Source organism: Syngnathoides biaculeatus, chromosome 22 (assembly GCF_019802595.1).
Source record: "Syngnathoides biaculeatus isolate LvHL_M chromosome 22, ASM1980259v1, whole genome shotgun sequence".
In the NCBI taxonomy this organism is placed as follows: domain Eukaryota; kingdom Metazoa; phylum Chordata; class Actinopteri; order Syngnathiformes; family Syngnathidae; genus Syngnathoides; species Syngnathoides biaculeatus.
This window is the reverse complement of record NC_084661.1, coordinates 16,630,055-17,180,597: the sequence shown is the minus strand read 5'-3', so window position 1 is coordinate 17,180,597 and position 550,543 is coordinate 16,630,055. Positions and strand designations below refer to the sequence as shown.

General features: G+C 46.1%; 26 protein-coding genes and 1 long non-coding RNA gene across 73 annotated transcripts in view; 11 read left to right on the top strand and 16 right to left on the bottom strand.

Moving 5' to 3' along the window:
• Positions 1 to 12,434: 12,434 nt before the first annotated feature.
• On the bottom strand, positions 12,435 to 17,659 carry oat (ornithine aminotransferase). Its single transcript, XM_061809641.1, has 10 exons — positions 17,470 to 17,659; positions 15,986 to 16,206; positions 15,583 to 15,807; positions 15,428 to 15,523; positions 15,140 to 15,267; positions 14,902 to 15,024; positions 14,373 to 14,501; positions 14,172 to 14,285; positions 13,933 to 14,077; positions 12,435 to 13,869 (listed from the first exon to the last, which is right to left on the bottom strand). The coding sequence occupies exons 2-10, from the start codon at positions 16,188 to 16,190 to the stop codon at positions 13,709 to 13,711; spliced, it is 1,326 nt and encodes a 441-aa protein (XP_061665625.1). The 5' UTR covers positions 16,191 to 16,206; positions 17,470 to 17,659; the 3' UTR covers positions 12,435 to 13,708.
• A 557-nt stretch (positions 17,660 to 18,216) lies between these two features.
• On the top strand, positions 18,217 to 34,526 carry lhpp (phospholysine phosphohistidine inorganic pyrophosphate phosphatase). Of its 4 annotated transcripts, XM_061809647.1 has the most exons (8): positions 18,220 to 18,406; positions 18,531 to 18,718; positions 19,678 to 19,831; positions 20,019 to 20,082; positions 20,352 to 20,444; positions 20,852 to 20,943; positions 31,356 to 31,456; positions 34,033 to 34,160. In XM_061809647.1, the coding sequence occupies exons 1-7, from the start codon at positions 18,243 to 18,245 to the stop codon at positions 31,453 to 31,455; spliced, it is 855 nt and encodes a 284-aa protein (XP_061665631.1). In that variant the 5' UTR covers positions 18,220 to 18,242; the 3' UTR covers position 31,456; positions 34,033 to 34,160. The 4 variants fall into 4 exon arrangements, with proteins under 4 accessions (XP_061665629.1, XP_061665631.1, XP_061665628.1 ...); XM_061809645.1 differs by lacking the exon at positions 31,356 to 31,456 and having other exon boundaries at positions 18,217 to 18,398; positions 34,033 to 34,526; XM_061809644.1 differs by lacking the exon at positions 31,356 to 31,456 and having other exon boundaries at positions 34,033 to 34,462.
• Positions 34,527 to 35,422: 896 nt separating this feature from the next.
• Positions 35,423 to 45,801, bottom strand: fam53b (family with sequence similarity 53 member B). Of its 2 annotated transcripts, none has more exons than XM_061809649.1 (5): positions 45,598 to 45,801; positions 38,494 to 38,659; positions 38,072 to 38,126; positions 37,063 to 37,703; positions 35,423 to 36,083 (listed from the first exon to the last, which is right to left on the bottom strand). In XM_061809649.1, the coding sequence occupies exons 2-5, from the start codon at positions 38,566 to 38,568 to the stop codon at positions 35,832 to 35,834; spliced, it is 1,023 nt and encodes a 340-aa protein (XP_061665633.1). In that variant the 5' UTR covers positions 38,569 to 38,659; positions 45,598 to 45,801; the 3' UTR covers positions 35,423 to 35,831. The 2 variants fall into 2 exon arrangements, with proteins under 2 accessions (XP_061665633.1, XP_061665632.1); XM_061809648.1 differs by lacking the exon at positions 45,598 to 45,801 and adding an exon at positions 45,249 to 45,550 and having other exon boundaries at positions 35,425 to 36,083.
• Positions 45,802 to 47,700: 1,899 nt separating this feature from the next.
• On the bottom strand, positions 47,701 to 51,092 carry hpdl (4-hydroxyphenylpyruvate dioxygenase-like). The gene is made up of 5 exons (XM_061809643.1): positions 50,300 to 51,092; positions 49,856 to 50,022; positions 49,629 to 49,780; positions 48,553 to 48,671; positions 47,701 to 48,473 (listed from the first exon to the last, which is right to left on the bottom strand). Exons 1-5 carry the CDS (start codon positions 50,899 to 50,901, stop codon positions 48,284 to 48,286), a joined length of 1,230 nt encoding a protein of 409 aa, XP_061665627.1. The 5' UTR covers positions 50,902 to 51,092; the 3' UTR covers positions 47,701 to 48,283.
• Positions 51,093 to 51,558: 466 nt separating this feature from the next.
• On the top strand, positions 51,559 to 62,233 carry zranb1a (zinc finger, RAN-binding domain containing 1a). 2 transcript variants are annotated; one of them, XM_061809638.1, is made up of 11 exons: positions 51,559 to 52,017; positions 52,929 to 53,740; positions 55,396 to 55,583; positions 55,793 to 55,946; positions 56,020 to 56,091; positions 56,284 to 56,482; positions 56,567 to 56,687; positions 56,829 to 56,958; positions 57,553 to 57,785; positions 58,394 to 58,659; positions 58,852 to 59,025. In XM_061809638.1, the coding sequence occupies exons 2-10, from the start codon at positions 52,939 to 52,941 to the stop codon at positions 58,607 to 58,609; spliced, it is 2,115 nt and encodes a 704-aa protein (XP_061665622.1). In that variant the 5' UTR covers positions 51,559 to 52,017; positions 52,929 to 52,938; the 3' UTR covers positions 58,610 to 58,659; positions 58,852 to 59,025. The 2 variants fall into 2 exon arrangements, with proteins under 2 accessions (XP_061665622.1, XP_061665621.1); XM_061809637.1 differs by lacking the exon at positions 58,852 to 59,025 and adding an exon at positions 61,329 to 62,233 and having other exon boundaries at positions 51,560 to 52,017.
• ctbp2l (C-terminal binding protein 2, like) lies at positions 59,030 to 116,334 on the bottom strand. Of its 7 annotated transcripts, none has more exons than XM_061809627.1 (13): positions 116,236 to 116,334; positions 115,984 to 116,147; positions 101,965 to 102,044; positions 87,056 to 87,261; positions 86,510 to 86,994; positions 67,338 to 67,492; positions 65,006 to 65,150; positions 64,572 to 64,778; positions 63,737 to 63,951; positions 62,750 to 62,880; positions 62,451 to 62,578; positions 62,261 to 62,378; positions 59,030 to 60,648 (listed from the first exon to the last, which is right to left on the bottom strand). In XM_061809627.1, exons 5-13 carry the CDS (start codon positions 86,787 to 86,789, stop codon positions 60,468 to 60,470), a joined length of 1,560 nt encoding a protein of 519 aa, XP_061665611.1. In that variant the 5' UTR covers positions 86,790 to 86,994; positions 87,056 to 87,261; positions 101,965 to 102,044; positions 115,984 to 116,147; positions 116,236 to 116,334; the 3' UTR covers positions 59,030 to 60,467. The 7 variants fall into 7 exon arrangements, with proteins under 7 accessions (XP_061665611.1, XP_061665612.1, XP_061665613.1 ...); XM_061809628.1 differs by having other exon boundaries at positions 116,241 to 116,326; XM_061809629.1 differs by having other exon boundaries at positions 101,892 to 102,044; positions 115,984 to 116,311.
• A 23,866-nt stretch (positions 116,335 to 140,200) lies between these two features.
• On the bottom strand, positions 140,201 to 144,901 carry mmp21 (matrix metallopeptidase 21). The gene is made up of 7 exons (XM_061809633.1): positions 144,464 to 144,901; positions 142,764 to 143,619; positions 142,299 to 142,438; positions 142,083 to 142,224; positions 141,757 to 142,014; positions 141,354 to 141,526; positions 140,201 to 141,273 (listed from the first exon to the last, which is right to left on the bottom strand). Exons 1-7 carry the CDS (start codon positions 144,899 to 144,901, stop codon positions 140,968 to 140,970), a joined length of 2,313 nt encoding a protein of 770 aa, XP_061665617.1. The 3' UTR covers positions 140,201 to 140,967.
• Positions 144,886 to 155,240, bottom strand: uros (uroporphyrinogen III synthase). Of its 8 annotated transcripts, none has more exons than XR_009793519.1 (9): positions 149,075 to 149,524; positions 148,917 to 149,000; positions 148,731 to 148,821; positions 148,444 to 148,518; positions 148,073 to 148,147; positions 147,132 to 147,215; positions 146,744 to 146,829; positions 145,742 to 146,112; positions 144,886 to 145,626 (listed from the first exon to the last, which is right to left on the bottom strand). XR_009793519.1 is itself a non-coding variant. In XM_061809653.1 (9 exons), the coding sequence occupies exons 3-9, from the start codon at positions 148,995 to 148,997 to the stop codon at positions 145,801 to 145,803; spliced, it is 804 nt and encodes a 267-aa protein (XP_061665637.1). In that variant the 5' UTR covers positions 148,998 to 149,000; positions 150,350 to 150,453; positions 154,876 to 155,240; the 3' UTR covers positions 144,886 to 145,800. The 8 variants fall into 8 exon arrangements, 7 of the variants coding, with proteins under 7 accessions (XP_061665637.1, XP_061665635.1, XP_061665638.1 ...); XM_061809653.1 differs by lacking the exon at positions 149,075 to 149,524 and adding exons at positions 150,350 to 150,453; positions 154,876 to 155,240 and having other exon boundaries at positions 144,886 to 146,112; XM_061809651.1 differs by adding an exon at positions 150,350 to 150,445 and having other exon boundaries at positions 144,886 to 146,112; positions 149,075 to 149,116.
• dhx32a (DEAH (Asp-Glu-Ala-His) box polypeptide 32a) lies at positions 148,984 to 165,355 on the bottom strand. Of its 3 annotated transcripts, XR_009793518.1 has the most exons (13): positions 164,769 to 165,355; positions 164,217 to 164,410; positions 163,672 to 164,047; positions 163,314 to 163,553; positions 163,072 to 163,165; positions 162,826 to 162,975; positions 162,026 to 162,217; positions 161,766 to 161,906; positions 160,650 to 160,840; positions 160,388 to 160,578; positions 159,328 to 159,516; positions 150,350 to 150,453; positions 148,984 to 149,000 (listed from the first exon to the last, which is right to left on the bottom strand). XR_009793518.1 is itself a non-coding variant. In XM_061809636.1 (12 exons), the coding sequence occupies exons 1-11, from the start codon at positions 165,027 to 165,029 to the stop codon at positions 159,345 to 159,347; spliced, it is 2,202 nt and encodes a 733-aa protein (XP_061665620.1). In that variant the 5' UTR covers positions 165,030 to 165,355; the 3' UTR covers positions 150,336 to 150,453; positions 159,328 to 159,344. The 3 variants fall into 3 exon arrangements, 2 of the variants coding, with proteins under 2 accessions (XP_061665620.1, XP_061665619.1); XM_061809636.1 differs by lacking the exon at positions 148,984 to 149,000 and having other exon boundaries at positions 150,336 to 150,453; XM_061809635.1 differs by lacking the exons at positions 148,984 to 149,000; positions 150,350 to 150,453 and having other exon boundaries at positions 159,053 to 159,516.
• bccip (BRCA2 and CDKN1A interacting protein) lies at positions 149,743 to 158,537 on the top strand. Of its 2 annotated transcripts, none has more exons than XM_061809640.1 (15): positions 149,743 to 150,089; positions 150,302 to 150,495; positions 150,735 to 150,846; positions 151,016 to 151,154; positions 151,791 to 151,845; positions 152,648 to 152,770; positions 153,045 to 153,149; positions 153,556 to 153,713; positions 155,417 to 155,558; positions 155,704 to 155,778; positions 155,870 to 155,950; positions 156,682 to 156,771; positions 156,841 to 157,028; positions 157,113 to 157,281; positions 158,152 to 158,537. In XM_061809640.1, the coding sequence occupies exons 1-15, from the start codon at positions 149,918 to 149,920 to the stop codon at positions 158,320 to 158,322; spliced, it is 1,974 nt and encodes a 657-aa protein (XP_061665624.1). In that variant the 5' UTR covers positions 149,743 to 149,917; the 3' UTR covers positions 158,323 to 158,537. The 2 variants fall into 2 exon arrangements, with proteins under 2 accessions (XP_061665624.1, XP_061665623.1); XM_061809639.1 differs by having other exon boundaries at positions 152,648 to 152,905.
• A 1,738-nt stretch (positions 165,356 to 167,093) lies between the features above and the next one.
• On the bottom strand, positions 167,094 to 202,345 carry LOC133495911 (disintegrin and metalloproteinase domain-containing protein 12). 2 transcript variants are annotated; one of them, XM_061810964.1, is made up of 23 exons: positions 201,985 to 202,345; positions 194,022 to 194,134; positions 193,525 to 193,598; positions 182,463 to 182,541; positions 181,317 to 181,396; positions 180,544 to 180,730; positions 178,284 to 178,349; positions 177,857 to 177,928; positions 177,608 to 177,777; positions 177,248 to 177,332; positions 176,049 to 176,197; positions 173,043 to 173,220; positions 172,134 to 172,223; positions 171,877 to 172,072; positions 171,691 to 171,799; positions 171,346 to 171,544; positions 171,177 to 171,254; positions 170,641 to 170,749; positions 170,428 to 170,563; positions 170,233 to 170,347; positions 169,162 to 169,356; positions 168,546 to 168,664; positions 167,094 to 168,340 (listed from the first exon to the last, which is right to left on the bottom strand). In XM_061810964.1, the coding sequence occupies exons 1-23, from the start codon at positions 202,061 to 202,063 to the stop codon at positions 168,271 to 168,273; spliced, it is 2,748 nt and encodes a 915-aa protein (XP_061666948.1). In that variant the 5' UTR covers positions 202,064 to 202,345; the 3' UTR covers positions 167,094 to 168,270. The 2 variants fall into 2 exon arrangements, with proteins under 2 accessions (XP_061666948.1, XP_061666949.1); XM_061810965.1 differs by lacking the exon at positions 201,985 to 202,345 and adding an exon at positions 197,699 to 197,853.
• A 2,579-nt stretch (positions 202,346 to 204,924) lies between these two features.
• c22h10orf90 (chromosome 22 C10orf90 homolog) lies at positions 204,925 to 212,389 on the bottom strand. The gene is made up of 7 exons (XM_061811123.1): positions 212,314 to 212,389; positions 211,048 to 211,181; positions 207,950 to 208,889; positions 206,218 to 206,361; positions 205,903 to 206,039; positions 205,569 to 205,704; positions 204,925 to 204,977 (listed from the first exon to the last, which is right to left on the bottom strand). The coding sequence occupies exons 1-7, from the start codon at positions 212,387 to 212,389 to the stop codon at positions 204,925 to 204,927; spliced, it is 1,620 nt and encodes a 539-aa protein (XP_061667107.1).
• A 7,562-nt stretch (positions 212,390 to 219,951) lies between these two features.
• dock1 (dedicator of cytokinesis 1) lies at positions 219,952 to 310,597 on the top strand. Its single transcript, XM_061809944.1, has 51 exons — positions 219,952 to 220,392; positions 229,196 to 229,279; positions 229,879 to 229,919; positions 230,011 to 230,066; positions 230,243 to 230,339; positions 230,410 to 230,558; positions 230,706 to 230,841; positions 231,013 to 231,252; positions 231,697 to 231,832; positions 232,093 to 232,165; positions 233,580 to 233,659; positions 234,485 to 234,610; positions 235,282 to 235,406; positions 238,571 to 238,669; positions 238,763 to 238,835; positions 240,269 to 240,372; positions 240,732 to 240,915; positions 241,920 to 242,017; positions 243,100 to 243,189; positions 243,770 to 243,870; positions 243,950 to 244,078; positions 244,754 to 244,862; positions 246,901 to 246,971; positions 247,962 to 248,068; positions 248,768 to 248,895; positions 249,264 to 249,359; positions 286,422 to 286,523; positions 288,327 to 288,421; positions 294,228 to 294,306; positions 295,210 to 295,310; positions 295,858 to 295,916; positions 296,128 to 296,276; positions 297,193 to 297,278; positions 297,348 to 297,504; positions 298,354 to 298,394; positions 298,474 to 298,564; positions 298,648 to 298,767; positions 298,870 to 298,959; positions 299,140 to 299,244; positions 302,171 to 302,312; positions 302,412 to 302,493; positions 303,140 to 303,224; positions 303,467 to 303,553; positions 303,894 to 304,070; positions 304,637 to 304,720; positions 306,879 to 307,016; positions 307,479 to 307,621; positions 308,054 to 308,252; positions 308,604 to 308,784; positions 309,360 to 309,517; positions 310,058 to 310,597. Exons 1-51 carry the CDS (start codon positions 220,350 to 220,352, stop codon positions 310,151 to 310,153), a joined length of 5,622 nt encoding a protein of 1,873 aa, XP_061665928.1. The 5' UTR covers positions 219,952 to 220,349; the 3' UTR covers positions 310,154 to 310,597.
• Positions 254,114 to 278,814, bottom strand: LOC133495380 (inhibitory synaptic factor 2A). Its single transcript, XM_061809961.1, has 4 exons — positions 278,667 to 278,814; positions 268,687 to 269,785; positions 265,046 to 265,117; positions 254,114 to 254,915 (listed from the first exon to the last, which is right to left on the bottom strand). Exons 2-4 carry the CDS (start codon positions 269,778 to 269,780, stop codon positions 254,732 to 254,734), a joined length of 1,350 nt encoding a protein of 449 aa, XP_061665945.1. The 5' UTR covers positions 269,781 to 269,785; positions 278,667 to 278,814; the 3' UTR covers positions 254,114 to 254,731.
• A 1,026-nt stretch (positions 310,598 to 311,623) lies between the features above and the next one.
• Positions 311,624 to 313,638, top strand: foxi1 (forkhead box i1). Its single transcript, XM_061809962.1, has 3 exons — positions 311,624 to 312,296; positions 312,343 to 312,683; positions 312,898 to 313,638. The coding sequence occupies exons 1-3, from the start codon at positions 312,034 to 312,036 to the stop codon at positions 313,374 to 313,376; spliced, it is 1,083 nt and encodes a 360-aa protein (XP_061665946.1). The 5' UTR covers positions 311,624 to 312,033; the 3' UTR covers positions 313,377 to 313,638.
• A 15,845-nt stretch (positions 313,639 to 329,483) lies between these two features.
• LOC133495677 (clarin-3) lies at positions 329,484 to 331,439 on the bottom strand. Its single transcript, XM_061810582.1, has 3 exons — positions 331,191 to 331,439; positions 330,381 to 330,566; positions 329,484 to 330,244 (listed from the first exon to the last, which is right to left on the bottom strand). Exons 1-3 carry the CDS (start codon positions 331,420 to 331,422, stop codon positions 329,967 to 329,969), a joined length of 696 nt encoding a protein of 231 aa, XP_061666566.1. The 5' UTR covers positions 331,423 to 331,439; the 3' UTR covers positions 329,484 to 329,966.
• A 642-nt stretch (positions 331,440 to 332,081) lies between these two features.
• Positions 332,082 to 365,156, top strand: LOC133495674 (receptor-type tyrosine-protein phosphatase epsilon-like). 3 transcript variants are annotated; one of them, XM_061810576.1, is made up of 21 exons: positions 332,082 to 332,220; positions 346,343 to 346,533; positions 354,876 to 354,947; positions 355,645 to 355,741; positions 356,434 to 356,513; positions 356,620 to 356,753; positions 357,675 to 357,765; positions 359,272 to 359,348; positions 359,429 to 359,465; positions 359,556 to 359,653; positions 359,778 to 359,897; positions 359,982 to 360,142; positions 360,891 to 361,026; positions 361,106 to 361,255; positions 361,751 to 361,844; positions 361,939 to 362,015; positions 362,617 to 362,751; positions 362,906 to 363,031; positions 363,335 to 363,486; positions 363,861 to 363,996; positions 364,549 to 365,154. In XM_061810576.1, exons 3-21 carry the CDS (start codon positions 354,881 to 354,883, stop codon positions 364,621 to 364,623), a joined length of 2,043 nt encoding a protein of 680 aa, XP_061666560.1. In that variant the 5' UTR covers positions 332,082 to 332,220; positions 346,343 to 346,533; positions 354,876 to 354,880; the 3' UTR covers positions 364,624 to 365,154. The 3 variants fall into 3 exon arrangements, with proteins under 3 accessions (XP_061666560.1, XP_061666559.1, XP_061666561.1); XM_061810575.1 differs by having other exon boundaries at positions 359,979 to 360,142; positions 364,549 to 365,149; XM_061810577.1 differs by lacking the exon at positions 332,082 to 332,220 and having other exon boundaries at positions 346,353 to 346,533; positions 359,979 to 360,142; positions 364,549 to 365,156.
• On the bottom strand, positions 364,663 to 372,989 carry LOC133495679 (uncharacterized). The gene is made up of 2 exons (XR_009793633.1): positions 370,890 to 372,989; positions 364,663 to 367,207 (listed from the first exon to the last, which is right to left on the bottom strand). It is a non-coding gene; the product is annotated as an uncharacterized LOC133495679 (long non-coding RNA).
• Positions 369,877 to 380,584, top strand: entpd1 (ectonucleoside triphosphate diphosphohydrolase 1). Of its 2 annotated transcripts, none has more exons than XM_061810579.1 (10): positions 369,877 to 370,003; positions 374,434 to 374,561; positions 375,880 to 375,997; positions 376,059 to 376,209; positions 376,651 to 376,810; positions 377,445 to 377,639; positions 378,368 to 378,625; positions 379,859 to 379,972; positions 380,063 to 380,200; positions 380,263 to 380,584. In XM_061810579.1, the coding sequence occupies exons 1-10, from the start codon at positions 369,988 to 369,990 to the stop codon at positions 380,467 to 380,469; spliced, it is 1,485 nt and encodes a 494-aa protein (XP_061666563.1). In that variant the 5' UTR covers positions 369,877 to 369,987; the 3' UTR covers positions 380,470 to 380,584. The 2 variants fall into 2 exon arrangements, with proteins under 2 accessions (XP_061666563.1, XP_061666564.1); XM_061810580.1 differs by lacking the exon at positions 369,877 to 370,003 and adding an exon at positions 373,145 to 373,393.
• Positions 380,573 to 384,820, bottom strand: LOC133495676 (potassium channel subfamily K member 1-like). The gene is made up of 3 exons (XM_061810581.1): positions 384,445 to 384,820; positions 383,160 to 383,564; positions 380,573 to 382,104 (listed from the first exon to the last, which is right to left on the bottom strand). Exons 1-3 carry the CDS (start codon positions 384,779 to 384,781, stop codon positions 381,839 to 381,841), a joined length of 1,008 nt encoding a protein of 335 aa, XP_061666565.1. The 5' UTR covers positions 384,782 to 384,820; the 3' UTR covers positions 380,573 to 381,838.
• A 1,820-nt stretch (positions 384,821 to 386,640) lies between these two features.
• Positions 386,641 to 399,821, bottom strand: LOC133496011 (thrombospondin-2-like). Its single transcript, XM_061811121.1, has 20 exons — positions 399,761 to 399,821; positions 398,492 to 398,667; positions 396,348 to 396,500; positions 395,502 to 395,595; positions 394,382 to 394,540; positions 393,447 to 393,623; positions 393,197 to 393,370; positions 392,492 to 392,622; positions 391,997 to 392,131; positions 391,705 to 391,923; positions 391,529 to 391,636; positions 390,544 to 390,703; positions 390,094 to 390,212; positions 389,721 to 389,955; positions 389,216 to 389,443; positions 389,006 to 389,136; positions 388,409 to 388,549; positions 388,202 to 388,299; positions 386,735 to 386,874; positions 386,641 to 386,648 (listed from the first exon to the last, which is right to left on the bottom strand). Exons 1-20 carry the CDS (start codon positions 399,819 to 399,821, stop codon positions 386,641 to 386,643), a joined length of 2,847 nt encoding a protein of 948 aa, XP_061667105.1.
• Positions 398,516 to 428,837, top strand: psme4b (proteasome activator subunit 4b). 2 transcript variants are annotated; one of them, XM_061810573.1, is made up of 47 exons: positions 398,516 to 398,653; positions 403,908 to 404,048; positions 405,101 to 405,217; positions 405,302 to 405,346; positions 405,433 to 405,582; positions 407,153 to 407,216; positions 407,454 to 407,528; positions 407,601 to 407,723; positions 408,582 to 408,674; positions 408,804 to 408,982; positions 409,100 to 409,186; positions 409,257 to 409,443; positions 409,519 to 409,608; positions 410,299 to 410,363; positions 410,431 to 410,581; positions 410,653 to 410,751; positions 410,985 to 411,054; positions 411,345 to 411,412; positions 412,003 to 412,206; positions 413,051 to 413,208; positions 413,745 to 413,840; positions 413,927 to 413,982; positions 414,053 to 414,109; positions 414,187 to 414,242; positions 414,747 to 414,845; positions 414,938 to 415,000; positions 415,717 to 415,812; positions 415,940 to 416,071; positions 416,529 to 416,738; positions 416,820 to 416,944; positions 417,048 to 417,101; positions 417,225 to 417,354; positions 417,724 to 417,805; positions 418,189 to 418,342; positions 419,031 to 419,097; positions 419,171 to 419,296; positions 419,367 to 419,519; positions 420,305 to 420,409; positions 421,137 to 421,228; positions 421,296 to 421,427; positions 421,623 to 421,828; positions 422,173 to 422,258; positions 422,455 to 422,583; positions 423,866 to 424,021; positions 425,189 to 425,327; positions 426,448 to 426,581; positions 428,349 to 428,837. In XM_061810573.1, exons 2-47 carry the CDS (start codon positions 404,008 to 404,010, stop codon positions 428,481 to 428,483), a joined length of 5,136 nt encoding a protein of 1,711 aa, XP_061666557.1. In that variant the 5' UTR covers positions 398,516 to 398,653; positions 403,908 to 404,007; the 3' UTR covers positions 428,484 to 428,837. The 2 variants fall into 2 exon arrangements, with proteins under 2 accessions (XP_061666557.1, XP_061666558.1); XM_061810574.1 differs by lacking the exon at positions 414,053 to 414,109.
• Positions 428,838 to 429,022: 185 nt separating this feature from the next.
• Positions 429,023 to 433,890, bottom strand: chac2 (ChaC, cation transport regulator homolog 2 (E. coli)). Of its 2 annotated transcripts, XM_061810583.1 has the most exons (3): positions 433,452 to 433,745; positions 432,037 to 432,072; positions 429,034 to 430,871 (listed from the first exon to the last, which is right to left on the bottom strand). In XM_061810583.1, the coding sequence occupies exons 1-3, from the start codon at positions 433,584 to 433,586 to the stop codon at positions 430,491 to 430,493; spliced, it is 552 nt and encodes a 183-aa protein (XP_061666567.1). In that variant the 5' UTR covers positions 433,587 to 433,745; the 3' UTR covers positions 429,034 to 430,490. The 2 variants fall into 2 exon arrangements, with proteins under 2 accessions (XP_061666568.1, XP_061666567.1); XM_061810584.1 differs by lacking the exon at positions 432,037 to 432,072 and having other exon boundaries at positions 429,023 to 430,871; positions 433,452 to 433,890.
• Positions 433,891 to 442,166: 8,276 nt separating this feature from the next.
• nrxn1a (neurexin 1a) lies at positions 442,167 to 512,950 on the top strand. 13 transcript variants are annotated; one of them, XM_061809949.1, is made up of 27 exons: positions 442,169 to 442,860; positions 442,951 to 443,029; positions 443,446 to 444,569; positions 453,573 to 453,590; positions 454,730 to 454,759; positions 454,833 to 454,934; positions 470,921 to 471,222; positions 472,379 to 472,402; positions 477,094 to 477,255; positions 480,193 to 480,264; positions 481,687 to 481,911; positions 482,364 to 482,511; positions 484,151 to 484,281; positions 485,466 to 485,718; positions 489,914 to 490,117; positions 491,862 to 491,888; positions 496,285 to 496,407; positions 496,945 to 497,326; positions 497,408 to 497,598; positions 497,709 to 497,882; positions 500,614 to 500,733; positions 500,925 to 501,106; positions 502,117 to 502,288; positions 504,151 to 504,240; positions 504,975 to 505,300; positions 509,892 to 509,970; positions 511,268 to 512,950. In XM_061809949.1, exons 3-27 carry the CDS (start codon positions 443,837 to 443,839, stop codon positions 511,567 to 511,569), a joined length of 4,572 nt encoding a protein of 1,523 aa, XP_061665933.1. In that variant the 5' UTR covers positions 442,169 to 442,860; positions 442,951 to 443,029; positions 443,446 to 443,836; the 3' UTR covers positions 511,570 to 512,950. The 13 variants fall into 13 exon arrangements, with proteins under 13 accessions (XP_061665936.1, XP_061665937.1, XP_061665942.1 ...); XM_061809946.1 differs by lacking the exon at positions 442,951 to 443,029; XM_061809945.1 differs by lacking the exon at positions 442,951 to 443,029 and having other exon boundaries at positions 443,404 to 444,569.
• Positions 512,951 to 514,252: 1,302 nt separating this feature from the next.
• On the top strand, positions 514,253 to 524,054 carry fshr (follicle stimulating hormone receptor). Its single transcript, XM_061809960.1, has 14 exons — positions 514,253 to 514,583; positions 515,882 to 515,953; positions 516,526 to 516,600; positions 517,657 to 517,731; positions 517,835 to 517,909; positions 518,405 to 518,479; positions 518,561 to 518,641; positions 519,573 to 519,641; positions 519,720 to 519,794; positions 520,499 to 520,684; positions 521,584 to 521,813; positions 521,943 to 522,124; positions 522,224 to 522,415; positions 522,496 to 524,054. The coding sequence occupies exons 1-14, from the start codon at positions 514,429 to 514,431 to the stop codon at positions 523,009 to 523,011; spliced, it is 2,058 nt and encodes a 685-aa protein (XP_061665944.1). The 5' UTR covers positions 514,253 to 514,428; the 3' UTR covers positions 523,012 to 524,054.
• Positions 524,055 to 525,024: 970 nt separating this feature from the next.
• fbxo11b (F-box protein 11b) lies at positions 525,025 to 538,184 on the top strand. 7 transcript variants are annotated; one of them, XM_061809891.1, is made up of 22 exons: positions 525,025 to 525,352; positions 526,361 to 526,524; positions 526,594 to 526,654; positions 526,801 to 526,942; positions 527,029 to 527,158; positions 529,126 to 529,251; positions 529,334 to 529,466; positions 529,557 to 529,663; positions 530,410 to 530,521; positions 530,811 to 530,917; positions 530,982 to 531,119; positions 531,912 to 532,129; positions 532,211 to 532,391; positions 532,471 to 532,593; positions 532,660 to 532,745; positions 533,748 to 533,824; positions 533,898 to 534,041; positions 534,105 to 534,215; positions 534,312 to 534,419; positions 534,850 to 534,958; positions 535,033 to 535,131; positions 537,445 to 538,184. In XM_061809891.1, the coding sequence occupies exons 1-22, from the start codon at positions 525,265 to 525,267 to the stop codon at positions 537,572 to 537,574; spliced, it is 2,694 nt and encodes an 897-aa protein (XP_061665875.1). In that variant the 5' UTR covers positions 525,025 to 525,264; the 3' UTR covers positions 537,575 to 538,184. The 7 variants fall into 7 exon arrangements, with proteins under 7 accessions (XP_061665875.1, XP_061665874.1, XP_061665873.1 ...); XM_061809890.1 differs by having other exon boundaries at positions 526,798 to 526,942; XM_061809889.1 differs by having other exon boundaries at positions 526,594 to 526,675.
• msh2 (mutS homolog 2 (E. coli)) overlaps positions 537,897 to 550,543 on the bottom strand; it is a 13,457-nt gene continuing 810 nt past the window's right edge. The window contains exons 3-17 of one of the 2 annotated variants that reach the window (XM_061809887.1): positions 549,503 to 549,772; positions 548,575 to 548,721; positions 548,268 to 548,417; positions 548,012 to 548,145; positions 546,576 to 546,775; positions 545,919 to 546,028; positions 545,015 to 545,138; positions 544,477 to 544,627; positions 544,311 to 544,408; positions 543,908 to 544,153; positions 542,624 to 542,828; positions 542,308 to 542,555; positions 541,228 to 541,397; positions 539,384 to 539,576; positions 537,897 to 538,020 (exon numbers count right to left, since the gene is read on the bottom strand). In XM_061809887.1, coding sequence (XP_061665871.1) covers positions 539,397 to 539,576; positions 541,228 to 541,397; positions 542,308 to 542,555; positions 542,624 to 542,828; positions 543,908 to 544,153; positions 544,311 to 544,408; positions 544,477 to 544,627; positions 545,015 to 545,138; positions 545,919 to 546,028; positions 546,576 to 546,775; positions 548,012 to 548,145; positions 548,268 to 548,417; positions 548,575 to 548,721; positions 549,503 to 549,772 — 2,433 coding nt within the window. In that variant the 3' untranslated portion in view covers positions 537,897 to 538,020; positions 539,384 to 539,396. Of the gene's footprint in view, positions 538,021 to 538,992; positions 539,577 to 541,227; positions 541,398 to 542,307; positions 542,556 to 542,623; positions 542,829 to 543,907; positions 544,154 to 544,310; positions 544,409 to 544,476; positions 544,628 to 545,014; positions 545,139 to 545,918; positions 546,029 to 546,575; positions 546,776 to 548,011; positions 548,146 to 548,267; positions 548,418 to 548,574; positions 548,722 to 549,502; positions 549,773 to 550,543 lie in introns of those variants that run through there. The other variant, XM_061809885.1, reaches the window with a different exon arrangement.

Sequence of the window (550,543 nt, the reverse complement as noted above, 5' to 3'; positions counted from 1 at the left end):
ACAATCGCGGAACACCCCCCACCCCCCCAAAAAAAAGTCAAGTTTATGCAAGTTTGCGTGCAAAACAATGCGGCCTCTCCCGCCATCAATAATTGATCATAAACTTATTATGCGTCTGCAACTTCAGAAGGTGAATAATTCAGTTTGTTTGTTTGAGATCATGCAAGTACGTTTGTTCCGCTCTGGTCGCAATTCACTGATGAATTCTGTGGGATTTTTTATTCATCTTTTTTTTTTTTTTTAGCTAAATGCTGAATCATCTTTTCATATTTTGGTTCCTGTGAACCACATCTGTGACCAGGAGGTTGCGTAGAAATATTACGCAACTGCTGTAGGAATGAAAATGACTTATGAATCCTTTGTTATGACGCACTGCACTGTTATTAAAATAGAATAAATGAAAATAAGGCCAGTTAAATAGAATTTTGGATATGAAATGTGAAATACTGCTACTGCTGCAATTCCGAACCGGGCAGTTGTCAGTCAAATGTGAGGTTGAAGCCCCCAAAGTGGTCCTAGATGATCAAACACGTTGGGTGGGCCCCTTTCAACTCATCCATAACCGTAGATTAAAATCGTAGCAAATTGTCGCTTTCCCCAGCGGTTCCGCTCAATTTCTGTTCTTGGCCGCGGTTGCGACCGCAAGAATCTCGTAGAGGGCGAGCGACGTGCATGGCGAGCGCGGGAGCAAAAACAGCAGCGACGCTCCAGATGACTTTTGGTGCTTTTCATATCGTTTTTATTATTATTATTATTATTATTTTATATATATATATATATATATATATATTGGAACATACCCACGTGGATCGCTTTAGAAACTCGAGATGATATCAGATGACGACTTGTTGTTATGCTCATCTACTAGCGTGCATTTTAGCTCAATATTTATTTTTTGTTATGCACGTTTTATACCATTATGATCATTTCGTCAGTTGTAATTCACCAACTTGCCACTGGGTGGCGCCGTGGGAGAATCCACAAGACGCCTGATGGGATCTGTTGTGATCCACTGCAAACTTGCATTTCTAGTTCTGTCTTTTTATTCATCAGAAAACTATGTGGGTATGTGTAAAATGTAATTTATTTAAATGAAGAAAGAAATTTTGATTTCATTTTTTCAAATTACAACATTTTTCTTCAAACAAAAAATTGCATTTTGAAGATTTTAATCAATTCAATTTGATTGATTTGATTTGACATTTGATTAGTTAATCAAAGGCAACACAGTGGAGCGCGTTGGCCTCACAGTTCTGAGGACCCGGGTTCAATCCCGGGCCCGCCTGTGTGGCGTTTGCGTGTTCTCCCCGTGTGCCTTTGTGGGTTTTCTCCGGCCACTCCGGTTTCTTCCCACATCCCCAAAATCTCTAAATTGCCCCAAGGTGTGATTGTGAGTGTGACTGTTGTCTGTCTCCGTTTGCCTTACGATTGGCCGGCGACCGGTTCGGGGGTGTACCCCGCCTCCTGCCCGTTTTGACAGCTGGGATAAGCTCCAGCAGTACTCCTGTGGCCCTTGTGAGGATAAGTGGCTAAGAAAATGGATTGATAGTAAATCAAATTGGAATGCAACTTTACTTGCATGCCGCCGCCCAATAAATCCATCAATTAATGATTAGAAATTGAGAGATTTTGGAAGGGAATTTGCAGTCTTGGGAACTGTGCCCCGCCCCCCCCGGCGACATGTGGGCGGTTTTGATGGGTCTCCAGCTGCAGAAGGCGCGCACGCGCACACGCACGCGCGCCATGTAGCGCCCCATTGATGGTGCCCGCTGAAAGGAGGCCGTTATGCGCCGGCAAAACTTTTGCAGCCCGCCTTTGACTAGTTGCACGGGCGCGTGTGGAACGGACGTGACGGCTCCTTCCGCCGACGGCCGTGGACGCATTTCTCCACGTCAAGCCACATTCGGACCGCGGGGGGAGTGCGCGCGCGACGTACCATGCGTTGCCGGCAGCCCCTCAGGCGGCCGCCGGGGTCGAGCAAGTTGTCGTCGCTCCGCTCCGGCTTTCCATTTGCGCGGTGAAAGATGCGTCGGAATCCAGTAGCCGCGCGATGGCGTGAAAACGTCCAACAAGTCCGAGCGAGCTTCTTGCTGGCCGCTGCCCGTCTTCGGGTTCCTGGCCGGCAGCCTGCGATGCGAACGCTCGCCGCTTCTCTCTCTTCTCTCCCGGCTGATGGGAGGGGGCAGCCCCACCGCCGCCACCACTCCGCCTCCGCTCCACACACGTCATATCATTGCATCCCTTTCCCATCCATCATACACGTTGGGTCGATTCTTGCTTGTTGACACTCGCTCGTTTAGAACACCGAAAGGCTCTCTGAAAAAAACTACACGCACACTCCAAAAAGTATTTGCGATATTTGTTATTGCAGTATACGTTACTGGGACACCTTTGAAGACGTGCACAACTGCAAGGTTGCCACAATTTTTAAGACTGTCAGAAACTGACAATATTGAAACTTGAACACGCTTGCAGAATTTTTAACAAACTTTCTGAAATTATGACAAAACATCTCAACCTTTTTTTTTGTCATGAATGTTAATTGCACCTTTAAACGTGTCATGTCATGATCCAAGCCGCTTATCCTCACAAGGGTCGTGTTATTATTATTATTATTTTTTTTTGGGGGGGGGGCGTCTCGGTGGAGCAGCTGGTAAGCGAGTGAGCGTTGGCCTCACAGTTCTTAGGTCCCGGGTTCGATCCCCGCCTGTGTGGAGTTTGCATGTTCTCCCCCTCCGTGCCTGCGTGGGTTTTATCCGGGCGCTCCGGTTTCCTCCCACATCCCACAAACACGCAACATGAATTGGACACTCCAAACTGCCCCGAAGTGTGTCTCGATGTGCCGTGCGGTTGGCCGGCGACCAGTTCAGGGTGTACCCCGCCTGCCTTCTGCCCGTCGACAGATGGGATAGGCTCCGGTACTCCCGTGACCCTCGTGAGGATAAGCGGCAAAGAAAATGGATGGATGGAACACGCCCACACACGCGGATGGCTTTAGAACCTCCCTCCTCACGAGGGTGGCGGGAAAGCCGGAGTCTCTCCCAACTAGATTCGGCGACCACACCCCGAATTGGTCGCCGGTCAGTCGCAGGGCAGATATCGACACAATCGCCGGGCGGGAATCGATCGCACGCTGCCCGCACGAAAGGGCAGGCGCGTGTAGCGCGACGCCATCAGTTGACTACATTGAAATATGATAAATGCAAAAACCGAGGTTCACATCGAAATGCAACCAACTTAATATTCTGGAGCCTTTTTATTTCCCAGCGTGCTTTGCTTGTCGTGTTGTTGTGGCCAATGGGTGGGGGCGTTAGTGACAGTGGGGGAGGGGAGCCGCCGCTTGCAGCTGCAGCTCCATGGCTCCTTCTCCCCCCCCCCCCATTAAGGCAGAGAAGGATTTATAGGTCGCAGCTTTGGATCAGAACGTGCTTATCCACACACTGCATTTATATACACGTGGGCGTGTACTACTGTGTGTGTATGGCAGGATTACACGCACACACACACACCGAACACATGATTGGAATCCACCCCCCCCCCAAGAAAAAAAATTTAAAAGTATTTTTTTTTAAATCTTCACATTAGGATTAAATTGATCTTTTTTGGGGGGGAGGCGGTCTACAATGAAATCATAAGGCTCAGTGAGGCAAATGTTTATCGATACGATACATATAATTTTTTTTGTTTAATTCTGACAAATTTATATTTATTTATTTATTAGTTTTATTTCACATTTGATTATTTTGTTCAATGAAAACCACATACTATATCTCCCAGATTTTTTTTCTTCATTCATTCAAAACACTTCTGTAAACAAGTAGAAAAAAAAAAAGCAAAGCAAATATTTGAATTTCATTTAAAAAAAAAAGTCAGGGAATAATTTGGAATTTTTTCACAAACTAAAAATATAGATCACAAGTATTTTTAATTTTTTTTTTAAATTACAATTGCTTTCAGGTGATATAAAAATAAATGGAAATAATCACAAATTAATGTCATAAAATGTTTTTTTGCATATACATACTGTAATTAGTAAATGACCAAAAAATATTAAAAGAGCTTTAAAAATGAAAAATGACCACAAAAGGTTTTTCAGGGAAAACATAAATGCATTAAAGTATTAAAAAAATCTACAATTGAACGCGTTTATGTTGTCTTAAAGCGCCGCCGACTTTCTTCCTTCTTGCAGTAAGCGGCCAGCCGTCCTCACTCTCACTCATGTATAGATTCATTTCATTTGATTTTTATTTTTTTTATCATCTGTCCTTGTGGCTCCGGGAGGATCTTGTTAAAATGGGGGAGGGAGGACGTGATAAAGTTTCCGAGGGGAGTTCAGACTTTGGATGAGTGGCCTCAGTCGTCGTCCTTATTTTGTTGTCAGTGTTTTGTTGCCACGTCTGGTTTTAGCACCCCGGGGGGTTGAAACGGGCGGCTGGGGGGATATTTGGACGTCTGCCGGGTCCCGCCGGAGCTTGACTCAGCGTTTCGGTTTCCTCGCAGAGCGTGCGGAGGCCTGACGCGGTCTTGGCCCTGACCCGGAGGGTGAACTCGCAGATGTGCGCCGGCTCATTTCACACATCGAGAAAGTGGCAAGCGTCACATCCAGCAGCCAAAAAGTGCTTCGCTGCCTCGGATTCGGACTAGGATCTGCTATGCTAGGCTTGGCCACGCTGCGCTGTGCTAGCGTGCTAGCTTGCCGCGCTTATAACGGCCCGACTGTACAAATGGAGGTCATGTTCCGTGGCCGTACAATAAGAGCAGTGTTTCGGTCCTCGGTGTGGGGGGGGGGGGGGGGACCCCACCCCCACCGCGCCACTCCCCCGCCCTCTAACCCCCACAGCTCGGTGGAAGGGATCACTCGCCGGGCTATTTTAAGTCCGGACTATAAATATAGGAAGGGGTCCGTCAGCGTGGAACTTAACAGTCCACCATGTGTGATTCAGAATTTTAGGAATATGAAAAAAAAAAAAAGAAAAATCCACCGGGCCCCTCGTCCGGCTCGTCGCCGAGTGGAAAAGCAAACGTCTCGGTCGGGGCGGGGGGTGAAATGTCGGGAGTGTGGGCGCCTTTCAGCGGGTGACGTTGACGGTGCGGGTCCTGCATTAACGCCGCCTGTAAAGTTCATCACCTGGCGGCGCTGCGACAAACGTGCTCGCAAAACTGCTTTGCGCCTCAAGGGGGTGACAGAGAGTATTGCAAATTTGGACCAATCGGAGGCCAGGTTAGGAAAAAACAAAGAAAAACTTGTAGGCAATTTGTCGGCATCCTCGCGCGTTTAATCCTCTTTTCCTCAATTCATCGCTGTTGATGGTGATTGGCTAAAGTGGCCTTCCTGTCGCCACATGATAAAAATAAAAATCGTCGGGTGAACGTCATTTTCATCACGGCAACGTTCTGACGTAGGTGCCATTTATTTTTTTGGCGGTGGTGGTTGGGGGGCCTCCACCGCCTTTTCAGATGATTGTTTTTGTGCCTGGCGGCAGAGACGGCGGGCTTTATGAGGGGGGGGGGGTGAAAGTGTCGACCGCCTACTCCAGAAAATGAAAGCAAACGCAGAGATTAAAAAAAAAAAGAAAAACTGCACTGAGTTTGCTTTTGTGTGTCCAAGATGCAAAAATATGTTTCACGTTCAGCTCGCGGGTGAGAGGCCAGTTGCATGCCACTTGTAGCTTTCATCATCGTCGTCATTATTATTATTATTATTATTATTGGTAGTATCAGTAGATTGCGATGCGCCCGTTCATGGAAGCTTGCAGATATGGCGGTTATTATTTTCTCTCTCTTATTGTTTGAGTCCATTAAATGATGCCTGGGGCTTTATTATTTCTGTTGTTGGGGCTTCGACAAAGATGCTCGCGTCTTTTACTTTTTGTGATGATTCATCTTTTCAACGTCTTTTTCACGATTATTGTTGTCATCCGGATCTGTCCTCCCATTTTTATTCTGGAGCGAGTTCGATGCTATTTGCAGCTCTGATGATGATGATGATGATGATGAGGATTTCTCGATTTGGGCTGCTGCAGCTTTATGATTATTAGCTATTATGAACACTTCGCTCGCGGCTATTGCAGTAATTCCTTTTTTTTTGTGTTATCAAAGTTCACTCAATGTTGCTTGCAGCTTTAATTATGACTATTTCTTTTCTATTGGGGCCGGTTCAACACTCCTTTCAGCTTTATCATTCATTTTTTTTTTTTATTAGGACCCTTTCAATACCGCTTAGCGATATAAATAGTTATTATTAGTGTTGGTTCAACGCCGCAACGAGCTTTAATGCACGCCCCCCCCTCCCCCCACCACATCCGGTTAAGCATGACAGCTTACGATTTACGTCACCCAATCAAGCAAACATTATTCTAAAATAGAAGAGGCAAAAGAACAAAAAAAAAAAAAAACACGGGATTATCCACAATTAGTAATGCATCCTCATGAATATTGATGAGCCGCAAGTGTTTTTATCAGCTGTGTGCAGAGGACGACTTTGGGCCCCCTTTTAATGTCGCCCGCATATTTTTGATCTCTCGCCACAATAATCAAATGTTGGCGCCTCCCCGGTGGTCGCATTTGAGCTCCTGACGTTCAAAGAAAATCAAATGGGTTCCATTTTGGAGTAAGGCTGTGAAAAAGTGAAGCGCTACACGTTTTGAACGGAAAAATACTTTGGCCCGGTGTTGCACTCATGACGACCCCTGAAAAATCCTTAAAAAAAAAACAAAAAAAAAACTGGGCCACCTCCATACGTCAACCTTGCAACTAAACTTATCTTAAAAACAATGACGGAATCGGAGTTCGACCACCGCCGTTCACGTTCGATACTCGAGCCGTTGAGAATTAGAGTGGGATGACAACCGTGTTGTCATTTTTCCCAGAGATGAAATGTTTTTGGCTTTTTTTGAAGATTCGGCAAAAGATGACGTTCGAGGCAAAGCACGACTTCCTTTTCTGAGTCTTCTTGAAGCCATTTTGGAAATCGTAATTGGCCCAATGTTGCACTCGTGAGTCTGCTTTTATGGCAAAATTGGCTTTCGCGGGCCACATAAAATGTTGTGGGGGGGCTAGATCTGGCCCCTGGGCCACCAGTTTGATACCAGTGATTAAAAAAATCTTTTCCAGTCCTCCTCCCTCCCTCCCTCCCTCCCTCCTTCTCAGACTGCCCTTCTATATCGTACCCTTCCTTCCTTTCACTCTTCTTTCCCTCCTCCCATTCATCTTTTTCTTTCCTTCCACCCCCTCGGTGCCCCTCATGTAATTTTCATAGCACGCTTGTTCCATTCCTTCAACTTTCCTTTCCTTTCCTTTCCTTTCCTTTCCTTTCCTTTCCTTTCCTTTCCTTCCTTCCTTCCTTTCCTTCCTTCTTCCTTCCTTCCTTCCTTCCTTCCTTCCTTCCTTCCTTCCTTCCTTCCTTCTCTTCTTTTCCTTCCTTCCTTCCTTCTTTTCCTTCCTCCCATCCTCCCTTCCGTCCTTCCTCCCTTCCTTCCTTCCTTTCCCTTCTTTTCCTTCCTTCCTTCCTTCCTTCCTTCCTTCCTTCCTTCCTTCCTTCCTTCCTTTCATTCCTTCTTTCCCTTTCCTTCCTTTGTTCCTTCCTTCCTTCCTTCGCTCTTTGTTTTTCAAGCTACATTTGGCCCCCTGCCGTCTGTCATTATTCAGGCCGTTGGTTCCATTCGAGTATCCTCTTCTTCTTCTTCTTCTTCTTCTTCTTCTTCTTCTTCTTCTTCTTCTTCTGTTGCGTTCCTATGAAATTGGAAAGTTTCTCTTTCCAAAGTTTTCCATCCCACCGAATCCGAGACGGCCATGTTGACTTTGGGCAATAGCGAGCAGCCTCTCCCGCGTCACTCGCGTCTTCTCCATTAGCATGTGTGGTGTTGCATTTTAAAGAAAAACTTTGTTCCCTCTTCGTCCCCCCCGACACCCAAATTCCCTTTACGTCCCCTTCAAAGACGCCGACGACCAAACGCGACGCTGGAGGCGACAAAAAAGCCGCGAACGTAGCGGACTTTCATTAAAATGCAACGAGCGAAGCCATAAATCTGCAGTTATGAAAATGCGACTTCTCTCTAGTGTCACGGGAGACGTTTTCATCAGAGGATTATAATTATTCAAATAAGACGACTGAGGGAAAACAAAAGTAAAAAGGCTTTTTTGTGCGCGCGTCGCCCTCGGCGCTTTTTATTGACTCGACAACAAGCGAGCGAAAGAATCGCGCAGTGTTTGAAGCGGCTTGCGTAATCGCGAGCGATGAAGGAATGTCATTGTGCGGGCAAACTTTGATGAATTCGCCTTTGTTTGCAAATGCGAGCCAGGCAAGTGCAAATGAAAACAATTTCTCAAATGAACCAACCTTGTGTCGCTGATCCAAGTCACCATTCGGAGGATTTTCCAGTTTCGTTCTTGGCAAAGCGAGTTGACGCAAAAATGAGTGAAAAACGTTTTCTAGCAAACTTTGGCAAGTCCGTCAAATCTTCCTCTTTTCATTTGGGCCGTCATTGCAAAATAAGATCCCGTCCGGTCGAGGCGTGACATACAATCAAATATTCATTTATTTATTCATTTCATCAAGCCATATGCGTACTTTTGACTTGAAATCGACCTCTAAGTGGATAAATCGTTGGGGTTGTACGGCGCTGAATAAATGTCGACGAACGAATCGATTAATTGACGGCGCCGACTAGGAAAAATTGTCAGTCGTTCGGACGCTAATTCTATGTGGCGTCGAAAGTGGGAATCAGAAAATGTGTTTTGTGGCGAGCGTCGCGCAAAAAGGCAAAGTCGGGATGCTGCTCCAATATCGTCGCTGTGGCCGCAGGGACGCCGGAGGCATACTAATACCGGTCGGGTCCAGCTGCTCGCCACGCTCGGGCGGCTGAGCTCGACTGGGGAACGTCACGTACGCTCCCCGTTGCGCCATCCATCCCGAAGGCTGCCGTCGCCTCTCATAGCTCACCGCTCATCACGCGAGCGAGGCGGGCGGGCGGGCGGCGGCCGCCGCGGTGGAGCCGTCGGACTCGGCGCGCGGCCGGAACCGTTCCGCGCATACAGATGCGCCTCGAGGAGTAGGAGTCGTATTAATCGGTACAAAAGAAGAAACGCGTTGGTGCCGCTGATGCGGAGAGGCGACGCTGGCGCAGCCTTCTAAACCTGAGGGTGAAACTATTCGGAACCGACGTCGCGACGCGTCTGCAAAAACCGTAGCAAGCCAGCAATGCTGTTGTACCTAATATTGTGACTGGTGAGAAACCTTGGCATCAAAACAATGCGTCGACTTGTTTTAATTCTAATTCCAATAATTTAGTTCCCCGTTTGTTCATGTTATTTTGTTTATGGTATTTATAAAGAGTGTCAATTGTCAGAATTTTACTATTTGAATAGCTGTTTTTTTGGGGGGGCGCAACTGGTAAAGTGGTGGCCTCACAGTTCAGACGTCCTGGGTTCAATCCCGGACCTGCCAGTGTGGAGTTTGCATTTTCTCCCCGTGCCTGTGTGGGTTTTCTCCAGGTGGGGAGTCTGGTTTTACTCCCACATCCCAAAAGACATGATAATCAGGTCACTTGAAATTGCCCCGAGGTGTGATTGTGAGTGTTTGTCTCGATGTGCCCTGCGATTGGCTGGCGACCGCTTCCGGGTGTACCCCGCCTCCAGCCCGTTGACAACTGGGATAGGCTCCAGCACTCCCTGCGACCCTCGTGAGGATAAGCGGCTCAGAAAATGGATGGATGGAAAGCAATCTTTTGGTTTTCCACTTATTTGTCAATGTATCCGTTTTAAAAAGCCAAAGTGGCCCCGCCCCTTCAGGAAGGTCTTTAAATTCCACACTGCGCAAATGTGGGAGGTGAAGCGTGAAAACGGCCGGCGCTGACGCTGACGATGATTTCGTATTTATCATCTGCGACAGTTGAGAGGTTCGGTGGCAGCGAGCCCAAAGCTCGGCTCGTTAGTGTCCCCGCACGGGCCCAAATCCATCCTGGATCCTCTCCGAGGACGTTCACAATGACCGCTAGTGTTTTTTTTTTTTTTATCCTCCTCCTCCAAAATTCCTCCGCATTTTTTTCTTTTTTCCACGTAGAAGTGGAAGCTGCCGGCTCCTTCCTGCCTTCGACCTTCCTTTTCTTGCCGGTCTTGAGCCCGATCCGCGTCCGAGCCGCTTTTGGCCCAGGATCCGTCTGCGGTTTTCCAACCTCTCCAAATATCCCCCGGCAGATTTCACGGTGCGACGTTCCAGATTTGACGGCATCCGCACTCGCCACATGAAAGCCCGCAGAGTCGCTCGCTTGTGGCTGACCAAAGCCCAAATTGGGAGTTTTGAGGGCACCATAAAGTTCTGTTAGGAGGTGTGCTGCACCAGCTGCAGCTACCGCATTGGTTTTTGTGCGTCTGTTGATTTCAAAAAGTAAAAAATTATGTATTTGACCAACACTCGGGGAAAGCCTAAAACCTTCAGAAATCGCGACGGTTCACTTTGGCGGGATTTAAGCAATGCTTAAAGTGGCAAAGTGACAAAGTGGCACAACTAAAAGTCAAGATTTAAAAATTCTTCAGGGAAAAGTACACATCGGAACTCGTACAAAAAAAAAAAAAAGAAACTTAATGGCTCATAAAGTCCAGCATGTAATTGAACATTTTTGAGGAAAAAATGCACTGCTTAAGACGTGGGGAAAAGTCGGAATCATCAACATATTTTAAGGGATGCAAGAAAAATGAATCAGATGTTGGTAACTATTTGAAATGTGGCAAATATTTATTTTATTTTTTTTGGGGGGGGTGAATACATTCATAAACCGTTGGAGCATAATTTAAGCGGCGCTATCATAAAACCAACGGAGCAAAATTTTGTCAAAAATGTTACAAAGAAGTTTATACAACAACAATAACAATAAAATCATACGAAACTTTCAAATCCAAATGAAGAGCAGGAAAAAAGAAACTGTTACAAGAACTCGGAATATTGCTACGAAAAAGATTGTGAGGAAATGTTTGTTTTTTGTGGGTAAAATGGTAACATTACAACAATCTAGTCGGGTTTTTTTGGGGGGGGGTTAATATCTGGAAGAGTATAATTATATATATATATATATATATACAATATAAACAAAATATTTTTTAGGAATATGTTAGGAGAAGAAAAACACTTCTGAGGAAAAGACTTGTAACATTAGATTTTTTTTTCTATCCTATGTTATTGACCTAAATATTTTCTGTTTTATGCTCAGGCCAAAGAAATCACGTTGCTTTGGCGCCACCTGGTGGCATCTTTGCACCAAGGAAATGACATGAGGTGAGTTGAAGAGCTTCATTTACGTAAAAGTAGTCCTTTGCCACCATCTTGTGGCATCTTTAGGACATTACAGATTTTTGTTATTTGGGTTCCGGAAGTCGCAATGTGACATGAAATTTGTTTTTCAATTTGATCCAAATTTTTCAATTCCAATTCCAATTATTTTTCATCGCGGGTTTGATGGAGCGAGAGATTTGTCCTCATACTTTTGCGCAAATGCCAAACATCTCAGCGACCGTCAAAGCTTTGAACACGAACGTTCCCGACCTGTCACGGCTCTGCCAAAACTGGAGCTCATTTGCTGAAAGGGGGGGCGGGGGGGGGGGGGGGGCGATCCCGGAGGGGGCCTCGCTCGCGTGGTTTGCGTCACCCGCCGATAAAAACCCGCCGGCTGCCGCCAACTTCGGATTCCTCGCATATTTCACGAACAAACTCGGGAGGCCTCGTCCGCCGTCGCGAGTTGTCAGGTTGAGGACGCTTTGCGCTTTTGTCCTCTTCTGCAAGCCGCCACATTCTTAAGACACAACTATAACCAAAATGAAGTTATTTTTATTTTAAATAATAAAATATATATTTTAAAAAATAATACAAGGATAGTCAAAGTTACGTGAAATGTTTTGTTTCAAGAGATGTATAAGAAAAATGCAACTTTTTTTTTTTTTTAAAATGACCAAACTAATAATAATTTGTACTAACTGTAGGCTCTTATCTTCAATATAAGGAATACCTTAAAATATTTCAATATGTCTCCAAAATGTCCACAATATTCAAATGTAGTGATTCTGTTAGGTGGCCTCTCTCGTGTCCACGAAAGAATCAAATACGATTATAATTATGGAATCGATACTTTTAAAAAAAAAAAAGATATACAATCAACCCAAAAGCTTATTAAAGCAAGTGTACAGTTACAATTTTTGACTTCAAAGACAATATATTTATGTACAGTTCAGTTGCATTTAACCCAAGTACAATAAATGTGCTTTTTTTTTTTTTTAAGAATTAATGTTGGTACTTGGAGGGCAAATTATTGTAAAAGGTTTGACAACTACTGCCCTAATATGTTGAATGCACCGAAATGTTTGCTTATTTTCAGAGCAGTGAGGCCACTACGCCACCTAGCGGTTGAAATGTCGCTTTGCGTAAATGAGTCCATTTACACCACAAGTCGCTGCATAATAATTTATTGGATGAAATTCAGATTCTGATATATAACCAAGCCACGTCAGGATGCTGGAAACTTTATTACTCCTGTCAGGATCTCCACGTAGGGATAAGCAAGCGCGACTTTGCGGCGCTCCGCTGACTCAACAGCACCGTCCAATTGGATTTATTCACGATAAAAAATGTTTTAAAAAGTCACGCGTGACATTCTGCTGCTTGACCTTTGCACACTTTTTTTTTTGTTCCGTAACATGCAGCGGAAAATCTAAAACGCAACACTTTTGAATTGCTGCTTATTACTGTCTGCCAAAATAGTTCAAAGGAAAGATGTCAAAATGATCTTTTCTATGGTAAATGTCCACATCGTTTTAATCTGATGCAGTTTGCTTCAATTTACAAATTATTTTAAAAATAAAACTTGAAATGCCCCCTTTTTTTTGTTGTCATTTGGTGTGCAAAAGTCACAAGTACGTGACGGGAATTTGCCGCGCCAATCGACGAAGGAAGTGACGCCACAGTTAATTTAGCGACTAGTTGGCGCTTTTCCCTGATTTTGAGCGCCAGGCTTGTTGGCATCAAATTTCAGCGTGTGGTGTTCAATTGGTGGGGCGCGTTATTATAATGTTTTTCTCCCGCTGCACGCTGGCCGGCTTGACCTTGACGACTCTTTTGACTGGAGGCGGAGCTTAATTACAAGATGGCTCAAAAGGAAAATGCAAAGAATTTTCTCATTGAAGCCGTCATGTAATCAAGAAATAGTTCCGCTAGTTACGGGATGGGGGGGGGGGGGGGGCGCCATATCCAGATTTCTGGCCGTTGTCGGGCGACGTTGGCAAAAGGGCACTTGTGATGTTACTTTAAGCCAACAGCAGAGGGCGATAGTGCCCAACAGGGCCACCCCATAATAGCTGAAAATGTTATCTTTCCCTTATCATAGCTTTCAGTTTAATTTTAGATGTCCCTGTGCAAAAATGTCATGTAGGCCGGCTCCAAAGACCGCATTAGGTTTTTTTTTCAGTTTCAATGTTATTTTTACTTTAGTGAAAACGTGGACTGTCCAGTTAATAGAAGAATTGAATTCTCTTGAATTTTTTTCACTTTGTAAAGCATCGTTGTCGACTGGCCCCTTTAAGTGATGTCATTAAAAACCGGTCCAGAACCGACGTGACGGGTCAAGTCCTGTGCAGTCCAAATAATGCCCACCTTTAAAAGGCTCATTAAATTAGGAACAGCTTCGATTCAAACCTAACGGGTGACGTTGACTTGACTTTGGACTTTTTAGAGCGACGTGACGGTTCTGTGGATGATGTCGACGCACTCCCTCATCTGGGACTCGTTGATGATGAGGGGCGGGGCCAGGCGGATGATGTCGCCGTGGGTGGGCTTGGCCAGCAGGCCGTTGTCGCGCAGGCGCAGGCACACCTTCCACGCGTCGTAGTCTGAGCAGGGAGGAGCCGGTCAGCGTGACTCTCGTCGCGAACGCGGCCGAGCGGTCCCGGTACCTTTGGTTTCTTTGATGACGACGGCGTTGAGCAGGCCCTTGCCCCGCACGGCCGTCACGATGTCGGACGGCAGCTTGCCCAGCTCCGAGCGCAGCAGCTGGCCCATTCGCTCGGCGTTGTCTGCCAGCTTCTCGTCCTCGATTACCTGCAAAGTGTTGGGGTGGGCGGGGCAAACACGTTCATGTGAAATTGCCGGATAATAAATCATAATAAAATAAAGTTTTGAATGGAACTCTGACCTGGAGGGCGGCGATGGCCACCCGACAAGCGACGGGGTTCCCCCCGTACGTGGACCCGTGCTCCCCGGGCTTGATGGTTAGCATGACCTCGTCGTCGCACAGCACGCCAGACACCTGACGAGCACGTGACGCGTGTTACATGTTGCACAAAAAGAACAATCCAGAACTTGACATTTTTTTTTTTTTTTTAAGAGCACTTACAGGGTAGACTCCCCCCGAGAGAGCTTTTCCCAGGACGACAATATCTGGACGGGCTTGCTCGTGGTCCACGGCCAGGCGCCGGCCGGTCCGCGCCAAGCCCGTCTGCACCTCGTCGGCGATCCACAGCACCTTGAATACATTTTTCCACACGTACGTACCGTAAGTTCCGGCCTATAAGCCGCAACTTTTTTCACACGCTTTCAACCCCGCGGTTTATGCGGTGATTCGGCTAATTTGTGCATTTTGTTCTAGCGGCCACGAGGGGGCACTCGAGCGGAAAAGGAAAAAGGAAAAGGTTCCTTTGCAAATATACTGGGTGAGGCTTATAACCAGGTGCACTCTGTACACCGGGAATTACACTACATTATATTTAATACGTGATGCTGAAAGTTCTAGAAATATTTTTATGACTTTGACAGTCCTTATTTGGATCACCGGTATGCCACACTACGGGGAAACTTGTCCCATCGTCACGTTCGCTGACACGACTGATTAAAAATGGAATGGAATGTTCTGTGTGCGTACTCACATTGTGCCTCGTGCACAGCTCCCTGACTTTGGTCAGGTAGCCGGCGTCGGGCACCACCACGCCCGCTTCGCCCTGGATGGGCTCCACCATGAAGGCGGCGACGTGCGGGTCTTGCAGGGCTTTCTGCAACAAAACGCGATCAATCTTTCGTTTTTGTTGGCAGTGACGGCGGTACACAGCCGTCCAGTACAAAAACAGGACAGTCCGTTATTTGGCTCGATAGGATTTCAAGGCGGACCTCAAGGGCGGAAATGTCGTTGAACGGGACCAGCTCAAAGCCGGGCATGAACGGGCCGAAGCCTTTGTAGCTGCTGGGGTCCGTGGAGCTGGAGATTGCTGCCAGGGTGCGGCCCCAGAAGTTCCCATCTGGTCCAAAAAGATACAGACAGAATTTTTCAGTCAGCACGTCGAGTGACTTGATTTGCTCATTAAGTGTTTGTTTTTTTTTCGTGTCAGTTCAACAAAGCAAATAAAAGTTGTCTGACACCTGCGTTGATCCTTTTTTCATTTGGTACGCCTGACTCACCGGCAAAAATAATCTTGGCTTTGTTTTCGGGGACGCCCTTGACGTTGTAGGCCCACTTGCGGGCCAGCTTGCAGGCCGTCTCGCAGCCCTCCACCCCTTCACAGAGAACGGCGTCAGCGTCTCTCTCGGACGCCGCCGGCGTTTTTGTTCCTTACCGGTGTTCATGGGTAAGACCTTGTCGTAGCCAAACATGGCGGTCACGTACTCCTCGTAGGCGCCCAGCACGTCGTTGTAGAAGGCCCGGGAGGTCAGCGTGAGCTTGGAGGCTTGAGCGGTGAGGGCGGCGACGATCTTGGGGTGGCAGTGGCCCTGGTTGACGGCGCTGTAGGCGCTCAGGAAGTCGTAGTAGCGGCTGCCTTCAACGTCCCACACGTAGACGCCTGCGGACGAGTGGCGTGAGGACAACCATTTCGATAGTTTGACAAGGAGAACAAAAGTTTCTACTTTCTGATTCCCACTCTCGTTAGCTTGATGGGGCCTGGACTTGGTGCCGGACAGGGTTGTGCAAAAAAAGGACTTTGGACCTCTAAAAGTTCTCACGTGATTGTGTTGGCTTACCCTCGCCCCTCTCCAGCGCGACGGGCAGGGGATGGTAATTGTGCGCGCCATACTTGTGCTCGCGAGCGTAGATCTCCTCGGGGGTGACGCTCTTTCCTGACTTGTGCGTGGAGGCGGGACGCGCCGCCGAGTGGACGCCACGGAGGAGGCCGAGCGACGCCGAGCTCCGCAGGCTGCGAGCGAGCTGGAGAATCATTGACTTCATTCTAGTGCGGCTGCGGCTAAAGGAACACAGTGAGCTAGTCAAGGCGTGTTTTTATTTAAACTACAACAAGGTGACTGAGTTCCCGGGTCCAGCTGCTAACCAGCGACAGTCTGGGCAGACAATAGGCTCATTCCTGGCTTTGTCAAACACCGCCGTGCTCAATCGGGTCTACTAAACAAAGAGTCTCTTTCACGCAGCACATAACACGCGTGTCAAACCTGCCGTTACGGCGGGCCTGCGACGGGCTGTTATAACAGATGATTACGTGTTATTACATCACTGCATTTGCTCTTTTAGGATTTTGTTCTAGTTAGATTTTTGGTGCACACGTTTTAAAATCAGCCATCAGGCAAAATAGTTTGAACGCAGGTACGAGATGACTGTCGAACAAATCTAATACATGTATACATAACGTACCTGCCAATCTATCCTAAATGAAAAAGATTTGATATCTTGCTCAATTCTTATAAGGAATAGTTCCGATAAACAGAGATGTCTTATTTGTTCTTGTTGCTTTGTTGTTCCTTGTGTGTTTTTACACACTTGGTCAATAAAGCTGACTCTGATACCAGATGATTTCGACTGCTTTCGTAACATATTTTTATGTATACAGAAAAAAAAAAAATACTAAACGCTAGATAAAACTCTGAAATGGGGGTGGATTTATTTGGGAGGAATCGTGGATCGCACATTAAGTGCTAACCAACAACACCACCACCACCAGACCCGATTGCTGGTTGTAGTGGCACTGCTGTCAATGTCAGCAAATGTTCCTTTTTCAAAATCATGATGTATTAAAGTGGTTTTAATGGCAAAATAAATTAATTGTTCTCATCAAGCACAGTAATTCTATCTATCTATATATATATATATATATATATAGGTCAAGAAAAAAAAAATTCCCATTTCATATATTTGTCCTTGGAGCATTCAGTATGCCAAAAAAAGCGACCGTGACACTCATGTTGTTAAAGTGTAAACAGTGCCAATAGATAAGTGTCCAAACAATTTGGGCTGTGGGGTCCAGTTTAACCGGAGCCTTGAAGATGATAGGCTGCCGGGGAACAGCCTCCAAACCGCCCCCGCTCCCTCCCAGTTTCTTACCTACATCACCAGATGGAGCTAAAAAAAAAAAGGATCGTCGCCATCAGCTGTCATCACCGCATTAAAGTCGCGATCCAACTCACACACGCGGACGGGCGATCAATTAGCCACCTTAGCTAAGCTTCGCTGTCAAGTGAATTCAGACACGGACAGGGCAAAGGATGCAAATAAATACCAGAACCGGATGAGAAGGACTGCAGGGTCGTCCCTGGGATGTGTCGCGTGTCTGGTCGTCTTCGGTCTTTGCGATGTCCCAGAACCTCGGAAAGGCTTCGCGTTCCCGAAGGCGAAGAAGTTGCGAGTGCCTTGCCAAAGCCAAGCTCAACGGAAATGGGCTCGGCGTGACGTCACAGGACAGCCCCCAGGCTGTTACGTGGCCCTTGATTGGGGGAGCCACACAACAGTCGCTTCTTACTTCCAAATAAAACGACATTTTTTATGCCGTTTATACACTTTGTGAAATGTTTCCCGAACCACTAGTAACGTCTGTGATGCCAGTGTCCCAATAAGTTACTTATTACTCATTGAAGTTTGGTTTCTTCAACCATGCTACTGTAATTTGTTATCTTTGATCATTTTATTTCCATAAATTCAAATTGTCAATCAAAACCTTATGTTGTAAGAAGGAAAGTAAAGTAATTTAAAAAATGTAAATGTCAAAACAAAAAAAGTGGTTAAAAATGATTTCATGCTTTTATTTAAACTTCCGCTGGCTCCATTTTATATTTTATGTATGAATGTATAAAATTTTCCGTTTTCTTGCAAATTGTTTTAAATGTGGGATTAGATTTATTGTCTCGAATGTCAAACTTTACCAAAACTAGGAAAGAAAATTCTGATTATTTTTTCAAATAGGAACAAAATTGATGGTTTTTTTCACATCCGGGTCCTTCCAAATAGGAAACGTATATTTCCCCTCACACAGTTCCCGCCCCGCGACTGTGGCGCATGCGCGCAGGCGCCTACAGGTCGGGGATCGTCATGGCGGACACCAAGTTGCAAAGCTGCGCGACCAATTTAAAAGGCGTCATACTGGACATGTGCGGAGTTTTGTATGACAGCGGGGCGGGGGACGGCGTGGCCATTCCCGGCTCCGTCGAAGCGGTGAGGAAGTGAGTGTTTGAACAGCACTGAACTAAAACAAAACCCGCACACATAATTTGAGACTGAGCTCTCAAGTCACCACCAGTCTAGGCTCACTCTCGCTTGCTTTTTTTTTTTTTTTTTTTTTTCAAGGCTTAAAGCTTCCGACCTGACGCTGAGGTTCTGTACCAATGAGACGCAGGCCTCGCGAAAGAAGTTTGTGGCCAAACTCCAAAGATTGGGCTTTGACATTAGTGTTGGTGAGGTTTTCTCTCCGGCACCTGCAGCGGTTGCTGTGCTGAGGGAAAGAGGACTGCGCCCCCACCTGCTGGTCTGTGACGGTACTGCCCCTTCATTTCATTTTTTTTTGTGTGTGTGTGTATTTTTGAGCCATTTGGAACTTGAGTGGGCCAACTTTTTATGTTATTTTTCATTTTCCTGAAGAGTTTTACGTTTTATGGCAGCAATCAGAGCTGGAAGAGTTATATGGGAATTGTAAGGCAATGAGTACTTGTTTTTACAGAAATAATGAATTTCCTCAAATTTTTGTCTTTTTTTTGGAGGGGAGGGGGGGGTGTTACTGTCAACAACTTAAATGTCATGGGTGTCATCCTGGTCACTATCATCTAGGTGACCTGAAAGGAAAAAAAAACTGGAATTAAAGAAAGAAGATGGTAACCCTGGTGCAATATTTGCCCAAAAAATTGTCAAATCTTTCAACACTTTGTGGAAAATTGAAATTATTCTTCAATGATGATAAAATGCAGACACACTGGCGGCACACAAGTTAAAGGACTATACTACCTCTTGGCATGCTGTTATAATAATGAATCAATTGAAGTGCTGCACAGTAATGGAGTTCTTTGAGTGAAAATTGAAAATACATCTTGATTCATTATCAGATGTTCTGTTCATTATTGCACTTGGAGGAAAAAAAAAGTCTTGGCTCTTTGGATTTTAAATGACACGTTAAAATATGCAATTTATTACATATTTTAAATGTCATCTTAGCATTCAATCTTCAAGGGAATTGCTCTTAGTCTTTTTTTTTTTCCTCATTTGTTTTTAGTTTTTATGGACAGTATTTTCAGGTCATCAGTAATACTAGTGTAAAATAAAGGCTTCATTTCATGTTTTTTAATTTTTACTTTTGCTATGAATTTTGATTTTATTGGAATGGTTTGAGGAGTGTTTTTACTGTAGCTCATGTCCCTAAAAAGAAAAAGAAAAAGGTTGTGATTATACAAAATGTAAATGACAAAATGACTGAACATTACGTATTTACCGTCCCTCCAAACAGGGGTCCTGCCCGAGTTTGACGGCGTGGAAACGAGCGATCCCAATTGCGTGGTGATCGGCGACGCGGCCGAAAAGTTCTCCTACGCCAACCTGAACGAGGCGTTCAGGGTTCTGATCGGCCTGGAGAAGCCGACGCTGTTCTCGCTCGGAAAAGGGTAACGAAGATATTGCGCTGTACGACACTATGACAAGTTTCCAACCGTGCGGCACGTATTCGGCAATGTTCAGTGCGACTGACTGTGTGATTGCCTTTCATTGCACTCCTCTTTTTTTAAGTTTTTTTTTTTTTTTTTTTTTTTTAGTTTTCTTGCAGCGCTTAACCTCGCTCTCTCTCACTCACAGGAAGTATTACAAGGAGACGGACGGCCTGAGCCTGGATGTGGGAGTTTACATGAAGGCTCTGGAGGTACGGTGATAACCGCACTTGATGGGGTTGGTTCTGATAATGATGCACCAATTCTTTTATTTACAGTGTACACTCTCTTTTTTTTCTGTTTTTATTAACTACAATTGATACAGTGATTTTTTTTTTTTTTGGGGGGGGGGTGGGGGGATTATAAGCGCGGTCACGGAACGACTTACTCGTATCTCACGACTGCGCTGTACAATAAATAGATGGCTAAAATTCAAATGTGACCGAAAAGGAGTTTCATCCGCTGGTTAATGTACTCCTAGTACGCCTGCGACGTGGAGGCCGAGGTCATCGGGAAGCCGTCGGCCGCGTTCTTCCGCAGCGTTCTCAACGACATGGCGCTCCAGCCACACGAGGTTGGTCCAAGCAGGTCTTTGAATCATATCTAGAGCAACAATGTCACCGTTTATATCTACAAGCTATTTTTGGTGCAATTTTAAAACAAGCAGCTTTTGCTAACTCGGTCCGAGGACTTCACATAACCTACTGGATTTGGAAACTGGAAAAACTCCCATCAGGAGTTGTCCATTTTCTCTTTTCGCGGTTCTACTGACCAAGACTAAATTTACATCATCTTAGCTCATGAAAACGTGAAAAAAATTAAAAAAAAAGTTTATCTGACAGACCATGAACAAACAACGGGCTGGCTTAAAAAAAAAATTGTTCTGAATAATTAACATTAGTGTCCTCACTAAATATTTGTTTGTCAAATTACTCATCTTCTTTTCTTGCTAATGGATTATTATTAATATTGCACCGGCAGGTGATGATGATCGGCGACGATCTCGTGAACGACATCGGCGGTGCCCAACAATGCGGGATGAAAGGTGTGCAGGTCCGGACGGGGAAATACAGGTTTGTGAATTGCATGACCCTAAAAAATCGTGCCAATGATGATTATTTGTTATAAGCATCCTTAAATTTAAAAAAAAATAATAATAAAAAATCCATTTTAATGGGGAATACTCCCACTTGTCAACAGAGGGCGCCCTGACATCACTTGTATGATATTCCTGTTTTTTTTTTTTTTCTTGCCCTCTTTGACTTCCAGATTTTTACATTTCCTTTGAAGCGCCTCCCAAAATAGCTCTCGACGCGGTTGACAAATTTATGATATGAGATTGCTTGGGTGCGTTAGCTACGGTGTGATTACAGATTTGTGTAGCTGATTATTTAAGTAAGTGTTTTTTGTGGCTCAAGGGGGGAAAACGGAGCTATCAAAGCAAAGTAGGATGACTTCAAATGCAGGCTTGCACCACCTGTTTCAGTCACATGCTGTCATTGATTTGGACTGAAATGTCATTCATGTGTAAAAACTTTGCTAATAAGTGACCACGTGAAATATACAAGTCCTCTTGATTCGTGTAACTTCTGGAGATAGAAAAAAAAACTAAAAACAAAATAGCAGAAATGCTGATGTAGTTTCTAAGGGATGCTCATAAGAGTGTCATACCTGACAAAGGTTTAAACATGTTTGGAACCGATTTGGTTCTGCTTTATTACAGCTGCAAGGAATGAAAAGTATGCGAACACTTTGGAATGACCTGGATTTCTGCATAATGTATTCATAAAATATCGTACAAACTTCATCGAAGTCACAACAATACGCAAACCTAGCACAGCGTGAGGAAAGTATCTGAACTTCTCGGCTAATGACTTTTCAAGGAGCTCATTAAAATCACGAGTCAAGCTTGAACCGGAGGTGTTTCATCTTCATTCTTAAATTAAAAAAAGAGGCTTCAAGCTGTTTGCTCGCGTTCTCAGTGAAGCGGAAACTAAATATTAATTACACATCGTGTATCGAAAACAATCACATAGCTTTGCCGTCGTCTGCTTACCTTAAAGTGAGCAAACAATGCAAAACTGTGGACTTGCTGTGAAATCTCGTATCGATGTTGCGGTCGTCCTGTGCCAAAAACGACTGAAATTACCGCTGCAGCTGACGGAGTCACTTCAAGTCGTTATGAAACACTTCTTCGTTTGTCCACACGGATTAATTTTACTACCGAGTGGAGCACACGGGAGCTGCAACGCTTAAGCAAGACGCACAAAGCGTTGAATTCACGACTGTTTATGTTTTTCCTGTATTTTTTTTATGTAATGAAATACGGAGTGTTACTTCCCTCGTTAAAAAAAAAACAACAACACCACGCAAATCAATTTTTGGGGTTTGCTTGAAGAGATTTGGCATTTCCATCCATTTCACCCATTAAGACAGCCGTTTTCGGGGGGGGGGTGGGGGGGTGGGGGTATTAACGGTGTGTGTTAGTTGAGTTCAGGGATGCCACAACTAGAAGAGGCTGCCAGTGAGACTGTTTACCGTTTTTTTTTTTTTTTTTTTTTTTAAGCTTTGTTTGGTGTCAATATGAACTCCCAGTCGTGTGTGTGAAAACGCAGCTGTTTTCATGTCGGGCCAGATGCCGCGCAGGCCCACGTTGTGAACAAAAGACACAAATTACAAACGCTATCTGTGCGGATCGGCGTCAGGGCATCCTCTATTCTTGTCGAATATATCACGCAGGACATGATTTTTTTTTATATATATCACTCAGCAGCACTCTTTGGACCTTTTGTTCTTGGTCACTGCCAAATTATGCAATACATATAAACAGAAAAACTAGAAACAATCCATTGTCCAAATAGTTCTGCAGACACACGCAATTTGTTATTTTATTTTTTTTTATCGTGATTAACACGAGCGCTCCTCTCCCCAGTTCCTCATGATTCCCCCAATCTTGTAGGACGGAAATCCAGTAACAATAATCCAGTCATGGTTGAAATGGCAAAGTGCGCGTACGCCGATAAACGCGTGACTTCCTTTTCCACGCAGCGGGCATTCCGACACATTTAATAAGACAAAAAGTGGTGGGATTATCTTGTCGGGCCCGACGAATTTGTTCCGGAAGGAATACATTTGTGCGTTTCTTAAATTGACTTGTGTCTGACAAAGGCAAAACTAAACTGTACGACCGCACGTCTTAAAACTGAGGCCCTAATCGGTTTCACATGTACTGGACATGCTAGGCTGCACTTTTTTCTAGTCATTATTTTTTTTTAATTCTCCACATGTCCGTTAGCTGCGGTTTCTAACTAGTTTGACTGTGAACACCACTAAGGCCTTTTCCTTTGACAAATGTCTCTTTCTTGAACGTAAAACGCATTCATTCAACGAAAGGGAATGGAAATTTCGTAGATCTGAACAGTGCCAGGAATTACACCCGTCCAAAGGGGTTATTAAAAACAAAGCCTCAAACGCATTCATGTGATCATCAGCCTGGTGATTTATGAACGGTGGCGGGTGTGACGTGATGCCGTTTCGAGTGAATTCGTAAGTGAGCCCAGATCTCCCATAAGCACCTGACCACATTATTAGGGACAGTACACCCACACAAACAAGTGGGGAGAAAACTGCAAGTTAGCAGAAACCCGCCTGGGATTCCCGCAGGACTTTTGGCAGAGGAGAGGGCACAACAAACATTTTCACACAGCAGCCGCCGCCTCCAGAACGGTTTGCATTGTAATTCATATTGCCCGATGGGCCGCGCTTGACTGCGCACGCGGGCTGAAGCCAGCGTTTCCGAGCAGGTCCGCTGGGATGCCGCGTTTCTGGGAACGACTCGACAGGAAGTGAGAGTTTTGGTCGTTAAGCATCACAAATCTGTTTTTTTTTTTTTTTTTTTTTTTTAATACTGCCTGCAAAAAAAAAAAAACATTTGACATTGTTCTTTTTAAATGCCACGAGCACAAAATCGGCGTTAAAAGTGCAATCGGCAATTTGGCAGCTTTGCAGGTCGAATCAGAAGCCACTTTTTTAGTTGACCCGGAAACCGACTCCTTCACTGCTTTTAAATAGTATAATAATAATAATAATAAATCGGCAGCTTTACAGGTACACTGCTTGCTCTTTACGTTGTACTGCGTCTGTCGTCGGGCGACGTGTTCCGCTCGTCTACGTAGTATTTTGTCAGTTCTGTCTGTCTGTCATCAAGACATGTTGGCTAAGTTTACATTTCTCTCTTCTATTTACTCTTCATTTTGACCTCAAGCAAGCTCATAAACGGCAACCGTCTTTTCACTTTTGCGGCGTACGAAGGGAGTTGCGTTTTCTGAAGTCACTCAGGTCAAGTCAATTATTAGTCATCTGTGCCATTAAAAAAAAAAAAAAAAAAAAAAAAAAGGAACATGCAGGGTTTCTGTTTGGTTTTCTCTCTGAATGGTGGTAAGCGTCAGTCATGAAAAGGATGAGTCACATATGTGATGCATAATGATTGCGTTTGTCGCAATGTCACGCGGTGATCGTAACGAATTTATAGACTAATCCATATTGTTCCACTCCATTCCCTTGGATTGGAATTGGCAGCTCTGAGCGTAACGTAAACACAATCAATTTTGGGAATGATTGCCTGATCCAGCTGGCAGACCCAACAGCGCTGCTTTGTCCCCCCTCCACCCCGTCCCTAAAATGTCTCTTTGCTGTCCCTGTTTGCATCTCACGCTTTAAGTCGAATATTCCACCGAAATGGCGGCTTTAGAGCGTCTCTCTGCCCTCCGGCCGGAGGCTTTCCTGCTTCCTCTTACTGCCCAGAATCCAGCGGCGCACGTCGGCCAGTTTGTGCGTCGGAATGCTCCGGATATTGCAAATGCGTCGGCTGATCGTGACCGTGGACTGAATGTGGGTTTACTTGGCGATCATGGTGATTGTTTTGTTTTTTTTTGTTTGTTTTTTTTTTTCTTCCTTCTTCTTCTATATGATAACGTAGTGAATCAGTATCCGTGATGTTTACGTTAAACGAGCGAAAGCTCACACATCAGAACACTCACTGAAACACAGACGAGCCCCTTAGCTGCTTGAAATGGGGGGGGGGGGGGGGGTCCATTCCCCACTTTGCAATTCCCATTAGACAGGCCACTGTGTGGGGGAATTTGGGCCTCCGCCCGGGTTGCTTTTGGAGCATTTTTCTCTTCAATTTGCGTGTGATTCAGGAGTCCCGTTGCGGCAACAAAGCCCTCAAATGTGGTAAAATAATAGATGCGAGGCGGAAGGCTGAGGAAATCATCAGCAGCTGAGGGTTTTTATCACTGTTCTGCATCATTGGCTAATAGAACAGCTGGAAAAGTGTTTTGTCCGATCATCGGAATATTGATAGAAATTTTGTGCCTACAATTTGTGTAGTGTAGCTTGAGGGCGCCCGCCCTCACCCCCATAGGATAGCTTGTTACGTATTGATCTGTCAATTTGCGATTGGTCTTCCTCAAGTTAGTGGTTTTTACACATTTTGTCCCTACGTCCCGTGAGGCGTTGGAAGGCTAACTTTGTATTAGAAAGCAAAGTAAAGCCGTGGACTTAAAACTGGGCCGTGGGGCGTGCCAGGTTCAACAAGTGCAGCATCTTGAAGCAGAACGACCTCCATATGGACCGGCAGGCACGTTTGGATCAGTGTGAGGTGGCGCTAATTCCCACTTATGTTGTTGTTGTTGTTGCGGGGAAGTACGACGGTCGTTATTCCGTATCAAGGTCCAGAAAGTGAACCACATTAGCCGGGGCGCTCCTCAGGTGTTCCACCGTCAGCGTGGTCGGTTTTTGAGCACAGTTGAAGATCGGGGGGGGGGGGGGGGGGCATGTCACACATTGGGCATTTATCGACAATGTTGTTATCAATTCCCACTTATAACGGCATGTAGAGTACTATGAAGTGAAGTGGAAGTTTATAAAAGGTTTCAGTGAAGGCAGGATGCATTTTTAACACTTTTACCACAATCCATCTTTTGTAAGGTTTATTGTGCTTTTTGGATTGTTTTCATGCACCGTAATGATAATTGTTTAAACACCAAGGATAGTTTTGAAAAATACATCTAAATCGAAGCTCCAACCCCGGCACATTCCTGTGTCACTCTCAGGTGGTTTTTGAAAAGTTACAGGATAGAAAAGTGTTTGTGAAGCAGGAAATCTTGTCCTTAACGGGAAAAAAACCGTTGAACAACCACAGCTGCTTAACGTTACATCTCAATGTTTTCACTCGAGTCGATGCTGGCTGAAAACTCACTGGAGTGTGTGAAGGTCGCAGTTTAAGCATCTGTCACGCTCTGTTGCCATAACGCGGCGCTTTCCTCGGCTCGGCTCGGCCCGGCCCGACCCGGCCTGCAGCTGGCTTGTGTCATGAGTGTAGGGAAGGACGGTAAAAGTAGAAAGCCGGTCTGTCTTTCTTTACCTCGCCTTGAGGATTCTGAGGGGCCAGATGCGGGAGTTCGGGTTTATGGCTTCTTAAGCGGCGGGCGTCTCCAGTCTCCGCTTGGGTTAAGTAGATATTGTGGGAGGACAAAGTATGTGAACCCCGAATCTAAATCGCAACATTACTAAACGCAGTCTGCTTGACTGTTTTCACTCAACACGATTGTACACGTGGACAATTTTATTCAAGATAATGTAAACTTTCACAGGACAGTAAAGGAAAGTTGAACCTAGTTTTGGGAAGGAGGAGATTTTAGACGATAGTCAGTAAGAGGAGATGAAGATGATTTTAGAAGGAATGCGAGTACGCTGCCGCTGTGGAATCTTTAAGAGCCAATCAGATTCATGTATGAGCCAACCAATCAGTGAGAAAAGATTGCAAGTGTGTCTACAAAAGCTGCTCTAGCCACTAGTATGCCTTGCTCAAAAGAGCTCTCAGAAGCAGGGCGTCAAACGGGGGCTGTCCAGCAGGGGTGCCCAACCACCTGTTGACAAATAAAACCTTCATGGAAAAACTCACGATCATAATTGTTTATTCTTTTGATTTAGATCAGGGGTGTCGAACTCGTTTTTGTCGAGGGCCACACGACAGTTACGGTTTTCCTCTAAGAGAGCCATTATGAGTGTGAAACCATAAAAATATTTAATCGCCTCATTATGAAAACATATGACTTTGTTTTGGAATCACAAATCGAGGATAATGGATTTTTTTGGGTCACACAAAATTGTTTCCATTATCGCAACACGATCTTTTACGACATGACAATTGGAAATGTTGGTGCAGACTCGAACGAAAATCATGGAAGTTGACACGCGTGATTTGCCTCCTTATAGAGGGATGAACCGCAAGCGAGTACAGTACGTACCAGTGATTCCACAGGAAGACAAAGAAATCGACTGATTTGAATGGAGAATACTCAACGGTGGCAAAACACCTCGGAAATGGTTTTCATTGCTGGAGAAATCCAAATGTATAAAACAGGCCTGATAAAAACTTGGCCACGAGGCTTGGCCGAGCATGGAGGTTACCATGAGCCTGTGATTCATTTTCTCGAGGGTGAGAGAGGTGGTTTCCTCGCCAACCGTACCCTCATTGGTGTGCTATGAAAACCTTCTCGTGTTTTTCCAGGCCACGTTGGCAGGCCTCGAACGGTTTTTATTTTCAGCGTCGTTGCGGCGCAGCTCGTAAACGGGTGTCCCCACGGCTGAGCCAGGTGAAGGCGGGCGGTATTTGCACTTGTTGTGGTTCTCATTTATATGCGAGTAAGGCCGTGTGGCTACGGGAAAGCCTTGGACTTGAAGTATTGGGTTGTTACGTTCTGCTTCCTGGCACTTGTGAAGAAAAAATAGAATTCAAGAGAACACAACATCAACTTAGTTCAGCATTTGCAATGTCACAACCCAGAGACCGAAATAAGGTCACTCCGGGTTTCGCAGCCGCTTGACTCGGATTGCACGCCGGCCCTCGCGTGTGTTTTAGGCCCGATGAGCGAAAGGTTAAGGTCGACCGTGACGATTCACCGAATATTCACGCAGGGGATTGAGGCGTTTTCTCCATTGCTGACATCCAGTTGAACGTCACTTTTGAGGTTCACACTTGACAAATCTCCTCCCAACAGAAACTGGAACGTGATATGACGGTGATTTCACGCAGCCCCCGCCGTCTGACTCATTTGGAGCTACTTTCACTTCTTGTCACATTAGTGACGCCGTCATATCTTATAGTCCTGAGATGACGATGCCATGAAATTGTTTGTCATTCATTTTGAAGAGCAGGGTGTCTCTAAAGCTGAAGTCCACCAAGACTTGTGGACATGTCGCGTGACGATGCGTTGAAGTATTCCCTGACTTTGATCGGGTTGGGTTTGACTTTAGAGGTTTAACTGCAGTTCTGCCGCAGAGATCCAGCCCCGGCGTTTGTCTCGATTACGTGTGATTCCAGTATTGCTTTGAAGGTAGAGGCGCGCTACACCCTTTAGCGTATCACATGACAATGGCAAAAGTCACCGCGATGTCTGAGTGAAACCGAGACGCAACTAGCAAAGTAGGGTCGTCCGCGAGCACTCTGTCGATCATTTACCGACTTAAGTGAGCACGAGTCATTCAGAGTCCGCGGGCGGCCTTTTGTCGAACGACCTCGCGGCCGTGTGAAAGTTCCCGAGGTGTCACACGGGCGCGAGGCCGATCGCCTAGCCGACCGCGTCACGTGTGTCCCCCCACCGTCCATTCCGGATTGCGTGGACCCGAAGGACGCGTTACCTCATCGGGGAACACAAACGGCTTCTTTGTCTCTGAATTTTGCATGCCGCCCTCGACTTCATTATTCATCAAGGAAATAAATTAATAAAGTCAAAATCAGGCTGTTATGATCAGTTTTGATGTTCTTTCGTTGGACTTGAATGATTTTATTTGTAGGAAAAGCAAACAAATGGAGGATATGTGGGATTGTCACATGGCGGACGCAGCCAATACTTGCTATCTCCTCTTTTTTTTTTTTTTTAATATATATATTTTGTCCTGTTCGGCCGCTGAGTCAAGCACAAAGAAAGATCTGTATCCATTTTTATGCTCTGAACAGTTTTACCGTGTCACAGCAGACGTTAATGTTGCTTTCGACCCGCTGATTCATGAATACGAGAAATCGTTGTCACATGTAGGAGAGTTATAAAAATGTAGTATTTTTACAGGGCCGTGGGGGGAAGAAAACGGTAGTATGAAAAGTTTTTGACATCTATGGGATACTTGACTGAAAGAAAACCAGAATACAGGATTTGATCATGTTGGACAGAAAATCGCCAATAAAAAAGACGTATGAAAGCTTTCAAAGTAACGTATGAAAATGGTTATAAATTCTTTAAATACACTTTATGAAGAATATCGCAAGGACTGTTGTCACATGAAGCTAACGCATAAACTAAATCCTTGTATTTTAGCACGTTATAAAAATGGAAATGTTATAAAGGCTTTCAAACCACTGCGTGAAGAACACGTAGATCGTAACATTTGACATTTTAGCTGTGGTACATTTGCTATATGGGGATGCAAAAATAGCACAGGGTGAAGAATGCGGGTATTGCTTGCATGTGTAGGGAACGTGCCCACACCCACAAAAAAAATCTATATATATATATATATATATATATATATATATATATATATGTGGGACTGTAATAATATGAATATTTTATACCTACAATATGAAATGAGCGCATGTCATGATGAGAACACGCACACACTAAAATCTATTTTTATTATTGGTTTGAGTATAATAGAAGGACAGCAAGTCTTGATATACCCACAATAGAAGAATAGAAGATTGCTGTCACATAGAGCTTAGCCACTACTCGCCAGAAATTCCTGCATGTCCTTTTTGATTGCTCCAGGCTTTGTTGCATCATCCCTGACAAAACATTTAAAAAAAAAAAAACTCATTTAAACACCAGTTTTCTAAACTAAACATGTTTGCGAAGTCAGTCCGTGGTGGAGGCCGCGCGGGGGAGACGCGACATCGGCGCCTTTGGCACCTCGGCTCACGTAACCCAAACGCTTGGCCGCTGACGGACGTGCGCAAACACATGGCAGCGCTTCCCCCGCGCTATTCACTATTCAGCTGCCTCTCTTTGCAAAGCCCTCGCGCTCAAGCCTCCTTTCTGGCGGCGTACAAATATTTGCCACGGTGCTTCGGCGAGCTCTCGGCGTGCAGGATTAATGGCGGTGTGTGTGTGTGTGTGTGTGTGCGCCACACACTCGGCGCATGGGGTGGACGTGGGGGGGGGGGGGGACACAAAGCCCGGAGCCCATCTGGAGCTCCGACCTGTGGCTCGTTCCAAGATGGAGGATGAGGAGGGTGAATCTTTAGGCCTCCTCTTCAGAAATGAGTCTGGGGCCAGTCATGCAGATGAAAGGAGGCAAGGGGGGGGGGGGGGTTATGCATGCAGGATAGGGATCACATTTCCCCCTACCAGCTGATTACGCCACCGTATCTTCCGTCCATCGCTTGGCGCTGAGCCCAAACATGGTCTCCGCCATTACCCCTTTTCCTTCCCTCTCGAAACCCAAACAAGTAAGATCTGTTGCGCTTGTCATCATGGGGAGGATGTGGTAGAAAAAAAATGAAATCTTACAGGGTGTGTGTATTTAAAAAAAAAAAAAAACTGAGAGGCTTGATCATCCGGCAGAGTAGAGCTGCTGCTCCTCCGCAATGCGAGGAGCCTGATGAGGTGGTTCGGGCATCTGATTCGGCACGTCCCACCGGAAAGAGACCCCGAGGACGACCCAGGACACGCCGGAGAGCCGACGTCTCTCGACTGGCCTGGGAACGCCTCGGGATCCCTCCGGAAGAGCTGGGGAGACGGAAGTCTGGGTGTCCGTGCTAAAGCTACTGCCCCCCAACCCGACCCGACCTCTGACAACCGGTAGAAGATGGATGGATGGATGGATATCGTATATATCCAGTACGCCACAAAAACCTCTGGAGCTTCTTTCTTAAATCACTGTTTGAAGAATACTGGAGAATGTTGTCACGTGTGGAAGTGACACACAAAAAAAAAACGTGTGTAGGTATGAAAATAATATTGTAGGAGTGACAATCTTGAAACCCACAAAACGATAAATATAGGCAAGCGTTGTCATCAGAATCGGAGCTCGCTGGATTGGCCAAGTATGTAAGAACACACCAGGAATTTGTCTTCGGTAGTTGGTGCCGCCCTAGTACGACCTTTGTGTAGGCTCGTATGCGCTATATATCATGTAAAGGACACACACACACCTGTTTTAAGTGGGCTTTGAGTTTAAACATATCGTAAATCATCCCTTTTGATAGCTTTTATCATCCTGTGATTACTTGGGACTCGTCTGGAGGTAATTTACATCTGAGCGAGACGGATAAGAAGGCCAAAACACGCACTCGCCCGCAGGCACCCACACGGGCGCATATTTTGTTGACGTGATGTCCTCTGATCTCCCGGGAACTGTTAAGCACCGGAATCTTTTCGGCAGACACCCCATCATCAACTTTTGTCATTCGGGTCGTCCTCAGGCCCAGCGACCAGAGTCACCCGACCGTGACGGCTGATGGGACAGCTGACGACCTGGCCCGGGCTGTGGACGTGATCCTCAGCTGCAGGAGGAGACCTTGAGGTGATGCGGGCTTGACCCGTAGAGTTGAAATCCGAAATTTGGCCCTAGTCTTCAACCATGGACAAATGTTAGTATTTTTTGAGCTTGACTGAGCCAGCTGTTTGTTCCTTTGGTGGCACAACCCCCGTCTATAAGACTCAAGCCAGAATAGTACAGTGTGTAATACCTCATTAGGGTCAATCAAGCCATTTAGTTGTTCCCTTTGTTGAATCTCCTGACCCAACAAACCCCGTCACCTTTTTAAGGCTCTCGGCTGGTACACGCTGCCTCTCAGTATTTCTGTACACGATTGTCATTGACCGGTTGCCGAGTTACGCCGGTGTCGGTTTCCCTCGACTGGACTTTATTGTCACGGCGGCAGCGTCAAAGAACGCTCGCCTCGTAAATCAGTACGATGACCTGAAAAAAACCGCGAGCGCTGTTTTAGTGCGGTGCTAACGAAGAGAGGATTTTCAAAAGACAAATTGTGTTTGGCATCAAGAGACCTGGAAAGGGGAATTAACTCGATGTAGTGTGCGTGTGGACAAAAGTACTGGGACATAAGAAGCCTGCACTCTTCTCTCCTTTCTATTTCAGTCCAACATTGTTGGACGGGCACTTCGAGTTCTTTCTCATCGTATTCATCATGCTGAACAAAAAAAGGGCTTGTTCCCACCAAGTCTGAAAAGTTCTCCAAATATGGCATTTGGAAGGAACCAAGGACTCTAAGTGCAACCTCTGATCGATTCACCGAGAGGTTTGTCACATTACTGGATTTTGGATTGCTCCAATCAATAAAGTCCTGTATGATATGTGACACTCATCACTCTGTGAGACTTGTGAATAGTTTTTGCTTGGTGGAATTCATTCTTTCATACGTCTGTGTCCGAGAAGCACCCATGGAATCTTTTTTTTTTTTTTTTTTAAAAAAAAAAAAAAGCATCTCTCCGTCATTGGCGTCACGGCCAAGCTTGTTCTGGAGGCCCGGTCGCCAAATTGTTATATCATTAAGCACTCGTTAGCATTCACTCTGGTGTCCCGTGCTGAGGTTAGCCACAATGAGAACGAGTGAGAAATTGGTCTCGGGCATGCCAGCTGGAATAAAACAAAAACGATTGTTCGATGGCTGCTGCCCTGGAGGTTCCAGTATACCCCGGTGGATCCAGCGCCGAGAACAAAAGCCCATTGCCAAGTGATTAATTGAGGTCCTCGCGGTTCACTTCACCATGAACTGACACAAGCTTGACTGTTATCGGACAATTAAAGGTAATGAAACACGATGAGCGATAGGAGCGCCGCTCCCCTTTTTGATTGGGGAATAAACCTGAGCGGCGGCCGACTGCAAAACGCTCGCAGCTGCTGTGGCTTTCCAAACACCTCAGACAAACAACTCTACGGTTTGCCCAATGTTTTACGGCCTCCTGGCCTCACACTCTGCTATTAAATTGAGATGACTTTTCTCCGATGCATTGGTAATTATTATTTTTTCCACTCCCCCCCATCCCCATATGTTCTCCACATCTTACCAGCAGCTTCATAATCAGCAAGCGTGCAGGAACACGCACATTATGTTTATTGAAGACTTCAAATCAAAGGTACTCAAGTACAAAACTTCAAGGGCCACAAATATTTTCATTGAGCATAACTATTACAGAAAGAAATTACAAAAACCTTCACAGCACTTTTATTGTATGAAGCGGTTATGGATGGAAGAGGTCCAGAGTCTCTGATCATTGATCGTAGATGTCGCAACTGCAGCCTCCGTTTCTGAGCAACGTACACCCCGAAAGTCCACTTCCAGTCCCATCTAGCTACACTTCATTTTCATTTCGCTTTAGAAAATGGATTGCGGATGAATTTATTGTGTCAGCGCGATTGTTGAGCGGTTAGCAGTTTGGACAGTTCAGAGGTTACTCTGGCTTTCAGGATTCGCCACCGGGCTGAACGAGGCCGGATTTTATTTTTGGTGGTTTGGTTTTACTCTTTATTAGCAGCGTATTTGTCATTTCTCCTGACACGGCCCTTTCAATCAACCCTCAAAAAGAGGTTTGGAACTCGAGCAGCATTCCCAACGGATTGTGTTCCTCTCCGTGTTGTTGTCGTTTTGTTCCAGACGACTCATTGTCCCGCGCAGTCAAAACACGAGACGCCTGCGGCGCTTGCTTTCCTTCCACAAGCTCATTATTAAGCTGATGATCTCATTTTCAATGCTAAGCTGATTGACACCTGGAGGAGACGGCGGGGTGGGGGGGACGAGGACACAGTCTGGAGTGCGTCTGTCAGAACATCTCCGTTTCAAAACCTCCCATTAATACCTTTTGACTGAGCTGCGTTATCTTTGTTCTTGCATGGGGGACCCCCCCCTCCCCCCTCATATTTTGCAGGTGTAGCTAATGTTATGCTAGAGAAGCCATAAATCTCAAAGAAACACCTTTAGGGTGCTATGAGTGCAAAGTATTTTGTGACGTCCCCGCTAAACTCGGCACACCTGCGCCTTCCGACTCAACAAGAAACCGGTCGGTCATTTTGAGTTTATGGCCAACTGTCATTTGATAAAACGCAACATGTCGTCAGACGCTATCGTTTTGTTCTTATAGGGTGGTTGTGCAGCCCCTCCTCTTTCACTCCTATCTCCTACGAGAAGATGTTCTCCGTTCACTTGCTGCAACGCTGCTGATTAAAGGTCCAGTCAGGGGTGCGCTTGATATTTTAGGCTGCTACACAAGGTTTAGCGTCCGGCAAAAGGATCTTCAAGTGTTCGGTTATGGTAATGTTTTGTGGCACCTTGATTTACAGCAAAACAAACTTGAGCTTTTTCACATTTTGAGCCATTGCTTGGGCTTATTTTTTCGTGTCACGTTGCAAATGAAATCTTAGTAACATGCGCCACTGTGAGTGAGTGAAGTGGAATAAAATGGTGGAATTGAGGTGCTGGTATGCCCTCAAATGTGGGAAAGATATGGTTTTTTTTTTTTTTTGTTTGTTTTAAAAAGAAACACTCACAAGCTGCTAGCACTGGCCAAAACTCGCTTCGAGGCTCACAAGAGACTAACCTGCCATGTTCCTGAGATCACTCAGCTGGCCACACCCCCTGACAAGTCTGTTCCAGTTGTTTTGGGGACTTTGGGCTCGTCCCAACATATAGTAATTACAAAAAAGTTATTCTTTGTTTTATCTTATCTTTTAAAAAATTCTGTTTTTATTAAATGCACAAAAAGTTTAGGGGTGATTTTTGTTGGCTGGACTTGATCATGAATTAGCAATTAATTGTCAATGTAGAATATTGCCTTGAAATATGAATAAATTGAGCTTTGCCATGGAACAAATTAAACTGACGTCCCAGTGCATCTTATCTGGTTGACTTTGAGTCCGAGATGTTCCTCGGTGAGACCTTCCTCTTTGATCAGAATCTGAAGAATGAAATGAATCACAAGGGAACAGTTTTGTTGCTGTTGGGGGGGGTTGCATGGTGGGTCGGGACGAGCAGCCCTGACACATGGCCCACATTCACAAGCGCCTCCCACGTCATTGGGCTTCTCGCAAGAAAAAGACCCTTTTGTTTCCCCCGATGCAGCCAAGGGTGTGGGGCCTGGGGGGCCTGCGTAGATCTCTGGGGTGAACCGCAGCTAAGCACCATCACTTCAGCTGCTGCATTGACACCCCCCCCCCCTCCAAGAACAAAAAAAAAAAAAAAGAAAACGAAAGAAGCACACGGACATCGTCCTTGTTCGGTCGGCTTGACAAACACAGGTTCATCAAGTACGCTGTGGCTTGTCCTTAACTGGGTCAGTCGGCATTGTTGCCATTAAATACAAAAAGTAAACTTAAAACTTCCGTTGGTGTCCCGCAGAGAGCCTGCCTGTGCCCCCTGAGATTTTTAATTTTATCGAGTTAAGAAAAACGTACAAAAGGCACATTTAAAACTATTTTTATTCGTATAGAAATACAAACTTTTTACATCACTTTGTCTTTTGTCGTTACAAATTGTAAAATGTTAATGCTATTAGCATCATAAGATATCATGCGCCGATCTTGGAGAAAAGCCCCATTTTCTTATCGTGGTTTGCGTCGTTAAAAGCCCCCAAACCGCCCCAAGTAGCTTCCATTGGTCCATCTCAAGTCTGTCAAGTCAGTCGTTCAACTTCCCCGACACAGAATTTGTACAAGCCTGCTGCAAATTCTCTGAATGAAGTACGCTGAAGGTTTACGGGGGAAAAAAAAGACATTGCGATACTTGTTAGTCTTTAATCTCTAGATTTGACGCTTCCTGATTGCCTTGTCTCCTGAGACATAAGGGGAACCCCCTCTTACTGGGTGGGGGCATCTTAAGACTACTCCCTCCAAAAAGGAAAGCGAGTGCACAACTTTATTTGTCCGTAAGACTTTCAAGTCTGTCTCAATTCTTCTCGATCTGTTCAATGTCCAGCTCTCCTCCGAGCAGATAGGCATCCTTCCCAGTGCTACAAAAGCTCGTCCACACGGCCGGCTTATCTTTGCCATACGTGGAGATCATCCGGTCTGCCTCCCGGAGGGTGAGGCCGGGCGGCTCGTGCTTGCTCACAGGTGTAACGTCGTCCAAAGCGTTGTCGGTAGTGAAAGACGAGTGCTCGCTGTGTCCAGACTGGACCGTGACGAAGTTCTGAAGTTTCTGCGAAGATTCATGGAAAACAGAAGCCTCTTTGTTAATTGATTTGAGATTTTGACTTGAAAGTGTGCAACTTCGTACATTTAAGTAACTGTGTGGCACATAGAGTACTTTTTGTTTCATTAAAAAGGAACTACAAAAATACTTTATCAATTTGCGTTAATGCATAGCACTTTTTATATGCGCTTTGCACAATGAAAGCATAAATAAAAAAAATAAAAAAAAAAAAAGGAAACCCTTGAAAGGATGTCGGGCAGAACCGACGCCAAGATCCTGACAGCTGCGCGCTCAGAGCGGGAAGCTTCGCCCACACTGGGATGATCCCATCTTTACGCTTTAATGCGGCGAAGACAAAACAGCTGCCTAGCGCCTGGGCACGCTGGAGAAAGGCGCCCGGTCAAAGTGGCTAACGTCATCAACGAACAGGCGTGCTGAAGTTAGCGTATGAGGGCTCTCAGACCCCCCCCCACCCCACTCTTCTGAAAAATCACAGAAAGAACCTCACCACCTTGCTAGCAGAGTCTCATCATCTCCCCTGACCTTGACTGGCTGTCTATGGAAGCTGATCGATATCTTGCGAGGCCAAGCCCGCCCTCGCTGCCAGCACCAACGCACCCACTGAAGCTGCAATTACCGCAGTCAATATCTTTACAAGCACCCCTCGCTACTAGATCTATGACCTCTGCCCCAGCTGCTTTACTCCTCGACATTGGCGAGTAAATGACACACCGCCGCTGAGTCCGCTAGCTCAAGTCACTCATCATCTGAATCATCTGAACGTCGCGTATCCAGTGAGTTCGCTAACTTGACTCAGTGAATTAACTCATCAGTCATCCAATTCCACTGAATCATGTTACAAAAAAAAACATGTATTTTATGGATGAGTATAATTTCCATCCATTTCAAGAAGAAAAGTGGATTTTAAGATACAAGTGTTGGTAAAAGAAGAAATTAAACTCCTCCAGGGTTTATCTACACCAACCTGAGTCATCTTTGCCAGATCCAGCGAGGGCCTTTGTGCGTCATCCAGCCTCCTACGCTTGATCCCGATCTTCTTGTCGTTGAGGACGCAGGGCTGTGAACGGCTGCGGGCCAGGTCCCCCGGACCGTCTTGGTGGTCCAGGTCCGGGGTGGAGTCGCGTGAGGTGACCAACGAAGGCCCGTCGGGCTCTGGGATTTGTTTATGAGAGAGGAAGAGGGGCTGCGCCAGGGCTGCGGGAAGGCTGAAGCTAGTGCTGCGCTGAATGGCCGGGAGGCCCGTCTGAGCGATGCCGCTTCTGGGGACGCTCCCGCCACTGTGGCACCTCCTCTTCTCCACGGCCGTCCACACTCTGGAGCCCTGGGGTCGCCAGCTGGAACGGTGAAGTTCATCTGAGCAGGAGAGAGACCGGCACTGACGCTTGCTGGGAGGCGCCACCACCAGTGAGGATCCGGTGGCCTCTGTTAGGCTGAGGTCCTGCAGGAGGCTGCTGATGGTGCTGGATGCGGAGCCCACATCCCAACCCCAGTGGGCGGTGCTCCGGTGCACCTCGGGCAGGACGTCCCAAAGACTCTCCAGGCTGGTGCCGACCGGGCTCTGAGGTGAGGCGCAGCCCTGAGCCGCCTCACACCATTGCCTTGTATCTGCAACACATTCACCAAATGGATTTTCCAATCTTACATCAACACCAAATTCTTTCACTGAAGCAATCAGCAGTCTTCGATAGTTCCAGTAAGTCGTCTAACTCGAGTCACTAAAAGTCATGAGAGTCTGTGGTTTTTGCTCACTCCGCTAACTTGACCACTGACCCGACTGATCTGAGAATGCGGCATGTCCGATGAATCCTCACTGAACCCAAATCCTCGTCGTCTGCGGTAGTCTTTGGCAAAAATGCGGTTGAAATAGTCCAGGATGAATTTTCATCTCTGTTATATGTCTTTAACCATGACTGCCATTGTCTTCCGTCAGCTCACGAGTGCATTTAATGTATGTATGTAGTCTTCTTCCTTACCTGAGAGTTCACGAGAGAAGAGAGTGGTCCCCTGGGTCATGGTCTGCGCCTGGAACTATGGAAATAACACCAGAATAAGCACGCAGGCGTCTTGACTTGATTTCACATGGCCCAGAGGGCAAAGCCTAATTCTTCTTCTCCTCCACCTACGCCGATTTACAAAATGAGTCAGAGTTGTGGAACTTGAACGCCTCTATTGTGAGCGTGAGCGGAGTAAATAGAAAGCGAGTGACAGAAACACCCCAGTGATAGCTGGCAGGGGAGGATGATGAATATGATGCAATTCAATGTAACGGCGACAAACGCGTGCCCTGTTCTTAATTTCAATTCCATCGGGAAATGTGTCCGAACCAGTTTCTGGAGGAGCTCAAAATTCCAGCTGTAATTAAAGTTGACAAAGAGGACAACAAGCACTCACTCACCGGGCCCAACGGTGTGCTCTTCGACGCTACATTGTCGCCGCCCTTCTCGGACCTCTTCTTACAAATGATCACCATGGCGACGCATATCCCGGTCCAGAGCCGTTCCGGTGACAGTCAGTCAAATGGACCATGGCGCTTGTTCGCTCCTCGGAACCGCCAATCCTGCCTGAAGGAGACGCAAGAACTTGAGTGCCGTGTGCTGGGGCTTATCCAGACCAGACGTGCTAACCACTCGGGTTTTTGTCTCGTACAATCGCAGAAAATGCTGCTCAGTGTGGATTATGTTAAGGGTCAGGGCTAACCTAACCCTAACAGTGTATGCCCGGCAAAGATGGGTACTGATCAATTTCCCAGAGAACATATTTCCTAATCAATCAATGGAGGGTGTGTTTTAGACAATTCGGGGCTTCAGGAGTTTTGCGGAGACATTTTGGATGAACTCCTTGAACACCATCGATGTTACTTTGTCGGACCCATTACTACGTCGATTCTTGCCTTCACATAAATTTGCAGATTTCCGATTCAAACCCCCCCCCCATTGGACTGTGAAAAAGCACCGAACAATGCCAATGTGTGTCTAAGACAAAATTCAACTCACAAGTCGCTTTAATAAAGAAGAACTGCTAGAGGAGTTAGGAAATTTGCTAAATACAGCAACAAAGTTGCTACGTTGGCAACACTGAAACCTCCGCATTCAGTCACATTGTTTGAAGATGTGGCGCATGTCAGCTTTGAACTACGCACACCTCTAAAAGTTTTTTTTCCAACAAGAAACTATACCGCAACGATATTGGGCAGTTTAGCATTTCGTGTTACTCGGCAAACGTTAGCCAAACTACGGGCGCAGTATCCCCACCGGACCCCATTGTGTCAAGGAACCAAAACATCAATAGATCTAGATAGCAAGAGAGCCATATGTCAAAATAAATGTAGTATTCTTGTCTGTACTTTTTTTTTTTTTTTTACTCAGTGTTGCCATTTGTCAATTAAATTTTTGTTACTCTGCTGGAAAACGTGTAGCACAGCATAAGTAAAATTATGGGATCGGTTTTGCTAGCATAAAAGCCTCAAATCTTAGTTTTACAGAAAACTAAAAAAAATGGAATTGTCTATAATCTTTTCTACTTTAGTAAATTTGAGTCACTATTAGCATCAGTACTTTTATTTTTACCTGTCTCGCATTGACGCAATTATCTGTATTTGTACTGAACGCCAGCTTGTAAGTACTTTTGCCACCGCTGCTTTCTTCCAGAGGCTCTCGTCACCGTGTGACCAAAAACACGGAAGCCGAGACTTGTTTTGTTTTCGCATTTTTCTAAACGTTGGACTCGCAGCCGGCTAGGCGAGTCGGCAGTGAGAGTTATTCCCAAAGTCAAAGTTGTGTAATGGAATCGACGGAGCGCGGGGCGGCCGGGAATAGCCGACCTCGCGGTTATCAAAATATCCTTCTGGGCTGCGAAGGATGCGAGTACCCCGCCGCCGTGTAACCTCCGCGCCTCGGGGTGGTTGACGTCACAGATTCGTGGCGTGTAGCCTCGCGTGCGTGCGTATCACAAGACCCTGTGTTTACCGTCATGTAATTTAAATTCCTGGCCTTAATCACGTGAGGGCAACGAGTTTGTGCGGTGCGTCGCACGAGGAGGACACAGATAATGTTTAGCGGCTTCAGCGTGTGCTACTTATCAATCTCACAGGCCTATTCATTAGATACGACCAATCAGATAATCGAATCAAAAGTGCTCCGACAAACGTCTTCATGAAATGCAATAAATATACTCTTGACTATAAATATTTGAACTTAATACAAGGAAGTAAAGCGTTGAACAGCGTGACACTGGACACATCAATCTGGAATGTAAAATAAAAAAACATGTAAAGAAAGAAAAACACTATTAATAAATGGAATATTTCACAATAAGAAAGGGTGTGGTTGATCACATTTTTCTGGATAGCTTTTACTACAATGTCAATGGAAAATTTCAACACACTAATACATTTATGGAATTGAAATGTAAACTATACAATCTGTGCTGGGCCAGAATGTGCACAGCTAAAATGTTTTGGGTCTCAAAACATTTTTCATCTGCTACTTTTAAGGGGGTGGGGGGCTGTATGCTCCAATAGTTCCAATACTATAATCCTCCAGCCAACAAACTTTACAGAAGGATTTTGGTCTCGACTGACAATTAGCGCTAATGCTAATCCACGCTATAAAACAGAGACAGCTGGTCGTCAAATAAATACAAACCCTCGAAACTCAAATCCATCTTGTAATATTACTCACGCTAACGTCGCACATTAAATGACGCATCAAACTGGCCTCGACATGAGGTACACCGCCCGAGATTGTAAATGTATATTGTGTCACCAAGGAATTGGTCTGGCTGGCCTGCAAGCTAACATGCAGCGTGCTAACGCTGTCCATTTCGGCGTCAAAAGAACACATCTGCGCCGTTCATCCAGGAAACAGAAACGTCCATTGATCAGCCAGTCCCTCGTCAATGATCATGTTTGGCACTTTTTAATCAACTTACTCGTTCAAACGTAAACTACGGCCGGTGTTGGTCTCCCTTTCAAGCAAAAGTACCTCATCTTTTCAACCGAGGCTACGTAGCTTTAGCCTGTTTGCTCAATGACGTGACCTGCCACTTGTAAGTAAGTACAGTATAATATCCATGCATTCATTCATATTTCTGGGAGTGGGCATCATACGTGAGTACTTGCTAAAACTGTGAGGGTTCACCGTACAACGTTTATTTTTAAAAAAAAAAAAAAAAAAGCTGGTGAAAGGAATGCTGGGTAACCTGGGTGGAGATTGCCTTAGAAAAAAAAAAAAAAACTTTAAGTGAAGTGTGTCCAAGTGTAAGTGAAGCATTTGTGGCCTACGTCTTTTGGCTTCCCATGTTTGGACTCTTGTCTTGTGTCATAATGCCGAGGGTGTGTTGTGACAAGCGTGTCATAAAAAAGGACAAGCTACAAATCCCGCCTCATTGATAGTTGGAACCAGTTTGTGACGTCGTGGCCCAAACTTTGTCTTTGTTGTTGACGGGAGTAAAGGCCACGTGCCAGTGTGAAACTCCAAGAGCAAATATATCAAAGTCGGGTACGTTCACCTACGTCCATTTATGAATGTAACAGGCTCGGCGGAGGCGGCGTGGGGCGCCCTGGCGTGGGCCGAGGTTCCCTGTAGCTTGCAGCTGCCCGCCCGCTTACCATAAACACAAAGGCTCAGCATGGCCGCCGAGCAGAGGCGCCCTCCCAAGCGGGGCTGCTGGTAAATTATCCCCCGACATAATTGTCGCCACTGTATATATTAGTGCAGGAGCCATGTCCAAAATGGAGTCCATACAGGGAAAACAATTGAAAACATAAACATCCTCCTAGCATGACAACACTGAGCCCTGTCACAATCTCACTCGCATCTTTCACACGGAGATCCTGCAAAATCACTAATTGAGACCAGACCCAAAATGGATTTGGCTCAGTTTTAGACATACCCTACCTAAAGCAAGACACCACCCAGCCTTTTTCAATATGATCCAACTAAAGATGGGAATGGAAAATTGGTTCTTTTTGAGAACCAGTTCTAGTAATTCGATTCCTCGAAAACATTTGTTTGCTTGCCCAGCGATTCCGCTTATCGTTTCCTCTTCTGTCAAAAAATGATTGACGACACCACAGGCACAAAGAGTATTTTTTTTTTATTCAGAACGCTTGCAATATACGGTATGCGCTACAAACCCAAAAATGACAGTTTGTCACAATGCTGAATCTGGATGAAGCGGCCACTTAGACCAGAGAACGGCACGGTGTTTAGAAAATTGGATGATTATTTTTGGAGAAATGTCAGTTTTTGTTTGGGTGGGGGGAATCCTTTTTGAGTAACGTTTTTGTTTGTGCGCTAACATGGTAAAGAGGAGCGTCCATCTTTTATGTTACACTGGTCTTGAGTTTTTCCCAACAAGAGTGACTTCCGATTAAATAAACTTCCCGATGTACTCCAACAAAGTATGAACAATTCCAGGGAGTCCTCAGGTTAAGACTGTCTCGACCTAAGACGTTTCGAATTTACAACGCCCGTCCCTGTCCGCCATTTTGTCTGGCTAATGGTTTGTCCATATTTGTGCGCCGGGAGTATCGTCGCATTTTTCGCCCTCCTTTTTCGACATTATCGCCCCCAAGAAGAAATCTGTGTCTTTTAGCAATACTTCTGGAAACGAAGCTCAAGATCATAAAAAATTGGAGAACGGAGACACCAAGACCACCAAGGCTTCAGTCGGTCGACCGTGCTGACAATTATTAGACGCAGTCCGTATTTTAGCGCATGTGATGAGGGGTTCCGTTCCTGTGGGATACAATGATCACAAAACAAGCTTCTTTGATTTTTGTCGAGATGGAGAGGATTGAAGACCAGGTTCCTTTGCAATAGCTAAGCGCGGCCTCCCCTTCTTCTTCTCCATCCGCCTCACAGCAGTCATGCTAAAAGTATCTTGTTTATTTCAATGTATTTTGATGTAAATTATGGTGGAATCCGACTTAAGTCGAAATTCGAGTTTGAGACCGGATCTCAGTTGTAGACCAAAGACTCCCTGTAAATGTAACTGCATCCACACTTCTGCTTTGCAGTAGTCTGTTAGCATCACCTGCTAATACTTGTTTACGCCACTGCTAGTCGAGCACGTAGTCAACACTGTACATTACGATACAAAAAAAAAACAGTGTACAATTCTTAAACTGTGCGTACTCCCAGATATTTTCCCCCCTCTTTGTTTAGAAAGGTTTGTAGCACGGAAGGAAATCATTTTGTGTTTTGTACATTTTTTTTTTCTTTGACGGATAATTACAAAGTCATCCAACGACTTTTGATTGAAACAAAATAAACATTCATTCACAAGTACACCATGTCCGGGATCACAAGGTGAGACCATGGGAAACTTTCCGATGCGCTCCGTGAATGGTTTTTGGGGTAGAACTGTCCGGTTTGTCCCCAGGCGACCAGTACAAAAATTCCCCCCGCCCCTTAGCGGACGAGATTCCCCTCGTGAAAGAAGAATGAGTTTGGCAAAGAATATTGGTGTGACGAGAGCCCACAGAATGTTACACGCAGGCTACAGAGCAAACAAGGTCTGTGGCGATCCGCTTGGAAATGGATCTTACTGTACTTGTAAAAAAAAAAAAAAAGTCTGGAGTGGCCGTGTAATATTTTCCATATGTATTGTCACATCCTGGAGTTCACGGGGTGCGTTTGTGATCCCCTCCGCGACTGACTGAATGACTGACGGCAGAGAGTGCTTAAATTTCTGGTTCTGCTGGACTCGCAAGACGAGAACATTCCGGTCTAATGGCCCTCACATTGACACACAAATTGCAAGGGGAAAAAAATTGTTTTACAATATTCCCACATCAGGGATACACCTTGAGAAAGGAAATCAATCTCCACCTTTGATTGAAACGCTGTGGCAATATCCGAAAACCCTGGATTGCATTCATTTATTAAATAAGACAGTAAAATGTGTAACTAATGTTTGTCTGGATACTTCCTATTTCCAAATAAAATCCAAATTTCATGCGACAGTAATAGCACTTAGCCAGTCTACAGTATTCGTTTCACTCTTGCAAAATGTTGTAGCTAGTTGCAAACTTTTCATTTCCAGACAGGGTTACATTAAATGCTGTATGTTTACGTAACGTTTTAATAATTTCCCGACGAGTGATGGGTTGGGTGGCGCTCTTGTAAATCTGATGTATGATTAGGAGGATTATCTCCACTAGCAGCTGCTAATGGGTAGCACGTTTTGCATATGCTTAATCTTGCAAAACACTGTACCCCAAAAATTCTCAAGGGAGTTGGCACTGTAATAACATACATATGACATAAGCGTGAACCTGGCTTTAGATATTGGATAGGTAATGTAAAAAAAATTAATATAACCACCACTGCGCAACTTTAGCAAAACTGACATTTCCAACATTTTAAAACAAGCAGTAATAACATATTAGTAACAAATCACAGATTAGACTTTTTCTCGCATACTTGAGAAACTTTTTTTTTTCTACACAGTTTGACAAAATGTATGTGACGCCCCCCCCACCACAGAAAGTTTGTGCTCTTATTTTGCATAATCAGCAACTGTATATTATCAATCAAGCTGTAATAATATATGTCAAATGACAAGGTGGGGGTTGCATGGGCAATGGAGAGAGTTTTTTTTCTTCTTTTTTTTAATGGGCCATTTTAGTGACACCCCCAGCTAAAAATTATTTGTGCACCATTTTGGGTCATAGACTTTTTCTCAAGTGGCGAGATAATATTAATGTCAAATAAATGTTTGTTTGGACTTACACATACTTAAAAACACTTTATGGACTGTTTTACCAAAACCTTCGACAAAAGTAGTTTGCATCCCAATTCAACAGGCCACGATTACATATTCCTGTGAAATTACAAGTCAGGTTTGGGACATTGACGCAATTTTCGGCACCATTTTAGTACATTTTGCCATCAGGGGAACGAAAATGCACACAAAAAGACTTTGCGATGTTATGCTAATTATTAAAAGAAATACACACCTCAGACAAAAGAAACCTCACTTATCACGGAGGAAAAAAGGTTTTTAGTCAACTCAGGTTACTGACTAATAATCAATACTTGTGTTGATTATGGGGGGAAACAACGAGCTAACAAGTGAAGTTGGCAAGCAATATTTTGACTTAAATGCAACAAGCGAAGCGTGAGTCGGGTGTCTTAGCATTACCTGCTAGCTGCTTTTCAGAGTAGCCGGACCATGTTGCGCTTTATTTAAAAAAAAAAGCAAAGCAAAACTAAAAGTAGATGAGGAACAATCAGGCAGGAAGCACATCGAGAAGTAAAGTGCAACATTTCGCCAAAGCCTCCGAGCCAGTGGCCAACAGGCAGCGGACGAGCCCATTCCGCACCGTAACCGGAGGGGTGGTCGCTGGCACTTTCCCACCGTCAAACTCGACACAGTCAATGGCCACACCTGAATATCACGACGTCAAATGCACTCGTGTCGTGTCGCGATTTATTTAACACTCAACTTGGTGTTAAAGTAGATTGAAAATGTATTTTGAAATCGACTGTACCTTTTAAAGTAATGGAGCGAGCCGGCCGTACTGTAATGAAAAGTAAACAGACGCGCGCGCACGCACGCACGCACGCAAACTTACTTCCACAACATAAAACGTTCAAATCTGATAACTTTACTATTTAGATTTAATCCAGAGGGGATAACTGCGACGTGCATGTTTCCAAAACTCCCAAAATAAGCATCTGTTTGAAGGGGGGAAAAAAAAAAAAAAACGTCATTTATGGCAAACAGATGTCCAGGAAGTGACCTCTGACATTGTTCTAACCACGTCATGTAAACTACTCAAGAAAGAATAAAGTCGCATTGTAAAAACCGCCAGTAACGTTTTATTTTTATTTTATGTATATATTTAATAAGTGCTGTTATAAATGGATTTGATGCTCACAACACTGTAATGAGCAACATAATTGCACGGCGGCATTCATTTTGCAGTATAAAGAGTTAGTCGACAAGCACGATCGCCCAAAACATTTATAATGTGCTGTCGCAATATCATGAAAAAATTGCAAAGTACTTAGTAAAAAAATAAATGAGCAAGTTTTCGAGAGGATTCTCAGTCAGTTAAAAAAAAAAATATATGTATAATGCAACCGTACGAATACATATGACATTTAGTGAGTCTTCCAAGTATTTGTTTAGTAAATAAAAATATGGTGGAGAACCTATGCTGCATATGACTTTACATAGATTGTGCCCACGTGGACCCAGCGGGCCCGACCCGCCGGCGGCCGCTCACCCCTGGCCGAGACCCTTTTGTTCATCGAGTAGCAACATCTGTTGCCTGACACTAATCCCGCCGACCCGGCGCCCCGACTGGACCGTCTGCGGGCTCGGCGTTAGACTGTCTGCCTTTCGCGTTAAAGGGTACGCGCGGGATTTGTGAGCAACGGCGGCTGCAAACAACTTATTTGCAGCATGTATTGTGGTAGTCCTGCCCGTGGGGGGCGCTGTGCAACCATAATGAGCAGGCGGCGGGTTACAGTAAGACAGTGAATCGGCACGCGTGTGGTTTATGGCCCCCCTGGTAATATACAGTATGTGCGCCATCTGTGGCACAGACAGATGGCCAAAGGACTCTTGTTTCAGCCCTGACCCTATTCTGATTTCACAGTTTATCCTCCTCCAGCCTCCCCAAAAGGGGGTTGAAAACTACATTTTAGCACATATACTGTATCAATGTATAGGAGTTCTCCGTTCCACTTGTACAACTTCTCGTGAAGTGAATGCCAAACATTTAAAAACATACGCCAATTGCCAAAAACGTACAAAGACCGAGAACTATGAAGTACTCGATTGTGAAACTATAGCGTATATTTTTCTGATATTTTGGGGCGATACTAAAACGGCACCTGTGAGCTTCCCCTCCCCATGACATAAAAACTCATTTCCGGCCAATAAACCGTGAATTTTTTTTCCACACGCTTTCAACCCTGCAGTTTATGCGGCGATGTGACGAAGTTGTGCTTTTTTTTTTTCTTCTTTCTAACGGCCGCAAGGGGGCACTCTAGCGGAAAAAGGTAAGTTAGACCGGTGGAATATATATGCCGAGGAAGTGACTTTTACCGATCCGGCCCTGTTAGCGCTGCGTTAGCATATTACTGCCGTGTCTGTGATTTTTATCAGTATGTTTTTTTTTTTTTTAACCAGCCCTGTTAGCATGGCACTAGCGTTAAACTCTTTGTGTACCGTCTTTTTTTTTTTGTAAATATCCCGTGTTTGAATGTGGGTTTCAATGTGGGCTCTTGCGGCTTTTATACAAGTGCGGCGTATGTATGTACCAGATGGTATTTCCTTTACAAATGTACTCGGTGAGGGTTATAAGGTCGGTAACTTTAGTCGGGGTACGCTGTTGGGTTAATGAATGCAGGGCTTGATTCTTTTCTTAAGTGGCAGAATCACTGCTCAGAATTTACTCTTGGCAGTTCTTATCTTTGGTCCACTCCTCGCAGCGGAAGTACGGTAGAACCAGAACAAAGTTACCTCAACGTACAGTAGCACTGGTGATGCCAGTGGGCAATACAGCACAACCTGCTGGAAGCATTTGGCGTTTCAGACAGATTTCAAAGTAAAACCTGATTTAAAAAAAAATACAACACAGTTATATATTTTAATTGATTTTATTAGCAAATAAGCACTTTAAAAGTTGACATTTTTAAAAACAAAATGAGGCTCAGAAATGGTAAGAGATGCAGATGTGTTTTTGTGAGCACATGAAGTATCCATCCATCCATTTTATTAGCCGCTTATCCTCACAAGGGTCGCGGGGAGTGCTTGAGCCTCACGAAGAAGTAGTCGTTTACAATATTGCACGTAAAGTAAGCAGTAGTTAGCGTGCATCACGACAGGTTTAGCTGGTGTCACACGTTGAATATGTAATATAAATAGGCGAGGAGGAAAACGACCAATCAGAAGGAGCCTACTTTGTAATTTTGTTTTCCATCATATAGTATCCGAGGAAGAGAGAATATAGTTTGCTTCTAACATTTCAAGTCTATCCGTAGTGCCCCAGGGTCCCGTAGAATAAATGTCAATTTACCATATTATACTCTAAAATACCTCTGCGTTTAATTGATCAAAATAAATTAGTGCATTCATCATCTTGCGTCATACACGTGTTCCATATTTTTAAAAAGCAGTTTAAAAAAAAAAAAAAAAAGCCTTTCCAGTGTGCCTTGAAGTGCTCATCGCGACTGTTCCAGGCCCGTTTGGGAAGCGCCGTCCGCCTCGTCGCCCTCCATGTACGCTTGCACCGAGCGCCACAGGGCCCGGACGTTGCCCTCGCCAAAGCCGCTCGCCCCCTGGCGCTGGATCAGCTCCAGGAAGAAGGTGTCCTCGGCGAAGATGGGCTTGGAGAACACCTGCAAGAGGTACCTGGGCGAGGGGGGGAGGTCGGGCTTGAGGACCGAGCGCGTCAAATTTGAAATCGTGAGGTCATATGCGACCATATCACCTCTGCGCCGTGCTGGCTGCCGAGGCCTTTTGGAGCGGGTCGGCGTCCAGAAGAATTCCGTAGCGCGCCAGCTTCTGCGCGTCCTGTCCCGCGTCCTCGATTTCCTGCAGTTTGCCCACCTGTCACGCCGCAGGTTTAAATAGACAAAAAAAAAAAAAATTGGGAAATTATAACTATTTTCAAAAATGTATTGACTAATTTAATTAGTTAAAAAAATTAAATATTTAATGTGGAAATAATGTGCTTAGCAGAGCTACTCTTTTAAGATGGTATTAAGTGGTTTGAGAAAACTACATAAGGACAAAGAATTTTGGGGTGATTTTTTTTTTTTAATATGCTGAAATAGTACATTAAAAAAATCTATTTGTCCAAATAAATATGCAAGTGCATCTTTTACAGCTTTATTAATTAATTACGCAAGAGGCCTACTATTAAAACAAAAAATATATATATATGCAGTAGACTTGTTACAAAAAAAACAACATTTAACATTTAAAAAAATGTTTCCCACAAATTTTATTACAAGCAGATCAATTAAACTACAAATTGATTTCCAAAAAGAATAGTATGAAAACAAATTTGAAGTTACTTACAGACATTCAACATTTCTTTCATGCTTTCAAAATAAAACAAGTTTCATCTTCGATGTGACGCTTGTGTGATGCTTTCATCAGAACTGTTTTAATTATGTCTTCTGTCACTCTCTTCCAAGTGTTTTTTGAGGCTGGATTTGTATTTCAAACATTCCATTCCAAACCAGGATCAGTAAAATTAAATCTGAATTGAATTAGCGAGGGTTTACTTCTTTTTTTTTTTTTTTTTTTTAAGTTCACACCCAATAAGTGCGCAAAAGCACTCTTGAAACAGAGCCCTGAGGTACACCGAGTGTGGGGGGGGAAAAAAGCTCCAGAATTATTTCTTGTCAGTTATACGTTTAATAAGCAAACAGCTCGCATACTTTTGACTCGGGACGGAACCCCTGAGGCACGCCACATCAGTTAGCTCGACGACGATGAAGTGTTTTTGCTCGCAGCGTCGGTAGTTTGTTTATTCAGTTAAGCGGTGCATGAGCCAACCTGAGTGTAGTAGGCAGGCGGCGGCGAGAAAAAGCGCACGCCGGCGTCGGCCATGCTGCGCACCGTCGCCAGGATGTTGTCCGTGTACAGCCCGATGTGCTGGATCCCGGCCGCCCGGTGCTCTTCCAAGAAAGTGTTCACCTGGTTGCTGCCTGGATGGAACCCAAATGATTATTCACAGCGGATATCATTCGCCGTTCGAGTATTTGCCCGGCGGTCGTCGTCACCTTGCTCGGGCAGCGACTCGGCGAGGACGAACTTGCAGCCGGGCTCGTCTTGCCGGGCGCTGGGCAGCGACAGGCCCGACTCGCCGCACTTCCAGTAGTCCATGGCGGTCAGGCGGAGGCCCACGCCCTTCTGGTCGATGACCAAGCCGCCGTCGGCCTCGTCGTTGCTGCGAAGACGCCGCACGCACGGATGGGATTTCTAATTTTCTGTCATTTGTTTGAACCCTCACTAAACTGCAACTGGGAGTGGCGCCTATTTTTTGAACAATTGTCCATTACCCGCCAAACTGCTCCTTGTTGGGATCCACCGGTCTAAACCCGTGAGTTGGATCACTCGCATCTCAAGGCACCGAAACAGAATCAATAATTTACAACACTACTTAATTGACGAATTGGAATAAATACACAGAAGCAATTCAAATGTAATTTCAGCCTTCTTCTCACCTGTGCATAAAGAATCTCTGGAAGCCCAAAAGTCGCTGGTACCACCTGAGGACTTGCTGGCTGCTGCCGGTGGGACACGCGTAGGTGACGTGGTCCACGTGAGTGACGGCCTCGGGCCGCTCTCGGCCGCCCTCCGTCACCCGGAAGCCGGGCAAAAAGCTGCCCCTGTAGTCGCTCTTGTCGATCAACGTGTGGCACACGTTGCCCACCACGGAGCGCAGCACGGCGTAGGTGACCTGGCCCAGGGGGTCTCGCACGGTGGTGGGCGGCACCGGGAAGCTGCAGCCCAGCCGCCGCAGAGCCTCGAAGGAACCGTGAACGTCGTTCACCTCGAAACAAACGTTGCACGCCGTGTCCACCGGGTAGGAGGCGGGGATGTCGTACAGGCAGCCCGCCGGCTGATGCTGCGGCTCGCCTGGGGTCGTCCTCTCGTTGACGACGAACACCGCCGTCCCGCTCCGGAAGACCAGCTGTCGGGTCCGCTCGGTCAGCCTGGTGGCGAACAAGTTGAACTTGAATTTGGAAGTGAAGTCGTGGGCCACTTTGTCCACGTTGGAGACGTGCAGAGAAATGTGGTGCAGTCGCCTAATGTAGGCCGCCATCTTGCTTTGTGGGAAAGGAAGTCCCGGTTCCGTTCCATTGCTCTTTTGGGAGTTTACACTACTTAAGTTTTTTCAAATGAAGTGGCGGATTTTTTGTCTCCCCCCACTGATAAATTTTGTAAAATTTCGTAACATCTGGTATGTAGCTGTTTGATATCTTCGAGTATTAATTTCTAGATTGTTTGTTCCTAAGGAACAAAATAATTGGCTTATGTATACATGTATTGCATATTATTTCAAAACATTTTCCATTCTATATATTTTTAGCTAGTACTTTGTACTAAATATATTGGCAATCTTTCCTCATGTGTAATTGTTTGAGTGGTTTTTCTATATTTATTCTAATAGGCTACTGTTTCCAATAATTTACATTTTTATTTTGGTGTTAGACAGCACGGTGAACGACTGGTTAGTGCATGTGGCTCACAGTTTTGAAGTTTTGGGTTCAACTATGACCTCTCCGGTGTAGTTTGCGTGTTCGCTGCTTTCCTCCCACTTCCCTATATATTTTTTGTTTAATCTTACTAGTGCTATTGTTTTTTATGATAATGGCAGATTTTGAATGAAAATGTATGCTAATGTATTTGAATTTCGGTCATGATGGTGGATTCCTTTTTTTTTTTTTTTTACCTCCAAAAGTTTGTTTTGTTTCCGAATCTCGAAATCCCCCATTTCACGTGAACGCTTCGTGACTTTCCTTTCTCCTTTTCCGGCCACGAACGCAACGCCAGTTGTCTTCCCCCCGTCATCCAATCACAGCGAGCGTTGCGCCAGCTGATTGGTGACGTCACCTGGCCTAGCGATTATTTGGCCGAGGCTCCGTTTGGTCTCCGCGTCGTCGCCATTAAGCAACACAATCTGGGACCATGTAGAAAAACAAACACACGAAAAACAACAACAAGTTTTTAAAAAACTATAACAGTCCCGGCGGACGGACGGGCTGTTCATTTCGCTGAGCGCCGGAAGTCTCGGTTGAGGTAAACATGTGACAGGACAAAAGGTGTTTTAATACATCGGTTCGGGTAAATATTTGAGGGAGGAGGAAGAATATCGTCCCGGAGGAGGAGAACAAGACGGCTTTGTTGTGCTCGTCCGAAACAACACTTCAAGGAGACGGTAAGCGACGGGCACGCATCGCGAATGCTACAAAACATTCAAAACGTGAAATGCGTCGTCAGGTTAGCCGAGTTGTGCTAAAGTGGCTAGCTCACGCGCCACCGTAGTGTTTCAACAATGTCACTACTGGATAAACAAACGCTGTTCTTCTCTTCGTCGTTGCAGTAAGAGTAATGTGGTGTTTTTTTTTCGCTTTTTTTTTTTTGTACATGGAACCTTTCAAAACGTACTTGGGTTTTCCTCCCCTGAGGGCCAAAACTCTTGGAACTCACACGTGTAGTGGCCTCGACCCATTATGTTCACATAATAACCCAGAGTTGCAGTCTTCAGATATTTGCTACCAAAAAATCGAGTCTTAGATGACAACCAAATATAAATGCTACTGTTTGTTTTATTTGAAAGAAATGCTTGTAATTTGTGTGGAAAAATAAATGGTTCAGCTTTTCTGCCCGGGTGAAACGTACATATACATTTCCGTCCATCCCCAAAGAAGTAGAACATTTTGCTTTAGTGGGCCACTAAATATGTAAGTGGCCAGATTTGGCCCCTGGGCCTTTAGTTTGACATCTGTGATTGTTTCGAAATTATGTTTTGCTCGACGCAAAATGTCACACGGATGTACTTGATTGCCACAGCCGTGGTGTAAATTAAGAAGCTCCTTTTTTTTTTTTTTTTTTGATCCACTGAACCGGTGCTGTCGAACAGGCCGGTTCGTAGTTGTGGGTTCCCTCGGAATGATTTGGCGGCAAAGGCATGGGAAATTTCACATTTCCAGAAAACTTGCAGTACATTTGCACAGGGAATTTGGAAAATATTCCAAATTAAAAACTTTCCAGTGGAAATAACTGGACATTACATCAAGCGGCGTTTGAGTTTGATACCCACCACTCACCCACTGTGTCGGCCGGCAGGTGACCCACAATGACGGACCCGAGGGACAAATGGGCCTGTGACTACTGCACCTACGAGAACTGGCCCTCCGCCACCAAGTGCACAATGTGCCGCGCTCACAGGTCCCCCGGCGCCATCATCACGGAGGAGCCTTACATAAGCGGGCCCGTCCCGGATCCGTCGAGCCGCCGGTGGGACCTCCCCGCCGGCGAGGGCGGCGGCCTCCTCATCTGCCCGGACTCCAGCGCCAGGCCTCGAGTGCGCCCGGCCGGCGTGGCGGAGATCGCCGCCAAGTGGTCGTGCCACGTGTGCACCTACCTGAACTGGCCCCGAGCCGTCCGCTGCACCCAGTGTCTGTGCCGGCGCCCCAAAAGCGGAAGCCCCGCCGAGTCGCCCCACGTGTCCGGCTGCCGCCCGGCGCCGCCCCGTTCCCCCGTGGACCCGTGCGAGGAGTACAACGACCGCAACCGCCTCAACACCCACCAGCACTACTGGACGTGCTCGTCGTGCACTTACCAGAACTCGCCCAAGACGCTCAAGTGCGTGGTCTGCGAGCGCCCCGAGGCCATCGAGCTGGCCGCCCCGTCCGCCGAGCGGGACCGGGCGAGGTGGCGGGGCAGCGTGGGCACCTGCAGCACCGGCGTCGGTCAGAGGAGGTCGCCGCCTCCGGCCGAGAGGGAGGACAACGTCCAAACGGACTTCCCGAGGATCGAGACGGCGGCGGGAGGAGGCGGGAGCGGCAAGGACGAGCAGGAGATGGACTTCAAGAAGCTCAAGCAGATCCGGAACAAGATGAGGAAAACGGACTGGTTGTTTCTCAGCGCCTGCGCCGGTGAGTTTCTTTCTTATTTGGATCGCGCGCAAACCTTTCGTGGCGAGATGGGCGTTTGTCTTCAGCAAAGCAGGACATTTGCAAAACGGACAAATTTGCGGCTCCTTTGATTGCGACTACTCAAGGGGGCCTTTGAGGCGATAAGTGGGGGCACCCAGCGGCCCAGCTGGTGGCGATGAATGGGCCGGCCAGTCTCGCCAGCGGCCACAAGGACCTCCTGGGTGCAGTCCAAAACACCCCCAGACCTCTTCCTTGTAAACGCCACCAAAATAGATTCCGGGGGGGGGGGGGGGGGGTTGTCACATGACCACCAAGCCTCGCTCCTGACTTTTGCTCGGAAGCCGTCGTGCCGCGTAAACATTCGCCAGGTTTACTGAAAGATGCCTCCACTTGGTTTTATGAGCTGAAAATAAAATTCCATAAAACACAATTTGTTTAAATCTGAACCCCCCTCACAAAGTCAGTGACGAGATTTTGTGTTTCACTTCTTTTCATACCACATAAACTGTTTCCAGCACCCACAAAATTCATTTCCATCAACTTCAAAAGAAATAAGGGAACTTTAAATAAGAGAGAAAAATGGTCACATTTGTTCAAATGTACAAAAATGGTGTTTTTTGTTGTTGTTGTTGTTTTCCAGGCTTAAATTGAAGCAGGGGCGCTTAAGAAATGATTATTTTTTCAAGTTTTAAGTTGTAAATTTGCTCGAAGGGGTTTTCATATACTCCTGTTCATGTAAAACTAAATAAAAAGAAAAATGCTGCAATCTGCGTGCCAGTCCAACAGTCGGCGATATCACTTTATCTCCAACGGACCTTTCTAACATTTTGAATGTAGTTTGAGTTCCTAAACGCCGTGCATCCGTCGTGCAACATCATCGCCCTCCTGTGAACCAGGAAGTCGTCTGCACCCCCCAAAAAAAAAAAAAAATCCAAACGTTCTGCAATGTTTTGTCACATTTGTTGACAGTCACGCTCGCCGCTGGCAGAGTGCAGCGTTCTGGTTACTGTTTAACTTTTATTTCCATGTCAGGTGATCTCACACACGCACGCACAGGAAGTGTCCGGCGCCTTTCAGGGCGCTGCAGCCGTGGCACGAGTCCACCCGATTGACGAGGTGGAACTGCCCGATAAGGCCCGGCTCTGACTTTTTTTTTTTTTTTTTTTTTTCCCCCTCTCTCAAAAATCCCATTTCCAGTGTTTTGATTTTTTTTTTTTTTTCCCCTCACATTAAAAAAAAAAATAGCAAAACTATTATTAAAAACGAGCTTTGCTGTGTTGGATTTGTTTCTACATACCAATTTTTATTTAATTATTATATTTTTGAAAAGCAAATCATTGATGCCTCCCCGTCCTTTTCTCTACGGCGGAGTTTTCGTGTTTCAGAAAGCGCACAAATGATTTAAAAATGTCATTCCAGAGCATACACTCTAGCTCTAATGTTGAGCTTTACAGGTACCATGTCTCAGGGGATGCTGGGGGGGGTTTCAACACTTTTTAATTGCGGTAATTGCCGCCACAGATTATGTATTTTTTTTTCTCTATGCTATGGGCTAAAAGGAGGACGCATCTTGGTGATGTGGCGCTTATTTCTTTGGACTGCAAAAAAGCAACCAGATTTTTTTTCCTTTGCGCCCCACCCCCCACTTTGCACAGGCGTGGTGGAAGGAGACCTGGCGACGGTGGAAGCCTACAAGTCGTCGGGCGGCGACATCGCCCGTCAGCTGACCGCAGACGAGGTGCAGCTGCTCAACCGGGCGTCGGCGTTCGACGCGGGCTTCACGCTGGTGCACCTGGCCATTCGCTTCCAGAGGCAGGACATGCTCGCCGTCCTCCTCACCGAGGTCAGCCCCCCGACCGCCCCACCGCACGTCTTGCTAGACCGTCGCTGGATTGAATTGCTTTTCAATTGGGTATTTGTGATCGGGTGTCGGGGTCCGTTTTCTTTTAAGACTGCATTTGCCAGCTCTAGTTTGTAGGGGTTAATTGAGGCGTCTATAAAATAGAGAAGATGAAGTTTTTCTTCTCTCCGAACCCCCTTTTGCGCCTTCAGGTGAATCAGCAGGCGGCCAAGTGCATCCCGTCCATGGTGTGTCCCGAGCTGACGGAGCAGATCCGCCGGGAGATCGCCGCGTCGCTGCATCAGCGCAAAGGCGACTTCGCCTGCTACTTCCTGAGCGATCTGGTCACCTTCACCCTCCCCGCCGGTGACTCGCGTCCCCCACCTCGTGACCTTTGCTCTGCCGCCATCTTTCTAACGGCCCTTCCTCCCTCCCGCAGATATCGAGGACCTGCCTCCCTCCGTCCAGGAGAAACTGTTTGATGAGGTTTTAGATCGGGACGTGCAGAAAGGTGAGCCCCTTCCCATATCGTAATAGTGTTTTGGTGTCATGGGTTTGGGCAAGGCCTCCTTAATGGAGCTGCTGTGCCAATTGAATAATATTGAGCCAAAGTGAAATTCAAAGCATATTAAATGTTGGTATCAAAGAAATAGCATTGATTGAGCTTCAGAAGGCTTCACACCAGCCCGCATGTCCTCCGCAGAGCTGGAGGAAGACTCGCCGGTGATCAACTGGTCCACGGAGCCGGGCACGCGTCTGGACAGCCGCCTTTACGCGCTGTGGAACCGCACGGCCGGGGACTGCCTGCTGGACTCGGTTCTGCAGGCCACGTGGGGCATCTACGACAAGGACTCGGTCTTGCGCAAGACGCTCCACGACAGCCTGCACGACTGCTCGCACTGGTGAGTCGCGGTTGTGCTCGTCAGCCAAACCCAAAAAAAGAGAAGCGTTTTTTTTTTTTTTGGTAACGTTTGCATTTTGTTTAGGTTTTACACTCGCTGGAAGGAGTGGGAGTCGTGGTACTCTCAAAGCTTCGGCCTTCACTTCTCTCTGCGGGAGGAGCAGTGGCAGGAAGACTGGGCCTTCATCTTGTCTCTGGCCAGCCAGGTGCGTCCCGTTGCATTGTGGGAAAACATCCGCACGCCGCTGACCCGTGGCGAAAAAATTCTGGATTTTGACGGCGCTAAAATGATAACGGCAGCCGTGACGCTCCTCTGCTAACTTGGCTGGTTTGTTTTGCGAGCGCAGCCCGGGGCGAGCCTGGAGCAGACCCACATTTTCGTGCTGGCCCACATCCTCCGCAGGCCCATCATCGTCTACGGCGTGAAATACTACAAAAGTTTCCGAGGAGAGACGCTGGGGTACACCAGATTTCAAGGTGAGCTTTTTGTCACAAAATAATGATATTCTAGCTACATAATAATTTCCGGCCTACAAGCTGCGACTTTTTTCCACACGGGTGCGGATTATGAGGTGATGCAGCTAATTTGTGCATTTTTTGTAACGGCCACGAGACCGGTGGAATATATGTGCCGAGGAAGTGACTTTTACCGCCCCTTTAGCGCTGCACTAGCGTGTTGCTGCTGTCTTACTGGCATGTCCGAGTGATATTTACCGCTAAGTTTTATTTGAACTGGCCCTGTTCGCGCTAGCGTTAGCGTTAATTAACTCTTTTTGTGTTGCGTCTTTCTTTGTAAATATCTCGTGTCTCAATGTGGGCACTTGCGGCTTTTACACAGGTGCGGCGTGCGTACGTAGCAAATGGTATTTCCCTTCCAAATGTCCTCGGTGAGGCTTGTAACCGTAGGCCGGGAATTTACGGTACACGGCCGTCGTCGTGACGTTCGGCTTTCGAATATGTCACCCGATTATTACTTTGACCGACGCGAAGGACTGCAGAGAGAAAAAGTCGGGGACGGAAGATTCGGGCTTTGGTGGCTAATTGTGGTTTTTGCGTTTTTGTTTGCGTCAGGCGTGTACCTGCCGCTGCTGTGGGAGCAGAACTTCTGCTGGAAGAGCCCAATCGCGCTGGGCTACACCCGCGGCCACTTCTCGGCCCTGGTGGCCATGGAGAACGACGGCTACGGCGACAACCGCGGCGCCGGCGCCAACCTCAACACGGACGACGACGTCACCGTCACCTTCCTGCCGCTGGTGGACAGCGAGCGCAAGCTGCTGCACATCCACTTCCTGTCTGCGCAAGAGGTGAGCCCGCTGAATGACGCCACTCGGTTTGCTTAATTTCAAGTGCATCGGAATTCTGTCCCAGGTCCCAGAAACTACTCCAGGTTCTTCATCAATAGACACACACACAAAGTCACACATACTACAACAAAACTGAAGTGGACAAAAAATATCAACCAAGTTTGGGAGGAATTGCACCCATTATAGCTGCCATTATTCTGGATTTTTGACACACATTGGCGTTGTCCTTTATGCATTTATTTTTTTAAAAATTAGTATTCATTTACATTTTCAGTCACTGACGCTGGAAGTCACTTTTAGTTTTGACCTCAAACAAGAAGTTAAAAATGGCAATTTCAGAAAAAAAAAAATTGGAAAGCTTTATTGACATTACATTTTGTAATTTTATTTACATTTAAATTTTAGGCTGGTATTGAATTTGCGATTTTCTTTGGCCTTGGGAAGCTCCTCGCACTTTTTGTTGGAATTCAAAAACAACAACAACAAAAAAAAAAAAAAAAAAAACCCCCACTATCATGCAGCAAATCTGAAAATGTCTTTCATAACCTAAATGACGTTTGTCTAAAATCTTCGTCGATTCCGGTTCCGACTCCCGATCTTTCCCTCAGATGGGCAACGAGGAGCAGCAGGAGAAGCTTCTGCGCTCGTGGCTGGACTGCAGCGTGACGGACGGCGGCACGCTGGCCGCCGTGCAGAAGAGCTCGCGGCGCCGCCACCACCCGCTGGTCACGCAGATGCTGGAGAAGTGGCTGGACACGTACCGGCAGATGCGGCCGCGGGCCGCGCTGTCCGACGGCGAGGACGACGACGACGACGACGAGTGAGGCGGAGCCGGACGAGCGCTGCGACTCGTCCCCGCCTTCCCGGAATCTCGGTGAGCGCGTCGGGCTGGGGGGGGCACTCGGCCGCGTCGGACTTCCGAGTACTTATTCAATCAAGAAGGAAACCGCGCTCAAATTTTTTTTTTTTTTTTTTTTTTTGTTTGCCACTCGCCTGACGGACATTTAGACGAGAACCCGTTTGATGATTCTTGAAGTTATTTATTCTTGATTTTTGTTTTGCACAGATTAACAGCTGCGTCCCGTGGGGGTGGGGGGGGGGGCCCACACTCAACTGACTTTTTTTGTTGTTTTTTTTACGGTGGGACACGGAAGCTCGGAAGTGCCGATGGGGGAGGGGGGAAGACAAGCAAAAGCTTTCCACGGAATGCTTTCGTCTGATTAAATTTGATTCACTTGCATTTATTTTTCTCCCGTGTGTGCTTGCTAAAGGAGGGTTTGAATTTCAAAACAAGAGTTGGGCTTTTAAAAGCAGTGTTAGGATTTTAATGTCGGGTTTAAAACTGGTTTAGGGTTTCAAGGTCGGGTTGACAAACGGTTCGGATTTCAAAGTGGGCTTCAAAAACAGGTTTAGGGTTTCAAAGTGACCTTTAAAGACTGGTTCGGTTTTCCAACCAGACTTGACTTAAGTAAGTCTTGATGAATTGAGTTGGTTTGACATCTCCAACAGGCAAGCTGGATTCGATCCCGGAACCTCAGAATTGCGAGGAAAATGTTCAGGCCTTCACCAGGCCTGCTCAGTTACGAGTCGGAAGCGGGGAAAAAAGCGTAACTTTGCTGTATTTGCGTGAACTTTGTTAGCTAGGTAGCGTCTTCCCGAGATGATTTGGCTACCATCCGTTATCTGAGCCGCCTATCCTCACAAGGGCCTTAACGTCGGCTCGGACAGGAGGCTGGTTCCACCCTGAACCAAATGTTGTATTCAAATTTGGTCAGTAAAAAAAACAAAAAGAAATTCACAATCGGATAGTGTGGCGCCCTCTTGTGGTTTTCACAAATAAAACTACAAAAGTTGGGAACGTGCTGTTTCAAACTTTTTTTTTTTTTTTATTATTTTATTGGAACCCCACTGAATGCTAAATGTTCACCTGATACAAGAAACAAATACAAATACTCACGCTAAAAACAAAAGCATATTTGCTGGGTGCCTCACGCGATGATGGCCAAACTACGGCGAGGAGTTTTCTGCTATTGCTTTTGACAAGAAGAGTACGAGGATGAGCCCAAAGAGGGGGAAAAAAAAAAAAAAAAAAAAGAGTAGGAGAGAAAAAGTTGAGCACACGGGAACGACGCGTATCATTCGTAGCGGGACTCTGGAAATGTGCCTCGTTGTTGTCTTCACTGCTTCTTCATCTCGCTGATGAAACGAAACTGGGGGGGGGGGGGTAATTCCTGAGTCTTTAAGTTTGTCACAATTTCCTTTTCCTAACAGCGGACTCCAACAATCAAGGTGGTTTTTTTTTTTTTTCTCGTAATTGTTGCACACGCTAAATGTTAATTTTCAGAATTTTTTTTTTTTTCGTAGTTATGATTTTGAAGTTTTAAGCGAAAAAGTGGGAAAGCCTAAACATGTTACAGAAGATGGGGAAGGGCGGCAGGAAATAGGAGGGGTTTGAAAAAATAAGGGGGGGGGGGGGGCTGATGATGCACGTTCCCAAAATAAAGTCTGCGGCAGTTGGTGTTTCCCCCTCCCCCAAAAATATACAAAAATAAAAACAAGACATTAAAAGTACAAATTCCACCAGAAGAAGGGGCACTGTCTTTTGGTCCCGGTTTAGAAAGGGGGCCCAAATATGGAGGGGTGGGGGGAGGGGGGGGGGCGTCCGGTGGTCCCCCGTCGCCGCTATTGCTCGGTGAGGTGCTCTCTGGGCTCGCTGTGTTTGGACGGCTGGTTGGGCGACGGCGCCTGCGAGGGGTGCGTACCGGACGGCAGGGTGTGGGCGACGGGCACCCCGCCGGGCACCATGCCCTCCAACGCCCCGGGGAGGCCGCCCGGCGCCACGCCGACCACGCCCGGCGGGTATCTGGCGGGACGGGCGCAGGAGACCGGTTAACGTCCCGAAATTGACAAGCTCGACGGACATTTTTAATTGGAAAAGGAAATGTCATTGTACATTTATTTGTACTTGCGTTAAAAACATTCTGCTAATTACTGTCATGTCATTACCCAAGTCGCTTATCCTCACAAGGGTTGCAGGAAAGCTGGAGCCTATCCCAGCTAGCTTTAGACTACACACTGGACTGTTCGCCGGTCAGACATCGACACCGTCACTGAGCGGGAATCGAACCCATGCTGCCCGCGCCAAAGGCAGGCGTGCGTACCGCTACACCGTCAGTGTTTTGCTAACTATTGTCTTCAACTTTTTGAAAAGTATAGGTAGAAAAATACTATTTTTACATTAAGGTGCTAAAGTTTTCAAACGAATCGTACAAGTTGACCGGAGGGTGCAGCGGCACTCAAACGCGAGCCGGAAAGGACAAAAAGGCGGAAAGCTCAACGGCAAGACGTCGGCTTCTCAATCGAGTTGACGGCTCATCGCACGCTTGGAGGACGCGTTCAAACGCAAACGTGCACTTTTTGCACTTCTGGAAAATAAGTCGATTATTTTTTACGATACAAATTTTACTTGAAAACAAAATCAATGAATGTTGCGTCCTAAATTGAATTGTCCTCCAAATCTGTGATGACCCTTCTGTCCACTAGGGGGAGGAGCTGGATTGCACGCGCACACATACAAACAAGCCAAGCGGGTCTATCATCCGCCCCTGGAGGATTTCGTTACCTGGTCCCCGTTAGGCATTTATTTTGTCTTGGGGGGCGACGGCTGCCAGCGATTGGTTGCCGTGGCTGCGTGGAACAACAACAACAACAACATGGCGGACACGACCACAACACGGTGGAGTGCGACGTGCTCATGTCACGTTAAATTTGATTTTTGGATTTACATTTTAGCTTCTCCGTATTTTACATTTCCCAATACATGCTTGAAATTGTAAAACAAGTTTTTACTGATGTAAATTAAATATTGAATAAATTATTAAATATGACCCCATTCGAGGAGATTTTTTTTTCTATTTTAATAAGAAAAAAAAAAAGGATGTTGTGTTGCCCGAAGTCAGCTGAGATCTTCGTGGAAGAATTTTTAAATACAAAAAATGATGCATACTGAATTGATTGCAATAAAAAAGGTGGTTTGTTTTTTAATTATTCATCTGAACAATTTCAAAGAGAAATTAAAATACTATGTAGATGTTTTCATGGACATGTTGTATTTTATTTTAGAATTATTTAGTAGTTGTGAAAAAAATGCTATGAAGTGATGCCTCAAGAGTTTTCATTGTTGCTCGCTGTTGCTTTGTTGATGATGATGATGATTATTATTATTTGTTGTTGGAAGAATTGCTTTTAAATCTAAGCAATCAATTACAAATAGTAAACTTATCGCACCAAAAGAGCGAGTATAGTTCCAATAATCAAAATTATTTCAAACTATTTGACTTTTTAAACACTTAATTGCTTTTGTAAACAAAGCATTGCATTTGTAAATTATATGATTTGTGTGTCAATCAATATTTTCCAAATCGACACGGAAGTCGAAATATTTCCGTTGACCCTCGGAAGTCAAACCCACCCACCTGTAGGCGGCGCCGTTGAGTTCCGGGTGGACCGGGGGCTGGTCCACGACGGCCCAGGGCGCCGTGCTGACGAAGAACTCCTTGTTGACGCAGTTTCGCAAGCCGTCGGGAATGCGGCCTGCAAACCGACAACGGCGGCTTGACTACATTTGATGGGGTTCTGCGCGGGTCGCGCGGGGGCGGTACCGACCCGTGATGGCTCTTCGGATCTCGGTGGCGGCGGCTTCTCGCATTTCCAGAGAGGCTTGCTCGCTGTACCAGGCCGTGTGAGGTGTGCAGATCAGGTTGGGGGCGTCTTTCAGGGGCCCTTGAGCAAAACTGGACACAAAACATTGGGCTGATTTTCATACAGTGGCGACATCGACACTACGCGGTGGTGGTGGTGGTGGGGGTGGGGGTGACCCCCCCGCCCCCCCAGGCCCCATATACAGTCGTACGAGTACGTTGAGCGCTAAAACTATTTCAGTTCTCGTCGGCCGAAAGACTGACCTGAAGGGTTCGGTCTCGTGGACGTCCAAGGCGGCCCCGCGTATCCGGCCCTCCTTCAGGGCCTGGGCCAGCGCCTTCTCGTCCACCAGGCCGCCGCGGGCCGTGTTCACCAGGAACGCGCCCTGACGCATCTGCGGAGCAAAAAAGAAAGAAAAAAAAAAAATCTATCTACGGTACGTATAAATATCTGCTTGCGAGTTGTGGCGACAGGAAAAAACAGGAATGTGCTGCAATTCCACCGACGGTCCAACAGGTGGCGCCCTGCACGATGGCAAAAGGCTCAGATCATTTTTGCAAGAATACGAGACTCAGATATGAAATGTTTCACAAAAATATTTGGAATAATTACATTACAAATATTGGATTTTTTTTCTTGAATATTAGAAAAAACTATTTAATCCTACATAAAAAATATAACTATTGGATAAAAATAATTCATCCTACATGAAAAATATACAAGTACACACATTTAAAAAAAATTGACAAAAACGTATTAGACGAAAATACAGACAAAAAGCCTTTATGAATAAGTCAAAGTAAAGTGGAAAATAAAACCAAAAATACAAATGTTAAAGTTAATAATAATAAAGACAAAAATACGTGACCAAAAAATAAATAAAATTGGGTAAAAATTTGGTAAAATATATTTTGAAAAATATAACCAAAATCCAACCTCAACAATAGGGAAAAATACAGTTTTTACATTATATATATATCTTTCTAGTGGGGCGGCACGGTGGATCAGCTGGTAAAGCGACCCGGGTTTGATCCACCCGTGTGGAGCGCTCCGCTTTCCTCCCACACCCCAAAAACATGCAACATTTATTGGACACTAAATGGCCCCAAGGTGTGATTATGAGTGCGCCTGCCGCGATTGGCTGGCGACCAGTTCAGGGTGTACCAGTGACAGCTGGGATAGGCTGCGGCACTTTCCGCGACCCTCGTGAGGATAAGTGGCAAAGAGTGGTTTTTTTTTTTTTTTCCTACCTGTTTGATGGTGAAGTCGTTGATGAGGTGGTGGTTGTGCTCGTTGAGGTTGCAGTGCAGGGAGACGCAGTCGCTCTGGTACAGGAGATCCTGCAGCGTGTAGACGCGCTGCACGCCCAGCGAGCGCTCCAGGCCGTCCTGCAGGTACGGGTCGTAGAAGATCACGTTGAAGCCGAACACCTTGGCGCGCACCGCCACCGCCTGCCCCGAACGACCTGACCCCACGGCGGAGAGCGGCGTGGGGGTGGTGGGAGTACAGTAGAAATCCTCGTCATTGTCATCATCACCGCAGGACAGTTTAAAAAAAAAAAAAAAAAAAAATTAGAGCACAGGTGTCTGTCGGGCTCAAGGCCCGACGCGCGGTTTTATCATACGTCATGAATCGTAACACAGATATTGCAAAGCCTTTTTGTTCAATAGTGAAAAAAAACCTTTACCCTTTGATTTCCGATTCCAAAACCAGTTCGTAAATTTCATGTGTAAATACGGCTAAAGATTTTTATGGTTTCACGGTCCATAAGAGGAAAAGCCGAAGCACAACGTGGCCCTCGACAAAAATGACTTGGACAACCCTGTATTAGAGGATTTTTTTTTTTTTTTTTTTTTTCAAAAACAATAAAAACAAAAAAACAAATGTATTCACGGAAAAAGTATGAATGCGAGAAAATGATCAAATATTAGCTGAAAATCACTTCGTTATCTGGCAATACTTAGCTGAAAATAAGAGAGCAAAATGTTGTGTATTTAAGGCTTTCCACAAGTACACAATGCAAAACGCCATAGACGGGCGAACAAAAAGCCTCACACCAGGACTGAGACTGGCATTGGAGCTCACCGAAACCGATGAGGCCCAGCGTCTCCCCCCGGATGCGCGCGGCGCCGGACGCCACCTCGCGGATCTGCTCCACGCTCTGGACCCGCGTCCCCTCCCGGAGAGCCTGGTAGAGCCAAGTGTTCCGTCGGTAGAGGTTGAGGACGTGGCACAGCGTGGAGTCGGCCGTCTCCTCCACGGCCGCCGACGGGATGTTGCACACGGCGATGCCTGCCGAGAAAAAACTAAATCCTGATGTATGCACCGGCGCAGTTTTGCATTCCTCCTCATCATCATTTTCAGTATTTTACTCATATCACATATATCGTTGTGTAATCTGCCAATCCCGGTTATGGTCGCCGGAGCCCATCCCAGCTACAGAACACAACCAAGGCCAAAGTCGGGCAAAAGTACCGCTACACCATCGGATCAGCGGCGGCGTCGCAGCGTATCGGTACCGAGCTCTCCGGCGGCTTTAATGTCGATGTTGTCGTAGCCGCTGCCGATGCGGATGATGATCCGCAGCGCTTTGAACTTCTCCAGGTCCTCCCTGGTCAGGGTGATGGTGTGGTACATCATGGCCCCCACCGCCTCGTTCAGCACCTGCCCACCCAACAGGAGCGCGTCAAGTCCAGTCCAGTTCGCACATGAGCTCTTTTACTTTTACACCGCCTTCTCCTGTTTTTGCCTCAACGCAGTGGACATCGTGTGCAGTTTCATACAAATTCTCTGTCGGCCTTGACGTTCTTCACGAAGGATGAAGAATGTGTCTGAGTAATGTCATACTGTTTGTCTACATGTGTTTCTGCATTGTTTGTGTTCTAAAATCCAACAAAAGCATTATCGTGTGATATTGACGCTAATTTCATGAACCGCTAAATGATGTCTTGCACTGCTTGTTATCATGAAGGAAGCGGATTTAAATCAGGCAAAGTGTAAACGTTTTAGAGGAAAAGACAACAACAAAAAAAAAAATAGCTTTTGCCCCCCCCCCCCCCGAATTTGACTAAAAACGACGCTTGCAAATGAGCATCAAAACATTTGATTGTTGTGATTTTCTTCCACTTGTGTCCAGTGATCAAAACTCTTGCATGATAAACCATATCAAGTCATACATCAAATGAAAGATCTTGATCTGGGCTTTCCATAACTGTAAATATGTTTTCAGTCTGCCCACATTTGATGATGCTGTGATGACAATTATGCTTGGTTTTTCCTTTATTTGATAAATCTATGCTTATTGTGGCTTTGTGGCCATCAAAACATATCCGTCCGTCTACATGTCAAGATAACATCCCAGCAACGTTAAATTTGAACCGTTCTGCAATTTCCGTCCGACGTTCAAAAATCAAATTGTTCCAATACCACATCGAGTCGCACGTCCAATGAAAGACTCCGAGTTGGACTTCCCAAATATGTCAAGATTTTGACAGTTTGCCCTTTTGTGATGAGATCATTTGAAAGCAACTTTGTTCCAATTTGTGAGTGCAGAGTGAGGCAGATAAGCGCAAAATGTCTCATCTGGCTCACTCCTCTCACCTCGTGCTGGTCTTTTTCCGCTCAATTTCTTTGTTATCGGAGTGCCCCCCCCCCCCCCCCCCCCGCAAATATAATGGAGACTTTCAATCTCCAGCACCTCCTCCGGCTATCGCCGTAACGCACATTACGGCAAACTGCCGAGGTGCACATTACCGCCATGTTTTCCCTGATAAGACCCCGTAAAAACAACAACAAAAAAGGTCTGCAGGTCTTTGATCGAATGGAAGCAGCTCCATGCAAACGCTCGCCTCGGCTTCTTTTGTTTTTCATATATCCCACTTTCATTTTAAAAAAAAAAAAATGTAGCACCGTCTGCAAGATGCAGCAACAGATAGCAGCTTCCCATCTCGGAGGCCGTGTATTGTTTTTGCGCCAATAAAAAAAAAAAAAAAAAAAGTAATTACGGCGCAGCGGGGCCGCGCCATTAAAACGTTGCCGTCTGGCGACGCTTCCCCGGCCGGCGGACGCAAACGTAGTGAAGGTAGAAAAAATAATATTAAAAATATCAGGACAATACGGACGTGGGCATTTAGAAAAGAGGATTTGGCGATAAAACAAAAAGAAAATCAATCAATCGGGTAACATGAGCAAATAAAGGTCAATAAAAAGGAGAAATTAACATTTTAAAGCATAATGTTAGAAGTATGAAATATTGCCTCATGTTTACCCTCGTGTTTATGCGTTCATCTTAAAAAAAAAAAAACTGACTTCATTCTTGTCATTTTTTTATTGTAGCTTTGTGCTCATCACATTATGAGAATTATTCCTCTTAATACATAAAACATCTATATTTGTAATAAATCTCTTATTGCCTTTGTTATCACAAGATTAAACGTTCAGTTTTTTTTCGCATCCATAAAAAACGCAAACAATGCCTTCCTTCTTGTAATATTCAAACGTTATTCTCATATCTTTGATTAATTTATAAAAGCTGATTTTATTGTAATTTTATGACTTTGCTTCCATAACATGTTTAATATAAACCAAACATTTTTTAACCAATCAACTGTTTTTTTTGTTTTCAAATACATCCATAAACTTTATTATATCAATTATCACTTTTGTCTCATAGTATTGAAAAAGTTAGTGGAGACTTTTTTTTTTTTAAATTCTTGTAAGGTTACAATTTTATTGTCTGAAAATGATGAATAACTTGGCAATTTTTTTCCGTTTTTGTGTTATTTCATCTGTGAAATGCTACATGAATCCATACCATGTTTGTTAAGACATTTTTAGCGACGACGACGATACCTTCTCGTGAATCTCCTGCGTGGACTGCGCGTCGCAGAAGGCGACGGTGGCCAAGTCCTTGAGGATGGGCATCTCCACCGTGCAGTCGCGCCCGTCCAGCAGCGCCACCAGGGGGCGGGGGTGCATGGGCCCGTTCATGATTTGGGGCCGGATACCTGGACCACAAATTAAAAAAAAAAAAAAAAGGGGGGGGGGTGGGGGGTTCAGCCACAATTGTTCTTTCTCCAGCGAGTTAGAAGCCCACATTTTCCCAAAATGGATTTCAATGCTTTTTGCCAATAATTGTCAGCTCGCTATTTGCGGCGCACTTAAATGAGTGTCTTTGATGTCGCCAAATAGTGAGCCGACTTTTGTCAAACTCGACGAATCGCTCAATGAAATAAACATTCGTTGAAATATCGGTCCAACTTGAAACATTTTGACATGAAGTGTAGGCTGACGTGCAACCGAAATGTTTCGGATAATAGGCGTATGTAGGCCTTTATGTTGCGAGATTATTTTTAAAAAAATAACATTAAAAAAAAAAGACCACAACGTGATATGAGCATGATAATAATAATAATAAAAAAAAAAAAAAAACATAACACAAGCCGTTAGCTTGAAGCGCTCCCAGGAGATGAAAATGAAGAATGTGGAAGGAAGGAAGGAAGGGAGGGAGGGAGGGAGGACAGAAGGAGGGAGGCAAACTGCAGAGGACGAAAAGGAGGCGAAAGGGAGCGTAGGTGTCGTCTCTCATCCCGTTGCCATGGTGATCACTCAACTGGCTTGGTCTGCCACTTTAAAAGCACTTTTATTTGATTTCTGGGGGCGGGTCGCGAGCATCCAGCTGACGACCGGCCTTCCTCGCGTCTCTCAACACGGCGGGGAAGGCGAGGCGCAGAGAGCGATCTGTGAGCGACATCACGGCGAATACAAATGGCGGCGGCGCCGGGTCAAGACGGGGCGGTGAATGGCGACAAACGGGCGTAGCACCAAAACGCTCGCTGGTCGCTGAGAAAAAGCCGACGTGTGAGCGTAGTGCGGCTAGCACCTACGTACGGGCCTCGCCCCACGTAGAGTAAGTATAGCTAATGCGCACAATCATAAAAATACGGTTTGGCCAGGAATATGGAACAAAAGCAAGTAAAGAGCAACGCTCAACTTGAGTTTCTACAACCTGGAGAACACTGCAGCAGAAAGCACCGTGACGCTTTGCGCTGCCTACAACCCCAAGACCGCCACCGCCTAACGGTTTAGCCGGCAAATCGGCCACCTTTAGGACCTCTGAACGTGGGGGACTTGTATCATGAGGCTCAAGCCGTGTACTGGTCTACCGAGTGTTGATGGTGACCTCAAGTGGACACATACACAATTGCACCTGCACCAAATAATAAAACATCTATACATATCAAAATGTTTGTGCATTTTGGATCACTTAAGCGAGTTTCTGGGTCAAATACCGATCAAGTATTCTTACGCCAAACTGACAACAAACACGGTCATGACTTTTTCTGAACCCCTCAATGCATCTGTTTTGACTCTTTTCAATCCAAAGAGGAAGATTCGTCCTTACCAAAAAGAGTCGATTTCAACGAGTATTGATTTCATTTAAATCCAGTTGGACTTGGAAGTTACGAGCACGGGAATTCGCCTGATGTGCTTTATCCAAATCCCAAGTAGAGCTTGACAAAGTGTTGAAAAAAAAAAAAAAAAAACGAGCAGCGTTGACCGTAAGAGCCTTGAGTGTACGCGTGACTCATGCAGAAGAGTTTGAGTCTCTCCCTCTCCTTTCCTCGCCTCGCCGGGTTCACCGCGAGCAGGTTGCGACGGCGCCGCAGGTGAAATACGCCGACCCCGCTGAATTCACGCAACGTCGTTGCGCTTTTCCCGCCGGCTGCGCTTGTTACTCGACCGTTGCCTCACCGCCGCAGATGTTCGCGCAAGAAGTCGGCAGCTGTCGCGGCGCCGCCTGCCAAGGGGACCGCATCGGTACAAAACGCAAAAGTACGACTCGTGGGAGTGGCCCTTTATGAGGTCGCGTTTCCAACGACTGAGGTAAACTTTGGCCAATCCTCCGTCCACATCCTGGCAAAACGTAGCTAAAAAAAAAAAAAAAAAAAAAAAACACTCGCTGAAAACCGCACACACAGCAAACTCCCGTTAAACGTGAGGGATACGTTCCAAAACCATCCCTAGTTTTACCGCTTCCGTACACTTTAAACACGTTGTAAACAGCATAAAACAAAACCTGCGCCTTTAAAAGGCGGGCCTGTGTGTGAGTGTCTACGCGTGAGCGGTGGCCAACAGCAGCTCGCTGAAATGTAGATTTCAATTTCCACATGTGGGGGGCTTTAGGGTAAGGAAGTACGGTGGTACCTTGACTCACAAAGCTTTTAAGAACTGAAATTCCAATAACTTGTTCAAGAAGAAAAAAAATAATACACAATGTGTACTGATTGCAACCGTCAAAACTTTCACTACATTCCTGGTAATCTACTTTCAATGGCCTCGGTCGCGAATCGCTTGCCATTATTAGGGAATGGCCGCTTTTGGTCGAGCGTCACGAGACCCTCGTCAGTTCGACGCTACTACTCCCTCCGCTCGCGTGGAAGTCGAGTCGGACGGTTGCTGCCGCTGCCCTCGGTGGAGCCAGCAACACTTAGTCAGAGTCTGGCGTTTCCATTACGTGGCCGGCCTTTTCCTACCACTGTGAGGCGGGGGGGGGGGGGGGGGGGGGGGGGACCACATTTACGAGCAGACGAGTTCTCCGTCGTATTATCTTCATCTGCTGCTGACGGTTGCCTAGCAACCGCAAGCCGCCCGTCGCAGGTGGCCGCCGCCGGCTGGATGGTGGCCGACCGCGCTGAGCTGAAACAGGAACTGCTAACATCGCGGGGAGAACGCCAAAACCGAGCAACCGACGCCGGTCCGACCGGAGCTGCCAATTCACACCGTACGAAATCGAAAATGGAAGCTCCGCCCCTTGAGCATTAGCGGGGGCATTACAACGAGCGTTAACGACGAAATAAGTGAGCTAACGACGTTTACGCGTGCAACTTGTTGTGTAAACAAGTTCCGGAGTGCAGCAGACGCGTCACGTCGTACTTTATCCTCTTGTGGAAGTGTGAAATGATCTCAAAACTTTGCACATTCTTTTTTTTTTTTGCCTTTTACATTTTTTTTTCCTTCCTGGCTTAACTTTTACATCGAGCGCCGCGTGTGGAAAAATGATCAGCGAAAGCGCTTCCAGGAAGAGATTTTTGCGTCTACTTTTCGTTGTAATGGAATTATCGGAAGAATTCTTCAAGGAAGCCCTTTCCGGACCTTTCCTTCCTGGGGAACTTCCCCCCCCCCCCCCCCCGGAAGGAAGGACTTCATTTCACGTGACTGTGTGACCTCACCTATTTGCAATTCATCATTTGCAGCTATTTTTAAATGGCAAATGTATCGTCTGTTATTCGCTCCCAAAATCGGCTACTCGCTGATCTCACCCTTTTTCCTCGTAGACTCAAACGAGAGCCCTGTCAAAAGTAGTGCTTTGGCGCCGTCTTGGCGTTTCGATGAGCTACATTATATATTTTGAGTCCTTTTTGCCTGACGTTGGCTTCTTTTTGCCGGTTTTCCCACACCGACGAGTGCTGGCTTGCAAACGTCGGGCGCCACACACACTTTCGTGACCGCTGCAGCACAAGATGTGCGCTCGGGTTCCGCTCTCACACACTCACGCAGCGATGTTTCCTCCGCCTTTATTCCGTCAGTTCCGACCTCCAGTCTGGCGAATTACTCGTTTTTAAAAGGAGAAAAGCCTCCGTCAGGCGGTGGCGGCGAGATGTCACCGCATGTGGTTTTTGGGAGTGCATGTGCGTTGGTGAGTAAGCGTCCTTTGTTGGCTGTCACCCCCCCCCCCCACCCCCGGAAGGAAGGACTTCATTTCACGTGACTGTGTGACCTCACCTATTTGCAATTCATCATTTGCAGCTATTTTTAAATGGCAAATGTATCGTCTGTTATTCGCTCCCAAAATCGGCTACTCGCTGATCTCACCCTTTTTCCTCGTAGACTCAAACGAGAGCCCTGTCAAAAGTAGTGCTTTGGCGCCGTCTTGGCGTTTCGATGAGCTACATTATATATTTTGAGTCCTTTTTGCCTGACGTTGGCTTCTTTTTGCCGGTTTTCCCACACCGACGAGTGCTGGCTTGCAAACGTCGGGCGCCACACACACTTTCGTGACCGCTGCAGCACAAGATGTGCGCTCGGGTTCCGCTCTCACACACTCACGCAGCGATGTTTCCGCCTTTATTCCGTCAGTTCCGACCTCCAGTCTGGCGAATTACTCGTTTTTAAAAGGAGAAAAGCCTCCGTCAGGCGGTGGCGGCGAGATGTCACCGCATGTGGTTTTTGGGAGTGCATGTGCGTTGGTGAGTAAGCGTCCTTTGTTGGCTGTCACCCCCCCCCCACCCCAAAAAAAAAAAAAAAAAAAGTGGTACACAAAGGCCGCTTGTCCCACGCGGTGCCCCACCCGGCTGGCCGCCACACCGCTGCGAAGAAATTGAAGCCATGTGGAACAAAAGCTAATGTCAACAGCCTCGGCGCGCCTCGACCCCGCCAAGTTACGAGCCAGGAAGTGAGCGCTGAGCGTTAGCGAGTGGAGATGACAACACGGTGACCCGGAACCCCCCCACCCCCCCCCCCCAAGCCTCCCATCGCGCATGCCGGACTTTCTTTGACATCCAGTAAAGAAAACAGGAAACATGCCGCTTGCCTGGAAAATGTTGCCGCCACATTCTTCCTCGTGTTTATAAACGACGCATGGCGGGGGGAGAAAAAAAACGCGGTTGAGGGTGGGGTGGGGTGGGGGGGGTATAAACCCCAAAAAGTGGAAAACCAATAATCCAAAAGACGACAGCCCCCCACCCCCGCTGGTCCCCCCCCCCCTCGTCTGGGGGGGGGGGATCACTCAGATAGCAGCCGCATCATCTCGGCCACGATGTCAACTTGAAGACAGACGATGCGAATTTTTGTCCTTTGAACAATCTCGCAATGGCCGTTTGCTCCTCGGGCGTCCGTTCGTCGCTGACCGCCACATCGGGTCTGGACCTGCTCCGGCGGCACGATCCCTTCCCCTCCTCCTACCGTTTCCCCTCCTGGACGCTTTTTCGGTGTATGTTTTATTTCGGATCCGGACTGGTCCCTCCCCTCCTCTTCCCTCCCCTCACACGCACACCCCTCTGCCTCTCCATTATTTGGTTTGCTCCTCTCCGGCTTTTTTTTCTTCTTCCCGATTTCCGAAGCCACAAAAGTGGCATTGCAAGCAAAAGGAATCTGTTGGCTGAAGGAAGTCAAACTCAAAGATTTGTAGACAGTTGAAAAAAAAAAAACAAAAACAAAAAAAAAACTTGTTTCTCATTGTAATGAGGAAGTTACTCATTGTAATGACAAACTAGTCCATTGTGTGTGTGCATGTATAAAAGACCCTTATTCATTTCAGTTCGCATTTCTAGGTAACAATGACTGACTTATCTTCTTTGAGTTGACAGATAAGGGTATCAGGTATATCCCTTGATTTGAGGAAAGAGACCAAGTCCTCTTCTGTTGCCTTTGTCTAAGGCTGACATGTGCAAAACAAGTTGTAGTTCACGGCTACCTGAACCCAGGAAGCTACCACTCGCTAGCAGGTAAATAAGCTACGACCCAAAGGTGGACATTTCTCTTCACAATGAAAAATAAGTTGGTTTTTTTTTTTTTTTTTTCTTCCAATGTCCCTTCAGGGGCTCCGTAGCTTCCTGCATTCAGGTAGCCGTAAAGTACAACTTGCTTTGCGCATGTCAGATGAGAGAAAGGCAACAGAAGAGGACTTGGTCTCTTTCCTCAAAAACAAGGAATATACCTGACAGTGTTATCCAGCAACTCAAAAAAGATAAGTCAGTCATTGTTGCCTAGAAATGCAAACTGAAATGAATAAGGGTCTTTTATACATGCACACATGCAATGGAGTGGTTACTCGTTTTTTCTTTTCCAAATGTACCTTTAGGGGCTCCGTAGGAAGCTACCACAAGCTAGCAGGTAAATGAGCTACGACCCATAGGTAGACATTTGTCTATACTTACTCGTTACAATGAGAAGACAGAGAGGAGTGCTGTTAACAATGATGGCAGATTTTAATTACAATTTCACTTCCAAAGTTTGCGCCCTGCACGACTGTCAAAAATCACTGTAAAAATGGATCCGAGCATCTTTTCTTCTGAACCCTAAAATGGTTGTGATGGGCGCTGGCACAAAGTGTTCGCTGAGCGCAAACTCGCCCGCCCCCCACCCTCACCAAACGCTCGGCGGTCGGGGCTAATGGTGGCCAGATGGGGAAATTCTGACATGTCGCCCAAGCGTAGGTTTACTGTAAATTACCGCCCGTCCGCCCTTTCTTGGAAAGAAATCCAGCCGTGCGCTCCGAGGACGTCAACAAGTCTCCGCATTTGTTGCGAGCCCGAGCCGGGTCAGCTGCCGGGAGGCTCCGTGGACTTTTGGCCCCGGCGACGCGTCGACAAATTGTCCGAGTCGTGTTTTCGCGCGGGGGGGGGGGGGGCGCTTCGTCTTTAACCCCGGCTAATTATACCGTAAGCGGCCTTTTCTCGCAACCTCGCAAAGTTGGCAGGCGAAGCGCCGGCCGGGCCCGCTTCAATCCGCTTAAGGCACTTAAAGAGATTTGAAGAAAAGCAAGTGCGGCTCTTCGGCTGGCCCGCACCAAGACCTGACCCGCTTTCTCATTTATTTCCTGGTATGTATTTACACAGGAGGCCGAGGGGTCTTATCCGCTGTGAGGCACCTGCTGACCCCCCCGCAGCCCTAACACCGCCACCTCCAGATCGGACCGCGTCCAGATAACACGCCTGAGTCAACAGGGCCTCTTTCCTTTCCTTTCCTTTCCTTTCATTCTCAATAGATTCTGTTCGCCAAGGAAAATCGGACATTTTTTTCCAGCTTTATCCTTAAAAGGCTACGAATTGTAATTGGGGAAAAAAAAAAAATTCAACTACATTTTTGTTTAAACAAAGTATGTAAAAAAAAAAAAAACTAGTTTTTGCTCACAAAATATGGTCGTCATTGGAATATGAAAACAAAAATGGTTTATGGGGGAAGACTGGAAGAGATGAGTGGTATTTATAATCATTTCAACAAGGGGGGGGGCAGTTTGAGATAAGAGTTTGAAATGAGGAGTGGAACAAATATAACTCATATCGCAAAGTATTGCAGTATGTGACGTTTATTTCTTGACATTACTGACTGTTTAAAAAAAAAAGCGCAGATAAAATCAAATCATATCAAGCAGTTTAATGGAGGATGCGCGGGGAGGGAGGGGGGTGTTGTCGAATGGCCAAGCCCCCTCCGCGGTGGCCTCTTTTAAAAATCGCTTGAGCTCATAAATTTAAACAATATTTTGCGGAAGTTGCGGAAACAGGAGACACGGGGGCCACGCCCGTCCCCGCCGCTGCGTCCAAATCGGACTGTCGGCTGCAGGTGGCCTCCAGATGTGGGGAGTCTGGGGAAGGGGGTCACTCTGGCACCCATTTAGGAGCCCCGGCCCCTCTTTTGTAGTGACGGGAGCCATCTGGCCGGGCAGGGACTTGCGGACCCCTCCCGACGTGAGCCCCCCCCACGCACATAATGCGTCCTGTCGCCCCCGCCCTCGCGATGCTGTCACACGGCTATTAAAGTGGGGGGGGGGGGGGGGACGGCGGCCCAGCTGCGCTCGAGCGCCGTCTGAATCCGACCTCCGAGAAGGCGGCCATCTTGACAGATGATATTTCACACGTTTCGCCATCCAAAAGATTACGCGGCTGCCGTTTTTTGGGGTCACCTGCCTGCGCGTGGTCGTCGCGTCAGCTCGCGGAAACAAAAGTGCGAGACGTTCTGCAATTAACACAAACGTCCTTCTAGAGATTTTCATGGTAATAACACTACATAAAGATTTTTTTAAAAAATAAATTGCGGGCGCAACTTGATTTTTTTTTTTTTTTTTCAAAAAATACACTTTTTTTCCCCGAAATAACAAACGAAATTATTTTGCTCTAATAAAAACTTTAAAAAATTTATTCTCTAAAAATCAAAAAGAGGACTTTTGTCTTTATGCCTTTACAAGATTTTAGATTTAAAAAAAAAACATCTACTTTTTGGGGATAGAAATATTTCTGTTTTCTAAAAATTTGGATTCTTATAAAATTCCAACCTTTGTGCTTAAAAAAAAGTGTAGACTAGATTTGGCAGATTTTTGTCCCCCCCCCAAAATCAGACTGAATCTGATCCAACGGACGTTTTCCTTGAAAAAAAATCCAATCAAGTTCTGACTGCGGTGTTAACGATCAGGACGATACGAGACGATAACATTTCGCACGGGAGTCGCCCGCTGTGTTTGTTGGCGACGCGTTGCATTGATTTTCCTGCAGATCAAACAGCGGGACATAAAAAAAAAAAAAAAGATGGGGGGGGGGGCGAACTACGACAAGGGCCACGGCAACCACGAAGTAGTACGTCAAAGCTACCCAACTAGTGGCCCGTTGTTTTCCTGCACCAAAAGATGACAGCACTACTCTCCCCCCCCCCCTTTTATCTGCAGCTTTTCATCTTCCTCTCTATCCCCCCCGGCCCCCTCCCATCCACTCGCTGGCCAGGACACAAAGGTAAATATGTGCACGGGGTAAAGTGATCGGTGCATCTTTCAAACAACCCGGCAGGGAAATGCGCCACTCCTTCCACTTTTTTTTTTTCCTTCTTCTTCTTCTATGAATTCACACGGAAAGAGAGAGAGAGAGAGAGAGACGGCGGTCGTGAATAAAACACACAAGGTTGGCCAACACTTCACAGAGGATATTCAATATCCATGAGCTTTTTCATTTCACACTGATGAATAATTCAGGGTGACCTGCCCACAACTGAGAGAAAGAAAGGAAGAAAGAGAGCGAAGGGGGGATGGAGGGAGGGAGCGAGAGACACTCCAAAAAAAAGAAGGACGGAGTTGGTGTGTCTGTTTTTGCAGCTGTTGCCATTTGACAAGCGCAGCGATAATGTGAAATGGCGGCAGGTAATTGGGGGGTGGGGGAGGTGGGGGCTCATGTTGAGGCTGCGACAGATTTCTGTGCGTATTTGCACAAAAAGTCAATTCTGGACTATCCCTGTCAAGAAATATGCGTTCTAAATACACCGTACATGTTTCAAGATGGCGGAACGGTGGACTCAGCTGGAAAGCCTCGCAGTTCTGAGGTCCTGGGTTCAATCCATGCATGTTCTCCCCGTGCCTGCCTGGGTTTTCTCCGGGTGGGCACTCCGGTTTCCTCCCACATCCCAAAAACATGCAACATTCATTGGACACTCTAAATTGCCCCTAGGTGTGATTGGTCAACTGATTGTTTGTCTCTATGTGAACCTGCGATTGGCTGGCGACAAGTTCAGGGTGTACCCCGCCTCCTGCCCATTTGACAGCTGGGATAGGCTCCAGCACTCCCCCGACCCTCATGAGGATAAGCGGCTAAGAAAATGGATGGATGAATGGTTTTCCTGATTTTTGGGGCGTGGCAAAAAACAGGGCCTAGTGACGCAATTGTGTGTCCCCCCCCCCCCCCCTTTATTAAATAAAAACCTGAGCGCCTTCGTTCACGGCGCAATTGCGACGTGCAGAGAGCGAACTAGCGACGCCTCCGGTCTGAAAACGCATCTTAGTTGGCACTTGCGAGTGTGCGGACATTGGACCGGAGAGAAAATCGGGACTTGGTAGACTGTTTTGCAACTCACAAAAATATTCCCCAAATATTACCAAAAAAAAAAAAAAAATGCCACCAACCGCGCGCGCACACACACACCACAACACAACTAGTAAAGCGGGGCTAGAAAAGCTGTTCCTCATGCGCTGAGCAGGGCTGGCCAGCGTCGCCAAAGTTGTTAATCCCCCCCCGCAATTCTCCGGGGGGAGGGGTCCGCCACCGCGAGAGGCTCGTTTTTTTGTGTAATGGGACAATCTGTGGCGCAACCTGCTATCAATGCCATATTCCGAAGAAAAAGGGTCAAGTAGCGCGGCATTGTGCAACGTTTGCCAGCTTCGGAAATCGGTTGCCATTTGCCGTATGCAGAAGATGGAGGGGGCGTGTGTTTGTCCCCGACACGGATGTAGGCTTTACTTTCTCGCCTTCACCTTCGGCCTAACACATAAGCGCCACTTAAGATGCCGGCGCGGCGAGATTCAGACGCATCTCCGAGATTGAGAACTCCGTGATCTTCGGGGAAGCGTAAATGTCGAACAGGTTGAACGTTTAGGAATATCGGCCTCGACGGAGGAAAAAAAGCTCGGTGAACACAGAATTGCTCGGGAGGATTTTCCAGCGACATTGCGGCAAGGGAGGCAAAATGCTTTCTTTTGGCTCGATGGCGGCTGCGCGTGCAACCCAATTTACGAGGTGCTCGAAGCTCAAAGTCAGCAGTCAGAGCCGTTTTGCTGAAGAGCAACAAGGCGCAAAAGGAAGAGAGGAAGTTTAAGGTCTGGTCCCTGCCGTGCTGCCGTCAGCTTGGACGCGGACCGACGCCTTCCCTGGTGCTGCTCAGGGGAAAAAATAAAAAGTGACATCTGGGCACTTGCGAGTATCCGTGCGCAGAAAGTCAAGCACAGTTTTGAAAAGGACATTTACAAAGATTTGACCAGCTTTCAAGTGTGAAAAGACACTACTTGACAAATCTTTTGGGGAAGGGAACATGCCGGCAGCAGCCTGGATTTGAACCCCTAACCTGAGAACTGTGAGGCTGACCCCCCCGCGACTTTTTACGCTGGGTTATGTAACTGTCAAAAGCAACGCTGACATGTCCCAGACATTTTTTTTTCCGCTTAAAAGATCTGCCATGTTTTGACAAATGTCCCAGGAAGTTCGGAATAACACACCTGGGCGCCGCGTCAAAAAAAGTCGTGGCTTGATATTTCCCTTATGGCACAAAAAGTTCCATCTTATGAAGCCCCGCCTCCCCAAACACACCACGCACATCCGCAAATACTCCAGCTAAGAAAAGCCTGGCAGAAGATCCTCAACGGATTATCTCCTCAAGGAAAGCGCGTGACGACACGCGATAAGCCAATTACGGGGGTCGGCTGACGTCACGTGACGTGGACGCTACCCACCTGCGCCTGCACCTGCACCGCCGCTCTGCGGGACGCCGCCGACGGACAACTCCATGGCCGAGGCGCGCTTCTCCCTACTTTGGATGGGAAGACGGGAACTGTTGCGACTAAGCCGGACTCGAGCGTTTAATGCCATTATTAACCCGGATTAGCCAACCAAGACAGCGCGTCGGCGGAGAACCCTCCCACCACCCCGCACTTGATACAGCCGTACAATCGCAACTTCCTTGAAAAGCCAATTCTGAGACCTGTACAAAGAGAACGTGAAAAAAACGGAGACGCACGTGGCACTCGACGGTGGCGGCAGCAATGGCTACACCCTGAAAATGCAGATTCCCGTTGTACAGACTGCTAGCACGACAGCTTTACGTCACCTCGCTATCAGTCATGACTGGATGTGCACCACAGGCAGAAAATATCATCATAATAACTTTATCTCCTCTATTCAAACACATACCAAAGTCAGCCTGCATTGAAATTCTGCTGCTTGTCACCTGAGGCGGCAGCATTTCATAAACAAGTCACCGAAATACGCTTGTCACATATAGTGAACACTCTGACGATAACAACTTATTATCATGTAATTATCCCGAGCTAATGCTGGTAGCAATCTTAGCTAATGCTAACCTCGAAAGGGTACTGCTTTGGCCGCTGTGTCAAAATCATTCTTTCACTTATTTGGCCATCGAGCTGATCACGCCACTTGTGTTTGAGCTTATTGTTCTCATCAATGGGGCGGATGTGCAAAACAAACTTAAGTTACACGTACAGACATAATTCCAGAAATAGGCAGAAACAAAGCTTTTCTGCGTTGTCTCATTTCGCACTTGACGGGTGAGCAATTACGCCAGAGACGCAACAATTTGTATACAAGCCAATAAAAAGTCAATTTCCATAAAACGTTCCCTTTAAAATGTACTCAAGTTTCACATTAGCATAACTCGTAAATCTCGATGACGTATTGTTGTGTGTGAGACGCTAACAAGTAATGTAAGGTCTCCCGAGTTAATCAATCACCGTGAGGGGAATAATACGTCGCGGCTCTTCAAATTACGCAAGTTGAACATAATGCGGAAACAAAGATGGATGACGAGAGGCTCTTCAGCGGTTGACAAGAGCCCGACGCGCTGAAAAAAAAAAAAAAAAAAATCCTTCGAGAAGGAAATGGTGACAAAAAAGTAATTATTTGCACTCAATTTTCTCTTGCTCTGAGCGGGGGGAAAAAATTGCAGTGTCCTCTTTTCCCCCCTCGACTTTCCTTAAATGTGAAGATTACCTTCTGATTGCCACCAGCGCCGCCGTTGCCTGGCAACACACAATTAACAAGTATGCTTTCCGATCGTCTTGCGTGCGCGAGGCCCGGTCGTTATTAGACGAAGTTAGCCAAGCAACAAATATCGGCGCCATGCAAATGAGTTTGTTGCGCTGCGAGCATGGCAGACGGGAAAAAAATACGGTAACCTTGGGAGGAAGCAATTCACTCCATCTGAGTTTCTTCAACAGCACATGTGAGGAAGACCCGTTCAAAGTCATTTATTAATATCCGTTCAGAAGTGTATTTTATAAAGTGAAAAGAAGAAGGTGGAAAAACACTGATTTTCCTCCAACCTTCACGGCTGAAAAATGTTTGCCGAAGACAACTTTGGGTCTTGCGCTTTCACAACCAAAGTACGCCACTTCTTTCAAAGTCATTGCGAAAAGATTGTGAAACGGAAAAAGCTTTGCAAGTCAAAACAAGCAAAAGAAATGTGCATTTAATAACCTTTACGAAGAAAGAGCAGGTACTTCAGCCCCTTGATTATTGTCAGAAGTATGCCGACTGCAAGAAATGAATATTTAAGATGCAGCGCGAATAGACAACAAGGTGTCTCCAAAAAACTGATGCCTATAAATAGCCTACACGACGGCCTATCCTATTAGACTAATTGGATGTCAGGCCGTTAAGCACCACGATTAAGAGAGAGTGTAGAGTAAAATAATAGGGACAGCGATATTTACCCGCAGAACACGATGCCGAATGTTCTAGATTTAGTCTGGGGAAAACTAGACCTCCAAAATAAGCTCTCAACTCGACAAAACTAATGGTTGCTCGTTATCCTTTGTGAAACATAATACAAATTTTGTAAGATGTCATCGGTGCAGGATTCAGCTCATTTTCATTTCCCACCACCGTAAACCTGATCAGCCAACCGACAGGCGACAGAGAAAGAAGTGCGATAAGAGAGGGTAACGATACTTGTGTCAGGCGTGCTGGTCATGGTTGAGACGATGACAGGTGGACCGGTGCGGCGTCCGACCAACTTGGTGTTGTTCAGGTTTTGCGCTTGGAGAGCTGTGGAGGAAGCGGCTGCGACAATGTTACTCTCTGGAGCGGCATTGATCCCTTTCCGGAGGAGTTGCGGGCTGTGAAGAGGGCTCGAAGTAGCTACCGGCGATGCCGGGGGAAGGTTGGGGGCTCTTTTCATCAGCTCCATGGGGGAATAAGAGCCTGAGAAGGTTTTGGGGGCAGTTCCGGGAGTTCCTGGGGCAGCTAAGGGCTGTTGGCCAAGAGCAGACATGGCGAGGCCAGTGTGGGCGTTGTACATGGAGATGGGTCTTCCCTGGTTTACGGCATTGCCATATCCTCCGGGGCTCATTGGTAAAGCTCCAGTTGCCAGAGGGCGCGGTGCAGGATAAGTGGTGGTGGTCTCCAGAAGGTGTTGTGATGGGGCGCTGCTGGGTCTTCTCCCGAGAAACTCCCCCAATCTGGGAGACATCGCCTGGATAGTGGTGGGGGGTTGCTGTATCAGTCCAGGATCCATAGTCAAACCTTGGGGCTGCACGTAATAGTCATTGCGGTGGCTGAAGCTGTTGGATCGGGTACGTGGTGCACTCACACCGGTCTTGTAACTGAGCACAATGCGTGAAAGAACACGGGCCTGGGCCAAATTTGGGGCCACCGACCGGACGTCGTGGTCCTCCATCATCCCCAGCATGGAAAAGGAATCAAAGCCGTGTTGCAGCAGGAGAGTGATGGTGCTCTCAGCCAAGCCTTCACCTCGTAAAAATGCTAAATAGGCAGGATCTGCCATCTTCTTGGGGTCTGCAGCGCTAGGATGGTGAGGAGGCAACCCAGAGGGTATTCCAGCTGTGGCAGCCATCAAGGCAGTATTGGGATCATAGTTCGGGTCATAAGGAAGTCTCTGTGAGGCTACAGCTCCGTAAGCACGAGAGAGAGTGGCGTCCATTCCCTGGGTAGCTGGATCCACCGCGGAACCGGCGGAAGCCGACTGACGGAGTTTCAGGGACAAGCTGTTGAAATCATTTAACGGCTTGTGAGCAGAGACAGACGATTCCTCGGCGGCGTAGTTGGGAAGATGAGTCTGTGGTCCGTAGACTGCAGGTGGAGGAGAGCTGCCGGCAATACGCTGAGCGTCCAAGATAATCTTGGATCCCAAGGTTTCCCTGTACAAACGGCTCAGCTCACGAACAGGAAGGGGAGGAGGCGGTGGCGGGGGCGGGTGCACGGGGGTAGCTGTAGAATCAGAGGCCTGCACAGAAGGTGTGGCCCTCACTTGTGCTTGATGCCAGGAAGGCCGCAACCCCCTCGCTCCGTGGCCGTGATGCAATGCCGATTTTGTGAACAGGTGATGGTTGTCTCTATAAAACCCGGACTCTTCGAGTGGCTGACCAGTTGGGGTGGCCAGAAAATTACCATGAAGTAGTGCAGCACTGCGACCTGAGATGGCTTCCTTTTGGTAAAGGCTGTCGCCGAGATCCGGCTGCGAGGTCTGGCGCACGAGATGCTGCTGCCCCAGTTGGTGGACCCGATCACACGGCGAGGAACCAGGGACCGGGGCCTGCGCCTTAATATCAAGGTATTGCGGAAAGAAACTTCCGGTTTTACCTCTGTTTAGCGTCAATGAATGCCTCAAGTCGGGAATGGTCCCACAGTAGAGACAGCGACTCACGTCCACGTATTTCTGGCCCTCGAGCCAATATGTACTGAATGGCGACTGCTCGCTTGGGTTAGTCATGAGGGAAGATAAAAATGGACTGCTGTAGGAGAGGAAAAATCCACAAGTGTTGTGTTTCAACTCTCCAATTACACCTGTGCTGATCATCAAGGGAGGAGCGAAGAGGCGAAACGCTACCCTGACCTGATCTGCACCTGTACGTCCCTCCCTCATCCCCATTCTTACGTCTATGCTATCATGTGACGCTTGAATCAATAATTCAGCCCCGGAAACATTAGAACTTCTAACACAACATACAACTTTTGAGGAAGGTGCAACTCCACTGCAGCAGGGGTAATGCCAATGCTTGGATTACTTTGAAGACATACGCACTCCTGAGAAATTGGTCTAAAACAACACAGCCGCCACAACGAAAGGACTTTGTGGGGGTGGGGGGGGGCTGCTAATCTAGTGGAATTGATGCACACCATAGGCAGACACAGTGATCCAGAGATGTTGCCACAGCAGGATTAGCAGAAAAACTAAAACCTGTTTAAATCGTGTACTTGCTAACACATCACGGGACCAGATAGTGCACACTGCAGATTAGAAAAACTTTATGATTAGCCAGATGCCATCTTCAGCGGAATGATTTTTGCAAGTGGCGTTACAAGGCGACATGTCACTTTGGCTGAGCGATAAAACCTTAAAATAAAATCTCGGATTCTTTTCACAAACATCCAACTCCAGGGTGCTCCCTTACTGCTCAAAGTCTGTTGGGATTCGCTCCGGGTCCCCCCCGGACACTCATCAGGAAATAACAGAAAAGGTATGGAAAATACAGAAGGGCGAGTGAACGGGGGATGTTTGCCGAGGCGAACTCCGTAAAGGAGATATTGCGAGCAAGGGAAGCGCAGACGAACGCCGCCGTTGGTGATAAACTTGTGTTTACTTGCCAAGAGCGAGTGCAGCGTAAACAGAAGAGAAGAGAGTGGCAGGTGAAAAAAGGCTAGCGCTGATAAAGATGTTTGGGGAAAACGCTGATAAGGTAGAGAGCGGACAAGCTTTGACTTTCTCACCTCCAAAGAGACACCTCAGGGATTGGATTGGACACCACCTGACTCCGATCACTCCATCATAACAGCGGTTTCTATTTTCTACATCGTTTCTCCGCAATAAAACGGAAGAGTCTTCAGGGCCATTGTCTGGATGCTCCAGAGGCCGAAAAACAACCGAGTTAAGCTCAAATTTATTGAGTGACAGGGACCACTGTTAACTTTACAATGCCCGCTGCCGGGTTCTTTTCGGGGTGAAGTGATGCAACCGCTGATAAGTTGGAGAACCTGATTCACTATCGTTTGGGTTCAGGTCACCATCTCTAGGAACTCGGTGTCAACTACACACATCGGAACAGGTTTTACCGTCCACGACCGTCAACCCGCGACCGTTTTACGGGCACATCGAGGAAAGAAAAAACAAATCACTTTGAACGCACCATGCATCAGAGGATAATTTGCTCAGGATAATCGCGCCTTTGTTGACTTCAACTTCAAGTGGGGGGGGGGGGGGGAAGACATGCTCAAATTCAATTGTCGAGATGATTTACAGTCCTGTAAGCGACTGACCGGGAGGCGGTAACCTCAGTCATAAACTGAGTCGGATTGTCCTAAAACCCGTTTCTGGCTATCTTGTCGGGTACTCGGTGCTATAAAACACCCTAATAAAGTCGGGGTTGTATCTCTCTCAGCCATCACTCACAATAACACCGTCTAATAAGCCGCTTTCCACAGTCGTGTGTCATCCACAACACGCCGCTCCCTGACAAAGCAATAACCGTACGATCTGGCGTACGCGGCAGGCCGAGGGCTGCAAAAACCACAACCCGGATATCACGTCGAGTGATTCATTTCCCGCAGTTCATCGGCAAGAAGCAGCCAGTTGCCAAATGTATCTTGTACGCCTCTCGTGAGGACTGCTCCATAATTAAGTGAGCATGCTATATTACACTGGTGGAACAGGGACTAGCATGAATAATACAAGAAAAAGAAGGAGTCCAAGTATGCGATTTGGTGCCAATACTACAAAAGCGCTAGGTACAACGTGATGAACAGAAGTCCAGCTGCAGTTGTGCCTTTGGAGCAATCGGGCCATCTTTCTGGGCCACGGGATTTGGCGGGCAGAGATAGCGGCAGAGCGATTTAGGTACTTGCTGCTTTACAACTGCCGAGCCATTAAACTTTCATGGTGACGTCACGAATTAAAGCATGACTGCGGGGAACGTGAAATTTCAATTCAATTACCGTGATTGTGCACTACCTTATAGCGCTAATGAGCCTCTGCGCCTTTTCGGTAGCGTTGGCCAAAGGTTTTGTATTTTCTTGGAATATTGTTCTCTATATCATGGTGTTTTTTATGTATTATTTTCAAATGTATTTGTATTTTTCTCCAACATAAATGTTTTTTTCCAGTATTTTTCCTCATTATTTTTGTATTTTTCTAGCCATATTTTTCTCTTGTCTTCTAACGCATATGTTGAATATTTACATATTATTTTCATTTTATTTTGTATTTTCCTTGTCTTATATTTATCCACAACATTTTTGTATATTTTTTTAATATTATTGAATTCTTCTTTTCCCATTTTCACATTTTCTCAATCACTGCTCTATTTTTCTGTAAAAAGAGTATTTTTCTTTCATATTTTGTTTCATATATTTCGTGAGATTTTCAATTTTGGTGTACGTTTCATATGATTTTATATTTTTCTATTTGCAAATTTAATGTGACTTCTCACCTGTAAAACTCCATTTTTTAATTAACCTTTTTAGAAAAAAAACCTAATACAATTTGACAATGTGGTTGCATAAGTATGCACACCCTCTTCTCATAGGGATGTGGCTGCTCAGAAGGAACCATTCACGTCTAAACTCAAACACACGCACACACGCAAAAGTTCAGCTATTCTAGTAGGCTTTTCCTGACATTTTTCACCTTTTTTAGTCTCCTTCCTCCTCTAAAAAGGGTTCATTTTGGTTTTCAATTGAGTTCTACAGGTTACAGGTCATAATCATGTCGCAGAAAGTTTTGAAATGATTTATCTTGGTTCATTTTATGTAGATTTTGTTAAAAAGCAAAAGCCTAGCATTTGAACAGGGGTGTGTAGACTTTTGAAGCGCCTTGCATCTCAGTTTGTTCGTTATCGAGGCTTTGGGCCATACTGCGGCACAGATGGGGAGGACAGAAGGGGAGCGGTGACGGCCCACTTGCTTTCTGGAGACGGGGGGGGGGGTGAGGGGGGGGGGCAGGCTACGCAAAACCACAAGCAACAACGCGCAGGAAGCTAATCGTCGACGTCCCAGCCCCAGCGGTGGGAAAACAGACCAATGATACCTTTTTTTTTTTTTTTTTTTTAAACACTTATTGTACAGGATAGTTAACAATAAATACATTTTTAACAAGTTAATCGTAATAAGAATTAAGTAATAGGGAATGTCTTTGTCCCCCAAAAAGTTTCTCTAATTTTTGAATTTTGGTTTATTATTTTGAGGAATATTTTGGGATTGTTTTTAATAAGAGATTTTTTTGTATGTTTCATGAATTGATTTGTAAAATATTTTGGATTAATTTGATATATTTAAAAATGTATTGTAAAATTGTTGTATTCTTCAATAACACGTGCATTTTTCTTGTCAGATTTCATGTAGTTTTGGTGTATTACAAAAACAAAAATATTGGGCAAAAATATAAATGACCTAATATTCTGTTTTTTTTCCCCTGATATTTTAGTTTTATATTGCACTTGTATTATTTTTTTTATTCTGTACTAGAAGTATGTACCGCAATATATTTGTCTAATAGTTTTTGTATTTTTCCTGTAAAATTTAAGTGTAATGTTTGCAGTTCTAATATTTAATACTTTTACTGTAATAATTGCATTTTTTCTTCAAGTATTAGTGCATTATTTTGTAATATTTTTCTATTCTCCATATCATGTAAGCTTTGCTGATATTGTGTAACATTGAAGTGACTTCCTGATGCCCCATCCTTAGTGTATTTTGTGGTTGTATTTATTTAAGTGTAACTTGGGGTAAAAAGTTCCCAACACTTACTTTTGGGATTTTCCAAAAAAGCTAAAAGAGACTTTCCTATTTTGCCCAAGGAGATAGGGAAGCCGTGCAAAGGAAAAGAAGAAGCTCCCTTCGGCGCCGGCCATTTTGCTTTGCGAAAGAGAAGCGCGTCTGTCGCTCCTTCATCTGCTCTCCGTCCGCCCGCCAACGGTGCCGACCTGGACCGGGACCGGGACCGGGACGCGTCACGCCGCAGAGGATTTTTCGCCTTACGCCAGAGACAATACGTGGTCAGCGCCTTGCTCTGTGTTTGTCTTCTCATTGTGTCGAGATTGTCACCGTGGCAGCGTTATCGTCAGGCGACGTGCAATCGCTGGGACAACTTTGTTTTTGTTCTTTTGTATTCCGTGAGAATTTGGGGAAGGCCAGAGTTGCCAACTTAAGTATTCGCCAGCTAGAGTTGGAGACATTTCCGAAACCTGCGGCGTTTTCGCTGGGGTACCGAGATACGACGTGCGCCGCGATCCCTACGGGGAGACGGAAAAGCCGAGTCACCAACGGCGTGATCGCTAGCCCGCGGACGCTTACCTTCGCAGATCCGGTCAAGCCGCTGCCTCTTGACTTTGTGTTTGTCGGTGAGGGACATGGCCTCCGAAAAAGGACGTCTCGGTCAGCGGGCGGCGGCGGGGGGGAGGGAGGGGGGCGATTAGGGTTTATGACCACCGACAAGGTTCAGGCGCCTCTAGTGCACTGTCGGCACTGCTCCCCGGGGCATAACGCCTCGGCACATACACCTGAAGCAGAAAAACAAAACAAAACAAAAAAAAAAATACGTATTGTACTTCTTGAGACCAACTATGAGGGGAAATAAGTCGTGCAATTCATTTTGTCTTCATTTACACAATATCGGCAAGCCATCCATTCATTGGCTTTTGTCAACAAATTCAAGTCGTTTGGAGGTGGAAAAAAAAAAAAAAGAATATTTGTGTATTTTAAAAAAAATAAAATAAAATTTTTGATATTTTTGTCTTTTAAATATTGTTATAATTATTATTGTTATTTTAATATTTGTTGTACTATTTTGGGGATTTTGTCTATTTTGGGTTATATCTAATATATTATTTCTAATATTTTTGCATATTAAAAATGATTTCTTTTTTACAATAGTATTTTTTCTTTCCAAGAATTGTTTTCTTTGACATTTTTTTTTTTTTACATATGTATTTCTTTTAAATGTGGATACCTTTTCTCGCTGGATATTTTTTGTTTCCCCCGCTAAAACTTTCTGGTATTACTTAAGCGTTTTTCCTCTAATATTCCTCGTATAGACACAGTGGATCTGCTGGAAAGCCTTGGGCTCACAGTTCTGAGGACCCGGGTTCGATCCCGGCCTCGCGTGTGTGGAGTTTGCATGTTCTCCCCATCCCTGCGTGGGCACTCCGGTTTCCTCCCACATCCCCAAAAACATGCAACATTAATTGGACACTCTAAATTGCCCCTAGGTGTGATTGTGAGTGCGGCTGTTTGTCTCGATGTGCCCTGCGATTGGCTGGCGACCAGTTCAGGGTGTACCCCGCCTCCTGCCCGTTGACAGCTGGGATAAGCTCCAGTGCTGCGCCGCGACCCTTGTGAGGATAAGGGGCAAAGAAAATGGATGGATGGATTCCTAGCATATTTGTGCTTTTGTTTTCGCGTCACGAACGTCCGCGTGACCACGATGGCAATCGGTCAAAGTCACGCATTCATTACGGAGAGCGGGTAGGATTGGACGGGCACCGAGAGGGAAAAATCCGATACATATTGCGCTGGACGTGGTTAATCCCAAAAGTACACACGGCCTGAAAGAAAGAGGGCCATGTAACAACACTTTGAGCCCAGTAGAGGGTACTTGTAAGCAACCCACAGAGTCAAAGTCCATCGAGAAGGAATCAATGCCCTTTTCTTTTCCCCTTTAACGACTTTAAACAGGAATTCCCGGAGAGTGAAAACGCATCTTATTTGCTAATCGCCGGCGCGCATCGCAGCCAGTGCCGCACAAATGTGCTGCTGTTGTTGATCGAGAGAGACCCAAAGAGCGAGACAAGATGGGGTTTTTTTTATCTTCTCGCTGGCACAAGTACACACTGCAAGTGCAGCGAAAAAAAAAAAATAAACACACAAAAAGGATTAATTGTTGCGCTAAAAAAACTGCTCGTTCGGTACCAGAGGCAGCCTTCCTCCCGCTGACTACACAAACGTTTTTGTCTGATGTAAGCATGCAAGCGAGCTACACAAATAAAACAACGGGGGGGGGGGGGGGGGGGGGGGGGAATCCTTGCCTGAGGTCTTTAAAGTCCTCTGTGAAGGGAAGTAGTCCAAAAACGGAACCATCAAATTGTTTACAGCGGAAAAGAAACACGCTCAAGAAGAGAAGGGAGCCAAATGCTGGTTCATAATCCTCACAACTTTTCGAGTAAGCGACACGGTTATTGTGTGTAATCGTACATACTGCACCTCCCTCGGTGGTGAAGGCCCCTCCACGAAGGGTGAGGGGGGCTTTAATATTTATTTGTTTTCAAAAGACGGTGGCCAAAAATGACCAAAGCTGATATGAAAAAAAAAAAAAAAGGGGGGGGGAGAATATTTCGTAGATGTAACTTCATTTACTTTTGATTGAAATAGATTTAAGTTTAGTAAATATGACCGATTGGATGAATGATTATTTTCAGTTCTTTAAAAATTTCAAACTCGTCGAATGCCGTGCATAATCATTTGGAACCGTTTTTGATTGTTCAAAAATATTTGCATTCAATTCTTATGGTTGATGACCTGAAAATTACTGCAATTATCACTTTGTATCAACTATTTAGGAAAATCTGGGGGGAAAAAAAAAAAAAAAAAAAAAAAAATCAGATGCATAATAATTTGGAACAATGCAGCGAACCTTTCAGAACAATTTTCCGCACCGTCGGAACGCTTTGAAGCAGCAGGTTGGCAAATTCTTGAACGTTTGGCCGTAAATGGTCGGTGAACGGTATGAAATGTCTAAAAATAAAACCATGGGTTGAGTGGCCACCCCAGTCGTCCGTCTGCAGGGGATTCGGAAGCGAGGCCGTGGTTTCAATTAGCCACCGGCTGAAACGCTTAGCGGCCTGATTAGTCGCTGAATGGATTTCGCGGCACTTGACAGGTGATCAATCGCCGTCGTCGCTTGTGGTGCATTAACTGAGTGCTGTTTGCGGTTCAATTGTCGGTGGTCCGAGCCCCTCGATGTTAAGGATATTACAGAACCATTAAACGACTTGCCGGTCGCAGGATCATCAACGCAAAAACATTTGGCCGAAAGAGGCTGACACGTTTGAAACATGCGAGTCCGAGATGCCGGACGATCGGCCACCACGGTCGTCCCCGATCGTTCCCAGAGCGAAGAAGGGGCTGCTATCAATTAGCCTCCATCTGAAACACTTAGCAGCCCTCATTAGTCGATCAATGTAGTAGCGGCAGACGCATACGTGACAAGAGATTGATCGCCGTTGTTGCTTGGGTTTCTTTAACGGAGTTCTAGTGAACTGCGCTTAGAGGATTTGGGCTATAACGTAAAAATGCAAAGAACCCAAGACGAGGCGGTTCATCGAGTTTATCAATTGAATCCAAAAAAAAAAAAAAACTTGACCCACTTCTGTTTGTGCCATTCATCTTCCAACCGAGACGCAAACACCGACCGATCCGAATGAACCTGGACTAGTCCTGTTCCAAAGACAAACCGTCCAAGTGAGCGTACGCTCGGCGGGCCTCCGCGGATGCGAGTGAATTATTCAAAAGGTCACGGCCGCCGGCGCGAGCCCGACGCTCGGTTGCTGCGAGAGGCAGAACGCCAAAGAAAGTCGTTCGTAGGACTCATCAATTTCACCCTCAAAAGCATCCGCAGTTAATTGGCCACAATTAATGAGGCAACATTAAGCCATGGTGGGGGGTGTCGGTTGGGAGTCGGGAGGTTCCCACCAATAAATCTCGGGAAGGAAGGTGACGGAAATGACACTCGTGCGCATGCACCAATAGCAACACGTCTCCACGGGTGTCACAGTCGAATGTCGCAAGGCTGCGATTTACTCCACCCGATGCCCGAGTGACGGCAGAGTTTTTGAGGGAAAGCATGACTGAGGGTGATCGGGAGGGAGAATTCAAGGATTTTTTTTTTTTTTAAACGGTACCGGACAGCTGTTTATTTTTAGTAAAATCATTTTCACCTCAACACAAAATATTTTCTAGATCGACTCCAAACTTTCTCATGATGCGCCATAAAGAAAATGTAAAGAACAGATTGAAAAGATGACGCCAGATAAACACTCAGCAGTTTCCTTACGGCGAAGAAGGACGGCAGGGAAAATTTGAGGTGCAGCAAATATTGCAGTAATCCGACGATGTGCGGCGGAGTTTGTTGAAAAGCTCAGCAGGCCTTTGCAGAGACGCCGACGCCGGCCTCCTTAAAAGCACAACAGCGGATCAAATGTGTCTCAGTCGGATGCCCGAAAATGAGAACATTGCAAATAAGAAGAGAAAAAAAAAAAAAAAAAAAAACACCTTGATCTTGAAACTTTTGTTTGGAGCTAGACTGAGTCTGTGCTTCTTTAAAACTTGGACTAAACTTGCTCTCAACCCCTGAAAGTCTTGGTCTTAGCTGTCCGGAGCATAACATTATCAGTCTTAAATTGGTCTACTCTCAACCCAACTCCCACCCTTTAGCTCAGCTCCCTAAAATCTTGATTTTTGTCATTTGGTTCTTAAAGTCTCTGTTTTGACTTGGTGTCAACCGCACAAAAGTCTTGAACCGGTCTTGATTTCTTAGTCTTGGCGTCATAAAATCTTGGTCGCAACACCTGAAAGTTTTGGCCTCGACCTGACGGGACCTGAAAGTCTCACTTTCGAGCAGGCAACCTCGTGGTCCAAGCACAGTTTGAACAAAGTCCAGATACTGGACTTTCTCCAGAGGTAAATCTCTCAGCGCCGTGCCAAAACAAAGAGAAAACAGGAAGGTGTGGTCACCAGGCAACACCAGCTCAGCTCGTCTATTAATATCCGCTACTTTTTACATGCCCGGCTCCTTGTCCCCCCTCCTCCCCCGGGCGCCGTAAAGTGTGATTTCCATGCTCCGAATGAGGTCCGTGATATGCGTGGGAAGGTAACAGCTTGACGCAATTATAATTAGCCGTGCCAAAATAATGCTTCCCACTTGCAGAACTTGCACCATCAGGAACGATCATTGCATTTAAGAAAGATACCGTGTTCCACGGAGCGCTATTCACATCCAATCAATACGCTCGCGAAGTTCCGGCGGCCGAGGTTATCTGCGCACAGCAGAAGCCGGAGCGGGGGGGAAACAAAACAAACAAAATGGAAACAAAATCCCAGAACAGGAAAAAAAAAAAGCCTGCAGCGTGCCAACCTGGTGAGTACAGGGAAGGAGCGGCGCTACCCTCTACCCCGACAGCGAGACACCAAGTTCAGCCTGGATCCCCGGTCTCAACTCAGCCCCCAACTCCGTTGGCTTTGCATCCTTCCAGGAAATGATTCCCTCTCCAGAAATTGAGGCGCTTCCACTCTACACCTAACAATCCACCCCCCCCCCCCCCTGGAATGTACCCACAAACTGTCAGCGACATTGTTGGTACGGTCTGTGCTGCTGTACACGGGTTATGCATTGGGATTGGGCCAATCCAAACAATGTGCTGATAGAGTCCAGAGTACAAGCGGTGAACCGGCGTGGAAACCACAGATGAGGACTCGCGCAGCCAGGAATGGTTAAAAGGATAATACCAGTTTGTTCAAAAGGTTGGGTTTTCCTCCCGTAATTTGCCCGTTAGATTAACACGGAAAGTTCGTAACCTTTGGCCAAACGCGGCCGGTCATTGAACCGACAAAGACAATTTGTTCCAGGAAGCCGTTGCTTGGACTTGAATCTCGCATGTCGGAAATTCCCAGGGCTGAACATCGCTGTCATAAAACTCGGAAACAGCGTTAAAGGGATATGAGATTACCAAATGCATCCCGTGAAGGAGTTTACGCACTAGCAAAAGGACATGTGGTCACGTGGCAAAAGGGGGTTCAAAGAAACTGCTGACATAGATAAATTATAGACAATAGCAACAAGCATGTACAGTCAAGTCAAGTTGTGCTATCAAACGTATCCACACTGACTGGGTGCTAGGCTGCTTTAGAGAGGTTTGAACACTCCCATCTTCAGCTGTACAGTAGGAACCGGCAGGTGCGGGATTTCAACCTCTACCTCTTGAGAGACTAGAGCCTTAATTGAGGGCTTTAGGTCACTCAGCCACACTAGTACCAGCCCCAGATTTCAGTTTTATCAGTTGATTTCAGGGGGGGGGTTTTATTCCCCCCAAAATGTGATCCATGTGTGCAAGCAACAAGTGCGTCAAAGGCTTTCTACGGAGACGGGTGATTAAACGTTTGCTACTAGACTTTCTCAGCTTGAACTGGAACTTTGCCTTTAAACGTCGTTTTCATTTTAGCTGTACCCTAATCCAGTGACACAGTTTTTTGAATGCAACCCCTACCGATGACAATGGGCTGAAAAACACAAGGCTGCCTCCCCCTCATTTCTCATCTTTGTCCTCCCTCTACCACATGGTCCGATCGTCTCAGGTTCGACTTCCAGTCACCAGCGCTAACCCGCACGTTTGCACTGCTCACTCAATTAATCCTGGCCCAACCTTGCAACTGGGAGATAAATGGTGTGGAGTCTCAGCAGGCTTTTTTTTTTTCCCCCCCTACGCAAAGACGTGCTCCTTTTTTCGCTAAATGTAGCACAGCTCTCTTGAGGACGACTAGCCCTTCCGCCACCAATCCAAAGTGCTCCAACGCTAAAAGATGATTGCCAGGAGCGGGTTGGCGCAGCGTTTTTTTTCCGCCCTTTGGCAGTGTTGCCGTTCTGTGCAGATGGAACAGTTCAGCCAAGATCGTATCGGGGCTGTCACGGGAGGGAAAATATATCTCTAAGTAAGGGAAATGGAGAGGTCGAGATGTGGAGTTTTACGCCTGACACTTAATTCTTCTTTCACTTTGTCTGACATATAAAACCGGAGGAGTTGTAGATATTGCATATTACACCTCTAATCATCCCCCTTTTTAACCGGGCACAGGCAGAAAAAGTCCAGGTCTTCTGTTAGGGCTCCGATAGCAAGATTTTGCAGGATCCCCAGTCCTCGAGTCATTACTTGATCGTTAAGAATTCTATAAATTGTGTGGAACTGATTCCGTGGGGCGGCATTGCGGAAGAATGGTTAGCACATCTGTGGCTGATTTGCAGAGGCCGTTTACAGTCATCTGCGTCCCCGTTCTCCTAAGAACACGTCTTCCTGAAGTCCACCAACCCTCTACGACTCTACCTCGATTTCATTATCTTATTAATTGATCGCTAATTTTCTCACGTACAGCAAAACCTCTGATGCTACATCAGAAGATGTCAAACTTCCGGCTCAGCTTGAAGCACCCGAGTCCTCCTGCATTGGTACCATACACCCAGGGCAGCAAGCCGTGAAAAAGGCAGGAAAAGATTAAATGACAATGTTGGCGTTACCGTGACGGCAGTTGTAGTCAATTTCCCGAGGCCATCCAAGCAGAAAGCCTGTCGTAAATCATGCCAATGAGCCATCTTATCCGGACAGACGTGACAATCCTTTTAACACTTGACACCTCCCGCTATCGCTAATGGTCTGTTCCATCGAAGAACACTGCGCCCAGCTAGCTTTCATTTTCGTTTACAGATGCCACTTGAGGGGACTTGGATGCAGGTGTTACAGTTACAAGTGAAAAATGACCGCCAGAGTGCACTCGGCCTGGCGGATTAACTGCCGAGTGGGGGAAAAAAAAAAGTGCTGATGGGCAACAAAAGAATAAAAACAGCTATTCATCACCTTGGAACAGGGATCAAACCCGCGCGCTTCTCAAACTGCACTGCTTGAATTATTTCGCAGCGGCGCCGCGTTGGCAGCTGCGGTGATAAAGACGGCTCGAACCTCAGATTGAATCCGGTGCGCCCACAACCCCAGCATCCAAACGGGGAGCGTGTTCTGTTTCCTAAGTGATCATTTTCTCAATTTTCTGAAACAAATTCAGTCCACCGCCCCCCACTCCATCGCCCAAAAACCCAACATCATTTCTGCCGTGTGTTTTAGCTGATATGGCATTTCCGCGGAGCCGCGGGTATTAGTACGAAAATGTATTCGCTTTTTACACAAGTGGCTCGTTACTAGCACTTTACTTGATGTGGGCCTTGCAGAGGATGAGGTGAAACGAGGCTTTAGAGGAATGTCGGGTCAACAATTAATTAGTGGAACTGACCCTCGACACGTATTGCAATTTGAGACTAGTTGGCATCAAAGCGTGATGCAGCGGTTTGAACAAGGTGTGATGCTTATGTTAGCAAACGAAGAAACCCTTCACGTACTACTGTAACGATACCAGAACTCTGACTTTAATATCCCCCATCCATACCTGCATAAAGTATCTCAATAGTTAGATTGAAACGATACAGCGGCAAAAACTAAAACATAAGAAAGTAGCTGATAAAACGTGGTCTTCAAATTATTTTTTGTATTAATTCCAAATATATTAATTTTAAGTGGATACCAGTGGAGGTATGGGAGCAATTTTGAGAGGTGGCTGTGGAGTTTTTGACCAACTTATTCAATTGAACACTAGCGGGAGAGAAGATGCCAGACGAATGGAGGAAAACTGTGCTAGTCCCCATTTTTGAGAATAAACGCGATGTTCAGAGCTGTGGAAACTAGAGAGGAATAAAGATGAGGAGCCACACAATGAAGTTATGGGAAAGAGTAGTGGAGGCTAGACTCAGGACAGAAGGAAGTATCTGCGAGCAACAGTATGGTTTTCATGCCTAGAAAGAGTACCGGAGAAGGTCAGAAGGAGCTACATTGTGTCTTTGTAGACCTAAAGAAAGCCTACTTCACAGAGTACCAAGAGAGGAACTGTGGTACTGCATGCGCAAGTCTGGTGTGGCGGAGAAATATGTTAGAATAGTACAGGATATTTATGAGGACAGCAGAACAGCGCTCAGATGTGCCATAGGTGTGTCAGAAGAATTTAAGGTGGAGGTGGGACTGCATCAGGGATCCATTCTGAGCCCACAATTGCTGGACTTGTGAACGGCTCCGCAGCAAGCCGGAGACAAATACCTTGCGTGTAGTTACGTACTCGGCCATTAAAGCTGATTCTGATTCTCATTCCAGCGTCGGAATCTCCCCGGAACATTGACTGTATGTACTGCTTTTGTCCACATGCCCCCATTCAGGTAGAAAACTAGGCAGGCCTGAGTTACAATACTCGTAAATGGTTCCACAACAATCGCTCCAGACCATTTCCTTACTTCTTCCATAACAACCTTGCTTTCTGGAATTAGCATGAAATCACCGTTTCTCGGTCCTCTGCAGGCCTTCTAGGCAGCAAACGCGCCTCAATATTCCCAAAACTCACGTGGCTGCTCGAAGCGCCCGTCCTTAGTTGGCCTCCCTTTCAACTTTGTCACAAAGCCCGTTTTCTCTGATACAGTACAACGCGTTTGTCAGCAGCAAGTCGCTTGCGCACTCCTACGGCGTTCCCGACAAACATGACCTCCTCCTTCTTGTAGTTGGACTCCCACTCACCTCTACCTGGCTCACACGGAGCGCTGTGCAAAAACCTCTGACCTGAACAGTGCGTTTCCACCAACACGACTCACGTTCAAACTGACAAAATTCAACTGAAGTTTTTATACTTTTATTAAGGCATCCAAAGACTGCAAAAACATTATGATTACCTGATGCAGAACATGCCTATTTTTTTTACAACACTCTGAATTAAACTATGCAATCCCACTGACAATGAAACGTAAATACTGAGGTTAAATTTGTCAGATGGAATCGAACAGTTTACTGCCGCCAACAAAAATATTCAAGTACATTTTTCCGCAGGTAGGCATGGAAAAAGACCCCCGCCCAGCTTATCTGTGAAATTCAAGATTCAAGGTTGTACGGAACTGTAATTGCAAACGGACGCCTGTAGGGGGGAGCCACACATCCCCTTGATTGGAAATTAGCGCAGCGTTTGAGTTACAAGACGAAGGCTCGTCACGTTGAACGGGAGGAAGAGAAATGCCAACGTGTTGGTAGTCGGACAAATTGAGGCGCTTCAGACTCTTTATTTGATCCAAACGGAATACTCCGGGTGATCGTAATAAAACAGGACGCAGTTCATGAAGTGAATGACGAACTCCGTGTAAAAATGTCACTGACGTTCCACTCAAACCATGGAACCAACCCACGTTCACCTGATGAATAAGAAAGAACGGAATGAGCTAGAACCTTTCGGGTGAAAGAAGAAGGGATGTCTACTCTTTTCGTAGGTTCAACGCGAAATCATGTGAAATCTCTGGGATCTCGTGGGGTCGCAAAAACTTGTAATGTCTTCGGAGGTGTGACCCGCACCCCCAATCCCCCTGCCCCCATCCATCCATCCATCCATCTGCCCCCAGACTAAAATGCCCTCCACTCGCCACACACGGAGGGGCCGGATTAAATCAAGTGCACTGGAGAGCAGGTCCCCTAATACCCTTGCAGGAACCACTTCGGCGTCCGCTTTCCTAGCCCAGCGTTTCTCCCCCTCCTTATTAGAAGAGCAGAAGGCTTAAGTCAGCCGGGAGGTCGGGCCTAGGGGCGACCGCCTTTGTGGGTGTGACCTGGAGGTGGCGAGGGTAGGACGTGACCGAGAGGGCCGCGATAACGGGACGGCTTGTTTGGCCGTTGTTTAACACCTGACAGAGAGCGGAGGCCGGTCGGTACGGGACACGGCGCGCCGCATTAAACGCGCCTGAATTATAGAGCAAAGCTAGCTGAATTAACTTCGTATATCAAGCCCGGTTGAAGGGGTCTGATCTGATTGTGGGTGTGGGGGAGTAGAGCAACCCAACATTTCTATCGCCCACCATTAAAGTTAACCACTTCTCCCCCCTCTCTCTCGCTCTCTCTCTCTCTCTCTCCAGCGCTATAAAGCTGCCAAAAGGACATCTGATTTATCTCGCACCCTGGGCTTCTGTCCTAACTATCGCACCCCTCCAATTAATTTTTTTTTCCCCACCATCCCCTCTCTCCTAAATGTGATGAGATTGCGGCATACCGGGGTAGGGGGAGGTGGCGGAGGTTTGACAAAACTGCTGACTCGGGTTAATGCACAATTTCCTTAATAATGCCAAAATCTGCCTGGGAAAGCACAAAGACAGGAAAAAAAAAAAAAAAATAGAAAATGCTTTCCCCTTGCCGCAGATGTAATTAAAGAGTCATCAAGGCAGTGTGTTATCAAACGTGTAAATGACAAAGTGACTTAAGCAAACACAGCGGCGGCATCTTTGAGAGATGGTCGACACGGAATCCATTTGTCCGCCTACTCGCCGCCCACTCCTCGCCGCTTTTGTACCTTTCAACGGCGACGCCGCCAGTCAGACAAGTGTGAGTAAGACAGAAGCCGAAACTTCCAGCGACGCAACGGGAAACGTTACATGAATTCAAGAAGGATCCGACCGGCTTCATTAAACGGCACAGCCGAGTGGCGCGGCCGGCGTGTTTTAGCGTTGATGAGGTTTATTAGTCTTCTAGACATCTTTTTCTACGGCCCTTCTGCTCAAATAGGTCAAAACAATTAAAAAAAAAACAATATAGAGAATGTGAGACGAAATTATATTAGAACATAATACTCATTAGATATTGGTTAGAATGGCGAGATCTTAAATCTTGAAATATTAGTAGGAAAGTAGCAACTAGTATTTTTATAGGTCAAGAAGCAGTGGTGCATTATTTAAGCCTCGTTGTGGCAATATCACGCCTTGAGTGTTTTCTGTGGTTTAGCCTTTTATCTTATATTTTTAGGTGAGTTACAGCTCAGATGTGATGTAGCATTACTTTTGCGAGTCCTGAGGATCTTGGGTCTTTTCCTCATGTTACTCAATCCAGTACTTTCAGTTTTCCTCCGTGTTGATGATCGCGTCGGCTCTATTCCCGCGGATCCTCACTTTGTCTCGCACGGCTTTTGTGCTCGCCAAACAGAAAGCACGCGGGCGGACCGACGCGCTTTTGCCGACACACCCACACAAAACATCGCACGGGGTCTTAATGAGTCTCAGAAGCGGCTCTTTTGGAATTTCTCCCCCCTAATTTGGCATGCTTCGCTTGAGCTCGGTCCTCTCCCCTCACGCTCCGCAGACCTCAAATCCAGAACGCCGAGACCTAATGAAGCAGCACAAACAAAGGACAAACAAAACTTGGCCTGGCAAATATTGTTTTCTTGAGCTCCCAATTATCCTCGACATCAGTCTGAAAGCCAATCAGTCTGCTCGCTCGGCACAATGTGCTCTGCTTAGGAGGCAAAGTTGAACCAAACAATGGACTCCATTCATTAATGTTTCTACGTTGCGCGCACAAATCTTGTTCTTAAACTGCACAAAGGACGATGCTCTACTCTACTAGGACTACACCCTCAAGTTGCCGGTACACGCTTTGTGTACGAGGAGCCGACTCTGTCTCCCCCCCCAATCATAGTTAATTGAATGCAGGTTTGTGAAAAACCAGGGGTCATTTATTTAAATATTGGTATTTGGAATGAAAAAAAATCTGAGTGGCTCCATCACTATTTGGGATTTATTCTTGATTGAGGACAGATCCAGCAACGAAGCATTTGTATGAGTCCAGACTTTTCTACGCTTTCAAACTCTCGTGTAAATCTCAACGACTTACTCACGAGATACATGTGCAGGTCCAGTTGTCCAAGACAAGCGGAAGCGGGTTAACAGTCCAAAACATCAACTTCAGCATTAAATATGGGTCCTCTACGCCGTGTCTCTCATTTTTCCACCTGCCTTCGTTTATCACCTTCTAAATGTTTAACGGTATCGGACAAAACTCTGGGCGTCGTGCTGTAAGACGTATTTTCGCGTCATCTCCAACCGACTTAACATTGAAAAATGGTTCGTTGGACCGGCACTTCCGGCCATTGACATGATTTGATGACGTAGGTGCACGAGCTCTATACAGGTCTAGTCTCGGCTGTCGTCTACTGTGTAAAAATACAACATAGCAACGTCATATACATATTGTGTTATGATATATTACTGCTGCGTCAAAGTCCTCACCAGTGGACTATCCAAAGTACTTTCAGTGTGAATACGTATGTTGTAATTCCTTCGTAATCGCTAAAGTTCTTAAATAGCGTGGGTGTGTAATTCGGCACCGTTTGAGCCACGCCCCCATGAAATCAGGACAAACTGAAATGGTTACACACTAAATCTCCACAATTCAATCCTACGTAGTTCTCCATCTTTCCACACGTTGTGACAAATTATCGTGCGTATTGCATTGAGAAACAAATAGCTGAATTTACTTTACAGGATCTACAAGGCCAACAATTGTTTTGTTCTTTTATCGCATGGCAGCTGCAGTGCAAGCCAAAAAGGTCTCCGTCCAACCGGGAGGTCTTATCACCAGTGTGGATCAGCGGGAAGAATGTAAGCGCTACGAGCGTCAAATACATGATCCGAGCGTGAAGTGAATTGACTGGCTTACGCTCAGTCATTTCTCAGCTTGACCGGCCTCCCCCCAGGAGCGGCGACCCCGCGAACGGGGGGGCGCTGGCGCTCTCCGGACAGCAAATGGACCGAGGCCCGAGGCGGGCTGAGCCCGGTCCGGCGTGACGGCGGGTAAAGGTGCTCGCAGAGGTTGGGCGGCGGGGTGGGGGGGTGTTAGGTACACGTACTCGCGCACCCACGTCTTTGGTATTCCGACACCGTCTCCTAGCTACCGGTGGATGCGAGTGGGCGGAGAGCGAGCTGCCTCCTTGTGCCACTCGTGTCCCAAGAAATTTTCTTGTTTGATGCTACTGAACAAGGCGGCAAGTTTCGCATCATACTGGAAACAGGCAAGGAGCCGACATGTATAGATTTTTTTTTTTTTTTTTTTTAAATGTACCCCGAAGTTTAAAAAAAAAAAAAAAAAAAAAAAAAACAGTATTTATGTCACACAAGAAAAATGCGAAATCATTTGGTTTCATTGCTACATCTTTCTGTGAATGTTTTGAACTTCTTTTATGATATCGGTAACAACAACATTTGCAAATCCGCATTCCCTGACTTCTCAGGAACCTTTTTTTTTTTTTTATAAATGGAAACCTCGCATAGGTGCACTTTTTTCCAACCATTAAATTGCAAAAACACACTGCTTATTCATGTTTTTTTTATTTTAACCAATCCCATGCTTATTTGCTTTTATTTTTATGGCAATTATAAGGAGTGTCCATTATTCGTGGATATTTACGATTTGCGGTACGACTCTGTCCTTATGCCCTGCATACTGCATAGTGGTTTTTTTTTTTCTCTCGGTAAACAATTATTTAAATAATTAGTTTAGTATAGAAATGAAAATTGCTAAGGTGGATTAATTCAAATAGGGATTTACTTTTTTTGATGACTGGTAGCACTAAATGCATTTCCTTCATTTCCTAAAGTTGACTTTGATTGGTCACTCTTATTTCTGAAAAGAGTAAAAGCTTATTATTCGCGGGGGGCTCCGGTCAAGGCCCTGCCGCCCACGTGAAAATACGCTATATTCATACGCTAAATATTTCACAAACTAAGAGTCCAAAACGAACATTTCAAAATAATCTTTAAACATTATCCATCCATCCACCTATTTTCCTTGCCGCTTATCCTCACGAGGGTCGCGGGGAGTGCTGGAGTCTATCCCAGCTGTCAATGGGCAGGAGGCGGGGCCCACCCTGAACTGGTCGCCAGCCAATCGCAGGGCACATCGAGACAAGCAACCAATCACACTCACCATCACACCTATGGGCAATTTAGAGTGTCCAATTAATGTTGCATGTTTTTTTTTGGGATGTGGGAGGAAACCGAAGTGCCCACCTAGAGAAAAGCCATGCAGGGCGCGTACGGGGAGAACAGGCAAACTCCACACAGGCGGGGCCGGGATCGAACCCTGGATCCTCCGAACTGTGAGGCCAACGCTTTACCAGCTGCGCCACCGTGCCGCCTCATTAAACATTAATTACCCTTAAAAAATAAACAGCTTACAGATGATTTCATTAACTGGAAATCCGAGGCTGCGTTGTTACAACATGTAAAAATAATTAACTAACCGATTAAGTTATCTTATCTCATCTTAATGGATTACATAAAAGTCGAACGGCGAATAAGCGAAGTTACAATAAATAAACGCTAAGCAAAAACGAGCTCAATGTATGAACCTGATTCCGAGGCACTTTGTGGGCGTGCGGGCGGACTTTTCTGACAAGCTTCAAATGCGGCTTTTGACTGGGAGATCACACTGGCTCATATAAGGCCTCGGAGCCAAAAAAAATTACAAACTTTTTGACCTACATGAGCATGAGCGCGTGGCTACGAGCTCCGCGGGAAAGCGCGAGGGGGAGTCCCGTCCGATTCGTGGATTCACCTGGGATGTTGCGGGTCGTCGCGAGCTCTCGGTTCTGCTGTGTTTTGTCTGAAGGGGAGTCATGAGAAGTGGACCCCACACTGGAAGGAGAGAGAGAGAGAGAGAGAGAGAGAGAGAGAGAGAGAGAGAGCATCAGTCTAGTCGGTCAGGCAGAAGTGGGCCAAGCTGGTGTTGCACTCAGGAGATGACACACATTCAAGCGTCTGTCTGACTGGACTCATTCTCTTAAAGCAAGTGCACACAAACACAAAATCCCCCCGGGTCTTACATGCGGATGTTTGTGCTATAGCTCACACATCAAGCTGACTAAACAAGATGAACGCTAGAAGAGAGGCGCTTGCAATGTCTTTTTTTTTTTTTTTTTTTCGCAATTTCAACAAATTTTTTTTTTTTTGGTCGCATTTACTCAAACTGCCGGTGGGTTTAATTAAATTACGTTTACCACGACCGATAGCGCGCGTCGCGCAAGGTGCAGCGCCGCAGCCGTCAAATATTTTTTTCAAGAATTGATTCGCGGAACGACGATCTCGCAGAAATGGATTATGCGTGACTGAACTACGATTCCGGTACAATACAATGACAAATGTGCATGAGAGATGCGGGTATTATTTTTAATCCACCAGGGGTTGGCATCCAAGGGGTCTACGCTGTAGTATCTGGAACTTTGAGTGTGGCTTTAAAAGACAGGGCAGGGAGAGTGGGGTTAGCGGTTGGGTTTCTATCTTAGGTTTGGGACTAGCTGGTAATCGGCTAACCGTTAGTCACGCTACACCACAGGTGTCAAATTCAAGGCCCGGGGGCCAGATGCGGCCCGCCACATGATTCTGTGTGGCCCGCAGAGGCAAATCATCTGTGTCAGCTTTCATGATTCCTGTGAAAATCTGGACCAAAATTTCAAATTGTCATATAAATGACAATGGTCAGATATTGTAAGCCTTTTCGTGTTGCCAAACACGAATAATGGCTGAAAAAAGTGATTACCCTTGATTTCTGATTCCCAAACTAGTTCATAAATTTCTTGTCTAAATATGACGCAGCGATTAAAAATTTTTATGGGTTCAGTGACTACAATGTTGCCCATGACAAAAAAAGGTTTGACACCCCCGGTCTACAAGTTGCAACCCTGGATGTCAGTTGTGCAACAAGTGTATGAATTTCATTATTATGCATTTATTCTGTTACCATTTTTTCCCCCTGATAAATCGATTGAAAGTGAAAAAAAATATGTTGAGATTCTTGAAAACAAAATGGATTTCCAGAGTGCAGCAGAGTAGAGTACGGGGACCAAATCCTGCCATGAATACAAGTAACTGATGCAATGTCCAAAAGGGTTTCTAATTGGATATGCTACAAGATGGTTCTAAATGAAGCTACTCAACTCACTTCATAGTTATTTGGCAGATAGCCTGAGCACAAATTCCGCAAATCGGCCAGCGGTGATCATTTAGTATCCCTGAAATTAAGCCATATGACAAATGAGACTAAAGCCAGATGAACTCTTCTCGAAGGGGGTCCCCGAAGCCCCTAGGAAGAGAACCATTTTAAGGAACGTACGGTTCTATCCATCACGCAGGTCACGGACCTCGAGCAACAAGGGGCGCCCCTCCTGAACGTGACCTCAGGTGGTACAACTGGAAATTGAGCTGTCTGCTCTGTTAACAGCAACCAGGCTCAGGCCCAAGTGGAGCAGACTGATTAGATTTCTCAACAGGCGACGCTAGCGCCCGGAAGGCTCGCGATGAGCAAGCCAAACGCTTGCGCTACTCCAGCGAGCAGCGTTGGCATAAAGTGAGTCGGACTGGACAGAACTCATCCGGAAACGTTCGGTGAAATCTGCATCGACAGAGCAAATAGCAATACTGCAAATCATATCCATGTCGCTTTGTAGAACAAGCAATCACCCGACGAACTCATTCGGTCTTGCGTAACTACTGCGTGAAAAGCAACGTTTTGTGAACACAAACCCAATTAAAACTTGTTTTTGCAATTAATTCTCCATCTCTCGGGAGAACGCGGGGGAAAAAAAAAAAAACATTTGTGATTTCACAGGGATTTCGGCGGGCTGCGACGGCGTTGAGAAAAGACGGGTCTGCGGTCGAGAACAGTCAGTCGTCGCTCGCCTCCCTTTGCGTACTTTACACAAGCAAACTCCGCGAGTCATTACCCAACATGAGCTCATCATTAGTGCGATCATCATTCACTGTTATGGATTATGAAACTGCGCCATTAATCAGAGGGAGCAACATCGGCATACGCGCAAGCTACATTGTTATAAACGTGTGCATTAAATTGGATGACGTTTTTAGTTTAGGGCTGGATTCACAGGTCAAAGATGATTAGACATCGTTTCGATATTTTGGACAAACCGGACTTGAATCTGATGTATCCGTTAGCAGTGCAATAAATATTGGCAGATATTAGAAAAGCATCCAACTTTATATACTTGGAAGAGGTCGGATTTTGATCTGACGATATCTGAGGGATTTATGCTACTATGACGCATTTACCAAGCGGACCGCACCCCTGGACCATCAGGAAAAAAATACACTCCCGTGCTAAATTGAAGCCGTACCAGTGAAGTTAATGATCTATAAGTCTGTTTACATTCCATCTATAAAATGAGCATCATGATTTTGGAGCAACCGGAGATCAGATTATGAACGCATCGGCGCAACCTGCTGGCTGCCAATGCTATCGCTAATGTCGTCGCAACGAGGGGTTGGCTCCAGAGCGGCTTCGATAAGCGCTATTCTCAGAGACCGTTAATGAGTTATTAAAACGAGGGCCCGAGCGCCAGGCGATGCCAACAGGAAGTTGGTCCATTTGGTTTGACGAACTCCTACTATGGAATTCTTCCAAATGAGCCCCGATCAGAAGCTGCATCCGAGACAGATGGGGGATGCTAAATTGCGAGGCTTTTTTTTTTTTACTAATACGGGAAAACCAGGATGTCACAGTTTATATTTGGGTCTTCTTCTCCTTCCGCTTTTACTTTCGACTTGTCCCGATTAGGGGTCGGCACAGCGCGTCATCTTTTTCCATCTAAGTCTGTCTTGTGCATCTTCCTCTCTAACACCCAACTGTCCTCATATCCTCATCCATCATCCTTTTCTTTGGTCTTCCTCTCCCTCTTTTGCCTGGCAGCTCCACCCTCAGACTCTCTCACCTCTGGACATGTCCAAACAATCCAGGTCTGTCTCCAAAACATCCAACTTTGGCTGTCCCTCTAGTGAGCTCATTTCTAATCCTATCCGACCAAGCGAGAACCTCAACATCTTCATTTCTGCCACCTCCAGTTCTACTTCCTGTGCACCTGTGTCTCTAATCCGTACAGCATGGCCGGCCTCACCACTGTTTTATAGACTTTGCCCTTCATCCTTGTGGAGACTCTTCTGTCACATAGAACACCAGACACCTTCCGCCAACTGTTCCACCCCGCTTGGACCCGTTTCTTCACTTCCTGACCACACTCTCCATTGCATCGTTGACCCTGACTATTTGAAGTCGTCCACCCTCGCCATCTCTTCCACCACCGCCCCTCTCATTCACGCACATATACTCGGTTTTACTTCGACTAATCTTTTAATTTTTCCTCCACCTGCTCCCTGCTTTCACGATATCATCCTATCAAAAAAAAAAATCTGAAAAGCACATTTCAGAACTGCAATGCCGATCCATTCTAGTAACAATGCGGAAAAGTTGGGAAAAGTGACGAAAAGCCTTTACTGCATAATTTATCGTCGCGCGCGCGTTATACGCATTTTGTGAATGTAGCCAACGTAGGTGCCCGTCGTCCGATTCCGGCATCTGGCACGCCTGGTGAGCTCTTAATCCAGCTGTGTCAAGCACAGGGAGATAGACGGAGGGCACTTTGGTGGGAAAGTGAGCGTCGGTGGTTTACTTTTGAGTGACGTCGCCTCGGCGCGTCTTATCGTCCTTGTTAGAAAGGTCAGTGACACGCGGATCTTCGCTCTCGCGCGCTCTCACTCAAACCCTGTTGAGTGCTGTCGAGAAATAACGCCGGGTGTGGGGAAGGGGGAAAAAAAAATAAAATAAAAAAACAACGGCGGCAACGTAATCAGATATTTTCCTCGGCTGCCTTCCTCCCCCGGATTGCACTTAAGGCGATGTCTTTCTGACTCGCTTAAGAGAGGGAAGGGAGGCCTGAAAATGTATACGTCGCACCCCCAAAAAAATGCGCTTGGCACCTCAGTCGCAACCTACACACAGAACAAACAACTAAAAGGTTTGTGGTTACAGTTGAGATGCTGGCAGAGCTTCATAAGGTTTCAACGCCAGCTGCCGGGACCCAACACAATAAGCCCCGAATGGGAGAATGGCAAGAGACCCCTTTTTCCCATTGTGGGGAATTTCCTATGTGATGCTTGGGGGAGCTTATGCATTCACCTTGTTGAAGTGACATTTAAATAGGCAGCAGCTATTTTCTTCTTTCCTCAACCCCCCCCGCCCACCACCACCTACCGTCTCCCACTTCCTCCCAGCTCCTTGTGTGCCCCCGTAATTTGAAGCTGTCACAAACAAATCCTCTGCGCAGAACCTTGCCAAATGTCAGGTCCCGTCAAAAGGGATGACAGGCTCTGAAATCTAAAAAAAAAAAAAAAAAAAAAAAAAAAAAAAAAAAAAAAAGGGGGGGGGGCGGGAGACCTTGGAAACTTTTGTCGGCATAACACGAGAGTCTGAGCTCCTCGTGAATATTTATGAGCGTCCACCATTCAGTTCCCGGAGACGACAGACTGAGCCGCTGATCTGACAGAGTCGGCCGACTCCATATTTCCTAAGTATGGCTCAGCTTCAACTTACGCCGTGTACGTATTCCATCAGTTGGCAGAAAACTTTTCGCAACCCCACGTTGGTATAAAATGCCTCGAACGCTACTGGAGCAGCCCCCAAATATCAAAATAAGACTTGCGAAAGTGAGATGTAACACGAAAGCAGTACACAAATGCTGAATCTGAGAACGCGACATCCAAACAGGAGCAAAGACCTGATGTGATAACCACTTGAAGATGAAAAAGATGATATTTTACAGTCACTACGATGGTGCGTACATATTATACGTGGGAGCGAATGAGGTCGGGCTTGTTTACGGCACTGGGATGGTTTGGTGACCCTTTCATCAAAACTTCTGGTTACTGCGCCAACGTGTGGTCAGCGGCAGGGTTGTCGACCTCATTTTTGTCACATTATAGTTTTCCTTCGAGAGCCGTTATGAATGAAAAACCACATAAATGTATCACATCTCGTCGCTGCAGGGCGGAAAACCTCAAATCTGATTACGGCCAATTCGAATATTTCACAGATCGATTCGACTGCTCTGTTATTTTTCCCCCTCACTCAGCGGGAGCCGAGCGGACTACGTCGCGTCGACATTGAAAGTTTGGATGTTTTTTTGGACACCGACAGGTGGGAAGATGCATTTGAGCGGGGCTCGATTCATTAAAAATGGATCAATGCGATGCTAAAAGGTTACCAACGAAGATAAGTCGGTGTTTAGATTAGTACGTTGGCGCATTTTTTTGATTCTCTCGTAGCTCCCAAAAAAATGGTGTAACTACAGTCGTTTGCTTTTTTTTTTTTTTTTAAATATTTTTCCTGTTGGGGGGGTCTGCGTGAAACTGCTGTAAACAGCAGGCGCTGGAGTTTACCCTTTTAATCAATGATAGCATAATAATTTGCTAGTTTCTAGTGTATTAAATTAGCGATCGAACACTATTTTGGGGTGGTGTCGCGTTGATGTTGGTGCAAAACTGAATACGACAGCAATATTATTATCATACCAATTTAAACAATAAGCTGTTTGGTAAATCAAGCTGGTAGTCATTTGGAAAATATCCAAGGTGGCGATGGTTTGTTTAACTATTATTGATTTTTTAGATATAAAAAAGGATTTGGTAAATTCCACTATCTCGATCTTATTTAAAAAGGTAAACAATTTGCAACCTTTGTTGCTTTTCTGATGCGGCAGCCCCGATCTGGTCCTTTAACACCCTCGGTTCGTTCAAAGCGGCAGACTAAAATCTTTCTAGACTTGAGTGTCCTCGTCCTGAAAAGTCCCGTGACAAAAAAAAAAAAAAAAAAAAAAAGGCCGCCAGAAACGGTACGGAGACATTTTTCCCCCAAAGATATGATCAACGTGTACTGGATCCAAAACGGCTTTCAAGATGGAGCCGCTGCCTCTCCGCCCGTTCCTGCTGTTTGCTCTGCCATCGTCTAATCTGTGCTGTTGCAGCTGCACATTATGTCACCATGTCCAGCAGGCCAGACTTTTTTTTCCCAGACGAGTGGGGGAGGAGGGATGGTGTGGTGGTAGCGGTGGGATGGAGAGGAGGGGGGGGGGGTCCTCCTTTCTCTCTTCCTTTTCTTGCACCGGGCAAAGGATCAGAGGCTTTAATATGGCTGCCAGAGAGGCAACAGCCATTTAATAACAATGCAATCGTTGCTCACAGCAGTGGGCCGGTGTTGTTCAGTACGCCCCGCCGTGTGCAGATGGTACATTGTCTGCGCTACCCCAAAACATTCCCCCCCTCTCTCTCGCGCTCCGATTTGTCATCGATATTTAACCCTCTTGCTGACGGAATCAACATGCAATTACTCTGCGGTCGTCGCGAGACGGGTGCGACGGCTTTTGAGCATTTTCTCGAGTTAAGTGCCTCCTGCCGTCGGGGGACATCTGGAGGAGGCGTTTCCATGTACAAACAGAAAGAGTTCAGGCTGCGATTGTCATCCGCCCAAGGACGGCTAACGGCCTTTCATTACCATGCAAAAAAAAAAAAAAAAAGAGACGTTTGCTGGCGGGCGGCTGAGGGGTTCCGTTCAAATCGACGCGGTTAATGTTGCCGTAAGCCAGTCACCTTGCCAAGTTACCCGCAAAACTCATTTGAGGGCAATTACGCCGCGTTCTGATGAAAACGAGCGGCGATACAAGCGTTGCGGCGGCCATTTCGCAAAAGGTGGATGGATGCTCATTACGCGCCGGCGGGGAAGAGCTCGGCCTTAATAGAGTGCCGGCCGCAAACATCCCTCATCATCACCGGGCCTGCCATTTGATCTCTCCTCCGGGGGCTTTGTGGGGGGGCCGGGCATCTTCATTTCTTCCCGTGTTTACTCGGTAATGGACTTTGCCCAAAGAGTCGCTCGCGGCGTGCAAAGCCGACGCGCCTGACAGAGCGCTGATTAACGACCGAATTACAAAACAACTCTGGGTCACCTTCCTTAACTTTGTGATGGATGGTCCAAACCCGGAGATTCCGATGGCTTTAGGTAATATTGGCGCCACTGCACGTGTTCTCGCTCTTCAGATATGAATTCACGCTTCCATAAATCAGCGAATGCCACCATTAGCGGTCACTACGGCCCAGCCGGCGAGGCTTTACGGCCAGGCCCACGGACGCGACGGCAGTCCGGCGTCTCCGAAGCCTCCGTTAGCGCTACGCCGCTTTGTCGCCGCCGTCACAGGCGGTTTACAAAGCTGCAAATGTGGCTCGCCATCTGTCGCACCTCGATGAGAGTTTTGCGCAGCTTTGCCATGCCTGACTTCCCCCTAATGCTGCACAAATGTTTGGAGACGTTACATAAGCAGCGAGACCTTCCCTCGGGTCGACTGTGTGTGTGGGGGGGTGGGGGGGGGGGAGAGACGGAGATGCAGAGGGCAGAAGCGAGAGGACGACTTCTCCGACTTGTGAGCGGCGCTGCGCTCAAACAAACGGTACTGCCGGATGCTCCATGTTCGAAAGCACGGGTAAAGGTTAAACTACGACACAAAGAGGTTTGACACGCGAAGGGCCCGTGTTGAGACCATCTTTGTTAAGTTTGTACCGTTTGGGAGCAGACCACGTTATGTTTAATTGTCACGACATCCCCCGGTTTGAAAGCCAGCTCTTCAGGGCAACGAGGTCTCAAACTTCCTGCGACCCTTGTGAGGATAAGCGGCTCGGAAAATGGATTGGAAGGATGGTTCGCAAACTTTTTCGTTAAACCGCGCAGCGCCTGATAAACAACTCATCTCTCCAATGACCAACATTAAAATATATTAGCATAATAGAGCCAGGTGTTCATTAAAAACCAGGCAGAGATTTTATTCCTAAAAAAATGTAAGACTGTATTGTCACAAGCAATGAGACATTGGAAAATCTCTCTTCTTTCTTTTTATGTGCAGTTTAAAGCACGTTTTATAACCCGACAAACAAAAAAAGTAAAAGGTCACATCTGTTTGCGGTGAAAGCAACGATTCCGCTTGTGGGTTCACCACCGGATTTAATGAACAAGCCGTGTGCAAATATTTGCACCCCATTAGCGAGACGCTCCTGTTAACAAGAAAACCAACTATTTTAATACATAAGCGCTGTCAACCTTTCCATACAGTATCTGCGTTTTCACTAAAAGGGATCTTTCGCTAATTATATTTGAGACGGCCCCAGTTTCTGGGAGACTTGAGAAATCCAACGGGTTATGGAAAAGTGCGACGGTATGACGTAGGGAATTGCATTTCATAATGTTTATATGACAATTGTGCACGCAGCTGCACGCAAAGCCGTACGAAAGAGTTTTCGGTAAAGTTGGGGAAGTAGAGGAAAATGCTGTATAAGCTCCAAAATGGGTGCACTTTTGTTGCGTTTGGAGCTGCGATAATGCAAACATGCGCAACCCGTTTGGAGCAATAGCGTCCATTGAGTCCAATTCTGACAGTTAGCCTATGAGGAATAAAGGTACCGGAAGGCCCAACCCCAACCTCCTGCAACAAAGTACAAAGTTCAACCTCCCTGGCAGCAGCGTTGCTTGAATTAATGCTAAATTTAGCACCAGGCTAAACAGTCAAGTGTCTCGCCTACTGGATTGTTGCCAGCATCAAAAGGTCAAGGGTTGCAATCGAGGGTCCCTCACGATGGGGGAATGCCGCCACCCAAACAAAGTTGGACTCAAAAGTCTGAGAGGTCGGGCTGACAATTTTGGGGAAGCTTTACAACGCCAGTCACTCACATTTGAAAAAAAAAAAAATGTACGGGGGTGGTCGGTCATGCCCGCGGATATAAAGTTGCGGGTGTGTGTTCTGTTTGTAATTATGAGTGTACACCTTTAAGAGCAGAGGGGGGCTGTGACAGGTAAACTAGGAAGTCGAAGTAGGCTGAGCAGCAGCTCGTTACAGATAGTGTGCTTCAGTGTTTAAAAAAAAAAAAAAAGAAAAAAAAAAGACGGGCTATGGTTGACTGCGCTGGATCGGTTTTCATGTGCGCTGAGAGTGTGCGACAAGAGAGGGAACATTGGTCAAGACTACACAAGATAAGCAACGACTTTTTACACCTATGTATTTCTACTCATAACATATTTTACGTGCGTGATTTTTCGTGGTCGACTGTGCAGCTTTGCGAGTGCGATGGTGCACAAATCAGCCACTGCAACGGAAACTCGCGATGTGAATTTCCTTAATAGACTATTGGAGAAATTAACTTTTGTCAAAAAAATGGAACGCAACATTTTCACTGGATGTTCTGAGAACCCGCTTCCACGCAGGCATTGTACGGGGTAGATGGAGTGACGCGCACCCTTAAGAAGGCGCCGAGTATTTGCAGAGTTCAGACCCTTACACGCACTAAATTGCATAGTGAGCCATGCCACTTGTTGGAAACCAGGCTAGCAATCCCTTTGCTTTCTGCGGTCTCCACTTCGCCGGAGATGATCATTAACCGGACCGATCCGCAGATACAAACTGCTGAGCGGCACATCGCGGGAGATGAAGTAGCGCGGCCGAGCCGTCGTTACCATGGCGGCCCTTCACCCCTCTTCGCTGCCTGTGCTGTAATTAACCGTGCTCAGCAATTCTCCTCCTCTGTATTGCGCTCGTCTCTCGCTTACGTGCCTAAGAAACGGGCTAATTCTCTCAAATGAGAAGCACCATTGAATTGTGATTCAAAACTTGAAATGAAAATCAATCAATAAACAAGGCTGGGAAATGATGGCCAAGTAATAAACACTCCCGGCATCCATTAAATCCCCCTAGCGGTCCTGTAAAGACTTGAAAATGAAGCCTGTTGAGTTCTCATCTCCGGAATAATAGCAAGGGCAACACGGGTAGATATCGCAAATCGCATTACAGGGACACAAAATGAAGCCATCCTCTCCAAATATTTGGCCGTCGCTCAGTACAACCTTGAAACCGCACTCATCCTCTTTGTGAAAGGAAGCCATAACCCCCCCGAAAAAAAGTGCGTCTTGGCGCGACCGCAACGGCTCCAGCGAGGTAATTATTCAATATGATCCTTGGCTGGGCTCGTGATACCTTGTAATTTCATTTCAATTACGTGTGTTGCGCGGCGCAACGCACAATGAGGTGTCCCGAAAGACCACTTCCTCCTTTAAGATAATAAAAGGTCTTTTGTGCTCGCCTTTCAGAAATCCTTGGTGGATTACGCCAGAGCACATCACTTACTATGCATTAAATGAAAAGAGTACCAAGTCGTAACAAACGAAGCGGTCTGAACGGGGGCTCCGAGCTCGGCCTAGTAGAATGTAGAGGTTACCCATCTGCTTGGCGACCACGTGAGGTTTAGCGGCAACGGTTTACGCCGAGAGAAAAAAAAAAAAAAAAAAAAGAAGACATCTGTTACCGTCAGAAAACAGAGGCGATAGCATTATGTAAGACCTAGCGCTGGATTTTCTACCTCGACTCTGCCTGTCACCGCGGGAAGGATACCCATAGCTCCAATTATCCTACACACAGCCGTCGCATCAACTGTCAGTGACGTAAAGGGGGTGGACGGGTGGACGGGGGGCGGGGGGGGGCAGAAATGAGCGGAAGGAAGTCGTTCCGTTGAAGCAGACGGAATTATATGGTTGCGCCCGGCTAAATGAAGATGCCGAGCACCCCAAGAGACCACAAAAGTGACAAGAAACGCGTTTCCTGAGCGATGTCGCCAGGGTATAAACGCTGGACAGTCAATCTTAATATCTTCAAAATAATATTTACAAGATGAGGGGATTTCTCCGCCGAGATCATCGCACACTAGTGCCTTTGGTCTTTGGACATTGGTTCGCCTTGTGATCAGTCACCCAACCGGTCCAAGGTGGTCCAGGTCAAAACTACGCTCAGAAGCGTCGATAAAAGCAATCCAGCCTCAGCGCTCAATCGCAGCATGTTCGGGATATCGCGTAACTTGGGCTTTCGTTTGTTATCTCCCTCGGTGACACCTTGTGAAGACAGCAACCGGAATTGGGCGCGAGCCAAGACGGTACAGTCGCAGACTAATCCCAGAACAGTTGCGCGTTTCCGTTTGTTTTACCCCTCGGCGTACCTCCATTTGGTCAGGCGTAAAACACAGTTACCGAACTCGGGTTGGGGACCAAAACAACGCGCCCCTCCCCACGTTGACGACGGTGCGAAAAACAACCCGGTCAACAGTTTCTTTTAGCACGTTGGCTCGACTGGTCAACTAAGGTGCTGAATGTGAACAGAAAAACAAAATGCCAGAATGCTTTGATTAAAATAAGAACGTAATCATGCAGAATAGATGCAAATTTCGTAAACTCATTAATTTAAATAGCGTACAAAAAAGGGATGATATGTAATTCAAATGTATTTTTATGCTATTCAAATTGAACCGTTTTTTTTTTTTTTACACTTCCGTTATCAGTAATAATGGTTTCAATGTTGTAAAGGTCACACTCGGGAGTTTCCGAAATGCAGATTTTGACTCTCCACTGTGTAACGACTTTTAATTAGCCTTATTTGACGTCAACATTGACGAGTTGCTGGCTGCAGGCGGCCCAAGGTAATAAATATATCGCACAGCCTGAACACGAGGCTGATTAAATGGTGCTCTCTGCGCAAAACCGCCTCAAAGAAAGCTCGGGTAAACATCTAATCCGTAATGTATTTGATGCCTCAGCTCGGCAGGTACGCGACCGCTCTCTCGCAGGCGCTTCCGAGGGAAATCTGCCGCCATAAATCCCAGCTAATGGTCACCAGCGAGGGAACTTTTTAACGCAGAACTTAGAGAAGCCACCGTTACTCACCCGCGGAGAGAGAGAACGGGGGGGAGGAGGCGGGGAGGGCGGGTTTTCGTCCGCGGGTTTGACGGATTGTAATAAATATTGCAGGGCGCCAACAGGGGTCCCTCTTGGAGAGCCGCTCAATTGCCTTGAGTGATGGGTCGCTGCTGGGCAACACACGGCGGAAAAAGGCAGAGGGCGCATTCCTTACGAGGGGGGAGTCTGTTCTAGATCCTCGACAGCAAGACATTTTTAACGCCAAGGGTGACGAAGATAAAACGGGAAGCGGGACGCTCGTTTAACTTCTGTCCAATAACTTTGTAGGATTAACAGCCCACAATAATGGAGTTCACGGAACTGTCCGAGATTTGAACTACTTCCTTGGGAACAACGAAACTGATGGAGAGCCGGTCAGTTTTGGCGCCAAAAAAAAAGATCATTTTGGTCCAGGATCTACAAGTATTAACAACTTTCCTGAAAGTGAAAATTTGTGAGGAACTACTGCCTAAATGTGGTTCTGGAGGAATAGAAAAATGCCGATCCAAAAACTGAGGCCCGAGTGAGCTACAAAGGCTTGCCGCAATATGACAGCAGCCAATGTTCCAACGTCTGCCCGGTATCCTTCAACTTATTTGCAATTTCACAGAGAAGAAACATGAGTTAAAATCCCAGCCATGAAACAATTTCAATTTATTAGTCCAGGTGCCACTGTATAATGTGAACGACTATCGCGCGCCACACAGGTCGGCATGAGTCGGTGCTGAGCTCTGAACTTCCCCCGCACCCCCAAAAAAGCGAGACCATTCTCTGGATCATCTCGCGAAGGTTACCACTCAGCTTTCTAACCTGGCAATCCCATAAGGAACCTGTCAAACCGCCGCCGGAATGTTCCATCACGCTACTGTTCGCGGTCAAGGCCAATGCTGGCTACGCTTCCGCTAAGAGTTTGACATCTTTAGGTGTTACAGAGAGCATAAAATGGGTATGTCCGCTTTTTTAGCTGAAACCTTCTGAAAAATGTGTGAGTCGGTGAGTTCTGCTGGGGTTTACCGTATAGCGAGAATACAACTAATTTGAGGAAGGGAATAGTCCCATTTTTAGGCTCGTGCCGGTACACAATAAACACTTGGAGCCAACATTAGCTTGTTTCATAAAGCGCCGCGTGAGAAATCATAAAGCAAGCGTCAGAATAGCTGGAGGCCCCCATCCCCGCCCGCCACCCTGGGGAAGAGTTCACGGAGAGGCCATCTGACCCAGCGGTGGGTCAGGGTCACTTGCACACGACATATGCGACGGTTTAGCTGCTAGCTAGCGCGGATTGAAGTGATTGGGGGCAATTTTGATGATGATTTGAGAATCTTCCTTTACACCAATTGGATATCATTCCCAAAATATTTGTTTTAACCCCCAAATCATGTAACATCTACTAGTAAAGATTGAGTAAAGATGTATATATTTATAAATGCCTCAAATCACAGTATGAAGCCATTTTTTCGCTACATTAGCATCTCTTCCTGTGACTTTTAATTGCTAAGTTAGCAGCCTTTCTAAAACTAAAAAAAAAAGTGGGGGGGGGGCTCTGCTGGCAGGGAAAGAGCGACGTTTTCTACTTGTGAAAATAGTTTGGCAGTTAAGTGTGTGGAAGACGAGAACCTGAACGAGGGACGGGGGTTGGGGGGGGGGGGGTCGGGTAGTCATGGCGGTTGGAGAAAGAGGATGGCGTCGTTCACGCCACTATTTGCCCACCAGCACAAGTCAAAAGAGTGCGACCCATTCGCCGGACTACATTTCGAAGTTCGGCATATTAACGCGTTTCCTATTTTGGCTTCGGAGGAGCGTGCGGGAGGGGGGGGGGTCAAGCTAGCCCTCGCAGCGGGGGCTAATGGAACAAGGTGGCGGACAACCGTCGTTGGGGGGGGGGGCGCTGGCAGTCGGACCGAACCGTCGCTTCCCTCGGCGGCGAGGTTGGCCACGCATGGCCGCTCGAGCGAGTGAATGAATAAAGACGGTCGTTACCTTCAAGAAGTGCGAAAGGTGGGGGGGGGGGGGGAAGCAAGTTGACTTTTCTAGGCGCAAGTCGTCGTCGTCGTCGTCGTCGTGGGCTCCGGCAGCGGCGGCGTCGTCGGCGGGGGGGTCAGCATCATCACCACGCGTAATTCAAAGATCCCACTTGAATAATCCTTCAGGGGAAAAAAAAAAAAAAAAAAAAACAAGCTGCAATCTTCACCTTCCTCTTGTTTCCCCGGGTCGCCTAAAATGCGCCGATACCATACACGCCGCCTCGTTGTTGTTTAAAAGCCGAGTCCAAGTCTTCCGCTGCTTTATTTCCTCCTCTCCGCCTCTCTTCTTTTTTTTTTTTTTTTTTTTTTTTTAGCAGCACACTACGTGCAACTCTTGTGTGTGTGTTTTCGTCTCTTTTTTTTTTTTTTTTTTTTTTTAATCAAGGCGGGGTCTTGGCTGGTCCAAGCCAATGACATAAACCAAGAAGCCCCCCCGCCCTCCTCCTCCTCTTTTTACTCATCTGCTCAAAAGCATCTCTCAGCCTCGAGCGCGTTTGCACCCTGACAATCATCCTCCAGTGACACTCGCCGATGCGCACAATGCAAATTAGCACTCAAATGCTGCAAAGCCACATGTTGACGTCTGCTTTGGTCCGTCCCTTCATCAGCTTTTTGTGCAAATCACTTCTCTGGTTTTCATCTTAGCCATAAAACCAGATAAATGACACGCCGTCAAACCGGGGAAGTGAATTATAAACTACATAAAGTAACTCACCAAGTAACTAACTAACTAACTAACCCCAATAAGCTAACCTTGCCTGAAATATGAATTCACATTGAAGATGGTAGCAAATGTCCCTCCTGACTAACAAGAAGACCAATTAACTAAAAACAAACAAATTTTGTTTGGGTCGAACTACAAACTAACTAGCGCAAAGTGGACAAAACGACCAGTCTTGGGGCAGCTCGATCGGAATTTTCAGGACTGCGTACAAAAAGACGGAGTTGACAGGATCCGTCGACAACTTCTTCTTTTTTGGCTTTCGGCTTGTCCCATATGGGGTCGCCACAGATCTAAGCGTATATCGTGCATGTTCCTCTCTTAACACCCACTGTCGTCATGTCCTCCCTCAAAACATCCATCAACCTTGTCTTTGGTCTCGCTCTCCCTCTCTTCCCTGGTAGCTCCATCCTTACCATCCTCCTACCAATTCCTCACTCTCTCGCCCCTGAACATGTCCAAACCATCAAAGTCTGCTCTCTCTAACCTTGTCTCCGAAACATCCAACTTTGTCTGTCCCGCTAATGAGCTCATTTCTAATCCTATCCAACCTGCTAACTCCCGAGCGAGAACCTCAACATCTTCATTTCTGTCACCTCCAGTTCTGCTTCCTGTTGTCTCTTCAGCGCCACGGTCTCTAATCCGTCCATCATGGCCTCACCACTGTTATATAAACTTTTCCGTTCACCCTAGCGGAGACTCTTCTGTCACATAGAACACCAGAAACCTTCCGCCAACTGTTCCATCCTGCTTCCCATCTTTTAGGTCACTCTATGTTCCGGTCTCTTCTGGAAATAAGTGTTCACCAAAGTTCCTTTCCTGGATGCCGTACTTACACATCACTTCTTCATCGCCCCTGTTTCCTTCACCAACATGTCCACTGAAATCTGCACCAATCACAACTCTCTCTCTCTCTCTCTGTCTGGGATCCTCAGGACTACTTCATCTCGTTCCTTCACCAACATGTCCACTGAAATCTGCACCAATCACAACTCTCTCTGTCTTGGATGCTCAGAACTACTTCGTCTAGTTCCTTGACCAACATGTCCACTGAAATCTGCACCAATCACAACTCTCTCTGTCTGGGATGCTCGGAACTACTGTGTCTAGTTCCTTAACCAACATGTCCACTGAAATCTGCACCAATCACAACTCTCTCTCTGTCTGGGATGCTCAGAACTACTTTGTCTAGTTCCTTCACCAACATGTCCACTGAAATCTGCACCAATCACAACTCTCTCTCTGTCTGGGATGCTTTGGACTACTTCGTCTAGTTCCTTCACCAACATGTCCACTGAAATCTGCACCAATCACAACTCTCTCTGTCTGGGATGCTCAGAACTACTTTGTCTAGTTCCTTCACCAACATGTCCACTGAAATCTGCACCAATCACAACTCTCTCTCTGTCTGGAATGCTTTGGACTACTTCGTCTAGTTCCTTCACCAACATGTCCACTGAAATCTGCACCAATCACAACTGTCTCTCTGTCTGGGATGCTCAGAACTACTTGGTCTAGTTCCTTCACCAACACGTCCATTGAAATCTGCACCAATCACAACTCTCTCTCTCTGTGTCTGGGATCCTCAGAACTACTTCGTCTAGTTCCTTCACCAACATGTCCACTGAAATCTCCACCAATCACAACTCTCTCTGTCTGGGATGCTCAGAACTACTTCGTCTAGTTCCTTCCAGAATTTCTCTTTCAACTCGAGGTCACAGCCTACCTGTGGGGCATAGCCGCTAATCACATTATACATAACAGCCTCAATTTCAAATTTCATCCTCATCACTCGATCTGATACTCTTTTCACCTCCAAGAGATTTTTAACCGGATCTTCCTCCCTCCTAAGTAACAAGAAGACAAATTAGCTAATAAGTAACAAAAAATAAATAGATTTGGCAAACTACAACCTAACTAGCGCAAAGTGGACAAAACGACCAGTCTGGGGGCAGCTCCATCGGCCGCATACATAAAGATGCAGTTGACGGAATCCGCCGACGACAATGGAGCAATTTATTTACTGTTAAATTCAATTTGTAAATGTGCCGCCACCACATGGTTAACATTCAAAGCCAATCTAATAACCAAGTCCACAATGGCCGCGCTCATTGTGCAACGCGACGCTCCGACGTCATAACGACGGCGTACAGTCGGCCCATAGTTGCCCCCCCCACCCCCCGGGTTGGCACGCAATTCGGGGTCAAGCGGGCGTCACATCATCTCTTCTGTCTGTTGGGCCAAAGTCCGAGGATTTATTCCGTCATCGGGTTTTAAAGCCGAGTTGGCACAATTCAGAGCCGAAAGGGGAGAAGAAGAAAAAAATGTCCAGTGAAAAATGACTTTTTTTCCATATTTTGTGCGTTAAAAAAAAAAAAAAAATTCAGAAAAACAACAAACAAGTTTAGTGTGACAGTAGTGGTAAAATGTTGTTTTTTTTAAAAAAAAATCACCAAATTTGGAGTTACATGCTTTCATTGGGTAAGTGACAAAGTGCAGTTCTAGCAGCTCCAAAAAAGCCAAAGAAAAAGTCAAAGCTGTGCAATGTCATGGTTTGCATCCCAAATATTTGAAATATATTTTGCACAAAAGCGAAGGAAAAAAGCAAAACGCTAGCTGATATTTAATGGTCCGACCCGAGGGCGTCGCGTTCAGGTGCGTGATGCATTTATGGATGTGCGCCGCGACCACTCCCTCCCGTCCCCTATTAATATGCAAACGAGGCTGCCATTGTTGCGCGTGGGGGAAGAAAACTGTCATGTCTTTGCTGCTGTTTGTTTTTTTGTCCCCCCGCCCTCGCGAGTGTGTCTTATCTTTGTTTAGCCAGCGAATCAAACGAGTAAACATCGCTTCATTTGCAATCCCTCAGACAGTTATTACTTTTTGAGACGCGCATTTTGTCGCAGCGCCGCCGCCGCCGATTGGTCGCCGCTTCATTTCCGGTCCTCGTGGACCCAGACCTGTTTTTGGGAAGTGGTGACAAACAGTCCCCTTCAAAAAGAATCCCCCAAAGCTCGATGGATAAAACTCGTTTGAACCTTCTAAGAGGGATCAAAGAGGGTGCCGGATGCAGCCAATCGGGGGGTGGGGTGGGGGGGGTCGCCGTCCCATCAAAGCTCGCGTTTAGCGAGTGATGTTCTAATTACTGAAACAAGATCTACATGCAGATAGACGGAGCAGTTCTCATGCGCATCGCAAAACTTTCCACACACATTTGTTGTGCTGTCAGCGCCAGCATTTGCTCCACAGTGCGTTTCCGTCGTGTCGTACACTTCAGGTACGCTTCGTACAACCGTCGGCGCGGATTAAAGTTACGTTTGTGTGCTTTGGTGGGCGTTAGCTCTCTTAAAGGTAGGCTGACAGATGAGGTTAGACTGGAATCCCTTTGGACCAACGATGTTCGCAGATGATATCGTGATATGCGGTGAAAGCAGGGAGCAGGCGAGGGAAAAATTAGAAAGATGGAGGCATGCACCGTAAAGGAGAGGAATGATTAGCCAAAGTAAAACGGAATATGCGTGCGTGAATGAGGGAGAAGCGATGGCGAGGGTGGACGACTTCAAATTCTTGGGGTCAACAATCCAGAGCAATGGTGAGTGTGGTAAGGAAGGGAAGAAACTGGGATGAAACAGCTGGCAGAAGGTGTCTGGTGTTCTATGTGACAGAAGAGTCTGCGCTAGGATGAAGGGCAAAGTCTATAAAACAGTGGTGAGGCCGGCCATGATGGACGGATTGGGGACGGTGGACAGGAAGCAGAACTGGAGGCGGCAGGAAATGAAGATGTTGAGGTTCTCGCTTGGTGCGAACAGGTCGGATAGGATTAGAAATGAAGCTGTGGTAAACCCTAACGGGACAAGCCGAAAGGAAAAGAAGAAGAAGGCGGGCGTTAGCTCTCTTGGATACTTTGCTTCGTTTAACCGTCGCACTTTCTTCCGCGGGAGGCTCGCGGCATGTCGTCGTCTCGACATTGGAAGCCTGGATGGTTTTTTTTTTTTTTTTTTTTGAGACAATAACAAGTGGAAGGTGCGAAAGCCGCTTCCGTTAAAAATGCAGAAGGAAGCCGCATAACTTTGCATGCAGATTCATTTTTTTTTTTTAATTGCATCACTCATGGCTGTGACATCTTTGAAAAGGAGTTTAAGAAGATGACTTAACCGCAGTCGTTTGCTTTTGTGACGTATTAAAGCCTTTTTGTGACATCGGGGCGGATCTTACATCGGGCTTGGATTAGCATTTTGCTGTGCGACTGAAAGTAGCAAATATGAATATGATTTTGGTGTGGCGGCAACAGTATTATGATGGTAATATCATGTATCTTACCAACTTGATTTGATTTTGGAGATGGGAGGTTTCCACCCGGAAATTCGTCCGAGGGCGACTTTGCCGCACCCGGCACGGGGTGTTTTGAATCTGTGCTGGATTCGGGGGGGAAAAATAAATACATTTTAAAAAAAATCATGCATCGAGGCGGAATACGGTAATTGCGTCCATGTTGCGAGCGTCTGCGGAGTGGCCGACATCCCAGAATAGCGTCATTTTCCAGCGTTGAATCATTCCTGATTGAAAAAAGGGCCCTTTTCAATTACAATGCGGCGTTTTCAAAACGACAAAAGACGCTCGTAAAATCCAGGACGCTTGGCCGTTTACGACTTTCGGGCGCTTTGATGGGAAAGCGGCGACACCCAATTTGTGTCCGGCGGCCGGCGCTCGTTGTTTATTTTCACGGCCTTATCGTTTTTACTTTTGGCACGTCGCCGTTGACGAGGAGAGCGGAAGAAGTACGCCCGTTAACGCTCTCGCGCTCCCGTCGTGAATCATCGGCGACGCGCGATGGATGGCGGGACTGCGTTAACCCCTTCGCCGCACGCAATCAAAGAGGCTTCGGACGACATGAAATCCGCGACATTATCCTCAGCTCGGGTTATTAATTTATTCCTGTATTGATATTGATTAGTGGCAATGATGAATGCGCGAGACGTATGATAGAACGGCGGAACAGTTTTAATACTTTCTGCGCCGACTTTTTAAACTAAGTACAACTTAAAAAAAAAAAAGTTCCGCCATTACAACAAGCATTGAAATACATATTGATTTCATTTGAAATGTATTGCACATAAAAAGTCAAAGGAAAATTCGACGTATTCAACTTAAAAGTGAAATACAACTGAACTGTACTCATGCGGCGATTCTTTCATGTGCCACACGAGGGCGCACGTGCAACACACTTTGAGAATGGCACTCATTTCTCCATAAAGTAGGACATATTTTTCAATTCATCTGATAATTAATTGTACCCTGCCTTGCTCTAATTCTTAGATATTTTATTTTGTGTTCATTTTTTTTATGACTGACTAATTGTAGCTGTCCCAAAAAAGGGGCATTTTTTAATATATGAAGACAAATGTTAGTTTTGTTTATCATGCTTGAGAAAAATTATACCCTGGCACAGATTTAATAAAAAAAAAAAAAAAAAAAAAGAAACAGCCTCCGAAGGTTATGACCTACTGAAACTATTTGTATATTTTATTATAGTGCTTATATTTCCTGTTACTGATTATATCAGCGCTATCCAAATGTCAAAATTCATTTTTTCAGACAGCTTTGGAGTTACTAAATGGTGGCTTTGTCCTCCGGTTCCGATCCCGCATAGATTTCCAAGACCTGGTGCCAGACGCAGCCGAGCAAACTTACTTCATCATTATTTCAGTGTGCCCTGCACCGATTCCAGACCAGATGGAACGAAGACGCCACTTTTAAAACAAAAGAGCTTCGATCATCTTCGCTGTCCGCGTTGCCTTGAGATTCGAGATTCGGTCCGCTTTGTGCTGGATGGAACAAAGCAGCCCCGAGAAGGTTTTTCACATTTGGATTTGGGTTTTGTGCTTTTGTGCGGACTCCGGCACGGACTTTGTGTCGCCATCTTGTTGTGAAGTTTTCCTGGAGCGGTAGCGGATGGGGGGGGGGGGAGTTATTGGGGACACAGACATCCGAAGTGGGTCGAAGTGGGTCGGAGTATGGCGGGAGTGGGAACGCGCAGTCTGGTCTGGAGGTAATGCACAGAAGGGGTGGGGGGGGGGGACTGCCCCCCCACCCCACCCCACCCCCAAAAAAAAAGAAAAAGCCTTGCCTGTGGCATGGCACAAAAACAACCGCCTTCAAACCTCAAGCTCACGCTTGTTGGTGGTTTCTCCCCGACCGACGCTTGGTCAAGAACTTTGCAGGTTTAACAAACGCACATACAAAAAATACATAAATTCTTCAATGCAATTATAATGGGCATCAATTATCTGTGGAATTTCATTGTTTGCAGGATCGGGACTGGACGAGACCGTGAATAGTCCTGCACTTCTAAGAAGCGAGAGGGGTCGATAAAGACTTTCAGTGACGCAAGTCAAGGGCAAAAAAATTTCTCTGAGATGTGGAACTCTGTCTGTCATACACGAAAACGAATGACAGGGAAATGAAATGAAAACGAAGAGAATGCAGCAAGTAAGAAAAAAATGTCCCCGCTGGGCTTTATTTTTTTATAGATTATAAATTTTTTAAAAGAACACGAAAAATGTACTTTTTTGTGGGGTGTTCTCGGAGTTCTGTAACGATTTAACGGAATTTTCATTGATTTCAATGGGGAAAGTTGCTTTTGAGTGTGAACGATTTGAGTTACGAGCATGTTCATGGAACAAATTGAGCTTGTAAGTCAAGCAGCCACTTTGAATCCCGGCAGAATCCTTCAAAGAGATCATTACTGCAGCTCAGTATCGACGCTGGCGAGAGGCGGGACCAGTTCTTCCCTCCAGTTGACCCAGAAGCAAAAATCCGCCGGGTGGACTTTTTTCCGTGCAATCGGTGCTGCTGCGGGGCACCCTCGCGACCGCCGTTTCAAAAAGCTGAGAACGAAGTGCGGTAATATCTGAGGCGCTCGCGCCGTCACTGCGTTAAAGACAAACTCGACTGAGAAATGGAGCCCGGCCTTCAAACCCGCGTGTGGAAAAACCATTACGGAGTGTGAGGAAACGCCAAGCCCGGGCTTGCTGACTTGTTATTGCGCCATTAATAACTTTTTTTTTTTTTTTGCGCCGCCAAGCAGACATCATCAGGCTGGCTTTGGGGGAGGCGGGAGGGCCCAAATGAAAACCATCAGCGGTACTTTTTCACCGCTTTTCCCTCATTTGCCTTCCCCGACTGTCACAATGATTGTGAGTTCGTTTCAGCCCCGAAAGGGACGGGCAGCGGATACGCCGACCACATTTGGCACCGTCCGACAGTTTTCCGCTTGTCGAGCATCTTGCGAGAAAATATCCGCATGAAGCTTCAAGTGGGTGGAATATTTCTCAGCGGGTCGTGGCATGACAACGAGGCGCTCTAAAGCAGCCGCGGCTTCCATCCATCACCGACACGCCGAGTTGAAAGCCCTTCCGGTACGCGAGCACAATCTGATGCTCACAAAACGATACGCGCTTCAGTGCTACCTCGCCGGACATCCTAATCCCGAGATGACAAAGCGAGAAGCGCGCCCCAGAGCGTTGCCCAAAACCGTCCGAGATTATCGGGCCGTCGATCGGGCGGTACATTCACATACATTCGGGATCGCCGACACCGTGTCTCCAGTAGCCGAATCTGAATCTATCGCAACACCGTCCGGGCTGGCGTCACAACCTCAACAACTGCTGACGGTGGAACACCTGTGGAGCGGCCCGGCCGACGTGGCTAACTTTCTGGACCTTGATATGGAATTACGACCGTCAAACTTGGCCACGACGACGACGACGACGACAAAGCAGCCACGCCAGCGGACTGATCCATTTTTCCCGCGTAGGCTTCGCTAACCGGCTAGCAGAGCAACAAGGCGACGAAAGCGATCAACACTTTAAACGTTTCCATCCTATCTGATCTTTCCTCTGACGGTGAAAAAAATCTGACTTCATCTCCCCCATTCGGCGTCGGCGCAGTTTACCCAGAAGTTCCGCACGGACTATTCATTTGAGATTCCGCTGACGCGTCTTATCCTTCGCAGTAAAAAAAAAAAAAAGAAAGCGGGAGGAGAGATGGGACGGGACGGTCGGGGACGCTCTTCTTGCGCATTCCAACCACATTCCCTGAATTTTGAACCCCTGGTGCGGTGGGGGCCCGGGGGAGGGGCTTCACTGGAATACAATGAAGCGAGTGGAAGAAGAAGCATCAATCAATACAATCATGATCTAATCGCTGTCAAAAATGGAGGGTACGACCGCAACTTCCATAAGAAAATCATATCGGTGTCGACATTACAAATTCTTCCAACGAGACGCGTTGGACAGTCGTGTCATGCCTCTGTTACGCTTTCGGGGCCAGCTCCAAAGTACGATTTTAGATGAATTCGCGTCAATTCCCGTGGAAATGTTTCCCATTTCGAAAATTCCCATAATTTTGGCGCGCTAATTGTGCTGTTGCATTTCATTACTAATATCGTGGCCGGCGTTTGCAGGATCTCTGCGCGAAAAGGCCGACGGATCGACAACATCCCTCGTATCGATCGGACGACTTCGGCGGTGGAATTTAAAAAAAAAAAAAAAAAAAGTCTCAATTTACCGAACGGCGCGACACAAAAGCCGATGAGCCGCAAATCCCCCGGCTTCATTACGACGTACGGTCGCCATGGAAACCGGGCCGGAGAAGGAAGTAAGCCGACGTATGAAGGAACGCGAGGGGCGGCTTTCGTGTCGAGACGGGGGAGGTGGCGCAAAGTGTTAATCTGTGAAATTGGATGAATTTAACTTGCCTGGCAAATGGGATTAAATTGGATAGGCTGCACCCGGAAAAGGGGGCTGAAAGGACCGGATATGCGTGTTATGCTACGCTATTAAAAGAAGCCCCCACCCCACCCCACCCCCCACCCCCCGCTGTTCAATATACTCAACGTTTTCACCTCGGGGGAGGTTCAAGTGTCAGGAGGGACGCAAAACGCAAACATCCGGCGCGACCTTCGTCTCCACTTTCTTTCGCAGTCACGCGTAGGTAGCGCAGAGTTACATTAGCTAAACCGCAAAAATATAACATAAAATAAAAAGCCAGACGACAAGCAACAAAATGTCGTAAACTGGGAACTAAAGTGTCGATTTCAAACGGAAAACGAGAATAATTGCACACTGTTAGATTTACGATAATTGCATAATCATCTGTACGGTTAGCTAGTTTTACCGAGAATTTGTTCTTAAGGCGGAACGTCGGGTGTGCTGATCATCCATTCGGGATTGATTGATTTTGTCTTACTGGGAACGTTTCGCAAACTGGTAAAGTTTCGATTCTACAGTAATTCCCGGCCTACAGAGCGCACCTGGTTACAAGCCTCACCGAGTGCATTTGTAAAGGAAATACCATTTGGTACATACATACGCCGCAGATGTGTAAAAGCCGCAAGTGCCCACATTGAAACCCACATTAAAAGAAGAGATACTTACAAAGAAAGACGGTACGAGGAAAGAGTTTAACGCTAGCGCGGCACTAACGTTAGCGCTAATGCTATCAGGGGTGGTTAAAATGAAACTTACTGGTAAATATCACTGAGACACGCCAGTAACACAGCAGCAACGCGCTAGCACAGCGCTAATCGGGCCTGACTGGTAAAAGTCACTTCCTCGGCACATATATTCCACTGGTCTCATCCTTACCTTTTCCGGTCGAGTGCCCCCCTGCGGCAATTAGAAAAAATGCACAAATTAGCCGCATCACCGCATAAACCGCAGGGTTGAAAGCTTGTGAAAAAAGTCACGGCTTGGAGGCCGGAAATTACGCTAATTTTGGTGTGCGCTTCCGTTACAATACCGACGCAGATGGGTTTAGTTATTTTACTTTATCGCTTACATTTTTTCCTCCACAATGAAAAACGTTTTCCATTGTCAGAATTTTGGTCAGAATTTTCCCAATTTTTGTAAGTTTTTTGCTTACATTATAATGATTGCTAATCGTCATTGTTTGAATTTTCGAAATTGAATTGAATGAAACAAAACTTCGTCCTTTATCGGAAAAACCAGGCAAACGTTAGCGCCGCCATCTGGTGTCCTCCTCCCACTGCAAGGAAACCAATGTGACCTGAAGCAGGCTGAATATCGCGACGTTTACGGCCATCATCTCGCGGTGAGGTTCATATCTCCAAAAATTTGTATCTCACGGCAGCACCATAAATAAAGCGTTTCCATGCGGAATTTTTCCCGAAAGTTACGTTGCAACAATTCCCCAAACAAGCTGACAACTCATTATGCAAGTTCCCTTCGACCATATTAGTACGGAGGTACAAATATCTTCAAGGCGAGACAACATGTTAGGATTACTGTACAAAGGGATTATTCAGATTTTTTTTTTTTTTTTTTTTTTTTTGCTTGAACAGTCCCTTTCATCAAACCGGAGGATAACTCCGCGCCTCAACATTTTTGTGTGCAATCATTCCATTTCCAGGCGTTGAAATAATTCCGCGGCGTAAACAAACGGCAAATCCGACAGCCCGTGCGCGGTTTTTTGGTTTTTTTTTTTTTTTCGGCTCTTAATGATCTGAAGTAATTAAAAGTGAAAACCGGGGGGGGGGGGGGGGCGCGGTACATACTGAACACATCCGGGCCCTCACGTCGCACTCAGCCCGCAAAGAGACGCAAATTGGGCCAAAATATACCGTCAATAAATACCGCGAGCGCAATTCACATACTAATAACTTGCTCAACAAATCTGCCTTAAAAATACGCCTCTTAAAAACGTTGAACGTTCATTAAAAACACACAACTTGATCCCTTGGCCATCTGTTCGGCATCATTTGCATAATAATAGTTTATGGCCCCACTGGACGCATAAAAATTGTTTTTGGAGCCATTCATGTATACAGTAGCTAATAATATTAAAAAAAAGATCTTGTAATGGACCGGCTGGTGAGTGCAAAATAAGATCCATTACAAATACGTGTTTGCCAATATATTCTGAAATAACTCAATAATAATAACAATAAATCGGCTTTCTGCTCGAGGTGTGTGACTTTTTTTCACACGCTTTCAACCCTGCGGTTTATCCGGTTTATGCGGCGCTAGTGTTAGTGCAACGCTAGCATTAGCGCGGCGCTAGCGTTAGCGCACCTGGTTATAAGACTCTGTACACAGAAAGAGTTTGACGCTAGCACGGTACTAGCGTTAGCGCACCTGGTTATAAGCCTTGGTACCCAGAAAGAGTTTAATGCTAGCACCGCGCTAACGCTAGACCCCACGTTAGAGTTTCTGTGTACCGAGGCTTATAACCAGGTGTGCTCTGTAGGCCGGGAATTACGGTACATCAAGTACATCTGTATGGAAGTAAATAAATTCACACAGAAAAATTCAACCTTCAAAATTCAAAACAAATATTTTCAGTCACCTGACATTGAACCGGCTTCAATTCGCTGTCTGAAATTCACCCTCAAAATTCAGCGTTAAGAAGGCGGGGTTACTTCGGGTCAGAACCCAACACCCAGCCAATCCAGTTACGCTGACGTCACGTGACCAGAAGTAACCCCGCCTTCTTAACACTGAATTCAGACGGTGAATTTCAGACAGCGAATTGTAGTCGGTTGAATCTCAATTTCAAATGTTGAATTTTTACGTACGGCAAATTTTACAACACAAAATTTTCAGCGGCGTTTTTAATTCAAATCCCGTTGGCACATATTGACTTCCACACATCCGCTGTTATTTTTTTTCCGCCGATATTACTTCCAGATTTCATGTTTCTAACCGAAAATGAAGCGCCGAGAAGACGAAGCGGCCCACTGAATGTCAGACGAAATCGAAGCTTCCAATCATGGGAAAACGGCAGCGAGGAGCGAGCCCGCGTACGCGAGCGAAGACGCGCGACCAAACTCAGCAGAACGCCGCCGACGCCCGCCGGCCAAGGCCGTTTCCGATCGCTGCCGAGCCGCAGGGCTTTTGTCCGCCAAAAAGACGGACCGGACGCGGGAAGTGAGGAATGCGTGGCGGAAAAACAATTCAGGTGTCCAGCCAAAGGAAAATCAAAGAAAAGATTAATGTCCCCATTCTATTTTATGAAGGAATGTTTTTTGTATGGTTCCATAGCGTACGGTGCCGTTTGACTTATTTAAAAACGCGCACACATTATGAATAAATATTGTAAATATTTACAATTATATATTATTTCAATATTCTTCAGCCTTTGTAGTGAACTATAGTGTTTAAATTATTATTATTTTTTTTTTCATCTCCACTAGGAATATCGCTCGGGCGGCACGGTGGCTCAGCTGGTAAAGTGTTGGCCTCGCAGTTCTGAGGACCCGGGTCCGATCCCGACCCCGCCTGTGTGGAGTTTGCATGTTCTGTTCCGTGCCTGCCTGGGTTTTCTCCGGGTGGGCACTCCGGTTTCCTCCCACATCCCAAAAACATGTGACACTCTAAATTGCCCCTAGGTGTGATTGTGACTGTTGTCTATGTGCCCTGCGAGTGGCTGGCAACCAGTTCAGGGCCTCGTGCCCGTTGACAGCTGGGATAGGCTCCGGCACTCCCCGCGACCCTCGTAAGGATAAGCGGCAAAAGAAAATGGATGGATGGAATACCGCTTTTTATTTCGTTTCATCTCTATTCGTCCGCGTAGCACGCCGCCTGAACCCTACGTGGCCTTCGGTTCAACTTTCATGTTTTACCGGCGTAATTCACGTGAGTCCGAGTACTAAATGTTATTATATTTTTGGTCCCTCGCCAGGCTTTCGGATGACACCCCCGCCCCCCCCCCCACATCTCCCGCGCGCTGTAAATTAACGGCAACGAGGACGCGACAGTCGGTTGCAAATGAAAAGGCCTTCAAAACGCCGGTCGCATTCGCTGCCAAAATGGCGGGTAAGTGTTACCCGGTCGCCTTTTACGAGCCTCTCATCAGCTCCACCCTCCCCCCCCCCCCCCTCCAGTAAGCTCGTTTACACGTGTCCTCCGCAGCGCAAATATTGACTCATTTTGGAGTAATTGTTTTTTTCTTTTTTTTTTTTTTTATCTCCCTATTTCACACAGAAATGCGCAAATTCTCTCCGTCTCTCCCTACGCGAAAGATATTCCTCCAAACGACAGCATCTGCTAACTTCTCCGTTTAATTTCCCTCCCTGGCGTTAACAAGAGTGTTTTCTGGCGCTCGCAGATGGGCGTCGGCGTCACGCTGCGAACGTCGGTTTGATGGCATCGGGGGGCGATTAAGTGAGAAAATAAAGAAATAAAGGAGGGCTCATTAGAAGATGGGATTGTCTCATTTGGAGGGCAATAAATAAAAAAAAAAAAAAAGAGACTCACATCATCGACTCGAGGAGCTTTTAGCAAGCTGGAAACCGTATTTAGCTAATTTAAGGCCCAAAATGGCTGCTTTGCTATCATACAGTCAAGCGATATCAAGAATCAAGTAGAGGGCAAGCAAAGAGTCGCAAAAATGTGTTATCTTCCCTCCCCGTTTGCTGTTTGTTGCTAGGCAGAATTCGCAGGGCACAGTCGTCGCTGCCCCGCAGTGCAGCTCGGAACCATATTTGGTCACTTCCTGGTCACTCACTCACATCGCGAAAAAGGTACGAGTGTGGTCAGTCATGCCCGCAGGTATAAAGTTACGGGTGTGGCCAGTCATGCCCGCAGATATAACGTTACGGGTGTGTGTTCTGTTTGTAATTATGAGTGTACCCCTTTAAGAGCGGAGGGGGCCGGTGTCAAGTAAACTAGGAAGTAGAAGTACGCTGAGCAGAGACCGTGTGCTTCCGTGTTAAAAAATAAAATAAAATAAAATACAGACGTCAGGCTGTGGTTGACTGCGCTGGATCGGTTTTCATGTGCGCTGAGAGCGTGCGACAAGTGCGCAATTGCAAAGGTGCGCAGCTTAGAGGGAACATTGGTCAAGACTACACAAAATAAGCGACGCCTTTCAATATCTATGTATTACTACTCACGTGACTTTTCGTGCTCGACTGTGCAGATTTGACTGTTCACGGCTCAAAATGGCCGCCTCGCTGTCAGACAAAACAAGCATGGGACGATTTGTACAATTAAATGGCGTGGAGATATCCCCCAAGCAGCCAAAGAAAATCAATGTCATCTGAAAAAAAATATGATGAGATATGTTTTTGGTACGAACAGGTTGACCCGAGCCATCTGCCTCGCGCTGCAAAGCCACCCTGGATTCAAACGTGCAAAGAAGTCCACAAAGATATCCTTAAAAGGAGGTCGGCGGTCATTACGCGGGAAGAGTAAACAGCGCAAGTCGCTGGTGGCGCTGGCGCCATCGCTATGGCAACCCCCGTTTCCTCCTCATATCTTTAATGAAAAGGTAATGAGAGAAACATAACAGTCCCAACTTCATTACGGCGGTAAAAATTGCCCAATAAAAAAAGTCAATTAGCGTGTCCGTCATATGCCGCCGCCGCGGCAACGCGAGCGCGGAACAGAAGGTTTCCTCTGCCTGCTCATTAAAGATGGATACGTTTTGATTTATTTATTATGCCCGCTATTCACCACACCCGACAAACGTGTCGTCCTGGCCTCACCTGCCTTCGCAAAGCTAACAAACGCCATCTCGTATGTTTTAATGGGAGCTCGGCGAGGGTTCGGACGCGCGGTAAATAAACAAACGGCAAACATTCAAGTCCACCTCATTACGGGCCCCGCAGACGCGCGATTGGGCGACGTCGCCCGGTGTAATCGAAAATCCGGCAGCCAGGTATCAAAGCGTTCACGACGCAAACCCCCCCCCACCCCCCCCCCCTCCACATTCCTCCCCGGCAGTCTTCGCATCTCTGCCGTGGCTAATTAGGTGCATTATTTGGTTTTGAGCGCACGATATGGACGAGGATTTTCCGAGAAGAAGGAGCCGGAAAATTTGCAAGTACTGCAAGTTCCGACTTTTTTTCCACACGCTTTCAACCCTGCGGTTTATGCGGTGATGCGGCTAATTTGTGCATTTTTTTTCTAACATCCGCAAGCGGGCACCCGAGCGGAAAAGGTAAGTTATACCGGTGGAATATATGTGCCAAGGAAGTAAATTTTACCGGACCGGCCCTCTTAGCGCTGAGTCTCAGTGATTTTTACCAGTATGTTATTTTTTTTTTTTTAACCGGCGCTAGTGTTAGCATTAGCACGGCACTGGCATTAGTGTGGCACTTGTGTTAACGCGGCGCTAGTGTTAGCATTAGTGCAGGCGCGGCGGCGCTAGTGTTAGGGTTAGGGTTAGCGTGGCGGCGCGAGCATGAGCATTAGCACGGCGGCTCTAGCCTTAAACTCTCTGTGTAGCGTTTCTCTTTGTAAATATCTCGTGCTTCAATGTGGGCACTTGCGCCTTTTACACGGCTGCGGCGTATGTATGTACCAAATAGTATTTCCTTTACAAATGTACTGCGTGAGGCTTATAACCAAGTGGGCGCTGTAGGACAGGAATTATGCTAAGTTTAGCACTATTTTTCCATAAGAAAATGAAGCTCCTCACCTCACTTCAAGGTAGCTGGTTGCCATAGCAATCGTTTTATACCATCCGTGGCTTCGTTGACCTGAACACAAAAAACGACAAATCAAAACTAGCGAATGTTGAACCCTGCTGCGGTGCTTTGAGATCCAGGCGTGGTCACGCATCGAATTAAACTTATATTTCAAGGCGGCGTTGTATTTACTCCTGGAAAAGAAATTATGCAAATACCAGAAGAAAAAATGAGTTTGGTCACCGTTCTTTCCTTTTTCACATTAAATGAATTAAAAGTGTAGCTTTTTATTTTCGAGGCCCTAAACGGCAGTAAAACCGGATCGGACGTTTGTCAAACTTTGAAGGGCTGCTCCCGGTCCAAATGAAAACGAGTCTGTAATTACACGTCCTCCCCGGGGAGCGCCCATCAAACACCGCAATGAGGAATCCCAATCAGGCCCACGTAATTAAGTATTGTGCTGCCTCATGCATTATGTAGCATTTAGCCGCTCGCTAAGTAGCTCATAAACACGACCCCCCCCCCCCCCCCACATGCGGTGGCGGAGGCGGGTGCTAATTGGCCTCGGCGTCTCCCTCCCCTCCGCACGGCGACCCTTGACCTCGGGCACAAACAGGGTGTCACTTTGATTGGCAGCTGTGAGCCGCGGGTTGGGGCGGGGGCGCACGCATGGTTGCCCGCGTGAGACGGACCGTCAACTCCACAGAATAGATCGCTTTTTTTTTTTTTTTTTTTAAAGATTAATTTCTAAAGTATGCGGCGGCAGCGTGACTTACACGTTTTTGTCATTCTGTGACCGCGTTAGTGAAGCGAATCCCTCGTGTATGCTGCTGTCAACCACAGCTCCCCCCCAGACGCGTACGCACAGACTCAATGATGTCACACGCCAACCCGCCAGGCCCCGCCTCTTAAAGGTACAGACACTACAACATGGAGAGTATTTTTGTAACTCTATTCATCCATCTATCCATTTTCTACCGCTTTTCCAGGTCTGGTCGCGGATGAAGTAGCTTCAGCAGTGATACCCAGACTTCCCTTTCCCCAGCCACTTCTTCCGGAGGGATCCCGAGGTGTTCCCAAGCCAGTCGAGAGACCTAGTCTCTCCGGCGTGTCCTGGGTCGTCCTCGGGGTCTCTTTCTGGTGGGACGTGCCCGGAACACCTCACCAGGGAGGCGTCCGGGAGGCATCCGGATCAGATGCCCCAACCACCTCATCTGGCTCCTCTCAATGCGGAGGAGCAGCGGCTCGCCACTGAGCCCCTCCCTGATGACCGAGCTTCTCAGCCGTTCTCTAAGGGGGAACCCGGACACCCTGCACAGGAAACTAATTTTGACCGCTTGTATCCCGGATCTTGTTCTTTCGGTCGGGACCCACAGCTCGTGCTCGTAGGTGACGGCCGGACACGTCGCTCATCGACTGGTAAATCCAGAGCTTGGGCTTCCGACTTTACCACAACGGACCGATACAAAGTCCGCATCACTGCAGACGCCGCACCGATCCGTCTTGTCGATCTCCCGCTCCGTTCTTCCCTCACTCGGGAACGAGACCCTGAGATACTTGAACTCCTCCACTCGGGGCAGGATCTCATCCCCGACCTGGAGAGGGCACGCCACAGTAACTACATTCTATGCTTGCAATTTGTTTGTGTTGAAATATGTAAATACAATCATAACAGTGGTGCGCGCTTATCCTCAGTATGTGACAATATTATAGTCTGCCAGGCTTAACCCACCCTCGGTGTCCCGCCCCCCTCCCTCCCCCCGGCGAACGGGCATATGGCGCTAAAAAAAAATTTCCATGCAAACAATTCCTTCCACGCTTTGGCGGCGTTCCCTCCCTCTCCTCCCCGCAAATGGAAAGTGTCACGTCACAAACGCGTTTTGCCCGCTGCGACGCGTGATGAAACGCTGCTGCAATGGCAACTTTTTTTTTTTTCATATTTCTTTTATCCGGCGAGACTTCTCGTGAACGCGCGCGGCGGGGTGAACATCCGCGCCCAGAGTTTACACCAAAATGGATCCTTCAGGAATGTCGGCCGAGGAATATTCCGCACGTCACTGTCATCCGAGAAGTTATTGATACATTTTTTTTTTTTTCCGCATCTTAACACAAACTCGCTGGCTCACTTTCCCCACATGGCCTGAATTTATAAAACTAACACCGACTCGTGTAACGCAACTGCACGGTTGCTACTTGCTCCATTATATAACGTCCGTCCATCCATTTTCTTTTGCCGCTTATCCTCACGAGGGTGGCGGGGGGTGGCGATGCCTATCCCAGCTGTCAAGGGGCAGGAGGCGGGGTACACCCCGAACCGGTCACCAGCCAATCGCAGGGCACATGGAGACAAACAGTCGCAGTCACAATCACACCTGCGGGCAATTTAGAGTGTCCAATTATTGTTGCATGTTTTTGGGATGTGGGAGGAAACTGGAGTGCCCAGAGAAAAGCCACGCAGGCACAGGCATCGAACCCGGGACCTCAGAACTGTGAGGCCAGCACTTTCTAGCTGAGGCACCGTGCCGCCAATTATGTAATTAAAATTATAAAAACACAGGAGGAAGGATGTAGCAAACGTGGAGTTGCGTTACGTGGATTTTTGTTTGCGTTTTATCTGCGAGCACATGTGTGCGCCTGTGATTTGTGATTGGATGAGTGAGTCAGGGGGAGGAGCCGAAGGAGGGAGGAAGAGGATTGAGGGCGCGCCCGGATGAAGGCCGACTGTTGAGAGAAACAAGTTTTGGTCAATATTTAACATTGATTTCTGCAATAAAAAGGTTATTATAAAGGTTACGTTTTGTCGCGTACGCAGGTGCTAAAATATGACGTTTGCCTTTCGACTGCCACACGAGGAGAATTTGCCGACAGTGATTATGCAAGTGACCGGTCTCATTTTCAGTCAAATATTTCAAGACGCTCGAGTTTGATTTGAGCGACGTAGCCGCATCGGGATTGAAAAGGCATAGCGTGAACGGCGCGTCAGTCGAGTGAACCCATCCAACATGGCCGCCTTCCCTGGATGTAGTCATGGATGTGGTCGAAAACGGACTATCCCAGGCGGGAATCTTTCTCGGGATTTGGGTTCTGGCTCCCAAACATGGAGGTCACGCCTTACTGTTAGAAAAGTTCTAACCTTCTTTTGGGTTTTTTTTGGATCTAAATGGAAAGTTTCAGGGAGCGCACCGGCCGGGTGACGGAGCGCCCCGAAATCGTCGGCGACGTCGCCAGCCGTCAGTTGTGCGCGGGAGATTAATGTTGCGTCAGTCACATTCTTTGTGCAAAACGGCTCACCCGGGGAATCTGGCGACATCGCAAAGCGACGGCGGCGGCGGGGGGGGGGGCATTTTGGGACGGAACGCTAAACGCTTTTGACGTGCGTGGTGTCCCGCTGTTTTCCGCCGGTCGACGCTCGCTTGCCGTCGGTGGCGTCATGAAAGCTCCTCGTGGGCGGGACGTGGCACCGTGCGTGCGGCTATACATGTCGAATAAGGCAGGGTTTGTTTTTCTTTTTTCTTTTTCTTTTTTCCCGACAAGGCTTTGCTCAGGGGCATGACACATTTCTGAGGGGCTTTTGGATCTCCTGGCTTGATAATTCCTTCAATTATTCAGAGCTCGGCTGGCAGATGAAGTGAGGCCATGAATAAGGAAAAATCTTGGGGCCATGTCAACAAAACTTGCATCAATTTCCTCTCATTCCACTTTAATGTCTTCTCGGTTGGTCAAAGGTCAAAAGTATAAAAATTCATCGACGTATTGAAGGATTCCCCTTTTCTCCAGACCAGTACCTATACGAGTGTTCGCTCACTACCGATACCACTAGTATTTCCGTCCGTCCGTCCATTTTCTTTGCCGCTTATCCTCACGAGGGTCGCGCGGAGTGCCGGACGGGCAGGAGGCGGGGCACACCCTGAACTGGTTGTCAGCCAATCGCAGGACACGTAGAGACAAACGGCCGTACTCACAATCACAATCACACCTCGGGGCAATTTAGAGTTTTTGGGATGTGGGAGGAAACTGGAGTGCCCGGAGGAAACCCACGCAGGCATGGGGAGATCAAATCCAGGACCTTGTGAGGATAAGCAGCTAAGAAAATGAATGGATGGATAACGAGAGATAATTGTAATCGAAGAACCAACCCTAACTCGCCGATGGAGCCAAAACTACCAGCGAGGAGGACTTGCCAGGTGTCAGATTTCTCAGTTCAGTTCTGTATCTGTGACTGGTATCAGCAGCTTTCACAAGTACCAAGTAGGATGAAAGAAGACCGGTTTTGACCCGATAGAGATACCTGCTGTCAGTACTTGTTCGTGCCGAACTGATTTTATCGAACTTTTCACCGTGACGCGTCACATACTTTCTGGTCAACACAAGTCAACAAAAGCGTTGGTGCCATTTGACCAAGGCAGAGTGAATGGGGATTAATTTCATGAATAATTAATTTTTTGCTGTCGTTTGAATGTGTGAAGTGGAAGTCAAAAAGAAAACGTTGAGAAGATGTCAAGTGCGAGGAAGGGTGACGCAACTTTGGCCGTAATTTTGCTTTTCAACAGCTGAGTTGATTAAAAACAAATAAATACATAAAATCGGTTGAATGTGCCTTTTTTGCTGCCGAAACTGACATTTTCCTGACAAGTGAATTTTTGGCGCTGCGGTGGAGCGACTGGTTAAGAGGGCTGGCCTCACGGTTGTGAAGACCGGGGTTCAAATCCGCATTGTTTTTGCTCCCGTGCTCATTTACTTTGTAGAGGAATATTACGCGGCGTTTTGTCTGAAGCGGAGATGAAACGAGCTCACTCTGCCTTTCACGTGCGACGCTAGAAAGGACGACGGAGCAGCTTTTCGTGGGAGCGCGAGAGAGGATCGCACATCTAGACGGGGTGCGCCGGCGCCGCTTGGGTGTCCGACCCCGCCCGCCACCGCGACAGACAAACAAACGCGAGACAACTGCGTCTTTGCTGAAGCTGCCGCGCGACGACGTGCAAAAGGCTAACGTACGCTCTGACTGACCACAGGGGATCCCCTCGCAATTCTTACGAGCGGCTTTTCTGGGGGGTGCACACCGCATCCGGCTGTTTGTTTACATAAAGGTTGGAAAAAAAAAAAAAAACATTTAGAAGATCACTTTCTAAGTGTTCGGATCCTTAAGACGAGCCCAAACCGTAATCTGATTTGAATCCAAGCTGTGAAGTCAACATTTGTGAAAAACTTCACCCGTAACCTTTGCCAGAATCCAAACTAAACCCCAACGTTAACCCATCCATTCATCCATTATCTACCACCTGAGAGGGTCTGGTCGCGGATGAAGTAGCTTCAGCAGGGATACCCAGACTTCCCTTTCCCGAGCCACTTCTTCCAGCTCTTCCGGAGGGATCCCGAGGTGTTCCCAAGCCAGTCGAGAGACGTAGTCTCTCCGGCGTGTCCTGGGTCTTTCTGGTGGGACAGGCCCAGAACACCTCACCAAGGAGGAGCCCGTGAGGCTTCCAGATCAGATGCCCCAGCCACCTCATCTGGCTCCTCTCAATGCGGAGGAGCAGCGGCTCGACACTGAGCCCCTCCCTGATGACAGAGCTTCTCACCCGTTCTCCAAGGGAGAGCCCGGACACCCTGCGGAGGAAACTCATTTGGGCCGCTTGTATCCGGGATCTTGTTCTTTCGGTCACGACCCACAGCTCGTGCCCGTGGGTGAGGGCAGGAACGTAGATGGACTGGTAAATCGAGAGCTTCGCCTTCCGACTTAGCTCCCGCTTTACCACAACGGACCGATACAAAGTCCGCATCACTGCATCCGTCTGTCGATCTCTCGCTCCGTTCTTCCCTCACTCGTGAACAAGACCCCAAGATACTCGAAGTCCTCCACTCGGGGAAGGAACGCCACCCTTTTCCGGCGTTAACCGTAACCTTGAAACTGATTGAACCCCAATCTTCACCTCAACCTGAACGCAAATATCGCTCTGGTGGCACCTCTGGCCTCGAGAACAACGGTGAAGTGAGCTGAGGAGCTTCATTTCTTCAGGCCCATCACCTCATCTCATAGAAAAATAGCGCCTTGATGCCATTTGCGGCCGTGAACGACTTGGCGGATCGTCACCGCTCGCCGACCGGATGCCTAAATTGGCAACGAGGATTGCGCTCCTCTCTTGACGAATAAATGACAATTGATATTTAATATTCAAGATGAATCGCCCAGCTCTCTCTCTCTTTCTCTCCACATTAAACATGCTCAGCAAGCGGCGCAGGTAGTGTCTAATAACGCTTTTTTTCAAACGCTTGATTTAATTGGAAATGGAGATCGGGAGCCTGTGAAGGTCTCGCTCGCTTGTGTGTTTCCTTTCCATCAGCAACCTCCAAAAGAAACAAACGTTTGTGTGTGCGTTTATTCCGCTTCCAGCATTTTTTTTTTTTTAATGCGCCACGCCGGTTGATCTCGCGCTATACGCCCCGATCGCAATCGCAAATGGTGGGCCCGGTGAAACTATCCTGCTAGCTTGTCACTTTTCCAGCAAAGACAAAAAAAAAAAAAAAAAGGTTCAAAGCTGCTAATAAAAACTGCATTTTGTCACCTGTTTGGCTTAGCAGGGGGGAAGAAATGTGCTGAGCCGAGTCGTGGCTGTGAGTCGAGGTCTCCCCCTGTTGGAGGTTTTCATTCTGCAACAACAGAACTTGTTTCTTTTTCTTTTGACTTTCTTGAAAAGCCGCAATTTTGGAGACGCGAGGATCGCTGTCTACGTGTCCGTGACATGTCAATTCATACTATTGATATCAAATATGTATCTTTTGAAGCCTCTTTTAATGATTGAACATTGTTTTCACTGTGAACGTTTCATTTTAGGGATCAAGTCCACGGAGTACGCCTGATTTCAGAAAGGCTCCCTGCAAATGAATGACGATTTTTGATTTTGAGATACTCGTACATACATTTCTGTAGGTTGCACCGCAACAGATTCGAGATCACACCTCTGACATTTTCTCAGAATTGATCCCTCCTTGCAAGTTATTGGCGGATGCTCGGGTGCGCCTCCCGACGGGGTCTCCGACCCCCCCCCCACCCCACACTTTCAACACCGGCTGAATTAATAAGTGTTCCAGGTACGTATTGATTGGCCAATCAATGTCTTATTTGTGTCGAGCCGGGGCGGAGTGATGAGGCTGAAATGGAAACGGCACAAAGGCAAAGCGGCTGCTCCCTTTTTCCAATCACTTTTCATTACAATTACAAGACACTCTTATGATCGATGGCGTGAGGTAACCCGTTAAAGCGGCAAACGGGCAATTAGATTTCCCTTCCGTGCCTGAAAAACTTAACTCAATTGCAGCCAACGAAATGGTTGTTTTTGTCATCTGCGATCGCATGACAGATACGGCCCAGAAAGCATTTTTCTTTCCCCGCAATTTATGAGGTTGCAGACGTATTCCGTCGTAGATTCAAAATCTTTTCAGTTTTTTTTTAATGTAACACACAACACCCCGCTGATGACAGCAATGTTTTGAGGTACAAGCACGGTCGTGGAATGAATGGAACGCGTATCTCAAGGCACCGTTGTACTTCTGGGAACATTTTTGCTGCCTATTAAAAAAAACTACGGAATGACAATGTCCATACGACAAACAGGTGCTACCCGGTTGGATGAGGATCGATCCTTGAGATCTTGCTGTGGTACTGCATCCGCAAATCTGGTGTGGCGGAGTCATATGTTAGGGATCCGCGCTGAGCCCCTTCCTGTTTGCGGTTGTAAAGGATAGGCTGACAGACGAGGTTGGACTGGAATCCCCTTGGACTATGATGTTGGCAGATGATATTGTGATCTGCAGTGAAAGCAGGGAGCAGGTGGAGGAACAATTAGAAAGATGGAGGCATGCACTGGAAAGGAGAGGAATGAAGATTAGCCGAAGTAAAACAGAAAATATGTGCATGAATGTGAGGGGCGGGGGGGGGGTGAGTGATGCTCCAGGGAGAAGAGATGGCGAGGGTGGACGACTTCAAATACTTGGGGTCAACAATCCAGAGCAAACAAAGAGTGGGGTAAGGAAGTGAAGAAACGGGTCCAAGCGGGATGGAACAGTTGGGGGAAGGTGTCTGGTGTCTTATGTGACAGAAGAGTCTCCGCTAGGATGAAGGGCAAAGTCTATAAAACAGTGGTGAGGCCGGCCATGATATACGGATTAGAGACGGTGGCGCCGAAGAAAGGACAGGAAGCAGAACTAGAGGTGGCAGAAATGAAGATGCTGAGGTTCTCGCTTGGTTGGATAGGATTAGAAATGAGCTCATTAGAGGGAGGGAGAGCCAAAGTTGGATGTTTTGGAGACAAGGTTCGAGAGCGCAGACTTCGATGGTTTGGACGTGTCCAGAGGCGAGAGAGTCCGAGGGTGGAGCTGCCAGGCAAAAGAGCGAGAGGAAGACCAAAGAAAAGGATGATGGATATGGTGAGGGAGGACGTGAGGACAGTTCGGTGTTAGAGAGGAAGATGCGCAAGATAGGCTTAGATGGAAAAAGATGACACGCCGAATCGGGACAAGCCGAAAGGAAAAGATGAAGATCCTTGAGATCTTTCCACAGCTTTATTGGAGTCCACCTGTGGTAGAATCAGTTCAGTTTCCATCTTGTCATTTTAGGGTGTTATGTGTAACATTTTTTTTTTTTTTTTTTTTTTTTAAATAAGGCATTAATATAAAATGCGGAAAAAGCAAAGCGCTACAAATACTTTCGGGTTACATTGAATAGGGCGGAAGTTGGCAAAGGACTCATCTTGAGGGGGTACATAAGGTGCTTTTCACATCCAGGTCCGTCTTCATCTGGTCAGCGTGAGCGCGGTGGGGTGGACGTCGCAGATGTCGAACCAGCGCCGCTCCACTTCCTCTGGCGGGAGGAGGCCGTTGCGCGGCAGGAAGGGGCGGCGGCGGCGCTCGCGGCCGCTCGCCACCTGCCAGAAGCGCCGGTCCTTAAAGAGGAAGACGGCGTTGTGCGCGTACGAGAAGTAGGCGGCGTCGATGTTGCCGCCCGGGTGGTCCGCGCCGGACGTCGGCGGGAATACGTCTCGGATGGGTTTGGGAAAACCCGGAGCCATGCCGTTGGACTCCACGCTGAAGGCGTACACCTGCCACAAGACGGAACGCGAGTTTGCCAATCGTCATTTTGGAAAACGGCCCCCCCTGGAAGACATCGTCATCATCTTACACGAATGTTTTTGAAGAAGTAAATGCGAGAATCCCTTCGGTCGTAGAAGGCCGTGTCAATCGGACCGAACATTCCTGGGAAACCCTCCGAAATCTTCCTGGGATATCGGTGGCCCTCTGGGTCCCGTGCGAAGACCTTGTCGTTTTCACGGTCATACTTCCAGAACTGAGTACCTGTCACGACAGAGGAGTTTCGAGCGTGCCCCCGATAAACTTGTCCACGTGTCGCAGATTGCTTGTGGAAAGAATTTACATGTCTGTCTGTTAGACATACTGTACATAAAATAATGAAGATTTCAGCAGTATCACTTGGTTTTTATTCTGCATATTCTCAGGCTTTTGGTTCCCGACTTGGTCTCTATGATGAGCATTTCACTGTATTGGATAACAAAGCGAGATTGTACCTTTGAAGAAGTAAACGGCATCTAGTTTGCGGGTCCAAACGTGCACGTAAGCGTCCACTCCGTCGGCGGGGAGCCCCCGCCAGCCGACCTGCAGCGGCACCGGGTCGCCGTAGCGGGTGCGGTTGTTGCGGTTCTCGTACAGCCAGTACCAGCCCTCCCTCATGAAGTAGGTGTTGAAGCGGACCACCGCTTTGCCGTAGGGGGTCTTCTCCCGTCGGACCCAGTCGAATACAGTGCTGAAGCGGCCCTGGCAACCCCCTGCGAGCGACAAAAGCGGAGTTGAACTGAGAACCTTAGCGCCTGTTCAAGTCCCGGACACCACTCACCGTAGAGGTTCTGTATGGCTTTCCTGTCCATCCAGTCCATCTCAAAAGTGGGCTCGTGGGGCAGGTAGCTGGGCTGCATGATGGAGCCAGGTCTGTAGATGTGGGGCAGCCCTAAAACATGGCCGATCTCGTGAACCGCCACCTAAAAAAAAAAAGATGTCCAGTCAGGACGTTAAATCTGAACAAGACCACGATCCAGGATCCTTTGACACTCACCTTAAGGAGGCTAATCCCACTGCCGGAGTTGGGGGTAGTGAAATGTTCATCATCGTCAAAGTGGATGTCGCCCAGGAACCAGGCGTGAGCAAACTCTTGACCGCTTCCGTCAAACCTTTGGTCGCAACCAAGATGTCTTCCTAGGTGCCAAGAAATCTAATCATGTGGTTTTGCTGCCGAACAATTTCATTAACCCTTCGAATTGAAGGAGATACTAATTTTGGTCTATTTGAGAATCCCAAGAACGGTGGAAGCCGGGGCCACCGTTCTTGAATCTTCGGACACCAAATGAATCTACAGTAAAAATGTAATCAAAATGGCCAGACTTAAAGTCCCAACGCTGGAGCTCTCCAGTGGGGAACCGCTGTATTGTAACAGACCGGCAACCGTTCCAGGGCTTACCCCGCCGCTCTGGTCCACCCCTCCCAAGACAAACCAATGAAAATCCAAGTGAGCATGCCGTACCTGTGCCAAAACCCAGTCGGATGTCGATATCCTCCAGCGGCGAAAGGTTGTCCTCCACGAATTGGAGCGGCGACACCTCGCTCCACATCCTGAAGGCCAGCCTGAAAATGTAGCGTTGCTCCTCAACGGACAGCTGACTGCTGTAGCCTTCGCCCATCAGCCGCCATTTCAGGAAGCTCTTGCTGAAGGCCACGCGTCCCGCCTCGCCAAGGTCCCTCCTGCGCCTGCGCTGGGACACCAAGGCGGCCAGGTGGCGTTTCTTGCGCACCACTGCTGGGCTCGGGCGCATTTTCGCTGAACTGCCATCCGTGGAGGAGTTTTTTGCCCTGAATTCTGGTCCGAAATCAGTCTTGTTAGTGTGAGAGAGGGCACCCTCTGTGCCATTAACCTTCGTTAACGCTATTTCAGAGTCATTAGCAGCACCAGACTGTGTGTCACTTATTACGTAGCTGCTATCAGTCATATTAAAAGAGTCAAAACTGGTGGCGTTTTCAACACCCAAGGCCAGATTTTCGTCAAGGTCAGATTCAGGACTGATCGCTTCCTCTGGCCCCGGATCCATTTCCTTGTCAGGGACGCCGCACCTCGGCTTGTTCATGGCCTCTCTTGTCGCGTCGTCAAACGCGCCCGTCACCGGCAGGCCGGATAGCCTCTGGAAGTCTTGAAGTGCCGCCATAAATGCTTGGCTATCTCCGTCTGGAGGAGGAAGATCCCTGGAACCAGGCCCTGAAGTCCCCTCCTGGATGCCGGCTGGGAGATCGTCGAAAAAGCCGTCGTCGTAGTCCAGATCCCCGTCCTGGTCCCGCATCTTCTCCCATCTCACTGCGTTCATGAAGCCGTATCTGGCAAGGAATAACTGAACGAGACAACCAGGAAATCATTGTCACCGGTGTTCTAGTCCAGTTCTATAGTAGCGAGTAATGCAGAATGAAAACAAAAGTCATTTTTGCATAATTAACGTGCTACAAACTTTGTAGAAAATGAGTCAGATGGTTTCCGAAAGTGCTACAAAACCAGAGAACTCTTCAGCTCCAGTCCTCTAGGGATCGCAATGCAAATACCGAACTCATTACAAACTGGTTGGTCAACAAAGAATTGCTCGACGGTGGGGTTGCAATTATTCACTGCCAGGCCACTAGGTGGGGATAATACATCAATCCATTCATTATCTTAGCCGTTTATCCTCACAAGGGAGTGCCGGAGCCTATCCCAGCTGTCATCGGGGTGGAGGCGGGGTACACCCTGGACTGGTTCTCAGCCAATCACGGGGCAAATATAATATAGTAAGTATCTTTCGGCTTGTCCCTTTCGGGGTCGCCACAGCGTGTCATCTCAGATGAACGCACATATATGTTTGGCACAATTTTTACGCGAGGGAGTTTACCGGAGATGCCACAAGATGGCGCCAAAGCGATAATTTTATATTGGACAGGGCTTCGGACACAGCACAAAGGCAGTGGACACCTAGGGGCAATTTAGAGTGTCCAATTAATGTTGAATGTTTTAGGGATGTGGGAGGAAACCGACGCAGGCACGGAGAGAAGAATCCACACAGGCAGGTCTGAGATTAAACCCGGGACCTCTTTCCAGCTGACCCACCATGCCGCCGGATACAGAATGACAGTCGATTAAAATAAAAAAATAATAAATCACTTTTCTTTCAAAACAGAACGGCCTTTTTTCTGTGAACGCAAGTTTACCTCGGCGCTGTACTCGTCCGTTATGGTCTGAGCTCGCTGGGCGCCAAGCATCTGCAAATCGGAGTGATCGCGATGGTGGAAAATTTTCTCGCCGCTGCTCGTCCAGAGAAGCAAAGAAGTGATCAGCTGGATGGAAGTCAGCATCGTGGCGCCGTGCAACGTCGGCGGTCTCCTGGGGGTGGAGAAAAAAAACCCCGGCCCGTGCGGCTTTATAGGGCCACCCGGCAACGGGTGCGCCCCACAACATTGTGTGAAAAGCAAACGCCACTCGACTACTTGTGAGCTACGAGTAGTGCGGACGTGTCGTAAGACGCTCCGCCGGGTTTGAATGGACTTTGGAGAGCACCTGCATTTGAACGGGGACGCAAACCTTCCATTGAAAAGACCACACAAACAACAAAAAACAGAAATACAATGCAAAATACGTTTACGGGACATGGCTTTATGATGCAGTAAAAATAAATAGAATTTACATACAAAACTGCCAAGATTTGAAATGTACACACTGAACACTTTGTTAGGTACACCAGCAGGGTGGAGAACGTAAATTCATATTTTAGTGTCTGACCTAGACAAAAAACAGGAAATTGTCCTGACTCAATCGCCATTTTGGATCATCGACTTAACAAATTTGCAAATATCTACAAATTTTTGGGGAGACAAAAAAAAAAAACAAAAAAAAAAACACCGCTGGAGGTAAATGTTACTTAAGGTTTATGATTGTTTATAGAGGCAACCAAACGATGGCAAAGCACTACGTGAAGTTCCTCAACTTACTTGAACATAGCTTCTTAGCGCTAAAATGGGGCCAAAGCAATACATTTATATTGGACAGGGCTTTCGCCTCAGCACAAAAGCAGTGAACGACGACAGAAAGGTACCTCAATAAGATAAAACCCAAAATCCATCCATCCATTTTCTTAGCCGCTTATCCTCACGAGAGTCGCAGGGAGTGCTTGAGCCTATCCCGCCTGTCAACGGGGAGGAGGCGGGGTACACCCTGAACTGGTTGCCAGCCAATCGCAGGGCAAAAGTTTCAATAAAATTCTCAAATACGAGGGGGTTTACTGGAATGGCCACAAGATGCCGCCAAAGCACTACATGAAGCTACTCAAATGACTCCAATGTGGTTCCTCGGGGTGGGAAGGCTCCAAAGAAATAATCTGCAAATGGGAGAAGCTGTAAATTGTAAATATGTTTGCAAAGGCAAGTAAAGAAATTTTTACCGCCGTCATGTTTGTGTCCAATCGAAACTCGTAGGTGGTCACGGTGGTGTACCTAATATAGTGTCCAGTTGACACAGCTGATTGATTAAGATTTGGGGGGTGGGGGGGGTGTCATTTTAGCGCTTTGCTAACAGCCTCCGCAAGGTGCTCCGCCGTCGGTTTCTCGGCGGTGCAGCTGACGCTCAGACCCGCGGCCTGCATGGCGTCTCGCGTGGTGGGCCCGATGGCGGCAAACTGCACAAGACGGGGTTTGTCAGTTATTGGAATTTGACTGTCGGGGACTGACGGTTGAAATTCTGCATGTCGGTCAAAAGCCACGTTTACCTTTATTTGCGCTAGCTGCTCGCCGGCCAGCCGGCGCAAGGTCTGCAGGCAGAAGTTGACTCCAGACGGGCTGAAGAAAGCCACGCTAGCCGGGCAGCCCTGCGGGGGACAGTGTTAAAAAAATGGAGGCGGAGCCTACGAAGGAGCAGTCATTCCCAAACCGCTTGGTCGGAAGTGGTCGTCAGGTCTTCTGCGGTATATCATTCCATTTTTATTACCGTAATTTCCGGCCTATGAGCCGCGACTTTTTTTCCCCACACCCTTTCAACTCTGCGGTATGTTATTTTATATTTTTTTTGTTAACGGTCCTGTTAGCGCTGTGCTAGTGTTCGCTCTGTGCTAGTGTGGTGCTGCTGTGTTACTGCCGTGTCCCAGTGATTTTTACCGGTATGTTTTTTTGTTTTTTTTTAACCAGCCCTGTTCGTGCGACCGTGTTGTCGCTATGTTAAGATAATCTAAGGTATTAAAACTTTGAAAACTCTTTCTGCGTGCGGCTTATGCATGTACCAAATGGTATTTCCTTTAGAAATATACTGGGTGAGGCTTATAATCAGGTGCGCTCTGTCGGACAGAAATTACGGTAAAAAATTACTTATTTCATCCAAATATGGCAAATCAAAGTAACCTTTGGCGGCATTTTTGTTTCATGGTGTGCTACACACCTTACCTCAGTTAACTCTAAGGAAACACTGATTGTATAGCGCGCAACATAGCAAAAGTGCAGAACAACCTGCGCTGCAAAATAGTTGTCGAGGTTTTTCTCCACATCAGGATGTGCCGACGTTTGATAGACGGTCAACGTCTCGAGGGGAACACCTAGTGGACAAGACAGGAAGTCAAAAGATGCAGGGAACTGCGGTATGGCCCAAGACCATTTAAAATGGAAAAAATAACTGTAATTTCCTTTGAAATTTTTGATGCACGGGGCTCATCATTAGAGGACATGTATAATATATAATTTATCCATTTAAAACCGTTCCCAGGTGTCTTCCTGCTCCCGTACAGTACAGGAAGTTCCACCAGAAATCATCAGCTGTACCTCAATTACATTTTTTTTTTTTTTTTATTGTACATCCCTTTCATCGTTCGCTCGTTTTAATGATAAAAGGACGTCTTACCGCTCTCCCTCAAAGCTGTAGGCAGGACTTCTCTTTTGATGGAGCCGCAGGGGAAGAAAAGTGGGGGGATGCTGGTGTCCTCTCCTACGAAGGAAGAGAAACACGCAGCGTGCTTCCAATTAGGGACTCGGACACACGACACGGACTCAAAATAAAAATTGAATCCATCTAGTTTTGCTTGTCCTGCGGAATTTGCTCCCCCCCCCCCCCCCCCAGTCTGATACCAAACAAGCTTTCCAACAGTTTTTGATTAACTGAACAGGATGAACTGTATTGTCAGCTAGAAACTTATTTTTTTGTAAAAAAAATGCATAAAAAACATGGTCCTTAATACATTTACATTTTCAGTGACATGTCCACATCACGAGTTCCTTTTTTTTTTTTTTTTAAATAGTTGTTAGAATGGGCACGGTGGATCAGTTGGTAAAGCGTTAGCCTCACAGTTCTGAGGACCCGGGTTCGATCCTGTCCTCGCCTGTGTGGAGTTTGCATGTTCTTCCCGGGCCTGCGTGGGTTTCCTCCGGGCACTCCGGTTTCCTCCCACGTCCCAAAAACATGCAACATTAATTGGACAGCCTAAATTGCCGCTAGGTGTGACTGTGAGTGCGGCTGCTTGTCTGTCTCCATGTGCCCTGTTATTGGCTGCCAACCAGTTTGGGGTGTACCCCGAATAATGCCCGTTGACAGCTGGGATAAGCTCCAGCGCTCCCTGCGAACCTTGTGAGGATAAGCGGCTAAGATAATGGATAGATAGAATGGTCAGAAAAATGGCTAAAATCTAACAACCACACTGCCAAGTTGTCAACACTGACTCACTTTTGGAGACTAGCACCTCTTTTTTTGGAAGATATATAAATCCTAACAAATGAACGCAAATTAATCAATTTTAAGCCCCAGCCCTTCCTCTTTGGTCACAGCAAACTAAAACGACGCCAACGTACGTTCAATGATGACACGAGACAGGACCTCCGCCGTCCCGGCATCCTCGCCGAGGGGATCCAAGCCAAGGTGGCGAACTGCAGAGGAGGTCAAGAAAGAAAAACAAAAACAAAACAAAAAAACGTGACCATTGTGGTGAGCTCAAGTCAGCTGTAGTCAATCACTTTTTGACACACAAAAGGTACTCTCGCGCCCATTGTTTCCAAACGTTGCGAAAAACCTCTTTTAAAGGGTAACAAAAGAAAGCGGGACACACTTCAGGAAGGCGCAGCGCCCGTGCGGGAACAATAACAGCGCGTCGCAACGAGCTGCGACTTGTGCTGACGGCTCAAGCGGGACATCACGCGCTCACGTCGGCGGCAGGTGACTTTACCTAAGGCGGCCGTCGCTTTGCCCACCACATAAACGGACTTTGCGTCCCACTTGGCTTTCGCTGAGCGTTCCCATTCTGTGGAAATAGACACTTTTTCAAAAGTGCTCATTATTTAACACTTTTGCGACAGTATTCATTATTTTTACACCATTTTTTTAACATTTAAAAACAAGGTGGGCATTCTTTTACCCACCAGGGCTTATATTATGTAAACAGTGGTAAGGTTTTTTTATGTATTACTAATTTTTTACATCTCCCTCTGAAACTGGTCGTCGAGCTTGTCTCACCTTCTCTTCTGCCCTCCAAGCACATCTTCGCCGCTTCCACCGCTCTCGGGCTTGTAAATATGAGACCGCCGTGTTTTTCCGGTTGGAAGAGCTGAGGGGGAAACGCCAGAAATTGTCTTGAATTTCTGCTGATAAGTAAAAAAAAAAGAAAGAAAAGGCAAAGTAGGGCAAAAAAAATTGTGTTACCTTATCTGAGAGGGTGTTTAATGAGACAAACTTAAAAGACAGCACCGGCAGCAGGGCGGCTTGAAGCCCACGCAATGCCATCTCCTAAATGCATAATTTAAAAAGCCAAGCATTAAAAGATGACAAAAATAATGTGGATTATTATGAAGTGCCTCAACCTGGATGTAAGGATCATCCACTGCAGCGCCATCTCTTGGCTCCTTCAGAAGCAGCACGTTCATCTCGATTAAAACCGCAGAAATAATAAACTACAAACTAATTATTGAATATGTTTTAGGGTGAAAAAAAAAGTGTGTGCGTGATGAGTGGAGTTGACATTAAGAATTCTGTGAAGTAGGCACGAGGGAGGGCGTGAATCATGCACACAAAGCTAAACTACACCCAACAACTGTCAGACTGCTGATAACAACATCGAGCTTTGGATGGAGCGTTGCTCACTCACGAACAAGTTTATGAAGCCACTTACATTAACCGTGAGGCAACGTGGCGTTTGCGTCACGCCAATGTTGTCATTTTTTTTTTTTTAACGTGCTTAAAGCGTCGACAAAACTCGCTAGCTTGTCAACACAGCTGAGCGCGAATAAACCAGTAGACAAGAGCGGGGGGGGGGCGCCGCAATATTTTTTAAATTGACTTACGTACTTCTCCCAAACACGATTTGCGTGTTACAACTCTTGCGTGTTTAAAATTTATTATTTTTACATTATACACTCTTCGAGTCGAGAACAAATACGTGACGGTGGGAACTCAGTTGGAACAAACGTCGCCCCCCTCAATTGGGCTTGGTTTATTCCATTTGAAGACCGCCATGCTGGCTCTGACGTCGCTTCCGCCACCCAAAGAGTTGTGCCAAAATGGCGGTCGGCGTAACGGACTGAAGGATCCTCCGGTCTCAGAAATCCCCTTGGAAAATCTGCCCATGCGCGTATAATTTGTAAACTTCCGGGTAGTGTGAAACGTCCCCATCCATCCATGCTTCTTCTTGTTGTCGCCGAGTGTTCATGTTCGCCATGGACGCCTCAGAAAGACGAACGCGGCGAATGGTGGAATTCAGAAACAAATGCGAACGCATTATTAGTTATTTATCAACTGGAAAACATGTTCCGGCATTGAACAAGAATCAACAGAGGACTGTTCGGGCTCAGTCATTAAGGCACATTTGGGACAGTGAAAGTAAGTGTCATTTCATTTAAAATGTATTTAGATTAAAAAAGGATTTGTAATATTTGTAATTTTTTTTTTTTTTTTTACCAGTACATCATCCATAAACCCAAATTTATGAATTAAGTGTACTTTTCCTTCAGTGTTCCAGGGGATTTCTATGAATTCAGTGGCGGGCATTTGATTCAACTTCATCCTTTTGTTTTGTCAACATTCACTTTCAGAACAACAACTGTTTGTTCGCGGTGAGCAAGGACAAGGGAACAAAAAACCTGTCACAAATGAAGAGGAAGTCCTCGACATCATTCGCCGCTACCACGGCGAGGCTTTCGGAGTTCACAGTGGCATCAATGCAACGCTGGCCAAGATAAGTCATCTGTACACATGGAATGGCATGAAGGAGGATATCAAAGACTTTGTAAGGACATGTTATAAAATGTAATAAACATATATTATGATGTGCACTGATAAAATATTCATTGTTTGTTCAAATATAGCCTTAATATCCACTTATCTTCTGTCATGTGATAAAAAATTCAAACTATTTAGTAGTTTATGAATGTGTATGCATGGCGATGACTATGCTGAGAAACTACACCTTGATTCATATAAAGCGGACTTGAAAGCAAAACTATATAAATGACATTTTTTTTACAGGTGATGTCATGTGATTGGTGTCAGCGGTTTCCCAAAGTAAAGACCGAAGCGCCAGAGTTTGTACCTATCAGAGTCAAGGACCCTTTAGAACTGGTGGGGATGGACTTCATTGGTAATTTGATTTTTTTTTTTTAATTATTGGTATTGAATTAAAGGTCGTTTTTCAAACGATTTAATTTTTAAAATGTTATAAACATAAGTGATTTTTTTTTTTTTTAATGTTAAACGGTTGTAAGTCGTGTAGCTGACATTCACTAATAAGGGAATGAACGACATTTCAGGTCCGCTCCCGATGACTACCAACGGAAATAAGTACGTCTGCACTTTTACAGACTACTACACTAAGTTTGTGGATCTCTTCCCTCTAAAGGAGAAAGCAGCAAATGTCGTGTCCGATGCCATCAAGTCATTTGTGTGCAGGTAACTACCGGAATTCCTGGCCTACCACCTGATTATAAGCATCACCCAGTACATTTGTAAAGGAAATACCATTTGGTACGTACATAAGCCGCACCTGTGTAAAAGCCACAAGCGCAACACGCTAGCACAGCACTAACAGGTAAAAAAAAAAACAAAAAAAAAACCCATACCTAAATCACTGAGATGCGGCAGTAACACAGCAGAAACACGTTAGCACAGCGGTAACGCTAGCGCATTGCTAACAGGGCCGGTTGAAAAAAAAAAAACACTGGTAAAAGTCACTTCCTCGGCACTTATATTACACCGAATTAGCCGCATCACCGCATAAGGCGCAGGGTTGAAAGCGTGTGGGGAAAAAAAAAAGTCGCGGTTTATAAGCCGGTAATTCCACTTGTCTGATTATCAAATTCAATGCTATTTTTAAGTGTTCAATAATTTGTAAACTTTTGTGTAAGCACAAACTGCAATGTAGAGCATCATCAGATTCTTTTTTTATGATTATTATTGTGTGAAATACTATATGATAAAAGGTCTTCATTGTTTGATAGTTGCGCACATTGACCTCTCGAACATCTTTTTTAACATCGCGGGGCGTGAAAAGTTTTGTTTTCATCGCGCGCTTTGCTTCTGTTGCAGGTGGGGTGCGCCAGAATGTTTGCTGTCGGACCAGGGAAAAGAGTTTGTGGCAAAGGTAAAGCTCATTTTCATTTTGAATGGAATGCACAGGATTTGAACCTGGTACCGTCGGCGTCGTTGCCGAGCATTTTAGGCAAGTACGGAGACGCTGCGCCGTTCTACCCTCACCCAAAAAAGGTGGTTTCCTATTTAAAGGAATATCCCGCTGAACAATGAAAAGCCTTAATCCTGTACCTCGAAAATTTGAGGTGAATCCGATATCATTTAATGGTGTTTCAAAAGATTTTTATCGGCAATTGTGAATTTTCACGGGCGCTGGCATTTTGGCGAGTCACATGACCTACTTGCGCGGATGTGACGTATTCTGTGCGTAAACAAAAAAAAAAAATCACGGCCGATTTTAATCACATGCGGTACCACCACCGTCGGACACGTGAAAATGCCCTATTGTATCGCGAAATTTTGCCATAATTCAGATAGAAATAATGCGAGGAATTATTATATATTAGTATTATTACTATAATATTACCAGCATATTCTGTATGAAAGTATTCCTCCGTCTTCCCGATCAATTGGTACCGCTATTGATGAGGACAAATCAGCGCTATCCGTGGCGGTGTATTCCTTTGTTTGCGGGCGGGAGACGTCACTTCCTGTTTTTTAAGTCATGTGACTCGCCAAAATGGCGGCGCCAGTGAAAATTCACAATTGCCGATAAAAATCTTGAGAATATTATAATTCAACTGTGGATTAAAAAGCACGTCCAACAATGCCACATCCCAAATATTGATTATTTGTATTGCTAAAAACTGCAGAGGAAACTTTTGGCAAGCTGAAGCGGTTTATTCTCTGAGCAGATAAACGACGAAGTCCGCAAGAAGTTCGGCATTGAGCGGTTAATCACCGGCGCCCGTCACCCGCCAGGGAGTGGCTCGGACTCACGGGCGGAGCAGGCGCTCAAGCGGCGCCTTTCGGAATTGGTGAGCGAGAATCGGGACGACTGGGATCGCTTCCTCGACGAAGTGGCGTATTCCGTAAGGACGCAAAAACACGCGAGCGCAAAAGTCACGCCGTTCTTTTTGATGTTCCACCGACATCCGAGAGACGTAAGAGAGGTTGGTTTGAACATTAATAGCGATGATTTATGCATACTTTAGCAACGCGTGAACTCATTTTCATTGTGATTGTTCTTTGTTATGAAATGATTTATTTGAATTCCATTCACGCAGTAGATTGGATTTGTTTTCTTAACAGATGTCTGTCACAGAAGGTTCCGGATTAATACCCGAGGTATCCAAAACGGATGTGGCAGAGACGCTCAATGCTCAGAGTAATAATGTCACGGAAACTATAAAAAAAGTATGTTATTTGATCAGAGAGACATATTTGCAAGATATCAAAATTACATTTTTCATGCATATTTTAATAATGGAATGAAAAAAAATCTAATTCTTCTTAAATACACACATAATTCATAGAAATGCATAAAGTCTTGCACAGATTGCTTACACAATCCAAATTATTGATGAGATCAATATATGTTTTTTTTTTTTAAATAATCTTAATTAGTATACTTTTCTATGAAACGGCAACAAATCGACAGTGTCTTTTTCACCACAAGACAAATATTTTAACGATAAAATTAAAAAAAGGTCACAGATGAGTCTGAAATTTTGTCATAATTCTTTAACACGAATGCACCTTTTAACTGTATTGATGTACCTTAACATAAAATATTTGTGCCTTTTTTTTTTTTTTTACACAGGTTCAGGTGAAAGTAGAAAAAGTGCAAAAAAGGGAGCAAGAACGTCACGCAAAGAGGAAATCTGTTGAAATATTTAACTTTGAATCAGGCGATTTGGTTCTGAGAAATATTGCAATAGAAGGAGTGAAGATGGAACCTCTTTGGTGTGACGCGTACAGGTAAACATAATTTTGAATTACACATATATATTTACGTGTGTGTGTGTATTACTTCAGGGAAGAAAATGTACAGTACGTATATGTGTACATCTTTTTAATCAACGTTTGTTTTAATTTGCGATATAATAATACGGATACGTGTAAAGCTGCAATCACAAATGGTTTCATAAATAGCGCTACAATCGGATTAAGATTTGATATAACGTATGTCAGCTGCTAATGTGTAGAAGAAGGGGAAGTACGAGACCAGGGAATTTCCCACGACGCGCCCGCTACGTACCCAAAATTCCCCCGTTAGTAACGCATGTGCATTAATCACAAGGAGATTTTTCAGCACGGGGGATTTTCAGACCGTCACACCCACTGATCTTAAAAAAAAAAAAAAAAAAGACTGGATATCAGATACATATCTAGCGACGTGTCGAATGGTCGAAGCCAGTTGGCCGCCATCTTGGTCCTCCCAAAACGTGTGCAGGACATGGCTACAGATTGGATTATGGCAGGGTTTTTCCTCAAAATTTGGCGTGTAGAATTAAGACTGGTCACGTGAGCTTGACGTTTTTTTTTTCAGTTCTGGTAACATGAACGATTTTTAATTTGACCTGGTAAGCCAAAAAAGGCGAAGTGCAAAGGAAAGACATAGAACACCGTGACTAGCAAGAAACCTTGCATATTGATGAGGGTCCGATTACCGTGACGTGATAACTTTTCCCAAAATACGCTGCTGTGAAGCACTATCATCATAACATTGCAAAAAACTAAGCATTTTTGTCATAAAATTTTGGGAAATAAGGAGTTGTAATGGGAAAATACACGCTAAACGCATTGTTCATTTCTTGTCTCTGCGACGTCTTATTTCACACATAATTTAAACTTTCCTAGCATTTGAAAAGCTAATTCAAATTGCAGAGTTCTGTATTATGAAATGAATCAAAAATTTCACAGAAAATGTTTTCTTGCTTATGGAGTGATGATGTTTGGGAAAATATTCACATCGCTTTTTTGCGGAAAAAATGTCGGCCTATAAACGTGAAGCAGAGAGTGAACAACAACAACCATAAACAAAACTTTGTTCAAGTGAATTAAGGTCATCAGAAAATATGGGGAAAAAAAACTTTACAAAGAAACTGTAACAGTGTCACAGTAAATCTTTGTAACTGACCTGTGGAATTTTTCCTCAGCCACGAAACAGGTCGCCATGGTTGTTTTGGGAGGATCAAGATGGCGGCTATCTGCTTTCTGCGATTTCAGTTTTGGTGGCCAATGATTTTTTTTTTTTTTTTTTGGATCAGTGGTCACACCGGAGACGCACCAGTTTTCCCTCAGAATTTTGAAAGTTGACTAAACACCACAAAATTCAATGTCAGTAGTATGTAGTGTCGGTGTATAGATTTAGAGTATAAAGAGACATGCTACTTTTTGTCAATTGGCGTGAGAACATGAGTAAAACTTGCAAATAAGAGGTTTTACTAGATTATACAGAGACTTGTTTTTACCAAGTGGCATTTCAACGAGTGAAAATTACGAACGAACCGTTTTTTCAAGTAAAAAAATGTAACGCCTTGTTCACCATCGTTAACAACACGCCATGGCGGCTCTGACGTAGCCGGAAGTAACGCGGAAAAGCCGCCGGGCTTGAGCCAAAATGGCTTCCGAACGAGCCTCCCTGTACGCACCGCCTACTCTCGACTCGTGTTTTGCAGCATGGCGTCTTCGGCTAAGAAGAGGGCGCTGGGGCTCGGGGAGAATCCCCAGGAAAGCGACGACAGCACGGACGAGAGTCCGGGGGAAGGCGGCGATTCCAGCGGGGAGGACAGCAAAGCCTCCGAAGAGGAGATTAACGAGGTGGGAATGACGTTTATTCAACGAGACTCGACTGAGTGGATGCTCGGCCTTGCTAGGTGGCTAATGCTAAAAAGACAGATGGCGACTGAGTTCCAACAGTGGCTGATATTAAACATCTTTTACTCGGGTTTGTTGGCCATTTAAGGAGGTGACGGTGGACTTCGAAGCCCACGCCGTTTCGCACAACGACTTCAATGGCATCAAGAAGCTCTTACAGCAGGTCGGTTGCGGGAGAGGACATGTCAAAAGTTTTTTTTTTTTTTTTTTGTCTCGTTTGTTTTTAAAACGTCTGCACGTGTTTCCGCCCCAAGTTGTTTTTGAAGGCTCACGTCAACACCTCAGAGATGGCTGACCTCATTATCCAGCAGAGCCATCTCGGAAGTGTGATCAAGGTGAGTTGCTGGTTCGCGCTTTAGTTCATCCATCCATTTTCTTAACCGCTTATCCTCACGAGGGTCACGGGGAGTGGCGGAGCCTATCCCAGCTGTCAACGGGCAGGAGGCGGGGTACACCCTGAACTGGTCGCCAGCCAATCGCAGGGCGCATGGAGACAAACGGCTGCACTCACAATCACACCGACGGGGCAATTTAGAGATGCGACATGAATTGGACAATTTTTTGGGATGTGGGAGGAAACCTGAGTGCCCACCCAGAGAAAAGCCACGCAGGCACAGGGAGAACAAGCAAATCCAAACAGGCAGGGCCGGGATCGAACCCGGGTTCACAGAATTATGACGCCGATGCTTTATCAGCTGAGCCGCTGTGCGTCTGCTTTGTTTCGTATTGTTAAAAAAAAAGAAAAAAAATCAAAATAAGTACATTTAAAGCGCGATTGTTTTTTCCATTTTTATTGGGTGTAATTTTTATTTCATTTGGTATACATAAAAAGATACATTTTATTTCAAAACTGTTAATTTAACAATTTTTGTGATTTATATGTAAACTAAATTGTGTTTTTATACAATATAAAAGCATTTTCATGAATTTCTAACACATTTAACCGAAAATATTTCGCAAAGGTTTTTGTGAAATTGTGTTTTTTTTATGAATGTTGCATAAAATGGGATTCATAAACATTTAACGAATGACTTTGAAATGAATCTTCCATATTCGTCTTCCCCAGCAAGCGGAGGTTCCCGAGGACAGCGACGACGACGACGACCCGGATGAAGTTTTTGGCTTCATCACGGTGCTGAACCTCACGGAACGAAAGGTGAGCCCGACCGTCGGGAGCCGGACGACCCGTTCGGACACCCGCGACGCGTCGCCTTCTTGTGCGCAGGGCGTGCAGTGCGTGGAGCAGCTGAAGGAGCTGATCCTGGACCGCTGCGAGAAGAGCTCGGGCCGCGCCGCCGCCGAGCAGCTGGAGCGGACGCTCGGCGACGCGGCCGACCCGGTCGGCCTCCTGCTGAGCGAGCGCTTCGTCAACGTCCCGCCGCAGATCGCGCTGCCGCTCCACAAGCAGCTGCAGTGAGTCGTCGCGCCTCTCCCGGGTTGCGTTTTGGTCTCCGCGGACGTGCACAATCGGCGTCTGAACTCCTTCTGGTCGCGCAGGGAGGAGATCGGGGAAGCCGAGCGGACCGACAAGCCCAGCGGGAAGTGCCGCTACTTCCTGATGATCAGCAAGACCTGCAAGGAGGCCGGCAAGAGCGTTCCCGCCAGAGGCTCCGCCCCCAAGGACCAATACGTCTTCATCAATGCCGAGGAGGAGTTCTTCTACGAGGTACCAGGAAATCTGCCGTGCGGCCGTTTCCTTTGCCCCTTATGCTCACAAGGGTCGCAGGGAGCGCCGGAGCCTATCCCAATTGACCCCCAACAAGCCGTCGCTTGGTGAAGGCACAGTTAACGCACCACATATTCGGCATTTTTGGGGGGGGGGGAGACGTCCTCCAATTAGTTGCTGCGAAAAAAAATATGTATTTTTTCGTACCTCAGAAAAATATTGCTGGGGCAGCACGGTGGATCAGCTGGTAAAAGCATTGGCCTCACAGTTTTCATCCCGGACCCGCCATGTTCTCCCCGTGCCTGCGTGGGTTTCCTCCCACATCCCAAAAATATGCAACTTTAATTGGACACTCTAAAATTGCCCCGAGGTGTGATTGTGAGTGCGGACGTTTGTCTCGACGTGCCCTGCGATTGGCTGGCGACCGGTTCAGGGTGTACCCCGCCTCCTGCCCGATGACAGCTGGAATAGGCTCCAGCACGCCCTGCGACGCTCGTGAGGATAAGCGGCATAGAAAATGGATGGCTGGGGCAATATTGCTTTGGTGCCAAGCAACTGTTAAAGTGAGATGAGGAGCTTCATTTAGTCAGACCATAACTTTGTCTCATGGGGAGGAGGGCTTTGCTGCCATCTTGTGGGATGAATTGGTAGTTACAAGCTATATTTTCCTGATCCGAATATTCTTGCAAGGCAACAAATTCAGCGAGTTTGAGTCAACCTTTTCCTGGATGACTGAAGGGAAAAAAAAAAAAAAAAAATTTGGAACTTGAGTTAAAAACTTGCTAAAGGAATGAATTCAGGTGTGACTGCAATAAAATGACAAATTCCGTTTTTTTTCTTTCTTTTTCTTCTTCTTCCTCCTTTCGACAGCACGCGGTCTCCAAGTTCCACTTCTCGGTTCAGGAGGACGCCGACTCGTGCCTGAGCGGCCGCTGGTCCTTCGAGGACGTTCCCATGAAGCCGTTCCGCACGGTCATGTTGATCCCGGCGGACCGGATGCCCGCCATCATGGACAAACTCAAAGAATATCTGACCGTGTGACGATCCCCCGCAAATAAACGGACTGTCATTATGACTGTTATGATTTAATAGACATCATGCAACGTCAGTGACTGTACAGCAGGAACCATTTGGATGGGCTCTGAAATCACTTGCGGGCTTTTTAAAGAATTTCACAGCGTACTGGATTCGAGGAATTTTTCCATGCGTTATACAGTTCAAAAAAACAAAACAAAATTGCTACTTTTGAAAAATAAAAAAAATCCACCAAAGATGAGTATGAAAAAAAGAAATTAGTGAACTGACTCAAACGGGATTTAATTAAACTTCTCATATTGTGCCATACTGTTGAGTTTGCTGTGTTAGCATTAGCTACATTAGCAGGGCTAGTTTGGGCTAATGTAGCTAATGCTAACACAGCAAACTCAACCGGCTGGACGTCCTCGCTACAATATCCCCGCCCCCAAATTTAAAGAAAAAAAAAAACAAACTAAAGCAATTCTTCCTACATTTCCCAAGTTGTGCTATGGTGGCTAATGCTAACTAGCATGAACACCTTTTAGTGAGCTAGTTTGCCTTGAAAGGACAATTAGCCAAATGCTAGTCATTGCGCTAACTAGCTGTGCTATACTGTTTAGTTTGCTGTGTTAGCATTAGCTACATTAGAAGGGCTAGTTAGTGCTAATGTAGCTAATGCTAACACAGCAAACTAAACAGTATAGGAAGATATAAATGTAGGAAGAATTGCTTTAGTTTGCTTTTTTTTTTTTTTCTTTAAATTGGGGGGGGGGAAATATTGTAGCGAGGACGTCCAGCCAGTTGTAGAAAAGGAAAACGCTACTCGACTAACTTGTGAGAATTTAAAGCGCGACACTGTAGGATGCTGTTCCTCTTTAAGAAAAAAAAAATAATATCCAAAAATCCAAAGTTAACAGTACCATATTCCTGAACGATAGACCTATCAAAACTTGTCATTAAGTCTTCATTTTTTTTCTAGCCACTTTTTTTTTGTACCATATTTGTGAAAGGTTTGTTTCATATTCTCACCACGAGCAGTTCCCGCATCACTGGACCGCGCAGCGATCTGCCGACTGGCCGCCGCCGCTTTCGTCGACGTGTCCGTCGGCCTTCCGAGCGCCGGCTGTGGCGTGCGGGTCCAGCATGTGCTGCAGGATGTCTTTGCTCTCGCTGCGGGGCAGGTTGGAGAAGAAGTAGAGCGGAACCGTTTGAATAAAGCTGCGAGAGAACAAAAAGAAAGTCGGATCAATATGGATACTCTCTAAATTTGCTTTCATATTTTTATTTTTCCCCACAACACGTTATTTTTACGCATTATAAACAAACGTAAAGTGCTGAAAATAGCATGAAACTAAATTACCGTAACTTCCGGACTACAGAGCGCACCATTTGTAAAGGAAATACCATTTGGTACATACGCAGGCCGCAGCTGTGTAAAAGCCGCAAGCGCCCACATTGAAACACGAGATATTTACAAAGATGGTACACAGGAAGAGTTTAACGCTAGCGCTAGCGTTGCACTAATGCTAGTGCTAACGGCGCGCTAAAGCTACTGCTGACAGCGCCGGTTAAAATAAAACTTACCGCTAAATATCAGAGACGCACCATTAACACAGCAACAACACGCTAACGCTAACAGCGCTGGTTAAAATAAAATTTACTGGCAAACATCACCGGGACACGCCAGTAACACGCTAGCGCAGCACTAACAGGGCTGGTAAAAGTCACTTCCTCGGCACATATATTCCACCGGTTTTATTCTTACCTTTTCCGCTCGAGTGCCCCCATGTGGCCGTTATAAAAAAAAAATGCACAAATTATCCGCAGAAAGCGCAGGGTTGAAAGCGTGTGAAAAAAGTCGCGGCTTGGAGGCCGGAAATTACGCAACGGTCTGAGAAGTGTTTGTATCTTCCTCACAGTGTGGCGAAATGTCGCCTCAAGATTGAAAATCAACATTTTCAAAAGTGAAAATGGATTAATTTGAGTTTCAATTCCTATCGACGGAGAAACTTGCGCAAAGTGATTTAAGTTGTGAGCGTGGCAACCGAATGAAGTGAACTTGCGAGTCAAAGTACGTTAAAAGACTCACACTTGCGGTGAAATCTCGGTGACGACCCTCATGAAGTTGTTCCCGGCCAGCGTGTACTCGTGGAACAGGACCCACTCGGGCAGACCCAGCTCGCCGGGTCGCGGCCCGTAGCCGGACTGCGGGTGAACTTGGGCCACGTGCTTGTGCGCGAGGATCAGGTAATTCCCGGAACCGTCCACGTCCCGAGCGATCTTGAGAAGGCCAGAGGGGAAGAGGAAGTCCAGAAAGGAACGGACACTCGGGGCAAATCCGGGCCACGCACCTGCATGAAGAAGCCCGCCAGGAGGGCTCGCTTCAGGTTGGCCGCGTTGCTCCTGGTGCCGAACGCCGGTTCCGAAACGGGCAGCTCGATCCGGTTTAGCGTGTCGGTCAGTTCCGCTCTGATGCTCTCGGCCGTCTGCAGGGCTGAATGGTCCAAGAAATTGTCTCTGCACCACTTTTCCGCGCTGAAGTCTGCAAGAAAAAGTATCGGAATTTCCGGCCGATAAGCTGCGGCTTATGCGGCTAATTTGTGCAATTTTTCTCACGGCCGCAAGGGGGGACTCGAGCCAAGAAGGTAAGAGTGAGATCGGTGGATTATATGTGCCGAGGAAGTGACTTTTACCGGTATGTTCTTTTTTTAACCAGCCCGGTTAGTGCTGTGCTAGCGCTGTGTAGCGTTAGCGTTGTGCTAGCGTGTTGCTGCTGTGTTACTGCCGTGTCTCAGTGTTACCAGTATGTTGTTTTTTTTTGTTTTTTTTTTAAACCGGCTCTGTTAGTGCCGCGCTAGCGTGTTGCTGCTGTATTACTGCCGCGTCTGTGCTGTGCTACCGTGTTGCTACCGTGTAGCTGCCGTGGCTGTTTTTGTTTTTTTAACCGCTATGTTTTGTTTTGTTGTTTGTTTTTTTTACTGTTCATGCTATCGTGTTATTGCTATGTTAAGCTAAAGTATTAAAACAGTCGAGCAGGAAAGGTAAGAATGAGACCGGTGGAATATATGTGCAGAGGAAGTGACTTTTACTGGCTCCGATAACGCTGCGCTAGTATTAGCGCGGTGCTAGCATGTTACTGGCGTGTCTCAGTAATATGAACCGGTAAATTTTATTTTAACCAGCCCTGTTAGAGTGGCGATAGCGTTAGCGCAGCAGTAGCATCACCGCTAGCGCCAGCGTTAAACTCTGTGTACCGTCTTTGTTTGTAAACATCTCGTGTTTCAATGTGGGCCCTTGCGGCTTTTAGACGGCTGCGGCGTATGTATGTACCAAATGGTATTTCCTTTACAAATGTACTGGGCGAGGTTTACAATCAGGTGCGCTCCGTAGGACGGAAATTACGCTAATCCGGAAATCAAACAAAAACTGGGAAGCGGCGAGTCCATAAGATCGACATTTGGTCTTACGAGGATCCTTCCGGCTTCTGTCGAAAGCGCTGTAGACGTTGATGAGCGTGAAGTGGTCGCCTTCGTGGTGCTGGAATTTCCTGCGACACTGCCAGGCCTCGAGAGTCCTTCCCGTCGGCGGCTCCACAAAGCAGTTCGGAGCTACAAAGGAGGAGGAAAAGAAATGCATCCCAAATGCTCAGCTTTCGAAATTCAATGGTTTGCTTCTGGATGAGAAAGCGCGGCCGGCGATTGGTGGAGAAGCAGGAAGCCAGAGGTACCCGAAAGCATGGCCGCCACGGTCAGCATCTCGCTGACGCAGTCGAACTCGCAGGACGCCAGCAGCGCTTTGGCCAGCTGGGGCTCCAGGGGGATTTCGGACATGACGACGCCGATCTCGGAGAGGTTGCCGTCGTCGTCCAGGGCGGCGAGGTAGTCCAACTCCTCCAGGGCTTGCATGAGACCCTCGGGATCTGCCTCGGGGGGGGACAAAAGCCCCACGGGAGTCACGACGAACAGTTTGACGGAGGCGCTTTTCTGTTCTGTTCTGTTTCTGAGGAACTGACATCGCCGACCAGTCGCCAGTACCGCATATAGATTGTCCGATGTTTCCGCGAAGACCGGACGTCACATCAAACGCAACCAGTCACTAGCGCAACGTGTAATGAGTGACAGGCCGCCCCACCAATGACTGTCGTTTCTTCGAGGTCGGCAGTTACGAACTACCGTATCGGGAAACCCGAACCGCAGCGGATTTTGAGGGCCTTCCTTGACTGGTCTGTAAGCGATCGACATCTAGATCGACCGATAAAGAGCAAGCGAGGTAACTGACCAATCACCGAGGGTGACCGTTCCACATTGTGTTCCGATCGACGGTTGCGTAATTGCTAACGAGTCCCCCCACCGTCTAACAATGGCGGGCGGGCGGCCGGCCCACGTCGGCTCGGCTCAGTCACGCCTGGACGGGCCCAAACAGGCCGAGTTCATCTCGGCGCAAAAAAAAGGCCACGTCCGTGGGAACGAGACCAGCCCTCCCGAAAACAAAAACAATTATCAAGCGCTTCCCCCCGGCCGAGCTCACCGGGTCGGTCGATGAACTCGCACTGGCCCAAACCGCCGATCTCCATCCTCTTCAGGAACAGAACGGTAGCCGTGATGTTGGACTCCAGGATCCGAGGGGATCTCCGGGCAGGAAGTTGCCCGTCGTCCGCGTATAAACAGAAACATTTGCCTGCGTCGCGAAAACAAGTCCAAATTTCTTGTCCTTTCTTACTTGGCTTGGGCACAAAAATGCCAAAACGCAAAATCTGCAGCGGGTCGGACGCACCTGCGGGTCCGCACAGCTTCCGGCGTAGTTCGGCTTGGCATCGACTGATGGATTGCAGAACCTCGGAGTTGGCTCTGATTCTCGGATTGTAAACCTGACAAAATGAAAAATAAAATTAAAAAAAAAAAAAAAAAAAAAAAAACTCAAATTTGAGATGAAACTGACCAAATCATTTTTAATACCTGTTCTGTGGTGGCTTATTTTCATCTCGCTAACGAATAATCATCGCAACCAGAAGTTACCATTTTCTTCTGGACTCCGCAGTCGACGACAAAGTTGACGGACTCCACGGGCCACCACAGGTCCTCCCCGTGTCCGCTGGTAAGGAAAGCTCGACGGGATTTTCCGCGGGTTCCTCGCTCATCCGGGGGTCGCCCGGGTCCTTCCCGGCTGAGTCCCAAGACCGCGGGGATCAACCGGCCTAGGTGCGCTCCTAGTCTGGTTCCTTCTTTCTGCAGGATGCTGGAGGCGCAATGAACCTCCTGCGGAAGGAGCCAGATCTTAAGACTGGGGCAAAGTACCTTAGAGTGCATCCCAAAACTGTGCTTCCGTTTTTGAATGCAAAGACTTTGGGGTCTGACCGACGGGGCAAAACCGCACCTCCTCCGATGCCAAAAACACGACGACGTCCCCGTCCTCTTTGGTCCGGTGGATCTCCAGAACCAGCCTCAGGGCAGAGAAGAAGTAGTCTTTCCCACCCCCGCTGTGCACCACCTCGGGAAGAACGGACGAGGGCGACTCCAGTCCGATGATCGGCGCTCCTCGGAAGTGACTCCGGAGGTTGTCCGCCAGGGGCGGGGCGGCGAGGACCACCACCCGGAGCTCGGGCCTGTGCGCCAGGATGTCCTTCAGGAGGCCCAGCAGGAGGTCGGTACTCACCGTCCTCTGGTGGGCCTGGTCGACGATGATCACGCCGTAGTGCTCCAGAAACGGGTCGGACATCATCTCTCTGAGCAAGACGTCGTCGGTGCAGTACCTGAGAAGGGCATCCGTACACCTTTAGACGTATGATACCGGTCGGTCGCCAAAAGGTTCCACTTTGGTCGCCTAAAACTCAAGACCAGGAGCCTACTTACTACGCAGAATATTCACAATCACAAGATGGCGGTTTGGGTTCTACCACGTCAGCGGTTCGGGCGGCTGACCTGAGAACCGTATCGGAGCAGCAGCAGGTCTCCCGCCCGACGCTGTAGCCCACCTCGTGGCCCACGTTGACGTCCATCTCGTCGGCCACGCGCAACGTCAGGTCCACGGCCCGCCGCCCGCCCGCCTGCGTGCACGCCACCGTGCCGTGGCGGAAGCGCACCGACAGGCACGACTCGGCGCACCACTGAGGGATCTGCAACGTTTCATAAGAAAGAAAAACAAGAACAGAATTTGGGGAATTGAATATGTCGTTGAGCAATATTTTCATTTCTTTGAAACGTTTCCTCTCATTATACTGAATTTAAACCCCGGTTTTGGTGCAGTGATCAACAATATCCATGTATATTTATGTTTTTAAATCTTAAACAAATGTGCACATTTTAATAAACATTGTGGGTGTAATAAGACTATTTGCAATGAAAACATTTTTGACAAGACTCTGTGCTCGACTGTAAAGTTACTTAGCGGTTTTACAAGTGTAGCCTTCATGCTATGGGGAAATAATAATAATAATAATAAAAATTGGAAATATTAAGTGTCCGCTCGCTCACCTGCGTGCTCCCGCCCGCGTGGGCGTGCGCGCACACGAGCAGCAGCTGCGCGCGGACGAGCGCGTCGTCGAAGGTCCGCCGGAGTCCCCAGACCGGCAGCGTCCTCCTCTGGGCCAGCAGCTCGTAGTACCGCGACGAGAAGGGCAGACCGTCGAACCCGTTCAGCTCCAGTTCGTCCCCGAAGCAAAACGGAGCCTCGCCGGCCGAGTCCGCCCGACTTTGCGCCTCCTTTCGGGCTCCGCTCTTGTGATCGTCGCCCATGGCGCGTTTAAGGGCGAGTCTGAATTGTCAGTGGCTCCGAGCTGGAGACGGCGCTCCGCGGTCGTCGCTGGCGCTACTGATGCCCATCTGTCCCGAGTGACCCTGAACGCCCCCACCGGATAGCCGGCGCGCGTGGTCTCATTAACTACCGGTCAAGCTAACTTCCCTCGAGGCCAAAATTGCCATACAAACATGATATATTATGCTGGAATATAATGCAGCACAATCAATTATCTGTATGCGAAATTAATTTTTACATATTTTTCAATCATACAGTTAAATACCTTTTGACAAGAGCGTTATCAACCCGACTTTTACTTTGAAATAATTACTGGAGGTTTGCTTTGCTACTTCCTTTTTTTCATAAAGCTCTGGGAAATAAAACGGGAGATTTTTTGTCGTATTTTAACTAGTTTTCATTTTCTGCAAATAAATGCTCTAAGTGACAATATTTATATTTGAAATTTGGGAGTTATGTTGGTCATTTCTTTGACTACCACAAATGCTCAAATATATAAATCAATACAAATAGATGCTATATTGCTATAAATATATACATTTATATAGTTGCTATAAATAGCAAATGTTGACAAACTGATCCTTTTTTGGTGGTCTCCTTTTTTAAGAGCTATATACAAATAAATATTTAAAAATCAATAATTAATTTCAATATCAACGGTGGTAATATGTTGACCACATCTAATTATTTATTTATATGTATAACATTTATTTTGAAATGCCATTAAAGGATGTCATGTGTGGTGCAATACAAAATTATTGACATAAAATGCTTTTGGAATTGCCAAAAAAAAAATAATGAAATTTAAAAATCATAATAATTTGTAAATGTCAAGTCAATCTTTCATTTTCAAATTGGTTTGCTATGGCATGTCCTGTCTTTATCAAATATGAGTTTTATGTTGCGGGCGTCGCCGAACACTAAACAAAATATTTTTCTAAAATAATGATTTATGAAGTGAATACCGAAAAGAAAAACAACTTGAAAATATGTGAAAATAACCAGTTGCCACTGGTCTCTGCAAAAATTAACCTAATACTACAATAAAATATAGTGCTATCATCGAAAAATCATAATTACATCATAAGAATAGTGCACCAAAAACCAGTAGACACACAGAGAGAAGGACACTTTGGACAGTTTTTACTGCACATAGGATGTATCAAACATTGGTCGTAAAAAAGCAAGCGTTCACCCGTCACACATCACACACACACACACCACACACACACACACACACACACACACTTTTTGCTTATCAGCACATACAAAAGTTCTCTCCCATTTTAGAATTTTTTTTTTTTATGTCGCCCGCCAACATGTGATTTAACCAACAAAACAATGCAAAAATAGCAAAACATATGATGTAGTACTTTTGCACGAGATATTAAAAGATACAATTTTTTTTTTTTTTTTTTAAATGAATTGCGACAGTCAAAAGCGGAGCAGTCGTTCGCCGGCTTCAAGTTTAGTTGAGCATTGCACGCAATTTGGACGGCCAGTGCGTCCGATAAAATTCAAGAAAAATTGGTCAAATTCGGCGACGTTGCGTTTTGCCCAAGCTGCTGCGAGGCTAAACAGCGGAAAAAAATGTTGATAAAAGACGCTGAAAACGATTTAAAAAAAAAAAAAAACACGGTGACCAATCAGGAACTAAACAATCGTGGAAATGGTTGAAAACGACATTCTGAAACGTAAAATGTCACAAGTTTGAAAATAAAACTGAAAATGGTGACAGGGGAGGGGGGAAAAAAAAGTCAGACAAAGAAATGTGAAATTTTGAAAATTGAGAAAATGAGGAGAGTAAAAAAACAAAAAAGTGACAGAATGAAAGTGAAAATTATGACATGCGGGCATAAAAATAGTGGGATAAAAAAAAATGGAGAAAAAAAAGATAGTTTTAAAAACGCTGACTGGTTTAAAAAAAAAAAAAAAAAGACCAGTAAACAAACAAGCAAATACTGTATAAGTGGTAGATTTTTTTTTTATGTTGGAGAACACCCCCAAAAAATCTTACGCTTTAAAAAAAAAAAATGCCACGAGATTAAAAATAAAACACGAGAATACAAAATGTGACTGGTAAAGAAAATGTGCCAGGTAGAAAAGGTCATCAAAAATGTAGAAAAAAATGTTTGTTTAAAAAAATGACAGGTTAATTTTTTTTAAAAAAACTGTTAAAAACTGTAAAGGGTGAAAAAGCAACCAAAAAAAAAAAAAACTAACACTGATTGCTTAAAAAATGCAAATGCAAAAAAACGATTGTTACAATAAAAGATAAAAACATATTCAAAAGTAGTGATTTAAAAAAAAATAGCATGAGTCAAAAAATGATTTAAAAAACTGCCATGAAAGCAAAATAAAACTGTGAAAATCACCGCTAAAAATTGTGCCATGAAAAAAATATAGGATGAGTGAAAAAGGGTTAGGGCAGCTTTAACCACCAACCGAACGCGTCACATACTTTTTCCCCTTCAAACGTGCCTCGACTTGTGAGTGGAATTCATTGCGGGGATCGAACCTCGGAGCTCACTTTACTCAAACCGAATTTCCTTGTTGAAATGACATTTTTCGTGGCTTTCAAAAAGCCGTCAAAGGCTTAAAAAACAAAATATTAACACGTGACAGCATAAGACAAAGATCATTCAAAGAAAAAAATGTAAATTGGCCAAAATCTACCAATTTTTTTTCTGATTTTACTTTCTGGAGTAAAGTTAAATTCTCATGGCCAAAAAGTGATTTTGTGTTGTAATTCATATCTTTATTGCTGTAAGGATTGAGGGCCCAAAAAACAATTTCTTTTATTCATGATCTATTTTTGGAATTTATTGGCCTATTGATCGGGTTTCAGAATTTTGTTCTCAGTTTTGAATAAAAAAAAAATCCAACTCCTGTACATACTTTACTTTTAAGTCAAGGCCCCACTGTTGCTCACAGACTGACTTTTTATAACAGTCCATCATTTTATTTTTTTTTCATAAAAAAAAAAAAAAATGGCTGTAAATCATGCCTCTTGAGTCATAAAAAGTGTAAAAACAAAAATAATTAAAAAAAAAAAAAAGTGTCAGGCACAGTGCGTTGCGTAGCCACAAATAAATAGAGGGGTCGTATAAATAGTTCACTTGCGTGTACCTGAACTCGTTAGCACCAAGGAGGCGTGTCAGGGCCGCCATTTTGGAGGCAGCCCTAGTGCAAAATGGGTCCGCCGTCGCCGCGGCAACGTCATCATCTGCCGTATTTGACGTTGGCCACCACGCGGGGCTTGGGGGGTGCGGGGGGCTGCACCGCCACACTTCTAAAACAAAACAAAACAAACAAACAAAAATACAAATACCAGCAGGTGGCGCCAAAGAACTTTTTGAATATCCGACATGGCTTTGACCCAAGTCGATTGAATGTGGAATCAAGAATATTACAATTATATTGTATTATTATAATCATTTCCTATCGCCAGTTTAAATCCGTCCCGAAGAGGAGCGCTTGTTTTTCATGAAACTCACTTTGCCGAGTGGGGAAGCACGGATCTGGGTCCCGGTCTTGGTCCCGGCCTTGGTCCGGCGTGAGCGGCCTGCGGGTCCGCGGGAAGAGGCTTCTGGGGGGGGCCGGGCCGCTCCCCTTCCTGAAGGAAGACAACAAGATTACAGTAGCAGAGACTCTCCATTAGAGGGCGCTCCGAGCTAATGAGTGCATTGAGTTTTTTGGGGGGGTTAAAAGAAAATTAATTACAATTATTAACTGTAACATCTGTTGACGACTGCAATGTAATAAAATTGTCCATTAATAACAGATTGCCCACACCCCCTTGAATGAATGTATTTAAAATATCTGATATGGTATTTTTGATTTTTTGAAAACTATTTTGTATTTCTTTATTCGTGCATCAAAATTAAAACAACCAAATAATTAGATGAATTTTTTTTTGACACAGGCAACCAATCCTCGCCTCCTTTCCTGAGTGAGACCTGAACCAGCACCAAAATCAGGCCAGTGTGGTGCACAATCCAAACATACTGTCCAATAATAATAGTTACTATTATTAATAATTATCCAATAACTATTATTAGGAATCTAGTCCAAAATACTTTTATTTGTTAATTGACTCAATCAGCAACTTACCATCCTGCAGGTGTTGAGGGGGGCAGCGCCGCGGAAGGCGACGGCCGGCCTTCTCGCCAGCGCCACGCGGACGTGAGGATGAGGACGAGGGGGCGACACGCTGAGCGAGAGAGGCTGGCACCGGGGGAGGCGGCGAAGGCTGTGCGACGGGTACGGCGGCGGCGGGGGCTGCGCCTGCGGCCCACGCTGAGGGGGCTGAATTCAAGACGGACACTCGTTCATGTTCGTGCAAGGAGGCGTCGTTCAAAAACAAACAAAAAAAATCACGTCTCATTTGGACAGCCTCCATAGACGACCTGCGTGAGGGCAGAACCTCACTAGAACCGAGCCCCAATATTTCCGTCTTAAGTCGGGATTGGGAAGACGGAACATTTTCTCCCCGATCGTCGTCATGTGGTCTCGCTTGGATGTGGGCCGCAGCTAAACGGACCCACCTGTCTGAGCAGAACGGCGCTAGAACCGAGCCAAAAGCTCAGCGCTTTGTGTTGGGTCACGCTGTGGGAAGACGGAACATTCTTCTCCGTCATCCTCATGTGGTCCTACTTGGAGGTGGGCCGCGGCGAAGCGGGCCAAAACATCAGCGCTTTGTGTTTGGACCAGATGTTCAACGTGTACACATGAGCTCATGTGGCAAATTACCCCCCCCGACCACGACCTCACCTGCACCGAGCTGAACATCAAACATCCTCGGGAAATCCTCCATGATGAGAACCACATGCCTCAAGTGTGCAGCGGCTGGGGGGCGGGTCGGGGTGGGGTTGAGGGGGCCGCCCGCTTGCGCTCAATGCCAGCAACGCGCTGACATCACCACCCACGCCCAAATTTGACATGCACGGCCGAGCTGCAGCTGTATTGCGGTTTATTGTTCGCAGAGGTTTGCCGTTCGGGTTTTTAAGGACACTTCGCGTACAAAACGAGTTGGCCGCCTTCAGTGTCGTGCCGCAACATTCTGGGCAATATGGAGGTCAAATATAAAACCCCAACTGCTTGAAGCAAGCACACTGAACCTCTTTCTCCATCTTCCCATGGCCGCTTTTCGTCAATTTTGCAATAACCGTCGGTCCGCCGTACCTTAAAGATGGTGGCGCTGTGAGGCAAGGGCGGCGCCGGTCGGGAAGGCGACGCCACGCTCGTTGGTCGATGTCGCTTGGGGGTGGGCGGCGCGCCCGTCGAGGCGCTTACGGACCTGCGATGATAAACAGCTGTCAACAATAAAATGATCTCAGTTAGACATTTGGTTTTAAAACAAACGAAAAAAAAAAAAACCTGAATTTGTTAGTCGGATCTTTCTTGGCAGTGGACAGAACTCTCTGGAGGCTTTTCCGCTTGATGCACACCACCAGGGCGGCCCCCGCCACGCCGAGCAGCGCCGCCAGGACGCCCGCCGTCACGTGGACGCCGTCTGAAAAAAAAAAAAAAAAGTAGGCCTTAAAAAGTGACCTCAGCGCAAGAGAGAGGAGAGAACTTCGCTGAGTTTACCCGCCCGTCGGACGGGACCGCTGTCCACGCTGCCCCCGAAACCGGACGAGTCGCAGAAAGGGGGCGCGCGATGGGCCTCGCAGTGGCAGTTCTTGTTGTTATTGCACACCTGCCGAGAAAGGATGGGGATCGTTCACAAATTTGAAATCCAAATGGGAAATTCGGCTTTGAACGCCAATGCAATGACAAAAGGCCGCCAGTAGATGGCGGCGCTGCGTTCCTTTGGATTTGACGACAGCACCGCTTTTGAGTAGAAGCTAAAGAATGAGAAATCTGAAAATCTCAGCAAGGAAGAGAAATGGCAGGACGTGACAAATTTGGACAAATTTAGGAATCTCACAGCTGTATATGTATGATATGAACAGAACTTGAAAAGATCAGTCGCGACAGGAGGGTGCAAAAAATATGGAAAAGCCCATTTATAGGCATCAAATTTATTCATGCACTTCTGTGAAGACCTGAAAAATCGCTCGAGCCTTCCCGCTTTCAATATTGGACCCGATCTACGAGCACGTGTGCCGTCACGGCGCACTCACCCCTCGCCCGTTGCACTTGGCGGCGCACTCGTGCACGCCGAAAACGCTGACGTTCTGACACCGGCGGTTCAGGCACATCTGAAAAAACGGCGCCAAAGAATCCCCCTTAGATGACGGCGAAACGCAGGAGGAGGAAGTTATGAGGTCAGGGCGGCGGCGGCGAGCTCACCATTCCGCTACCGCACTTGGTCCCCGTCAGGACCAGGCCCGGGTCCGGCATGTCGTCGCCCAGGTAGACGTGCGTGCCGCGGCACAGGATCCTGCCGCCCTGCTGCAAGGGGATATTGGTTTCTATGGAGACGGCGTTGGTGCCGATGATGGGGCGGTTGGCGCCCCCTTGGCACTGGACTTTGCCGCATTGGGCGTCCCTGCGAACGTGGATGCAAGATTAGTGACGCCGAGTCACATATGCAGGAAAATATAGAAAAAGGAGGGCAGTGGGCACTTTAGAGTGCCTCGTTGTACGCCGTGAGTGCCCGCGCATCCCAAAGAGAAAGCAGAAGAGCCAGTTTACCGTGCGTCACATTTGGCAAACGATCCTTTGGCATCTTTGCCACAGTTGCCGTAGGGATCGCCCGCCGAGTTGACTCTCTCGAAGCAGATGCCGGGCGCGGCTTTGGCACCTGCAACGTAGAAGAAAAAAAAAAAAATTGATCAACCGGAGCGGTCAAGGCGGCGCCGCCGCCCTCGCCGTCGTTACCTCGCCCCCACAGCGTGACGCACTGCTGCTCGTGCGTCTGGCACACGCCGTTGTAGCAGTAGCCGTCCACGCCGCTACAGGCGTGCCCGTCGTGCAGGTAGACGTTGGCGGGGCAGTGGGGGGCGTCGCCCGTGCAGAACTCGGGCAGGTCGCACGAGTTGCCCGACTCGCGGCACGGGGTTCCCGCCGGCTTCAGCTGGAAAGGACGGGCGCGGGGTGAGCGGCCAGCGGAGCTCGGTCGGGCGTCGGCGGCGTACCTGGCAGTCGTGGCAGCACTGGCCGTGGGCGCAGGTGGCGCCGCCCTTCAGGGTGCAGCTGGTGGCGTTGCAGCAGGGATTGGCGCATTCCTGTGCACCCAAAACATGCCAACGAGTCAACGGCCTTCCTCGGCCTTTCCGGATGGATTAAAATCATTTCTTAATCATAAATAACGTCAAGTGGCGAGACTTAATATAATTATAATTTAACATCATCATCAATCAGATATAAAATTATATTTCTGTTGTAAATGTTCCTTTTGGTTATTATTGAAATAAAATGTTGAACAGCTCTCATTATGCCACAATAATAAGCAAAATGTGAAATTACTAGCTACTGTTAAGCTTTCTTGTTATAACGCAATTAATGCACGTTATTTAAATTGCAATACAGTTTATAATTTTTAAATTTAAGAAATGTAGAGGATTAGGATGTGCAGTATGTATAGTTTGCTTTGATTTGTATTCGTAAATATCAATTTGTAGACATACAAAATGTAAATAATTCAAGTTGAAGTTGAATAAGTAAATTGGAAAATTAAAAGTTATACTGTAAAAAAAAATTCTGATTTTATATTATAGTGTATATGTATAATATTAAATTCATTTTAAAATGATGGCATTATTTGTAATATTATCATAACATTGTCCGCCTTAAGAAGCACTGGGCACAGAGAAAAATAACATCAGTAAAAAAATGTAAACAATAAATAATAATTATAGTAATAAAGAATTTGAAATAGTAGAACATTGAAATGTGTGCTACTTTTTTTAAATAGAGAACCTGAAATCTGGCGGTCGTGTGAGACAAAGAGCTCAAATGTTTCCTCGGTGAATGTGTTGGCTTTGTGTTTCAACGTCATATCGCAGGTCGTCTATTTTTGTGGCGCGCGCGCGCAAGGTCACAACCTCGACTTCGCCGCAGTCGCACTCCTCGCCTTCCTCCACGTAGCTGTTGCCGCACTTCTGTCCGCCGTAGAGCACTTTGACCTCGGGCATGTTGAAGAGGCACATGCCCACCCCCTTGTCCAAGCTGGCCTGCAGGTCCTTCTTGCTGCAGCTGCTGAACACCGTCGGGAAGGGAAACCTGCGCGTGTGCAAACACGTTTCGGCGTTTACGGCGGACACAAAAACATCGACGGTCGGTACACACGCCCGTAAAAAAGGACGTTGTGAAAAAATTCTAAACCTTTTCCTCCAAGTGACCTACAACCTGTACGATTCATCTTCTTTTGGCTCTTTTAGCAAGCAAAATAAACAAGATAATGCGCTTGCGCAAGTGTGCACACCCTCCGATATCTGAAGATGTGGCTGTAAGAATCAACCAATCACCATTCAGAGGACACCTGCCACCATTTCAAGGGCCTTAATTTATGTTCGGATGTTCTAGTAGGCTTTTTTGCTGTTTAACATATCCTTGATATCTAGTACCAACGCTCGGTCCTCACTTGTTAGGCAATTCAAAGCACTAGTGCATTCTTATCGAGCAACTTTGTCTTGCTAGTTATGACATTGTGTGGCATTGTGGTTGAGCTGGTAAAGCGTTGGCCTCACAGTTCCGAGGACCCGAGTTCGATCCCGGCCCTGCCTGTGTGGAGTTTGCATGTTCTCCCCGTCCGTGCCTGCGTGGGTTTTCTCCGGGTGGGCACTCCGGTTTCCTCCCACATCCCAAAAACACGCAACATTAATTGGACACTCTAAATTGCGCCATGGTGAGATTGTGAGTGCGGCTGTTTGTCTCCATGTACCCTGCGATTGGCTGGCGACCGGTTCAGGGTGTACCCCGCCTCCTGCTTGTTGACAGCTAGGATAGGCTCCAGCGCTCCCCGCGACCCTTGTGAGGATAAGCGGCTAAGAAAATAGATGGCTGTTTGGATGCCATTTCTCCACAACTAAATACATAATTAAGTGTTTTTCATATTGTTTCTGGATGAGCTCGCCCGTCCACGCCCGCCAGAGCGTTTGTTACTGTTACTCATCCTCAAATGACGCACGAGCGACGGGCTCGACAGGCAAAGAAGAACCGAAGCAGGCGTTTCTAATAACAAATTCCATAAATCCCACGGGACACATCGGGCGGCAACGCACGTCATAACTTATCCTGTCATCATATTTAGTCACGCACACATATCGCCACAGAGAATCGACGGACTCCCTCACCTGCAAACAACCTCAAAGAAACCACACTAAGAGGATCATAAAATATCAAGACCCTGCTTCTAGCATGTACACCATCGTAGACCCACGTTGCAGAGATGACCGAACTCTGTACTTCAATTAATAAACACAAATCATCTCCACAAGAGGCTCACAAATAGAATTAGCTACCGTTCTCGTTAATAACACGATAATAAAAAGTGACATGACGTCGCGCATGCAGGGGCAAACAAATGTACGCACTAGCACTCTAACGCAAACACCGTTAAGTCATTAAACTCAACTTTGGGCGTATAACGGAGGAGTGGAAAATCATTGGGGGGTGGGGGGGGTTCACTAAAGTGCTGCTGCGGATGAGCAACACTGAAACGCTGACAATGGGCCGCCTCCTAATCCGCGAGGCCTTTTTAAAAAAAAAAAAAAAATGGAAACCGTGATTGGGGGGCGCGAGTGTTGCCCCCCCCCAAAAAAGAGGCGATTGGAGACTCGTGCGTTTGAATACATTGTCGCGTTAATCCCGTTTTAAGAAGCGCACGCCGAGCACAACGCGGAGCGATGAGGATTATTTGCACCCTAAAAAAAAAAAAAGTCACTATTTTTATGCAGTTATTATTTCTATGTTTAGCCCTCGACATTTTCTCAAATTTAGAGAGCCGGCGCGCAAACAAAAACGTGGGTTTAAAATATTCAATAGCGGGCCATTTAAAAAAATGAAAGAAAAAAAAAACTCAGAACAAGACAGTTTTCACGGGTGCTGAAGTATTTATCAGTCGCCACGGAGACACTTTCTGATATTAAATTTGCATGCGTGTCAAAGAATAGCGACCGGCTGGGAATAAAGAAGACGGGACGGGGGAAAAAGACACAAAGGCCGCATTGCCACCTAAAAATAGCAGAAAAAAATATGACTTAATATTGTTCCACCAAAAATAGTCACTTGACAATCTTTTTCATGACTTGACTGACATTATTTCAAAACAGTTCCTCTTTTTTGAGAACTGAACATGAGAAGACGAACGAACACGCCAAAAGAAAGATGAAACTCGCTTCTTCTGCAGAAAATCTAAATTTGTTCCTACGTTTTTCTGTTCTTGAGCAATCAGCAGTAGAACTCGGGTTGATTTCTGCAAAAACAACGGTTTCGGACCAAAAAGTGGAGAAAACGAGTTTTTGGTTATAAGAAACGTCACTGACTTTTGACGCTGGTATATTTTATTTTATTTTATGAGACCTCAAACGGTCAAACAACAAAAGTCAGACAGAAAAATAGAAAAAAAAAATGCCGCCACCTACAGGGCTCGGTCATTCATTACAGTGCTTTACAAACCTGTTTTACACAGACAAGCTGGCCGAGAGACTTTTCTACCCATTCAAAAAAATACTTGCGGAATACTGGATTTAAGTATCTGCTTGCAAACTGTTGGAATCCAGTTGACGAATAAAAACTCCCAGGCAGTTGAACGACGTAAAGAAGAGAGCGGGCCGGATGTAGCCCGTAAGCCATAGTTTGCTCACCCCTGATCTGTGAACTTGCCTGTTTTTAACTCTCCTTAAGTCGTCCACGCAGGGTTTAATGCGTGCTGTGTACTGTACCTGAACTAATCAGCCGCCCCCTCCACAAAGACTCAACATGGCCGCAGGCCGTGAGCGCAGCTGCGCTCTTAAAAACAAAACAAACCCCGCTGCGATGTCACGGAACGATTTGGGAAAAGATGCACCGAAAACCACGTTTGAGAGCGCGGAGACGGGCGTGCTCACCCGGTGGAAGGAGTCATGATGCAGCCGCCGCGGTCCGCCGTCGCCCGGCAGCCGCACCCCCGCTCGGGGGTGTCGTGGTTCATGCCGAAGTTGTGGCCCAGCTCGTGGGCCAGCGTGACCGCCGCGCCCAGCGGGTTGTCCGAATGATCCTGGAAAAGCGGGCCAAAGTCAGCCGCGTTGACGCGCTGGCGGAACGTGACGCGGTAGACGAGCGCTTCTCAGGGATGTGTTCGCGCTTTTATGGAACGATGAAAAAAAAAAAAAAAATGGTCATAAATAGCCTTTGAAAAACGTGCAGTCAATCCCTATTTACGACTCAGTACGTACCAGATGTGCACGCAATAGGTGGCAAGCTTATTAAAAATAACGAAAACACACGTGAACGTATTCTTTAGCACCTGTGTCTAGAAATGGGAGAATATCGTATAACATCACGTTGAAAATTTCCAAATAAAAGGCGAAGCGTGCTTGCTTTAAGCTGTTCAGTTGAAAATTACTGTAAAACTGATACGTGAAACAAAAGATATTTGAATATTGTACATTTAAAGACCGGAATGTTCAACCGGACGTTGGATGTTTGTCCTGATGAATACTCGACTAACTGAACTGAAATGCCAAAGACGGGCGAACATAAATTAGCATAGCTGTTACGGTAATTCTACACCATCAAACAACCGTCGTCTTCAGGAAATGAAGGCGGACGAGTGCCACTGGAACCGTTTTCGCAGTCTGAATTAGTAAATCTATAAAATGAGAGGCCATTTTGGAATCAAGTCAGCCTGTAAATATATTGAAGTATGTTGTGTACTAAAAGTCATTACGGGATGTTGTATGTGAATAAATGAAAAAAAAATCATTTTAATCCATCTTGGTTGTAACTTAATGAAATGTGGGAAAAGTCGAGCGCTGCGACGACTTTCCAGGCGGCCCGTCGGTTGCTCCAGGTGTGCACGCCGTTAAGTAAAGACGCTTTCACCATCGTAACCGTCAATTTGTGCCACATGGGATGACGAGAGCACGGAAACATCTGCAAAGGGGCCGTAAACGTTGATTCAAAACAAAAGGACAAGCTGACGACAGGCTCGGGTTTAAGATTACAAACGACGGCCGCCGCTGTGTCCTCAGAACTTTCCGGCCTCGTTGGCATTGCGTTTCCGCTCGGACGCCGCGCTCGCGCCCGCGCGGGGGCGCTAACGTACCATGACGATGCCTCCGGACTGGTCAGCCGTGCACATGCTCATGATGGGCGCCATGCCGATGGTGGTACCCTGGAAGTACACCCCGCTGACGGGCGGGACGAGAAAATTATTGCACGAGAAATATGCCAATCTTCTGTAAAAGTACACGACATTCATTAATAGCTATTAGACATAGTTATGGTCTGAGTAAGCAAAACTTTGTGTTTTCTTGGCTCAAATGATCACAAGCTGGCGCCAAAGCAATATTTTTATATTAGACGTGGCTTTGGCCTGAGCACAAAGACAGCAAATAGGCTTAAGAGTTTTCCAGTGAGTAAAGGAGGATTTGGTACCCCCACCCCTGGCAAAAGCAAATCCCACCTGATGAGCTGGGCGTTGTCGTGAGGTTTGCGAGGCAGCAGCTTGACTTTCCTCCAGTCCAGGAACTCGTGCAGGGTGGTGAAGGGGTCCTGCGTGACGGGACACTTGTCCACGTCGCTCCAGACCTCCAGGCCCACCAGGGCCACGCGGATGTTCAGGGCCCTGTAGAACTGGTCCAGAGGAAGGTGAGGGAACGGGGCCGTGAACCAAACGGACGCCTCCTTTCCGCCCCGCCGACTGGTCGCTTACCTTGTCCACGTAATTGGCGATCTCGGCCAGGCGCTGCTTGACTTTCTCCACGTCCTTGCCGTGCTTCTGAAACTGAGGCGCCGACCGTTTACAGATACAGTCAATACTCGGTTCTCGAATGTCCCCTTGTCGAACAATTTTAAGCAAAAATATAAGATACATTTCTTGAATTTTTCATTATATAAAATATTTAAACTAGACATGTATTTCTACTGTGCAGTTTATTATCAGGGAAAGCTCAAAAAATGCTTTATAAAGCCATTTTTTTTCCCCGGCTTGGAACGCATTATTTCTTTTTCCTTTCATTTTCATGGGAAATATCGATTTGGATTTCGAACAAATCACTTCTCGAAGCGCCTTCTGGAACAGATTGTGGTCGAGAACCAAGGTTGTACTTTTCGAAGGAGACGACGATGACGACGCTTACCTCGCGGTTGTCGGCTACGATGACCAGCTCCACGAACTTGGTGGTGGTCTGGATGTGACGCTTGTGCTGTAACGGAGAATTTCAGAGATAGCAAGTTCAATTTTGGTGCTGAACAGGACCGCACGTGCCCCAGATACAACTTGCCACCCGGGAGCCGAGGTCACGAACCCCAATAATCCGACTTGGGAGCCCGAAACGAAGCCGTTTTCTCGACAACTTTCACCACGGGGGACTCTCGCGCCTCGGAGGTTTAAAGAGCCGATAAAACAGCAAGATGATCGGAAATAGCAGCAAAAACGTGCGCGTGGTGTCGCCTTTCGCCAGAGATTCAGGATGAGTCTTCTCTTGCCACTTTTTTTTTTTTTTTGTGTGTGTGTGTTTTTGTGTTCCAGCTGCCAGGACGTTTCTTATCTCGGGAGCCTCAAGCGGGGTGGCTTATTAAAGAAGTCCCCCGGCTTATCAAAGAAGTCCTCGTCAACGCAACTCGTCTTTTTATTTTTATTAAGTTTACGTTTTTCTAATATTAGAAGAAACTTTCTATTCTGTTGTTGAAAGCTTGAGTGTAGCAAACTCATTTTTTAAAAAATGTTATAGTTTAGTATAGGATAGCTTTAGATGTATAATATTAATTATTTGTATTGTTAATTTACTGTAGTTTATGGATTCTTAAAAATGTGTTATTTTATTCAGGAATTAAAATGTATATAAAGTGTTCCTGTAATTCATCATGTACGAAAAAACTACCGTATTTGACATTGTCGATTTGCTCAACTTTTTTTAAATAATTTAATTTTCTCTTTAATTTTTTTTAGATGTATTAAGGTTAAATCTTTAACTAAATTATTATTAATAAGTGTGTGATAGCTCATTACTCCTAATTAAAATAAATATTTAAATTTCTGATTTACTTACTAAACTGATGCCATGTTTCATTAAGTAATAATTTGTTTGCAGTACATACATATTTTTAATGATTTATTGCAACAATTTACTAATATTTTTAATTTGTAACATTCACTTAATTAGGTATTATTTACAATGAGGGTTTTTATTGTATACACTTTTATAAAAAAAATATAATGTATCATTCATGAAGAAAAGCACATTACTTTCCTAATCTGTATGGCGTATAATTTCAGTTGTGTTATTTATTATCAGTGTTTTAACTTATTGTATAGCCGCATTCTAATAGTAAAATCTTAAACAAAACATTCTTATTATTGATCATTTATTCATACAAGCTACCTCAATCGAACTCTTGAAGTAAGCCATGGCGAATATCCAATTCTTGATCAAGGTTCCCAATGGGGGGGAAAAAAAAAACAAAACAAAATCATATTTATTGCTACGGCATTGTTAACGGCTGCTATTAATCATCATCTTCATCAAATGACTTCAAGATGGGAGAATTGTGAAAGACATTGAAATGTTTTGAAGAGCCACATGTCTGGCGCGCGTCCCCAGAACGACGCAAACATCCAGAGAACCATTTGCAAAAGATGGAAATCAGTTTTGGAGGCGGGCGGAAAGTCCCTCGGCTGGCGTGCGGCGCAGATGGCCATCGCAAGCGGTTCCCGCTTATCGCCATCAATCGCACGTCACGTGGCGCCAGCGTGAGGTGGGCTAGCTAAAAGCAGACGCGTGCGGCCTTGCGAGGGGCAAACGCCGGCCGCGGTTTGGCGCCACTCCGCCAGCTTTTTGTCCACCCACGCCGTCTCGTCCGAGTGATCCTAATGGCCGCATTAAATCCACCGGAAGGGTCGGCTAAATTATTCAAATGAGCGGCGGCGCCATGGAATATAAAAGTCGCCCTCTTGAATTACTGACGCTACCTACAAAGCAGATTTTCCACGGGGTTGGATTCAAGCAAATTGCATCACACCTCGGTCTATATAACAATTTAAAAGTCATATTTGAACATTTTGGACAGAACGAGAAGAGCTAACAAGCAAGGTTAGGAGGAGCACAATTTTACTCGAGAGGAGACTAGGGACATAAAAAGTGCCATTGCAGCAAAGTGGAGATTGTGGACTTCACTATGACACCGAAACCTCAGTACATTTTGAGCCAATCTAGTTCCGTGGAGTTGAAAATATTGCCATTTCAAAGAAAAAAAAAAAAAAAAAATCGAGCGCTGCAGTCGGGTTTCAAAACATATCGCACAATTTGCTGATTTTTGGCAGTCTCCTCTTGAATAAAAACGGGCCGCTGTGGGAAAGGCGGAGGCCGTAATGGCGCTGACTATTTCGGTAATCCTCACCCTGGTGCTGAAGGATTTGAAAGGGTTGCGGTCCGGCGGCGGAACGGGCTCTAACACGTCGAAGTTATGTCCGCAGGTGCCGCGCGGCAAGCGGAGGTGCCGCGTTGCGTAGATCCAGTGAGTTCCGCGGGCGCCGCGGGCCGCCGGCTCCACCACGTACGATCTGCTGTCCACCGATATCAAGCCCCTGCACACGCGGCAACGACATTTGGCTTTCACCCAGAACCTCTCGCCTCGCCTTAACACTTTAGTTGGACAAAATGAGCCTTTCAAGACAAGGTTAGCGTTTAAAATTTGTATTTGTAGGGTTTCCGGGCCAGGTTAAGGTTTCAAATTGGGGTTTTGTGATGGGTTTAGGATTCAAATTCGGATTAAAGTTTGAAAGTCGGGTTTTCTGGCCTGGGATAGGTTTTCAAGATAGAGTTAGAGTTTTAAATGGGGGATTTAAGTCTGGGTTAAGTGTTTTCAAGTGGGGTGTCAAAAAAGATTCGGTTTTCAAGACAGGAGTGTGGTTTCAAGATAGGGTTTGTAACTATGGCGTCAAGTCAAGGTTAGAGTTTCAGGTTCAAGTTTTAAGTCTGTATTAGGGTTTCAAATCAGTTTTTAAATTCGGGTTTCACGTTTATGATTTCATTCCAGCAGTGGGGTTTTCAAAGTGCTATGTGAAATCAGGATGAATTTTCAAATGAGTTTTTCTGTTTCAAGGTTTGGAATGAGCGCTTGAAGGATCTGAAGCTTGACAATATTCAAGGAAGAAAGGCCGGCGAACTCACTTGAGTGTGGCGTTGCAGGTGCTGATGCTGACGTCAGAGTCCGGGTGACGCTCCACTTGGCCGTGGTAGTAGCAGTGAGCCTGGCGGAACGCCACAAGACCATTTTTATATGCGCAGCTGACATCTTCAGGAGGAAAGATGAGTCATGTGACCAGACTAAACGCCACTTCCTGGAGAAGAATCCTGTTTAAACCCAACTCTCTTGAAACTCTAAATTGAAATCCTTAACCCCGGCCTGAAACCCAAACTTTTGTTTGAAAATTAAAGCCTAGATTTCATAGTTTACTTACGAAAAACTTCACATTTCTTTGAAAGCCAAGCTGTTTTTTAAAACCCTAACCGAGACTTCAAACTCGAACTTTACACCCAACACTAACCCCAAATCTCTTCTGAGACTATAAATCCAGACCATAAACCCGGCCAGAAACCCAATTTTGACACCCAAGTCTGGCCTGAAAGCCAAAACTTTGCCCCAAAACCCTACTTTGAAGCCCCAACCCTCATTTTTAAAACTGACCTCTTGCTTGAGAGACTAATCGAAAAGCCAGAGGTTGAAACCGACAAACAGTTTTCATCCAAAAGAAGGAGCAGCTGCGAGAGTGAAACGTCACTTGCTAATTTGGAGATGGAAAGCGATGTCTTGTGACGGCCATATTTGAAATCAAAAGCCGAGCATGTGTGTTTTAAACAAGAACAAGAAGAGCTTCTGCATATTTCATCTCCTTTGACTTTTCAGGCACACTTAAGTCTCCGATCCAACACTTCCACTCCACCCAATGTTTTTTTTAACGTTATCCATTATGAACGAGTTAAACCCCCCCAAAAATCCCGCGAGTCGCTTTTCTGGCCTGTGTCGGACTTTTTCCTCATCAAATATGAATTTTGCGAGCACGGGAAGTGAAGATTATGACATTTTCTTGAAAATATACCTATTTTCCTCTCAAACATGACCCGGTACTTTTATTACTTCAGTATTTATCTTCAAAAAATGTATTCCCATAAAAATCATTTTCTTTTTTTCTCAAAATATGACATTTTTTGTGGTATTTGTTTTTTCCTCTTAATGTGGCTCTTACCCATTTGTAATGTTACACATGTGGGTTAAGATTTTCAAAAAAATTTTAAATAAAAATAAAACTCCCATACCAAAGAGTTGTGCGTGTCTGTGACTGCGGTGCCGTCGTGCAGGTAATGAGTTTCTTTATAGTTGCTTGCAAACAATCCCCTGGAATAAAAATAAGAACAACAAATGATCAGCGATGACTTCAAGGAACGTCTCAACAAAAAAATACAAAAATTGCGCTTTGGGGCCTGAGAGAAAGTTCTAGTGGAGTCAAACATCTTCAGAGAGGCCACACCGCTTTAAGGATGCATAAATTGAAAATATACATATATTTGAGTTTTTATGTGCTGATTTTTAAAACAGGCAACCAACAATAAAAAAAAAAAAAACTTAGAGCCCAAGCTAGCGCTGTGTCAACAAGCTAACTGCGGTAAACGGGAAAATAGCGAGCACTCATCTGAATAACGTTCAAACCATTTGTGGTAAACATCAACAGACTTTATGTTAAGTTTTAAACAAAACAAACTAGCACTAAGCTAACACGCCACGCTAACCCACTCACTGTGGGAAATCATTTTAACCGCTTGGTTAATAATCAACTAGGTCGCGTTTTAACCAAGAGAAACAAGCTACCATCAGGCTAACAAAGCTAGCTACGCGGCTAGCTGTAATAAAAGGGAAAATGGGGACACAGTGGAATATTTTTAACACACACACAATTGGTCGACATCAACAGATTGTTGTCACCGAGGCAACGTGCTTGCTGTCGAGGTCGTGTAAGGGGAAACATCCAGCACGCTGTGCTACAAATGCGGGGTTGTGCGTCCCGACCCAGGGATGTAAAGTAATGGAAAAACACGCTCTTCCACCTGGCCAGTTTCCACTCTCCGGATGTAACTTTTGATGTGCTGATGATTAGCAGATAAGATTTGGCGGCGCGCGGCGACTGAACACCACAATGGCGAACTGAACGGAATAACTTTGGTCCTTCTCGGACGGACTCACTAAGAGAATCCAGCTGCCTCACAGAGTTTTCCTCTTTTCCTGTACTTTCATGCTGTAATCAGATAAGTAGGACTACCACTCTTGTATTGATTTGGTCCCACACCACCTTTGGCAGGTTTATGGTTCTGCACTGTGCGACTCCCAAGAAGCTCCAGGTTTGGATGAGGTCTGACCAAATCAACCAGGTAAAGATCACATCTGGAAGTTTGGACTAAGTCAACTGTACTAAGAACATCTTTAGGTGCGAACTGGACAAATCCCTGCTTGTTGTTCACATTTGGTCACGATTTTCTCCTTAATCGCTGACATGAGGAGAGCATTTTTCCCCGCAAATGATTCTCATCCACAACAAAAACACATCTTTGCGGTTCCAGCCTTGAGACACAATGGGACCTCCAAAATAAACGTAAAAAAAGTGAGCCGTAAAAATACGTTGTCAGCGGATTAAAGAGTTCAAAGTCCTCAGGACACTTTTGATGTACTCTGTTGGAACACGCTGAGAGAAACAACAACAAATGCTTACGCGAAGACGAGCCAGAGCAGAGTGAGGGGAAAACGAGCGTTTCCGGCACAACAACTGGCAGGTGGTTTAAATACCAATAGAAAGCCTCGGGGGAGATATTAGAGAAGACGAGAGACGAACAAAACGATTGTCACGGGGGGTAAAAGCTGAGTGGTTTTGGCATCCAGGAATCACAAGTTCAATCCCTTTCTGGCACTTTTGTCAGCTGCTTTGATAACCGGGCTACAGAAAAAAAAAAAAGCCTTACCTTGCGCTAATCCCTCGCAATCAAACAGGAGTGACGATTGTCAATTGACCTTTTTTAGCGCATTAACACCGGCGCCTTCGTTGCTGCTTGTCGATTTTCCGGGGCTGCGCGTCTCGTTAAATCCAGACAACGCAAACCCCAGGAATTTCTGGACTACATTTTCCCAAAGTACAGTGATCGTGACAAATGTGAGGGGGCATTAAGTGCGTAAAACTTCTAGCGCGGATCAAACGGAAATATGTGGAGCGGATGAAATCATTTAGAGTTATGCGACCCATAAAAGCAAATCTTGGAAGGGCAATTAATGCAATAAAAAGGCATCAGAAAGACTCTGGAGGAAATGCGCATTTAATCATATCCCGGCTTCACTTGCGGGGGGGGGGGGGGGGAGTTGTGAATGCTGACCTGTTACCCAAGGAAAAAAAATGTTCTGGGATTGAATCATTTTTCCAGAAGCCCGGGAAGAGATCCAGTCTTGCTGGCTGCGATGAGTCTGACATCAGAGCCAAGTAGAGCAGAGAGACAATTCCCAGAGGTTACCCAGATCCCGACGTGTTTCCGTGTTGCCAACACAGCCCACCGGACACTTTTTTGTAGGCAGGTGCTGCAGATGCTCTGCGACTGCTTGATTTGGTCCACATGTGCCAGAAGTGGTCTTGGAGAGGTTGATTTGGTCCCCATTGTATGCTTCCAAATGAATTCTGGCACATCCCAAATCAATTGGTCTGCGCCCACCTGTCAAAGGTCATCACAGACCAGTTGATTTGGTCCACATTAGACCGTTCCAAACAAACTTCAGCACAAACCAAATTAATTGGTCTGACATGACCTGCCAAAAATGGTTTTGGACTGGTCGATATGTTCCACATTGTACGGTTCCAAGTGAAAATACTGGAGACAGGTGGTCTCAAGCCGGTTAATTTGGTCTAAATCATCAGTCCAAGGTCTCCTTTGACATACAGGTTGACTGATTTTGTACCATACTCTGACTGTCAATGGTGGCTAAGCATATCTGGTATTTATTAAAAGTACGGAAGTTTGAGTTTGGAATTTAAAAAAAAAAGTTACAGCAGATGCTTTTGGACTTTTTGTTCAGGAAAGGAGTGAACCGCCGCGAGAAAGCCAGCTCCGTTCATTACGTCGGCCTCATTATTATTCTCAACACCCGCTTGGCATCGCAGAGCAGCGCGGCGGTCAGGCGCGATAGCCATTAGCATCCGCGGCGACCCAATTATGGCACTGACAGTCGCCTCCAGATTGATGCGGTTGAGCCCGGCCACGGCCCTGAAAATCAATAAAGTGTCATCTCCGTCCAGGACAGATGACTCAACGGATCCCCATCGCGGGCAGGGCAGTGATGGATACTGCCGCCCTCAACAAAAGGACGAAATGATTGGAATCGGGAGAAGAAGATACAGCCGACGACGAAATATGGAGATACGCAGATCGAGGTCAGTTGCCGGCTAATCAAAAGCGCATAAGATAAGAGTTTTCTCATTCGGCCGATTAACTGCACACAACGCGGTCCGTCGGCTACGTCTGATTACAAAACCAGGTGAGGTGCTCCGACCTTGTGGAAGGGACTTGCTTGAGTTGAGCCCAGTCATCGAGCTTCGTCGCCAAGCTCCGCCCACACGCGTCGAGGAAAATGACGTTTCGCAATTTAGCGTCCACCCGCTGTCTAGTACGGAAGTAAAGTTAGGTCGTGATCGCGTTCAACCAAAGTGGCAGAGAGTCCCTGTGTGCTCTGGGGCATTTTTGTGCGTCGACTCATGATAGATGTGTCTCCCAAATCTCATGACTCCAAGTAGAACTGGTCACAAGGGCTGAATTTTCCACAGATTCAAGGGCTTGCGACGCAGCCAATTTTCAAGGTTCTTATCTGAGACCTTGAGCAAACGCGAGTTTTCACCGGCTCGAATACGTCGGAAAAATGCTTTTGTGTGGTAAAGCCTTCAAATTGAATGAATTTCAAGAGGGGGGCCTTGGAACGCCGTGCATCGGGAATGCATTCACGCTTTCCAGTTTGTGACAGCCCGATTGAAATTTGGAATAAAGTCACTTTTTGCCAGAAAAATTCAACAGAAATTACCCTCATAATGACAACGTGAATGAAAATAATACGTTTTTTGTTTTGCAAATGTTATTAAAATAAAAGACTGACAACTTGCATGTACATGACTGGAACTTTGCTTGGGAATTTGCTACTGCACCTTTGGCAGTAATTCCAGCCTCAAGTCCTGAATGGATCACTGGTGGCGAAGTGCTCCATCCTCCCAGATGTCCCCATCGTTTCTGTTTGTAATCTTTTTAATCTGCGCTCTCGCCCGATTTGGCGAAAGAGCGGCGGTCAGCGGTGGTGCAGCCGTGACTACTACGCGCTACCGATGGCGTGTACAGTACGTGCTCACACTCGGCTTCGAGCGTCTTTGGGGGAGCGAGGACAGCTTACCACAGATCGAGCGATGCGTTCTTGGTCGTCAGCGAGAAATCACGCGAGGGAGACTGATGTCATTCTTGTGAAAGGCGCCCGGTTCAAAGTTAGCAGTGAGCGCCCTGAAGAAAAAAACGATTGTTTTTGTTGGAAATCAAAAACGGCCGTGATGTTTTGCGAGGGTTATTCAAGGGACAGCATCGTAGCAGAGATGCCGCGGGAACACAATTTTGCTACTCTGCAAAAGAAAAACACGAGACGATGACAAATGACAACATATGGAAAGTGAAAATGGAGGGACAGAAATATCGAACAGCCCCACATCCAGTTTCACTTAACATACGATTTGGTAGGCATTAGATGATGAACAACTTAAGATATTTTTATAGTCAGCGATAATGCGATAAGTCAAGTCGAAGTTGTCTTCAAAGTAGTGCCGACTTGTGGCGATCGGAATAGCTTGAGCTAGCGACGCTAACCACTTTCCTCAACTACTATTAGCTTATTTTCATACTCTTGGACCCATGCAGACCAACGAATGACGACGACTGGCGTTGTGTCGCTGGTTGGACGTCTTGCTGATCCGCAGAGTTCTTACGCTCTGGCGACAGGAGCAGGCGGACAAGTTGAAAGTCCAATTAGAAGACGACGTGGCCAAAACTCAAGGAGCGATTCGTCGACTAAAAGCCATAAAGTGTCGATGGGGAGCAGTGAAGCCGACTCGACGTCTTGTCGACTAACAGGTTCAAAACCTAGTAGGAATTTCTATGATTGATGAACCCGGATGATGAATTTGGTTTGAAGACGAGACTTCTGGGTCATTGCGAACATTTTTCAAAATGGAGGTCTTCCTCAAGATTTTCTTTAGTTGCTAACAAATTTGAACAGATGGGCGACGCCAAATTGGCAACTGTTTTGAGTTTTTGGTGGTCTTGGACGGCGGTTCGTGCTTTGGAAGAAAACCACAGAGTCGATCGCGCCGTACAGTGCCAAAGACATGGCGTCCATTGACAAGTTACAAAAGCAGTGATTTATCTGCAAGTGGGAAATTTTTGACACAAAGTATGTGCTTTCGAGCAACACATATTTTGCCGCAAAATTTAAAAGCTTGTTTTGTATCAGGAGAAATGAGAAAAAAAAAAAAAAAAAAACTAAAAACCTTATTACTAAACCCTGGTAACTGTGACAGAAATACCAAAAACATTTGACTGCAGGAAAGAACCCGCCTGTCTTTACTCGAACTTCGAGGCAAAATTCAAATAATTAAGGCGGGAATAAAAATCAACTCATCCTCCCTTTATGTTTTTCACGCTCTGCGACGTCGTCCATTTTTGTGGTTAATATCACATTTTGATGTATTACGTGAGCTCGGTCGCCCACTAAACCAGCCGTCTTTCTGATCCAACTCTTGAGAATGTGCAGAAAATAAGCCTCGGAGGAAGAAGGGGAAAAACAGGGAAATCGGAGGGAGAGCACAACACGCCGGGTCCAATTTATTGGCGGGCACATTAGTCAACGCGTAAATCTTCACCGGCGTCTGTTCAATTAGATTTTGCTGACAAAAGAGGCTCTTGAAACCACGCTGCTTTCAATCAGGTCTCGACGTGGCATCGCCAGTAATTCGCCAGTGGCGCAGCGCGACGTCGTCCATCATCTTCGGGCTCATTAATCCGAAGGAACGCTGTTAAATTATTCGACGCCGTGCGCAAACATGACTTTGACCAAGACCCAAATATCCGTTGTTTTCAGGAACGGGAACCCAGACGAGTAACTGAAATTGCATTTCCATCTCGTCTTGTAAAGAATACGCAATAACGGGGCGAGGGGGGGGGGGGGGACACACTTCATATTAATATTTTAAAACTTCTTTGGACTGAACCAAATTCAACCCCGAGCAACTTTGGAAACGTATTCATTATGAAAGGGGACTAATCGTGACCAAGGCTTGATACGGTCGTGCTGCTTCAAAATATGGCGGAGGCCTCGGCTGGTGGTTTGGATTAATAATGATCCCTGCGCATTTTTTAAAATTGAACATTCATTGAATGTGGTTTAGGTTTCGCAAATGAAGGACAGACTAGCCGCAGTCGGAGGAGCGTGACTGACGTCTGCCGGGTCTGAGCGATATGGATTCGAGTAAATAAATGTTTTAAAAAGAACATTTAGCAAAACTGTAAAACAGTTTCCACCACTCACTTTAGCAGGATCCCAAATGTGGCTGAGGCGGAAAACTTTTGAAAGTGCGATTCATTACGTCGCCTCTGCCAGCAGACCTTCGCTTCGGACGGGACCGCTCACAGAAAGGTTAGCGGTTGGCGGTGAAACGACGGACGGGAGGAGTCTGGAAGCCTCTATTTATCTTTGTGACAGAGCGCGACTGGGGGCGAGCGATTGTCTTTTACGGTCAGCGGCCGCAGAGGTGCCGGCGTGCCTGCACAAAATGAAATCTAACTGGGATTTATTCGGAGAGTTGCCGAGAATCGGTCAGGATTCGGACGTTCCGGCGACGTAAACCTTCCCGTAACCCCGCAACTGCTGTCAAAACGCAACTAATGTACCGCCTGCCCGGGGGCATTTCCACTCATTTCTGGCCAGTCCAATTATTCGGTTGTCGATGACTCCCTGCAGACGCCGCCCAATGTGGTCTGCTGTACTTCCCGGGTCCTCCGAGGAGCCGGTTTTATTTGGCCAAATGTTTACGCAAGTGGACTCATCGCAGACACCCTGGGAGGACGACGCGGTTTGACAGGACGCACGTTGTTATGTGACCAACCACAACACCATCGTGACAGGAAGCTTAACTGGGAAAACTGGTTAGTACTACAGTAACACTAATAATACAAGACGATATAATAATGTGGCATATAATATGATATAATGTTCCAAGCAATGCAATTTTATGATATACATGACTTGACAATGCGGTGCGGAACAGTAAGCAAGTGATACTCCATCCATCCATTTTCTACCGCGTTTTTGGGTAGGGTCGCGGGGAAAGCAGATTCAGCAGGGACACCCGGACTTCCCTTTCCCAAGCCACTTCTCCCAGCTCTTCCGGAGGGATCACGAGGCGTTCCCAGGCCAGCCGAGAGACATAGTCTCTCCAGCGTGTCCTGGGTCGACCCCGAGGTCTCTTTCCGGTGGGACATGCCCAGAACACCTCCGGGAGGCATCTGAATTCGATGCCCCAGCCACCTCATCTAGCTCCTCTCAATGCGGAGGAGCAGCGGCTCGATACTGAGCCCCTCCCGGATGACCGAGCTTCTCACCCTATGATACTGAAATGTACGAATAGTAATCACCTATTCCACAGTCATATTTGAATTGCAAATTATCTTTTTGTAAATTTTGCTTATTATCGTGATGTTTGAAGCAACTGACCCAGTAGATGAGCGCAAGTGGGGGTCTTCAAAGTCTGATCTTGCCCTTTTCTTTCTTCTGGAGCCCAAACATGAAGACCGCACTCGACAAGTCTTCTACTCCTCAACCCTGCACCAGCTGCCACTCCAAAAAAAAAAAAAACAACCAAAAAAAAAAAAAAAAAAAAAAAAACGAAGGCCTCGCATAATTAACCGGGGACGGCGCGGTCCACCTTGTTAAGTAAGCGTCGCTCTGAGCATCAAAATAATTGGAACTTCTGAGACGCTAATTCAAAAGAGCGCATTGCCCTGACTGCAAAAACCTTTTGAAGGAAGCAGTTAAAAGGAAGAGAGACACGAGGCTAATGAATCGAGAGTGCAGGATCGCAGTTCATTGGCCATCAGAATGTCTTAACTGCACAGGTTTAAGTCACATTTTAAAATTCTTCAGCACCATGCAGGTGTGAAAAGAAGTGAGCAGCCTTGCAAGTCGACTAAACAAACCTCAAAGTCAAACGAAGGGAGAGAAAGCCGCAAAAGTCCCACAAGATGGTGGCAAAGAACTGAAAGACGATCATAAAGCGTCAACGGCATGCTTTGAGCATGTACACAATGACGAACAAAGGGAACGTCAGGGACTGGATTCAGCAGTTAAATTATTCAACACAAACAAAGATACTTCACGAGGTTCAGCAAACGCAGAACACGATGATGAGCTGATGTGTTAAACCACTGCAGTGGAAAGCCAAGAACAGCGAAGAGTCGCGCGATGTCGAAGTCAATGTACCGGGGGCTGGTATCAGCAGCCTGATACCCATACCTGGTATCGGTACTCACCCATCCCGAAATTAAACCTAACATCAACAACATCGAGATGCCCCAAGATGGAACCAATAGATACAACTCCATGCGATTTGATCAAACGCAAAGCGGTACGAAGCTGCGACTGTCCAGTCCCGGAAGCCAATCCCAGTCCGGGCGGGCAAAAGGTCATCTGAAGCGCCCTCTTATCTGACAGCCACCGAAACAAAAAGCAGATGGCCGCTCCGCCCTCCGGGGTCGTTAAACTCGGCGAGAGCATCCGCAGCCGCCCCAACGAGCGGCCCGGGGCCCCCCCGGCCGGCCGGGCCCCCGGGTGCCGATCTGGCAGCGCGTTGCAAAAGCAAACACGGCCGCGGCGCTCCAAACACGCCGCCTGAAGGTCTCCAGCTTGGCCCGAATGAGACGCGATGCCCCCCCCACCAACGATCAGTGCTCAGAAAGCGGAACTCATTTGAGACTGCCGATGAAGCTAAAACACGACCGCAGTCTTCATGGAGACTGTAATACCAGACACGGAAATTGGACTTTTGAATAGTAAGGGCAGATGAAGTGTTACACTCCAGTCCTGAAGGGGGCGGTACTGCGGATTGCGGTTTGATGTCTGATTTTAGCAGAGCACTGCACTGAGACTGACCGACTGAGTTTTTACGTTTTTTCGAGATAGTCGCCCGATTCTTTGCTTTAACTTATGAGAAAAATTTTGACACAGTGTATGCTAGCAGTAAACGGAACTCAGTTTAATCACAATGAGCAGCAAATCGGTACACAGAGAATAATTCTTCCAAAAACGTCGGCTGTCGGCTCACTGAGTCAGTTTCAGTAATTCATAATTCGTTATATTGGTCGGTGGCGACGAGTCACCGACATCCTCGTCGTCGTCATCGTGTTGTTATTCCGCCAGTCACGAGGAAGCGAGACAGAAAGCTCGGAACGCGCTGCCCACGCCTTCTGTCACGTATGTGCGCTGCATATTTTTACATATTTGCCATTAAAACGAGCGTCGAAAAAGCCGCTTTGGGTCGCGGGGACTGCGCATTCCGCTCGGAGGGAAACCGCCAAACGGAAACAAAATCAGCTGGAACGCGTGAAATTGGATGATGAGAGCCTCGAGTACTTTCAAGTGGTCTTACGTAAGGGATGGACAAACTTTTGTGCTTTGATTTTTTTTTCTTTTTTTTTTTGTAAAGGGACAGAAGGGCCAGGGCGTCATTTGTAATCGTCATCATTCATTTCTTTAAAATGTATTTGACATTTTAAAAAATAACAATAATAAATCCATCAAAATGTTCAAATATATGTGATCTTACTCATATTTTCTGTATGTCTTTATTCACAATGAATCAATGACCCGAATTTCTGATGAGCAACCTGAATAGAAAATGAATAAATAGATGTAAAATATGCATATTCGTAATTGTAATTCTCTTTTTGTTCCAGTTGTAATTTGGAAAAAAAAAAACATTTCTACTCAATTAAGCATTTACAATATTTAAAGACAAATACAAAAAAAATGTCACAAATGTGTTTGATTATCATTTGTCTCGATGTGCCCTGCGATTGGCTGGCAACCTGTTCAGGGTGTAACCCCGCCTCCTGCCCGACGGGAGGTCGGGTAGGCTCTGGCACTCCCGCGCGACCCTCGTGAGTATCAGCGGCTAAGAAAATGGATAGTTAATGCTAAAAATGACGTAAAAATAATTTAAAACATCAATGCAAAATGAGTACGTTTAAGGGATTCCGTTTGAGGATAAATGAAATGATTTGGTCATGCATCCCAAAATTGAATCAGAATCAGCTCAAAGCCCCCCATCCCTCGCCCGCCAATTCCCCCCCCAAACATTTTTTTTTTTTGCGCGGCACTTCGCACCGGTCGGCGGCCTTTCCGCGCTTTCGAATGTCAAGGGGCCGCCGTCTGCCCCACCGTTTCCAAATGTCAGCAAACAAACGGCGTCCGTCCCGTGGCGAGAAAAAACTCCAGCGCCGCTTCCTCCGCAGTATGTTCACCTTCGCGCCGTCGCAAAATGGCGTCTCGGAGTGAGGCTGTCAACGTTAGCGCGTCCCTAAAATGAAATATTGTCGACGCTTCCATCAGAATCTGACGTGCAACATTTACAGTCCTTTTCACCGATGCACGGAGGCGCTAACTTCCAGATTCTTCCCATTTTGTCTATAAACTCTCCGCAATTCCCCCAAGAAGATTTCCCGGAATTCTGCGAGCACAGACGCACTTTTGTTCCCATTGCGTCTTTTCTCAAATTGGCTTTCTTCGGTTTTCTCATTGGCTGAAACAGCAAACGGGGGCGGGGTTGAGTAGGGGGGGGTTCCTGTTTCTTCGGCGAGCCGCAACGCGAACCTGCTGCGCCGACATTATTATGAGCTCGTCCGCGGCGCGTTGGCGGCTTGGCTCTGTGCCGCTGATGAACTCCAGATGTCCAAACACAGACAACTTCGGCAGCTCGGGGGGGGGGGGGGTTGAAAAAGATTTGAGTGAAAGTTTTCTCGCCGCGCCGTTCCGGAAAAAAGGCCCGCGAGCGACATTCTGGGGGCGTGGCGCTAACTTTGCCAAGGTGGGGGGAACTTCGCTCCATTCACGTCCGCACAATTTCACCTCGATCGTCGGACCAAAATGGTTGACTTCCTGTTCGTTTTTCAACCACTGAGACTTTTCCGTGCATCCCGTTACCGTAGACACGATGACCCGATTTCGTGTCGACCGGCGAAGTAATGTCGGGGGGGCGCTGAGGGAACAACTTACTGGTTTTTGTGCAGCGTCAAAAGCAGCCGTTCCCCTTCCGCCTCGATCAGCAGCTTCAGCGACGTCGGGTGACTCTGCGGGGGGGACACGGTCACCGTTAGTGGTGTCAGAAGTTGAAGCAGGTCAATATTTTGGAGAGGCATTGGAATACATGCGAGATGTATGTCATGATGATCAAAACGGTGTCAGAAGTGGGGTGTTTATGCAATATGTCACAAAATCTTTTCAAAATGGTGTCAGAAGTGGGCCTCGGTGTTAGAATGAAGTCGTCTACCTAACAAATAAAACCTTAATCTGGTCACACATTTTTACACATTTTTTGGAATAGTTCATGAGAAACATCAAATGAGTATCCCATTTCTGACACCTTTTGGGACATTTGTGTGCCTTAAGACTCCTAGCATTGTATTGAGAAACATAAATAATGGAGTAGTCCCACTTCTGCCACAATGTAGTACTTTCTGGGTATTGCCACGTGTGATTAGTACATTCCTCACCTGGGATTGGAGCAGGTGCATTGGTTTCCAGTCTTGTCCGACCAGTTGAAGAGGTACCGTAGTTTGGTAGAGTTTTTGTTTGGAAGCCGGTCCGAGTTCAAAGTCCCAACTCCCTACAAGAAAGAAAACCTGTGAGCGTCAGCATCAGTGAACATAGATGATGTGATGTGCGATCTGGTGTCAGAAGTTGGACTACAACTGCTCTGCCCTCGTCTCTGATATTGTTTGACATCGATCGGGTTCTTCGCGCAAGCTTACAGAAGCATCGCCTGGAGGAACATCTAAACATTTTTGGGTGGTACAGTGACCCGAACTGACTTTAGAAGTGGGACGCAGATAGAACGTGAATCCATGGTGTAAACCTGGTACAGTGTCAAGATTTTTGACACCTGGGAGACCTGAGTTCAAAGCCTAGTTAGATCGCGAGCTAGATAGATAGACAGACAGAAAGACAGATTTTGCCGCTGGGGCTGGAGTCCCTACAGCCGGGGTCCAGGACGCATTACAGGGATTAGTTTTGTTCCAAACAGGCTATTGGTTTTCTCTCGCTCACTCTTTGGATGCGTGCACCGAGACGACCCGGGCAACCGAAGGCTCCAATCGGTCGTCCCAGAATGTGATTCAAAAGCAGGAAGCGTCCTACTGAGTCTGACACGGCGAAATCCAAAGAAGAGTCCGAAGGGGTAATCAGCTCCTCCTCAGCAGGGGGGCCGTTTCAAGAACGCCGCATACGAACAGCAGCGGATCGGGTAGCCGTGTAAATACGCCAAATTGGTCGTTCACTCATCCTTGTCTCACAAGTGTAACATTGCATCAAAACAACGGGGGGGTTGCGGGACAGCTGGCGGGACTTTTGATGCGGAACTTGGCTCAGCACTCTCGATGTATTTGGCAGGATTTAACCTGGGCTGACAGACAGAAGAACGAAAAACGGAGTGACGGATTTTCTTCCAACTTTTGGAGCTGACTTCAGTCGCTGAGGTTGTTTAAGGTTTAAAAAGTTGCTAACGGTCACCACGCACCTAGCGCAGATACAACAGGGATGGCTGGAACGGGTATTCTTACTGGAGCGACAATTAGACAAAGCAACGTCATGCGGTCGGTTGTGAAATCGACTGTCCTGCGAGGACCCGTCGTCAGATATCTGCAACCAAGAATTTCAGTTCTTTGGACATTTGAAGTCGCAACGTCAAATGGATTTTGTAACGGGACAAAACGTAAGACCGACTGGACGAGGCGGAATTTGGGGTACTCCATTTGCGAATATTCGTGTCCCAACGAAGGGCTAAAGAACCTCAACGTGGTCTGGTACCAGCAATCGTGGTTTCCTGCTTCCGCGAGATCTGATCTGTAAATGGTTTCAAGCAAATGGAGTCCACGGTCCCGCCGGTCTGCCGTAGTTTTTTTTTTTTCTTCCTCCCTCGCTAATAAGCCACAGCTCTGCGGGGGCGACGCGGGCTCATCCACCCTCTAGTTTTCTGTCTTCCGTGACTCAGCCCGCTTAATTGCCGAGTCCGCTTATCATCCGACATTAATACCTCCCCGGCTGAGCTTTGTTCAGCGGGAGCAAAAACACCTCGGCCGCACTCAGCGGGAGGAGGGCATCATTAGCGGCGGAATGGCGCACCATCTCTTCTGGGGGGTGGGGGGGGGGTGGTGGGGGGGGGGGTTTAGACACGGCGAGGTCTGGGGAAGCGTTGGGTCAACACAAGGGAGGACGTCTTCTCTGAGGGTTGCGCTGAAAGACGTGAAATAGTTAGCGGGTTCATTTGTCCCTCGCAGAGCATCGCAGGGAGGAAATAAATAAAAGACGGACCCGGCCGGGTCTTATTTATACGTTCAATAAAAAAAGGAGCACGGAAGCAAAGCCGGGCTCTCGACACGATAAGCCCGCTTTATTGCGCCGGTGTGCGCGAAGACACCTCGTTCCCTTTATATTAGCAAAATAAATCTGCGCGAGTTGCCGGGCACTTCGGAGGTGAGGTGGGACTGAACCGGACCGACAAAATCCCGCTTTGTGACCATCTGTGAACGTGACGCAGGTCAAGAAAGATCGGGAGACCGCCGAGGCAATTGGACTACGTTGTTTTCCATTAGCTGCTCTTTGAATTAGCATCATTTGTTAGCGTCAGGCTTGTCAAGGACTCTTCGCCGCCCATGGATTAATGTTGCCTGAATTTGCTCTTGAGGGACTATAACGACTAAAATAAATGTTTGAAAAATTCCTCCATTTTTTTTTAGCGTGTGTACTATATGATAGTCAGGATTTCCTGCACTGTTTGCTGAAAGGGTTATGGCACTGAACAAAGATGCTATTTAGCGTTAGCATTAAGCTATAAGAGGAAAAGGCTACGTTGTAAATACACAAAGTTTAATTCCTTTTGTTTTATGTTTAGTTTGACAGAAAACTTCAACCTAAACGCTTGAAGTTTGTTTTTTGAACAAGTCCGCCTGCCCCCACTACGGCGCTCGTATCAAAGCCAAAACTCGGCCCAACGAGGTCCGGTACGGCGGAACGCTGGTATCTCAAAGCAGCGCAAACTGCACCTGCAAGCAACCCGCGCGACTCCACACATTAGACCCGCGGCGCAGACGGGAACCCGAACCAGAGAACTCCGAGGCAGACATGCCAACCACTACCCCAGCGTGCGTCTTGTCTGGGAATTTTCTTTCCTGGACGGAATCCCCTCATCCCAAAACCTCATCATTCATCATTCTGGTGCGGGTGTTGGCTTTTTGTTGCCTCAACTCGTTGATTGGGCCAGTTCCAACTCAACACCGTGCCCTAATTTATTCCACATGCGCTTCATTCGCGGCACATTTCCTCCTTGTGGTTCACGACCGAAAGCGTGTCCTCCCGTGCACTTATTTGTATACCGTACGACAGATTCCTGCTCTTCAGACAGGGTGCGAATCTGACATTTTTTTCCAGATCTTCAAATGTGACTTTGTAGTGTGTCCTTGTAGAATTTTTTTTTTTTTTTCCCCCTCTCTGAGAACTGTATTCATGACTACTTTGTCAACGTATCCCTTTTCAGGCTACAAGCAGCGGCCACGGCCGCACGTCGCCCACGCAAATACGTTGTCATTTCTTGCTGGTGACGGACGGCGACGTTTGGAGAAAAAAAAAACATAAATAATAAGTGTGTTGTTTGGATAGTGGAACAAAATAAGTGCGAGGAAAGGGCAGCAAGTGTGAATTATTGATGCATACGCAAAGGTCGCAAGTACCAATTGTGTTTGGAAGTGTTGAGCCAGATTCACACACAGCCAAAAAAAAAACAAACAAACAAAAAAAAAACATACAGTGGTATTTGCTTCTTTTTCTCAAAGATTTTTAGAAGAAGAGCTCTTTTTAGAGTGTCTTGTTGTCTGCCATGAGTGCGTATGCCGCAGAGGGAATGCCCCGGAACAACTCTGTGAGATATTCCCAGTTTACAGAGCGCACCTGTTTACAAGCCTCACCGAGTACATTTGTAAAGGAAATACCATTTGGTACATACATAGCTGTGTAAAAAAAAAAAAAAACGCAAGTGTCAACATTGACATCCACATTGAAACACGAGATATTTACAAAGAAAGACGGTACACAGAAAGAGTTTAACGCTAGCGTTAGCACTAAAGCTAGTGCTAGCGCTAGCTATAACGCTAACAGGGCCAATTAAAATAAAACTTACCGGTAAATATCACTGAGACACGCCAGTAAGACAGCAGCAACACACTAGCGCAGCGCTAACAGGGCCGGTAAAAACACTGATGAACAAAAAAAATAAGACCGGATAGCCATAACCATCGAGCGGTATTGCAACTGGTTGAAACCAGTTGGCCGCCATCTTGGTACTCCCTAAACGTGCGGAGGACATGATGTACATGTTGGATTGTGGTGGGGTTTTTGTCAAGGTTTGGCATGTAGAATTACAACTGATCGTGTGAACTTGACATTTTTTTTTCATTTCTGGGAACATGAAGGATTTTTAATTTGACTTGGTGAGCCAAAAAAGGCGAAGTGCAAAGGAAAGACATAGAACACCGTGAATACTAAGGAACCTCGCATTTTACCGAGGCCCCGATTTGCGTGACATGTTAACTTTTCCCAAAATACGCTGTGAAGCACTATCATCATAACATGGCAAAAAAATGAGCATTTTTTTGGTCATAAAAACATTCAATTTTAAGTCAATCAGTTACATATATTTTTGGAAATAAGGACTGGCAATAGGAAAATACATGTTAAACGCATTGTTCATTTGTTGTCTGTGTGACGTCCTATTTCACACAGAAAATGTAAACTTTTGTCTTTGCATTTGAAAATCAAATTCAATTTGCAGAGTTCTGTATTATGAAATTCATGAAAAATTTCGCTGAAAATGTGTTTTCTTGCTTATCCACTGAAGTATGTGAAAATATTGACATTGCTTTTTCCCGAAAAAAAAAAACGTCGACCTATAAAGGTCAAGCAGAGAGTGAACAGTGAACAACAACAACAAAAAACAAAACTTTGTTCATGTGAATTAAGCTTGCTTATTTTTTTTTTTTTTTGGGGGGGGTGACCCTATCTACTGTTTTGCTGGTTTTTGTGCTCAGGCTAAAAAGATGCCGGATATAAAAATATTGCTTTGGTGCCATCTTCATGCCAAGAATCTCTGTTGTACTGAAGGGAGGAGCTTCATTAGGTCAAGCCATAGCTATGTCTAATAGAAAAAAGTTCTTTCTTTCCATCCTGTGCTCCCTCTAGGCAATTGCAGACCGTTTTGTGTGTCCATCAATTAGTTTCCTACTTTTTTTTGTGTTTCTAGGAGAAAAATATTCCTTCCCAGAATAATTACTTAATATTAAAAAAAACATTTCTCAGGGCACACTGTTGTGCTTGGGAATCCCTGACGTCGCTTCCGTCTCATTTTGAAAAGGAAAGCAGGTCACGCAAATGGAACTTGATGAGGTTCTACTTATTTTTTCAAAATCCATAATTAGGGCATTTAACAGCAGGCTCCATCTAGCGGTAAATAACCTTTCATGATCTTTTTTTTTTTATGATTTAATTTCCGCGTACCCCCCACCTTTTTCGCGCAATGAACCCGTTCTCTGTCACACTAGCGGGACGTCGAACACGTGATCACAGTTCGGGGAAACGAACGGCCCCGCAGCTAAAATGTCATCTCGGCCTCAGCGAGAGGTTAATATTCTCCCAGACGGACGCGAGTGCCAGGCAAGCACCGCCGCCACCCGCCGACCCCCCCCCCCCCCCCCCCGCCGAAGGACGGCTTCTGGATAGCGAGTCGTGTGAAAAGTTCACGTTCGCGACGCGGATTTCATCTGCGGCGATTCTGGAAGCCGAGCGACCCGCCTGGCGCCCGTTAAAAGGGAAAGGCTGCAAAACCAGACAGCCGAGCGAGCTCGGCGGCTGCCAGGCCGCCGTAGGCTGGCAACCCCCTCGCCGCTTACCCCGCAAACGCGTCAGGTTGCTTGTCAATTTTAACCAAGACTGACACCCGCATGAACCTTTAAAGCTTATTTTTTTGGAAGCAAGAATGTTGTCTCCTTGACTCGCAACTTCCTCAATTTTGAAACTTTACGTTCACTGCCATTGACGGCTTTAGAAGTCAAATATCCGTGTTCAAGCGGCACGGTGGAGCAGCTGGTAAAGCGTTGGCCTCACAGTTCTGAGGCCCCGGGTTCGATCCTGGACGCGCCTGTGTGGAGTTTGCACTTTCTCCCCGTGCCTGCGTGGGTTTTCTCCGGGTGGGCACTCGGGTTTCCTCCCAGATCCCAAGAACACGCAACATTAACTGGACACGAAATTGCCCCGTCGGTGTGATCGTGAGTGCGGCTGTTTGTCTGTCTCTTTGTGCCCTGCGATTGGCTGGCGACCGGTTCAGGGTGTACCCCGCATCCTGCCCGTTGACAGCCGGGATAGGCTCCAGGACTCCCCGTGACCCTTGTGAGGATAATAAATGGAGAAGTAATTGTCCTGTGAATGCCTCGAATGTTGTTCCTTGTTCTTTCTTGTTCGGAATGTTGTACCAGGGCAGCACCGACCGCCGGAGAAAAATTCCTCGTGTGTTTTTACACACTTGGCCGTTAAAGAGGATTCTGATTCTGGTTCTGAATGCGGGCAAGGAGAGTCGCAGTCGCGATCCACTTGCAGATGTTTACGTAGCGGGACACAGTAAAAATGAGAATATTGGCAAATAGGTTCCGCTGTAGGCCACTACTCACCGCGTAATCGGCCGATGTCGCTGGCTAGGCCGCAACCTTAAAGAATCAAATCCGAGACGTGGACCGTCGGTCAGTCCGCAGTCGGACCGTCGGTCAGTCAGACTGTTGATTCGTCAGTCGGCAGACCGTCGGTCACGCAGTCAGTTGTTGGTCGGTTTAAAAAACTTGACATATGAGCGCAAACTAATCATCCCAATGATTTCCTACGCGGATTTTTTTAAAAATGGGTCTTGAAGTCGATCGATATCAAAGAAACAAAAAAAAAAAAGGACGACTGTGTTGCAAAACCCGCCGAAAAGGGTTCAACATTCGACGCTAAACGATGCACAAAGAAGAGAAGTCCAAACGGAGCTCCTTCTTTGATCCCCGCCTTAGTAATGAATTAATCGTGGCGCCGGCGTCGCATCCGCGCGAGCAGGTAAACAAAAACGAGGCCCTCGCGGCGGCTGCGTTGGAGACGAGCGGGCGAGGCGCCGTCCGGGCCGGAGCCATCAAGTCTTGATGAATAAATCAACGCTCGCCCTTGTTGCCTGCCTCTTAATTAACTCCCAAGATTCGTCAAGAAGAAGAAGAAGAAGAACGAGTGGCACAGATGTGAACATGTGGGAGGTTACTCGTCACCCGCACACGCGTTCATGTACAAACTCGTATGTGCACGCCAAAAATCGCATCCACGAGTGCGCAGACATAAAAATGACGAACCATCCGACCGGCTGCTCTGCATATTTTCACTCTCCTTCTTTTGTTCATCCATCCATCCATTTTCTCAGCCGATTATCCTCACAAGGGTCGCGGGAGCGCTGGAGCCTACCCCAGCTACACCCTGAACTAGTCGCTAGCCAAACGCGAGGCACACGGAGACAAACAATTGCACTCACAATCACACCTAGAGGCAATTTAGAGTGTCCAATCAATTTTGCATGTTTTTGGGATCTGGGAGGAAACCGGAGTGCCCGGAGAACACGCAAATTCCACACAGGCGGGGCCGGGATCGAACCCGGATCCTCAGAACTGTGAAGCGAACACTGCCCCACCGTGCCGCCCTGTTCATTTATTGATTGATTGATTGATTTTTTTGGGGGGGTGCAATATCACGAAAGGGTCAAACTATTAGGGACAGGTCTTATGGATGAACGGGTTATGTATTACGTACACAATTGCAAAATAAGTCAATCACTAAAAATAAGTTGTAATACATTTATTTCGATAATTTCGTTTATATGAATGAAAGTTTCATTTAATTTTTTGGGGGATCATCTGAGTTGTTTTATTTGTAAAGTATGATGTAATTAGAAACTGTGCAAAATTGTTGTTTTATTTCTAAATTAAGAATAATGTGTATTGATTTTATTTTCTTTTGTATGCGTTGCTACGACGATGTTGCAAGTGTAAATGTAAAATATGCAACTATTGTGATTTTTTTCAATGTGCATATTTCATTGACTCAATGACACCATTACACTTCATGAATCACATATATTTAATGTATTTTTCTGACTGTTTTTTTTTTCGCTTATTTTTTGATAAATATCCTTGATTGGCCACAATATTACTACGTATTATACTTACACTGTATTATATTATATTCTCCCAAAATATGAACATCTATTTCAAGCTGGAATGCTTCCGTGATGCCCCCCGTCCCATGCAGCCAACATATTCAATTTTCCATCTGCGTGCACAACGTCGCACGCGCGCTTTTGACTATCGGTGCCTCGTGCGCGTGCCACGCGCCCGCGCGTCTTACCTCCCGCGGGTGGACGCGCGCCCACGCGCGCACACGCCAGAAGTGCTGCGGTCAAAATCCCCAAGTTGCCGCCGGCCATGGCTGCCTTGGCTGCGCGGATCAGTGCGGCCGGAGCGTCACCTTCATCATCAGCATCATCAGCATCATCATCCTCGTCGCCTTGCGAGTCAAATGACGCCGTGGAACGTGATCAAGTTTGCGGGGAAATCCCGGAGACGGCGAGTCATTGTTGGCGAGTGCGCGCCCACAACAGCAACAAATCAAATAGGAAGAAAAGAGAAAACGTCGCAGGTGGGAGGAGGCGAAGGCAAGGACAGCGCGCAAAAAGAAAGAATGGAAGGAAGACAAGAAGAAGAGGAAGAAGTGGTTCGTGTCTTCTCGTGAGCGAACGACCATGTGCAAAAAACGAGACAAGCGGGGTCCTAAAGCCCGCCCGGCCGCCCGCCATCCAAAGCCAGCCAAAATCTGGGGCTGGGGGGGGGGCGCAAAAGTGGTGACTGCCACAATAAGACTGCAGGGGCGTGTCAAGGACCAAATATATCCATCCATCCATCCATCCATCCATCCATCCATCCATTTTCTTCGCCGTGCTGGAGCCCATCCCAGGTGGCACACCCTGAACTGGTCGCCAGCCGATCACAGGGCACATCGAGACCGACGGCCCGCAACGCACCATCAGACCTTGGGGGCAATGAATGTTGCATGTTTTTGGGGTGCGGGAGGAAACCGGAGTGCCCACCCGGAGGAATCCCACACAGGCACGGAGAGAACGTGCAAACTCCACACAGGCGGGCCCGGGTTCGAACCCGCTTTACCAGCTGCCACCGCCAAATATATCTTTTATTCAAATATGAACTCGAAAAGTCACGTTGCATAACTGCAGGCCGGCACGTGCATTGGTAGCCACGAACTTGTGCTCAAGCACTTACCCTTTGCACTGGGTGAAAAAATAAGGACCCTTTTTGCGAGAGCCATTTTTTTCTTCATTCAACATTTTTTTATTATATATTTATTAATACATACAGATATACTTATACACACGTACATATACATAAAAAATTAATTAATATTATTTATTTATATTTTTAAAAATGAGGGGAAAAAAAACCCTCTGCCATCAATATGAAGCAAAATATTTTGAAATCTCACAAGCATGTATTTGCACCACTGAACGGTATTACATATGACGTCGTGTTGACATAAAGACTCTCCCGTAAGCCGCAGTAATATTTGTCCTTTATCGCAGAGGATGCAGAATACGCGGCCGTCGCGTTGAAACGGTTTTTGGGTTCTGTGTGGCACGCGTTCGGGCCTGGCGGCGTGATACTAGGCCAGTGTGCGCTCGGACAAAGGCGCCATTCACGCCGGCCGCTCGTCGTTCGAATGCGGGAAGAGGTCACATTCCGCCATTTTGCCGCTTCACGGCTCGCCCGTCGGCTCGGCGAATTGCTTCCGTGACCGCGTTCGCCCGTATTCATGTCGTCTTTTCCCATTGAAATGCCCAAAATCTGAATTTGTAATCATAAAAAAAACAACAACTGAACAGTTCTGACCACATTTTTGTTTCCATCGCTTTAAATATTGGGCCGCCTGGGGGCAGTAGAATACTGACGGATGAATACGCGGCACATGTTGTCACCAGTAGGCTGAAGTTCCGAGTCATATTTTCATATATATTTTCATATTGTCTGGCTTCATGAGTCGCTGCATCATTTGTGTTCAAATAGACATTTCTAAAAGGGTTATAATGCAGCGACAGCGATGCTGTCTGTTAGCCCGTCTATGGCGTTTTTTTTTTTTAATTGTTCGAGACACAAATTCCAGCACGCATGCTCATCATGACGGGACACGCAAATTGATGGTTTGATCATTTCATTATTTTCCAGGCCACTCCAAATGATTTCAACAACTTTATTGATTTATGATTATTAATTATTGTCACTGATAGAAGAATTCACATTCATTCCCGTCGTAGGCCTCTCACTTGGTGCTCCTGTGTAGAATCTGATCCAGCAGTTTCTAGAAAAACACAAAATATGAAGACTTCAAACTAGGAACTCCAATTGCAAACTTCGGTGCTCCAAAGATGTGCGATATATTATATGAAATATTGCGATTCCAATGTGGACAAGGTTTGATACCAAAACCGTTTGTGACTTCTTTGCTGTGACAAATATGAGACAACACTGCCCTCTTGTGGAAAGAAAACAAATTGCAGTACAACGGCCCCGACACAAATAAAATGAACACGTTTGGTAGAAAATACACAAATATTTCAAGGTAAAAAAAATAAAAATAAATGAAAATGTAAAATTATATTTGCCAGAACTCCAAAACTGTGAAGTAAACGTGCTAACCATGAGCTCTTTGTGATGCTAAAATACAAAGCTAAAAATAGATTACATAAATAAAACTAGCTAGAAAATAATAAATCGAAATATACAAATATTTAATGAAAAATCCACAAGTATTAGAACGGGGTAACAAAAATATTCGGGGGAAAGATATTGTACCCAAAAAAAAAGTAAAACAAATATGAGCCAGAACCTTTGAGGCACCGTACAGCCAAAATATTACTTAAGATGAAAAATAGTGTCCACAAGTTTTGGAATAAAAGACAAAAAAAAAATGTTCCTGGAAAAGAAATTCAACCAACACACAAAAATAGATAAAAAGATGAATTATTATTTACGCAAAATATTTTAAAATACAGTGTGAAGGGGAAAAAATTCCTTCCTGTATATGAATTCATTTTTGTGTGTGTGTGCGCACCTTTTTGAAAAGCTCCACTCGCTGCCTATTGGTCAAACCGGCCTCCTCCTTCTCCTCCTTCTTCTTCTTCTTCTTTTTCTCTTCCTCCTTCGCCTGACGTCACAAGATGGGAAACAATTCCGCCTTTTGCGACACGATATCATATTTAATGCTGACATGGGAAATGACTCACCGGTTGGAAATGAAGCGTTTGCCTCCCTCTTTGGATTTCAACAGATTATCTAAAAAAAAAAACACACACACACACAAACGCAATATTTGCATGCCACTAATAAAATCTTTGGATTATGAATTAATGAATGATTTTTTTTCAGAAGTTGAACCGTATCTTTAAACGCAAAATGTATTATAATAGTTTTTTTTTTGTAAACGTACCAATAGAAATAGGATTTTGTAGTACTCCACAATGGCCAAAAGATGGCAGTAAGCACATCTTTGCCGGCATACAAAATAAATTCAATATAATAATATAGAGGGCGGCACGGTGGAGCGGCTGTAAAGCGTTGGCCTCACAGTTCTGAGGTCCCGGGTTCGATATCGGCCCTCCCCGCGTGGAGTTTGCATGTTCTCCCCGTGCCTGCGTGGGTTTCCTCCCACATCGGCAAAAACATGCAACATTGATTGGACACTCTAAATTGCCCCAAGGTGTGATTGTGAGCGTGCCTTTTTTTTTTTTTTGGTCTCCATGTGCCCTGCGATTGGCGGGCGACCGGTTCAGGGCGTACCCCGTTGACAGCTAGGGTTGGCGCGACCCTCGTGGGGATAAGCGGCTAAGAAAATAGACGGAGGGAGTGCCTGTGCGCCAACGTTACCGTTGCGGCGTGGAGCGTCCGTTGGCGGGCCTCCTGCTCCGAGGCGGCCCCTCCTCTCCCGCGCCCGCCGCTCCACCTTCTGCACGCGTTCCTGGGAGCGAGCGATGAAGCCCGGTCTGGCCCTCTGCAGAGCTTCCTGCACAGATCAAAATCATTTTTTCTCTCCTTGGGGCGGGGGATGGCATATTCCTCACACATTAGCTCAAATGTATTTTATGATCATTTCCGTTGCGATTGGCAACTGCGGTCCGCACGACCCTTGTGAGGATAATCGGCCTGGGAAAAGGGACGGATTTGATTTTTATTGATTTTTCATTTCCAGAAGGAACATCACCTGGAGCGAAAGCGCCTGAGGTGACGTTTGAAGGTCAGGAGCGGGCGGGGCGGGTTCCGCCCGAGGGTGGTCCCGGTCCGGAAGGTCACAGTTCACCTCAGCCCGTTGCCCCTCGTCCGCCGCCGCCGCCGCCGCCGCTAAGGTAGAGAGAAGCGTTTGCTTTTGACTTTCATACACGCTCGCCGCCGTTCCGGAGCCCCGAGCGTCCGATTCCATCAAAAGTGCGGCGCTTGCAACATTTTCGGGTCACTGTGATCGAAATCAATGTTTAATAAGGGCGGGAAGTGATTATTACATTTGGAGGAGTCATAATACCCGTATTTCCCTGCGGGGCGGCGGCGGCGGCGGATCCCCCCTCCGAAAGTGCCTTCTTCTTGCTCAGCTGCCTTTGGAGTTTGATGTTTGCGATGATGGCGGCCGCATTTAGCGCCAGGACCTCCTCCGGGGACTGCTCAGGGTCTGCGGTGCAAACAAAAGAAATTCCCAAAAAAGCACTCGTTGCGTTCGTCGTCTTGGAAATATGATCCGGGGTTTTGTTTTTGTTTGTTTGTTTGTTTTGAACTCCCAGGCCTTCAACTTTACTTCCCATGAACATGAACAGAATTTGACTTGCACTAGCACACATTGCAAAATGCCATAGGTGGGCTAATGAATGAACAGCATCGATAGTCACAATGTTATAAACGTTTAAACAAACGGTATTGTAACACAAACGGTGCATCAACACATGTAGACGGACAATATAATACTCACAGGTATCACGTATTAAATTTCCGACAACGTGTCCGTGAAGGAACTTTACATAAGCCGGGCCGGAGGAAGATCCAGACCGGCGGCCGGAGCGCCATCACGTCCGAGGCAAAAAGGTAAGCAGAGCTGCGGTGTTAGCATAGCTGTGGTCAGTTAATATGATAATATTCGGCTGATTGTGCGACATTAGGGCAGGAGGTATTTGCGGTGGGGGGGGGGGGGGTCAGCGATAATGCAACGAAAACTCTCCGGACTCGAGCTCCTCACGGACGACGTCGGGCGCCTCCTTTATGCGGGGCTGCGTTTCGCCCCCGGTCGTTAGTCTGACGACGCCATGAAAGGATATTTATTCAGCGCACATCGCCAATGAGCAACACGCTCGCTCGCCGGGTCCCGCCGCTCCGTTTTGCATAATCAGGCAGATTTGTCGGTACGAGGACGTCACGCCGGCGAACGTTCGGGTCCCCCGAACCCCCGAGGACACCGGCGAGGACCTTGAAGTAGCCATTTTTGAGCGCTTGAATGTCACAGGCCACGTATTGTGGACATAAAGACGTTCACATTCACGACAATGGACAATTTAGACTCGCAGGGGTGGGGTTCAAACTATGGTTCGGGGGCCATTTGTGGCTTGCACGGCGCTTTCATCGATACTCAAAGATGCATATAAACTATTTGCGACCAAAATAGAAAATGTCTCCGTACGAATTTGATGAATAAATAGAATTCGATTCCAATTTGTGAACGGATCGCGCAAAGACCGCTTTCAGAATTTACGCTCGCCGCACTTGGAGACGGGACTCTGTCGGTAGACGGTTTGTATGTAACCGCCGTGATGTCGACGTTTTTCTAACTTACTCTAACTATCATTTTTAATTCCATGATCGTAGTTTTCAAAGAATGTTAAAGTTGCCCTCGTTTATGGGGATTCCTTTTTGGGTATGGATTTCCCGTCCCGAATGAACCTTTGCGAGCGCGTTTTTGGAATTTAAAGCGTCTGGAGAGTCAGACTCGAACGCAGAATCTGTCAACTGCGTGCGTAACCACCTCGATTTCCGTGAATTTCTTCCCACATTAGCGAGATCCAAAAACAAACTTGCGTTGCCAGACGTCAAGGCCGAAATCACGGCAGATAAAGGAACCCTTCGGATGTCGCGTTGATCAGTGAAATCCTTGAAGAATTCGGGGCCTGAAGTGTTTGACAACAAGCCAGAGCGGCTCAAAGCGGTTTTATTTTTAGACCTTGGCAGCCTTTGAACACGCAGAGAACAAAAAAACCGACGCCTGTCAAACCGACCTGGAGTTTGAATGAGGGTGAGGCACGGAGTCGAGCTCCACCTGCCAGCGAGCGGCTCCTGGTGGTCTTTCTCCGGTGTCGCCGCCGGGAGGTTCTCCCGGGGGAGCCCCAAGCTCCATTTCCTGACAGCCGGCCTCTCGGGAACTTCACCGGGGGCGAGGTCGCCATTTGGAACCGGATCTGTTGTTACAGCCTCGAGATCCGGGCGCTCCCAGGTCCCGTTTTGCTTGGCGTTCCTGTTCCAGTACCGAGTCCCCGGACCGTAGGTCTCCTTATGCTCGGTCACTTTGATAATTGCGGCCTTTCTTTTGGGGCTCCCGGCCACGTGGGTGACGGTGGTCCTCTGCTCAGTCACTTTAACGATGGTGGCCTTCCTCGGGTCCATGGATTCGGCCGGCAGAGAGTCGTCCCTCCTGTCCGACGCGGTAAGACTCGCCGAACGGCCGACTTTTCGGCTGGAGATGGTGATGGACGAGAACCCCACTTTGTTGCACGGGACCAGAGTGGTCGGGGCAGACGTGGTCTGGATGTGCGACGGCTGTAAGCTGTGGCGCCTGAACGGCTGGGAGGAGGCCGTCGCAGGCGATCCGCCGCTCGCTCTGTCGGCGGGATCCGGCACCTGGTCCTCAGGACTACGTAGCAAAGATGTCTCTACTCTGATTGGCTCCCTGCGGGGATCAAAATGCGGAACATTTGAACCGCAGTCCCCTCGCCGAACAGAGTCAGGTCGGACATCCTCAGCGCACGTTCTCCGAGTGGCCTCTTCCGGTCTGGTTCTTCTGCTCGGAGAGGACCCCCGATGGGGATCTACGGGGATCTCCGTGGGGCGTTGGCCGGACCGAGTCCCTGACAGTCTGTTGCTGTTCCAGCCTCTTCTCAGCGCTTGCCAGATTCCAGGTCTTTCCGGCTCCTTAGCAGCGCACCTTTGCTTGTCTGCCACCTGGAGAAGAGATTGGAGGTGATTACTGCACTAGCTTGAGGACGTTCGTCCCGCCAGTGCCTCGGCGTTGTGCTACACACGGTACATTACCCTGCGGAAAATGGCCGCCGTTCAATTAATGAAGCCTGAGGCCTCGACAGCGTGACTGCTTTTTAAAATAGTGGCTCAGCTGCCTCGCTTTTCCGTCGGGGCTCCGACTGTTTTTTTTTCCCTCGTGTCTGATGACTCTGGACTCGGCTCGGTCAGTGCCTTCGCCGGCCACGGAGGCGGCGAGCGAGGCCGACGCAGAAATCTGCGACTCGTCCTCCCCGTTGAATAACAATGAGACTCTTTAATCGAGGCCGGAAAAGCGTCACGTCCTCAGAGGGTTCTGGCGCCGTCCATCGAGCACGGAGCAAATACTGATGCGCCGCGTCCTGGATAGCAGTTTATGGCCTTGTGTGCTACTTGTTAGAAGCAGAATGTTAGTAGTGTTGTACAAAAACCGAATGCACTAGTAGGTTAGACGCTAACATCGCAGCAGGAGCAAGAACACGAGAAAAGACCTGGCGTGACGACTGCTCGAGTTACGTACTGGGAAAACTACGGAACCCAATGGGTGCGACACCAGATCTACAGAACTCATGTACTGTAACATTTTTCGGTCAAAATAGAAGATTTGAACCCGAAGAGCAAATGTGGGGCACCGGCAACTTTGGCTACGTACCAGGAAAAGCGCCACAAGCCTTTACAGTCGAGCCCGATAATTTGCGGGGGAAAAGGCACTGAGCTCAACCTCGAATTGCGAAAATCCATGAACAAGTGATGCGCTTATAATTGCCATAAAAAAAAAAAAATCAGCAGGCAGAAATGCAAAAAAAAACAAAAAAAAAACCGCTTATGACTACCGTAATTTCCGACTTTTTTCACACGCTTTCAACCCTGCGGCTTATGCGGTGATGCGGCTAATTTGTGCATTTTTTTTCTAACGGCCGCAAGGGGGCAGCGGAAAAGGTAAGACTGAGACCGGTGGAATATATGTGCCAAGGAAGTGACTTTTACCAGTATGATTTTTTTTTTAACCGGCCCTGTTAACGCTGCCCTAGCGTTAGCGCTGTGCTAGCGCGTTGCTGCTGTGTGACTGCCGTGTCTCGCTGATTTGTACCTTTTTTTTTTTTTAACCGGCACTGTTAGCGCCGCGCTAGGGTTGGCACGGCGCTAGCAGTTGCTGCCGCGTTACTGCCGTGTCTCAGTGATTTAAGTATGTTTTTTTAACTGGCCCTGTTAGCGCTGTGCTACCGTGATGCTACTCTGTAGCAGATGCGGCTGTTTTTTTTTTTTTTTTTTTTAACCAGCCCTGTTCGTGCTACCGTGTTGTTGCTATGTTAAGCTAAGCTAAGGTATTAAAAGTTTGAAAAGGCTTTCTGTGTAAAGTTTTTCTTTGTAAATATCTCGTGTTTCAATGTGGGCACTTGCGGCTTTTAAACGGCTGCGGAATATCTACGTACCAAATGGTATTTCCTTTACATATGTGCTGGGTGAGGGCTTATAATCAGGTGCGCTCTGCTGGCCGGAAATTACAGTAAGTTCCCGCAAATAATGAGGAATCGGTTCCCCTCCAAAATTCCACCATTAATTCAATGTGGCAATGCCGAAAGGGTCGAGTACGCAGCATTTTTGGGTCAGTAGAATATATTGAATAAATGTGAACAGGACCAAGAACAGCAGCCGGCAGAGAACGTCAACGGGGGCAGCAAACAACGAGAAGATTTTATGTCAAAACAAAAGCACAGGATGTGACCGTTTCAACAGGAGCAGGGAAAAGAAGTGACTTGCAATCATTGTTTATTTTATTTTTTTGTAAATCTGAAATTGTGTCAGCTGCCTACGCACGAGGTGGAACTGCAGTACCGTACAATCATGTTTCCCAGCATTAATCATAAACACTTAACAACGGCTCAAGGGCGAACGCGATGAAAGTGAGCCTAAAAACAACATTTTCAAGATTTAACGATCTATCCCAAGAAATTAGCGTCTCGGTGTTCGATATCAAATGCACGCGGTGAGCTTTTCGGGCCTCCGAAAACAACCTGTCGAAAACAGCTTTTGCATTTTCGAATCGGTTAAGGCGACGGACGCCGTGTCGCGTGCTTTTCATACGTTCCATATCGACTGGTACCTGCTTGATGACGGGAGACGGCCGGTCGGGTGTCCACCGCGTCCTGCGCTGAGTCCTCTCCGCCGAGCCATCTACCGCAATGTGCACATCGAGGCAAAACAAACCATCACAACGTGCGCTCGTCCTTCCTCCGCCTTACGCACGTTTGGCTAACCCTCACGCTCGCAGTGGCCGTGTTGACACTGTCAACAATGGACGACAGCAAGGCACGGCGAGTCCTCGGTCTACGACTGAGATCCCTTCCCGCAGTAGCGACTTAACTGGAATTTCGACTTGAGTCGGATTCCACCATTAAAGTCAAAATTTGTATTGAAATACTTAAATAAGAATAAAGAAACAAATAGATGAAATAAACAAGATGGTGTACTTAGCATTACTCCTGAGAGGAGAAGAAGAAGAAGGGGAGGCTGCGCTTAGCTATCGCCAAGGAACCTGGTTGGTCCTCAGTCCTCTCCATCTTGACAAGTATCAAAGAACCTTGTTTTGTGATCTTTGTATCCGACGTAGGAACGGAACCCTTCACATGCGCTGAAATACGGACTTTGTCTTTAATAATTGTCACCGGGATCGACCGACTGAAGCCTTGGTGGTCTTGGTGTCTCTCCGTTCTCCGATCTTTTTATGATCTTGAGCTTCGTTTCCATGGTCATAGATTTTATTTTGGCTGCAGAAGCATTGCTAAAAGACTTCTTTGAGGCGATAATGTCTAAAAAAGGAGGGCAAAAAATGCATACACGAACAAGCATTAGCCAGACGAAATGGCGGACGGGGACAGTCTTAAAGCCAGGACTCCCAACCCAGAGCACGTATTGAGGCAGCGTTTCTCAAACCGGGGGTTCCGGACCCCAAAGGGTCCGCAGAACAATCGCGAGAGCGCTGTGGGCAGGAGGCGAACTACAACCTGAACTGGTTGCCAGCCAATCGCAGGGCACACGGAGACGGACAACAGTCGCACTCACAATCGCACCTCGGGGCAATTTAGAGTCTCCGATGCTAGCATGTTTCTGGGATACGGGAGGAAACCGGAGTGCCCGGGAAGGACATGCAAACCAGGGCCAGGATTTGAACCCCGGTCCTCAGGACTGTGAGGGCAACGGTCTAACCAGTTGCTCCACCATGCCGGCCCTAAAAAGAGGCACCATTTTTTTAATTCCCAAGATACTTAGAGGTAAACGTAATCGGCCTGAGGATTAGCATGAAGTCACTGCCAAAGAGTCCGTGGACCTCCAAATTTTGATGAGCCTCATTTCCGGCGTAGTACGGTACTCTTCGGTGGCATTCCGACCTGCTGCTGCTGCTGCTTCTGTTGCCATGACAACCACTTCGGGATAACCCCCTCCATCCGCGCCCGGGTCCCCGAATGCTCCGGAGATGATCTCGTTTCCGCAGGGTGGAGACGGGTTTCGAAAACGGCACCTTTGCAAAATGTGATCGCAGCAAGAAAAAACAGCAGTGATGCGTTTTCCGGCGGTGCTGGCAGAAGGGAAAGTGCCTCACCGCGTTCGGGCTGACTCACCCCGTGTCTAATTTGTGTCCCGGCAACAAAACAAAAACAAAAAAAAAATTACAAAGAAAAGGCAGACCAATTTGTGTCCCCAGAAGAATCCGATCATTACTCCAGCGGCGTTTGCGCCCACCCCCGCGATCTAGTCCTCGTGCCCATGGCCCGTTAAGTCTTAGCTAAAGAGAACGTCGGGGGCTGCACAAAGTGAAAACCGTCCAGTGAATGAGACGACTTCTTTTTTTTATCGGTATCAATGAAGCCCTTTCAGATTTGGCCGATGCGATGTTTTGATGGTGCTGTTTGACACATTGAGGCTGGTTCAGGTGAGGATGCACTCGGGTCCAAATCCTATCATGCGCCGTGCGGATTCCCTCGTCGACTTAAACCTGTTCGTTGACGCGCTTTGATCCCAGATATGTGTGGAACAATCCCAAGATGTGCTTTGCTCGTAAGATGTATGGCGGCGAATTTCAGCACTCGTTTTATTCCGGCCGTCGGTTCAGGATGCTCGACCAGAACTGCACCAAACGTCTCCGCTTCGAACATGTTCCTGGTCGACAGTTTAAGACCAGCCTTTGGGAGGTTTGAGACGGAACGGACTGACGACGTTCATCGTAATAACGGTGAGTTGTTTGTTCAATTGTTTCTACGGTGCTACGATTCTACGTCGACATAAAACCGGTCCACGGCTCAAAAATGGACGCGTTCTGCCGATCAAGAGCATCGTAAGGACACCACTTTTTTTTTAAATTGATGGACGCCTAAAGATGCATCGTGTTGTAAGCACTTCCATCCATCCATCTTCTTAGCCGCTTATCCTCACATGGGTCGCTGGGAGCGCAGGAGCCTATCCAAGCTGTCAATGGCCAACACCCTGAACTGGTTGCCAGCCAATCGCAGGGCACATGGAGACAAACGATCACACCGACGGGGCAATTAATGTTGCATGTTTTTGGGATGTGGGAGGAAACCGGAGTGCCCACCCGGAGAAAACCCACGCAGGCTCGGTCGGGGGAGAACATGCAAACTCCACACAGGCGGGTCCGGGATTGAACCCGGGACCTCAGAACTGTGAAGCCAACGCTTTCTAGACTCTCTCCCAGCTGACAAAGTGCAAGTGTCGCTGGTGTGATACGCAAGTCTTTGACTGCCCGACGAAGCATCTGCTACAAAACGTTTTTTTTTTTTTTTTAAATTATTATTTAAAGCGTGATTTATCCTTTTCTATCAGTCCACGTCCGTAAAAAAAGGAGTTGAACGCAAAAGAGAGACTCTGGGGCCTGGTGCTTAAATGATGACGGGCTGAGGGGAAGGCTTGGAAATTGGGGCAGCTTCCTACGAGTGCCCACGAGGAACACTGCACAAAAATGCGCTCAATGTATGGAGAAGTCGTTCACGATTCTGCATCAGGAACATCATTTTATGGACTGGAGGGGTTGGCGTTCAAACACCGGCCTCTGGATCAGATCACAAAACCTTTCCATGACAGACGCGGTGATATCGTGGACAGAATCAGTTCTTTTTGAGAAGGCTGAACCTGTAAATTACCTCACTATTGATTATGTTTAGGCTTCTTTCAACTGAGCACATGAGCGCGCTTCCACCTGCGAAGAAGAACGGCCCGCTTTGATTCCTGCAAGCGGTTCTGGGGTCTTGACGGGATAATCGATGTACGAACAAGGATGGGGTCGAAGGATCAAACCTGGGATAAAAGCGGGCGAGTGAAGGATTGCCATGCTCCAAGATTGGTGGGGGGAGGCTCCTTCTCCGGTGAGTCGACATCTCATCTTATCTTTCCGCCGCTAGGTCGCTATCGCTTTTTGTCAGATCTTCCGGGCTAATAGAGCCTCTTCTCCGTCAGACGCAATCCTGCCAGAGTGAGCAGCAGCTGCTCTCCAAATGGACTTTATCATTTTTCATCGTCCGGCCCACTTGGTTCGGCGCCTTTCTGGAAAGAAGCGGCCATCGCGGTGCTGAGGCGGGTGACCCGTGGGCTATGTCAGCCTTGGAATCGATTCCTTTTCCGACTTTAGCTAACGTGTTGTACTCGGGACCAGAACGAGCCACAAACCTTGGTGCAGGCTGACTGTCCCCCGACTCTTCAGAAACGTCGGCGTGATGGGTTGTTTCAGTTTCACCTGGAAACGAAATTAAAAAAAAAAAAACAAGATAACCAACGGTAGCGTAATCTTTAATGGGATTACGACTCGGTAGAGTGCAGAACTCCACCAGGGATGGACGATACCAAGTACACACAGAAAAGTTTTTTTTTTGGTGTCATCCCACCACACGATAATCTATAAAACATTTTGCATTGGAGTTTTTGCACTTGGCTGAGGTAAAACATCCGTCGTGCTCAGGCTGACCAGAACAAACCCGGTGAAATGTCAAAATGTTGGGTTTAAAAACAACAACAAAAAAAAAAACATGCTTAGCGCTATAACCAATCTCATTCTTTAACGGGATTAGCACTCAGTTCATCTGAGAACCTTTGGCAAGGCAGAAGCAAAATAATATATTTTACAGGACTAAATACAGACAGGCAGACTGTCACTGTGTTTATGAAGACTGAAGAAATCCATTTTTTGTGTATTTTCTGACTATCGGCAAAAATAAAAAGGTCCTTGATTGCGTTCCGCAAACTTTCATGGAAATAATTGGTGTCATTTTTGCATTGTTGTCACATCATAATCCACAACACAGCTGTGCCCTGAAATTTTTGTGCTTGGAAAAGGTCAATTGCCTATAGGGCGCAGTCCAACCCAAATAATTCCGGATTAGGACTCAATAGCGTGGGGACCACCGCCAAGACCGAACTAACCTACAGTAAATATGTTGCTTGGATTGTCACGCTTCTGATATTCGGAAAAAAAAAACAAAAACAAACATCCATTCCATATAGTTGGCAGAGGTAAAACGGTCTCTAGCGCTTCCTAGTACATAAAAGAGACCAAATAAAAGCTATTTAAAACCTGGATTCTGCTGTGACCGTCTCTGGGGGTAAAGGGCAAGCGTGAGCATTATCCGGCAGAAACGGCTGGTTGGGTTTTTTTTTTTTTTTTTTGCAACACAGCAGCCAAACAATTGCAGAGTCACGCTGGCTAACGTTCCCAAAGAATTTGACGCACATTAACTAGCTTCTTCTCAGGGCTAAACTTCTCACACCAAAGCTCCAAAGGAGTCCGTAAACCTTTAGAAATAACGCACACTAAGCTCCTTTCAAAAGGATGAGTTGCCTCGGGGGGGGGGGGGGCACATAGACTTCACGACAAATGGCTCTCTGTGACACATTCACTTTTTTTTTTTTTTGAAGTCTCTGCCTTTCAGTTTTACCTTCAGACTTGCAGGCCAAAGAGTCACAAAGCCGGAGAGGATTACAGCGACAAATCCTCTGGAAACCGGAGTGAAATCTTCACAAAGTTGTGCTTAAAAAGGTGCTCGACTGCAAAGAACAAATACTCTTGAATCCAGGTAGCACCGACCACTTCAGAGACTCAGAGTTGACACGTTTTACACTGTCAGAAACAGGGGGTGGGAGGGGGGGGCCACAATAAGACCCCCTTTACCTGCTTTAAAGGTCAACAGTCTACTCTTTCGGAGAAATGATTTGATTCCGATCTAGCTGTACTTTTGCAAGGACCGAAACACGTGTTCCCAAATGAAGGGTACAAAAGCAGAGACTTCGAGTATGTGACAGCCAATAATGAATGTTGGTTATAAGACCTTTGAATCAGTTGGAAGTTCGGTCTCTATTGTCTTACCTGGACTGCAGAGGGTGGTGAGACCATTTGTCTTTGTTCCAATGGATCCTCGACCTTCATCACTCTTCTTTGCATTGGGAGCCACCCGGTTTTCACCGGCACAATGTAACTGAGGTGGGACTGCTCCTTCTTTGGTGTCTGTGAGATGTGAACCCTTTCCAGACTCCCCATGCGCCCCATGGGGGGGGAGAACTCACTTTCCAAGGACTCCCGGCTGCCCAGTGAACTACCCGTCATGATGCCGTAGGAAGATGAGACTCCGCTGAAGGAGGGACTCCGGTACGGTCTCCAGATCTGACCACCTGGTTCTTTATCACAGGACGCCAGAGTTCGATCGGCGTCGCCCTGCATCCTGTGAAAGTGCTGGCGCCAAGCGTCCATCTCTCTGCCCTCCATGGCGCTTAGAGGACGGGCGGCTCGGCGGGAGACATGGGACAAGGTCTCCCCTTTGGAGCTCAGGGTCTCCCACTGCGTCTCATCTCCAGATCTCCTCCAACCCATCGGCAGGTGAGCAGCTGGCCTTCGGAGAGTCATCCCCCCCCCACCCCCCCCAGCGGCTCAGGTAACCACTTCCGGGATCTCTGGTTTCAGGCTGTGAGCAAAAACCTTTACACTGGATGACAGTCCTGATCAAGTGTGTCAATGCGTCAACTGCCGATACCAATGCTCACCGAAAGCGGACAATCTTATCACTTTGTTCGCGATCCACTCCGACTTTGGATCTTAGACCTAAATCGTCTGCTTTTCCATAAACGCGATGCTGCGGGGCGCTGTCTCCAGTCAAGGCACGTAGCAGTGTGAGGGATGCACGGGCAAACAAAAGCGTTATTGAGCACAAGGGCTGATCATCCAGTACAAGGGAGGGAGATAAGAAGATACAAAGAGGGGGGAAGTTGGAGGAAAAAACAAATACTTCCATTTCTAGGTCAAAACATAGACACTTATTCAACATGTTTTGAACCATCAAAACGCGTTGTTGTGGAACGTTCGTGTTGCTAGCGATGCTAATACGGATATTGTCCCAAAACAGATGTTTATAAATCTTATACCATGACGCCTTAACAGCAAAATAACGCACACCCCCACCCCTCTTCCTTGTCGAATCTCCCCACTTGGACCCATCCCAGGGATCTTGTGATCGGCAGCTGACGTTGAGGCTCTTCTATCCTGGAGCCTCCGTCTAGACCACGTGACCCTCGCAAGGCTGTCAGAGAAGTCGACTTGGATGCATGGGACGCGTGACTTTCAAGATGAATTAGAAAAAGGGAAGAAATCGAATTGACTTTGCAGTGTACCGAACGGCGCTGTAAAGTAAAAGAAACCCCAGACCACCTTTTTACACTATGAATTCTTAAAAATAATCATTTAACTTCGCTGGTTGTGTCACGTCACGGGCATGGCCTGGCCACTGCCGTGGGCGGCGCTTCCTGTGTGGGGCGTGGCCAGCCACCTGCCCTGGGCGGTGCCACCTCTGACAGCTGTCACAGCTGTGTTGCATTTTGGACACTAACGGACCAAGTACTTAAGTGGTAAACGCGTCGTCGGCATTTGCCAGTTCGTCGCATATGCTTGACTGCATTCTGGGGTACTTCGCTACAGTGCGTAAGTTAGTGTAGAGCCATCCTTTGTCACAGCGAGTCTGTGCCCTTTTAGTCTGACCACGTCTTGTCATGTTTCTTGGTTTGCCTCACAGTCATCGGACCTCGTTTCAGATTTTTTTGCATTGTGCCTAGCCTGGCGTTAGCCTTCTTAGACTGTTTAAACTGTGTACGACCTTAGTTGGGAACAAAAACCCTCTGAACATTATCCCTTTGCCTGGGAGTCCTGTATTTGGGTCCGCCCACGTGCCACTGGTTCATGACAGGTTAGCTGTTTTTTTTTTTAGCTTTTAAACTTTTTGTTCGATTTCGAGGATTGGACCTTGACACTTTTTCATGCGTCCTGTTATGCGTGCCCCCTCCAAAATCCCCAATGTTGTGTGTTGGTAGGTGAAACCGGCACGGGTGCTTAATTTTCCTCAGTCGTTGGGTTACCGGACGAGTCTCGTGGGAGTTTATATTCAGGTGCCCTCGGGCATGTCAGGGGGCCGATTTGAGGGTGTAAAAAAAAAAATAACAATAAACACACCGAATCCAAGGAAACAGACTCAAAGCTTTTTTTGGACGTCTTTGGTAAAGTCGGTGTTGTGTCACAAGAGCTGAGATAAGAAACCCCTTTTGTTCAAAAGAGGGGAAAAAATACACAACACTTTTCATTATTACCCATAAACTTCAAAATCCGCCTCTCAATGCACCAATAACTACGTACCATAAAATAAGATAACAATAAAACAGTAATAAATGGCAATTTTCACAGATACGTTCTGTATAGGTGGCTTTTGTAATGACTTGGGTAGTATCAATATACTTTACTGCCTTAATTAATACCCTCTCGTATATTAACCCCCGTAAAGCTGTTTTGTCTTTGCATGTTTTCACTTCTCGCAACAGTGCATAAAGCTTGTATATTGTTTTACGAGGGGATAAAAGCGCTCCCAAAAACATTCGCCATCTGGGGCGTGGGCAAGGCGGGAATGTGCATAACACGCCATACGAGCGTAATGTACTCACATAAACGCGCAACAAACATTTAGGATGGTGCGGTGGACTAGCGTCAAATTGCGCAATATAATCATATTTGTGTAGTCCATCCACAATTGGGGATTTTTAATTCTTATGATCATCGTTTCACAGGAAACTCCATTCCATTACACTTCCAAAATTTGGAATAGAATAAGAATATCTTAGCGACAGAAAAAAATTGGCTGATGCAGATAATGGGTGCCAATTAGGTGAATACATTTATCTATTGTATCATGTATTATTTATGAATTGTATATGCAGAATATTTATCTTCAAGTGTAGGTTACTTTTGTTGCTAATGATTGTGCAAAACTGTAAACGACACCAAGTGGTGATCAGAGGTCATGGCTCCTAATCAATGCGCATGCGCCAATAAATCCTGCATAGCAACAAGTGACTACCACTATCAAATCCAAGCGGTTCTATTGGTCAACGTTGCTCTAGCTGCTACCAAGCTACAATGTGATTTTTGAAAGTTTTGAAGTAATAACGTTTTCATTGTGATAATTTTGGTGCATTTACATTACATACATTTATTTTATTGATAAAAACACCCCCTTTCCCACCCAAGATAAAATGTGATTTCAGATGTCTGCGAGCTAAATTATTTGTGGACTGTCCATTTGTTTTAATAGAAAAACGACAATTCATAAATATTAAACAGTTTGGCTGATGCTGTCTCTTTTAATTTTTTTTAAAGTAATTTACAATACGTAGTGGCGGGAAGAAGTTTGGTCCTCCAATTTTGCATAGCAACTGAGTGAAACATTGAAGCCACGCTATTGGTCGACGCTGCTGGCCACCTCAAATGTGATTTTAGATGTTTATAATCAGACAAGTTTGAAGAAGTATAGTTTTATATGTTATAACCTACAAATGCTATTCTTCATTCAAGAGAAGACCATAATTCACAACTGCCACACAATTAATAAATAGGTTTCAAATGACGTCACCAGAGTCCTTAGACCAATGGGATAAATTAACGATAGAAAAAAACTTCAGGTTCACCTATCACCTGTGTTCTCTGACCTCTATGACACACAAGATGGCGTAATTGGAAACACATCCATTGTAAATCTTGACGTGTAAGACTAATTTTCAGTAATGGCGTTGTTTCTCAAAAGGAAAATGTTTGTATATTCGTCTTAATGGTGCTTGACTGAACAAATATGCAAACAGCGGCTTTCAGCCCTTGCTGTTGGGGGGGGAAAAAAGTTCCCGCGGTTCCCCCTGGTGGAGCCTCCAGTCAGCGGCGGATAGAAAAAAAAAAAAAAAAAAAAAAAACATGGCTACCCGGAGTAGCTGCCCGAGTGTCGGCCAAAAGTGAAGGAAAAGTCCGGCTTTTTTTTTTTTTTTTGCGAGCGACGAGGTCCCGGCTGGGGGGCCCCCGTGGAAACCGGGGAAGGAGGTCGGAGGATGTCTCGCTGGGTGCCCACCAAGAAGGAAAAGTACGGCGTCGGTAAGTGCCAACAACAAACAAAAAAAAAAAAAGAAAGAAGCAGCCACTCCATCGTTAGCGCTTTTTAGCTCTCAGATTGAACAAGTTTGGGAAGGACGGCGAAGCCCAACGCGGCCGCCCCTTCTCCGCTTCGTGTACGGAGACCGTGTGAGCGGATTTTCTTGTAGGTTTTTTTTTTTTTTGTGTGTGTGTGGCATGCGAGTTTTCAAGCGGAATGCGCGAAATGTGTTGGGGAAGAAGACAGCGGGAATTGTGTCGAGGCGCGCCTCGGCTGTGCCGTTTCCTGTGCGGACGGACGGACGGACGGACGGAGGGGCCTCGGTCCGGTTCCAAACTTGAGCTTCCCGGGGTCAGCTTTGAACAACGCCAACTTCGGCTCGGTTCTTGCTTGCTTGACGAACGTTCTCGCGGCGTGACGCGCTTGTTCCACTTCTCCTTTCCCGAGAGTTGAGTTGTCCATGCTAATGCCGTCAATCACGCCAGTATTTTCTTATTAATGCGAGTCGATGCCACAGATGATAACCACGCTTAATAACAACGCCTAGTTCAGATGTACACAATCTGCAATAAATGTTGTGTTTTTGTGGTTGTAGTCGTGCTACAGCAGATGCAAAATGATGGACGTGGACCGTACATCAAAAAAAAAAAAAAAAAAATTTTGATGAGGTGTGGCGATTTCTCTGAAATTGTGAGATAAATACTGTGGAACAATATCAAGTACACTAAATGAAAGTGTTTTTCATATTGTGCCTGGAGATGGTCCTGCAATCACGATAAAATCCCATTGCCACATTATTTCAGCGATGTCGATATTATTTAAACACACATTGCATTTCAACCACAGTATTTTGTGCCTAAAGTTTTCCCCCTGTATCTGTCATATTTTTTTCTGTTGAATATCTATATTTTTAGTCCATGTTTGTTTTTTTTTTACCCAATTTTTAAAAAAAATATTTGGCATCAAATTTTGTTTTCCCATCTACAATGTATTCGCTCCCATCCATCCATTTTCTTAGCCGCTTAGCCTCACTCGGGTCGCGGGATTGCCGGAGCCTATCCCAGCTTTGCGATGTGGGAGGAAAGCGGCGTGCCCACCCGGAGAAAAGCAACGCAGATCCGGGGAGGACGTGCAAACTCTAAGCAGGCGGGGCCGGGATTTGAACCCCGGTCCTCAGAACTGTGAGCCCAATGCTCAACAGCTCTTCCACCATATTTGTTCCCGAATGCTTGAGTATTTTTCCTAAAACGTTTGTCAATATTGTGCTATTTTGAATGGATTGTTTATGTTTTTTTTGAAGCATACAGTTCATCACGCTAGCCTTAATCATAAAACATGCCGGAACCAACGTGCTAACATTCGGCTCGTTTTTCGATGTAATCCGTGAGTGTTCGTAGGTCGTGCTTTCGAACGACGGCTCTGGTGTTTCCGATTGGCGGTTGCGGTCGTCTCCGGGACTGACGACCCAAGACGGCATTTATGGGTCACAGCCGGTGACTCATCCGAGCAATGTTTCATGTCCCCCCCCCGAGCCCGTAAGTCACAAGTCGCCCTTCATCCAAGACAAACAATCTCGGATGCAGCCGGCAACCAAATGTGGTAACACTTAAACGTTGTTGTGTTGGTTAGTGCTAAAATTTCAGCCATGTGTCTGAAATCTTTTGCTTTGACCCGTTTTGGGTGACGGATGCCCGATAAACGCGGAGAAGGCCGTCTCGGCTTGCCGCTTTTCGTCGCGACTCCTCCGGCTCCTGTTCGCACCCGTTTTTTTTGAGGCGCCTCGTCTTTTTCTCTTTGAATATTGCGATTAAACGTCATTCTGAAAAATGCCGAGCAGAGGAAACGGGAGACCTTTTAACTGAGTGACACGACGGTGAGATAATGCAAAATGTTGCATCTGAGCCGTGACATCGGATGCAGGATTTATCCAGCGGTTGAGTGCAAATCTTCGCATCGACACGATCGATCCCCTTTCACGCGGCCGACAGCTCATCTTTGTTAAACCTCTGATCCTGCCTCAGCCGTTTCAGAACCAAGGTGATTTGCTAGCTGACATTCCCCATTTTTGATGCGGTGGTGCCTTGAGACAGGAGTTAAATTTGTTCCAAAGTACGCTCGTATCATGTCTCCCCGTCGAAATGACTGTAAATGGCCTTAACAGTGTAAGGAATTGCTTATTACGACTTTATTATTCCTGGCGCCCAACAAATGCAAAGCGTTAGCGGTTTTGAAACCTTCCAATCCCAGGAAGAAGGTCTTCTATAAATTATCTGACTGCTTTTGGAAATGCAGTCTTCGAATGTTAGTGTGAAAGGGTCTTAATTCCGGGGCGCCGAGCAGAACACGTGCGACGACGTAAAACGCTCCGTCCTCCGTCCTTCTGCCGGTATTGATCCAAACGGCGCTCGCATTGTCTGCCGAGGCGGGCCCCCGCCGCGGTTCTTTTGGCGGCTGGACAGATGGTCCGTTGGCGGTGCGAAACGCAGTTCAGTGACGTCGACAGGCATCGTTACATCATTTAGATGGGCCGGGGTGATGTTAATACAGCTGAGCCTCCGGACTGCCAACTTCTATTAAACGGCTGGTTGCGTGAAGGCAGGATTCCACCCCCCCCCCCCCCCATCGCAAATCTTGCCTTCCACTTTTCTTTTTTTCAGATTTTCTTTGTCTAACTAACAGAAAAAAATAATATAATCTTGGAAAACTTCAATATGGACTTGTGCTTTATTTGTTATCAGAGTTACGCCAAAAAAAAAAAAAAAAAAGAGTGATGATTGCTTGCTTTTCCGGTGAATTTTGTAAAAATAGAGGTGAGACTGACCTGAAAAATTGTTCATCTGAATGCGCGTATGTTGAAATTGATAAGAGTAAAAGTTTTTACCTTTTTTCTCCATTTGTGTTGAACATTTGGGAGCCTCCGCAAGCCAGCAAGGCTTATTAAAAATTAGTTGAACTTGAAACCTTATACCGCTGAGTATTATTAATCACTAGACAACAATATTGCTTGTTTTTGTTTCAAAAAAAAAAGAAACTGCCAGTGACATTTTGAGTCACACACAAGTTTGCAAAGTTTGTTAAAAGGTTAACTGGCAACTTTTCGGTATTATTAAACGCTAGCCACTGCCCCACGCTAAAGCTTTAATCTAGCAGATTCCTGCTTGGAGGCGTTGGGGGCGTCGACACGGGCCGACCCGCCTTTTTCAGCGCGCTAACGGCTAATCTTCCAAGTACTTCACTTCAAGACTGTGTATCAACGCTCGTTATTAAAGTGGCGTAAGCTCTCTGAAATACGTTGTCGCATATTTATCCGCAAATCAAGGGGCTCAGCATCGCTCGGGCAATTGGGGTCACGCATAATGTCAATGTCAACTTAAGTCCTTGTTATTGTTGTGTTTGTCCCGTGTTTTTTTTTTTTTTTTCACGCCGTTTTATTTTGTGATTTGTAATGGAAGTGTCAGTCACTGCGGGTGCGAAATTGGCTCTTGTAACTTTTTCGACGTGGCTGCCATTTTAATGAAAAGGCCGTCGGTGTGTTAATGTGTGCGCTCGTGCCCGGTTAAATACTTGATGATGACTCGGACGGCGGCGCGACGCTCAACACCGGAGGCGGTTTTAGATTAAAGTCCAACATGGCGACCATCCATCACCTGGCTTCATAACCTCAGCCAACTTGCGCGAGCTGTTGTCCGCCGGTGCTTGAAGAAGATTTAAAAAGGGTTTGCGGGGAGGTTTCGCGACATGGCTGAAATTGTCGAGAATTGATGATTGGATCATTGGGAAAAGAATTCTGGCGATATATGCAAAGTCCTTGGTACGCTCTAAGCACAAACGATGTACAATTACAGTGAATAGTTTGCATAGTTGCAAATGTGAAAATGTGACTCAAACAACAGCACCTCTTCTGGTTGCACCCCCGAAAGTACACAAGACTTGGACGATTCATTTCACATAAAAGCTGGAATTTGGACACATTAATTAATTGATTGTTATGGCTAATGTAGATAATAAAATATAATAAATAGACAATATTTTAACTGCGACAACTGTGACGTGCTAATCCAAAACACGTTACATACATTATGTGTTTGGCCTTTTATGGGAGTTCTTGAAGTACCCAGAATATCTTCCGGGAACGTCGCCCGTCATGTTCACCCATCCTTCCCGTCTTACACGTCAAATGCGACATCGGAATGCTCGAAGGCCATTGTGCGTTTTCCCTTCGATGCGTCCATCGCACGCCTGTCACCACGCGTTATCGGTGTCGCACGTTTCCCGACGACCTTCGCTCGCCTCACTTTGCAAAGGCCTGCGACTGAGGGGATTCAAATATGATGAAAGTTACAAATTCCATACGGTCCGTGAGCAGGCTTGTAATCCAATTTACATGGACAGCATATCAAATACGTTCTCCCTGTTGAAATTAGTTAAAATCTCCGTAATCCGTTCCAGCCCATCTAAAGGACCAAAATTACACTCAGTTCAATAAACAAGCATTTAAAAATACTTTGTATTCTCTATTTTAGTATTTGACACCCCTCTAGCCTGAGCACAAAAACAAGTTTTTCAGTCTAAGGGATAACAACCCCCTGACCCCCCCCCCCCCCCCCAAATTACATATTGGTAACCTCGCCAATGCCAAACCACAAATACGTGAGGGTTCACTGTGTAGTACCTATTAAATGGCGGCAAGAATGCAAATTAATTTCAAGACTTATGCTGATTGTGCTTAATGAGCACTTTTGGTCTGGAGCTCAAGGCCGCTCGCTTCCAGTCCCAGAAATCTCAACAGGAAAAAACGCCCGTCTCCTCTTGAGCCAATTATAAACAACAGCCCCCTTGAAGACGTTCTATGAAAATCGCAGATGATGCGGGCGGGATTGGGCTAAAATGAGCAAGTACACAGCCGAGAGTGAGTGAGAAAAGCTTTCTGCCAACCCTCACGAGGAGGAAATGCAGCTCGAGATATTAACAGAAGCACAATGGATGGAGAGTTTCCAGTAAAGGCAGAAGTAAATATGATGTCGCACAGGAAGATGAACAATGTGTAATTTTGGCAAACAAAAAAGGTGTTGCGAGACGGAGGCTCGTGAAAAAGCATCTTGCAGGATCAGACCGCACTTGACTTCAATTTCCTCTCTTGTCCCCTTTTCCTATATGGGAAAATTATTCAAATATCGAGCGAATCAAGATTCACGTCGAGTTTCAAAAGATTATCTGGGCTACGAAGACCACCAGCGGACGTTAGCCACGGCTGCGACTTGCGTAACGTGACTTATTTGTAACGGAGTTTTACCACAACATTAAACGCTGTCAGATTGAAATTTTATTCTTCGGAACGCTCAATCAATTAAAACCAAAAACAAAAAAGGCAATCGATAGCTGTCGAGCAGGAATGTTACTAATTTCGCGTCGCTTCAGAATGCTCTCAGCCGGCTGTGGTCTTGTATTTTCTGGTCCTGCACTCCGTTATTGGTAAACACGGCATGGTTCTAATTTTGTCTGGGATTCGGATATTCTGGCATACTTTCAGCAAAGCTCCTGAAGTACAAGGACGGAAGATTTTCATTTATTTATTCATACATTTCCCTCATCCATCTATTTATCCATCCTACCCCCCCACTGAACAATTGACTCCTATACTACTGCCAGGTGTTCCGGTTGTTATTACAAATCCTGACAAGTATGACAAACATCTCCCGTATGACAATTGCAAACTTAAGCTTGAACTTCCTGTCGGGTTCGAGCATCTCGCGACGCAAACCTGTGAGCTTTAAATAGTTAGTCGCCTTTGCAGCTCTTTCGCAGTGACTCATCCATTTTCCCCCACCTACCACCGCCCCCCCCCCCCAAAAAAAAAAAAAAAAAAACCTCACACTTCAAGTCGACCGCAGACCTCAAGCAAAGGCCGAACAATCTTAATCGGCACTGACAGCTACCCTCCTGCGTTTCTATAAGTGATTTTCGATCATTCAAAGTGTTTGAGTGCATTTTCATTTTGGTTTGAACATTTTTTTTTTTTTTTGTCACTGAAATGAAACGTCCGTTGTGGGTGTGCATGCCAAAACCACGGCGAGCACGCAGTTGTCTCCATTATATCGTAGCAATATCAAACGGCGCATCCACATCAAACAGTCGACCAAGCTCCCAATTTTCTGCCGTTTGTATTGGAGAACGCTTGGTGGACGCCATTTTGCGTCGACACAGCTACGGCTAGCTAGCTAACCCAGCTAATACAATGCCAAGTCAAAGAGTTAGCGACGTGTCCGATGTCGACACGGCATAAGTCACTAGTCATTGCCTCTGTGGCGGCAAACACTAAATTCGATACCACGAAGGGAGGAAACAGAGAAATTCACAGGAGAAAGATGGGGGCACCATGCTAATTGCTAAGCTGTCGTCACTTGTATTCAAAAAACACCGAAATGATTGGGTGTACAATATATTTGAACCGTGATATTGTGTACAGTAAGAAAAAAAAACCCTTGCAAATTATTAGTGTCCGGAAATAAAATCATACACAATCACAGCTACACACGACTAAAACAGAAGTGGTTCCAAACCAGAGGTCAACCAGTTCCAGATTGTGGTCGACGGTGGTAGCATCTGACTAAGCAGAAAGCTCCTCCGTCGTCAAACTTTGTTCGGGATTCCCTGCCTGACTGACTTGCTGATACTACGGAAACGAATGCAGCGGGCCAAGTGGGTCACAATATTATCGATGGCGCTGCAGCTTCTTCATCAGGGCCCCGTAATGACCGCGTTATCGGCAGCCGCGTGGATTAGCGCGCTTTTATAATTGAGGCGAAAGTGTGGAATTACAATCAGTCGGCGTGTCGCTGGGATAATTGTGGAGTGGGTGGGTGTCGTCGAGCGCCGGCCTGTCATCCGATTCCCGTCTGCGAGGGTCTTAAGTAAGAGTTTTACGTCTGGTAATGAGCAGTCCAGCCACTCCTTCAAACCACTTCTCGCCAAGTAGTGCTAATTTTGAGCCCGCGGTCGGAATATTTGTTTTAATCAGTGATCGGCGTGTCATCTCTGATGGGCCCCCATAAATTGTGGCTTTATGTTCCTGATTATGAGCCATTTCGACTGAGCAAGTGGGCCACTTCAAAATAAATACGCAGCCGTTTTTCGCTGTTAGCGAGCGCAGCCCGCTGTAACGTGACAACGGTGCCTTCCCAGTTTTTTGTTTGCTTTGCTGCCCTTGCCTCACGTCAGTACCTTTTGTGTACTTGAAACAATCTGCGTGCATTTCCTGCGGGTACCGCAGGCCTTTGTTCATGTGTCAGGACGTACGTGACTCTGGTGAATTCTGTGGCCTCGTCGCATTGTTTGATGGGTCACTGCTGCATGTTTTTTTTTTTTTTTTTTTTGATCGCATCCGGACACACAAAGCTAAACGTGCTACTTTTATGGCTTCCACTAAAAGATGAATCTAGAATTTGATTAATGTTTTAAAAAAAATACCAGCTCGATGTTGATGGTTATGTTATGCATTTAAGTCTATCTGTAACCCTGTCAGTAAGTCGTCTATATTCAGTTGGCTATTCTTAAATTCACCTTTTCATATTTCATTGAACCCTTCTGCTGTTATTCACTGAAAAAGAATAAAAACACTTGTCTCAAATCATGTTTCCCGGTTGAAATGAATGGAAATGTCATTAATTCATTCAAGTACTCCCCAAAAAATTGTCATTTACAAAAAGATTCAGTCACGAAATAGCTAACCCGAATAAAAATAATTAAGCCATCCATCCATTTTCTGAGCCACTTACCGTCACGAGGTTCCCGGGAGTGTTGGAGCCAATCCCAGCTGTCATCGGGTAGGAGGCAGGGTACACCCCGAACTGGCTGCCAGCCAATTGCGGGGCAAACAATGAAACCGTTTTTTTTGTCAAATGTGCTTCAATTCACTGGACATGGTGGTCTTGGTTCTCATGTCTGTGTGCCTTGGCCAGGGAGTATAATACAGACGTACTGCCATAAAGGAGACTGTCAAAATTTTGAAGGAAGCCGCAGTGAATTTAGTCATTCTCACATGAAGGATATTTTGCTGTCTATACGTGTTGCACCACCATTGGCGTTTGAAGATCCGTTGCTTGAAGGGTTATAACATGGCTACGTAGATGCTGTTAGTTAGCCTGTCATTGCCGCCTCACTTTGTGTTACCATAATTCTAGCAGCCTTATGAGGTTTTAAAACTGGGGATGCCAAATCATTGTGTTCACTGCCACCAGACAGCGTTCATATCGTAAAACGTTGCTCGTAAGTCAAAGAGAACAATCGACTGAACCATGGCTCGTATCTCCAAAAACCTTTGAAGTCAAATCACTCGCATCTCGAGGCACAAGACATTGAATTTCTTGCTACGGCTTCAAGGTTATGGACTGATCACTCGAATGTCTCCCGGAAAAGCTTCCCTATATTTGGAGGGAATACAAGCTATGACATTACAGGTGAAGGTTGTCATCAATCTCCGCCAAGCGCCGACGCAAACGACACGTCGCCCCGTGACGGACGGCTGTTGTTTTAAGATGTCAGTCACGGCCTGCTGCGCTGAGATGTGACGAAACGGCAGATTTTTTTTTTATTTTTTATTTTTTATTAGATGCAGTTAAATTGGCCTCAAACCAAATGGAATTCTAGTTAGTTTCACACCGCCTCCAATGTTTTGGTCCTTCCTCAGCCTGTTGATTATGACACCGTCAGTGGCGCTGGGCCCCGGCGTCAGTGTTAACCAGTGTGGGTGGGGATTGTAAACACTCTTAAATTCCTCCTCGCAATAATCCCTCTGGTCTTTTTCAGCAATCTACAACTACGATGCCCGCGGAGAGGAAGAGTTGTCGCTGCAGATTGGAGATACGGTGCACATACTTGAGACACATGAACGTAAGTATCGTACTCAACGTTACGTTGACTTATTTCATCGAGTAGACTTGAACTGTGCCTCGAATAGCGCAAAACCACAAGTGATAGGCAACCATTCGTAAAAGCTTTGAAATTGCCCATAAATTCCATACAATGGCAGCAAAACACGTCTGAGACAATTAGACAAGGCTATGGCCTGATTAACGGAAGATTATCCGATTCCCATCCTTGGCCCCAAATGGCGCCAGAGCAATAGTTGAATTTCATACATGGCTTTATAATGTGGAACTGCAAATATTTGTGAATTCAGTCCCAGGAGAAATGCTTCCCTTTTTCCCTTTAGGACAAAAACGGGTGGTGTCGAGATGTTTTGCTTACCAAAATAGTAGCAACCGAGGCATGTGACGAATTTGAGTAACACAGTTGCAACCCAAACCTTGGCTTCAAAATGCTACCTCTCTCACTTATTTTGAAATCCCCACCTTTAAAAAAAGAAAAAAATAAAATAAAAATATTACTGTTGGCCTGAAACTCTTAATTTGAAACCCAACCTTGTCTTTAAATGAAAGCAATTTGAAATCCTAATTTTTCACTTTTGCATCTTGACTTTTTTTTTCTAGACTGGTTCAGAGGGCACAGGCTGAGGAGGAAATCCCGAAAGGTGAGCGGCGGGTTAGCACGGTCAAGTTGTGACCGGAGCATGTTTTGCATGTTTTGCATTGACCTGTTTGACTTCGGTTCCGCTCCGGCAGGGCATCTTCCCCGCCTGTTACATCCACCTGAAAGAGGCCACTGTCGAGGGCAGCGGGTTAGTACTTGAACAGTGTGTTGCCATCATTCCGCAATAATGAGGAGTGGGGGGGGGGGGGGGGCATTCTATTTTCAGGCCATATTGTCCACCCTGCTTTTTAAACGACGACCAAAAAAAAGTGTAGAATTGTTGCAGTAATCGGGGGACATTTGATTTGGTATTTTTTACCGCAGGCAAAAGGAGACGGTCGTTCCCACCGAGCTGCCTCTGGTGCAGGAAGTCACCACCACGCTGCGGGAGTGGGCCTCAATATGGCGGGACCTCTACGTGGTAAGTGGGAAGCTTCTGCATAAGTCTGTGAATGTCATCAGCGCGTTGACAGAAGTTTTCTGCGATTCAGGGGGACAAGCGCGAGATGTTCAACTCGGTCCGTGACATGATCTACGACCTGATCGAGTGGCGCTCCCAAATCCTCTCGGGCACGCTGCCGCAGGACGAACTCTCTGAGCTCAAACAGAAAGTCACATCCAAGATTGACTACGGCAATAAGTGAGGATTTGCTGGTGATCGTCTTTGACAAATCTTCACAGTTTTAGAAAATAGTCATCTGTTGTCCTTGATAAATTTAGACAAGAAAGTGCTTTGACCTAAAACTGGAAAAAGGACAGGAACGGTTGGGTGAATTTCTTCTTCCAGGTACTTGGATCTGGACCTGGTGGTTCGGGATAAAGACGGAAACATTTTGGATCCGGAGCTCACGAGCACCATCAACCTGTTCAGAGCGCACGAGACGGCTGCCAAGCAAATCGAGGACCGCATCCAAGAGGAGAAGGTGAAACCCTCGCACCAAAACCAAACCAAAGATAGACTGGAAAACATTGCTTGAAAGGGCTAAAGACTCACCCTTAAAGTCTTAAGTTTGAAACTGCAACCTTTGTCTTGAAACATAACCCGCGCCGTCTAATTTCTCCTTTGTCCTGTTCCACGCAAAATGTTCCTCCAGTCGCAGAAGCAGAACATCGACCTGAGCCGGCAGGCCAAGTTCGCCTCCACGCCGGCCTTCGCCCTCTTCGTCACGCTCAAGAACGTGGTGTGCAAGATCGGAGAGGACGCCGAGGTGCTCATGTCGCTCTACGACCCGCTGGAGTCAAAGTTCATCAGTGAAAACTACCTGGTGAAGTGGTCCAGCTCGGGTCTAGTGAAAGACATCGACCAGCTTCACAACCTGCGTGCCGTCTTCACCGTGAGTTGCTTTTCAACACTCAAGAGTGCTGCTCGGTGGAGATTTATCGCGGTCGACTATGGCAGTATTTCACAAACTTTTATCGTGCCAAAATGCACATTTTACATTGGAAAAACCCTGGGCACAGTTCCCCAAAAAAAGTTACGTAGGTACTGTATCTATCAATAAATCTTTATTTGTATTAATCCAATCATATTATTCAAACCTAACATACAGTATATAGATTCAAATGAGCTAAAGAGCTTTTTGATTTGTATTCATGAAAAAGGTGGGTCTTGAGCTTGTTCTTAAAAAATGTATGCTGTACTGTAACAGGTATATATATAATATTCAAGACTAATCATTTTCGTGCCAATTGTGTTTCCCGCGGCGCACCTCGACGCTCTCTCACGGTTAGAGAGCTCTGTTTCCGTTTCATGCGTTTTCACCCCGCTTTCCTTTTAGGATCTGGGCAGCGAAGACCTGAAGCGTGAGAAGATCAGCTTCGTGTGCCAGATCGTGCGGGTGGGCCGCATGGAGCTCCGCGACAACAACACCAAGAAGCTGACGTCGGGCCTGAGGAGACCCTTCGGCGTGGCAGGTGGGTCTCGGAGATGGAAGAGGAGGGCTTGAGTCTTTTATTATGCAGGGAGCTCTCTTTCTGCTGTCTATCTTTCTATCCCTTGCGGTGCCTTCCTCACTGCAGTCGGCGTGCTGAACCTCCTCGAGTTCATTTCGACATGCGACATGAACGTAATTAGCGAGTTTCACTCACTCTGCGTCTGTCATTTTTGGTTTCCGCGCACGGCGCTGGGCCTTCGCAATCTTCCGATAATGCTTTCCTTGTCCTCCTCTGCGCAGTCATGGACGTCACTGACATCATCACGGGCAAAATGGACGACGAGGACAAGCAGCACTTTATCCCGTTCCAGCCGTAAGTGCACAACACAATCGTTCTTCGGCCGGCTGGAGCGCCTCCTTCGTCCCCCCACCCCACCCCACCCCACCCCACTCCTGGTCCTTGACACCTGATTAGTGCAGGCCTTAAGATGCGTGCGCTCCTCCGTTCCCCCGCTGACTCAATTAAGGCAATCTCATTAACAGGCTGCCACTCTGGCAGGCAGGCGGAGTAACCTTTTGCTTAACGCCATTTTCCGCATAATTGCAAACGCTTCAGTGGGCCCAACAGGTGACCCAGAATTTCATCTGTCCGCATAAATTGTGGTCATTACTGACAATTTACAAGCAAGTGCCTTATGTGTTTAACAGACAATGCATCAGCAAAATTATTACTCACTATAATAATAGCTACTTATTTTAATTAGTTCCGCGGCCAAGCTCGTAATTTCAATTTACTTGTGTATCAAATCAGTTTTCCGCTATTGAAATGAATTGAAATGCTCTTCATTTGTTCCACGTCCCCTGAAAAGTGCTCCAATATTTTTCATTTTAAAACAACAATGACATTGAGTAAAATACAATTTAATTTTGGGAAATTAAATACATTTGGTACGATGTGGTACATGTGGAACATGTCGTGGCCAAACCTAGAAAACAGCATTTCTTCTGTATGCTGCGATAAGGTTGATGACATGATGGTTTGAAGCCAAACTTGTTAAAATTGAGTTCTCTTAATCACTGCTGTCTTTGGACAAAGGTGAAATGCATGCAAGTTATTTATTCATACAACTATTCAATGATCTACGTATTAAGAAAGGCAGTCGAAACATAGAATGTTGTCGTCTTTCGTGGCTCTGTGGTGACGCCTGGTATTGAACAAAAGACACTGTCGATGTTTAAAGTTCTGATGTGTCCTTTGTCCCAGTTGCGTGTGAAGGGGTTCTCCCATTTACACTCTCCAGAAGGAAGTGCTTTGGCCTGTTTTACTGAATGCACCTTTGTCCACAATCATTTTATCTAGTTTGATATTATTTGCACTTCACAGTGTCCGACGAGGGGGGCGAAAAAAAAAAATTCTTTATTGCCAATTATCCACCGCCAGACTTTTGGCCTCACGAGTTGAAGTAGCACATTCTGTTTGTCTGACTACTTTCTTCATTTTCTCATCACATTACACATGTTTCTCTCAGCATCACCATCATCACATCTGCTGCTGCTAAAAAAAAAAAAAAAAAATCCCCGCAAATGGCAAGCACATAATGAACATGTTACTTTTTTTGATAACTCAGTAAGTTTCCCTTTGTCCAGATGTCCAGACACACTGACACCAACCGGACGCCATTTTTGCCTCACTGTGCTAACTGCTAACAAGCGACGTTGAGCATGTCATTCATCGCCCATCTCCCATTTTTTTTTTTTTTTTTTTAATTACTCATTTTCTCACCCAGGGTGGCGGGCGAAAATGACTTCCTGCAGTCAGTTATCAACAAAGTCATCATGGCCAAAGAGGTCAACCACAAGGGCCAAGGTGAGCACACTTGAACGCACCGGAAACGACACGTCATGCGTGTATGATTGGGACATAAACATGGAGGCACACAACGTTAGCCCCTTTTCCAACTGCAGGAACATTTTCAGGAAAAAAAAAAAAAATCTGGGCTCGGAGTTTGAGTTTCTAGTGCAAGAAACCTCCAGGGAACAGAAGGTTCCCCAAGGATGATTACTTCCCTCCATTTAAAAAGTGACATCCAAGCACCACGTTGGTCAAATTGTACCTGTTCATCAAGTCGGAGATTCTCGAGCTGCAGGCAGCTGCCTCCTCATTTTAGATGCAGGAAAAACCTTGATCTTGCTCAAACGCGACATCATTCTTTGTCAAGCGTCGACACGATCCCTGTACCTAAAATATCTTCCCACACGTCTCCATTGCATCAGAATTCCTTCACTAATAAAGACACGCGCCGCTCTTCTGCGAAAATATTATCGCATGTTTGACGTGTTGACGCAGGACAGAAGAACATGTTAGCTGTCTGCCGGTTCTGTCAGCTGCTATAAAATCCCTCCCCGGATAAATGGAGCACTGCGCTCAGCTAGCGTTTCAAAAGGCTTCCAGCTAGTCTTGCAACGGCATGAGGCCTCTCCAAAGTGGATCAAAAGAAAAGGTTCAGGCAGTTTTAGATGGAACAAAACAAGACCCCCAAAAAAATTCAGACAAAAATCAAAACATCCTCATTGAGTTGATCCTTGGATGCTTGTCAAATTGAAATATCACCCCCAAAAAATGCTAAAAAGCCAACAAGAAAGAGGGGGGAAAAAAACCAAGACAAACTATTTTTTTTTTTTGAATCTCTAGGCCTCTGGGTCACGCTCAAGCTGCTTCCCGGCGACATCCACCAGATCCGCAAGGACTTCCCTCACTTGGTGGACCGCTCCACAGCCGTGGCTCGCAAAATGGGCTTCCCAGAAATCATCATGCCAGGTTTGGAGCACGTTCTGTTCCGGAATGTCACAATGTTCTTGCTGTCCTCTTTCCGGTTCATTAAATATCACGTTTTTATATTTCTGTTCACCAAAATAGCCTGTCAATAGTATCTCCCAAGCTAGCGGACTTTTAGTTTGATCAAAATCACTTATGGTTCGATAGAATTTTGAAGTACCTTTTCTTTTATACAGTACGTCAGTTTTGCAGTCAACTTCAACGGGGAGACAAACAGCTTTAGTCTCTTATTTGGAGATGTGTATGAACAACATTATGTATTTATGATGAGAGTGAAAACAGGCAAAAAAAAAAAATCTTAGGAAAAGCAACCAGAACGCTTAAACTTTATTTGGGGTTAATCAGAAGCTAAGTAAATAACTGCAGAGTTTTTTTCATTTGAGTCTTACAAATGCAAGTTGTAAGTCACAGTGCTGGAAACGGTTTGAAATGATTAAGCATGTTTGTTTTTTTTTTTAAATTATTATTACAAAAACGTGGGATTTTTATCAGGCATATTTACTGTCCGTTCACTGTGTTGCCCCGGCGCTGCGTCGCTTGCTGTTTTCCCGCTTCATGAATGTCACATTGTTGTTTTGTTCCCTCCTCGATGCCGCCACGTTATTGCTCGGCCGCTTCCTGTGCCGCTCATTTGCGGTGCCGCTTTCTTAAAGGTGACGTGAGGAATGACATCTACCTGACGCTGGTCCAGGGAGACTTTGACAAAGGGAGCAAGACCACCCCCAAAAACGTGGAGGTCACCATGTCCGTGTACGACGAGGACGGCAAAAAACTGGAGGTACGGCGCCGACGCCGCCTTGCGATGTTAGCAGTTGTTCGGCCAATATTTTCCTTTAAATTTTGAGCGAAAATTGGAGACGTAAGCTCTGTATGATTGCAGCGCAGGCTAGCATCGTAGCAGTTCCCACACCCAAAAGGATTTCAGCTCCTTTTGGACTCGTCCCACATCCCAAATTTGCATACGTGCAGAGGATATTTTTAATCATCTGCCAAGCCGTCAATAGCTTGTGTCCTAATTAAGCTTTAGCGCCCCCTAGAGACCCCAGCCAGTGGCTGGCCTTTTTTTGTTTGGGGTGCCGGATGTTTAATTATTGCCGACCGTTGCTGGGACGGCACCTCTTGTACTGCAGAAGCTGTCGGCTAATAGGGAGCATGGGAGCTGTGCAGCACATTGTGGGAGGAAGATTGCCCGTGCAACATCATTGACTTTATTTTGGAGTTATCTCAAATAATGGTGGAGGCTCTAAAGCCAACACGCTACTACTCATTAAATTAAACCCAGCGCCAGTTTTATCCATCAACATGAAGGTAAAAGGGAATGTTGTCACCCGCAACCAAGTCACTGTTACTCATGTACTGTAGGCCTACAGTATATACAGTATAGTCTTTGAATAAATAGATAACATACAGTATTTTGTGTATTTAAAAAAAATACCGAGCTGGAAAGTTCGTATTGATTTGAGACTTAGGTTTCTACGTTGTAATTTATTAACGCAAACAGGCTTAATAATCGCTCGCAATTCAGAGGAAACCATTTAATTCAATTAATCTGATTTGAAATCGTGATTTAAAAATAAATGGGTGCTGGCCCGCCGTGCACAGACGTCACCACGTTACTTTCCTGAAGACCAAAAAAAAAAAAATCAATAAGAAAGTATTTTGAATTAAATTTAGATGTAAATTGTAGTTTATTTTTGCATTAGCAGGATCATTTGTATCCAGTTAAGGATAATTGAAGTTGCCAATTATCTCTGCTGCGCGGTTTTGTGATGCATTTCCGGTGTGGGGCGCGTAAATATCGTGAACGCAGCACATCCACGTTGCGTGTTTGCGCGTCAACTTTTAGTCGAGTCAAGCGTTTCAAAGTTAACTCCCCGTCAAGTTTTACATCTGAACTTACCGCTGCAATTTTACGGTACGTTTGCTAATTTTGGTTGCCCGCTTTCTATTGTGCGGACTTGGTGGTCGTCCTAAAACTGTTTTTATTTCTCTTTTGCGATGTTTGTAGTGTTATATCTCATTTAAAACATGCAACAACAACAAATGGTGACAGATTTGAATGAATTAGTGGCATTGTGGTTGTCTGCCGTACAATATTTCCCCTTTTCTGCCTCCATTCTTCTTCATTTGCCTCACCGCCCTCAGGATTTTTCTTTTTGGTCATTGTCTTTTTTTTTCCCGCCGGAAGGATTTCTGACGCCGGTGAGCGACCTTTCATCATCCTGACGTATTTATCGCGCCCGCACTTTCCTTTTCTCTCTCACCTGTGGCTACAGTCCTTTTTCCTTTTTAACCGTCATGAATCCTGGCGACTTATAAAGCGACTCGTGTGCCCCCCCAGTCGCGTTCCACTCGGTCCGGGGGCAAACGGGGGCCCCCGTTATTTCTGATAATTGCCGCTTGTCAGAAGCCATTAGCGTCGGCGAGTCAGCTGGCATCGCGCGGAAAATATTGGCAGGAAACAAAGGCGTCCGCAGCCGGGCCCTCGCCACGGCGGTACGGGGGCTACTTTCCATATGCACGCTGACCGCCTTAAATAATTAATTTCTCATTTATCTGGCAAATCCGCAAGGCTTTCGGGAGATTTGCAGGCAGGTGCTCAAGCAAGGGGACTTTAAAAGCCCTGCACTCCGCCGGGGGTGGGGAGTTCATTTTATTAAATAAGTGCAAATGAAACTGAGTGATAATAGCGGAGCCATTTTGATCATGTGTATTTGTGGCCAGGGGGCTGTTTGTTTACTCCACTGCGCCGGGATCGGCGTCAAATGAACCCGCTTCAATTCACCGGCAGCAAATTATACATTCCTCTTAACTACACTCCTGTTCTCGGCTACTGCATCTGTGGCCCGTACTTCCCAACCAGTCTCCGCATTCGTTTGCGCCTCCGAATCGGAATCATCTTTATTCTCAGAGTATGTCGGAAACATACAAGGAATTTGGCTCGGGTAGTTGGAGGCGCTCCAGTGCGACGTACATGATGACAACAGATGTTGACATGAAGACGTTGCCGTAACGGAGCAAAAAGGGCTGCTAGTAAATCTGGCAATGATGGACTTTATTAAATGTTATTTTGGGTAATTCTGCATAGGATGCAGGATCCTCCAACGTTTAATGTGGTTAGAGTGCCTAATAAAACAATAGTCCGGTGCTACGAGCGTTGTGCAAAGGGCGCCAGGACTTGAAGGAGTGTAGGCAGCTTCAAGCGACCAGTCATTCGATAATCTGGGGCAACGTCCGTTGTGCAAGTCTCGCGGATATTCCTCAGTCGATTGTGCAAGTGGGCCAGAATGGAAATTTCAATATAAAGTGAAAATAATTCAAATTGGACACACCATAGAGAAATTTTATGAACAACCTTGACAAATTTGAATGATGGGGGGGGAAAAAAATTGGTTGTTATTAGCAATGAGGATTCAAAATGGTGCAAAATGATGTGCGCGCACTCACGGGAAAACGAGGCACTCGAAAGCGGGCGCACCCGCCCGAGGAACCGGTCCACATGCTGGCTGTCAAGATGGCGTGTTTATTAAAATTTTCCGCCATCCTCACATTTGCTCATTCGCTCAGCATGACGTGCGTGCGTTCACTGGCGACAACGAGGCGCTCTAAAGGACCCAGGCCAGTGGACTAATGACTAATAGGATTTGGAGATGTGCGCATTGCATCACTTTGGGTTGGAGATCGGTGCAGTTTTGGAGAAGATAAAGATTAGACGAGGGATCTCTGCTTGTCACATGGATTATTATAAAGGAGAAAAATGCCAATGTTAGAAAAGGGACAGGTTGAAACACCTGACGCTGGAACGAAGTACAGTATATACGTTGTATGCGTGCTATAAAGCGAGCGCTGCGCGTTGCGGTGGCGAGCAGAAAGTGCGAGAAAGGATCGCGTCAATGATGAAGGATGAATGAATTAATAATAGGCTCTCCGTTTGTGTTCCAGAATGTCATTTTTCCCGGTGCTGGAGACGAAGGAATCAGTGAATACAAGTCAGTCATATACTACCAAGTCAAGCAGTCACGCTGGTTTGAAACTATTAAGGTATTTCCTTAATATGAAGTGTTTGGTGAATGTCTTCCTACTGGGTTGTTATGCATGCATGCATGCATGAATGAATGGTTCCACTCGTTCCAGGTCGCAATTCCCATCGAAGACGTGAACCGGAGCCACTTGCGCTTCACCTTTCGCCACCGCTCGTCGCAGGACTGTAAGTACTGCTAGTAGTGTGTGTTTTTTTTTTTTTCTTTTTTTTTTTTTTTAAATCCACTTCCCTCCAAACTGGACTCCCCCCCCCCCCCGTCAAGTAGTCGGAGAACTAATGTGTTCTCTTCACTCATGACAAAGATAAAAATCATTTCTAAAAAATGACTCTTGTAAGCTTGCTGCATTTTCCTCTTCTTTAAAATATGCGGGACGGCACAGTAAACATAAATCTGAGGCGACATCCCAAGTTAAAGTCAAGTGGCAGCACCGCTTTAGCACAAATGTAAAGAAATGCAACCTGAAATGAGCTCCTTTCCGCCGTACTTTCCTCAGCCGCGTGCGACGCATTTTGCCTTTTTCTCGCCACTGGCATGCAGCCCAACAATTATTCACTGCGAGTGGCAAACCGATACAGCGGGAATTTATGCAGATAGAATGTGCACCGAAGCGGTGATGAATGCCGCCTGCCCCTCGCGTAAATCTGCGATTGTTGATCGGCGGGGTATGACGGATGTGGCCGCGACCCGAACTGTATGCTTCCGGGACGGCCCGAAGTCGTCTGCTCGTTTGTGCCGTGTCAAGCGTTCAAAGCGTCATCGCGTGAGATGGCAGCAAAGCTGTGGGAACTCAACTCTGGCAGCAGCTGAAGGATTTTTCAAAATTGTTTCGGGAAACAATATGACATTTGGGAAAAAAAAAAAGTGACTTTATTCTTGGAAATTTAGGAATATTTCTTTTTGCTGTAAAACATGACTTTGTTCAGAAGAAACAAAGTCATAAATATATTTTAAAAGGAATTTAACAAAACCAAAATAAAGCTTTTTTATACAAGTAAATTAAAAAAAAAATTCCTAGGGGGTAAAAAAAAAAAAAATCCAACTGTGATTTTTCTTTTCTTGAAAAACAATCCTGAAACAATGACAACATATACAATGACAACAAGTATTTTTTGAGGAAAACAGAAATACTGAAATTTATAAAGTTTTGAAAATTTTACCAAACCAAAAACTAGATTTTTTTTTGTATCTTTGAAATTCTAGGTCTTTTTTTAAATAATAAAAAGTGGCTTCTTTATATAAGCTTAGGACATTTTTTCTTCCTCAAAGTCTTTATCTATTTAAAAATAGGAGTGTTAAAAATGTATTTCCTTTAAAAAAAAACAACATAGTAAGATTGTGCTTCCTTTTGAACAAAAACCCAGACTTTAATAGATTTGGCTTTTTCCCCCTGAAAGTAATTTTTTTTTCCCCCTTCAAACAAGTTGAACTTTTATTTAACTGGTAAACGGCAGACTTTCACATCAGATTAGGCTGTAAAATAAACTATTGAACTCCTCCACAAAAGCCATTTTGTCCGTACTTTATTCCAAATAAAAATAATTGTCCCATCTTGGCATCTGTCTCGATGGCTTTTGTCTGCTTTTGCTTGTCCCCGCAGCAAAAGACAAATCGGAAAAGATCTTCGCCTTGTCGTTCGTGAAGCTGATGAGGTACGACGGGACCACCTTGAGGGACGGTGAGCACGATCTCACCGTGTACAAGGTAAGAGAGAACGTCCCCCACCCCCTGTGCCCAGAAATATCCATGGGGGAGTTTTTTTTTGTTTTTTTTTTTTTTTTTGTTGCTGGCTGCTATAAATAATCCCTTTTGAATGATATTGTTCAGCAGTCAAATTAAATGAAGATCTCCCTTTTCTTGACTGCGGCCGCTAGTGTCATTTCAAATGCCTTTTCTTTTGTTCTGATGGGAACGGGTGGGCTCGAGGGGGCTGCGTGAGATTGGAAATGTAATGGTGCACCCCCTGACCCGCATTTTGCCTTTGGGAACGAGTGCCGAAGGACATTCTTATGTCAGGGGTACCCTTAGATGACGACTGAATTGTCATCTTAACCGACTTGCAGGCTGAAGCCAAGCGCCTGGAGGACTCGTCCCTGTACTTGAACCTGCCCGCCACCAAGCTGGAACTGGAGGAGAAGGGCTACTCCAGCACGGGCAAGAGCACCCACAACCTGGGAAACTGCACGGTCAGCAAGGACTCCTTCCAGATCGCCACCTTGGTGTGCTCGACCAAGCTCACGCAGAACGGTCAGCAACGTTGCCAATCCCTGAAGAGTAAAATTTACGTTACGTGTAACGTTCGGACTACTTCCCTTCCAACAGTCGCTACTTCTCACCTACCATCCTAAAGTCCTACTTTCCTACCTACATACGTGTTCAAAAATCATATATCATTATTAAAAATTGCTATGTTCCGAATCCACCTGCGAAAATGACGGATCTCGAGATCATATAATTTTTTTGTTCCCCCCTCCTCCAGGCTTTTAGCACATTTAAATGTATTAAAACCCACTTCCTCTTATGCAAGAGCACTTTTCAAAATGCTCCCTCTATTCCGAGCCTATTATAAACACCAGTCCGTTTTTCAAAATCAAGGTCATCGCCTTTGAGGCTCTTTGTGTGCTGTTTGCTCATTGAAATGGGGGGGGGGGGGGGGGGGGGGGAACTGCAGCGAGGTCACTGGTATGGTTAAGTAAATATTCATATGTTAATGTGGAACATTTTCCATTTCAATTACATTGCGACAATGTCAACTTTTTTTTTTCTTTCTTTTATTGCAGCCCCATTTGACTGTAATGACTGCAAAAAGCCCCAGTGTGCTTCTGCTATTTTTATCGCAAGTTTTTAAAAAATTTGCTAAGTGTCAGCCTTTATGATATAATCATTGAGTATCAGACAACTTAACGTCTGCTTTGCTTTTGTCTACCTTCCTACTTACCTAACCCAACGACGACCTCCCGACTGACCTTCCTGCTTTCTTTCTTTCTTTCTTTCTTTCCTTCCTACCTACTGTACCTACCTAAATATCAATTCTTTGACTTCGTAGCGCCAATTATGAAGCATTAAGGCCGGTGCGTGACTTCAGCAGGGCGGTTCTATTAAGTAAGAGTCATTCAGCGTAAAACGGCGTTTTGCGTTCGCCTCAGTTCACGCGGGCGGGCTCCGTCGGGCCGGCGAGATCTCCCTCCGCTCGGCCTCCGAGCACTCGGGTAAGGTTTTTTTTTTTTTCCCCTCTCTGTCTGTTTTGCCAGTGGACCTACTGGGCTTGCTGAAGTGGCGCTCCAACACCAGCCTCCTGCAGCAGAACCTGCGACAGCTCATGAAGGTGGAAGGCGGCGAGGTGGTCAAGGTCAGGACAAATCGGGCGACACGGCACGGAAGCACATTTGGCGTCCAAACAAATCCTTCGCCGGAAGCCGATCAGTAAAAATAATGGAAAAAAAAAAGAAAGAAGGATAATTAAAAGGTTAATAAATATATTAAGCAAAAGGCATATTAAATTTAAATATCGCAGAGGTCTAATTAGTCTCACCAATCCGTCAGTGCCGTATTAAAGTCATAAAACTGCACATTTTTATTACGAGGTTGACGAGACAGGGTTGCACTTCCAAGTTGAGATTTCAGATCAGAATTTCAGGCCTGCATTATGATTTCTCACAAGAATTTCAAGGGAAGAAATTAAGTTTTCAAGTAAGCATTAGTGTTTCATTCGAGGCTGTCAAGACAGGGTTAGAGTTTAAATGTATGTTTTTTGGATTTAAACGGTTCAAACTGGGATTAGGGTTAAAGTAAGCTTTTCAAGAAGTTGGCTTCCATCAAGATTCACGGGTTCAAAGTGGGGCTTTCGGCCATAGTTTTCAGGTTTCAAAGTCGAGTTTCAAATGAAGGCTGACGTTAGGAATGTGTGTGTGTGCATACGTTTCTGTGATGATTGATACAGATGATTAGCGTCTCGTGTGTGTGTGTGTGTGTGTGTTTGCTGGTGTTACAGCATTCGCAGCGCCTTCGATATTAGTAAACATTCCAGCAAGGCTCGCTGATGCATCTCACTCTGCTCCATACGACAGATAAACGCGCCCGACCTGATGTGATTCATCATGTTTATGTGTCACCAGCTGGATTTGCTTAAAAAAAATGGTAGAGAGTGAAAATTGGTTTCGAAGAACAACAGAAGAAAGCTTGGATTTTTTTTTTTTTTTTTTTTACTTATTGGATGTAAGTCATGGAAGTGTAAAAAAAAAAAAAAAATACATGGTAGCTCCTTGGTTTGGGTTTGAAAAATACATAATGATCTCAAGTCCACGTTATGGTTTCAAAGTAAGGTTTTAAGGTTGGGGTTGTGGTTTCCAATTTTTTTGTATATCAAGCCTGTGTTCAGCTTCCAAGATGCGTTCAAATCGGTTTTTGGTCCTGCTGTCGCTTCCTTTCCAGTTCCTGCAAGACACGCTGGACGCCCTCTTCAACATCATGATGGAGAACTCGGACAGCGACACCTTTGACACGCTGGTCTTTGACGCCTTGGTGAGTGAACAGAGAACGAGCGACGTGATGGCGATGGTTTGAACATGCAAATGATGAATGTTTTATTCATTTTGTTGCTTATGTTGGAGCTAAAGCGATTTAATTCAGGTATAAACGGCCTGCCTAGTCAAAAGAGGTAGTTCCAACAATCCGTAATGTTGGGATCCGGTCGTAATTCGTCGGGTTCTGCCTAAAAGGCACAGTTGGATAAATCCTCGATTTGGACTCTGCAGGGTTGCTTTGTGAATGTGGGGAGAAAAATCAAGCGCCTAGTTGGGAGGCCACCTGCGCTGAGAGAGTGATCACATTTTTAAAGTGTATCTTGTTGCGCGTTTAGAATTTGAGCTCAAATGTCAGCCATTGTTAATCGAAGTATAACATGCAAGTAATTCAGGCCCAACAGTCGTAGTTTACTGCCAAAGCAGGCACGATGGGGAGGAACCAGTATGGATGTAGTAGATTGCTTTGTTGCTTATTTGGAGTTTGGAGCTCAAGTGTCAGCTTTTGCAAATCGTCGTGCAGAGTTCAGGCCCGATGCGTTTGCTCCCGAAATCGGACTTCCTAAACCGCCTTTGCTCAGGTGTTCATCATCGGGCTCATCGCCGACCGCAAGTTCCAGCACTTCAACCCGGTCCTGGAGACGTACATCCGCAAGCATTTCAGCGCCACGCTGGCCTACACGTGAGTCGGACGCCGCAAGCCGTGAGCGTGACGCCGTCGTCCGCGTTGAACTGATGACGCGTCGTGTCTGTTTGGGCAGGAAGTTGACCAAGGTTCTGAAGAACTACGTGGACAATGCCGAGAAGCTGACCGAGCAGCTGCTGAAGGCCATGAAGGCCCTGGAGTACATCTTCAAGTTCATCGTGCGCTCGCGGGTCCTTTTCAACCAGTACGTGATGACCAGTTCAAGGAGGACGGCTCTCCTGACGTTACTATGACAATATTGGATTGGATTGTACACCGTGTTGTATTACATGTACATTACCAAGGTGTTTTTTGCTGTAATGTATTTGTAAAATGGAAAAAAAGATCATTAGGGTTAAAAAAAATACTAATGTATTGGATGAAAAAGTACTATATATATATATCGAAAAATATTAGGGACCTCTTTAAATATTGAAAATGTATAGCAAATCTTAAAGAGACAAGAAAATACAAAAAAAATAAGGACAAAACAATTATCAACAAAAATACTCATACTATACATTGTAAAAATAAATTGGAATTAATTGATGGAAAAAATCACAAATTTACAAAATATAAGCCAAATCAAAAACAAATGCTACTTTTAGTACATAAAATACAAAAAATGCAAACTGTAAAATGCAACCAATATGAAATTAGAATACATTAAAATATAACACAAATACCAAAAAATAAAGATAACACAGTAATCTCCATCTTGGGGGTTACGTTCCAAACCCCCAGCAATAGACGAAACCCGCAAGTTAGTGACCAATTCATTACATACTTATTGAACCCCCTCCCAAAAAAAAAAAATCTATTTTAGAGAATCGTTGGCGTAGTGCCGGCAGCGGACTGACAGCCGTGTTCCCCGTCGCAGGCTTTATGAAAACAAAGGAGAGGCCGACTTCATGGAGTCTCTGAGGCAGCTGTTCACATCCTTCAACGACATGATGAACAGCAACTCGGAGAATACGGGCATGGTGAAGGTAGAGGAAGGCTAGTTGATGCAATGTCTGGATTCCTTCTGCTCGCTCCGCTCTGTTTTTTTTTCCATCCTTTCCCTTTTATGTAATTGAAGAACTGCACATTCGATAAAGCTTTGTGGAGCTGAGTTATTTGATTTTTTTTTATTTTTTTTTTTTTCTGGTTCACGGCGAGTCATCACTTCAGAGTTTTTCCGACCAATACTTAGGGCACGTATTCTGCATTAGAAAAATTTCAAAGCGCACCAGCAAACAAATCATGCCACAACAAGTACAAGCGGTGTCCTTAAATGTAACGTTTTTTATTTTTATTTTTCACTTCAGTGTGAGTTCAGTTGAGTTCACTGACGCCAGACAGCAATTGTAAGTCAAAGCAAAAGAAAACTGGACGAAGGATGCCTCAGATCTCGAGAAATCTTTCACCGTTTTTACAGATGACCAAAATCGCACGAAAAGGGCTGCTTCTGACCAAAATGGCTGACTTTGTGTCTTTTCATGGAGGCTTTTTTTGCGGGTCTTCTTCTCTCGTGAGACATGCCGACCGTATTTCATTTCAAGCCTTCGGTGGCGGAACTTTCCAAATCTTGACAAACGGCCCAGATTTAGAATTTGGCTCCAGTCTCCCGCACAAAAGCAACGATAAGCTTTCCGGTATGTGCAGTTCATACTTTCCAGATGTATCTTTCATCACTGCATAGTTTTTGTTTGTTTCTTCATTCTTGGTGTTATTTCCTCCTCTCAACCTTGACTGTCCTGTGAACTGGTCCTCCTCTTGGCTTTCTGCCCTTTAGCTGCTGCTCAAGGTATTTATCTCACCATCTTTTCTGTGTGTGTGTGTCTTTGCATTTTGTCATCCTTGACACTCGCGCACCAAATCGCATTTGTGCTATGAGATAAAATCTCCAGGTGGAAGGTACCAGAAGCCTCGGTGGGGAGGCAATTACGAGACACCTGCTGCGTAATTGTCTGCGCAATATTTGTCCTTACGTTGGCTTTTTGATTTATTTTATAAATAGAATTGAGAATATTTTCTCACGCAGAATTTGAATTTGGCTGCGCTCGTGTCAGCTGCCTTTCAAATCAAGCTGCTAGAGATCCTTATTTGCCAATAACCAGCGGGTGGGTATAATTCGGACCCAACTACTGTAGTTTGAATTCAAATAAGAATATTTAGCGGTTGCAATAGTAGCCCTTTCTCAAGGTTAAAAACTTATTCTGAGGATCTACCCCAAAAGTGTTCAAAGCACCTACATAGATAAGGTATTATAAAGTGAATTTTTTAACGGGGAAAAAAATTGTCAAGAAAGCTGTTTGAGCACTGTTTGCACATGGAGGGCTAAAAGAGCTGCAAGTCACTAGCTGACGGTGAGAGTCTTTCAGACCAAACTAGTTTGCTAAAAGGTCTGAAAAAGTTTGTGGCTGCCTGATCAGGCTTACGGTCGCTTAATTAAAAAGTGATCATAAAAATCAGAAAAAACCATGAAGGTGCAGAGTCAATCTTCTAAAAAGCAGGGACGTGTACAATAAAGCAAATGATAGATTTTACGCGGAATCTTGGAGCCAGATCCGGCCCGCCACGTAATTTTATGTGGCCCGTGAAGGCAAATCATGCAAATCAACGTCCATGATTTTTGTTCAAATCTGTACCAAAATTTCAAATGATTGATTTCTGATTCCAAAACTAGTCCAGAAATTTCATGTGCGAACATGTTGAGGCGGTTAAAGACTTTTTTTATGGTTTCACAGTCATAACGGCCCTCTGAGGGAAACCGCGACCGCAATGCGGCCCGTGACAAAAATGACACCCTTGCTCTTGTGGAGTTTCATAGAGATTAGTTATTAATCACGTGTAATTTAGTTTGTCGCCCAAACGGGTTGTGGAATCAGACAAGCTTGAATACGGCCAACTTGAATGTATGAATTGGAGGACTGGGACTATTTTCAACCCGGAATATCGCTCGAAATGATCTCCCCACGATGGTAATTTGTTTAAAATGGCGCAAAATCACAAAACGGACATTTTTGGTGGTTTTGTGTCCAGGGTGCCGCATTGAAGTACATTCCCACAATTGTCAATGATGTCAAGGTGGTGTTCGATCCGAAGGAACTCAGGTAAGAAATGTCCTACTCGAACTGAGCGTGTCGGCCTCCCGATTGTATGACGTCATCTTTCGCCGATGCTAAGAACGACACCGACATCGTCCAGTTTGTCAATAAAGTAGCCCATTGATTCAGTCGGCTCTCTGCGCCGTTTGATTTCCGTCCACACCGGTCTGCCAACAGCGCATCTTGAGCCAATAAAGCTTTGTTAAACTCTGCAAATATTTGCTCCGCAGTCACTGGAGTCACAGACCTGGGAAATAAATACTCCAGTCAATCAGCAGCCGGAGCTCTTTGCAAATAAAACTGAGAATTTGGAGTCGGACCATCGGCTCTCCAACTATAAAAAGACAATCGGTCAACTTGCTTTTGCACTCGCGCTCGGACACTCTTGAAATGTTTGACTTTAAAATGCAAAATTCACGCGACTGCTTCCCCAAAACGGTGCAACAATAATAAGCACTGCGAAAAGGTGTCATTTCCCGCAGATATTAAAATTAGATGACAAATATGAAAACATTAGATTAAAAAAATGCCTGGGTAAGAATAGGAAAAAAATCAAAACATGGAAAATGTTGTGATTAAATATATATTTTGGATGGAAAATGTACAAAATGATCAGATGAAAAATGCAAAATTTGTAGAGAAAATGCTGATATATTACACAACAAATATATCTTTTTTGAAATGTATCCATTTAAAGCCGCCTCCGGTGGCTAGAATATATTTCTCTGGATCGTTGCAGGCTTTACCACGCAGCAACAACGAGGCGCTCTAGAGTGGCAATGCCAGCGTGGGGGCTCTTTTCACAGTCAGACCCAAAAAAATATGTAATCAAAAAGGTTCATGATTGTTTAAAAGGGCCCTTGCTGTTAAAATGTTACGAGATTCTCTAAACCGTTGGTAATCTCGATCCAGTATTTTATCTATGGAGGAAAAACCAATTTTGTCGTATTTGGCTCGATTGCTGATGACCTTCCTTTTCGGCTCCATCGTCCACAGCAAGCTTTTCACCGAGTTCATCCTAAAGGTTCCCCCGGGTCGCTTGGTGAAGCAGAAGTTGGACTGTCTGATTGATATCGTCCACAGTGATCTCTTTACCCACCACGGTACGAAACCCGCACATCTCCACTCACTCGGGGTGCGGTAATGGAATGAGTCTGCTGGCGAGGTCGCTGAAAAGGTCACGGGCTAGGTGGCTCTTCCTTATTTAATTGAATTCTTACTACAGCGACGTAGTCAAAAATAGCAAACAGAAGTCCACACTAATTTTTCCATTCAAAAGCATCTTTTTCAATACCTGTAAAATTCTTTTGTCGTCTTCACGGTTCAAACCCAGTCATGGAATGTTCACAGTATCTAAAGCTTCATTTTACATGAGCTGTACAAGACAGCATTTTTTCACTGACGGAATTGGGTGGTTTCCGCCTTTCGAGGTAGTAAACTGTACGAGATGGTGCAGTATTTTTCTGCCTTTTTCCCGTGTTGGTGTTCTATATAAACTGCAGCGAGACGGAATGGGCGAATAATGCCGACCTGGCAATTTTCTACCCCGAGAGGTGGTATCACGAGCCCTTTTCACGCCGACTGTTTCCGCCTATCCCGTGCTGCTGCTCTGTCAAACATCTGCGTGTCGGGGAACTCCGCATTGTGACACATTGTCCACTTTCCAATCTGTCCCATTTGTCTCGCAAACGCATTGTTTACATTTAATCCAAGGGGGAACCCAGCAGAGAGCGGCAACCGTCTGCGTCGGCATATGCCGCGCCGCCATTCGCGACTGGTTTTTTGTGTCCCCCACCCCCCAGATTGCCGCGAGATCCTCCTGCCGCTGATGACTGAGCAGCTGAAGTTCCACCTGGAGAGGCGGGAGGAGCCCAAGGCCTGCTGCCAGCTGCTCAGCGACATCCTGGAGGTGCTCTACAGGAAGGACGTGGTGAGGACGCAGCTCATTTGGGAAAAAAAAAAAGAAAAAAAAAAACCACACCAAGTACCGTATTTTCCGCGCTATAAGGCGGACCTTCAATGAATGGCCCATCCTAAAAAAATGTTCATATATAAGGCGCACCTGATTATAAGGCGCACTGTCAGCTTTTGAGAAAATTAAAGGCTCTTCGACGCACCTTATAGTGCGGAAAATACGGTAAATGTTGCACTAGCCACTGACTGATTTGCTGCCGTTTCAACTTCTAATGTGTCATTATTAGCTTTTATTTCTTTTACTTGTGGTGTGTTATTTATTTCGCTTGAGCATCTTGTGTGTGTGTGATTAGTTTTGCTCTTGTGCTGGTCACCCGTGTGCAGGGTCCCACCCAGTGGCACGTGCAGATCATCATGGAGAAGCTGCTCCGGACCGTCAACAGGACCGTCATCTCCATGGGCCGAGACTCGCCTCACATTGTAAGTCCATAGCAGCACACGTGCACTCTCAGGTCTCCTCTCACACAGTCTAAAACACGCACGCACGCACGCACGCACACACACACACACTCTCACTCAAAAACTCACATGCTGCCTCGCACCCACTCCACTTTCAGAGGACTGCTGAATTCAAATGTCCTTGTTAACAGGAAGGACCGGCAGTGAATGAGTTAAAGGCAGTCTTGCTTATCCGAACGTTTTCACATGAGCTCAGTCTGAGTGGTTTTGATCTAGACAGCAGACAGTTGTTTGAGTGCTTGATCCCCTTGTGTGCGTGTATGTGTGCGTGTGCGTCATACATTTGGCTGATCCATGTTTTCCATTTATTTATTTATTTTTCCCTGCATCTTATCTGCTTGCCTACGTCTGATCCCCGACTCATTAGATGATCGGCGACGCCTGGCCGCGATATGTGCATCATATACCGCGAATACTTTGCTCAATTTGCATGACTTTAATCCGTCTTTTGAGCTGCCTCCCAAATAAGAGTACTTTTTTTTTTTTTCCATTTGTTTCTTCTTTGGATGTTGAGCCTTCTCTGGTGTCCGGTCTTGCTTCATTTGAATTTTTCATGCATCTGTGACACGGGTGGATCGTCAATATTAAATGATAAAATGTATTTTTATGACAGAGGTGTTTTTGAGGACACTTAATGGTAGATTTATGATGTGCTTAAATAAAGCTACACTGGCTTATTTCTGTTTATCTATCTATCTATCTATCTATCTATCTATCTATCTATCTATCTATCTATCTATCTATCTATCTATCTATCTATCTATCTCTATCTATCTATCTATCTATCTATCTATCTATCTATCTATCTATCTATATCTATCTATCTATCTATCTATCTAATCTATCTATCTATCAAATAATTGACGTGAGGTGATTTTTTAGCTGCTGAATGTAAATTGAGGTTAGGTAAAATCAATTCCAAATCTCTTCACCCTTGTCTGCTTTTGTTTTTCTCATCTTTTTAGGATCAGAACCCCCCCCCCTTTTTTTTTTTTTTTTTTTTAGTGCCTATAATTTCCCCGTGTTGTTGTTCTGTATAAACGGCATTGCCACAGAATGGAACGACAACCCAAACTGACATATTTCCTCCTTCCAGAGGTCGTATCATTGGCATTTATATTCTGCTAGCGCCGTGAGACTCGTGTTTTTCAACACATTGCCAATAGCGCCGCGTAAAACGCCGCCCCTCCCCCTCATCTGGAGGCTGCCACGCATTCCCACTTCTGTGCCCTCCACCTGCTTTCCGAGCCAATAGTGGTACCCATCCAAGATTCTCCACGGCGTCATGTGTTGTGCAAATATTAGGCGATAACGCCGTTGTTCGGGAGCCCATTTCATTTCCTCGCTCATTCAGAGCACGGCAAAAGTGGCTGCGTTAATTAGCCAAACTGTCAGCCCGGGTTGAAGATCCACACACTGATCCGGGACACAAAAGCCCGCATTTGTGATATCATCAGTTCGCATGAAGTGCGTCTCATCTCGCGGGCGACCCCACACATACGTACACTTTGCATCCTAATATGGCTGCCGGTAAAGTGGTGACATACCAGATGACGTGTTGTTGTTGTAATCTTTGACCGTCGGGCCCTTTTGATCCTGCATCTCCCGACGTGGAGCTTGCGCATCACTTTGCCAAAAAAAGCAATCAGTTCTCGTACACGCAGGCTGTATTATTACATCCTTCTCTCTCGTGGTGCAACCTCCCTGGTTAATGAAACTTCCCTGCCTGCCCGTCAGTCCCACACCGTCGAGCCGTAGAAGGCGAGATTCTACACTATATGCTTCGAACCTCGGAATATGATTTTATTTTTTGACATGTCATGTTGTCAGTGTCAGCAATGCACGTCAGCGGAGATGCTGTTTGAACTATGGTAGCGGGGAAAAACATTTTTTTTTTTCATATATATATATATTTTTGGACTGGGGAAAAAAGCCAGCTCCAGGTGTGAGAGGGCGCTCTTAGATCCCAGCCGTAACATACTGCCTTTTAAATTTGAGGAGTTCTGCTCATAGAAGCATTTAATCATCAGTCGGGTTGGATTTTTTTGGGGGCTCCGTAACAGGAAGCGTGGCGGTCACCTTCCGCGGCGGCCGGGCCCGCCGACCTTGTCCCGCTGAGTGGCAGCCTCTTCCATTTCGATTTATGCATTAGCGTTCTACTCCGCTTCCCTCCGCTTACTCCTTCGTTTTGCCGGTGTTCGGACGGAATGCAGATGAAGAGTCGTTTGTCGTGCAGATTGCGGTTGTTGGTGTTGTTATTGTGTTGGATATCCAGTGCTGCCTTGAGATACGAGTTTAAACCACACATCTTTCCCCGTTCAAATGAATGGAACTGACGTTAATACATTTCATCCCACGCCACTATGAAAAAACAATAAATTGTCTGTAATTGATCAGAACAGGTTTCCGCCAGACAGCGACGATGTCGTTTATGACGACACTTAGGGATAGTACCAGACTGCAACTGGCTTCCTGTTCCTTTGCGTTACATTTCCACCTGGCATCTTTAAAGGCAGAGTAGTTATACTTTATTTTCATTTGACTAAACGGTGGTTATGGTAACTGACAAGTTGTTGTGTTATTTTAGTCCGTCTTCCTCCCGGATTGACGTGCTGTTTGTTGTCTTGCCGCCTGATCGCAGGCACTGCTGCATTTTCAGACCCCCTCCCCTCAACCACACCCCCCCTACCCCAAAAGTAAAAAAAAAAGAAAAACTGCTGTTTTTAGAGGTGTGCTTCACTGCCTTTTTGTCTTTGCCGCTGAACTCCGACTGCTGCAGAGCCAGGCAGCATAGCGAGAAATGGCACCGCATCGTAATCAGTTGCTCTCGCGTTCAATCTCTGAGTGTCCTCTTTATTTTATTTTTTTTAAAGGCCCTGCGACAATTTATCACAAGCCAAAAAAATAATGCTAATTTGTGTTTATCATGTGTGTTGTGTGAGCGATTCTGAAACAGATTGCTTATGAAAAAAATGCCACAATTTTGCATGAGCGATGACTAAATTTCCTCGAAGGTAAATTGTCTTATACTTGCACATTACTGTCCACTGCATTAAAAAAAATAATTTACTGCCACCAACGTAAATACTCGTCTACAGTTTTTTAATGGCTAGGCACGGAAGAGGGTCTCGCTCAGCTTGTCTGTGAAATTCGGGTTTGTAAAATACCGTAATGGCAAACAGATGCCTCTAGAGGGCCGTGTTGCATCACTTGGGATTTGAGACTTTCTTGCAGTAGTTTCGAGGCTAATATTGTCACAGAACGCAATATTTTGTGGGTTTGGAAAAATCAGGCATATCTTCCATTGATGTGAACGTGAGGGTGAATAATTGTTTGTCTGTCTGTGGCCTTTAATTGGCCGGCGAGCGTATCGGCTGGTTTTCGCCCGAAGTCATCTGGGATCGGCTCCAGCTCCCCGCTACGCTGAACAGGATAAGCTCTATAGAAAATGGACGGGCAGATGCATTGGTCAATATTGGAGGAACAGTTTGGGCAGCAGATGGCCAAAAATGCTAAATTATGTTGCACGGAGAGAGTGCAAAATCATTTAAAGTGTGAGTTAACTGTTGAGAAAGAAAAAAAGTACGAGCTTTCAAGGTCACTGCTTTTATTCTTCATTGTTTGCATATGAATTTTCTCATTTATTTTTATTTATTTATTATTTTTTCAAAAACAGTATAAAATACACAGTATTGCACATAGTAAATCAATTGCACTTTTTCAAGGTACAGATAAATATCCAAGTCCCTCTCAGTGCTAATGTTATGCCTACGGACGAGAGTGGAGGTTTTTCCCGTAAAGTGCAGTAAATTCCTTTCCGGTACATCCTTTATGCACTTGAAACCAATTTCCGTCTCTTTATTTTATTTTTTTTGGCTTTGTAAATGACTTAACAATCCCATCAATAAATGTATTTATATTTGAACCATGTAAGCTATGCCTATTCATAAAATAGAACTAGCCCTATTTGATGCAGTCCATGGTAATGTAACCATAAGGAAATTAACATATTTATAGGAAATGCAAACATCTTGGCTAAATATATTTATAATCTCTGAGCCCTAAATTGATGTATATTCGGGGTGTAACGGTGCACGTATTCACGTGATTTGGGTTTAGTACAGAGTAGTACCAAGTTCCCACATGGCTCATATTAGATAAGGGACAGGAAATGTAACTGTAAGCAATAAAAATGTCATATTGTAATAATTCGCAGTATTTAGTGTCGCACCGCCGTGGCGTTCGTTTCCTAAAAGGAAGACAAAGTGTTGTTTTGTTTTCATCAAAGGACAGATTCAATTTTCATCCATCCATCCCTTTTCCGAACCGCGTTTCGGTTGTGTACCGTACACGATGTGAACGGAACCGCAGCCTTCAAACCGAAGTTCCCGCCGAGCCGTGCATACCGTTACACCCCTCATATTTGTAGTCCTATAGTTGGGACGTTACAATGGGGAAGAAAAAAAAAGCAGACAAACAAAAGAAATTTGGCTTTTAAAATTCTCGTTTCTTTTTAAAAAGCTTAAATCCTGGAAAAATCCAAGGTTCAACTGTACATTCAGTTTTGGCTTGGTTAACTGTGGAAATACAATCACATGTATTTGCTGTTACACCTTCTGTATTTTTTTTATTTTTTATTCTCAGGCCTGGAACAAAAAAAAAAAAAATATATATATATATATATATATATATATATACTTGAGCCTTGAGTCAACTGTAAAAGATGACGGTGGCTTTATTTGCAATAAATGTGAACTTATTTCCCACCGCTTCATAAATATATTCAGGTAAAACATTTTTTTGTTAAATACAGCAATAGACGAAAATGTCCTTTGATGTCCAAAAACTCCGTTAAGAAAATAAGTGTCATTTATCAATATTCTTTTTCCTTCAAAGCCAGTCAAGAAGTCAAGGTGACATTTTAAATGTGGATAAAATCGATGGTAGGTTTCTTCTTTTCGACGGTATGAACAGTTTTCACGTGCGAAAATAGTCTCGGTACTCCGCAAAAAGTGGATCCTGAAGTGTTTTCGTTGTGCTTTGCTGTATGGTGAGAGCCAAGTTCATGTAGCCCTGACATGACCGACCACGATCCCAGTTGGAAAAGTCCCCAGACGGCAGCTTCAGAAGTAGCCGATAATCACGTTCTGCCGAAAAGTGTCGTCTCCCCACCACCCCCACCCCCCGACCCCCACACCCAACCACCAAACGCCTTTCAGGTGCGATTTTGCACCCACTTTGAAGATAATTGCTTCCAAAATAACTCCAGACGGAAGCTCCCGAGTTTGGAAAGCATGACGTTTCAGACCCCACACCCCCCGACCCCCATGCGTTCACATGAACCAAAGTCTCCATCGGGCGTGTTTCTTGGACTCTGCTTTGGACTTGCGCTTGGGCGTGGACGTGAAGGCCTCGTGGGGGTACGGCAGGGCGGGGAAGTGGGTGTCGCCCGAGGGGCAGAGCCTCTTCATGAGGGGCTGCAGTTTGTCCTCCTGCTGCTTGAAGTCCAGCTCCACACTGCGGCAAAGCAAAAGGGAACACAGATCAAGCACTTCAGATACACTTTGTGGGGGCGGGGGGTGTTCCACCACGCCGTACGGTACGGTTCAGCTCACGTGGTGTGGTTTGATACAGTGAAATATTGATCCAAATACAGACCTCGGGCTTTCACGCGGAACCAACCATTTTCCGCAAAATTGGCATGAATGTAGCTGAAGAGCTGGCCTTCAGAATTTCTCTGTCCTTCACACGGAAATCACTGATGTGGGACGTTTCCATGTCTCAAGCAGTAAATTTCAATTCCTGCCATTTCTTTTCTCAGAAACTGGTGTTTCTGGTGAAACCAAGCCACGCTCTACTGCTGATTGCTAAAGAACAGGAAAAGGTCGCAAGAAAGATTTGTTTCAGAAGAGAGAAATTCTGCACTTTCTTTTGGTACATTTGGTAGCTGGAAATGCTTGAAAATGGCCGGAAACAAGTGAGTTAAAGATCACATTCGGGTTGAGGCCTGTGGTGTTGCAAAAATTCCTGCGTGGACCTCATCCCCTTGTGTCACATCAGTGCGGGATCCACAGGAGAGCCGCCTTAGATGACCAGCGAGAAAGATCCGCAAAATATTATACGGAGTTATTTAATTAGGGCTGCTTCATGTGCGCACCAGCACATTTTCCCAAGTCTCTTTCCGAGCTACTCTGGGGTGTCGTGGGATATATCTGCGGCAGCCATCTTTTTTTTTTTAATCCTCGCATAGATCTGACCTCTACTTTCTGAAAACTGGGGGTGGGGGACTCAGATTACAGCCTCAACCATGGTAAATACACTGGCACATTTAATCTCCCAAAGCTTCCTCCGGTACCAGCAGCACTGAGATGGCTCGACGAGGGCGGCGTGGGGGTTGCGACAGGCTAGACTTGCATAACAGCTGCAGAATTTGCTTCGTGATTGCTGGCATGCCGGCTGGCCTGTGTGAAGGTGAACTTGACAGCGGGCTCTTATAGCACTTAGGCCGTTATTAGTATTTTTCTTTTTTTTTTTTTCTCGTTCAAATGAAAGATTAAAAAGAGATTGACTTTGCTCACGCTGTTACCTGAGAGTGACAATTTCTGTCAAGTTTCAAATTCCAAATGCGGAACTTTCCACGGGAATTTAACTTGGAATTGAAAGTAATTGCTCATTGCCGCAGTTTATTTACAATGTCTAGTATACGTGAATCAAATTTGGTAGCAATTACAACACAATATATCCAAGACAAACGGAAATGGGAAGATTTGCCCTAAAATGAGAGCTTCAAACCAAAGGGGCAGACTTGCTGTGTCTTGACAGATGTTAGCTCACGAGACTTGTTTGTGGGTTGAGTCACGATAGACACGCATATCATATTTCATTTCGTGAAAGCAAACCGGCTTCAGGGATTAAATTCACCCTCAAAGTTACTCAGCCAGTTTTTTTTTTTGTCAGTCATGCCTGACACAACCCGTACTACATGAATAGAAATATGAACCTTTTTGCCCGTCTTTCTAGTTGAAATGTGGGAACAGTGGGACAAAATCTCTGGAACCTTTTTAAAGGCCCTGTGGAAATGGCCAAGGTGACCCTAAAATGTCTGCCTTAAACCAAAATGGATGACTTCTTGCACGGGCAACGTCAGACTCTCAGCACTTAGTATTTTTCCTTACTCAGGCCAAACTCAAGGCTGCGACCGCAGCTGCGATTAGAAATAAATCACAGGCGCTTAATTATACGGGCTAGAAATCAATTGGGACAAAGTTGGTCCTAGTTTGTATCCTTGGAATGTGTCTCTAATGGGAGAGCTATTATGAAAACATTTGAAGATAAGGGGAATTTATGCGCCCACACGTGCATCAATTGTAGATCATTTGGTACATCCATCTATTCATTCATTTTCGACACCGATAGTCCTCATTTAGGCTCACGGTTGAGCTCGAGCCTATCGCAGCGTACTTGGGGCAAGAGACGCGCTGCACAGGTCGCTAGCCAATTACACGCCAACATTCCCATCTATGGATAATTTAGAATCATTGCTGTACCTAACGTGCATTTTTCTCGAATGTGCGAGGTAGCCAGACTACTCGGAGAAAGTCCCACTTGAGAGCCCAAAGAACTGGCCCCTTTTAGGGTTTCAGAACAACCCTCGAAAACCTGAAATTCCCTCCTTTAATTGCGTGAGATTGGCGTAACTGATCAGGACCGCAGAATCTGCGAGCAAGCCTTTGCCGATGTTGGTTGCAATCAAGCGCCTTGACGGGCTCTTGTGGAGAGCAGCAACGAAAACCACTACCGGTACTGACTTTTGCGCAGTCACTGGGACTGACTTCTCACGAACAGGATTTAGGATTGGGCGTTACTTCACGAAATTTTAGTTGCAGAACAAGATCCCGGATACAAGCGGTCGAAATGCGCAGGGTGTCCGGGCTCTTCCTTAGAGATAGGGTGAGAAACTGTGTCATCAGGGAGGGGCTCAGTGTCGAGCCACTGCTCCTCCGCATTGAGAGGAGCCTGATGAGGTGGCTGGGGCATCTGATCCAGATGCCTCCCGGACGCATACCTGGTGAGGTGTTCCGGGCATGTCCCACCGGAAAGAGACCCCGAGGACGACCCAGGACATGTCGGAGAGACTACGTCTCTCGGCTGGCTTGGGAATGCCTCGGGATCCCTCCGGAAGAGCTGGAAGAAGTGGCTGGGGAAAGTGAAGTTCGAGTATCCCTGCTGAAGCTACTTCCCCCGCGACTCGCCCTGGAAAAGCGGTAGATAATGGATGGATACGTTTTTTTTTTTTGTGTGTTTATTTGTTTTGTCCCAAATTAGCCTTTGAATGGATCGCCGATTTCCTTGGGCAGACAGCCAGAGAAATCGTCCTTAATGCAGCTCAGCCCCAGCTATGGCCGAATCCAAAAAATTAATCGCATTTATTCCGCTGTCGTCTCAAATCACGCCTCTCGCATGCAAATGGTCCTAATTCAAAGACGTTCAAGGGGCTTTTAACGGATGCCAGGAGAGCCGAGTGATTGAATCTCACTCGGACTTCCAGGGAAACGTACTTTCAAGGTTTCACTTAACATATGAATCCAATCACGCGTAACGCACTGCCCACCAAGTGGCCTTAAATCGCTCAATAATCTTCAAAAGGGAGCCACCCTCACCTTGGATTGCCTCGATTTGGGCTGTAAACTTTAAACTTACAGCATGTTGTCCAGTTGCTAGTACAGTATACTAGACCGATGGAAACCAGCAAATTGCTACCCACTTGAGTTTTCATCTTTGGGCCTGTGCAAATTCCACATAAGCAATACAATTATTATTGTTTTTTTTCTGTCACCCCCCACAGCCACCCCTCCCCTCAGTCACTGAACACACCAGATTGGCTAACGGTTAGCGAGTTAACAGCCGTCTGCATTCTCATTGGCTAACTCCAACGTCAGGCTCCGCCTGTTTAAAGCCACACACATTCAGAGTCACAGACACCGCAGCGTAGAATGCCGATGCCGTAATACCTGCCCCTCACATTCATATTTTGTGTATGTATTGTGGTCTGGTAATGCAAAGTGAGTTTTTAATCTGTTTACTTGAATAATCAGCGTGCTAATCGCTACAGTAATTGGTTTTCAAAATCTTTTGACGTGCTGTACGTCACCCTCGCAACGTTCGAGCGTGGTTCGCATTCGGGTCTCATTCGCCGCTGCTCGCAGCTATTAATTTCCGCAATTTGTATTGCGACGGCAGCCCGGTTGAGGTTATTCACGTAAGCGGCAAAGTTTGAAGTCGGAGCACAAATTAGCGCAAACGTGTCGGCGTGGCATGATCAATGGCGCGCGCTGTTTGTCAGAAGCTAATGAGGATTTGCCGCAGAAGTATTTCAGTGTGGTGCCTTTCATCGCTAACAAAGCCTTAATTGCGTGCGTAGCGAGGCTCCGAGGAGGCACTTTCTCATCCATTTCTGCCATTTGCCGTTTTTTTTCTTTTTCTTCAGGGATCGCTCAAATGTAGACGCGCGTGCAAAAACAATCACCGTAATGGGCTTTTGCTCGCTGTTCTTTACTCTCCATCCGTGGCCACAACTTATTATTTCCCTTGGTCGACGCAAAAGTCTTTTTAAGATCGTTTAGAAAAACGGCTATTTTTATATGAATTCGTTCACCGGCGGCCATTTACGTTTACACTCTGTGGCCAGTCGGTAAATTAGCGGAGAAGCGCGGCTTTAATTCCGCACGGCGTCTGCTGGTGTCAGGTAACAATTTATTAAAAGCGGCAGTCGACCGCTCGGAAGGGGTGAGTAATTAGGGAAACCTTGGATCCAGCTAATGATATCATTAAGACTATTAATCTCCAATACATCAGAATGTATTTGTACCAGAACGTCTAAGGCAGTGGTCCCGACCGCCGGGTCATTGGGTAACCAGCTGCACTTGTAGAACCACTCAACTCCTCAAAAGTATACCATTTTTTTTTTTTGTAAGTATAGCGAAAGACGGGACCACCCCCGTCGAGGATTAGCTTCTGATTGGGTCGGCGCGCAAACGTTAGCGTGGTGACTCTGTTTCGATAGGTATTGCTCTGAAGAGGTTGTCATCCCAGTTTTTGAAAGGTACTCAAAAAGACATTTCAGTGAAAGATTTATCAGCCCGGTTCTCAGTGTCTCCAAATGTCATCGAGCAGACTGGGTCATTTCCCGCCCTCTTTCGGGTCAAGATTGTATGAAGACTTTGGACTTCTGTTTGAAGCCCCACATACAAAATATTTTGAAACGTGGCTGCATTGTCCGTCACTTTTTCTCCTTGTAGGTGGTGCGACACTTACAAGCGTTAAGTTTTCAATTCCAGCTAATGTACGATACGTGAGCCGCTGCCGATGGTTCCTCGTAAGCGTCTGGACGCCGGACTTGAAATCTGCCCGGCTTTAACCTCCCCTAATCCTCCACCCTCATTTTGTTTCGAGCATACTTGGTGCCTATTTTGTGAACCTCTTGAGCGTCCGCTTGCAGAGGGGGCACTCTTGTCGCTATGGAAACCGCCTCGCTTGCCATTACCTGCACACAAAAAGCGTCATCTTCCCGCACATGCCAGGAATTCACCCACATGTTAGAATTTAATCCTCCTTTAGCTGGACTTAATTGATTTTCATGTCGCTGAATAGGTTTCATTTTAAATGCACACGTCTTTAGTTCTTATGCTTTTGTCTCACACCCCGCCCATCAGATTGTTCATCTGCGCTAATGGTGATCGCTAATGACAAAATGATCAATTAGGTTGATGGTGACCAACCAACGGAGTCGCTCCCCTATTGTAATTGCTCCCAACTGCTCTTTAAGATACAGTAATATTATCTACCGCTTTTCCAGGTTGGGTCGCGGGGGAAGTAGTTTCCGCAGGGATACCCAGACTTCCCTTTCCCCAGCCACTTCTTCGGGAGAGATACCGAGGCGGTCCCTAGCCAGCCGAGAGACGTGGTCTCTCCAGCGTGTCCTGGGTCATCCTCGGGGTCTCTTTCCAGTGGGACGTGCCCGGAACACCTCACCAGAAGGTGTCTGGGAGGCATCCGGATCAGATGCCCCAGCCACCTCATCTGGCTCCTCTCAATGCGGAGGAGCAGCGGCTCGACACCGAGCCCCTCCCGGATGACCGAGCTTCTCACCCGTTCTCTAAGGGAGAGCCCGGACACCCTGCGGAGGAAACGCATTTCGCCCGCTTGTATCCGGGATCTTGTTCTTTCGGTCACGACGACAGTAATATTAGTTTTGTTGTTGTTGTTGCAGAGGATAAAGAATATCTACGAGGTAGTATTCTTCTCTTTTCAGTGATCGTGCTGCACCATTTATTGAAATATCCTTTGCTCGAAGGGTTAAACCATTGTAGTTCAATACAATATGCAGAAAAGTGACATTTGCAGCAGTTGAGATCTTGTCTCCGCCATTCAGCCTCTCTTTCTCCGTTCCACACCTCGACACGTTACCTCACCCGAGCGTTCGCCACAAACGCCGCTAATCTTTTCATCCCTCACCTCTCGCGTTTCTATTAAAAGTGGCGAATCCCCTTCCCGTCGGCCGCGCTGCACGGAGGCGATAACGCGTTCTGGCGATACGGTTCAGGAATCCTCAAAAGGGGGGGAAAGTTGAACCCGCCCGTGTTTGTGTATTGTGCTTGAAATCCCTGGCCTTGGACATGCGGCCTTGGCTCTCCTTTTTGATACCTTGATTATGTGGAGAGTGTGTGGCGTTCTCCTGTCTCCACGTGTGTTAAAATACTGCGCTCATCATAATCTATCGCCTCGGCCCAAAGACGAATGCGTACCAAGGAGGAGGGATATGATACATTTACCACATGTATAAAGCAACTCCCACGCGACACGAGTTACTCATAATACCCCAAAAAACAAAAACAAAAATCACAATGCCTATAAGGCTACTCTGATGCAATATTATGATTCACCCAAACTATGATGCAATTGACTCAAATTTAAAATGCGTAACGATGCAATTCAACCCAGGTACGATCACTCCTTACGACAATACAATTTATTCAAATTTATTCTGATTCCCACCAATTATAATACAATTCACTCCAATTATACGATACCACTGAGACCAACTACAATATCGTTCAATTATGTGATTCACTCCAATTATGATGAGTCTTTCCATTTATAGTACAATGCAATTACAATTCACTGCAATTTATGATGGGATATAAATGTATAATACAAACATAAATGTATGTGTATTGGTAAAGAATTGATATCTAACATACTGCACATCTCTACGCATGTATGTAATGTAAATAGAACAAATTGTAAAGAATTGAATCGTCACGCTTTGTATATATGATATACAATACGATTTGCTCAAATGACGACGCATCCACTAAGAAAAGATGCCTTCCAATGATGTGGTGGCGCCGAAATGACAATATGATACGATACACCTCAAGTACGATACAATTCAGCCCAATTAGAATGTGATTCTTTCCAGCGACTTTATGACTGCTTTGCCGCCCACGTGCACTTTGTTGTTCGTCACGGCTACGCTTCCGAACTCGGCTCCGCTTCCTCCTTCCTCTTGTGTTCTTCCACCTCCGGAGAGGTGGCTTTCACGGCGATGGCGGTAATTAGATTGCCTTTTAATCCTCCTGCCTGCGTCAATGCTTTTGCTATATTTGAGTCTGTGTCCAATCGACAGCATTTTCTAGAAATCGGCACTGATTTCCATGTTGCGCAAAGTCCTTTTTAAAAGAAGAAGAAAAAAATGGGTTCGTTTTCCAGAAATGAGCCTCAGACTTGGAATTGTGTTGTTCTGCGTGTGGTTGAGAGAGGAAGTCTTTCAAATGCTTGCGGCAGATCAAAGAAGTGTTGTTTTTCAACGGTCTAATCTGAACAAATCCTTCTTGTAATAGCAAATTGCTTTGGACCAACACAAGTCAAATACTGTATTATCAGACGTTAGACGGATGCCAAAAGTTTAAAATCATTGACTTTTTTTGTCATGGAAACACTTGAATCAAATATTTTATATCCTCAGCTCTCAGAATGCAGAATTGAAAACAGGTTTTGTGAGCGCCGTTTTCAACAGCTGCTCACAATGGACATTTTGGGAGCAAAAGAGCCCCCCACCCCCACAAAAAAAAAAAAAAAAAATTGACGATGGGGAAAAGATTGAGTCCAATTTTGATACATCGCTTTGACTCCAACCACGAGACAACCTACTGTAGTTAGTATACAACAAAACGATTCACGGCAATTCGAATAAAATATGAGTCAATCCATTTCTGACCTTTTTCACTTCTGTGACGATGTATAGCGGCTAACCCCGATGACAGCGTTTCAGCAAAATTACGTTATAATATAGTCCAAGCAGTCCAATTATGATACGATTGAGTCCAATTACATTGTGAGACTCGTTACTTTATGATTCAATCCTGTTGAAATGTGATTCACCCCAGGTACAATGTTGCAAGTCGCACGTAATCTAACTCAGTCTAATAACAATGTAATTGTAACTACTCCAATCCAAATACGATGTGATACAATTCACTCCAATTACAAGGCATCACCTGATTACAAGGCACGTGAGTATGATATGATTCATCCCATTCTGATACGAGTCAGTCCAATAATGGTGCGATATTATTCATTCCAATTGCAATATGATGAACTCCAGCCATCTACATTGCAAGTCACTCTAATTACCATAGAATTGAGTCCAATCACAATCCAAATTCATAATGCCAATTGGCTTCAATTTCATTTTTCTCTGAGGTGGCTATCTTGCACCTCACTGCCCCCTTTATTTTGTTTCAAAAAGGAGACAATTGTTGTGTCTTTCTTTTAATTGGATGTACCGCCCTGTTGTGTATTTTTGTATCTACTTTTGTCCAGTCATACCGTTTATCACCATTGTCGACAAAATATGGCGATATGGAGTCGTGCGTTACTCCGCTTCTTTGAGCGTTCCGGTTAATGGTGGCACATAAAAGACTCACACTTATAAATCCATTTGTACGTTCCCGTCGTCCAAGAATATCAAATGGGACACTCGGTATTGAGTCGTTCAGGTTTTCAAGAGGAATTGTCATTTGTGCCCTCGGTAAAGGTTAGTAATGTTCTCCAGAGAGTCACATGTCTGTCTTTACTCAAGCAGACACAGCAGAGATGAAGAGAAAGAACACCGGCGGGAGTCAGGACATGACTTCCCTTGGCCCGAATCGCACACATTTAACATGAAACGCCGTACTGACTCATTTAATATCACTTTGCGAGTTTCTGTGTCACTAACTTGTCCAAAGTCATCACGTTGTTCTCTTGATGGCTCTTTCACATCAGCGCCGTAATCTGGTTTGTGTCGATTCATCGCGTCAGCGCTATCAAACTTCGTTTACCTCAGGGTAATACGGGATTGGTTTTTTTTGTTTTTTTTTTGCATGCGAAAGTTCCCCCGAACCTACACACACATATTTCCTTTCAAGCCTTAGTTTTTTTTTTTTTTTTTAGTTCAGTCATTGCTTGTTCAGAGGGAAAGAAATGCTCACTCTAACTAACTCCAATGCCAACTTCAGGCCCAATTCCCAATGGCAAAAGCGAACCCGTAGCTCCTGAGCCTAAACGGCAACTCCAATCCCAAGAACTAACCCTCAAATGAAAACCCTACCCAGAGCTCAGAAAGCCAGCTGCTAACCCTAACACCTACCCTTAACCCCCAATACCAACTCCTAACCCTCACCCCTTATGCCATCCCTAGCCATAGAAATAAGCACTAACGTACCGCACCGAAATCCTGGTCCACTCATTTGTCACATCCCGTATCGGTTATTGCAACGCCCTCCTCTCTCTTCTCCCTTCTAAACTCATTAGCAGAGTCCAAATTATCCATAACTTGGTTGCCAAGATCGTTACCTGCACCAAATGATTTACCCACACAGCACCTGTTCTCATCCAACTTTACTGGCTCCTTGTCCAATGCCGCATTCTTGAGGTATCAGCTAAAAACTCTCCAAAACTCAGCCCCCCGACTTGGTGAGGTGCTGCAGGAATACTTGCACACTTCGTCTTGCTCCATCCGTCCGACCTCTGCTGGTCTCCCCACCACCTTTTGCCTCAGCACCGTGGGTGCCGAGCCTTCATCTGGCTCCCTCACGTTTAAAATCCAAATCAAAACTCATCCCTTCAAACTCCCAGTGTTGGTTTTTGTTTTTGCTTTTTAAGTGGTGCTGTTTTCCTGTTTCTGCTGTTTTATTGGTATCTTAACGATGCTTTTATTAATGTTTTACTTAGATTTGACTCCATTTTGTAAGACATTCTTGGCTGGTATGAAAGATGCCATTATTATTATTAACTCTAGACCTTAACCCCTACCAGCCCCTTAACCAAATCCCAAATCCTACCTTCTAATGTCCAATCCCGACCTTAGAGCTAAACCTTACCACGAAACTTAATCCTAAACCCTAACCGTCAAACAAAACCCCTAATCCTAAATGCCTTTCCCTCGAAACGTAAACCCAAAACCTAGCACCTAAACAAAACCCCTAACCCGTAATCCCAAACCTCACGGCCTTGGCCAAAGGTATACTGTATCCCTTAGCCATACCTCCTGATGTTCGCCCTATCCCGTATCCGGGTGTGTTTGAAGAGATTGCGCCACTGACCTGTAAATAATGCAAGCGCTGTTCCGGCACGTGTCGCAGTTGGCCATGTCCTGTCCGGTACGATAGGAGAGCCTGCGGGGGAGGGGAGGCAGGAAGATGACAGTTGTGAACGTGTAATTATTACAGGCCTTAATAAGCCTCTCCCGCTTTCTCACCGGCGTACGTCTGCTGCTCGTTAGCGGGGAGTCGCGCTTCCTCGCCGAGCGTCCCGGCGAGCGAGAGTCGGCGCATTAGCCACGCTCCACTGATTGGGAGCGGAGGTGACTGCGGGCTGCGCTTAGTCGAAGCCCGACCGGCCGATTGACAACATTAGCTGACAATTACACCCCGGCTCAGAAAGCCGCAGAACTTAATTGTTTTTCCACACTGTCACGTCATCTTTTTATTATTGTTCTTTATTAGGGGGTGGGGGGCTTAAATGTCAGGCCAACGTTTGCCAAAAGCCCATTTGCGACATGACTACTTTTTTTGCGCAATTCAATTGTTTGTTGCAGTTCAAGATGTGTGATTAATTGCGCATAAACAGCTCCCTTCAATTGACTGGAATTGATTTGATATTGAAACAAAAAAGGGGGGTACTATTTGGTTGCAACCAGCAGATGTCTTGTTGGTTTAGCCTTTTCAAAATTTCTCCAGGTAAATCCACAAACAGGCGAATTTGTAGATGCCGGACCGCAAACATGCCTGGGTTGATCATAGGTGAATCGAATGTTGAATGGTAAGATTCATTTCTGTTCACCGCGTCACATCAGTATCGCATGGAGGTTGAACATCTTCTTGCATTTGTGAGCTGTTATTCTCGCCGAGGCCTCCAGTTCCCATTAAGTCCACGTTTCTTGGAGGGTTTTTTTTTTTGTTTTTTTTTTTTTACTCATAAAGAGCATTTTTGATGCCTCTGAAGCCCTTTGAGTACACTACAGGCTCTTTTCATCCTAAACCCACAAAGCACTTGTATTGTTCCCCACACTAGCACCCGGCTACAAAGATAGCTACTATTTTATGTGGGTTTAATGGGATGTTTCACTCGGAACAGCTGTAATATTACGTTTTGTGCACCACAGAAGGGGCTTACCTCCATTTTGTGTGTGAGAGAACGGAGGATATCTGAAAAGCCTTAAACGGAATGTTCGACATTGCTGTTTGATGACCCCATCATCTTTTGCCGCTTTATTACCACGTCCGACGGATGTGTTCGCGTTCGCATTTGGCCGATCATGTTTCCTAATCATTCTCGCTCCGAGGCGCTGCTGCGCCAGTCAAAAAAAAAAAAGAAAAATGAAACACCTATCGTAAATTCCCCGCTCCTTATCTAATCCTTTTTCCCGCCATATGCTCTGACAGATATTTCAGAGGTGCGGATGCCAGCGAGGTTATTTAACGCCGTCCGCAGTCGGAGAACAGGATAAGCGGAGGTGATGCGTTGCAATATTTTCGAGCGTTAATTACAGGCGATAGGTTATGGAAAAGTGAGTTTTTAATTGCGTGCACACATATTTGGCTCTCTGGAGTCCAGGTATATTTTTAGTTGTAGCTTTCTCCACCCATGACTTGACAGCTCCTTGGAGCAAGGATTCAAACTGCGCAATCCCTAAGCAGAGCTGCAGAGTGGTTGGCTGCACAGATTAATTTATGATAAACGACACTCTTGACAGTGGTTTGAATTATGATGGAATAAGTAGAAAAACATGAAGGACTTAAGAAGAATTCCATTGAAAGAAATTTTACCTGGGAAAAATGGGAATTTAAATAATCATTGAATGTCATAAATGAGGTGAATGCGCTTCGACATTCATGCCATTCTGATTTTCCTACTACATTCGTATAGGTAGTGGCAGACTACGCCATGTTCCGCATAAAAATTCAAGTCATATTTTTGAAGGAACAGAATAGCCATCCGTTACCCTGGATTCAGTATTTAGTCGTCCGGGTAACACCAAGTGCGCTGTAGTTCTTGTTCCTTAGAATATTTTTACTGAAGCAGACCTTGGATTGTGACCTCCTGGTTGTAATTTATGGAAAAAAATGGCACACTATGTCCTCTTGAAAGACTGTTTGGGGAGCTAAGCAAGGTCGACGTTTTGTAATATCAGCAGTAAGGATACATGGAAATCCACGGAAAAGGCCAATTTCATCCCCGTCTCACACTGAGCTAATAAGACAAAATAAAGCCTGTGTTTAGCAGGCCTTCCCACTGGGAGACTGAAAGCAAAGGTGCCATTAGCCATATATTTAGCATCCTGATTTTTCCACCTTAAAGGTCACTGCACGGGTGGGCGTAAAGGAGTCTACGTGCACTTTGCTATTAGACAGGACAGCTACAGGGTTCTGTGCTTTATTAAGTTGGTCTTGTCTTCATTGGTGGCAAATTTGAACGGAGATTTCCGGACTTAGAGAGTGCTTACGCTACATAACCACTGTCCAGTCACTGGTTAATCAGATGTAATTATAGACACAGCTCACCCGTAGCCTGCAGGCACTTGCATTTGCTCGGCAGCTGGATATTTCCGTAAGTAGTCCGGAGCAAATGTCACGTGAGCCTTTTTGCCCGACTTGCTGAAAAGCGAACTTCGTAGACGCTGAGGTTTTGTGTGTCAAGATCAATGGGCAGATTAAACGCCATTTACCCATTTTCCCTCTCAAGTCCCTGAGATGAGAAATTGTACGCCGGTCATAACGTTAAATCTTTTGATTGGCCAGCCCCTCGCAATGCACTTGTCAAATTGCCCATTTTGTTGGCCTCTTTCCGTTCATTCTTCTTTACGGTAAACAATCCTCTATTTTCCAGCAGCCTCGATGCTATCTGCCACTTATAAACTCGGTAGGCATTGGACAATAAATGGGTTTTTAGTGGTACACATGCCATCACTCGCACTTCCAGGTGGCAATAACTTGGATGACTCTAATAGTAAACAATTCATCTCGTGTCATTTGACGAAGGAAGAACAATTGAGAAAATGTGGGACATGCCTCGGTTTGATTTCAGCCTTCTTCTCGCTCACTGTAGTTTGAATGTGGAAAGTGTCTGTTGTAAAGATGTTATGGAAGATGAATTTCTTGTAAGGGCGACAGAATGCCCGTCTCCATTTCAGTTTACTTGGTAAGTTGGTTCCAAAATTGACATGGTGGAAATTCAGTTGTACTGTTGTTAATCGGCTTTCAGGGAGCGGTTAATTCATTGATTTTTCTATTGCTGAGCTTAATGGCACAGACGTGCTCTTTTGATGGTAAAATGGATGGCGTGCTGTAGAGCCAAACATGTTTGTACGTAGCCGTGCGAAAATGCCTTCAACAAACCAGGCTTGCGGGCTACTCCATCTTGCAGTCTTCTCTGTATGACCGTTTACACATTCACAACATTCACTCGATTTAACCTTCTTACCCACACATTCCCAGAGATTTATTTATATATTTCTTAAAGGAATTCAGAAAAAAACTCAGCTTTTTGAGGTTTATATACACCAAACAAAAAAGTTCAGGTCAATGGTCACGTTCTGCCACCAGGAAGTTCCTGTACCCTGCTGGCTATTCTTTTGCAAGCGTAATGTAAAAATCTAGACTTCAAAAATTCCTCATTATCATCATTATTATCGCAATGGTCCATTGTGGCTACCAAAGTGTGAATCTCACGGCGGCCGACTTACCCCTCTCTGTGGGCCTCCCCTTTCTCCAGTTCCTGGATCACCCCCAGCAGCACCTTGATGGTTTCCTGGCTGGAGCTGATGAGGTTCTCCATGGCTTGAAGCTGTGCTTTAACATCCCCGTCCTGATTCATAGGCACTATTTGCTTGCAGGCCTCCTGGTCTGAAGCCCCCTGGGGGTTGACCACGGCGTGGCACTGCGCCCGCGTGCCGCAGCCTTGACCGGCACGCGGCAACGTCTCTCTCTCCAGCCCGTTGAACTGCAGGCTTTTCTTGCGCTTGTGCCGCGCCGACAGACTATCCAGACACTCCACTTGCGTGAGGGAGTTCCACGCAATGGGCCCCGTCACCTTAGAGGGCCTGTCCGGCAGCGTTCGCGATCGGGGCAGCCCCTCCTCCAGATCGAGCCGCTGCCTGTCCCTGTGTGGTAATCCCGCGCCGGCTTTCGAAGTTACACCGCAAAGCTTGTTGTCCGAGTTGGCCGCGCAGCCCGGCAGCAGTGCGTCCTCGCAGGGGCCATCAGGTGCGGTTCGCTGTTCCACAGTGGCTGCGCGCTCATTAGTATGGAGCAGCGCTTTGGTCCGCCAAACTCGACTCCCACCGCGGGCTCCCCCCTCCTCTGCCTCGTCGTCAGAACACCGCTGCGCCACTGGCTTCACCTCCACGACAAAGCCGTTATTCCCACCACTGTACGTTTCCACGGCCGCCGCGTGCTTGAATGTGTGTCCTTTCTTTCGTTCGAAGGGGAATGTCTGGTAGCGCTTCTTCAGGTCAGGGGATGTCTGGACCCCGGTGCTGCGCGTGACATTGGGGATGGATCGGCGGGCCGGCACGGTCATGTACTTGCGGTACGCCGCCTTGTAAGAGAGAGCATTCCCGTCCTTGGCCAGCTCCGCCTCCCTCCGCTCGTTTTGCGCCTCGCAGATATCCTTGAAACGCACTTGCAGGGCCTTGTTCCGCTTTCTCACTTGCCGACTGGCGTCCAGAGAATACTTGACTTGCAGCGCCAGCGAGGCCGAGTGCGAGGGTGCCACCGCCGCCTCCGAGTCGGACTCAGAGTTGGTGAGCATGCATCTGCCGTCCTCCTTGCTCACCATGATTCCTAAGAGGCGTGGAGAAAAATAGGGAGTCAATCAGAGGTAATGTCAGGGCTTAGTCACAAAGCTTTGTGTCTTACATCTCCTTAAACTCTTAAACCTGCATAAATACGGGAAAGATTACATTTCATACACTTGCAATTGCACAGCTGATTAAACTTCCTTATGCTAATTGTGTGCATTGTTAACCCTTAAGAGATCCTTTTAATCACTCTTTCCTAACCTTTATTGAGCCAAGGTACATACTTAACAGAAATCTCACCAAATCTTACACCAAATACCACAGTTTTTTGAGTACCTTGCTGTTCACCATGAGTGGCGGGAGGCTATAATATTAATTTACTATTATAGCTTCATGCTAACGTGGCCTCTTTAGGGCATCTCGTCTTTTGAGACCCACCGTGACGTGGTGGGGTGATATTCCAACAGCCAGAGGATACATTTTTGCTGCTCCAAAAAGTACATGAATGTTGCTAGTAACGTGTCGAATGGGACGAAATGTCCCAAGGATTTCTTCATTAAAACGAAAATTTCTGAGCCTCTGGTTTCTACCCAACTGTTACTGCATTTGCTCTGAATAATCTGATGGGATTTCTCTTTAATCCCATTCTGTGAAAAGCGAGACTCCAATTTTTTTTTATTGGTTAATCCATCAGGTCATACAATCCACTTAATGCTTGTTGTGCTAGCCCCGCCTTTTTTATTCCTCTCTCACCCTTGTGTTGCTCGATGACTTTCCGGCAAAGTTGAATTCCCGTTTGAAATCCATAGTCTTTGTTCCCAGCTCGGAGTGGAATTAAAGTGCTTGAACCTCTTTTGTCACCAGTTGCTCAACCGGCAAATAGCGACTCCAATCTTTCTCTGCATCCCCCTGAGAAGTTTTCCCGCAAATTTGCAAGCAGTAGAATATTGATAGCGATTTTGCGAGTTGTATTTACTGTAGCTGCCAACTCCCCACAAAACCATCCAACCTGAAAAGAAGGTAATAATTTAGCTTTCCTCGGGCTCCTTAACTCTTCCGCCATGACGCAAACACAGTATAATTTCTCACCCGCTGATTTACAACAAGCAAACGCTCCTCGGCAATCTCATATAGATGTTGAATCAGATGGCAATTATTTCCCCTCAACTTATCATCCGTTGCCGCCGCGCTCTGTCAACGGGGGGAAAAAAAAGGCGGCCCATTTCAGAGCGCTGTGTTTACCTGCGAGCCACAGAAGGAGCACTCGGTCCCTCGAACCCCTCTGTCGCATTAGCTTTCCAGCTATTTATTGTTGAATAATGCATGAAAGGGGGGGCCATCTTCTTTTTCTTTCTTAGCTATCTTACCAGCAGGCCATAATAGCCACCGTTAGCCGTCCACAGTCTCCACTTTGCTGCGGTGTTCCAATTTCTGGCTACTCATCAGTCTTGCCCTAATCGAAGCGAGTCCTTTTGGTGCCATGAAAGAAATCCTCTACAGTCTCACATTTCTTGCTGACAGTCAGATTTCCATCAGTTCAAATTTGTCTCCTTACGATGTAGAATAGACCACGGTCTCCACTTTGCTGCAATACATATTCTGTTTTTCTTTCTCCTTGCTGGTGAGAAGTAACTATTCCACAGTCTCCACTTTGCTGCAGCTGATTATTTGTGCTGCTCTCAGACTCCACTCAAATTACATTTTTCTACACAGTTTTTGCCCTCAGTCTCCCTTGACATAAAATTACGCTACAGTCTTCAAGTTCTTGAAACCTTCCGATGTCTTTTCTGTCGTTTCCTTGCCACTGAAAAGTTACTATCCCGCACGCCAGTCTGAGTCTCTTTGCCACGGACAAGTAACGACTCCACAATGTCAACCTTTGCCTAAGTCTCCTCTTGGGTAAAATGAGTCAAAGTTTGCTACTGGATAGAATCAAGAGCGTTTCCGGCTAATGAAATACAGTCAGGAACATTTTGGGGGGTGGGTTGACAGTGTAGTGGTCAATGTAAACAAAGCAGGTGATCCCATCAGGGGAAAGTGGGGAAAAAAAGCAAGGACCAGACACTGCTCTGTATTTGTGTGCTCACTTGTGGTCCGTCAATGTCAACGTTTATTCAGTGTGTGACATTTTGCATAAGAAACCCCTTATCAGCCCCCCACCCCGATCTCCACCACCATGCTCTCCAAATGAGGTCATTGCTGTTCCGAATAGCAATACGCAGTATTCAAGATTATGTACAGGGACAATTGCAAATGCCACCCCGCTCGGAATAATCTGATAATTAAACATGAATCCAGTCGGTCTGCGTCGACTCCTCCCTTCTGCGCGCATTATATTGCATGCTGCATTTGTCTTTGATCTTTTTTTTTTTGCTGTTTCGGGATCACTGCGGGCTCTCAACGTACAAGTCCTTGTCTTGATTTGCGAGACCCCTCTTCATCCTGCACTCAGACTCTGGAAGAAACAGCATGACTCATCATGCAAAACGTCCTTTTCTCCGGCTGGCCCCTTTTTTTCTTGATTTGGGCGGGGTGGGGGGTGGGGCTACCTCTCAGGACGCCTGGCCTTTGCAGGGAGCGGGTGCTTCTCGGAGAGACGTTTCTTTACAAATCCATAGCAAGGGCAATGCAGAGTTACCGCAGTCAAACAATTAATTACTCAGTAATGGAAATGGTTTTTGTGTTGCGGGGACGCGCTAATTTAACGCGACACACCTTGAATTCAAATATAGCCAGCGGCCCAATGCTGACTCAGTAGTTTTGCACGTGACAGTCGTCGCCACGGGTTGAACTTGTAAAGGGTTGAAATGTCAGTGCTAAGCTTTTCCACCCTGTGGGGATAGAATGTTTGCCACATTTTTTTTTTTTTTTTTAACGCCAGACTAATTTTGCCTTATCTCTCACGCTCCATCGAAAGGGAAAATTCATTAATGTTGTGTGCAATGCAAACAGCTCAGAATTAATTAAGCGCTGGAAAATGTGGCTCTACATGTCAATGAAGGAGAAGCCATGCAGGCAGACTTTCTGGAAATGTTGAATGGAATTCTATCACAAACAAAACCTATGAGCAATAAATTCTTTTTGAGAATCATATCAAATGAGTCTTCCGAACTTAACCCTGAGGCACACCATTTTATGAACTGTAATGTTTGCTGACTATTCTAAGGTCTTTCCCGTACTCAAGAAGTTTCCAAATTTTGTCGGCATCTTCTGGAAAGTTTTACCCGTGGCGGATATGACCTCTACCAAATGCACTGAAAAGCACCACTCACGTTTTTTTTTTTTTGAAAATTCACTTTGGTAATATGAAACTTGGTAGGCATACATGGAAAAAGTCTCAAGAAGTCATATCCGAAAAGACAGGCAGTCACCCATTTTTGGCTGTTTTCTGGGGACTTGGGAAAACCAACTCCTCGTTGAAATTTTGTCCAAATGCTACCAAATTGGTATGAACTACACGACAGATGGGTGGCACTCAGTTGCCAGCTATCCGAGTTTTGATTGGTTACAGGAGTCGTCCTAAAAAAGAGACGATACTCAAGAACTCAGCCTCCAAAGTCAGTTTTACTTAGCAACATGAGATTTACCAGCTATCATGAGTCTCTCGAATGGATAACTAAAACGAGACAAAGTCCGGCATTTTGTTTTGAAAGCGAAGATTTGGTCCAAATGAGATTTTTCTGCGGGAGAGCGTACGAGCGCTTTTTGATGACGCACCACCTCTAATCAGCTCAACTCCACAAGATCTGAGCTTGATCAAAACGTCCCGAGTGGGATTGTTGCTGAGGAGATTCACGGAAGCCTCCGAGTGCAGAAACTGGCCGGCACCCCTCCCCCAACGCTAGTCGATGTGCAAGGGCCAGTAGGTTGCCGCTTGCAGCTTTGATTAATGTTGTTACTGCAATAAAGCGTGAGAAACTCCAGCGAAATCACGGCGGCCGCGATGCCTCGACCCCGCTGAGGAATTCCCACTTTCCTGCCGCAACAATTACAGCGGCGAGGCAGCCCGAACAAATGAGTGTGGCGGCGTGATGGAACTTCTTTGTAATCCTGCTTTATCCACTCTTGTTGTCTTCCTCCTTTTTCTGTTCCTTTTTGAGCTCATGAATACAAATGGTTTACGAGTGTTTTGAAACGTCTTTCATCCGTCTCTAAACCTTTCCAGTGGGTCAAATCTGACGGCAATAAAAACATTTTTTTTGTATAACACAGAAATTTGATGACGATTCCTACATTTACCTTCTTCTTCTTTCCCTTTCGGCTTGTCCCGTTAGGGGTCACCACAGCGTGTCATCTTTTGCCATCTTAGCCTCTCTCCTGCATCTTCCTCTCTAACCCCAGCTGCCCTCATGTCCTCCCTCACCACATCCATCAACCTTTTCTTTGGTCTTCCTCTCCCTCTTTTGCCTGCCAACTCCATCCTCAGCACCCTTCTACCGACATACTCCCTCTCTCGGCTCTGGACATGTCCAACCCATCGAAATCTGCACTCTCGAACCCTGTCTCCACAACATCCAACTTTGGCTCTCCCTCCCTCTAATGAGCTCATTTCTAATCCTATCCAACCAAGCGAGAACCTCAACATCTTCAGTTCTGCTTCCTGTCATCTCTTCAGTGCCACCGTGTCTAATCCGTACATCATGGCCGGCCTCACCACCGTTTTATAAACTTTGCCCTTCATCCTAGCGGAGACTCTTCTGTTACATAGAACACCAGACACCTTCCGCCACCTCTTCCACCCCGCTTGGACCCGTTTCTTCACTTCTTTACCACACTCACCATTGTTCTGGATTGTTGACCCCAAGTATTTGAAGTCGATTCCTACGCTTACCGAAATACGCAATTGAAATATTTACAAATGTCATTCTCTGCAATGTTTATGTAAACTCAAATTTCCACATGGGTTGGTAACCGGTTTCAAAATAACAATTCCACATGGGGACTGACCGTAAGTGTAGATTGTAAAACCACATTTGCACCTAGGAGCTTTCTGCCCTACAGGGACAGTACATCACTTTAACGCTGTCATTAAAGGAATGTTTGCAGCTAGCTAAAAGAGTCAGCGTGTCTACAATTGCTGAAATAAACATAATAGACGGACTGCAGTCTAGAACTCAATCCGAGAGCAAGCTGAAACCTGAGAATAGTGTTTTTCCACCAAATTTTCACAGGTTCCCGCAAAAACCTGTTGCAACGGGCATGGAGAACTCGTGCTGGGATAGGCTCCAGCACTCCCGCGAGCCTCGTGAGGATAAGCGGCTAAGTAAATGGATGGATGGATGTTAAGAGTGTGCTACTTAAGTAGTGGGGGGGGGGGGGGTCGCAGGTTTCCACGGGATGGCCCGACAGCCGCCACGGCCGGTGTGTTTTACAGCCACCGAAGGGACCCCGCCTGCGTAACGCCGCCGCCACTCTGCGGCCTGAATGATTGACTGCAAAGGTCAACGGCGAGGCACCGTCAGCCGAGCGGCGCTACGGCAAATCCTTTGTGAGTTTAACGCCAGCTTAATACTCTCAAGATTAAAAGGCGGCTGGAAATCACAGGATTTGAAAGGATTGTCTTTCTGGCGGTTGTCGCTCCAGCCTCCGTTGCCAGGCAGCATCTTAAAAAAAATCTTTTCCCGCGCCGTAAGCGTGGACTACATAACGCAAACGTTTGAAGGACACCCAAATAAATGCCAATCAGCCGCCATATTCCAACCCTCGTCTCATATCAGCTAAACGCTTCCGATCAGTTGAGGGTACTCGCCAATGGCGTCTGATTGAGCTCATTTGCATACCTGTTGAAGGCAGTCAACAGGATTTATTGGCAGTAATTGACATCCCTGCAATTTTCTGCCCAAGTTCTTGACGAAAAAAAAATTGTAAGTGCAATTTCTAATAAGTCTCATTTATGTTATTTATTTGCCACTATTGGCGTTTTTGAAAGGAGTGCTTGAAGGGAAGATGCGAGGTCAGCTCTCAAATTTGCATTTGTAATGAAGAAAAATACATATCTGAATTAGCAGAGCCATCAAACAGAATTCCGTTGAATTAGTCAAATGTTCATCACTTTCTCGCTTTCAAATCTGCCTCCCTGAATGACGACGTTGCCCCTCCCGTTGTCTGTCGAGAAGACGAAACATTGTGTGGCTCCAGAATGTTCTGTGGAGAGAGCATCTTCCTGTGGAAATTCCCACGGGACACCAACCCAAGTGGGAATGGACAAGACAAGTCCAGAGGAAGACGGGACAAGTGGGAGCCCGGAGCACAACTCGGGACTGCTTCTAAACGGTAGCCGCACTCCAAGAATCCCTTGGATTTAGCCTACGGCTCAAGAGGAAACTCCAAAAAGATGCAACAGCAACGCTTTCCAGGCAACAGCGGGAATGTAAAGCGAGTACAGTATCGGCGCAAATACGAGAGCTTCAAAGCTGAGCGGAATTGACTGCGGCGAAACTCCAAAGGCACAGCGTGGCTCAAATTTAAAACCTGGTCATATGGACTCTCGCAAAAACGTAAAATATCAAGCATTGTATTGAATCGACACAGTGACATGTTAACTACAATATTTCCCCAATTATAACTTGATGATATAATGAAAAATGTAAAGAGTGTATGAAAATAACCTTGGACATTGAGCCTGCTCGGGTAAATTCCCATGACGTAAATGTAACGGTGGGAAAAAAATCCGTTTTAGCCAACTAGACCACCGGTTCTCACACTTTTCACAGACTTTACATTGTGGGGCGGAGCTAAGTTTAGCTTTGGCTTGGTGTAGAAAGTCATAGACAAAGGTAATGTTGTAAAATGATGTTAAATTGTTTTGGGTATATGTGCAGTTTAAACGTTTGGCATTTTTTTTTTTACGTTTTTGGGCCAAGGTCAATCACTTGCCGTTGTTCGCTATTCTCAGCACGGCTCGATCTTCATGCCGTGAGGCTAACGGCGTGTCCCCGTAAATAAGATATTTTTGTTCCTTTCTGTCTTGTCGCTGTCTGATTTTGAGGCTTGCGTCATCGTTTACGTGCAATTTGTAATCCCAGTGATACGAAGTCAGTCTCCAAAACAAATATCGGCAGTAATTTTGATTTTGGCCCTGCAGTCAGTTGAGATAGACGAGGTATCTATTCCGTGCAATTGCGTTTTTTCCCCTTCCACTTCTATGCATTGCAGAAGACACTTCCATCTTCCGCTGCATTTGAGCAAAAAAATTCTCCGACTTAATCCCCCCTGAGTGGACTTTTCTTTACTTTGCCCGACTCCCAATACATTGCCGTGTTTGTTGTGCACTGTTGCGGAGGCTGCCCTACTAATCAGAATGCATCGCATCGCAACCGCTCTCTCACTTCTTTCTCGGATTTCTGCTTTTTGATTAGGCACCGTCCTGTTTTCTTTTGTGGCCTTCTCCCAGGCCAGTGGCCAGCGAGGGCTTCCACCTCGTCGTGGCAGGCGGATTTAAGCCGATGCAGATGAAATGAGCACGGTATGATGAAAATGAGGAGGAATACAGCGGAGAATGAATCATATCTTGCCCGGTGTGGGTCTTTCCCTCGTTAATGTTTAATCTCCCTGCGATCGTGTGCGGGCACCTTTCACACAAGTCACGTGTAAGATCTCTTCCATCTCGCTTTCAACGCATTGTTTGCCGTGAGCCCACTAAAATATAAACCGTCTTTTTCACGACTTGCTCTTCTGCGTGTCAAGCACCGATTCGGACAGAGAAGTTGAAGTCGACGGACTTTCCAGTTGCCGACGTAGCATCGTAAGCATAAAGTGGGGATAACAAAAAGCTGTGACCGGAGTGCGAAGTTTAACAGCCGATAGTCGCGTGGAAAACGAGCCGCTTTCACATTCCGTTCCCCGTAAATGAGTATTAAAAATTGGGCCAGGATTTGTTCGTCTTTGCCCTTCAGACTGAGATTGTCAAAGTTAGACATTGCATGCAACATGAGAAGATGTGTGGCAATGTCATTGTGAGAGCGACAGTTGTTTTCAACTCAATCGGTGGTTGAGGTCGACCTACGTATTTCCCGTCGTTTTACAAGCGAAACGGACGGATAATGAGGAAACTGCGACATATATCTTTTGTCTCCTCTCTGAAGAGATTGGAGCCCTTACTAACAGACAAATGCCACGTTAATTAAATTAGAAATTCTCGTCAATTTTTTTTTTTTTTTAGCAAGTCTCGTTTCGACTCAAAAAAAAAAAAAAAAAAAAAAGGCCTCCTGAAACCAAGTCGTCGCTGTACGGTCTCCCAAAAACTCCAAAATCATTTTTAGAAAGTCTTTCCAGAAAATTCTCGACACAGACATTTTCGAGTGAGTCATGCTCTTGGTTTTGTCGATGAATCGAGTCGAACGGCTGTCCTTTCAAGCCGCGGGCCACCGTGCTCGAAGCAACCGCGAGGTTAAAGATAGACTCTCGAGTGACAGACAAATGGCGGCGTGTCAATTCTACACGGGGAGACATCCTATTTTCATCCCGCACTCTATAATTTGAGATCTGGGATCGCAGGGAATACGTATGTGATCACATCAAGAACTGAATGAAGGATTGAAGGGTAGTCAGAATTCTCCGTCCGCAGGATTCCCACCTCCCTCCCCGCGTTATCCAGCTATACAGAGTTGGGCCAGTCCATTAATCTGCATTAGTTGCATTGAGGTTATTCACTGCTCTTCTTCCATCAACCTGGATCATTGGACCCGTCGCACTTTTTATTTTCTGCTTTTTCGGCCATGGGTGAGCTGGAGTCTTTCCCAGCTGACACCCCAGACTGGTCGCCTATTAACCGAGACACAGCGGTAGACAGGGAGGAAACCGGAGTACTGAGTGTGACCCCACGCAAACGCACATCTGATTCAAATCCCTACCGTACCGGTGAGATCCTCGGACTAGACTTTTTTATTTTTTAATTTTTATTTTTTTCATGACGAAAGACTCACCTCAGTCAGTCGTGCAGCACCGAGGGAAATGATGATGTCCCGCTTGTGGCCCTTGCATGCCCGGCGATGGGCGGGAGAAAGGCTACGCCATGACAGAAGTTGGCAGGGCGGGCGGGCACACGGCAGTCGGGAGTCGTCACCGCGCATCGGCGTCCTGTGATTCCCCCCCCCCCCCCCCCCCCCACCCTCGACTCCCCTTCTTCCAGTCTGCGCGACAACGCCAGCAGGGGCTCCTGCTCGCTCCCCCGCACGCACATGCATCCACAAACACAAAACAGCAGCGTCCTCACGGGTAGAATATCCCCACGGCGTTTCCCCTGCCGCCGCCGCCGCTCCTCACGCCGTGGCTTTCGCCTCGTTTCTGCATGCGAGCGTCTGAGCGTGCGAGTTAGAGTGAGTGAGGGAGAGAGGTGGGGGGATGAAGAGAGAAGAGGGGAGGAGGGTAGGCTGCAAGGTGGGGAGAAAGTAAGACTTTAAGCTTTTTTGTCTCAGACAGCGATTCTCGGTGTGGTAAGAGCGGCGCTAGTCAGACGCGAGGTCCGTCTAGCGGTGCGCAAAAGAATCACTGCCTAACTACAGTTCAGTTGTATTTAACTGTTTTGGCGTGTATTCTTTTCTGTTTATTTAGGTGAAGAAAATGTCAGGAATTGGTTGTTTTGGTTACATAAGTTGAGCCAACAACCAAATATGATGTACATTTTTTTTTTTTGTTGTACTCATTATTATGAAGCAAACTTTTTATTTTCCCATTGTGCCAAGTTTGTATAACTATAAAACGGATTTATTTTTGGGCTTCAGTCCATACTTTATTTTCTTACGGTACTACTTTACCATCTGTACTTGTACTTCAGAAGCCGATCGTTCGTACTTTTGCCACCTGTGTTCATCCCTCGTTTGCCAGCATTTCGCTCGATTTCTGATTTTTCATCCCCAAATAACTAAGTCTGCTCCCGTAGACTCAAATTTCTTCTTTCACCTTTTCACGGAAAAATACAGATTTTGGCTGTATGTGATTTCGAGCTAATTGTGTCAAGCTAGTTGGTTTTCACCGGCCCCCCGCGACCCCCCCACGTACTTTTGCAGGGAAGCCCTTCCAAGCCTTCGGTACCATGGTAATGGGCTGCAGCTCTCATGAGAGTGTGGGCGCGTCTGCGTGTGCACGCGTGTGTAGTACATTTTGTGTGAAAGAGCACGGAGCCTTCTCGCATATTTTAAAAAAAAAAAATGTGAATCACACTTTTGAGAGGTCCAAAAACCTTTGGAGCAGGTTTCTCAATATTTCTTGGGATGACAACTAATAAATCAATGAGAAATCAATACAAACACAAAGTGGTGAATGGTTTGATGTTGAAAAAAAGATCCTGACATAGGTCGCTACGTAGAGACAAAGCTGAAAGTTCACACTCATTCTGCATTATGAGCATTTGTTCTGGGTTTTGAGTTTTAGTAAAACCAGTCTGGAGTCCAGATAGAAACGCCAGCAAAACCTTCAGAAATGCAGCGGCGCCTCCGTAGGGTCGTTCATCAGTTCACTGGTGGTTGCTTTGTTTCTTCGTTGGTTCATTGGTTGTTCTTTTTTTGTTGTCTCATCGGTTGGGTCATCAGTTTGTCAGTTCTGTAGGTTTTATGGTTGGTGGTGCACGGTGTGTTCATTAGTGGATTAGTTTTGCACATTTGTATTTTGTTTTATTAGTTTTTTTAGTTGGTTTGTTAGTTCACCGGTTTGTTGGTTCATGACTTCATTGCTGTCTTTTGTTGAATTCATAGATTGAGTCATAAGATCATGAGTTTGTTTTTGTTTTTTTCATTCTTTGTTCAGTACAAAACCAAACCAAACACTTCTCGCATGGTCCTAGAAAGTTTCAACAGCTTTCTTCTTGTATGACCGTCACCGTTCGAGTTTTACGTATACAAACTGAGCTTTTTCCCCAATGCCGAGCTACATTGTTATTGATCCGAGGTGCAGGTTTGACTCTGAACTGGCCTCATATTTCCTCCAAGCGCTTGACCTTGAAGAACGTGGACGATAACCACTCAGGGTTAATGGAATTTTGCGTAATGGATTGTCCCCCCTCCCCTTGGGATGCACTTGTTGGACCCAAGGGAAAGAAAAGCTTTGCCGTTTTCTTTTTTTTTTTTTTTTTTTTTTTTTTTTTCGTTCATGCTCAGCGATGTGCTTGTGTAAGCAAACTGTTTCTCAGCTGGATAAACCACTGGAGTGACTTCTCTCTCTTCCACTATTGATTTCATTAGCTCAGAGCCTAAGCCCTCGGGGAGGGGTGGGGGACTCTTATTCGATGTCCTTGTCGCCGTCCATGTCTAGTGTATCCACAGCCGTAAGGTCAAAGGGACCCCCTTCCTGTCCTCCTGCGATTGTAAATTGATTTATAGATCACTTGCTTTGTAATTTACAGAGTTGCTGTTGCGTTCTGGCTAAAAATGTCATTGTCTGCGCATCGACAGCGTATTTTAGCAGCTCCACGCGCATCACTCTGCTTCAAGTCAAACGCGCCCTCCGAGATTTCCCCGGCCCATCCATGCGCGGCGCTTTTCAGTCCCGAGTGTCTGTTTGGAGCGGAATCACGAGTGAACGAGCTGATCGGCGTGTCCTGGATGGATCGCCAAGAGATCTGGAGTCTCCACTTTTATGCAGAGAGAAAATCTGCTTACGACGCGCTTCTGCCTGCCTATCTTCTGTAGCATTGAGAGACTAGAACATTTTGTGACCTTCTTAGAATTCCGCTTGTAATTGTTAATACTGGCTTCCAATGTCTGCGTTTTCTGGAGAAATATCCAATATTCTGAAAAAGAACTTCTCAGGGAGAAGGTTTTTATCTACAAGGAACTTGGAAATAATGCTCAATGTCTTTGGATACAAAGCAGTGTGGGAGGCGACTCTCTTGTAGTCACAGTCTGGTCACGGCTGGCAGGTTTCCACTTCCGATATGATGTCAGATTCCGGGAAATTCCGAGGTCCGCCGTGCCAATCCGGCATCGTTACCATTGGCCGCATACCGAGCGACACAATCGAACTTGTCTGAACTGGACAATCACCAGCGAGCCAGAATCGGCAACACACACCCGGACACGAGCCAATTCTGTCGAACACCCGCAAACTCGCTGCCACTGGTGTTCTTATCGGCAAACCATCTTTTGAGGCAGAACATATTGTTTCATTTTACCACAAACAAGCTGGTGCGCTTGTGAAGCAAAAAATTGCCCTTGGCCATATTGCCGTTTCTGTTAGTTTGTGTTCCAGCACCGCCACACTGATTGCATTCGTTAGCCAACAACCACACAACTACATAACTCTGGACTCTTGTTTGAACATATGCTTTTTAAATTAGCTAAATATATTGTCATAATGTAAAAAAGTCCCGAAATATGCCACTGAGTGCCATGCGGCGTGATTGGCCAATCAGCTATTCTCTAGCGTGGCTTAGCGAAAGGTCAGCTGTCTGCCAACCTTGACCACATTTCTAATTTGCAGCGTTTCCTTTCTCGGACCGCAGCACGGTAACAAATAGCTTCACAATTTGGGACCCGACGACACGTTATTGACCTAGTCCAGCCGTACAATCTGCTCCGCTGGCCGAAGATTGGTCCTTAACATCTTTAGCCACCTCCGCCCTCTGGCAAACGATGAATACTCGCAACAGGCTTCGACACACAGCTGTTACGGAAAGGAACTCAGCTGCTGTGTTTGCTTTCGAGAAATATTTCTCAAATGGGGATTTGTGAGCCCCAGTCGGAGGGGGCCATATGCTTGGTGTCGTTTTTGTGTGTGTTTGCGTGCCGACATTTGGGGACAAGTGTGTCGGTAAAACAAACATAGTAAACTAATTAGTCCTCACTAGCTCAGCTTTCAACACCTTAACTGCTCTGACAGGCATGTGAGGTGGTATTCTTGAAATTAAGAAATAATTCTCATGGCATTTTGGGCTACGCATGTTAATTCTGTTGTCATAAGGATGATGAGAGGATCTTCGGAAACATTTGTACACCTAAAAACCCCAAAAGTTTGAGAACTCTTGTTTAAGAACCTGAGCTTGCTGTCCTGATCAGTGATGTTCTCAGATCATCGGGATTCTATAGCTAAGTGATCGGATTGGAATTGACCCCCCTCAAATGGTGTTTTTCACCGGCTTGTCTACGTTCATACTATTTGTAACTAATGGCTCATTGTTGGGGTTTTTTTCTGCGTGAAAGTGTATTTTTTTGGGCGTAAGCAGATCCATATCTCTCCGCGAGCCTTGGCTTTGGGAGGAGAACAAGTCCTCATTTTTCTTCCTGCTGCACTGTCAGTTTTGTCTACGTGAGAAGACTCCCTGGAGACCTGCATGCCGTTTCCCTGCAGGTGTAATTAAAGCTCAATTTTATTATTATTATTTTTTTTTTTTTTATGGGTCAAGTCAGCCTTTTTTTTAGGGGGGGGTGATTTCACCCAGATTGTTTTTCCTCCTTCTAATCACATTTTTTTTTTTCCATTTCTTTCTGCTAACAATCCGCCTTATTTTGCCCCCTCCAGCTCGAGATGTATCTCGAGCGCCTCTGGATACGGTGATAAATGTCAGCGCTCAAGCTTTGCTTTATTGTCGCTCGGTGGGAGAAATCAACTTGATAAACACTCAGGCTCGATGCGGGCCCATTAGATGATTGACTTGGAATGTTGACGGATAGGTCGAGGAGGAAGATGGAGAAAGTACAGCGTGTTCAGTGCCAGTGTGCGTTTTGTCTTCGTGATCCGTTTGAGCCGGAAATGAAATCCCTTGAGGTGTTGGTTTTCGTAAGCCGGCTGGTTCTTTGATTGCAAAATCAGTCAGTCGGTTGGTTGGTCGATTTGCTTGCCAGTTGGGTTCATTTGTTGATTAGTTGTTTGATTATTTGATTGGTAAGCCAGCTGGTTGGTTTGTCATCTGTTTGGTGATGACCTGGTTGGTTAGCATAGGTCAGGGGGTCGATCTGATGGTTGCTTGTTTTTTTTGGATGTATCAGTCAGTTTTTTTGTTTGTTCTCTTGGTTTGTTGTTTTGATTGGTAAGTCAGTCAGTCGAGTTGTCAGTTGGTTGTTTGGTCTGTTGGTTGTTTGTTCACAAAGTCAGTTGGTTGGTCTTTAATTGTTCCGTTGGTTTATTGTTTATTTGATGAAGTCACTTCGTTGGTGGTGGGTTAGTCGGTCAGTTTGTCGTAGCTCGTTCACTCATCGTTTAAAAGCCAGTCATTAGGTTTGTAAGTTACGTAGTTACTGTAGGTTAGACGGCACGCTGATGCAAAAAGGTGGATTTGTCAGCAGTTTTTGGAGGTACCATCACTCATAGTCTTGTGACGAAAGTGAATCTGATTGAGATTCCTCCTGGTGACGAGGCCGGGAATATGCGTGGCTCTGATGGGGAAACAACAACCATCAAAGACTTGTTTGATGATGACAAGCTGTTGGCGTCTTGATTTTGTGAACCGAACTGTTAGATCCTGGGTGTATGGCCCGGCATGAAGGGCAGGCAGTAATTCCCCACACATTAGCTTTATGAATAAACTTCAAAGTCCTCTTCACAAGTCCCCCCCCCCCCCCCCCCCCCCCCCCGCTGCACACTGCAACGGCAACAGGGTATCTACCGCGTATCTGCTCCTCAGCGGGAAATCCATCCCTACGATAAGGATCCTGGTTAGCGCATGTAAAAGGCACTAAGCCTCGATGCCGGACCTCGAACATAAGCCACTTAAGCTAAGCGGCGTGCACGGGCCATTCTTACTTCAGATTTTATGCCAGTTTTGTGTGGTTCTCCACTGTTTCGTCAGCTTCCAAACAAACCTAATTGCCGCTCGAGGCGCTTGGATCGGCTGGCAAATCCTGACGGCAAATTAAACGGAGGTGAGGGACCCGCCGAGCATGCTAGCGAGTGGCCCGACAAGCCGCTTTTCCAAGAGGAAGGCTGCCAAGAAAAAAATATCCCCACGCTTGTCACTGTGCTGCAATTAAGATCTAAACGCAGAACAGGAGCACATGTCGCCCCAGATGTTCAGGCGTTGTGCGCGGAATAGGGATGTGAGGTGTGACGGCGAATATTCCTGGGATGCTGCTGTGCAATCTCACCATGGATGGATAAGATGGGCCCAACGGCTCATCTCTCTGCTTTTGCTACAGTGACAAAGCTTCTTTAACACCTTCAATTAGACTTTTTATCAAGACACAATGGATGGGCACAAATGAGATCAATTACCCAAGAGATGGGAGGCTTTGGTAAGATCAAAAGATTCCTTCTTTAAGACCAAAGAGAAGGTTTGTGGATGTGGTGAGGGAAGACATGAGGGCAGTTGGGGTTCGAGAGGAAAATGCAGGAGATAGGCTAAGATGGCAAAAGAGGACACGTTGTGGCGACCCCTAACGGGACAAGTCGAAAGGAAAAGAAGAAAGAAGAAGAAAAGATTCCTTCTTTAGATGAGATGCATTCCTTTACCCCAACCTTCACAAATTCTTTTCATTTTAGGTTCAGTTTGTATTCAACTTTCTTTATTTGTAATACAATCGAACTGAATCATTGTTTAATGCAAAAAATGGGCGCTTCCAAGTGGGTGGGGTGGGGGCGTCATATTTCCAAACAGTTTTTTTTTTTTTTTTTGAGGTGTCAGGATATAAATGGTGGTGCCGCACAGCTTCTTCTGCGTAAGATGTTACCTAAACTGCGCGTGCAATGGACTTTATCACTCGCGGCTCATCTTGATCTCGCTGTCGGTTTTAATTATACATTCTTATCTGTGCTTAATGTCTTTTGATTGTCTCCGTGAAACTCTCTCCCTCTCTCCAGTAATACAAATCATGCAAATCATTATTCAGATGTTTGTAATTGTGAGCCGCATCATTTGTGGCCTGTTTAAAATCTCTTCAGCGTTCCCTGGGACATTCTGTCATTAGTGTTTTATTTATCTGTTTTCCAAAGGCATTTTGGCTAAATTGAATGAACTGAATTTCCCCAAAAATTTGCACACGTACAGGCATTCGAACGTAAATCCTAACTAATCCTTTTTTGACATTTGGAATTGAATCTAGTGGGATTACCGTACAGGTTTTCGATTCTTTATTTTGACATTTCGTCCAAACGGTGATGTTAATTTCCCCCCCCCCCCCCCCATTCAAAGCATGCAGCAGAATTTCACTCCTCATTACTTTCTGGAAGGGTGCCTCGCTACTGAAATGATAATTGTCTGTGACGTTCAACTTCTGGTGTCTTTTTAGAAGTCCACACTTCAATCGAGCTTTAAGAAAGAAGCAGGGTGGATGTTTCCAGGACATCACAAGAGTATAGTTCCAATTCTGCTGTTCTTTTATCACTCTCTTGATAGCCGATTAAAAATGATTCACTCTTTAAAGCTCTGTAATCCGTCCGTTGTTTTTCAAGTTCTGACAAAAAAAAAAAAAAAAAAGAAGAAAGAAAAAAGACCTGTCAGCATTCAAGTGCAAATTGAAGCGTCGCCTTCATCCTGGCCGGCACGTGACGGGCATCCGAACGCCTCCCCTCCGGCCGGCCGCCTATCTACGCGCTGCAGCGTCGCCAACCTGAACCTGCTAAGGCGGCCCTCGAGGGACGTCACAAGTCTTTGTAATCAGTCGAGACGAGGGGTGGCCGGGGGGTTAATGAGATCGAGCACGGTCGCGGGAAGGAGACGGCCCCCGCTTCCAAACTCCCACCCAATCGAGTGTGCGAGTCCATCGGAATGTTCTGACTTTTGACTTCACACACTTGTTGTTGTTGTTGTGCAGGGGAGCTTCGTGGCCAGCATGACCGCCACGTTGAGGCAGATGGACGACTACCACTACGCACATCTCATCAACACCTTTGGCAAAATAAGGAGCGACGTGGTGGTGAGTGCCCGTCGGGATGACTTTCTGCAAAGTTCTCATTATTTTAAAAGGACCAGATTGTTGTATCCAAAATGACCTTCCCCAAAACGGCAGTAAAAATATGCAAATATCTTTGGTATGCCTGACCACTAACAAAATTGAATTAAATGTTCAGTGTTTATTTGTATTGTACTTTTAATACAGTTTTGCCTTGAGATTTATGACTTACATTTTTTTTTTTTTTTTCAGATCAACCTGTGGTTTAGGCCGCTACTTTTTTTTTTTTTTTTTGGCTTTGACTTGTGAGCTAGAAGATACACAAAACATAAAATAAACATTCCGCAAAGATAATTACACATTGCGTGTTCAAAACAACTACATAACTTTGCCCGCGAGCTCAACGCTAACACATAGCGGGAAACGGTATAGATAGAACATCTGTGTTGCTGTATCATCACTCTTTAAGCAATGGATATTTTTATACAATTGGTGGAGCAACACATATAGACAGCTAGCGTAACAGCATTCCCCTGCGAAGAATGGACACGTATCACCTTGTACTGTAGCTCTCTCAGGTGCCCTAAGCACACACACCAGAAGGAGCAACACAATGTCCAATCAATTGAAGAAAGAAATTCATTGTATTTGAATTTTGTCATGTATTTTGGACTCTGTTTTTAATTGCAAGCACGGTCAGGGAACAAATTAAACTTTTACTTCAAGACGACATTATATTTTAGATAAATAAAATGAAAACGAAAATTACACAAAGTATATTTCAATGGGACATTTTTGTGCGACTCTAAATAAGTCAAATTGCATTCTGATTGGTCGTGGTAGTAATTGTTGACCCTCACCTACAGCACTTGTGCAGTACAACTCGAGCAAACTCTGTGACCTTGACTGGGGGGGCCACCGTGAGGCTGATGGCAAGACAAACAATCACTGCGAGGAAGCTGGAATCGTTGCACAGATTGATTGTTCCTCTCGCAGCCATGGCTGCATTTCAAAGCTGTCTACAGCTCAGAAGTTTTTTGGGGGGTTATTTTCTCTTCTTCCCAAACACGCTACCGCAAATCCCTCAAAGATGCACCCCAGACGGTACCGCTTTGAAACGGCTCGCCTTCTTTTGTCCTTGTTATTCTTGGGCCAAATGGCTATTTTGAGGGCTGGATTTTTTATTTTTGTTATTTTTCAAAAACATTCACATAGGAGCATGAAATTCAGTAGGCGTGAATCGACTCACCGAAAAAGTCCCGAGAAGCCATGCCTGAAAGGACGCAGACGGTCTGCCATTTAGGTTTGAAGGGGGCAATTTGGGGTCACTTTCCAGCGTTTTTTTTTTTTTTTTTAAACTCCTCGTCCAAATATTGTCTGAATGCTACCAGTCGTCAACCGCAAATACTACACAGGTGGCTGACACTAAAAGTTCTCTTCAGTGTTGGAGAATAGCGGCTAATTTTTTTTGGGCAATGAACACCTGAAAACTCCAAGAAAAACTCTGGATTTGAGTTCAGTACAGCTTTTAAGTAAAAGATAAAGATTTGTGAATTTTCTGGACGACAAGGCACTACTTTTTCCCTCGCTCTGAACCCTGCGCCCTACGTAACGAGGTGGCTAAAATATTTATTTACTTATTTGCTAGAGGTCTATCAGTTGAAACGTGCAACAACAATTTGTTCAAAATTAATGCTAAAAACACGGCCGTTCCATATAATGCACTCGGGTTTGGGCATGCACAGATGCCTTCAGGGTACGTAGTCAGAAGCCAAATCTCAAGTCTGGCTGGAGCGTTCCAGATGACGGCACAACTTTCTTTTGCAGGACTTCCTCATGGAAACCTTCATCATGTTCAAAGACCTCATCGGGAAGAACGTCTACCCCTCAGACTGGGTCATAATGAACATGATGCAAAACAAGTAAGTGGCGCGCCGCTGCGGCTTTTAGAGTCCCAACGCCGACGTTGCTAAGGAACAGGAGTCAAAAGTGGGTTAGCATAGCTGCACGTTGTTCTCCTCCCTCGCCCGATTCCGCCATGCAAATAGTATCGACGCGAGACCTCAACGGCGGCGCGGCAATCAGATGAGCAGGCGGTAAACAATCGCATGAATTATAAATGCTAATTTCTCAATGTTAGTCCCGGCATCTTTTCTCACTTGGCTGCTTTGTCATTTTTTTTTTTTTTTTGTTTTTTTTTTTAAATTCATGCCGACATGGCACGGTGCCACCCCGGTTGAAATCTAAAAAGCTGTGTGGTTTATTCAGGAGCTGCTTGTCACACGAAGTTAGAACAAGTCGTTGATGTCACTGTAAAAGTGGGAATAAATGTCTCGTGCGTTTGACTCGCCGCACAGAAGTGTTATTTACGAGCCTGTCAAATTTGAATGTCGAGTTTATAAAATGAGGCTTCAGAAACATGAAAAATCAAACCGTTCTCGCCGCTCTCAGACGTCCTGACGCCCTGACCAATGTCTGCTGAATTTGCAGAAACTGAAAGGTTTGAAGGTGGCAGCAAAGTTTGATGACTCGCCGTAAAACACAAATCCCTAAAAGCGCAGCGCCACAAGGTCGGAGTTTGACGTTACATCTCACTGTGCTACGTACTTTCTCGCTCGCCGCACTCAGAATTCGCCCCCCCCCGTTCACCACCCGGGCGACAAGGCAGCGTTAGCCGTGACGCTCGGTGCAAAATTACCTCTCGTCTTCATTTGCCGTCCGTGCGTCCCTTTGGTAAGCTGGCGCCTTTGTTTGTTCTTGAGCTTAATTAGCACGCGTTGGCTTAAGCATCCTCGCAGGGACGCAAAGAAGATTGCGCAACATGTTTGCTTTCCTGTTAACTTTGTAAGACAAGAGTTGTGCGTCCGTTTCGCCCAGTCGGCTAAATGTTTTCCCTCGCCAGACCAGTTTGATCGTTAAAGTTTTTCTTTGCTGCTGTTGCTGCTGCTGTGCGGAATCGCTCGCTACAGTGAGTCGTCCTCATCATCATCATCTTCCTGCTCAGTCAGCCGCCGCAACTTCATTCGCCGATTGAGGTCAAATTACAATAATGATTGGCGTTTAACTTCGTTGCCAATGTTGCCAAGCAAAAGTATTTGAGCGAAATGTCACTTAAACATGGCATTTGGCAAAATTATCATATCTTTTTCACCACTTAAAGGGAACTTTAAGACCCCGACAGTCTTACAAAGATGAGATTCAAATTGATTATCTGATTAAAAGAAACGCTGCAAACTAGAATCATCAAAACATTTCAATGCCGTTCAATTTTTCCAACTTCCCTTTGTGGCAAAAAAAAAAAAAACGTTAGTCGGAACCACGCAAGTTTCATCAAAGCAAATACACGGGACGGATGAAATTCAGCTCCAGAGGCCGGATTTATTTTCAGTCAGCCTTTTCGGGGTCATTTTCTCCTTTTTTTTTTGCCCGTTTGGTCATTTCCTGGCATTACTTCAAAGACATAGTTGGAGGTTTTGTTTTGTCTTGGTTTTTTTTCTTCCTCCAATTGCTTCCAAATCTGGCATTGCTGTTGGACGGGAAACCTCATGATGTCCAAACATGGTCAATTTCATACTTTTTCATAAATCGATGCTATCGATCGGTGATCCACGTCGTCTACTAATTTTACGCATTATCAACCAATTCAAATTCTTGCAAAATAGCTTTGAAAACGAACCTGAGAAGTGTTATAAAACCATGTCTGTAAGATCATATCGCCTTATACCATCAAGATATATGTTTGGATATTTATTTTAGTCAATAGCGAGAGACAAAAGTCCAGTGAACATAAATCTGAGTAAGAAAATAATTTTAAAATTGCTGTAATGTTTCAGTCCCGAAGGAAGTGGCAGCCACGGCAGCAAGTTTTGGCGTGGTGTTGCGCGATAATATATGTGAGCAATCAAAGCCATTTTGCGGCATCGCGCTATCAAATCTGACCACGTAGACGAGACAGATGGGTGACGCCTAAACGGTGGCGGCGGTAGTGGAGCATGGCGGCAAACTTTGAGGAAAATCTTTGTCACACTAGCGCGAGCGTCGCATCGAAAGCTCGTCGATGGCCGACCGAATGGCGCATTCATCATGTGTCTGAAATGGAGCTAATCGCCTTAATAAATTGATCCGATAACAAAGCCTTGTGACCTTCCCGTTATCTTTCAGCACACAACTTTCTTCCCGGCCAGCGTAGGCGCGCCCGTAGATGGGCATCGTTATCCGGGACGCTCTCTGAACTCAATTAGCAAGTATGATCTGTTGATAAATGTTCATTAGCATGCGTCGCTGCAAGGCCCGACGTACATTGAGGATTCAAAATGGCGGCCATCCATCAAAGATAATGAGGTGATTTCTCCGACGGGGCACATTGATTGAGCGTCTTTATTGTAATGATGACGAGCGCGTGTGTACTGTATCTAAATGACTCTTAATGACGAGGTTCGGCTCTAAAGCGCCAAAGGTTTCGTTCCCACGCGGATATTATTCGGCGTAGTGTTACCTCGGCAACCGTGACGACTCGCGCCGCGTCACGTCCGCCGAAAGATTGAACGGCGATAACGCGACTTCAACAAGGTGGCGTTTTCATGTCGAAGGTTGCGTACGGCTGAGAAAGTTTGACCAAAACGGCATCGCAATGTCCAATAAATCGATTCTCAGTTCCTTCAATCTGCTTTTCCAGCGGCCCTTTCGGAGCGTTTCAGTCACGGCGAGGGCAGCGTCTATTCTATTTTTGTCCGCCTCATTAGTTTTTTTTTTTTTTTTTCTTCACGCTTTTAATTAATGGCAGGATGTGCTCACGGAGGAACTGTCCTGTCTTTTTTCCCCCGCTTTTCCTCCCCCTTTAAGTCATTTCCACGTCTGCGTTCGGGCAGATTCACGGCTTCAAACGGGCGTTGAAGTGCCTGAGACTTATTTTGGATAGGGGAATATTATACCTTCTCCCGTTTCAATTTGCATGGATATTTCTCTCTTTTTTTTAGACTTAAGTTCAAAACAACTACAAATTGATCCAAATTACTATTTCATTTTACCATTATCAGAATCCTATCCAATATGCACTCATCTGTAATGTATCCTGAAGGAGAAAAGAAGGCAACTTCTAAAATATTCTTTCCAAAATGTATTTTTAGGTCCGCCTGTTCCATCTTTAAACATTAAGACTGAGAACCGTCAAGGAAAGCAACAATTATTTTGTCATTAGCGGCACTTTTAAGTACAGTACAACCTCGGTTCTCAACCACAATCTGTTCCAGAAGGCGGTTCAAGAATCAAATCGATATTTCCCATTACAATGAATGGAAAAAGTAATAATGCGTTCCAAGCCTAAAGAAATTAGGCTTTTTAAAGCATTTTTTTTTAGCTTTTCCTGATAATAAACTGCATCGTAGAAATACATGCGCAGTTTAAATAGTTTATGTAATAAAATTATTTTAAGAAATATATTTATTTTTTGCTTTAAATGTATGCTTTGTCATTAGAGTAGACTAGGCTGGGAGTGTATTGCCGTATCTGTTGCGACTCGGCCCCCAGCCATGTAAACCTTTTTTTTTTTTTTTTTATTAACAAAAATTAAAAAAAAATTGTTTTTTAAGTTCACAAGAAAAACGCAACTACTGTGTCAAATCTGTGGTGGGGGTGACTCGCCCCCTGGAAGTTCTTTTCTTTTCCGAAAGAATTTATCTCGTGTCACTTCTTTGAAGTCATGATTGGGGGATAATAGTCCTCAATCGGAAGAAAAAACAGCCAGTAAATGGAAGTACCGGGACACGTCTGTCTACAGAGGCTGGGTTATACACAATAAATAACAACGCGCGTTGTTGTTTCCGTTTTGTTTTTTTTCACGGTGCGTTCGAATTTACAATAAAGTGCGTTGCGGGTCAGCTGGTCGGGACGCGCGCGTTATGTTATTTCCGGGTTTTGTCGGCGGCGTTGGAGTACCGATTTTCGTTTGAAAACAGAAGCAAAAAAAAATCTCGTTCGAAAACCGATTTGTTCAAGAACGGAGACCTTCGTGAACCGAGAATTCACTATATGTAAGCGACCGTGTACTGGCATGTGCGTGGTGGCAGAAAATCGAGTAACGCGTACGCAGGATGGTGGTGAAAGTCTTGAGTGCTGAGCGGGGTGGCATTTTCTTCATTTTAGGGCCGGAGAAAGCGACTCCCTAAAGCTAATCCCGAGGTGTTCCGTGACCGTTCACCTTTGCCCCATGGCGATTAAGGTGACTCTTAATATGTGCGGCACAGCGGCCCCGCGTAGCGTTCAGGGAAGCGGGACATGAATCATGTATTGCGTCGGTCAGTATCGGCGTTTGTTCCCGTTCAAGGTCGAGCCCAGTGAGCGGCGCCGTGCGTTCGTAATGAGCCAACGTGGCCGTGTGGCGTGAAGGCCTGCTTGAGGTGGCGAGCGCACTTTTCAGGTTTGCCATTTGTAAATTGATATGCTCTGAATTGACTTTACAAGATGGATAAAGACCTCCGCTGAGTGTCTTGAAGTGTCCCGCAATTCACGCGTTGGAATCTTTTCTTCCTACTTAGACGCTCGTGAAAAGCCGGACAGACTACCTCGCTTCACCTCGCCAACTTTCACGTGGCCGAGCACCTACCGTAAAATCGTCCACTTTATTGAGGATGTTTTTTTTTTTTTTGTCAGGACAGGCTGGGGGGAGGGGCAGGGGTTTAAAAAAAAAAGCCCCCCAGGCCCGTTTCGATGCTCGCTGTCGTTGAAGTTCTGAAGTTTTAATTGCGGAACATCACAGCGGATTAGCTCGTCAGACGGTGTTGGCGCGGGACGCTTTCTCCGCCCGGCAGTCCGTCTGTCGCGCCGTCTGGACGACGCGGGCCGCTCACGCACGGCACTTCATTCATTTATGGTGGAGGCCGCGGTGGTGGGAGAGAATACGTAGTAAAAATTACAGTGGAAAACGTAGACGGATAAATCAAATGACCAGTGTGTTTAAAAAAAAAAAAAAAAAAGACAATTGTCAGGAAAAAAAAACATGACAGTGGGGAAATTATGATAGTAATTGGAAAAAAAAAGAAATGATAAAAGTTGGGTATTATGTCAACGGTAAAAAAAAAAAAAAAAAAACATTCAATAAAAATTAAAACTGGGAATTAAAAATATGAGTCAAAAGTTATGACATTTTTCCTTCTCTAAAAATTTGTTGCTGTCCTAATAACACTACATTAACCATTGTTTTACTAATTTTAAAATAAAGTAAAATTACTTGCACTTTTTGAATGTACTACTTGAAGAACTGAACTTTAAAATCAACTCAACTTTATTTTGGGTTAACACGAGTGTGAATTTGATTCGTGAACATGCGCACACATATTTTTACATTCCATCTCTGACACGGTTCTTTTGTGCGGGTCAGAGGTCACGTTGACCGCCAGCGACGGGCGGCGACAGGAAAGGCCGACTTGTGGACTGCCTGGGCGTTAATAAGTGGACCGTTTGACTTTGGATTTGCTCAGCGGGGCGGAACACGAGCATTTGAGTCCGTTGGCATTTGCAAGACTGGCTGTCGGCTCTTTTGTTTTACAAGACGAAGTAGTTTGAGTGGAACGTGACCTTTTGTGCCGCATCAAAGGGGAACAAAATGCGATTATAACAAGTGTGCTTTTTGTTTTGGGGTTGTTTTTTTAGGATCCGTTTTTATTTTAAGGGTGCAGACGCTTATCAGATGTGAGTGGCAAACACTTTTGGGCGCGTGTCTTATCTGTGCAGGGTCTTCCTGCGGGCCATTAATCAGTATGCGGCGGTGCTCAACAAGAAGTTTCTGGATCAGACCAACTTTGAGCTGCAGGTAAGTGATGAACTCCACGATACCTTTTTCGTTCTCTACACTGCTGCCTTGTTCGTTAAATAACTTTGCGGAATCAATTTTAATCTGTATATCTTTGGGTTTTATTTTGACCAAAAATGGAGTGGTTAGGTTAGTTGTAATATTCTAAGAAGATTCTATTCAACAAAGCTGTCTCCATCCAGCCATCCGTTTTCTTAGCCGCTTATCCTCACAAGGGTCGCGGCGAGTGCTGGAGCCCGTCCGAGCTGTCAACTGGCAGGAGGCGGGGTACACCCTGAACTGGTCGCCAGCCAATCGCAGGGCACACGGAGACGGACAACAGTCGCACTCACAATCACACCTAGGGGCAATTAATGTTGCATGTTTTTGGGATGTGGGAGGAAACCGGAGTGCCCACCCGGAGATAACCCACGCAGGCACGGGGAGAATGTGCGAACTCCACACAGGGAGGGCTGGTGTTGAACCCAGGTCCTCAGAACTGTGAGGCCAACGCTTTCCAGCTGCACCACCGTGCCGCCAAAAACTGTCTCATTATTATTATTTTTTTTTTATTTTACAGTGTTGAAGATATTACAAGGAAATGATGAGGAAAAAATACTTTTAAAAAATATGTATAAACACAAGATGTTTTCTTACTAGTATTATGAAGGTATTACGAGTCATATTTCTACTATTTGACCAAAAAGTCATACATTTTTGTGACTGTCATCACATTATCATCGACTAGAAAAATTAACTCAACCCCTTACTGAAGACTTTTTTTCCTTCCCGTTAGTGGCATCTGTAAAGCTTGTCAATGTATGAATGGACACGAAAACCCGATGTTGTGCCGCACAATCGTGAAAGTCAAAACCTTTTTCCCGTCTGTCCTCTTTTTGTTTTTTTGTTTTTTTTTGCGCTCAGCTGTGGAACAACTACTTCCACCTGGCCGTGGCCTTCCTCACGCAAGAGTCGCTGCAGCTGGAGAACTTCTCCAGCGACAAGCGGGCCAAAATCTGCCACAAGTGAGTGGACCGGCGCCTTTTCAGCTCTCGTTTCGGTTGGATTAGTCATTTTATTACATTTTTTTTTATTTTTTCTAAAAACTAATTTTACATTTTAAGTAAAAAAAAAACAAAAAATAAACCTTGAACATTACTTGACTTGAAAAAATACATATATATATTTTGAAAAAATATATATATTAAAAATCAATGTATGTTAATGAGTAAACATTTTTAAGTAAAAAATGTTGCATATTTATGTTGCCTATTTTACATTCGTTATATTATATTAATTCACAATACATTTGATTGTCCCTCTAAAAAAAAAATACTCTTCATAAATATTAACCTGTAAATAAAAATGTGGCTTTTAAAGTATGCTGATTACAGATATACAAATATTTTAATGAAATGTATTCAAATGGTAATACAAATAAATGAAGTAAAAAAAATACATTAAAATGTGCTTTTAATGTTTGAATTTGTATTTCAAAATAATGAATATTAATGAGGATATTTTGTATAAAATGAGCTTCTTTTCAGCTGTTTATTCCAATGATGCCTGCAGGTACCAAGACATGCGGCGGCAAATTGGCTTCGAGATCCGCGACATGTGGTACAATCTAGGTAATTTCACAGAGTGTGTTTGTTTTGGGTTTTTTTTTTCGTGTTGATCGGATTCAGAGCCAAAAGAATCCGAGTAAAATGTGAAAAGTGTTCTTTTAATGGCCTTATTTTGTTTTGTCCAGAGAGGCAAACCGTAAGTGGGGGGGCCGCTGGAATTTCTTTGCATTGAATTGAAATGTTTCCTCCCCGTGGCTCCTCGAACCCGAAAAAGGGCCCCACAAGATCAAGTTCATCCCCGAGATGGTGGGCCCCATCCTGGAGATGACGCTGGTCCCCGAGATCGAGTTGCGCAAGGCCACCATCGCCATCTTCTTTGACATGATGCAGTGCGAGTTCCACTTCACGTGCAGCTTCCAGAGGGTACGTCCGCCGCCTCCGATGATTTGCCATCCGAGCGATTAGAGTTACGATCGCGGTCACGGAACGAATGCGACTCGTAAATCGAGTTTACCGCTGCTCGTGCCGGCGAGGGGGGGGGGGGGAGTCTCGTGCGGGAACGTGGGGGATAATAGCCGGCGTGTAGCCGTGAGCTGGCTTGTAATTGGGCAAATCTCATTTTGTGTTGTGTTGTGGTGCGATTATCAACAGCGGCGCCGGGAGCAACCTAATGTTATGCCTCGTTACGGCATAAAATGAAGCTTTTCTGCATGAAGAAAATCCATTTTGGCTACGCATGTTTGTGTGTGGGCGTCTTAAAGGACACCAAAGGAGGTCCAGTGAACCCCCCCTTTTTTTTTTTTTTTTTTGTATGAATAGAATATGGCCCTGTATGGAAAGTGCACTTATGAAAAAAAAAAATTCAAGTCTTCATAGTACATGTTCTCACTCGGCGTCAAAATGAGCAAGACTGTTGTATATAGTAAACCGGCCTCCGTTGCTGGGGATCCGTTCCAGACCATCCCCGCAATAACATAAATCCACGATATAGAAATAATGAATTCAAATATACCCCCAAGTCTGTTCATATAGTAAGCTTATTTTTCTTAAAGCCAGAATCCTGTCTTTTATTTTTTTACTTTTCTCTCGGTCCTCTCGTTTTTGTTTTCCGTTTCTGAATAAATATCCTCATAATGCATAAGAACCGCATTGTAAAAAATACATAAGTAAATAAAATAATCCGTTCTCGCTTTGTTTAAATGTTCCGGCATAAAAGCCACACAGATGGCTCCGTTCTGCTTGACTCTAGCAACAGAACAGGGAAAAATAAAAAAACAATTTGGCATGCTTTTTGCTTCAATTCAATGGTCATCATGCTGCTCCTCGGTGTGGATTGCAGTTCGAGAACGAGATCATCACCAAGCTGGATCACGAGGTGGAGGGCGGCCGCGGGGACGAGCAGTACAAAGTCCTCTTCCAGAAAATGTAAACGCGCGTCCCGACGTTGCGCCCGCGGGCGGCGCTGAAAGGCTAACGCTCTCCGCCCGAATCCAGTTTGCTGGAGCACTGCCGGAAGCACAAGTACTTGGCCAAAAGCGGCGAGAACTTCGTCACGCTGGTGGTGCGCCTGCTCGAGCGTCTGCTGGACTACCGCACCATCATGCACGACGAGAACAAAGAGAACCGCATGAGCTGCACCGTCAACGTGCTGGTGGGTGCCATATTGATAAATAGCTCGACAGATCATATGTGTCAATCGATTATATATTTTTTTTTAAAAAATTAAGTAAATACGAAATCCAATGAGCAAAATTGTTTGGGATAATTGTCATTTGCGCTTTATTTTTTTGAGAAGGTTAGGAAAATCGATTTTCATCCAAAATCTAAATTTTGTGGAAAAAAAAAAATCTATTTTATTGAAAACGCAAGTGTCAAACTCAAGGCCCGGGGGCAGATCTGGCCCACAACATGATTTTCTGTGGCCCGCAAAGCCAAAATCCGGAGTGTCAATTTTCCACGATTCTTATAAAAATCTGTATCAAAATTTCAAATTGTCATATATCATAAATGATTAAGTTGAGATATTACGAGCATTTTTGTGTGACCAAACGTAAATAGTTGAAAAACATATTTCCCTTGATTTCTGATTGCAAAACTACTTCGTAAATTGTAAATATGATGAGCTGATTAAATATTTTTGTTCCACAGTCAAAATGGCCCTTTGAGGGAAAGGGAACAAAAATGTGGCCCGTGACAGAAATGAGTTTGACACCCCTCATTGAAAGGGTTACCCGGATATAAACAAAAATAGCAGGAAATATGATTTAAAAAAAAAAAAAACAAAACATCAATTATGAATGAATATTTTAAAAATGTGCTTGTTTTAATTGTATTTTAGAAACGTTAACAGTGTTGATCAATTACGAGTAATGATTTTAATTTAATTTTGACTAATTTTCACGCAAAATAATAAACAGAATTGGAAAAATGCTCTTTGTAAGTGCGAAGCCCGCCCAAAATATTCCGTGACCAACAAAAATCCGCCTTTCGTCCCGCACAGAACTTTTACAAGGAGATCGACCGAGAGGAGATGTATATCAGGTCAGCGCTTGCTTCCTTCCTCGAGAGACCGAGTAAGTTACCAGAGCACTTTTATTTTATATTTTTTCCCTTCAATCAGGTATTTGTACAAGCTGTGCGACCTCCACAAGGAGTGCGACAACTACACGGAGGCGGCGTACACGCTGCTGCTGCACGCTAAGCTGCTGAAGGTACAGTCACGACGGTCGTGCAATCTGGTACTGTACGCTTTGACGGCAAAACCGAACCGCGTCCTCCTTTTGTCCTTCTCGAGTGGTCGGACGAGCCGTGCGCCGCCCACCTGACCCAGCGTGACGGCTACCAGGCCACCACTCAGGGCCAGCTCAAGGATCAGCTCTACCAGCAGATTATCAATTACTTTGACAAGGGCAAGGTATACTGCACATTTGATCTTCATGCACCACGTGGGATCTGTCCTCAGTTTGGATGACTTTATCCTAATAGCGTCTTTTTGCCTACTTTTATTTGTTTCCAGATGTGGGAGGAGGCCATCATCTTGGGGAAGGAACTAGCCGAGCAGTACGAGAATGAAATGTTCGACTTTGAGCAGCTCAGCGCATCCCTGGTACGTCTCTCCTTCATAAGAAGGCATAATTAAGAAACAAACCCGACTAACAAACGCTCCGACGTCACGGTCCGGTGCAAATGAGGATTGTAAGTTGAAATAGCATGATCTTTGCATGCTAGGTTTTTTGTTTTTTTTTTAATTTTATTTTTTTTAACATGTTGGCTTATTCGTTTACAGCGCAAGCAGGCTCAGTTCTACGAGAACATCGTCAAGGTGATCCGGCCCAAACCCGACTACTTTGCCGTGGGCTACTACGGCGTGGGCTTCCCATCCTTCCTGCGGGTGAGTAGAGCAAGTAAAGCTAACAACCGCATGGTATGTTTGTTGGCGGAGATGAGCGATATTAATTTAAGGGTGGTAAATGACGAAGACCGCCTGAGGCTGTCTGGACATCCAAATGGGATTTTTCTTTCTTAATTTTACATCTCTGCTCATTATTAGTGTATGGTGTATTTTTCCATGAGTTCTATTTAATAGAACATCATTTATTAGTCGTGCAAATGGGACAGTCAAGAGTTAAAGCGATGTTTTTTTGTGTGTTTCTAAGACAGCTAACTAGTTGAAGGCAACGTTGTTGGTACGGTTTCCCTCAGAGAGGTCATTATGAACATGAAATCATGTAAATGTTTCATCACCTCATCATAGGTTTACATATACAGTACTCAACAATCTCGTGTCATATTGATATCAGAAGGTTTTTTTTTTCACCTATTGTTCAAGTTAGTGCAAGTAGGGGTTTAATAACAAAACAAAGAAACGCTTGCAGGGTATTTAGTACAAATGATTGGAAATTTTAGTGACAAAATGATTTTCTTTTGCGGGCCGCATAAAATGATGCGGTGGGCTGTATTTGACCCCCGGGCCGCGACTTTGTCACCAGTGCTTTAACAGCACTAGACGGAAAGTTCCAGACAAACTCGAGCTCCCCGGTGGAGGTAATTCCGATGTCGCTTGTTCACGTCTGTTCATCTTAAAAGTTCTGAAGCATTAACGAAGTTCCACTTTTGTAGACCAATTTTTCTCGAATGGCGCTTTGAATCTTTTCATGTCGGCGCGGACGGCAAATTGCAGCCGTCTCATCTCGTACTTTGTTAAAAACGTCTTTTCTGATGGCTTTTTGTCTCGCTGGCGCCATTTCAGTCCTACTTCCCTCGCGCCAACTCTTTGCCCTTGACGTGGGGGCGGGGGAGGGGTTTCATCGCCACCGGTTATCCCGGTGAGGGCGCCCTCATCTGACTTCAGGGTCTCGTGTGCTGGGCCCGGTGGCCTCGTAGTCGTAAAGTCATCAAATTGACAAGATGTGACAATAAAGTTACATGAATGGAAAAAACATAAAGTTCAGAAAATGAAGTCGTACTATTTTGAAAATAAAGATGCAAAGTAGTGAGAATGGTTATCAAGATACAAGAATAAAGATGTAAATTAAACGAGAGTTGTGAGGTTACTTTCAAGAGAAAATTACTCATTTCTTAATATTCCTTGCGTGAAAAAAACACTTTTTTTTACAATAGTGTTCCCTTCTTTTTCTCATTGTGGTTACAAGAGTATTTTATTCTTGTAGGATTGCTGTTTTATCCATCCATTCTTCTAAACCGCTTATCCTCATGAGGGTCGCGGGAGTGTTGAAGTCAATCCTGGCTATCATTGGGGAGGAAGCAACAGCCAATCGCTGGCCACATAGAAACAAAAAAAAAATAAAAAACAAACATTTGCACTCGCAATCACACCGAGGAAGGATTTTAGAGTCTCCAATGAATGTTGGATGTTGGAGGAAACTGAAGTACCCGGGGAAAAGCCAAGCAGGGACGGGAGAACATGCAAACTCCACACAGGGGGGACTGGGATTTGAACCCTGGTCCTCAGAACTGTGAGGCCAAATGCTCTACATTTGCTCCACCGTGCCGCCGTTACGGCTTTATTGATGTTCAATTATTTTTTCCTGATGGCGTATTCTGTTATTCTGAGAGAGAAAAAAAAATCAGATTCTTGTCATATTTTGCATTAAGATGCCAGAAGATGGCGGCAAAGGCTCACTTTTTATTCTAAGTGAAGCTCCTCAACTCAATTGAAATTGTTTGATTGACAACAAGATGCCACCAGGTGGCGCAAAAACAGCAAAACTTGCAGAATAGGTTCAAAAAGGTGAATATTCAAATGCCGAACTGTGTAGCGGTGGCGGTAAGTTGACTGGCCTTCCTTTTTTTTCCCCTGATTATTCTTTTCTTTTCTTTTTCTTTTTCTTTTCCCCCCGCGGTGGCACATTCCATTGTCATGAAAATGAGCTTCATGACATCGAGATGACTTTGATTCTCAGCTGTAAGGTTAATTTGCTATAAAAGCGGAAACGCGGCAAAAGATTGTAGCGTTGTACTTTTCAATCAGCGTCGGTGTTTTTTTTTTTTTAATTTCACGACATATCTTTCATAGCCAACGTGGCCCTGAGCACGACGGGCTTTCTTTTTGTTCATTGGGGAATGCGCTGTGCGTGCGTTATCGTGCAACAGGGAACTAAATCATTTTAATGCTGATTTGATCAATTAATTCTGAGTGTTTTGTGATTATTTTTTTTTTTACCAATTCATTTTATTGTTTATTTTTTTGGGGTGGCTTCTGATAAAAGTCTTCCTATTCAAAAATGTGATTAGCATCTTTAGAAATTATGTTGACACATGAAGGGAAAAATATTTACAAGTCTGGAACGTACCGTCCATTCATTCCGTTTTCTGGGATGCTTATCCTCACCAGGGTTGCAGGAGTGCCAGAACCTATTCCAGGAGGGGGCGGGGTACACCCTGAATTGGTTGCCAGCCAATCATGGGGCACAATGGAGACACCAAAGGATATCACTTGGGTGTTTTTTTTTTCCTTTAGATTCTGAATGGTAACAGCCAGTAATTCAAATCGCACAGCGGTAAATTGAAATGATTTTTAGAAGGAAATTCAGAGGAGCGGTAGATCAAATCAAATGAAAATTCCCCATCTAAAAAGAAGGAATGTCACACATCCAGAGAGAAAACAAAGGAAAACATATTACTCGCCTTTACAATATTCATTTGTTTCTTTGGAAAATGGATGGATTCTAAATATAAGCGGGGGGGATTCGTTAAAATGTGAAATTGTATTTTTGTGGGGAGGGAGGATTATGCAAATGTATTTACAAAGTAAATAATATAAAAAAAAAAAGTCCCTCGGCTGTGTGCCCGCCCAGAACAAAATGTTCATCTACCGCGGCAAGGAGTACGAGCGCTGGGAGGACTTTGAGGCGCGACTCCTCACGCAGTTCCCCAACGCCGAGAAGATGAAGACCACCACGCCGCCCAGCGACGACGTCAAGAACTCACACGGACAGTGTATCCTCAAATCCTGCCACTGACACCTTTTGTGTTGTATTCACTTTTTTTTTTTTTGGGGGGGGGTTTTGCGACATTCCTTGACGTGTCCACGTAAAGACGTCCAGTGTTTCACGGTGAAGCCCATCCTGGATTTACCCGCCAAGTTCCAGAACAAACCCGTTGCTGAACAAATCCTCAGGTAATTTATTTTTATTTTATTTATTTTTTTATATATCTTGAGCAATCTGGCACTGAGTCCAAAACTGTCAGTAACAAGTAATACCCCAAATTTACTGTACAGCAGGAGTACTTTCCAGATTTGTTATTTTGCCAATATCCATTCCGATGGGTCCTGCGTTGATGTAGTGACCCGAACACAAACGCACTGCTTGAAGGTCTGGACTTTGTGACATCACCTTGGCGCGAGTGCACGCTCATCGCTGAAGCGTATAAATTCCCTTGAATATGCATCAGCGGGCATAATTAAAAGGGGATGTTTACCCGCGGCAACCCTTTATGCAAATACACCTGGGCGACCGCTTTTATCGCACGGCTACAGGCCCGCCGACCTCTTCGGTCGCCTTATTTGCACGCCGCGACCGATTAGCGGACGCGTGCGCCGACCCTGCCGTCGGTCACTGCAGTGGGCAACTATTGAAAAGCGGCCGCCTACTCTCGAGTCTTTGTCCGAATGCAAATTTGCCTCATTAATAATCTGTTTATTAGATCAAGAAGTTCACGCTGCGCTTTTCCCTTTCATTCGGGTTCCTTATCAAGTGGATGAAATTATCAGCGTCTTATCGTTTGAAATTGTCATTTTTCCCTTCTCTCTTTCTATCTCAAAGCTTTTACACAGTAAATGAAGTCCACAAATTCCAGTATTCACGGCCAGTGAGGAAAGGCGAGAAGGACCCAGACAACGAGTTTGCTGTAAGTCACTGATTCGCTTCCAGTTTAAAACAATACTGCATGATGATATGATTTATTTTTCATTTTTTTATCCAGTCTGGCAAGAAGGTCAAAAATGTATTTGCCACAAACCACATCGAGTAGCACCTTCAACTAAAGTGCTTGTTGAGGGCTTTCCGGAGCTGTCACTATCCTCTCATTCGGCGCTCGTCATCGTTTGAAACCTGCAATCGGCATCCCGTATGTTTTGTTTTTGCGTTCAGAACATGTGGATCGAGCGGACCACGTACTCGACGGCCTACAAGCTGCCGGGCATCCTGCGCTGGTTCGAAGTCAAGTCCATGTGCACCGTGAGTAGCGGGAAGTCCCGAGCGCCGAAGACGGCCGCATCAAATGCATGGGAAGACGCGGGATACGTCGCCTCGCTGTCAGAGGAATCGATTCCGCCGGCAATTTTTTTTTTTTTTAGCGAGTGGAGCTCGAGATGTAGCGCAACCAAAAAACGTTGTTTCTTTTGCAATCCGCCCTTTATTTTTGTGAACGTAGAGAAACTAAGAAGCACTATTAAATAAAACGCCCAAAACATTTTGAAAATGTGAAATTGAACCTACTTAGAATTTTGTTTATTTGTATAAAATGGAACAACTGAGGTGAAAGTAAGTATTAAAAAAAAAAAAAAATGTGCCGTAGGATGAAATCAGCCCGCTGGAGAACGCCATGGAAACCATGCAGCTGGCCAACGACAAGATCAGCAGTATGGTGCAGAAGCACCTCACTGACCCCCACCTTCCCATCAACCCCCTTTCCATGCTGCTCAACGGCATCGTGGACCCCGCCGTCATGGGGGGCTTCGCCAACTACGAGAAGGTAAGCGCGGACACCCCCACGTCCTGCGTCGTCCCGATCGGGAAATTATGACTTGAGAGCCGATCATCAAAAATTGCCAATTATCAGACGAGCCAATCACGCCAATCAAAGTCTCATTTTTGCGTATCAGTAATGGAATGAAAACATTGAAACTAGCGAGCAATCAAACTTGTGTACGTTCTTGGTCGGAAATGATGTAAAACGCCACCTCTTCACTCAGTTCGCGGGAGCCGTGCGGAATTGCGTCGCCTCAAGATTGAAAGTCTTGTGTTGTGTTTATTCGACTGGCCTTGATACATTTGATTAATACATTTGATTGTCTTGTTAAAAATGGATCACTCTTAATTATTTTTTTTTCAAATAAAATCTTTAATTTAAAAAAAAAAAAAATTGATCGCTGTACTGCTTCATTGCAGAATGAACCAGTCAGCCACGAACGTTAGCTCGCATGCAGATTCTACAGGTCTTGGTTGTACTTAATCCATCAGTCGTGGACCTTTTGGACCTTTGGAAAAGAAAACTGAGCATTGTGTGTGTGTGTGTGTGTGTGTGTACCTCCTGCGCAGGCCTTCTTCAATGACAAATACACGCACGAGCACCCGGAAGACCAGGACAAGATCGACAAGCTGAAGGACCTCATCGCCTGGCAGGTGAGACTCGGAACCACCCGCTGGGAAACTTGCTGGGCACCAACACAAGTTATAAAGTTACAAACTTGTTTTTTTTTTTTGGTTTGTTTTTGTCAGCTTTCTACTGAGCAAACCTTGTTGTTGTCTTATTTGGGGGGGGGGGGGTTTGGGGTGTAAAATTTGTAAAAGTACAATTCGATGAAATTCCTAATGCCCGACCATTGTTTAATAAAATAATTAAATTATTTGATAAAATAAATTTTCAGATGAAAGAACATTTTTTCAGGAGAAAACCAATATCAGTTGGTGAAAATAAATAAAGCTTGAAATGCTAAAGTCATTTGTAATGGATGAAAATTAACGATTGAATGGTTTTTCAAATATATCTTTGTTGCATGCATTTAACTGGATGGCAACAATATATAAAATCTTACAACACATTTTAAAAATGAAATGCAGTACCTGAAAACGTCAGCCAAGGGAAGGCTCGCATCTCAAAACGCTTGCAAGTCAAGGCACTTTTATCTCAAGGCATTATTTTGTCAACAAAGTCTCCTCAGAAATATTTGTGCCAAAGTAACTTTACATTTTCTCCATATTTTAGTCAGAAAGTAGCGTTTTGGTGAAACCGGCCAATACTTTACTGCTGATATCTAAAGAAGGAAGAAAGCTACAAACTTTTTTTTGCTGGTGAAAGAAGCAAGTAAGGGTATTCTTTTTGCTAGTTTTGATTTGGTGCCCACGGTGGCTCAGCTGGAAAGCGATGGGCTCACAGTTCTGAGATCCTGGGTTCAATCCCGGACACGCCTGTGTGGCGTTTGCATGTTCTCCCCGTGCCTGCGTGGCTTTCCTCCAGACACTCCGGTTTCCTCCCACATCCCAAAAACATGCAACATTAATTGGATGCTGTAAATTGCCCCGTCGGTGGGTGTGATTGTTTGTCTCCGTGTGCCCTGCGATTGGCTGGCAACCAGTTCAGGGTGTACCCCGCCACCTGCCCGTTGACAGCCGGGATAGGCTCCAGCACTCCCGTAACCCTTGTGAGGATAGGCGGCTCAGAAAATGGTTGGCTGATTTGGTGCCTGTGTCGTCAGAGAAGAGGATATTTTGTGGGTCTTGAAAGGTCCGTCACTCCACGCTTTGTTGTGCACCCCCCCCCCCCCCCCCCCGGCGGTCCCCAATTTGCTAATTCAGCGCCGTGGACAAATTTGGCCGTCGCGTTGCAGAGGCTCTTCAACCTCCGGCGAGGCAGCACGACGCTGTACACAAATAGCCTGCGCATATATGTGCGCACGATCGCGTTGCCATGCCGCCGCCGGGCCGCCCGCAATCATCCTCCATCGTGATCGGTCGGCCTCTGTTAAAAAAAAAAAAAAAAAAAAGAAGAATGCCGACGGGTAGCCCGGGAGACGGAAATCCTGCCGCACGACTCCGCGTCTCCCGCTTCTCGCGCCGCCTCCGCAGCGTATTTGGCAGCGGCGTCCTTCCGAAGACTCGCTTTCTGGCGGAAGTCGCCGTCCTCAGAAGATGAGGGTGGGGGGTGAGGATGAGGATGAGGATGATGAAGGCGCAGACACTGGGGAAATCCCCCAGCTGGTTTGTTTATCTGAGCTCAGCAAAGTTCGGTTTCAATGTTGGATGTCTTTATTTATGTATGCATATTGGTAAAATAGAGAAAAAGTTGAAAAACAATTGCTTGGCTCAAAGATATACTTCAGGGATAATTCCAATTTCAGGAAAAAATACATTGGATGAAAATTTTGCAATCTGCATTTTAGGTAAAATGAGTGAGGTTTGAATTAGTTCATTTTGAAAATAGTTTGATTAAAATGATTTTTTTCAAGTGCCATATGAGTTACCATTTTTAATAATTCCAGAAAACTTCAGAAAAGTATTCAAAATTTTCAGGGAAAAAAAAGGAATAATTAAAGATTTTTTGCAACTATTTTTGTTCATTTTGAGGCCAATAAGCAATTTGTAAAACAGATAAAATAGGACAAGTTTTGAGATTGGGGATAAAAATACTTTGTAACGTTTTAAAACGTGTGGATATGTTTGAGTTTCAGGGGGCTTTTTCTTTTTTAGAGACTCCTTTTGTGAATTGCAATGAAAATACTAAAAGTGAAGTGATGTGAAGACGGCGGGATGATGATTGATGATTGTCGATGGGTTGCGGCAGATCCCGCACTTGGCCGAGGGCGTGCGCATCCACGGCGAGAAGGTGACGGAGGCGCTGAGGCCTTTCCACGAGCGCTTGGAGGCCTGCTTCAGGCAGCTCAGGGAGAAGGTGGAGAAACAGTACGGCGTCAAGACGCTGGTGAGACTTTGCAAAAAATTGGGAACATCATTATTAGTCCTATTTTGGTGTGAAGGTGGAAAGTGCACAGGAATAGACTCAAATGGCCTCCGTCAAAACTGAGATATATTTACATTGCTATCCTGTACATGATAAAAACACAAAAGGGCAACAGCGCCATCATCAGGCAGAGAAGGACAACAGCGCAGCAAAATTATCCAAGGGTATTTTTTTTATTTGAGAAACGCTCATGTACAAACGTGCTGATATTTTAATAATATAAATACTATAGTATTTCAACACTATGGTCAGTTAGTACTTGGTAAATCATAAATTTGAATGCCTTTTTGAAAGCCTCTGGAAATAAAAGTCTCCACTGTCATCTTTTCCTTTCAAGTATGAAAAGCCAAACAAAATTCAAACTAACTTTTTTTTTTTTCTTTCTTTCCCGTCCGTGCGACTCGTCGTCTTCGCGCTTCCCAGCCGGCGGCGGACGAGCGTCGCGGTCCTCGTCCTCACTCCATGATTCGTTCCTTCACGATGCCGTCGTCGCAGCGGCCGCTGTCGGTGGCCTCCGTCACCTCCGTCTCCTCGGACAACTCGCCCTCCAGGCCCGGATCGGACGGGTAAGAAGTTCTGAAGTGAAAAGTGGAAAGTTGCATGGCTGCCTGATTATTAAAAACTGGTGGAAAAAAAAAAAAAATCACTCCAATTTGGCCAGGAGAAAACGTTGCATTTTTGTGACCGCGCTAGTAACTTTGGAATGAATTAAAATGTAATTAATCCATTCCACCCTCCCCTCCCCAAAAAAAGAAATGGAATTTTGAAAAGGAAAATATTGATTATTGTACTTTATGGATTATAATAAATACCCCACGAATAAAATCATTGCTAGTTTCTTCTGTTGGCCACAGGGAGGCAGTATAAAGCTCTCTTGAAGACAAACTGTGGCTCAGTATAACAATCTAAATAAATAAAAGAAAGGACTTGTAAAAGAGTGCATAAAAAGGATTGCTCGGAGAATCTTGTCCGTGATGCTCTCTTTTGCGTTTTCGCAGTTTCGCCCTGGAGCCGCTGCTACCTAAGAAGCTGCACACCAAGTCCCAGGACAAGCTGGACCGCGACGAGCCCGAGCGCGACCGCCGGGACAAGAAGAAGGAGAAGCGCAACAGCAAGCACCAGGAGATCTTCGACAAGGAGATGAAGACCACCGAGATCCCGCTGCAACCCGCCGAGGCCGTCATACTCTCCGAGACGGTATTGAGCCTCCTTGTTTGGCTTCGATCGCTTCTTACGTGGTGCGCAGGTCAAATGTAAGAGCGGTCCAAAGACGCTCAATGTCATTCTTTCATCCAGAAATTTGAACCCTCAGTACCTAGGTACAAAAATTTGAGGCTTCAAAAATGAATCCCAGGTCACATCGTGGCTTTTCTTTTTGATGTGCATGCACTCGTGGCTGGCAACGAGGCACTCTAAAGTAACCACGGACAAGTAAGAGATGACTTTACAGGGTCTTTGAAGAGCCATTTCGAAGCGCCAGGTGGTTTTTTTTTTTTTTGTTTGTTTGTGAAAACGGATCAGAACCTGAGTAACAATCGCATCTTGCAGATCAGCCCGCTGCGGCCTCAGAGGCCGAGGAGTCAGGTCCTCGGTCAGATCGCGGGAGACCGCCGGCTCTCCGTGTCGCCGGGACCGCCGCCCGCCACCTCGGCGACCAACTCGTCCTCGCCGGGGCCGCCGCCCATCACGCCCCGCAGCAAACTCTCCTTCAACCTGCACGCCGTTTCCAGTGAGTCGGATTTCTGTATTTATGGAATATTTATTTTAAATGTACCTTTAATTGAAACGATCCAATTATTTCCCATCGCAAAATAATTATTGTACAAATATTTTTGTAAAATAAAATTGGTTTATAATTAGAACTAATAAATTATGCTCATTTTAGTTATTTAATTTGTAATGTACAGACTATTTAGCGTTATTTGATATCACATGATGTTATCATGTGATATTTTACTTAAATAATTATTGTACATTTAGAACATACTTTGAATTCAACGGTTAGCCAATTAATTAGTTAAATCATAAACTAGAAATGCTTTATTTGACATATTTTTTCCATCTTGAGTGAAATACATTATTTGGATAATTTCATGGTCATCCGTATTATTTACAATTATTTAAGAAGAGTATATTTAACTTGCACTTTTTTGTATCATTTACAAGAATAGAAGTAACCCCTTATTTGAGATAAATGAGCCATGATTGAAACAAAAAGAGAGAAATTGGTAATAACGATGATGAAAAGTTGTGATGGTCCGCCAAGTTGCCATGTTTGAAGATGAGCGCGGCGCTTGTGGTCAGATCTGGAGCTGAACGGGATCGGCTGCCCCGACAAGGTGGAAGTCCCGCCCCCTCTCCCCGTCAAAGGCAGCACGGCCGACTACGGCAACCTGCTGGATAGCCAAGACCCGAGCGCGCCCGCCTCCGCCGCCGCCGCCACGCCGCCGCCGCATCAACGGGTGCGTACGCCGAGTTCCGTCGCAAAAGCCGACGTCCCCCTTTGAGAAGAGACTTTTCTCTTTTTTTGTCTTAGCTATTTTGTCTTATTTTGAAATTAATATATCAAGGAAATAAAAGGCTAATTTTGGAGAAAATTGCTAAATTGTATTTTGCAAGTGTTGCTGATTATCGCAATGTCCGGCCTATAAACTGCGATTATTTTTATTGAGCTTTTAGGGCTGCAAACTTAACAGTTTTTCTTGTTTTTCCGATGAATTGGATTAAAAAAACTTTTTTTTTGTTTTTCAATTTCCATCCCTTTGTTTAAAATTGCTAATGCAAAGAATGCACATAAAGTGATTATGTAACAAACGCTGTTTTTAAATGTCTGAAGACAAAACAGCAATGGTGAAGGAGGACAAAAAAAAAATCGGAAATTGGCAGAAATTTCAAGTATTATGACAAAGTTTAACAAGACCTTTTAAAGCTTAATTGTTCTAAAAAATAATAATAATTAAGTTGTCTAAATGTGTGGGGTTTTTTTTTTTTTTGCTGTGTAGCATTTACCGCCGCCGCTCCCCAGCAAGACGCCGCCGCCGCCGCCTCCCAAGACCACCAGGAAGCAGGCGTCCGTCGATTCGGGAATCGTACAGTAAGCGCAAAGACGCGGATGACTGAGACGACCCCAAAAATGGCGACTGCCCCCCACCCCCAACACACACACACAAAGACACCCACATTCCGAGCGCTCCCGACCCACGTTGACAAGATGAATACCTCATTGCGGTCCTTTTCACTTTTTACCCTTGAAGTCGTCAAGACATGATGAATCGAAATGTCCCGCTATGTATGTACAGAGGTTTGTATATAGGATTTTATTATTTTTGTTTTGTACGTGGTTGTTTGTATTTACGCATAATTAGCTCACACCAGGCATTATTTACAATACAAGCAACAACATCCCCCCCCCCCCCCCAAAAAAAAAAATAGGCTGTCGAGTGACTTTTACTGGGGAGACGTGTGGCGTGCACAAAGCGACTGACTAAACGTGCGCGTGATTTTTAAATATGAAGTGCTCCAAATTCACTACTGACACCACTTTTGAATAAACATTCACTGTGTATGCATTATTCAAGCAAAACGTCTGCTGCCTCCTCATTTTTATTTTTTTTTTTGCCACTGAATAAGGGTAAGTACAAACATTTTTCCAGATCTTTCTTTTTTTTTTCAAAGCCAATATTATTGGTTTTTTTTTACTATTACTCATGGAAAAAATTATTTAAACAATTTTTGCATAGAGTTGTAATATGAAGATTTTTTTTCATTTTGATTATTTTAGTAAAACTTCTCAAATACGCTCGTCCACTTAAATTGCTTGGAATGTGTACTGTGTGGTGTCGATCAACGAGCTGTTTTTTCCAACTGAACAAATGTACTAGATTTAAAAAAAATTAAAAAAAAAAAACTGTTTGAGCCTCTCTAAGATGGACATTTTTAGCATTGAATTCAGCGATTATATCGCGTACCACTAGAGGGAGCCTGAGTGCCACAAGCGCTACTCCGACAACAGAACTAAAAGGTCATGTCTTCATTCAACTGGGCAAATATTGCATGATGATGCAAATTTTGTTTTGAGCGGTGATTGGGCGTCTTGATGTGAAAGTATCGGGTCGTCGTCGTTAGACTGATTCAGTGGAACTCGTTACTTCGTGTCGCTGCACTTTTAGACGTCATATTTTACCGTAACATCATCAGCGTTTCCGTGTCGTGACCATTAAAAGATAGATAGATAGATAAAAATGAAATTATACATGATGTTAAGTTGTATTTTCCTTGTTTGCCATTTACCCTTAAGATAGAATTTATGAAATGAGTAAAAAGCAGCATTGTGTGAATGTATTAATTGTTTTCTTTTATCGTGGCCTAATTGTAATCGGTTTGTTGCTGTAAACAAATACCAAATCTGAGGCAGAAAAATATTTCCAAATATATTTCACAACTTTTCGTTATATTTATATAGTTTAGTGTTTTAAGTAAGATTTACTTCAAATACAACAAGGATTTTTTTTTTTTTTATTTTCATTAACTTTTGATCGCGGTCTAGTTGCATCTGTGCTGAAAATATCACAAATAAAACAGAAGCAAATCCAATTTGTCCAATGTGTACGTGTCATATAAGAGCATTTTGTAATATTTCGTGTCTTTCTTTGGCTTATCTAATGACGTTGTCTCCAGTTTGGCGCCCTTCTTTTTCTTTCTTTTTTTTTTTTTTTGAAGTATAAAGTATAAAGTGATGCCCCCTGTGCTAATGCGAGATGGTATCGGTGCTCATTGAAAGGCAGATTGGGCTCGACTGAAAAGGAGGTGTGACCGACCCCCTCCCGATAACAAAAAAAAAAAAAAATCATTCTCTCGGGGGGCTCCACCTGGCCCCTTGCCCATAAATACGCCTCCCTCGCCGGGTTGCAAGTTCATTTGAGTTCGGAGCGCTTCCATTTTTTTTTTTTTTTTTTGTTTTGTTTTGTGTGTGTGGATTATGAACGCCTTTGGAGCGCAGCAAGCCTCCAGCCAGCAGCAGAGCGGCGGGGGCGGCGGTTGCCACCCGGCACACGAGCTCCTGGACATGGCTGTGTACTGTGACAACTTCGGCATCTACCAGCACCAGAACCTCCACCACCGCCTCCATCACCCCCAGAGACCCCCCAACCACTCCTCCGGCTACGGCCTGAGCGACTACGCCGCCCCGCCCACCAACCCCTACCTGTGGCTCAACAACTCCCCCGCCTCGCCCTACCTGGCCGCCGCCTGCTCCGGGGGAAGCGGCGGCGGCGGCCGGCGGCGGCGGCGGCGGCCCCGGCTCCACCTACCTGCAATCGGCCGGCGGGCAACGGCAGCTCCTGGCGGCGCCGGGCGGGCTGGGAGGCGCCGACCTGGGCTGGTTGTCCATCTCCAGCCAGCAGGACCTCTTCAAGATGGTTCGGCCTCCGTACTCGTACTCGGCGTTGATCGCCATGGCCATCCAGAACGCGCAGGACAAGAAGTTGACCCTCAGTCAGATCTACCAGTACGTGGCCGAAAACTTTCCATTTTACAAGAAGAGCAAAGCCGGCTGGCAGAACTCCATCCGGCACAATTTGTCCCTCAACGACTGCTTCAAGAAGGTGGCCCGGGACGAGGACGACCCCGGTGAGTGCCGCTCGCTGGGACGCGTTCATTTAAACGTCAAAAAGTTTCCATAAGATACATTTAGACATTAAAATTCACAAGCGTATATAATACGCTCGTTTTGTAATAGAGTTCCGCAAGAGCGCCCGCAGCTAATTCGAAAACGAAAGTAGCGATTTTTTTTTTTTTTTTTTTCAATATGTAAATATGTTTTTGCTGACTTTTCTCCTACTAGGTAAGGGCAACTACTGGACGCTGGACCCCAACTGCGAGAAAATGTTCGATAACGGCAACTTTCGGCGCAAGCGGAAGAGACGAGCCGACATCAGCGCCGCGGCCGAGAAGCCCGACCCGAACCCGCACCACAAGCTCTCCGACACGGCCAGCCTGCTGAGCTCGTCCCCGCTCAGCCTGCGCGCTTCGCCGGTCTCCACCGAGCAGCGCTCGTCGCCGCTCAACTCGGCCGAGCACAGTCCGTGCTTCGCCGGCTTCGTGGCAGGCGTGAACACGCTGTTGGCGACCGGGGCCGAGGCCTCCCCCAGGGCCCCGGAGCGGGACTTGGCCGCAGAGTTGTCCCAAGGCCGGGAGGGCGCGTCGGGACTGGGCTCCTACTCGCCCTCCTTCCTTTCCGACAGCAGAATGAACTACTACAACCTCAGCAATCACTTCACTGTCAACAACTTCATTTACGCCCGGGAAGGAACTGAAGTTTGATATGGATTCATCGAGTAATATGATTATAATTTATCTGCCATTTTAAGTAGCCGACTGTATGTGTGTGTGTGTATATATATATATATATATATATATATATATATATATATATAATTTTGTGTTGTTTAAAAAAAAAAAAAAAAAAAGTCCCAACGGTACTGAAAAGTCACCACTTGAATTGAATCACTTGTCCTGTTGTGGGAGAAAAATGTACAGAAATTATTTTCATAAGAAATGTCAAGCCTTTGTTATTTAAACTCACATGGACGTTTTGAATGATTAATAGTAATAAAAACTTGGAATATATGCTTCCAAATGTTGTTTTTGTTTCCCCAATTCATATTTTTGTGTGAGTTCAATCTAGAGTTGCAATGAAATATTTTGTAATTGTTTAATCGCTCTCAAAAACCGTACATTTCAAATTGATATTGCAGAAAATCCACAAAGCTGATTATGACTGAGTTACTAGTTTGGTGCATAGCATGTCATAAATAAGGGAAACATGTTAAAAATTGTTTGATCAAGAGAAAGTCAATCGTTGTTAATGTTTTATTAGTTATGGACCACAGAAATTTGGAAATATTGAATTGTTGAGATGCAGAAATTGTGAGAACTTGGACACTTTTGAGTTAATGATTGCTGATGAAAATCATTTTGGTTGAATTTAATCACCGATTACTTGTCAGTGAATTGTTGGCAGCCCCCCCCCCCAAAGAAAAAAAAAAAATTGGCTGCAAATCGCCAAAGTGTAAAAACGCAGCCATTTTCCGCCTGTCACCCCCAATCGGGCCTTTGCGGTTCACAAGTTCAGCTTTTTTGTCCCCGGGCCCGTTTTGACGAGGACCTGTCGGGAATATCAGCACCTGTCCCTCACCCGGGCCGTTCCTGAACGCCACGCACGAGGCCCGCTTTACGTCTAGAGCGTCCGACAACGCGGAATGAAAGTCCCGCAAAGTGGACGAAACGCGATAATTGAGTCCAGTGAGGCGCTGCGTGAAGAACAGAATGAATTGGCGAGTACAATGGAGCCTTGGCATCGGGTGCGCCCCCCTCCCGGGCGCCGATGAAAATGTTGCCATCTGAAGATGTGGGAACAAACCGCCGAGGGCCTCGCCCCCGCCCGCCCCGGGGACACCTTTTGTGCCATTATCTGGGAACAAAGCGCAATTTTGGTGGTACGGCATTCCGAAGTTCGCAGCTAGAAAGTGCCGACGTGCGTCTTCGTCCCACTTAAATGCTCCTGTTAAGGGAAAATAAAAATCTTTTGTATGTTTGACACGCTACGGAGACAACAACGCTGCTAAATTGGAATGATTTAAAAAAAAAAAAAATCACAAGGATACAAAGTAAATCTTCAAAGTTGTGAAAAATCAAGCCGTCGTCTCCGCTGTCAAATGTGGGCGTGTCCGCTTAAATGGGCCGTGACCACGCCCCTTTCACCTATTAACGAATGCAAGTACTTCGACCACGCAAAGCGGATGTTAAATTGTCTTTGCGACAACAAGGCGCCGGTTTTCAATTGATGATATTGCAAATCGATACGACTGTCGCGGGTATTTCGGAGCGATCGTCTTTAAAGGCCCCGACCGGCATCTCGCGCGGCGGCTCGGAGACACGATGACAGCTCCGGGCCAGCCGATACCCGTTTCACGTAATACGCGTGACATACTTTGTGTAAGCGCGACCGCAGGGGAGGAGAATGCCCATCAGTGCGCGTGACCCGATTGGGTTTCAAGCGAGCCTCGGAAAATGAATCAAAGGACGGGTTTTGTTTTTTTGTTTTGTTTTTTTTTTTGTCTTTATATAAACGTCTGTATGTATTTTTGTACCTTAAATCGTGTAACTCGACTAGATTGGAAAAAGTATTTTGCCACCCGCCTTGACTCGGATCAGATCTGAAGCTACATCCCCTTCTTTTCTACGACATCGATCCACGCTTTGTGGAGGGGGGGGGGGTCTCGTGCCGATTTTGGACGATTTTGCCGTGCACTCCAATCCGCCCACGCGGCGTTCTGTTGGGTCGGTGTCAGGGTCGTGCTCGTCTACAGCAAAGTCTCTCAACTTTGTGGAAGCGGTTCTTTCCTTTTCAATATGTCTGTGCACCAGTGCACAAAGCAAGGTCCATAAAGACATGGATGATAAAGAGCTTAGTGTGGATTAAAATATTATAACTTCAATCGAAAAGAAAAAAACCAAAACAATCCTTTCGTGGTTTTTCAGTTTGAGGTTTGGTTGGGGGGCGCCCGAGTGATGACGCTTGGGGGGTTGTTTCTGCGGTGATAGCGCACAGCTTGAAGCACCCACGCGCTGTCATTACCTGCTCCTCGCAGACAGGAAGTGGTGACAGATGACACAGGAAGTGACTGCCCGCAGAAGAGGGGGCGGGGGGGGGTGTCGCTTTGTGGTCTTAGCCGGAAATCTGGGGGAACTTGGAGTGGGGTGCTTGACAATTTGGGATTTCTCCTGCTACTGTGCTGCTTGCTGCACTAAGTGTGCGAATGTGATAGTCCCCCCCCCCCCCAGGATAGCCCCCACCCCAAATCACACACACCATCAAAACAACACTCCCCCCCGGGCCCTAATGAGACCCCCAACGTGCTGCTCTATTATGCCGGATGCATACCAATAAAAAGACAGCAGAGGATAGACCGACCGAGGCTCAGAGACGTGACCCCCCCCACCCCACCCCCACCCACCAACCTGCGCCAATTTGGGGTTTCCAAACTTTTCTTCTGAGGGCCCCATACAAAAAAAAAAAAAAAAAAAAATCAAAGGACGCAAGGCCTACAAAGATAATTGTTAGGAAAGTCATCTTACCTTAATGCTAACAATGCAAAACGCCATAGACTGGCTAATGAAACTAGCATCGATGTTCAATATGTGAACATGATCAATGGACAGATTAATATAGAAATACGGACAGGAATGTATTATTTATCCGAAAAAGAAAATCCCCCAAAATTAGTACTGCAGTTTACTGAGGAGTTGCGACCATCTCAGTATATTGCAATACGTGGCTATAAAATTGCATTAATTGTGATGCACATAATTCTTTACATTGTAGTGAAGTGCATAATTACATAGCAGAATTTTCCTTATTAAAAAAAAATGATATTTTTTACATGCCCTGAAACGGATTAATGGCATTTCTGTTCATTTCCACGGCGAACGATCATTTGACATGAAAACTGTTTTGGGTTGCGGGCGTGATCACGAAACCAGTTTTTGCTGTAATGTAAAAAAACAAAACAAAAACAAAAGATCAAACGCAGTCTTTGCAGTAAAGGGTCCCGATCAACGCGTGACTTTGGGTCCAAGTGAGCCGCCGATGATCTGGGGGGCCTCAAGGTCCTAAATGAGAACCTTTCAACAGATCCCCTCCCCCGTCTTTAAAAGGATCTTTCTGTCTCCGCCCCCTAATCCTCGAGTCCACTTCAAGGCCTCCGACACACTTGTGGCCCACCTGGAGAACGGGGGGTGCGGGGGGGGTGGACTTGTGTGTGCGTGCAAGGCTTTCAGACGGCCTGTTTAGAGACCTTTCCGTCACGATGTCACAAAAGACGATCAAGAAAATCTCCCAAAACAACAAAATTTTTCTCCGTTTTTTGAGCGATTGCCAAACGCGACAGAAATGACTTGAACGCAGATTTCGGAATTCGCCTTTGCACGGCGGAAGTTGAAAGCGGACGTGCAAATTCACACGTCGTTACCTTTTGACGACTGAGAGGGGGCGCTTGATGGATTGACTTTTGCCTCGCGCGGGTTCAACGACACCGCTGTGCGCTGAAATTAGCTAGCAGGCTAACCGCTATGTTTTGCAAAAAATATGGTAACGATTTACAAATGTTGGTAAATGAAAAAGAGTGAAGTACTGTTTAGTATTTTTGTGAGTTAACCCCCCACCCCACCTCCCTTGCTAGCTTGCTAGCTAGCTACTCGTTCTTATCATTATGCTGATGGCGCTTGTGTCCTGCAATTACATGACAATGTAATTGTCAAAGGGGGTGCCGGGTCTACGCCGAGATGCGGTCTGGGACTCGACTCGCCTGAGGTGTGCGGCGTCTCGTCTGCCCAGGGGTCGTGTCCCGCCCGGTGGGGCGAGCTCTTCACCGGAACCTTTCGGCGCAACCCTGACCGACAGCGGCATGACGGTGAGCGCTCACACGCACGACCACTGGCACCGCTACTAACATCCATTTTCTTTGCCGCTTATCCTCACGAGGGTCACGGGAAGTGCCTATGCCAGCTGTCAACGGGCAGGAGGCGGGGCTACACCCTAAACCGGTCGCCACCCAACCGCAGGGCACGTAGAGACGAACGGCCGCACTCACAATCACACCTATGGGCAATTGAGAGTCTCCAATTAACGTTTTTTTTTTGGGATGTGGGAGAAAACCGGAGTGCCCACCCGGAGAAAACCCACGCAGGGCACGTGCGGGGAGAACATGCAGACACCACACAGGCGGGGCCGGGATCGAACCCGGGACCTCAGAACTGTGAGGCCAACGCTTTACCAGCTGCCCCACCGCGCCGCCCCCACTACTAACATGTAGCACGCAAAAAGTATAAATACAGGTCCCGACACAGTTCAAAATATTATGTAGAAGCATTTTTTTCTCTTTCTCTTTTTCTCGGGCAGACATTTTTTCAACAGCCCGACAGAGTTATATCACCGACCCCCCCGACCCACCCCCCCCCCATCCCTCCCCCATTTCATGCGCACGGTTAACAAAAAAGTCCAACTGAAAAAGTTCATTTTAGCAAAACCTTTCCCCAACTTTTCTTTTTTTTTTTTTTCTAAACTTGTCACCCCACTTCAACAACCGGGCAGTTGCGCCCCCCCCCCCAAAAAAAAAAGAAAAAATAAAACACCTGCTTCTTCTTCTTCTTTTCCTTTCGGCTTGTCCCGAAAATAAAACACCTGCAAATGACAAAAAAAAAAAAAAAAGGGTCAAAAGGCAAATAGAAAGCAAATTCCTAAACATTTGAAGTCGACGATTCAACTTTACCATGGCCCCCCGTTTGCTGCAAAAGCCCCCCCCCCCCCCCTCCACCCCAAAAGTCAAACCCGTGACACCGTTGGGCGATCGCTGCCCGAGCTCGACCTTTGACTTCTTCTCGTCTCAAAAATCATCTCCATCTCGGCGGAGTTGGCGCACGATAAATTGAAATCTGGTCTCAAATGAGCCGAACCTCATAAAGGCAAAGAATGACTTTTTCTTTTCTTTTTTTTAATAACGCTGACAGCTAAATTGCCCGGCGTCCCATTACTTGCGTCGTGCCACTATATTTAAGCCGCAGCTTTAATGAAGAGCGCAATCCACAATAATGAGAAGGCGGGTTCGCTGGCCGCGCCCCCCCACCCCCACCCCCCCCACGCCCGCCCCACAAAACCACGTCATCGGGGTCAAGCCTGCTCGCACCCCGTCTACGGCCTGGAACGTAACTCGACTGCTTTGCCCAAATTGACTTTGGCCGTCTTTTCCAAACTCCCAAACGCTCAAATCATTGAAATGAATAAAATCCCGTTTACTTAAAAATGTAAAAAATAGAATGTTTAGGAAGAAAATATCACTATGATATTTTAGTTGCCAAAAAGATACAGAATTCATCAATTGTTGCCACATTTTTGCCTCAATTCAATTGACATTGTGCTGCTCCCTCTGGTGTGCAGCACTTGTCCACTTGGGGGCAGTAGAACGGAGAACTCGACACCAACTGATTCCTTTTTTGCAGAGGGAAAAAAAAAGATGCCTTGCGCAACTGTTTTAGCTCAAATATCAGTCGCCTAAAGCAACGTAATGTCGATGCTCGTTTCATTAGCCTGTCTATGGCGTTTTGTATTGCACGTTAGCATGAAGCTAACAGCGTTGGAGAACCCATAAGGGCAAAGCATCAAAATAAAACACATTTCAAACAAATAAATACGCTGAGCAGTCTTGCCAGAGATTTCCAATTCCGGCGTTGCTTTTCCGGAACTCCCGGGACGGTTCTTCTGGCTCCTCTGCGTCACACTTAAAGGATTTCAAGGCTTTCGTGGACCGCGGCGAGCGTCGACGTCGGCAAAGCGCCGCCGCAGTCGAGCGAGGCGTTAATATACGAGGTCAAGGGATTTATCGGAAGAGGCGGCATCGGGCCGGCGGGAGCTCGTCCGTATGTGTTACAAGCTTAGACAGCGCCGCCGTATTTCACGCCGTCACGCTCACCTGTACTTGACATTTTACGTCTGCGCGCGTTGAAGTAGCGAAGACGCGGCGGGATAAATCATGGCGGTGGGGGGGGGGGGGGGGTCGGACGTTCGCAACTCAACACGTTCCCATACAGCTCCGGTTTTATGGCCCCTCCTCGGGTTTTTGATTTCAGGACCGAGGGAAAGAGGGAGACCCGTCGGCCGGGATTATTTTCTTCTGGTTTTTTTTTGAACTTTTCGGGTCTTCCCAAAAAAAAAAAACACCCCCACCCCCTTCACCGCAAAAGCCAATATTTTTCTTCAAAAATTGTGTTTTCTAAAAATCTTTTTAAAGTATTTTGTAAATTATTTCTGGGAAAGATTCCTGTACACCGTAAATAGTGTCCCATTTTTTTCTAATAAATCAGTTTCTTCTATTAAATCTTCTTTTCACCAAATGTTTGAAAACTTTTTTTAAATTTTAAAACATAATTCACCCCCAAATAATTACTCATTAAATATTCTGACTTTATTCTTGAAAAAAACTATTTTTAAAGTATTTTGTAAATTATTTCTGGGAAAGATTACTGTATACTGTAAATTCTCTCCCATTTTTTCCCTAATAAATCATTTTTTTCGATTAAATCTTGATCTTTTCACCAAATGTTTAAAAAAAACATTTTTTAAATTTAAAAGCATAATTCACCCCCAAATAATTACTTTTTAAATTCTGACTTTATTCTTGAAAAAAAATTTAAATTTTGCATACTTAATTTAATCTGATTATATTCTCTTCATTACCACTTTTATGTTTCATGAGAAAAAAATCTTAAAATGACAACAACAACAGAGTTCTTCTCATAAAATTCTGAATCCGACTATTACTTCTGATATTACCCACTTGTACAACAAATGAGAATATTTTTAAAAGCATTGTCGTTTTCGTATCATTTTTTAAAAAACTGCAGCTTGTTTATGTCATTACAATTCTCAACAATACTACTTTTCCCATAAATAAAGCCTTAAAAATGAAACTTTTTTTTTCTCATTGAAAATAAACTCCCCATATTTTTTTCTAAAACTTTTATTTCAAGATTTTCTCCCATTTTATTTTTTAGCGGCGGTGCGGATTTCAACCCGCAGCAAACGTTTTGGCCCTCGGGCTCCCAACGCGTCCACATTTCGATGCGGCGTCCGAAAAGTCACGTCTCTAAAAGCTCGGGAGAAGAAGACAAAAAAGAAAAGAAAAGAAAAAGGGGAGAACTGGACTAAGTCCTGTCGGAATTTCCTCCCCGGGGGACCCCCGAGCGAAGTCCATCACGGCTGAAACTGGATCACTTGACACTCGCTTAAGTGACTTCAATTCCCCGGAATCCGTCGCGTCGCTTCACACGAACTTGTTGTTTGTTCTGGGGATTTGATTTTTATTATTATTATATTATTTTTTTTTACATTTTGACGACAACCCGGCGCGAGAGCGAGCCTTTCATTTGACCCATTTAAAAATAAAATAGTCATAAGGAAGGAAAACCACAATCGGGTTTTATTTATGATGAAACTTGCCTTCATTTTGTCATTTCATAAATGTTTTTTTTTATCTTCTACATTTTTATTGTACTTTATTATACAGTGTGGATGAGAAAACCACAATTATTTGGTCATTCCATTTTTTTCTGCCATTTTAATACGCTGTTTGTAAAGGAAAATCAGATTTTGTATCTTTTATTTAATATATATACTTGTGACTAAGCTGCAATAATATGAGTCATTTGTTGCAGAGGATAAAGAATTTAGATTTGTGATTACTGCAAATGGACCCTTTTGTTAGCTTGTCTACAAAGTTTGGCATTGTGCGCTAGAACTAAGGCTTCGTGCCAGCGCACAATGCGCAAAACTTTGGCCGATTGGCTTAGCGGCTAAGCTAATCGGGCAAAGTTTTCCGCATTTGTTTGCAATACTCACGTTGCGTACGTTTAGTTTGACAGTAAGCGGAAGTGGCAGGAAAGCACTCAAAGTCGAGAATGGCCCGACGTGGCGCTCGCGGCCGGGTCTGCCGCCGGACAACCAGATATCTTTTATTTCATATAGCGTGTGACTAAGCTGCAATAATATGAGTCGTTTGTTGCAGAGGATAAAGAATATAGATTTGTGATTACTGCAAATGGACCCTCGAAATATTTTTGTTAGCCCGTCTATAAAGTTTCGGATTGTGTGCTAACACTAAGGTTTAGCGCTAGCGCACAATGCACTAAAACCTTTCTCGATTAGCTTTGCGTTTGTTTGAAATACTCGAAGTCGAGAATGGGCCGCCGGAGACCGAAAGCCGAGCGGCGACCCGCTGATTTGATTTCCCAAAGGAAGGAAGGAAGGACGCAGATAAGGCTGTCTTCACCCCGCGTGTCACCTCATCACCTCGCGCCGGAGTGTCAACGACGGACGGAAGGGGCGAGCTGGATACTGGCGGGGGGGGGGTTCCAAACCGACTCGGCGCACTTAGCGTACGAGCAGCCGGAGCCGAGACGCGGGGAGGGGGTCGCAGTCGCTCAGCCCCGGGTGACATTCGGGTCTCCGCCTCGGCCCCTCCATTGTCACGGGGCCCGTCGCTTCATCCGCCGCGCTTCCTGCCGCCGCATTCTTCCTCCCTCCATTAAGCGCCGGCGCGAGGCCGAAACGGCTCTCACCTTGAGAACTCGGAACGGGCCCCTTCGGGCGAGCGCCCCCCGGCAGTCAAGGGTGACGTACGGAGCGCGGTAACACGACGCCCCGGACGGGGCCCCCCGCCGCTCCAGACCGCGAGAATGGGGGCCGCGTGGAAACACGGCAGCGCCGTCGCTCCCCGTTTCGCCGTTACCCGTGTCGGATATGTTTTGAAAGGGGAAATTTGTCATCCCCAGAACTGTAAAATCGGTGTAATGTGCACGCCAGGCCGCTAGGTGGCGACCTGAAAAAAAAAACGTTGCAGAGGCCTACGACTTATTTGCTGTTCCTGGTCATAACCGCACTTCACTTTTTGCGGTGTCCATTTATCATTTTCTACTTAGCGCAGGATTTTACGACGTTTTTCGTTGTTGACAAATCCTCTTGAAAAAGTGATCCACATGAATTGCCCCGAGGTGTGATTTGTCTCGACGTGCTGGCGACCAGTTCCGGATGTACTCCTGCCCGTTGACAGCTGGGATAGGCTCCAGTACTCCCCGTGGCCCTTGTGAGGATAAGCGGCTAAGAAAACGGATGGATGGATGGATGGATGGATGGATGGATGTCAAGGAACTTCCAGATTCTGGCGGGCCGCGATCGGCTGGCGACCAGTTCCGGATGTACTCCTGCCCGTTGACAGCTGGGATAGGCTCCAGTACTCCCCGTGGCCCTTGTGAGGATAAGCGGCTAAGAAAACGGATGGATGGATGGATGGATGGATGGATGTCAAGGAACTTCCAGATTCTGGCGGGCCGCGATCGGCTGGCGACCAGTTCCGGATGTACTCCTGCCCGTTGACAGCTGGGATAGGCTCCAGTACTCCCCGTGGCCCTTGTGAGGATGAGCGGCTAAGAAAACGGATGGATGGATGGATGGATGGATGTCAAGGAACTTCCAGATTCTGGCGAGCGCCTCCATGGAGTTCTGCGCTTACGATATCAAATCGTTTGACTTTGAAATCGGGGGGGGGGTTCTCGGGACCCGGGGGCAGGGCGGGGGCCCGCCGCGTCTGGCTAATTGTGCAGCGGGCCCTGAAGCCGGGCTGCGACCCCCTCGAGCCCGCAGACGGCGTGTCTCCACGCCCCCTGCAGGGCGCCGCCATTGTTTCCCACTCGAGGAGGCCCGAGTGTCAAAGCCGGGGTCCTCGAACTTTTGGGGGTCACGGAGGGATCAGAAAGTGGCCAAGTCAAAATGATATTATACTTTATTATTATTATTATTTTTTTGTTTGGTTTTTTTTTTTTGGGGGGGGGGGGGAACTATGCATTGTCAATAGAATAACGAGTATATTTTCAAGATGGTTGTATGCGTTGCTGCTCTACGTGCAGTTGTTTGAAGGTCTGGATGACCGCAAAATCTTTGCTAATTTCCGTGAGCCCGTTGATGGCATTTTGCGTTATGTGATAGCTACAAGCTAGCTTACGTTGTTTGAGGAAATTGAGTGTTTTGTCTGAAGATTTTGGTGGTCCAAACCGCGTCTATTCACTTGGATCAGGGATGTGCTGCAGCGAGAGGAGGGGTTGGTTCTGAACCGGTCGGCGGCCAATCACAAGGCGCACATAACGAACATCAGCGAGTCACGATCCCGTCGCAGCTACGGACAATTTAGAGTCTTGGGTTAATGCACCTGGAAAAAAGCCACGCAGGCACAGGGGGGAGATGGAAAGTACAACTAGGAAGGGCAGATCCGAACCCACGACCTCTGAACTGCGAGGCAGACGGACTAAAACCTCAACCGAGAGCGACAGACGGCTTGAAGCGAGCACACGGTGCCTCTTTGGAGAATTTACAACAAGTCTCCCCTTTCTCGACCGCGAGAACAGATGTGAAGAAATACTTTAATAATTGGCACAATATTAACGGACGTGCACTTTCCGAAAGGCGGCGGCGGCGTTTTGCGGCCCCCAGCTTGAGTTGCCGGAGAAGGTCAAACGCTCGCTTCCAGGATCGTGTTGCACTCGCTCGGCGTGACGGATGCGGCGGCCTCGGCGCTCTTAACTGGGCCCCGCGGGCAGGCCGAGGCCGCGTCCGGCCGGGTCCATTTGAGGGATGATTGACAGCTTTATGGCCGCCTTCTCTAAGCTCAGTTCATGAACATCGATGGGGAGGGGCCCCCGCGGGGTGGGGGGGGGGGGGTCGGGGGCCTTCTGACACGTACTAGTGGAAGCTCTTAACAGGTGTCACGTTGCATCATGGGAGAAAAAAAAACACCCCACAAAGTCGTTGAGGTTCACTAGAACATTTTTATGTTTTTTTTGCTCTTCATTTCCTTTTTTTTGTCTTCATTATCATTACAATATTCACTCCAGCTTTTATCATTTTAACAATTTTATTGTAATATTTGTTGCCGCTTTTAATGTTTTTTTTTGTCTTAATTTTGTCATACTACGTACCCACCTCTTTTTTTCCTTTTGTTAATGTAAAAAAAACCTAAAAATGAAAACAAATATTTAGTTCCTTTTTTTTGTCCTCTCTCTCTCTTTCTATCTATGTTCTGTATATATACATATATATGTATAAATATACATATATATATATATATATGTTTATATATGAGTATGTATATATGTATACATCTGTCTCTTTGTATGTATACATATATTTATATATATATGTATACATATATTTATATATATGTATATATGTTTGGATGTGTATTTATATATATGTATATGTATGTATATATATATATATATGTATACATATATTTATATGTATATCTGTATATATATGTGTATATATGTATATGTATGTATATATATATATATATTATATATATATATATATATATATGTATGTGTATGTGTGTGTGTGTGTGTGCACATGCTGCAGATGTATATTTGATCTTACATATTTCAAAAATTGTGTCATCAATGAGACGGTGCTCGATTTATTGTCGATTTAGTGCACCGCCCAAGTCCCAACGTTGCCGTCTATGGCCGGAAAACACGAAAGGCAGCGCGCGAGGTATTTGCTCAACTTGTTTCGCGCTCTCATTAATCTTAATTTGTCACCGAGGGCTGGAAAGCGGGGGAGGGGCGGGGGGGGGGGGGGTGCAAGAGGTAATTGCACCCCCGCTGCTCCATTATGGTGTCATTCCTCTGTTAACAGCCGATAAACATCTTCGCCAAAGCACCTGAAGCCAATTCTCCACTTTACCTGCGTGGCCCCAATGCGCACACACACACACACACACACACACACACACGATCCAGCGTGGACCGAAACTGGAACCCAATAGCGAGTCCGGCAAGATGGACGGATGGACGGATGGATGGAGCGATGGAGGGGGCAGCACTTTCTCTGCCGATTGGCGGGTGTGATGGATGTCTCTGGCGTGCACTAAAACCCCGTCCCGAATGGGCCCCGTTTGACCTGACAAAACCTGAAAGGTCGCAAACGCACCACAAGTGCAAGATCACCCATACGTAAGTCATAATTAAGCATCATTTGGTCTGGTTCTCAGATAGATTATTATTATTATTTTTTTTTTTTTTTTTTTTTTTTAACAAGTAGGAGTTAAAGGAGTCGGCACGGTGGAACAGCTGGCAAAGCGTTAGCCTCACAGTTCGGAGGTCCCGGGTTCAAATCCCGACCTCACCTGCGTGGTGTTTGCATGTTCTCCCCGTACCGGTGTGGGTTTCCTCCAATAATCAGGTTTGTCATTTTATTCATTCTTTTCAATATGTTTTAAAATTGAAATATATATACATAATTATTTAAAAAAAACAAGATTATCAAACAGAAATAATCAGAACGTTTTTCATCATTTTAATTTTAGTCATTCTTTTCTTTTTGATATCTTAAAATTAAAATATATTAACATAGTTATTTTAAATAACACGATTATCAGACAGAAATAATCAGGTTTGTCATCATTTTAATTTTAGTCATTATTTTTGATATGTCTTAAAATTGACATATGTATAAATAATTATTTAAAAAAACACGATTATCAGACAGAAATAATCAGAAAGTTTGTCATCATTTCAATTTTATTCATTTTCTTTTTGATATGTCTTAAAATTGAAATATATATAAATAATTATTTAAAAAACACGATTATCAGACAGAAATAATCAGAAGGTTTGTCATCATTTCAATTTTATTCATTTTCTTTTTGATATGTCTTAAAATTGAAATATATATAAATAATTATTTAAAAAACACGATTATCAGACAGAAATAATCAGAAAGTTTGTCATCATTTCAGTTTTATTCATTTTTTTTGATCTGTCTTAAAATTGAAATATATGTAAATAATTATTTAAAAAAACATGATTATCAGACAGAAATAATTGGAAGGTTTGTCATCATTTCAACTTTATTCATTTTCTTTTCGATATGTCTTAAAATTGAAATATATATAAATAATTATTTAAAAAAACACGATTATCAGACAGAAATAATCGGAAGGTTTGTCATCATTTCAATTTTATTCATTTTCTTTTCGATATGTCTTAAAATTGAAATATATATAAATAATTATTTAAAAAACACGATTATCAGACAGAAATAATCGGAAGGTTTGTCATCATTTCAATTTTATTCATTTTCTTTTCGATATGTCTTAAAATTGAAATAGATATAAATAATTATTTAAAAAAACACGATTATCAGACAGAAATAATCGGAAGGTTTGTCATCATTTCAATTTTATTCATTTTCTTTTCGATATGTCTTAAAATTGAAATATATGTAAGTAATTATTTTAAAAAACATGCTTATCAGACAGAAATAATCAGAAGTCAGTCTTTCCGTCGCCACAGAACTTGGTGTACCTAATGAGGCGTCTCTCTCTCCATCGTGAGTGTTCTCCAAGACGCCCCCCCCCCCCACCCACCCCCGGGCCCCCCGTCCCTCGAAGCCACCTGCCCCGCAGCCCGGAGGTGTCCGTTTCACAGGCCCCGATCGCATTTCACAGGTAGGAAATCTCTAATCCTATCACACAATAAAGTATCTTCGTTTAATCCCGAAAGCATCCAGAGAGGAAGAGATTAGCGGCCATCTCTGATTGGATTCTAATGACGTTTGCAAAGTGGGGGGGGGGGTAGTTTTTTTTTTTTTTGGGGGGGGGGGGGGGGTCGGGTGGTCCTCCACCGTCGAGCGCACACGTGGGAAGAAGATGAGTTGCGAGATAAAACGGCTCCTCCGGCGGCTGTTAAGCAAGAGCACGCTAAAGTGTTTTGGCGCGTCGGTACCGGCGGGCGTGGTTAAAACTACGTACAAAGGACCGCAGTCTCACGTCTAAGTTGTGGACCAAATTCGGCGAAGTACACGACAGTCCTCGCGTTAGCTGCGTTTGGGCTTTCTGTAGCTAGCGTTGACACGCTCAACGTGATGCAATCGAGTGTTTGGAGATATTTAAAACGAGCAAATATTGGGAACCGGTTTTGGAGATCTAGAGTTAGACTTTTTTTTCACAGTTTTGGTTTTGCATCATTTTTGGGGGTGCATGGACATTCAGCTCCACTCCTTGAACGCCTTCATCCACATCAGTGGCTATTCCGTGCAGTTAGCTAGCTAGCTAGTGTCGGAGGACGTTTTTTTTTTCACCTCCGCGTGTTCGTTTAATTTCGGGTAGTGAGAATGTTGCTTATCCAAATACAGGCCGGAGACGGTCAACAGTTTCTTCCAAGAATTTGACGGGCACTGATGAGTTACAGACAACGGCTGCAGAGAGAAGATCACAAGTGAGGTACCGAGAACGGACACGTCTTTTAGATCGTCTTGCCGTCGGACCGTGGGCGGTAGCGAACCTATTGCACAACATCGCGTCCTCCTACTTTGACAAAGGCTTTCTTTCGGAACCGGTTCTAGCTGGGAATGGATTGCTACGAAGTTTCTAGTACACAATTCAGTAAGGTTAGCCTACGTGCAGCTTTGGAGCGCCTCGTTCTTGGCCCCGAGTGTCTGCACATCACGCAGAAGAAAGACAGAAGACCCCAGAGGGTAGAAAAGTGTGTTGAACGGGTCTTCAGGCTCGCAGGGCCGTTTTAGAGCGCCTCGTTGTCGACTTTGCGCGCACACTTCACGGAGAGAACTTTTTTTCCCCCTTACTCAATTGCAGACATATGGGCCGCGACTCTGGGCTGGCGCGGCAGTTTTGGAGCGCCTCGTTGTCCGCCCTGAGTGTCTGCACGTAACGCAGAAGAAAGACGCAAGACCGCGGAGGGTAGAAAAGTGTGTTGAACTGGTCTTCAGGCTCGCAGGGCCGTTTTCGAGCGCCTCGTTGTTGGCTGCGAGTGCCCGTGTGTCGCTTAGTGAATGGGGGACAGGAAGGGACAGCCTGTATCTGACGAGGTTCTGTTTTGTTCTGCGTCATCTTATTTCTCAATTCGTTAACGTACTTTGTCCCACTTCATTTCATCTTTAATGCAATCTTTTTTTTTTTTTTGCACCTTTGTCCTGCATATTTCAAATTTTTCGGCGGTTTGCGGTAACACAACGCGAAAACAGATGACTAATTGCCACGTCGGCAGATCAAACGGCCCGCTTCCCGTTTGCTCTCGGCCGAGCGCACATCCTCCGAAACATAATCCATATTTGAGAAGCGGGGGGGGGGGCAAATTGCGCCGTCGCTCCGCAGCTGCCTTGAAGCGCTTTGAAGGCGGTCAGCAGGCGTTGCGGGAGGAACGCGAGGCGCGACGTGTCCAAACACGGTCCAGGTGAGGCAGGTGAGTGATGGGACACACGACACCTCGGACCCCGATGCCGCGTCGACGCCGGCAGCCGGTGGGAGGAAAGAAACTCCGCCGTCACTTTTTCTCTTTTTAAAAATCACATACCATCGCTTCCACTTCCTACTTTATGCGCTTCTGTGACATCACAAGTGCTTCTGGATGCCACAAGCACCGATGGCACAACTACCAAGCTAGTCGGAAAAATTCCCAAACTTATTCTGCGTAACATCCTCTCACTGTTATTTTCTAATGAAGACCTTTATGTATGTCGTTAGCGTCCCAAATATTAGCACATTAGCATTTTCTCAGGTCTCACTCAAAATAGTCCTTTGCGTTGCTCTCTTGCTACATGTTAGCATATAAAATCCTTGTCGACTTGTCTTCGTAGTTCTCCGCTCTCTTGCTAATTGTTAGGAAGTGAACTGTTAGCAATTTATCCATTCTCACTCGAACTAGTACTTTGCGGTTTTTCCATTCAGGTGTGCCACGTGTTAGCATCCAATCCGTTAGGAAGTTAGCATTTCACGGATTGTCATTAGGATGAGTAACCAAAGAAAATGCTGGTGTCAATTTTTTTATTGCTCTGCCTTAGCGCTTCCATTAATCAGGCTGCTATGTTGCTAGGTGTCAGAATGTCAACTGTTAACATGCTAGCATTTTAGCCGTTCTCAGCAGTTGAACTAGTACCCGACACGGGGAAATACTGTACCGCTCAGACGCCATGCGTTGCTCTCTTTCTACACGTTAGCATAAAATTTCTCTCTTGCATGAACTGTTAGCAATTTATCCGTTCTCATTCCAAATAGTTATCTACCTACGGACGTTGCGTAAAATACAGTATTTCATTGAGCTGCCTTCGCGCTCTGTTTGCATCTCGACTGTTAGCTTGTTAGTATTCTGCACATTTTCGTCACAAATGAAGTATCTGGTAAATTGTCATCAGAAACACAAGTAACCTCATAACTATTTACAGTTCATCCCCTCAGCTTGCAAATCGTCATTCAAATAAGTTAATCGACGCGCCCTCAATCAAGGAGGGCGCTAGTACATCATGATCTCTTTGGGGGCGTCCTCGGTGGGCCGCTGCTGTTCCCGCCGCTGCGTGTAGGCGGCGTGGTCGTACATGTAGATGAGGCCGATGGCGAGCAGCGACAGCGCCGCGTAGGGGATGAGCAGGTAGTAGCCCAGCAGCATCTCCGACGACACGATCTTGAGCTCCACCGGGACGTTGTCGGTGAAGCTCCTCACCACGTCCTCCGCCACGGCGGTCGCGAAGAAGTTGACCACAAAGAGGATGAGCACTAACACGGACAAACACGCTGTCGGGGAGGTGGGGGGGGGGGGGGGGGAACACACACACATGCGTTGTTTTTTTTTTTTTTTTAGCCTGTGCGGTGCACGGTAAGGCCACAGGGGGTGCTGTTGCGCTCCTCAGGAAAGACATTTTAAGCTCACCGCTGATGGCGCTGCAAGTGTAGACGCCCACGGGGCCCATGTACGTCTCGTAGGGGTTACTGACGCTGTTGTAGAGCGAGATGAGGATGCTGACGGCCGAGCACAGCAGACACAACACCAGCAGACACAAAGACACGGTGTGCAGCACCACCGGGACGCCTTTGATCTCCAGCAACTTGGGGAAAACTGGCCGCACACAATCAACGCAGCTTTTAGCATGCTAGCGGGTTGCTGTCATAAAAGCATTTAGCCATTGAAAATAGTAATGATGAGTCACCGGGAAATGACACGCACAAATAAAAAGTCCTCCTCGATTTGCCTCAGCTGTTTTTCAAGTCGAGTTGCTGTCTCGCTAACTCGTTAGCAACAGTTAACATTTGGTATTTGAACTATTCTCGTTTCATTCAGTCTCGTTTATCTACTGAGGCTACTGGTAGCCAAACCAAACTGCAACTGAATTTATCAGTTGTCATTTGAAATGTTATTCGAGACCAGGAAAGGACATCCAGTAAAATCCTTATCAAGCACGATTGATAGCTTGCTGAATGTTAACATGCCAACTGTTACCGTGTCAACATTTGATCATCCTAATTCAAAATAGTACTCAGCCCCAGAAAATGATCTCAAATTTGTATCGATCAGGTTTCTGACATCCCAAATGCTAGCATGTTAGCATTTGGGATGTCAGTTTTCATTAGAAATACAAGGAAAGATCTACTATCCTTACTGATGGGCTTTCTCTTGTCAAGTCGCTACCTCGCTACATTTTAGCACACCAAATGATTACGTTCCCGCGAGAAAGGTATCGACCTTCAAAGTCAACGGGTAGTCCGAAAAGGGGACAAATCTCCCGTTCCAGCCTGCCGTCGAAGAGCTCCAGCGTGACCGCGGCCGAGCCGTTGAAGAAGTCGCTCCCGAAGCGGGCGCACGCCATGGCCTTGGTGGCCCACGCCGTGGACATGGCGAAGCCCAGGACCCCCACCGAGACACAGGTGACCAACGCGCTGGACAGGAAGTGCAGGGTCTTGGTCGTGGACGGCATGGCGCTCAAAACTGAAGGATTGTGCCTGCATGCGCGCGCGTTATCTCCCAGGGTGGAGTGAAACGACGGCTGTAAAACAACTCCGGTTATTACGCTGACCTTTGATTATCCGGGGAAAGGCACGTGGTTGCCATGGCAGCAACCATGTCCAATCAGGAACCGGACCGGGCCGTGTTTACGGGTAGAAATCGCACCGTTTTCTTATGTCCTGAGTGATCGGGAACCAGCGAATGTATGCACAAACTGAATTTAACATGATTTTAGCTCGGCGCCAGCGCACCTGTAACCATCGTGAGGATGGGTGGATTTTGATTTTATATTTGTACAGTCTTTATATTAAATAATCTTGTAACGTCTTGTAGGTCGTGACTTTAATTTGATGTTTTTGAACTTAAAATAAATCAACAAGAAGCTACAATTTTTGGTAATCATGGTAATAGAGGGCGGTGTTAAAATCCTTTTGAAACTTGCTCATTCGTCACGGTCACGTGTTCTGTCCTTCCAGGAAGTTAAAAAAAAGGTAATGTTGTTGCAGTACTGCGAGTGGCCACTGAGCGTCGCCATTTGTCCTGTTTTGGGAAGAAAAAAAAAAAAAAGCCCGATGGAAAGATGGCGGCACGGCGGCCACTTGCGTTCGCCGGAGTAAACACTTGCTGGCTGCCCGGCTCGCTCCTCCTCTCACGGTGACAGGCGGGCGGCCACGCCGAACGCTCCCATGTCCGCCTCGCCTTCTTTTCCGCCACCTCCGCTGGCCGTCCGAGAAGCTGCGCACCGGGAACACATGTTGAAGCCTCCCAGGTGAGTTGAATTCAATTTAGTCGTCGTCGTCGTCGTCGTGTCGCGGTGCTCGTGCTCAAAAAGAAGCCGGAAAAAAACCCAACAACCCAAAACCTTCCGTCGTGTCTCCCACCTGTCTGTTGCGTTAAATGTGTTCTTAACGGCTCAAATCACGGTCCGTGTTTTCTTTTTTTTTTTAATCATTTCATTGCGAATTTCGCCCCCCCGAGGCGGCTCGTCAACGCGTGTCGCCCCCGAAACGACATCGTGTGTCGAAAGTTGTCCTTAATGTCGCCGATGAATTCGACGAGTGCCTCCCGTGAGACGTCAACGGCGAGCTGTCAGCATCCCTCGGAGGCACTTGTAGGTATTGTTAGTGCCTCTGTAATCATCAGCAGGACTAGCTAATGGTCATATAAATACTAGGCAAAAGGAAGTACCAGTATTTTTAAATAATAACTAAATATTGCCGGGAAAAGTGTTTTTTTTTACATTGAAAAAGTATTTTCTAACAACTATCTACAGCAGAAAAAGTTGATAACCCTGTATTATATGTAGTTGCCTTAATAATTATATCTCACTAATCTTTGCTTGTAAATGCCAAAATGGTGACACCCCCCCCCCCTAAAAAATGGAAGCATCCTGTCGCAACCCTGACACGGGATGCAAAAATCGTAAAAATTCTCAACTGCCATCTTGGTGATTGAAATAAAATCAAGGTAGTGTCAATCCCTCCAGATTTCTTTCTTGAGGTGGCAGAAAGCCCTCAACATTATGCAAAATGTTATTATTTTTTAATTTAAGGTGTAGCATCGGGGAGAAAAAGTTGACAAAGGCGTTGATGATTTTTAAACAAGTTATTTTGGTCGTCGTTGGAAATGACGGGGTGTCAAAATGGCGGCAAAACAAACGAGTTGAGAATGTACCAAATCACACAATGATGATTCCAGACAGCATTCAATACAGTTTTTGTTCAAATATAGCATCAAGAAAACACTTCACTATTGTGGTGGCCATTTTAATATCTTGATGTTGCATACGTCACTTTAATTGGCGTAATTCCCGGCATCCAGAGCACATCTGGTTATAACCCTCATTTGTAAAGGAAATACCATTTGGTACACACATACATACGCCGCAGCCATGTAAAAGCCGCAAGTGGCCACATTAAAACACGAGATATTTACAAAGAAAGACGGTACACCGAGCGTTTAGCGCTACTGCCGCCGTGCTAATGCTAGCTCCGCTGTGCTAACACTTGCGCCATACTAACGCTTGCGCTGTGCTAACGCTAGCGCCGCGCTAACAGGGACGGTTAAAAAAAAATATACTGGTAAAAATCACTGAGACATGGCAGTAACACGCTAGCGCAGCGCTAACAGCTCCCGAACCGGTAAAAGTCTTACCTTTTCCGCTCGGGTGCCCCCTTGCGGCCGTTAGAAAAAATGCACGAATGAGCCGCATCACCGCATAAACCGCAGAGTTGAAGGCGTGTGGAAAAAAGTCGCGGCTTATAGGCCGGAAATTACGATTACAGTTGCGGGAAAAAAAAACAAAAAACAATTCAGTTATCTCTACGTATTGGAGGAAAAATAGCGTTCCATTTTCGTTGGCCTTGGAAAATTGCCGGCGAGGTTCGCAAAAGTGAGTCACAGTCACGCCGGCTTCATAAATTGCTTTCAATCAAAATGGAATCGGAAGCATGCAAGCCGAAGCTCGTCACTGGCACGTCGCAACCGCACGCTTGCGTGCCCTCGCTCACCAGAGATTAAATAAAGAAATGCCAACCCCTCCTCTTTGTGTCGAAAGCGTTAACAGCGCTCCGGCTGACGGCAAAGGAATGAAGGTGTGACCCCGGGTGACCCCGGCGTGACTTCTCTTTCAGGGCTGAAACAAATGGCGCCGGTGTTCGTTTTTTCTTAAAAAAAACAAAACAAAAACATCCCCAAACTTTTTGATTTGAAAAATAGCTGTCTACTGTGTTGTAGCGTCTAAAAACTAACAGTAATGACCACAATTGTCACGATTTGATCACATGACCGGTAATCGGGACCAGTTATGTATGTAGCTGATTGGTTTTGGTGTATAAAAACCCTCATTATTATTATTATTATTATTATTATTATAAGCAGTATGTCTTCTTGGTACTTTTTGCGTTTAAACGCGTCCAGACGTCCGACACGAAAAGGCAGCGCGTGTAACGTGAGATCAACATCGCAAGCAGGAAGCGGATTGTATCATCATGCGCCGGCCTCCCCGGAGAGAGGAAACGCCTCGCTCGTAATCGCGCTTTCCTTTCGTAGCCTTTACGTGACCGCGCGCGTAACGAGCGGGACGCAAAGCACGCTGGGAGTTTACTTCAGGTACCGGCCTGGCGGTTGCTTAACCCTAACCCTATTTTATTGATTAACTCGAGTGCGTTAGTCGGGTTATTTGCGGCTTGCGCTAAGTACTTTCCAAAATTAATAGTCAGCGGTCGGGTCGGGTTGGGAATCGCTCCGATCGAGCCCCCTCGATCGAAGGCGGTTTCTGGTATGTGCAACACGTGGGGCCGCACGGGGCAGCGTTTCTGTGGGAGCGCTGACGGCTCGGTTTTCTGCTTGTTTACGGAATTTGCGGACACATTACAAACAAACGGGAGGTTATCGGCGTCAAGGAAGTGTGACGTCTTCGTCTGCGTTTGGAGGAGGAGCTGAGGTCAGCTCGTTGCTGTTAGCAACGCTGTTGTTTTCACTTCCTGCTTTGAAAAGCGGCTCGTTAAAATCGCAAACTTTTCTGCGCTTTGCTATTTTTAGACAATTGGCGATTGCTCACATACCAAAAATAATAACTTCCTTTTCCGTTGAGACAAATCAGCAAGTTCAATAACGCTCAATGTTTTTTATTATTAATATTCCATCAAATAGTTGATTAGTTGACAGATAATCCATTTTCAAATGAATTGACAACTATTGTGATAATTCATCAATAATTTGAATACATTAACTTAAAACTGTCGTCCCTTTATCAATAAATATTGTCTGTTCTCCATTATTCTATGAAAGGGGACTGATCATCTTTGTGTTTGATCCAAATAAGACGTTTGCTGACATCTGCTTTTACTTTGGAAAAGTGAATTTTTCAGACAAGTTATGGAACAAATTATGTTTTTGCATTTTCTGCACTGCCTTTTGAAATAGACTTTTAAATAAAAGGATGGCAATTAAGCCCCCCCCCCGATTAATTTAATCATTGATTCAGTGATCGTAATAATCTTATTTTCTATCCATCGGTGTAAGTGATGGCCTGCGTATCGCTCCATATTTCATTTGACTGAAATCAACTACATGCGGCAATCTAAAAATGCTTAAAGGCTATGAAATGAGTCAAGGATTCGGAACGCAGTCGCGACTCAATCCCAAATCTTGAATCGGCGCGTAGAGGTTTTCCTCCGGCGTGTCCTGCCCATCTTGTTGCGGCGGCAGACTCGTCAGGGTCCACTTCCTGTTTTTTAGCGGTTAGCAATGGTGGCGTTCTGATGATGTAACGGCAGAGTGTCATTGCGCATGACCTTTTTTTTTTGGGGGGGGGGTTGTCGGACGGCGGTATCAGGTTCACGCAACTTGCTGATGTGAAGGTTCTGCAGGATGGATCTTGCTGCCTTGGGCTGCGGCGGATCAATTACCCAGTTTTAAAGTCTCCTCAACGAGCACGGATGTCTTTTGTTGCTTTGACTCGGTGCCTTTTAGCTCCCCGGAAACATAAAACAAGAAGTTGTCAGCGCGAGTTTATTCACGCGGCCATTGATCGCAGATGACTTTGGAGCGGCGAGGGGAAGCGGCAGTAAAACAGGCCGAAGTGCAGATGTCAGGCGCTGAGCTACGGCGAGAGACGAGTTCCCTACGGGTTGTGGTTGAACCCAACGGAGAGAGTCGAAATGCTGGATTTTGTGTGAAAGGGACAGGGCAGATGTTGGCCTGATCTCCGTTTGAAACTCTTCAAAAGTATCACTTGGAATTGGAACGCGTTTGGTGTAAAAACAGTCTCGCTTCTGTGTCCATGACAACGGTGGGTTTTAATGCATTGTGATACGATCAGTCGCCCGTGTGAATAATTCAGGGCGCTATTAAGTCGCGTGCAGGAATGTGTGGCCGAACCGCCGACCAATCGGGCGAGTGTTTGCGACGGCCGCCGCCTTCTCACCGGAGACCAATTAAAGCGTCATGTAAAGCGACGCCTCCGCAAGAAAAGATCTCAAACCCCCCCCCCCCCCTTTTTTTTTTTTTTTTTTAGTGCGTCTGGATTGAATCGCGCCGCGGCGACTGCGAGCAATAAAAGTCGAATAAATTCAAATTAAAGTGAGACGTTGGCTCTTGTTTGACTGGCAGCTTGTCTGATGTCGTTGGCGGCGAGGAGACAAAGCGCCGCCCTCCCCTCTGTTTTTGCCCCCCCCCCCCCCCTCCAGTTCGTCCTCTGGCTTCCACTTGTGTCACTCATCGTCTCCTCTTTCGAGCTTCCGCAAACCCACAAAACAACAAACAAATCCCCCCAGCGAGTACTTCTTTGTAACGCTGTAATCTCATTAGTTGACGCTTGAAATAATGGCTCGCCACGGCGTTCGAATCTGTTCGCCGGCGGCTAGCGGCGAGTACTGTCATTGTGTCAAGCGCGGGCGCCGATGAAATCTGACAACAAATACGCTAGATGCTAAGCAAACCCTTCTGGGATCATCGAAGTTAATTATTATTAAAAAGCTATTAGCCTCGGTGCTAATGCTCGCTAAAAACGTAAGAGGGCGTCCTGGCTGTTGCGGCGACGGCGAAGACCGGTTTCCGACTAGGAAGCAGAAATATTTTTATTTTTTTGTGAAAATAAATGCCAAGTAGGACAGTGACAGATACTAATTATTATTATTATTTTTTTTTTTGTAAAACATTGAAATAAGGGGGAAAAGACTGAAGTGGGGATTTTGTTTGCAAAATAATTTACATACTGCGAAATGGTGAAATCCGCTGTGAACGACGCTGCGTCACGCGTGTGCACAGTTAAATATCAGTGGCTTTTTTTTTTTTAAAATACCCTTTTCACTATTCTTTCCATGTACTGCACTTTTCTCATGCTCAAAGGTAACTTTCTTCTACCTTCCGCGATACATCTTCTTTTTGTACCATTCATGCATCGCCTGTTCCAGTGTGAGCTGCCTAAACTTGTTCGACCGAAAGTCTTTATCTTCTTCTCAAAAGTTGTACTGATCTAAAATTCGAGTGGATGCAACGCTGCCATCTACAGCGCAAACCTGAATTTCGCAGATGAGGTGGCCGAGTCCCTCTTTTTTCGTGTTCTCCGCGTTGAAAAACCCAATTGACGGATATATACGTCAATAGCAATGAACGGTTGAATTCAACGGATGAATAGAATTTCATTTAACATCTACGGGGATATTGATTTGATAATCATCGAGCGGTGCCTTGAAGATTTGATTTGACTTGTGAGCAGAAAGTTGACATACGAGCACTGTGAATTGAACTCATCAGTTTGGTTATGATACACATCCTCATATATATGTATATATATTTTTTATCGTCTGCAAAGAACGACGAATATTACTGTGAAGAGTAACTTGTGAGCGTCTTCGCGTACGTCTGCCCTATACTGCCCCCAGCTAGCAAGACATGCACACCAGAATAAGTTGCAGCACAATGTCAATAGAAGTGAAGCAAAAAATGCAACATTCTTTATATGTAATTCTATCATTAATGTATGTTTTTTGTTTGTTTTTTTAGGTAAAGTACAAAATCATTGACTTTTCATATTAGAGCACAGTTTGTGATCTGTCCACTCCCGTCTGATTTGGTGGGGGGGGGGGGGGGTCAGTGCCCCCCCCCCCTGTCTTCTGTTGTATAATCACTGCTGACCTTGTTGGAATAGAGTCGTCCTTTTGTTGTCCGCTAGGAACAAAAAGCGGCATTGTCTGGCGCCAGCCGGCAGCCGCCGCCGGGCGACTAATCTGCAGCTGCGTAGCGTGGCCTCGGGATCGCCGCTAATCCAGATTGGGTATTAATGATCGTCTAATCCGCACATTTATTTTTCCTTCTCGTTCTCCCCCGAGGAAGCCCAACATGGCGTCTCTGTTGTTCCCCCCAAAAAAAAAAAAGCTCGGCTTCTGGTTTATGTCAAGAGGATGTAATCCGCCGCTCAGATTGAGACCCGGTGCCAGAACGCCCACCGATACCGATACCGAGGCCACCTACATCTTCTTACCCCCTCCAGGGAGCGCGCATTTTGCCTATGCCAGGCCGCGTGCCGCTAATTCGATGACGGCTAGCGCCAGCGTGCCAAAGTCTTCCAGTCAGTGATATTGTAGCCGTTGCGCGCTTTAGCTGCAGCTCAAGGTTTTCTTGTCCAAATTGGGGTTTCAGTTCAGGATTAGGGCGTCCGATTTAGCTTTCGGGCATGAGTTAGCGTTCCAGGATTTGTAATTAGGGTTGAAGTCGGGTTTCAGTTTTTTCAAATAAAGGTTTCAAACCAGGCGGCTGGAAAAGCGTTGGCCTCACATTTCTGAGGTCCCGGGTTAGATCCCGGCCCCGCCTGTGTGGAGTTTGCATGTTCTCCCCCGACCGAGCCTGCGTGGCTTTCCTCCGGGTGGGGACTCCGGTTTCCTCCCGCATCCCAAAAACACGCGACATGAATTGGACGCTCTAAATTGCCCCAAGGTGTGACTGTGAGTGCGACCGTCGTCTGTCTCTATGCGAATGCCTGGCGACCAGGTCAGGATGTACCCCGCCAGCTGGGGTAGGGTCCAGTACTCCCCGTGACCCTTGTGAGGATAAGCGGCTAAGAAAATGGATGGATGGTTTCAAACCAGCATTCGAGTTTCAAGTGCGGACAAGGCTTGGTTTGTGTTTAAAATTGTGGATTGTAACAAGGGTGAGGATTTCAAGATGGCGGTCAGGTTTTTGTTTTGTGCGTCGTCCAATCGCGTCACTGCATTGACGATGTTAAATGTTTGTAATTAGTCGTATCCTCGTTCCTTTTTTTGTCCTCTTGACAATTAGCATCCCACACCCTCGGCAAACGCTTCCTTCGCACTTTTTTTTTTTCTTTCTTTTTTTTCCGATTCTTGCACCGAGGCGAGCGGCAAATGATTTTGATGCGTGTGAAAAACTATTTTCCATGCACACTGAGCCGTTATTTTATAAAACCTTTCGTTCAAATCCAAAAATAGAAATGAATTGGATTTAAAAAAAAAAAAAACAAAACATTTATGACTGACGAAATCTCTTCAAATCAACATCGGGTACAGCTCACAAATATTAAGCATGGGGGAAAAAAAGTTATGCTGTTACCAAATTGCCATCATGCTCGATTTTAATTGTGTGAAATACAAATGATAAGCCATAATTAAAGATCCAAGGATCTAGAAATAAGAAGCGGCCGCTTTTAAAATGCTCGCATGTTGCTGGGGTTTTACGCAATTTTCAACTTCCTTTCTTTGCCGGAAATAAACAACCAACCGCAGCGTTGCATCAATGTTCAAATTAATCATGGACAATAATTACAATGTTGCCACCTTGACGTTGTAAAAACATGATTACCATAAAAAACATACAGCGAAGGAGAAAGTAGTAGTAGTAGTAGAAATAAACTTTAAAAAAAAAAAAAACTCAAGAAGCTAGGCTAACAGTTAGCTTATCTGGCGCATTGGTGTTACAAACTGTTGTCACTCGCGCGTTCGATTCTGCAGGTTTAACGTTTATGATTGTCCATCGTCACTCTTGACACTCCTCCAACTCAAGATAATCTCGCCGAGACATCTGATAATTGTGCCGTCGTCGGCGGGGATCAGAAAGGGTGCACAATACTCCCAACTGGGCCCGATTATCATTTTGCACGCGTCCCGCTCCGGTGACATCCCGCCTAGTCGTCGGGCTCGTTTGAGGGGAAAATCGATGGTGTTCAGTCATCCGTCAGTCTCCTGCGAGTCTCCGATCTCCGTCATTGCTCCGTGACCTCCTCGTGCCGGAACTCTGTAACGGTGATCGTTTTGCGGCCTCCGTGTGTGTACACAGCGCAGTACTTCCGGACTATTTGCACGACTGGTTCCTAGTGCCAGGTTCTTACTGTGCCTGATGGCTAGATTACAGTATTTGCTTGAACTACTTGATCCGCTGAAGTGATGTCTTTGAGGCGGAAGCCACAAACAGGTTTTGAGATTATTTCCTCCTTCGTAACTTGCTCACATTCCTTAAGACAGGCGTGTTGTCAGCGTGCGCCCGGAGTAAATAAAATCCTCGCAGGCGAGTTTCGGCACGTTTGCCTTTGAACAAAAACTGGAAAAAGTGCGTCGTAGCCACGGCAATCCCTGACCCAGCGATCGTTAGCGCCCTTCAAGCGGCAGATCGGAAGTTGAACAGTAGAGCCGGCTAATAAGCCGCAAGGAGGAATGTTCCCGGATTGACTTCAGAAGTGTGTGTAGTCGCTAATTTAGTCGAGGCTGCAAATGTTCTAGGTCATACTTCCTAAATATGTCATTTTCGCGAGCCATTTCCTCCCGCTAATCTGGCTCAGCGCGCCGCACATCTGAGGCGAGCTGGGCCTGCCGAGCAGGAAGACGGAGCTGTCGCGACTCCCAGCCGTTTCCTTCTGGAGGTCGCCTCGTTCCAATTAGCTAGCGTTCAAAAAAACTCCACGTTCGGTCTCGGTTCCGTTTGTACAAATCCTACCTAACATCCGCATGTTACAGCTTTCAAAAGGGGCTTCCGATCGTAGCACCGACGAGTTTAAATTGCCCGGGGCGACCCAGTTAACGCGGAGATTGTTGATGAATCGCGACGGAAAATTGCCGGGTCAACTTTTGCGTTAGTGCAGTTTTCGCTAAACGTAACTAACCACATGGTAGAATTTCGATTTTATGAGCTAGGTAAAGATAGCCTCGTCAACTTTCTCACGCCGCGTTCTGTGATTCTTGCACACGGCCGTCGTTAACGGCACATGAATCCAAGTGATCATCGCACAGCGTCATCCAAATCGTCTAATTTTACAAGTCCAGCGTTGGGTCGCGCATGCACGCGGAGGGGATGTGATCCAAACCGTTTCTCTTCCTGCTTGTGAGTCAGCTCGCTACAAGGACAAAAAGGCAGCAGGGGTGGAATTCCCCCCGCGGAGGCAGCCAATGGGTGCGAGCGCTCGGAGGATCTGACCTGTCTAGCAATTTAAAAAAAAAAACCCGAAGCCGTTCTTCCCACTCGTCCGTGTGAAATCCGGCGGCCCTCTAAAGAAGCAGGTAGATAGCCCGAGACCACCACCGGGCTTTCTAAACTCGGCGTGTGGGCGTATAATATTTCTCACGCGTCCGTCCGCAGACTGTACGCCTCGAGCGGCCTCCCACCCGTTCGACGTGTCCCGGAATGCCACCGCGATGAATACGAATTAACCGGATGCGGTTCGAGCGCCGTCGGGAATCTGAGCGCCTGGGAGAAGCCTTTGAGAGGAGGACGGGGAGACAGATAGAGACTGGGGGGTACGGGGGGGGGGGGGGAATCACGTGGGGGCTTTTGTTATTGACGTACATTTTTTTTTATTTATTGTGGAGACAGAGCGGGATGCAGTCGCTTGATACCTGTGCAATCGAATGAGATACAGGATAGAAAAAAAAGAAGCTGGAAGGAAATGATGTTCTGTTTTGAAAAAAAAATTAAAAATTCACCCGTTTCACCCACTTTGCGCTGGGGTCAGAGTAAGACTGCAACGATTACACGAAATTGCAAATTATTACCCACAGAATAAAGTTACTGAAAAGATCCATCCATCCATCATTCTCCTAGTCAGGTCGCGGTGGATGTAGTTTCATCAGGGATACAAAGACTTCCCTTTCCCCAGCCACTTCTTCCTGGTCTTCCGGGGGGATCCCGAGGCTTTCCCAAGACGTAGTCTCTCAGCTTGTCCCGGGTCGTCCTCAGGGTCTCTTTCCGGTGGGACGTGCCCGGAACGCCTCACCAGGGAGGCGTCCTGGAGGCATCCGGATCAGATGCCCCAACCACCTCATCTGGCTCCTCTCGATGCGGAGGAGGAGCGGCTCGACACCGAGCCCCTCCCTGATGACCGAGCTCCTCAGCCGTTCTCTAAGGGAGAGCCCGGACAACCTGCGGAGGAAACGCATTTCCTTGCATATTTTGGATTGTATTCTCGTTTTAATAATGCAAAACGAGTTTTGATGTAGATAATCCGTGGGTATTTATTTAAATATCTTGTGGCATCGAGGGTTGTCATTTCCTTTCAAAATTTCTCGCTTGGTGCCAGGTCTTCGTCGTACAAGAGCCCGAGCTGAGCAGCTACGAGAAATGCTAGCCTGTACGTCCTGCTTTTGCCGAAAGGGGGGGAAAAAAAGCTGCGAAATGTGGGAATTTGTAGCCGGCAAGAACCATGATGTAATCGTCAGCTGTTGTCTCATCCAACAATGACCCTAATCCTCAACGCTGTGCTGCCAAGGTCGTCCAGTCGCTCCCAAGGTCACTTCCTGTAGTTTTTCCGGCTGATTCCTTTCCCTTCTCCGCATCCTGTTTACCGCAACATTTATCGGCGGTAGTATCGCACGGCAGCACTTTTACACGACTTGTTGAAGGCTAAGGTGAAAAACTTTGCTTTGGATAATGAGAATAAGCACACATTGCTCCAGTCTCCACCCCTTTTACGTAGTCACTTTCAAAGTCACGGGTACTACAGTTCAGAATAAGACGATAGGGACACCAAGTAGAGAAAAAATTATACCCGCGTGTTTTGCATAATGCAAATTCCGATTACTCTGTTAAATGTGAGGATAATATTCGAGTCTAGAAATATCCGGTCGCCGCGTCGCTGTTTGAATGTCGTCGGACGCCGGAATTCTTCCCACTGACGCTTTCAAAGGGGCAGTTTCCTGTGGTACTAATGACAACATCTTGGAATATTTCACAGTCACTCAAGTTTGGAAAAATGTGCGGGTGTGGTCGGTCATGCCCGCGGATATAAAGTTGCAGATGTGTGTTCTGTTTGTAATTATGAGTGTACCGCTTTAAGAGCGGAGGGGGGCGGTGTTAGGTAAACTAGGAAGTAGAAGTAGGCTGAGCAGCAGCTCATTCGAAACTGTTTACTTCCGTGTTTTAAAAAAGGCTGTGGTTCACTCAGCTGGATCGGTTTTCGTGCGCAATTGCGCAGTGGCGCAGCTTAGAGGGAACATCGATCCAGACTACACAAAATAAGCGACGTATTTCAATATCTATGTATTTCGACTCCAAGCAAATTTTACACGCGTGATTTTTCACACTCGATTTGTCAAATCTCAGCTTCTGACTTCTGAAAAATCGACTGTGGTGCGCCGCTCTCCCCACCGCTTGAGATTTTGTCCCGTGACGCTCCGGCGTGGGCCGTTTTTGGCGTTTTCAGAATGGGGGGGGTCAAAGGGCAGACCGAGATGCGCCGGGCTCATCATCGCAGTGTGACGAGACGCATCCTCCGGGAAACGTGACAGCGCTGCCTCTTCTTCTTCTTCTTCTTCTTGTGTGTTTGTGTCACATCTTATCTCTATAAACGGATTTGTCGGGGCGCTCGCAGATCTTCGTTTGGTGTCCTAATCGGATTGACCACAACCCGAAAGTGAAGGAGTCCAAGTGTGTGCTTGCGTGTCTCCCTCGTGGTGTCATCCATCTTTTGGCGGCGCTCACGCAGCCAACAGCCGTTTGACATTTTGCGGCCGCAGATGCGAAACCTGCAGACCGCATGTGTTGCCTCGGCAACGAGGCGTTTGCTCGCCGCTTTGATCCGACGTCGCCGGCGAGGATCGCGGTGGAAACGTGGGGGAAATGGTGGCTTCCCGGCCAGAACCGAACGTCTGGCCTGGCTTGTGCGTTTTTAACCCCCCCCAAAATAAGAAAACCAGCAGCATATAAAAAAGGTAGAAAATTGGATTCTAATCCTCTCGATAGGAAAACCGACCAGTAAACATCATCATCATCATCATAAAATGCCAAATATTATATCCAAACTATATACTTATAGCTTTTTTGTTACTGTAGTACAATATGTAGTAACAATATGCACAAAGTGAGACCACATTCCCCACTACTGTTTAGTAAAAATGTTAAATAATAATTCACAATAAATTTAAAACTCTTCCATACTTTTGTAATGTGTCAAAAAATAGCAAATTTCTCCACCATAATATTGTGAAATAATATGGGGCCAATATATTGCTATAATAGTGGTCACATTTAGTGAAAATTAAAAAAAAAATCACATCTCTGGTTGGTACATAAAAAAAGCCAAAATATGAAAAATATCTCTTGTGGTATGACGCAAATCATTGTGGTCAAATTTGGTAAAATGCTTTAAAAAAAAAGTTTTTATATCTTTATATATAAAACTGTAAATTTTGTGGTCATATTTACAATTAAAAAAAAATCCACAAAATTGATCTTTCTTTTTTTTTTAATATTACAGCAATATTTCAGTCACCAGTCCTGGTTATCATATTTGAGTTTGGATGTTGACCCTTGGAAAAATTGGTAGCTCCTTACGTTTCATTTGACGTGCTTAGAGCAGCGTTTTATTTATCCATCCATCCATCCATTTTTTTCGCCGCTTATCCTCACGAGGGTCGCGTGGAGTGCTGGAGCCTATCCCGGCTCTCAACGGGCAGGAGGCGGGGTTACACCCTGAACCGGTCGCCAGCCAATCGCAGGGCACATAGAGACAAACTGACGCACTCACAATCACACCTACGGACAATTTTGAGTGTCCAATTAATCTTGCATGTTTTTGGAATGGAATTGGAGTGCCCGGAGAAAACCCACGCAGGCACGGGGAGAACACGCAAACTCCACGCGGGCAGGTCCGGGATTGAACCCGGGACCTCAGAACTGTGAGGCCAACGCTTTACCCAAACTGACCCACCGTTATTTATTTCATTTATTTATGTATTTTTAAACCTTGACCTGTTTCTCCGAAAGGGAACACAACACATTCATCTAAATCCGCAGCCTGGAAAGAGAAAGCCAGAACCCGCCGTAATCCAGTGCTCCTGCACCAAGCGCCATCTCCATGGCAACCACTCGCGCCACGCTCCCTCCGCCACTTTTTTTTTTTTTTTTTTTAAAGGTGTTTTCAGCAAAACGAGCGGCAGGGAGGAGAAGCAAAATTCCCCGTCAGTGTTTTAACGACTTCAAAAGTTTGCGTTCGGGTCGCGGCGTTCTGATTCTGTCGCGCTTGTTTTCCAGGCGCATAAATTGTGCGACCGCACCCCCACCCCCCTTCTGCCGTTACCTATTTCCGGGCCCGGACCGAGGGGAGGCAGGGATTATATATCAGATGGTTCTGGAATACGAACGGACTTCCGGGATCAAATAAAATATGAGCATAATAAGGCTTTATGTGGAATGAGGCTACAAATCTCAGATGGCTTTGTGATATTTGCCGCTGTTTTTTAATTTTTTTCAACAGTATGAGGTCAATTGGCTGCGTTTCAGCGCGCCAACCGAAAGCAAACTTGTTGAACTCCCTTCGGCTAATTTGACCGTCGCCTCCTCGCCGCGTTCATGTCGCGTTAGCCTTCATATTCGTTTTACGACGCTCCCCACGGAGACAGACGACATAATTATGCAGCAGCCGGAGGCCGCGGTCCGCTCTCTCTTCTTTCTCGCTGCCGTTCTCCATCCTGAAATCCCAAAATGTCACCATTCCAGCTCATAAACGCAGTCGTGACTTGAGATACGAGTTGGATTCTTTCCCCGATGGCGCTCGTAACTCAAAGCATCTTTCACCCAATAAAGCCGATTCTGAAGTGTTGCTGAGCTTGAAGTGTTATAACACCGTCACGCAGATGCTGTTCATGAGTCAGAATATGCCATTTTCCAATTTTTTGTTAGCATCAAACTAAATCAAACGTTATTAAGCCCAAGCTGTGTTGTTGTTTTAAATAAACTACATGCACTGTATATGTCTTTTTTCTTAGGTTTAATTGGATTTTTGCTGCATCAGTAGCCAATCAAACTATTATTATTATTTTTTTAAGGGCTGACCTTCTCAATTTATTGCATATTTTTGCAATTTGGTGAAAAGCTCAATCTTTGTCGCCCGGAAATGCAATTGAATTTATCTAATGGGTGTTTTTCTCCCCCCCCCCCGACTCAAGGTCCCTTTAGGGCCCGCAGAGCCGCGTCACCCCAATCCGCTTCCTGGCGTCCGGGTCGACCGGGGACCATGTGACCACTGGAAGTACCCCCGCCCCCCCGCACCCCACCCCACCCTACCCCACTCAGCGTCGAGTGACCCGGCTGCGATGGGAGTCCGATTCGGCTCACGTTAACAGGCACCCGAGCTCGGGTAAGGCTGTTCTCGTATTTGGTCGGAAATTGGACCGAAATGGTCGCGGGTTCCAAGAACCCGACTGGCAAGCCAAACATGGCCGACGTGTGACGTAAAAATATACGGCAATAAGTTGCAATTTTGACCTGGAAAATAATGAGGAAATGCTTTCGCTTGGACTGGTTCTAAGCACAAATTAAGCTTGCGTCGCTTAGTCTTTATGAAGAAATTGTAAATTGGCAGCAGTAATGGACCTTTCCGATGGCGATCTTAAGCTCCGCCCCCTTAGCCATGTCCCACTAGCGTCCAAAATGGCGATTTGAACAGAACATGTTTGAAGTCGATTCTCTATCGCGTATCGGGGTATGTTTTTTGCCAAATGTGTCAGACTTGTCCAAGAGAGTTCTACAGAGAGGCCTCAACTATTTCACCCAAGGATATCTACACGGAATTAAGATTTTGGACGGAGCAGGACGCAACGTCAGAGTTGCAGCGAAACGTTGGCGATCGATGCAAAAACAAACTTCATTTTGAAATCCGACAGGGTACAATAGTGGAATCGTACTGCACGTGTAAAGCAGGGTGAGTACTTTTTACTTGGAAAGATCACGAGTAATATCATTGTAGTCTTTAGAAGCGAGTGGGTGTGTTCATTTGACTCGGCTCGTAATCGAACCCAGTACTTTCTTAAAAGTCTGACGTGATCCAAATAGGCAAATAGACATTTCTTTTCCCAAGCGCATCTGAGGGCCATTTTCTTCGTAACGCAAACTTTTCCAAGCGCACGCAACTAACAACCAGCATTGCATGTGGGACAACACGGCGGCGAGAGGGGCGTGTCAAGCCAGGGGTTAAGGCAATGCGGCTATCTGATTGGCTGTTATTGGACGAGTGATCGACAGGTCGGAAAGGTCCATTGTGCTAGCGCTATCTCTATTTGTCGCTATGTTGTTAGGGCGAGTGGGCTTCTGCAGGGATATGAAAAAAAGTATTGAGTATATATATATATATATATATATATATATATATATGTGTGTGTGTGTGTATACATATATGTATATGTACATGTATAAACATATATACAAAATGTATGCACAAACACACACTTTGCTGCTGGTCCATTAATTTCTGCCCTTGGACAGAAATTAGCCACAAAATCGAGGCAGAAACAAAGGCGATGATTGCTCTCCTGTTGACACACGAGTTTGATGCTGTGTTGTTTTTTTTCTTGTGTGTGTGTTATTTTACATATTAGAGTGTGTGATTTTTTTTTTTTTTTTTAATTTTTTTTATGATTTCATGTATATTTTTTGTATGCCAAGAAACTGAAAAAGCTTGATTTTTGCAACAGCCGACTTTTATTCCTGCGTTTGACGGGGGCCTTGTTGTTCTGGAGGTGACTCCCCCCGTGTCATTTTATGACTTATGAAGACGTGCAATCGCGATACAATGAGGACAAAAGGGAACACGCATTAGTTAGACGGTGACAGGAAAGAGAGCGGACGCTATCTGCGTGTGCGCGCACCACGTTGGTTTCTTGGTTTTTTTTTTTTTTGTTTTTGTTTTTTTTCTCGCTGGCGTTTCCCCCGCAGCACTAAGCGTAGCGCTCCAGGAATGCCGGACTTGCCGGTTGGCTGCAAAGGACAGGAAACTGCGCGTATCAAACGGCAGATAGAGGACGGCGTGTGCTTACGCTGCACATCGACACATGTTGCTGCACAACTGGCTTCCAAGCCAGCAGCAGCTCCCCATTAGGAGTAAGATTGCGTTTTTTTTTTTTTTTTTCCGACGATGTTTTGCACCAGAGGCAGTCCGGAAATCGTCTCTCCCACGTGATTCACTTCCCTTGCATGTCTACTTATTTATTTATTTTTTTTTAAAGATAAATCACTCCCGTGTTTCCTCTCAAGTACAGTGGACTCGACTGAGTGACCGGGCTGGGCAGGCAAAAGCAAAAATCCGTGGATGATTGACGCCCATTATAATATATATTTTTCAAAATCCCTGAATAAGCGGGGATAAGCATTTTAGGAGGAAAAAAAAAAAAAAAAAGTAAAACTAAGCGGAAAATCGAAAAAGCAAAGAAATGTGAATATTTATGAGCAGCAGCATAGTCTTTGAAAAATAGACGTGATGTATGTTTTTCGACGGCAGTAAACGGTTGGATTCCCGTTGATGAATATAATAAATGTCGTTGCCAGCGAGAGAGTGAAGATGCTGTAATTCCCTCACTTGTGGGCAAAGGGAGCCAAACGCTCCAATTTTTCAATCTGTTCAGTATTTATGATGACGAATCCTCCACACTGATTTGTTTGCTGGACTCTCGTCAGTGTGACGCGAAAAGAATGTGGCACTCTGCCGCCTCTCACAGGTCAGTCGTTGTACTACAACAGTCCTCTGATGTCATATGTGGGCTCTTTTCTCAGGTTTTCATATCGTTTACATCTCTAGTAGAGCAAATTAAGTCATGTCATTGTCCAAGTCGCTTATCCTCACTGGGGTTGCAGGAAAACATGGAGCCTATCCCAGCTAGCTTCAAGCGAAAAGCGTACTACAACCCCGAACTGGTCGCCAGTCAGTCGCAGGGCCGATATCCGAGTGGGAATCGATCCCACGCCCCCCGCGCCCAAGGCAGGCCCGTGTACCGCTACACCGTCAGTGACGCCCGCAAGTGAACTTTTTGAACGGCTCGTTGTTCCGTTCAAATTTCACGTCGTGTCGAAAATGCGCCGTCGTCGCCGAGTGCGCTAAGAAAGCAGGCGGCAGGGTTTGAAGCGTCCTACGGTTCCGATTGGTTGCCCTCAAGTCACGTGACCCCCCCGCAATCCTCCACAGGTGCTTTTTTTTTTGGTTTTGTTTTTCAAGTGGTTGAAAAGGAAGGTTTTGTCAAACGCGTCTCTCATCTCTCGCCGCGTGGGCCCTTCACTTTGTCCCCTCTCGGTTCCCCACATCGCCACTTCTTCTTCTTCTCCCAGATCAAGGCGCTTTTTGTTCGGCGGCGGCGGCGCTTATCGCTCGTTTCTCCACCGCCGCCCTCCCTCCTCCTTCCTCTCACACACTTCATATCCCGCTCGCTCCGTCCTTCCTTCAGGGCATGAACGCATACTCTTACAGTATTTTAGAGGACGGATGGAGCGGGAAATGGGACTTTGCCCCACTTTCAAAATGGCCGTTAAGTGGCCATTAAGTACTGTATCTCTTGTCAATTACCGTAGTTTATGACCAGAACACAAAGGTACAATTGCAGGAGGAATTTTAAATCATACATATTTAATTTTAACCACACACACACACACAAAAATTAGCCCAACAAAACAGAACAGCTAGCCACTAGCCAGCGCTATCCCGAGCCACCCCGGCCAACTCTAAACTCTCATTCGCTGACTCCCGACGTCACTCAACTAGCCAGGCTCCGCCTTTTAATCCCGCGCACGTGCAAATGCACAGATGGTACAGTGTAAAACATAAAGCTGGCGAACACAAATAGATGAGAAATAATCATTGCACCTCATATGCATGTTTTGTATTGGTGTCATGCCCAAAACTTTAAAATAGAACTGTAAATATAAAATAGAAATGTACAGATGACAAAATTTATATCAATCCATCCATTTTTCTTCACCGCTTATCCTCACGAGGGTCGCGAGGAGTGCCGGAGCCTATCCCAGCTGCCGGCAGGAGGGCGGGGCACACCCTGAACTGGTCGCCAGCCAGATCGCGGGGCACACTGAGACAGACATCCAATCGCACTCGCAATCACACCTTGGGGCAATTTAGAGACTTTGGGATGTGGGGTGAACATGCAAACTCCGCACAGGCGGGGCCGGGATCGACCTCAGAACCGTGAGGCCGACGCTTTACCAGCTGATCCACACGTGTTTACGTATTGATAAAAATAATAAAAACAAAACAAGGACGCGACCACCACCCCGCCCCCCTGCCCCCAACACGCGGATGATGGCGCACGAACGGAACGATTAGTGACACGTGCACTTGTATACGCGCTTTCATGGCGGTCTGGCGGGGGTGCAAATCTGCAGATGATGAAAAAGAAAACCAGTTGCTGCCCTGCTTAAACCAAATACAGGCCGTGATCTATTTATTTTTTTGAAATATGAAAGAGGTCTAATGGCGTTTCAGGCACGCCAGCCCGTCGTCCAGATTCGAATATTTTGTTCCGCTTATCGCATGCAAATAGTTTCAGCGCACGCCCACGCGTTTTCCTCAAGACGTCGACGGGCAAGTAGGCCGCGGTTGATTCCGCAGCGCGTCAGCCGGCGGGCGGGTCTCCGAGGTCGTTAGCGCCAGCGCGGAGTCCGAGCCCCCCGGGAAGGTGAACGCTCTTGCGGCGTGCGGCTTTTCTGAGCACACAACGTACCTTCGCTGCGAGCTCCCCACGACACCCGCCGCCCACTTTCCGAATTCCCCGGCTGATGTATGCGAAGAGACAAGAGCGACTCTGTGGCCGGCGAAAAAAAAAGAAAAAGAAGAACGTTCAGCTGCTCTGTGAACGCTAGGAAGACCGCCCGTTTGGTCTGGGTGGCGTCTCGGTCCGATGACAAAAGACTGACTGGAAAAAAAAAAAAAAGAAAAGAAAAAGAAACAATTTACAGCTTTTTTTTTTTTTTAAGTACTGAGTCACTCTCAAGTTCGCGCTTTGTACTCTGAGGCAAAAAAGGCTTTGATTAGTATTCACTTGCTCTCAAGAAGGCGCAGCATGATAAATAGCTGCTGTTGCGCTGTGCGACGTTAACCGCAAAACGATTGATCGGTACTTTCATTTTCATCTGCGTGTATATCAGGGAGGAGTTCATTTTAGTTTTTTAGTTGTGAACGGAAGACGTGACGAGAGCGTCTTTGACCAGCTTTGGGTGCATCCCCCCCCCCCCCCCCCCAATGCAGTAAAGCCTCGGTTCTCGAACGTCCCCGTTTTCGAACGAAAATTTCGGGATTTATTTGCTTCTGTTTTCGAACGAAAATTGGTACTCGAACGCCCCCGACAAAACCTGTAAATAATATATTGCGCGTGGCACAGGCAGCTGACCCATCCATGACGCGTTTTGTTATTGTCAATTCGAACGCCCCCCGAAAAAAAAAAAAAAACAGCAAATAACATAACGCGTGTGGCACTTTTGTCATTGTGTATAACGCAGCCTCTGTCCACAAACGTGTCCCGGTAGTGCTTGTCGTTTTTCTTCTTATGGAGGACGACCGTATTAACCCGCAATCATGGCGCCAAAGAAAGCAAGTTGCTCGTTTAAAGTTATTCTGCACTCCCATCCTAGCATACATTTTAAGCAAAAAAAATAAATACATTTCTTAAATTATTTTATTCCATAAAGTATTACAACTATACATGTATTTCTACTATGCAGTCAATCATCAGGAAAAGCTAAAAAAAATGCTTTAAAAAGCCCAATATTTTAGGCTTGGAACGCATTATTTCTTTTTCCATTCATTGTAATGGGAAACATCGATTCGGTTTTCGAACAAATCACTTCTCGAACCGTTCTCCGGAACGGATTGCGGTCGAGAACCGAGGCCTCGCTGTATATTTATGTCACCTTAGTTGCTGGACTTAGCAATTGTGGGTTAAAGCAGCGGTTTATATACTGTGCTGCATTTTCTATATCCCCAAGTATGCGGCAACAATAGCTGGCGAAAGCTCATCTTAGCCACGTTAGAAGATTTTATTGCAGATTTTCTGGCAGCAATTCCGACTTCTCTGACCTCTCCCAGATGCTCGCTCGCCAGGAAACAGCGCCGCGCCTCACAAAACCGTCTGGCCAGGGGTAAAAACCTTCCCCGAAGCTCCTCGCAAATGTCTCACATCCCCAAAGTGAGGACGCCTGCGAAATTCTCCCCCGGGCCCGACTTCTCCCACGACCCATTTTCGTTATGCCCGGCGGACGGCGACTCGCCCGCTGAGCGCTGAATGGAGCGAAGACAATGCACAAACGCCGCGGTCGCCGTTTGCCCACCGTCTGACCCCGGCTAAACGGTGAAAAGTCTTAATTTGAGGCTTGCGCTGTTTTGTCTCCTCACTCCGGGGGAAAAAAAAAAAAAACCCAAGTCGCTCGCGGGAATAGGACGCCGCTTTATTAATAGCATTACGGGGAACATTCCTGAAGGGGAGGAAGTGGTCCTCGAGAGATGCGCTAGCGATCACACGGGGGCGACGAAGGGGGGGCGACGGGGGACGGACGGAGAAGACGCCGCGAACAACAACGTGCGCCGTCTCCACGGTGTTATCGGGCCGCTGGTGTTGTGATTGGCAGGTAGCCGCGACATCCACTAGGTGTCAGTAAGGATCAATGGATTGCTAGCTATGTCGACCATCGGTATCAAACTGAAGGCCCGGGGGCCAGATCTGGCCCGCCGCATGATTTTAGGTGGCCCGCGAAGGCGCATCATGTGTATCAACTGCTGTGATTTTTAAAATCTGTGCCAAAATTTCAAATTGCCTTATCATATATAATAACAGTGAGCTATGGCAAGGATTTGTGTGTTACCAAACACCATCGACAGTCGAAAAACCGATTGCCCTTGATTTCGGATTCCAAACCAGTTCATCCATTTCACGTGTAAACATGACGAGGCGAAAGATTTTCGCGGTTTGGCAGTCACGGCGGGACCTCTGAGGGGAATCTGCGACTGCGACGAAAAATGACTTTGACACCCCCGCGCTAGACGGGAAGCCGGAGTTGAGAGCGGTAAAGTAGACGTGAGAACTGACGAGTGGGCTTGGTAGGGAGGACTGGAAAAGATGGATGGATGGCTGCGAGGCTGCATGAGGAGGACAAAGGACAAATTTTTGAAACCTTCCTCGAGAGTGTCACAGGAGAGAGGGAGGACTGGGAGAGAATTGGGGGTTTTGGCGGATTCCGTCTCGCCTCCTCATCAGTCTTTCGTCGAGTTCTCCGCGGATGCAGCTCGGGGAAGTTTTACCGACCTCGTCCTTCTGTTCCCCGCTTCAGCCGGTCCCGACTCCAAATTCCTTCAGCGTCGCTCTCCAAATAGCCCACCACGCCCCCCCCCCCGTCCCCGATTTACGAGACGCCGCAGCGCACCGCGGCACAAACACATCATTGATGATACACTTAGCCCTTCTTCTTCTTCTTCTTCTTCTTCTTCTTCTTCTTCTTCTTTGCGCAGCTGCGGTGCGCACCTGCACCCTCAAGGTGACGCACTTCCTCCTGTGGGTGGACTGCGTGACTTTTTAGTGCTCTGAAAACACGATGGCACCTTCTCGAGGTTCTGTTGCGTCTCCCAGCGGCAGCGGGCGTGAAATAATTTGAGAATCGACGCGCTTTAAAACCAACGTTGCACGCTGCACTTTTAAAAGTCACCCTGAGCGTCTGCTGGTGTCCAAAAAATTGGAGACGGCATATACCCCGGCGTATATTGTACATATAAACGTTGAGAAAAGGAAATAAATCGCGGTTCATGCTATGAAATGAAATCAAACTCCGATGTAAAGTTATTATTGTCATATGCTGGTTTTAATTTGATGCCTTATTTTTTGCTTCAATTCAATCGACATTGTGCCGCTCCTTGTTGGGTCCATGCTTTTGCCACCTTGGGGCAGTTTAATACAGATTTACGGGTACACATACAGGAGACGGTCACATTTGATCAGTCAGCAGTAGTAATATCGATCCATCCGTTTTTTTAGCCGCTTATCCTCACAAGGGTCGCGGGGAGTGCCGGAGCCTAGCCCAGCTGTCAACGGGCAGGAGGCGGGGTACACCCTGAACTGGTCGCCACCCAATCGCAGGGCACGTCGAGACAAAGAGTCGCACTCACAATCGCACCTTTGGGCAATTTTGGGTGTCCAATGAATGTCTCGTGTTTTTGGGATGTGGGAGGAAACCGGAGTGCCCACCCGGAGAAAACGCACGCGGGCACGGCGAGAACACGCAAACTCCGCACAGGCGGTGCCGGGATCGAACCCGGGCCCTCCGAACTGTGAGGCTAACACTTTACCAACTGACCACCGTGCCATAGTAGTAATATGATACAATATCTTGTGGTACTCCACTGTGTTCAAATATCCGTTGCTTATGTTTTATTTTATAATCTTCCAATATGGCTGCGTTTTTTTTTCTCAAGGAGAATCCTGCAGAGCCTCGCTTGTAAAGATTGTACAATTGCGCCTCCTTGTGGCCACACATTGTATTCCCCGCCCCCCTCTGACTGCAGCTCTAACGAGCGTATCGCCCAAGTGTATCGCCCCATTGTCGCCGCATTTGCCCGGATGAGCACATTCCAACAAAGTGAATGAGGCCGTTCTGCGTTCGGCGAATCCCATGCGGGGGAATTTAATCTCCGTGTTGTTGTTGTTGTTTTTCCTCCTGCAGTCACAATGCTTCTGTTTTTGGTGGCAACCACGACTTCATCGAATTCCAGTGGCAACGGCAACCATACACAAGGTAACGGCACGCGAATCCGTCATCACTTTACTCCGTACTCACTAATTTCCCCCTTTATGAATGCGACTAATCGAGCGCTTCAACTTGTTCGGGGTTGCAGCGCCAGATTCCGTAATTTCCAGTTTTCAAGCCGCGACTTTTTTTCACACGCTTTCAACCCTGCGCTTCGTGCGGTGACGCGGCTAATTTGTGCGGGGTTTTTTTTCCCCCTAACGGCCGCAAGGGGGCACTCGAGCGGAAAAGGTAAGAATGAGACCGGTGGAATACATGTGCCGAGGAAGTTGACTTTTTCCGGCCCTGCGCTAGCGATAGCGTTAGCACTGTGCTACCGTGTTGCTGCTGCGTTACCGGCGCGTCACAGTGTTACTTACCAGTAAGTTCTATTTTAACCAGCCCTGTTAGCGTTAGCACGGCGCCATTATTAGCACTAGCGCCTGTACTGTCTTTCAATGTAGGTTAGGGTTCGGGCTGCGGCGTATGTATGTATGTACCAAATGTTATTTCCTTTACAAATGTACCAGGCGCGCTCTGTAGGCCGGGAATTACGGTATACAGGATAAATTGTTTGTTCGCTAGCGCTGCCATCTGAATTTTTTCCACCCGGGAGTACGTGTGACGTCACAGTGGGAAAAGCTCAAAATGATCTTTAACCAAGCCGATATCCATTGATGAAGTATTCGAACACCTCCTTCCTCAGAGGGTGTCCCGTCCACCGGCCACCATGTCCTCCCCACCGTGCTGGTCCTGTCCCTGCTGCTGCTCATCATCGCGCTGCTGGCCTGGTACTTCCTCAGGTAAACGCCGGCCACCTCTCACACGGTAAAAATGGCCGTATAAGAGCCGTGACACGAGAACAGACAAAACCCATTGAATTGCATATATATATATATGAACCTTATATGGTCGCTACTTCACTGATTTCATTTATTGCGTGAGCTTTTCTGACCGTGGACGAAGCTTTGCTGGAAGTGGGAAGGACTCCACACATTCTTCCTGACAACAAGCAACAAAGTGAAAGTGGACAATTCTGTTGTTTTCAACATGTTGTTAAACTGAATACTTTGGCAGCAAAAGTATGTAGCCTAGTTTTTTTTTTTTTTTTTTTCTTTTTTTACGTCCCCAAACAAACGCGACTGTCTTTAGCCCCTCCTCCTCGACCGCGGGCCCTCGCTTGATTGGCCCGCAGCCAGATTCCGAGGCAGCGCTCCGGGTGACAAACACTTCCTCCTCGAGTCGCCGAGGCGGAGCCCGAGTCAGGAAGCGACCCTTGTTGCCTCCCTCTGACGGCCACCGCCGGTCATACGCTCACTCGCTCGCTCGCTCGCTCACCTACTGACAGGGCAGAGCGCTCGAACCCGCCGACGTCGAGGAGAAAGGGCTTCCTTCGCCAGCTTTAGATCGTAGATCGTTTTTTTTTTTTTTTTTTTTTTTCCCCCCCTCCGTGCCGTTTTGTTTTCCTGGACTTTTATTTATTGCATATGTTTAGTTTTAGGTTAAAAAAACAGAGGAAAGCAGCGGTCACCACAGTGGACAAGAAGATACCAAATGGCATCCAGGAGGAACAAGGTAGGCAAACACAAACGGGCAATTTTGTGGTCGTCTTCGACTTCCTGTCGGCAACGTCGGAAGACGCAACCAAAATATTGAAATGATATTTTGTCACGTTCCACAGACGCGACGGTGGTCCTCCTGCCCAGGTCCGCTTCGGCCGCCAAGAACTACCCGCCGCTCGCCGTGGAGCACCTGGAGGACGAGTACAGGCTGCGCTCGGCCGACGACGGGAAACTCTTCCGGGAGGAGTACAACGTAAGCGGCCTCGGGTTTCTTTCTCACGGAGATCCCGCCAAAATCACCGCGTCAGAAAGTCGCGCGTTTATTCGCTGATGCTTTTTGCGTACAGCGTTAAAAAAAAAAAATAAAAAAAAAAAAACCTGACACCATCGCGCTGCCTTTCCGGCATTTCCTTTTGATGCCACCTCCGGAGGTGTAAAAAAAAAAAAAATGACAGCTTTTACAAGCCGTGCAAAGCTTGAAGGTTTCTGATTGTACCACAGAAGACCAAAAATTGCTGAGTCATCTTCGCCCCCCAATTGTGTTGGTGGCGAAAAAATGCTCATTAGACTTGTCAGAAAAGTTGGCAAAAAAATTTAACAAGACCGAAGACATCAATTGTTGCTCTTGCTCCTTTGTACGACCGACACGCGCACAAAAACCTGTGACTGGAACAAGACCGGGTCAGGCAGAAACGGGGGATGTGCCAGATGTAGCCCACGGGTCAGAGTTTGGCTAGCTCGAGTTACTAGCGCACGACTTCTCGGTTTCCCAAGGCACGAGTCGTCAGTCGCTGGTCAGTCGTCCGCGTGGCAAGGCGGAAAATGGCTGCCTCCACCGACCGGCAACTAGTGCGACTTTAGATAACTTGTTCCTAAACATTCGGCCATTGGGGAAAACTACCGAGCCATTTTTCCCGTGACACACGCATACATCCTCACGTGGAAAATACCTCCGTTGCCTATTTCTGAAGTGCTATACAATTTTGACACAGCATCTGAATCATTATTACATCCAGTATCTGACTTTTATTTAGCCTGCACTCATTAGAGGAAGTTCACACGTGAATGTATCAGAGGAAATGACTAAAGCAAAATAACTCGCGCAGCTAACAGTCAGTCGTCCGCTTTTTGCCTTTTTTTTTTTTTTTGCTTGATGTAACAAATTGTCGCGCAGTCTCTGCCGGGGGGCCACGCCCACGGGGCCTACGAGGAGGCCAACAAGGACGACAACAAGGACAAGAACAGATATCCCAACATTCTTCCCTGTGAGTATTATCGGCGCCGCTCTTGTGATAAAACGCAAGCGGCCGATGAGTTTTGCTTTTGCGGCGGTCGGACACAAAGGGGGACTTGTCGCTATGACGACCACCGAATGTGGTCATGTTGGTAGTTTTTCACAAATCAATACTGTGTTCATCCATCCGTCCATTTTCGTAGCCGCTTATCCTCACGAGGGTTGTTGGTAGTGCCGGAGCCTATCCCAGCTGTCAACAGGCAGGAGGTGTGGGCTACACCCTGAACTGGTCGCCGGCCAATCCCAGGGCACGTGGAGACAATCACACCTCGGGGCAATTCAGAGTGTCTCCAATTAATGTTGCATGTTTCTGAAATGTGGTACGAAACCAGAGTGGCCGGAGGAAACCCACGCAGGCACGGGGAGAACATGCAAACGCCACGCAGCTGGGCCCGGGGTCGAACCCGGGACCTCAGAACTGTGAGGCCAACGCTTGAACGCCAGATGACCCACCGTGCCGCCTCCAGTTGAAAGTGTTGAAAATCCCTCGAGCACAAATCAATTCATGTCGGTGAACCCAAAGTTCAAATGAGTTCTACACATTTGCGTAAGCTTGTTTTGTCCAGTAGGTTCTGCGGTTCTGCTTCGGTACAAAAGCAAACCGGTCAGGCTCGTTTCCCAGTTCGTCAATTTATGTATTGCGTCACCCAGCCCTCGAAGATCTTTAAGAGACATTTTAGAAAGATGATGTGACCTCAATATTTTTGTCCTAAACAAAAGACTTTAGCGGCGTCGTTGTGCCAGGCATCCATGTTGGTATCGGCTCTGCGCGCTGCCCTTGTGAGAATAAGCAGCTTGGACAATGGAATGGAAGATATCCTCAGTTCTTCATGAAAAACATATCTCTTGGCTGTTTTTGTGCCCAGTATAATATCTGAATATAGCTTTAGCGCCATCGTGTGGCACCTCGGTACCTAAGGCGCTACGGTGAAGTGTGTTGAGGTAGCCAGCCAATTCTCAACTATTTTAGGCAGCTGCGTCAGTTATTTTTATCTCGTTATATATTGTAACTTACCATAATTTCCAGCCGATAAGCCGCGACTTTTTTCCACACGCTTTTTATGCGGTGATGCGGCTAATTTGTAGATTTTTTTTTCTAACGGCCGCCAGGGGGCACACGTGCGGGAAAGGTAAGAGTGAGACCGGTGGAATATATGTGCCGAGGAAGTGACTTTTACCGGTCCGGCCCTGTTAGCATGAGCGCGGCGGTGCTAGCGTTAAGCTGTCCGTGTACCATCTTTCTTTGTAAAATTCAACGTGGGCACTTTTACACGGCTACGGCTTATGTGTGTACCAAATGGTATTTCCTTTACAAATGCACTGGGTGAGGCTTGTAACCAGGTGCGCTCTGTAGGCCGAGAATTAGGGTACTTGCAACGTCGCTGAAAACTGTCTCCGTTAGCTGCGCTAAGCTAACCAGAGCGTGTGACGTTTTTGATGAGAAGCATGAATGACAAGGTGACCTTTGCTCCCTCAGATGATCACTCCAGGGTGGTGCTGACGCAGCTGGAAGGAAGCTCCGCCTCCGACTACATCAACGCCTCGTACATCGACGTGAGCGCGTTATCGCTAATCACGCGATTTTCTCGCTATTGGATATTTATTTGTAAGCACATTTTTTTTCTCCCTGATAGGGTTTCACTGTTAAAAACAAGTTCATAGCAGCACAAGGTAGGCCCGCGCGTTCGGTTGATGAACGTCATCTTTTCGAAATCAGTCGTCACGAATGAAGATTTTTTTTTTTTTTTTTTTTTTTGTCAGGTCCGAAAGAGGAAACGGTGGCCGATTTCTGGAGGATGATTTGGGAGCAGAAAGTGTCGACGGTCGTCATGCTGACCAACTTGAAGGAGCGCAAGGAAGTGAGTGCTCGCCAAAACATCGGGGTGACATTCTTGCTAATGGACGACCGGGCGCTCAAATGAAAAGCCAATCGGGTAGCTGGAAGCGACTCGGATGATGAGTCTTGCGTCGGTTCTCGCGCAGGACAAGTGTTCCCAGTACTGGCCGGATCAGGGCTGCTGGACCTACGGGAACGTGCGCGTGGCCGTGGAGGACTTCACCGTGCTGGTGGATTACACCATACGCAAGTTCTGCATCCAATACGTACGCTCGTCTCCTTCTACGCTAGGCTAGGCTAGGCTAGGCTAGGCTACGCTAGCATTTTCTTGTGCGTCTTCCTCGCAGCAGTCCAGCGACGCCGCCAAGACGCCGCGGCCGGTCACGCAGATGCACTTCACCAGCTGGCCCGACTTCGGCGTGCCCTTCTCGCCCATCGGGATGCTCAAGTTCCTCAAGAAGGTCAAGGCGCTCAATCCGCAGTTTGCCGGGCCCATCGTGGTCCACTGCAGGTACACGTCGGCGCCTTACGATATTTGGCGAAGATTTTGAAATATGAGGTGCAGCGCTCGGTGTCAAGGGGGTCGCCGTTTAATTCCTATTTCTAAAAAAAAAAAAAAACCCCCAAAAAATACAATGATTGTCACAACGACGGCTCTTTCTATTCTTCCAAGAACTACAAAAAAAGACTTTCTTCTGTGGCTACACTGAGACACTGTGCAAATTGTTCTTCATTTTTAAAAGATATCATTGCTATTTTTCAGAGTAATTAGTCAAGTAAAATAAGTAAAAATAAGTCAAAGTAGTCAACGGTGATGTTGCTTTCTGACATTTCTTTTTCAACTAAGAAATATTCAAATCATATTGAAAAAAAACAGATTTAGCTCTATGAGAGGGTCGGTCACAAAATTAGGAACAGCACTGTCATTAATTCCTCTTCATTTACTATTTTTTTTTTTTACAATTATTATGACTAGTAATATAATGATCGCAGCTACGGCGGTTTCTATTTTTCCACTATCTTAATTTCCTTTATTATATTATCATTATTAGTTATTCATTTCATTTTACTGAAAGCTCTTTGTAATATTTTGATATTGTTTGAAAAAGTCTTGTGATTTTTAAAATGATATCTTATGAAGTTACACGAGAGGGTCCAAATATTGTACACCGCCAATTGTAAATACGTTTTTCAATGAATATCCGACGGCATCTTTTGCGGTGTACTTAATATTGCGGGCAACCCCCCTCCCCCGTCAGCGCCGGCGTGGGTCGGACCGGCACGTTCATCGTGATCGACGGCATGATCGACATGATGCACGCCGAGCAGAAAGTGGACGTGTTCGGCTTCGTCTCCAAGATCCGGGAGCAGCGCTCGCAGCTCATCCAGACGGACGTGAGTCCGAAAAGCTCACCGTGGTGTGCGCGGGCGGTGGACTCACGCAGTTGCTTCTCGTTGCTTCCCGCCCCCGCAGACGCAGTACTCGTTCATCTACCAGGCGCTGCTGGAGTACTACCTGTACGGGGACACGGAGCTGGACGTGTCGTCTCTGGAGGGCCACCTGCACAAGCTGCACAACACCTTCAACCAGGGGGACCGCGTCGGTCTGGAGGAGGAGTTTAAGGTGAACCGAAACTCCACTGGGGGGTGCCCCCGAGACCCAAATCGCATGAACATATCATGAAGGGGCGAGCGAGGGGATCTCAATTCCAGCCGCAACGCCGATTCCCAAAACTTCAACCTGCAGCGGCCAACTCGACATTCTCATTCGCCGATTCTCACGTCACTCGCCGGGCAAGCCCCGCCTTTTTCAAGGCACACTCAAAGTCAGTGTGCAACGAAAGGATGGCGACCGCAAGTGGACGCAAAGTAACACCTGGACCTCGCGTGCATGTTTTTGTGTCGGTATTATGGTTTAAAAATGCAAAATCAATTCTACGATTACTCGGATTGTTAATGGGATAATCGATGGAATGTAAAATACTTGCTAGCGCCGAAGTGGAACAGGAAGTTTGCCTATTTGGTTTCAGGCAGACATTCTTACGTGGATGCACTCGTATGACATGATTCAGATTTTATTTTTTTTACTGACGTGCCGCGTTGCGCGTTTGTGCCCCAGAAACTGACCAACATGCGTATCATGAAGGAGAACATGAGAACGGGGAACCTGCCCGCCAACATGAAGAAGAACCGAGTGCTGCAGATCATTCCGTGTAAGAGAAGAAGAAGAAGAAGAAGAAGAAGAAGAGGAACTCCCGGAAAGTGATCTTAAGTTTTTAAGCCTTTTTTTTTTTTTTTTTTCCCCAGACGACTTCAACAGAGTGATTCTCTCCATGAGGAGAGGGCAGGAGTTTACGGATTACATTAACGCATCCTTCATAGATGTAAGCCACTTCCATGATCAATCTTGAGATATGTTTTTCATTTGACATAAAGAATTATGATGACTGAAAATTTTTTTGGCGGGGAGGGGTAATAGTAAATGTGGAAAAAAAAATGTTTTTTTTTTTTGTTTTTGTTTTTTGGGATCAAAATCATTTTTTCCCCCCAATAAGTCAGATTTTTTTACATTGGTTTTCTGAAGGGAAAAAAAAATCCCAAAATGAAAAGTACCAATATATATATTTTTTTCCAACCACGTAAATTTTCTATTGGATTTTCATTTTTCTGAATCCCCCATTGGAAACTTTTTATTTTTCCCTGAAACAGATTTTTGATATTTGGGTGGGTTTTCCACAGTTAAATAAATCTATTCGTAGCTGTCATATTAATGTTTGTTAATTTCTTTTATTTCATGTATTCATTTTAAATTGAAAAACAATTGTTAAAACTAAATATTTCCTAAACCGTTATTAATTATACTTCCCTAACTTCTGCCTAGCAACAAGTTTTGGCTTGCCTCCACTGAGCAATTGTTTTATGCATTTTATTTATTTATTTATTTGTTTTCATTTTTTGGGGGTGCGCGCCTTGTGCCATAAACAGGGATACCGGCAGAAGGACTACTTCATCGCCACGCAGGGCCCGCTGCAGCACACCGTGGAGGACTTCTGGCGGATGGTGTGGGAGTGGAAGTGCCACTCCGTCGTCATGCTCACCGAGCTCCAGGAGAGGGAGCAGGTACGCTGTTTTGTCTCCCCCCCCCCCGTCTCCGTCGGCGCCACGCGGGGCTCAGCGTCTCGACTTCCCAACTGGATCCAGACTAACATTGGCTGGCATCTCGTTGGGCGCGTCAACATTGGGCGGAAAGCTGAAGCAAAGGTTGTGTTTCCAGGACAAGTGTTGTCAGTACTGGCCCGCCGAGGAGTCGCAAACGTACGGCGACTACGGCGTGGAGACGAAGGCCGACGTCTTGTGCGACGCTTTTAGCCTACGAGACCTGGTGCTCACCTTCCTGCCGGTGAGAACTTTGGCCGCTCGTCATCCATAAAGTCGATCGATGTGCAAAGCAATGTTTTGGAAAATAAGGCTAATTAAAGTTAGGGTCGTAACTCAAATGTAGAATTTTAAGAAAATCAATCTCAAAGTCAACTCATTGGATTAATATGTATTGGAATTTGTTTAATAAATGGAACATTTGAATATCTTCAGATGTTTCTAGTTAGTATTTTCATATTTCATGTATGGCGCAATTGAAACTCCGAAATCCTTCCACTTTTTCAAAATGTGGCGCGTCACATCTGACGTATTTTTGCGCACGCAGGAGAAGCAGACGCGCGCCATCCGCCACTTCCACTTCCACGGCTGGCCCGAGGTGGGCATCCCGGCCGAGGGGCGGGGCATGATCGACATCATCGCGGCGGTGCAGCGGCAGCAGCAGCAGTCGGGCAACCATCCCATCGTGGTGCACTGCAGGTACGGCCGCCGGGGGGCGCTGCCGGCCCTTCTCCCGAGTTACGGGTGCGTTGCGTGCTTCCCTCCGGCCCGGCTGAAATCTCAATTGCAAATCGTGACGACGTTCCGACAGATTTACCCCAAAAGTTTCTGTTTCTGATTTATTGATTTGAAGCTGATTTGAGTGAATATTAACTACTGGCTTGACATCATCAGCCCAAAAACGCCTCCCGTCCGGTTTTGTCGGTGGCTCAGCCTCGGTGGGACGGCGTGGAAGCGTTTCATTTCTAATGATTGCCCCCCTTGCGAGTCCGTACGCGTGACGCCGTCTTGGAAAAGCGACCGGCGAAGGCGTGGCGGCCGTGGCTAACGCTGCGCTGTGGTGCGCTTTGTAGCGCCGGCGCGGGGCGGACCGGTACGTTCATTGCACTGAGCAACATCCTGGAGCGCGTCAAGGCCGAGGGGCTGCTGGACGTCTTCCAGACTGTCAAGAGTTTACGCATGCAGAGGCCGCACATGGTCCAGACCGTGGTGAGTACCGAGTACTGACTAGCGACGTCGACGGCGCCTGTTGTATGCGTGCATCTGTGCGTGTATAAATCTAGTCAGGGGAAAAAAAAAAAAAAAATCGTTTTAGTTTTTTAAACTGTTTTATACACATTATTGAAATAAGTTAACTTGACTTTTTTTTTTTAAACCATTTTTTTAACATTTTAATCGACAACAATTTGTATTTTGTCCTAATTATTTGACAAATATTTTAATATATTTATCTGCTTTTTGTAACTTTTTTGGGACTATTTTTCATCCTTTTATCTAATTTGTTTCCGCTAAGGACTTAATTTAAAAGATGGTGAAAATGCATTTTTTTTCTGACAGCTTTTTTTGGGGGCGGCCTCATGACGTGCGTACCTTCCTTTACGCCTTTTTTTCTTTTTTCTTTTTTTTTTTTTACTTTTCTTAGCAGTGGCGTCGGTCGGGATTGACCTTTTTTCTGCCGATTGTTGTATTTTGAATCCAAAGCGTGTCAAAGTGTGTCCTGACGGTCTTTTCCCGTTTTTTTTTTTTTTTTTGTGAGCACAGGAGCAGTACGACTTCTGTTACCGGGTGGTACAAGACTTTGTGGACATTTTCTCCGACTATGCCAACTTCAAATGAGCTGATTCTTTGCCTTATCAACGTTGTTATTATTCTCTCTTTTTAAATTTTTTTTTTTCTAAAGCCGGTCAGTAAATGATCAATTTTTTTTTTTTTTTTGCTATGCACTCCTCGTCCTAACGTCAACTAAACCTCCGTCCTGCCTGTATGATACAGTACATAAAAAGAATTGTACATGGGTTTTAAATAAAAGAAAGTGGTAATTTATATTTTGTGCTATGTATGTATAATAATTGTCTCTTTATTTTGTTTCTCCTCCCGTTGTATAATACCGTATTGTACTTTGGAATGGTTATGTCCGTGTAATATTTTTGAAAGTTGTAAATGTATTTATGTAGCGAAAGCCACCTTTTATGATTATTTCCCAAACGTTCCATTGTGTGCTCGCAAAATGACGCTTGAATTGTCCTTTTGACTCTGCTACGGCGTGTAAGACCCCCCACCCCGCCCATTTTTAGGGGGGGGGTGGGGGGCATACCTGCTTTCTTTTCTTTAATAAGCCATGATTTTAGTAAAGTCAGAATTTTGATTTAAGCAAAAGGGGGTCGGGGGAGGGAATAAGTGAGATTGCGGTAAGAATAACGGCACCGGATTTCAAAAGTCGTACAAAACAAATGTTCTGCTTGTCTTTGTAAAGCTTCTCCATGTAAATTAACAACATGGCAGCATTAAACAAAACTTTGTGAATAGTTTCATGCAACTGGAGAAATGCGTCTCAGTATGTGTGTGTGCCTTTTTTTTGTTTTTAAATTTCAATTTGCGGTTTCACCCAATTAATTCATTTAGCAGTATTTTTATTGTATCCAATTTTGGTGCAATGGACAATTATTAGGATTTTGTTAGTTTTGCTGTTTTTTTTTTTTCTTCTAGTTTCTCAATGATTTAGTAAATGTTTTTTTCAATTTTTGGTAAAAAAAATACTTTCACAATTTTTGTTTCAGTTTGTTACATTTAATTTTTTGCCAATTAAGCTATAATTACAATTTGCATGTTCTTAAAATTATTATTTTTTTAATGTTCTAGCTTTTTTATCGTAGACTTTTAATTTTGCCTTTATTGTTCTATGATTTTAAACAAATTAAACTTATTTTTATTAATTTGTAGTAAAATAATGCATTAATGAGCTTTGTTCAATATGTGATACTTTCATGTTTTTTCCCAAAATGTTACATTTTTCAAGTTACTCATTTTAAATTAATCATTTTTTTGTCAATTAAATTTTAATTAGTTTGTTCTTAAAATTATTTTATTAATGTTCTGGCTATTTTATCGTAGAATTTTTAATTTGCCTTTATTTTTCCATGATTTCTTTTTTTTTTTATTAATTGTCAACTTATTTTTATTAAGTCACCGTAAAATAATCCATGAACAAGCTTTTTCTTCCGATCATGACATTTCTACGTATTTATGATTTAGGTTTTTTCAGTTGGTGGCAGAATGCACAATACGTGATGCAACATTATTTTTTCTTTATCATAAATCATTTATTACTGTTAACTTTATTAATACGTGAATTGCTCGGGTTGTCATTTTTTTAAAGTTGGATTCAGTTTTACTTTAATTACTATCACAACCATATTTTCCATCACTTGTCACTATTTTCTGAATTACTATTTTCTATATTTTGATGGTTTATTCTATATTGTTTTTAAACTGCGAGCTAAACGTCGTTCGGTCGGTTGGTTTGGGTCGCGAGGTCCTCCTTTTAGAACTCATCTTGCGGTTCGTCGAAATCGGCGTTTCGAAAACAGAAGGCGCCCCGCCCGGTGTGCCGGCGTACACGCGAGGATTCGAACGTGCGACACGTAAGCCCTCGACCTGCTCGGCGCGCCCGGTCCACCCGAACGGAAACGTGTCCGACGATCCCGTTTTGTTCTTGTTGTGTTGCAGAGCGTCTGAAAGCTCCTTTGTGGACTTTTCCGCCCGACTCTTCCTCGGGGGTCTTCATCTCCATGGCGACGCCACATCGGCCACCCCCGGCGGAAGGTCAGCCGCGTGTCGAGAGGTCGTATGAATTATGTATTAACTTAGCTTGTTGTGGCTCACTGACATGTTTTTGTTTACTCAACAACCGCAGCGGCTTTGATTCATTGACCGTTAATCTTCATTTTCCTTCATAACACATTCTTGCCTCACCCGATTTTTGTGGAAATGTTAATATTAATAACTCGCTAGTTTCACTTTTCCCGACATTCCAATTGAAATGTGTTTACGATATGTTGTAACTTTTTTGTTGTCGTTTTAATTCCCCTGCTTTTCCACCGTATTGTTTCATTTATTTATTGCTATATGCAGGGCCTGCCAACCCAGTTGAATTATGAGCGGGAAAAAGTTTCAATATTTTTTTAAAAATGTCACCATTTTCACTGACAAATTTCTAAAAGCATCCAAACTGTCAATCTTGAGGCGACATAATTCCGTGGGGCTCCCGCGGACCAAAACATGCAATTATTAATTGGACACTCGAAATTGCGCCTAGGTGAGCTCGTGACTGTTTGTCTCCACGTGCCCTGCGATTGGCTGGCGACCAGTTCAGGGTGTGCCCCGCCTCCTGCTCCGTTGACAGCCGGGATAGGCTCCGGCGCTGAGGATAAGCGGCAAAGAAAATGGATGGATTAATATGATGAGATACTTTGCCTTCGAGGCGCAAAGTAGGGAAAGTGAGTCGCCGTCCAAACCGAACCAAATGTTGGCTTTTTATGAATGTTTCATTTTTGTTTTTCCTCCCATATTTTGTTAGTTCAACACATCACGTTAGCTGATGTTGAATTTTTATTTTTGTACAAGTGGTTCACAAGAGGCCGAGCGGTTCCCAAAATAGCTCAAACGACGCCTCGCTTCACTTCTTTCCCATCTCATTTTGCAAAAATGTTATTTTTAACCTGTTACAATATGACATAACAAGCGCGCGTGGAATTCGAATCGGCTTTCATATTTCAGTCGAAAACGTCAGCAGCCTCCCCCCAAGGCACAGAATTGATCGGACGAGATCGGGTGGGGCGAATCCGCCCGTCGCGCCCAAAATTCCGGATGATGTCCGATCGTGTCGCGATGGCCGCCGCGCTGCGCTTGCGTCTGCCCCGCGACGTTTGTTGTTATCGTTCATAACATCCCAACAAACGGCATCCGTCCCGTTTGACCAGATTCGGTCGGGGAAATGCCCGCTTTGCTTTTTTACACGGCCGATCGTGGTTCGACGACTCTTACGGTCTATAACTCAAAGAGAAAAATAATAAAAGTGTCACTCAATTGGCACGTGGAAATTTGCGTGTGTGACCAGAAACTTTTCATGACGGAATTTGTGCCCTTTATGCGTTCTATATTTAACTCTGGGAAAGAATCCTCAACACAACCGCAAAAACTATATTTATTTTTAAACATAAATAGGGGACACCCCCACGATGGAATTGTGCTTTTTATATATATATATATATATATATATATATATATATACTTAATCAGTCACTCACATATAAAAAATGTACAGGTGTGGTCAGTCATGCCCGCAGATATAAAGTTACGGATGTGCGTTCTGTTTGTAATTATGAGTGTACCCCTTTAAGAGCAGAGGGGGGGGGGGGAGCGGTGTCAGGTAAATTAGGAAGTAGAAATAGGCTGAGCCACTGATCTTGGGAAAAAAAAAAAAAAAAGACGCATCCATATCTAGCGGTGTGTCGATTGGTTGAATCCGGTTTTTGTTGTTCCAGGCTAAAACGTTTGACAGTTTTGATCCAAGAAATTGTGAAGGAAAAATATGACTTTGAAAAATTCTGACCCACCGCTACTCGAAAAGCAGCCGTTAGCCGTTTCTTTGCTCCGGTGCAAACAGAAGAGGCGTCCTTTAGGTGAACCTTTTCAAAAGAGGACGTACAGAAGTGCAAACGTGCACTTTCAATGTTTTAACAACTCGTGGCCGGAAAAAGTGTGGGTGCGTCGGTGGGTGTGTTGTGCGCATTTAAAAAAAAAAAAAAAAAAAAACCCAAATCTGAAACCTTGGGTTTCCGACCGACCCTGACCTGACCTTCAACAGTCATATCAGACCAATACCTAAAACTCGCAGACCAGGAAAAGCTCAGCCACGCTTTAATCTCAAGTCGACTTGACTATTGTAATGCTCTTCTGACTTGACTCCCGAACTGCAGCTGATTCAGAACGCCGCGGTTCGGGTTCTGGTGAGAACAAAGAGGTCAGGGCACGCTACAGTACTTCAAATCTGAAGTTTTTACTCTGGCTCCCAGTCGGCTTTCGGATCGATTTGAAAGTTCTGCTGACAAATGCGATCCTCAATATGTCAAAGAAAAGTTTGATATTGGGTTGACATCAAAATGCCTTCGAATCCACCCTCAAATATTCTGATTGACATGAAAAAAGAAAATCCATTTCTATATGAACGCCAGAAGGAAATTTAGCGGACAAAAAATTTCAAATAGTTTAAAAATAATTACAAATATATATACATTTCGTCAGTTTCCCACATTGTAATCATTTTTTTTATTTTTGGCTGTGTGTAGGGCGCTCCCCCATCTTCAAAATTATATTTGGCCAATAATAGAAATTTTCGATTTTGTATTATTATTATTATTATTTTTTTTTTTTACGAGACAGCCTCCAGAGTCCAAATCCATATTCGACCCACTCCAAAAATGTCATCTTTTCCTCACGACGACACCCTCGGTTGAATGTGTAGGGGCGCTGCCCCGCGTGACCCCCGACCCCCCGCACTGACACTTTTTCTCCGATTTCTCGCGGCGTTAATGTCATTTTTGTATTTTTTTCCTGACGAATTCCAAGTCAACTTTTCAGCAACGGCGCCACAATGAAAGGCTTTGTCGCGGACGAGCGTGGAACCCGGAAGCTCGTACGGTCCCTGAAGTGGCCCTGGACTCAAGGTTTTCCCACCGGGCTGGAATTTTATTACATAACCAGAGACCCCCCCCTCGCCGCCGCCGCCGCCACCCACCGCCGCCCGTTTGAAAGTGCGAGACGGGCGGCGCTGAAGCTCGCCGCGTCACAGCTTTCGAGGGTTTTGGTACCAGTACGCGTGGGTCTGACCCGCTTTTTATGCCAAAAAACGGAAGCGAAAGATGGAAAAACAGGAGAGCAGAGGCAGATAAAGGGAAAGTTAAAGAAATTTATGGGGGTGGGGTCGGGCGGGGGGGGGGTTAAAGGTGTGTGTGTGTGTGTGTGTGTGTGCGGGGGGGGGGGTCTGAGGAAAAAGGAGGGGGTTGGACGGCAAGTGCATGAGAGAGAGAGACAGGAAGAGGAAGTCAGTGAGTGAGGCTGAAGGAGGGAGAGAGCGACGGAGAGAGAGAGAGAGAGAGAGGGAGGATAGATAGACGCACGCAGCATTGTGTGGCTGCTGAGATGTCTGCACAAAGAGGTGAGTGCGCGATTGTGTGTCGCGTTTGTCGTGTCGGCGGCAGGCGTTCGCTCCATTGGTCAATCGCTTGGCGACGCGTCAGCGGAGTTCAACTCTCGCGGGGGGGGGACACACACTCACGTTTTGAGCTCGTTTTGGAATACATATTCAATTACAAGCAAAGATGGAATATTGTGGAAAGAGATTTTGTTTTTGTGGGTAGCATCAAAATGTCGCATTTTGGAGGAAAATGAAGGACTTCGTGGTATTCTTAATCCACGGCTGGAATTTAAAAAGTGATATGTTAATGTGCTAGCGTGTGCGGAAAGGGCCCGTCGGGGAGTAAACGTGCACTAAAATAAGTGGGCGGGGGGGGGGGGATCCAAATTTGGATAAAATGTCATTTATTAAAATGTTTTTTTTACCTATTCAATAAGGTATTGGCTTTATGTGTGTGCGAAAGGTGTGCCGGGTGTCAAACTTCACACCTTCTTCTTCGTTTTCCTTTCGGCTTGGGAAAAAAAAAAAAAAGATGAACTGCCATTTTGTACAAATTTACTAAGCTAATAGCGCAACGTTCACAAGCCAGCACGTGTGCTAAAGTTGTCGCGGGTGTTAAGCGTTTCACCACAAAATGTGGAAAAGTCAAACTATGACCAAGATGTGTTATTTTTGTATCATTTTCTCGTTTCTCACGTGTAATTTTCACTGTTCTGCCCGTTTTACTACTTGATAAAATTGCTGCTAGCTCGTCAGCCGGCAGACTCGCTCGGATTCTTTCTCTTGGTTGCGTTTACTTGTCGACTTGTTGCTCGGCGGATTCCACGTGGCGCAATCATTTGTGGGCCCAAAGTCCAATTAAAAACAAAAAAAAAAAATGTAAATGTTTAATGTTGGCGTTTCCCACCTCGCGCTAGCTAGCAGGCTAGCCGGCCGTCTGTCCGTCTCTCTCCGTATCGTCCGTTCATCCATCCTCGCATCTCTTTGTCGCCCCGCGGATGGATTCTTCTTCTCTCCGTCCCCTCCATCCATTTATCATCCACCCTTATTTCCATCTCCCGCTCCCTCCGTCTCCTCCAGTCTGTCCATCCGCCGATCTTTTCATCCGTCGCTCCGTTTCCCCGGATTCAGAACCCCGGACCTCAGCGTACGGTCGTGAGTGGCCCGACTCGTGACTCTGTTGATGGATTTTCTTTTGTTTTATTTCATTTTCCAAGTGAGCGCGCCGTAACTGCTGAACTTTTTGCCGGAAGCCGTCTCGAGCGTAGCCAGGAAATGATCGCGGTGACCTTTTTGAGGCGCTCCGCTCATCGTGCAGGCGCAGCGTTTTTGTTCCTGAGCCGGATCGGTTTCACATCGGTGTCCTGCCGTAAACTCGGCGGCGGCGTCCGACCCCGCTTGCGACACTTTGACCTCCAGGTGTTCTCACTTCCTCTTTCCTCACATATCCTCTTTTTCTTCTTCTCTTCCTCCTCCTCCACCTCCTTCTTCTTCTTCTTCTTCTGGTCATTTCAACACTCGTTTTTGTGATGCAAAACGTCGTCTCACTTCCTAACGCGAATGCACATTATTTCACATTAAAAGTCACAATTGGACAAAAAGTAAAATTTGAGAGGATTACGTATGGATGATGATAAAAACCATGAATGAGATTTCATGGAAAAAAATATTCCGCGAATGTAGAGGAAATACATAATTTTTGTGCAATACTGCTGAACACCAAACAGAAACACACACACACAAGGATTTTTCCTTTAAAAATAAAAAATAAAAATTTAAAAATGTTGTAAAAAGCGGTTTTGAGTCACCGCTGTTGCCACCTAGTGGCCAAAGAGAAAATCGAAACGTTTTTACTCTAAATTGAGTCAACTGGCCGGGAAAGAATTACTTCATCTTCATCTTTGCAATATTTGGGAGTACAGTACAGTACTCCCAAATATTACATCACAAATATCAGAAAAGGGCGGCCTCCCTTCAACAATGATTCATTTTCGAGATGTTTTTTTTCTTCTACCTTTCAAACATTTGCATTGCTTTCATTGAACATTTTCTTACATTAAAAAAAAAACATTTAGTACCTTCCCTCCTTCAACGATTTTTTTTTTTAGTCGGTATCTTTCAACATGTTTTCACAATTTTAAATGAAATAATGGTGATAAAATGTTTCAGCTTTTCCCCCCGAAATAATAACTTTAGATATTTTAAACACTGTAATTTTTTTGCAACTCTTAGCTTTTAAATGTTTTTTAATTTTTATTTCTTTTTAAAATTGGCTGCTTTTGTTCAACATGACGTTTTAATCCTCCTAATCTGTCAATGCAGGCCTTGTTTTATTGTATTTTATTAGACAATTGTCAAGTTATTTTTTTTTTCTGACCTTTAATGTGAATGTCCCCCCCCCCCACCCCACCTCCCCCCACATTACAGTTTAAACTCCGAGTCGAGAACGAAAGCGAGACGGCGCGCCACAACCCCCCCCACCCAAACTTGAGCTTTGGCAATACTTTTTCGATCCTTCAGGAAGAAGCCAAATTTTTGGGGGCGGGGGCGGCTAAATATTGACGGCGAGGCCGCTCGGATGAACTTTGGATGCATTTTTGCGGTCAAACACTTACTGGACACTTTGAACGCCAGCAACGATTTACGCATTGGATTGATTGCATTTTTTTTTTTTTTTTTTTGGGGGGGGGTTTCTTGTAATTAATCAAAAAAATACGTATTGAGCTCAACTGTACGGAATTGTCCTTCATTTGAGTCCTTTATGAACAGATTTCCATTTTTTTCCCTATTTTTAATTCCATTGGATAGTCTTTCATTTTTGACGGTTCTTAATTCCTTTTCCCGTAATAATCCTAACACGTCGTTATTGAATGACGGTTATTCATAGTTTGAAAATACGTATTAAAAGTGGTACCATTTGGTCACCTTTGAATGTATCGTGGGGTTATCCTGACTCGTCACAGGGATAAATGACATCATCACCACAACGCCTACCAGGGTGTCCCCCACTTCCTCCGCCGCACGGACGCTCTCATTGGCCGGCTCGGGAGAAGGCGTCGCCATGGGAACCTCAGGGAGGGTGGCGGGGCGTCCAGCGCCAACGTGTAATCCCGAGTGTGGGGGTGGGGGTGGGGGTGGGGGCTCTGTCTTCTTTCGCTTGTCTTTAACTTGACGTCAGACGAGAACGCCGGTAAGAAATGTCTTTCTTGTCTTTCTTTTTGAGTGCGACGTGTGTGTGTGTGTGTGACCTGGTCCACACTTGTGTAAACAACACACTGTGTGTATGCATGTGTGTGTGTGTGTGTTTTCCCCATCAGTAAACAGCAGGAAAGCCATAAACACACGGAAAAGTCCAGGAAATCCGGCACGGCGGCGCGTCCACTTTTCGAATCCCTGCAAGCGCTCCTGACGGTGCACTTTTGTTTTTTTTTTTTTTTTTGGTTTTGTTTTGTTTTGTTTTGTTTTTACACAAAATGTCAAGTGGACTCTTCCTCGCCTTCCGTGCCAAACGGGACGCGTCGCCTTTGCGATAAGTCGAGAAACTCCATTCGCAACAATTTTGTCCGAAGTGTGTACTTTGCAAGAGTGTTGCCGTGTTTCTGGTTGATTAAAAGTTGCACTTTTCCCATTGTATAATAATAATAATGTGCAGTAATTGAAGCAACGCTCAGGAATTTTGTTGTATTTCATTCATTAGACTTTTTTTTTTTAAATTGGCTTTGATAAACGGATTTAAAACTCTTACAAGAATTTTGTTGAAAAAATGTCAGTGTAAATCTGACACATTTCTTGATTTACCAAAAAAAAGAAAATGTAGACATTTTGCAATCAGTGGTTATGATTAGGATCTTATTAACCCTAACACAATCTCCCCCCCCCCCCCCACCCCGCCGCGGTAGTTTGTACTTTTTGTATGAAATCTTAGCAAAATCTTAATTTAATCTCTACAATCCTTTTCTTCTTCTTCTTCTGGGTTTTCGTGTTACTTTCAAACAAACAACAAATGAAAATGAAATGAATTTTTTTTTTATTTTTTTTGGTGGTATGAAATGTAACAAAATTCACAACAAGTTCACTTCAGGTTGACCCTTTTCAGATTTGAGGTCAACACAAAACGTGCATTCCCCCCCCCCCCCCGCCCTCGTACTTCCTCTTTTTTGTTGTTGTTGTTGTTGTTGTTTTGTTGTTTTTGCATTGTAACGTCCTTTTTATGACAATGAATTCAGATGAAAGGCGAGCGAGCGACTGTTGGCTCGGCGCCCCCGTCACAAACTGTCTGTTGCCGTTGGTTACCAAACAACAAAATGGCCACGTGCGCGCAACATCTGGGCACAAGCAGGCCTGACGCTGAAGCCTTCTTCTTCTCCTTCTTCTTTCCCTTCTCCTTTTTTTAATTTCGATTTTTTTTTTTTTTTTTTTTCCCCTCCACCCTGTCTCGTCCCCGCCGGCAGACATGAAGGAGAGGAACCCGTGGCACACGTCCGGGACGGTGGCGCTGGTTGCGATCGGCGTGATGGCCGCGGTCGCCCTGGTGGCGGTCGCGGTGGTCCAGAACCTGCCCCCGGCGCAGAAGTACAAGGTGAGAGCTCTTTTTTTTTTTTTATGTTGAACGCAGCTCGGCGACGTCTTGTTTAGTAAATTGTGAAATGAACGCAAAGAAATTTTTTGTAGTCATTTGATGTCATCCTGAGGAATTCAGTTGCGTTTGTCAATATCTGAGGAGTGCCCCACGGAATCTGCCTAGCAACGAGCGGCAATCGTCTGCATTCACGCATCTTTTGTCAAACTGAGAAGAGTAATTGTGAATTTTATTTTTCAATAAGTGCAGTCTTATTTTTTTTTTTTCATTATTTTTTTGTAAAACTGTTCTTAGTGTAGGCTAGATGCTGGCTCCTATTTTTGCCTGTTGCCAAGAAAACTGCCCGACAAATTCCGCCTAGCAACAAGTAGAAATAAGCACCAATACACGCGTCATCCATTTTGTAGTTCATACAGAGCAGTCATTTCATTTTTGGGGTTCACGTCGACAAATGAAATTGCAACCCGGCAGTTTTCGTGATGAATTTCTCACGTTTGGGCACACCTGATTGTGCCCCTACGAGTTCTGCCGAGCAACAAGAGACTTTTTCTTATCTCCTGTGCGGGTTTTCTCCAGGTGGGCACTCACATCCCAAAAACATGCAACATTAATTGGACACTAAATTGCCCGTAGGTGTGATTGTGAGTGCGGCTGTTTGTTTCTGTGTGCCCTGCGATTGGCTGGCGACCAGTTCAGGGTGTGCCCCGCCTCCTGCCCGTTGATAGCTGGGATAGGCTCCGGCACTCCCTCGTGAGGATAAGCGGCAAAAGAAAATGGATGGATGGATGGATGGATACATGCATTTTGTGGTTCACACGGAGCAGTCATTTAATTTTTGGGGTTCACGTCGACAAATGAGATGGTAATCCGGCAGTTTTTCTCACGTTTGGGCACACCTGATTGTGCCCCTCCGAGTTCCGCCCAGCAACAAGTGACTTTTTCCCCCATCTCCTTTCTTTTACTTTCCAAAGTGGAGTCCAACTCTATTCTTCACTTTTTGTCGCCATTTTCTGAAAAGCGACTCTCCTCGTCCTTTTCCTGCCACGTGAGTTCGAGTTGCCAAGTAAAGCAACCGGTTTGGAAGATGCTTTAGTTGCCCGTTCAAAAAAAAAAAAAAAAAAAAAGCCTCGTGGTGGACGCTAGCATGATGTCACGACTTGACAATTTCTGGCACTAACATCTGTTTTCGATGAACATCTCCAAAAACGTTCAAGTAAACAGTTCCAGTTCCGCTGAACAATTTGCCGGTCGCGGCGGCTTGTAAACATCCCGCTGCGAGGATGTTTTGACCCGCCGTATGCTTTCTTTGCCGCGCCAGTACGGGATCGTGCTGGACGCCGGCTCGTCGCACACGACCGTCTTCGTCTACCGGTGGCCCGCCGAGAAGCACAACGGCACGGGCCGGGCCGAGCAGAAGCACTTCTGCGACGTCAAGGGTAAGCCGGCGCGTCGCCCAACCCCAGCGAAATTACGACTGGTGGATTTTGCCGCCGGCAGGTCCGGGAATCTCCAGTTACGCGGCGGCGCCGTGGAAGGCCGGCCAGACCCTGAGGGACTGCATGCGCCAGGCCGAGGACAGCATTCCCCAGAACAGACGCGCCGAGACGCCGCTCTACCTGGGAGCCACCGCCGGGATGAGATTGCTCAAGTGAGAAATTGCCGGCCGGCGCCGCCTTCGCTTTCCAGTCCGTGAGCGCGCTCAAGTCATCGTTCCCCATTGAAATGAACGGGGATGCCATTAATCCGTTCGACGCACCTAAACACGGTCCTCGAGGACCGCCTTACTTTTACGTTACCTGGCATCAAATCTTCCCGCTTAACCTATCGAAGATGCCAATCCATATTTGGGACACCACAATACCAACGCTAGTTTCATGAGACCATCTGTGGCATTTTGCGTCGTGCGTTAGCATTAGCCTAGGTTGTTGTGAAGTGCACTCGAAATTTTTGCTCTCCAGATTAAAAAAAAAAATGGCAAAGCAATGACTCATATCTGGAAAAAGTGAGGCGCACCGCATGTATTTGACGGGATATCCCGTACAAGCTGTGCTTTCACCTGAAGCTAACCCATCTGTGCGCGTTTCCGTAGTATGAAGAATAGCTCGGCATCCGAGGAGGTGTTCAGGGCCGTGTCGGACACTCTGCAGACCTTCCCGTTCTCCTACCAGGGCGCCAGGATCCTCAGCGGCCAGGAGGAAGGCGCCTTCGGATGGGTCACCGTCAACTACTTGGACGACCGCCTCAAGCAGGTCCTCAAACGGGTCCTCACCTTGAAGTTACCTGGCATCAAATCTTCCCGCTTAAACTATCAGATGGCAAAAACAGCACAACTTGAACTTTGAAATTTTTGTCATTTTTTTTTTTTTTTTTTTTTTTTAGAAAGATATTTTTAATTATTAAAAAAAAAAAAACACCTGAAAAAGTGCTGTACGTATGGAATATAACAATTCAAAATAGAACAATTGCAGAAAACAAAGTTAAAACTTAAAATAAATCTGCGTATGTTCAAGAAGTTATTTTTTTCATTTTCTCTATCAATATTCTGGATGTTTGTTTTTAAAAAATATAAAAAATTCAAGGTAAAGTGAAACTCAGATTTTTATTAGTCAAATTGAATTAATATTTTACTTTTTTATTTTTTCTGAATGCGATCAGCCGTGGCACAAATTTTGAGATGACAAAATGAATACTGAATATTACAGTATGGTGACATTGATTAGTTTTAAAGTCAAATTTATTGAAGATGAGCGATTTATTAATCGGCATACTTGTATGAAGCTTACATGAATGTGTTGAAATGAGGTTTTTATTTTGTTTTTTTTTTATTTCAATCGTCTGGGCCTTGACTTTGACGCTTTGGTGTGTGTGTTTTGGTTCCTCCAGGGCCTGAGGACCACGGGGGCCTTGGACCTCGGCGGGGCGTCCACCCAGATTAGCTTCGTGCCCCAAAGGTCGGAGGGCGCCGACGACTCGGTGACCTTCCGCCTGTACGGAAACGACTACGACCTTTACACTCACAGCTTCCTGTGCTACGGGAAGGATCAGGCCCTCCGACTGGCGCTGGCGCACCACACGCAGGTCCACGCCCATCCAGATACATTTTTTTTGTGTGTCTTCTTTTCATTCAAAGGACTATTTGTGTAGCCAGAAGGGCACGGCTCCTTTATTGTGTACTCGAAATTATTATACCGTACTTTGAGGTTGAGATGTTACAAGAATAAAAGCAGAAAAGGTTTTTTGTTTTTTTTTTTTTTTTAGCTCTTTGGTTAAAAAAAGATGACATCTGATTTTCAAGTAAAGGTGTTTTGTTTTTTTTTAGGTCAAAAAATAGTTTCCATATTACTGGTTAAAAAAAAAAAAAATACATAAAATAAATTCCAAGATCAAAAGCTGTATCGGAGGAAAGAAAAATCTGGTTTTGATGATTAAAGTTTTTTTTTTTCCCAAAGGAAAAAAGAACATTGAGAAGTAAATTAGATTCTCCTTAGCTTCAGTCTTTTTCTACTTTTTTATTTTCACAAGATGTAATTTTTTTTTAGAAAATCAGATTTTTTTTCAGAACAAGATCGTAATATTAAATATTTTTTTGGTGTAAAAAGACAGAGACACCAAAAGATTTGAGAATAAAGTTGCTGCACTTCTTAAGTCAGATCCGCTCCAAGATTTCCCTCACGGCAAGAAATGATCTGTCAAAAATATCTCGAATTGTTGACCAAAACGTGCCACAGACATCTGAGATCGTTGTTTTACGATGAAAAAAAAAAAAAATCACCCAATTCTTCCATTTTTCTTCAACTCGCTGGCAGTCCGGTGCTGTGGCGATTAAGGACCCGTGCTTCCACCCGGGCTACGTCGCGAAAAAGTCGTACTCGGACCTCTACGACAGCCCCTGCGTGTCGGACAGGAAACCCGGCGGAGCCCCCGAGTCTTTCCAGCACACGGGAATAGGAAACTTCCAACAATGCCAGGACGTGGTCCGGGCCCTCTTCAACTTCAGCCAGTGCAGATCCAGCCGCTGCTCCTTCAACGGCGTCTACCAGCCTCCGGTGGAGGGACAATTCAGGGTGAGCGCGCGACTTGAACTCTTCAGACGTTTTCGGGTTCATCTTCATTTGGCGGAAACGACTTATGCTGCAAAACATCGATAAACGTTTTGCGTCCAGGCCCTGAAATAATAAGCAGCCCCAAGCACCGCAGTTCACGCTTGCTCGTGACCTCCGGTTTACTCCCTGGGGTCCGACCTTGACGTCCGTTCTTCCGTTTTCTTAGCCGCTTATCCTCACGAGGGTCACAGCGGGAGTGCAGGGGCCTATCCCAGCTGTCAACGGGCAGGAGGCGGGGTGCACCGTGAACTGGTCGCCAGCCAATCGCAGGGCTCATAGACAGACAAACAGCCGCACTCGCAATCACACCTACGGGCAATTTAGAGTGTCCAATTAATGTTGCCGACGTCCATTCTTGTTTTATGAAAAATGGATTTGTCAACAGAGACATTAGCGCAGGGGTGTCAAACTCATTTTTACCGCAGGCCACACAGTAGTTCCGGTTTCTGCCAGAGGGCCATTATGACCGCGAAATCATAAAAATAATTATTAATTCACCCATCATATTTACACGTGAAATTTATGAACTACTTTTAGAATCAGAAATGAAGAATGGGTGTTTCAACTAATGCTGATGTTTGATAATGCAAAAAATGCTTACAATATCTAACCCTAACACCATTTATGATGTGATTATTTGAAATTTTGCCACTGGTATCAACAAAAATCGCAGACGTTGATACACATGATTTGCCTTCGCGGGCCACATTGAATCATTTGGTGGGCTGGGTCTGGCCCCCGGGCCTTGAGTTTGACACCTGTGCATGAGCGCGCTAGTCCGGTGATTGTGCCATTTGGCTAAAACACGATACTGTGTACATTGTTTTAAAATTACTGTATTTAAAAACCCAAAAAAAATTAAAATCAGGGCCTCCATTGAAATAGTAATAACATTTTAAAATGTTTAGCATTTATCGGCAATATATTATTTATATTATGTAGGCTTAGTTCAAATAAAGGCCTTCTCTGCAAAATTTTACATATGTATAGTTTTCAAACATATTTTGTAGGAATGTAAATTTGCTCAAATCAAGCCAATCCACGGTATGAAAATGATTAAACATTACGACGCATTATTCATTTGAGACGATTGTAAAAATGCATTTCAAAAGGTACGTCATTCATTCATGATGAGTGAAATTAAAATATCTTTTTTTTTTTTTTTTTTTTTGCTGCTCTTCGCCGTGGCGGTAGGCGTTCTCGGCCTACTACTACACCATGAACTTTTTCAACCTCACCGACGCGTCCGTCCCTCTGGACACGGTTAAGGAAACCATCGCCCGCTTCTGCGCCACGCCCTGGCAGCAGGTTAAAAAAAAAAAAAAATCACATCCAATATATCGTCTGAATATGTAGTTTGTATCCTGACGTTTTTGCCATTCGTGTGAATGAGTGCAGGTGAAGCAAGAGAATCCCGGCATCAGAATGAAGTATTTGGTGGAGTACTGCTTCGCCGGCGTGTACCTCATCACGCTGCTGACGGACGGCTACAACTTCACCTCCGAAACGTACTCCAACATTCAATTTGTACACAAGGTACGTTGCCCTCGGCCACACTTCCGCCGCGCGTTTTTGTAATTTCCTAACTCCCGTCGCAGATCAAAGGAAGCGACGCGGGCTGGACTCTGGGCTACATGCTGAACCTGACCAACATGATCCCGGCCGAGGCTCCCGACGCGCCGCCGCTGCCCTACGGCGGCTACGTGAGCATCGTCACCGTCAGCGTGGTCCTCCTCATGACCCTCCTTTTGCTGCTCGGGTGCACCCTCAGGCCCGCCTGCTCCAAGCGGCTGCGCGTCATATAGACGCCGCTAAGCGGCTGCGCGTCAACCGGGATGTGAAAAAGAAGACTCCGTAGATAAAATAGCCTACATTTATACACACACACACATTATGGTAAATAAAATATATTTTCATATATTTTTTTTTATTTGTCGATTCGATACAAAATATACAAAAAAGCGAGGTCATACAGGATGCGGCTAATTGTCTCCAGCGGGGTCGCTGGGCCGTACGAGTCCACGTTGTGAGCGTTTTGCATCGAATTTTGTCGCCACCCGCACGTATGGCGTTTAAAGTGTCGCGGCATCTGCATAATAAGCCCTCTTCAATCCAGTATATGCGCAAAACTGGTCCGAGCGCCTGCTGCCGGTCCAGGCGAACGGCGAAGCGTCACCGCTGAAGCCATCAAAGACGACCCACATCCCACGTTTAGGCCTCATCCGTTTACTTACATTTGGAGAAATATTTAAGTTCTGTTGAAAAGGAAAACATCTGCGCGGGTTCCGCTTCCGAGCTGGAGTTACGCATGCCCGTTTAGCGTAGCGTACGCGGGAACTCGGCTAGCCCGTTTTCCGTGTTTGATCGCTTGAGGTCACTTTGGTGGACTTTGTTCAGGTGTGTTTGTTTACATTTTTGGGGTGGGAAAAGTCAGCGGGGGGGTGTGGTAGTTTAAAAAAAACAAAAACTGCAAACCCACTTTATGCTCAGAAAAAAAGGGTTTGGCCGAGTTTTTTTTTGTAAAATGCTCCCCTCTGGTGGTCAAACCTATATTGCACTTGGAAGACTTAAAAAGTTAAAGTTTTGCATTATTGCAAGCGTTACTACCTCTTCTATAACCTATTTTGTAACTATTAAAAATAAGTCAGACTTTGAGGCAACTTGTTTGCGCTTCCCTTTTAAAGTCGCTATAATATTCGGAATATATTATTCAGAAAGCTTTTCTGCCTTCCTTTTCAGTAACTAACGTATAGACGTACGTAACAGGCCTTGCGGGAGGTCTGCGCTCAACCGAATTATGACTTTGCAGTCATATTTTTGGTTGGTAAATCGAGTTAAGGCTTAAATTAGCAGCTAGGTGTTTTTAAATGAAGCTGAGGCGTGGCGCTGACAGGAAGTGGAAGCGTAGCAGCCCTTCCTCGGAATTCCCGCCCAGGTTCTTATCTGTGGGGAATGTTCTGATAAGCCAGAAGAAAAAAAAAATAGTAACAGCGTCTCACGTTCCCCCACGTTTGGTTACGTTACAGAGCCTTCTTGCCATAAACCTGCCACAACTATCGGGCAGTTTTGGTTCAGTTTCCCCCCCGATCCAGAAAGTTATTGACAAATCCTTCACTTTTCCCCACTTTTTTTGTCACGTCCATGATTTTGCACGTACCCTCACATTGCGCGGCGCTAGTTGAGCTTCCCGTCGAGGGCGGACGCCAGCGTGTACGGCCCGCCGCCGGCCCGCAAGGTGTCGGCCTGCTGCGACACGGACGCGAGGACGCGGTCGGACGCGTCGGGGGAGTGTTCCCGCTCGATGATGTTGGCCGTCTCGCCGTCCAGCTCGCGCGCGAGGTCGTCCCGGTAGAAGCGCTGACGCAGGCGCTTCATCTGCGGCAGCTCCACGCACGTCTCCATCAGCACCAGAAGGCAAACCAGACCCAGCAGCAGGTACACTGGAAAAATACACATCACCAGAATCACACGGAGTTCAATTAGTTAAAATATTACGTTACACTAAGAAAATCCTTGAAATGTTGTTGTGAGCATGTTAAAATGCCTCAAAAGTCACACGTCTAGTCCCCAAGAAATTAGCGTTGTTCAGGAAGTCGCAAATGTTAGCATGCCGATACAATAACATACAAAAGAACGTGTCACAACTCCATTTGGAAATTCTCAGGTCGCGCTTCGAAGGTCATACAAACCTTCGAGAAAATACTGACATTTGTTTCAATTCGACGAGAAGTTAGCATCACCAAGTAGAAACTGTTAGCGTGGCGGTAGGCTACGCTACCATCTCAAAAAAGTGACAAAATGTGACGTGATAAGTATGCTAAAAAATGCTCAAGTCATACAAAGAGTATAGCAAATCACACGATAGGGTTCCTCACTTGTTAGCAAATGTTTTGAGAAATTTACATTATTCAAACCAAGCTTTTTCTTGTCATAAGCTAAACGATATAAAAAGTTATGCCATTCATTTAGCCTATTTTCAAAAATAGATGCTTGCTAAACAGTGACTGAGTTGCAAGCAAGTGAACCATCGACTCTGCTTTTGTTCAATGGCTCCCTTTTGTTTTGCAGTCATGCTTTTAACGCAAACAGAAGTTGAGCTAGAGAGGCTACGAAACAAATTGATTTAAAAAAAAAATAAAAATTGCGCACACAAATTAAAAATCAATCAATTACTTGTCTATTTCTCATTCATGTCTCTATTACCATCACCGATGGTGAAACCTTCTTCGAAATGGCTAAACCAGCGTCAAATGTACAGTTCTTGATTGGCACGCAGACAAAATCTGTGTAATTGCCTCTTAATGCCACCAGATGGCGGCTAACCATTTTTTTTTTTTTTTACCATTTAGACAGCGCTATGGCTTTACTCCTATCAGTTCAACATAGTTCCTCGAAACTAAGCTTCCATCAGAGACTTACAAAAGACTTTGCTATGGCCTGCGATATTCAGCTACTAACGTTAGAACCACCCCCAAAAATTGTTAAATTTGCTCACAAGTGATGATCAACTTGTAGAGCTGCCAATGACGGCCGTCGTCCATACTGTGAGATTCGCCTGGGACGTAATCGCCGAGCCCGATGGTGGTCAAGGAGATGAAGCAGAAGTAGAGGGACTCCAGGAAGTTCCACTCTGGCTCCAGGGTGAAGAAGATCCACGCCGGGACGACGAACACGGCGAAGGCCACCGCCGCGGCGAGGACCGCCGCGTGGACGCCGGCGAACTTGGCCTTGGACATGGCCCAGCGGCTCGGGAAGTAGGCGACGGGGCGGCGGGTGACCACAATCATGAGCCTCTGGACCACGGCGGAGAGGAAGAAGAGGGTGAGGGGGATGCCCAGGATGGAGTAGAGGATGCAGAAGGCCTTCCCTTCGTCCGAAAGAGGAACCGTGTGGCCGTAACCTGCGCACAAATGCAAACGACAAAGGCTTTTAAATAATTACCTGTAATTTCACAAAATTGCAAGTGAAATGCCTTTCGTCCACTAAAACTTTTTTTTAATGACCACCTTAAGCTCCGGACCTCGGTTTCCCACAAAAGGTAGAACTCAAGTCGCTAGAAAAAGTCTACACACCCCTGTTGAAATGATGCACTTTCATTCTTAACTGCTCTGGAAATGATTTGAATTCATTTGGTAGAAATATTGTAGCATTATTCCTATTTTTGCAAGCTTTGGGGCTCCACTTGGATGGTGTCCTCGACGTGATTTACTTTTAAGTTTGGGAACTACAGAATATTACGAGGGTTTATCCTCTTGAAATTTGAATTGATTTACAGGATTTGCAGACATAAATATTTGACTGATTGATTTTGTGTGGTTACATTGCCGTCCCATAATTGTATGCTTAAGAGAACATAATTGTACATTTGAAGAACAAAATACTCGACTGTACATTGGTCCACTGTCCGCAGAGTAAAATAATTTGCCCTATGGAGAGGTTTACAATGACGTCATCGCCAACTTTAGACCAATCAGATAAATTAACGATAGAAAAAAACTTCACCGATCACCTGCGTTCTCTGACCTCTATGACACACAAGATGGCGAAACTGGAAACCTGTCCGTTCTGATAAAAATAACTCCAATCTTTTATCCTTAAGCCAATTATTATGATGATGATGATTATTTAATAACCTGTGATGGAGTCTTCAAATCGGCGTTTTGTGTTGTGAGGTCCAGGGCAGGCGCCGCCGCCGCCGCCCCCGTCCCCGTCCCCGTCCTCTGTCTACCCCGATAAAGTGAGCCCGAAAGCGGGTCCCCGTCCTCAGCGTCGAGCCTCACCGGTGGTGGTCAGCACGGTGCTGGTGAAGAAGAGCGACGACATGAAGTCCCAGTTGCGCCGGCTGCTCTTGCCCACCAGCGACACGCCGTAGTTGTTGGCCTCCAGCGCTCGCGCCAGCAGCTCGCGGAGGCCGGACTCGGACACGCAGGTGTTGTTGGCCAGGAAGTCCCGCCGGCTGGCCTCCAGCTCTCCGCGGAGCCGGAGCTCGTAGGGCAGCTCGACGGCGGAGAAGATGGCGGCGCCGACGAGCAGGTAGGCGGCGTAGGCGCCCACCAGCAGCGCGAAGTTGAGCGTCGGCCGGTGGCGCTCGACGAAGCGGGCGCAGACGCCCTCCATGAGGTCGACAAAGTAGCAACGATACGCTTCTAACCTTGTCGTGTGTTTGCTCGCGACGGCTCCTTCCTTGTTAGTAGTCACATCACCGAGGAGGAGGCGGCGGTGACGTCACCCACCTGCCCAGGTAGCTGTTTTTGATCGGCCATTTTGCCTCAAATGTCCTCAATTACGTCCCATTTCGTGTAACAATTGCTTCTCCTCACGTGAAAGCGACCACAAATTGTTTGTCGAAGTCTGTTCAGATTTTTTTTTTTTTTTTTTTTTTTATCGGGAGTTTCTGAAGTGGCGGAGGGATGCCAGAGTGCAGGCATCGGGTTCGAACTGGTTCAACTGGTTTTTGGGTTGCAACCACAGCAGTGGAATGAATGACTGGGCACACTTGATTAGGTACACTTGCACAATCACACAAAAACAATCATTAGTCTACATCATCAAAAACTGAATTAGGCGCAAATAATCAATAATCCATCATCCAATTCATTGACAACTATTTTGATGACCAACTAATCTTTCACAGCCTTGGTTTTCATGGTCTTCAACTTAACCGGATACTCTGAATTTGGTCTCGTTCGTCCTTCATAAAAAGGATTTCCCATTTTAGTTTCATTAAAAAAAAGAAAAATACATTTGCAAATATTTGCTTTTAATCTGGAAAACAATTATCCACGTTTGTCTGTCTTTTTGACGTGTTACACACTAAGATAGTAACTGAATCTTCCTCAATTTATGGAAAAATAATAATAACATTTAATCCATTACACAAGTAATCATTATTTGCAGTCGTAGGACGAATAAACTGTAATTAATATGTAGTTTTGAACTTGAAACTGCACCCAAAAAAAAAAAAAAAAAACCCACGTAGCCCTTCGCAATAATCAGGAGCCAAAAAGCAGCTTTCTTTTACTTTTAATTATTCAACAGGTCCAAATTAACAATCAACAATAATCAGTTCGTGATAAGAGAATTTTACGATAAAGTTCAGTGAAAAATATATTTTATTCAATGAATAGACAATAGATTGTTAAAGTACTTGCCACGTGTAAATTGAACATTATTATAGTCGTTTGGCTTGGCAATCACGTGATGATCTCTCACACCGCGTTAGGGTGATGAAAGAAATCATCATGCGCTATGCAAGATTTTACACTTGAACTTTATTTGTCCAACAATTTTTGTTCATTCACAAAACCAAAACTGCAATAAAACTGCACATTTTTGGCGGACAAAGAACGATCCGAACGTTGCATTTCCGCCACTTGGTGCCAAGGAACTATGTCAAAAGTGAGTTGAGGAGCTTCACAGAGACAAAACTTGTGCTTTGCTGCCATCTTGTAGCACCTGCAGGCAATTATCAACCTTTTGGGGGCCATCAATTACAGTTGTGCCTTGACGTTTTTCCGTAACTTAAATCATCTTTCGGACTTAAATGAATGTTAATGTCATTAATCTGTTCCAGCATCCCCCCCAAAAAGCAACAAAACATTTTGTAATGTTTTATAAAAAGGAGAAGAGCTTTCCGCAATATTGCTCTTTTTATAACATGAGTAATAATTCATTGTATAATAATAATAATAGGATGAGTTGGGCTTATGCAAGTGTACCTATCAAAGTTTATTTTTGTCAAGAAGTGACCACTAGATGGCAGTGTAGACCGCATTGCCATGGTAAAGGTGAGCTTCCATGCATGAATGCAATAAATAATTATTTACAAGCTTTAGTGAAAAGCCTACGACTCAGAAGTTATACAATTCTGCAAATTGTTTTGAAACAACATTGTTGCATAGGAAAATTGATCACGGTCACAAATTGATCGTCCAGGATGGTTGGTTTGAGTTCCCTCGCAGATCCCGGCAAACACTTCAGTTATCTGAGGACGGGGTGTGGGGGGCGAGAAAATGACAAAAATATTCATAGTCGGGCACAGATTTGCAAAAATGATCGTTTTGTTTTCACCTCTGCACTCGTATCTGAGGTCAGAGAAGAGGACGTGCTCCTGGGAGAAGACGAACATTCCCAGTCGGCCACCGGCCAGCGTGTGGTCGTAAACGGCGCCCGAGTCCGAGAGGATCTCCCTGCCCTCGTACACCACCGCCCTGCCCCGGGGGAAGCGCAGCGCTGGCGTTAAAGCCACATCACGCGACGTGGCCTTTCGTGCCCCTCCCGGGTTTCATCACTCGTTATTGTTGATGCTTAAATAGCTCAAACCAAAAGGGCACAGATTTGGATTTTTGTGTGCCAAAACTAAAAAAAAAAAAAATAGATCAGTAAATATTAATATTCCAAAATACAGTAGTCAATAAAAATAACCACGGTGGATTTTTAAATACTGAAATAATTGAAGTTACATTAAATGAAGAATAACGGCATTTAAACAATTAACCCTTTCCGGGCAGGGGTTGCAAATTTGCAACAGGTTTAATATAATCGAAAATTTTAAGTCCAGAGTATCATTTTCTGAAAGTATCAGATTTTTTTTTTTTTTTTTTTTTCTCTGCAAAATTTTATTTGGTCCAGAGAGGGTTAAAAATCTGAAAAGTATTGATGGACGGGTCAGGAAAATAGTAAATCATTGATTGAAATGTTTTAAAAATGTGTAAACATTTGTTTACAATTTGATGACATGATAAGGAAATATAGTACAGTAGATACAAAAATTCAAAAACACATTTTTGTCTAAATCTATACCCAAATAAATGACTGCCATTAAGTATGTAAAAAAAAAACAGAAATTTTAATTTTTTAAGTAGAAGATTATGAAGTACTGTATGTTTCAGACTACTGCATAATATGCATATTTAAAGTGGACTTTTTTTTCATTCTTTCATCATCTGATTTAATTGGGTTTATTATATTTTATACAATTAAATTTAATTACCATTAAAAACCTCAATTATTTCTGTGGATTTGAAAATAGTTTAAAATTTTATATTAAACAAATTATTTTGGCTTTTTTTTCCCCCAACCTATTTTATTATTCTGCATTACGACTTTTTTTTTTTTTTTTTTTTCGTCGACCTCCATTTTCAAAGCATATTTTGTATGGATTTTCTCTCGTTTCTCCTTGAGGATGTTGTGTGTATTAAAATATTCATTGCTTGGGTGGCATTGCTTTGTTGCAATCATTCTGTTGTGAAAAAAAAAAAAAAAAAAAAAGCCCGAGAACATCAGCTTTGACCACCGTTCCGCGCTTGCCGGGCTACATTGGTGGAAAAATCGTTTTATTTTGCGTAAGTTTTTGCAACAATCCGCTCGTAAAACGGCCCCAAGGACCCCAGCTGGGCTTCCTTTTTATGAAATCTGAAGGAACGCCAACCAAGCGGCGTTTTCACGTCGCGTCGCGCCTTCGACGCGTCACTTCTGCCGTTTACGCTCAAGGACGTTTGCCTGATCGCTATCACGTTCCCACGCCGGCACCCGTACCTGATGAAGCCCGTCTTGGGTCTGTGGATGAGGTGCATGCGGTAGGCCGTGTAGTCCTTCCAGCCCGTTTTTTGGGGATCATGCCACAGCGTCCGCACCTGACGTGAGAAAAGAGCTTGAATGTTTGAAATGAGCTCGTCAGCGTAACGTGGCAAATACTTCCGGGTGGGCCACCCACGAGCACCATAAGTTTCTAAGGCAGCTTGCCTGGTTGCGGGTGTTGCCGGTGTGCCACAGGGCGTTGCGCAGGTATTCTCCCGGTCCCGTGCTGGAGTTCACCAGTTTAATGGAGACTCCCGCTGTTCCGAACGCCTTGGAGGGGCTCTTTTCCCAGTAGGCCTGAGACACCTGCTCTCCAAAAGAGAAAGTCGGTGACGTTGTAGTGGAGAAATTTCACAATTGGTGTTGCTGCATTCATCTGCAATTTTATTTTTCTTCGACTTTTGCAAAGGATTGTGCCAAATGAATTCTGCCTAGCAACAAGCAACTGTATTGTTGCCGTTAAAGATGCCAAAGATTCAGCAATCTGTGTTCCTGCATAGGCCGTTTTCTTTGTTTTTGGACTTTGGGGCACAAGGAATTCTGCCCCACAAGTTCTACCTAGGAACAATTGACAATGACTGCGGCATACAAGTTCCACCTAGCAATTTTTTTGTCTTGTATCTAGGGAAAATAAATGAACATTTATGCATACGCCCGCTTTTGCTGGCTCGCTATTACAGGCTAGTTGTTTTGTTGCGTAACACAGATAGCCAGACTGTAGTAAACATACAGCGGCTAGCTGGCGATTTTACGCGTTCACACCTGTTTCCACATAACAACATAGAAGCGTCGACTCGACTGATAGGCGAAGACGATGCCGGCGTAGTCGTCGTCCCGGTTGGTGTTCACGTAAAACGTCACGCTGAAGTCCACGGCGCTGAACTTGTCATATCCTATTCAAAAAAAAAAAAAAAAAATGGTGTTCTGATCAGCATTATTTTATTTCTTCTAAATTCTCAAAAAGCGCGTTACCCAAAGCGATGCCGGGGTCCGAGTTGGTGATCTGCAGCAGCTCGGTGCCTTGGCTGCGGATCACCCACAGCGGGTCGGACTGGGTGGTGCCTTTCGGGTCCAGGAGAACCACCTGGAACTTCCGGAAGTCTGTGGACTTGATGGCGTTGTTGAGCGGACAGGGATCCAGCGCGTCGGGAATGCTGTCGTTGTCGAAGTCGTCGAAGCAGGCGTCTCCGCTGCCGTCGCCTGGGAGGGAATTGTACGACAGGGATTCCAAATTTATCTATCGGGAATTCACCTAGCAAAGACTATTTACTGGAAAAACTCAGCTATCCGTGCCTATCTTGGAACTTTCTAATACTTTCAGCTCTTCATTGCCGCTCCCACTTGAAGTTTACTGTCAAACTAAACCTCAAACAAAGACAATTACACATTACGTAGTTAAAAGAACCACGCAGGCTATCCTTTAAGTCCGTTCGCTAAATGTTGACGCTGACAGTCTCAAGAAAGGGAAGTTGCTCACCGTCTGAGTCCAACTGCTCTCGGTTGGGCACCAGCCTGCAGTTGTCCCTGTCGTCGGGCACGCCGTCGTCGTCGTCGTCGTGGTCGCAGGCGTCGCCTTTGCCGTCGCCGTCGTGGTCGGCCTGGTTGCTGTTGGGGACGTAAGGGCAGTTGTCCAGGGAGTTCTGGTGCCCGTCTTCGTCGATGTCCTCGTTGTTGTCGCACAGGTCGCCCACCAGGTCGCTATCCGAGTCCATCTGCCAAACGGAAGCAGACAGTACGTAGGTTTATATCCTGGTATCTTTTCCTCGATCACCTCCGTCATTCCTTCCCTCAGAGTGCCATTTTCACTGTACTTAAATATATTTATTACAGAGAAATTTTTTGTTCCTTACTTGCAGCGGGTTGTGTAGAAGGGGACAGTTGTCACACTGGTCCCCAACACCGTCCAAGTCGGTGTCTCTCTGCTCAGTGTTGTAGACCAACGCACAGTTGTCGCGATCGTTTGGAACGTCTGCAAAGGAATCGGTACAAGTATGCTAATATCGAATGGCGGTCTTCTCCAATTTTTCCTTTTGAAATTCTTTTTTTTTTATACCCTAATCCAGGCTTGAAACCCCAATCCTATAATGAGACCCTGCCCCGAAACCCTAAGGAAGCTTTAACCTACAGGCCGAAACGCGATTATCCCACCCCAACCCCTGTTCAAAGCCCTAACTTGAAACCCTGTCCTGTTTTAGTAAAGCCTAGTCCAGGTTTGAAACCCTAACTCTGTTTTATACCGTACCGAACCCCCCCAGGCCCCTGCATCATGTTCACATGCCCCCGATGCCACAACTTCGTACCGTCTCCGTCAATGTCAAGGCTGCAGGCGTCTCCCTCGCCATTGGCGTCCGTGTCCGTCTGTAGCGAGTTGCTTTCAAACGGACAGTTGTCGCAGCGGTCCCCAACTCCGTCCTGGTCTGTGTCGAACTGCCTTGGGTTGTAGACCAGGGGGCAGTTGTCCTGCAGCACATGCTCCTATTAGCATTCCGTTGCTGTAAGAAAAGCTAATTAGACGTTATTTAAGCTAGAGCGTCCTAACCACTGTGCCGTGGCATTCAAATCATCCAATTCAACATAAATCGTTATTTACTATGAATAATGTATTTTTGTTTAGCGATCTATGCCAGTGATAGGGACAGCGAGAACAATTAAATTCTCTTCCACTCGGTGGCAGAGGCTATAATTAGCCTGTTAGCATTCATGACACAGATTACAGTAAACCACCGCTATTCACGGCGGATAGAGACCGAAATTTCCCGAGAATAGTCTACTAATTTACAGCTGGACTAAAAATGTTTAATTAATTCTTTAAATCGCAAATAAATGATTTGCAGATGATCTGAGTTCGAAAAAATGCTCCCGAAGTATGTGCACGTATACATTTTGTGAACGCTCCGTAATTTCCACTAACAACCCAAGCTAAATTTAGCTCCTCCCAGAGATCAATTGAGAGGTTTCACCTCTAAATACAGTACTTCCATGACACCAACTACTACTACTACACGTACTTTCCATTTTAGACAGCATCTTAGGCTCATGTTTAGCTCCAAGAGAGCACATAAAAACACAAATAAGTGACGTTTCTAGTGAACTGCTTTGTATATTTTAAGTTACACGGGAAAACAAATAAGTAGTACGTTAAGGATTTGTGAATAGGCCCTATAAATTAGAGCGATGAGAGACTTTTTGTAAAATTTTTGTTTGTTGATGTGCCGTGAGAGCTTAAAACTGTTAAAGTAACTGTCTTTGGTCAGTAAAGGTTAGGGAAAAACCAATTTTGGCCACCCGTTCATCGACGATGTCGTCGTTGTCATCATCTGGATCGCAGGCATCTCCTTGCCCGTCCATGTCCAGGTCCTCCTGTCCGGAGTTTGGCACAGAGGGGCAGTTGTCCTGCAGCCGATTAGTAGTTGGTTGGATTATTGTTTTTTTTTTTTTTGGACTCCTGATTCCCCCCCTACCATTTGGCAGTGATGCGTTCCGTTCCTTTTGCAGTTCAACTTGCCGTTGGGCCATCCGTCCAGATCGGCGTCATCGCCGCAGAAAAAGCCGTCCCCCGCGAAGCCGACGGCGCACGCGCACTTGTACAAGTCCTCCGACGCCAGGCCGGAGTAGAAGCAGTGCGCATGCTTGTGGCAGGCGTGCGTGTTGTCTTTGCACGGGTTGTACGGTGCGCACACCTACGACGCGAGATGGAGACGCCGCATCAGGGTTGGAGCGCAAACCAAGAGAAATGGAGGTAAAAAAACGTACCTGCCGGTTTCTTCGGGCTTCCTCAAGGCCGAGACCGAAGGGCTGGCTGCCTTTGTATCGAGGAGGACAGGGTAGACAGTAGTAGCCAGGGTCTGTGTTTACGCAGTCCGTGACGCACGCTCCGACCACATCACACTGCGGAAACACATGAAACCGGTGTTACCAGTTTACCAGTGTAAACTGATATAATAATCATAATTAAAAAAAAAAAAAAAAAGACAGTCTCCATAAACCACGCGTGAAAAGACGGAAATCTGCAATTTTGGTTTGAAGCAGCCAGCTATTTTATTTCAACTCTACAAATCACAGCTTGACTAAACAACGATCCTGCTACGGAAAATTCAGAGATGCCACCTACTGGTAGAACTCGGGTCCTGCGTCCATCATATGTTCATTGTTCATCTCCGCTTTGATTGAACTGGCTTATTGGTCTTTAAACGAAGACCTTGAACGTCCAGAGACCATGTCCACGAGACCAATATTTCTGGCCCTTACCTCATTGTCATCTTCGCAGTGAGTGCCGTTGCCGTGGGAACCCGAGGGGCACTGCCCGCATTGCCACGAGCCGTCGCTGCTAGACGTGCACTCCACCCCGGGAAAGCACGGCCTTGACAGCAGGCACGGGTCTGAAAACCCCAAAAAACGGGAATCAGAAACCAAATACATGAGGATTGACGTACTGATCATATAACGCGCTTTCACGCAGAGTTTTACGTATAAACCGCGTAACAAATATGTAACACGGGATATGGACAGAACCGAGGGAAGCATTTTTTTTTTTTTTCCACGCAACTTGGCAGGAAAAGTGAGTTTCAGGAGTTGAACTTAACACCCCGGTCCCGGCTATTTAGTGTTCCGTTTCAAGTAGCCAACATTGTAGATCTAATAATGCCTCTCGAGCTGGGAAATTTTGTGGGTAAACTTTAAGCTCCCCAATTCTATGTCAGAACCTTATACACAGAGCATTGGCGTGGGGGGTGGGGGTGGGGTGCTTTTTTTTAAACAAACATAAGAACATAAGATTTCTTTGCCACTAATTTTAATGGTTTCATCCAAGAAATCTTCCAGAAATTAAAGTGGGATGGCATATGATCCCTGGGGCACTCCGTCTTGTAATCTCAATGGGTGAGAGTTTGCTCTCCAAGCAACTGTTGAGACAATAACGAAGGCTAAGATGGCAAATAAACACAAAGTGTTTACCTAAAGGACAAGGTTGTTTGTTGCAAGCTTCGTAGTCCGATATCTCTCCAACACAAAGCTTCCCGCCATATTGCGGTGCGGGGTTCGAACACTTCCTCTCTCGCATCAAAAGGCCCCCGCCGCATGACTTGGAGCACGTGCTCCACTCAGACCAGGATGTCCATCCGCCTGGAACTGCACGTAGACAAAGAAACACGCACGTCTTTTTACCATTTTTTTTCACACAACCCGAGCTCATATTCGTGCTCACCTGGGCAGAGTGTGTTGTTGCAAGGCTTCGTCTCCGTTGCGACTCCCGCGCATCCTCTCCCTCCCTTCCGCGGTGGCGGATTGGCGCAAAGTCGGACGCGGGTGACGTTGCCTTCCCCGCAAGCGGTCGTGCACGGAGACCACGGGGACCAAAGAGTCCAACTCCCCTCAGCGCGCGCTAAACACCAAACATTTTGGGGTTGTGATCCCTAACAAGAACTTGAGTATTTCGCAACTCTATCACGGTATACGTGGTTCAAGTTTCGTAGCGATCGGACAAAACCACTAGGTCGTTTGTCTTCAAAAGACCGTTGGAAATGGCTCATTTAGCCAAAACGGCTGCTTCAAACCAAAATGGCAGACTTCCTGTTTTTTTTTTTTTTTTTTTCCTCCTTTTGCGTATTGAGATTTGTTGACGTGTTCGCATGTAAGAGAAATGGCTACCTAAACTGAAATAAGTTTTACGGGTAGTCACTCCACCCCCACCTCATTTTTGGCTCCATCTTTTTCCATTTCCATGTCATTCAAAGAACGAGAAAAAAAGATTTTTGTCTGATCTCTCCGAAACCTGAACCATGTGTACTAGACAGACGGTGGACGGTAAATTGCCCAGATTTTCTCGTCACTGCGTCCGGGCAGAGCATGACGGCGAAGTTTGACGTCTTCCTAAAACGTCTTAAGTGCGGCTTCCAATCCCGCAGAATTCCCCACGCATCACATCCTTGCCCCACGTACGTTACGTCACGCAGTTGGAGAGCAAAAACGTGGTTCCAATTAGGATCGTCATCTCGAATGCAGTTTAAGTGAAGTTGAAAGTCTCACGCGGAGAGCACGCAGAAGCTTCGGCCTTGGAGCGCACGTGCGCCGTCAATCACAAGCGAAGACACGTAAACAAAAGTAGCGTGTTGGCGTACGTCGTACGCGTCTCGTACGTACCGTCGCCTCCGCACTTGATCAGCGCGCAGCCGCGGCTTTGGAGCGACGGCCCCGGGCAGGACGCGGCGTTGCACGAGCGGCCCCTGCGCTGCCCGCCACGGCCGCAGGTGGACGAGCACTCGGTCCACTCGGACCACCGGGACCAGCCGTCTGCTTGGTCTTTGCAAAACACGGAGAAAGGGCTGTGTTTTGGTGGGGTCGCTTTTACCTTGGCGGTTCCATTTACTGGATATGTTGAAACAGGCAATGGTTCCGTTTGTACGAGGTCCTGGTTCTTTTTTTTTTTTTTTTTTTTTTTGGTGGGAGGTTCTGGTTCCATATCAGGGGGGGGGGGGGGTCTGATTCTATTTTGTGACAGTTTAACAGAAGTTTCTGGGTTTCTTTTTCGTAGAAGGTTCAGATTTTATTTTCTGAGGAGAGTCAAGTGGAGTTCTGGTTTGGCTTCAGATAGGTTCTGGTTCTGCTAATGTAATGTTCTTCAAAAGTGGGAGTGGGTTCTGTTTTGTGGATAATTATTTTTTTCAAAGGCTGGTTCTAATTGAAGGGTGGTTCTGCTTCTTTTCAGACAAACATTATTATTATGTTCAAGGGAGATTCTGGTTCTGTTTACTCAATGTTCCGGTTATTTTTAATCAGAGGTTGTAGTTCTGTCTCGTGAGATGTTCTGGTTTAAATTTTAAGGGAGGTTCTGGTTATCTTGAGTGGAATATTCTGGTTGTGTTTCCAAGATGTTCTCATTTGCAATTTTTGATATCAATGTTGACTGGGAGCGCTGGCATTGATGAATTGAGGTCTGGTTCTGTATGGGGGGTGGGTGGGGTTCAGTTAACAGAATATTCTCTTGAAGGGAGATGTGCAGGTTCTATTAAGGGACGTGTTCTGGCCGTGTTTATGTGAATGGGAAGTTGTTGGTTCTATTCTCATTTCAATGTTCTTGATCCATTGAAGGGACTTTCTTATTGGTATTGGTGGATGGTTCTGGTTCTCCTTCGGGAAATGTCGTGATTATTTTGAAGGAAGGTTCTGTTTTGTAGCGCAGAACCAATACACAGTGAAGAGGAAGAGCATCGGGCGCTAGTCCCATAGCTTGTAAACATTTTTCTGGTAAAAGATGACTGACCGAGGCAGACAGGGCAGCACTCTCCGTCGGCAAACGCGGGACTGACGCAGGACACGGGAGCGCAAGAGGCCTGATGACACAGCACCCTGCCGACCTGGACCAAAGTAAGCAAACACGGAACAACATGTTTTTGCCAGATGTTATATTGAGAAATGAGATCATGACAGACATAATCAAGTGAAACGGACTCTGGGAAGACGCGGATTCAACAACAAGCGGCGTACAGTAAACGGATCCGATGCAACAGATGTGACGGAGCGCTGTTAGCGCGAAAGCTGTTTCGGATACAGTGAACCTTGGCTCTTCGCGGGGATAACGGAGCCTTGAAAAATAAAATGGCTTACATCTGATGTTTAAGAAATGCCGAAAGTGCGAGGACGCTGGCACGCTCTGAAACCTCGAGAAATACCAATTGCTACTTTCCTGTTAGCCTTTGTTGGAGTTACGCAGAGATAGTCTCATTGTTTTGATATACCGTACTGTACATACTATCGCCAAGGACTCTTATTATGATCTGGACCTTACTGTAAATATTCTTAAAATGTTTACAACCCTACTTTTTCTGGCATCAACCTCGTGTACCTGTTTGCCAGCTAATGGAATGTTCCAGGCAAACTGCTCGGCTAATGCGGCGCCTTGGAAAGACCGTTTGCCATTTGGGCCGCATCTTAAGCCATTTCAAAAGTACGCGACTGGACGTGAAAATGTGTATTTTGCGACAAACCGTTTTAGTGACAGTAGAGAAATTCGAGAAACTCTTAAGGAAAGCCATAAATCAAAGACAAGTATGACGTGGTAGATCTCCCCCCCCCCCCTTTCAAACTGGCAGACATTAAAATGGAAGACCTGGCAGGCGCAGGAAGTGCAGCTGTCCACGTCCCAGTCCTCGCCGTGCTGGTACTCTCGGCCGTCCTGCACGCACGACATCTCATTTCCGTCGATGCCGCCGGCGCCGCCCAGTCCCGCCAAAGTTATGCGCATCTCTTTGTTTTCGTTTAACTGACGAGGGAAAAACAAAGAGGGAGTTTCATCAACCCGAGCGTGAAAATAAATGTTTGCTAGTTGTTTAAGATCAGGGGTTTTCAAACTTTTTTGGGGTCCAGGGAAAACTGTTCATAATCTCGTCGCCATTTGAATAGAACTGCTAAATGCACCATCAGAATTCTGATTATTTTGAACATTTCAATCTGTGTGCTTGCCCTGCGATTGGCTGGTGTACCCCGCCTCCTGCCCGATGATAGCTGCTTCTGCGACCCTCGTGAGGATAAGCGGCAAAGAAAATGGATGGATGGATGAATCTAAGTACTCATAAACCATTTAATGAAAATGAACCAAATTCAAGTGGATTAAAATACCTTTTTTCCAGACTTTCGCTATCTGATGTGCATTCCTCACACTAACAACAGGATTGCAGACAAAGACGAGCTAGTTTACAAGAGCGCAGTCAACGATGCCAATTTAGCAATCTCGTCGCTATAATTAGCAGTCATTGTCACGCACGCCATCGCATTTGCAAATCTGCACAGTCGAGCACGAAAACTCACGCGCGTAGAATTTGTTACAAGTAGAAATACATAAATATTGAAAGACATTGCTTATTTTGTTCCCTCTAAGCTGCGCCACTGCGCAATTGCGCACTTGTCGCACACTCTCAGCGCACTTGAAAACCGATCCAGCGCAGTGAACCACAGCCTGTCTTTTTTTTTTTTTTAACACCGACTCTCCTCAGCCTACTTCCTCTTCCTACGGATAGTTTATCTGACACCGCCCCCCTCTGCTCTTAAAGGGGTACACTCAAAATTACAAAAAGAACACACACCCGCAACTTTATATCTGCGAGCATGACTGACCACACCCGTACATTTTTCAAACGTGAGTGACTGAATGAGCAAGTTTGCCGACTTCTGTAGGAGTGTTGTTTTTTTTTTCTTCTTCTTCAAAATAGGTACTAGATACTTTGAATCATGCCAAAGGAGCCCGTAGGAAGGTAATCACGGGTAATCCGTAGTAGCTAATTGCAAATGATCCCGCAGACCCTCAGATTCTGGCTCGTGGATCGCCAGCGGTTCGGCAACTCCAGTTTGAGAAACCACCGGTTTAGATGTACCATCAAGTTTCGGAGAGATCTGAGAAGGGATTTGCGGTCGGCGAAGAAACACTGTCGCTATTCTTACACTCCCCTCGAAAAACGACAGCCGCCGGCACCGCAGAGCCGGGCCGAGCCGAGCTTTTTTTTTTCTTTTTCGCCAAGGCGGACGATGTTAATACTTGTTCCATCTGCGCTGCTTTCTGCTCGGCCCGCAAAAACCTCAGCTTGGCATCGGCGGAGTCTGACAGAGATGTCAGCAGTGGGCATTTTCACGTGTTTCGAATCAGCTCTCCCGACTACAAGAACACCCACAGAGAGATTTTTTGTCACAATCGTGCAAATATTAAATTAACTCGTAAAGAACTCAAGAAGGCAAACGCGAGGTGTGAAAACTTGGATGAAGAGGCAACTCCGAGGAGATATTACAAGTGCTAAATATTTTTTTGCCCCACTCGTGTTTCTAAGTGTGTTTTCCATTTTTTTTTTTTTTCTTCATTGGTTTTATGCTTCATAAATTGGGTATTAATTGCACAGAATTCCACTGGACACGTTTCAAAACATTTTACGATTGGAAATTCCGTTCCGCTTTTCCTATGTTTGTTTGAGTTCAGGAGTATTTATTAATAAGTACAAGTCATAAACTTTTAAACAATGAGACGATTGTAAAATATGGTTCAGTTACTTATTGTTACAAATAACCAATTTGAACAAATTGCTTCACAACAACTTACAGATGCTCCCTCAAAAAGTGACATAAATGGATAAGACGTACCACTTGGCAAATAGTGAGCCCACCCTTTAGATTACTAAAAATTGCACGCTCGAGCTTGCACACAATTTCATGCGCAGATGACTTTCATTTTTTTTTTTAAAAAAAAAAAAAGCAAAAGATCCATCTCACCACTCTGTCCAGGTCTTCGAGAAGGTTTCCGGTGACCAGTCGCATGTCGGTGATGTCGGCGAGCAGCTGGACCAGCTCCTGGCACGGGTGACGGCACACCGCGGACGTCACGTTGGCCACGTCGGCGCCGCACACACCTGCGGACCGGCGTGTTTGTGCGCGGTAAGGCGGAATTTTTATACAACGTCATTAGGTACGCCCGCCCCACCTAATAACGTTCACCAGGTGACCCGCGCAGCAGTATTTACGATACCATCGAAAGTTATTTTTTTTCATTTAAAAACTTTTTTCTTGGAGCTGGAACAGATTGACGGCACTTCCATCTTGGACACCGTCGAAATTCAACGAAATGAAATCAACAAAACTCTGAACTATATTAATTAATTCATTTGCATTTCTCCAGAGTACCAAAACTTTCTCAAGTCCTTTGTGAACCACCGCACATTTAATTTCAACAAAATATTACAAAATAGGAGCAAACGAATGTACTGTACCAGCTGTATCAAAACTTTTTTTCTTTTTGTACATAAAGACAAGACATTTCTGCATTTTACCAACTTGCATCACTGCCGCGTCAGTATTGATTAATGTACCTCATTCATTTGAAAAAATGACAATAATCTCCATCAAACATTGCCTTTTGCTGCTTATCCTCATGAGAGTCACGGGCAGGAATCGGGGTCCACCCTGAACTGGTCGCCAGCCGATTGCAGGGTACACACTCAAAATCACACCTAGGGGCAATTTAGGGGGTCCGATTAATGTTGGATGTTTTTGGGATGTGAGAGGAAACCCACGCAGGCACGGGGAGATCACGCAAACTCCACACAGACGGGGCCGGGATCGAACCCGGGTCCTCAGAACTGCGAGGCCAACGCTATGAAAATAATAATAAATGCGGAATTAATTCTGCATTTACTGTATGTAATCAAACTGGGGAGGACACAAGTGTAAGTTTTGACCTACTTTTCCACAGTTTGAAACTATTTTTCTTTAGTTTTGAATTTAAAAGGAGGGTTACGTACGCAATTTCGTATTAACCAATTGTTTATCAATAAACAATCAATTCCTACAGCATCGATTGATTAGATATTCAATCCTAAATGTGAAACTGTAAGTTTATCATTGCTGTTGCATGCTTTATTAGCTTAAACAACTCAACCGACGACAGTCATCACAAACTCCCTGACAGTCAGCAAAGTTTTGAAAACAGAAAGAATATGAAGTCATTAGCGGACGTTTGTAATGAAGTGGCAAGCGTCGCGGTACCTGCGCACACAGCCGCCGCCGCGTACAGCAGCAGCCGAGGAACGCCCGTCGGCACGCTCATCGTCCGTCGTCTCGCTTCCTTCCCCGTCGGCATCTGGGTCCGGGAACAAGTCGACGCTGGTGGAGAGAGAGAGAGAGAGAGAGAGAGAGAGAGAGAGGAGAGAGAGAGAGAGAGAGAGAGAGAGAGAGAGGAGAGAGAGAGAGAGAGAGAGAGAGAGAGAGAGAGAAGAGAGAGAGAGAGAGAGAGAGAGAGAGAGAGAGAGAGAGAGAGAGAGAGATAGAGAGAGAGAGAGAGAGAGAGAGGAGGAGAGAGAGAGAGAGAGAGAGAGAGAGAGAGAGATTACTTTGTAGGAGGAAAATAGCACTCTATAACATTGTTATAGACGTACAGTAAATATGTAGTAAATTTTATTTTGTACACTTTTTTTGCTTCAATTCAATAGTTATTGTACGGCACCTTTATATTGTGTGCGCTTGAGCCACCAGGGGGCAGCGTAGTAAAGACATTTGTAAACATGCTCGGAATTGTTGCGGCGGATGTCATGAGATCACGCAGATGTAGATGATAATTTTGTTCATGACAGAAATTGGCAGCATAATCAATATACTGTATATATGCTATACATGAAGACGGGTAAGTTACACTAATATTTATCGTTCGGCTGTGAGTATGGTTTTGCTATTATTTGTGTGCATGTGTTGCTCAACCATTTGTATTCAAATATCAGTTGCTTGAAGGGTTATAAGCCCGTCATGCTCTTCGTTATCCTGTCTATGGCGTTTCCCATTACATGTTAACATTTAAGTTGGCGGATTTAAAGGCTAAGTTAGAGTACGTGATTGCGAGTGTATTATGTGTGAATGTGTGCGTGCGAGGCGATGGGGGGGAGAAAAGACGATTTTGTGCCGATTTCCCCGAAAAATCCGGGCTTTTCCGGGGAGTCGATATTCTGGCCCGTTTGCCCAGGTCGGGATCGTCTTCTCATCTTTCCCTTGTGCGCTCTCCTGCTGAGTGAAGCATGCATCATCATCATCATCATCATTATTATTATGAATCACTTGTTCCATCAGTCCAGACAGCAATCCCCTGCACAGATGTGTGCACACATGCAAGAATGCGGCTCGGCCACGCCAACACACACACACACGGCAAATTTCAACCGATGCCCCATTTGCAAATTCTCCCACTTGAGAATCGAGACTGCGCTACAAAAGACAAAAGTATTGAGACCCGAGCCCTTTGCGTCGAATGTGGGCCGGGCGGACGGGACCTCTCGGGCCGCGGCGCCGCCCTCTCGGGCCGTTGCCGGAAGCCCTCGCAGCGACGCGCTAAGCGCGTTTGTGCTCTGAGAATTAAACGGGCTTAAAGTAAAAGGATTGACGAGAGGGCGACTCGAGAATAGCGAGCGAGCTCAACGCGCGCATGGCCGTTGCGTCCGTGGATGATGAAGAGTTTGCCTCCGTTTTAGTTTCATTCGACGCCGTTAGATGGCGACAATTTCTTTTCCGTTATCTGCCAGGAGGTGATCAGATTGCGAAAAAAAAATTACTTGCACTTTATTTTCGTGTCATTTGGTCGAGGACCGGATGGATGGATGGACGGAGGGATGTAGTGAGTGAGTGAGTTTCTTATCCATTCAGAGTGGGTTCAGGGTCAGTGGAACAATAGAGGCCGTAATCCAGTTAGCGAGCCATGATCCTAATATTGTGCAGATTAAGACAAGCCAGTGCGTGGCTAACAGTTGGCAGCTCGTTGGTTGTTTTTCCTCAGGCGTCGTGGACTCTTCAAAATAAAATGAACAGCAATTAAGATCAAGCCAGTCAGGGGCCTTTTCGTTTTTTTGGTTTTCTTTAATTTTTCTCTCAGATATGTAACACTGTCTGTCAGGTTTCTATTCACTAATACGACGGCGATTTTCTTCTTTCAACTGTCAACTCCATGAAGTATATTTCGGCCCCGTGGAGGTGAAGAAGCAGTAGTTCTACGTTTACAAGATTATTTTACTCGATTATATTTATTTCTCCTCTCTTGCATGACTTCACGGTCCTCCCCGCGTTGTGCGTGACGAGCCAAGCGAGGTGACGCGGCACCTGCGGCTGCGGGTCAGAGCGGAAACGGCGGCCTCCGGCTCGATTAGACCAGACTGTCCTTTACCGGCCGGCTTTACTCAACGCAATTAGCCGTGACACACTTTTCGCCTTCCGCCCCGGGCGGCCGCCTGGATTAAGCCGTCCCGTCGCGCAAAGCGCTTCCGCGACGGCGCGCGGGCTCTTCTCTCTCCACGTCTTTGACGCGAGAAGCATTCAGGTATGACCGTGGGTGGTGCGCTTTCCGCCGGAGCCCCCGCGCCGGTCCCCCAGAGGGAGCTGGTTTATAACGGGCTGCTGCCTTACGCCGAGCGGCTGGACCGGGAAGCCTCGGAGCTTTTGGCGGACATCAAGGCCAACCTGTCTAGGGCTGTGCTCCTCCGGGAACTCTGGCCCGGGGTCGCCTTCTGGTGCAGGAAGCTCTTCTCGTGAGTACCGATGTGACATCCATCCATTTTCGTAGCTGCTTATCCTCATGAGGGTCGCGGGGAGTCGACGGGCAGGAGGCGGGGTACACCCTGAACTGGTTGCCAACCAATCGCAGGGCACATCGAGACAAACGGCCGCGCTCACAATCACACCTACGGGCAATTTAGAGTGTCCAATTAATGTTGCATGTTTTTGGGATGTGGGAGGAAAGCGGAGTGCCCACCCGGAGGAAACCCACGCAGGCATGGGGGGAGAACATGCGAACTCTACACAGGCGTGGGCGGCATCGAACCCAGGTCCTCAGAACTGTGAGCCTTACGCTTTGCCATCTGATCCACCGTCCCGTTTCTGAATAACTCGACTCGACAAATGAACTAGTTAACTGACAGCAAAGTTGCTTGCTAACTGGCTACTGTAACTAGTACATAGTAAAAAAAAAAAAAAAAATTATGATTTTCATTTACCTTCTGGGAAAAAGTCAATTTTTTATGATGTCGTTGTTGTATTTTTACAATCGCTGATTGATTGGCAGATTCCAAAAAGAGGCAAATGTGTGGTAAAATTGCATTCTTTTAGGCGCTCAATTACCTAACTTCAAAAGCTAAACAATTGTATTATTACTGTCTTATTACACTGGATCCGATTTGTCCATTTTGTGCTAACCTAAACCTCGTCGGTTCTTAACGTTTACAGCTTTGAAACCAATTTGCACTCTTTTGCTAATGGAAAACTTCTTTCTAGTCCAATTATGGGCGGTTGGGAAATTGGCCTCGAAAGCCCAGCAAACACTGACTGAAAGAAAGTGATGGATTTAGACGCACACAACAAATTAGAGTTAGCAACTGACCCTCGGACATCGAACAATCGTCTCCAAGTCTGGAGGGGAAAAAAAAAAAAAGGACCCTTGACATTCTCAGAAATCAATATACAGTGATTGCTCGGTTCCCGACCACAATCTGTTCCAGAAAACTGTTCGAAAAGTGAATTGGTCGACAACCAAATCGGTGTTTCCCATTACAATCAATGGAACAAGAAATAATGCGTTCCATGCCCCAAAAAATTGGCTTTTTAAAGCATTTTTTTTCTTTTTTTTTTTTTTTTTTTAGCTTTTCTTGATATTAAAGCATCCGAACAAGCGAGGGAAGACATCTTTTCGGGGTGTAGCTAGGCATAGTTAGCGAGGTGATCGCATTTCATGATTATGAAATAATAGGTGGAGATGGCACTCATGGTGCACCTCTAAGTGAGTCACTAGACATGTTTAACCCAAGCTGCATAATGAAATACAAACGCTCTATCTCCACAATTCAGTCCTACAAAGTCCTCACTCTTTGCATGTTTTCAGCAATCATCTTCAAACATGTATCATGTGTCTCCAACAAAAAAGCCTCTAAATGTACTTTACAGGGTCTTTAAAAAGCACAAGCAAAAAATTAAACGTCTGTTATTGCTAAACCACTTTGCCCATTTTATATTAGCTCATAGTTTCTCCCTTGAGGGGGCGTAAAGTGACATCCATCAAGTGACCACGTGGGTCAGCGACAGGAAGCAGGAAGTGGCTGACTGGCCTCTCAGTGTGGCCCACCCCTCACCTCACCTCGAGCTCACCGACTCGCTCCCCCCCTCACAGGTTCCTAAAGCTCTACGGCCGGAGGTTCGGCAAGGACGACCACGTCCTGTTCATCAAGCTGCTCTACGAATTGGTGACCCTGCCGGGCCTGGAGCCCCACATGATGCAGAACTACGCCCGGCTGCTCATTCAGCTGCTCAAGTGGGTGTCGCACGCGTTTACAAAACCAAAACAAAAAAAAGCCAGCACTACTGGAATATTTGTTGCATTAATTTAGCTCTTTATTCATTTTTCTGGGCTTATCGAATACATTTTAATTCAATTGCTGGAACGGTGAATTCCATTGCATTTTCCAAGCCGCTTATCCTCACAAGGACGGTCACGGGCGCGCTGGAGTCAATCCCAGCTAACATCGGGCAAAAGGATGATTACACCAGTGAGTCACAGGGCACATATCGGCACCATCACTTTTGTTGGCACTGTTGGTTCGATTCCCACACCAAAGTCAGGCATGTGTAACACTGCATTATCAGTGGCCGATATAATTTTTTTTTTTTTTTTTTTACAAATTGACCAATCTGAAGAAAGCTTGAGAACGTTAAGTGGTGACAAGAACAATACGTAACATTATACTTTTTTTTTTTTTTCTTTAAACAAATCAACGTGGGCCATCTTTCCGTTTTAAAAATGATACGCGGCCCATTTTCCCACCTCGTGCGAGAAAGTGAGTCACTTCCAGTGCGGGGCTCAAACACGAGCGTGTCGCCACGCGCATTCGGATGTCTCCTCAACGTCAACATTCGCCTTTTGTCGCGAGGTCGTCGTCGCCGCCGCCACGACCGCATAAGTCACCGCGCCCGCCGCTGCGTTTTCACGTAGCCGTCGCGAAGAAAGACGGATGTAGTCTTTGTTTGAATCGTTCGCTGCTCCATTTCTTTGTGGGTTGTTTTTCCAAATCTCCTGCCCCACATTTTTCTGGACCAAAAGAGCCGAGGCCCTGGCAAGGCTTTTTCTGGAAGATTTACGCAGTGAAGTAGGAGGGCGGAACTTGGCACTGAGCAGCACGCCATTAAATTTTATGCCATTCAAATATGAAATGTGCTTTCTTAAAAATTTCCATTGATTTTGGCAAGTAAAAGCTCAAAACGCCACAGCTGTGTCACTTTTGTATCCGTTGCGTTTTTGAAGACTGTTACGTAACGCACCTGATGTCCCGTCAAGAAAAAGGAATAACAAGTTTTGCGGCCAAACAGGAAAAAGGAACTGCTTTCAAGGGAGGATCTCCAGTTGCCGTGGAGACCGCTCCACCGGCTCTACGAGAAGGTGGTCCACTCCAAAACGGAGCATCTCGGACTCATCTGGTTCCCCAAGTGAGATGTTGCCATCGCCCGCAAATGATGAAATGAAATGACCACTTCACTCACGCAGACTTTTTCTTTGGCTTTTCTGAAAAGTTCCGTGGATCACATTCTGAAGGCTTTGGTCAAAAGTTGCAGACCGTACGTTTTATGCATAATTATCAACAACGTCATCTTTCGGGATCGCCTCCAGCGCTCCGTTCAAGGTCTCCTTCTTCTTCTTCTAGGTACTTCCCGGCATCCTCCACCAAGGAGATGCTGGACGAGTGGCGCCCCCTGCTGTGCGTGTTCGACGCGGTCATGCAGAAGGCCATCGGCACCATGGAGCTCTTCCTGCCCACCATCATGCCCCCCGACGAGCACCGCCAAGGCTTCCGGTGGGTTCCGCCTCCGTTGCTCTCCATCCGGAAAAGCGGTACAACCGCCCCTTTGAGTAATTCAGCGCTATTTTTGTATTTAAATATTTCCCAATATTTATATTTTTATTAAATTGAATGTAATGCTGAATTACTTTTTTTGGGGTAATTTACAGCCGTTAATGATGATGTAAAACATACATTTAAAATGAATTCCTTTCATCATTTATGACGGGACACACGGTTTCATTAAAATATTCATGGTATGCATTTTTTTTCTATTTAAATAAGTGATGACGAGTTACTATGCATATTTGACTATTTTAAGTTGTTTTTTTTATTTCCTCCTCCACACTGGGTCCCCTTTACATAGAATTTAGCTTCAAAATATTAAACGATGTGAAAGCAAAATATTGATTGATTGATTGATTAATGGCTAACTTTTACAGTATTTTTTTTTTTTAAAGAAAATTCTTCCAAGAGCACTTCCATCCTGTTTTGGTTGAGGAACGTTAAACATCTCAAAACTTCTTAGAATTTTAGCAAAATGTAAACTACAACTTTTACGACGGGACAGTTTTTTTTTTTTCAACTTAAGTCTTATTTATGCTGATACCCCGAAAATTTATATTATTCTTATATTCAATTTTAAGTTATATTAATTTATTTAAGTGTCATTTGAAATTTAAACCCCCACCCCCCAAAAAACAAACCAAAAAAACTTTTCGTCATTGGAGTTTTTCTCCACGTGTGGCCATTTTAATTCATATTTCACGTTTACATAGGCGTTGTCGAGGCAACATTACATCCCAAATACTAGAAAAAGTTGATTAGGAAAAGTTTGCTTTATTTTATTTGTATTATTTTTATGGGCTGGCGAAAGCTCAATTTGCTGAGAAATTTTCATTATATTAAATGAATATTGTTATATTAAATATTTGCTATCTGAGCAGAATGAGACTTTGGTTATGTTCCAAATGAACAAAAGCGCCCTGCCACTTTCAGTTGGCTCACTTATTTGTCCACTTTAAGAAGAAGAAGAAGAAGCTCAGGAACTCTTTGGAGACGTGTTATAAAATCGCAACTGAGGCAAATGTGCGAAAGTTTACTCCGTCCGCAGTACGGGTAGTTGTTCACCTTTAATTGAATAGTGACTTCGGAGACTTGTTTCTCTTTGCAGATGATTTCCGAAACCTCACAAAGACCGAGAAGTCCGGTTTGTGGCCCTCCGTTGTCTCCGCGGTGACATTTTCAGTGTGCTCACCTGGCGGAGGCTGTTGAATCGCTTCCTTGTGAGCCTTCGAACAGATCTTAGCCTGCGTCAAGTCTCGCGAAAACCGCAGCCTCCGTCAGCACCTTCGCACCGTCGATAATATTCTCTCCATCCATCACGGCTCCCTCGGTCACGTCGGGTAACAGCTGGACTTCTTGGAAAAGCTCAAAACTTGTTTTTTGTTTTTTTTTTTCCCCCCCGAGTTCCAGCTCGCAGTGGGAACGAGAGCCCTCGGGCCTTTAGAGAGACATTTGTCTCTGGCGAGTCCTGGTCGGGATTGAAACGTTCCAAATAATGGCTTTATTTGCCGCTTTTCAGGCTGTGGTTCGACGAACTGATGGATCTTTGGTTGTCGGTGCAGAATCAGCCGAGCTGGGAAGGGGTGAGACAAAAACGCACAATCAAACGCACCCACGTGTAATTCATGTGCTGAAAGGCAAGATTAATATTGTGACTGGTTGTGATTTTCATGCTCATTTATTCCTCACTAGCCCGTGAGGCCTTTGCCAATATTTCCACGTTATTTGAGCATATTTCATATTCCTCGAAATGACGGCGTCATCTCCCGTCAGACGGCTCCGCTCCGATTCCGAGCGTTTGTTTTGGATTTGTCTCGCAGCATTTGGTGAACCTGTTCGCTCGCCTCGCCAATGACAACATCGGCTACGTGGACTGGACCCCGTACATCCCCACGGTGAGTTCTTGCTCCAGTCGCGTTCTGCGCTCGATCGGGTTCAGTCCGATGGAGGCCGTTTTGTCTTTTGAGATCTTCACCAGGATCCTGCGCAGTCTCAACCTCCCCGTGGGAGTCGGCCACATGGTGGCGCTGCGCTACCTCACCAACTCCTACGACATCGGACACCTGGTGTTGTGGATCACGGCCCTCCTGGTAATTCATCCAGCCATCCATTTTCTTTGCCGCTTATCCTCACGAGGGTAGTGCTGGAGCCTATCCCAGGAGGTGGGGTACACGCTGAACTGATCGCCAGCCAATCGCAGAGCACGTAGAGACAAATAGTCGCACTCACAATCGCACCTAGGGGCAATTTAGAGCGTCCAGTTAATGTTGAATGTTTTTGGGATGTGGGAAGAAACTGGAGTACCCGGGGGAAAACCCACGCAGGCACAGGGAGAACATGCAAACGCCACACAGGTGGGGTCTTAGACTGAACCCGGGTCCTCAGAACTGCGAGTCCAACGCTTTACCAGCTGATCCACCGTGCCACCCCGTTATAAAAATGTTTTACAACAATATAAAAAAAAAATGTTGAAATGTTGGAACACTGTACACCATAAAAAATATCAAATCAGTCTCCGAACAGTGTCATGTGCAGATAAAAACTAAATTCCGCCCCCACCCTCAGCCCCCCCCCCAAAAAAAAAACATCCATTCTTGTTCTTCTGTACGGTTTATTGGAGGTTGTGAAGCCATCATCTCCATATTGTCCTTCCGCTGCCAGGAAGCCAATGCGAATTGATGGCAGTCAGATGTCGTGATTTATACTTCCGTATACAATTACGATTCAGAACCATGTTGAAGTGTGTTGAGGAGTTTAACTGAGGCAAAGTTTCTGCTTTGCCACTATCCTGTGGCGTCTTGGTGCTTAGGACCTTTGTTGATGTGACTTGAGGAACTTCCTTTCGATAGAAGCTGTGCGTTTAGGATGCACAGCGCTCTACTGCCCCACAAAACGGGAAAAAGTACAAGGGGAGCTTGCAGTGTAGCTCATAACTTTTTGATGTGCAGGGTGGACCAGGAAACCCGGCGCAGAAAGAGTTGAGCCGCCTCTTTGACAGCATCGCTTCCTTTTATCATCCCTCCAATCACGGCCGCTGGCAGGTACACACACGCGTGCGCTCTTTGAGCGTCAGCTGATCCTCGTGTATGATTTTTAAGAACTCGTCTCATTCTCGGGAACCTAATACAGTGCGCAATTCATGTGAAATCTTTGCGTGTGGGCGCGCACAGTCTCGCCTCATGCGCCTGCTCCAGCGTCTGCCGGCGAGCGTGGTGCGCCGGGCGCACCGCGAACGTCACGCCGTCCCCGGCTGGATCACGCCGGTGCCCGAAAGTCAGCGGCTGACCGACGAGGACCTGCGGGAGTTCACGGGCAGCCTCACGGGTGCCGCCCTGCTGGCTATGTTCAGGTACTGACAAACGTGGTTCGGATTAGGATTACAGTAAAACTCGACGAGGACAATTTAGTCGTCTTTTTTTTTTTTTTTTTTAATCATCTCTGAGCTGTGTCGCAATTTGCTGTGCAGTAAGAACGGCAGTACGGACGCGGCCTTTGCCCTGCAGAACCTGGCCCTCCTCACGCCGCAACTGGCCATCCCGCCTGTGCTGGAGAAGTACGTTTTTCAAATCCCGGCGCCATATTTGCGCGCTCAGGCACCGATGACCGGTGGGCCCGTTCCGCAGGACGTACGCGGCGATGGAGACCCTGACGGAGCCGCACACCCTGACCGCCACGCTCAGCTGCATGATCGGCATGGCGCGGAGCCTGGTGGCCCCCGGCGAGCGCTACCCGGAGGGCCGCGCGCACGTGCTGCCCCTGCTCATGGGCTCGCTGCCGGGCGTGGACCCCAACGACTTCAGCAAGTGCATGGTGAGGGGCCCCAGTTGGACTCGTTTGCCGTTTGGTCGGCTGGCGCGAGAGCTCGTTGATTTTTTTGTTTTTCAGATAACGTTCCAGTTCATCACCACGTTTACCACGCTGGTGCCTTTGGTCGACTGTTCGTCAGCTCCGTCTCGCCGCGGCGATCTGTCCGAGGTGCGCCATCGACTTATTAACGCTTTTGCACTCGAGGGCCACATTTGAGTTCTTGAACTGGTCAGTCAACCCATAAGAAGATGCAGTGAAAATCTACACACACACACACACACACAAAAAGTATGTAAAACACTTTACTTTGAGAATAAAATAATTCTTTGAAAAAAGTTTTATTCATACAGAATCAATTGTAAATATTTTATTATAATAAATTATTTAATAAAGTGAATACAAACTTCTCATATTTGTATATAAAATAGTTTAGTTATGATTCACAATTAATTGGCCACTATGAACAAGATTAAGGAAGACAAATAGTTTCCCTAACCCTAATCTCAATATTTTTGAGAAATTTACTTTTTTTTTTCAATAAAGGCAAAATAATTAAATGAACAGAATATAATTTATTTTACTATTAAATTACTTACAATTTGCATTTATCTTAACATTATTCATCCTTAATTGTATTGTTTAGATTTTCAAGTAAATTATATCTATTATTATCATATCAAAAATGTTATTTTATTCTATGATTCTCACAAAATAAATTCCCCAATTATTTAATGAGATTAAAAAACATTTAAATGACCAATTTTAGGCAAAACGTCCGAAGTGTTGAGAATGTAACGGCTCTGTGAGTTGCGTTCAAGAACAGACGGGCAAACGCGCGCCTCTCTTGTCTCCTTTCAGATGGAGAGAGATTTGTGTTTTGCTTCCGCTGAGTTTGAAGACTTTGTCCTGCAATTCCTGGACAGGTAACGTCAAGTTCAAGACGAGCTCGTCGTACGTTTTTGTGCGTTGACGCCCTTTTTGCGCGCGCAGGTGCTTCGCCGTGATCGAAAGCAGCAGCCTGGAGCAGACGCGCGACGACACCGAGACGGACACGCAGACGCAGCTGGAGAGCCTGGCGGAGCTGGGCCTGGCCTCCACCGTCAGCGCCGTCCTCACGCAGTGCTCCGCCCACATCTACATGGTAACAAATCGCAGGCGAAACGCACGCGGAGCGGACCGCCTGAGGCGCGCGCGTGTGTTTTACTTTGTTAGGTGGCGCTGCAGAAAGTCTACAACTTCGCCACCTCCAACATCTTCGAGACTTGTGTGTCGGGCAGGATGGTGGCTGACGTGTGCAGGGCGGCCGCAAAGGTGCGGGGGTGCTGCGCCAGATACTTTTAATCTGGATGTGTGTGTGCGTTACAGTGCGAGTTCATGCGTGCTAGCAAATGCATTTGCGGTTGTTTTTCAGTTCAAGTGTTTTTTTTTAGTGTTTAGTCATCACGTTCATATTTTCATTTCACTTCAATTTTCCCCATGTTTTTTTCTTTTCTTTATTTCTTGCGTGTCACAATGTGGCTTTGTGTGCGTGTTTGTCTTTTCAGTGTCATCCTGCCGAGTCTCTCCGTCTCTTTGTCCCTCACTGCTGCGGCCTCATTTTCCAAATCACTGAAAGTCAGTTGGATATTTTGCACGTGTGTCTATGTGTGATTTTTACTAAAATAATTGCGCCTTTTTTCCCCCCTTTTCTTGCATTTTAAACACTAAATGGGTTACTTTAACAGGACGGGGGGGGGGTGTAATTATTCACAAAAGCAAAAATATTCTTGTGAATTATTAATGAGGAGCATGTATAGCCTCCCTCCATTCAATTGATTAAACAGAGTCTGGTGAATAATGTGTAAATACTAAAAAAAACTTAAAAAAAAAATCTTATTTTTTGTATGTGTTTGCACGTGTTGTAGATGAGGATCTGGAGAGTGAAGAGGAGCTGGATAAAGAACTGCTCTGGAACCTCCAGTTGCTGTCTGAGGTGAGATCCAGTGCAGTAGAGAAGAGCCACGGGGTCCGAAAAAAAAAAAAAAAAAAAATCTGGAAATAATTCATGCCCGTTAATTATGGGGAAAATAAAAAAGTAAACTCCAAAAATTCTTGAATTACTGGGGATAAACAGCCCTTAAGTTCCCACACAGAAAAAAACAAATTGAAAAATTCATGTGAATACGTGAAAATTGGTGAATTTTAAGGGTGCTGAGCACCGCAAATTTGCGGGGGTCCACTATTAGCGACCACTGGGGGTGCTTAGGTCATGTGTGTGTGTGTGAGGGGCAAGCAGAGAGTTAATATTTCATCTTAGCTGAAAGTTTTTGATATTGCTTGCAAAAGATGAAGTGCTGATGAAAAATGATGACCACGCAATATTTTTTATTTTTCGCAGCGGGCCCCCTCGGCGAGGCACGCGCTCGTAAATACGGGGCCACTTTGTCGCTAAGCAGAACGTATTGATTGTCCCTCTCCGCTCTATTTTATTACTCGTGGGAGTCGAGCGAGCCAAAACGCCGTGACTTACTGCGGCGTATCGGTTTTAATCCGCTGCCCTGCGATGTTTTGTGCGCGCTTCAGGTCACCCGCGTGGACGGCGAGCAGCTGTTGCGGTACGGCGGCGAGCTGGAGCGCGTGCTGAGCGCGTGCATGCGGCTGCGCTGCAAGCGGGCGTACGCGCTGGCGGCGGGCCTCCTGGAGCACACGCTGCGCTCGCTCTCGCTCATCTACCCCACCGAGTACCGCAGCACGGCGGGGGGATTCTGCCAGGACCTCCCCGTACGGGTGGGTCATTCACTCGCTGGATTCTCCTTTTCCCTCACTCTCGTTTCCAAGACCTGTAGCGACCGCGTCACTAAAACACTTCATTAGTTCAAACTTCATCGGACTGTGTGTACTGTAATTTCCGGCCTACAGAGAGCACCGGATTATAAACCTCACCTAGTACATTTGTAAAAGGAAATACCATTTTGGTACATACATAAGCCGCAGCCGTGTAAAAGCCGCAAGTGCCCACATTGAAACACAAGATATTTACAAAGATGCTACACAGAAAGAGTTTTCAAAGATTTAATACCTTATCTTAGCTTAACATAGCAACAAGATGGTAGCAAAAACAGGGTTGGTTAAAAAAAAAAAAAAAAACATAGCGGTAAAAAAAAAATAAAATAAACAGCCGCGGCAGCTACACAGTAGCAATACAGTAGCGCAGCACTAACAGAGCCGGTTAAAAAATAAAAAAAAACATACCTAAATCACTGAGACGCGGTTGTAACACAGCAGAAACACAGTAGTGCGGCGCTAACGCTAACGCGACGCTAAGAGGGCCGCTTAAAAAAAAAAACATACTGGTAAAAATCACTGAGACTTGGCAGCAACACGCCAGCACAGCGCTAACAAGGCCGGTTAAAAAGAAACAACTGGTAAAAGTCACTTCCTCGGCACATATTTTCCACTGGTTTAAAAAAAAAAAAATGCACAAATTAGCTGCATCACCACATAAGCTGCAGGGTTGAAAGCTTGTGAAAAAAGTCGGGGCTTATAGGCCGGAAATTCCGGTAATTTTTCTGCGATGACGAGTCTACTTGGCCGGTCAGAAAACGCCTACAGTTCGCTGTTCCTGCTCCAGGACTGGGGTCGGCCCGGCGACGTCGGCGCTTTGGGTCTGTGCTGGCACGTCCCGAGCCCGGAGGAGGAGAACTTTGTTTTCCAGCTCTTGTCTGGCCTCCTCAAGCCCGAGCTGGACCGAATCCGGGGCCACGTCTCGGGAGACCGGCGGATGAGCAGGTGTGAAAACTCTTTGGGGCGGGGCTGGAGTGGCTTCATTTCAATTGATTGACTGCCGGTAATCAATAAACTTAATGGGCTTAATCGCAATTTGCTATTTTGGTGTCGTGTTCCATTTTGTTTCTCAGGAAGAGCCAAAAAAAGGAAATATGTATCCCCTTGTTAAATCCACTTTTAACCGTTTGTATCAATACGCGGTGCATAATGATTTCATGAGGATTTTCATTTTAACAAGTTGGGTGTTTAAATGTCTGCTTGGCACGTAAGTCGGAAGAAAAAAAGCTTCATACTGGAATATGAGTTTTTGAAAAATGACTTTCAATTTAAATTGGGTCAGTCTAGCCTTGGAATAACGGGTTGTAAACAGGTGTTCAGGGACAACCGAGCCAGACAGTCAAATTGTCGGAGCGCTACTATAAGAAAACGATCATTTATTCCATACCTCCTAATAAATGTGATTTTTAGAAACTTTTTTTGTGGCGAATGTGTCCTGCCTAAAGAATTTCCCGGGGCTGAATGCGTGTCTTGTTTGTCAGGGAGGAGCTGCTGCAGAGCCTCGCCATCGTGCATCACTGCCTCCTCGGGGCGGGCAGCCTCTTGCCCCCCCTGGATGGACCTCACGTCCCGGACCTGTAAGTCTCGCGGGCGCAAACGCATTACAAACACACCGAGACCCTTGACGCAAGATCCGTACCCTCTGCCTGCCCCCCACCCGCAGAGTGCCCTCCATGGTCAACTTGGGGGAGTTCAAACTGTACATCGGCGTTGAGTACGGTAAGAACGGGCACACATTCCTCCGGGCCGCTATCCGACCGGTTCGCTCATCCGTCCCGTGCCCGTGCAGATAATTCACGCGAGAACTACCGGGAGTCCGTTTGCCGCGCCGTGAGGTTGCTGCTGCGTGAGTGAACACACACGCACTCACGCACTCACTCCCGGCACGCCAGCATAACGCGAGCCTCCTCTTCCGCCAATCAGATCACGTCCTGGAGCACACGGAGGACGACACCAAGTCGCTTTTTGTCATCATTAAGGTGAATTTCATTCTCTGCCCGGGCTGATATATTTGATTTACATTGTAATTGGTTCTATTCTGAACTTAATTATATTAAGCTTTTTATCGTGTATTTAATTATCGCATCGCACATAACATTTTTGAGAGACTTTCAGTGATATTCCCAAGACATTTACATTGATTGATTATAGACCTGAAACAAATCAAGGAATTATTTTTGTACTTCTTTATTTATTTACTGCGCAAAATCTAAAATATCCAGAGTTTCACCGAAGATCTCCCAGTGTGCTCAAACTGGTATCTCCTGCTTCCATTTTGATTCAATTTGGCAATTCTTAGCTGAACCAACCAACCAACCAACCAACTCTCAGATTTAAATTTTTCATTTCCCATCATGCATTTATTTTTTAATACATGAGAAGACCCACACTCGATGTTTTATCTGTTTGCCTTCCTCCAATGAAACTTGAAGCCCTCCCAGGGCAAAGTTGGAACTGAATCTTTGATGGCTTGTCGACCCCAGATCATCGCCGACCTCCTGTTTTTCCGAGGCACGCACAAGAAGGAGTTCGACTCCCGCTGGAAGAGCTTCACGCTGGTCAAGAAGTCGATGGAGAACCGGGTGAGCCGGCGTGGCGCGGAACGCCGTTTCCGCTGCGTCCGGGCGATAAATTCATCGCGAATGAATGTTTGGCTTTCGTTGTTTCTCCGCAGCTTTACGGGAAGAAGCAGCACATTCGCGCTCTGCTCATCGATCGGGTCTTGCTCCAGCATGAGGTAATTTACATCAGAAAAATATCAAGCCACATTTAAAAAAAAAAAAAAAAGTCACACAAATAATATATGAAGGGTTGAACCCGCCAGTTGATTCATTTATTAGTCGATGACCATAATTTCCAGCCTAGAAGCCGCGACTTTTTTCACACGCTTTGAACCCTGCGGTTTATGCGGTGATGCGGCGCTAGCGTTAGCGCAGCACTAGCATTAGAAGGGCGCTGGTGTTAGCGCACCAGAGTTTAAACTCTCTCTGTGTACCGAGGCTTATAAACAGGTGCGCTCTTTAGGCCGGGAATTACGGTTATGTTAGTCACTGGGTCAAGAATCAACTAATTGATTAGTCTGTCTTTTGACTTGTCCGTTAGCTGATTAGCCTGTTAGTCGATTGTCGATTTGTCAACCTGTTGATTATTCGGCTTTAGAACTCTGCATCCGCGTTTAATGCTCCAAGTTGACTCATCACTTGAGTCATTTAGTACCGAATGTACGTGCGCAGTTAATACAGAAGTAATGACGACCTGCCGTGGTACTGAAAGAGCATTTAAATGTTCTACTTGTTACGATACGCCGTTGGAAGAGATGCTAGAAGGAAAATTCTTCGTTGGAAAATAAAATGCATTGTCGTGTTGTGGATTTCCCCTGCCACGCCTGATGATTGGGAATCAGGTTTTATACTATAAAATATACTTAATGTAACGGAAATATTTGCTTAAAAGATGAGGAAATTGGTGGTGGAGGGCAGCGAATACAAAGAAGTCCACCAGGAGCTGCTGTGTGATCTGTTGCTGCTGTCGACCAGCGCTTACAGTCAGGTACAACCTCCGTCCACGCGCATCTGCGCACAGACAAACGATCCGTCTGGAAAGTATTGCCAGCCCCTTCCCGTACCTTGTCGTAGCCTCGTTACAAAATGTAATCGGCGATCTGTTTCCCGCGCAGGTGCGCAGCAGGGCCCAGAATGTGCTGACCGCCGCACTGGCGACGTTCAGCTTCTCCTACCGGGACCTGATTCCCCGGATTGTGCAACTGCTGTCACCGCAGCGCGCCGCCGGCACGCAGCAGCAATTCAAGGTAAAACTCAACGCTCGCGCTGCAGTAAAGAAGCCGTACGTTGCCGTCATCCATTTGAAGCAACCCGCTAGCTTGATGCTAACAAAATCTATAGAATTGACATCTGCCAATAAATGGCATTCATCAAACTGGCAGCACATGTGGACAGACAACATCACAATACTCACAGGCGTATCTTCTTTGTTCTCTGATAAAAATACATACTAATGTTATTGCAGCTTTTCGTCAATGCAAATAGTGGCGGCGCTTATACTGCCCTCTACCGGCCAACGCATGCACATGAGGAGTAGCACAATAAGTTGAATGGAAGTATTAAATAATGAAAGAAAAGCTTTTTATTTATTTATTTTCCTTTTTTTTTTTTTTTTTTAAATTATTACTACCTGTTTTTAAGGTTTTCTAGGTTTTGGCACATATTTGGCAGATGTCCTCGTTTTAACGTTCGCTGCACCTTCAGGGGGCCCTCTACTGCCTGCAGGCGGCGCACAGCGGCGTGTGCCTGGCGAGCCTGCGCGACTGGGACTGCGTGGGCGCCGTGTGGCCGGCGCTGGTCCGCTGCGGACTGTCGCCCGCCGCGGCCCTGGACGAGCACTCCGTGGGCCACCTCCTGGACGACATCGTGGACCGGATCCACCGGCAGCACGACACCGTCGGCATCTTCTTCACCGTGAGCCGCCCTCCGTGTGATCGGATTCCTCCGTGCTGCGTAACGCTAAAGTCTGTCCCCCCCGCCCCCGCCCATCTTCAGGTGTCCGAGAGCTGCGCGGAGATAGCCGAGCAAATGGCGCCGTCGCAGACTTTGAGGACGCCGTCTGTCGAGGAGCTGAAGGAGGGGCTTCAACGACAGCGAATCAGAAATGTTGTTAATGCGCGGTAGGAGACATAAAGTAACAAGTCGTACATCATCTATCATAGTCATATAGAAATAAAAATGAAAGGTCTCATCAACAATAGCAAAATGTTTTGGTTTGTTCAGGAAATATGAGAAGCTGGTTAATGACCTGTTGGACTGCCTTGAAAACAGAGAGTTGTGAGTTAGGACAGTGGTTCTGAAACTTTTTACGCTTACCACACACGAAAACTGCACTACAAACTCGCTATATCGTGAATAGCGACTGTCGTCCACCCTCACTCGACTTGTCGCGTGATTCAGGCCCTGGAAGTTTGAGCACACGGCCGCAGACCTGCTGTCGCTGTTGCTGAGGGACGATCACCCGCTGCCTCCGGACGCCGTCCTCTACTTCACGCAGAGCCTCGTACACGACTCCATCAGCATACGCAAGGTCTGCATGTCGGTACATACCAACCGTTGGGATGCTGCAAAGAGTTAAATTCCAAGATTCACAATTATTACGCTCCAAGACACACAAAAACATATCAATCCCGCTCCTTAAAGGACTTGCAATTGCATATAGATGCCACAAGAGGGAGTCAATTACTACTTTCCTATTAATTATTGCTATGAAAAGGAACACTAATATATGCCGGTAGTCACCATTTGGTGAGTTTTTCAGCAAATAGCTAAAGTTTGGTTCCACACGGGAAAAAAAATCAATTATGATTTCACAAATCATGAACGGTGACCTGGCGGGGGTTCACATTATTGTATATTTTATTACATTGTCTCGCGTGTTATGTTCTTTTTCCTTTAGGTGGCAATATCAGCAATGGCCGGCATCCTGAAGCAGCTCAAAAGACCACGAAAGAAAATAGCGGTGAAGCCATCTGACGTCAGTGAGTAGGAAAATGATACAGCACGTTCGTTAGCTACACATGCTAGGTGCGCGGTGTGCCTAATAAAGTGGTAGAGCACATGAATAGCGCCCGCCGCAGATGAACTTTCAACCATGCATTGAACCGAAGAAGCAGTCAAACACACAAATGCAAATGGTAAATATTTCCAATGAGCTGCTGTAAGCCACAGCCCACCCCCAGACCCTCACACAGGAGAAAACTGAGTCCACTTCCTGGCCCCGCCCCTAATGTCATACATCCAACACAAACTCTACAGTACATACAGTCATAACACTTTATCACATCATTTCCTATCTTTACATTTTTTTTTTTTACAATTCTTGGGTTGGGCCCGCAACAGATTCACGACTTTGTGGGCACAGGCGGCGCGCCGGACCCGGAGGACGTGTGGGCCGGGGACCGGCAAGCCAACCGCTGGCTGCAGTACCGCGGCGCCGAACTGCCCCTGAGCGAGGAGGCGTGGGACTCGCAGCTCCACGTGGAGAAAACGCACGTGGGCTACTATTCGTGGCCGAGGTGAGGAGGAAACCACCCGTGGGAGCGTTGATTAGACGTCTTGCAGTCTTGCCGCTGTTTAAGCCCGGCGGAGCGCTAACGAGGGCGAGCCGGCCTGGATATTCTTAGCCCGACTGGATGACTTACAGCCTGGCCCAGATAAGACGAGTCGAGGGGCGGTACTTCCTGTCCCCGTCCGCGGGGAATTTGCTGACTAATGGACTTTTTCATTCATCCATCCTTGCTCCGTATCCCCCCCCCCCCCCAAGACACGATAACGCCTTGTCCCGTGTCTTCCTCATGTGTGAGCTTAACTAGATAAGGGATGTAAAAAAAAAAAAAAAAAAAAAAAGTCCACACCCCCCTGGTCAATGACAGAGTCAAAAAATACATTGGAGAAGAAAGAAAAACGAAATTTAAAACTGTGAAGAAAAAAAAATAAAATCAGTAAATATTTGAGCAAATTGAGTTATTTGTTGTATAATTATTATTCCTCAAAACTATTTTTTTCAGCAATGTTTTTATTAAAAAAACAAACTTATTTGACTGCATGAACACCTAAAAATATTAAAAATTTTATCTATGACCACCTTTTTGGCTGCTCGGAGACATTGTGCCCAATGTAAAATAACACACGTAACAACATTGAAAAAAAATATATCGAGAAAGATTTTACATCACATTGAAGCTTTTCTTTGTGTCCTTATAGAGAAATGATGATTTATGCTCCTTCGCAAAAGCAGAAAGATGATCTGCCGTATGAGGACATGGGCGAGGTACACGCGCGCGCGCACACACACACACACACAGGAAAAGCAATGCCTCATTAGTATGTTGTTGTTTCTTTAGGCTGAAAAAATCATCTTTGAATATTTTTCCGACCCGGAATTCATCGAGCATCTCGTGGAGTTCCTGTCTTTGGAGGAGCGCAAAGGAAAAGACAGCTTCAACCCTCGCCGTTTCTGCCTCTTTAAGGTGAGACTCGTCCGTCGGGCGTCCCGGCCCTAATCCCGAGTGACCGCCGCTGGGCGCTTTGTCTCGGCAGGGCCTGTTTCGCAACTACGGCGACGTCTTCCTGCCTCTGCTGTGGCCGCACTTGGAGCGGCTGGCCGCCGACCCGCACGAGAGCTCGCAGCGTTGCGTGTGCGAGATCGCCGCCGGGCTCATCAGAGGCAGCAAACTGTGGAGTTTCAGCAAGGCACTACGCGCGCTCGTACAATATATGCATATGCATATGCACAGCAGAACCGCGGATGTCGTGATTAATCTCTTCAGGAGATTCTGCGTGAAGCCAAAACGGCATTTCTCATAGGAAACCATGTAAATCCACGTAATCCGTTCCAGACATCAAAAAAGATTGACAAAAATAATAGACTTTTATAGAGAATAACTAGTTTCGCATACACGAAGCATGAAATAATTATAAATGATTAATGAAGTAAACAAAGATGCTATTTCTTGTCATTATACATAGCACAACCAGATAGGAGAGCTTTTCCTGTTTCAGTGCATACATAAAATACAAGGTAAAAAAAAAATACACAAAAATAGATGTGTAATAAAATCTGAGTTCATGATGCTGATGGCTCTCGGGGGGGACGACTGTACCAGTCTGATAGAACCACGGTGTCCTTTTTATGTATGTATTTTGTATGTGAGTGTAGATTAAAATTAAACTTTATCGAACGTAATATCGGCATGTAAGATGTTGTAGTCTGTTGTAAGGCAGCGATCAATTGACTATGTTGAAGTGAGTTGAATTTTATCGATACGTTAGCGGTGCTGTACTGCAATTTTCTGGCATCCTATTGCCCGTTACACTTTTACTTTATTCCAAAGCGAAATATCGGTTTGGTAGACAAGTCCGCTGAATGACGAGTGTGGTGAAGAAATAAATAAAATCCAGAAGTCAAGCCACCACTGTACACAACTTCGCCATTTGCAAAGAAACCGCCGTATTATTGACGTGTTTTTGTGCGTTAGGTGGACAAGTTATGGCGGGTTTTGTGCCCGCTGATCAAGACGGCGTTGAGCATCGTCACGGTGGAGACGTACACCGACTGGGGCACCTGCGTCGCCACCGCATGCGTGAGTCCGCAATTTCTTTCCTTCGTGTGGTGGAAAAATGCCGTGGAAAGAAATCCACCCGCTCTAATTGGAAATTGGTTTTTGTGGTATCGAGGGATACACTTATTTCCCTGAAATGTAATTTCATTTCAGTTTGTTTATTGAACCGACTTACATGAGAAGTAAAGATAGTTTTTTTTTTCACACCGAGCAAGTTCGGAAACATATTTCATCACATAGCTGGAAAATCTTTACAGTAGACTGTAATTTTTGGAGGAATAGGGAGGGAAAGTTGTACATTTGCAGTTGGCGTCCACTTGCATTGGGGTCCCTGATTCAACAGTTTCGCGGTAGAACTGTCCAAAACTCGTGTTTCAAATTTGTTTTAAATTAAACGATTGTTAGGGTTGGAAACAAATGTCAGGGCATCGAATTGGGTTTGGATTTGGAGTTGGGCTTTCTAATTAGGGTTTCGAACTTGGATTAGATGTCGGCACGTATTCAAACACAAGGATTTGGCTTTCAAGATAGGCTTCCATGCCAGCGGGAACGTTTCAAGACCAGGTTAAGGATTTTCAAACTACTCTTTCAAGTTTGGGTCTCAAAACACGGTTTCAAACGATGGGATGAAATGAGTATTTATTACTGACACCTAGAGGATTCGAGTGGTAACTGCATTACTGCTTTGGCCCATGCGAAAGTTACAGAATGTCCTAGTTTAATCCCCAAATCTGTCGTCGTCCAACAGGAGGGTCGCGACCCACGGAAGCTCCACTGGCTGTTGGAGCTGCTGATGGAGACGCCGCTCGTCGGCGAAGGGAGCTCGTTCCGAGACGCCAGGTGCTTGCTCGTAGTCGCGCCCGCGTCGCCTCAGAATTTTGTAACAACGCGGCGGTCTGCGCCCCAGTTTGCTGTATGTTCTCCAAGGCGGTCTGGTCCAGCAGCAGTGGCGCGTGGCGGAACTGCTGCACAGGCTCCTCGCTTACCTGGAACCCAAACTCACGCACGTGTACAAGAACGTACGCGAGCGCATCGGCAGGTACCCAAAACACGCAAGCGCTGCACTGGAATTATCGTGGTCGGGCTTTGGCGTTTTGCGTTATCCTAGCAGGCAAAGTTAGCGTCGTTTCAGATGCACGTGTCATTCTTTTAGTTCTGACGGTTGTTCATTTTCCGCCAACTGTAAATCGATTCTTGCCGCGTCCGAACCGGTTCTCTCTTTCCCTCCCTCCAGCGTCCTGACCTACATCTTCATGATGGACGCGGCCCTGCCCCACACGCAGTCCACCTCCTCCCCTCGCGTGGCCGACTTCGTGGCCCGGGTGCTGGAGCGGCTCAAGCCCCTCACGTCCGAGGCGGAGATCCACAACCACGTGCGCGAGGACGACGCCCCCGAGACCGCCGACGAGCGCACCCAGGCTGTCAAGCTGCTCAAGACGGGTCAGAATGCTGAACGGTTCTTGGGGGAAGAAATGTAGTGAACTAGAGCGGGGTGGGGTTGGCATTCTAAAGGGTGGTCGGGTGGGGAGCTTACAAAAAGACATCACAAGTCTAATTTTAGCCCATGTTCCTGGTCACAAAGTGCTACAGTGTGCATGACAATGCATTAGTCATGCTCACTACAAAAATAGGCTAAAAAAAAAAAAAAAATGGTTCAACCCACCCTTTTGGTCCTTTTCCCTCCATTTTTTTTTGGCTCTGCGTGCATCGGTGATGAAATGAAGCAATCATTTATGTTAAGACGATTGTGTGCACACGCACGTTTCTTTCCATTTTTTCCCTAGTCTTAAAATGGCTGCTGGCGAGCGCCGGGCGGACGTTCACGACGCCCGTTTGCCAACAACTTCAACTGCTGCCTCTGCTCTTCAAGGCGAGCGTAAACATCACGCACGCACACACGCACGTTCGAGTCCCAGTGCAGCGTTATTACCCACTCCATCTTACTTGGCCATTAGACTCCATTTCTCTCTTCATTTACTCCCGACGCTGCCTCCCTGCTGTCGCCCTACCTTTGTCCACCTCTCTCTCATTCTCGCCCCGCTCTCGCCCCCCCCCACCCCCCGCAGATTGCCCCGGTGGAGATTGATGAGAGTTATGATGAGATGAAACAGGACGCCCGCACATGCCTCTCTCTGATGTCGCAGGGCCTGCTCTATCCCCGGCACGTCCCTCTCGTCTTGGCAGCCCTGGAAGAGGTCACTCGCATGATTTACATCATTTTATACATGTGTATATATATATATTTACCTTCATACACTAACGCAAATAGATTTTGAATCAAACAGTCCAGATGCAATTGAAGTGTAGACTTTCAGTTAGATTTGAGGAAAAGGTGTGGCAGGAACGGCAGCCATTTTATGCAGTAGAGTGAAATATCACCACTGGCGTACCACATCCCACCATAATGGGGTTCATAAAAATAATTGTAATCCACTGCAACATTATGGGGGAAAACAAATAAACCACTTACCGTAATTTCCGGCCTACAGAGAGCACCTCATTATAAGCCTCACCCAGTACACTTGTAAAGGAAATACCATTTGGTACATACATAAGCCGCAGTTGTGTAAAAGCTGCAAGTACCCAAATTGAAACATGAGGTATTTACAAAGAAAGACGGTACACAGAAAGAGTTTTCGAAGTTGTAATACCTTAGCTTAGTTTAAAATAGCAAAAACACGGTAGCACGAACAGGGCTAGTAGAAAAAAAAAAAAAAACAGCCGCGTCAGCTACACAGTAGCAACACGGTAGCGCAGCACTAACAGGGCCGGTTAAAAAAATCATAACTAAATCACTGAGACGCGGCAGCAACATGCTAGCACGGCTCTAACAGGAGCAGTTAAAAAAAAAAAAAAAAAAAAAACATACCGGTAAAGTCACTTCCTCGGCACATACATTCCACTGGTCTCACACTTACCTTTTCCGCTCCGGTGCCACCTTGCGACCGTTAGAAAAAAAGCACAAATTAGCCGCATCACCGCATAAACCGCAGGGTTGAAAGTGTGTGGGGAAAAAAAGGTTTATAGGTCAGAAATTCCAGTATTTTAGGTTTTGAGTTCTTCTTCTTTCTTATCTGTTAATGAAGGTCTTTTTTCGATCCTAGCTTGCTATATAGTCACCATACAGAAAAGAAAAAGCATAATCATAATGTACAGTAGCAGTAGTTCAAACGCTCTTTAAAAGTCTCATTTATACATGTATAAAAAAAAAAGCCTCCGCCTTTGATGTTTTGCCATTTTCACATAATGTCACAAACGCAAACGTCCGCTCCCCTCCATCCTCTTGCACTTGGTCATGTACGAAGCCCAACGCGTCATTCCGTCCAATAAGTTTTGGAATTGTGCGTCACGCAGCCGCCGAGAACGGCCTCCTTCCTCACGCTATATTATTCATATTCCCACGCTTTTGACATTTCCGCGTAAACATACGAGGCGATTTACGGGCGCGGCGACGTTAACCGGCGCGTGTCCTTCCAGATGGCCGGCAGCAAGTCGTGGCACGCGCGCTACTCGGTGCTGACCTACCTGCAGATTACCGTCTTCTCCAATTTGTTCACGCTGGTCAGCGTGGCCGCCGAGGTGCAGCGAGTCCGCAAGATGGTGATGCGTCTGCTGCTGGACGAGCAGCTCGAGGTGGAAAAAAAAAAATATTTATATATATATATATATATATATATATTGCCTCCAGGTGCCAGGGTCCACAAACCAGAAGGAGCAACACAATGTCCATTGAAGTGGAGCAAAAAGTTTTGAATTCTTCACAGTATATTTTATCTTGGGCGGCACGGGGGCTCAGCTGGTAAAGCGTTGGCCTCACAGTTCTGAGGTCCCGGGTTCAATCCCTGACTCGCCTGTGTGGAGTTTGCATGTTCTCCCCATGCCTGGGCACTTTCAATTCCATTCCAAAAACATGCAACATTAATTGGACACTCTAAATTGCCCCTAGGTGTGATTGTGAGTGCGGCTGTTTGTCTCTAAATGTCCTGTGATTGGCTGGCGACCAGTTCAGGGTGTACCCCGCCTCCTGCCACCCTGACAGCTGGGTTAGGCTCCAGCACTCCCCGCGACCCTTGTGAGGATAAGTGGCAAAGAAAATTGATGGATGGATATATATATATATATATATATATATATATATATATATACTGCCTCCAGGTGCCAGAAGGAGCAACACAATGTCCATTGAAGTGAAGCAAAAAGTGTCGAATTCTGCACAGTATATTTACATATGTCTTGCTGTATGTTTTTATTTATTCTTATTTAAAAAAAAAAAAAACCACACACACACATTTCACTAAACATTTTGGGAGGTCGGTACATATTACTGGCTTTTAAATTAATTTCAATTGGGAAAGATGATTTGCCTCGGGAATTAAACTCTTACCTCAAGCCCCAACTTTGTCTTTTATTTGAAGGCCGTATTGCCCAAACCTACTCAAATGTTTTCACCTTTGGACATTCCTCTATTATAAAAGCAATAAGAGCCACCTCATGATCATTTCATTATGTTTTTTCGTTGTTGTTGGGCTTGTCCCATCACGGCCGCCACAAGCGAGCGACTTGCTCGATTAGTTTGACGTAATTTCATGGAAGACGTGTGTGTGTGTGTGTGTGTGCGCGCTCTCAAGTTCCACCTCTCAGCGGTGCTTCTCCATAATGTATGCAAAGCGAGTTTTGTTGCTGAATTCCCGCGGCAACCCTTTAGTCTTTAATTTTTTTTTTTTCTTTTTTTTACGCTAAATACTTGATGCCTTTTCCTTCCCGAACCCGCCTCTTAATGGGCTCCGTCTCGGTGTGCAGGTGAGGGACATGGCGGGCACCACTCTGAGTGGTTTGCTGCAGTGTCGCTTCTTCCCTCTGGACCGCAGTCTGCAGACTCAACTGCAGACGCTGAGTCACACGGGCCTTCCCAAGGCCAGAGGAGAGCTGGCTTCCGCGGGTAAACACTACACACACACGAATATCGCGTACCCGGTTCACGCGCGAGCTTGGAGGACCCTCAATATGAGGGGTTGCCGAGCTTTTTCAAAATGAGAGCGACTTCTTTGGTACTGATTTAATACAAAGGACTTCCACTGTTGCTGGCACGGCGGCCCAGCTGGTAAAGCGTTGGCCTCGCAGTTCTGTGGTCCCGGGTCCAGTCCCCCGGACTCACCTGGGTGGAGTTTGCATGTTCTCCCGCGTGTCTGCGTGGGTTTTCTCCGGGCACTCCGGTTTCCTCCCATGTCCCAAAAACATTACCGTAAATAAAGACTTTTTTTTTCACACGCTTTCAAACCTGCGGTTTTTGAGGTGATGCGGCTAATTTGTGCATTTTTTTTCTAACGGCGGCCAGGGGGCACTCGAGCGGAAAAGGTAAAAACGAGACCCTGGAATATATGTACCGAGGAAGTGACTTTTACCGGCCCTGTTAGCGCTGCGCTAGTGTTGTGCTAGCGTGTTGCTTCTGTGTTACTGGCACGTCTCAGTGATATTTACCGGTAAGTTTTATCTTCACCTGCCCTGTTAGCATTAGCACTAGCGCGGCAGTAGTGTTAGTATTAGCGTTAGCGCAGCGCTATGGTTAAACTCTTTTTGTGTACCGTTTTGTTGTTGTTGTTGTAAATATCTCGTATTTCAATCCGGGTTTCAATGTGGGCACTTGCGGCTTTTGCACAGGTGCGGCTTATGTATGTACCAAATGGTATTTCCTTTACAAATGTACTCGGTGAGGCTTGTAACCAAGTGCGCTCTGTAGGCCGGGAATTACGGTAATTGGACACTCAAAATTGCTCGTCGGTGTGATTGTCAGTGCAGCTGTTTGTCTCGATGTACCCCAGCGATTGGCTGGCAACCAGTTCAGGGTGTGCCCCGCCTCCTGCCCGTCGGCAGCTGGGATAGGCTCCAGCACTCCTGCGACCCTTGTGAGGATAAGCAGCTAAGAAAATGGATGGATCAATAACAAAATAAAAAACAAGTCTGAACTGCTGTCATGTTACTCGGCAAAATAAATCCAAAAGTCGGTCAACGTCCTTCACTAAAAGGTGTCGGCCATTTTTTTTTTGTCTGCGGTCTTGCAGGTTTGGTGCGACGCCACGCGGGGGTGCTGGGCCTGAGCGCGTGCATCCTGTCCAGCCCTTACGACGTCCCCGCCTGGATGCCGCAGATCCTGATGGACCTGAGCGACCACCTCAACGATCCGCAGCCCATCGAGGTACGCGCCCCGTTCCGGAAAACCACGAAAAACCGAGAAGAACGTCACCGCTGGCTCGGCCACTCGGCCAAGACGTACACGACGTGGTCAATGGCTGTAAATAGTAGATGAGATGCGGCCCGCCAGCCGTTGACGATCATTCAGCGGCTTGTTCTGGTGCAAAGTTAAAAAAACAAAACAAAAAAAAACAACAACAACACCCAGACAGCAAGCAGTCCATGAGAAAAGGTTCTGCAGCTGCCCGGTTCGACGCCATCATTTATTCAAATGAACGAGAGAACGCATCCATAACTCACGAGTACATCCTCTCCCGTCTCGCGGTCACCTTTTTTGTGCTCCGCCTACAGCCCAGTCGCACTAATTCCGAGGCTCACACGTAGCCTTTTAGCATCAATAAATGAGAAGCGGCCTCGTTAGTTTTTAATCGCAAAAAGAGAAGCGTTGCTTGAGGGATTGCTCGAAAGACTCGGCGCCGGGCGACGGGACTTTAAAATGTCTAGACGGCCTGTATTTCACTAACAAGTTTGCTTTATGTATTTATTGCTCATGAAAATGCAGCTGGCAGTTGTTTCCAAAATATATCAATCTGTTTCGGAGCAATCATAAATAGCTAATTGTCCTCGGAAGGCCCAGAAAGTGAAACGCCCAAAAAGTGAAACGCCGCCGTGTTCTGGTGTGACATCGGCGAGGGAACCGGAGACCAAATTCACTGCATAGATGCAGAAATATACCACAATGTCAATCAGCAATATTTAGTCATATTTTATAGCATATCGAGTCGCTGTCAGGTGGAATAATTCCTCCAAAATGACATCTTTTCGGGAAATTTTAAAAAAACATCATCTTGCTGGAGTTTCCGAAAAACACTTTGTTCAAGTTGCCATTTTATCTTATATTGCTTCCATATTCCGTTGCACACTCAAATCAACATAACAGTGCCTCAAAATTCTGTTCCATCGCTAATGCACAAAAAAAAAAAAAAATTCCCAGTATGTAATTGACCATATTTGGACGTACAGTGACACCTCGGTTCTCAACCACAATCCGTTCCGGAAAACGGCTCGAGAAGTGATTTGTTTGAAAACCAAATCGATGTTTCCCATTACAATAAATGGAAAAAGAAATAATGCATTCCAAGCCTAAAAAAAATTGGGCTTTTTAAAGCATTTTATTTTAGCTTTTCCTGATAATAAACTGCATAGTGGAAATTCATGTATCAATTAAATACTTTATATAATAAAATAATTGAAGAAATGTTTATTTTTTGCTTAAAATGTATGGTTTAGTAGTAGAGTACGCTAGGCTGGGAGCGCATTGCCGTGTCCGTAGCGACTCGGCCCCCAGCCTTGTAAACTTTTTTTTTTTTTTAATTAACAAAACTGCAGAATAACTTTAAACAAGCGACTTGTCTTCTTGGGAGCTATAATTGGGGTTTAATACGGTCGTCCTCCGTAAGAAGAAAAACGACCGGGACACATCTGTGTACCGAGGCTGCGTTATACACAATAACAAAAGTGCGCTGGTTGCGCCGCACGCGTTACGTCATTTTCAGGGTTTTTTTTCGGGGGGCCTTCGAATTGACAATAACAAAACGCGTCGTGGGTGGGTCAACTGCTTGCGCCGCGCGCATTATGTTATTTCCGTGTTTTGTCGGGGCCGTTCGAGTACTGATTTTCGTTTGAAAACAGAAGCAAAAAAAAAAAATCTCGAAATTTTCGTTGGAAAACCGAATTGTTTGAAAACGGGGACGTTTTGTTTGCTTCCAAGATGACGGTGAAGAAGACCCTATCGGAGTTCCGCCGCACGCACCACGACAACTGGCAGGAGCACCGGCAGCGCTTCACCGACGACCAGCTGCTGGTGCTCACGGACTTGCTGGTGTCGCCGTGCTACTACGCTTGAAAAAAAAAACAAAAAAAATGCCAATGCAGGGAACTGTTTTTTTCTGTCTGTTTGCTCGAGTGACATTTCACAAAGCTGGGAGCGTCGCTGCTGGGAAAACTAACCGGGGAGCGAAGAGTCGGCCTTCATCTTCTTAACTGGATGAGGACAGAAAGAAACATTCTACGGGAAAACTGGTTTGGATTTATCTTTTAAAAGTACCGTCATTTCTTGCGTGTAATGGATATTTTTGCCAACTCCTCCAAAAAAGTGTCAAAAGTCAATAGTGCGTCTTATACATAGGTATAGGGGGAAATGAAATGAAATCCATATCGCTGCATAAATGTAGATTTGTGCTCATAAGTTTGTATACCTTAACAGAACCTTCATTCATTTCTTTAAGGTTATGTTAGTTTAACAATAATGCTTTTCAAAAACACTTGATAGTTTAATTTGACCCACATTAAAATAAAATTAAATGTTTCACCTGGCCCTTTTTTTTTTTTAATTTATTTTTTTTCAATAATTGTACCCATTTTTTAAAAAAAATCCAGCCTGGGTAATCACACATATGAGCACAAGTGTGTGTTTTCTCATTTTCTAAAAAGAAGTGGGACTGTGAATTTCAAAATAAGACCAGGTGAATAAAAACTAATTGTGTTCAAATAAAGTGCTTTACTTCAGAATAAATGGTTGAGAAAAAAACCAACAAAATATAGGTAATACTTGTTTCGATCAAATGGGTACAAGCAAAATCATTGATTGTACAAATGTGTTATACATAGGGAGAAGGGTTTTCCAAAATTTTGGAGTCAATTATTTTTTTTTGGGCGGGGTCTATTATACATGGAAAAATACAGTAAATTTTTTAGAAGTTATGAATTATTACGCTTCTTGTAATCCTTCATGTTCAGATGTTCTTGGGCTAGTTAAAACATCCCATTTCCGTTAAATGCTGAGTACACAGTACTGTAAATATTTGGCTTTGTAAATAAGTTTACAGTGTACAGTAGTGTAGCTTAGCAAAAAAATGGAGGTTGTACATTGCGTGATCATTTTTGCTAAAAATGCTCATGTTTTGCGGAAAATGTGCTTAGGATGCTTTGAATACATAATTATGACTTTACTAATATACCAACCTAAATGTGATGTGATGTACAGTTGATTTAAATAAGTCTGTAAAAACATACAAGTATTTATATGTATTAATGATAATGTTCAATAAATGAATCACCTATACAGATATGTACTTTATAATTGAAATTGGGGACAGTCCATTGGACCAAGCGGTCGTCTCGCAACAGAAAGATCGCTGGTTGGAACCCTGTTTCAGGTAAGACTTAAGTTTTCATATTTTAATTGTTTCGTCACAAGATGGTAAAAAGAAACGTTTACTCCAGATGAAATCCGCAAAAGGGAAGATGAGTGAAAATCTGAATATGATGCCAGTTTTTTTCGGAACCTGTTTATTCCCGTTCCCCGTTGAAGCAAACTAAACGTCAAACGAAGAGAATTACAAATTGCGTATTTGGCAAAACCACACGACTTGAAGAAGTGTGCTTGCGTCATGCAAAGGCACAGTAGGAAACCCGCCAGAGGCGAGCTAACGAAAATAGCGTAACTTTTCCGGTAGTTGTAAACATTTCAACCAGTGATATTTGAACGCCAACAGTCTGGCAACGCCTTGTAACTAAGATGAAATACTTCTATAGTCTCTGTGAAAAATGATTAATACTATTGCAGTTTCCATCCATCCATCCATCCATTTTCCGAGCCGCATATCCTCACTAAGGTCGCCGGAGTGCCGGAGGCTATCCCAGCTAGCAACATGCAGGAGGCGGGGCATACCCTGAACTGGTTGCCAGCCAATCGCAGGGCACATGGAAACAGACAACCAATCACACCTACGGGCAATAGTATTGTGTTTTTTTTTTATAAAATCCAATACTGTCGAGAGCTATTCTTTGAATTATTAAGGGAGCAATTTCAACTTTTAAATAAAGGCAGCATCGTCACGACACGTTGGGATTATTTGCGAGAGCCGTCGCGCTCTAGTCTCTGGCGTACGAGCGTCTCCAGCCCAAACAAGTGCGCGTCGTCGTCCTCGGGCAGGATCCTCCTGACGGCGTCGGCCAGCTGAAACAGATACTCGGTGTTCTGTCCGCTGGGCCCCTCGGAGCGCACGATCTGGTTGGCTATCTCCTCCAAGGGGGCGGGGCCCAGGTAGTTGGGGTCGTCCCGCGAGCCGATGTAGAGCAGCGTCTGGCTGGGCGGGGGCGCCAGCGGCGGCCGCGGGTGGAAGGCCACGGCCATGACGCGGTAGCCGCCCTTTTCCCGGTGGTCCAGGTGGCGCTTCACTTCCTGCTCGCGGCCCGTGGGGAGCTTGTAGGCCACGCCCCAAACGCGGCCCTGATTGGACATGGAAATAATCACAAATAAGTTTGCAAATTGGGGTTTGAACTCAAAGTTTTGCTGTACATACGCGGAAGGTAAATCACTTGGTTTGAGGTTTAGTTTGACAGTCAAGTTCACTCGGACGGCTTGAAGCCCCTTTTTAAAGATTTGCTTGCAAGTTTTTGCTCACAAGTCAAAGGAGAAAAATTGTCCGAACGGTCTCTCGTATCTCAAGGCAACTGCGGTTTTCCCAGAAACGACGTGTCGAACCAAAACTACTTCTGCAACTGTACGCAGTGATGTTGTCAGATATGCATCGTCGGCCTTTTTAATGCAGATTTTCTCGGCGTTATCGCCTACCGCGACGAGGGGGGGGGGGGGGGGGGGGGATTATCTGCCATCCAAGGTCGCGGTACGAAGCCTCATCCTCACTTTTGTTTCAGCAGAATATGAGATAGCTTCTTCCTTTTTTTTTTTTTTTTTTGCATCTTGTGACCTTGGCGCAGAGAGCTCTTTTGTACCCCGTCGGCGTCTGAAATGCCGTTGTTGCGGTGACGGCTTACAAGGTGGTAAAAATTACGATCGTCTGCTAATTGGCATTTTACGGCTGTGTAACGACGCGTTGATTCATTAATCTTCAACTGTTATGATAGTAAAGGTGACGGGAAGTCGGCGCCATAAACATCACGGATGCGCTTGGATGGTAGAATGAAGGCATACAGTAACTAGTGGCCCTTTTGCTAAAATATGTACAAGAACGACTGCCTCATGATATTCAAAATGTTTCGAATACTTTCTTTCACCCCCCTTTTAGGACTGTGCTTGAGCAACACTGTGGAAAAATAAACACGCTAATGACAGTGATTATTATTCAGAATCAGAATCAGCTTTAAAGGCCGTGTTTGCAACAACAGGCCGGAGGCGCTCCCAGCATGCTTTGCGGCACCAAGGAGGTAAACGGCGTTCAAGTGCACGTTTCTCGTCGGCTGTTTCTTTGGTCGCCGTTTCGTTGTTGGCTAGTTGTGATTGTGCCGGACACGTCATCGCTTGAGGAGGGAGCGTTAGCTTGACCTTCTGCTTATGAAAAATTAAAAATGCAAATGTTTCTCGTTGCCTCGGGCGCGCCAGGACTAAAGTGTGTGTACACGGGCGGTTGTGATGAAGTCAAACGTTGCCTCACCACAGGATCCTCCACGAGCGTCACCACCCGGCCAGGCTGTGAAAAGAAAAGTGGCAGAGTGTACGTAGTACGTTGGGCAGAGCAATAGCGGTATAGACTGTTTTCGACCACGTGACTACATGCGGGGCGCGCCGCCATGTTGGATGGGTTCTCTCTACTGACGCGCCGTTCGCTCCAATGCGTTTGCATGCAGACCGTTAGTTAAACAAATGTTTGTGCGACTGTTAAAAGTGACGCGTGATGGTTAAAAAGATTTTGGAACGTTATCGGGGCTCATTGGATGTTGTTTCAAGAAACCGTTACGACAAGAAGCGTGCTTTGAGCGACAATATCGAGCCATAAGCCTTGGAGAAACATAAATGGAGCACACAAATGTGGGCGTCGGTAACCCATCTCCTCTTCTCGACAAGCTATTAGACCGTGGACCAACGAAAGAATTACGAAGGTCTGGAGGCGACCTGTGTCTCCACGCTGCTAAGGTTAGTGTACCGCACAATGCAATTAAAATATCTACCGCGTTGTGTTAAATTATGTTGATTATACCAACGAAAGAGGTGTAGATTATTATTTTTGTTTTTGTCACCGAGAGGGAGAAAGAGAGAGGTTCGAAATTCTAAAAGGTATCCAATACTTACCAAGAACAAAATGCTCCGACCAAACCCGGGCGTAAGGGAGCGACTTTGCAGCTAGATCGGCTCTGCTAATACGAGACCGCCACAGTTGTCGCCGTTTCCACGCAGCGGGCAGTACGCCCCAATTCATACGTCTTTATGAAATGATTCCTGCTTGGTTACGGTTTGTTTAGGCAAATTCACCCCAGCAAAATGGCGACCGCGCATTCTAAACCGGAAGGTGTGCGATGAAAACAGCCTACTGCTAATACCTGTGAGTGACATTTGTAGACATTGCGTTGAGAGTCACGGACCAGTTTCACGTCAAGTATGATATTTTAATCGTGCTCGGATTAGCTCGATCTTGCCAGGCTAACCTTTTACGCGCATCCCCAACCAGAAAAACGTTTGCGTTCTCGGACCTGAGCGGACGCGTGAAGATTTCAACCGAGTCACGCTCCCCCGCAGGCCAGTCAAAAGTCCACTGTATAATAATTAATTGAAAGACGAGATGCCAAAAATGTGGTCAGCCGTTACGTTTACTCTCATTAATAATTAAAAACAACATCAAGTGGTAAGTTTGACTAGCTGACGAAATGTTTTAGCCTCTAAGTGATAGAATAAAGTGAAACGTATCAAAGTGGTATTTCCAGTTAGTCCCCGGCGTTTATTTACGGTAAACTCCGCTTTGACCTCGGAGGGGAGGGGTCACGTTTTGAATGTTTCCACAGATGACGCAACACTGACGTTTTCGGGACAAGTGAACGCAACGCAACGCTAGCGCGCTTGTGACGTCACACTCACTTGTCCGGGCACCCCGCGGTGGTCGGTGCTGCCTTGCCAAAAGCGGCGACTGAATCCCGTAATGTAGCCGATTCGCTTCGCCTCGTAGGGGAAGTCCACCTTCCAAATAAGCGAGCCGTAGCCGAACACCCACATGACTAGCCTGGGAAAAAAACAAAATGAAGAAAATTCCCAAATGATACCGTGTTAATAAAACCTCGACGGGGCGTGTAAGAGGTTCGAAAATCAACACTTCCGGACATGAAGAAGTCAAAGTCGACCAAGTATGGCGGAAGGAAGTCCGGTTGTGTGTCACAAGGAAGTCCGGTTGTGTTCTGGTGGAAGGTGCAATTTGGGGTTCAACAGGCTCCAGTATTATATGATATAATTTATTATAAAGGGGAAAACTATCTAGAGTGTATTGTTAAAGACAACGTGTATATATTCCCCCGCTGACTGTGGTTAGTTTTTATTTTGAAGGTGAGTCTGTCGTTGCCGGAAGTGTTGCTCAAAACGAGATTTGCTGGTCTTCACCACACCGCCGGTGATAACCACGAAAAAAGAAAAAAAAAAAATCTTTCCCTTGTCACCTTTTAAAATGTGTTAACTACTAATTCGTCACTTTACCAAAATGTCACAGCGTCTTATTAAACCGCCAGAACATCAGAACTGGTTCCGAGCACCAGGGGTCGCTGACTTTCCTTTACCGTGTAAAACCATCCGCGGGTAACTTAAGTGTCATTTTTGTCAAGTTATGACATATTTCCTATCACAAGAGACGTGCGTTTTTCCACAACTGTTCTCATACCACAGACATGTTACCCAGCCGCTTGGGAAAACGATCTGTTGTGAAACGGAACGCAAATTATAAAGTGGGAGTGAAAAGGATTCATTGGGAGGAAGATGTGTTGCAATGTCATCCTCGGAGGAAATGGAATGCGGTTTACTGTGCAGATGAAGGCGACATTTGTGATCATGCAGTCTTCCGTCTCTACAACACAGATATTCCCCCCCCCCAAAAAAAAAAATTCCAAATAAACGGTGCCCAGAGTTACCCGACGTACGTTTTTCGCGACATATCCGTTTTTTGTTGGTTTTTTTTTTTTTTGCACTGTACGGCGGCAGTGAATTTGGCAGGTCGTGAACAGCTTTTTTTTTTTTTTTTTTTTTTTTGCAAACATACTTTTTGCTTTGGCTCTCTTCATCTTAACGCATAATGTAAGATACCATAGATGAGCTACAAAAAAATAGCGATAATTTTGGTGTAACAGGCCCTTTAGCAATGAATATTTGTATACAAATGGTGCATCAGCCCGCGTTGACAGACAATGTACTCATGGATATGTCCTTTCATTTCTGAATTCAGATATTTTGGTGTGAAATTTTCTTTATAAAAAAACAAATCAGACTTTTTTTTTTTAACACTGCAAGAATAGCAGACATTTTTAAGCTTCCCATTATTTTTTTTTAATTTACAATTTTATTTTTACCCCAATACAGTTTGTCCGCCTTTAAAGCACACAGCATGTAACTGGCATGTCCTTCCACTAATTCTTTACGGTTTTAGGATTGTTTCCCGTGCCCTGCGATCGGCTGGCAACCACTGCAGGGTGTAACCCGGCCTCCTGCCCGTTGACAGCTGGGATAGGCTCCAGCACTCCCCGTGACCCTCGTGAGGATAAGCGGTGAAGAAAATGGATGAATGAAAGCCCCTCTTGATCCGGTGACTCCCATTTGGAGAAGCGTTGATCCTTAAAGTGACCCCTTGCGACTATGTAACATCGTGGAAGAAAGTCAGCGACCGTCAGTCTCAGGTTGGATGCGCAAGAAGAGGCTGACATATTCATGTAGCGGTTTTATTATTATTGGATTATGTTTTTGGGGGAACCCGTGCAAATGTAGCGGGAACACCGACAGTTGTGGACCTCCTAAACGGGAACCGCCCGGGGGCAAAATCTCCAACGCAGCATGGCCGCCGCGTCGTTAGTTATTCCATCCATGAAGCGAGCGGAGAAGCTGACGGGCACAACAAATGTCACGTAAAAGCATATTTCTTGTTTTTTTTTTTTTTTTTTTTTTTTTCCCCCGTCCTCCGTTGCGTAGCGGCGTCGGCGTTTGTTTGGGATGAAGCTGGCGTGCGTCAAGCAGATTAGTGCTGATCCGAATTTGTTTGAGAATACGCCGGCTGGCTTTCGCTCTGCGGCTGCGATCAGATAGAAGAAGCTCCGTCAGCAACTTCAATGATTGATTTTCTTCTTCATTTAATTTTTAATGAGCTACAATACAAAACTAAATTGGGGTCATTGTAACCTTTGGGGAGATTCTTTTTTTTCTTTTCATTTTTTTGTTTTCCCTGCTTGTGTCTAATCACAGAATATTTATTTTTATTTTTTAATATTCGAGTTGCCCGCACTCCCATGTTTGTATTTCTCAATTGCAACAAATAAATGTAAAAAGTTAACTGGATGCAATAGATGGGAGCGCTTTGAAGTACTTTTAAGATTGTACCAGCTGGCAAATATGATTACTCTTAGAAATAATGAATACATTAACGTAAATGCTCAAATTCTCTGTGATTGTCTGGCAACCAGTTCAGGGTGTGGCCTCCCTCCTGCCCCTTGACAGCTGGGATCGGCTCCAGCACTCCCGTGACCCTTGTGAGGATAAGCGGTGAAGGAAATGGATGGTTGGGTGTTCAAATTCTTGGTACTAACACTATGTAATTTAATATACCTGGTATTTAATACATTCGACCTAATATAATTACTGGACTCCCTAAAGAAAAAAGTTAGTTCCACAATATGATTATGATATATTTAATAATTAGAAATTATTAAATATATCATAATAATAACATATTGTATAATAACATTTTAATGTAATAATTAGAAATTATTAAGTACATTATAATTGTTTTAGCAGTTATTTAGAAATGTCAAAATGTTCATGATATATAGAATATCATTTTTTTTCATGTTTTCCAAAACATGTCTGGGATTTTTTTTTTTTTAGAATGGTAAAAATGATACTATATACTATATGGTTGCATTTTATTTTTGTCAACATTTTGTTCTTACATTTTCATAATACTGTATAGTTTGTGCGCGCTTGTGTGTAATTTCGTGACAGCGCTCCTGCAGATCAATGATCGCAGTTGCCTAGCAACCAGCTGACGGCGAAGAGGAGAGAGCGAGCGAGCGAGCGAAGACGTGCGGAGGTCTGGAAGAGAAGGAGTAAATGGACAATCGGAAGTAAGAGAGTGTGTCAGATCGGCAGCGCGCGTGCGTGCTTGTGTCATTGTGTTGATACTACGCCACTAGAAATAGAACATGGCGCTGCCATGGTGACGCCAGCAGCTGATTGAATTATCTTTATCTTAAAGCGGGAATAAAGTGCTTAAGCAATGGGAAGGAGGAGGAGGAGGAGGAGGAGGAGGAGGAAGGCGGAGAGGGGTAAAAAAAACCCCACAAGATTAGCTCATCCGTGGCATTTAAAAAGTCTTTTTGAATATGATGCCGCAAAACTTGGCGCGGCCATCTTTGGCCAATTTGGGCCATTTCCCGTCTGGAAAGTGTTGACATTCAAAAAGTCAAGGTGGATAATAATAATAATAATAATTTAGTATTGTCAGCGCTTCGTTTTTTGCCACATTCGGTTTATATTTTAGATGTTTACGTATGATGTTGATACTTTATGATCATCTTTGCTTTAAGCGCTTTGCTGCCATCTTGTGGCATCGATATGACAATGGCAGCAATTTCTCATTTTTCATGTCCCAAGCGTGTACCGCATAAGGCGTGCTGTATTTTATGTTAGAGCCTTATCCCAAATTCCATCTGAGCTGCTTATCCTCACGAGGGTCACGGGGCATGCTGTCAACGGGCAGGAGGCGGGGTACACCCCGAACCGGTCGCCAGCCAAGCGCAGGGCACAGAGAGACAAACAGCCGCACTCGCAATCACGCCGACGGGACAATTTAGAGGTTTTTGGGGTGTGGGAGCGCCCACCCGGAGAAAAGCCACGCAGGCACGGGGAGAACATGCAAACTCCACACAGACGGGGCCCGGATCAAACCCAGATCCTCAGAACTGTGAGGCCAACACTTTCCCCCTGACCCACCGTGCTGCCCTTATCCCATATTGTTTCGCAAAATTCCTCACAGAACATCCTTTAATTTTTTTTTTCTTGCAAAATTTGGGGTGTTGTGTGTGTGTGGAATTTGGAGAATTTTTTTTCCTTTTTTTTTTATGTGAATATTTTCCAAATGGGGACTATAAACTTGCGACATCATATATGTATGCTTTTTTAAAAAAAAAAAAAAAATATATATATATATATATATATATAAATGTGTTATTGGCGGCACGGTGGTGCAGCTGATAAAATGTTTGCCTCACAGTTCTGAGGTCCCGGGTTCGATCCAGGCCCCGGTCTGTGTGGAGTTTGCATGTTCTCCCCGTGCCTGCGTGGCTTTTCTCCAGGTGGGCATAAGCGGCAAAGAAAATGGATGGATAAATCTGTTGTTGTGTGTTGAGTTTTGAGGTACAAAACGATGTTGTTTTTTTTTTTTTTGTTTTTTTTCAAATTAAGATTGTAAGCTGACAAAATGTGTAAAAAGATAAAAGTGATGATGTGGAGGTGTTGGGAGGAGCGGGCGGGGGCGGGCGCTGGAGGAGTGATGCGCATCCCAGAGGGGGCCACCGTGTCTGGGTTAGAATAACGCCAGCGGCCACGGAGGCTCTTAAACTTTATGAAGGGTAGAAAATGGACAATTAGCATCTCCTATGTTGTCGCCATAGTAACCATCCCCTCCCTGCCCGCTCTTCCTTATCGGCGAAGCCCCCCCCCCCCCCCGCACCCCCCTCGACCGTGCCACACCTGCACGTACGCTTGCTGTGAGTCAATGCAATCTATACGTTCTTTTCTCTTCTTTCTCATGCGATCATTTAATTTGATTTTTTTTGGGGGGGAGGGGTGGGGGTTCATTTCAAGCTCCAAGCGGCACGTCCAATTCCGACAACAACGTCGTCAACATCTACCAGCCTCCCGCAGGTCGTCATGCCGACGCGCCACCCTTCCTCGCAGATGTGGTCAGAGAGGGTTAAGGGTCAGTTTTTTTTTTTTATTTTATTTATTATTTTTTTTATTTTGCACACCTTCAGAGCAGATAATGAACAGCCACGCCGATAACAAGCAGCAAGGCGTCACCCCTGAACTCGTCAATATGTCATAAAGTTCTACTGGAGCAGAACACGGATTTTTTTTTCTTCTTCTCTTCCAACAGAAAATCACGCTGACAACAAAAATCCTCCGTTCGTCTTGATACAGCTTTTGGGTAGCTCGCCACGCTTTCATTGCGCTGATGATTCCAGTCTGGGCGCTCCCCCGTGCTGAAAAGTCCCCTTGTGATGAATGCGCATGCGTTACTAACAGCGGAGCTTCGGGTACGTAGCAGACGCCTACGGGGAAATCTCCCGGTCTCATAGTTCCCCTTCTTCTACATAGAGGGAGCTAACATATGTTATAACCTAACCTTCAAACAAAAGTTGATGAAAAAGATACACACATATATGTACGTTCGCTGTGTTCGTCATTTTTGAGACCTCCATAGCGAACATGAACACTCACATGTCGAGGCATGGAAGGGGATGTTTCAGACTGGCCGGAAGTTCACAAAATATACGCGCGTGCGCGTTAATCGCAAGGAGACTTTTCAGCACCGGGAGCGCTCAGACCGTCACGCCGGTTTTGCCTCTTGTTGCTGGGTAGAATCCAAAGAAAACGGGTCAGAGGACCTCACCGCCCCACACAGCAGAGAAAGGACAAGGAGAGGCGGCAGGCACACGCGCAAAGAAAATATTCAACGCTCTGTATCAGGTATAAAATGTGCAATTTGGGGACGATCAACATTTTGAATCATGCATATCGCATTTTTTTGTGCTTTTCTTTCTGTTGCCCCCCAATTATGATGATTATTATTATGTGGACCAGCTCAGCTCCGTTAACGCGCATGCAGTCCAGGACCCAGTCAGGCTTTGTCCGCCCCTCGTCCGTCTGCTGCCGGCTAATCGATGCGAACGCCCGTCGAGACTTTTAATGAAATCGACCCGTACGTGGACGGACCGCGCGCGTTGCGCTAACGCTACGAGTCGCCATTATCGTTATAAATGAGCGGGAAATTGCCACGGGGTGACCCCGCCTCGCCCCCGCGCGGCCGCTCGCGCTATTGGCAAGCGGAATTAGTGAATGTACGAGCGACACAGAAACTCATTAGAACGTGATTAGAGGCGAACCTCCCGTTTAATCTCATTTCGGACGGGATGGCTGCCCGTCAAACGCGCTTTTTAACAAGCAGGTGTGTGCGTTAGACGCCCCTCGTGCCGTGTTTGCGTGTCACTCGCACGCCGTGATGTTTTTTTTTTTTTTTTGCGTGCGTGTGTGCGTGTGCTAAAAACTGACAACTGAGTGTTGCTTGCTCACACTCAGGCTTGCGTGCGCAGGGATGCTGACGGATGACTTTTTATTTTGGGCCCCCCCCCCCTCATGCACACATAATTTATACTTATATATATATAATATAGCTCCTCACACACACACACATATATGTATGCGATGACCTTCTCGATGCTGAGTAGGCAAAGAGTCGCGGGTCAGTGGTTGCTGTCAGCCTGTCAAAGAGATTGAGGTGGATGGATGGATGGATGGATGGATGGATGGATGGATGGATGGAAAAGAGGGTGGACGCATGGATGGATGGATGGATGGACGAGTCCATCACGTCGTTCAAAAGTGGTGGGAAACATCCGGTAAATTGACAAATTTGTATCTTAGTTTACCTGAATATCAAATCCATCCATCCATTTTCTTCATCGCTTATCCTCACAGGGGTCACGGAGGGGGGGGGGGGGGCTGGAGCCTATCCCAGCTGTCAACGGGCATGAGGCGGGGCACACCCTGAACTGGTTTCCCGCCAATCGCAGGGCACATCGAGACAAACAGCCGCACTCACAATCGCACCTTTGGGCAATTTAGAGTGTCCAATTAATGTTGCGTGTTTTTGGGATGTGGGAGGAAAGCGGAGCGCCCACCCGGAGAAAACCCACGCGGGCACAGGGAAAGCACGCAAACTCCACACAGGCGGGTCTGGGATTGGTCCTCAGTCCTCAGAACTGTGAGGCCAACGCTTTAGCAGCTGATCCACCATGCTGCGAATATGAAATCCATTTTTGCAATGAATTGTAGTCCTTGAAATGCGGTTGATGTGTTCCGCTGGGGTGGAGCCGCCGCCGCTTCCCATTGGCCGATGAAAATACTTGTTGCTAGGCGGAATTCATAGAGACGAATCAGGTTTTTGTGTGACCTAGTTTTGGTATTTCATTGTAAAAAGTTGTTTGAAACATTATATCCCCTGGACAAAACATCTCTGCTCTGTATTCAACATAAAATAAACATTTTTATGTTGGAAGGACAGAACGGTGTTGAGTCTCGCAGTCACTTGTTGCTATGCAGAATTCGTGGGGCCATTGGCCGATTTCAGAAGAAAAAAAAAAGAAGGAGGAGCAAACTGGAGGCTTCTCACTGTTGAAAATATAAAATTGAATTTAGATATGCATAATAAAATAGTTTTGGGGCTTGTGGGGCACTGCCCCAAATCCAGAGATGGCACTAGGTGGGGGGAGGGGGGGGGCACTGTTGTGACTTTATGGTTTCCCCCCGGGCATGACTCACTGCTCTGTATTAAATGGAAAAATGTACATTTCAGGAATGAGGCACTGCCCCTAATATGCACTTTTCCCTCTGCTCTCGGGACAACATGGCGTCGTATTATTAATTAATAACGTCTTTTGGGCCTGAAGGTCAGCTTGGCGCAGGGGTGGCGAGAAGCGCCAGGTATGCCACGCAGTTAGCTTGAGCGCTGGGGGGCGGGTGTTGGTCAGTCGTCCGGGAACGGTGCTGATGTTGAGATCGTTACCATGGGAACCCCCTCCCTCCCCATCCCCGGTTCCCCGCACGCATCAGACGGCAGCTCCTCCGGCTGCCATTTAATGTCTTAAATATGCTTAATATCTGTGCGACGGCCGCCGTTAATCAGCCTTTAAAGCCTCGCCGGAGTAAATACGTCCACGTAAGGGCGAAAGGATGCGGGGTTGCCGCCATCTTTCGCTCGTCGTCTTTTCACAGGCGACGTCGCCCGCCGCCGGTTTTCTCTCTCTGGCCGAAAGTCCTCCTTTACCGCATCGCCACCTCGACTTGCGAGCGCCCCCGACTTTTCGACTTTTTCAAGTCGCTTCGCGGAGGGGGAGTTGCCTTCCCGACCACCCCCGCAATACGTGAAATCCGTGATGCAGAAATAACTGAATGAAAATGGCAAGATGGCGCCCGGACGCGTGGCAAAACACAAACAATTCTTCCGTCTCCATTTGTCCGCTTGAAAGGTCTCGTTGACCCGATTCACCACTCGTGACCTTTCCCTCGACGTCATTGTGCAAAAGTGGCTGACTTAGCGCGGCCCCCCCCCCCCCGCTCACCTCTGCTGTCTCTCGCGACGTATTTCAAAATTCAAGATGTTTATCATTCATATGCGCAGAAAAAACAACAACACTAGCACCGTGCAATCAAACTCATTTGCTCGTCTTCCTCCATTTATATTAAGAAAGTAAAAACTATTTAAAAGGATGACAGATAAACACCGTATGAAAAGGGGTGTACGCAATGTACACGATATTTATAATTTAAAAAAAAAAAGAGGGACAACATATTTGTTTGGCTGTAGCGATGTATTCGCGCGAGCCGTACAGAAGCAAACATTCGAGTCGGATTGCAAAACCAAAGTACCGCATCTGTGTGTTCTGCATCTCTTTCTTTCACGTCTGCTTGTCTTTCTCTCTCTCTTTCTCCATTTCGCATCTGTCTCACTCTCCTCTCACACTCTCTCATTTCTGCTTATGTCTCACTTTCCCTCTCCATCTGTCTTCCCCTTCTCCTCTTTTTTTTGCTTCCGTCTCAGTTTTCCTCGGTCTGTGCCCGTCTCTCTTTCCCTCCATCCCTCTCTTTCTCTCCCCTCTCCGTCACGTGACCGCCTCTCTTTCTCTCCCTCCGTGCGCGCGCGCGTGCGCATGCACGCCTTCCCTCTCTGCCGGAGCACCACCACCACCACCATCATCATCACCACCATCATCATCATCGTCACCGCCACCTCCACCCGACCGCACTTTTATTCTTCCTTCCTCCCGGGAGCGGACCGAACAGAACCTCGGAGGTGAGGACATTTCCGCGAGCGTGTGAGTCGTGCGCAAGCGGCTCCATTGGCCGCGTTCGCCACCCACCGAGCACCGAACACCGCCGGGCGTCTTTGCCGCGGTGAGGCTCACCTCCGGCGGCGGCGGAAGGAGGAAAAAGGCGGCGGGGGGGTTCGGCGGCACCAGACGAGGTAGGTCGACTCTTTTTTTTTTTTTTTTTTTGTGGTCGAACTTGTATACATTAAATACACATGAAAAATGTATTTTGGTGGAAAGCTTAGGTGACGAGAGGGAGGGAAAATGGAAAATATGGCCGCAAATCGACAATCGATATTTCAACCGTAGTCGTTCCCGCCGTCTGTGAGTAACCAAAATGTCGTCGCCCTCTCCTCGTTTTTTTTTGTTTTTTGTTTGGTTTTTATTGAATTTGGCGTGTGTGTGAGCTCGACGAGATGTTAATTCGACGTTTGAGTCATCCGCCGCAGCGCCGCTTTGCTCTTTTGTGACGAAGACAAAAAAAAAAAAAAAGGCTTCACTGTGCGGCAAGACGTCGTATCGATCCGACAACCGCACCAAAAAAAAAAAAAGAATAGCCCTCAGAAGTCATTTTTCTAACGTCCCCGTAGCTCCCTACATCCGTGGGAAAAAAAGACACTTTGAGGCCAATGTGAGTGAATAAAAAGTAAATGTGGTGAATGCCGTAAAGTGGCTTGATTGCTTTTGTTTCTCTGCAGGTGGCTGGCGACTTCCTGACTTCCAACCTTGCCCCCACTAAGTGAGGAGGAGGCCCAGGAAGAGGACAATCCTGCGATGACGACGACGTCGTTTCTGTCTATTAGCGCCTTGTGAGGCTCAGGGGAGTTTCCTGCAGGGGGGAGGGGGGGGGGTGCGAAAGGGCCCCGATCTAGGCCACAAAGATGGAGTCGGCGCTCGGCGCGGGCGACAAACGTGCTCACCTGGCGCAAGACTGAGAGGCGACCGGACGGCACCCGAAGATGAGCAAAGGAGCCTCCGCGTGAGCCCAGCGCACCATCCAGGAAGCGGACGGAGCCTTCGATCGACAAAAGAGCGCAATGAGGCGAGCTGCCCGGCTCTAGCGACCCCACCCCACCCCAAAAGTGTGCATCTGCGCGTGCGTGTGTGTGTGAGCGGCTAGCTAGCGCGTGTATGAGTGTGATGGCCATGTGCGTCTGGGCGGCGGCCCCTCTGCTCTTCCTGGGCCTGTGCCTGTGCAGCGTGGGGGGCCAGGCCCAAGGCGAGGTCCTGGAGTTCGGCGGCGTGTCCAGCCAGTGGGGGCGCTTCCCCGTGTGGAACGCCTGCTGCGAGAGCGTGCTGAGCTTCAGCCTGCGGACGCGCAGCCAGGAGGGCCTGCTGCTCTACCTGGACGACGAGGGCTTCTGCGACTTCCTGGAGCTCCTGCTCCTGCGCGGCCACCTCCGCCTGCGCTTCTCCATCTTCTGCGCCGAGCCCGCCGAGCTGCAGTCGGGCGTGGCGGTGAGCGACGGGCGCTGGCACGCCGTGCGCGTCAAGCGGGACTGGAAGAACACCTCGCTGGAGGTGGACGGGCGGCTGGAGGGCTGGGCGGAGGTGAAGAGCAAGCGGAGAGACATGACGGTGTTCAGCCACACCTACGTGGGCGGGGTGACGGCGGAGCTGCGCGCGTCGCCGCTGCGCCTGACTGCGCCGTCGGTGCGCGACCACCCCGCCTTCCGCGGCTGGATGGGGGCGGTCAGCATCAACGGCTCGCTGGCCGCGCTGGACGCCTCCGAGGGCGTGACGGTGACGGCGGGCTGCGGGCCGGACCACCGCTGCCAGAACGGAGGGGTGTGCAGCCTGGTGGACGACCGGGCCGTCTGCGACTGCTCCGACACCGGTTACCAAGGCAACGACTGCAGCGAAGGTAAGGCCCCGAGAACCCCGCTGACCCCCTCGACGTGCATCTCATCGCGCACAATCGCGCGCACTCCCCGTGCAGTCAAACTTCGGTTCGCAAATTTAGGTCGTGACGAAAATCCGTTGGCAAAGCCAAGTCGTGTTTCCACATTGAAATGAATGGAAACGGAGTCAATCGGTTCCAGCCCCGGAGCCCAGTTCAGCATGTGTCTTCTGGGTCCGGACTAAAGACAAAGAGTGAACCCCACAAATTCACACTTAAGTGTTTGCGAATTCACATATCTGTAGATTTCTATTTTGGGGGGGGGGGTAGTTATCATTTACTCACTGTTTTTGTCCTCAAGCCAAAGCCTTGTACTGTAAAACAAGCACTGCTGTGGTGCTCTCATGTGTCCAAGGAACTATGTTGAGGTGAGTTAAGAGACTTCATGTAGCATTTTTGCCATCTTGTGGCACGTATAGGCGGACATTTGTAGGTAAACATATTCGAGGCTGTCAATTACATCCATCCAATCCATTTTCAACAACACTGTTGCTAGTTAGCTTCGCGGGACGCTGGGACCCATCACAGCTGACTTGGGGCGAAAGGCGCACGACTCCCTGGATTGGTCGCCTGTCAGTCGCTGGCCACACGTTCAATTACAAAGTTTTCTACTTTGTTATTAAATGTTTCCAACAGCCGATATTAATAGTCCAAACTGTTTCTTGTGTTGAGGAGTTAGGGTACTACTACGATGCCCTCGCACGCACGCAAGGAGAGTCACAGATACAAACAAGCTTTCAGGTGTTTACTAAGCGGGATGAACATTCAAATGCACAAATATGAAATGAGAGCGCTCACAAGATGCTGCTGTACACCTCAGCTCACACTCAGACTCTCACACTTCAGATTGGGTCAGCTCAACTCCAATTTTTAATGCCACCCAATAGGCCACACCCCTTAAAGGCACCCCTGCAACACACACACATTTACAGTAATTACACTTTATTAAACCAATTTATGTATTTTCAATCTCTTTTTTTTGTTGTTGTTGTAGAAAAACTGCACCAGAAGTATCACTTCCTTGACACCAATGACAACTTATCTATTAGCTGTGCTTTGGCACCTTCTTGTGGCATCGTGGGGCTTTATAGATAGATTAAAAATATATATATAAATTCCACCAAATTGAAGCACGGTCCCTGCGTGAAAACGAGCATTATTTGCAAATGTTGTTTGCCAACCGGGTCGTTACGGAACCGAGATTTGACTGTACTCGGGCCCCTCACCGCACACACACACACACACACACACACACACACGCACACACGCATTTTTCACAGCGCTGCCGCTCGGCTCGGCGTCTGCGGGCCGGCGGCCTTCACAAACACGACGTGACGCGCATTTTAACGCTGCTGTAAATCGATTTCCTGTTCCCGTGCCGGCCAATTATTTAGCATGCGGACCTTCGCTCCCGTGACGGCGAGACCCGACAAACGCGGATGTGCCGTCCGAAGTGGTCCGATGGGAAAGCCACCTGATTATTGACAGTTTATGAGGATTTTGTAGAAAAAGAAGAAAACTTTTCTGTTCATGAAATGAAACTATTGAAGCTGCTTTCGCTCGAATTTAGTGGCATTTCATTCAAAGCCTTTAAAAGTAATATTTTCACTTTTATGATGTGCAACTGTGTCGGTTCATAAGGTCACAATGATTTCGACTCAAAACGTGAACGAAAACCCGCATCTTCCTTTATGAGAGACAGCTAGCATCGCCATGTTTGTGATAAACAAATTGAAGCTCCTTTCACAAGAATTGGATTTTGTACAAATAAACAGTCTGCGTTAATTAGCAGGAAAATTACATAATTCTTGGTTGATTTAAAATTAAAATAAATTTCCTGGGACCAATCCAGCAGAGAATTTGGTAGAAAACAGGTGTGTTTCTTGGGTGGATTCAAACAAACAAACAAACAAACAAAAAAGCAAACATTTGCATGTTACTTCCAAAACTGATCCTCTATTTATTCCCACTGATGTATTTTTGTTCTTCTATCTATGGCATCGACCAATGAGACGCTCTCCCGCCAGATGGCGGAAGGCCCAACGGTTGTCATCCGTGTCAGCGATTGTCGTTATTTCGGTCTTCAAAATCTCTCTGGCGTTTTATGATTATTATTCTTTTAAACACGCCTCAGCGAAGTAAAGGTTGGGAAACATCGCGCCCCCTCGAAGAAGTCCAAAGACGGCTTCGACCGTATGGATCGGGCGCCGGCGCGCTCATTGGCCAGATTTAATTGGAACCCGCCTAAGAGGCTGGAAATCAGCGGCGGTTCCGTGCTAACGAATTCCCATCGATTCCGCTCGGCCTTCGACGCGAGGCGGAACGGAAACGTATGACCTGCCAATACTTTAAACGCTTTGCGGCCTTTTAAGGTGCCTTTGTGCTTGTTTTTTTTTTTTTCCCCACGTTCTTGCAGATTAGGCCGAACCGGTTACAAGTCGTTGAGTAGGATTGGGGCGGCGGACTCGCATTAAACGTAGGAGAGGACCAACCATCCTCATATGGATTTGTGCCAAATTGCATTGAGGTTCATCCATTATTCACTCGGGGGTGAAGGAGGATGTTAACTGGCTGAAAACAAGCTAACAAACAACGACAGCAGAAGTAAATATGATTTCTTTGCCCGTTAACCACGTTCAAATGAAACAAGTGCCGCTAAAAAAAAATCTTACGGCCGGCGAGGAGGTAGGAGAATCGCGGGAGGCAACCGAGGCCCCCCAGCGCGTTAGATCCTACTTGCGGTGCAATTCTGAAAGCAAACTCTCGCACCCGCTTGTTCACGGCAGTTCTTCCGAATCGCTCGCATTAGATTTTCGTAGCATTGCCCATCTGTCTCGGAAGAACTCTGTAGATTTTGAACGCCATTTTGGGAGAAAGTAGAGCCACGCCTACTTTCACGGCAGCGTTCGGTGTTTCATTTCAAGTCAAATGACGACCACGTCATTTTATGTCTTTGGGCTGCAGTCGATCAAAACGCAATTGGAATGGATTTTGGCTCCAGGTGGTCCGGTCCACCGCATTCAGTTTTTCCTTGGCACTCTCAATTAGCACGCTGGCGCTCCACCTTGACCTCGCCCCCCTTTTCCGAGTTGGTTTGGTATTCGGTCCCCGATCGTAGAACATCCCGGGCGCGTCATCCGACTCGATGTCGTCACCCCGCAAGCAAACTTAATCAACGGGCCCTTTGGGCTGATTCGCCATCGACGCCGAGAACGTCAGCGCGGCACCGAGACGACTTCACACCCCCTCGCGCCTCCGTTTTCGACCCCCCCGCCCCCACCCCAAGTCTCCCTGCTCATCTTAGGGGCCTTTAGCACACACTGGCCAGTGTTACCATGGAGACAGCGCTAATAGGGGAGACCTCATGCTGGGAGCGTATCGCCCGTCCGCGCTTCCTGTGCCCCCGTGACCCCCCCCCCCCCCTTTCGGCCCGAAGCTTTGACTTTCTGTTGGGAGAAAAGAATGGGCATGATTTGCACTTTTTCCTGATGAATGACTACTTTCAAGAGCAGATGTTGGTCAATATGTATTGATACGGCAAACCGTAGGCTGATTGTTCTCTTCTGTCATCGGAAATTGTGCTCCGGTTTCCGCAGAAAGCGTGTAAAATATGTTCTAGATCAGCCGTTCTCAGTGTGCGGTATGCAAAAGAATCGCTGCTGTATTGTATTTAGTTTTGAAGTTTGATAGTGGCGTTCAACATTTAAGAATTTTAATGTGCCTTTATTTTAGACAATTTTATTTACTTTACTTCTTACTCCACAGAACAATATAAAATATAATTATTTAGAATTTTTTTTTTTTAAACATTACTTTCCCGCAAAAGTGGATTATTTATTCAAATGTAGATGAATTGATGCTCAGTGAATTTTCTCTCCGAAATAAATAACGCGACTTAATGAAAATAACGTTTACTACAAGGACACGTGTTTGATGTAAAGTTCAGCTTCACAGATGCAGCACAGGAAACAGTTTTTTCTGATCTATTTGCGGTGAGGCAGTCATTTATTCAGGCGCAGATGAAATTATGCCTCGATCATCGATTTTATCCCCGACATTGGCCCGATTAGCAATTGATACGATTTCCCGCATCGGGTCTGACATAATTTGTCGGGAAAACGTCTTAAAGCGTGACACAATCCACGACCAACGATTTGGCCCTACGGTCGCCCGATGACACCAAGATGAAAAATCTAGCATGTTTGATTTTTTTTTTTTTTGTTTGTTTAAATTTGAAATTTTTGTTTTACGTTCGTGTAGTGTGACATATCGACGGCAATTCTCCGACAGCCCACCCTGACGTCGACCAACGGGAATGTGTACATTTGCTGTCGTTTCTGACATTTCTTCCCACACACCGAGTGATATTTTACCGTAGCTTTAGCGCATGATTCGGCCGTCATGTTTACGTACGTACACCCGTTACACACCTGCTAGCACTAGTTTGCTCGGCTGCATGATGTTTTGTTGCCTGCTTGCGAGCTGCATCCTATTAAAGAGGACGTGAACGTGCCTCAAGCAATCCTTACGTGAACGTCCTCTCCCGAGCACCAGTGATGACCACCACCTCATTTTGTCCCCCCACCCGCCCCATTGGCGCAGCACATTGTATCCGATCATGTTGACCAACGACGGGTTTTCTGGTTCCGCCTCCCGACAGCGTTTGATTTGACAAGATAAGGTCAAGTGATGGTAGAAAAAAAAAAAACGGGATGCGGTGGTATTGAATATGTGTCGTGTAGTCTGCCCGAGATACTGCAAAAGATACTTCTGGCATAGTACAAACGGGAAAGACCAAATTTGTCTTGTAGTCTGATCCAGGCATTAGCCATGCTCTTTTGTAAGAAGGAAACATTTTTTTCTCCCCCATCTCGCGTTATTTTTAGCGGGAAATAAAGTAGGTTATTTGCGTGTGGCTTTACAGACAAAACGAGTGATCGACGTTCCCTCGGATATCAAATGGCGGCAGATCAATAGCGCAAACGCGGCGTCGGCCGCCGTCCGTGCGCTTACCGGCCGGGCGTTGATCGATGGCCCTGCAGAAGCTTGGCAATTACACGCCACCGCCGCAATGTCCGCGCACGAACGCACGCGCTCACTCCGACGTGCGCATGTGTGCGTGCAAACAACACGCGCGGAAACACGTTAGCGCCTTCCGCACGCCTCTGCCATTAGTCACAGCAGCGGCGGCGGCATGGCTCTTCTGGCTAAACGCAAATAGACGTACATTTTACAGCCGGGCGCTAAGATACCGTAAGACGCACGGCGGCCGCTTTTAATGGCCTCTTTTATTTGCATACAGATGGATTCCCATTTCTATCGCGATTGATGTTGTCGCCGGGAAGCGGTATCCTCGCAGCGGGAGCGTCTCTTAAAATGGATGCGGGGGGGGGAATTGCCTCGCGTAGGCGCTACGATCAGATCCTTCTGTTTTTCTTTTCAGACAGAAGACGCCTGGTTTATTTCGAAACCGAATGAAAATGATCCCCCCCAAAAAATTGGATTTCATATGACTCCAGATAGAATTTTGACATGTGAATGGGAATGTCATGATGTACAATCATCAAGTTGTATCCGGCGCATCGGAGCAGATCACGTAAAGCTTCGGTTCTTGAACGTCCCCGTTTTCGAACAAATCGGTTTTCAAGTGAAAATTTCGAGATTTTTTTTTTTCTGCTTCTGTTTTCGAACGAACATCCGTACTCGAACGCCCCCGACAAAACCCGGAAATAACATATTGCGGGCGGCCAGACCAGCTTACCCACGACACGCTTTGTTGTGAGTTCCCACGCCACAGAAAAAAACGTGTATCACGCAGCGTCTGTACACAGACGTGTCCTGGTAGTGACTGTTGTTTTCCTTCTTATGGAGTCCGACCGTATTAACCCCAATCATGGCTCCAAAGAAGGCAAGTTGCTAGTTTAAAGTTATTCTGCACTTTTCTTAATAAAAAAAAAAAAAAGTTTACAAGGCTGGGGGCAGAGTCGCTACAGATCTGGCAATGCTCTCCCAGCCTAGCGTGCTCTACTACTAAAGCATACATTTTAAGCAAAAAATAAATATATTTCTGAAATTATTTTATTGTATGAAGTATTTAAACTACATTTATTTCTACTTTGCAGTTTATTGTCAGTAAAAGCTAAAAAAAAATGCTTTAAAAAGCCCAAATTTTTAGGCTTGGAATGCATTATTTCTTTCTCCATTCATTGTAATGGGAAACATCGATTCGGTTTTCCGAACAAATCAGTTTATCGAACCCTTTTCTGGAACGGATTGTGGTCGAGAACCGAGGCATCACTGTAAAAGGAGATCCTCGCTGGGAATGATTACGAGCACATTTTAAAAATGTGTCTCAGCTACAAAAGTAAAACAATCAAAGGGACAAAGTGTGACAGCAACTTTGGCGCCACAGCTTCATTTTTGCAGCTTAGTAGAACGTTCTCATCGTACGACGCGTCGGCGCTACAGATTACAAGATGACACCGGACAGCTCGTTAAAGGCGAAAAAATACAAGGCGCTCTTACGACAACTACATTGAGCGGTGCCGCTGTAGTTCTTCACTTTTGCCGACTCAAACTGTAACCTCTTGCATTGGTTTCATTGCTTGTAACCGTCACCGCTTTCTTCCGTTTTCTCCCGGCAAGCGTTCTCCTCAAACAAATGTTTACGAGTCATTCCACGGTACCGCGGTCAGAGCCGCGCCGCGTGCAATCACGAGCCGGTACAGAAAAGTTCTGTGATCCAAGTGTTTTTTTTTTTTTTTTTTTCCCACAAGCGACGCGTCCAATTACACATTCTTTTGCCTTTTCGGGAAGAATTCTGTTTACGTTCAACTCCGGTCAGCTCGTCCCAGCTGGCTCGTCCTTCTCAGAAAATCTTGGCCGAGACGTTTGTCTTCCAGCTTAACGCGAGCCATCTGTTTCCGAGGAAAGCGAAATCTCTCATAAATGTCTCGAAAGGCCCGAGACCAAGTAAAGTCTTTCAGTTGCTCCGCAAACGGTCAGGGAGATTGGTCGCACGGTCCAAAGAACTTTGCCGTGCTTTCCGTTCAAAGGGTTCTCGCAAAACCAAATGGAAACCCGTGAACGCTACACACTGAACTAGAGGGGGGGTTACGATTGAATTTAGGGTGTAGGAGAGTAGCACGCGAGGTCGTCGGTTCACGATGGAGTTCCGTTCCGAACGTACCAAAGTCCAACGGCGAGCTACGCTCCCTCGGCAGGGAATATTTGTTTGGAGAAGCATTTTTTGGGGGCTGAGACTGAAAGACATACAATTTTTGCTTTGTGCTGCTAACCGAAACTTGTATTTTTCTGGAGAAATTCTGTTGCCGCCAACATCCGGGCCAACGTGTTCCCACCTGGCGCAGTTCTTCCCCAAAACCCCTCGGCCGAGACCTTCGGCGCAAAGCGAAAGCTCCGCCGATTGCGTTTAAAAGCCCGATAGGAGCAAAAGTCCTTTTGTTTATGTGAGAGTCGCCAGGGAGATTAGCCGCACGACGCCGGCATCCTTTTGTGCTCTTCTCTCGCAAAATCAAATAAGGACAATGCAAACTCTATAAATGCCTAATTTATATGACACGAGCGACGCTCCGCGGGGCTAAGCAGCTCGTCACGCCCGTTCTCGCTTTTGTCTCCGTTTCTCCTCCCCGTACTGTCAGTTAAGAGGAAATAAAACGGCCGGCGTATTACCAGCCCTCGGCCTCCCCCCTTCTTGCATCTCGCTGATTTCTCCCGGCGCCTCGTAGCGCGTCTCCAGTCGAGAACCCGTCGGCTGCGTTTCTGGAAAACGCGTTCTTGCTGCTCGTTAGCTGACCGCCCGACGGTGGCGCTAAACGAGGCGCCGAGAAAGTTGTCCCCAAAAAAAAAAAAAAAAATCCCAAAAAAACAAACCTGGAATTCAAATGAACGACTTCGAGGCTACGTCTTTTTTTTTTTTTAATATACAGTCTATTTCTGGCTATGTTCTCTTTGCTGCTAACAGCAAATATTGTCTGTAGTAGTTTACTCAACTGCAGATGGGACAGGTGTAGGACTAAATTTGTACGTGTACAAGCAAAATAAAAAGAAATTCGATGGGCGAAACGAGAGAGGCTAGGCGGAAGGCGGGCGTCTCCCGGTTGTCATGGTAGCGTACGGGAAACAAGTCTGAGAACTGTTAAGCGGCTTCGCTAGGTCCTGCTGTTCTGTTTAGCAATGGCGTGCAACTCAGGACTTGATTTCCAAACTCTCCTAAAGTTTGCGCGTGAACTCTCGAGGGCCGACTGTTTCGTAATATCGGCGGCGTCGAGGTTAGCGGAGGCAGACGATTGGCCTCCCCCGCCGCGCCTCCCCCGTGGAGTCGGCGTGAACCCGCCTCATTGAGCGAGCCTCGCCCTCGAGGCCCCACGCGCAGTTAGCATGCTAATAGCCCCACCTGTTCCCGCCACGCTAATAGCACAACGGCACGGGAGTGAAAGCGCGCGCACACATGCACATACACTTCTGTGACATACACACATTGACACACACAGTATCCTGGTGTTGAACCTCGCATGCCCCTTTCCTGCACTGCGACTTCATCCCCCCCCCCCCGCGATCCCACGTCATGATATGACATCATCATTTGTCGCTGTGCGTTGCATGCTACGTTCGGGGGTGGGCCCGGGGGGAGAGGAAGCGGCTTCAAGGTAAGTTTTTGGGGTAACTGGCTGTCCGGGCGTAACCCGCAGGTAGGAACGCGTACAACGCCCCGCCCACCCGAAAAGTGTGTGTGGTTTTTTTTTCCTCAGTTTGTGTGCGTGTGCGGAACAACCGAACGGTAGCCGGCGCGTGGCGTTCTGCATGCGCGTTGCCGCGATAACCCCCCCTCCCCCGGAGCGCTGTGCATGTACAGTAAGTAGTTACCATGGTAACCCGAGGGCTGGGCATGCATGTTAATGAATGTCTGTCTCTCTCTCCCCTCACCTGTCCGCGACACCCGCCCAGAGCGCAGCCACACGCCAGGTAGGTCGCCCTGCCGCACCCTCGCCGCCATCTAGGTCTTTAACCCCGCCCCCTGACAGCCCCCCCCCCCCATGCCGCATTTCCTCTGGTAGTGGGCCGGTAAAGATGCCATTTTGCGGCGGAGTTTACGAAGTAGGGAGATGGAGGTGGGATGGGGGGGGTCGAATATTATGAGAAAGGTGTGTTTAAAAAAAGTTATTCTTTCTTACAAATGGATAAATACGATTTATAAAAATGAATCCATAGGAATTGGCACCTTGTGCGGTTGAGTACATCAAGTTAAATGGAACTTCTGAATCCAGTCACGCGTACGGGGACGTTGCGCCGGTTTGCATTCGTAAAAGTAAAAGCTTGGCGACAAAGAGGAAATCAACACGAGGAATATTTAGAAAATAAAAGCCGTTGAATAAATAAGGTAACAAAGCTGAATGTAATTATCAAAATGTCTTCCTAGTAAATGACAAAATATCAAATTTAACATTGGAAAAGCTGAATTAAAAGACTCATCATGCTCTCTGCGGTTTAGTTAATAGATCAAATATATTTGTGCTATAATAAGTGCCTTCATATTGAAAAGCAATTGGTGCGCTCTTCAGTTGAGGAAGTAAACACAAGTACTGTAAAATGCATGTATGCGCCTTACTCCTATTAGATTCCGATATTGCATAAATATGCCGTTAACGCAAATAAAATGGATTACAAAAATGCATCTAGGCACTTGGTAGACAATTGGCAATCTGCTATTAAGTAAAAAACAAAAAACAAAACGTGCATTTGTATGAATGAGGGCCCTAATCCAAATATCATCTCTGCTGTTGCGCAAGCGGACAAAATGAAAAGACTTGTAGCACTTGTTCAACAAATTTTCACTCTTGCATAACTTTTATAGTGGATGACTCCATTTTTTTTTTTTTTTTTTTTTTTTAAATTTGTCATCCGGCATTGCTCGCAAGGCGTTTTTGCGGCCGTTTTGCTAGCAGGCAGCCGGTAAGTGGCGTTAAAACGCACGCTGCCGCCGGGCTCCGTTGCGGCCCGCCCGCCCGGCCGTCCGTCGCGGGCGTTCCACTAGCGTGCCACACCACACACTTGACGCCCCATAATCCTTTGCTGTGCTGACTGTGCTCTTGTCTTCTTTTAAGGTCTGGCACACCTGATGATTGGCGACCAAGGTATGGGCTCCTCTTACCTCACTTCCTGTCGTTACTTTGCTGCATCCCATCCACCTCTTACCCCCCCCCCAAGGCCCCCCTCAACACACGTGCACGCACACACATGCCCGCCCTCCTCCATCTTCATCACCGCATGGCGCAGGGAGGAAGTTGTCTCTCTCGGCGCTGAACCAAGGTCAGTTCTTTTCTGTAATTGAGGTTTTTTTTTGTCTTCCTTTTTTTTTTCTAAACGCCCCCCACCACCCCCTCCGCCTCATCCCCCTGGAAAAGATTGTCGAGTTTTTAATTTGAACCGAAAAGGGATGATGTCACGCGTTTGCGCCGGAGTTGTTGAATGTGAAATGCGGCTTTTGAAGATGATTTCAGAGGCGCGTGAAAGATGAGAGACGAGCGCGCGAACTATTGATTGGCCAGCTCACATTACCTGGCCGCGACCCCCCCCCCCCAAGTGGCACGAGAGTGGAGCCTACCGCCTTTTTCATTGCGTTCCCTGGCTGTTTCCTGTTGTCCCCCCCCCCTTTTTTTTGTTTTGTTTTGGGCCTTTACCCCCCCCCCCTCCTCCCCCATCGCATTTATCACCGAGTGCGGCTGCGCATCCACCATTTTCCTGGTTTTGCCCCCACGCTGACTGGGGGGCAACCCTCTCGCCGAGCGGCAGATGTTGCCGGAGCAATTCTTAGATATATTTTTTTTTTTTTCGAAGAACAAGTGCCACCGTCGTCGCTGTGCTGCGCGTGCCCACTTTTTGGTTATATTTTATAATTTTTTTTTTTTTTTTTTTTTTGCTTCTTTGCGCCCTCTTTGGACTGCACACTGTTTGGGAAAAGTGGTGGTACCGCACTGAAATTATTTTGTCTTTCACGGCCCTGAATGTGACGTATTGATGACGTATTGGGGCATACACCCTCCCCCCCCCCCCTCGTTCTTTTGATCCGATCCACCGAGCATTTACGTTATCTGTAATCCTGCTAATATTTGTTAATATATTTTGTTTTCTCGCTACTAGGCAACTTCTCAGCAACATACGCATCTTTATTTTTTCCAAAATGACAATTTATGACTTAATTACAATTTACGACTTCATTTTCTACCTTTTTCTTTAATGATTTCAGCTTTTTTTCTGACCTGAAATATACTTCTCTTTCAAATATATACTTCTATCAAATTCTCATGGAATTAAGACATTGGACTTGACTTTTTCCGAGATATGGCTTTTGCAAAAAATATTAATTTACTTTTGAGCCTTTTCTCATCAACTTTTCTCAAATACGGGACTGTTAAAATCTCGTTCATATACACTTTTGTTCTTGTAAAAATAAGATTTGACTTTTTCTCACTTTTTTTTCCATAATATGTACACATATTGATGTAGACATTTTCAAAAAAATATACAAATATTTTTGAACATTGACTAAAGACACGTTTTCATATACGTAAAATTATGACTGGACTTTCTCTCAGCCGTAAAAGTTTTTTTCTCCAAACATTCAACTTCATTTTTGACCTCTTTTCAGCTCTTTTTTTTCTTTTTTTTTTTTAATCGCCAACTTTTTCTCCACACAGAAAATGAATTTTACTTTTTCACAACATTACTTTGTTTTTGCAAATCATGTTTGGGGGTGTTCAATAATATGCTGCAAATAATAGGATAGTTACTAAAATACAATTTTACATATTTTTATTTATAGTACTTAAAAAAATAATAATAATGTATTAATTATGGCGAACAATAACAGATTAAAATCGTGAAAACCTTTTCTTGTTAAAAGTAGCCGTTTTGCATATTTCGGAGTGACATTTGAACTTTTTTGTAATTTTACCTCATCTACAAACGAGCTGCCCATTTAAAAATAAATAAATCAAACGGCCCGGCGCACAAAAAGTCTGCACACCCTCGGTGTTAAAATTTGAACGACTTGCGCGCTGGTTTTCGGGAGCCGGAGGCCAAACGATAAGACGCCGCGCCGCGTGACGCTGATGACGGCCACTGATTGGCCCACGTGACGGCCGAGGTCCCGCCGCGACGTCTGATTGGCCGCCGCGTGTTGGAAAGGAAACGCCGGAGCAAATGAAACGACCCGGGGACCGAAATATCTTGAATGCGGCGTAAATCACGGCTGCAGCCGGCAATCATTTCGTCTCTATTCAAAGTTTTTTTTTTTTTTTTTTTTTGGGGGGGGGGGCTATTTGAGTGTGCGTGTTGCGCGCTGAATCCTCGAGTGGAGAGCGGCCCTGAAAGTGTACGTGGAATTCCTTTATCTTCCTCCACAGTTGACATCGCCTACTCCAGCTGGAAGTGACGCGGATCAACGTATATTTTTAGCCCACAAAACCCCGCGCAGTGGTCTCCTCACTTAGGACTTTTTACGCATTTTACAGTGCGAGCCATCGTTCAGATCATTTTTTTAAATTTGAATTTATGTGACGTGCAAGCACGGACGTGAATAGCTTCTATGTTGCGGTGCTATAAGCCTTTGAGCAATAGTAAGATATTCTTTGTCCTCTGTGGATACCTATATTAGTGCTGTAGTGATGAGCTGAGAGAAGTTAGACGTCTCGGTGATCAGCCAAGTCGGGAAGAAAGAATAGCATAATGGCCATTTAATGGATACAGTCGGCTGATATCATGACTGTATCTTTTTATAAACTACAGCATTAAGGAGTGGCACTTTCACTATGGCTTTTGTTGTGCTTCGGGGGGGGGGGCTGCACCCCGTTTATAACATTTCAATTCATTCCAAAGGGAAAAGATGATTTGATAGACTCAATGTACAAGCGTAGTCATGGAATGCCTAACTCCTCTTGAGATCATCAGTACATCACCAATATTAGTCATTGTCATTAGAATGCTAAGCTAATTGCTAATTTATTGCTTCCACGCAGTCCCTTTGACGGGAAGGTGTGCCCGAACAATATGGCCGCCGCGTAGGGACATCAGTTAGGCGCCTCTCGTCGAGTACTCGTCGGCAAACAGCAGGAGCCGATTCTGGACCTGGCGGACTTTGGGCGTGTTTTGACTTCTGACCGGACACTTTTTGTTTTTTTTTCCCCCCGAAGTCCGTTGTTTCCGGGACCGCCAAACCGAGGTTCCGCCGTACTTGGTTTTGCCGAAGGACCGTCCACATCCCCTATTGTGTAACATGGCAAACTAAATCAAAGTGCATTTTGTGGTGGAGTAGAACTTTTCTGCGGGCTTCCAGAACCTTCCCCGCTCTATCTGAGACCGAACACGCGTGCGCGCTCGCGCCACGCGGAGGTCGTGGAATGGCGCCTCGCTTAGCTTAGCTGGGCGTAAAGAGGCTTTTTGAGCAGCCCGCAGAGCCCAAATGAGTTTCTTTGAGGGGGCGGGCCGCGTGTCTTTGAAAGATATACGGCGTGCGCGTCTGCCGGCGGGTGCGAAATTGGGGGAAAGGCGAGCGAGAGCAGTTAAAGCGGCGAATGATGGAAACGCGGAGGCGATAAAGCGAGTCGTCTCGCCCGGCTGTGATGTGGGGCGAGCGGCGGTATCTGCAAAGGAGCAGCGCCGCCGCGCTCTGCCCTCTGGGGGCTCCGTACGTTGGCCCCCGGGGACCGCAGCCCCGGACCTTTCCCCTCCTATGTGGAAAAGCCTCGCTATCTTTCTCCCCGGGAACGATTCGCGCAAATGCTCGCGTGCGACGGGAGGCAAACTGGATTTTCATCTCATTTTTCAAAGTTTCGCTCGTTCGATTGGCAATTAAAATGAAAATGGCTGCTGCTGCTGCTGCTGTTTTCTTTTGCGGGCCCATTTGCCTTTTGTAACTTTGAAAATTTTTCCAACACCACTTCTGATAATGGATCCGATCTGTTGAAAATGAGTCACTCGTTCTTTGTCATTTCTTCATCTCGTCGGAGTTAACAGCAAATGTTTTTTTGTCGTTACGCTTCCCCCTCACAGGGCCGTGATAACGTCATCAGATACGCAACTGCGCCTCCATTGATTGTCGCTCTGTACGATATATAGTTCAGAACAAATACAATCTGAAATCAGAACAATTTCATTTCTTCAAGTGGGCCAGTCCCAACGATGTGGCGGGCCAGATCGGGCCCCAGGCCCTTTAGTTTGACCCGGTGATTGCCTTCCCGCGTGACGCCCGACACGGAAGATATCCTTCCACCGCTCTTTGTTTCTCCGATCACATCGTTTTTTTGCATTCTTCTTTGAGCCAGCGCCCAATCATGCCTGGGGAAGCCTTCGTACGCTTTATGTCTCGGTTGACTGATCGCGGCGGCTAACACGCTAGCATATCTTTTACGGAGGCTCGTTACCAAACCGCCGAGGCGTGAAAACGCGACCGCGAGATCAAAATCACACTGTTCAGTCAAGACTTGTCTTTTTTGCGTTACATTACAAAACAAACAAATCTGTTTTGATTTGTTATTTTGTTGTTGTTTTTGTTAGCGTCTGTCGTCAGTTTTCTCACTCGCGCTTGACTCCAAATATGATGTGAAACGTGCTCGCTTCAAGTCATTTATTTGTTAAAATTTTCAGTAAAACTGACAAAAAGAGAATTTAACAGTTGAAACCCAAACCAAATCCTCCACGCAAGCTCAATGATATTAAATAATGTGAAACGCCCTTGACTAGCTAACAACAAGTAGCATCCGCGTTAGCCTGGTTAGAAACAACTTTCATGCACGCAGATACGAAGAGAGCACACACCAATATTTACAACGACAATTATTGCAATTTACGGTAGTTTGGGAAACGGTGCTAGGCTAACGACGCTTAAAGCGCGCAACTAAATTCAGACTTGACTGGGAACTGAAAAACAATCGCTTAAAACTGTGAATGAACACTGCTCGGATCGGATTATCGAGCAGTCAAGGAATGAGTTTGGAGCGGCGCTAATCCGGAACTTTAAATTCCCGGCGTCGGCCTTTTTCTGCCCGCAAAACCGTCCGCGAAGGCTTCCGGGGGCGGGCGGCGAATCCTCGGCCGGAATTAGCTGGTTATTCATTTCGGGCGGGGATACCTCCAGAGGCCGTTTGTCCGGCTAATAGCGCTCGTCGGCCGAGGGTCCTCCACATCAATCCTGTAATCCGAGCGCGGCGTCGTCGAGTGGGCAGCGCGCTGACCTTTAAACATGTACGTGAAGCGGGAGACCAAATGACACGCCGCTCGCGCACAATAACCTTTAGAAGAGGGCCTGCTGAGTAGGTGAGAGAGTGTAAATATGCATGAGTACGGCTGCCTGCACAAATTCTTCACGGTCAGCGGACGAAAAGGCGGACGAGGTGTGTGCGTGGCGGGTGTGAGCGTTTTTGCGCTCAGGGGAGGCGGATCGTGAGTCATCGCTTGTGACACATAAAGCGTCGGCAATTCGAACGCGAACGAGCGCACAGATGGACGGGCGCCTCGCCGCCGTCGCCGAGTTTGTGTCAGATTCGGCCGCTTGTCTTTTCCTAGCGCGCTCGAGCGCCGGCGCGCACCGAAAGCTCTTTGCCGACCGCGCCATATGCCCGCTCGAGGACGGTAACAGACGCCGGGGCGCTGAGAACCGGTCGGTACCGGTGAGGTACAACGCGTCCCTTACCTCTTACTCATCCTGATCCTCGAGGGCTCATAAAAGTCACACTGGCCTGATTCATTTTTAATAAAATACAGCCCGGCTCAGACTCAAAGGGAGAAAAATCGGATTTTTCACCGGTGCCGGGAAAGATAGTCGGGGAAAATGGACTCAGCTGAGCTACGAGCTAGGCTACACGCGGCGTATTTGGAGATTTGTTTCTCAGCTTGAGAGCCGAGTGGAACTCGGATATCGGGGGAAACCGTTTTTCACCGGTTTTCGTTTTTTCTTAAACGGGGCCGATTGTCGCCCTTTGAAGTCGGGCGTAAGGTGCCCCTCCTCTGCCATGGGAGAACTTGAGGCCCGTTTTCGATTTATGGCAAGCTGTTGGTCCTTTAAACAATTCGGTATACTAGAAGGATGTCGAATCAAGACTAAAATCACATCATAGTGGTCCGAGGCACAACTGAACAAAAAAAAAAAAAAAAAAATCTCTCACGGCACACCAAAAGTATCCCTCCTGAAATTGTGGTAAGCTCGTTTCAGTGTTCTCCAAAATGTACGTAGTCACTCAGGGGGTGTTGAGTTCAAGTCAAACTCGAGGCCCGTGGGCCAAATCTGGCCCGCCACATCATTTTAGGCGGCCCGCAAAAGGCACAATTTTTACTAAAATCTTCACTCAGCGAGATTTCAATCATCTTCAAGCTCGAACAATAATTGAAGAAAAAAACTAGTCATCCTTCAATTTCCTGTGTCAATGTAGTAACATGAGGAAGCGATGAAACAATTTGGGGGGGTTTAGCGGCCTGCCGAGAGAACATCCTAACTACAACGTGGCCCGAAATAAGGAGTTTAGTTGAAGACAAATTCTGTTGTACGGATTACAAGCGGTGGATACGAAGTTGACGATCCGACCAATTGTTACCGATCATTTTGATTGCTCTACCTGTCACTAAACTTTGCTGGGATGTACAGATGAACAAAAGTACATCTTCCAAATCGGACTTTCGATGCGCTTACTGTGATTTGATTGATTTTATGCTGACAAGTTTGGGTTGCCGCACCACCGTAGGAGCTTCGGACCCTCCTTTGGCCCCATCTCGGTTATCCAAATGTAGCACGCTGTTAGCGATCCAGGGACAGGACGGCGCCGAGCCTCCACGTCCGTTGTTCTAATCGTCCGAGCCTGAGGCGTGCAAAGTGCGTAGCGTCTAGAAGCGCACGCGACATTCATACGGGCGAGTTTGCGGCAGGCGACCGGAGGCGCGAGGGCGTCCCGGCGTTACGAGGCCGATCCTCGACTGACTGTCCGCCGTGACTTTCTCGACTCGTGGCTGTGAAACTAAAACGGCAACGACAGCGCGCCGCCCCCTGCGGTCGCCGCTAACGTTGGGCTAAGAAGAGCCGCACATTAAAATGCAAAAGATTTTTCTGGAATATGCCCGACGTTTGACGGTGACCAGTTGTTTGCATCTTAGCATCCGCAATATGCGCCCAACAGTTCTCTGAAGTTATTATCTAGCTTACGTGTCATTTCCATATATCCGTTCATTCATCTTCTGTTCTTCTATCATTTTTTTTTAAACAAGCGTATTAGGTGACACTCCCTCCGGTCATTAACGTAGGAAGATATCAGAGCGCCGTTTCCTTTTAAAGGCGCCGCTAGATCGACGCCAGGCTTTGTTGCGCCGGTTAGCAAAAAAAATTGAGCGAAGCGATGGCGAGCGCAGATACGAGCGCAGATACGGCCGGCAAAGAAAAAAAGACGGAGAAGGTCGGAGACACAAAAGGGAGACAGGAAGTGAGATAAGACTGCGGAGATTCTCGCTGGCATCTCTCCTTGGTCGCGGTCGGGATTCATCAGCGATGCAGATTCCTCCGCCGAGCTGCTGACGCTCGCACTCGCGCTCTTATTGTCTTTCACGTTTGTGATTTTTTTAAAGGCTCGTTTGCTGGCTTTCCGTTTGTTTTTTTTTTTGTTTTTTTACCTCCGCTCGCTCAAAAAAGCTTTTTATTATTACATTTTTTTTAAAACATCGATTTGACCGCATACACGCGCGTGTAACAATGCCGCATTTGGCGATTCACTCCAGTGCCCCATCTGGCATTTGAAGTTCATTTCTTTGCTGTTTGCCAACAGTGCAACGAGCGCACGCGCGCGACAAAAAGTCAATTATTTCCGCCGCTTGTCTGGCATTAACGCAACAACTGAAATAGCCGCGGCGTCCATTAAAGAGCCGTTTCATTTCCCCCCGCGCGGAAAGACGTCGCTTATTATCTGCGAACAAGACGGCCGCGTCCGGCGTTTGCGTCGTGCTCTACAAACCGTACGACGTCCGGCGTGCGCGCACGTGTGTGACAAAAAAGGATGAAAGCAGCTGTGATCGTATCCCCGCTTTAAGACAAAAGACATTGTTCCGCCCGCGGACGTCGTCATGGAAACGAGGCGGTTTCCCTGGGTACCGGCGGGGCCGAGGCCGAAGCGGATCGACGGAGTTAAAGGGAAGACCCCCCAAAAAATACAAAATGGGACATTGGGATACTTTTAGTGGCGAAAAAAAAATGTCAATAACCAACGGTGCGAGGCTGGACCCAAATGCAGGACTCCGGGACGGGGGCATGACGTTAGGCGTAGTTTTATCCAAAGCTAAGGTCATGTAAGCAGTCCGAGAACGCAGAGGGACAACAACGCAAAGCTATAAGAAAAACCAAAAACATGAAGCGAGGTCTGATGACTAGAAGGCAAACTAAGACAGGACTAAAATATGGTGGCACACAATCGCTGTGACGAGGATAGCTCACGCTACACTTTCTCTCGGTGGTGGAGATTCCTGCTGGCAGTGAACGCAACTCACTAACTCAAGGCAACAAACTGGCAAAGTCCAACTTAATTACTTGGTGTAATCACAGCGCCTTGTGGCCGTTAGAAAAAAAATGCCCAAATTAGCCGCATCACCGCATAAACCGCAGGGTTGAAAGCGTGTGGGGGGGTAAAAAAAGTCGCGGCTTGTAGGCTGGAAATTACGGTAATTATGAAGATTAAACTGAAACACACTTACCGGTGAAAAGTTACTTTTTTGCGACCGCCTCCACGGTTTTGACAACCAACAGCGCAACAAGAATTAACCATATTGAGACCAAAAAGCTAAACTCATCATATTCCAATATTATTTTTCACAATGTACAAATGTAAGGATGGAGGAAAGATGTTAACTTTCACGTGAAATAGTACCCAAACCGATGTTTTGCCCTGACCGGAAGTTGGAGCCGAATTACCACTTGAAAGGGGCCTGTGTGCAGTCTAGTTTTTACTCTGTCGTTGGTATTTCCTCTTTTTTTACACAGTGCCCCCTAGTGTTGAAACCTACCTGAAATAGCTCTCGTTATTTTTTTTTTTTCCTTCTTCAATTTCATTTTCTCACGGCGAGACACTATCAAGGATCCACCATTAAACAGTGACTCAATAAAGAGACTTTTGATGGCGGCCATTTTAATCAGCGCTAATCAGCGCCGCACGCTTCCATCACTTCCCGACGAACCGAGTCACCTTGGGCGTGACAACAAAATGTGGAAATTACTCGCATAATGCTGGCCTTGGGGGGGGGGGGGGTGTCTTATGGCTGATGAAAAGGAACGGAACGCATTTAACCAGCATCAATGAGTGATGACTGCGTTGTTTTTTTTGGGGTGGGGTGGATTTTGTGGCACTTTCCTTTTGTATTTCTGTTTGTTTTTTTTTTTTTTGTTTACTACAGTGACAATGAACCACTTCAAATTCACACCCGCCCAAAATGTTGGGAACTGCCTATACATGTCACAAGGTGGCAGCAAAGTCGTTTTTTGCTGTTAGACAAAGCTATGGCCTGAAAATGAAACTCCTCACCTCACATCAATATAATTTCTTTCTTTCTCGCTAAAACGAGTGGAAACGCCATTCATAAAGTCGTGCAGGCAAACGGGGAAGCCTTTCATTACTTCATTAAGCTGCAATAATATTAGTTGTTATACATAGAGGATAAAAATATGCTTGCCGCAACTTTTTTTCCACACGCTTTCAACTCTGCGGTTTATGTGGTGATGCGGCTCATTTGTGCATTTTCTCTAACGGCCGCAAGGGGTCACTCGAGCGAAAAAAAAGATAAGAGTGAAACCGGTGGAATGAATATATGTGCCGAGGAAGTGACTTTTAGTGGTCTGGCCCTGTTAGCGCTGTGCTAGCGTGTTACCGCCGTGTCTCAGTGATTTTTACCGGTACTTTTTTATTTTTAACCGGCCCTCTTAGCGTGGCGCTGGCGTTAGCGCTAGTGTTAGCGCGGCGGCGCTAGCATTAAAATCTCTGTGTACCGTCTGTCTTTGTAAATATCTCGTGTTCCAATGTGGGCACTTGCGGCTTTTACGCGGGTGCGGCTTATGTATGTATGTATGTACGAAATGGTATTTCCATTCCACAAATGTACCCGGTGAGGCTTATAACCAGGTGCGCTCTCCAGGCCGGGAATTCCGGTATTTTGCTTTTTCTTTGACTTTGTTTTTGGCGTGCAGTAAAGAGGTATCAGCAAAAAAAAATGTAAATATTCATTATTAGTGCGATTGCACCGTCTTTAAAAATCGACACATCGCATAAATAAAAGCTGAAGCCCTCTCAAAAATCCGATCATTTTTTTTTTCTCGTTTTATCGCCGTCATATAAAAGCTTTGACTGTGAGGAAAGTTTAGAGGAAAGACGACGCACCGGCGACAGCCAATCCGTCAGCAGCGCAATATCGTCGTCCTCGGCGAGCAGCTGCCAGTCAGCGGCTTCTGACAGCCTTGATTTTTTTTTTTTTTTTTTTGGGGGGGGGGGGGTGGGCAGACTTTAACTGCACCGCGTATGTTTGCATACATTTGCATGCATTTGCAAGCCTTTGCTCATCTATCTGTTTGCGCTAGTTAAGCACGTAGTTAATCCACCTGCCGGTTATTAAAGAAGGCGCGTATGTGCGTTTGTGTGTTGGCGGCTGATAGCAGAACTGCATCGTGGGCTAAAAAGGAGCCGGGGGGGGTAGTGGGGGGCTTTGGGGGGGTTGGATTGCAGTGTGCTATCTCCAGAATGACAGGACCGCCATGATTGAAGCTCGCCATGCTGGGATTTACTGTAGATGGAGCAGCATTTTTCTTTTCTTTTTTTTGCCCTCCCTCACTCCACCTCTCCATCCTTCCTTCCTTCCTTTTTTCCCTTCTCCATTTTGTTTGCCAGCAAGCTTTGCCTCCCCCCCCGGCCCAACTTCTCTTATTAAACAACCCCCCCACCGCCATCAGGTGCGGTGTAACGTGCGCTCCCCCGACGCGCGCCTCGGTCGGCCATTTTGATTCAGCGCAGCTGTCGGCGATGGCGTGCGCCTCGCTCCGTCACCGTCTCTCGTCAATACTGAAACGCCCGGTTGCCGGGGAAACGCGGAGAAATTAGAAGCAGACAAAGGAGCGGCCGAGTGAGTCGTCCTCAACACAAACGGGTTGCAAATTTGCGGCACGGCCAGATTTCTGGAATTTATTACCGCAGTCGCTCTTTTATCGCAACATTCAAGATCACACCTGCAGTAGCTGAAATCCACAAAGATGCAACCAAATATTTGTCTGATTATTTGGATATTTTCAAGCTTTGTGCATGGGATACCAAAATAGTCAGGTACCAATATTGCTTAAGGTCGCCATCCACACATTCTTCCTTAGTGCCTTGCAAAATCACACGCAGTCACTCACGGGTAAGCACAAATGTATTTTGATGGTGTAGTGGTACACATGCCTGACTTTGGTGCAGGCAGCGTGGGATCGATTCCCGCTCAGTGTCTATCTGCCCTGTGACTGCGCCTGAAGCTAACTAGGTTAGGCTCCGGCTCGTCCGTGACTCTTGTGAGGATAAGCGGCTTGGATAATGGATGGATGGATGTTGAGATTTCATCCGTGTTTGGATCTATGTACTTTTGTCTGAAGGAACCTGCCAACGTTGGGGCAAGTTCGGTGTCTTGCAGTCAAGTGATTCAACCGTACTCACGTTTGTTAGCGTAGCGTACAAGTCGGCTAGCCCGTGCAGAGATTTTGTTTTTGTGTGTTTTTAATAAACTAAAAGTGCATTGCCCCACCGTCGCCCCCCCCCCCCCATGCGGAGGCATGGCAATAAGTTACAGAAGTTAAAAAAAAAAAAAAAATCTGGGAAAACACGCAAATGATAATCTGGATTAAAAACACTTGATGGTTCAATTCCCTACGCGACTCTTCTCTTTAATTCACTTTTAGTCCAGCCGCCCACGATGACGTGCGCTTCACTCAATTAGCGTTTCTTTGTCTCGCTCTCTCGCGTGCCGTGGAAAATAAAAAAATAAAAAATGAAATGCCCCGTTGCCGTGGAAACGGGGAGCAATTACCAGGTGCGAAAGATGAACGAGATAAAAAAAAAAAAAACGAGGTGTTTGCCTCGCTAATTTCTGGTATTTTTTTTTTTTTTTTTACTTCTCTGGCCGTCTTCTTTTTTTTCCAAATATGTAAAATGCTTGCCGAAAAGGTGCAAAGATGGACAACTCAATTGTGGAGACAAAGCTTATTTTCACCATTTTCATTTTTTTTTTTTTTTTTTTGGTGGGGGGGGGGGGGGGCGGCACCTGACGTGTTATGGAGTCTGGCATGAGTCGTCCCAATACATCAAAACGTGTAAGACGGGTTCAGGATTGTGTACATTGTAACTGTTGGATGGAAAACTCCTTTCCTCAAATTTGGTCAATTTCATATTTCCAAAAAAAAAAAAAAAATTCTATGCTATTGATCAGTCCCCACACACACGCCTGTAGTTTTAGAAATCATCGACGAATCTAAAGTGTTGAAATTGGTGATGATGATAACAGATTTTGTTGTGTTTTTTTTCCTCAAAATTCTACCCGCTGGCCGTGTCATGCTAGCAAGCGTAGCGTTGGCGCTTTTATGATGGCCTCCGCCGTGCCGGTTTTGCCGCCACCTTGTGGCATCTATTTGCCTCACGAGCGGCGCGTCCGCCATTTGCAGGTTTTCCCTTACGGCGCAACGCAAACGGGCGAATTCCCCTTGCATTTGGGGCTGGGGTCCTTGCGACCGATTTTATTTATTCTTTTTTTGTTTTTTTAAATTTTATTTTGAACGCTCCTGCCAACAAAGTGTGTTTTACTGCATTCCCACCGAGTTAATAGTGACTCACTACATTAATCTGAGCTGATCCACTCACAGCGAGCGGGTCAGGTGTGCCAAGCGTGTGTGATTGTTTTGCGTTTTGTGTCTACACACCCACACACACACACACACTCGTACGGCGTTCCATATGCCGCATCGGCGCGCTGATGCGAGGATTTGCGGCGGGAAGGCAAAGCGTGAGCGTTTCGGGGTCAGCGAGCGCGGGGGGAATGTTTTACGTGCGTTCCCGTCTGCGTGCGTAAATTAGCGCAAACCCAACGACACCTGTGTAAATTGCAGCCGGGATGCGGCTACGAATTGTGTCTTTGCTAGCGTGTGCGTGTCTCTGGTTTTTGTGCGTTTGTCACTGTAAGGGAACACTAACCCGCGTTGCTGCCTTGGTAATAACTTTTATGACAAACACACCAATATTTACAGCACTCGGTGGGAATATAACGATTCAAAATAAGAATGATGTCATTAATCAGCTAATGTCCCCCTGTGCTAAGGGTGTTCAACCCCAGGTTCCAGAGCCGCTCGTGGCTCTTTGAATTTTCTGCTGTGAATTTGCAAAATTGAGTAGTTTTTTTTTTTTTAATATCAAATCCTTAAATGTGAGCATTCAAAATAAATTGTAAAAAAAAAAAAAAAAGACGTCAGGAAGGGATAAAAAGCGGTTGTCTGGCGCACCCCCCCGCGCGCTAGTTAATTAACAGTGGCAGTCGGTAATCAGCGAGCGTGACTGGCAGCCGACGTGTTGCTTCTCCGCCGTCCGCGGTCTTTTCTCTCTTCTTCAGGCGAAAGGAAGGCAATTTGCCATAATTGCTCTTCGAATGGTGCCATCTTCTCGGCGGCGCCCCCGTCTCGGCTGTCCTCTTCATTATTCCGTCGCGGAGCGCGGCCCCCCATTTCCATTCGAGCGCTCTTCCGCGGCTCAGCCGTGACAACCTATTACACTTCAGTCCGTTCATTAAGCGGCTCGCCCTCCTCTTACCCCCGGCCCGGCCCGACCCGCTGGCAAGATGGCGGCCGCGCCGGAGGGGCGTCCTCGCTTGCAGACGTGCGTGGGCGGGCGCGCCAGTAGATAAGAAAGCGGAGAGTTTAAGGATGATGGATTGCCAAACCTTGGGCTAATGTCCTTGGGGGTCACCAATGGCACGCGAGGCAAGCCGCCATTGGCTGCCTCCCCGTGCCGTTGAATCGTAATTGGCCATTAACACTGCGGCCTTCGCCGCCGCAACATTTGCGATGATTACAAAAAGTCAATTCATTTTATCCCATAGATTTTTTTCTATTAGACAATAGTGTTGAATTTTTCGATCTTATATGAATACAAATACTTCTAGATTTTTTTATATTTAAATTTTGTAATTGCTATTTATTTTTCTTATATAAAGTAAGTTAACATTTATTGGATTTTTTTTCCTCACTAAATTCATAATAAAAAAAATTTAAAAATTAGAAATTGTCAATCCAAGGTGTTTAAAAATAAAATAAATATGTACAATAAAAATATAGTATTTGAATTGGATTTTTTTACTCTAAAATTGTAACATTTGAATTGAGATTTGTTTTAACTTTTATTGTAAAAACAACTCATTTTGGAATGTTTATTATTAGGAATTCAAATTTCTTTTGTTCATTTTTTTATTTGAAAACATGACAATGAAGAAGGCTTGTTTTTTTTCATCTTTCTAAATATTTTTTTACTTTGAATAGTATTTTTCATTTTGACGTAAAGGACATTTTTGGAGGGGTTATTTTTTTATTTCCATCAATAAAAGACAATTTAAAAATGTTTTTTCCTCAAGGTTTTGTTATAAAAGAGATGTTTGAATTACATTTTTTATTCATTCTTACGAGTTCATTGTATATCAAATAATATATACATATCAACAATGCTGTGAAATGTTTTTTTCTTTTTCTTCCAATTTGTATCCATTTTCAAGACCCAACGAAAGCTTTGCGACTTCAAACTTCTGCCGAGCGTCCTTCTTTTTTGCCGAGCGCTAGCGTCGGACTCGCGGTCGCGGCCGTCCTCGCGGCGCCGCCGCTTTGGTAACGACTTCACAAGGCGCCGGCGACGCGTCTCTTCGCGCATCCCTGCGCAGCGTAAGCCGCAAAACCCGCGCTAGCGATCAAAGCTTGTTTACGCGGCGCGCTACAATTAGCGCCGTCGCGGGAAGTCTGTTTTGTTTGTTTTATTTGTCAGTGAGGATTTTCTTGACGAGAACAAACATTTGGATCATCTTACGGAGTATTTCCCCAGCTTTTTCTTCCCCGCCTGGTTCTGATCAGCACCCACCATTTTGTCACGTCGGAGCATCGAGCGTGGGAGGGAGACGACGTGGCTCACCAAATGTACTAATCACTCTCATTATGTTGTCTTATTTAAAAAAAAAAAAAAAAAAGATTTTCTTCCGCAGTACAGGTTAGCACTTAATGAGCGAGTCGGCCATCTTTTAACCCCAGTGTGACGCAAACCACTACGTACGAGTTCTCTCTTTTTGATTTGATTTTGACTATCTTAGAAGATGTTTCACGTCTCACCCGAGCAGGCCTCATCACTTGATGCAAATGAGGCAAGCGAGGACTCCACGAGCTTCGAAACGAAGCCAGAAAGGCCCGCTTGCCATCGAGTCCACGAAATCACTCAGACGGATGACAAACATGGACGAGCGCGTTACTTTGTCTTTGCAACGTCTGTTAGTTTAAAGCTAAAATATGACGGGAATCGTCATAACCGGGCTAGCGCAACTAGCATCAATATCGTTGTTTCAAAGGTGTCAAATATTTCTTGTATTGCGTATTCGGCTGTTGACCCCATCAATTATTCAAGTTAAGGGATTCAAATGCCGTTTGGATAATTACACACAATAACGTGCATGCGAGGCGCAGGAATTATTTTTGTCCACGTCATCGTCCTCTCGTTCTACTCTTGTGACTCTGTGACTTTGAGTGTGTCTGGCTTTAAAAGGCGGGACCTGGCCTGGTGAGTGACATGGGCGTCAGGGAATATGTATTTAGAGTTGGCTGTTCACCACTCGCTAGCTGCCTGTTGTGCGGCACGGCATGACCATTGGCAACTTGTGTACATCTCTGTTTTCTTACCTCCCTTTGTTTGTAAAACTATTTTTGTAGTTTTTTTTTTAAACTTTATTATTTTGTAACAAAAACTTTTTTTGTTTATCCTCACACCTTCCTTTTTTCCCCCATTTTTGGCGGGGAGGAAGGAACCCGATGCCCCTCTTCCTTTCCCCCAGGAAAAAAAAAATAGCGATTTAATGGATTTATGGCCCAGTCGCATTATTCACGGGCGTATATGGCATGACTGATATTGCTTCGTTTGCGACCGTCCTCTTCGTGTTTCATCATCCAAACTAGAGTCCAGACATAAATCGCCAGTTCACGTCAGGCAAGCATGAGTGACGGAATATTTCTCGTCTTGTTCTGGCGACAGCCCGCGAAGAGTACGTGGCCACCTTCAAGGGCTCCGAGTTCTTCTGCTACGACCTGTCGCCCAACCCCATCCAGTCGAGCAGCGACGAGATCACGCTGTCGTTCAAGACGCTGCAGCGCAACGGGCTGATGCTGCACACGGGCAAGTCGGCCGACTACGTCAACCTGGCGCTGAAGAACGGCGCCGTGTCGCTGGTCATCAACCTGGGCTCGGGCGCCTTCGAGGCCCTGGTGGAGCCCGTCAACGGCAAGTTCAACGACAACGCCTGGCACGACGTCAAGGTCACCCGCAACCTGAGACAGGTAAACGCACGGCCGCGTCCTCTCCCGTCCGCGGTTAGCGACGCAAAATCGGAGCGGGCCGACGCCCAATTTGATTCTGAAGAATTCCGACACGGCTGGTCATGACTTTGGCTAGGCTAAATATACTTTTTCACGGTTCAAAATATATATATGTACACGTGCAGCTGCGGAAAAAATCTGAGGGCGCTGCAAAATTATTATTTTCTCAGACGTTTGTGTAGCTTGAATGTTTTAAGGCTGTATATATACAGATTTTTTTTTTCACGCGTTTTTAAAAAATACTCCAATTAAATTCATGGAAAACCATTTCACTGAATATATTTTCTGCAATTTAATATTAACCGAAATATTTTCAAATTTAAAATCAATTAAAAAAGAGAATTGATTGTTAAATATTCAATTGTAGTTTTTTTTCCTAAATGATTGAAAAATTTTACATTTTTTTCCCTTTCCTTTTAATAGAAACTGATTTAAATATATATTTTTTAATTGTCCCGCATTATAAAAACTATACAAAGTTGAAAGACATATGTTTGTATTTAATACACAGTAATTTAATTTAATAAACAATTGGACTCGAAAGGGGAGAAAAAAAAGATCAGGAATGAACCAAAAAAAATAAAGGTAGTAGTCAGAGCAGACTATTTTTTTGTAAAGTGCAAATTCCGCCATTTTTGTGGCTTCGCGTGAATATTTTAGTTGCAACATTGATGGCGTCGTCACAAGCGGGAGTCGTTGTCGCGTTTTTTAACCTGGAGCGCGACAACGGCGGCCGGCGCCGGGGACTCGGAGGTCCGACCAGGGGACGCTAACGGTGACGCTACCACTAAGTAGTCTGTGCCCCGCGCTGCCAATTTTTAAAAATTTTGCAGCCGTCCGGCAGCTCTCGCAGGTAAGTACGTCTTCCCGTCCTGCGAGTGAGTGAGTGGCTACTACTTGTACTAACTTGTTACTAACCTGCTAGTGGAACTAACTAACACCATCCATGGAATGATTCATACTACTAACCTAACCTGTGCCCTTCTCCTAGCGCAAAGCACTCCTCACCAGAGGGCCTCCTTTTCTCGAGCGGTTCCTTTTTTCCTTTGTCCAATTCCTTCTGTTCACAGTTTTTTTTTTTTGTTTGCTTTCCTTTCTCCTCCCCTCTCCTACAAAGCACTCAGGCATTGGACACGCTATGGTAAACAAACTCCATTGTTCGGTAGATACCATTCTAATTGTTTCTTAGTTTGGCTTTTGCCCCCCCCTCCCCTCCCCCCGTGTCTTATTTCCTTTTTACAACAACGACAAAAGTAAGCAATAAAAGGATAAGTGCGGTTGGTAATTCTTTTTTTTTTTTTTTTTTTTTTTTTTTGGTTGTTGTTTTGAGCTTAAAAAAGCCCCGATGTCCCCCCCCCCCCACCCCCCCAGTCATCCCTCCTGCCACCCCTCTCTTGTTGCCATGTTCGCCTTTTCTCTTCCCGCCTCATGACTTCTGATTGGCTCATGCCTCACCCGCACGCCAGCATCGCACTTCCTCTTCTGCATGCACAAAACGCAATTGCCGTAACTCCCGGCCTACGGAGGTCACCTGGTTATAAACATCACCCAGTACATTTGTAACGGAAATAGCATTTGGTAGACCCTGAGCCGCAGCTGTGTAAAAGCCGCAAGCGCACACGTTGAAACACGAGATATTTACAAAAAAAGATGGCGCACAGAGAGTTTAACGCCAGTGCTAACGCTAGCACCGCTGCGTAGCACTCACACTAGCGCTGCACTAACCAAGCCGGTTAAAAAAAAAAAAACATACCGGTAAAAATCACCAAGACACGGCAGTAACACGCTAGCGCAGCGCTAACAGGGACGGCCCAGTAAAAGTCACTTCCTCGGCACATATATTCCACCGGTCTCACACTTACCTCTTCCACGCCCCCTTGCGGCCGTAAGAAAAAAAAAAATGCACAAATTAGCCGCATCGCCGCATAAACCGCAGGGTTGAAAGCGTGTGAAAAACGTCGCGGCTTATAAATCGGAAATTACAATATCTATTATTACGACCCGAGCGCTTGGTGGCGCTGGTGGCCCACTTGGAGTGGTGCCCACTTTTATTCTTCCAACAAAATCATGGCCTTTCTTTTCAAACCCGTGAGTCAGGTCATTTTTTTTTTGTTTTTTTTTTTTTTTGCAAATGTATTTATCTTCGCCGTCAGGCTAAATTTACGAGATTTTCTTGTCGAGGTCATCAAATGTGGGCCTCAGCAAACATTTGCCTTAAAAACCAGTTTCCCCCAAACAGTAAAAAAATCGGGTGGATTATGCCTGCACCTACAAAAACCTCCCAAGAATCCTTGCACCAATGCGGGCGCGAAGTCGGCCATTTTGTTTTTGTGTAGCTATCTAGTGGCGAATTCCAGGCTTAGTGCTTTGATGAATCCTCACAAGTAGCAACGTGACAAGCTAACTTTGAGGAACCTGCAATGAGCACTTCTAAAATCCTTCATAACAAACAAATTGACAAAACGACAACAATTGATTGGTAAAGTACGACATTTTCTACTGCCCACGTTGTTCTTCTTACGAATAATGTTCCCTTTGCGCTATTTAAGTTGCGTTTTTAGGGCATTTTGACGCATTGAAACTTTGCCCCGTATGATCATGTAGGTGGATATTTTTAACAAGGTGGTCAACCAATCAGAGAAGGGCTTCAATGTTCAGTTATCCTGTTTCACCCTCATTGGATGGTGGTTTTTTTTTCTAGCGGGTTTCTTTAAAAGCGACATTCCGCAAAAAAATACATTTCTAAGCTTTCACCAATCACGACAAAATTTGGTAAAAGTGTAGCGGAACAGGATGCTTGGAAAACATCCGTTCTTGAAAGTGAACTAAAATTCAGCGACTTTGTTTCGAAGCCCTTTTAGCGGTGAAATCTGGAGTTCGTAGTTTGGAAAAACAATGCTACACCGTAAATTACACAAATGAGTCAAACTCGGGAGCAATAATCTTCGGCAAAGGGCTCAGAAATAAATTGTAAACTTTTTTTTTGGCCATGCCATAAAAGATTGGCGGAGCATGACTGCATAGGGGCTCGCACATTAGCGCCGCACTCAAAAGTTCCCCAAAAATCAATCAGCCCCCGACGCTACTGGCTTCACAAATCAACATTAGATCGGGCGCATGCAAAAGTCTCAGGAACCGCGTCTGAAATTCATTTTAGGTCCAAGCAGCTATTTTGGATGTTTTAGGTCTTTCCAAATTCTGCTCACGTATTCGCAAAACTGAACTCCTAAACAGATGGGCCACGCGAAAGTTAAGCTTTTTTTATTTTTTTGCGTCGAGCACGGCGTCAAAATTTGACCGTCATTTTTGCGGTTTGGCCGCGAGGGCCCGTTCTCGGCCGCTTGTAGCTCGCATAATTTTGGTTTGCCGGCGTCCGAGTCGCTGCTGCACGCTTCCTCCCCATCATCCCGTCATCCTCCTTGTGCACGCGGAATGAGCGACCACGCCGCATGTTTATGCATCTCCTCGTGGAATGAGCCCATCTAACAAACGTGTGCTTACGTGTGTGTCAAAATGTGCGTGTTTGTCGTCAGGATGTCATCTGAGCTGAAAAAAAACAACAAAACGGTCCCCCGGCCCCAAGATGGCAAACTCCACTAACAACATCATCGCAACTAACAACACACTAACGCCATTACAGCTTACTAACATCATCAACCCTAACCTCAGCAACCCGGCACTACTAACTAGCCTCTGGAGACTCTACTAACACCTTGCGCCCGCTACATAAACAGGAATACTAGTTTACGGCCTTCGGGTGACAGGATCGGAGTCTGTCTGGTGGCAAAATGGGCCGCTTGTGTGTCGAGCGAGGCAAGCTGTTAAAAGTTGTATGAGCGAGTAAATCAAATCGCCGACGGGAAAAAGAGCTTGCAAAGCCAAAGGTGGAGTCAGCGTTTGTGGTGCAATCTGGCGTGAAAGTGTTTGTTAAAGCCTCGGCTGACAAAGTCACCCTTGCGGTGGACGTGACTATCTGACGTAGCGCTTAATGCTTTCTCATGCCCGAGATCAATAATCGTGCCAGGCTGTTTAGTAGCGTGGACTTGTTAGCGTCTGAAAGTGGTCTAGCGGGAAACGTTTCAACATTTAGTGTTGTGCGAGAGGGGTCGCCTGTCCCAACAGGTCCTTCCTTCCCGCGATCCAGCTTCTAACAGCATTTTATTCACAGAAGGTACCCTCGCTAAAGTTAGATCCGTCGCTCGGCTTGAAAAACTCTTTGCCACGACAGCTCAGATCCCGGCTCGTCGGGCCCTCGCTTCATGGCTCCCAATCACATTTGTTGCCAAACTCTGAGGACGAGAACCCCTTGACCCAGATTAGAATTGCTGTCTTTTGGGTTGTCAAACAAGAGTCGGGCTAGCCAGATTACTCTGTCACACTGTGTCATGGCTAACTGACCCAATTTTTTCCACTCTTTGTCACGGAACTCTGAGGAGGATTACCCTCAACCCAGATCAGAATTTGTCTTTAGAGGTGGGAAAACTTTGATCGCTGCAACTAAGAGAGAGTCTACCTCGCCCTTCATGGGATTGTGTCGCAGTTTACAATCCCACTTCTGAAAGAATTTGTCACACAACTAAGCAAGGAGCACTCTCAACCCAAATGAAAATTATTTGAAAAGGTTGAAAAGTATTGGACACGACTAAGACACCACAACCCGTTATTTTCCCCTTCATGGGTGTGCAACTGTGCGACGGATGAACATTCCAATTCTGAGACCACTTGTCTCCCAACTCTCAGGAGGAGAATCCCCAAACCAGATGTTGATTGGGTTTACTAGAAGGAGGGTTACCAGAATAACTCAGACTGGGGCTGCATGCTACATGGTACCCAGATCACAAATAGTGCCTCTTCCACATTGGGGCCCATATCACCGGATACTGTACCATCTGACACCAGACTCTGATGTGGAAATGCCTCATCCCACATTTTCGTCCTCGGTCAATTGTCTTGAAAAATCTTTGCCAGGAGTCTTGAGTCTCCGGCATGGTAGCGCTGCCTCGCTACTTCCCGTTTTTACGGGTGGGCTCATTTCATGCCTTACATCGAACGTCTGACACATTTTGTTACCAAACATTTAGGAAGTACCATCAACCTTAAATCCTTTGGGTTGATAAATCGGATCAAGACCACAAAACTAATCGTCCTGACTCTGGGCCATGGTAGCTTTTTCTCACCGTGCTTTTCCACCGCTTATAATGTCCAACACCACACTCTGGATTCCAAAGGCAGATTTCACCCGGGGTCTATCGATTTGAAAATTGGAAGCAAGGGTCGGCCATTTGTCGAACTTTACCAGCCTCTTCATGACGCCGTTTGTCTCCGGACTCTGACTGAGTACTCTCAACTTGAATTTTAACCCAAATGTACTGGATTGGTTCCACGGACGCACACAGTTTTCTCCTGAGAATTTGGTCCTTCAAAATGACATCCTTAGAACCAAGACTTCCACTTCTGACACCAGTAGGTTGGACACCGACCAGGACCACCAGCAAGCTGCGGTTTTTGACACGGTAGCAACAACCCAGTCCAAGAAATAATCTCCACCAGTTATTCCAACGTGAAATTCCACAGATGGCCTCATGTCCAAACAGCCCAACTTCTGACACCATTGCTCACAGGCCTTTGCTTCCACGCAGTCCGCGGCACTACATCAAAGCAGTCACGCACACTTCCCCAAACCAACCGGACCTTCTTCCCGCCACAGCGCATACACATTTGGTTGCCAGATTAAATGGGGGCTAATTTGGCTGGTCTGCACCTAGCTAGCGCCTAGCGCCACCTTTGGGTGTGAGTATATAGCGTGTCCTTTCCCTGTGCTTTGTTGTGTAGGTGACCATCTCGGTGGACGGGATCCTGACCACCACGGGCTACACCCAGGAGGACTACACCATGCTGGGGTCCGACGACTTCTTCTACGTGGGAGGCAGCCCCAGCACGGCGGACCTGCCGGGCTCCCCAGTCAGCAACAACTTCATGGGCTGTTTGAAAGAGGTGGGGGCGGGGGGCGCTTTACGTGGGTGAAAAGTCGTCAAAGTATCTACGCAGTTTTGTTTGGATGGAGACGCGGTGAAGTGAAAAGGGTTGTGAGCAAATCATACAAATTTGAATGCTCAAGTATATGGAAGGAGGCCTTAAGATCGCGTCGTTCTTTCCGCTTTGAAACATTGTGGGCGTGTCCGTTGAATGGGCTGAAACCACGCCCCGCTCGACTGCCAACTGTCAATCAAAAAACACTGAAAACTCGGAAAAATTGGTGTGTCTTCCGAAAATATATCCGCCTAAAGCCTCCATTCGCCGGAATATCTCTCACCGGGTCATCGCAGGGCTTTCCCATGCCGTGACAACGAGGCACTCGAAAGCGGCCCAAAGCCTCTGTCCGCATACATACTGTCAATTAAGATTTTTTTTTTTTTTTTTTTAATAATCCTCAATAATCTGCCATTTCTCTGTGACGTGGGCGCATTCACGGCTTCGATTTCCGCCGCCGTGAAATCGAACAATAGCCGCCGACGTCCATGTAAAAACGGTCCCAAAAGCGTCTTTCACCGCTTTCAGGTGCTTTTCTGACTTCAGTTCAATGCCCGTTTAAAATTAAATGAAATATACTTAACCGTTGTACGCAATCCTGAAGTACGCCGGTTTAAATAATTTTCAAAACAAGAAACATGATCAAGTCGTCCGATTTAGAGCTCCAAGCAACCAACATTCTCCTGTTAGCAAAAAAAAAAAAAAAGCATGTGCGGCAAGAGAAACGCTTCCAACTGGCAGATTGTCAGCAAAAGTCTCCGACACCTTGCCAACATCTGAGAGAATTGCTAATGAGGAGCGTCGTTGAGGGACGAGACGCATGCTAATTAGCCAGGCCGCGACGCGCGCGATTCTTATATGCAACGCGTACGGAGTACACGTAAATACGCGAGCGGGCGAGCGTCGCTTTCATTCACGCGGCCACGGGAGAGTCGTAAACAAACGACCGAACCAAACGTGACAGCTGTAAGTACGCGTACTGTCCGTTTGCATGTTTACTAGCACCGTGGTGCAAATGGAGATTTAGTTCCAGTTTGCGTGTGGTGTAGAACGTCATCTTTCCTAAGTAAACGATTGACAAGTGTCGTGCCGTAATTATATAATAATACACTAAAATAGGACAAGTTTTTAAAGGAGTCTGGAGAGGATTTCACTTTATTAGGAAATATTTGTATTCGTTTCATTGTTTTTTTTTTTTTCACTTGTTTGGCTTCTTTTCCGAAATTGTATTTTCCTCTTAGTTTTACAGTTATTTATATTTATCATCTTTTATTTGATGTCGTTTTTTGACTTGATTTGCAAATTTATATTTGCTTTTTGTTTTGTATTTTTTGCAAACTTTAATTTTATTTGTGTCATTATTTGGTTATTTTCTTCTATTTTAATTTATCTCCATGATTGTATTCAGTCAAATTATTTGACTTTACTTGGCAAGTTCTATTTATTTTATTTGACTAAATATGCAAATTCTTATAACATTTAAGTCCTGGTTTTACTTGATTTTTCTGTTTTTATCCAATTCAATATCTGCTCTCTCTTTCTATGCTCTTTATTTCTTTTCGTGATTTATTCTATTTTGATTTATTGTACGGATTTTTCTGCACTTTGTTTTATTCATCCCACCGATTCAATCGATTGCAAACTTGACTTTATTTTATTTGACAATCTGACATTTGATGTCATTGACTTCTATTTTTCCTCGTTGTGTTTCGGCGTTTTATCGGTCGCATCGTTGAAAAGTCGCCGCCTTGTTTTTAACTTCGCTTGCTTGCTTGCCGGAGGAAGCGAAGCGAATGCGCCGCGGCTCAATCAAGGCCGGCCTGTGTTTGCGCTCGTGCCGATGCATCAGGATGCTCGGCACAAGCGCCGACTTCTGAGAGCGTTCTGTGTGCGAGCGCGGCAGGAAGAAGGCGGGCCGGCGCCGGCGCCGTCGGCCTGCCGCTGCCCGCTCCTCTCAAAACACTTCGATGTTATTTATGTCTCTGTAAAACGTCGGCAAGGATATAAAATGAGGCCGTTCCGACCGCTTTGAAAGGATGTGGGCGTGTCCGTCAAATGCGCTGAAGCCACGCCCCTCTCAGCTGTCACCTGTCAATCAAATACCACTACCTAATAATAATAATAATAACGTCTCCGTCGGCTGGAATACACCCCAAGGGCTTTTCCACCGCGTGACAACGAGGCGCTCTAAAGCAGCCCCCGGTCCAGCTGCTCGCGATCACGTTTGACTTTTTATTTTTATTTTTTTTAATTTGCTTCCATCCTCATGCTTCTGTCCTTCTAGCAGTGATGCGCACGCACTCACGGCTGACAATGAGGCGCTCTAACGTGCCCACGTAAGCGTAGAGCCATTCAAATCTTTGTATTGCTCTTTGCTCACTTTATTTTTATAATTAACAAAAAGAGGGAACAGTGCATCCATATTCCTCTTATTCTTTTCTTCTCTGTGGCGCCCCCTGGTGTTCAGACCCAACACACTACATAACAGAAATACCTTGTGCTACTTAAAGATAAAAATCTGGCAAAACTGTTGTTGATGTTAGCATGTCTGCAATCTTACTTTTTGAAGTTGTTACACCAAAAGTAGTATCTTGGAGTAAAACTCATCCCGCATCGGACAGAAGTACGTTTTCGAAAACTATTTGGTGATTATAAGATATATTTGTTACAACTGCAAGATGTCCTGAAGTATCGTCAGTACTTGGAAGTAAGTACTGTACTTGTACTCATCTTGGGTGCCCAAAAAGTGGTAGTTGGCAGTTCAAATCCGCTTCATTTGGGACTCTCAAAAACCATGAAAAGAACCTGAAATGATTGATCAATGTTCCATCTTTTGTGATTCAAATGTGGCTTCATATTTCATCCTTTTTGTGTGTGTGTGTGTGTGTGTCCCGGTGGAAGGTGGTGTACAAGAACAACGACGTGCGGCTGGAGCTGTCTCGACTGGCTAAGCAGGGGGACCCCAAGATGAAGGTAGCGTCGGCCATGTTGTCGTCTCCGCTTCCGCAACTTCTATTTTATGGTCCCGCGGCGGCTCTCGAGACGTTTTCCTCCGGCTTAATGTTGTCGAAATGCACCCGTGAGCGCAACCTGTCACTAAGAGGACCAATCTAAAATTGCCGCCCCGCCATATTGCGTTTGATTTAGGAATGTTTCGCCTTCGCGCGAGCCGCAGTAGAGCTGCACTCGCTGTTGATTGAATCCCGGAAGATCACTAAAAGACGTCAACCCGATGAGCGCAATCAATTTGGGTTTTCTATTGCTTTGAGTTTGTTGACATTTGCGATGCGTTCTAAAGTCGAATCGTGTTAAATATTTGGTATTTGTGCATTTAGTCCACTGAAACTGCTGTACTTTATTCTCACACAAGTACGTATAAAACCAACCGTTTGTGTCATAAGTGCACATTTTGTCATTGAAAGACTTTTTCAGTAAAAATGTCGTCTTTTCCGAATGAGCCTGTTAATAGCCTACATTTTATCCATTTTGAAAGCCCAAAATAAAAACGATCATACTAAAAAACTCAAACTGTAATTTCCGTCCTACAGAGTGGACCCGATTATAAGTCTCACCCAGTACATTTGTAAAGAAAATACCATTTGGTACGTACATAAGCCGCACCTGAGTAAAAGCCGCAAGTGCCCACGTTGAAACACGAGATATTTACAAAGTAAGACGGTACACAGAAAGAGTTTTCAAAGTTTTAATATCTTATCTTAACATAGCAACAACATGGTAGCAGGAAAAGGGCAGGTTCAGAAAAAAAAGCGCTAAAACTAGCGCAGTGCTTAAAAAACAAAAAAAAAACATACTGGTAAAAGCCACTTCCTTGGCACATATATTCCATTGGTCTCGCTCTTACCTTTTCCACTTGAGTGCCCCCCTTGCAGCTGTTAGAGAAAATGCACAAATTAGCCGCATCACCGCATAAGCCGCAGGGTTGAAAGCGTGTGAAAAAAAAGTCACGGTTTGTAGGCAGGAAATTACGATAATCATAATTTTGCCACATTTGCCTAAAAATGGAGATGGTGTTCGGCTTTTGTATTTGAACCCTCTAAGTGCTCAAAAGAAAAGCGAGATTTGTATTTGGAATTTGATGAAAACAAAAAAGTGCAATTAACGCAGACACGAGTAGAAATTGTGAGAATTTTGCAGCAGTCTTGTCATGTTTATTCTCCAGCGCCGTATCCCATAATATTCAGTATAGTGTACATACCCCATTGCAAATTTGGGCTTGTGACATGGGGGGGGCGTACACCATCTTAAAAGTCTTTATCCCCTCGTGAAATGGGATTATGCTGTAAAGATGGCGCCGTTTCAATCCCGAAAGGATCGGGTTTTGTCGCATATCAGCCCTATCGAATAGCTCACGACGGCGGTCCGACGACCCCGCAGGTGAGCGGCGTGGTGTCCTTCAAGTGCGAGAGCGTGGCCACGCTGGATCCCGTCACCTTCGACACGCCCGAGTCCTTCGTGGCGCTGAGCAAGTGGACGGCCAAGAAGGCGGGCTCCATCTCCTTCGACTTCCGGACCACCGAGCCCAACGGCTTGATGCTCTTCAGCCACGGGAAGCCCAGGCAGATTCAGCGCAAGGACCCCCGCACGCCGCCCACCGTCAAGGTCAAACAAACCCACCGAGAGTGGGCCTTTTTCCGCCTTTTTTTTTTTTTTTTTTTTTAAGTTGACCCGTTGGGCTTCATTTTCGCGAATACGCCGCTCTATATAGTCAGGCACTGGTGTCCAACTCAAGGCTCAGGGGCCAGATCGGGGCCACTGTATGATTTTGTGTGGTCCGCGGAGGCAAATCATCCGTGTCGACTTCCACGATTCTTGTTCAAATCTGCAGAAAAAATTCAATTGAATGATATTGCAAGCATTTTTGTGTTGCTGAACGTGTACAATAGTTGAAAAACGCATTATCCGTGATTTCTGATTCCAAAACGACTTCATGTAAATATGATGAGGCGATTAAAGATTTTTATGGTTTCAGTCATAACGTGGGCCACAACAAAAATGAGTTTGACACCAGTCCAGCATTTGGGGACCCTCCCCACCCCTCTTGTGTCTTTCAGGTGGACTTCTTCGCCATTGAGATGCTGGACGGCCACCTGTACCTGCTGCTGGACATGGGCTCGGGGACCACCAAGACCAAGGCCATCGACAGGAAGGTCAACGACGGCGAGTGGTACCACGTGGACTTTCAGAGGGACGGGCGCTCAGGTACGCCCCCTCGCTCGCTTCGGTGGCCCCTGCGCCGTTCACTGGAAAGCTTTAATCGAGAGCTTGAACCTTTTACAGCGTTTTTTTTTTTTTTTTTTTTTTTTTTTGCGGGGGGGGGTTAATTTTTTTTTTTCGCTCTTCGACATTGTTTTCCAAATTTGACCAATTTTATTTAACATTTGACTTCATGTCAAATCTTTAAATTTCATTTTTTAATTAACACCTTCTATTTCTATTTTATGTATTGATACATTTTTATTGACTTCATTTGCCAAACTTTACACATTATAATGGCCAAAGTTATTTTTGCATTTGATTACTTGACTTTATTTGCAAATTAAATTGAATCAAGGCTAATAAAGATGGATCGGCTGGTAAAGCGTTGGCCTCGCAGTTCTGAGGACCCAAGTTCGATCCCGGCCCCGCCTGTGTGGAGTTTGCGTGTTCTCCCCGTGCCTGCGTGGCTTTTCTCCGGGCACTCCCGTTTCCTCCCACATCCCAAAAACTCTAAAATTGCCGCGAGGTACACCTCCTCCTGCCCGTTGACAGCTGGGATAGGCTCCAGCACTCCCGACGACCCTCGTGAGGGTAAGCGGCAAAAGAAAATGGGTGGATGGAATTGAATGAAGCCATTTAATTATTTTATTATACTTCCATGCCGAGTGTTCGTTTTATGACTTTTATGTACCAAACATGAAACTTTTTGTTGACTAGACCATATTTCCCAAATGTAATGCTCCATATTTTTTATTTCCACTGATTATATTTATTTTCTTTTCTGATATTTGTCCTAATATTTTATCTCTCTTATTTGAACCTTAGCTGCATAATTTTTAATATTTATTTGCCATTATTAACCATATATATTTTTTGGTTTTGTTGACTTGACGGCACTATATTATTGTTTTGTTGAATGTGATTTGATGACCCAAATGTGTCGGACTGATCTCGCTCCCCCTTTGTTTTGTCCACTTTTTTTTTTTTTTTTTTTTTAACTGCATCGCTGTGCAAACAACAACAACAACATCCCTCCGCCTTCTCCCCGGTCTCCATTAATGTCATGATGTAAATGAGACAAGACGGGACAATAGATTGGGGGGGGGGGGTCCGCTTTGAGAAGAAGCGGCGCCACCCATCTCCCTCGCGCGTCACTTCTTTTTTTGGACGCCGTTGTTGGCACGACGATGCGCGATTTGAAATGTGCCCGCTTTGCTGCTCCCCCTGTGGAAAAAGGCAGTAATCCTGTTTGTCTGCCTGCCGTCTGTAGTCGGAAAACAAACGGCGGCTTATTGAATCCAACACTCGAAACATCAAATGTACACTAGCATTGTTTATAACTTTGTAATTGCCAGCAGCGCGCTCACTTTTCCCATCCCGCCCTCATTACTTCTCGATTGTTAGCGGCGGCCGTGACTAAAAATACACGTGCGATGATTTATTGATGAGAAAACAGTGGCCGTTGCGCTCCCGCTGATGATGATGATGATGATGAGTCACTGATGAGGGCTCGCATTTGCATCGCTTGCCATGTGGAGGAGGACAAAGAAGGAGGCGGGATAACAATGATGACGGCCATGATGATGATGATGATGATGGCGGCGGCCGAAGGTCACTGTGACGATGTTCGCGCTGCGTTCAGGGACCATCTCGGTGAACAGCGTGAGAACGGCGTACACGGCTCCCGGCGACAGCGAGATCCTGGACCTGGACGACACGCTGTACCTCGGCGGTCTTCCCGAGGACCGCGCCGGGCTCATCTTCCCCACGGAGGTTTGTGTGGCGCTCAAAAATTCTCTTAAAATGCTGCGGAATTTATTTGAACTATTTTGACTTTCGACTTTCGTCCGAGATACGAGTGACCCCAATTACCAACGACGACGTAGCTTTGATTTGAAGTCTGCTAGCTTAACGCTAACACGTCATGGGAAATGCCACAGATGAGTTAATGAGTAGCAACTGATGTCGTAATACTGAAGCAACAAATATCTCAATACAAACAGTGCAGCAACACATGTAGACAGTATTCTCTGTTGGGAAAAATGCTAATACTGTTGAAGATCACTCACAGTAGTTTGAGTGAAACTCATCTAGTATTGTACTGACCACTACTTGTCAGGTTTTTCTACTAACATGCCGTCGCTTAGTTAATTTTTGCCTTTGCGGTGCGCGAGAAAACGCAGTTTGCACCCGAACAGTCACGCTGAACTACAATTTCCTTACGTCACTCACGCCTCTTAAAGGAACACATCCAACACACAAATGCTACGACCACATACAGAAATTACACTTTATAAAATTACCTGAAGCGCCATCATCAGATTTATCCTCACGTTTGGTTCAGCTCATCTCAATCCTCCTCTAGCACCGTCAAGTGTACAACTACCGTAGTTTCTGGCCTACAAGCCGCAACTTTTTTCACGTTTTCACACAAGGGGGCACTCGAGCGGAAAAGATAAGAGTGAGACCGGTGGAATATATGTGCCGAGGGAGTGACTTTTACCGGTCCAGCCCTGTTAGCGCTGCGCTGGCGTGTTCACTGCTGTGTCTCAGAGATTTTTACCGGTATGTTTTTTTTTTTTTTAACCACCCCTGCTAGCGTGGCGCTAGCGTTAGCGCGGCGGCGCTAGCGTTAAACTGTCTGTGTAACGTCTCTCTTTGTGTTTCTGCACATTCTCTTGTTGTTATGTATTTAATGCAGTGCTATTTGTCGTTATTAAAACAACACAAAGAAAATTGTGGTTGTTTCAGGGCTGGAACGGATTAACGACGGTTCAAATGGGGAAATTTGGTGTGAAAATCAAGTACACAGACTTGTAGGCGCTGAAGTGGCAACTCATTAAAGAGTAGACAGCAGTTTGAGTTTATCCCCGAGCTACTCGAGCAATCAGATTTCAAGAAATTGCCAAATGTCAAAGTCACGCAAGGCTAAGACGGGACTTTTTTTGCGGCCTCAGGTGTGGACGGCGCTGTTGAACTACGGCTACGTGGGCTGCATCCGCGACCTTTTCGTGGACGGCCAGAGCAAAGACATCCGGCGTCTGGCCGAGGCCCAGCGGGCGGTGGGCGTCAAGCCCTCGTGCTCCCGCGAGCCCCCCAAGCAGTGCCTGTCCAACCCGTGCCAGCACAACGGCGTCTGCCGGGAGGGCTGGAACCGCTACGTCTGCGACTGCTCGGGCACCGGGTACCTGGGACGCTCCTGCGAGCGAGGTGAGCCCCGGGAAACTCTCGCGACCTCTGAAATGCTTCAATTTGGACCGGACTGAAAAATGAGGAAAAAGTCAGGAAATGCCGGCTTTCGCGGGCTGGGTCATCCCCCCCGGCCTAAATCTGTGTCAGTACCTTTTATACAGAAGGTTAACGTGAAAAGTTAAGAAAGCAGCAGATTTCAAAAATATTATACGAGGTACATCCGACCACCCCCGAAGCCGGAAAATCAACGGGGTGACTCGAATCTGTGTCGGGTTAGTTCTACAGAACAGAAGCAAAAATGCAGGCAGTGTAAAAGGGTTTTATGCTACCTCCAAAGATCATTTATTATATACTACCCCCACCTTACCAAAAAAAAAAAAAAAAGCCATGAAAAGAAGTACTTGTTTGTACTGTTTAAACAACGCCGCGGTCCACATAAAGTGCGTTACGCTTTCCCGTCAAGCCGTCGCGTCAGCCTGATCCGCTTGACTGACCTGCTTTAAAAAAAATACAATAAGAAAGTCAAAATAGTGGCAAGAGTCTGATTTGTATTTGGGTGGGATGGAGGGAAAGGAGGAAAAAGGCAAGGAAAGCGATAGCGGCAGTCACGGAGGCGGCGGCGGCGGCTCGGAACCGACGCGACGTGACAGCAGGTGGCGGGACGGCGAGGGCCAATCTCGACAACGCGGACGTTCAAATTCAAAGACGGAGACACGAGACGCGTAGAAGCGGCGGCGTGGATTGTGCCGGCGCCGCCGCGGGCCTCCAAAGTCTTGATCAGCCTCGGGCGCTCGCGTCGAGGGGTCAGAACTGCTGCTCGACTGGATTAAAGGAAGCACAGATGGACAAGCAGATGGAGAGAACCGTTGGCCGTGTTTACGCCTCCTACCTGCGGTTTTTTCCACCCTTTTTTTCTTTGCGTCACCCCCCCCCCATCCGCCCTCCCTCCCTCCTCGTCCTCCTCCGCCGCGCTTTCTTCCACCCCCCTCGCTTCCTAAACCGCCGTCAACGTTGATTCTCCGAAGAAAGCAGACATGTTTGCTGTCAACGTTTCCTCTTTGAAAGATCGCTCGTTGCTGTGATTCGCTAGTATTTGAACACCCTGCTATATTGCCAGTTCCGCCACATGGAAATCATGGAGGGGTCTGAAATTTTGGACACCGTGAGAGAGATCATCTAAAAAGGAAAAGCCAGAAATCACAACGTATGGTTTTTTTGTGTGATACAACTGCAAATAAGTATTTGAACACCTGAGAAAACCAATGTTCATATTTGGTACAGTAGCCTTTCTTTGCAAATACAGACGTCAAACGTTTCCTGGAGTTAAAAAAAAAATCATACATTATGATTTCTGGATTTTATATTTTTTTTAGCTGATCTCTCTCGCAGCGGACATGCACCTACGATGAAAATTTCAGACCCCTCCGTGATTTCTAAGCGGGAGAACTTGCAACATTGCAGGGTGTTCAAATGCGTATTTTCATCACCGTATGTCATATATTCTTTATCCTCCGTAGCGCTTTGGTGAAAAGCCGAGACGAGTGCAGTGCATCTTTGTCTATCTCGTAGCGCCCCCCCGGTGGCCAAGGTGTGCACACCGGAATGGGCATACGTGAGCTCATTTTGCCAAGTCTAAAATTATCGAATGCTATTCTTCCTTTTGGGGGGGCGAATCTGAAGGCACTTTTGCCCAATCGGAGATGTGCCGCTATTCTTCCGTCCTCCGACGGCCTCCGCCAACCGAAGCGAGGCGGCCGTGACCAAAGCCGACATTACGTCGCCCGTGAGAACCGTCCGGCGGCATGCGGCGCGCTCCTTTCGTGCTACGCGAGCGTTTTCGCGGTCGTCTCCCCCTTCGCTGTTAATGAGGCTTCATTTGCATTTTAACCAACAGCTTCCGCCTCCCTCACTTAACTAAAGCGTCCTCTGCTCACACATAAATTCGCTCGCTTGGTCCGACATGGCCGCACTCACGCTCTCTCTCTCTCTCTCTCTCTCTCTCTCTCTCGTCATCAGTATGCATGAGCCTCTCTCTCTCTTCCTGTTCTGTTGTTTTTGCCTTGGCTCCCACCGTCTCCCGCGGAAACAGGAAGAGCGAAGGCGGCGGAAAGCAAAGGAGGAATGAGAGAAAAAAGGGAAAAAAAAAATAAAAAGACAACACAGGGGAGGGGGAGAAAGGTGGGGGGGAGAGCGCGTTTAGCCGCGTACGTAATTGTCCAATAAAGAACGGCGTCCTCCAAGGTAAACAGTTTAGCGGCTGCGGATGGGCCCCAGCAGGTAGCGCGGGCGAGGACGTGACGGATATGCAAATGCGTATGCAAACGAGAGCGCAGATGGGATCAACCTGAGCTTGTTGCTTTGCGGCTGCAGGCTTTTTGGGCTGCCAGCGTTTTTTTCTTTTTCGCCAGCGCCGCGGATTCTGATGCAACCTGATCACAGCGAGCCGACAGCTAGCCAGCGCTATTTTTAGCGCGGGGGGGGGGTGGTCGATTAAGGCACGCTATCTGTTGTGGCAGCATTTTTTTTTTGTATTATTGAGAAAGCCTAACTGTTGTCTTTTCTGGTGTCAAAAGTGGTATACGGCGCCAAATGAAGCCTTTATTACATTGTAATTACAAACATGCAATCGTTTGCAGTCACAGGGGCATTCAGAATCCTTCGGCGAGAGTCACACGCTGCTTCACTAAGTGTGGATTTATTGGCTTATGTTCAATTATAGGAGGCTGTTTATTGAACAGGCGGCACGGTGGCTCCTCCGGGCACTCCGGTTTCCTCCCACACCCCAAAAATATGCAACATTAATTGGACACTCTAAATTGCCCATAGGTGTGATTGTGAGTGTTTGTCTGTATGTGCCCTGCGATTGGCTGGCGACCAGTTCAGGGTGTGCCCCGCCTCCTGCCCGTTGACAGCTGGGATAGGCTCCGGCACTCCCCGCGACCCTTGTGAGGATAAGCAGCAAGGAAAATGGATTGATGGATGTTTATTGAACAGGCGCGTGATCACAAACCTTCAATGGGCAGACCGATTATCGGCGCCGATATTTCTCACTTTGGTGCATATTGGCATCAGTATTTTTCCCAAAAAATCGGCCTGCCAATGCGATACCCATTCTAGACTTCAGGGAGCCATTCATTCGTCCGTTTTCCGAGCCGCTTATCCTCATGAGGATCGCGGGAGTGCCAATCCCAGGAGGCGGGGAGCACCCTCAACCGGTCGCTGACTTCAGGGAACTACTTTTATTTACGTTTCCAAGAGATCCTGCTGACCCTGGGAATTCCCTGCACTTCTTTTTCGTTTTAAAACTATGTTAAGTGAAATTGAAACTATTTTCAACTTTATTTACCGTTGAATTCTTGAAGGACATATTTATGTGTAGAACTTTTCGTTGACCTTTATAAGCACTTTTTGTAAGAACTTTAAAACAAAGATAAAAGACTTAAAAGGGGGGGAAAAAAGAAAAAAAAATTACATGATGCAAACCATAAAAGCTGTTTCATAAACATTTGCTCATTTGAGCATTTCAATCAGGGGTCTCAAACCGCCGGCCCGCAGACCATTTGCGGCCCACGAGTCGATGTTTTGTGGCCCCACCTTGATATGAAAGTATAATGGTCGTGCAGCCCTCTGGTTTTACATGGATGCCACGTTTACAGCGTTGTGTGCGGCGCTGACAGGCCGACCAATCACGGTGGGCTAGATGCCTATCGGGGGGTGTGACATCGATAGTTACAGCAGTGTTGCCATGGAGAGTTTTGCACACAAGTTGTAAACACCAGCGTCCGTCTTCATCTTATTTGGTGTAAGAAAAAAATATGTTTGAGAAGATGGGATTGTTTTTCATTTCTAATTTAAATTCCACATACGTCCACGTTCGCCGAGGCTGCGGCCCACCCTCGGCCAGACCCCGGTGTTTGAGACCCCTTATTTAAATTAATCCAAATTTTGATGCTGATATTTCCCCTTTTACTAAAAACAAATATCATCTCCTGATATTGGTTATCGGCCTCCTTGTTAATCGTTAGTGGACCGATGTATCAATACGTTGTCCGATCGATTTGGAGCTTCAAGTTAAGCCCGGCCAATGAGAGACAAGCCAAAGACGTCAACTGTCACATGATCGCAAACATCCAATTGCGCACACGCACTTTGAAGCCGACGGGCCTCGCGACGACACGTAACGACCTCCTTTTTCTCCCCCCCCATCGGGCAGACGCGACCATCCTGTCGTACGACGGCAGCAAGTTTATGAAGGTGCAGCTGCCCATGGCCATGCACACGGAGGCGGAGGACGTGTCGCTGCGCTTCCGCTCCCAGCGGGCCTACGGCGTCCTCATGGCGACCACGTCCCGCAACTCGGCCGACACCCTCCGGCTGGAGCTGGACGGCGGCCGCGTGCGCCTCACCGTCAACTTAGGTACTCGCGTGCGCCCCTCGTCCTCCCTCCCGTTTAGCCGGCGGGCCGATCCGCATCGTTAACGCGTCGACTTATGAGATGCTGCGCAACGGGAACGGCAGTCGGATGTTGCAGTGGAACCTCTTGAATTTACAGTCAAATTTTCCCCATCACAAATATGCAATTGTCGACACGAGTTACTTGCAACAGGAATATTAAAAACAATTATTGGCTTCGTCCATGTGCTGTTTCGCTCAATCAAAAGACGAAAATTGTGATGATCAAAAGTTGCAACCTGTTTATGAAGGTGCCCTATCATCACAAACATATAATTGCCGCCCCCCCCCCCCCCAACAAAAAAAAATATATATTTTCAAGGTTCCATTGTACGTTCATAATCCCAACGAAGTCACGCATGTGAATGTTAGCTGTGTTTTGTTTTGGTATCATGTGGAACGGAGGGTCCCAGCATCAAGCTGCACTCTCTGCTCACTGCCAGCGGACCCGCGCACCCCCCCAAAAAAAAAAAACCCAACAACACACACTGCTCCTGTTGAAATAAAAAAAAACACACTCGACAACGTCACTTGTAGGACCTAAACTGACCTGTGAGAGGCAGTAAGGTGCCGGAGGGCATGAAAAAGATGTAGCAGAAGAAGGTTGACTAGCTGTTGGCTAATCTGGTAACTGCGTTGAAACCGCTTTAGTTTGGGGAAGGACCCGTGAAAAAAAGTGACGCAAAACCTCGCTCAACACCCCCCGCGTGTGATCAGTAAACTTTCCGAACAGCCAGCGTTCGGTTTCACGTCGCAGTCTCGACCAACTTTAGCGGAAAGGAAGGGAAAATGCTCAAATCGAGCTTGATAATCGGTTCACCACGGGTGTTGCCTGCTTTACTAGATTGCCATGTTGGCCACTCGTACAGATTTGCAAACCGTTTTCAATCTCCAATTGGTGGCTGCGATCAGGATTATTCGTGCATGCCACACCACAGAATAATGGTTCATCCCATTATTGGGTCTTGACTGCCTAGCTAAATTGGGGTGTTGACCACACGCATTCAGATTTGTGATCAGAGATGTTGAACAGGTCTAACATTTACAATTGTTTAGGTTTTATGAGTAGATCGTAGACTGGGAAAAAAATCCTTTCATACGGCCAAAAGTAGAACAGTCGCTCATGATTGTAAATATTAAGCAGGTTTAACATTGATTTTTCTTCAGCCATCAAGTCAGAAAAAAATCACTTATCACACACCACATCACTTGATAATCACTCAGGATAATCTTTTGGATTTATGTACTAGGTTGCGATATGAATAAGAATTTCTGATTGTAAATGTTGAACAGTTTTTATGACTTACGATGGTTTAAGCTTTTCTAAGTCGATGGGTGTGCGAAAATGTCTCTCGTCAGACGCCACACCGCAGGTTAATCGCGCGTTTGCCGACGCTGATGGCGAGGGGTGGGGTGTGTGTGTGTGTACCCCCCTCGGCAGGACGCGGGGGGGGGGGGTGGGGGTGCACGCGCGGGTCTCTGGTCGTCCGCAGCCACGTCTCCTCTGCGGTTGACGCCACGCGACACATCCGCCATCACAAAGAGGCCCCCCTCCAAATAAAAAAAAAAAAAAAAAAATGAGCGGGGCCCGGGCGGCCACGCGTCGGCCGTCGCCCGGGCGCGGTGTGTCGCCGTGCGCGTCCCCGGCGACGTGGAGGCCGCGTTTCGCCCGTGCGGCGTTTTAACCCTCTGCTCTGCTCTCCCTCCAGACTGTATCAGGATAAACTGTACCGCCAGTAAGTGATCGGCCATCTCATCTCACCTCGCCGCCCCTCACCCCCTCCCTCCTCATCCCTCCCTCCCTCCTCTTTCAGTTCTTCCTCCTTTTCCACTCATCTGATCGCAATCTGCGCTTTCTTGTGTCTGCGGTTTTTGCTTGGAAACGTACTTTGGATTTCTTTAGTTCAGTTTTTTTTTTGGATCTTTAGGCGGCTTAGCGGTTGCGTGGTTGGCACCAATGCCTCGCACTTGCGAGGGTGAGGGTTCGAATCCACTTCTGGCCGATGGTGCCTTTGGATGCTTGTTTGTTTACACTTTGTTTGGTCTCAGGAAAAGTAAAGCAAACCACAGAAGGGGGAAAACAAAAACAAATTGGCAAACTTGTTTTGTTTTTTTTTAATCATGCTTATTCTAAGTAGGTTGGGGGAGACAGGAAATCATATTTTTATGGAAAATGTATTTGTAGGCTAAACCTAATTGTTTTTTTTATCATAGCTGGCTTGCTGTAAAAATGATTAAACTATAATCATAACATTAATCTATTATCTGATCAGTTTAATTTTCTTCACTTTATTAAGAAAATGTTTTTTTTTTTACTCTTGCCTCGCCTCACCCCCGCAGTTTTTTTTGTTTTTTTTTTTTCAAAACTCTTGTCCATGTTACTTGATTTGAAACTTAGAGAAACAGCCCCCCCCCCACGCCTGCCCCATGTATTAATGTGTGTCGGCCATTTTAGCGACCAGCTGAAATGTTAGCTAACCTGCTAGCACAGCAATCAAATTAATTACAAAAATAAGAATAATTCTGCGGCACCGCCGAGGGTAGAGAGGCTTTCACGTGATTGCCGGCACGTCTGGCGACGGCTTCATAAACCGCACGCGCGCATCGCCGCGTGCGCGCTTCTTGGCGCTTTCCCGTCACGCCGCCGCGAGCGCGCTCGAATCCCAGATGAAATTGAATTCCCCGGTGTGGCGTTTGTCTGTCACGACCGCGTAGCCAGAAAAGAAAGTGGTGTGGGGGGGGTTGCGAAAAGGGGGAGACGAATGCTCCGTGACGGCGAGGGGGCGGCGAAATGGACGACTTCAGTTGCCATAGAAACGCGCATCCAATCTGTGACAGCCAATTTTAGACTCGCCGGTGTTCGCTGAACACGTCGGACGCTTCGCGCGCGTACAATAAATCAGTGTTTCCCAACCTTTGTTGAGGCGAGGCACATATACGCATATATATATATATATATATATATATATATATATATATATATATGGATATTATTTTTGCAAAAGCTCACAACATACCACCAAACCGAATTGTAAAATAAATAAACAAGTTAAAAACTCGTTCACTACCAACCCTCTCATTTAACATTGATATTCGACGTCTAAATCCGTCAATGGCAATGAACGTTAATCTGGCATCTGAGAACGAACGTGGGCTAACTCCATTTTTGTGAATTTGGATGGATGGATGAAGAAAATTAAATTTTTGCTCATCAAAGTTTTTTTGTTTTTGTTTTTTTTAACCTTATAGTATCCTTAAGATGCTTTAAGAAGATGATGGAGAAGTGGTCAAACCTAAATCCTAAAATGACAAATTTGAAAAGTGTTTTTCCCTCATCGCATTTCATTTTTTAAACTTTCCTCCTAACATTGCAAAATTCTACTTTTCCAAGAATTCCATTTTTGTATTTTCATCAAATATTGATTTTTATGAGAATAAAGGTACATGTTTATGAGAATAAAGTAATAGGTTTAGGATATTTTTTTATTTTAATATTGTATTTTTTTTATTATAAGAATGATCACAATTTAATAAGAATATTTTTTGGAATAACATTCTATATTATATATATATTTTTTAACTTTATAGGAATAAAGTACAAGTTTTACTATGGTGGAGATAAAGTTGTCAATTGAAACAAATAAAATTTTTGCCTTTTTTTTTTTAACAAAGTCAGATTTTTATGAGTGTAAAGTTCTATCATGAGGAGGATTTTTTTTATGAGAATCATTGTAGAATTTTACAAGAGCAACGTTGTCATATTAAATAAGAGGGAAAGCCCTTTTATGACAATACAGGTGTCATTTTTACGAGGATTCAGTCGTAACATGACGAGAGGAGAAAAACGCTTCTGAATTATGAAGATTACAAAAGTGGGGGGGTGATAATTTTCATCGTATTTTACTGGAATATTGTTCTAATAAGTCGGGCGAGAATTGATGGAAGTTGTAATTTTTGTAGGATGAAGCTCTCATATTACAAGACATAAACGCATTTAATGCCATGAAAAGTGTAATTCTTCACAAATGGCCGCGCAGCGCACTGACCCACAAATGCGGCGTGCGTGCGGTCCGGGTCGACACACATCACCGCGTCGGCCTCCCGTCTTTTTTTTTTTTTTTTTTTTTTTGAAATATGATGCGAAGAAGGGAAAAAACAAACACAACACACACACGCCCGCGTGTCCACTCGTCCATACGTCGGTCGGCGCAGTATTGACGCAGTGATCCGTGCTAACAGGATGAGAGGCTCGCGCCCGCAGCGCAGCGCAGCTGAGGCTACACGACGCTACACAACGTAACACAACATGACATTCTTTGCGGCGGGTGGGCGCGTCTCGTTAATTGTGTTTCCGTGTTTGGCGCTTTCACTCGCAGCCTGCAAGATTGACGTGTGTGTGTGTGTGTGTGTGTGTGTCGGAATGTTGACATTTTCCGCAGCCAAATTGCGTCGGGGTCAGTTCACTTGTCGCCCGCCTCGCCTGTCCTTCCTTTCCGCCGATAGGTCAGCATCAGCGGACTCACTCCAACCAACGGGGGTTGCGAGGGGGAGAGGGTGGGGGGGGGCTGGTACTGGGGTTTTTTTTGGGGGGGGGGTGCCCTTTGGAGGTGGGCGAGGACGATACGCTTGCTGTCAAGCGGGCAGCAAAAGATGGCAAATTGTGAGCTGGCGTGGGCGGCCACTTGGGACGGGCACCGAGGAGAGATCTGTGTTCGATGCCGCCTGTGTGTCTGGCGCCATCGTGTGCTCGCTTGTAGTACGACGCTAGGAATTGCGGATGTGCTCCAAAATCACAAGCGGTTCTGCTCCTAAATGTGCAACTATTCCTCCCAAACTTGCCATTTTATTATTTTTCACGTAAAAAATATTTGATCGTTATTTTTACAAAAAATGGCAATTTTTTAGTCATATTCCAATTATTTTGTATGCATGAGGACTTTGTTCTTATCCATCCGTCATCCATTTTTAGTCAGAAATTTATCAACTCTTCCTCTCTTTTTTTTTCTCCAAATTGACCTTTTTTTTAAAGAATTTCTCGTGGAATTATGACTATTTTTTTTTTAATACATTTTTGTTTCTACTTCTAAAGTTGCATTCAAACGTTTGGGTCGGTCGGCTTTTCACATGACCAAAGACATGACCAAAGACAAATTTTGAAGGCAACTTTTCAGAACTTCTTTGGAACAAAACACAACATTATTGATTACTTTGTTCAAGAATTTTATCTTAAAAAGCTCATCCTTGTAGTACTACAACTATTTTCCATAAAATTATGATTTTATTCTTGTTAACTCCTTATTTGTCTCCTGGTACTACAAATGTATTCTTATAAAGTTGAAATATTTTTCAGGTAATAGAATCACATACATTTTGTAATTAAATATAATAAATAAATTATCATAGATTGAGTAACTTCTCATTTAAAACATTTTAACTTATGTGCCGTAAATTTAGCAATTTTATTCTCATAATACAGTGACTATTTCTTGCAATTTTGTTAAATTCTTTCTTTTTAAACTACTTTGGGTCATTCTTGCAAATGTATTTCCATAAATAATATTAAAACAGGGAAGTCATTTTACGAGAATAAATATATTACATTACTGGGGCTTAAAGTATTTTTTTTCCAAAGAGTAAAATTAGAATTTAATGAACTTGATGTTATATGACGTTTTAGGACCGAGGCGGAAGCTTACAAGAACAAAGTTGTAATGTTATGAGGATTTCCGAAAAATGAAGTTGTCATTTACAATAATTTTTTCGTCATGGGGATTAATGAGTAATTTTATGAAAGTAATCTTGCCATATGAAGAGGAAATATCCGAGTTGCATGAGTGCGAAGGTGCCATTTCCCGGGACGAAAGTCGCAAGTATGACTGCAAAACTCAGTTCTGGCCTGGCTGGCGCCGCCGTGAGGTTTTGTGGAGTACTGCAGTGGGCGTGTCGTTCAACAGCGAATCAGATTGCATCTCCATTGTCATTTCCTGGCCTCCATCCGTCCATCCTGCCTGGCTTCTTTTTCTTTCTTTCTCTTTCTCTCTATTTTTTTGTTTTGTTCCGCATCGTTGTCTTGTCTCCGCGGCGCCCCCCTGTGTGCATACGTTTAATAACGGTGCTGTGGGCTATGTGTAGGTAAAGGCCCAGAGACCATCTTTGCGGGCTCGGGTCTCAATGATAATGAGTGGCACACGGTGCGGGTGGTCCGGCGCGGCAAGGGCCTCAAGCTCACCGTGGACGACCTGCAGCCCGTCGAAGGTAACCGCCCTCCGCCGGCCAATCAGATGTCACCGTTTGCGCGATGCTCGGATGTGCGGCGAAGTAGTCGATCTGCGTCACCGATGCTCACAAAATGCTTTGCGATGGCTTGAGGGGCCACAAGATGGTGGTAAAGCACTTTTTTTTTTTTTTATTAGACAAGGTTGTGGCCTGAGGAAATAAAGCCCCTCCCCCATTTTAACATAGAAGTGAAGATGCCACCAGAAGGTGCCACAGTGATATTTTTAGATGATTAATCCGAGAATCTGCACATTTGTAAGAAATGAACATTGTGCTGCTCCCTCCGGTGTGCAGACTTTGGCCACCAGGGGGCAGTATAACGCATCCCCACTAATATACTGTGTTGAGTTCCTCCGTAAGGAGCAGAAATATGTTTTTCTTTGCAGGGGACGAAGCGAATTGAAATATCCGTCGCTTAACGCGTTATCACGGCGCCACGCGGACGCTATCCGTTAGCCTGTTTTCGGTGTCGGCCATGATGGTAAAGCTCTCACGCCGCGCGTTGGGCGCCACCAGGTCAAATGGCGGGCGACCACACGCAGCTGGAGTTCCACAACGTGGAGACGGGCATCGTGACGGAGAAGCGCTTCATGCCGGCCGTGCCGTCCAACTTCATCGGGCACCTGCAGGGCCTGGCGCTCAACGGGATGCCCTACATCGACCTGTGCAAGAACGGCGACATCGACTACTGCGAGCTCAACGCCGTCATCGGCTACAAGAGCATCGTGGCCGACCCGGTCACCTTCCGCTCGCGCTCCAGCTTCGTCACGCTGCCCACGTTGCAGGCCTACTACTCCATGCACCTCTTCATGCAGTTCAAGACCACCTCGCCCGACGGGCTGGTCCTCTTCAACCGCGGCGACGGCAACGACTTCATCGTGGTGGAGCTGGTCAAAGGGTGAGCGCCTGGAAAATGCTCCCGTCTTCCCGTAGCGCGAGCCATGACTTCCTTCTTTTTCTTGGGTTCCCGCCGGTCCAGATACCTTCACTACATCTCCGACCTGGGCAACGGCGCCCACCTGATCAAGGGCAACTCCAACAGCCCCCTGAACGACAACCACTGGCACAACGTGCACATCTCCCGGGACACCAACAACCTCCACACCGTCAAGATCGACACCAAAGTCACCACGCAGACCACCATGGGCGCCAAGAACCTGGACTTGAAGGGTTCGCAGACTTTTAGCAAGTTGCCCCCAAAACCGTTTGCAGCCCACGCGAAAATCGTCGCAAAGCCACCGATCGCTGATTGGCCGTGCCTTTTCCCGCCCCCCCCCCAGGTGACCTGTACATCGGGGGCGTGTCCAAAGAGATGTACCGGGACCTCCCCAAGTTGGTGCACTCGCGCGAGGGCTTCCAGGGCTGCCTGGCCACCGTGGACCTGAACGGGCGACTGCCCGACCTGCTGGCGGACGCCCTGGCCACCGTTGGGCAGGTGGAGCGGGGCTGCGAAGGTGAGGCGGCCGAAAGGGGAGGGAGGGAGGGAGGGAGGGGGCGGCGGGGGTCTCCCGTGGGCGTCCTTTTTCTCTTCCTCCATTGGAATCGTTCTCCGTTTGGGAAAACGCTAACCCACTAACCCAGACGCAACGTTTTGTCATCTTTCTTCACTTGACAGGCGTCGACTAACCATCTAACCTGATTTGCTTTTTTTTTTGTTTGTTTTGTTTTTGTTCGGCCCGCAAAAGTTTCATTGATGAAAGCCGACTTGCAAGGTAGATGGCTTTGTGTGCGCGTGCCGTAGATGCCGGGGGGGGGGGGGGGGGGGGGCAAAGGGTGCAACGCGGGCCACGGACAGACCGCGACCTTTTTAACCCCAACAGCGGCCCCGTCCTAGTTCGCCGTTCATTTAGCTTTTGCTCATATCGCTAACGATTAATTAACGCATTGGAAATAAAACAGTGACGGGAAGCCTTTCACTTGTCGCAAGGAGGCCAAAAGTAGTCGTACAAGTTTAAATTTCATCCCATTTTCCTCTCCTCATTCCCTCCTTTCATCTTTACCCTTGCATCCTTCTATCCTCTCTTTCTTGCCCTCAGATCCCCCTTTTCTCTCGGCTTGTCCCTCCTTGCACCCTTTCCTTTATTCCTCTTTTCCTTTCGACACTCAGACCTTCTTTCAGTCTTCCTTCCTTTGTTTGGAGCTACTTTGCTTCCTTCCCTCCTTCCCTTCCTGTCCTTCCTTATTTCCTTCCTTCCTTCATGTCTTTCCTTCCTTCCTCCTTTCTTCCTCCCTTCCTTCCTTCCTGCATGTCCTTCCTTCCCTCACTTGCTTCCTTCCTTCTCTCTTCCTTCATGTCCTTCCCTCAATTCCTTCCTTCCCTCATTTCCATCCTTCCTTCCTTTCTTCCTTTCTTCATGAAGGGCCTTCCTCCCTCAGAAGGGAAAGAAGGAAGGAAGGAAGGAAGGAAGGAAGGAAGGAAGGAAAGAAGGGAAAGAAGGAAGGAAGGGAGGAAGGTTCTTCAGGGTCCTTCCTTCCTTCCTGCATGTCCTTCCTTCCTTCCTTCTTCCTTCCTTCATGTCCTTCCTTCCTTCCCTCATTTCCATCCTTCCTTCCTTTCTTCATGTCCTTCCTTCCTTCCCTCATTTCCATCCTTCCTTCCTTTCTTCATGTCCTTCCTTCCTTCCCTCATTTCCATCCTTCCTTCCTTCTTCCTTCCTTCATGTCCTTCCTTCGTTCCGCTATCCTTCCCTCAATTCCTTCCTTCCTTCCTTCCTCCACTTGCTTGTCTCACAATTATTTACCTTGATGAAATGAAAAATGTATACCTCCTTTTGGCCTATTTACAATTTCTTTACTTTATTGAAATACTTTCTTTAAATTTCTGTAAATAAAATGCTTGTTCAGGTACTGCTACAATTAGAAATGAGAATGATTTTTTTTTTTTTTTCTCGAGGCTCCTCAGTCCAAGTCAGAATTTTTTTTTTTTTTTTTTTTGCCTTCTTTTATCCAAAGTTCACGTCGGACCGACGTGGCCGACTTGCTGGTTTGAAACCTCGGCTGTGGCCCTCGAGCCCAAGGTTTTGCCCCCCACCCCGACCCCGGCATATACGCACGCCTTCGTCCCAACTCCCCCCGTCCGTCTTGTGCAGTCTTGTGCGGATCCCGGCGATCCGGAGTCGAGGAGGTCCGACGCGACCCGTCCTCCCGTGAGCCCCGTCGCGGTCGCTACACGCGCGCGGTCGCTCGCTCGCGGCTCGTCCCCGGATGACCGCAGCTCCGCCGCCGAAAGCGGCGTGCCGTCTTCTTTATCCCCGCCCCGATCGTTCTGCGCACCCCCTCCCCCCACCCACATCCTCCCCCCGACGTCCTCTGTGGCTCGCGACGGACGGGAAGCGAGCTGCGGCCGCCGGCATGAGGCGGGACGAGAACGGCGAGCCAGAAGACTGCGAGGGCCTTTAAACATACATTTTTATGTTTAACTCCTCCCGCCGGCCTCATCCGGACTCACCACCTGCATGCTCTCCATTTTGGGGCGTACTGTTTGACACTAGGCCGTCTGAGAGTCCACAATGTTTCCTTCCGATGCGTTCGGTACACTTCGAAAACTCTCGTATGCGTCGAACGACGAAAATAATCGGCGGAGTCCAAATAAAATCCGCGGTGATGTAATTAAAGTCCCTGTAAAGTGGGAAATAAAGTGTTGTTGCCAACCCTGCCAAATTGGAATGATGAAGAAGGTTACAAAGTATATGAAATGAGGCTCAAAAATCATGAAAAATGAAGCTGTCCTCTCCCCTCTGAAGCAGTGTGGGTTGTCTACGCTGGGACAACGGGGCGCTCTAAAGCAGCCACGCCAGCGGCAAAGCCCTGGTCCACACGCTGGCTGCTACGTCAGACTGCTTTGCTTTTTGTTTGTATTTTCTCCCTCCCCGCTCTTCGGCGGCTCTCCCTTTCACTGCTGGCGACGACGCACAGACAACGAGCCGCCACCGAAGTGCACGCTCGTGCAATTTCAGTCACGCGATCGCTGCCGTTAGCAGTTTTGACGTACGCGATGGAAGTCAACGCAAACGACTGGCGACGTCGCCGGAACGGCCTGGTGCGAGTACGCCCCGACAGACTCGTCCCATCCGGTTTGGTTGATGCCGAGCACACCGTGATTTCATCCTTCCACCGACCCGAGCGCACGGACGCGCCCGCCGTGCGCACCGCTGCGCGTAATCGAGGCGCCTTGCTTCCGTGCAGGTCCCAGCACCACGTGCCAGGAGGACTCGTGCTCCAATCAGGGCGTCTGCCTGCAGCAGTGGGAGGGCTTCACCTGCGACTGCAGCATGACCTCGTACGCCGGACCGCTGTGCAACGACGGTGAGCGCTCGCAACTTTCACACCGACAAAATGCTTCACCCGTCATTCCTTTTTCTGTACTGGGAAAAATTTGGGAAACGCGTCCCCGGATCATGTCTGATTTTTTTTTTTTTTTTTTAATCTGGGTGCAATGCGCTTTGTTTTTAACAAATTGCAAATGTGTCCTTTTCTTTCCATGTCCCTCCCGACAGCCGGCACCACGTACATCTTCGGCCGCGACGGCGGCGTGGTGGTCTACACGTGGCCCCCCAACGAGCGCCCCAGCACCCGGGCCGACCGGCTGGCCTTGGGCTTCAGCACCCAGCAGAAGCAGGCCGTCCTGCTGCGAGTGGACAGCGCGTCCGGCCTGGGAGATTACCTGCAGCTGCAGATAGTACGTCCCGTAACGTTTTGGTCATCGTTGCGCGGGGGAGGGGGCGAAATTATCGTGCGTCTGACGTACGCCAAATGTGTGGAGCCCGAAAATCTGCAAAATCCCGGTGACGGTCGGCCATTTTGTCGGTCTGGTTTTCTGCCATTTCGAAACATGAAATGGTCGCATCCGGCGCCGGAGAATTTGTACGGGTTATTTCAGAGGTGCCGTTTTTCAGGGATTATGAAAGGGGAAATGGCCGCACGGAGCGCTACAAAATATTTGAATCTGGCACCGGTGTGTCCAATTGATATGAAATTTGGTGCACGCGTCGGTCATCGCAGGCTGTAAAAAAATCAGTTGAGAAACGCACTGGTGGTCAGCCATTTTGTTTGGGAGGTGCCATTTTTCGGGGATTATGAAATGGGAAATGGCTGCACAGAGTGATACAAAATATTTGAATCCAGTGTGTCCAATTGATATGAAATTTAGTGTACGCGTCGCCCATTTTGTCGGTCTGGGTTTCCGCCAATTTCGAATAATGAAATAGTCGCATTCAGCACCGGTCTGGCCGCTTAGCACAGAATTTGTACCGGTGGTCAGACATTTGAGTTCAGAGGTGCCATTTTTCAGGGATTATGAAAAGGAAATGGCCGCACGCAGCGCTAGAAAATATTTGAATCCGGCACCGGTGTGTCCAATTGATATGAAATTTGGCGCACGCGTCGGTCATCGCAGGCTGTAAAACAATCAATTGAGAAACGCACCAGTGGTCAGCCATTTTGTTTAGGAGGTGCCGTTTTTCAGGGATTTTACAAAACATTCACATCTGGCACACGCCGGACAAACCTGGACGGTGAAACGTGCGGGCGGTCGGCCATTTTGATTCCAACGTGCCATTTTTCATTTTGGAACACTCAACTAAAAAAAAAAAAAAAGCGATTAGCATCCGTCGCCAGTGCGTCCGATCAGCAGGGTCACGCTATGAAAGTACGACAGCGGGTACGTAAGCAGTGCGTCTTTTTGGTCAGGACAAGGGCAACATCCGCGTGGTGTTCAACGTGGGCACGGACGACATCAACATCGAGGAGAGCTCCAAGTTCGTCAACGACGGGAAGTACCACATCGTGCGCTTCACGCGCAGCGGCGGCAACGCCACGCTGCAGCTGGACGACCTGCCCGTCATCGAGCGCTACCCCTCAGGTTGGCACCGGACGGGCGCAAAGGCCTGCGCGCACCAATTCTGACCGCATATTTGCCTTTTGTGTTTGATATGAAACTTTTTTTTTTTTTTTTTAAACCATAAACGTCTTACTGTTTATGCTTGATCCCTAGGCCTGTTAAATAGTGTTAAAAGGTAATATTTAATCCAGTGTTTTTTCTCACCTTTAAAAGAAAATAATAAGAGTTGGTGCATTTTTGGGAGACAGAGAGAGTTTAAAAAAAAAATAGTTTAAAATCATGTCATGTTTAACTAGTGAGAAAAAATAAGGAAAAAATGTGGTTTTGTTTTTTTATTTTCCTTCCCTTTGTTCATTTCTATTCCATTTAAAGTGTTAAATCTTAAGCTAGCCGTCTAAAACGAATGCTAAATGCTAGTTGTTGTGAGGTGTGTGTCCTGTCCATGTAACAATGTAACGACAAAAGCCAGTTTTGTGGCCGCTGTAACGTTATTTCCCTGTGCTCTTGCAGATGTTAACTCCTGAAATGTCTCTTTAGATTAAAGCCAATGAACAGAGAGCAAGAGTCCGCTCACCGGAAGCGCCCACCGCCCCGTTAGCAATTTAGCAATTAGCGCCACTGCTGCAAGCCGCAACTTTGCACGGACTTCAAATAGAAACAGAACCCCGCCTGGCCTTTGGAGCGCGCGGCGTCGACACCATATTGGATGTGGAAAAGCGGAGGCGTTAATGCGACTCAATCGATTACCGCGCAATGTCGATCTCGGGTGTGAAGATTAAAAAAAAAAATGTTTATTCATTTGGAGGGCGAGACACAAATTAGCACGCAAAGCAAAACCTCTAACCCAGTGATTGACGTGTAGTACTGTAGCTGTACAAGTACAGTAGAAGTGCGTGGGCTCCCCCTGGTGGGAAATGTGCAGCACTTGTTTTTTTTTTTTAGTCACAGTTCAATTGTATTCCACTTTTTAGTACAAGCCGTTTTACATTTAACCTCTTGGGATAGTTTCTTTTCAAACTTTTTTGAAATAGAATATTTGTTTGCCTTAATTTAGATCACAGGTGTCAAACTCAAGGTCCGGGGGCCAGATCTGGCCCGCCATATGGCTTTATGTGGCCCGCGAAAGCAAATCGTGTGTGTCAACTTCTGGGATTTTTGTTAAAGTTTTCAAATTGCCATGTCATAGATGACAACTTTGAGATATTGCAAGCATTTTTGTGTTACCAAACTTGAACAATAGTCGAAAACCCCATTTACCTTGATTTCTGATTCCAAAATTAGTTTGTAAATTGCATGAGGCATTTTGCATTCATAACGGCCCTCTGAGGGGAAACCGCAACTACAATGTGGCAAAAATGAGTTTGACACCCTTAATTTAGATGATCGTTATTTCAATACAGTTATGTATCCTCCTTTTTATACAGTACAGTATTCATGTTGAAAAAGTAATATAGTGATGTACATTTACAAGAACACGAATGCCGTTTTTGTGTTTGAAGCTACCATTCCCCTCTTTTTCAACTGCAAATTGTTCTTTCACAGTCACGCGCGCGGGTTTTACTTGCAATGTGCGGCAACGCTAGAAAACGCAAAAAGTGATCCATCCGTGGCGTTTTTTTCCAAATATTTAATTGTACTTTTCCCACGTTCGATGTGCCACATCCAATATGGCGGCCGTCGGCCACATTTGATGTCCGCGCTGGACCCTCCCACTGCCCCCCCCCCCCCCAAGACATCCAACACGCCTCACCCTCTTTTGACCGCACGCCGAACATGAGCGGACCCTTACTTTCTTGTCATTGCTCTTCTTTTTGTATCCAGCTCCTGTGCCGCCTTTTTGGAATGTGCGTAATTACTACTGTGTTCTCATCTCTAAATTAAAGGCAACATTGATAACGAGCGCCTGGCCATCGCCAGACAGCGAATCCCCTATCGGCTCGGTCGAGTAGTTGACGATTGGCTACTCGACAAAGGTAAAAACCCTGATTAAAATTCCTTAAAAGCTTTAAAACAATTCAATATGAGCATACATATATCTATACATATATATCTATATATACTATCTTGTGCACCATCAACTAACATTCTAAAATTCTAAATCCATAATTAAGTCTTTAAAAGTTGGGCAGAAGTAGTGTGTAATACCTGTGTAATAACTGCAGTGCCTGTTGTTAGTGTGTATCTGATAATATCAGGTTAAAGGGACGATGGAGAGATTTAAATGCTGATAAAAGTGATAAAAGCTGCTTTTACCAAGCAAGGTAAAAAAAAATGTACTTTGTTTTCTTGTAGCAATTGTGTAATGTTGAGAAATGTAAAGAAGCTAGTTCAGCAGTTTTCTCCGTCCTCAACGTAAGCAATGGAAGTAGCCTCAAGTCCCTTTAACAGCACTTGACGATGTTGTGCATGCTTCTCGGGGCCGCCCTCCGCATCTGTCTGTCGGCCCATCTCCGGCCCCCCTTCCCCGTCTGACCCGCCCCCCCCCCCCCCCACACACACCACACCCCCCTTTTCCTCTCGGCTCCCCCCACCACCGCCACCCCGCTTCACCTTTCCAATCATGTCACAGCGCGGCTCGCCGGGTGCCCGATTGTGTCACGCTCAAACTTTTTCTTCCTGTGTGTGCGCGACTGTGTGTTTGCGTGTGCCTATCTGACACCCCCCCCCCCCCACACACACACACACACACCGGCGTGCCAACGGGTAGGTCGGCAGCTGACCATCTTCAACAGCCAGACGACGGTGCGCGTGGGTGGCGGCGGCGAGCGACGCGCCGGAATGTTCCAGGGCCAGCTGTCGGGCTTGTACTACAACGGCCTGCGCATCCTCAACATGGCGGCCGAGGGCCACCCCCACGTCCGCGTGGAGGGCAGCGCCCGGCTGGTGGGCGACATGCCGTCCTCCTCCATCACGCCGCAGTCCAGCGCCGCCGCCGCCCCCGGAGGCGGGGCCAACCGCTCCGACTCGGCGCCCGCCGGCGGGGACGTGACGGCCACCACCGCCAGCAACAGGAAGCAGGGAGCCACGCAGCAGGTCAGAGAAAAACTCTTACTTTGAAATTCCCAGCCTCACTTTTATTTTGTTAAACGAGGAAACGCACGGTTTTGCTCATATGTTTGATTTCCTGGCAGAATTTGTGTGACGGTTACAATTCATCCGTTCAATGAAAGTGCACAGCTTGCTCATTACCACTAGATGGCGGCATACATTTAGAAAATAGCAGACTTTGTGTTCATTTCCCCTGTACTGATGTATAATGCGCACCGTTGACTTTTGACATTTTTGGGGGCAAAATGCGCTTTATACACAACAAATTACGGAACACTCAATTTTTTTTTAGACAGATTAAATACTGGAATTTCTCGTGTGTGTGTGTGTGTATATGTATTTATTATGATGGGGGGGTCGTTTTCTTTCAATCTTTTTGAAAATTTCAATCAGTGCCACACGACAAATATGCTTCGGCTTCCCTCTGAGACATTTCTTGGTCGGTGAATTTGTTGTTTGATCTGCACTTCATAATTTTAATGAGCTCCAAATTATGACAAGAATATTTGTGGCCCGGTGGGCCCGTTGTTCTCACACGACATCATAAATTCCGCGACAAGCGCACATCAGCGCCTCACGTGCCCTCGATATTTTTGCGGCTTCGTCCGATGACGTCTTACCGCTGCGCTAAATTAATTTCTTTGCCAGTTGCCATGGCGATAGCGAGCCCCCTGCCCCCCCACCTGCCTCCCACCCCCCCCGGTGGAATGGCTCCTCTGTGTACGCACCGCCCTCTTTTCTTCTCCCATAAATAATCGAACGCCGCGAGCTGTGCCCGGTGCATCAATAATGGATGGCGGGGCGAGACGGGCGCCGTCAGCCGTCGTTAAACGCGAGCCCGCTCGCTGTCAGGAGAACTGGGTCAGACGCTCGCCGTACTGCGGCGGGTTCGCCCCGAATCGCTTTCAAAAAAAAAAAAAAAAAATGTAACTTGTGCGTTTGTCTACTTGAAGCATCTCCTGCCGCTTGTTGCCTGGCAACGCGCACACACAGGTGGGGCCAGCACGTTTGCAACATCCTTGCATCACGGCCAAAGACATCTGCATGGGAGGCTTGAAGGGTTTACAGTATTTTTTTTTTTTTTTGGGGGGGGGGGGGGGAGAATAGAAAGCGTATTAATAATGCATGGGGGGGGGCGCGCTGGTCGGCGTGTTGACGCTGGAGGCTCGCATGCGGCAGTTTGCTGCAATATTTCGCTGGGCAGGACAATTTTGCTCCTTGAAATGAGTCAAATGAACCCCGACCCCCCCCGGGAAAAAAAAAGTTGGGAGCAGTTTTCATAAAATAGCACAATATTTGTGGTACGTGGGCTCCTTTTAGTAGGATGCAATTGAATCACTTAAGTTGCATTTCACTTCTTTGCATGAATGGTTTGTTTTCAAATATTTATTTTGGTTTATTGAACTTGTGTACAGTACATTTTATTTGAATCGTTGATAAATTGTGTTTTTTTTCTTCTTTGAAGTGCGTTGGTAATATTCAAATTTTGTATAATGTTGCAATCAGATTCAATTTACATTTAGGAACAGAATCTTGCTCATTTTTTTAGTTTCTGCAACAGTTATGGATTGTAATGTTGGTATTGAGGGTGTAAAGTACTTTATGAGTGGTGTAAAAAGTTTCAGGTTTCAGTTGTGTATGAATCACCATAGTCATAACGCACGCCGAAGGTGCTGTCGACCACAGCTCACGGCCAGAAACTCACACGCAGAATTTGTGCTTTTAACTTTGTGCTGACCCGCCAGGGCCCGCCTCTTAAAGGCACAGACACGACATTCTGTATGCTTGCAATTTGTTTGTTTTCCAGATGTTTACGATGCATTTTAAAAACCGTTTCGGAAACTTTTTTTTTTTTTTCCCTCCATCATGACATCTCTCTCGTGGCTCTTCAAGCTGCAGTCCCAGGGCGGCGTGTGATTGGCTTTCGGGGATCAGCTGATCGCTGCTTCCCCTTTTTTCCCCTCCCACCATCTTTTCTTTTTTTTCTCCACTCTATTCCATAATATTTGGCCCTCGTGTGTGGATGCTTTTGGGGGTCATCTAACGGAAGCAGCACCCCCCCCATTTTTTTTTTTTAACCATCTTTTTTTTTTCAACTACCTTCCCGAGTTTCTTTTCATCCTTGCTTACTCTTCACTTTCCCACATTTTTTTTTTTTTTTGCATCCATCACGCCGCTCTCCTCCGCCTCCTCGTCCTCCTGCTCCCCCCCCCCCCTCCGCAAACAAAATCCAGCCCCGCGATTGGCTGCGCGGTCCTATCTCACCATCTGCGGTAGTAGAGCTCGTTTCTTTGCTCTCCTCTTGGCGTCGACGGCGCCCCTTTTCTCCGCGCCCGCGTTTATCCTCGCCCCGCTGCTGCCGCACGTCCACAGGGCGCGATGCAGCCGGCGGCGTGACTTCCTGCGGCGACAAATCTCCTGGGGGAACAAAAAAAAAAAAAAGTGGAGCGACTATGTGTGAACTTGGCAGTCAGGGAGGCTTGGATGGCCGCTGGCACTGTTCGGCCGCTCAGGTAGAGATTTTGTTTTTAATCAAACTTTTACATGTGGCTAAACACAAAATGAAGGGTGGAGCTTTGGCTTTGGTCCCTCGGTTAATTATCGGTTTATTATCGGCTTATTATCGGTTTATTACCGTTCGTTGCGGCAGTCGATGATAACTGACAGGTTGATGGCTGACTTTGATTGTAAATGTGTGTAATATTGTAATGTTTTAGTCTTCTGCTGAAATGTTTGATTCAGGCTGGTTTCGTTTGTCTTGGCTATTGATGAAAAAGAAATGTTTTGCTTTTTAAGGGGGGCGGGGCCTAGGGAGGGCAGGGACAGGTCACCGCACTCGCCCCCACACAGATAAAACCCGTCCAAAGATAGAAAAGAAATATACATTTTGTACTTTGTGCGTTGGCATTTGGACGCAAGTTGGAAAGCGGTCCCGTTTCCGCCGCTTGCCAATTGGGCGGCCGTCAACTGCACGGAAGGGGCCCGCTCGCCCACGCTTTCGCACCACGTGGGCGCAAGTGAGAAAAAAAAGTGTTTCTTCCAGGCCGCGGCGCTTCATCAAGTTGCTTTTTTGTAAGAATCTTACGCGAGCGCCAGAAGGCGGACACGCGCCTCAAACGTTAGCACGGTGCAAAAATCGCCGTTGATTTGAAAGTCACGCACCGGAAATGACGTTTTCGGATTTTAGCCTTTTTCAATTGCTATGTTCCTCTTCAGGGTTTTAAATATCTTTTGGGGAGGGGGTCCTTTGGACAATTTGAACAAAAATGAAGCGACCGCTGCGAAATGATGAGCTTCTTCGTACTTAGCCACAGGTGTGCGGAAATTGAGCATTTCCATTCGTTCTGCTTGTAAAGACAAAAAATGGAAATGAAAAAATGGTCAAAAGACCCAAAAAAGGTCCAGAGTTATTTTGGTCCTTTACTTTGAAAGTGAGTTCATAACTAATTATTATGATGGTGAAAAAAATGATAATCGCCGATATCAACTCCTGTGAAAAGTTGTAAATTGACTTTTTCTCCAGTATGAAATCAACCGTGCTTAACGAATGTATGACAAAAACAGAACACGTTTGGATCGTCATAGCCTAAATTTGATCAAACTTCCAAAATGAAGTCTTTCAGCCGTATTTAAAAGTTGAAAACACTTTCAAATATTCCGTGTTTTAGGGGGCAAAAAAAAAAGCCATTATTTCTTGAACTAGATGTGAAATTGTAATTATTTACATGCGGAGGGGCTTGGGGGGAAATTCCTCTTTGGTCTTGGAAAGGGCAAAACTTCAAGCCGGCGAAACGGGAAGAGGGCGACGCTGCCATCGGGCGAGTCGAGGTTTGCCGACGCCAACGAAAGCCCAAAGACGAATCGCGTTGAGGTGCGCTTTGCGTCCCGTCTTTGGGCTTTGTTTGCGTCGGACGCGTTTCACGAGAAGAAGAAAAGCGTTTTATCAAAGCCGCTCACACGTCGTGCCGCGCCGCTCGTCGCCTTCGTACGCTTTTATCTCGGCCGAGATCGACTGCAGTGCACCGCAATCCAATTTTAATTTAGGGCTGGCACACGCCTCCGAGCGCGTCGGCCATGTTCAGTGCCGCATTCCCACCTCGCCGATTTAAACCTCCGCTACCACGCCCGCCATCCTTTATTTTTTTATTCTGTCCTTTTTCTTTTCAGCAGCCTGAAGTTGGCGTCGCCATGGCAACACGAGCAGGCAGGGACGGCCGGGGTGGGAGGGTGGTGGGGGGGGGGGGCGACCGGATCGATGCGCGTCGGAGGCGTCCGGCGTTCAAAGTGGGCCACGGGCGGCCGTTGCCGGCGTTTCCACACGCAAAGCAAAAAGGGCCGCAAGGCTGTTGTGCGCGCTGATGCGGTTTTTGCCATCCTTTGTTGTGCCAAGAAAACAGAATGCAGTAAGATTACGCAACAGAAACATATTTTTGTGATGTGGGTTCTGTACTCTGTTGTGTTTACAATCTGAGGTGTTGTCCGTGGCTTCCTGTTTCCGATGACGTCATGTTGCGCCGCTTTTGCTTTTTCACGTGTACCCGCTCGTCACCACTCACGCTGAACGTTCTCTCGGCAGTCGGCGGACGACATCCTGGTGGCGTCGGCGGAGTGTCCGAGCGACGACGAAGACATCGACCCGTGCGATCCCAGCTCAGGTGAGGGACCCCCACCCCACCCCCCACCCATTCTTTGCACGTCTAAGCCGTTTCTCATACATCCTTCACTCTCGTTTTTTCCTTCTTTTCCGCCGCCACAATGAATTATTCACGGGCCACTTTTCCTGGTTTTTGCCCGCAGGCGTTAAATAACACCTCGCCCGCCAGCCCGCCCGCCCGCTCACGCGCCTCGCTTCCTGTCCTCCTTCCTCCTCGTCGACGCTTTCCCGCTCCTCCCTTCTTTTTTCCTCCTCTTTCCTCCGCCGTCGTTTTCAGCCCGAGAGGATTCGCATGCAAATGATGTCGCCTTTTATGCGGCGGCACGTTCAGTAGCCTCGCTGCGGTCCCGCCGGATCGCCTTGCCGGGGAGACGTGGCATCTGTAAAGCTGCCATTTACAGCACGTTGAGAAGATTGATTTCATCCAGAACAGAAAATACACAAGCGCCTTGAGATTGCAATTGAATTCTTTATCCCAAATCATCTTACAAACGCCCAAAAATTGTTCCAACCTCCAGAAAAACTCAATGTTATGTTTTTTTTACTCCATACAATTGTAGTTTATTATAATAAAAAAAATGGAACTGCAATGTAGAGAATGATGCACTTTTTGCATTACAATTCATTCATTGCAGCTCCTTCTGACTTGGCCACTGGGGGCAGTAGAACAGTCACACAGACACAAACAAAGAAGAGTGTAGTCTATTATTATTATAAGCGTTATTTACACCACCACATGGATGCTATCCGTTGGCGCCTCTGTGGCTTTTTATGTGAAATGTTAGCATTGAGGCGGCTCAGCTGGTAAACCCTAACCCGGGTTCGATCCCGGCCCCACCTGTGTGGAGTTTGCATGTTCTCCCCGTGCCTGCGTGGGTTTTGTCCGGGTGGGCACTCCCGTTACCTCCCACATCCCCAAAACATGCAACATGAATTCGACACTCTAAATTGCCCGTAGGTGTGATTGTGAGTGCGCCTGTTTGTCTCCATGTGCCCTGTGATTGGCTGGCGACCAGTTCAGGGTGCAACCCCGCCTCCTAGCCGTTGACAGCTGGGATAGGCTCCAGCCTTCCCGCGACCCTAGTGAGGATAAGCGGCGAAGAAAATGGATGGATAAATATATTCTTATATGTTTAATCATATTTATTGCTTCAAGCATTTAGACGCTATCCCTCTGTGGCTTTTTATGTGAAATGTTAGCATTGAGCTAATGTACTTCAAGGCAAATTCATGTTGTTTCACTTAGTTTCATATCCTGGCAGTTTGAAATTTGAATATTTCTATTCATCCACCCCCAGCACGTCCCCCCTTGCCCGAGGTGAAGGTGTTCCCCGGGCCGTCGGAGGTGGTCCGCGAGAGCAGCAGCACCACGGGCATGGTGGTGGGCATCGTGGCGGCGGCGGCCCTGTGCATCCTCATCCTGCTCTACGCCATGTACAAGTACCGCAACCGGGACGAGGGCTCGTACCACGTGGACGAGAGCCGCAACTACATCAGCAACTCGGCCACGCAGCCCAACGGCAGCGCCAAGGACAAGCCGCTGGGCATCACCAAGCTCTCCAAGAACAAGAAGAACAAGGACAAGGAGTACTACGTCTAACGTATCTACACATATATATACATATATATATATATATATATATATATTCTCCCAAAAACTGAAGGCTCAGTGTACATAAATAGGTATATTCTCCCTAACGAGAAACACACACATGGACATGTTAACGCAACACTACACGCATTCAAGCACAAAGATACACGGACAAAATGTACAAAACGAGCCTCCGGACCGGGCTCGGGCTCCTTTTCGGAGAGAAACGCATGAAAGCGGCGGGCCACGCCCACCGCTTACGAGCCGCCGCTTAAAAATGTCAGTCGTCCAACTTTTGGGATTTTACAGGCCATCCGGATTCTAGAACGCTCGTCGTCATTTGGAGCCAGTCGCCCGCTGACTTTGAGTACCGGTCGCCGGGCCAATCGCGGGCAAACAGAAGACGGCTGCGGTCGAGAGCGAATCTTCGCTGACCCAAACTCCGGATTCAAACCCAGAACCTGTGGACTCTGAAGCGGGCATACTAACGAACTAACGTGAAAAGAAATCGCCGTGTGCAGTACAGAGAACGGCCCGCGGAGGCAGCATGGCGCCAACTGGGCAAGAAGAAACGGAAGAAGCTCGACTAACTGTTAGCTTATTTGCTAACTACGTCACGGCGTCAAACTGGCAAACAAAGGCCACCGGTTGAGCCTCTATCTGCTTGCTGATCGTTTTTGGTGTTCTGTCCATCCACCCATCCATCCGTCGTAAAATTTGATCACACTTTGCATTTTTGACAGAGGGGGCGTGACTGCGTTCAGAGCACATCGGGGGAGGGGAACAAAAATCACCCGCAGGATAATCGCTCAGGATCATCTTTCAGAAACATCTGATAATCTGGCCTTGGCAGACGTTTTTATTAGCAAGGGAGGGAAAAGGGCTCAGATCTGGCTCGATTGGCAGATTGGCGCAAGGCCGCCTGACCAGGTTGTGATCGTAAATATTGAACAGGTTTAACATTTACGATTTTCCAAGCAGAACAGGGAGGAAGGAAAATGGTTCTTAACACACCACCCACACCACGGGATCATCGCTCAGGATAATCTGATGATCGGGCATTTGCTGATTTTGATGTCAGAGGATGGGAAATGTGGATGCGTGTGTCGGCGCTAAATTCAAATTGAATTATGATGCATTTCGGAGACATCCGATAATCTGGCCTCTGCTGACGACAAGGGAGCGGAATTAGCCCGATTAATCAGTACGCGCGTGCCCGCTTTTGCGGCGCTACTGCGGTAAATATTAAAGCGAGCGGCCCCGGCTTTCGCGTTGCGTTCATATCGTACTCCGACCGCACGTTGACGACTGACATTTTTATTCCTTTGCGGGCATGCTGAAAAGTGTGTGAGAGGGGAAGAGAGAGAGAGAGAGAGAGAGAGAGAGAGAGAGAGAGAGAGGGAGTAAAAAAAAAAAAAAAAAAAATGAAAAGCAGCGAGATGATCTGAGCCCTTCCGAGAATCTTCCCAACGACGGCGACAAGAAAAAGGAAGAAGAAGCTCACGAGCGCGCCAGGACGGGGAATCGTTGGTGCGGCGGACGGTTTTGTTTTTCAATGCGGGATATTTCGGTACTGGCGGACTTCGAGGTTCTGCATTTTCTCCGGTGGGGGGGGGGGGGGGGCAAGACCGCCGCAGCCGCCAGGAAGACGAACTGTTGTTTGTCATTGCACGTGAAATTCCGGATTCGCCCTCCGCCATCTTCGATTCCGAGAGACAAAATGTCCGCGGGGAAAACTTTGGTCGACGCCGCCGGCTCTCGCTTCCTTTTTGTCTTTTTTTTTGTGCCCCCCCCATCCCAACGCGACATACAGTTGTCACGCATATTTCAAATCATCTTTCCAATTGAAATGAATGGGAATGCCGTTAATCCGTTCCCCCCAGAAAAATGTTTTCGCTTTTTTAGCAATAAAAAAGCTGAAATACATCAATTACATGACAGAGAGAAATATTCACTTTGATTTTAATAGCAAAATGAATTTGAAATCAGAAATCGGGGAAAACGGTGACAACAAAACGAGCCCTTGTACGGGAATTTCGGCACCGCCACTGGCGCGAGTCACTAATAATTTGTGTCAGCAACTCAGCAGAGCTAAATACAGAAACATAATTTGCGGCCTCGTTACCAAATTGAACGGCGACGACTCGGCCACCGAGCGAAAAACTGCCGCCTCGCGTCGCTCGTCCGTCAAGGTCCGACTTCCTGCCCGCGTTTATCGGTGCCGTAACGCTCAACAGTTCTCCGGTTCTTCCACGCGCCGTAAAGCAAAGTGCTCGCGTGCGAGAGCGCCCCATCGTCCGACACGTCGTCATCGTCGTCGTCGCCCCCCCCCCCCCCCCCCCCCCGTCCGGCTTCCTTCTTCTCCATCTCCGACCACGCTATGATTTTCTACATGTGTACACTTTTTCTACAGTATTTTGCGTTGATTTTTATTGTTACGGTTCTTTGATGAACATAAAAAGTGGAAATTTATTATGGGGGAAAAAAAATAGTTTTGAAGATTAACGAGTAAATAAAATATTACCCAAGCGAGCCGGACGTTGTGTGCGTGTGTGTGTGTGTGTGTGTGTGTGTGTGTTGATAAATGTGACGGTTTGGCCCCATCCCCATCTGGGAAATGTTCCCGTTTGAAAAAGTGAAGCGCTGTGAATACTTTCCGGGTACACAATGCAGTATTCTCGGCGGTCCACTTTTCCTCCAATTTTTTTTTTTTTTTTTTTAATGTTGTGGGGGGGGGGGTGTCGAGAGAAAGAACCCGCCCACAAACAAAAGCTTGTGATTCTCATTCCGCTTCATTCTCGACTCGGAGTGTTTGTGCAAGATGTCCACGCTGCGTTAGAGTGAAGGAAAAAAAAAAAAATTGGGAGTATGATGACCTTCATGAAGATGATGATGATGACGGCGGTCATCGCAGCGGCGGCCCAGACGACGTCTTCGTCCCAACCGGTCGCGGGCTCGTGCCATTACGTCTGCGCGTCGGACACCGACATTCCCAGAAACATTTCGGCCGAGACGCGATGTCTGTGAGTACGCACAAACACGCACACACAAAATGTACAACTGCACAAACGATAACGATTGAGTAACAGAACTACTTTTATTGTTTTATAGTTTGATGTGTCAAGTTTGATCCACTTCGCTTGAGATTGTTGTTCAGTACATTAGAAACAAACAAACTTTGGACTTTTTTTTTCCATTCTTCAGCAAATACATGTAAAGGATAATATTTGTGAGCGACGTTGCTGCCCGTTGACGGAATAAAACTCACACGGTAATGTCAAAATTAGACAAAACGGATTACATATTTTTGCGTAGTCGCTTGAATTTTTCTGTGGAAAAACGTAGATCACTACAATATGGACTCTTTGTGGTATTTAAACATTTAGTATTTTGATCTTCAAATACACAGATTTCAAGGTTTGCTTTTGGGGGGGTTAAGAATATTTTAGTTTTTTAATTTTACACTAACTTTATGTTTTTAGCCATTTTAAAAGCATTTTTTAATGTTTTATGTTCATTTATGTAAACTTTTTAAACTATATTTTTAATTCTTTTGCTTACGATTGAAAACATTCCAAACGTCATTTGTGCACCAATCCATCCATCCATTTTCCTTGCCGCCTATCCTCACAAGGGTCACGGGAGTGCCGGAGCTTATCCCAGCTGTGAAGGGGCAGGAGGCGGGGCACACCCTGAACTGGTCGCCAGCCGATCGCTGGGCACGTCGACACACAATCACACCTTGGGGCAATTTAGAGTGTCCAATTAATGTTGCACGTTTTTGGGATGTGGGAGGAAACTCACGCGGGCACGGGGAGAACACAGGCGGGTCTGGGATCGACCCCGGCACCTCAGAACTGTGAGGCTTTCCAGTTGACCCACCGTGCTGTCCAGCAAACAGACAAACAATATGAAGTGTTTTTCTTTGATAACATTCGTCCATTAGACCCCATTTTTTTTGTCGTTTTTATGGTCAGAGACATTTGAGAAAGAGTGCGATCTTGACCCAAAAATTATATATATATATATATATATATATATATATTGCACATCCACAATATAAGCACGAGCATAATCACAAAATGCACACACCCGCATTTGTACGTACGTACTTTGCGCAAGTCGCCCAGCTGGCAATGTGTGTGTTCCCTCCAAGGTCAAGGCAGCGGCGTGCAGGTGTGATCTGCTGCAAAATACAAATTCCCCAAAAAAATAAAAAGTGAAGGACGAACCTCCCTGATTGCATCCAGAACGCGCCCACACCCACGCGCCAAGACACTAGCGGTGATCCAAGTGTGTGTGTGCATTTGTGTGTCAACAGGGAGGCGCGACGCACCCAAATTCGAGCGGTCCGTCGCGGTGCGTTCACTGGCCTTCAGAAACTCAGGAAAGTGTGAGTGCCGACGACGTCTTGTTTGAATCAGTCGGGAGAGTTTAGCGCAAAATGAATGAAAAATGTGGCCAAATTTGCACACGGAAAAAGCCTTGGAAGCCGGCTTGAGGATTCAGTGGGGCATCGTGGGAAAATTTGTTGAAAAAAAATATTAATAAATGAAGTAAAATATTGGAAAAAAAATCAGTCATTGGAATGTTTTAGGGACTTCTCTGAAATTTTCCCAGTTAATGATGAATATAAAATTCAGCATTAAATATAAATAATGAATGAATATAAAATTCATCATGGGAAAACTGTGCTACATTTTTCCAGAAATTTGGGAGGAAAATTTCCACTGAAAATGCTTTGAATCCCTCATGAACATTTTTGAAAAATTCCGTAAAAAATGAGAAAAAGCTTCAACGCACTCTGGAAAAATATCCGAGCCACCTTGAATCACTCAAGAATCACAAAAATTTACATCTACTTAAGATGGCTGCCAGATACTGCAAAAATTATATTTCAATTACTGTTTGTTTTCTTTTGCTGGAAAATCTTCCTGACTTTCCATCCCTTGTGCCGAACTGCAGGAAGCTGGTGGACAACAACGTCCTGAAGACTTTGGCCGCCTTGGCCTTCTCTCGCCTCCCTCGGCTGGCCTACGTGTAGGTGCCGCGTACGGGGGGGGGGGGACACGGACGCCATTGTTATGGAATCGGACTTTTATCCGCCGTGTTTGGTCTTCCCGGCGGAACGTGACGAACTCTGGGGGGGGGGGGGGGGGAGACTGGTCGCCGAGGCCCAGTCTCAACAGGAAGCAGAGAATCGCACCACCTGAGAGTTTTGGGTGCTTGTAGTCGACGGCAGATTTTCCGGATTTAATCTCGGCCTGCGCCCAAAAAAATTCCATCTGGGTAAACACTGACGTGCCGTTCCGATGCCGTCCTGTCGATGGCAGTAAAGCGCGTGCTAACAAACGGATAAAAAATTGCTTCCTGCCTGGCTTGTCACCGTCCTACTTAGCTCAGGAGTTAGCAGAACTAAACCTAAAAATTGCACCAAAAAAAGACCATTGATTACAATAATGGGGGAAAGTGAATTCAAGTGAATGCAGTTTTATCTTTTCGTCTTCTGATTAGCCCGCTAGCTAGCCTGCTACAAACCAACAAAATCCCAAGCTAGCCTATGTTTTTTTGTATGTCAACCTTTCACTCTGACTGACTAGCTAGCTAACAACAAAATGTTAAAAGTTAGTTTTGGGGTTTTTTTTTTTTTTTTTTTTTTTTTTACTGGCATTGCACTGATAATAATGTGGAAGAAATTCTTTCCTGGCTAGCCTCCTCGCAAACCAACAAGGTAGCTTTTTTCCCCATTATTGCTTTATCTGGTGGGGTCACTGTCAACCTTTCATTCCGACTAGCTAGCTAAAATGGCAAGTTAGCATTTTTTAACTGGCATTGCACTGATAGTAATGTGGAAAAAATATTCTTGTAAATAAAATCCAAGTTTTTTTTTTTTTTTTTTTTTTTTAAATTCCTAGCGAGCCTGCTCGCCAAACTGTCCAGTTGAGTCACTGGCCCACATTGGCATGATGCTAGCAAACTGTAATGTGAAAAAAGTTTAAAAGAAAAAAATGACACAGTTTGATATAACGAAAATCTGGGAAGGTTCAACTTGGTAGTAAATGAAAATAAATCTTTTGTTTGTTTTTTTTCTCGCAGCTTCATCTCCGCAAACAGTGCATTGGAGTCAATTGAAGCGTTCGCTTTCTCGGATCTTCCCGAACTCAGCGAGTTGTGAGTTCCGCGTCCAACGCTGCACCACATTCATAACACAAATATACATAACTGCGGTTGAAGTTAGCGAATCTCGCCGCGCTGTTCCCCGCCCGTCCTCCAGGACCATCACCAATTCCAAACACCTGACGTTCATCCACAGAGATGCCTTCAAGGACCTCGTCAAGCTCCGGCACCTGTGAGTTGTCCCGGCGTTGCGTTGCAAGCGCTGCGGGGATCTTTATGCGAGCAAAATGTCTTACCAAGCTTGCAAAACTAATTTTAAAAAAAATGAACCTTACTTGTATGGACTTGCACTTGAATGCAACACATTCCTCCATGTTACTTCTGTCCTTCTTTTTTCTCACTGTTTAGAAATCTTTAATTCTTACAAAAACCTCATTACAATTAAGTGATTTTATTCAATGAATAAACTGTTGTATTCAATTAAAATAAATACAATAAAAACTTTACATGAATAAATGCTAACTGGCCAGTTTGCATCAGCTAACTGTCTGGCTAGCTAGTTAGCTGGTTGGTTAGCAGTGTTTTCCACACGTGACAGTCATCACGTATTTTGGATAAGTGCGGCAGTGACTGATCAGAAAAAAAAATGTCTAACTGTGGCTATTTGGACAAAGTGATGGGTAGGGAGACGTTTTTCCCACATACTGACCAGAGTGCCCTGTCGCAGGGTCATATCCCAAACGGGAATCCCGGCATTCCCTGATTTCTCCAAGATCCACTCGGCCGCCGACTACTTACTGCTGTAAGCGCACACGCGGACACGTACACACACACGGTAGCTACTGTATTGGAATGTGTATTTCCAACCTTGTGCGTTGCCTAGCGACCTGCACGACAACAGCCGCATACAGGAAGTGCCCGCCAACGCCTTCAACGGCGTCTGCACGCAAACCATCAGAGACATGTGAGACGTCTTTTTTTTTTTTTTTTTTTTTTTTTATCTGGCCACCTGTACACCGCTGATGTAAACAACAGGATCCATTTTTTTAATTATATTTTTAAAATTAATCAATTTTTTTATCCTGTATTCTGTTATCATTATTATATCAATATTATATTTTCAAGTCACCTGTATAGACCACTAACATGCAATGAAATAAATGTAACATTTATTAAAATTAATTATATATATCATAAATAGGGTAAGGGTTAAATGACTTATTATTTTTTAACGGGTGATTAGTTATATTTACGATACAACATTTACACTGATATGAGTAGATGTGTTACTGTTGTTTACATTAAATCTATATTATAATAATATAATTACAAGTAAGCTGAGGGTTAAATGACTTCATTTTTTAATTAGAAATTTCATTTTTATTTTTAAGGAGTGATTAATTATATTTACGATACAACATTTACATAAATAGATGTGTAACGACTGTTAATAATACATTAAATCTTTATTATAATAATATAATTATAAGTGGAGTAAGGGTTAAATGACTTCTTTTTTTTAATTTGAAATTTCATTTTTATTTTTAACGAGTGATAAATTATATGTACGATACAATAGTTACACTTACATAAATAGATGTGTTAGTGCTGTTAAATCTTTATTAAATATTAATATTTTAACTATACTAGGTACACCTTTACATCGCCATAGATGCAGTACTTTTTTTAAATCCCGGCCATAATATTATAATATAACGATAATATTATGATTAATTATTTAAGCATTGTAGTTATCACTGTCATACATATTCTGACGATATTCCGTCAAGTTGGAGCTACCAAAAAAAAAAAGTGTCATTCTTGAAAAAATAAGCGCGACTGACGCACGCAGATCCGATCAAGTTTTTTTTTTTTTTTTTTTGTGCGACCGGCAGATGGCTGACCAGGAACGGCATCACGACGGTGGCGAGCGGCGCCTTCAACAACACAAAGATGCACGGATTGTGAGTCACGCCGATGCTCCGTTTCGGGGAAATTTCAAATGAATCACAAGCGCCTTCCTCTCGCCCCGACGCCGGAAGGTCCCTGAAGGGCAACCGGCGACTTAGTCACATCCACCCCGACGCCTTCGCGGGTTCCAGTGACCTGGTCTTACTGTAAGCCGGATTCTCCCGAGTCAAGGCCAAATATCAAGTCGCGCCTTGACTTACGAGTACGATTCCTTCTGCGATCGCGATTGGAACCGTTCTGTGTTGCCGCGCTTTTGTTAGCTTGAATTCATTGATATATATTTTTTTCCCCGTTTGGAATTTGAGATGTCCCGTTTTGATGGCAGACCTTGAACCCAGCAACTAATCGCAGTCGCAATTTGTTTGTGTTCTTTAACCTTTGTTATTGTTTATAGATGCCAAAATATGAATTAAGTAACTTCGTTCCATTTTGTAACATGCTAACGCGCATATTTGTGAAGTAACGCGATGTTTGTCCCAGTATGTTACGTTTGTTCTAATGCTAGCTCGTGTTAGTGTCGCATCTCCCGCGAAGGTTGTTTGCTCGTGTTGAATAATTTCACCGTACACTCATTTATATAACATGTCAAAGGGTGAAAATACTGTCATGTTTGTCTAATGCCGCCAGCACTCATATTTCAATTTCAACTTCGACTGCGAGGTAACCACGTGAACCGATGGCGGCCAAATGTTCGCTGTCGCCAACTAGTGGCGGAGCGTCCGGAAGTTCAATTTCGACGCGCGTCACGGAGTAAAAACTCGCCGTAACTTGAAAAACGTGTACTCGTAAGTCAAGGTTCCGCTTTATCTAGTTGTGATTCACGCCTCCCTCCGTGTCGCCTCCGTCTTAGCGACGTCTCGCAGACGGCGCTGAGCTCGCTGCCGGACGCCATCTTGGGCGGCCTCCACAGTTTGATCGCCGAGTCTGCGCTGGGCCTGAAGGCGCTTCCCCCTCGGCGGGCCTTCGCCAGGTTACGCGAGGCCCGCGTCACGTACCCGTCGCACTGCTGCCTCTTCCGACCCGTGAAAACGGACAGGTACGCCGTGCTCGTCTGCGCGGCGCCGATAACGGAACGAAACGGGACGGAATCTCACCCCACCCTTGCAGTAGATGAAATCTGTGAAGTCAGGGGCAAATATTTATGCTTCTTTTTGTCTTGATTTTAAGGTTTCCTGCATACATACAGTATCATCACCAACAAACAATACAGTTTATGCATGTGCGGGTAATATTTTTATCCACTTGGGGTCTCCATTTGCGCATTCTACACTACAGTAGCTATGGCGGCAGGTCTGTTCTGTGTGAGTAACATGGAAGTAAACACACCAGATTGTATTGTTGGATAGCTATTTCCTTGCATTAGCATTAGCATTAGCCTCTGTTTAACACAGTTACGGTATCAGCGGAGACTCCCGATAAGTGTGCAATTGACTCCAATCAATTGCAAACTGCAATCCCTGCTAAAAGTATTCTATAGAAATCTATAGAATTTGTACAGAGCAACTTGTTCTATCGAAATTTGTCTGTGATTTTCAATGTAATTTCTACAGAACACAATGTTTTCCATAGAAATTCTATAGGACTTGGGTCCTAAAGTTCTGTAGTGCTTTATAGAACATTTGTTCTATAGAATTTTTTTTTAGCAGGGATTGATTACAATATTTTGTCCCCTTTTGTTTAATGAAGCCATCGAAAGGGCATCAGCAGCATTTTCCTTCCCGATCTATCCAAACCACCTGCTGTGGATTAAAATGTATCCTAAAAGTTGGATTCAATTAGTATTTAATGAGCAAATCGTGCTTACTGATGTGTACACTTTCGGGGGGGGGGGGGGAATGACACGCAATCCGTTCACCGCGATATTTCCAGTTGTGCGGCCTTTCCTGTTGTGCTAGCTAGCAAAGAAAAGCTTTTTGAGCCCCAACGGTGTTCCAGCGTTAACTTTAGCGCCAAGCACTGGATGTGCTCGCTGCCGGGGGCCCGCGAGGAGCCGGGCTTCTTCCAGGGCAACTGCTTGGGGGACCACAACGTCACGTGCAGCCCGGCGTGGGACGACTTCAACCCCTGCGAGGACATCATGAAAGCCGCCCCGCTGCGGGCTCTCATCTGGGCGGTGTCCGTTCTGGCTCTGCTCGGCAACGTGCTCGTGCTGCTCGTCTTGTTAGGTAGCGCTTTAAGCTTGAAGCACTTACGTAGATACTATACTATCCTGTACGTCATCGATTTAGGTTGTCTACGTGGCGTCGTTACGGAATTAGCTTCAAGCTGACCGCTAACTGTTGTTTGCGGTCCAGGCAGCGCGTCCAAGCTGACGGTGCCGCGCTTCCTCATGTGCCACCTGGCCTTCGCCGACCTGTGCATGGGCGTGTACCTCCTGGTCATCGCCGCCATGGACGCGCTCACCCGGGGGCGCTACCACAACCACGCCATCGACTGGCAGACGGGCCTGGGATGCGTGGCCGCCGGCTTCTTCACGGTACGCCACGAGCCTACCTATAATATTTTTGCTTTGCGAGCAAATCTTGACGTGGATTCGGAAAGAATGAAAAGTTACGAGCGCACGGCTGCGTGGCAGGTGTTCGCCAGCGAGCTGTCCGTGTTCACACTGACGGCCATCACGCTGGAGCGCTGGCACACCATCACGCACGCGCTGCGCCTGGACCGCAAGTTCCGGCTGAGGCACGCCTGCGCCGTGATGACGGCCGGCTGGATCTTCTCCTGCCTCGCCGCCGCGTTGCCCGCGCTGGGCGTCAGCAGCTACGGCAAGGTGCCGTGATGGCGTATTTGAAAGAATGCCATTGAGGAGGTTTTGGCGGATGCGCGCTAATCAAGTTGCTCCGTGGGCAGGTGAGCATCTGCCTCCCGATGGACGTGGACTCGACGTGGTCCCAAGCGTACGTGGTGTCGCTGCTCCTGCTCAACATCGTCGCCTTCGCGTGCGTGTGCGCTTGCTACCTCAGCATCTACCTGGCGGTGCGCCACCCGTCGGGCGCGCCGGCCCGCGCCGACGCCCGCCTGGCGCAGCGCATGGCCGTGCTGGTGTTCACCGACTTCCTGTGCAAGGCGCCCATCTCCTTCTTCGCCGTGTCGGCGGCGCTCAAGCGACCGCTCATCACCGTGTCGGACGCCAAACTGCTGCTGGTGCTCTTCTACCCCATCAACTCGTGCGCCAACCCCTTCCTCTACGCCTTCTTCACGCGCGCCTTCCGCCGCGACTTCGTCCTGCTGGCGGCCCGCTTCGGCCTGTGCAAGACGCGCGCCCACGGCTACCGCGCCGACAGTTCGTCGTGCCAGCAGTGGGCGACGCCCAAGAGCGCCCCCGCGGGCGTGTGCTTGATGGCGGTCGGCAGAGGCGACAGATGACGTCGCGACGTCAGCTACGCCTCCGCTAGCTAGCGCCTGACGGACGTTTACGTGTTCGTTGGCACAAAATGGCTGACTCTCCTTTCAGTTTGGCGAGTGAAACGCTAGTTCGCCACTAGGTGGCGCGACTATCCGCTAATTCCGCTTTTTCTGCCGCAAGGTAAGAAAAGAGAGGGGGAAAAATATTCAAAACATGGCCAGGTTCAGTCAAATGTCAAAGATGGACCACCCACCTACCCCCGAGACAAATTTGGGGGTTATTTCACCTTTAACATTAATTAGTTCTATGTTTGAATAACACTAAGGCTTTCCCTTTATATTTTACATATATAATACCGTTAATTGTCCTTTGGTCCTTTGAAATGTGCCACGTAAACACAAGTTACTATTAATAGTAGTCGTGGCGTTTATATGTTGTTACCTCATCACAACCTGTTTTCTGTTTTTTTTATAAACATACTTTTTTTACCCACATATCTGCCCGAGCATTTTCGCGTGCGTGCGCGCCGGTTTGTGAGCTGTCGTTATCTTGAACCCAAGCTAACCTTGGCGGCGTCCGAGCCAATTAAGGGCCATGCGACCCCAACTATCTGAGCTGCTTTTATTTTTTTTTTCATTGCAGGATGTTCTCACACACACACACACACATTGAAAGGTAACAACTGTCAGCATCACACATGATGCCGGAAAGTCTCGCAAGGCCATTTACACCATGCAACGCGGTCACGCAATTTATTAATTCCGGCAATCGGCCACGAGATGGCGGCATTGGTCTTCTGGCCTGCCATTTTTGTTGATTTTAGTCGTTTTGTCTTTGTTTGGGTTTTAAATGCAATTTAGTTTGCTTGTATGATCATTTGGAAACTTTCCAAACTTTTATATATATAAAATATTTTGCTGTTACCTTTTGTGTAAAACGGAAAAAATATGGGTGGTGATGTTACCTTTATAGTTCCACCAGCAACATATCAACTGATGTGCACTACATTTCGTGTTTCTTTGCATTAATAAAAGAGACTTTTTAAAACAATATTCAGTGTCATCATCCCACTTAATTATGAATGTTTTCAAAATTCGAAACAGTTTCAAGATGATAGCATAACAGGCCTATGGCATGCTTTTGTTAAAATACCCCAAGGATCAAGAGTTTACTTCAAAATTACTTTGTATTTTGCAATGTGTGTGTACACTACTGCCACCTCGTGAGGCTACTCGTTCAACTGGATTAAAATATGTATTCTGCTTGCTCGATTTTGATTGGCCCTGTAACAGTTATTTTGATATTTTTGTTTCTCATCGAGTTAGCGGCTAAATATTGCCCCCGAGTGGGCAAATGTAATATAGCAGTTTTGAAATTTGATCTCTGTACTGCATGTAGATATGACATACGGTACTGTATGGGGAAAAAAATTAAACCAAAAAAATCTCTTCAATGGTAGAATTAATAATAAATGTATACATAATCTGTTGAGTGGTAACCTAAAAATAATCTTTTCGACACATTTCGTTGCGTCATGACTGGTCGATGACGTCGCCGTGTCGTTTATTTTTGTTTCATATGGGACGAATTAATCAACACATTTAATGTTTAAAAAAATCATCCCGTTTAGTTTGATTCCAAATTTATTGCAATGATTTTTTTGGGGGAAGAGAACTTTTAATAAATACCGTAAATTAAATTATCGATTTGACACGATGATAAATGGCTGTCACAATTTGCTGCGTTATGGGTATATTCATATAAAAATAGTGTAAATGAATTATTTCGCTGTTTAAAAATATGTACATACTGTACATGAAATGTTTCGAGTCGATCATTTTTGTCGGCTACTGGCCGGTTGCGTGGAAAGGCCAACAGAAAGGCGAGAAGAAGCCCCTGTGTTAGGCCTCCCCCGATTGGCCGGCAGGTGACAGGGGAGAATGAAAGCGCCGCCGCGATTGGCCGCGGCGGAACGTGCTCTTCTTTTTTCTCGCGATTGTTTCCCGTGTGAGTTAATGGCTCCTCCTGCTCCAGACGGAGACGGAGCTGGCACCGAGAGGCGATTCTCTCGGGGTGGGGGGGGGTGGGGGGGGAGCAGCAGGAAGACGGCGGAGAAAAACGGCCAGTTGCCCCGCAAGTACCAGCGGGTTGTCCGTCGCGGTCGTCTGGGTGTAACCGGAGAGAGGCTGCCCGGGCGCTCGGGTTAAATTTAGACGCGGCTCGCCTCGAGGAGGGACACCTCTGTGTTTTTGAACCAGCGACCAACTCCCCAGATGAACTCCGTCAGAGCCACCAACCGGAGACCGAGGCGAGTGTCGAGGCCGCGCCCGGTGCAGCCCGAGCGGAACAACGGGGACAGAGGTAAGCGAGGCGGTGCCGCGTCGAACGGGACGGCGGGCTCCGGGAGCACCCCCCCCCCACCGTCCCTCGGGTTCAGGGGTTCTCGCGCTCCAGAGCCGACAGGAAACGCCGAGGCTTCTCCGAGGGTAGCCTAGGCCGGGCCGTGCTTTGTTTGGCTTGACTGGAGCGCGGCTAGGCTACGAGCTAGCTAGCTAGCTAGCGGAAGGTTGGGGGGGGGGGTTGTCTCCGCTTAACCTGACGCGCGTGGAGCCAGACGGCCGATATCGGCCCTCTTATCTCGGCTGGTACCGGCGGAGGGCCGAAGTGAGGTGGGGGGGGGGGGTGTAGTCCTTTCCGGACACCCTCGCCATGTGCCCCCCCCACCCTCCACCCCTCCGCCGTCTCTCGCCGCATTCCCAGCTGTCACTAACGATTCCGAGGGTGTAAATCTGCGGCGTCTCGCAGCACTGCCATCTTTGGGGTGGAACAAAAACATTTGACGGCCGTCTAAGCGACTGCGACCAAAGTGCCGCTCGGACACGGGTGTGCCTCCGCCGCTTCGCCGCGGTTCGGCTGCTGTCCGTTTGGGAGACACTTTCTTGCCCGCTTCGCTCCCTTCCTTGTTCTGCGTGCTAGCCGCCGCTAGCCGCATTTGTTTACACCGCGGATTTGCCTTGCTACGCACTTGGCTTTTTGGAGCCTTTCAGCCTCGCGTCCTTTCGCTCCCTTCATATCTGCGGCCCCTTTCTATTTAATATTTCCTCGTGAGCTGCATTACGGCCACATTGTTCTGCAGAAGACGTGTGTGCATATGATCGATCCCCGAAGAGGAGCGCATCTGCTATTATCAATCACGACCGACCATTGTTTGCCTCACGTGAGCCGCCGTCAGTCCTGCGTGAGAGCTCGTTGCTAAAAATGCTTTTTGTCCTTGTTCACCTCTGCAGTTCACGTACTGCACCGCACCTCTCTTTCTGCTCAAAGTGTGTGTGTGTGTGTTTTATAAATATATTAATGATGTGTGCGTAGATGAGGAGGCCCCCGCAGCAGCCGCAGCAGAGATGGCAATTGAGGACTCGGGTCCAGGAGCTCAGAACAGCCCCTACCAGCTCAGACGCAAGACGCTGCTCCCCAAGAGGAGCGCCGCAGCCTCCGCCGCGACCTCCGCCTGCCCCAGCAAGGCCCCGATGGAGGTTAGACCTCATTTAGCGTGCACGCGTCCCCATGTGGTTCCTTACTTCCGCCGCACTGTCCTCACGCAGGGAGCGTCCACGTCCTCCACAGAGGCCTTCGGCCATCGGGCCAAGCGGGCGCGCGTGTCCGGTAAGAGCCACGACTTGCCAGGTTTGTGTGTTGTTTTTTTTTATTTTTATTTTTTTTTTTAATATATAAATTCAGTCTGCCGTTTCGGACGTCGGCGTCGTCTCCCGCCCCCTCCTGACGTGTCGCTGTGGTTCTTTTTCCAGCAGCCCCAGCAGAACAATATCTGCAGCAGAAGCTCCCCGACGAGGTGGTCCTGAAGATCTTCTCGTACCTGCTGGAGCAGGACCTGTGCCGGGCGGCGTGCGTGTGCAAGCGCTTCAGCCAGCTCGCCAACGACCCCATACTATGGTCGGCGACTCCCCGCTCGGGGCTCGCGTTGTCGTTTCAATGCGGGGAGCTGACGTCTTTTGTTTTTTCTCGTCGCACCCTCCCAGGAAGCGCCTTTACATGGAGGTGTTTGAGTACACGCGTCCCATGATGCACCCCGAGCCGGGGCGCTTCTACCAGGTCAGCCCCGAGGAGCACGAACACCCCAACCCCTGGAAGGAGAGCTTTCAGCAGCTGGTACGTTGCTCCCGTGTTCTCCGTCACTTGCGTCGTGTCGATAACCAAAACAGCAGCACCAGCGTGTAGGTTCTGGCGGCACCATTATCGGGAGAAATCCCATAAATGATGATTTCCGCCTCCTTTTCTTCCGTCGTACTTTGCGTTAGTCGGTTATTTGCTCTTACGTGAGATAAATTGCTTCCCGGCGAGATGGAACGACAGCTGTAATTCACGTTTTCACAAGTACGTTGATCCGGAAATGGGCACGGTGCAAATTCAGATGCTCGCTGAGGAAGTACTTCATGAGTTGACTTTTTTTTTTTTTTTTTTTGGTAACTTGGACTCGTTTAACACTGAAATGGTGACCACGGCCACGTCTGACGTCCGCTAGAAGGCGAGCCGTTGGTTTTTGTCTGTTTGTTTTCAGTTCACTTTTTTGCCACTCATGAAATGCATAATTTTTAGTATGTTTTTAATGAAAAAAAAAAACGGCAGCCGGAATGCACCCATCCATTTTTTTTTTTACCACAAAACATGATTTTGACGTACATGGCTTTTGGTAACTCCCGCCGTTAAAATCCTATCGAACGAAGCAGGAAGTGACGTGCAGCGCAGAAGCGCACTCAAGGGGTCTTGGATGTTTCTACTAGTTTTACCTGCTGGAAGGTAGCTCGTTGTTCCTTCGTGTTAGCCAAAATGCCGGCGGCTCGTCTTATTGCTGGATGGGTTCCCTCTTCGCATTTTTCCAAAAGACCCGGTTCGTCGGGAAAAATGGATTGCACAGGTGCAAAAGGACGAGAGCTTCGTGGGCTCCAAATGACAGGGGTGTGTGTATACAGCTACAAAAAAAAAAAAAAAAATCATAGTTGGGGGCTGGGGACGTAATCCTTAAGTCAAGGGTGTTAAATGTGTCAACGTGGCACCCCAGCCGAAGCCGTGATCGGCGGACGCGGCACCGTCAGGATGGCTCGGGCCGCGCAGATGGATTGAACGGGGAGGCGGTTTGGCTGCGGCGTCGTTGTCTCCACGGAGGTGGATCGGGGGGGGGGGGCGTGATTTGGTCACATGCGGTTTGGCCGTGATCCGCATATCATCTAAATCTGGCTCGAAACGATAGGGTAATATTGCCCCGTTCACTTCACTCGGTTGTGAGATGTCCTCTTCTTGGAAAAGAGCTTCCACGTCGTCGGGCGTCGGAAAAATTCGAGTATCGCTGTTGTTCGTCTCCCATAGTAGGTGGCACAGCACGTTTTCTATGGCGAATGTCGCGGCGTGACGTCACGGGCAGGAGATGCAGTCAATATGGCGACCACTTGGATCTCGAATGAGACTTCCGCAACTTTGCCCGTCTCTCCGCTCATATTTATTTTTTTCCTATTGATATTGAAATGAATGTTATTTGTATTTTTCACTACAATATCTATTTTAGAATATTTATAGGGATAACACTTGAGCTTTAAGGGTTGTGGCATATTTTTTTTTATTTTATTTGCACAGCTACCTTTGGCCGTTGGTCCTGTTCGGTTTGTGTCAGGAGATTGATTGATTAAAAACCAAACTGCTCACGATCGGCGCAATAGAAAAAATGGCAAAATAACGACGTGCCAACAACTCAAGATCCAAACTGTCTTCCGGAACGTCGGCGTGCGTCTTTTTTTTTTGTGTGTAGCATGAGTTGGTTTTACGCCGAGGCCTTTAGCGTACGCGACCTGCCGCACGGGCTTCAAGAACGCCGCACAGTTCGTATCGGGTCAATAATGCCCTTTGTAAACATTTGTGTTCATGTGCGTAAAGGCACCTGAATAGAATTTACTAGTGGCATAAAGTAGTCGTGCTGTGTGTTATAACTGTAAGAACATGGACGTAACGTGGGCCGGTTTAGTCACGTTCAATAACCGACACGCCGGACAAAATCAATAATCGTAAATGTCCGCGGCCACGGTTGGATAACAATATGAGGTTGTATCTGTTTTGTTCCATTCAAGATCGGTGGAAAAGTAACGCGTGCGGCTCGTGTTGCGTTTCAGTACAAAGGCGCCCACGTGAAGCCGGGCTTTGCCGAGCACTTCTACAGCAACCCGGGCCGGTACAAGGGCAGGGAGAACATGCTGGTGAGTCCACGTGGGGCTTTGGTGGCATCTCAACTTTGAGTTGAGTTGAGTTGAGTTGAGTTTTTGGGCTTGTTTCCCTCAGTACTACGACACCATCGAAGACGCACTGGGCGGCGTGCAGGAGGCCCACTTCGACGGCCTCATCTTCGTCCACTCCGGCATCTACACGGACGAGTGGATCTACATCGAGTCTCCCATCACGATGATCGGCGCAGGTGCGTACCCGGCGGCTGCGAGACTGCATTTTCCCACCGCTCCCCGTGAAAGAATCGCCGTAACGGCGCTTCCTCGTCCTCCGTCCCCAGCGCCCGGCAAAGTGGCGGACAAGGTGGTGATCGAGAACACCAGGGACTCCACCTTTGTCTTCATGGAGGGCTCGGAGGACGCTTACGTGGGCTTCATGACCATCAAGGTGAGCGCGCCGCCAACGCGTCAGGCGCCAAATGTCGCTCGCGCATAAAATCATTTGCTCTTTTAATACATATCAATAATCTTTTTTCGGTTGCTTTTTATTCTTGCCTTCTTTGATGTCGACCTCCTTTCTGGACTTGAGTTTGCGTCCTTCCTTCCTTTGCCGTTCGTCCGTCCGTCCATTTTCTTTGCCGCTTGTCCTCACGGGGGTCGCGGGGAGTGCCGGAGCCCATCCCAGGTGTGAATGGGCAGAGGAGGCAGGGGACAACCTGAACTGGTCGCTAGCCAATCGCAGGGCACATTGAGACAATCACACCTAGGGGCAATTTAGAGTCTCCAATTAATCTCGCACGTTTTTGGGACGTGGGAGGAAAACCGGAGAAAAGCCACGCAGGTACGGGGAGAATATGCAAACGCCAGACGGGCGGCTCCGGGATTGAACCCGGCACCTCAGAACTGTGAGGCCAACGCTTTCCCAGCTGAACCAATGTGCCGCCGCCATTCGTCCAAACCTATTTAAAATCCAATTTTTCCAGTTTTGAATCAAATTATTCTCAATTGTTCGCGGGGCGCGTCAAGCAAAAGTGATAAAAGATCCAGAGTCAGTCGTCAGTGTCATGACATTTATGCAAATCTATATCCAAACCAAAGTTTACGTCAAAAATCCCCATGTTTGGATGGCTGCGCCCAGCGCGAGCGGCCGCGTACTTTTTGGCCCACCCCGTTGACGCTCGCTTCTGTCCTCAGTTCAACCCTGACGACAAGTCGGCGCAGCACCACAACGCGCACCACTGCCTCGAGATCACCGTCAACTGCAGCCCCAACATCGACCACTGCATCATACGCTCTACGTGCACCGGTAAACGCCCACGCAAAGCTACTCCTGACTGTTCTGTTCCAAATCATATACCGCAAATATTTCTTGGTCTCGGTAGGAGTATGTGAAGATTGGTATACTGTCTGTCTACATGCCTTGCTGCACTGTTTGTGTTCAAAGGGGTTAGTAGTACTGTGACACCGGTGCTAGTTTTGCTAGCCCATCTGAAGTCTGTTTGCATTGTGCGTTAGCGGTTAAGTCCTCGTGCGGTTGTGTAATATTTTTTGTTTGCGACAAACATGGTTCGATTGCATCGCGTCGTGCGTTTCAGTGGGTTCCGCCGTGTGCGTGAGCGGCCAAGGAGCGTGCCCGACCATCAAGCACTGCAACATCAGCGACTGCGAGAACGTGGGCCTCTACATCACGGATCACGCGCAGGTAAACGCGCCCTTCGGCTTTGGGCGCCGGTGAGCGCTAACGAGGAGGCGCGCTTGCGTTTTAGGGCATTTACGAGGACAACGAAATCAGCAACAACGCGCTGGCGGGGATTTGGGTGAAGAACCACGGGAACCCCATCATCAGACGCAACCACATCCACCACGGCAGGGACGTGGGCGTGTTCACGTTCGATCACGGCATGGTGAGTCACAATCTTCTTTCTTTGCCGACGCGCAAGGAATTTGGCTCCGGTGCTTGGTAAAGCGACTTCAATGCGCACATTTTATCAATGAATGTTCGTGAATATGTTGGGAATTTTTAAAAATATATTTACATGATTACTCTCCCCTAACAATGTGGCAGATTTTTCCACTTGTCACTTAATGAGCTCAGCAACATGACAAACTCATCTGAACGGCTTGAAAATATATAATTTTTAAAAAAAGGGATAAAAGGTCATTAGCTATTTAGCTCAAATAATTTTTTTTGTTTGTTTTTCAGCTCAAATTCTCAGTTTGTGTGGATTTTTTTTTTTCCTCCTTCCTTCTTGAGTTATATTTTCAGAAAAAAAAAAAAATCTAGTTCATTTTTTTTGTGGAGTTTAATGCGGGCAAAACATTTAATAGTTTTTTTCAATTTGATCGAATTTTATATACATGAGTAATTGTTTTGTTTTCCAAATGTAAATTGGATTGCAAGCAAGGTTCATACATACACATCTGGTGCCCAAAATAAGTTAAGAAAAAATGTATTCAAAAATGGAGCAATGTATATAATTGCATAAACTAGAGGCGCGTTCTAGTCTGCATGCATGTCTGCTGCAGCCCAAAAAGTATTATTAAAATATAATATATATATTATTATCAACAAATATTTATATCTGCTACCGTTACGTCCGATCTTCATATTTTCTGAGGAAAGTTTGCGTTCCAAAACTTTGCGGCTTTGGAGTTTCCGTCAACGTTCGGCCCCTTTGCGCTCGGTGCGCTTTCAGGGTTACTTTGAGAACTGCAACATCCACCGGAACCGCATCGCCGGCTTCGAGGTCAAAGCGTACGCAAACCCCACCGTGGTGCGCTGCGAGATCCACCACGGCCAGACGGGCGGCATCTACGTGCACGAGAAGGGGCGGGGCCAGTTCATCGAGAACAAGATCTACGCCAACAACTTCGCCGGCGTGTGGATCACGTCCAACAGCGACCCCACGATACGGTAAACAATGCGGGGTGGGGGTGCAATTTCCGTCCAGGAACCAAAAAAAAAAAAAAAACATCTTGCAATTGCGCCACACAGAGGCAACGCAATCTTCAACGGCAACCAGGGCGGCGTGTACATATTTGGCGACGGGCGGGGTTTAATCGAGAGCAACGACATCTACGGGAACGCCCTGGCGGGAATCCAGATCCGGACCAACAGCTGCCCCATCGTGCGCCACAACAAGATCCACGACGGCCAGCACGGCGGCATCTACGTGGTAAAGGTTATTTATTGATGTATTTGGGCTTGTTTTTGTTGTTGTTGTTGTTCAAACGCTTGAACGTCGTGACCGGCAGCACGAAAAGGGCCAAGGGGTCATCGAGGAGAACGAGGTGTACAGCAACACGCTGGCCGGCGTCTGGGTGACCACGGGGAGCACCCCCGTCCTCCGCAAGAACCGCATCCACAGCGGAAAACAGGTCCCGACTCCGACCGCGTATTGCGCTCGGATGAGCCCGAGCAAACGTTTTCACGATGTGTCGCAGGTGGGCGTGTACTTCTACGACAACGGCCACGGCGTGCTGGAGGACAACGACATCTACAATCACATGTACTCGGGCGTGCAAATAAGGTAACCCACAGATATGATGCAACGTTTATAGAGGGCGGGGTAAAGGTGGAGGGATCGCTGATCCCCAAAAAAATAAGTGGATAACGCGCGCATAGCTAGCGGTGCGTTGATTGGTTGAAGCCAGTCGGCTGCCATCTTGGTACTCCCAAAGCGTGTCGAGGACACGGTTTACCGGTTGGATTGTGGTGATTATTTTTTCCTCACAGTTTTGCATGTACAATTAAAACTGTGTGAACTTGACATATTTTCAGATTTTTAATTCTACTCGGGAAGCCAAAAAAGGCGAAGTGCAAAGGAAAGACATGGAAAACGTGACTAGCTCGAACCGAGGGCCCGATTTCTGTGACATTAACCTTTCCCAAAATACACTATCATCATAACATAGCAAAAAACAAAGCATTTTTTGTCATAAAACTATTCCATTTTAATAAGTCAATCAGTTAGATAGATTTTTGGGAAATAAGGACTGACCATGGGAAAATACAAGCTAAACGCATTGTTCATTTGTTGTCTCTGGGACATCCTATTTCAACTTGTGTCCTCGCATTTGAAAATCAAATTCAATTTGCAGAGTTCTGTATTATGAAATTCATCAAAAATGTCACAGAAAATGTGTTTTCCTGCTTATCCACTGATGAAGATAGGGAAAATATTGTCATCGCTTTTTTGCAAAAACTGTCGGCCTATAAAAGTGAACAACAACCGTAATCAAAACTTTGTTCAAGTGAATTGAGATGATCAGGAAAATTAAAAAAAAACTTTACAAACAAACTTTTAACAGTGTCAAAGTAAATCCTTCTAATTTACCTGTGGAATATTTTCTCACAGCCACGAAACTGGTAATTCACGCACGGGTCGGCGACTTGAGTTTCGGTGGGTCAGGGTTAGCTATCCAGTCTTTTTTTTTTTTTTTTTTTTTTTAAATCAAAACGTTGAATCGAGAGATAGCGTGAGAATATTGTACCGTCGTCTGAATGAAACGCCGACGAAATGCGTTCACAGGACGGGCAGCAACCCAAAGATCCGGCGCAACAAGATATGGGGCGGACAAAATGGCGGCATTTTGGTCTACAACTCAGGTGCGCGCGACGCGTCCTCGCGGCGTCCATTTTGAGCACGTCCTGACGGCGGTGTGCGCGTGCGGCGCGGTAGGTCTGGGCTTCATCGAGGACAACGAGATCTTCGACAACGCCATGGCGGGCGTGTGGATCAAGACGGACAGCAACCCGACGCTCAGGCGCAACAAGATCCACGACGGGCGCGACGGAGGCATTTGCATCTTCAACGGAGGCAGAGGTGAGGCCACGCCACGAGACGTGCGTACGCGGACGGCGCTGAGCTTCCGGCGCCTTCTCTCAGGGCTGCTGGAGGAGAACGACATCTTCCGCAACGCTCAGGCCGGCGTGCTGATCAGCACCAACAGTCACCCCATCTTGCGCAAGAACCGCATCTTCGACGGCTTCGCCGCAGGTCGCCGACGTCCGCGGCGCTGAAATCGGGTGAAACGATCGTATTCACATTTGGCCTCGGGCCGGGCGTCCTCCCCCCCCCCCCCCCCCCCTCCAGGTATCGAAATCACCAACCACGCCACCGCCACCCTGGAGGGGAACCAGATCTTCAACAACCGCTTCGGGGGACTCTTTCTGGCGTCCGGCGTCAACGTCACCATGAAAGGTACACGACCTTCTCTTCAAAATAAAAAATGGGGCATGATTTGAAAAATCCAGAACATGAATGTTTTGTTGCGGGGAGAGGAAGAAAAGCAAACATCAAATGATTTTTATTTCTTTTCAAGCACAACATGTTATTTTTATTTAAGGGAAAGAAAAAAAAGGTGCGCTCCAAAGGAGTCAGCGGTGAGTCGGATCCAAATTGAATCACAGTGATTCAAAGAACAATCATTTATTCTTTATTATTCTGACAAGGGCTGCAACTGTTGCCATAAAATTTGGAAATATTGCGTCATGTGTCGCGTTTTGCGTACAATTTGGTCAATTTTTCCCGGTTCCATCCGGGAATTTTTGCTGTCGTCGCGTGATTTATTACCCCTCCCCAACTTATTTTGATCGGAAACCAAATCGAACTTGCGCCGTGTCGTTGCCAGACAACAAGATCAACAACAACCAGGACGCCATCGAGAAGGCGGTGAGTCGAGGGCAGTGCCTCTACAAGATCTCCAGCTACACCAGCTACCCCATGCACGACTTCTACAGGTCGGCGGACATCTTTTTGGTGCACGTTTGTGTATTTTTTTTTGCGTATTTGACGGCGGCCCGTCTCGGCGCAGGTGCCACACATGCAACACGACGGACCGCAACGCCATCTGCGTCAACTGCATCAAGAAATGCCACCAAGGACACGACGTGGAGTTTATACGGCACGATCGGTGAGGAGATGCTCCTTTTTTTTTTTTTTTTTTTACATTTTCTCTGAGATTTCAAAGTCAAATTGCCCCGTCGGTATGATTTGTGACTTTGTGTCGATGTGCGACCAGTTCAGGGTGTACGTTGCGTTGACAGCTGGGATAGGCTCCAGCACTACCCGCGCCCCACGTGAGGATAAGCGCCAAAAGAAAATGGATGGATGGATTTCAAAGTCCGACATAACTGATTGTAATTGCGAGCGCGATGGGATTTTAGTGCTCGGCGGCAACCAGCAGAGGGCGCCAAACACTCAATGGAGTAATTGAGGAGAAGCTGTCTTTAAAAAGAGTAAACTGTAGAAAAAGTACTTTCGCTCCTCTGAATGTTCCAACATGCAGCATGCTGAGAACTGCCGCCAATAAGTGTTGCAAATGTGCGCACACCCTCCGACTTGTTCAAACACGTCTAACGGGAGTCGACACACAACTGCCGCGGTTCAAAGTGCAAATGAAGTTCAGCTGGTCTAGTTCCTTTTTTTAAACTTTAACCATCTTTTTCTCATTTGTTGTGCCAAATGTACCTTTTTTGTTTCATTACGGCCGTGATTCGTTTTCCCCGATCGATGCCTTTGGGCGCTTTCAACTTTATGTCCGTATGTATTTCTGTCAGATGAGGCTTCTGTCTTGAGACGCTCGCCCTTGGCGTTGACACGAGGAAGATGCCAGATATTGTTGTTGTTGTTGTGGTCACATGAAGTAAACATCCCGTGTTGCTTCTCCTTTCTTGTGACATACGTTCTCCACCGAATTGAGTTCCGTTGTATATTTTATCGGACGCGCTTCCGGTTACGATGAGTTGATTTGGGGTTAATCGCAAGCAGTCGTGTGCCGAGTCCGACTTAACGTGACCTTGGATGTGATCGATGAATACCGAGCACCGACACCTGCGGAGTTACGAGGGGGTGTGCGCAATTATGCCACCACATGACATTATTTCAGGACAAGCCGAAAGAAACTTAATGCGTATCTTCCCGGTAGTGTGACACATGACGACAACACACCTTGACGTCAACCAATAGAATTGCGTATGCTGACCGCCGTTGTCTTTTTTTTTTTTTTTTTAGCAAAGGTGCACGTTATCGCGCAACCGTCGGCGCTAGCACTAGCTTGCGAGGCTACATGACGTCTTGTAGCCTGAACGCGAGCGGCATCGTATTAAAAGTTCGCGGCAATACCTCGAGCGGTCCTTGAATGGACGTCCTCTCAAGCACCGGCGATGACCGCCTCATTTTGTTCACCCGATACATTGGCACATTATCGTTGTCATCATCGCTATGGTAACGAGTTCTATCGATCTAGTCGCGTTACCGGCAACAGATAAAAGCTCAACGATAGTAAAAGAAAATTTTGCAGGGACCCCAATTTGACACCGCCGCCGTCGTCGTCATCCTGCCTTTTTCCCTCGGTCGTTTGCGTCAAAAGGTTCATTCTTTGGTCACCAGGCCGTGATACATTTTTCCCGATGCGTTTGGGGGGGTTCAAGTCTATGTATTTATTATTTATGTATGTCAGATGAGGCTTCTGTCTTGGGACCGTAGCCCTTAGCGCTGACACCAGCAAAGATGGGCAGATTGTTGTTGTTGTTATCACATGAGCTAAACATCCCGTGTTATTTATTTTCCGCATTACATATTTTTTTTTTTTCCCACTGAATGATTGTCACTCTGCATTTCTGTAAGATGTGACAAGCGAGAAGCTAATCTTGATTTGGCGTTAATCAAGAAGGTTGTGCTGAGTCTGATTGAATGTGATTGATAAATACTGAACACTTTCACATCCACTGTTACAAGAGGGTGTGCACAATTATGCAACCATATTCCGATTGATATTAATTCCCCTGATTTTTTTTTTTTCTTCAATTGACTTGTGTAGGTTATACAAAAGTTGCAAATGAATGCATATACATTATGAAATCAAATTATTGATTACAAAAATAGAAATGCAATGGGTTTTTTTTTTTATGAATTGATCATTTAGTATTAATTAATATTGCTTAAATCCTGAGACATTTTATCATTTTTTAAAATAATTGCACCTTTTTCAAGGAAAGGATTTTTTTTTTTATTTGTCCACTTCAAGTAATTTTTACAGAACTACATTGTAAAAAATATTGCACTTGTGAATATAATTGGCTTAATCAAGGGATTAATAAATTCTTGTCACAAATTTCTGAGTGGGGAAAAAAAAAAAAAAGTTTGTTGTACTCGTGTTGTTTTTATAGATTTCCTTTTTTTTTTTTTTTTTTTTTTAAATTATTTTTTTGTTTCTTTCCGGCAGGTTTTTCTGCGACTGCGGCGCCGGCACGTTGTCCAACCCGTGCACGCTGGCGGGCGAACCCACGCACGACACGGACACACTGTACGACTCGGCGCCGCCTATCGAGTCCAACACGCTGCAGCATAACTGAACGGCGAGGCGGACCGGCGCGATATCTCGCACACGTACACGCGGAAGCCCCTCCCCCTCCCCGCACCTAACCCCATAGAGACGCTGAGATGTGCGGCGCAGAAGGTGAGGAAGTGCAGGCAAAGCTCCACCAGGGGGAGCCACAGGAAAGACTGAACACGAGCAATTCCTCGGGTGTTTGTTTGTGTGGGCTTGTGGGGCACTTCTGCTTTTTTTTTTTTTTTTAAAGAAAAGAGGAAAAAGGAAAAAAAAAGACATTCTGATCAATGGATTTTATTTCAACGCTTTACGATGTAGTTTTGTATTTCCAAGCAAAAAGCTGACTGTATTTGAATGTCTTATTTTATTATATATTCTAATTATTTCTTTGGTTAGCGTCCCGTCCCGTCCCGTCCCCCGTCTAAGCGGCCGCAGACGCTACCTGGCGAGCCAGCGCTCGAGTTCTTTCTGTGAAAGAGAATCTGGTTTAAACACTACAGAACCGTGTTTTGGCTTGATTGACTGGTGGGGCAAATCCGCCCGCTCTTGTACAAAAAGTGCGTAACGTGTGTGTGTGTGTGTGTGTGTGTACAGTTTAATGCAGTCAGTGTTTTGTGGGGAGGGTTCCAGTAGGATGTGTCGGAGCTCTTTTATTATTATTTTTATTTTTACTGGACCGCCAAGAGTGGCTCTGCAGCCTCTATGACCCCACCCAAGCCCCTCCCAGTGTATCGTGGTGACTGTGGCTCCTCATGCAGCCTGAATCGTATCGCATGTATCATAACATCTAGACTTAATATATTGTGAAGTATTCAATAACCATTCTGTAGATGCTAGTTGGAATTAAAAAAAAAAAAAAAAAAAGGTATACTTTTTTCTTTCTTTCTTTGGAAGACAAAAAAAAGAAAGGAAACTTGCCATTTCTAAGAAAATAAAAATTTATTAGATTGACGGTGCCTTTTTTTTTTTTTTGCCCAATTATATTGAAGCGGTGATTGTTTTGATGGTTGGGACGGTCGTTTACTTGCATTTACATAAATTTTTAGCCTTTGAGGCCCATAACTGAATTTTTTTTAAATTCTCACTTTTGATACAAAAATATCTTACGAAATGTTCTTAATTTTTTCCAAAACAACAAAAACAAAAAGGTGGAAAAATTGCATTTTGACGAAAGCTATTTTAATTTACCTTTTTTTAATACAAAAACAAAATATGTTCTGAAAACTTCTGTACCTCCCCATTTTGCGTGTATATTAATTTAACTTTGGTTAAAGGTTTTATCTGATAGATTTTGTTCTTTTAAATGCGCATTCACAAAAAAATAATTACACCGGAATCAATTTGGTCTTTCATCCCACACGCGAAAAACATTTGACTAAAAATGTCTTTTAATTACGTAGTTTGTGCCCTCCCTTTTGCCCAAAGTCATCTATGGATGAGTAATTAAAAAAAAAAAAAAAAAAAAAAGATTTTGAAGGAGACTCGCCACTTTGTTTGACCTCACCAAGTACGCGCGTCTTTTTTCTTTTTCTTGGAAATTGAGAAACGCCGCAAATGGAATGTTAACGCTTCGGAACGCAAAATGACACCAATGACATCTGATTACGACGGATTACAATGACTATAAAATGTCAATCAGAAGCACGTCCACGAACAAAGCTTTATTGATAAACCGTACAACGTCCAATCGAAAACGAGGTTTTTGCGGGGAAAAGGAAAACCGGATACCGTTAGCCAAATAGCATTTTAGATTCAAATGTTTGGAGGGTTTTTGTTTTCATTTTGAAGTCAGAAAAGGTGGACATGAACGTATCCCCCGGGGAGGCGCTACCTGACAGTCGAGTTCACGGAGACGCGGTGGCGGGAAGCCATCGCGCCAGCAGCTCGGAGACGTACGCGTTGTTCTTGGCGAGCAGCGCCTCCTTCATTCGCCCCAACGCCGCCCTCGCCTCGTCCTCAGTCATGGCGGCGACGGGAAGAGACTTGACTTCTTCCAGGAAGTCCTGGATCAAGTCTTCTCCGACCTGGCGGGACGAGAGCGAGAGGGCCGTTTTGTTGTGCCAGAGAGGACGGGACGCTCGCTCGCTCGCTCACCGTGTGATGAGTGCAAATCGTGTGTATCAACTTGCATGATTTTTGTTCATATCTGTGCCAGAATTTCTAATTGTCATGTCATATAAATGATGACGTTGAGATATTGCCAGCATTTTCCCATTACCAAACATAATATAGTATAGTTGAAAAAACCGTTACCCTCGATTTCTGATTTCAAAATTACCCTAATTACTCTTTTTTTTCCCCCACACGCTTTCTACCCTGCAGTTTATGCGTTGATGAGGCTAATTTGGGCATTTTTTTTTTCCTAACAGCCGCAAGGGGCCACGAGAGCGGAAAAGGTAACAGTGAGACCGGTGGAATATATGTGCCAAGGAAGTGAATTTTACCGATCCAGCCCTGTTACGGCTGTGCTAGCGTGTTACTGCCGTGTCTCAGTGATTTTTAACCAGAATGGGTTTTTTTTTTGTTTTTTTTTTTTTTTTTTTTTATAACTGGCCCTGTTAGCGCTGTGCTAGTGTTAGCATTAGTGCGGCACCGCTAGCGTTAAACTGTTTGTGTACCATCTTTGTAAATATCTCGGGTTTCAATGTGGGCACTTGCGGCTTTTACACAGCTGCGGCCTATGTATGTACCAAATGGTATTTCCTTTACAAATGTACTGGGTGAGGCTAATAACCAGGTGCGCTCTCTCGGCCGGGAATTACGGTAGTTCATGAATTGAATGTGTAAATATGATGGGACAACTAAAGATTTTGATGGTTTTACAGTCATAATGGATCTCAGAGAGAAAGCGCAACTGCAATGTGGCCCGAGAGAAAAATGAGTGTGACACCCTTGCTCGAGTCGCGGGGGGTGAGAGGGGGGGTCTATCAATACAAATTGCACATTTGTATTTTTTTATTATGATTATTGTGACCCTAAAATCACATAATAGCATAACTGGCCAAGTCATTTTTAAACTTCCTGGCACAATACTGTATTTAAAAAAATAAACTTTTTTTTTTTTTTGTTTGTTTAACTAATCCCCCCCCCACCCCCCTTTTTCAAACTACTGCTCGCTTCTAGTTAAAAGCACCGAATATTAGTTAGTATCAGATGACACGAATCTGACATCCTCGGCATGAATAAAGTCTTTGTTTCTCCAAACAAAAAGCCTTTCAGGTCAAGAATGGCTGACGTCCTCGAGCAAAAATAGGACTTTACAGTATTCGTCAGAGCCGAGACTTTTGTCCGCTGGGCCCGAGCTCGCCACAAGGCTTAGCGATAGATGAGATGATTTTTATTTATTTATTTATTTTTTTTTAAATGAAACATGCCCTTTGCCCTCAGCCAAAAATGGAAAAGTATCCCAAAAATTATGAATGCCAAACGGCGAGTGAGTTCATTCGTCGTCATTCTCTCAACTTTTCATCCCAATATAACCAAGAAAAACTTTTTGCTCTTATAAACGTTCCAACTTTTTTTTTTTAATTTAAAAAAATAATATATATATATATATATATATATATTTTTATACTGCTTTATTCCTATATTAAATCTTTTGCTCTTTTTTTTCCCCCCTTCTTCCCTCTATTTGTACGCGATGGCATTTTGACGAGCGGCCACGTTTCAGCTCACCCGTTTTTGGCCGCGCGGCCGCTTGGCCTCGGGCTCGCCCCCCCTGGCGGACGCGTCCGCCTCCTGGAAGTCCTCCAGCTCCTCGGCCTTCTCCTTGGCCGCGGCGACCACCGACGGCGGGAAGCGGGCCAACTCGGCCACGTGGATCCCGAAACTCTGGTCGCACGCGCCTGGAAGGAAGAAGCGCACACACGCGTGGGCGTTCTGCGCAATTTTGTAAGCAAAGTCCAAATATTTTTTTTCATTTCGATATCAAGGAATGATAGAAATATCTTTTTCTATTTCAAGAACTTGTTCAAAATAGTCCAGTTTGCATTTTTTTCCTATTTAGAATTTCAAACAACATCAACATCACGACTTTGTGACTAAATCAGAAGAATCTCACAATTACTTTCTTCAATGTGGAGTCGGAAAAATATTGGAGTATTTCTTAAAATATATTCATGTTAAACTCTGACAAAAAAAGCCAGTCATTACTTTCTCCTGCTCACCAAACCAATCCGGCAAGTACTTTGTTATGATATCACTTTTTAAAAAAAAAAAATTTATTATTTATTTCAGTGCCACCTTGATTTAGGAGTTCAATTTGTTGTAATAAATCTATTCAAGCACACTTAAAAAAATGATTTTGAATAATCACGAGCCCTCTATATAATGAACATAGTGAATAAGGTGTATAATGCATCATTAGTGTACACTTAATTATTGTGTTGGCGGTATCCTATGAAGGGGCGTGGCCTGCTAAGTGACGTCATAAGATGGCGTCAGCTCGGGCAGTTCAGTGTGAGCGTTCGGGCGAGAGCTGTGGACCACAGCAGTTCCTCGCGAGAGTCCCCCCCACACCCCCACCCCCCTTTGAAAAATGGCGATTGCGGCTCACTTCGCCCGCACGCGAGGGCATGACACCACCTTCGCCGCAAGGTTTGGCACGAAGGCAACGCCGTTCAGCTGACCGCGTTCGTTGTTGTTGTTTTGGTAAATAATAATTTCCGAGGTTGCCCCAGGAAACCTCGTTAAAAGCCGTTCCCATCGCCAGCAAACAAAGAACCGCGAAGGGTGACCGGCGAGGGCCTGACTGACCTGGCTTGACCCGGTACAGCATGGTGAGCGTGTCGTGCGCCGTCAGCGCCGTCACGTGCAGGTTGCGCACGGCGGGCCGCTGCGCCGCCAGCGCCGTCAGCTCGTGGAAGTGCGTGGCGAACAGACAGAAGCAGCCGATCTCGTCGGCCACGTGCTCGCTGATGGCCCAGGCCAGCCCGAAGCCGTCGTAGGTGGACGTGCCGCGGCCCAGCTCGTCCACGATGACCAGCGACTTTTCCGTGGCCGAGCTGCAGGGAAGAACGCCGACGTTAAGATTTGACGTTTGAGACGGCGCGAGAAGACGGCGCGATCCTACCGCAAGATGGCGGCCGTCTCCAGCATCTCCGACATGAAGGTGGACACTCCTTTCACCTGGCTGTCCCCCGCCCCCACCCGGGCCAGGATGCTGTCAATCACGCTGAGCTCCGCCTCCTCGCACGGCACAAAGCAGCCGATTTGAGCCATCAAAGCGATCACGCCCACCTGGCGGATGAACGTCGACTTCCCGCCCATATTTGGTCCTGAGCACAAAAAAATAACCTGAGGAACAATTCTGCTTTTATTTGAATTCATTTCATTTTTTGAAGAGCAGCAGTGTGGAGAAAATATGACCAAAGTCTATTTAAATCACGTCCATTTAAAAAAATATATTCATATTCATATGTGCTTTCTTAAGTTTTATGCACTCTGTGTGAAGAAAAGACTTTTAGATTTTTTTTTAAAAATGCATTTGTATATGTGTGGACATACCTTATCAAACCCTTATTTTTATGAAATATTTGGAGGTTAAATGAGATTTTTTTTTAAATAAATATCTGTGTGAAGAAAAAAATGGAAAATATTTTGTTTTTATTACAATGAGACAAGTGTTTACCTTTTTTTATTTTATAGAATACATGACCTTTGACCTACATGTCTCCTCCCCCCAATATGGTATTGCTCCATTTGAAAATATTGGAGGTGAAATTATATTTTTTCTACCTAATTTACTGTATTTTCAGAACAAATATTTTTAGGCCATCTGTGTGAAGAAAAAATTGAAATATTTAGTTATTACAATAATTAAAAAACTATAAGAAAATGATTTACCTTTTCTTAATTTATAGATTACTTTTTTTTTACATGACCTTTGACCTACATGTCCCCCCCCCATATTGTATTACTTTATTTGAAAATATTGGAGGTGAAATTAGATTTTTTTTTTTTTACCTAATTTACTGCATTTTCAGAACAAATATTTTTAGGCCATCTGTGTAAAGAAAAAAAATAGAAAATGTTAATAATTAAAACAGTAAGACAAGTGTTTACCTTTTCTTAATTTATAGAATACTTATTTTACATGACCTTTGACCTACATGTTTCTCCCACCAAATATCGTACTGCTCCATTTGAAATTATTATAGGTCAGCGGTGTGGAGAATTTATTTAAATATTTTCGGAAAACTATTTGTGAACACAACGCCAAACGCTTTTGGAGAGATAGAAGTGGAAGAATTGGAGGGGGTTTGTTTGTTTTATTTTAGTTTGATAGGAGGCAAATTATTTTATAATTAAAAAAAAAAAAAAAAGGATAAAAAAAAAAGAAAGTGCACTCGCTCACCTGTGATGATGTAGAAGCTCTTCTCCCCCTGGACGAAGGAGACGTCGTTGGGGATGAAGCAGGTGTCGGCGTCCGTCTCCATGCAGGGGTGGCGCGCCTGCCGCAGCTCCAGGCGGCGGGGGCCGTCGCGCAACAGGCGGGGCCGCACGTAAGGCACGGGGGCCGAGACCGCCGCGGCGGCGAAGCTGACCGCCGCGTCCAGCAAGGCCACCACGTCGCCCAGCGACTGCAAAGGGTCCACGTAGCCTAATTTCATTTTTAAAAATGACAAAAATAATAATAACTTTAAATGCAATTAGTCATGCTGCCGTTCTTGCAACAATGCGCCGCATTCACGCACACGTAACCGATCACTTCCTGGTCCAATCAACGCCACGACGAGCACAAGCGGAAGATTTCACACCTGAGGCGATGTTGATGATCTCCTTGACGATGGCGTTCTGGGCCTCCTCGTACTCCTCCTTGCTGCGCCCGTAGTCCTCGTTGAGGGCGCTCAGCTTGCTGGGGACGCACGCCGGGTCAATGCACATAAACGCACGTGGGTGGAAACGCGGCATGAACACACACACCTGTTAGTGAAGCGCACGCCGTTCTTCTGCACGTCCAGCGTGGTGAACTTTTTGTTGTTCCTCAGGCTCTTCTCCTCCTTGCAGGTGACGCGCAGGTAGAAGCCCAGCACGGCGCTCGACTCCAGTTTCACCGTCTTGCCGGCCTCCAAACCTGCGACGCGCGCAGAACGTCACGGAAAACACAGCATGCCGGCAAACATAGCAGCAGCAGTCGAGTGCTGCATCTTAAGAGCCAACATTTTTCAGCAAAATACGTAACGCCCTCCGATGCCCCGGCCGTGCTCATTTCCACGCAGCTTGACGTCATAGAAACCTGCACACCGATTTGGTACAAGTCACACAGATGACCACGAGGCTTGGGACTGGTTAAAGGTCAAGAATTTAGAATTTATCGGGCTCTTTGGCACATGACTGCTGCACACTTCAATGGACATTTTATAACACGTGGATGCACTTTTCCATCGCGTGTGTGCGCGCGCGCGCGAGTGTGCACGTTTTCCTAGTGTGTGTGTGTGTGTGTGCACGTGCACGTAGCCACCTAGCTCTTTGGCGGCGGCGCCGAGCACGGCCTGCATGCTCTTCTCCAGGGCGTCCATTTTCTCTCTCAGCTCGCTCAACACGGGATCGAAGGAAGCCTTCACCAGGAACTCGTGGTGCTCAATCTAAAAACATAAAAAACATACAATAAGTAACGTTTAAGAAGAAGAATAAAACGACCACTGGATTAAAGAGTAACTATGGGTAGGATTGCTGTAGAAGAGTTCTAGGTCTAAAATTAAAAATAATGTACCTTTGTTATTGTGCTTCGACTATGAAGTGTTTCAAATATACAGTACCGTCTATAAGGTTAAATAACCTGTCGTGAGACTACAAATTACAGTATCCAGGTACTTTCGGTATTGTATCTAAGGTAGAATTCGATATTTGCACTTTTGCTTTTAGCTATGTACTAATTGCGTTCATGTCTGGTCCAAAACACCCCCCCCCCTTATAAAAAAAACACGCATCCCACATTCCCATGTTTGTCGTGAGCATGAATTCTGTCAGCTCGGCGCGATGTACTGCAAGTTATCGTTGCAAGCAAAGTGATGAGCAACTTGAGATGCGGTCGCAAATAAAACCAGGAACTGTTGGATGGAGCGTTAAATTGTAAATTTACGACAGCACCCGCAGGACTCCAACTAAAATAGCCCTTGAAGGAGGAAAAAAAGGTTTCATGCATGCTTGAAATATTGTGATAGATAACTAAAAGTAAGCAAAAATTCTCCATGAAGGATACTGTAATTACATTCCTGTCCCAAACAAACAAACAAACAAACTATTAAGTACGATTTACGACAGTTTGAAACGTTTTAAACTTATTTTGATCCAAAAAGCGAATTCTGTAGCGCATCGATATCGATTTCCTTTTTCAGAATGCGGTCAGCGTGAGAAAGCTTCACCTGGTTCATGTCCAGTGTGGTTTCGATCATCTCCTGGTACTTGCTGAAGTCGCCCTGGAGGTCCCTGAGGGGGGAGACAAAGACCGCCTCCAGCAGGACCTGATGGTTGCCTGGGAAACACACAATCGTAGGCGTTAAGACAATTGAACGATATGCATGCAAACATCTATGACATTAATTGACATCCTACTTTGTTCACCCTTTTTTTCCCCCCAAGAAAACACTCGAAATGACCATCATAAGACATGCTGTGCATCATCAACGCCAATGACCGCTTTGTATATGTCAGAAAGGGAATTGCCGCGTTACACAATGAGCAATAAACAATCCACTGCAAAATATGACGACGTTCAAAAGGGACTTTTTTTCGACAATTCAAAACGGAGACACGCAGAGTTGGAAAAACCAAAGATAACATTAGCGGGATGATTTTCATATTGTTTTGCCCAGCGGAAAGTGCACATTTGTGGCCCAGTGACACTCTCAAAAAGCAGCAATTCATCTATTTTGTTGGCCTACTTTGAAAGGTGAAAGCGGCACAGAAAAAGCTTCCCCCAGCGGTGGAATATTTTACGAACCGGCAACAAAAGCCACCAGGCTACTTCCTGTTCAGTATCTTAGCAACCAGTGCCAAACTATCAGTCAATGTCTTGCTACCTGAAGATCTTTCCAGCACAGCGACGAGTGCGGGGATGTGGCCGACGGCCTGGTACACGCGGTAGCAGTCCTGCAAGGTGGCACTGTGACGGTGGAACTTCTTGGCCATACGCTGGAGGTCGGGGAAGCGCCGCAGGAGGTCATCCTGGCACGTCTGCCTTAGCTCAGAGTCGCATACTAAACTCTCCACCAGGTCCAGCCTGCACAGCGGAAAATCTGGTGAAGGCTTTGGATCGGGGAGCTTCTGCGGCGCAACCTTCGCATCATCTTGCATGGACCAAGTGGTAAATGTCACGCATTGCGCAAATCTGCTTTGTCGTGCTGCTCCGGGACATGACGGGCAGTCAAAGTGGTGTTGCTGTTGTATTATCGGAGCATTTTTACGAGTGAAAGTACAAGTGTGCATTGTTGGCACTAATAAAGGCATATTCAGACTATGTTGAATAGATCTGCTTTGCCATTTTTGCATTAAAATAACTTTTTTTTTTTAACAACTACAAGTTATGCTGGATGGGGGGAAAATGGGACTGAAGTGCAACCACAATTGTGTACAGTAATGTAATTTGGATTATTAGAGGTGCCATACAAAATATATTCGATAAGGGACAAGAAGCATTACCACCTCGCGCTCAAGTCACATGCTACACGGTCTGATTCCCACATTCCCCAATATGAAGAGAAACTATTGATGTAGCACCAAAAAAAAAATAGAAGAAGATGCTCCTGTTACACTGTCATTGAATATCACGCCGTTCAGACAAGAGACAAGCAGTTGGCTTTGCATTTTCTTCCATTTACTGTAACAATGCGAACATTAAACCACAGAAAAAATGTTTGGCATAATTTGTGTGGTTTCACTGTTAGAATCGGTGACCCTAACGCCAACCAGGCCCGTGGTGAAAATTCAAACGTTGGACTCCCTCGTACTAATTTGCGAGGTCGCCACAGACGGCCACCGAGTACGGTAATTCCCGGTCGACACAGCGCACCTGGTTATAAGCCTCACCCAGTACATTTGTAAAGGAAATACCATTTGGTACATACAGCTGTGTAAAAGCCACAAGTGCCCACATTGAAACGAGATATTTACAAAGAAAGACGGTACACAGAGAGTTTAACGCTAGCGCAGCCACGCTAATGCTAATGATAGCGCCACACTAACAGGGCCGGTTTAAAAAAATACCATACCGGTAAAAATCACTGAGACACGGCAGTAACCCGCTAATGTGGCGCTAACCGGGTCAGACCGGTAAAAGTCACTTCCTCGGCACATATATTCCACGGGTCTCACTCTTATTTTTTCCGCTCGAGTGCCCCCTTGTGGCCGTTAGAAAAAAATGCACAAATTAGCCACATTACCGCATAAACCGCGGGGTTGAAAGCGTGTGAAAAAAAGTTGCGGTTTATAGGCCGGAAGTTACGGTAAGTGGATTTACCTCTCCTCTATTTTAGTGTTGTCCAGAAGCGGCTGTTTGAGCCACTGGTTGACCAGCCGCTGGCCCTGGGGAGTGCGACACTTGTTCAACAGACCGGCCAACGAGTGAGCGCCGCTGGTGTCGTCGGGTGCACCCTGCGGGAAAGCAAACGTGTCATGCACGTGTGGGGATAACACACAAAAATATATATATATATATATATATATATATTTATTTATTTTTTTTTTTTTAAATGTGCGCTTGTGGTGGGCCCCACCTGGAAGAGGTTGAGCGCCTTGATGGCAGCGTTGTCCAGCCTCATGTACTGACCCAGCTCCATCGATGTCAAGCTGAAGGAGTTGAAGTTGGACTCGTCGGAGAGCAGCTCCAGGTAGCGGACCACTGCGGCCAGGCAGGACATTGCCACCTGCACCGGAAAGCAAAAGGAGAAATCTCGTGCAATAAAAATAACCCAATTAAGTTGAACATTACATGAAAAAGTGTAACGGACCTGTGGTTGTTTCTGTTAATTGTTTACAACATTTCCAGGTCGGACCACAAAGGATCCAAACGGCGGCCCTCACCTGCTTGTCCAGCTCGGGGAGGGTGTTGCTCGCCACCGCCTCTCCTCGTTTGGCTCTCAGCAGCCTGTTGAGGTCCTGGACCAAATCCTTGCCACTGAACTCGGCCCGCTTCCTGTCCGAGACGAGCACGCCGCCGCGCCGCACCACCTGCGCGCCACCCAGAAACCCAGACGGTCGTGACACAATGCCGTCTTTCTGCTTTGTCGAGGGGGCTATCGGGCGCTGCTATTTCAGTCCACAAAAGGTATATTCAATGCAACTCACGAGTGGAGCAAGTGGATGGCCGCGAGGGCGGTTAGCAGCGCTTTCAAACAATATACGATCATGGTAAAGGCTGATTTGTTAGCGGTTACAAATATTTACATTCAAACTGATTTTTTTCCCCCCACGGGTCAAATGAAATGCTCTTTGTCATTGACTATTTTTTTGTTTGTTTTACTAAGTGACTTACATTTTTTTTTTTACATATTTAGGCGCTTGAGGACCTTTTTACCGCCAACAAGGAAATGTTTTGTTGCCAATCTTTTAATTTATTTAACAGTGTATTATATTGTTTGTATTCCATCAAATTCGGCACAGTATTTTTTAAATTATATCAAAGTTTTTGTATTGCATTTTTTCTTTTTTTTTTTAACTGTATTGTATTTTTAATTGAGACATTGCATTTTTAGTCAAGTATTTTTCAATTCAATCATATATTTCTTTATTGTGTCGATCACATGTTTTTTGTATTTTACAGGATACCTTATCTTTATTTTTATATTGTATTTTTTTCCTGACACCTTGATTAGAATACATTTTCTTATGACTTTCACTTAATTTGGTGAGCTGCATTTTCACAGTTTAGAGTGAACATACAAAATCACCTTAGAAATGAAACAGAAAGATGAAAAGTATACAAAAGGCACACAAGAGAAGAGACACAAACCTCCCGCAGCTTGTTGCCGTCAGAACTGTTCTCCCCGTGAGCCAGCAGACACTCTTTGGGACCGACCTGGACCAGGAGCGACTCCAGATTGGAGAAGCCCTCGTTGTCAGGGAACTCGCAAACGCCCATGGTGCATTGCACCGCATCCACGTAGCCCACGCCCACCACACCGGCTGCTGCGCGCACCGCGACGACCCCCGCAAAGTTTTCGGCGCCATTTCCGCCGCCAAACAAGATCTCCTCGAACTGGCTGAGGTTTCCCGGAGAGCCCTGCGTGGATCGGGACAGTGTATGACAAGTCACTAGACAAAAGTCTGCCTCAAGTTCAATATAAAAGTTATTACTTCAATATTTATTAACGGGGTTCATTAGCTTCTCAATTCTCACTTGAAGTCTGCAGCTCAGAAATCATTTTAATGCAAGCGTTACAGGTTCCATCTAATCCTCCTGCTTCTGTGTACTACATATCGTAGAACCACTACGCTCATACTGCTTTGGCGGGTCGAGTAAACAGATTTCATTCAATTTTTTCTACGATTTCATGCTTCAATATTACAGCGCTTCTTGGTGCATTTTTAAAAAAAAAAAAAGAATTGTGATGCCTTCCTAAACCTATGCACAAATAACATCCTTCCCCCATCTGCAGATGTGTTAAAGGACAGTATTGTGCAACTGCGGAACAAGAAAAAAATAATTCCAGGAGGAAAAAGACTTTCCACGTTATATGTCCATCCATCCATTTTCCAAGCCACTTATTCTCGCGAGGGTCACGGGAGCGATGGAGCCTATCTCGTCTAACGTCCGGCGAAGGCGGACTACACTTGTATTGTGCATTTCCGTGGAAGTGGATGTCAGGTCGGGATGGGAGGAAATGACAAATCTGATTTTTGTGGAGAGGAAAAGATTTCATTGTAAAACGATAAAGACTTTTAAGCACACGCACTCGACCAGGAACCGCAGAAAAAGGCTCACAATTGTCAGCGAATATCTCAGTCACAATGTAAAAAGATGTCGTATAATTTCAATTGTATTGTACTCTCA

Bases quoted from the DNA above. Each gene is read 5' to 3' on its own strand.
- fshr (XM_061809960.1), top strand. From the start codon at position 514,429: ATGATGACCTTCATGAAGATGATGATGATGACGGCGGTCATCGCAGCG. The intron at 514,584-515,881 runs GTGAGTACGCAC...GTGTGTCAACAG, and splicing joins TCGGCCGAGACGCGATGTCT to GGAGGCGCGACGCACCCAAA. The intron at 518,642-519,572 runs GTGAGACGTCTT...TGCGACCGGCAG, and splicing joins ACGCAAACCATCAGAGACAT to ATGGCTGACCAGGAACGGCA.
- hpdl (XM_061809643.1), bottom strand. From the start codon at position 50,901: ATGGCGGCCTACATTAGGCGACTGCACCACATTTCTCTGCACGTCTCC. The intron at 48,672-49,628 runs GTTGGCTCATGC...GCGGCGTGACAG, and splicing joins CGCCTGCCTACTACACTCAG to GTGGGCAAACTGCAGGAAAT. The intron at 48,474-48,552 runs GTGATATGGTCG...CCCCTCGCCCAG, and splicing joins GCAGCCAGCACGGCGCAGAG to GTACCTCTTGCAGGTGTTCT.
- mmp21 (XM_061809633.1), bottom strand. From the start codon at position 144,901: ATGTCCCGTAAACGTATTTTGCATTGTATTTCTGTTTTTTGTTGTTTG. The intron at 141,527-141,756 runs GTACAATCTCGC...CTGTCGTGACAG, and splicing joins TGCCGTTTACTTCTTCAAAG to GTACTCAGTTCTGGAAGTAT. The intron at 141,274-141,353 runs GTAAGATGATGA...GTCTTGTGGCAG, and splicing joins ACTTCTTCAAAAACATTCGT to GTGTACGCCTTCAGCGTGGA.
- LOC133495380 (XM_061809961.1), bottom strand. From the start codon at position 269,780: ATGGTGAGCAAGGAGGACGGCAGATGCATGCTCACCAACTCTGAGTCC. The intron at 265,118-268,686 runs GTAAGTCGGCCG...CCTCCCCCGCAG, and splicing joins GGGGAGGCCCACAGAGAGGG to GCTCTCCTATCGTACCGGAC. The intron at 254,916-265,045 runs GTCAGTGGCGCA...GCTTTGCCGCAG, and splicing joins AGCGCTTGCATTATTTACAG to TGTGGAGCTGGACTTCAAGC.
- fbxo11b (XM_061809888.1), top strand. From the start codon at position 525,265: ATGAACTCCGTCAGAGCCACCAACCGGAGACCGAGGCGAGTGTCGAGG. The intron at 529,252-529,333 runs GTGAGTCCACGT...TGTTTCCCTCAG, and splicing joins AGGGCAGGGAGAACATGCTG to TACTACGACACCATCGAAGA. The intron at 532,392-532,470 runs GTAAAGGTTATT...CGTGACCGGCAG, and splicing joins AGCACGGCGGCATCTACGTG to CACGAAAAGGGCCAAGGGGT.
- uros (XM_061809650.1), bottom strand. From the start codon at position 149,137: ATGAACGTGCTGCTTCTGAAGGAGCCAAGAGATGGCGCTGCAGTGGAT. The intron at 148,822-148,916 runs GTAACACAATTT...TTTCCCCCTCAG, and splicing joins TAAACACCCTCTCAGATAAG to CTCTTCCAACCGGAAAAACA. The intron at 148,148-148,443 runs GTAAAGTCACCT...CCTCCTCTGCAG, and splicing joins CAAAGCGACGGCCGCCTTAG to TTCGCCACCTTGGCTTGGAT.
- LOC133495677 (XM_061810582.1), bottom strand. From the start codon at position 331,422: ATGCCGTCCACGACCAAGACCCTGCACTTCCTGTCCAGCGCGTTGGTC. The intron at 330,567-331,190 runs GTCGATACCTTT...GTGTGCGGCCAG, and splicing joins ACTACCCGTTGACTTTGAAG to TTTTCCCCAAGTTGCTGGAG. The intron at 330,245-330,380 runs GTGAGCTTAAAA...CCTCCCCGACAG, and splicing joins CACTTGCAGCGCCATCAGCG to CGTGTTTGTCCGTGTTAGTG.
- LOC133495676 (XM_061810581.1), bottom strand. From the start codon at position 384,781: ATGGAGGGCGTCTGCGCCCGCTTCGTCGAGCGCCACCGGCCGACGCTC. The intron at 383,565-384,444 runs GTGAGGCTCGAC...ATTTGTGCGCAG, and splicing joins CACCGTGCTGACCACCACCG to GTTACGGCCACACGGTTCCT. The intron at 382,105-383,159 runs GTGAGCAAATTT...GTATTTTTCCAG, and splicing joins CTACAAGTTGATCATCACTT to TGTACCTGCTGCTGGGTCTG.
- fam53b (XM_061809649.1), bottom strand. From the start codon at position 38,568: ATGGTGATCATTTGTAAGAAGAGGTCCGAGAAGGGCGGCGACAATGTA. The intron at 38,127-38,493 runs GTGAGTGAGTGC...TTATTTCCATAG, and splicing joins AGAGCACACCGTTGGGCCCG to TTCCAGGCGCAGACCATGAC. The intron at 37,704-38,071 runs GTAAGGAAGAAG...AATGTGTTGCAG, and splicing joins CTTCTCTCGTGAACTCTCAG to ATACAAGGCAATGGTGTGAG.
- dock1 (XM_061809944.1), top strand. From the start codon at position 220,350: ATGTCTCGCTGGGTGCCCACCAAGAAGGAAAAGTACGGCGTCG. The intron at 246,972-247,961 runs GTAAGAAATGTC...CATCGTCCACAG, and splicing joins TTCGATCCGAAGGAACTCAG to CAAGCTTTTCACCGAGTTCA. The intron at 298,395-298,473 runs GTCAGCGCTTGC...CCCTTCAATCAG, and splicing joins CGAGAGGAGATGTATATCAG to GTATTTGTACAAGCTGTGCG.
- bccip (XM_061809639.1), top strand. From the start codon at position 149,918: ATGTTCGCCATGGACGCCTCAGAAAGACGAACGCGGCGAATGGTGGAA. The intron at 155,779-155,869 runs GTCGGTTGCGGG...TTCCGCCCCAAG, and splicing joins TCAAGAAGCTCTTACAGCAG to TTGTTTTTGAAGGCTCACGT. The intron at 157,029-157,112 runs GTGAGTCGTCGC...CTGGTCGCGCAG, and splicing joins CCGCTCCACAAGCAGCTGCA to GGAGGAGATCGGGGAAGCCG.
- dhx32a (XM_061809636.1), bottom strand. From the start codon at position 165,029: ATGGGCGACGATCACAAGAGCGGAGCCCGAAAGGAGGCGCAAAGTCGG. The intron at 164,048-164,216 runs GTCAGCCGCCCG...TGCCCTTCTCAG, and splicing joins TGCTCCGATACGGTTCTCAG to GTACTGCACCGACGACGTCT. The intron at 162,976-163,071 runs GTGCGTCCGACC...TTCGCGACGCAG, and splicing joins GAAGCTGTGCGGACCCGCAG to GCAAATGTTTCTGTTTATAC.
- foxi1 (XM_061809962.1), top strand. From the start codon at position 312,034: ATGAACGCCTTTGGAGCGCAGCAAGCCTCCAGCCAGCAGCAGAGCGGC. The intron at 312,297-312,342 runs CGCCGCCTGCTC...CGGCGGCGGCGG, and splicing joins CCCGCCTCGCCCTACCTGGC to CGGCGGCCCCGGCTCCACCT. The intron at 312,684-312,897 runs GTGAGTGCCGCT...TTCTCCTACTAG, and splicing joins CCGGGACGAGGACGACCCCG to GTAAGGGCAACTACTGGACG.
- lhpp (XM_061809644.1), top strand. From the start codon at position 18,243: ATGCGCGCAGGCGCCTACAGGTCGGGGATCGTCATGGCGGACACCAAG. The intron at 18,407-18,530 runs GTGAGTGTTTGA...TTTTTTTTCAAG, and splicing joins TCCGTCGAAGCGGTGAGGAA to GCTTAAAGCTTCCGACCTGA. The intron at 20,445-20,851 runs GTTGGTCCAAGC...TTGCACCGGCAG, and splicing joins TGGCGCTCCAGCCACACGAG to GTGATGATGATCGGCGACGA.
- LOC133495674 (XM_061810577.1), top strand. From the start codon at position 354,881: ATGCTTCTGTTTTTGGTGGCAACCACGACTTCATCGAATTCCAGTGGC. The intron at 359,466-359,555 runs GTAGGCCCGCGC...TTTTTTTGTCAG, and splicing joins CAAGTTCATAGCAGCACAAG to GTCCGAAAGAGGAAACGGTG. The intron at 361,027-361,105 runs GTGAGTCCGAAA...CCGCCCCCGCAG, and splicing joins CGCAGCTCATCCAGACGGAC to ACGCAGTACTCGTTCATCTA.
- nrxn1a (XM_061809946.1), top strand. From the start codon at position 443,837: ATGAGTGTGATGGCCATGTGCGTCTGGGCGGCGGCCCCTCTGCTCTTC. The intron at 454,760-454,832 runs GTATGGGCTCCT...CCCCCCCCCAAG, and splicing joins CCTGATGATTGGCGACCAAG to GCCCCCCTCAACACACGTGC. The intron at 505,301-509,891 runs GTCAGAGAAAAA...TTCTCTCGGCAG, and splicing joins AGCAGGGAGCCACGCAGCAG to TCGGCGGACGACATCCTGGT.
- chac2 (XM_061810583.1), bottom strand. From the start codon at position 433,586: ATGTGGGTGTTCGGCTACGGCTCGCTTATTTGGAAGGTGGACTTCCCC. The intron at 432,073-433,451 runs GTGAGTGTGACG...TTCTTTTCACAG, and splicing joins ACCGCGGGGTGCCCGGACAA to CCTGGCCGGGTGGTGACGCT. The intron at 430,872-432,036 runs GTGAGGCAACGT...ATGTCCAATCAG, and splicing joins CGCTCGTGGAGGATCCTGTG to GGCCGCGTTTGGGGCGTGGC.
- ctbp2l (XM_061809626.1), bottom strand. From the start codon at position 82,640: ATGGGGATGAGGGAGGGACGTACAGGTGCAGATCAGGTCAGGGTAGCG. The intron at 62,881-63,736 runs GTAGGAAAAAAA...TTTGCTCCGCAG, and splicing joins ACGACTTCACCATCAAACAG to ATGCGTCAGGGCGCGTTCCT. The intron at 62,579-62,749 runs GTCAGTCTTTCG...TTTTGTGTCCAG, and splicing joins CACGAGACCGAACCCTTCAG to TTTTGCTCAAGGGCCCCTGA.
- c22h10orf90 (XM_061811123.1), bottom strand. From the start codon at position 212,389: ATGGAGGGGGTTATCCCGAAGTGGTTGTCATGGCAACAGAAGCAGCAG. The intron at 211,182-212,313 runs GTACCGTACTAC...AACGTGCGTAAG, and splicing joins GGTCGGAATGCCACCGAAGA to GCGGAGGAAGGACGAGCGCA. The intron at 206,040-206,217 runs GTATTATGACTC...TCTCTACCTTAG, and splicing joins CGCCCCGCAGGGAAATACGG to CGGCGGCGGCGGCGGCGGCG.
- entpd1 (XM_061810579.1), top strand. The intron at 375,998-376,058 runs GTAAGCCGGCGC...TGCCGCCGGCAG, and splicing joins GCACTTCTGCGACGTCAAGG to GTCCGGGAATCTCCAGTTAC. The intron at 380,201-380,262 runs GTACGTTGCCCT...CTCCCGTCGCAG, and splicing joins ACATTCAATTTGTACACAAG to ATCAAAGGAAGCGACGCGGG.
- oat (XM_061809641.1), bottom strand. From the start codon at position 16,190: ATGAAGTCAATGATTCTCCAGCTCGCTCGCAGCCTGCGGAGCTCGGCG. The intron at 15,808-15,985 runs GTAAGCCAACAC...ACTCGTCCGCAG, and splicing joins CGCGCTGGAGAGGGGCGAGG to GCGTCTACGTGTGGGACGTT. The intron at 15,268-15,427 runs GTGAGTCAGGCG...TTTTTGGACCAG, and splicing joins AGCCAAGATTATTTTTGCCG to ATGGGAACTTCTGGGGCCGC.
- zranb1a (XM_061809637.1), top strand. From the start codon at position 52,939: ATGACGGACCCGAGGGACAAATGGGCCTGTGACTACTGCACCTACGAG. The intron at 55,947-56,019 runs GTGACTCGCGTC...TCCCTCCCGCAG, and splicing joins CACCTTCACCCTCCCCGCCG to ATATCGAGGACCTGCCTCCC. The intron at 56,959-57,552 runs GTGAGCTTTTTG...TGTTTGCGTCAG, and splicing joins GGGGTACACCAGATTTCAAG to GCGTGTACCTGCCGCTGCTG.
- LOC133495911 (XM_061810964.1), bottom strand. From the start codon at position 202,063: ATGGCCGGCGGCAACTTGGGGATTTTGACCGCAGCACTTCTGGCGTGT. The intron at 171,545-171,690 runs GTAAACTGGCTC...CCACGTTCGCAG, and splicing joins TTTGCCAAATGTGACGCACG to GGACGCCCAATGCGGCAAAG. The intron at 169,357-170,232 runs GTACGGCGGACC...TCTTGAATTCAG, and splicing joins ACAGCGCCACCATCTTTAAG to CCCCCTCAGCGTGGGCCGCA.
- psme4b (XM_061810573.1), top strand. From the start codon at position 404,008: ATGATGCAGAACTACGCCCGGCTGCTCATTCAGCTGCTCAA. The intron at 410,364-410,430 runs GTAACGTCAAGT...TTGCGCGCGCAG, and splicing joins GTCCTGCAATTCCTGGACAG to GTGCTTCGCCGTGATCGAAA. The intron at 421,428-421,622 runs GTACCCAAAACA...CCCTCCCTCCAG, and splicing joins GTACGCGAGCGCATCGGCAG to CGTCCTGACCTACATCTTCA.
- LOC133496011 (XM_061811121.1), bottom strand. From the start codon at position 399,821: ATGAGCGTGCCGACGGGCGTTCCTCGGCTGCTGCTGTACGCGGCGGCG. The intron at 394,541-395,501 runs GTCAGTCATCTT...TGTTTTGCAAAG, and splicing joins GTGCTGCCCTGTCTGCCTCG to ACCAAGCAGACGGCTGGTCC. The intron at 392,132-392,491 runs GTAAGGGCCAGA...GTGTTTCCGCAG, and splicing joins ACTGCGAAGATGACAATGAG to TGTGATGTGGTCGGAGCGTG.